Below are 505,874 nucleotides of genomic sequence, written 5' to 3' on the forward strand. Positions count from 1 at the left end.
GCCACCTGCACTGAGGATTCTGCTGAACCCCATCAGATATCTCACACCAGGCAAGATGAGTCTTGGTCTTAAAGCTGATGGAAGTTACAGCCACGGAAGGGTTGAGAGGAGGTGAAGAAGGACCTCGGTGCACTCAGGTTGATATTTGCAGTGAGGTTTGGAGACTGGGTATGTCCTCAACTACATCCATCTCACAGAAGCTCTTGGATGAACTCTTAATCAGAACTGCTGGATCCCAGTGCCTGTCCAGTGGCTCCAAACATTCAATGAGCCAAGAGACAGAGGATGAAAGGGAAAAGAAGATCTCCCAGTGGAGGCTGAAGAGATGAACCTTGATCATTAATAAGCTTCATGCATGACGAGTCATGCCTGATCCCCAGTTTAGGGGGAGATGAGGGTACACACAGACATACCTTGTCTGAGAAGAAGAAAAAAAATAGAGAAAAGCTAGTTAAGGAACTCAGGTAGAAGAAATCCAACTGGACACAAGACCTGCGGGATCACAAATATACCCCTTGGTTCTATAGTTCCCCAGTATCCCTAACACCTTCATTAAACCACTTGCTTTTTGTATATAGGAGATACACAACCAAATAACTACAGGACTGAGACTGCAGTTGAACACCAGTCTTGAGTGCCAGATTCACCCACCAAGAGGGAGCATTGTCTCCTGAGATAATGGATCTGAGCCCTGAAAGCCTGATGATCTTTGTGAAGGAGCTTCCCAGCTGGACTTCGAAATACCACTCCATCCTTTTTAAGTGGACCGTGATTTCTGCCTCTTTGCAGCACCACAAATCAGGAGTAATTCCCCCTGGAGAAATTGCAGAAGGGAATTTCAAGTAAGCAGAAGGTAATTACGGAGCCTGGAATTTCTCCAGGCCATCCACTTAACATGCAAACAAGGAGAAAACAAACAAAAAAAAGATGCAAGGGGATCTTTGACCACAGGCGGTCCCAGGAAGTTGGCCCGAGCACACTCCCTTTATTTGTTTGAGCACCTCAATTGACACTTCGAGCAGTTCCCAGCTTTGAGTCACAGAGGAGCTGTGCTGTGCCTGTGCTGCAGAAAGCCTTTCTTCCCCAGCCTGATATTCCTCTGGGAAAAGACACACCTCTGATAGGAAGGCAGGTGCCTGGGGTAATGGGGGTGGGGAGAGGAGTGCGTGTCAGGGTTTAATAAAATAACCTGTCCACCCAACCTATGATTTTCCTTGGAAACCCGAACAGGGAATTTTCCAGCCACCTGGCAATCGGTTTTCATTTCGCATTAGCCGTGGTGATGCACCCTGCGCTGTGCTCATTGCCCCGGCATGAAAAATGAGATGGAGACACCTCTCCAGCCAAGTCCCTGCCTTCCTACCTCTGCAGCTGCAGGTCCTCAAATGCCCCCTGCTCTGTCACCACACTCCAGGCTCTGTGCTCAGGCAATTGCTCTGCTGCTGAGTCAAAACCAGAGGTAATAAGTGAGGCTCTGAGGTCAGGCACAACTGCGAGCACCCAGTGACCACCACATCACCAAGACAAGCAGGGAATGCTGGTCCCACCTCTGGGCTAGCTGCTCACTTCTAGGTGAAAATTTTAATGGAGGTTCTTAGGGACATGGTTTAGTGCTAGAGTTGGACTCAATGATCTTAAGGGTGTCTTCCAACCAAAATGATTCTACAAATCCAACCTCAGCTCTCTGGTTGGGTTTCAGAAGCTCCATCAGAACAGCTGAACTGGGAGACTTTTCTGTTGTCCTTTGCCAGGTTGTTCCTGATAAGAGCTTGTTACCATGCTGCAGCCCCATCACTTCATGGGTGTCTGAGTGCTTTACACCCTTGCCCAGACACTGCTACAACTTGCACCATTTCACTAATAATCAAAATAAGTTACGGGGAAAATACAGTGAAGCTCCAAAAAGGGAATAAGATCTTCCCTTATTGAGAAACCTCCATTTCAAGACGGTCCAGGTATTCCCTAGGGTTACCAAAGAGGATATTTTGATTAAGATTGCTAGTCCCCATCTGCTCAGCAGCAGGTACAAGGAGAGGAGATGGGTACCTGGAGGCTTTGGAGCATCTCAGCTGAATATTCCAAGTCCTGTGTCACCTCAGCAAGACTGAGAAACCAAGACCCAGCCTCCCATGTCTCACATTAACACGTTCTCCTTAGAATATCAAATGATAGCTTTCACCCAGACTCCTGAGCCATCACCCTGCCCCGAAGCAGGAAGAACAAAACATTTCCTATCAGGTGTTTGTTGAACCTGAGCTCAAAGCCCTCCCAGGCCAGAGCTGCAACCCCCTCCTCAGGCGGCTCATTCTTGCTGTTCGTTATCCTCACCACTGCAGTCATTCCCTTTTTCTCTTTTCCTAATCTCACTCTTCCTTGCTGTGATTTCTTCTTCCACCCGCTATAGATACAGAGAGCAACTTACATCCTTCCTCCTTGCAGCCAACCTTTATGTCCTTAAAAACTGTATCATTTCTCTTCTCTAAACTAACCGGCATCATTTTCTGTCCCCAGGCCATCTTTTTTTCTCCTAGATAAGTCTATAACTGTATGTTGTACATAATATTGTTTTATTTATTAATATTTTATTTATTTAACATAATACTGTTCTACCGCCAGCACTTCACACTAAAGGCTTCTCTTCCTCTACAGAAAAGGAGTGAGACCCTCTCTTGCTGTATTGTTTGATCAGCTAGAAACAATAAATGATTTCTAATTTAAACATGGGATGTTCTGAGGATAATTGAGTTCCCATTTCTCTCACAGAGCAAAGGCTTATCCCAGCAGAAGACAAAGCCCTCACAACTCAGATACTGCAATGCTCCTTTCCTCAACATGAGGGTGGAAAGCAAAACCCATGTTATGGCTCCTATTCCCTTTCCTTGGGGCTGCGCTCCAAGCAAAATACCCACATGCTATAAGAGAGAACCTGCTTGAGTGTAGAAGATCCATCTAACTTCTCAGGACATCAGACATGAGACTAAACAACCCTTTCAGCCCCAAACTGAGATGTTTTCCTGAGTGCCAGCACCTACAAACACTTTTTGGAGGTGGAAGTGATGGTTCATCACACCTTCCACCTGAGTGCTAGTGGTTGGCTCACTCATCCAGAAAGCAGAAGACCTGGGTTCACGCTCAGTTCGCCTCATAGGGAGATCACACTGTCCTGCTGTGAACTTCTTCCCTTTCATCTTCCAGATTTTTTTCCGCTGTTCTGTATCAGTTGCTGAGGCAGAAGGAGGAAAAATCCAGGGCCAGGCTGAACGGGGCTCTGAGCAACCTGATCTGGGAGGGGGTTGGACTAAATGAGCTTTGAAGGTCCCTTCTAAACCAAACTCTTCTATGATTCTAAGGAGCGTTTAGATGAAAATAGCTGATAACAGTGTTCTTGTAGGAGGACAAGACAGTGGCTTTAAACCCTCTCCAAGTGAGATCTGAGCCTAGGATGAGTGAAAGCTCAAGCTACTGCAAAAGAGCTGGGTGATTGATAGCAAGCCCGTCACCACTTTCTTTGAAGGCTGCATCCCACCCCTGAATGTCAGACAGGGTCAGGCAGCATAACTGTGGCCTGAGCTCTTCAACACAGGCTCCTTTCAGCTTATTTTTGGGACACCAGCAAGGCCTGGGTGGGATCTGTGTGCAAAACTGGCTGCACGGGGTGTTTCTGGGCTTGCAGAGGCCAAGAGCTCCAGGCAAATAGATGTGTTTTGCAGAACGACTGTGCACCCGCGGGTCAGACAAGGGTCAGATGGAGGGGAGGGGAGTGGACAAGGTGAGGCTGCAGTTGGGGCTCAGGATGTCTCCATCCTGTCTTCGTCATCCTGGGAGCCGTTCGGCCATGACCTGGGGTAAGTCACTTTGCTTCTCTATGACTCAGGTTCCTGTGAAGTGGGACTTGCACTTCCCTGCCTCAGAGGAGTAAGGCAAAGGTAGATGTAAAAGATGGCAATCGTCGGGCTGTTTAGAAATCCAATCTAAGATAGTTTTTATAACAAAGCTCCCAGACAGTTTTATAACGCAACTTGCCTTGACCCCAGCTGGGTTCCTCTGGCTGCAGCAGAATGTTTCCCAGAGGTGGAGCTCGCCACCAGCTTCGTTTGCTTCAAGAGGCTGTAAGGAGGGCACAACACATCATCTCCATCTCCAAATCTTTGCCTCACAACCTCAGAGCGATGGACAGACTGAAAATCAATGGACAGACTGAAAATCAATGGACATCTTCTGTCTGGCTGCTTGCAGGAAAAAGAATGCACAGGATTAGCTTTGATCTGTCGCTAAAAAATGACTCTCAACAAAGTATATTAAAAAAATTTATTAGCTATGACATACATAATTTCAAGAGAGACTGTAAAACATCCCAAATACCCAAACAATCCTGCTTACCCTCTCTCAAGACTTTGTATAATGGCAGCAATAGTCAGACTAGGGAGAATCCTTGCTCTCCAACTTATAATTGCTTAAGGAGTGTCCCCTAATATAATTAACAAGGGTGCTTTAATTAAGAACCCAGAGTAATGCTGCTCAAAACAACTCCATCTGCTGTGGTGGGGGAAAAAAAAAATAAAAAAAGACGTATGTAAAGATATATATTATATACATTATATATCTAGAAATAAATGAGGCTGTGGTAGTGGGTGCTGGTTCCAAAGGGTGAGGATGTTAGCCTGGTCTGTGTCCTATCATTATGTACTGTGAAATCACCCAACATCAAAGGAGCATGAAAGGAATGTGGTGAATGCCGCTTCACCATAATTGTCTGGAAAATTAAAGTTCAGTTGTGCCAGCCATTGTGTGTTAAATATCCTTAGGCAGGAAGGTCGATCCTGGAACAAGTAGGTGTGTCTAGCAGCCAGGCAAGGCAGAATTTCTAAACAACTGGCACTTGCCGGTTTATTCCCTCCCGTCCTCCTCAGACACCGGGTTTCATTCCCATATTGGCAAAGGGTCGCCCTGGGGCTCAGATCACAAAGACGGAGCCTAAGGAATTTACTCACCCTCTGTCCAGCCTTACCCAGGTCAAAAAATCAATTGGTGTTTCCTTGAGTAAGAAGTGAGTAAACAGCCGCGGAAGGCAGGGAGAGTTTAGCCAAGGGAAGGCTTAGGGAGAATGTGAGGATTTGTCCAGCAAAGGGCTTGGCTGGGGTTTTGTTCAGGTGAATTTTGGGCTAAAGGAGAGGGGCTGAGTGAACAGCAACACCTCAGTTTGTTACCTCTGTGCGTTTGGCTCTGCACGTTACCCCAGAGGCCTAAAAGGGTAAGTGTGCAGAGGCACAGAGGTTGGTATAAAAGCCCTTTTCCTTCCCCCAGCACCAGCCAGCGCTTTCCAAAACCCGTGTCCCTTGCATGGCACAGCCCAGGTTTAACGGGTGCGTAGTGCCAGACGCAGGTCAGGACGGCTCGTCCGCCTCCCACACAAAGCAACACGGGATGGTTTTCTATTCTGAAATCTCCTTTTCCAGCCAGTTTCAATGATTCAAACAACAGCGCACCCGCCGCTTCCTGTGCGGCGAGCCTTTTTCTTCTCACCGCAGATCTCAAGTGCTCATCTTTCTTTCCCGACCTGAAATGACCTCCGTCAGAGCGATGCTAATTCCACGCTCCTTTTGGAAGTTTGCTATTTTTTTTTTTTTTTGCAATTACTGAGCTGCATATGCACCCTCAAACCCTCCTTTTCTCTCTCTGCAGCCGCCAGTATTTGCAGTCGCACCCCGCTTTGCCAGCACTGCATCCACACCTACAAATGATGGGGAGAGAAGTGTCTGGTTGGCGTCTGAAGGGGAGACTTGCAGCAGAAGTGAACGCTGGTGCTGATGGAGGCAGAGCTGCTCCTTCCAAGCGTGCACGGATCGGCAGTGCTGTGCTTTTAAAAATCTGCACGCCCGGCGCCGGAGATGCCGTGGCATTTTATTGTCGGGTTTTCTTTTTTGCAAGAGGAACATTACTGTGCTGCCCTGGCTGGGCTTCAGCTCCTCTGTCTACTCCCGCTTGCTTCTGCAGTTTCGTTTGGAGATGTTCCTTACCTCCCCTGGGATGTTTGAAACTAGTCTGGACAAAGTACAGGACAGAGGAACAAGCACGTAGGGGGAGAGGGATGGAGTAAATTACTTAATGAGTTTTTTCCCAGCCCTAACGCCTGTGATCGTATGACTTCACCTCCCAAACAAGCTGTTGCCTAACACCGCTGGCGCAGCAGGGCTGCTCCGCTCCACCCCAGAGATGACCGCGTTTCAATGGGAGGTGAGCAGGCCCCCCCCTCTATTTACAGCCTGCAAAATGATTTATGATCTATTGGAATGAAAAGTGCAATATGAATGTCAGGTATTATAAACTGTTATTACGCTTCTGCTTCTGAAAACGCTTCCCTTTGAGTTTTTGAACTGTTTAATGGCAAGATAATATCCACAGCAACAACCCAAATTACAGGCTCCTTTAGGCAACTCATTAATATTGTTTTATAAATGAACATAATATTCCCGGGCAAAAGTTGAAAGTGCTTAAACCCTCCTCTTTTATTTTTTAATGGCAAAATACCCAGAAACAATTTTCAACATCCAATAATTATGATTATTAATAACTCACATTTATGTACTACCTTTGATCATAAAGCATATTACAAACAATTGTGTATATACGCAGGTACACACACACGTGCAGAGCCAGTATCTCAGCATAGCACCAGGCTATCAACCCTCATATCAAACACAGCAGCAGAGAGCCCAGAAAATGTTGTATAATGCTGCCCTATTTGCCCACGTCAGTTTACATCGTTAACACTGGGATAATCCACCTTGTCCACTCCTAAAAATCATCCCAGTGCAACAGCTTTGAAAGAATAGTGTAAGCAACCAAAATTGCAGCAGGAGCGTTTTGGGGTTTGTTGTTTTGATTTGGGGTTTCTTTTTTTTCCTTCTTTTTCCAGGCTGCAATATGATTAGCAAAGCTGGAACCGAGCCAGGGCTAACACACCTAGTCTTACAAAATCCCCGTGAGGATTTTGAATGATTACAGAAGTGGCCAAATGCTTGGTTTTTCCATCTCATCCAGAGTTGCTGTCTGCTTCAGTATCACCTGAGAAGGGCCAGTGTTGCTGCTTTGGGAGAAGCAATCCATGGGCAAAATGGGCAGAAAAAGAACGTGAGACTGTCGTGCAGGACATAACCTGAAGTCAATGCAATTAAACTGAACAGTTTAGATGAAGCTGTGCTTCTTGATTGGGTTTTTCTCAGCCACACAGGTCTTAACATCCCCTGACAACTCTGTGTGGGGTAAAAGGGACTTTGGTACCGGAGGTAAAACTGTCACCTCCAGCTCTGTCTATGGGCAACAGCAGTATTGGGATGGTGATGTTTCTGGAATGGGTTTTGCAGTCAAGTCCCTGGTGGTTGCAGATTATTTACCTCCTCTTGGCAAGGCTTTACTGGAGAGGGCATTGGAGGTCCTGATCCACACAAGCATTAGGTATCTCCAACAGATACCCGGTACCTAAACTTGCTGCTCACCTGTTTCTTGATACCCTTGTAAGTCCCCAGTCCAGCCAAGATTTAAATTCATGTCTGATTTGGCCTCTAAGCAGAAGCAGTATCTGACTCACTGGGGCCAACAAGCAGAGATTAAGGCAGGAGTCCTGGACCTCCTCCCACCCACACCCCGGATGATTTACACTGATATCTATCTCATCCTCATGGGGCTCCTTTAGCCTCCGAAAATTGCTCTTGTGGCTCACCCCTCAAAGAAGCTCAATGATAGCCCTCCTCAAGACAAACTGGAACAGCAGGTCTGAAGGAAACAGGGAGTGAGGATGCTCGTAAGACATCAGGCAGGAGGGATGGACAGTGTGAGACGAGGAGGTGAGGAAGTGGGGAGGCGGATTCTGGACAGGAGAGGGGTGAACCGGACAGGAGACGGCGATGTCTGCCCACACGCATGGCAACGACATGCCGACACACCATGGAGAGGAGCATGCAGGAGCACAGCCTTCAAGTGAAGCAACCTGTCCCCTGAAGTCCATCCTTGTAGAACCTCAAACTGTGCTGGGAGATTTCCAGAAGGATAAAGACCAACTGAAAACAAAAATCCTGATTAGGGTGGAAAGGAAGAACTTTGGCCCAGCAGATGTGGACAGCATGGGAAGAGTGAAGGAAAAAGGGATGGTTTGTCTAGGAAAGGTGATAGGTGAGAGATGAGAATCTGCTTGTGTGAGGAAGAGGATAATCTAATCAACTATGCCCTTGGTGGTTAGGACAAGGAGTCCTGAATTTAAATTTCGGCAAGAGATACTGCTGTGAGACACTAGGGAAAACACAGATAAGGAAAGAGAAGTACCGGAATAGATTGCCAGGATGGGGGTAAAATAGCCACCACTGGAGATTTTCAGGAACAATTTAGACAATATCTGTCAGGAATGACGTAGGTAAAGCTCATCCTGCCGCGGGGCAAGGAGGTGGACTGCGTGACCTCTGGACTTCCCTCCCACTCCTGGTTTCTATAGTTCGGTGGCAGCTTGGTGCTGTTTATGCCCTTCATCTCAACAAGACCCTAGCCCATGCCAGACCATCACCCAAGCAAGGGACAACCCACCAAGGCAAAGGGACAACAGGGTGTGGATACCCAGCAGACCCATGAGCCCATGACGTTTTTATATCTCGGGGTTGTCTGCATATGCGAACGTGCCACAGTTCAGGACATTCCCATAGGAATGAAGGTCTTCCTGGTGTGGTAGATCAAAGCTCAATGGGACAATAACCCCCAGCAAGATGTCCCGTGTGCCCCCACTACATCTGACTCACTTTACACAGAAGTGACAACAGCCACAGCCCAAACTTGGAGGAAGGAATTGTCCCTGCTCAGGAAAGATACCATGGAAACACGGACTCTTGGGTTTTTTGGTATTCCATGTTATTTGCAGTGATACTTTTTTTCCCCCTAAATTCATTATTTACCTTACATATATTTATGTATCTGTATAAGTATTTTTAAATGACCGGTGCCAGAGAGGAACTAGACAGATAAGCAGTGGGAAGCTGCTTTCCTGACCTCATGGGCCAGGTTTTCTAGCGTTGGCCAAGCCAAACCCCCTCCATTGTACTCCTTCCAAGGAGACCAATTTTCACCCACTGAGGATAATAGAGCCAGGCTCATTTACACCAGCTGATGAGCTGCCTCATGATTGTCCAAGATCCCAGATGTGCATTTCACAACAGCAGAGCCCTGGTATCCTGGCCAAAATCTAATTTGAGTTAATTATATTCTGTCTCCCTAAATTCCCCCTAAGGTTTCAATTGGATTCCTCTTCACTTCCTGCCCTAACCTGTTGTGTAGCGTTGATGTGCAGAGTTCAACAGCTGCTTTCTTCCATCCTGCAGCTAATAGCTCCCTAGACAGCCATGAGTCTGAAAATAAATTGGAAATTGTTTCCTCGTTATCAGGAAGGTGTATTTCCAGAGCTACCTAAAAATAATAATAATAAAAAAGGGTGGATTCTCCATTGATAAAATAAAAGCCTGGCTTTAGAAGCGTATGATGCTGGTTGACATTGCCTAGTCAAAGAACCCACTGACCTACTGAGGCCACGGCAGCTCCTGCCAGCAGTGGATCCACTGGCGTCCAATGGAGCTGAACAGTTTGCCATCAATCAGGACATAAATCCCACATTTCAGCAAAAGTAGGTCAATTTATCCTTCACCAGACTTCACCAGAGCAAATTCACACCATCATAGGCTATTACTTCCATCCTTCCTGCAGTTTAATGATATAAATATGTATTTTTATGATATAAATATGCAATATAGTGCTAGAGAGACATCTTAAATCATCTAAACCTCCTACCTACCAAAGCCTGTACAGATATTTCCACACACTATATGTTTTAAATTTAGCCATCCCCAGTTCAGTAGCAAGTTAAACTTTTCAGACCCTTGCAAGTCCAGTCCCTTGTGCATGGAGCAAACAATGCTGGCTGAATTATTCAGTGTAGAACCATTTGTCAGATTCTCTTCTCTTTCCTTCCCTCTTTATGAACTGTCAGAGAACACACTATGATTTTCACCCATTTATTCCCAGTTCTCAGTGGCTTATTTTTAGCCCAGAGGCTTCTTGCCAACTTTGCACAGCAAGTCCTCAGTTAATTATTCAATGTGTCAAATTTGCTCTTCCAGATGTGTGAATAGGAATTAAGGAAAGGTTTAAAAATAAGCACAGGCTCAGTACTTTCCTGAATTAGAGTCATAAACCCTCGCGCTTCAGGGCAGTCTGTAATGATGCAGACTAGGAACTTACGGACTTCTTATTTCATCATCTGGATGTTTCCTGCACCTTCCAAACCGTTCCTGCAAACTGAACTTGGTCTGGAGGATTTTCCATGTGCCTATAGCACAAGACCTGATCAGATGAGACAGATTTCCCCTGGTGCTGGTCTCACTCTTCAATGCAGTATCAGAAGAGTTTGTGATTGACCCCAAAACACACTGTTGCAGGGAGTTACTCTACACAAGCAACAAGAAGACGGGCTACTTTTGGAGAGTCTCCTTACAGTTGCCAGTTGGTTTTGGTTTTGTTTTTCCTTAAAAGATACAGATCTTTCCTTGTTTGCAGACTTTTGGATCCCACCCTCCACGTCTGGGAGAGGAAGGAGTGAGAGGAAAAACAAAGATGACTACAATGATTTCTCCAGAAGGAGCTTCTTTTCAACCTTTTTTCCTCTGCCAGAGATGGCAGTGACACTGGAGGTGAAACAGCACCTCTGTTTTTTCTCATACGTCTCAGTGGAGGACTGGGCAGACATGAAAGGATGAAAAGGCCAACTTCTGTTCTACTTATGCTGGAGTAAGTCTAAGTTTTACTCCCAGTTTAAGCACTCTTAATGCACATCAGATACACCAACAAATTTAGTATTAAACTCCTACCTATTATTCCTGGTCCTGGCTTGAAAAGAGAAAGCGTCTCTGTAGCTCAGCCAGCACTGAGTGCTCCAAGGAGACGAACACTCCTCCAGTAAGAGGTGTCCTGAGTGTCATTACTTAGAAGTTGAAGCCTTCCCTGAAAAAATAGCACTACAAAAATACAGGGTATTTCCAAAACTACCATAAAGCATCACAGTTGCCAGTGAAGGCAGTGGTGATGCTCCCATTTGCAGAAGGATTCAACCTTCACATCTGTTAATTTCAGACTTTTCCTATGACAACCAGGCAGCATTGTTACTTGTATTAGACTCTCCTTTCCTGCTTTCCTTCTTTCCATCCTCTCTCTCTCGCTTTCCTTCTTTCCATTTCCTTCCTTCCTTCCTCTTTCTCTCTCTTCTTCCTTTTAAGCCTGGATAATTCCTGGCTTTGGTGACAGCCTGTGCAACAACTCCTCATCTAGACATTGCATGAAAACCCTGTTTCCAGCACAGCTCTCCAGGGAGAAAAACATCAAGGTAAGAAGCCTGAAGGTAGCAAAAGAAGAAAAACTATTCTGTTATAACAAAGGCAATGTGGGGTTGAAGCAAACCTGAAGAAGGCCAGAGGAGCGCTTTAAGCAAGGCTCAAATGACCTCCAGGTACAACTTGCCTCTTTTCAGGTGTAAGGTGGGTCTGGAAAAACAACTGATTGAGTATCTAAGAGTGACTCTCATCTCTCCACCTTCTTCCTCTCCCAGTCTCCTCCTTTGCCCACCTCCTCCCCTCCATCACAGCCCAGTTTGCCAGCAAGATCACCAAAACGAGCAGCTGGTCTGGGGGCACAGTGTCAGCAGGCTCTGCAGATGGGCTTGGGCTACCACGAGAAGCTGGGAGCTCAAGAAGCTTTCTTCACCCAACCCTTCTTCCTGCTGGCACATCAGCCATGGCCTCCACTCCTGCTCCAAAATCAAAATCAGGTCTCTGGAAAGCCAGTAACCACTGTGCTCTGCTGTGCCAGGGCAAGAAGGGAGTAGCCTGTTTTATTTGGTGTTAAGTCTTATATTGAATAGATTGTGGAACTGATTAAAGCAAGCATGCTGGCCCAAAAAATGCAAGAGTCGTTTGCCAAAGCCACCTGAGCTTGAGCTGAGCGGACATTACAGATTGCATACAGAGATCCTGTTAATAGGACAAATCTTAGAAAATCCAGAAAAGAGACAGAATCACAAGGTGGTAGGAAGATTTCCCTCGTTTACAGCTGTTCCCAAAAGTGGAGGACAGTGTGAAAGAACCACCCAGGTCTGAGCACATTCCTGAGCGATACCTGTGGGAGAATTAATACATACTGGAGAAGGGCCAAAATGTAAAGGATCAGCATGTACTAGTCACATACTGCTTGCAATGAAAACAGCCTGACTCCCAAAGCGTGGAGCAGGGAATTAAAGCAGGTCCCAGAACAGACTGACCCATTAGTGGTGGGAGTGGGAGAGGGAGGGAGATGTTCAGGAGCACCTGGGTTGCTTCAGCACTGCTTTCACCCATGGTTTTCTTTGGTAGCCCGAAGATATCCTGTGATGCAGACCTGAAATGGCCACTTGCAAAGGTCACTTCAAATTTAAGCCTAAAATCTTCCAAAGAAGAGGTCCTCAAAGTTCTGACTTCTTTCAGTGCTCTTACATTAAAACTTTTTCTTAGGTGTTGAAGGAAATAAAAGCAAACACAGAAGTCGTATCAGCCATAATGTTCCTTGCAGAGTGCTTTTCTATGGGAAGAAATGCCCCTAAGGCTGCTGGACCTCCTGGGCTTTATGCTACTTGCTCAAGTTTTGCACAAGTTTTGTCAGGGTCCTGTCGTCTCACAAAACCCCTTTTATTGATGTAAATCACCCAAAGTCAGAATCTCAGACGTAAGTCCTTTCTGGTTGCCGAATTCCTTCTCCAAATTTGTTGGAGATAACAAATAGCTGTGAATTCCATCTCTCTGAGGGTGGTGAGAGCCTGGCCCAGGTTGGGCAGAGAGATGGTGGATGAACCATCCCTGGAGACATCCCAGACCAGGCTGGACGGGGCTCTGAGCAACCTGAGCTGGTGAAGATGTCCCTGTCATGGCAGGGGGGGCACTGGGGGAGCTGGGAAGGTCCCTTCAACCCAAACTATTCTATGATTCTATGAACACCATTAACTTCAGTCATGGGCTTCCTATAGGCAGCAGCACAGATGCAAAGGTCAAGGTCACACCGATCAAAAGCTGCTCAGGGTCAACTTAACCAATGCACCTCCTCTCAGAAAAACAAACCAGCACCAAACTTTAAGTGTTAAAGCACCAAACACAGTGGCAGACCCCCAGACAGCAGAAGACACAGCTCTTACTGACTTGCAGCAGCCAGAGAAGAAACGTAGAACCACTTTCATGCACAGAGCAGCACCCAATACCATCATCCCTCGTCTCACAATCTTGGCTCTGTCACGAAGTGGGAGGAACCTGGAGTCATAAATTACTATTCAGATTTGGGTTAACTTTGGGTTTTTGTTTTTTTTAAGGCGGGGATTACAAACTCATTGAGATAAACACCTTTCCTTTTCATTTTTTCTTTTTTTCTTTTTCTAAAGAATGCCTCCAGGGACAGGAGAGCTCTAGCATAGAATAGAGATACAATCTATTACAACACAGAAGCCATCTGTCACTGAGATAAGCACACAGACTATTTATTACCCAGCTACAGCAACCAAAAAAATTAGTCAGAGATTCAACCAATATCATCTTTCATTAAAAAGGTGGTTAATGAGTTTCCCAAGAATGATAAGAAATGTGTTGAAACCTCACAGAAGTGGGTTTTTTTAACTGCTTCTTCTGCAGAACAAGGCAGAGCAGGTTTGGTCTCTAAGAAAGCTGGTAACTGAGTTTCTAAAGGGCTTCACCCAGTCACTTGGTAGATCTGAGTCCTTGCTGCAAAGTTGAAAACAGCAAAATGATTTCCACCATGGCTGGTTTAGCCCTTGCCAGCTTGAAAGACAGAGGTAGAACATACTAGTAGTACAGCAGCCATAACGCTGCTCAAAAAACCCCTCGGATAGCTTGTGGAAATACTGTGAGAATGGCTGTCAATGAGTTCTCAGGTCAAAATTCTCAGTTTCCATGTGGTCTTCAAACTCTGCCTTGATGTGTGTGCAAAGTAGCGTCCAGCACTCCTGGTTGCTCTCCTAGCCTGAGCTACCTACAGTACCCTAGTCAAGAACTATGTGAGAGTATTGGTTCCCAGCAAAGATGATGAGACTCCAGCTGTTAGTACCTCTACATATCTGCACATCATTGGTAGCATGGAAGAGGCCAATTTCCTTCCACCAGGTAACTCTGAGGACAACTCTTCAGTCTGGGAGGTCAATGGGCCCAGCCAGCCTTGCACACTTCTAGTTTGGATCCCCTGGGGTCAAGGTGCAAGCGTCTATACGTGCAGACATACTCAGTGAGAAATCTGTCTTGGTGGCCTTAGAGGAGCCACAACCAAACCTGAAATCCATAATGAAACTTTGAGTTCACCCCATTCAAGTTACAGTGGCCCCACAAGACCTCTGACAGCACCCAGACATCACCATGGCTACAACAAGCCATCACTTCTGCTCAGAGAGGTGGTGGATGAACCATCCCTGGAGACAATCCCAGGCCAGGCTGGACGGGGCTCTGAGCAACCTGAGCTGGTGAAGATGTCCCTGTCATGGCAGGGGGGGCACTGGGGGAGCTCTGAAGGTCCCTTCAACCCAAACCATTCTATGAGTTTATGACTGAGGATTACCAGCTTGCTCTCCCCTCCACTGCCATGCTTGTAGCACAACCACAGGCACAGCATTATTTTATTATTGTTTTTTATCTCTGTTTTTTAATCTCTCTGCTCCCAGTTCCCCCGCCCTCTCCTCTGCTAGATCAAAAGAACAATACAGCTGGGCAGTGCCAGGAGCTGAGTGGATGTTTATACAGTGCTTTGAGATCCCCCAGGTAAAAGGTGTTAAGTGCAAAGCACTGTCATTACGGTGTCATGACTGCCAGCCAGTCTGTCAAACCTCCACCCCCGAGCTCATTAAGGAACAGGAATAGGGAGCCACATTCCTGCCTATTCTCAACTGCTGTTCCCGTTTATGGAAGGAAAAAGTAAAAGTTTAATTGCTTTGTTTATCGCAAATGCCACCTGCAACTGGTTCTTTGCCTGCCCACCCTCCTGCTGCTGCTTCTCAATGAAACTAGGCCTGACTTGGCAAAATGACAACAAAAAAGCAAAAATAAAGAATACAGAAAGGTGGATTCAGGGACTGACAGCTTGGATTCACCTTTCCTATCTGCCTTGGTGCAAGTGGCAGGGGCAAATTTCCCAAGGAGGGGGCTGTATCTCCCCTTCCCTTGTGATAGGACAAGCGGTGATGGTTTTAAACTAAGGGAGGGAGATTCAGGCTGGACATGAGGAAGAAATTGTTGGCCCTGAGGGTGGTGAGAGCCTGGCCCAGGTTGGCCAGAGAGGTGGTGGATGAACCATCCCTGGAGACATCCCAGGCCAGGCTGGACGGGGTTCTGAGCAACCTGAGCTGGTGAAGATGTCCCTGCTCATGGCAGGGGTGGCACTGGGAGCTGGGAAGGTCCCTTCAACCCAAACTGTTCTGTGATTCTATGATTCCCTTCTTCCCTGACATCCCCATCAGCACCTTGGCTATGTCCAGCCTCAGCGATGGGTCTTCCACCACTGTCCATCCCCTCTGTCCCTACACCCCTGCTCCTCACACTCCTTCACTGCCACAGTTGCCCCCAGCCCCAAAGAGCACCCAGGTTCATGCTGTGGAGCAGAGGGTCAGGATTCAGGTCAATATTACAATAACATCTGTGACCAGTGCAGCAGCGCAATGTGGAGCAAAATAATGCAGCAAGCCCTGGCGCATCGCCTTGCTCTCTGCAGGCAGACTTGCTGGCACCATCATCTCCAGGAGGTCGTGCCCCCCATATCATAAGCGCTAGTATGCAGAGAGCCCAAGGTGACACCCTGTACCCTTCTCCTCTAGCAACAAATGAAATTGGGATCCGTTTGGTCCATTTTCTCTGCTGCTAAAAATCAGCAGAGCTGCTGGTTTACTCTGGGTGGGGATATGGCTTTCCTCTCCTCTTTACTTTCTCTGCACTGCTGGAATACCAAGTCCACCTCTACCATGTTCATTTTCTCCTTACATGGGTACTACTGTGGTGGCACAACAGAGTTGTATAACCTAGATGTCTCCAGCTGTGCTTCATCAATAAGAAAAACAAATGTTTTAAAGATGCTTTTGAGGGAAAGGAGGAGATTTATGGCAAGGAGACATATTCTTCCCAGGCATGAAAACTGCAGAGTGTCCTGACAGAGTGGCATTTTGCACAAGCGAGGAACTTTGGCCCGCTGTCTCCTATATGACCCTTAGTAAACCTCAACATTTGCTTGCACTTGCTTACAGGAGGCTGGTTACACCTATATCATTTACTATGACTTGCAAATCTGATGTTGTTTGGTCTTTCTCTACCAATGCATAATAGATTTATGGCAGGGCGTAGCCACCCAGATGTCTTAATTCTTTTCCTTTGCCAAAGACACCCATAAAACCTACCTGTGTCCTGTATTTTTTAATACAAATGCAGGAAGGAAAAAAGAATCATAGCAATGAGGAGAACGTTCTTGGCACAGTGAACTGCTCTCTGCTGAGCCACAAATGCATTCAGGCCTGGATTATTTTCTTAAAAAATTGTTATTCAGTGCTCCAAAGTGAAGGCTGAAGCCACCTCTGAAGTCAATCAGCTGAATAGTGAGATGAGCTTAAGCAAAAGAACTATCATGATCACTAGCTCCAAAGTACAAAAGTGACTCTACTAACGACTGTTCTGGGGCTTCTTTGAAAGATCTTCTAAAGATCTTGGTATTTGCAAGGTGAAGGGGGTGGAGGCTTCAACCCGCACAAAAACAAAGGAATGTCTTTGCTTCTGCTGAGAGAAGCCTGAAGCCTGCGGACAAGCTCCAGTTGCAATATCAGAAGGATCAGGTTGACCATTTAGCCTGGACCCCTCATATTTTTCATCCCAGCTGTCCTGTGCAGCTCTTTTGCCTACGTGGTGATGCTCTGACTACCTGCAGCCCTGAAGCTGAGGAAGGATGTCCCACAGCAAACTCCTGTCCTGCGTGGAGCTGCACTGGGGGACAGCTTCCCTAGCTGCCTCTTTTGGGTGGACTCCTATAGAACATGCAAACACGAGTCCAATACACATACGTTGTACAGCACATGCCGAACACACACTTCTGTTGCATAACTCAGCACATGAGACTTCTTTCATGTATCACAGAGAGAAAACTTCAGCGCTTTGGTAACATCATCATTTATGCTGTGGCCAACAATAGTGTATGTTGTAGGAAAGGCTTGCCAGAAGCCAACAAATAAAGAAAATAATGAGGGGAAAAAAAAACCTGCCTAGGAATGTCATCACCTTGAACCTCTTCACTTTCCTTGTTTCCTCTGAGGTCAGCTGTTGCATCAGATTTTTATCTCATGTCTCCTAATTCTTTCTATCTAATGCATCTGAGGGTGGGTCTCGTCCTCACTCCACCGTCCTAAAAGCTGACGAGTTCATGGACTCAGCATTTCCTCGAGGCAATGAGGTCTGCAGGCCCAAGGTCAAAGGCACGTTCATACACGTTGCCCAGGTTATGCTAAAACATCACACACGCAGCAAGGCCCAGCTCCCAGAGGCTCAGCAGTACCCAGATTGAGCTGCCACTGTCACCTCCAGTTCCTATGAGCCTTTTCAGTTACTCTGTGGTCTCTAATTACTTGGGGTGTCTAGCCTCCAAGATCATAAAACTGTCCCAAACTGCATTTCTGCCTGACCAGGCTTCTCCTGCAGCTGGAGGAGGTGACCTAGAAGCCCCACTGCCCCTAATGCTGCATCCTCCAGCAGTAGAGTTGGGTCTGATGGGCAAGAGGACCTTGAAAGATAAGGATGTCACTTGCAGGCAGGTACCTGACCTCCAAGTAGGATGCAATCACAGAATCACAGAATGGCTGGGGTTGAAGGGACCTCTGGAGATCACCCAGTCCAAATCCACTGCTAAAGGAGGTTCACCCAAAATAGATCATACAAGGTCATGGTCCAAGAAGGTTTTGAATGTCTCAGAGAAGGAGGTTCCACAACCTCTCCGAGCAGCCTGGGCCAGGGCTCTGGCTCCTCACAGTAAAGAAGTTTCTCCTCATATTGAGATGGAACCTCCTGTGTTTCAGTCTGTGCTCATTGCCTCTCATCCTATTTTTGGACACCACCGAACAGAGTCTGGTCCATTCTCATGACATTCACCCTGAAGATGTTTATAAGCATTGCTCCATCCCAGTTTGGACAAAGCCTGGTGTGAGCAGAGCTGAACTCCACTAGTCTTGCACATGAAGAGCCAGCAGACACACAGTGCAGAACACAAACTAAGAAGTCCTGAAGCCATAGTGCAGAACCAACCTAGCATTTTCCAGAGCCTGTTCTGTGTTACAGAGTGGCTTTCTCTGCCTTCTCAGCCATTCCCAAAGCCCTGGTAGTCCCAGTTCAGCTGTGAAGACCCTACTCACAGAGCTGTGCTTTGCAGTGCACACCAGAGTTAGGGCAGCATGGATTTCGACCCCCAATTCCTACCTCATTTCCTCCCTTTGAGGAACGGTGCTCACCATCTGAGCAGCTAATCAGCACTTGGTTTTGTCCAGCAAAATCCATCTCTCCCTCATGCTGCTCACAGACTAATCAGAGATACTAACGGAGCAGGGGACAGGAGCACCAAAGCCAGATGTTGGTCATATGGAGGCACTTCTGCAAATCCTGGTCTGAGAAACACCAGCCGTTTCTCTCTCCAGCTTGTCACTCTCTTCCCTGCTCCATCTCCACCATCTTTGTACCAGCACCAGCAGGGATTCCCATTCACTTTTTAACCTCAAATTAGTTCCTGTCTCCCAGTTCCAGGAACAAGTTGTTGATTCTTGGTTCTTCTCCACTGAAAGTCTGGAGGAGAGAAGGTAAACTACATGACCTCTCTTGCAGCCTAGCCCAGTTTCATACACAAATGTTTGAGACACGAGTGAGTCAGACCCACTTAAATTTAAATTCAAAAGGCTCACAGAAAAGCAATGAACATTTGACCAAAAAAATCATTACATCTGATTCAAATGTTGGTTTGATTTTGGGGTGTTCTGGGTTTTTTTTGTGTGTTTGTTTGTTTTTTAAACAAAGCAGACCTTTTGCTGTGTGGTACAGGGACCCTTCAGAACTAGCGTATGATGTTTCATGAACAACGACATAGCTCAACAAGTCCTTTCTTACCCATCCTACAAGACCTATCAAAGTCTCCATCACAAGAGAATAGTGGACTGTGCATACGGAGGTAAAACCCTGTAAGTCCTGTTCTGGTGTTTTCATGGAATAATAATCCAGATGGGCAGATTACCTGCACTTCCATGGACAGGACCTAGAAAAAAAATCACAGTGGAGAAGACTCTGGTGAACTTGCCTCAAGTTTTGCACAGAGCCAGCATGACGTGAGACAGCATTTACTCCACATGGAGTGGAAATATAAGCCCATGTGAGTATCAAATCCTCCTAGCACTAACTCAAGACTTCTAGAGACACAACTGCAGGGAAAATACCCCTCACCAGTTCCATCCTCTTTCTCAAAGGAGTGCTTAGTATTAGTTAGTTATGACAGCCAGGCAAAGCACAGGGCTTGCTAAGCCATTAACCTGCAGGGGAGTTTTGCCAACAACACACTCATGATTCAGCTGCAAGAAGGGAAAAGGAAAGGTTCCCACCTTACTCAGATAACTCACCTGCTTCTGTAATTCTGCACAGCAAATGGATCTAGTCAAGCTTCAAACGTGACATGGAAACATGCACACACATGCAGGTTCATGGGCTACAGCTCTGAGACTCATTACCCTGTTCTGTTTGTGTTTACTCTTCAGCTAAAACTCATCATCCTACAAAATTCAAGATGCTCTTATGAAAAACCCTACATCATGAATAATCTGTGTGCCTTGCACTTCACTGGACCCCACAGTAGGTGTTCCCTTTTGTTCCCATGGGACTCTACTCAGAAGCTTCCTACCAGCTGCAACCACATGATTTCACGTGGCCCTCAGCCAAACTGAGGGATAGTTTCAGTTGCACATCAATAAGTAGGCGAGAAGAGAATCTAACTAAGCCAAAGGGCCTGTGCCTCAGATGTAGCACCACCAAAGTCATCCTCCACCTCATGAAGGGAAAACAAGATGGAAAATCCTACCACTAGTTCAGAAACTACGCAGGGAAGCTCCTGACAAAGTATGAAGTGAGTCAAGGAACCTGCACCTTCAACTTAACCAGTGGGATAATTGCCCATCTTGAGTATCTGTTGGAAAGTATCCCATGTACATGGCTGTGTTGTGGTCCAATTCAGCCTAAGCGTGAGCCACTGTCCCATTCCCTGCCATGTTTCACATTCCCCAACAGCCAGGCGAACTCCAGATCCTCTTTTGAATGGTTAGTGCTAGAACACAACCTTCTTTGAAACTACGGAAAGATGGTGCAGATGTCACTCCAAAACCACAGTAGATTAGACTCCAGGTAGATGCAAAGATAACTAATTCAGCAGCTGGCTAAGGTGAGTTTCATGCAACCAAGGTTAACTCCCACACTTAAGAATTAAGCTAACCACTGCACTTTCAGGCCGATGGACCACGATGGTCCATGATTAGTCCATCTACCCTCACTCCGTGGCTTCATCGATGTGATGGAGCATGATCCAAGAAAAAGTGTACACAAGGAGAACATCGTAAGGACAAGCACGGAACCAGCACTCCCTTCATCCATTTGTCCAGTTCTTGGCAATCAACAGCATAAGGATTCCTGATGGGGAGTTTGCAGAGGGACCAGTGTCTAACAGCTCCAGCGGACCTCTCCATTCAGCGGTCCTGCCTCTGCTGGCTGCAGGGTTTGTAGGCTTGTTTGCTGTCAGACACTAGACTAAAATAGACTGCAAGTCTGGGCTAAACTGGGAACTTCTACATCCCAGACAAGTAAGGAAGCAGCAGCCAACAATGCTGACATCACGATGTACAGTGTGGGGGCTGAAACAGGTAAAAGGAGGGAAAAGTACCAAGAAACACGGCAGAGGAAAACAAAAAGGTTTTCCATCTCCTATTTAGGTGAATAACCAGAGTATACCAAAAAAAGACAGGCCACTGAGTTTGTAATCTGTTTTTCTGCATTTTAACCCCTTCAAAGTACCGTGGGGATGTCGGATTTGCTACAAAAGGATCTCATAAAACTAGTCACATATAGTAAAACTCAGTCATGCAGACCAGTACAGGTCTGGGCCCCAACCTGTAGCTTGAGAAACCGATTCTTCAACTCTGTGCCGAAAGAATATTAAAAAAAATCCCCACCTCTTTGATTTTTAAGGTTAAAAAAAATTAGTAAACCAAAGTAATTTCATAGAAGTGACAACACTCAAATTGGAGCAATTCTTTTTTGTTCCATTTTGTGTAATTTATCTTTTACAACATATCAAAAGAGTGTTTAAACTAAAAATGTCATTGCAAAATTAAACAGGAAAAAGTGTATTTCGTAAAGGCAACAAGAAATGTTCAATTTATTTTATTTTCCAGACTAAGCCGTTTCACATCTTCAACCCATAGCGACAAGCATTTTTGAACCAAGGTGGTATTCAGGATAAAACCGTATTTTGCCTAAAAAGTATTTTGCCAAAAATACTTAACTCATTTTTCCACTGCCCTAGATTTCAGGGTCTTGGTTCAAAAGCAAGGGGCAGACCAGGCTTTGCTTTAAGGCTCAGGGTAAATAACACTCAAGTCTCTCAAAGGTGTTCCCATGAGCCTTTAAGCAGCTGAGGTGTCCGTTTTTTCTTCTCATTTGGGACATTTCACACCTGGAAAAACTTGTTTCAAGTGAAAAACAAAAAGTGTATATTTGTTGCCAGGAACACATGAGCATCGCAACCCACAAAAGAATTTCACAGGGGGGTTTCAGACTCCGGATTCCCCTGCAAGCCCATCTTAAGTCTCTAATGAGGAGTTATTTGATTTGCCTTCATGCAGATCAACCACCACCAGTACTGGGATTCTCCATTTTATACCTATTGTGGGTCTCATCTTCCTGATGGTGGAAATGAGCACGTCAAGAGAAACAGAGGACTGGAGTTGACATCTGTCACCTTCTCTGCAGAGGAAAGTTTTGCCCCAGGTAAAGATGTTCAGATTGGGCTGGGCTGCGTGTTTTCCAGTGGGTTCCAGTCCCTATCAGCTTCACCCATTTAGTAGGCTGGTGTTAAACAAGTTCAGAGGCAGGTGTGGCCCCTGTCAGGAATTTCTTTGGCTGTGGGAAACTTGCACTGAGAAACAGTTTTCGTGGTGCTTGTCGGGGCATGTAGGAAGCCTGTCCCCAATGTCCCATGAAAGCCTTGGTGGTAGATACAACATTGCCTAAAACAGAACAGCACCCAGAGAGAAGCAGGTGGTACCCAAAGAAAGCTCTGATACTACAGAAGACCATCCAATGGGTTGGTATAAGTTAGAAAACTCATCAGCAAGGAGATGATGGGAGATTTTTACATGGTACAGACTGCAACCATGGGAGACTCAAGATCATAACACTTCAGTCTTCCATGCTTGTTTTTCTTATGGGTGGGACTGTCCAGCATAGCCAGTCTTCCAGGGCAAACCCCTGCCAATCCCCTCAACTTCAGAGTGGTGAAAGAACCCAAGAACTCAACCTTGCCGGAATCACAACGTCCTCCCTCATACATACATGCTCATACCATCCAGGTGCCAAACATAAGAAAACCTCTGCCTGGACCGTCTTTCCCCAGCACCAGTGTAGGGCTTGGGAAAACTGAACAGCTCTGGTTGCCTTAATCCAAAGGGTTCTGCCTCTAGATTACAGCATATCGTGATATCCAACCCATTCTTCATGAACATATACAGACTCCTCCATCCTTCAGTCTGAAATGGCTGAATACTGTAAAGCCTGAGTCACTTCCCACCTGTGAAAAGGAGTCCATAATCCAGCCTTTGTCTGCTCCATCTCTCTATGGATTACAAACACCTCAGGCCAAGGAGTGTGTGTACAGCGCCAACAGCAACGTGGCCATGGTCTTTGATGGAACCTCCAGGTACTTCCGAAATACAGATCAAATGTTTAATGACATCCTTTCAGTGCTTGAACAGCTGTGCTGATGGCATCCAAGGCAACTGTCCCCAAATCATCTTGTCCATGCACCATGGGTAGCCTTCCTCCTCCTCAAAAGCAGTGCTGCACACTGACTGCTGTTGCAGACAAGGCTGGAGTGATGAGGAGTATAATTTGTTCAAGGTAAAGCATTAGACTCCACAGGCATTTATTTCTGTTTGCTGAAGTGTGAGACAAATTACCCTTTAAACCTAAATACACCAGGAAGTGCTCAGACAGGAGCAATCAGCTGATGGCCAAGTGTCCATCTGGTGTAAAAAAGTACAAATAGCCATGAATGTACAGCATAATATTCACCAAGTACAGAAGAAATCAAGGTGATTTCCACAGCCTCATTGCCTACATGCATCACATGAGGACCTGGCAACCCTTTTCTACTTCTTATGCTTATGAGATCGCCAAACTAGTTCCTCAGCAATTATTAGCACTCTTTGGTTATGCATAGCTGCTGCTTTGATGTCCTCAATTCTCTGCACTCAGCACCAATGTCCCGATCAGAGGTGTAGCAGAATAATGCTTGGAGGTGGGTTTCTCACCTGAGGTTTTGCAATTAGCTTTCTTTTGCAGTTTAAGCTCTTTTGTGTTCTCCACTAAGCCTGATTAGCATCTACAGCCACTTTGCTGTACACTGCTCCTCCCCTAGGCTCAAAGGTGGTTCTTTTTCTGTACGTGAAATTATAAGTGTTTAACATGCAACCTGAAAGATTTTTCCAACCATGTCTCAGCACTCCTTCCCCCTGCTGAGCAGAGGTGATGCCATGGTAGGTAACCTCCCTCTACTACCAGAACAAGCTCCATGCCCTGCCCTTGACCCTTTAGAGCTACAATAGGCCCTTTAGAGCTAGAACTACTGCTGGATCCCCATCCTCAGAAACTAGGAAGTCCACTTTCTCAGAAATACCTGTTATTATAGATTTTTCCTCCTCATAGAATCATTTTGCTTGGAAGAGACCCTCAACATCATTGAGCCCAACAGTTATCCTAACAATGGCACTAAATAATGTCCCTAAGAAGCTCATCTACACATCTTTTAAGCTCCTCCAGGGACGGTGGCTCAACTGTTTCCCCGGACAACCAGTTCCAATGTCTGACAGCCCCTGCCATGAAGAAATTTTTCCTAATATCCAATCTAAACCTCCCCTGGTGCAACTTGAGACCGTTTCCTCTCGTCCTGTCACTAGCTACTTAAGACAAGAGACCAATACTCTCCATGCTACAACCTCATGTTACAGCTATTGGCAGCGACACAAGGACACTGCTCCATATGAAATTCAGAATAAAGATTTCAAATAGCCAAGTTCTCTGCTTTTGGAGGAAAGACTGCTTTTTTGCCTAAGACAGGCAGAGGTCACCTCATGTGCAAACAAGTGCATAGTTACCCCACCCTACCCTTCTAAAACCAGGTGCTATTTCAAAGACTTCACAAGAGCCAGCCAGCTAAAAATAATAATAATAATGACAATAAAAACAATAACAACAATAATAATAAAAACGCATTATTGCAAGAAAAAGCATCCCACCGCTGTCCATGGTACCACCATGAACCGGACAGGCTGCCCAGAGAGGTGGTGGATGAACCATCCCTGGAGACATCCCAGGCCAGGCTGGACGGGGCTCTGAGCAACCTGAGCTGCTGAAGATGTCCCTGTCATGGCAGGGGGGGCACTGGATGAGCTTTGAAGGTCTCAAACCATTCTATTATATGATTCTATTATAATCTCGCAACAGAATTTACTCTGTGAGCCTTAAAATGCAAACACATTTGTGAAACAATCCAAAGCATGAAATGCATCACAAACAGCATTGCTTTATGAATAAAAGCAAGTCAGATTTACTGGAAAAGCCTGACAAAGTTACCATTCCCACCTGATGGCCATACTCCCCCCGCACGGACAAGTTGAGAGGCTTTTGAAATAGAATCATAGAATCTTATGTTGGAAAAGACTTTTAAGATTACAGAGTCCAACCATTAACCTAACACTGCCAAGTCCACCACTAAACCATGTCCCTAAGTGCCACATCTACGCATCTTTTAAATACCTCCAGGGATGGTGACTCGACCCCTTCCTTGGGCAGCCTGCTCCAGTGCTTGACCACCCTTTCAGTGAAGAAATTATTCCTAATATCCAGCTTAAACCTCCCCTGGAGTAACTTGAGGCTTTTTCCTCTTATTCTATCACTGAATCTCTGCATAATTTTCAAAGATAGAAACTAGTATAGATTTGAACTAAGACTGAACATCATGCCATAAAATACAGAGGCTTATAAGCGCATCAGCTATCCATGAAGCAAGGGACAGCTGAGGGTAGCAGTCCCCGAAGACAGTGTCTCCTGTCCCTCCAGAAACTATTGTCAGAGATCAGGACTCGCCAGTTCTGCCTGTCCCAGCTGAGCAAGGCTAGGATTCCCCCGCCACAAAGGAACGGATCTAAGGGAGACATCCAAAGGACAAGAAGAGGGAAGAACAGAAAAACAGATGATCTGAAGACACCTGCAATTCTTCCTCACTTCCTATTTAAGACATGATGGAGGAGACTTCACAAGAAACTGAAGGCTCCTGAGGAACCTCTATCCCACACCAGCCCTAGACAACATGGAACATGCTCCCATTTCACACAGGTCATTCCCTGCCCTTTGTTCCCATGGCCTTCCTCCTTTTCACACAGAACAGGGCAGCACCTACCATGCTTCACTGTGAGCTTCAGATACTATTTTCTGACATGTCATCTGAACCAATTCCTCTCATTTTCAGCAAATTCCATTTGCTCTTCCCCTCCCAGAATGATCTGCACACCTGTGTAATGCAGGAAGCAAAAAGCAGGAGGTATCTCACAGTGTCTCATTCACTGTTTGGTTTCCTTAGCTGTGGAAAAACTCTTCCTAATGCTGTCTGACAGATTGAGAAAGATTAAGCTCCATTCCATCGAGGATAATGCATGCTTAGCTAAAAGTCATCCTAAAGAATTAAATGAAATCTCTGACGACATGCATTTGTATCTGCAGACTACTACCAAAAGGTTTAGTGCAATTTCAAAATACATCACCAAGAATCTGTTACTTCCTTTCCAAAAGTTAGAATGAAAAATATAGCTTTATAGATTACATGAAGATTTGTGAAGATTTGCATTTTCAACAAACAGAAGAAGTTCACTGAAAACTTCCTCAGTAACGGTCAAATCTCTATAGAACTACATGTTGAGTAAACATGCATAGCAGGAGGAATCTATGGAAGTGCTGCTTGTGATTCATATCAGATAACATGAGAAGGATGATTTATCCTTCTGAGACAACTGATCCTTCTGAGAAGCTGACAAAGTTGAAGTTGTTCAGCCTAGAGAAGAGAAAGCTCTGGGGAGAGCTTATAGCAGCCTTCCAATACTTAAAGGTGGCCTACAGGAAAGATGGAGAGGGCCTCTTTATCAGTAAGTGTAGTGACAGGATGAGGGACAACGGTTTCAAACTGAAAGAGGGTAGATTTAAATTAGATATTAGGAAGAATTTATTTACCATGAGGGTGCTGAGGCACTGGAGCCTCTTGCCCAGAGAAGCTGTGGATGCCCCATCCCTGGAAGTGATCAAGGCCAGGTTGGACAAGGTTTGGAGCAACCTGTTCTGGTGGAAGGTGTCCCTGCTCATGGCAGTGGGGTTGGAACTGGATGTCTTTAAGGTCCCTTCCAACCCAAACCATTCTATGATTCTACGATCTCACTCCACATGCTCTGGTCATACAGCAAGTCAATGGAGAGCTGGGCACATACCCCAGATCTCCTGGGTCCCCAACTGGATGGAATTAGCCTAAAATCTTCCCTTCTTTATTCTTGCCACAGCCAGCCCAATTGTCTTCTCTGAGCAGTTCCCAGTCAGCTGCAAATTGGTCCAATAATCAGATTCAATGTGTTTCTAAATGTTTCTGGAGAGAATGGCCATAGCTCTCTGATGTTCCCTTCCTATGGCCAGTTTCAGACATAATGTCCACCACCCTTCTAGGGCACAGTTTGTCCCCCAGTGCCTCCAGGAACCAAACCACAACTCTCCTAAAGCTGACATTATTCAGGCACATTTCCCAAAGAGCCCACCTGACTGTGGAACTTGGGGTTTCCTAATTATATTCCCCAGGGATGAAGGGGTGGGAAAGCAAAGACATTTCTTTCCACAGTCTCTTTAGTCATGGCTGTTTCTAGGGTTACAGGAAAACAGAAAGCCACTGAAAACCACACCACCACATCCTGACCCAGAGATGGTTTTCAGTGATTAGGATGGACAGATTTTCTTGGTCTGACTTCCTTGTGATTTTGCAATGCGCTCCCTTGTTTTTATGCAGTGCCTTGTTTAAAACAAAACCAAACAAAATACACCCAACACCTCCCTACCATGGTTCACCTAACTTAGGGCATTTGGATTTGAAGGTGTTTCATAGGAATCCATTGCCCTGTGTGCAGTCATTGAAGGGCTAAGACTTGACTCCTGTTCTCTGGAAATGCCTCTTTTTTGATACTGAATACAAAGGTGCATCCATTTCTCAAGCATGGACGTGTCAGTCCCACTCATGCACCATCACAGGTTCTCCAGAATTGCCTGACCCTGTCCTTCCAAGTGGCTACCAGCATGAACAAGACTCCCAAAATCATAATTAATTCAGTTCAGCCCCACTGCATTCTTTCTGTTTGTCTCAAAATGAATTTACAGAATCCAGGTAACACAATGTCTACAATCCCCAGTCACTGAGCCAGATGTTGCTGTGTTAAGTTCTGTACAAACACAGCAGATATTAGCACGGCTAATTTTGTGCAATTAAGTTTTTAACAGGAGATTCACAGCAAAACATGAGACAATACTGTCTCAAAAATCTACAAGCCATGATCATGAGCCAGAAATTTTGGGAAAATAATGCTTTTTGTAGTGCTGTCAGGGTACAGAAAGCTCAGGTCACAACACACATTACAAAATGAGACACCACTATTCCTCATGAAACCTCTTCAGATGAAGTGAAATTGGAGGAGAAAAATCCTAGTTTTTCCTGTCTTTACATTTATTTCCAGATTTGTAAAGGATATTTTTTTTACTCAAAAACAGAATAATAAACACATGGTCACTTCTACACTTGGCAGAGAAACAATAATGGAGGAACAATTATTTTTCAAGTTTTCAGCATTGTTTCCTATTTAATTATTATTAATTTTGTTACTTTTATTGGTCCTTCTGCTATCTGCCAGATCAATAATAACTTACAGTACTTCATTGGCTCTTTGCATTTACTGACGATGCTCCCTGATCCAAATGTGCTCAGGAAACATCCCAGTGCAGCTTCTCCTATGCCAGGGTCACCTAACCTAACCCTATAAAGGAAGAGGACTTTCGTAGAAGTGGGAGATGTGGGATGTGCTGGGCTCTCCTCTCTGCCACTGAGAATCTCAGAATCGTTTAGGTTGGAAAAGACCTTTAAAGATCATTGAGCCCAACCATACAGAGCTTGTGTACAGACACCAGCCCAAGTTAGGGCGTGAGCTAATTCCAACTTAGTCAACCCCGTCCAACAGGCTATGGGAAGCCTTTGCTTTAAACCCACTAAGCCAAAGTAAGCTTAAATTGACATGAATTGGCTAAAGTGAAAACAAGAAAAGCCACTCTGAAAATGAGGTAAGTGTCCACAGTGTGTTTTCCACCTGTTTTACTGAATTGGCACATGTTTCTCACGTAGACAAGACCTGATTTACTTGACCCTGGGCAAATCCCACAAACTCCTTCTGCTTTATGTTTCCCACTTTGTAAAATGAGGGTAACGCTGTACCCGCTTTTGTGAAGTGCTCAGAGATTTATGGAGGAGGAGCGCTACATTAAACTGAATAAGTAGGAATTATTTTACCTTGACACACCAAAAAAAAAAAATTAAAAGAAAGAAAAAACCTGCTTCAAGTCCAGTTCTCCACTATTTTACTGGCATCTTGTGACTTAGCAGAAGCAAGAGTTTAGGGAACAATAAAAACAAAGTTAAAGCGTTCTCAGCTCATTATACATTTTCTCAATGTCTTTTCAGACGCAATTAAACCAAAGAACCCTGAAATTAACTGGTTTCCAGCCTGAGTAACACTGGAAACATTTATTTCCTACCCTACATGTCTAATTAGTGCCGTTTAGTCAAAAGGGAGCAAAACTCCAATTTGTAAGTGAAACTAGACATATATTAAAAACACACTCTGTAATAATGCCCCAGTGCTTCTGTAATGCTTTGTGCCTTCAAAGGGCTGAGCAAGTATGATCTCATTAATTCTCACAGGTAGGTAATTTGGTGTTATTAGCCTTGTTTTACAGCCAGATCTTAGAGAGGTGGAAGTGATTTGCCCACAGGCACAGACTCCAGCGCTTGAGACTGAACTAGAACTTGAGAGACCGACGTCGTAACTGGAGCTGGGGACCCTCTGTGGGGAGCTCAGCGTCTCGCAGGGTCAGGAGACGGCTCTTGTGGGATTTAAGGGTCTGCTGTAAAGACCATTAAAAATTCAGAGGGAAATCTGGGGAACATGGGAGCACCAAGCTCAACGGCAGCTGTGCAGGAGCCTTGCCCCTTGCTCTTCATCCCTAATGCCAGCAATATCAAAGCTTTGCTGTTTATGGCTCCACTGTGGCTTTTGCTGCCAGGCTTCAGACCATGCTGCTTTCCAAGGGGCCTCATCGAAGGTTTGCTGCCATTGGAGGAGGCAAGAGCTTTGTCCAGGATAAATCAACAGCAAGAACACTCTCCCACAAGGGTCTGTACAGCCAAATCTGGTGTGTTTTAGCCACTGACATCCAAGATTTCATTCTCACACCTTTGCTCACCTGCCATGTCACCCTGGGGGCAACCACAGTCCATGAAAAACCTCAGTTTTTACAGCAGAGGTCCCCAGCCCAAAAGCACAGCATCAGGACGTGCTCAGGAGTGTCCCAGTCCTTGCAGGCCATACCTGGCCAACACATCGTCCCTCCATTGTGTCACCACCAAAGCCTGTCCTGTAGGTGTTTCCATCGCACACCTACCACGTCACATGCCATGCAGCACCAGCCCATAATACGCAGGAGTAGGAGGCAAAATTCATGCACTCCCATCCCAATTAACAACTGAAAGGTTAGCGAGCTTTCCCAGGTCTGGGAAACCTCAGCCTGCTGATGTGGGAGGCAGCAATGGTCCAAATCCTGCCTGCCGTGGGCAGTGCCCCTACCCAACAGCAGAGCCAGAGAGGGGCTCGCGCACCCCCTTTCTGGAGAAACTACTCATCAGGAAAAGAAAACAAAACCAGAAAAACTAAAAATAAAAATCAAAACCTGAAGCTCCAGAGGGCAAGAGTGAGCATGACTCCGCAGCCCTGGGATCGGGGCACTCCCCTGGGAGTGGGGAGACCTGAATTCCAGTTGCCAGCACCATGGGTTGTTTAATTTTCAAACACATAAACAGTCCTTGGAGCAGGAGCTGGATCTCCGGCCGCCCCACTCCCAGGTGAATTTCCCCAAGCGCTAACACAGACAGCCTGGCTTGTTCTTTCTTGCTGACCCACTGAATCTGGTGTTTCCCCGCTGTGAGGTGGAACAGCTTTCCCCAAATGGGGGAGAAGAGGGAGCGTAGAGACACCTGCCACCTCCTCCCCACATCGCCCCAGGATGGTAGGAGAGTGTGGTGGGAGATGTGGCTTGGACCTTTCCCGATGGAAAAGAGACCCAAGCCCACGTCTCCTCTGTTGTGAACCCATGTTGGGGCTAGTGAGGCAAAGAACTGCTGATGCAGGAGGAGAAGCCTGATCTCCTTGCAGTGATGCCAGCACACATGGTTTTGGGTATAAAGGTTTTACATGCTGTACGTGCTGCCCATGCATTTTAGTCCAGGGACACAGCTCCCAAGAGCATGAAGTACTTGTGTTGGCTTTAGGAACACAGTGTTGACTCTGGAAGGGAAAAAAAATAAAGCCTATCACAGAAATATAAAAATTTGGACAACTTAACTCTTCTGTGGGAGTTTGTGAAGTCACCTACAGCCCAGCCCTGATCCTATGGGTCTCTGATTGCACCTCTTCCATGGCCTTCAGGGAGCATAGTGGGCAGTAGTGGAGGAGATGTAGATGTTGCTTATCTCCATCTCTCAGAAGCTGCCAAAGGGGAGGCTTTTGGAGCAAGGAATTGGTGTTGAGCTCCTCTAGCCACCCCTCCGCACCTGTCTTGACCCCCAACACACCTCATTGCTTAAAATGCATTTCAAGGCATGGCTAGGAAACCCATCTCCTCCAGGTGTCCAGAAACTTTGTGACTTTTCGAGACGGGTTGATTATTTCAGGAACTGAGGCCTGTTTGAACACTGCAGCGCTCCAAAAAGGTTTTCAAAGTGTGGGGATGGAAATGCATGCACACTCTCACACACACCTCACGCCCACGCATGCTGACTTCCAATTATTCCTTTCTCACACCCACAGACAAACTCGGTCTCACACAGGGACACTATCACAACATCGACAGCTCTCGTTCCCAAGTTCTTCCCTTCTCTTGGACACGTGCACACGTTTTCCCCCTTCTTCTGTCCCACTACACGTTAACTTGCTTCTCCTCAGTAGGATCATCTCCCAAGAATCATACAAGCAGTAGTCTGAAAAACCCTAGAAAAGGTTCTAGAGGAATTTAATAAGAGGGGCAAACGATGGTGAAAACAAGAAGATCAGACAAACCCTGTGAGTTGGGTAGTTGCACCAGGAAGGAGTTTGGAGGGATGTTTGCTTTGAGTATAACAATAAAGAGAAAAGGTTGGGGACATTTGGGTACACATGGCTACCATCTCTGCATGGATAACAGACAAGTTTTTTCATGAAAGTCACCCAAGCTTTACAGTGCTCAACCCTGAGGGTCAGGATTCCCAGTTATCAAGCTTGAGATGGGTGTTCAAACCTCCTCGCAGAGCACAAGGGAACCAAACACATGACAAGACATTCCCCAGCCCAGGAGCCTGAGGCCTGATCTCAAATCCCCTTCCTCAGCAGAGCTGCAGGCACTTTGTGCACCACCACAACCACAGACAGGTTCCATACATCCCAGAGCTTCCTCCTGAAGGTGGTGCGGACTCTTGTCCCCTTGGCATCATTACAGTGGCATGAAAGAGAGAAAGGGGGAGAGCAACCTGATCTGGGTAAAGATATTCCTGCTCATGGCAGGGGTTGGACTAGGTGAGCTTTGGATGTCCCTTCAACCCAAACTATTCTATGATTCTACAATCAGAAGCATGGATGTTGATGTACCTCTGGACACATTTGTTTCCAAAATACAAGAACAGAGCAGACTTGAGGGGGGGTGAACTAAAGTCTGAAAAAGAAGCCCAAATACTCCAACTAACTCTAATCAAGTTTACAAAATGCTTTGATGACGCCAAATGTGCATCTTCCCCAATCTCGTTTCACAGCACAGACACTGGGTTATACTGCTCAGCACAGGATGAATGCGGTCTCTCGATCTCTTTTACTAGCAGCCTGCTTCCCAGATCCTAGGACAGTCTTTCCTACCAGGTCTTGATTAACCTTTTGGTGAGCGTGTCTCTCTCTCACACACACTCTCTACCAAACAAAGCCACTGGCTCACATCTTCCAGCAGCACCGCTTCTTCAAAACATCCCTCCGTCTCGTTTTTGTGATGTTTTCCTTTCAACCGTGTGGTTTGCCAACCACCCCTCCCCTCCCTCGCTAATTGATTTCTCAGGAACCACAGATGTAGCTTGGCACGTTGGATTCCCTTGGTCTGTCAGCCACAAAATCACCTCCCCTCTCCCTCCCCCTTTCCCGAGCCATGCTCAGGGAGGGGAAATGCCTTCCTGCTTATAAACCTCCTGCCCCAGCTGTACTCCATGTGGGGAAATAAAATACACATGAGATAAGAGATATAAGAGGCAAGGGCCGTGCCCAGAGAAAAGAGAGACAATTGCCAAAACATCAACAGCCCTGCCTGCTCCTCACCCCGCTCCGGCACAGGCAACACTGACAGATAGCAGAAACCGAGAGTTATCCCTCGGGGACTTTTTGGGAACAGCTCTTCTTCCCAGAAGTCCCTCGGGGGGTACCTGACCCACGCTGTGACACTGAAGGCAGGTTTGGAGAAGCCACCCAGAGAAGGAGGAAGGAGGTGCTTGGTAGAGTTATTCTGCTTCTCACGCATGTTTGCAGTCCACACGTGTTGCTGTGGCTGGGCTGGTAGGGATGTCCAGCTCTGCCAGCTGGGCACAGCTCAGGCCACAGTCTCGAGACAGTCCCTTGAGGTCCCTGCCAGCTCTAGAGACCCACTAGGAACGTCCAAACCATCAATGGCTTGAAAAAACAGTTTGCACCTAGGTCATGGTCCTCTGGTCATCCTTACCACGTATGTTGGCTTGTTCCTGTCTCTCTGTGGGATGAACCAGCATTCTCAGAGGTGAAACCCAGTTGTAAAGCTGTTTTGCTCCTTGTGCACTGTATAAATGAGTCTCAGGTTTGGCGCTCTCCATCCTCCAGAGTCATCCAACCCTTCCATACACCCTCACGACACACCTCACAATGTGCTGTAAAATCAGCTCTCCAGCAACACAGTTCTCGCATATTTCAGACACTTTGAATTTAAAACAGAGGGGGAAAAAAAAGAAGAAGAAATTAATTATAACAAGGAGCCACAAGAGGCCCAGAAGAAACCTGAGCCAAGCGTTACAGGGGGTGAACTTGGCAGCACTGGCTATTGCTGCTTGGTGGCAGGGCAAAGTTACCAAGGAGCATTCCTGCAAAACTTATCTGCAGCAGCTCCTGGGGGAGGTCCCGATTCTGGGGAGGAATAAATAACTATGCATATATTTGTCAGAGATAGGCAGGTTTCCAGACCTCTGCTCGGGGCACGGCAGCTGCTGCTGCTTCCCACTGTTACAGTCACTTCACCTTTTCCTTTTTATTGCCTGTATTCCCTGAACCACCGCTTGTCCTGCACGAGAAAGTCACCTTCAAACTCTTGTTTTTTGCATTGCTGGCTGAAGAAAAATAAATCCTTCTTTTTTAGAGTGGGGCAGGATGAATTATTAGTGCTTTCTCCTCACTTAATCTGTGGCAAGTTTGCTATACAAGAATGTCGCCTTGGAACAAAAATGTAAAGCCTGATGTACCTTATCTGAAAAGGCACATTGGTGTCAAGATGCTGTTTTATCAGGGATGTACCCGCCCTTGAGTTACCTCCCAAAACGCGCTGTTTGCTTCCTGCTGGCATGAAATGAAGCCTTGAGAAAGGTAAGGTGGATCGTGGAGGCTTCACGTCTACTGTGTCATGCTGTGTGTTGACGCCAGACCTCTCTGTGGTAAGAACAACATCTGGGCAACGTATAGCACAGAACAACATCTGGGCAACGTATAGCACAGCGTTGGTGGTATAGTGGTGAGCATAGCTGCCTTCCAAGCAGTTGACCCGGGTTCGATTCCCGGCCAACGCAGCATCGTTAGTTTTATGTCAACCCTCATTGCACCTACAGACTGGGGATGGGAGGCTGCAGAGCAGCTCTGTTCAGAGGGATCTGGGGGTCTGGTCAGTGACAGGTTGAACATGAGCCAACAGTGTCCCTGGCACCAAGAGGGACCTGTGTCCTGGTGCATCCAGCACCCTGGGGTGTGTCAGGGATGGACTAGATGACCTTTAAAGGTCCCTTCCAACCTGAACCAGTCTGTGATTGAACCCAAATCGTTCTGTGATTCAAGCCAAAGCATTCTGTGATTCCAAGCACATCATCACCACCTGGGCAGGGAGGGGACTGTCCCACTCTGCTCTGCGCTGATCCCACCTCACCTGGAGCATTCACTGTGTGCAGGGCTGGGGACACAGGAGAAAAGGAGATAAAGCTACTGGAGTGTCCAGAGGAGGCTGTGAAGCCGGTGAAGGGTTTGGAGATGAAGCCGTGTGAGCAGCGGCTGCAGTCCCTGGGTTTGCTCAGCTGGAGCAGAGCAGACTGAGCGCAGAGCTCATGGGCTGCAGGTTCCTCAGCAGGAGCAGGAGGGGCAGGCTGAGCTCTGCTCTGTGACAGGGACAGAGCCCAGGGAATGGCAGGAGATGTGCCAGGGAGGGGCAGTGGGACATGGGGAAAAGGTTCTTCACCAGAGGTGCTGGACACTGAACAGGCTCCCCAGGGAGGTGTCACGGCCCAACCTGACAGTGTTCAAGAAGGGACTGGACACCGTCCTCAGACACACGTGGTGACCTGTGGGGTGTCCTGTGCAGGGACAGCAGTTGGACTCAATGATCCATGTGGGTCCCTGAGTTGAAAAATTCAGGACATTTTATGATTCTATGATCCTATGAAACTGCGTGGACCTTGTCTGGTTCATCCATCACTCTGTCAGAATAAGAGCTGAAGTGAAGAAGAAGTGAAGATCTGTTGATTAAACAGAGACAGTTTCCATAGCCATATTCCTCCCTTATAACTAGTAAAATTATTTTCACATCTGAGAAGCTACATGGGAAAAAATAAAATGAAGCTCATTGAAATGACCCAGCATTACACTGAGTAGAAAAAGCCACAGCTATTTGATTGAGTCTGGCTGCCTGGTCAACCAGCTGGTAGATACAACAGACAGGTACTCTTATCTTTTAACCAAAAAACCCAGCATCTCTGAACCTTCAGAGCCTCCCACCAGCCACATTATCTCCAGCAGAAACAAAGCAGATTCTCGGAGCAGAGACAGAGTGCCAGCTCCAAAAGCACATTTTGGCCTTAAATTCCTGCTGATTGCTATGGGACTTTAGCACCTAACAGCCTTTTTTGAAGCAAAGCCAAAGGCAACAGTTGTTCCTGTGGGAACAGGACCAAGGAATTTATGTCTGCTCGGTGCAGATGAGTCAGACCAGCTCCATGAAGGAGAAATGGGGAATCACCTCATAAGCCATTGTCAGTGGCCAGGCCTGATAGCCAACACCTTGAGGTGGGAGCCCAGAGGCTAAGGTCTGTTCTCAGCTCTGCAATATGACCTTGAACAAATCCTTTCTTTTCCACAAATGAAAGGGTGTATATTATTACACAAAGGCCCAACATGGCCACACTGAGCTACAAGGCAAAATGTCACCGTTATTTCTCATTTCACTCCTTGGACCCTCAGAGATCCACCAAAACATTCATGACCACTCATCGCTGAGCAGCACAGACCATCAGGTGGGGTGAGTGGTACAAAAAGCTACGGTTACAGCCCTTCTCCATCACTGGATGTTCTCTCTCCAAAACTTGCCCTGGACAATGGCACTCTTGAGGAAAGGGTATCGTAGTTATAAAGCAAAGGTCCCAGAGCTTGAACTCACCATTTCCATCCTGGCATAGCTCCACAGAGAACAGGAAAATTCTCCTGCTTTGGGAATGTAGGTCTGGAAAGGATCTCCTGCCACTGGCAAGCAGCACTTCTTCTCCATCATAAAAGTAATTGAAACAGGGTCCCAGCTTTCACCCCCATTAGCCACTTAGCCAGCAGTAAATAGCCCTAGACCACAAAATCTGCTGATGGCCTTGGGGTCTCCTGTCTTGGTATGAAAGCAAAGCAACTCTATCTAACTCCCAAGTCAATTTGGATTTGCACTAGTGTAACACCTTTAAGTCAAGCACAGTTACACCCATGTGTCAGTGACAGCAGAAGAGATTCAGAGTCCTTTTGGAACTGTTGTGTTACTACAGGCAAACAAGACCCTGCAGACACTATAACACCTAACACCCATGCCCTTATGCAGGAAAAAGTAATTGTGAGTGTTGTTCATGTCGTGGTACTGCATGTCTGAAATCTGAGTATTCAAAATGGTATGAAAATTACATACAGAACAGGAAAGTTAGAGCTTAATTGTTACAATTCCAAATACCAGCGTTCTTTCCTTAATCTTAACTATCTGAGACAAAGGAAAATATCTCATGAATGTATTTGGTCTGCATGTCTCATCTGTGGGAGAAATTAAGAGCTGTGTATCTTTTTCTTGAAAATATGTGAAATCTTGTTGAAAATAGACTGGAAGCTTCATGGTCCACAACTGCATCTCAGAATTAGAGGTCTAAACTGGAAGAATATTGTAAAGAAAAGTCCTGCCACGTTTTCTTTTGTGCCTTAGGATCAGATGTTCACCTCAGATCGGTATCCGGTTAGAATATTAATAGATCCCACTGAAGCTTCTCAGAACAAACCTGTTGGTCGTGAGGCGAGTGAGACCTTGATCACCCTCAGTGCATAGCGACGTGCAGTTATCCCTCCAGTTTCAACAGCACTTCAGAAAGGTCTTTGTTTTTCTGAACATTTCTACATATCCAAAATAGTAAGAGCAATAATGACAGCTAATGGGTCTGGCATTTAATGAGTTCCTAGATGAAGAGCCCTTAAGCTCTCAGATCTTCTAGTAGGTTATTAAATGTCAGAAATTATCTAGTCATCTATTTTAGGGTTTTCTCTTGAACTCGTTCCTGTAACATTCAGATGCTTCAAGGGCCTGAGCCTATTCCTGCACTTCTTGCTGAGTTTGGTCATATAGAACCAGGTACCAGCACTCTAAACAAATGTGCATAAATCACATCACTTTCAATACAAGTTCTTACATGTCCTGTAGACCCAAGTGCTTCCCTAATAACAGTGAAGACTCTGGGATCACCCTTTGGAGAGGAACAAAACCCTGATGAACTGAAAAGGTGCACGTGTAAAAAACCCTATTTCCTGTAAAAGTCCTATTTTTCTTCAGAGACTCCCACCCCTGGTGCATGGGGGCTGCCTTACAGAAGAGGAGATGATGTGCCCCAAGTTGTTGGCTGCTCTGCTGAGACAGAGAGGACAAGTAGATGTCACAGCTGGCAGCAGCCCATGACATAGTCCTAGGCAAGTCCTCACTGAGAAATGGGCAAGGTTGTGTTCAGAGCTCCTGCTGGGTAAGATCTGCCAGGCTTGAACCCAGCTAGAGCTGGTGGAAAGAACCTGCAAGTCCCAGGTTAACCACCAGAACTATGTCCTTTGAACATGACCTTTCTCAGTATATGTCTTACCTAAACTGCATGACCACTTTTTTTCAACTGTCTCTATGTGAATTCAGAGTCTGGAGGCTCTGAATTTTTTAATTTTGTAACACCCATAGCAGTTGAAATACATCCCCAAAGCTTCTCCTTACCGCCACTCCACAGCACAGGAAAACTGGGAGCGACTGCACATCCTTGGCCAGAATCCCAACTGGTAGAAACTACTATAATTTCCTGGCATTGGCAATGCTCTTCTGATTCAGACCAGCCAAGGGCCTGGCCCAAGAAGCAAAAAAAATACCCACAAAAGCGGTAATTTTTCCTCAAGAAGAGATGCACACTGAAGTTGCCTCTGCCAGTTCATAACTAAGAAATACATCTGTGTCAACACCAAGACTAGACAGTGGTTGCTTTTTCCCCACCTCTTGTAACTCCAGAGCCTGAATAAATCCATCAGGAGACAGAAGACAAGTCCTAATGCTCACCACGGCACAATGACCAGCTCTCTGCGTCCTTTGACTTTGCTTCACTTCCATTGCTATTTATCACAGGAGTCGTGTCCCGCCAGAGAGTATCAGGTCCTGCTAATGTACAAAAGGCTACATCTGCACTAGTAAATTAAATAGTGCCAGGAATTATTTGCAGGCGCAGGAACACCACTATCTATATGTTTACATTCCTACAGAGGTCTATGGGACAGTTTTGGGCCAGGCCAAATGATGGTCTTGCAAACGATACCTGAACAGGAGCAAACCTGAGCCAGGGACTGTTCCCAGCTGCCAGCTGGGATGCAGCAACTTTATGTCGGAGGACAAAAGATCCAAATAATGACATCGGCTGCCCTGTGTCACCTGCCTTCAGGGCCAGAGAACACTCACAGGCACATCTGATTTACTGGTATAGACATAGCTAAAAAGGTTTCTGAGCTTCATAAGGGAAGAGAAGGCAAGAAAAGAACACCCGGATATTCCAGGCATCCCAATTAAAAAGTTATTAAAAAAAAATAATTGCAAAACTCTGAATTTTCCAGTAAGAGCAGGAGTTCTATGGTACTCCCAACCACTTCAGTGAATTTTTACATAAAACCTTCAGCTGGCTACACCAGATTTCAGACAAGAACACTCACATACACCCCTTATTTCTACAGGGACAAGAAAAGACTTCCGAGCCAAAAAGTTCATCCTTCTCAGAAAACAAAGCCAGCCAGCTCCAAGGATCCAGGAAAGCTCAGCTGACTGCTTGCAGGACAATTTGTTCCTGCAAGATATTGCAGTTCTTCAGGATGGAGATTCCCCACCCCACCATCTGTCCCAGGACTTAACTGTCCTTCCAGTTCAAAAGCTCATCCCCCAGTTCACCTCAGACATGCTTTGCCAGGCTCTGTGTCCTCACCAGTTGTCCAGCCACCACAGGCATAGCAGACAACAGACTTCCTGCTGTTTACAATAATTTCTATACATGCCGTTTGTTATCTGCTGTTAGTCCCAAGCCTTCCCAGAGCCGTTGCCTTCCAAGGCACCGTCTCCTTCCGTCAGCTCTTTAGAAGTGTAAACTTGCCCTTGGCTGCATTAACATGACTGAGAGAAGAATTTTTCTACCAAGTCATCAGTATCACCTCGTATAACTGTCCTGTCCATACTTGACCTCTCTGCCAGGATTGCACCATCTGAATAAAGCTTTACCAGGAACTTTATATTTTCCTCTAGATAATTGTAAGAGATAGTGCTGGACCACAGACAGACCCCAGTGGGCTGAAAAATGCTCGTTTGAGTAATGGATTATGCAGCATTTGCATGAATAACACCCAAGAAGGAAACACATTTCCACATTTCTTACGCGGAGTCTTCTCCCTATTGGTTATATTACCTTATTGGCCAAGCTTTTGGAATTAGGTCTGAACTTCCACAATGCTTCTTGTTAGGGTTAGGTCATACATTTCAGCTCAACTTTTGGCTAAAACCAGCCAATTCAAGTTTTTTTTTTAAATAGTTCTTCAAGTTGAAATAATTTCAGAAAATTGCTGTGATTGTATTGCTTTAGTCTCCCCCCAAAAAAATTAAAACCAAACCAAACAAACAAACAAACCCAACCCAACCACTACATTTCTTAAGAGAAACAGTTTAGTTCAAAAAGAAATAGTTATCATGATGTTTTCAACCTAAAAATGTATTGGGTAGTAGTTTGGTTGGGGTTTTTTTGTTCATTTTTGGGGTTTTGTTTGTTTTAAATTACAGACCTTAAATGACTTCCCAAAAAACTCCATGTAGTTCACGTTTGTGATGTTTTTGTGATGTTTGGTGTGCACCGCTACTTTCCTCCTCTGTTTTGTCACTTTTCCAACACAAACCTTTCCAGATCACATTCACTTGGGTGAAAGCTCCTGAGCACCAGCTGCGCACACACCTGCCCGGTGCTGGGCGAACAGGACACTGTCCCCACACTGACACCAGGGACAGAATGGACACCAACAAAGCAGAAACATCAGTGACAGAAGATGCTTCCAACCAGACTTGCAAAACACATCTCAGCAACGAGGACCAGACCAGTAATAGTGGATTTTTTTGCTCTCTCCTTGGGTAGGATTTATCTTCACTAACATTAGTGCAGGTCTGGTGTCACAACTGCTGTTGTATTAACTGGGCACTCCTCAGCAATTATTGGAGCACTCCTGGGGAGTCATAGAATAATTTTGGTGGGAAAAGACCTTTCACGATCATGGAGTCCAACCATAACCCACCCCCATCACTGCCCCACGTCCTGAGAACCTCATGTCCGTCTGTCCAGCCCTCCAGGGCTGGTGACTCCAGCACTGCCCTGGGCAGCCTGTTCCAATGCCCCACAGCCCTTTGGGGAAGAAATTGTTCCCACATCCAACCTCAACCTCCCCTGGCGCAACTTGAGGCCGTTTCCTCTGCTCCTGGCGCTTGTTCCTGGGGAGCAGAGCCCGACCCCCCTGGCTCCAAGCTCCTTTCAGGCAGTTCAGGGATCAGAAGGTCTCCCCTCAGCCTCCTTTTTTTCCAGGCTGAACAACCTCAGGTCCCTCAGCACCTCATCATAAGATTTGTTCTCCAGACCCCTCACCAGCTTCATAGAGCTGAAGATGTCTTGTCCTGAAGATGCTCATACTGGTCTTTGCAGGCAGCAGCACTGGTTTATCCCCACTGCCCCCTCTCTTACTCCCCATGGTTCCACACACTGCTCAGCACAGAGCAACACCAAGGACCTGAGTGATGAGGGCAGAATCATAGGATAATAGAATCATTTTGGTTGGAAGAAACCCTCAAGATCATCAAGTCCAACCATTAACCCAACGTTGGCACTAGCCCATGTCCCTGAGAACCTCATCTACACCTCAAAAAAAACCTTCTGCCCTTAATAAACTTCTGCCTTCCAAGCTTGCTCAGTCCCACAGCACTGGATAAGAGCAATGCTGCTTCCATAGAGTCTGAAGCCATCCCTGGTGGCTCCATCTTTATGATGAGTGAGGGAGATGCCCAGTTTCTCTTGTCTCTGCTATTCAAACAGCTAGTTTGCAGGGGAGAGCAGCATAAGCTTGCTCTCGGATTCTGTCTGCAGCCTGTCACAGTGTGCTACCTCCAGCAGCCCAAAAGGTAAATGACCTTTCTAGCTCTAACAGAGATGATCCTGACAAGCCCCTCACCATCCTTCTTCCCAGCCCACCTTTAATCTCATGCTCGGTCTTGTCAGGATCACTATGTATTGGAGTTGTCATGATAAGGGCAGACAAGGCTCTGAGAGGGTCTTTACAAACCTGCTTGTAGTTTAAGAATTGCCTTGAGCAGGTAGTGATCCTAAACACGCAGCAGTGGGTGGGGGGATTTCCAGAGCTGTAACCATCTGATTGACAAAGCAACAGCCGATACCGGAAAGAATCAGTGCTAAATAGTATTTTAACAAATTACTACAATTGCCCATGTTTAAGGGGGAGAGATGAAATCATGCAAATAAACCATGTTCCCTGGCTAAACTCTACTTGCAAGCTCAGCACCAGGGAGGTGTCTTTGAAATGGATATGAGGTGAAGTCCCTAAATGTTCCAGAGGTTGCGTTCACCTCTTCGTTCCCCCAGTTTCACAACAACAACAAACAACAAGAGGGCTTTGTTCGTTTTAACACAGAGGAGAAGTAAAAAGAAATTATCTCTTTTAGCCATTGTCTTCAGGAGACTGTGTTTATAAATTGAGTTTGCTCTTTGTAGACATTAAAAAGTCAAAACACTGCTCTTGTTCCATTCTTATTAATTTGCATTATGCTCAGAGATCAGAGCCCATCTCGTGAACGCAACTCTGTTCTGAGATCAAGATATGGGTGCTAGAAAAAGCAGGTATATCCGATATTGTGCAACATAACTATTTGTTTGTTTATTTAGGGGTTTTTAAGTGTTTCAGGAAATTTTCTTTGGAGAAAAAAAAAAAAAAGCATTGTAGGACAAAATATGTATTTTTGATAGATCCACCTTTCACAGCCAAAGCCACCCGCCTCCTGGGGCTCCGCGCCAAGCTCATGTCCAGGCTGCACATAGTGGATGTGGCTGTAAATGGAGAAGAAGCAGGTGGATATCTTGATGGAGGGAATCAAATGGGGCCTCTTCAGTCCCCTGGAGTCCACTTTGCACAACAAAGACCAGTAGCTCCATGGATTACTCTACCTGACTTGTACCTGCTTTTAAAAATTCTGTGCCTTCTTTTTTTTCCTCAGTTAGAAAAGGGATTTTTGGGGAAAGGAGGTCTTCTAAAGTCTAAATAGAATGGCTTTGTAGCTATTAGAGACTGCAGCCCCTTTTCAAGCTGCAAAAAGACCCCAGAGTGTCTTTAAAAAGTGATCTCTCTTTACTAACAGTAACACTTCTTGCAATCTAAATAAGCAAGAAATAAACTTCTGGGTTCATATATCCACTAGCACAGGTGACTGAATAATTTCAGAAGAGAATTCGGCCTTGTCCCAACCAACTAACGCTGCTGGCGTGATTTCAGGAGGAACCATTGTCAGACCTTATTTAAACCCTGTGCTTCAGCCCCTGCAAAATTAATACGCTGTGACTATTTCAGGCACCACTTAGGAGGCCAGGCTTTGAGAGTTCGGCTTGTGGTTGATCTTAGGGGGGCAGGAAGAGAAGGGAAAAGAATGACAAATTTAAAATTAAATCAAACAAGGGGAACAAAAATAAAAAGGACTCAACAACCAACCGTTCACAATGGCCTGCTGGGAACTCGTTCTTTTTACTTCTGATTTACAAGTTACATATGGCGGGTTGTTTACATTCTGTTACTGGTTTATGTTCTTCCAGAAAGGAGAAATTCCTCCAGTAGATTTTGATTGCTTTCCTGTATGCCTCTCTCCCCAGCACCCCCACCCTCAAGTATCTGGTTTCGCTTAATATGCCCAGAGCTTTCCGGAACAAAAGGGGTTGTTGGATTTTTTTTATTTTAATGGCTAAACAAAAAGTCGGCTATTTTTTCCAGGAAGATCCAGGCTGATTCACGTTATGCGAGTGTGTATCCATGCCTTTTGACTCTCCTCTGCATACAGGCTGCTACAGCAGCCATGTCTTTCTGTGTCACAAATGAACAGCTCCAGCTCTACTATGTATTATCCTGCATCCAACAGCCAGAGGTACCCTGGTGGAAGCCACCCTACCTGTGCCTGTGGTCACACTCGCATTGTGGGTTCCTCAAGGTGAAGCAGGACTCCTGCTCTTATGGTCCTGCTCTAAGGACTTGAAATCTCCATAGACCAAGCAAAAAGGGCAAGAGAGTATTGTCGTTCATACAAGGGGAAAGACGGAGGTTTCTTCACCTTCTAAAGAATACAAAGCTGTCTTGTGATTTTCTGAATCTCAGTTTGTGTGCGTGCTACGGCAAGGGTGATCAGTAATAAAACTGCCTACCCAAACAGTTTGTTCCTTAATCTCCTGTAGTCAGGGCACTTCCTTACCGAAGTCAAATCAGTTTGGTGTGAATTCTAATCCTAATCCCATAGGATCTGTGTCCTGGGCTGGGTTAGCAAAAGTGAAGCAGCAGGTCCAAGGACATGGCACTTCTCCTTCATTTGGCACTTGTGAGACCACAGGTGGAGGATCACATCCAGTGTGGGACTTCCCAGTGCAAGAAGGACACAGACCACATGGAGAGGGGACAATGGACACCCCAAGATGGTTGGAGGTCTGGAACACTTGCACTATGAGGAGAAGGTGAGAGAAACAGCTCCCAGGTCCTGGGAGACACTATTGCGGCCTTTAATACTTAAAAGGGGCTTAGAAGAAAGATGGAGAGAGACTTTTTATCAGGCCTGTAGTGACAGGGCAAGGAGTGATAGTTTTAAACTGAGAGAGGGTAGACTTATAGACTGGATATAAGGAAGAAATTATTTGCTGTGAGGGTGGTGAGACATTGGAACAGGTCGTCTAGTGGAGCTGTGGATGCCCCATCTCTGGAAGAGTTCAAGGTCAGGTTGGACGGGACTTAGAGCAACCTGATCTGGTGGAAGGTGTCACTGCTTATGGTAGAGAAACTAGACAAGAGGCAATGGGCACAAGTTAAAACATGGAAGGCTCTGATTAGATTTAAGGACCTCTTTGGTTTTACCATGACAGCGGTCAAATGCTGGAACAATTTCATATAAATGGGGACAACTCCATTTTTTAAGGTGTTCAAGACTCAGCTGGAAAAGTCCCTGAGCAACCTGATCCATTAGGACTGGTTTGAGCACAGGTTTGGGCTAGATGGCCTCCAGATGTACTTTCCAACCTGATTTCATAGAACCATAGAATGGTTTGGGTTGGAAGGGACCTTAAATATCATCTAGTTCCAACCCACCTCCCCTGGCCAGAAACACTTCCACTAGGCCAGGTTACTCAACACCTCATTCAACCTGGCCTTGGACGCTGCCAGGGATGAAACATTCTATGAGTCTATGAATCCTAATTCCTAATGTCTTGACCAGCCCAAGTGGCAGTTGGGCATCCCTTTGCAGGTTGAAAATAGAAGTTAACTTGTGGCTGAAGAGCTGGATGTGCACATTGAGCAGCCTCATTTCAAGTCCTACCATTTTCCAGACTGACTAGGAAACAGAAAAAGGAAACAGAGTAGATGTTGTGCCTTCAGAGCTGAGCTTCCCCATACACTGCCACTTGACCCATCTGTAACACAGCCCCTTCCTTCATCACCCAACAGTGTAAACATCTGCCTATGGAAAGAGGGCTATAGACAGCACCATGTTCAACAGGATGGTTATGGAAGCTGGACTTTATTCCAGGAAGAGATTGCCATGGTCATAAATCTAGCACATTTAGAGCTAAGCCTGATTATCTGAGGGCGATTTTTCATACCCTAGATACGGCGAAAAGCCACTCACTGCCATCTTCGCCCACCTTTCCAAAGAAGAAACTGAAAAGTGAGGTATGTTGGGAAAACAAAGGCAAACTTAAGACAAAGTAAGTAGCCATTTCTTTATTTCAATGGGGAACTGGGTTTGACTGCCTTAGACTGTTCCAGAAAAATAGAGGGATATCCACATATAGCCTTGAAAACAGGAATAAAAAGACAAAAGCATAAGAAAACTCAAAGAAATTAAGATGAGCGGGCCTATGAACTGCCAAGAAGTATAACATGTCTTTGTGAAGTCATCAGCTTTCCATATATTGTAAACCAGAAGCACAAAATGTTTTCTCTCCAGCATGTCAGGAAAGGAGAAATTATCAAAACATTGAAAAATTATGTTGTTAAGAGGATTAAAGTACAAGAGCAAAGGCAACATATAATCTATGACAATCAATTCCCCAGGTCACCAAAGGCAGAATTAGGTATTTGCACATGTGGTCCGTGAGATGGATTAGAAAGAAAGTCCAACAAGACATGTTGAAATTCTGCAGTCCTGAGACACTTGCCTCTGAACAGATTTAAGAAGACATTTACTGCGCAATCTGCTCAGGAAGTAAAACGAACCAAAATTACAAGACATGGGTTCAGCTCTGATCCTTGGAACTCTCTGCTCCAAGACTCAGGACTGAACCAATGGATGTTCTACATCTGTCCCTTTTGGAGATCCCAGTTCCACTCCCCCTTGAAAAAGGAAGTCAATAATAAACACTGAGGTTGGACAGCCCATAGTATAGGGCCACTAGAATTAAAATAACCTGTTCCACATGAGCACATCCTGAAGTTTGAAAGAGTTTGGGAAAAGGTACTTCAGAAAACCATGCATTCTAGTTTTATGCCTAGAAACCTTCAGCTTCATCCAGTGCCCAGCACGGACCTGCTCTGGGGGAAACCAAAGCTCCATCACGAGCCCTGACTCATCCCTTTGCTGAATGGAGTGGAAGACAGATGCCCACTGGCAGGGTCCTGAGAAAGCGGTGAGCATCTAATAGATGACAGAGGACTTTGGATAAGGAGTCTTGGCTCATACAGCTGAATGTCATCTGGGCAACTGGAGTCTTTCTGTCCCAACTCCTGCCCTAAGCTCTCTACGGAATGCTAGGCAAATCATCTAGAGGAAAATAGTCTCTGAAGGCATCTCACGTTGCTCCTGGAGATTCCTGTCCACCCTCTACTGATGCTATTTGTGACACTCATTCTCATTTGAGTCTAACATAGGCAGCTCCTTGTGCTGCATAGACCTATCTGATATGAACATCCTCTGGTTCTCCCCAAATACAAGTGGGGGCACCTTTCAGAAATGCTGAGCCACACCTGGGATGATGCAATGGATCCCTATCTTGACAGTACAAATAATGCACCAAAAAAAACCCCAAAAAAACACACAAAAAACCTGGCATTTGCAAACTGGACCCCAAGAAGACATGTAGTTAGGAAGTGTTATGAAGAGGGAGGGAGAAAGGCTTTTGCTTTACTAAGCAAGCATTGGGATTTGCATTGCAAGCCAGAGAGGGGAGCCCATGGCCTACAGGGTTCTCATTCAATATCCTTCTCCATGAGCTTGGCTCTTCACAGCACAGAAAAATACCTTGACATCTGGGCTCTGCGAGACATCAGACTCACCTAGGAAGCAAGAGACCCATTTCAGACCCCATTCTTCCCAAAGAGAACCAGTGTGCAAAACTCAACTGCCACGTCCCAGGACTGTTGCCCAGTCACTGGCTGCAAAATCTTCCACTTGGGTACATGTGTCTGTAAAGTTACAACATTTTTAAGGAAAGAAAAGGCTGTTTGGGTAGCTCAGTCCATAAACACATTTTGGGAAGGGAGAGACCAAAGCACCCTGTCAATCCTGGAACATCCTTCTCTCTAGGTAGGAAGTCCATAGTAGGGATGGTGGTTCATTATGAGACATCATTTGTCTGGTGGGCTTGAAGCTTGGTGAACACCACAGGATCATGACATAAGTCTGTGAGACCAGACATTTCAGCAGAACCAAGACCTTGCAAAGTGCTGGAACATATGGCAGGTAATGCAGCCCCAAAGTTCCAGCAATGTAGAAACAAAACAAACCGCCAGCGAAAGGATAAGAAACCATTGAAATTAAGGGGAAAATGGGCTCCTCTGTGGAGGGGGGTGGCCCAATAATTTAGTATTTATTTTAATAAGGAACAATGTTGATGGAGTTGCATCTACTTTACTTGTCTGGTTTTTATTTACCTTTCCTCCCCTCTTTGGAAAAGCATCACAGAGCAAAAACAGCCCAGAAGGGAAACTAGCTTGATAAATAGACCATCAAGAGAAATAATTAGTCTAGATAGGAAAATTAAATAGGGGGAGCCACTAATCAGCTGCCCTCTCTGCAAGGAGGAGTCTGGGAAACTAATTTAAAAAACCTTTTGGAGGAGACTCTGAGGCAGAGCATAAAGTAAAAATACAGATGGCCAGAAATTAGAGCAAGTCTGTGTGCAGAGGAACAGGTGGAATTGGTTAGAGGCAGAGCTCCCTCCCACCCTGCCTACCCCCTCCAATTCTTCTCATGACTTTACCTTCTGCTTGGCAGCACTGTGAGCTGGGAAATAAAAAGAAGAGATCTCCCTCCAAGCTGGTGAGGCTGTCTCCAGCTGGGAGACTGCGCTGCTTACAGCCCGGCTCGGTTCCCAGGGGCTGCACACAAAGACCCCACCGCCAGAAGACTGATCCTAATTCAACTCCTTCAGTGCCGGCCTCACAAGTAGAGGGGTAACTCAGCACCCCCAGAGCCCCCGCCAGCTTTGTACGGGGCAAAACAATGCTAAATAAAACCAGCAGACCCTCCTTGCTTCTAACGCTCCCAGAAGATGAAGCTTTGCTGGGTTCAGACTGAGTCAGTCCACCACCAAGCCAGACCACATCTCCCCTTTGCCCACATCCAGCTCCTTTTTGCTCCAGGAGCTCACCATTCCTTCCATTCCTCCAACAAGAAACTATGAGCTCTTTACTTGAGATCATCATGTCAACCACCATCATGGCATCTGGTCATCTACAAAGGCCACTGTCTTACCAAGCACGGCTACAGGTCCATGATGGTGCTGCGAACTCAGAGGTTGTACCAATGTCAGAAACAGTGGAAGTCCTGGAGGGAAATTGGGATAGAAAAGGCTTTGGAACGCGAATAAAATTCTTCACCCCAAGGAAGTTTGGATCTTCAGCTTCCATTCAATTTGGGAAACTCTAGCTGACTGAAGCCCAGGGCTAAGCAAACTCATGTCTCCCAGAATGGAATCCATTACCGAGCTGGAATGCCTCTAATTATACTAACACTAATAACGTTAGCTACTAAAATAGCTCAGAAAAGGATAAGTTACAAACGTGGTTTTCAGCCTGTGGGTTTTGAATGCGTGGAGGTTGCCAGGAGGGGTTGAGAGCAGGGACACAACCTACTTTCTTTCATTTCCATCTAGTAAACTCACCCACCGTTTTCAGATCCAGTCACATAAAGAACAGATGTTTTAGTTGCTCTGTGAGCACCCGAAGAAGCGGCCCAGGTTTCAGAAGAAAAGACATGAAAGATTTTTCTCTGTTTTAGATAGCGAGAAGAAAATTGTTTACCCTGGGTAGAAATGATCAGGTTCCCTTCCCTTTCTACATGTGAAATCATGTACCTCATGACTCTATGAAAGCTTTGGAATTAAAAAAAAAAAAAAAAGGATTTAAAAAAAAAAACACGCCAGAAACCAGACTTCTGTCTACCTCACATAGCAAAGGGGAAGTTCATACCAGGTTACATCTGTCAGTGCTCAACAACCAGGAATTCATACGATGCCTCTACCCCTCGCTAAGAAATGCATTATGGAAGATGACCTGGCTGAACGCCTCGCCCCAAGGAGAAAATAGGAGCCTGAAGAAAACCAGTGCCGTATTTTATAGAGGATTTTCTTTGGCTAACATTAAAGTTTTCCGTAGAAAATTAAATTCCCACCCAAAATAGAGTTTACTCTCCAAGTAAATCCTCTCTGATTTATGGATTGGGATGATGGTTGGGATTTTTTTTTTTTGCTCCTAATATTGGAGGCAGGAGCAAATGCCTCTACATGCAAGTTTCAAAGGGAAGGTAATGATTTTCTCTTCATCATTTTGAGAGTTCTAATTTTGTTTAGTGTTTAGGGGGTTTTTTTGGTTGTTGTTTTTAAAATTAAGGTTTTTCAACTGCTTATGTTCACCAGGGTGTCGCTGCCAGATTTCAGACTAATATGAAAGCGAAGCCCCAAGGGACTGGAGGGGGTATAAAGAATATTTTCACACAGGACACTTCTACTGAGAGGTAGGGACCTAATAAAGGGCAGCAAGTAAGTGACCAAATTCACAAGAAAAGCCACATCAAGACAGAGGATTTCAAATCAAATGGTTTCTTTTTCGCTTTATAAGGCAGGATTCCTTCTGAAGAAAATAAACCAGATCATTTCTGTCACAACACTGGTGATTCCTCATGCAGCCACTACAGGGAGAGGTAAAGATCAAACACACATACACGTGTGGTAGGTTTTGGTAACACGGAGGTCACAGCTAAAACTTCAAGCCCTTATTGGAAGTTAGGGGAAATTACCTTCCTAAAGACATGTCAGCAACCTTCAGCTCCCAGTGCAGTCCAACAGGATTTGGAGTCCAGCTGTTCATACACACTCAGAACACCCAAATTGCAGATGATTAGTATGACTCAGTTTACTGCCTTTCCGAAATTTGTCCCCACTGGAAATAAATGCCAATTGTTCAAACATGAGGGGAAGAGGTAAGACAGCCGTTCTCCTACAAAGCCTAAGGCCAGTTACACCCTTTGTCAAGGGTTTACATGCCCTTCAACATCACCTTTGGGGAGCAGATCCTTCTTCAGGTCCTGCAGCAACAGGTACTGTGATAAAATCCTGCTTGCAAGCACACTTGCCACTGCTTGGTTTCTATATTATCCATCCTGGACTAAAATCTACTCTTAGGAGATGCTGCGGCCATGGGTGGGTTTGACTTTCAGGGACAACTGCAAGGCAGGTTTTACCTGTGGACATCCCTATGGAGCTCTGCACCATCTCCCACAGTCTCTGAATTTCCCAAATGGTGCAAGATGCAGAACAACAACATTAAATGCTTTTTGAAACCCATTATTCCCCCAGTCCATACACCCTCCCATGGAACAACAGTTTTATCCCAAATGATTTCCCACATTCTTCTCTGTGACACCAAAAAGGGAAAACAATACAGTTTTATCACCCCTTGCTCAGGCCATTTTACTTTTGGAAAGAAGAGAAATTACAGAGAGAGGAAAACGGAGGAATAAAAAACAAAAGGTGAAAAATACAGTAAAGGAAATATAACAGTCTTCAAAATTAAAAAGATGATTGTTCAAAGCTCTCATCAAATCTCCTTTTAATGAAGGGCCAATTCCTTTCTGAAGCTTATGGAATAATTACTCTGAAGCTTCACAGCATTAGTTTCACCTCAAGCAAGTTAGGGAGCGATGAGCCATGGCCAAGTTTGAGCAAATGGATGTAAATCAAGATCCCCTGGCCCTTTTCCAAGCTGGCCAGACACAAGGCAGTTCTGGTCTTGAAGTCACATACCTCATGTATCTACACACACGGTGGATTGTGATTCCATCTGGGTTCCTCGTGTGCTCGCTAACAAAGCCTCGTTACTGCTCTTTACAAAGCTATATTGCTGCCACAGCAAGGTGCTAACAGCAACAGGTGAAGGTGGTATAAACACATCTCTGACAGGTTCCAAACTGCTCTTTTGACCTCAGAACAAACAAACAAACAAAATTGCTTCTCACCTTCCTTGGAGTTCCCTTTCTGAAGGACTCTACATCAAAGGGAAAAAGCTCCAGGCTTTCCTGGCCTGGAATCAGAAGGCACTTGCATGTAGAAGAGGAGGAAAGAGCCCCAGTCCTCTCCTCTCCTTGTCCAACTTGAAGCGTTTTCTTCCCTGCGAGGATGACCCCAAATCCTGTAGATGGGAGATCATGTGTGGTGAGTCGGTTCCCAAACCTTCCTGAGTTTGGATTTGACACCAACAAAACACTTCCACCTCAGTACAGGGTTTTAACAAGCAGATGCAAGAAGTTTTCAAGGCCAGACTGGATGCGGCTTTGAAAAACCCGGTCTAGTGGAAGGTGTCCCTGCCCATGGCAGGGGCTTGGAACTCGATGATCTTTAAGGTCCTTTCCAACCCAAACCATTCTGTGACTCTGTGATGATACACAAGGGAGACAGGCAGTCAATGGGTATAATCCAAGGTCCAACTATCCCTCCCAGACCACGTTCAACTGCCAGCCCAGTTGAGCTGGGTTTGTAACACCAGATCCAGTGGGAGCAATTGCGTTTCCATCAGACCAGCCACTCCACTCAGGGTCACCAGCCCCATCTGCATGGTGTTTTGGAGGTGACCCAAGGAAGGTGCTGCTCAAAGGAATAATCGCAGGGAAAAGGGAGTTTATTCCAGGATAGAGCTTAAAAGAAATGTGGCTTGGCATGTGTCAGAGAAGGTGGTTTGCCAAAGGATGGTCCAGTGCCAAGCACAGAGGGGTTGTGAACCACCAAGAGGACTTTCTGCTCTAGTCTCTAAAATATTTCTTCCCAAAGTGACTATGAGATACTTTCCGAGGTAAATAGACAAATGTCATCCTGTGGAAGTTCAAGTTATTGAAAACTAAAGACACATCATTGATGGAAAAACACAACCCAGAAAAACTAGATTTAAAGATCAGACCCCCCCACACACCGCCTTGTTGTGGACGTGCCCTGAGTTTAAAGAATGATTCCTAATTAGAAAAGCCCAGAATGGCTTAGGTGTGTGACTTCATCCAAAAAAACAAGTGTGGCCCAGGCATATGTAACCAACCCAGAAGCCATCCGGAGGCCAAAAAAAGAACGGACGAATTAAGACAAGGCCAAATGATCAGAAAAAGGAAATAAAGGTTTATAATCTGTCTAACCTGCCTAGAAAGCACAGGTCTTTCCTACATCAACATTCCTGAGCAGTTAGTAAGAGATAATAACATGATTATTATGGGGTTTCTAGAGACAGCTTAAGCAGAAGTAAAGGAAATTCATGCTGCCACAGAAGAAAACCACAATAGAGGGCTCTGCATTTGAAAGTTGTCTGCTCTAGACATTTCAGCTATTCATTGAGCAAATATTAGTTGCCGAAGTATTCAGGCTGGCAAGGGATTGGGTTCAGATGTGACCGAGGTGAAGGATTAAACCAAGCGTTTAGGCAGCTTTCCTGGGATAGCCTGTGTGTGCACAGGGGAGGAGGAGGAGGGCAGACACCCCTCGCCTGGGTTTGACCCGTGGACAACGCCAGGCGGGGGATTCTGTGAGCTCTGACGCGGCACAGGAGATTCTTTGGATGAATAATTTATTCACTGAAAAAAAAATATGGGTTTTGGGCCTACCGAAACTATTTGCAAACTCAGTGAATAGTTTCCACCAGAAGCCTGAAAACATTTAAAGGAAGCAAATTTTGTTTAAACTTTAATTTTTTTTTTTTACTATTTTTTTTTTCCCCTCCAGAAATGCCTCTACTTGAAACTGTACTTTGAGGCCAGATTACTTTAAGCAGACTAAGATCTAAAGGAGGTGCTTCCATTTCACATCGAACGTTGTCAGCACTCTGCTTTGTGGGCCAACCCAAAGAAATCAGTGATTTGCACAACTCTACTAGGAACAGCTGGAGCAATCCTACTGGCTCGGTACTCACAGGGCAAGACTGGATCCAGTCCCAATAGACCCAGTTCACAGTGAGACCTGAAGCAAGCAAGAGAAAGAACTTCTGGACTAAGGGAATGCTTGATATGGGCTACTCAGAAACAATGCTGGGAAGCCTGGGGCCAAGAAAAGCCTGGAGCCTGCAGAGTTGGAGAGGAGCAAGAAGGAGGCCAGTTTGGCACCCCCACAGGGTTCTGGGAAGTAGATAACCCCAGAAATAAAAATCTACTGTCAGCAAAGAGGCCAGTTGAGCTGATTCTCGAGGAAGTAAACCAGCAGGAATTGGCTTGTGATGGTCCTCCAGGCTCCTTGAAGATCATTAGCTTCTGCTTAGCAGCAATATAGAATCATAGAATCAGGGAACACTTTGGGTTGGAAGGGACCTTCAAAGCCCATCCAGTGCCCCCCCTGCCATGACAGGGACATCTTCAGCAGCTCAGGTTGCTCAGAGCCTCGTCCAGCCTGGCCTGGGATGTCTCCAAGGATGGTTCATCCACGACCTCTCTGGCCAACCTGGGCCAGTGTTCCACCACCCTCACTGTAAAATATTTCTTCCATGTCCAGCCTGAATATCCCCACGCAACCCTAAGCTCCGAAGTCTCCTCAGACTTACTCTACAGGAAATTTGCCCTTCAACCTTCCCTTCTCAAGCAGCTATAAGGAGTCTGGTCTTCCGACTTCTGTATCTAAATTAAAGGCTTCAGTGGATACTGTGGGATGGCTCCACATTCACTTTGTTAGTCTACAGCAACAAGGAAAGAATAGAAGCATAAGATTCACAAAGACGTGCTAAGATCCCATCCCAAAACATTTCTCCAGATCGCAGTTTTCTGCTGCTCAGGGACCTCCTAAGCCAGAGCTGCTGACCTTTATATTTAACAGCACTTGATGTATTTTTATTGCTTTTGCCTATAGGGCTCCACGCTGGAGGGAAGAGGGAGAGAAAATCCAGCTGGATATAAGCCAAGAATCGTGTCCTCAGATGATGGTGTTCCTGCACACAGCTTATCTTTGCACCAATGGGGGCTTGTTGAAGGCAACTTGATACCATTTTGGATGTTCAGGAATTTTGGCCATCGCCACGGAGACATTCTGGACACGTGCAAACACACTAACTCCTATTCATTTTCTGCCCAATCGCGGAGGGCAGAAACAGACCTTCAGCCCATAAATCAGGTCATGGTGTGTTTGTCCCTGTGCCATGAAGAATTCTCTGACAACCCTGCAGCTGAAGGCAGGAAATTCACAGCTGAGACCTGTTCCAGGGCTGGAGCCTGGGCAACTGGCAAGGAACTGTAGCGAGAGGTTTTGGAGTTATTGAGCTGAGATTTATGCTGCTGGAATTCATCACAAATATTTCACTCTCAGCAAGAGGTGGGAAAGAGGGAAAGATCGCTTTGTGTGGGACAGCTTGTTTGTGCAGGCCTGTCTCTCATCTGGCTTTGGAGGCACCATGAGGCAGAGAGCTACAGAGCCTTCTGGGAGGTAGAGGATGGCTCTGCAGCTCCATCCAAGCCTATCTCCAGGAGCCTTCTGGAATCCAGCTCCTTCTTTCTATTGATTCTCAGTATCAGTTTCTTGCCTTTGCTGCTATCAAAGGCTGGACTGGCTGCTCATCAGTAAGTGTCCTGAATACACCTCTTCCCAGGGTCTCTCCTACTAAATAAACAGCAGGGAGAGAGGAAAGGACCACAATAAGGTGAAAATTTGGCTCGGTCTGTTTGCATTGTCACCAAAGTCCCACTGTGATGGGGCACTGCAAGTCTCATCACCTTCAGAATGTCAGAGAGCTCTGCTGAGAGCTGGTTCAGTAACCACAGCAGTTCTTATGTGCTGTGCAAGCATTCAAGGTGGAAGAGGTGGCTTTATCCAAGCTGAGAGAGGTGCCTCAGCATCATCTGAGGAAATGGTCTCAAGCTGCACCAGAGGAGGTTCAAGTTGAATCTTGGGAACAATTTCTTCCCCAAAGTGCTGTGGGGCATTGGAACAGGCTGCCCAGGGCCGTGCTGGAGTCACCATCCCGGGAGGGTTGGACAGAAGCAGAGATGAGGTTCTCAGGGACATGGTGTAGTGCCAGGGCTGGGGTAACAGTTGGACTTGATCTTGAGGGTCTTTTCCAACCAAAATGATTCCATGATTCTATGGTATTGCTATGCCACGAATTAGAAAGATTGGTTTTGAACAGTTTAGTTAAGCCCTGGGGAAACACATGCTTGGGGCTGCTCTTGTACGTGCAGCTCAAGACATGTCCACACGGGCTGTTATGGCTGGGCGTGCTGGAGCCACTGGGTCATGCTGGCACAACCCTGCACCTGGGCTGGGACACCTCACTGAGGAGTCCCTGGGCACATCCAGCCAGGTCAGATGTAAGAACTCTCCACAGACGCACATGTCATGCAGACAAAGCAATTTTGAATGACAAATATTGCCCATTCCCATACATGACTGGCTCACACTGGGGCAATGCCAGGGATGACCACCACCGACTCTCTGATGCACACATGTGCCAGGTATGACCTATCCCTATATTACCTGTACTTTGCACTCTGTTAAACGAACTTAATTCATCTCGAATTTGGCATTTACTTTAAACATACATGGCTGTGAAAAGCAGAAAGTTTTAGCAAATGCCTTGCCTGCCCTGGGTGAGCACAGCAGCTGTGACTGCTCCTTGCTGCTGGAGCCAGTCCTGAAGAGCTCATGGACCAGGGAAGGGACAATCTTGGAGCAAGAGGTAGAATTTATTGGTGGTGGGGAGAGTTTAAGTTAGTGGCAAAGAGGCTCTTTGCCCTGGTGCCATGAAAACTCTTCACAGGCATACAATCCCACACTATCCTCAGTGCATCTGCAGGAGTTGCAGAGGCCTTCATCACCTTAGATAAATTTAACGAGGATAATGAGTCTGACATCTGGCAGCTGATTCCAGTGACATTTGCAAACGCAGGTTTCTTTCTCTGATCCTTTCTTCCTCATTCTCCTCCCCCCATTCCCCGCCTTTTATGAGTAACCATACCTAAATCTGGTTACTCTTGCACGGCCCCTTGATTTAGAAGGAAGTTGCTCAGATGAGGCAATACTTGAACTTTGACCTTTTCACACCTTTACAGAGCTTTTCTTAATATTAAATATTAAATTGAATACTAAATAATAACATTTAATATTAACATCCTGAGTATATCTCTCGTGTACAGATCCAATTCTACTCCCATTCTCAACACCTCAAGGTGACGGGGATGTAAAGAAGAACCAAGAGTCCCTCTTTATCTACCGAAAGTGTCTCAGGGTTGTGCAACTTGTTTACAAATTTTGGCAGCCAGCACACGGAGCCTGGGATGGGATTCCAGTTCGGCTTGAACTGCCTCTCAACAAGTCCCAACAAAATTGCGCACCATTCAAATTTTGCCACGCCAAATTCATACTCTGACTTGGCTCCAGCAACAGGCGTGTGGGGGACATTCTCACCACTGCCTACGCCACCGCGTTCCTCCCAGCAGATCTCACCAGATAAGTTTCCCCATCTGAAACACTGAGATACGCTTTGCTGATGAGTAGGTAAGTACAAAATTCAGATGGCCTTTCCCCTCCAAGACCTGCTGATGGGTGGCCAAGGTCAAGCTCTCACCCAGAGGCAGTGAAACCAGTACTGGCGAGGAAGTGCAAGCAATAGTTGACCATAATTCAACTGATCAGAGAATAGGTATTTCCTGGTCTAGTTCCCTGTATCCCTAGAAAAGGATCTACATGATCTCACTGTTCCTGTGCTAACTCCTCCTTCTGTTGCTGTGCTAGTGACAGAAAAGTTTCAGCTGCCTTCCAGCATGGTGAGTTTTTCCACAAGCAGTCCATTATTTAGAAAGTCTATTCAAGTCTATACCATTGGGTCAGTTGGAAATTTTTTGCGGGGAGGGGGGGTAAAAATAAATAAATAAATAAAATCACAAAATTGGAAGTTTGTTGCGTATGACCTAATTGCTTGAGATGTGGGGAAAATCGCTTTTCCCCCCCACAAACACTAAAGGGTTCCTTAGTTATTAAGCCACGGCACAGAAGTGGAAGCAGCTACCCTTTACCAGCTGGATTATGAGACTGCTGGAGTGGAGAACTGGCATTGCCTTTGCTAAGCAAAGCTGAAATTGAACCCATAAGCTTTTTTTCAGATTGAACCCATGTGTTTTGAACCATTTAGATCACACTTAGGGTTGATTATTTCCTCTTTTCTAGCCTAATCAAACCGAAGAGCTTCAGGGCCTGGTCCACCAGCTGCTGAATAGGTTTCTCCCCACATATTTTGGATCTTGTCCCATAAACCATAGCTTTCTTTGAGGAAACAAAGCAAAACTGTGATCCATGAACTCCAAGCAGAACATCCTAAGTTTTGAAAAAGAGCAAATTCCAAGTGTGAAAGAAGGGAAAGTTTTTAGGTATTCGTTTTCGAAGCATATGAATTCAGAATATTGGATGCTGATAAAATCCTCAGCTCACGTTAATGCTCAGGAAAAGACGGTCCCAGCAAACTCAATGGACTTAGCATCAAAACAGTCAAAAAATAATAAAGATGGGAAGTAGACAAAATGCTTTGCCCAAGGTCAGCACCAGATGAGGATTAGGAAGCATGATCTACAACATCCCATGAGTGCTATATGCTGTGTCCACTGTAAAGACAAGATTGTCGGAGGATAACAAGTAAGGTTATTACAGAAGCATTTGAAGAATGAAAAAATTAGCCCTTTGTATGGCACTTAAAATCCAACCCATGAAGTAGGTGACTTTACATAGACATAATACCCTACTCTTAAAAAGCCAATATGCCAGGAATGTGAAGGGTATGGTTTCAAAAAAACCCTCTCAAAGTTCTTCTGCTTTTCTAAAAAAAAAATATTTAAAAAGCCAGAAAGACATTTTCGCTAACATGAAGTCATTTAACTTTTTTGTTCATCAGCAGAGAAGTGGGTATAAGGAATGTGAAGCATTTACTAGCAGGGCAGGAATAATTCAAAAATGAAGTCCATTAATTACAGAAGTAAATACAATTAACACGGCCTCCAAAGAGTTTACATAAGCTTCTTTTAAAAAGTAACCCCTTCTACCAAGCAAGAGTGTCTAATTTAGAAGTGAAATTAGGAAGCTGGCTAGAGATAAAACAACCAAGGAGACGCCTGCAAAATATAACTCTGGTTCTGCTAGGAAAGACAAATGCTACGAAGCCACCAAGGCCGTTAGAACACTTACCAAACCGCTGAGTACCCAGGAGACGCTGTAAGGTAACAGAAGATGAAAGAAAAGAAGAAAAGGGGGGTGGGAAAGAAGATGACATTTGCCCCAAGATACAAGGTAAAAAGTAGCATAAAAGGTGCTGAACTGATAACTTCTGTTGAAGAACATTGTCCATGCCTACTTTGGGGTTGTCCCTAGTTGAGTTTGAAGGGTCCAGTTGAAATGATCCCCCCTCATGTAGTACAGCTGTGAAGCTTTTATTTAATCAGTTAAAATGCTTCAGGCCAAAAGCTGAACTCAAACACATCTGCCTCCCATTTTCTACAGAAGAAATTGAGATACTTTCACCTGGGAGCTACATCCCAGTAGTTTTTACTGCACATCCAGCATCAGGGAACGATGGAAATGTAGGCAGTGCTGACTCTCCACATTTTTAGAATAATTTTTAAAGTATGGAAGTGGTAAAGAAAACCTTTGGTCAGGACACGATGTGTCTTTTCAGGGGATCCACAGCATCTTCATTAAAACATACAAATGTCCCCAGAGAAAAAAATCTGGCCACTAAACATCACTGCTCCTTCTAGCAGAGAAAGACTGAGCCTCTTGAAGTTCCAGCCAGGACTGGGACATGATAAAACAGATTCAAAATGAGGAGAAACACTTGTTAGTCTGGGTAATCCCTGCCCCGAGGAAGAGTCTGCAGCCCTGTACGTGTCTTGCTGGGTGACAGCAGCTGGACAGGAGGGTGGAGGTTCTTGCTGGGATCGTGCAGTTACAGGAGCACAGGTTGAGACCAGCCTGTGCTTGTGTGTTTCCCCTTTCCGTAGATAGTCACAGCTGATATTTCTCCTCTGCTGGTGAAAGGACAAGGCAGGACACCAGGAAACTGCCACAGGTCCCACTTGGACACCTGTGTTGCTTATGATGTCTAGGAAAGCCCAACACTTCGCATCTTTATGCCAAAGTTTGGGAGGCAGCTTCACTTCCACAAAGCTACTTGCCCTCTGCACCAGACCTCCAAGCCTTTCACTCCTTAATACAGAACTAACAGCCTAGTAATGTCCCACACCTCTAAGTCCATGTGGTGCTGGTGGACCCACCCAGGATGCGTTAAAATTTTAACGTCAGATTTCACAAGCCTCAGGTAAACAGGCTGAGAGAGTTAAGGTGTTTGGCCTGGAGAAGAGGAGGCCCCAGTGAGCAGCCTTTTCAGGCTTAAAAGGGGCGAATAAGAAAGATGAGAACAGACTTTTCAGCAGGGACTGTTGAGGTACGACAAGGCATGATGGTTTTAAATTAAAGGAGGGGAACATTAAAGGAGGGCTGGACAGCGGAAGAAATTGTTGTCCCTGAGGGTGGTGAGAGCCTGGCCCAGGTTGGCCAGAGAGGTGGTGGATGAACCATCCCTGAGACATCCCAGGCCAGGCTGGACGGGGCTCTGAGCAACCTGAGCTGGTGAAGATGTCCCTGTTCATGGCAGGGGTGGCGCTGGATGAGCTTTGAAGGTCCCTTCCAACCCAAACTATTCTACAATTTTAAAGAACCACAGGGATTTAGCAGGGGTTGTTAAGCACAGTGCCAGGTTGACATGGCCAGGTCTCATCCAGGCCTGGCACAGCACACCCTGTGCCCTTAATTCCAAGCTCACACAGGGGAAGAGGCAGTTCAGGTCTGCCTACACCAGCAGGATAGACATGCCCTTTGGCTATCAGTTTTGTAGGTGTGGGGCTGCACCCTCTAAAGGAACCTATGCACTCAGTTTGCCTACAACCATGACAAGAGGCAAAAATATCCGGCTCTTCTAAAGGATGAAAGGCAGGCGCTCAAAGGATTAAGTCACCAGCTTCTTGACTTCCTTTCAGAGCTGGTGAACCATGCAGCAATGCATGTCAGCTGTGTTGGTTTTGAGTCGGGAGCCAGAACAATGCAGCCTGTCTTTCCTGGTGTGCACCTCCAGGGAGGATTCCTGCAAGCGTTCCTCCAAACGGGGCAACGTAGGTGGCAAACAAAAGAGAAAAACCCTTCAACTTTTGACCCTCCTGGAGTTTACAAATTGCAAAGATCTCATGTCATCATGAATGAGTCAAGAGGCATCTCGCGGAGCCCTTCGGCCCACATCGCATGTGCCTCTGCGCTTTGTCACCTCCTGCAAGTATTTGTCCTGTTCCCACCAAGGAGCAGATGCTTCATGGGAACTTTTGCCTCTTGTTGTGCATGGCTGTGGTGGCACCAAATAAATTAGAACCCACAGGTCCAAAAGCCAAGCCACATCTGTGATAGATGCTTAGTCTTGACCCACAGTAGAAGACAGCAGCTTTAATAAACCTGCAGAGATATATCCCCTGTGTCTGCTTGTCTCCAACCAACCTCAGACATTCCCCACACCTGATACTGGCCTGAGTGAATTCATGCTCAGAGCAACTCCTGCCTGGAAGTAGGAAGGGACAGTCTGCAGCACATCTCAGTTCCTCACTGCTTTGGGGTTGTTTCTGGGTTTTTTTAAGGCAGTTTTTCCATTACGTGCTTTGCTGGATGTTGGTCTGATATGTGTAAGGTCAAGAAGAAAAGCAACACCTGGCACTCACATGGCAAATACAAACCACATCCCCCTCTCTCAGAGAAAGCTTTTGCTAAATGTATTGTACCTGCAGAGCATCCCTGTGAATTTCTGACAGCTTCATTACAAAGTATAAAATGCACTGGAAAGACAACATCCTTGTTTTCAAACATGGAGGAAGGTCATCCAGCCTTCTCATAGAACCAGGGCTGCCAGCACTTGCCAGCTGATGTGGGCTGGGAAAAAAAATATTATATACATACACATATATGGAGACAAATAGATAGCCAGAGTTGGGTCCAAAGACACATAGTCACACTGGCCCAAAGGCAAGATGTACACCCACATGGTACTAAGCTTGACCTATTGCTTACAGGCTGGCACAGAGACGGCTCAGAGTGGAAACATGAAACATGCATCTGCATTTTAATTCTTGTGAGCTGCGGTGGAGAATTACGGCTTTTCAAGTCACAAGGCTGAGAATCAGGAACCCTCTCCTCTGCTGATATACTGTCCTGCCGTACAACCACCAAAGCCATGTCCCAGGCTTACTTTGCAGGACCTTTTGTACCTTCATGCTTACTTAAAAGCAAGCACAAGCCAGGAGGGAAGGTATAAAATATAAACCTTCATTACAGATTTTGTAATAAGCCAATGAGGCCAGAATAACAGAGGATGTAATAGAGCCATAAATATCTCCCACAGCCATAAACACTTCTACCTGCTGCAGCCTGGGCATTTATAAGTGCTTCAGGCATTCAGCACCATGTTCACACTTACTCCAGCATTTACCATTCAAAGAGCCAGAGATATGCAGTGTCATGCACAGACTCAGTGATCAGCCTGGTTTTATGACACCAGCTTGGGTACCTTTCCTGAATTCCTTTTCCTGTGGATTAAGGCTCCTGCTTCAACCAAGGAGCTTAAAAACTCTGGTTGAGCTCAAGGCCCATTGTACTCAAGGGCACATAAACTTTGAAGTATCTCAGACAAGACTTTCTCTAAGCAAGTGGAATAAAGGGGAGAAAAGCACCTTTGCTGAACACCAGGTTTTAAAACAAACAAACAAAAGCCAACAACAAGCAGGATTTCCTCTAACCAAGACTGGTATTACAAAAGCCACTTTCCTAGTAGATCTTTTCTTGAATGTCCCAACAGTTGCAAAAAGCTTCTGAGAACTGGACAACACTTTCCAGGTCACTAAAGAAGGACAAGTGAATTCTCAGGAACACCAGCACACGCTGACCTCTGAAAGTGGAAAATCCTTTGCTATGCCAAGGAAATTCTTTATTCTGCCTTCCTAGTACCAGCTGCATAAGGAATAAATCCTTGCGGTCAGCCAGCTTTTTGACAGAAACCTTCAGGCACACATCCCACGACTTCTAAGAGGCACAGGACAAAAGCTGAAGCACTTTAGCAGCAGAAAGATGGGTTACCAAGGTGGCCAAGTGGCCTACAAACTGAGGTGTTCATGCCCACCAGCCTCAGAATTTTTTTTTCATTAGCCAAAATACATGTGTTTCCCCAAATAAGACATGCTCCCTTCAAACATCAGAGCATCTACAGGCATGCATCAGCTTTTTCAGAATCTTCCTCAGATACCCCACAACCTTCCCTATCTCACACCAGCATATTGCCTCACAGGACATCTCCAACTAGCTTAATTCCCTTCTTTGCAACCCTAAGTTGCTACAGCAGCAATTACAGATTATGGTCTCCAAGTTTATGGTTATAGTGTGTGCTGAGTACCCCAGTCAAGAGGTCCCCTATGTTTGAGCAAAGGAGAATCCCTTCAATATGGACAGAGGTCAGCAAGAGACACAGAAACAGGCCTAACCTTTTCTAAATGTAGTCCAAATGCAGTTTTACTTTGCCACAAAGCTACAGGTTGTCCTGAGATCATAACCCACCTTGAGGTCCAGAGAAGGGTCGGCAGTGGATTATCTGCCAAGTGCCATGGAATCATCTCACTACAGATGATTTTGCTTAAGCTGCGCATTTTGTTACGGGAAACCAGAGATGTTTGCTACTTTGCTCAGCTTACAGGATGTTGCCAAATCTATCTTTGAAGTGGGTTTATAGACAAGAAGTCATGATTCACCCCCAGAGGGACCTCAAGGTAAGTGACATTTGTAAGCTTTAATCATGACCTTGTGAACAATGGGTGAATCAGAAAGCTGAACTTTACATCACTCACACAGATTAACGTGGCCTTGGACACCTCCTTCGAGATCCCAGGCCAAACATTAGTTAGTTCCTCCCCTAGATGATTCAGAACTGAGATTAACAAGAGAGAAAGCACCGAGCCAAGCAGAATTATTTGCAAAGCTTAGTTAAGCAGGAAATGTTTTCCTTGTCCATGACTCTAAGATCACATTATCCCACTATTATGTGTCCTTTGGAAGTGTTTCATAACTACGGTAGAGCTGAGGGACAGGAAGGAAGAAGGGCAAATAGGTCAGTTATTAGAGAGCTCACATGAGATATGAGAGCAATTGTAACCCTCTGCACTGCATGAGTCACACACAGAAGCTGAACCCTAATGACCTGTATGCCAAACATTGGCTTATCGAGCTTTATCTTGGACCAAGTACATCCTGCTAGTTGCATTAATTAATGCATCAGCAGGATCTCCATTAAAAAAATATTTATTCTTTCAACAAATCAATATTTTCCAGAGAAACACTAAAAAGGGTTGTCAGGACTATTTCAAGCTTCTTTTAATTTCACAGAAACAAAAGGGACCAGATCAGCGTCTCAAAGCCAGTGAGAATCCAAGTTTCCCAGCATTTACTTCAGTGGTTTACACCATGTCAAAGCTCATGGTGTAACTTATGGCAGGTACTCCAACTTTCTCAAGAGAAAAGGTAAGAACCAGTTCCTCATCTTGCTAATCCATCACACGTCAAAAAAGAACCAGCATAAAACCTCAGGCCTTACCTTCCACTGCTGCCATGGCACCACCTCTGACTCAGATCTTCCAGACCAAAAACCCCTACACAGCTGCTATCTTCCTAAATTTCCTTGAAAAAAAAAAAAACGCTGATCATTTGCCACATTAATTCATTGCACCTGAGGTCTTCTCAACTCCCAGCTAAAGCTAATGTAAAATTCTCACCTACTGTGGTTTTGACCTGTACCTTCTAGGAAGGGAGACCTGAAAGCAGAAAACTCAGCAAAATCCAGCTAGGACCTGCCCATCCAGTTGCACACAACCCCATACGGAGGAATTTGCCTTGTACAATTCAGACTTGTGAGGAGCAGAAGTAATGGTTGTTATTGCCTCAGTAATTGCCTGTGCTGGAGGAGGGTGGGCCAGGGGTAATGGGGCTGGACAACTGCCAGCAGGCAACTGCAGCCTGAGATGACTTGATGGCAGTGCCTAGGGTGCATAAATTGTTCTTTCTCACCTGTAACAACCATCCTTTTCTGTTCAAGGAACCACTCGTTGGGCCACTCTTTTCTTTCTGTGCATCTTTAAAATTATAGTTTACCTGTGCAGAACACCTGAGCTGGCTAGATTCGAGGTAATCTGAGGACTCAGAAATGCATTGAGCTCCAAGTTGCTCTTAGGTTGATTTTATGACCCAAATGACCTGATTTACCACATCTCTGCACTGCAAGACATATAGATATTGATAACTTCCGCTGCATCCTCCTTTTCTTGTAAGTGGAACAGCTCATGGCGAGAATAAGCAGTGACACAAAATGGTGCTGCAGAACGGTTGGCCAGAAGGTGCAACTGAGTGCAATTGCAACCTTCCCTACAAAAATAAATGCCAGAGCTCCCCACCAGTTCAAGTCCAATCCTATGTCAAAACTTCACACAAGCAGCATCCAGAAGATTTGGAAACTGAAGGAGATGGACTGTCACAGAGGCACCCCGAGGTTAGTTTAAGGGACAACAGGGTCCAAAACAACCTTTATTAAACCGGTGAGAAACAGGGTTTTAGCACTCCCAAAGTGACTTAAATACAGGTTCGGATATCAGTTGAGGAAAATTATTAAGGGGCAGCAACTAATACAACAGGCAGTCCACAGAGTGCATGCACATGGCTTCACCCAAAACAATGCTGGAGCCGGCCCTGAGTCCGGGAGAAGTACACACTTGCCTGAACACGGTGTGGGATTATTTTAAAGAGATACACGTACTCGTAGTGAGTATGGGAAGTGTACACTTGCGATTCTGCGAGGGTAAATTTATAATACACTCACAATCCTGCGAGGGTTAATCTACTTACACGTGCAAATGTGCACAGAATAGTACACGTGCTTATGTGGAAGCACGGGAGGAAAATATACTCGCGATTGTGCGAGGAAATAATTTATACACGTGCTCGTATTGAGCACGGAAAGTTACACGTGCAAATGTGCATGGAAAGTACACGTGCTTGTATTGTGCACGGAAAGTACGCGTGCTTGTATTAAGCACATGCAAATGTGCATGGAAGGAAAATACACCCACGATTCTGCGAGGATTCATTTTACACGTGCTCATATTGAGCACAGAAAGTTACACATGCATATGTGCATGAAAAGTATAAATATACTCGCAATCCTGCTAGAAGTTTTACTCACAGCCGTGGCGGTGAGGCGAGTGCAGTCTCCATCCCGGGGGGGCTCTCGGCGACAGCATCTCGCTCGTGCTCCCAGATACCCGCGACAATGGGCGGAATCTCGACGAGAATCCCGTTTTTCTATTGGCTGACCAGATCTGACTGTAGGCATTCTAGAAGCTTCTCTGCACCCCCACACTGGCTGTGGGTGCCCCTGAAGCCTCCAAACATCCCCCACACCGGCCGCAGGTGCCCAGCGGCTCAGGGGCACCTCAGCACTCCCTTCTCCTAATGGCCCTGGCCAGGGGGCTCAGGGGCCAAACAAAAGAAGCTGTTAGCCTCAAGTAGCAGAGAGAGAGGGAGATGTGCCTACTCCTTCCATACTGAAGGAGGGAGGGGGAGTTTGCATTCTGCCACATGGACCCATCTGTTGCTATTTGCTGTCAGCTCCAGCCTAGACCTTTCTTTTTTGTTATACTGCTCTCTTCTATCAGCACTATAGGTATTATCCAGATGTCCCTGCAGGGAGACAGCTCTCATAACAATACATAGAATAAAAAGCGACAGAGATCATCACTGGTCTGATGCACAATACAACCCCAAAAACCTGATGCTCCCATACAGAGGTCCTGCTTCAAATCTGCTTAGGCATCACCTAAGTTTCGGCTGTAAAATGAAAAGGAATAGGGATGGAAAAATCTTAAAAGCCACTGACCCTTGGCTCAAGGTGAATTTAACCCACACTTGCAGATGATCAAGCAAGCCCATGCAAGCCTCGCAGAACCATGCAGGAACGCAGCATTTTTTCTGCACTGAATTTATGCAGCTCCTGAGAGAACCAGTGCCAAAATCCATTACTGCCTGCCTTTGACTTTGTAGCCTAATCTCCAGTTTAGCCTACATCGAACCACAGAGGAACAAACAGCGGCCACCCGCCTCTCCCCTCCTCCCTCCCCGGGAGCGCTAGCTTCTATTTATGGGTCCCCTGGGGAGAAAACAGTCGTGGCCATTGTATTTGTTTAAGGGTTTCTGTAATTTCCTTGGGTTTGACTGCAGCCTCTGAGGTTAACCACAGCCAGCTATTGTGGCTGTGTCTTCATCATGCCCTATTGTTCCGCACTAGGTGGCTCTGCCTTGTTTTCTTGGAAGGTCGAGAGATTGTTTGTCATTTCTGGCTTGGTGCTCAACAGGGAGAGGGTGATGGAAGGGAGGAAAGAGAAAAAGCGGCTCCTTCTTTTTTAGGACTGTGGTTTTCTGAGAAAGACCAGTGTCACTGACCAAGGAAGGTCAGCCCGAGGTTGCTTAGATGGCATTTATAACAGCAGGAGGCTGTAACCAGCTCTCTGCTTTGATAGGATTCCCTTGAGGAATTTCAAGAAAAACGTCAAGAATCCCCCACTTCTGAGTCCTTACACTGGGGTGTTCCCAAGTCTTTTCTCCTGAGAAAAGGAGGAAAGGGCCATACCATAAAAAGCCTTTCCCCTGCCGCGGCAGGATTAGCCACATTTGCACTGCGTCCTGACCTTTTGCTACTGTAATGCTGAATTTTCGCGGCACTGCCAAGAGGCGATCCTTTTTCTGGCTTCCAGTTTTGCTCCCTTATGGGAGGACACCGTCATTTCTCCAGCCACATCGAGACAAGTTCTTCCCAGCTCGTCTCTGTCAGTGCCTAAGACTGGAAACTTACCTCATCATTGTGGACGTGTCCCAGAGCCAAGGGCTTGGACTCTGATTCATGCCTAGAGGGAAAGGAAGGAGCGGGCAAGCACGACTCCATTGACTTCACCAAGTTACACCAAGGAGTCAACAAGGAGAGCAGAGTAACCTAGTGTATAGGACATCGAACAAGGAATAAGGGAATCTGTCTTCTAACATTAATATCACAACCTACATTTTGATCCATGCAATGCCACTGTCTCAAGGAGAATTTTTTCCCCCTTTCTAGCCTTTTGCCAGTAATTTCTGCACCGAGTTACAAGTTGAAACACTGGGTTGAGTTAGTCATGTACCTAACTCATGGACTGAAGAGAAAAAGACACTGAAGAAATTACCTCACTTCAGCCCAAAGTTGTTGTCTAATGTGGATTAGAGGAGGTGATGCAGATGTCCTCATCACTCTCCTTTCCCAGCCTTCTGCTCTTTGATGGGAAAGTGTAATATGATCCAATTAGAGATCTCAGGAGGTAGCAGCTCTTTGGGGATTGGGAATATCCCACTTTAACTGGAGACCACAGCCAACCTGCTCACTGCCAAAGCAGCAGAACTGCCTGTCCTGATAATGTGTTGACTTCTTCCTCTGTGATTTGGACAGAGGCAGTTTTAAACCTGGCAGAATCACAGCATCAAGCTTGTCAGAGTTCAGGGAACATCTGGACAAAGTTTTTAGTCATATAGTTTAGTTTTAATTAGTTTTGCTAGTAGCAGGGATTTCGACTCAATGATCCTTATGGGTCCCTTCCAACTCGAGATATTCTATGATTCTATGATTCTATGAATTAATTAAAATATTAGTTACCAGATACTAAAAGTGGACAATTTACACCACAATTTACACCATGACAAATTATAGTAGGCATTTTACAGGGGTGGTACGTGACTAAATTTTGTATGACTTTCCAGTTGTGCAATCCCATTGTCATGGTGCTAAGAGCCAGGGAACAGAATACAATTTGAACAAAGTAAAGTTGTTTCACAGTGCAGATGAGAGAACAGGAGTTAAGAACAATTCTGAAACAGAAAAGTAGTCAGGTTGACTACAGGGTTTCCTTTCTGCCCAAAAGAATAGCGAAAGACTAGACTAGTCTTTTCTTCTAGAGAAGACACCTAGACACCTTCTGGAGGTGTCTCTCTCTCTTTGGAGTTTAATTTGGACCTAAGAATTCAGTCTCAGGTAGCTGCATTCGCACCTGAAATGGGACTTGAGCAGAATCCAGACACAGAGGTCCACAAAGACAACCCAGAAAGGCACACATGGCTGTACTTCATTGGCTCTTTAGAAAGAAAACAAACAAATAAACAAAAAAAGGTAGATGAGAGGACAACACTGCAAGCCAGGTGGGTCACCCCTGCCTAAGTGAGTCCTTTCCTTCAGGTAAGGTTGGTGTCCTGGCTCTTCTTTGAGTAGAGGCTCCAATTTCCATCAAGAGAAGTCCTGTGGCTGGGAGTTCCTACAGGGGGTTTCCGCTTGGCATGTGGGCTCTGGGCATCCCCCTCTGGCTGAACCAGCAGTTATGGCACCTATCTCTGACACCCTCGAAAACCTGACAAGGACCAAGAGGTTAATCTTTGATCATTAGAAGTTTCCACAGATCTCATCCTTTAGTGAGGGGGATGATAGTTCTCAACACAACAGCTGACAGATCATGACCTTTCCTCAGCAAAGCAGGTTTATTTTCACCTCCTTCCCTTTGGCAGAACATTTTAGGGGTTCAAAGGGAAAAAGTGCATGGAGCATCAAAGGTACTTATTTGATGGACGGACAAGCTTCCACAAGGGGATGAGGGAAAATCAGAAACTTAGACCAAGAAAAGAATAAAAATTGTCTCAGCTAAGGATATAACCTAAAATACATCAGTCACTCCCAGCAGAAGATATGCAGGGTCAGAAAACAACCTTGCCATCAAACACAGGTCCTGGGTCCACTTTGAAACCCCTGGAATGGAAAGATGGCTGGAAAGTAACTTCAATTATTTCAATATTATGCCGTTGCCCTCATCCAGCTTCTCTCCCTTTGCCCAAAATCCACCATTGCAGCTAATCACAAGATTTCCCAAAGATCCCAGCACGTACTTGGCTGCTAGAACAAGTGGCCAGAATTCCCCAGAGCTTCTTGGCCCTGCAGGAATCAATGGAAACTCAGGTACCTACATCTGTCGTAAACAAGTTTTTGCTGAACACTTGGATGTCAGCCCTGGCATTTGGTGGCCCGGGCTAGCTCTGCTGTCAGCAGCATCCGCAGGGCATACAGCTGACGTTGCAATGAGCATCAGAGGACTGCAAAGGAGAATGTGTTAAGAAAAGCCTGAGGCCCGGGCCAGTGAAAGAAGGGACATTTTGACAAGCCAAAGTCCGCCCAGCAAGATGAGCAGAAACCCCAAAGAACAGCCAAAAGTGAAGGTTGTCCCTCCTATGGGACGCCACTGGCCAAACCTCATTTTAAAAGGATTTTCTGTTTTTCCTCCTGGGCTCAGCACTGATGTGTTCCGCTCCTGGGAAGCAGGGGAGATTTATGCTGATTAGTCAAGCCACTGCACCGCGATACTAAATAAAAATGGATATTAAAGCAAACGCGATGAGTCACCCATCCCAATCTTTAGCAGTCGTCAGCTCTGGCCGTGTAACAAGCTGTTGACATACCACTGGGAAATGAATGTTAGCAAGAACAGCCTCTCGTCTCTGCCTCAAGCACCCTTGACCTTGCTTTGAGATCTCAGAAGTGGCCTGCAAGACATATGAAGCCAATTACCTTCTCCTAAGATTGCCCTTCCAGGGCCTCATTCCACCCCACGCCCCCCAGCCACTGCCGAGCTTCCGAGTGTCATTCAAAAACCCGGGGCACAACCAGAGGCTGCGTGAGATGACCCGTGTTAGACAGCACCCGGCAGCAGCAATGTGGATTATTGATTGCTGTTGTAAATTAGTAACCCCTCGGCTGCTCTGGGGGAGGCCAGTAAGGCTGGGCTGGGGAGGAGGACACCACGTAGAATCACGGAATCATTTTGGTTGGAAAAGACCCCCAAGATCATGGAGTCCAACCGTTCCCCCACCCCTGGCACTGCCCCATGTCCTGAGAACCTCATGTCCGTCTGTCCAGCCCTCCAGGGATGGTGACTCCAGCACTGCCCTGGGCAGCCTGTTCCAATGCCCCACAGCCCTTTGGAGAAGAAATTGTTCCCCACATCCAACCTCAACCTCCCCTGGCACAACTTGAGGCCGTTTCCTCTGCTCCTGGCACTTGTTCCTGGGGAGCAGAGCCCGACCCCCCCTGGCTCCAAGCTCCTTTCAGGCAGTTCAGAGATCAGAAGGTCTCCCCTCAGCTCCTGTTCTCCAGCTGAATCCCCCAGGTCCCTCAGCCACTCCCATCACACTTGTGCTCCAGCCCCTCACCAGCTCTGTTCCCTTCTCTCCACTCACTCCAGCACCTCAAGGCCTTTCTTGGCGTGAGGGGCCCAGAACTGCCCCCAGGATTTGAGGTTTGTCCTCCCCAGTGCCCAGTCCATGGGGGCGGTCACTGCCCTGGGCCTGCTGGACACACTATTCTTGATACATGTGCAAGGACACTCTGGCTGAGCAACATCTCAGCCAGCATGGGACGTGGTGGCTGGAGATGGCACAAGGCTTTTCCTCACTGAGGTTAAACAGACCCCATGGATTGCTCCTGCATGAGAGGAAGGACAGGAAGAAGGGGAAGAGACAGAGCTTGGAAGAACCACTAAATGCCACTGCTGCAGAGAGGAGGAGGAAGGGAAACCGAGGAGAGGACCTCCTATTTCAACCCAGCAGCCCCAAGCCATCCCCCAACAGCAATAACCACCATAGTTTCACAGCAGACTGGGAAAAAAGGACTGCCGTATTTTGTTGGCTTTCCCTAAAAAGCGTTTCCTCTGCCTGATCCCAGAACAGCCCTGGCTGTACCAGTCTGCACCGGCTTCTGTCCTCCGGAAAAACCAACGTCTGGCACTGCAAGTGCTGCCTCAAGCCAGGGCTGAAAACTATCATTACGTTTGGGCAAGGAGCCAGGGCTTGAGTACCCTTGGCCAGGCTGTAGAGGAAACTGGCTGAATATCAGGAGTTTTGTCCAACAAGGTCAATATAATGCTTTACTTCAGCACACTGTATTGGGCCTCCAGATCATAGAATCACAGAATGGTTCGGGTTGGAAGGGACCTTCAAAGCTCATCCAGTTCCCCCTGCCATGAGCAGGGACATCTTCAGCAGCTCAGGTTGCTCAGAGCCCCGTCCAGCCTGGCCTGGGATGTCTCCAGGGATGGTTCATCCACCACCTCTCTGGCCAACCCGGGACAGGCTCTCACCACCCTCAGGGCCAACAATTTCTTCCTCATGTCCAGCCTGAAATGAGGTGAGCAGGGTGTCCGAAGCTCAGCATGCAGCTCAACACAGAGGCTGTGTGAGGGTTGGGCACAAGCATCTCAGATCCCTGAAGGTGCAGGTCCGTTAGCAGGGAAGAAGGTCCACTATTTTGAAGGAGCCTCGAGCTCTCTCTCAGCCGTGCTGATGTCTGTATGTTACATTCCTGTTTCTCCCCCTCCCCAGAACTTTGCAATTATTTGTACATATGCCAGGAGAATATATTTTTCACTGGGCTATCCAGGGTCTTTCTGGGTTTGTCCCTGGGCAATTCCCCCAACACGTCACCTGAGCGATTTCCAGTTGCACAAGAGCTGCTGTTGGAGCTCAGAGACTACGAAGCTACGAAGATCAGTTCCAAACTCCTCAGCTCCCACCATGTGCTCGAGACATGACAGAGCCCTGTCATGGCTGGGCAAGGGACAACTGCTTGGCACCAACGAGCAACAAGTGACATCAGTAGGACATCACTCACCCCAAACATGACATCACCCACAGCGATGTGCCCATCAACATCTCAGCCAGCATATTCCAGGTGCCATGTCCACCCTAAAAAAAAGACAAAAGGGAAAAAGAAAGACAGAAAGGAAGAAAGAAAAGGAAGAAAATGGGGTGGAGGCAAGAAGAAAGAAGAAAAAAGGAAAGGAAGAAAAAACTCTTTAGTGTGAACTGACAGTGACCTGTCAGAAATATGTTGCATTCAAACTTTCCCATAGAGCACTGAAAATTTGTTCCTTATTAAAGAGAGGGGGGGTGGCGTATCCAGTTCAAAGGAGAAGCTGGAACAGAGAAGAATTCTGTGGCTACTACTGTGGTGTATTTTTTTCCATTTGCTGTACCCTGCTTCCCCCCCTTCCCCACTCCCTTCCTTTCCAACCCCAATTCCTGTATGGTCGCCCTGAATCTACCAATTCCTATCCAGTGCAAAAAAAAGGAGAAAGGTTGGGGAGGAGGGAGGGAAATCTCCAATTTGTGGGAACTGCTGATGTTTAATGGGAATGCAGAAAGGGTTTTGGACTTTCCCATGCTTTCAGCTCGAAACACTATTTTTACAGTGCCATTTAACATAGGACAAAGGAGGGTGAGAGATTAAAGCAGTATAAAAGCTTTTTAAACTTTAAATGTCAGTGGCTCACATGTTTCAGGAGCATGGCTGTTATTATTATTTACTATTTGAATCCTATTTATTCCTCAGTTTATACACAGTAGCTGGAACATAGTGACACAAACCCAGGACACAAAGCAACCTCTAGAACACATTTTGTGACATTGACTATGATTCCTTGTGCATTTTGCCTCAACAAGGTATAAAGTACAACATAGGAATGAAGAACGGTTGAGGTCACCCTGCCATTCACTGCAACAATTGCCCTGGACACTGGGAATCTGAGATGGGCATTAAGAGGCATCTGGAGTCCTGGAAATTTCCCGAAGTGCTGAGAAAGTGCCTGGTATGTAACAAAACTTGCCATAAATGCCAAGAGTGGTAGGGATGTTAATAGCAATAATATGAAGCATGTGAAATTTTGGCTTTAGGAGACACTTATGCACCCACAGAGTGTATCATGTTCTCATGCAGAGCCCAAAGGCAAACACGTTGTTTGAATTTTGCTCGAGGAAAACAGTACGGACAGGGCTTTCCTGCACAACTGGGGTTGCAGTCCCTCTACAAATCCATTATCAGGCTTAGAGCAAAGCTCTAAGTAACCCAAATAACTTGTCTGCAGGAGCAGCCAGCAGCAGATGTTTAAGGAAGACATCAGACCAATAAAGTCATGTATCTATGTTTCCCCAGAACATTCACTCAGACTCCAGCCCTCTGCTCCCATAACCGCCACATCACATCATCTCCTCAAACTGAGGTCCATTTTTGTAGTTCCTTGCCCACACCCCTCTTACTAGGAGACATTTCCCAAACCTCACAGCTCATCTACCTCCAGAATGCCTTTCTGGTCACTTTATGTCTGACCAGAGCCTCCAAACTGGCTGAACGCTCCCAAAAGACACTGCAAAGACCTGATAAATGGAAACAAGAGGTGGGAGAAAGAGTGTGTAATAGAATCATAGAATCATTTTGATTGGGAAATACCTTTAAGATCATCAAGTCCAACCATTAACCCAACACTACCAAGTCTGCCACGAAACCATGTCCCTAAGAATTTCATCTCTGTGTCTTTTAAAGACCTCCAGGGATGGTGATTCAACCATTTGCCTGTGACATCTGGGACATAGTTTTCCCTTTGCTCGCAGGAAAGAGAAAATAGAGATACGTAAATTTATTTTCTGGCCATCAGTCACTGGTTGCAGTAGCTGAATGGCAAGATCAGGGATTCATCCTTTCTCCAGCCTGGTTTCTATGGGATGGACATTACCCCCTCCATCCCAAAATGTGGCCAGACCACTACCTTATCATCACATTCAAATTCAAACACAGGAGGATGCAATAACCTTGCCTGCAAGTAATAAACAGGTAGGTCAGTATGGTCAGACACATCTGTACAGGAAAGATGCAAAGTTTCCGAGCATGAGCTGAAGAGAAACTCCATATTTTTACTCATTAGCACTCCTTGCTCTTTCAAGATTATCAGGGAGCCCCACAGGAGCTCAAGTACTTCTGATTTACTTCAGTGGGTGGGAGACGGACAACATGGTCTCAGATACAGCACATGAAATTTGGTCCCCATCTGGTGAGCACCAAGGTTTTTTCTTTTGGCAGCATCATCTGCCACAAGGACCAGATGTTATCACACTGTCTTCTCCTTCACATCGATGTCCTCAGTAAAAAGGGGATTTCAGGTGTTTCCTGCTGTCACATAGCTAATTTTCATCCAAGTTTTCCTCTTTTAAAATCCTGCTCATTCAGCATTTCACAAGGACCAAGTTTCCACTAACTGGTCCTTACCCAGGAGCCAACTCCTTGGAGGCCTGAGGAGATCAAAACAGAGGTGGGATGTGCTACATGAGGCGTAAGAGATGCACAAAGAAGAAATGCCTTGCTGAGTCAGGGCCAACTCAGCCTGCAAAATAAAATAGGAGGGGGGAAAAAAAGCACGCTGGTGTTTTTAGTAAGGTGTTTGTTTTCCTATTTTAAAAAGAAGCTGTTGTTTTCCTATTTTTAAAACAGGCTGGAGGAGCAAAATTAGAGGTTGTGTTCTAAATCTGAAGAGGAATTTTCTGATGGGTTGACCTACAGTACTCTGCAGTTTTGGTACAAAGCGCTTTCAGCTACAGTAACCTCGCCATGATTTAAAGCCATTCACTACTTGGTATTTGTATGAAGTAAGCGCAGGATTGCTGCAGAAAAGCACACTTTAGCCATTAAGCTACATCAGGGATGGTCAATGCTTTAAGCCTCTGTCAGTCAGCGTGGTGTGTGGGAAGGATGATCTTGTGCTAAAATCATCGGCTGCTATTTCAAGCAATTTGGCTTCAAGCATAACCTTGTCTCTGGACAAGAGCTGAAGCATCCCACAACCTGCGGCATTACAAAAGTGCTTCAGCTGGGACTGAGTTCCTAAGACAACCAGCCCCAGCAGAAGCAACCGAGTACACTTTCCTCTCTAACCTCGCATTTCTGTTCCTTTATCATTAAAATGTGGGAGGAAAAAATTCCCTTCCTTCTCCTGACTTGTCTATTTTGATGGCACAGTCATTTTTTCCTCCCCGTGTCATTAAATCTTCCGTCATCTGGGGCTCTCTCTTGTCTAAGGTGGCAGACAATGCTTTACTACAAATAACAGACGCCGACGCTGTAATGAATTTCAATCACGGCAGAGGATCTTGCATGTGAATAAGCAGTCTGGGGTTTAGTTTTATGCCACAGGCAAAGGCAATAGCTTCATCACCACATCTCCTCATAACCTGATGGCACCTTGGGCTCTAATTAAGACAGAGACATGACTGCTATCCTGGGAGCAATCCAGAGCTTCAAATGAGCCCTGACCCCGGCTCCAGTGAGCACTGGTTAAATTACCTCTTCCAGTTGCTTTTCTTTTCATTGTGAAGAGCATGAAGAGTTTGAGGGGCTCTGGAGAGGAACAAGCCAGGCTCCACAGAGTGATAATCACCCGTAACTCCTTCACATTTAATTTACCCTACACAGAGACAAAAGATTTGCAGTGGCCCAGGATCATTTGCATTTGCTGCCAGCCTGTTCTTCCTAAGCTGGGTCTTTCTACTTTTTAAAGAAAGATTGGATAATGGTTTTTGGGGGGTGTTTTGTTTGGTTGATTCTTCTGTTCTGAATTAGAAAACACATGTTAATACCCAAAGAAAGTAAGGTGAGCATCATCCTTGCCTCAGGACAGTTGGCAAACAGAAAGCAACACCCTTTCCTTCATGTTCAGAGAGGAAAAGGGAAATGGAAGAGGTGCTCTGGTCTTTTTCTCTGTCATGACATGACCTTGGCATGGACAGGCTGTGGCACTCGATAGTGACTTCTTTCGGTCACTTATCGCTGTGTTTCCTTGGACCAACCCTTCCTCCATGTGTCTTTCCAACACAGCCACAGCAGATTACAATGAAATGAATGAAATTAGCACAGCAGGACATCACATCTTGGCCATTCCCAGTGCCTGAATTCAGTGGAATATTTGAATGAAACTGGCAGCTTTTCCCCAGCCAGGTCTCAGGGGTAGCACCAAAACCCCATTTGTGCCCCACGACAAAGGAGATGCCCATAGGGATTTTCTCATAAACAAGGTTTTCCCTGCCAACCTCCTCCTTGGCCTGAGATCACTGGGGATTTGATTTGCTTCTGGGCACCTCAGTAGTGCTGGAATGCTTCAAGTTGGAGAGAAGTCAAAGTGGGTCAACATGGATGATTAAGTGGCTGGAAGGACTGACTTATGAGGAAAAAAAATAATAAGGAGCTAAATATGTAGAGCTTGGCTGGAGGACAGCAAAGGGGGACAACTGTCTGCTGACTAGCTGACAGGCATAAATGTCGGGCAGGGGGAGGAATTGTTTAGGTTAGCCCAACAGGGGAATAACCAGGAATCACAGGATGGGATTAAGAAATGGAAAATGAACTCTGAATATCAGGGGAAACATTCTTAGCAGTGAGATCTAACCTACTGGATTGTGGAACATCCTCCTCAGGGACTGTGGTGGAAACCCTGCTCTTTAAGACATTTATAAATGGACTAAAGCACGGTCTGTTGGGAATAATCCTTTGACTAGAGATGGACAAGATCTGGGCAGAGTGTTCCCTGCAAGAAGCACATCGTGTGATGCTGAGCACGCATGTACCATGGGAAGGTGCTCAGAGAGCACAGACAAGACTTTTGCCCGAATCTGAGAAAATCCAAGGATGGACTGAGCATTAAGGTTTTCTGTTCATGGCCAGGAGTAACCCCACTGTGAGGGTCTGCAAGAAGAGTTGCTCACCATCATCCTTCTCTCCTAGGCACTAGAAAATCAGGGAAAATCAAAATATAAGGGTGGGCACATTGTCTGGGGAACACTGTTAGCAGTTCAAATTGACAGGACTTTCATATGCTATGCCCAGAGTTTGGACACACACCTCTTCCAGATTCCTGACAAACTGTGGAAATAGCACCATAGATCTTCATTATCAGGGAGGCTCTAACATCTGTGATACAGTGGATTATCACACATGTTGGACTGGCCTTAGCTTCAAACTGGCTATAAAAGTTATTTATGACTTAAAAGCCTATGCCAAGAGACTGTTAAATCTCTGATCTCATAAAAAAAAAAGAAGTGAGAACTGCACTGAGAAGAAGTTGGAGTAAAACTGAAACACACCAACATGATGCTAAACAACAGGAACAATCTGAATTTTTCCTTATTTAACCTGGAATAACATCATCTGCTCCAAAGGCTTAAACAGCCCAGAACGTGGAGGACAGCACAGAGATGAGGGAACACAGAGCTAAGGAGGGCTGGTGCACTCAGCATGGGGCATGGAGTACCTTGGGAAGGCAACGAGTAGGATCCAAGACGTAGAAAGCCGTGTTACCGCAACGTTGTGCCTGAGTTCATTAACTTCTCCTTTTGCACCACATTGACGTGAGTCCAGCACAGTCTGGTCCATTTTTGCTTGAGGATCTCTGTGTGATCCCTCCTGGTGAGAGCAACCCAGACTGGAGCTCGTGACTGTCGTCTCTCTGCCAGCAGAGAAACAGAGAAAGGGTTGAGAGCACATGAGATGAAGCACAGTGGTTTCACAGAGACATCTGAGGACATTCAGACATGTTCGTCATCTGCATAAAAATGAATATGAAAATGTGGTGATAATTAGGGCAGAGGTACTAGCATGACGCTTTTGTTGCCTTTTGGCAGCAGACACTTAAGGAACATCTTTGGCCTCAGTAGTAGCACTGGGTTTTAAGAGATACAGACAATGAATTTTTAGAATTGCAGGATCATGGAATAATCTAGGTTGGAAGGGACCTCCAGAGAGGAGATCAGACCAGGTTGTTCAGGAATTTATCCAGTCTGATCCTGAAAACCTCTAAGGATGAACAAAACCCTTTATGTCATCTTCTTCCTATGCAGCAAGAGCTCCAGCCCACAACCATCTTGGTTGTCCCCCCTGAACTCACTCCAGTTTATGAATATTTTTCCTGTACTGGGACAGCCCCAAAATGAGACACATTCTCCAGATGAAATCTAACATATGCTGAGTAGAGGAGTATTTTAGGCATTAGATTCAGAAACATATCCAAATGGCAGCTCCTTGTAATGTATCCACCCAAAACTGAGAAGAATGAGGGTGGCAAGCACCAACAGGGACTTTATTTTCTCATCTCATATTTTCTTCTTTGTTACATACACAGATGTGCCTGTGGGTGTACCTCCCACACATTTAGACTCCCAACATCTGTCCTGCAGAAGATTCCTTCACCTGGCCATTTCTGCTATGTACCTTCTCTGCTGTGGGCTTATCTGTGGACACATACTTTGAGGTGCTCCATCATGACCTCATGCACAGCCACTGATACTTCAAGGTTAACTTTCTCCAGCATGAATTTATCCCAGACAAAACCAACACACCACCAAAAAAACTCAAAACAAAAACAAACACAACAAAACAAAACAAAACCCAAACAAACAACAACAAACAAACAAACAAACAAACAAACAAAAAAAACCACACAACTGGAATAGATTTTGTGGGGTCTAGTCCATTCTTCTTCTCCCTCATAGAATGAGTTCAACCAAAAGACTTCAGCTTAACATAACTAACCTCACCCTTGCAAATCCTTTCCTCCTGTCCAACCAAAACCGCTTGTTCCTGATTTAGACGAAAAGGTGTTTTCTGTTCTCCTGCAGTGGACTCAAGGACCAGGTTCTCCTCTTCCTTTCCACAGTACCCTTTCACACACTCGCAGTGTCCCAGAAAATCCCTTTGCAGTCATCTCTCCTCTAGACTAAACAATCCCCGCACATTCAGCCTTTCCTTGGAGGTCATGTCTTCTGGACCTCCGATCATTCTTGCTGCTCGTCCCTGGACTTTATCCAGTTGGCCTTCATCTGTCTCGAAATGCCTTGTACCGGACATACGGGCTCCAGCCGAAGCCTTTTGGGACTCCTCAGATCAGAGATCTCAGTTCAGCCTGTTGGAGAGGAAGACTTAAGTTACTAAGTCTGGATACGGTTCCGAATCCACATTTCCTTTGTGCTTAGGATGGCGCTGCTGTTCCCACAAGGGACAGTGTCTGGAATGCAAATATCTGAAACATGACAATATTTGAGAGCTAGACCTGGACACTCAAGAAAGATGGAGTAGAAACTCTTCCCAACTACAGGGCCCCAAAGCACAGCACATCTAATGAGTTTCCAGCTCTGTGTTGTGGTGCAGGACTCGTTGGAGTGGAAATAAGAGAATATTGCAGTACCCAAATATATCTCTCTTGTTCACAAATGTCTTTACACTTACCCTTTTTGCTGCCTAGCACTGCAGCTGCAGAAGATCCACATGCTAAGTTAAAAGAAGTTAAAATAAACTCAATACAGCTAAAAAATGTTTCCACTTCCCTTAATCAATGACAAGAATTGTTCTTAGAAGAGAAACTGATTCCCAAAAAGGAGCCCATGTATTAAAGACAACAAAATTGCTCCAATTGACACTAATTGATGATTAACCACATTAGAGCAATCTAGTCTGTCCTCCGTGGAATCAATGAAATGCAAAAATGAACAAAGAGCTGAAAGGATGAAACATGAGATTTCTGTAATCCTTTCAGCTTCACTCATTTGAAGTGCTTAACAAGAGAAGAATTACACTCACATGCAGACACACACATTTTTTGCCTTGGCAGAGCATTGGCATTTCTTTTTAGTCGTATTTTTTATGAGAGCAAAGTAAACAATTTGCTGCAAACAACAACTTGATTTGTTTTGCTTGTCCCTCTCCACTTACAAATTAGCAGGTCATGAAATGTACTCATTTGTTTTATCTGTAATTAATAACTTCTAAATCCTTGGCTTGTTTCAGCACTTCATAGTTGCAGCTGTACATCTGTGCACTTCCCACACTATTCTGGTCTCCTTGGAGTGATGCACACCAAGAATGTTGGAATCCAAGGATAACCAGTGTTGAAAAGGAATTCTAGGTGCTGTTGTGGTTTAACCCCAGCCTGGCATGAGCTATTAATGAGATATCTCATTTACCCAAGCATAAATTAATCTCCTATTCCCTCCTGTCCTCAGTGGCTGTCCTGTTAGTACAACTCCTAGGAACACCTACACCAGCTCTGACCATCCAGTCCAGCCTGGCTATGCCCTTCTTCTCCTGAGCTGGGGTCAAATCATCACGTACACATTTCCACCAGCACCACATGCAACGTTCTCTCAAATTTACCTCTTGCTTCCAAGGCATTTGCTGGGAGAAACACAAGACGTTCCTTTCCAGCTGGCATGATGCACAGAGCTCAAGGATCAAAGCCTGTGACTAGTTGGCAAACAGGGAGTAGTCTAGCAAACACTGCCCCATTAACATCTTAGCCAAAGCCTAACCATCTTTCTGGATAAAGGGAAGGGGCAGGGAGGGGATCTTGGACTTGTGTGTTCAGGATTCATCCTACGACTTACCTGAGACTCCCTGGACTATGAGTCATGAGAGTCCTGAAGGAGAACAATATGTTTCCCAACGTTTGGAGAAAGGCACGGGAAGGCTGTGCCAATGTTTTAGCAGGATAAGTGATTTCATTCAAGTAGCTATACACAGGCTAGCACAAAATTAATCCTTGCTCTTTTTCTTCAGTCAGTGGAGACAGGCAGACACTTCCAAACAACAATCATCCTACTGTAAGACAGATGTCTGACATAGATTAGATGATTCAGATGCTGGAGGGCTGATCTCACTCCATTGACTGCAGAACGCACCTTGGCAGCTAGTTTGGATCAGACAGCAAACTGTTATTTGGTTAAAATTAGGCGAGGTGACACCACTCCACCTTACAAAATAATTACATTTGCAACAAATGTCAGTCAACGTTTTTCATGGGAAATAGGCCTGATCTCAGTTTCTGACAAAATTATGAGTTCTGGTCATCAAAGAGTCTCTTACAGGCATAATAGAAACTTTCATGTGGTGCATGACTTAACATTGCACAAGCCAATGTTTGAAAAGTTTCTGCTACACTATAGAAATAAAACATACATTCAATAGATTGAGACTGGCTAGCTTGTGGAAGCTGGGAGGTATTATTCAGTGAGAAAACATCACTGATGGTTGTCAGGATCTACTGCCTTGCCCAGAAGTAGTCAACATTGTCATCAGCTTTCATGAAAGTAAATGTATTACCTGCAGCTGATGTAAGCTGTTTGGGTCACAGAAGCTGGCAAAATGGTAAGTAATGAGGAGGGCAGGGCACCCAGCTCCATCAGGACTATCAAGCTGTTGACATAATTCAGCTCAAATATAAATTTTAGGTAGCAAAATGCAATGTTATGTTCAGATGACAAGGAGCATCCAGCATACCCATGAAGCAGAGAACTGTGACCTGAAAGACAGTGATACTTTGGGGAAGGACTTGAATATTAGAATGGGCAAGAAAGTCATGTTGATTTCCCTAAAAGGTGATGGGGGATAGGAGAAAGGAAGAGTTTCTGTGTCTGCAGAAACACAGACAAGACAGATACTGAAATGCTGTGCACAGTTTGCAATACATATTGTAGAGAAGCTGTTTAAAAGCTGGCTAGACCTAAGGAAAAAGCCACAGAAATTATCTGAGAGGAAGAGAAAATGCTGTGGTGGAATACCTTGAAAGCTCAATCTAATTAAAAAGGGTTAAGATGTTAAGATACTAAGATATTCATCCCACCTGAATTTAGGAGTTTAAAAGGCTGGAGACAGCTTAGACTGGACATTTGGCTTCTTTAAGAATCAAAAGAGAGCGAATGTCATTTCCAAAAATCAGGTCAACTTTGGAAGAGATTAATCGCTTTGTGGAAGAGCCAGATCTCTGAGGGGACCAGGTGACCATTTCTGACTTAATTTCAAAGAATTTATGACAGAAAACAGCAGCTTAAGACTATCTTACCATATCCAAGTCCTTTGCAACAAACAATTACCCCAGTTCAACTTACTCCGTCTCCCTTCTTCAGCCAGGAGTGCGCCAGACATCCCACAAGTGCCTCTAAAAGGTTCAGCCACCAGCGCTTTGTGATATATGTTGCATAAAAGGATATGTCTGCTTGGGGAAAAGGAGAGAGACAGATAGATATAGAGACAGATATTAATTTATATATATTAAAGAAGGAAGGCTACATCTATCTTGTGCCATCCTTACAGTATCTTTGGCCCTAATCCAAGCGCTCTCCCACCATCAGTGAGAATTACTCCTCCCACACTCCAAGATGTTGTCACATCACCTCACCCATTCACCCAAAATCTTGCTCACCATGAGGTCAATGAGCAGTGGCAGCCCAAGTGTCACTTTGCAGGTTGGTTTCCAGTCCCCAGGCAGAAGTTCACTGGAATTTCTCTAAAGGGATCTCAGCCCAACCCAGCTCAGCACTTGGGTTTCATTGACAAATTCAGCACATTTCTCCAATAAAGTCCTCTGCAATGGTTTTCCAGCAGAGCTCTTAGCTGTATTCCACACATGAGTTTTAGTCTTCCAAAGTAGAGCTCTGGATCAGCAGTGCTTTGCACAACAGAGTCCTCAGTGAAGAAAAATAGATTGTGTAAATCTACTCAACACATGATGAAGTGGTCTTCCCCCTACAAGTCTGTCCAAGGGACCACCAGACCCCATAAACACAAATACTCTTTGCTTATATTGAGTCTGCAGGATAAACAAGGACTTGTGGATGGACAATCTGTTTAAACAAAATTCCCCATCCAAGTGTAGACCTTTTTCACCACTTGAGGAGCAAGGGACTATTTTGGGTTTTTTGTCCCTATCCTACAGGCACTTCTGCATCATCTACACTGGCCAGAAGGCTCCAAGTTCATCTGACTTTGGGCAAAGCTGTCCGATAATGAGCGGCTCTGGTCTGTCTTGGCAAGGCTGGCTTTTAAGCGGTGATCTCCAATAATGAAGACCACATGATGCATCTCCAAGCCCAAACCACCACGCTTCAGAGTACTGTGGCTGACCTGAGCAAGAACCCAGCAAAATAAATAGAGCGCTGTGAAAGCTCGGCCATGGGAACACTACGTAGCAAGCACGTACGCACACGTACCCTTGTTGGAACAAGGGACCCACATTTCAGGAGAAACAGGGAGAGCTCTGGAGCTGAACTGATAATTTGGCTTCTCCCTTTTTCTTCATTTTTTTTTCCTGTCAAGCTGAGACAACCCAGTGCTTTTCAGTCTGGAGCAAATAGGGGAGGGAGAGGAGGAGGTGCTATTACCCACCATGTGGTATCAATAGGTTGGTGGTAAAAAGCCTCTTGCTGCCAAGGAACACCAAAAATAACAGTGTTGAACATGTCTTTGTGAGCAATTACGGTAAATATAAATACACGCACACACTTACTAAAGATGAGAAACATTAAAATATATATATATTGGCCTCCTGCTTCTCATCCACTCTTCCCTAGGCCAGGATTAGAAACAGATTGAAGTAGCCTGAGAAAAAACATTCATGTGTCCTCATCCTCCCATTAAGCAGTAGGTGGTTCATCTTGCCATATGTGTTTGATATCTCAGGGTTTGCTTCTCCACATCTCTTTTGATGTGTCATCGCTCCCCACCCATCGCAAGAGAATTTCCCAGTGAACTTCACGCCTGCATGGTCCTTCCTCCTCCCTGCCAGCCCTGGTTAACCTTGCTTGAGTAGCACAGGGCCTCCTTATGCAAAGTTTGCTATGTACACACACAAAACTGCAGGAAAAGACCTGTGTCTAGTCCTGCCCTTAAAATACATCCAGGATATGGGAACACTTAGGCAAAGGAAGGTGAAGCAGCTAAAACTGAAAAGGCAGGAAAATTTGCCGAGCCTATTGCAGAAAGAGGTGTTGGGAATCAATAACCATTTTGCTCATCTGTATAAGGCAACACCAGAAATTTATCAGTATGACTTGGAATTAGGGATAATTTTTAACTGAGGGAACGGCTTAAAACTGTCTTCCACCTCTACCTTTTCCCAAGAATGTGATTAGTCAAAGAAAACTATTTCAGTTTTTCATCAAGGTCCGAATAAAGCTCCAAAGTACAAAAGGAAAATGAAAGAAGATCAGCATGAGTTTAACAACGACAAACCATGATGACAAAATACAAAACACCACACTGTCAACTAGAACGGCTTTTTTGCACATCTCTGCCAATGTTTTCAACAAAACCAAACAAACAGATGATTTCTGAAGCACAGAGAGAAAACGAACTTTCTAATTCCTGCATGCAAAACCTTGTCCTTCTGACCAGCTCAAACCACAATATTTCACAGGCATCCCACAGACCTTTATGTAGCACACAGACTGCCCCATGCAAACCTCAGCCCTCCCAGTAGCATATTCCAGTGTAAATCCTCTTGTGTGCATTCAGAGGAGCAAAATCGTGTCTCGTGGAGATCAGTGCAAGGGAAACCGGTAGCTTCTAAGCACCCAGTGCTCCTCCTCCCACTCTGCTGGTCAGGAAGCGGCAGGAGCTGTGGCTCTGCTCCCCATCAGCTGAGCCAGCACAGGCTGGAAAATCACATATGTCAAGGAATCAAGCAGAGACGGTTTATCTCCCGGACCTAGGTCAGGGTCAAGACTGATTTAAGGCCATAGACGACTGTTTGCTTTTCTCCCTGATAACCTGAAGCATCTTTGTTCAGAGGGATAAGACATCTCTGCTATGAGGACAGGCTGAGAGAGTTGGGGTGTTCAGCTTGGAGAAGGCTCCAGGGAGACCTTATTGTGGCCTTTCTGGACTTAAAAAGGGACAAAAAGAAAGATGGGGACAGACTTTTCAGCAGGGCCTGTTGTGATAGGACAAGGTGTGATGGTTTTAAATTAAAAGAGGGGACATTCAGGCTGGACACAAGGGAGAAATTGTTGGCCCTGAGGGTGGTGAGAGCCTGGCCCAGGTTGGCCAGAGAGGTGGTGGATGAACCATCCCTGGAGACATCCCAGGCCAGGCTGGACGGGGCTCTGAGCAACCTGAGCTGGTGAAGATGTCCCTGGTCATGCCAGGGGTGGGAATGGATGAGCTTTGAAGGTCCCTCCAACCCAAACAATTCTGTGATTCTTAGGGCAGAAACCAAACTTCTCACCCGTGTTGGTTAGCACACTTGTGACCATTGAGTCAGTGAGATTCATCCAGATCACCTGCAGAGGGGCAGGCAGCAAATGTGGCAAGGTCTGCACCCTACATGCCCTCATTGAATTTCAAAAGCCATGCCAGCCTCCACAAAAAAAACAAGCAAACACCATTTTGCAAACATAAAGCATAGCACTCAAAACCCACTGGTTGTCTAGAAAACGGTAAGGCAGTGTCCTCTGCTTTAAGGTCTCTCTCCCAAGCTAATCATAGTGGAGCAGAGTTAGAAGGAGCTGGGTATTTCCAGAGCTGGTTAGCCAACTCGTTAAGCTATTCGCTTCCCAGCTGTCTCTGGGTTACGTGCTTGCCCCAATGTGCTGCTCTCTCGTCTCATGTGCTGAGGACATAGGCCAGCCCCGCAGGCTCTGCAGAGCTAACCTGGCACACATGGGGAAGCAGAATCCCCACGGAGCTCATTTAAGAGCAACTGAGACCATTTCTTATAATACAATTTGGGAAATCAGGCTTGAATGAACAGCTCCTCTTCCAGCCCTGGCCAAGACTGTGGTTTTCCAGTGAGCAGGAAGGAGGGGACACATACCTTCAGAATTGTCTCTGTGGATGGGAATTCATCATGGTTTATTTTCTCAAGGCTTATGGCTTGTCACAAATCCTTTTAAAGTCATGAGGCCTGGGAGGGGGGGGGAGAAAAGAAAGTGTTTTGGTGTTATTTTTGTTCAGATAGGAATAGTTACTAAGTCCATCTGATCCTGTTAAGTGCATGGTTATAAAGCCATAACCCTCAGACGTTTTTACTTGTTGAGGTTTGAAAGAAGCATTGGGGAGCAAAGGGTGTCCTCCTGCTCCAGACATACCCCCCAAGCCCACCACTACGACCCCTGCCCTTGTACCCTTGTGCAGCCTGCAGCATTTTGGAAAATCTGTGTGAATCTTCTCTTCTTTCAGCCTACGTGAACCTTTCTCTTTGACACCGGCAAGGTGCTACAGCATCCCATGCCTTCTGCATTGCCACTCACACCTAAAGTCATAGAATGTCCTGAGCTGGAGGGACCCACAGGGATCATGGAGTCCAGCTCCTGTCCCTGCACAGGACACCCCATAGGTCACCCCATGTGTCTGAGGATGTTGTCCGGTCTCTTCCTGAACACTGTCAGGTTGGGCCGTGACACCTCCCTGGGGAGCCTGTTCAGTGTCCAGCACCTCTGGGTGAAGAACCTTTTCCCCATGTCCCACTGCCCCTCCCTGGCACATCTCCTGCCGTTCCCTGGGCTCTGTCACTGTCACAGAGCAGAGCTCAGCCTGCCCCTCCTGCTCCTGCTGAGGAACCTGCAGCCCATGAGCTCTGCGCTCAGTCTGCTCTGCCCCAGCTGAGCAAACCCAGGGACTGCAGCCGCTGCTCACACGGCTTCATCTCCAAACCCTTCACCGACTTCACAGCCTCCTCTGGACACCATTGCAGTCCTTAGTGACACCATTTTGCTCTAGTTCTCAACGTGCTGGTCTGGCTACACAAACGGTGAGGCAGAGGATGGGATGCTCAGGCCTCTGTGCTATTGCTTGGGACCTCCAGCTCCAAGAACGCAACGTGATGGTAGAAAGTTTGCAATCTCCTGCATTAGGGGAAGGAAAAATGCTGGAGGGGAATTAAAGCTCTGCCTCCTGGGAGGACAAATGCAATAAGCTGCGTAATGTGTCCCCTCAGCTGGGAATCCTCTCGCCTCCCTCCAGCCATCTCAAGCGAGGTGTTAGTCCAACCTGCTCAGCCAGACAGTCCCAACAGACATCAGAGGGAGACCGTCACCTCCTGAGGGGACACTCATCATGAGAAAGGGTCTCCTCATACCAGGATACATATAGTGTACTGATCCAGGCTGTGGCTGCTCCATTAGCTAGTGTCCCATGATGTACAATAAACCGCTGTCTCTCCATGTAATATTACTCAGCATTATGGTTCCTGAGAGAGTAGACTTCCATAAATACACTAATAAATCCTGACTCAATTGAAGAGCGTCTCCCCCTGGGGCTATCCTGTAGCTTATTGAGCTCAGTAGAGCAGCATCCATTGACTTTGTAGACCCTGAAACAGGCTGATAGAGATTTAATAATGCTGCTCTCAGACCTCAGCAAGCAGGGGATGGGACATCTTTCTCCAGACCCACAGCAGCATCTGTCTGCTCGTGAGCACTCAGCAGCTGGAGCTGGTGATTCTCCAAATATTCACCTGCATAAATCCTTCTCCGCAGCCAACACAGGACAACTTTGTACCTGAGTCTTTCTCTTCCTGCAGTAAATCAAGAGTATGAAAAACTCAAGTTATGTCAGAAGGATTCGATGTGCATGCAGCCAGAAAAGCGGACAATCATTTGACCTTCTTGAGCTTGCAAAACTGGTCTAGCATAAGATGTCTGCTGAGGGTTCAGGGGGCTCTCTATAGACCAGACATAGTGGAGAAGAAAATAAATAATGAAAAAAATAAGAAGCACAAGCCACAGTTTCCAGCCTTTTTCCCAACTTTCTTTGAGGCTTATGCATGAGCGTAAATGGGAGAGTCTTTGCAACACATCCTCACAGGCTCTCTATACTGTGCAAGGAAGCTGATGTGAATTGAACAAACGTGTAGCAATCAAGGTGAAAAACCAGAGTACTTTACCATGATCATAGGAGCATGAAGAACTGCATATATTCAGTCCTACCTCCTACAAAAGCCAGTTAAAAAAGTCTCACCCAGATATTCCCACATCAACCATAACTTTCAGTTGATTCAGGGCATATGTTTAACAAAGTCTCTCAACTCTGTTTTAAAGACCTGAAGCACCTATGGAACCATCATGACCTTATTGCCTTATTGCCTCAACAATTCAACAGGCAACAGCCCTCCACGAGAAAATGCAGCAGACACAATTCATAGACACTCTAATGGATGTACCGACAGGAAAGATGAATGAGAGGTAGAGGTCCTGGCCTCTCTTTCTTTTTTTCCAAAGCCACTGCACTCAGCCTGATGCAAAGCACTGTGAACTCAACAGGAGTCTTTCCACAGTCAACGGTAGGTCCATTCGTTCCACCACCCATCACCTACCATACAGGTCTCACTCTAATTCTCCATGCCAGCACCTCCCATTGCCCTGGGAAAGCTTCTCGCAGCCCCACTTAGCTCCTGAAGGTTGATTCCCCTTTTTAGCAGACCAAAAACCGCAGGATGCCAACTAATTGCTTCGTGAATGACCCCAGTGTTAGGGGCTCCACCGCCATGGATGGGAGGCCCTTCCACACGTTTGTGGTGCCTCGCACTTCCTGACATCTGGTTCCAATTGACGCTCCCTTTAGCAGCTGCCAGAGCTCAAATGACCTCTTATCTGTGCTAAGGTACCAGTAAGCCACAGGGCAGGCATTGCCCGCAGGATTCTCACCACGTCTGCTCCCTCTTCTGCCCCTTGTGCCAAGCCCATACTTCATCCCAGTTCCACCATTTCAGATCCAGCATCCCAGCCACTGTGAGATCCTTTCTTGTGCTGTTCCTCCTTTCTGCAGTCTTTATCCTCTCTTTTAAAGGTGGAGGTTTTACTAATTTTGGGGCTACTTATTTGCTTCCCAATCCATGGCTTTTCACTCTGGTATCTAGGGGCTCAGCTTCATGGGATCTTCACAAGTTGGAGCGGGGCTCTAACATCCCTCATGAAGAGGAAACTATTCACAGCAACACTCCCGGTCATCAACCTGAGCACTGCAAAGCCTCAAATATAACCGCAAAATGGGAATGGGTGACTTAAAACGCAGCCGTCAGCTGAAAATAGGCACTCGAAGACCTGAGTGTGGAGATACGGATTTCCTCAATGACCACTTCAATGCCCAGATATGCCTTTTGCCCCAAACCAAGGGCAGCACACACAGGAGTGTAACACAGAACTGAACCAGATCTCCTGGCCCCCAAACCATAAGGATGTCTTTTCCCCTGTTTTTTTATCCCCTTGACCCAATATACAGCTCTGGTTGCTGTCTTCATCCCACTAACTCCATTTTTTTAAATCGTGATCTAAAACCCTGATACTCTCTGCTGTTCTTGTTCTGTGAATGAGTACGAAACCAATTTGCCATCCTCATCATCCTCCTTGCGACCCATCTGCTCTTCCTGCAGAGGCTGCAATCCCTCCACCTCCCAAATTGTCAATGCAAACTACTGTGGAGCAGAGTCCACATCCCGCTGAGCAGAGCTTTGATACTCAGGCACAAAATAGCACCATATATATATATGAAAATCCAGTGCATGCAACCCCAGTAACACATGCTGAATTCCAGGTTCTGGGAGGTGGAGCCCCCCAAGCCTACAAGGTAGGACCTTCTCAACCTGCTGGAGACCAAAACTGCTTTCAGCTCCCAGATACTGTGCAAAGATTATGTTGTCATTATAAAGGACTGTGGGGGCTGGTGGTGCAAGTAAGGTACCATCAGTCAGGGCTCCTTAGCTCCATTTGCAGCCACAAATTAGCCCGCTGTCCTATTACTCATCTGCTGTACAGTTTTGCAATGGTTATGGAGTGTCAGGTGGAGTATGGGCTTCGGGAAACAGGGCTGGAGCTGGGCTTGCTCCCAGAAAGCTCAGCATTGATCCTGTCTTGCTCTTTTCCTTTAGCTTGGATTTTCTGTGTACAGGAAAGTGCCTTTACCACCTCATTTGCACCTCTGCCACTGACTGTCTGGGTAACCTTGGCAAAATCACATAGCCTCGCTCAGTTTTTCCATCTGGACGCTTAGGATAATTGCAAAGCCCATTTCCCTAACAAGGTGCTTCAAACTTCCTAGGTAAAAGGCACTGTGGAATTGCAAAACTGCGTGATTTTGGTGTGCCTTGAGATTAATTAGATGCCAAATACAAATCCTGCCCAGAAACTGAAAAATGAAGTGTTGCAGAACCGGAGTGGTTTCAAGTTCTTCCTCCATTTTTTACATTTTGATTTCCTCGGTGCAAGCAGAACTTTGATTTACCCGATGGAGAGAGGGCAGAGGGAAGGAAAGAGAAAGCTTCAGGTCTAGCCGTAGTACAGAAATCCAGCCTGTGAATGCAAAAGCAGCTTCTCAAAGCAACCCTCTTGAATTTCCTGCAGCTTTAGAAGGAAAACAGTGACAATTACAGTGACAATTGTGTTTTGCCATGAGCTCTCCCTATCAGAGGGCATCTTTGCAGCTGCCTCAATACACCCGAACACCTGCATCCCACCACACTCTTGTCTCCTCTCTGGAAGTGGGTAACAAGCAACTCTGCGTGGCTGCTCACATGTGAGGCTCCTGGATTTCCCCATCCTGCTCAGTCTTCCAGCAGCAGCTGCAGCCAAAGCCATGGAGAGCTGCCCAACTGGGCTGTTGTGCCAGGGTTGCTGTGGGTCCTCCTTGGCACAAGTGGCTCCAGCCACCCCGAGCAAGCACGACACCTCCTCTGGTGCCCATCAGCCTTTGGTCTCTGGTCACATTTTCAACAGAGCATGGTTTTTTTGGGGCACGGGGAGAAGGAGAGCTGTGTCAGGATGGGCTGTGTCTGCTCCGCGTAGCCACGGACAAGGGGAGGTTGCCTGCAGAGGGCAGCAAGGGAGCACAGCCAAATGCTGTGTCAGAGTTTGGTGTCCAGCGTTGGAGTCCGGCTCCAACAGCTCTTGGATGGGTGTGATCAGGATAAGGGTATGTGTACCCCCCGTCCCATCCAGCAGCCCCACAAAGGGCGACGCACACTTGGCAGACACACGCATCCACCCCACGAGCTGTGCACAAGCGTGTTCAGCCTCTCGTGCTCCCTAGAACACACAGCACGTGCACATTTGTGTTCTCAATAACACACTCAGCTACTGACATTCACCCTCAGCCACACATGCAGTTGTGCTGGGCAGGCCATGGTCCCTTGCACTTGGATTTCACAGAATCATAGAATCATTTTAGTTGGGAAAGACCCTCCAGATCATCAAATCCAACTGTTACCCCAGCCCTGGCACTGCCCCATGTCCCCGAGAACCTCATCTCCGCGTCTTTTCAACCCATCTAGGGATGGTGACTCCACCACCGCCCTGGGCAGCCTGTTCCAATGCCCCACAGCCCTTTGGGGAAGAAATTGTTCCCAGATCCAACCTCAACCTCCCCTGGCGCAACTTGAGGCCGTTTCCTCTGCTCCTGGCGCTTGTTCCTGGGGAGCAGAGCCCGACCCCCCTGGCTCCAAGCTCCTTTCAGGCAGTTCAGAGATCAGAAGGTCTCCCCTCAGCTCCTGTTCTCCAGCTGAACCCCCCAGGTCCCTCAGCCGTTCCATCACACTTGTGCTCCAGCCCCTCACCAGCTCCGTTCCCTTCTCTCAACTCTCTGAAGAGGATGGATGTCCCAACACCCCTCTTGCTGGAAGAAGCAATATACCTGCAGGTCTTGCTAGAACAGCGCTTGCATGTTACCTAGTCAATAAGATGCGCATGGAAACTTTTCACAGCAGACCTAGATGGTTGTGAGTCCACTCACGCCTGTGTGGTGCTGGGAATCAGCATTGGTAAAACCTCACCATTCTTCAGTGTTACGGAGATGCTCAGGCACCACCAGCATCCTTGGGAATCTGTTTATTAGCTCAGTGCTCACGGTCTTGTGCAGCACAGCAGCCCCATTTAGGCTTTTTCCTCCTCTCCCCCACCTGCTTTCCTACCTGTGGCTGTGGTCAGGGGGTGCCCACAGAGGAAGAGCAGCAGCTGGTCCCACAAGTGTCCTGGGCTTGCGGTCAAATCCATAATCACCCATTTCAGGCATGGGTTGATGGGCCAACTGCACCTCTGCTTCCCCTCTGCAAAACGCTGCTGGCTCCTGGTGCTGTGGTGAGGAACTTGTGCAAATTTGGGCAACCCGTATGGCTCAGGGTCAATTGTGAAGCCCCAGGTGGACAGAGGTAGGAGCAAACAGTGGCCTAAAAACAGTGACCCACAGCTGCTCTGGGTCAACAAGAAGAAAACCAGTTATTAAAGAGCTGCTCATGAAGTGAACACCATCCCTTTGATCTGCCAAGTGTAGCGATACTACTGAGCCTGTGACCACGTCATTTAAGATAGGATCATCATTTGCACCAAAGAAGGTAAAATCAAAGCCACACAACCACAGTTCAGCTTGGGGTTTTGCAGCCTTTGCAGCCACACTAGTACTTTATTTTAACGTGCCTTTAAGAGGTTTGTTTTCCTAAAGAAAACTAACAATTTGGAGAATGTTGGGGAGCCATAATATTCCCCAGGTTCATGGGGGTGCCATCGCTTGCCCTGTGGACTTGTGCTGAGCAGGGGACAATGAGGAGACCCACACCATAAGGGCACAAGATGCATTGCCAGGTGGGTTCATGGCCATGGGATGCTCTAGCAGCTGCAAGGGAGGACAAAGCAGAGGGGGTTTTGGAGGCAAAAAGCTGCTTGGAATCTCCTTGGGCACTGGTGAGAGGGACCAAAGGTATTTGGGCAAAGATAATAGCAGCGCTAACCCAGAGAAAACCTTGCTGGAAAGAGCATAACTAAGGAAATCAGAACTTGATACACTTTTGTTTCAGAAGCTGCATCTGTTCCTACTGTCCTTGCATCTTCATATTTACAATTAGCCCATGATATTTCTGTCTGGAGCAAAGCTCCTAAGCAGAGCACTTCATTTAGCACTTAAACTGGGGAACATGGAAGCCAGGCTGGTTACCTGGGTTTCAGTTTTACTCACAAGTGCATAAAATACAATTAATGATGCTGTTCCATCAAAGGCACTAGAGGAGACCCTTTACATGTGCACACTGTCAAGCACAGGACAAGTCTCCACTGCATTATCGCCTCTCTGTCAACCAAAGAAAGAAGTGGGATTCAGGTTCTCCCCTTCCATTTTCTGATAAGAAGCTGCCGCATCAGTGCTCTTCATCAATGCAGACATTTAGAATGACAGAAACACAGAATAGTTTGGGTTGAAGGGACCTTCCCAGTTCCCCCAGTGCCCCCCCTGCCATGACAGGGACATCTGCACCAGCTCAGGTTGCTCAGAGCCCCGTCCAGCCTGGCCTGGGATGTCTCAGGGATGGTTCATCCACCACCTCTCTGGCCAACCTGGGCCAGGCTCTCACCACCCTCAGGGACAACAATTTCTTCCTCATGTCCAGCCCAAATCTCCCTCCTTTAGTTTAAAACCATCACCCCTTGTCCTATCACAACAGGCCCTGCTCAAAAGTCCATCCTTCCAAGCAGCTTGAGCAACCCGCTACATTGTGGTTCATAATATCCCTCCGGGAATTGAGTGCTTTTTTCATATTAATGACGCTCTCCATTAGTTCTCAGGTGGCACACCTACCACTAAATGTATCTCTCTGTCATCCAACTTGCTCTTCACCTTCCTTCTCTTTAATTTCGTAGGGTGGCCTTGGGTTATCTCAGCTTAGTTTAAAGCCCAGCAGAGGCCTCATTGATAGTCATGTGTTGATAAGTGACCATCACATGTTGCTCAAAAGTCTGTCCCCATCTTTTTTATCATCCACTTTTAAATCTGGAAAGGCCGCAATAAGATCTCCTTGGAGCCTCTTCTTCTCTGGGCTGAACAACCCAAATTTAGTTTCACCACTCAAATTAGCTCCTGAGGTTGCCCTTATCCCATAGCTGGAGATGCATAAAAACAAAGACGGAGCTGGTGTAGCTTTCTCTTTCCGACTCTGCGGTTCAGTCAGCCCTGGAATATTTCCCCAGCTCACCAGTAGCACCCAGACAGTAAATAAACCACAAACTGCAAAGTGCGAGCGTGCTCGGGAGCCAGGCTGGAGGGACGACCGGCACGTCCGAACTGGGCAGCCAGGACAGCTCAACTGGTATTTTGGGGCCATGGAAACACCACTGCACATTCGCCCCGTTTGAGTGTCTGCACCACAGGGCTGACCACATCTAATGTCTGGTTTCACCTCTCTTTTAAGAGACAGAGAAACCACCTGGCTGTGCGAACCTGCCTGGGTTATCAGCTGCTGTTTGGCCACCATTCTCTCCTGCTCCTTTCCCCCTCTCCAAGCTGGATGTGAAATGCTGGGAAGGTGTGCCCAGGGCTCAGCACCTTCCCTGGCCACATCACAGGCTCACACAAAAACCAGACCCCGGTGCACATGTTGCATTTGGCGAAGTTACCCCTGAGGGCGCAAGCACAATGTAAAGATTTAACCACAGTATTATTGTTTGGGCCAAGCAGATTAACAAATCTAGTCTATTCTGTTGTAATCCAAGCACAGGAACAGGTCCTCAGCATGGGTAAGCCTGCAGAGCTTTCCTACGGGAAAAATATAGAAAATAACAGCCTGCTGGAACGCCATTTCTGATGGGTTTGTGCAAGTTCTGGTGACTAAACTGCGTGGTTTGCGGGAGACAGATGGACCATCAGGCCAGCGAACAGCAGCTGGGGCATCAGCATGCACCTTGCCTGCTGGAGCATCCAGCAGCTGAGCTGGTTTGCATCTGCTGATGGAGAAGTTTGTAGAATCATGGAATGATAGAGTGAGCATCTCCAGTGCCTCTAAGCACCTTTGTCTGCTCAGGTCCTGATTGCTCCAGTAGCTCTGGCTCAGCAGCATCATCATCTTCACACACATATTCTACTGGACTTCCACCAGCCCATGCATATCAAGCCCAGTTTCTCTCCACCTTTCCGTTCTTGTGATAATGTCAAGATAAATAAACCAGGTTTGGCAAAAACACCTTTTCCCATAACATCAAAAAAAGAAGAGGTCAGATAACTCAAAAGCCTGGAAGAAGCATAGATTGCAACAAGAACAAGGCATCACAAGGAGCAAACTGGAGCTCTTGGTAATCTGAGCTCATAAAAATAACAGGTCTTTTTGTCCAGTTCCCACAATTCTGCCCACAAAGCAGAGGTGTTGGACACATCTCCCAAAAACAGCTGCTCCACCAAAGGGTTAAGGCCCAAAGGGGCCAAGTTAACTTGATGGGTCCTAACACAAAGCTGTAAAAAGGGGAAAAATTGAGTGTGATCTATGGGTGCAGATATTATGAGCTCTCCTCAGTGATTTCTCCAACCAACGAGATGGGTGAGGGAAATCTGGGCAGAGTTTCTGTGTCCCATATTTTTAAAAGGTTGTTATGTTAATGAGTGATTGGGAGGAAAACACACAGAGAAATGATTCAGAGGCTTCACAGGCTGAATAATTTCCACTTAGCTTATCAAAAACATAAGACCGAGAGGTGGATTGATCACATCACATAAGCCTCTTCGCAAGGAGCAAAACCTGGGTCCTAGAGGACTCTTTAGCCTGGTGGTGAAAGGCAGAACAAGAATTAATAGCTGAGAGTCAGACAAATTACAAGTGGAAATAAACAGTGAGGGCGATTAACCAGACAACCCGCTGAGGGAAGCGGTGGATTCTCCACCGTCTGATTTCTTCAAGATGGGATGTTTTCCTGGAAGACGTGCTTTTGCTGAATTCCCATGGCAGGGCGCGACACGCAGGTAAAAGGATGAAATTTAAGGCTTATATTCAGGAGATGAGACAGGATGATCTAATGTCCCTTCTTGGTCATAAACGTGATGGATCCAGGAGTCTGTGAAAGTTGGCAGAGATGCATTTCCCCAGCCTGCCCCTGCACATGTAATGCTTGCTCGATTTAATAAAGCCTCATATTAAAAACGTCTCACTGATTTTCTGTGGCAGCAGTTCCCTCAAGAGAAGACACTGCCCAAACGGTAACAAAACCTTACTTTATAACCCAATGACCCCCCAAAAAACAGTGTGATGCCTCAACTCGCTTGAGACTCAAAATGACTTATTGCTCCTTCCACTGACAAAAAACAAAACAGGAAACTGAGCAAAGCAAAAATAAGTTTTAAAAAGTGAGCAACCTCACTTTTCAGGCATTTTCAGAGTGCCATCCCAGCTGGTTTAGCCAAAACACGGATGTTTTGCTATTTGTGGTACATCGGTGGGTGTTTCGTGTGCTATCACCATTGAAGATGGGGGCTGACAGCCCCGTGAACACGGGGAGAGAACAGCTGCAAAAAGCGAAAGAGGCCACTTCTCTTCCCCCAGAAAATGAGGAGCAATTCCTGAGCACAGCTTCTTAAATATATTTCTATTATAATAAATCAGTTTTGGTCGTATCTCAGGCTGGTTCAGCATCATGAACGCCAAAGGTTTTGCCTCGCTATGGAAGCAATTTAAAGCTGAAGGGGGTTTTTGGGAGGGAGGATGCAGAGCCAAAGGTGGCGGTCGCTTGTAGCAATGTAAACCTCAGTCCAAAACTGGGCAAGAACGAGGCAGATTTACTGAGTGTGACTGAGATTTAAGTGAGCGCAACATCACCGTGGAGTTGTGTCATCCGAAAACCGGAGGCAATGAATCATCTCTGCTGCACACAAGAACTCGCTTTCACCGAACTCTTTATCCCCCCACCCATCAGACCACCAGATTATTTTCTTTTTACCATCACGTTACTTAATAAAAAGACTTTTAGGGACTTTTAACTTACTTGGGCTGAAATTCTTATAACTCGTGCTTTGTAAAAAATCATCTGAAAACCTTACATTAGGTCTTAACAAGGTTCAGCCTCTTGCTTGCCTGTAGCACAGGGTGATTCCCTCAAAGAAGGGAGACCAGGTGAGCATGGATGTAAGGTGACTTCATAGTTCCTTATTAAAATAAACAAATTAACATTAACTCCCAGCAACCCTGGAATTATACATTGAGAGCAGGATGCTTTGCTTTCTCCTGGGCCATCTTCAAAAAGATTGAGGGGTGGTCCCAAAACCAACTGTGGGTTCTTCTGCGTCTGCTTGAAATATGTTGGTTTGATTGAGTTTTATGTGTTTTTTTTTCAAATGGAAAACTCAACAGTGGCAACTAAAACTAAAATTGACAACAGATCAATGTAAATACATTTTTTAATATAGAAATCACGGAGCAGGTCTGGAGGGGCTTCTAAACCAGTTTCCCAGTCCCTTCCTCATTTTATTATCTTGAAAGTAGAAACAGACCCCAATAGGCCTCACGGATTCCAAGTTCATTTGTGAGTTCAGGGTCATAACATCTAAATTTCATCTTGTTGACTTGCAGAGTCAGTTGTTACCAGAGGAGGATGTTAATCCGGTTAAAATAAGGCAAGAGAGGGAGGGCTTGGTACCAAACTGCCCCAGGGAATCATCAGTCAGTCATAAAGCACTTTGCCCCTTACAATACATGCTCCATCCCTGTGAACAAGCACTTGCCAGTGCAGGAGAGACAGGGGAAAGTGGAGCAGTCAGTAATTCAAACTCAATATTGAAGGAATAATAGAATAACACAGAGTAGAAGGGACCTGTGGTGGTCACATCATCCCAACACCTGTACCAAGCAGAAGGGGCAATGGCCCGGCAACCCGCAGTAGAAGATGGTGAACTTGATGGAGTGGCAGAAAGACTCATAGGATTCACTGATTAATTATTCCTTGGGGTCTCTTGGATATCTTATCAGCACGAGTAGATAACAACACACTTGCTGAAACTCTGCCAGGTGACTCAGACAAGTCCAACATTTCGAGTCCTGTAAACCTGAATGAATTGATCTCAAGGGTCCTTTCCTATAGGTTGACCTTCCCCAGCAGGTCAGCTTTAACAGAAAGACGGCTCTGTGGTCTCTCTGGGTCCATTTTTTCCAGTGTTCTGTGGACAAACACTAGTTAATTTTATGAGAGTAATCTGACACATTAATTTATTCAGTCCAGATTCAGTCTACGAGGCCCCTTCACTGCCCCATTGAGTCTATCTGCCCAGTGATTAATATCCAGCAGAGGAAATGTTCTGCTTTATTAATAGACGCAATAATGTCTGTCTTAATGAGACTCCTGCAAAAGCAATTCTAGTACTCATGGGCTTCTGGTTTTAAATAAACTTCTACAGAAGAAGACGGCGGATCAGAACAGCCAGAGGTTGAGCTTTGGGCTGGTCACCTCTGGGATGTGAAGTGTCCGGCCCCATGATGTGATGAGAGCCCAGGACACCTGTGACATCCTCCACTGGGCTCAGGTTGTGGCTCTACATTTTGGTCTGCAGCCCACCACTTGGAGTCAGCCAAGCTGGCCATATTTCATCGCTTTCTCACATTTTCAACCCATATCCTTCCTTCTATAAAGACTTTAAAAGCTACAACACCAAGAACGTTCTACTTTGAAAGCTCCAGAAAAGGACCAGACGAGCTGATGTAGAACATCTCCTTTGGTGACTGCAAAACAATCCTGGTGCTCCAGTAGGCCAGGACGTCCCCAACCAACCCATAGGCCTAACCTGAGGTTTAGCCAGAAAAAAGGTTTAGTCTACACCTGTCCATTTCTTTCAACCTTTCCCTCGATACATGTTACTCTCATAGACAGGTTATGAGATACCATGGGGTGCAGCAGCTGCTCTGACATTTCATGAGCACCCAAGGAGCACATCTGTGGTTGTTTGGGGTTCCTCAATGCAATCCACCACCACCACATGCAAGCACATGCAAGCACAAAAAACAACCCTTTTCCTACTGAGCAAAATGAATCCATGCAGCCATAATTACACAAATATTGTTAAAGGAAAAGCTATATGTGAATGTAGACTAAACACAGCTCTTATGCCAGATAAAACTGTGTTCATTACACTGAAAGAGGAACTGTTCATGCCATAACAAATGGTCAAACATGATACTTCAGAACAAATATACATATATACTTCATCTATATTTATAATGTTGAAAAAGCATATAAAAGCCTGATCCAGCTTCCAACACAGTCAAAATAGACAGCCATTGACTTCACTGACTGCGGAAGGAGGACATGAAATAGTAACACGAACAGGAGGATGCAGGTAAGGCCATTTGGATGCTGGTCTTAGGCCATTAAAAAGAAATTCTCCTAGCGTGAGTGAACTGATTGTTTAAGCTGCTGCCTGAAATACTTGGGAAACATTTGGATTTGAAATCCATTTCTTAGCATTGGTATGACACTCAACATTGCCTTAATTTAATTTCATATCACCTAATGGTGACTTTGGGAAGCTGTTTAAGAAAAGTCCCCAAGGTCTCCATCGTGGACCTGTCACCCCGCCTACCGCAGCCTGACCCTTCTGATCTTTATTGTCCTGGGGAAGTTCAAGTCACTGCGATAGGACCACCTCTTGATTTGGATAGACTCAGCAATTCTCTTGTGAAACCACCCAGAGGGAACCAGCCTTGCGGGGGACGTGTTAGCTAAAACCATGCTTAAGCCCCCAGTTTTGCGTCTCTACACTGCAGATTATTTACAAGAAAACACATACAGGTCCTCTGGAGGCTTGAGCCACAGTATCAAAATTTCCCCGACTCTCTCTTTGCCATATTTTTTCATGCAAGCATTTCTCATTTGTATTTTATCATGTCCGAATCACACATCAGCAGTTAAATCAATAATCAGGAAGATGCTGTAAGTTACAGTTTGGGTGTAATGGCCAGTCATAAAGGCAAATCTTCATTTCCAACTGGGATAAATTGGAAATCTCTTATGTGAAAGTGAGGAGGGAGACCTCCAAAAAGAAATATTTGCCAAAAAGCCATTTGCTATTCCGCCACTTTACATCCTTTTTGCTGTCACATTCTATCATTTTTAAATGTACCAACAGGACGTTTATAAGGTATCAAGGCTATTCAGGTGCTATAAATTATTACCACAGCATTTGGGAAGATGAAGTAGAATTTATTTGGGGGGTTTTCAGCCTGTTTCTATTAGGAGGCCAGCAGGATGCACACAGCATGCCAACCTCAATAGTGCACTGCAAGGGTCTGAAATCGGTGTGTGAAGCCTTCAGCACAAGGGAAACATGGAGAGAAGAAGCCATGAGCAACCCCCAAGCCATCTGTTGTAGCAGCATCCCCAGCAGGCATGCTGGTCATTGCTGTTCCCTTCCAGCTGAAATACTCTGTTCTTTTCCATTCCTTTCTATTCCATTCCCTTCCATTCCATTCCCTTCCATTCCATTCATGGGGAAGCACATGACTGGTACCCATGCTTTTTAAACCCCAGCTAAGACCAGAGCTAAGGGTCTACCAGGACTCCTAAAATTATCTGGGGGTAAGAGATGCCAAGAAGCCACTCATACCACCTGGAAATCCATCTCTTTCTCCCATCTCTCTCTTCTTTTAATGATTTCTGTAAGTGTTATTTTAGTGACACTTCAACATTTTGCACTGCTCCCTTTAGCTCAACGCTGCCTCAGCATCTCCTTGGAAGGGTCTGAGACTCGAGCCTTGCAGATTAAAGCCAAACCAAGGGGACATAAGCCCACTCCAGCAGCCTAATTTTGCAAGGGACACCAGGTTGTGTTCAGAAAAGGAAACAAAAAAAAAGAAGAAAAAGAGAAAGGTCCACGTAAGTGTACACACACTCGCACACCTTTTCTACGCTCTCACACACAACCTTTAAAAAGAAACTTTCCGAGAGTTCAGCTAAAGTTAAAACAAAGTGAGTAACGTGAAACTCGGTGCCGGAGCCGAATGGAAAGAACACGGAGTCCGACTGACCTGCGCTGCCGTCCAGCGGCTCCCGCGAGACCACCCCAAAAAAGCTCCCTGCTTCTGTTGGAACCGAGCGAGACACATCATCCCCCTCCAGGGGTGGTGCAGCCTCTCGCCAGAAAGCCATAAATTATAAATAAATAACAAAATAGAAGCAAAGGGAGGGGAGCAAAGAGGGGGGTGGGGAAAGAAATCCCAAAGAGAAAAGGCCAAGAGGAAATGACCTTCCCTGCTATTAAATAGGTGACAGACGGGTATTATAAATGCATCACGGGCTGGAAGGGAAAGGAAGGGTGAGGAGGTGACATGTCGGTCCCCTCGGGTCAAGGAGAGGCCGGGGAAAGGGACATGAGAGTGGACAAGCGCAACTGCACCGTGTCTTTTTGGCGATGGGCAGGACAGACACGGTAAGACCGCTGCTGGCAGGACACGTCCAGAGTGGCGACCAGGAGCAGAGAGCGGCCGCAAAGCACTAAAGGGAGGGAAAGGAGCCTCAGAGCCTCTGGCTGCACCGAAGGGACACAGGTTTGGGTTGCATGGTCACATTTTCCAGCCAATTGCAAAAAAAAAAAAAAAATGAAGGCTGTATTAATTCCTTCACTTGCCTTTTAATGTGATCATGGGAAGGGTTTGCAGAGCAGCAACATCCTGTTCTCCAACTCCCACCACAGCTAGGGCACTATCAGAGCTTTTTTTTTTTGATGAGGAGAAGAGCAAGGAGACAGAAGCTAATTGCTTAAATAATTACCTAATGACTCACTAAGCACTCCCAACACACCCCACCTCTGCTCTGGGACAGCTGCAGCTGGAACTCCCATCAGTAGCTTGCCCTGTCGTACCTCATGCAAAGCCCTTCATCCCGCCACTCAGGGCCAGAAGTTCCTAAAACTTGTTGGGTTTAAAAATCTCAAAGCAAGCTCTGCTCACAGAAAACTCTGGGACTCGGGTTTGCTGAGGACCTGATTACCAGAGCAACCTCTCAACAGCCCAAATGGGAGAGGATGGGAGGGCTGGGGACAACCTGCCTGCTCCCACCCAACCTGTGGCACTGCTGCTGCCCGTCACAGTGTCCTTCCCATTGGGCTACCTGTGTCATGCTTTGTCTGGTCCACCACACACATCCTGCCCACCATCCAGCATGCCAATGCAATCTGTTGTTTCGTGTGTGTTCTTCAACTCATGATGGTCTCCTGAGTCATCTCTATAGGGTGGAAGCTCCTGAAAGAGCCAGCAGCAAAGGCCATGGCACACACAGAACTGGAGACAAACACTTTTTCCTTCCCTTCCACTTTGTTTTGCCCAGTCTCTGTCTCTTGCTGGGGAGAAGTAGAAGGTTTGGGCAAAAAACAGGTATCCTGGAGCTCACCAAACCATGAGGGTTGGTGGATGGACCTCATAGTGCAGGCACTTTGGTCAGGTTGATCAGGATCACATCCAGCCAGGCTCTGAGTATCTTCAGGGATGGAAACTCCACATCTCTGGGCGATTTGGTTCAACGGTTGGCCATGTTTAAGTGGAATTTCCTGTATTTCAATCCATGCCAGGCAGTAAGGCCTCACCCTGGCCATGAAGAGCGATAGGTCCCAAACTGGGTGCAAAAATCCCACTCAAGGGGTGCCCCAGTTCCCAGGATGAGGTTGTCACCCAAAGACCCCAAACCAGGCGCCACAAGCCCTTCGAGAGGACATGCAGGAGGATATGAAACAAAAACTTTGGAGATTCAACTCTTTTTATTATGGAAGTCTATAAAATAGCCACATGGATTATTTTTTTTTTTAAGATCACAAAATACACAACATTCATTTTAATATGCGACACATAATATTATATACATATTAAAACCCACATGACTGAAACATATGTTCACACGGCACCAATTTCATAACGAAAAACCCCACAAGTGCTTTTTCCTTTTTTTTTAATATTAAAAACAACTGTGATAAAACATATTAATATTTTTCCAGACAATGTTTACAATAGAGGGGAAAAAAACATATTTTACTAAATAACAAATATTTAACAACAAAACTTTATACTAAATATCTATTTTGAATTATAACAAAAATACTTATAACAGTTTATAAAGACAGACCAAAAAAAAAAAATTTGTGTATAAAATAATATAGCAAATTGGACTGTGCTAAGGAAAAACAAAAATTCTGAGATTCAAAGTGCTTTATTCTGCAAACCCACTGCAGCAACTTGTTTAGTCAAGTTATATTCGTTAGGAATGAAAAAACAAAAGCATGACTTACTTATGCCTAGATTAAATACTCACACACACAAACATTACATATACACGATGTAAGCACATATATATATAGTGGATGTATGCATCTTACATTACCACTCCCCAATCAGCCACTCACTCAAAAGCACATTTGGTTTTCACTGTGTAATGACATTGGAAGCTAAAATGAAGTCCAAGAGAAGCTTTAACCAGACCTTCCAAACTTCTTGTTCTTTCCCCTTTCCAGCCTCCTCTCCTCCAAACACAGTTTTATTCCCCTGACAGGTCTCAGATGGAAACGGGGGCTCCTGGAGAGCACCCGGTGGTGGGTCTGTGATGGGTTTCCACCCTGCAGCTCCCCACTGCTGACCACCCACCTTCTACCCCTATCTCCACGTCCTGAAGGGCTCATCATCCACAAAGACCATGGACACCCTCACATGCCGCTTACCTTTCCCCAGATGTTCGCCCCTGGGAGACTCACCCCTTCCCACCACGTTCAGGTTTATGTTCTCCTTTGTTTCTTTGCCCTTTGGGGTTTTGATTGTGATCAAGCTCCTTTTATCACTGAGAAATTTTTCTCTCTATCAAGGACAAGGAAAATACCTGAAAACCCAACAGCACCTGAGCTTGAGATGTTTCACTCAAAATTTCCAGGCTGGCAAACTAGCTGAGCGTCTTCTTCAGGGACATGGTGCACATATCCAGAGGCTCCCAAGACCTTGCTTTTGGATTTGGCACCGTGTTTACCAACTAGAAGGCAAAGTCTGGGTCTGAATGGCATGTCCTAGAAGACTGGGAGTTTTATTTCAGGTTAAATCAACCTGAAAATCAAGCTGTGAACCTTGGCGTGAGTGGAGACCATGCGCCTGGATGCTCCTGAAGGGTTTTCTGGCAGCTTGGCTGACGGCAATTCGACCTCAAGTGCTTCCCCTGGCTAAAAATACTGCCCCCCTCCTCCTTGCCCCCACCAGACGACGGGCTGGCAAAGGCAGCACTCACCATCGCTCGCTCCACACTTCCTTCGACCTTCCAAAGAGGCACCAACTCGTCAAAAGCACGACCTGCAAAGCAACCGGGCAAGCCACATCTGCCCCTTTGCCTTTCTCATTGCAACCCCTCTTGACTTATCTGGACACCTTTAAAGCTGAGAGCCAAGCTGCCCACCCAAGAACAAGGTCTTTGCCCGTCATGGTTAGAAGAGGTCTCACCCATGGTCCTTGTGTAGTTCTTTGCACCTTGGAGGGCAGGAGGTGGGAGAGGAGAGGCTGGGTAGAGATGCCTCAAGTCAGAGAGGGATCCCCCAGCCTGGTGCTTGGCTCTGGTCTGAACCAAACACCCAGGGAGCTTTTGCTCTGCACCCACGTGCAAGGCTATGCCTGCTTTCAACATAACCCACCCATTCACACTCAACCCAGAAACCTCTTGCATCCAAAAAAATCAAATCAAATCAAACCAACCCACCCAGCAAATCAAATGCAAGATACCTTGGTGGCCGCTTGCTTATGCCGGAGGAGCTTTGAGCAGCTTAATGGTGGGACAGGGCGGACAACTTGCCACTCACTCTCCTTCCTGCCGAGCTCTCCCATCGCCAAAGAAAACCCAAACACGAGACAAACAATGCATGTGTTGGCTTATTTATGGAGATCACCTTTAATGCAAATGCCTCCCATGGAAGAGGACGCACTGAAATAAGCAGCTCTGAGCCGGGGGGGCTTTGCGCAGCGCCCTGGTGCTCGCAGAGCCGTGGTGGGTCGGTGGGGCCATGCGGTTGGGAGGCTGGTGCCAGCACCTTGAGGGAGAGCAAAGGCACCAGAATGCCCCCAAAATGGTGCCTCTGCACAGGGAAGGGGCTGGTGAGGGGCCGCGGGGTGAGGGGAATGGATGCACACAGGCCGTGTAGCAGCAGTAGGAAACTCAACGAGGAGAATAAAAGGACACCCCCCCACCTCCCACAGAGCCCCAAATGCATTTTGCAAAATGCTAATATGCAGTTGTCCGAGACCTAAGCGGGATGGCTCACCATGCAATTGGCCCCGGACAAGACACCACAGGGTTTTTGGGTCCCGCAGCAAAGATGAAATGGCAGCTCCCCCTTCCCCAGCTACCCCTGCGCCAGCGGGAGAGGGGCCAGGAACGGGCGTCCCTTGTCTCCCCCTGGCGAAGGAAAGCCTCCGACGCCCCGAAACAAAACACAAGCAAATGGAAAACAACAAAAAAAATCAAAACAAAACACTGTTATCACCATCTAATTTAACACTGTTAAAAAAAAGAAGATCAGAGGCCACCCGAGAGCCACCCCGGGACACCAGACCTCTGATCGCCAACTGATTTCCAAAACCTTTCCCGCAGTCGGGCCTTTGCAGTGCTCCTCCTGGCAGCAGAAGTGTTTTATAGATATTTATATATATATATATATATTTATAATATTTAGATACTGTGTATGGTCAGACATCCCAGCTCTACTCGGGTTTTGCGACTCTTCCTTCTTCCGAACCAAACGAGATGCTCGATGACACCCCAACCTTCTCCGTGCCCCCTTGGGAAGAGCAAAATGGTTTTGGCAGCTTCAGCAGTGGAGAAAGCAGTCCCGACCCGGAGGCTCTGTGAAGCGAGCGTCGTGGAGAAACGTCTCGCCCTTCTCTCCTCCCCTTCCGTTCGTCCCCTTGCCCCCACCCCACCCCTCCATCCCCCAGCCGCCCGTCCCTGGTGCCACCAGCATGGGCTCTACACCGTCGCCCCCAGCATGGCATCTGTCCCCGTCAGAATCTCATTCTGGTTGGAATCCAGTCCAAAAAATTTGACCTTGAGTCCATCTACCGGGTGGACCACGGGCACCAGGGTGATTTTGGGGAAAGTCCTGGTGGCCAGCTCGAAGCGGCTAGTGCTGGCCAACTCGATGGCCAGTGCCTTGAGGAAGAGCTTGGCCAGGTGCTTGCCCAGACAGGTCCGTACGCCTCCTCCAAAGGGGAGGTAGTGGAACCTGCCGTCCTTGTCTTCGCTTCGCCCTTGCCCAAAGCGGTCGGGGTCAAAGACGTCCACGTCCTTGAAGACAGGGGCAGTGTCATGGGTGTCCCTGATGCTGTACATCACGCTCCAGCCTTTGGGGATTTGGAAACCCTGCAGAGAAGAGGGAAGGAGTGGAGAGAAAACCAGAGTGAGTCAACCTTACTGCAAAGGGAGAGGGAGAACAAGATAAAGCAATTTTGCTTTGTTTTTTTCCCATTTTCTTTGGGATTATTACTCAAGTGTGACACAGATTTAAAAGAAAACCAGAAAGTGCAGTGCAAAGGGCTGGGAGATAGGAATCCTGGGTGTATTCCTGCCTCTGTCCCAGGGACCTGTTGGATGTTCTGTTGCTATTTATCTGCTTTGTGGTCGCTGGCAGGAGTCGCCTACCCAGGACCTCGTGGTGCTGGGCTGCCGCCGGGCAAAGGGGAGCAGCTTTTCTTGCTCCCGTGCACCATCCAGCCCTCCCCAGAGCATCCCATGGCTTTGCTCATCCCGCCGTCTGTCAGCCCCACACACCCAACACACATGTCAGGGCCTGGGCGATGAGAAACGAGGCGGATTTATCATCCCCTGAGCACTTTAAAAGGTTTCCGACTCAAATCATTACATTAGGAGGATTTACAGCGACAAGCCAGGTCTCAAGATTTTGTTTTGCTAGTAGGAAATTCCAGCCATTGCGGTGAGTAATCTGCCTGTCATCCGGCAGCCTGGAGATGCCCTTTGCAGTAAACCCTTCCCTTGTCACACCCCGCTTCAGTTTTTGGCGTCAAACATTGTCACAAGTTGCTCTTTGATGCATCACGCCTGTCTCCTCTCTGACAGCCCAAGTGTGTCCCTTCCCTGCTATGGGCCAGATAGAGTCATAGAATCACAGCACAGTTTGGGTTGGAGGGACCTTCCCAGCTCCCCCAGTGGCCCCCCTGCCATGAGCAGGGACATCTTCAGCAGCTCAGGTTGCTCAGAGCCCCGTCCAGCCTGGCCTGGGATGTCTCCAGGGATGGTTCATCCACCACCTCTCTGGCCAACCTGGGCCAGGCTCTCACCACCCTCAGAGACAGCAATTTCTTCCTTGTGTCCAGCCTGAATCTCCCTCCTTTAGTTTAAAACCATCAACCCTTGTCCTATCACAACAAGCCCTGCTCAAAAGTCTGTCCCCATCTTTCTTATAGGTTCCTTTTAAGTATGGGAAGGCCACCATGAGGTGTCTCCAGAGCCTTCTCTTCTCCAAGCTAAACAACCCCATTCCATTGCCCCCTTCTCAATTCAGAGCAAGTCTACTTCTCATCATCATGAGGACCTAATCTGTCCTCCTTGAGGTCTCATCTAAGCCAGGCTCAAACAAGCTTTGCAACAAGATGCAGAAGGCTGTTTTGGGCAGCTCACGGTACAACTGCAGCCCAAGGAGACAGCCATACTCACATCCAGCTCGAAGGTTTGCAGCACTGTCCGGTACCCCCCGGAGATGGGGGTGAAGAGGCGAAGCACCTCCTTGATGACACAGTCCAGGTAGTGCAGGCTGCTGATGTTGTCAAGCCGGAGGGAGCCCTCACAGATGCAGCCGTTGTGGAGGATGCCTTTGCTGCGCAGCTCCTCCCGCAGCTTCTCCAGGACGCGGGGGTGTTTGAGGAGCTGCATGATCAGAGAGGTGCTGGCACTGGCCGTGGTGGCATAGGCAGCAAAGATGAGCTCCAGGGTGCCATCCTGAGAGACAAGAGGGAAACCAGGGTAAGGCATGAGGGATGGAAAGACAAGACAAGCCAGCAGCCGTGTCACATCAAGGACAGGCATGCAGGCTGCCCCAACAGCTCTCCAGTCTGGTCATATCTAACTGCAAGGTCTCTATCCTTGTGCAGGCAGAGATCTTGGACATCCACCAGCGGGATCATCCCACAAAGCCTTGGAGGATGCTGAGGGCCAGACAGGCAGGAGAAAAAACCCGGGCATGTCTCTTGATAGCACTTGAAGGACAAATTATGCTGTGACACTGCTGCAGGTAACAGCCCACTGAGGGCTCATTTGCCCTGCAAAGAAGGCACCACAAAACTGATTGGGTTCAAGAAGTGAAGATGGTCAAGGCTGAAAGCTTCAACAAACTTGTATGGTCTTTTGGTATTCCCTGGAAATGTTTTTCAGAAAGGACTGAGTGTGATATGCAAATAAATATGGCCTGTAGGAAAGCCACTGGCTCGTTGGCACCATAATCCACCAGACCAGGATTCACCTGCAGCTCCAACAACACATTGTGGTCTCCGAGCTTTCACTGACCATCTCAGGTCTGCCCCAAAAAATGCTCCTTACACCAGCTCACGCTTTGCTCTTTGAGGAGCCCCTACCCTGAGCACAACAAGGACAAGGTGACCATGGGGAAGACTTTTACCTTCAGCTCCTGCATGGTGAGCTCCTTCCCGTGCTCTTTACCGCTCTCTATCAGGATGTCCAGCGCGTCAGCATAGTCCTTGCCCTGCGTGTTCTGCAGTTTCTCCTGGATGGCTTTCTCCAGCCCCTTCTGCAGTGTCTCGCGTGCCCGGATGCCCTGTGGAGCAGGAAGCCATCAGACCACACAGGTTACAACACCAGCTGGACTAGCAGTTGGGCTATATGATCATCATACATCCCTTAGAACTGAAATATTCTATTCTTCTATTCAACGCAGCTGGGGAAAGGTCTGGAGCACAAGTATGATGGGAGCGGCTGAGGGACCTGGGGGGTTCAGCTGGAGAACAGGAGCTGAGGGGAGAGCTTCTCATCTCTGAACTGCCTGAAAGGAGCTTGGAGCCAGGGGGGTCGGGCTCTGCTCCCCAGGAACAAGCGCCAGGAGCAGAGGAAACGGCCTCAAGTTGCGCCAGGGGAGGTTGAGGTTGGATGTGGGAACAATTTCTTCCCCAAAGGGCTGTGGGGCATTGGAACAGGCTGCCCAGGGCAGTGCTGGAGTCACCATCCCTGGAGGGGTTGAACAGATGTGGAGATGCGGTTCTCAAGGACATGGGGTAGTGGTGGCATTGGTGATGTCAGGTTATGGTTGGACTCAATGATCTGGAGGGTCTTTTCCAATCAAAATGATTCTATGATTCTCTTCTATCACCACCATCCCCAACCCAGCATCCCCAGGAGCTGGAGACGTGCTCAGGACAACATGTCCAAGTAATACAACTGCAATTGCAGGTGCTCAAAGAGAAGAATAAAGATGCTGCAGTCATTCCCTGGGCAGGAGGAGCAAAGCCCCGAGCGGGCGAGATTACAGGCAGGAGTAATCAGCACCTACGTGCAAATGATAGGTCTGATGTGGGAGCCCCAGTACTGCACCAGTTCACAGGCCTCTGGCTCACCCTAGGATGTATGGCAGTCCCTGGGAAAATTGTCTCTCAAAGGAAGGTCAATTCATCTGAAAGGACCCTCTTCCCATGAGCATAATGGGTTTCCCAAGCAATTTTATCACCTGGTCTCAGTAAAGCAATTCCTATCTGAGTGCAGCTGCACGGGGACAACCTGCTGCTGCAAACGCATCGGGGCTGCAAACGGTTGGGCTCATTCACACAGTCAAATAATAATGAAAAAAATTGCAGTGATAATGATAGAAATGAATTTTAAACCCTCATATTTCTATCACCAAAATTGTCCATGAAAAAAATACAATCTTTTGTCTATGATTTTTCTATGTTTCATTTTGCATCATTCATGAAAAAAATTAAGACAGTTCATAGAATTAGAAAGTCCACTGATGTGTTTTGCCCTGGGGACAGGAGGGAAATAACAGAAGAAGGGTCCCACAAACCAAAATATACAGCAAAACTGAGAGTCACAAGTAAGAAAAAGTTACCCATTAAATCTGAGCAAATCCTGTGTTCTCTCTTGCATCGAACCGCAGGGTCCCTAGCACTCTAAAAACCTGTGAATGGATCTCCCTTTCCACTCTACCAAAACAGGACTTTGTAGCCCAAAAATGGACCTGCTTCTAGAGGTCAGAGGGCGAGAAAACATCCCATCAAGAACCTCTAGAAATTATTAGCCACGGACCCATTAATCCCAATAATTGGGTGTTATTGGCTGGTGGAGGACTCATCCCAAGTCTCTTACCCTCCTGTAGCCACTGAATGGCAGATCCACAGGCAAGGAGAAGACATTCTCCACGAACTGCTGGTAGACCTCGAAGAGGCGGCTGAGCTCCTCGTCAGGGATGCGGAAGCCCAGCAGGACACGGATGGCCATGCGGAAGGTGAGCTTCTGGGCCTCATGGTAGACGTTGATGGACTCAGGGTTGCTGCTCCAGGCCCGAAGGGTGTCTTTGATCACCAGCTGGATCTTGGGGAGATAACTCTCCAGTGCCTCATGGCTAAAGATTTTGGAGAAAACCTACGAAAGAGAGCGAGTAGAGATTTCTACACGTCCTTTTCTTTGCCTTCTCTAGTAGCCAGCTTGTCCATAAAAATGGGCATCACAGGTTCACTTAGCAGAAGACCCATTATCATCCAGAAATCATCATCCAGCATCACCAGTTTCTAAAATAGCCACCAAAAAGGGTGGATGGAGAAATATCAGCCAACAGATCCCTACCACAGCCATCACAAATGATGGGCATTAACATGGCACAAAACAGAGACAGAAGGTAATGCCTCATCCTGCACACGGCAGGACGGATGGAGTTGGCTTTCCCACAGCTCCGTGTCTCATGGCTCCCAGTTGCATTCACCCAGAATCTGGATGCTTCTAAAGCATTTCTTCTGTAGGGATTGTGACCTTTTAGTACTTAAACGGAACCTATAAGAAAGATGGGGACTGGCTTTTGAGCAGGGCCTGTTGTGATAGGACAAGGGGTGATGGTTTTAAACTAAAAGAGGGAGATTTGGGCTGGACACGAGGAAGAAATTGTTGTCCCTGAGGGTGGTAAGAGCCTGGCCCAGGTTGGGCAGAGAGGTGGTGGATGAACCATCCCTGGAGACATCCCAGGCCAGGCTGGACGGGGCTCTGAGCAGCCTGAGCTGGTGAAGATGTCCCTGCTCATGGCAGGGGGGGCACTGGGGGAGCTGGGAAGGTTCCTCCATCCCAAATCATTCTCTGGTCCTATGATTCTCTAGCGCCTAACATCATGGTTGTACACATAGACACAGGCAAGCTTTTCTCTCAGTGTGAAGCACTGGCAGCTTCTCCCACCTACCAACTACCATTTTTTTAATATATGTAAAAAAATAAATCAAATAATTATTTTGAGGCATTAAGGATCCCTGTGAAATTTGGCAGAACTTAGGGGCTCAAGCGGGGAAGAGCGGCACACACGTACGCAGAGGCTGCGATCGCACACAGCTCATTTCCTTGGGAAACCAAGGGAAAAAAAGAAAGGAAGAAAAACCTGATGTCAGCAGACAGTATTAATTTAAGCTCGGCGAGTAAACAGTGCGTGGGAGTGGGCCTCCCCAGGTCCCCGACGCTAACGGCTCCTTACTCCAATTTGGGCCAGGGCCCGCGCGTTGCACGAGGAGCTCAGCAATGCCAGGAATGTCCCTGCCGCCCTCCCCGGCGCAGCCACAGCACACGCTTTCATTCGGCATCCCCGCCACATCCCTCCCAGCCTGCACCCGAGGAAAAAACCATTTAAAAGTGCTGTTTGTTTACTTTTTATTAACCTCCACGCACGGGGCGGCACGCACACACGCAGCGCCGCATGCCAGGCCGCCGGGAAAATCCAATTAAAACAGGCTCCCAAGGAGGGAGCTGCGAGGCTGTGCAGCCTCCGGTGGTGGTCGGTTCCCGGGGGGAGCTCAATGGATGGTGGGGGGGCTGCAAAGTTATCAAACCGAGAAGAGAAAAATCAAAGCCAGCCCCTCTTTCCATGAGCGCCGGACTCGCTGGAGCTGTAAATGTGAGAATTTCCTCCGCAGTCAGCACTCAAAGGGAAAGGTAACATTTTCCTGGCTGCGACCCCTCATTGCTAATGCACATCGTTCGCTGGGAGTTTGTTTTGTGAAATAACATTTCTGTCCCCTCGCAGCCCCGAGCAGGAGGCTCGACAACAGCCACTTCATAACGAGCTGAGCCCCGAGTCAAACTCATCACACAAGACACAGTGGAGCGGAGCTCAGAGGCTCCCTATGAAATACCAGCATGCAAATGGGATGGGAAAGAAAGCAAGCGTACCGACAGACAGATCTGCCTGCAGACAGACAGCCATCCCGGGATGGTTACGCGGAGCAGAGGCATGAATGAACGGAGCAAGGGAATGAATGAACAAACAGCGGGGCCACGGCGAGAGCGCGAGACGGCGCGGCTGCTGCTTTCCGCCGCCTCGCTGGGCTCCACGAGCTATTTTTAAGGCTGGAAAGGGCAGCGATGCTCAGGCAGACCTGCCTGGGCGGGGGAGGGTGAAAAAGCAGCTGCTCGGAAAAGGAAAAGCTGGAGGTGCTAAAGCTGAGCCCCGCGGCTGCCTGGGGGAGGTAGGACGGGAGCTGGGAAAGGGCCGGTTCCTGGTGGCCATGAGCAGCAGAACTGGCAGCCAGGAGGGATGGGACAGGACGTCCCAAGTGGGGACAAAGGGACACAGATGTGTCCCCATATGGCTGGTGTCTGCCCTTCATCCACACTGCGGGGTGTGGGATAACGACAGAGGCTCACATTGAATCCCCTTTCTCTCCCCAAACACTCCCCGTGACTCAGTTTCCCCAGCTGAAAGCAGAGCCGATGAGGGGACACAGCTGCAGCCCGGCTTGGAGCCACAATCCCGATGGAGGTGGTCCCTGAGGCTCCTGATGTGGGGCAAACCCCGTCCTCCCCCAGCTCTGCCCAACATCTCCCACAGGCACAATGCTCAGGAACCCCCCATGCACCTTGCAAAAAAAGTACAGCAGCCCAAAAAATGCCTCTGGGCTCGCTGTGCAAAACACTGCAGTGATGCAGGGAACCAGCCCAGGGACAGATCAACACCCACGGACCAAGTCAGACTTTGAAGAGGAGAGTCCCCGTCCCAAACAGTGACGGGCACAGAGGAGGGGACCCTCAGGAAGACAAGACGGAACCCCTATAGAGGACAACACAGCACCTGCCCAGCCTGAAAAAAGCAGAGCTGGGGGGAATTTCTTTCTCTTTTTTTGAGCTGTCCTTTTGCTGTGAGGCTCCTGCAGCCCCAGCCGGCTGCACCCCACATCTGCTGGAACCCGCAGCTCCCGGCCATGGGGTCGGCCAACGTCGCCAGCCCAGCCACGCTGCAACGTCCCGTCCTCCCGCCGCCGCTGCGCTCCACGCCGCCTAATCCCAGATGTCTGGATCCCCTTCCAGTCACCTCCAGTTCAACCCTGCATCTTTCCAGTTGATTAAAAAGGAGGAAAAGGCAGCCAACTTTCCCCGACAAACCTCCGCGCGCGGTTTCTAGCCTAAAATTCCTGCGCCCTCTAGTGAAGTCACGCCGAACGTCTCGGCCGCTCACCGGAGCACAAGTTGGCAAAGCCAAGGAGAATCGGGGCAAAAAACGTTGCTCCAGAGCTGCCAGGAGGCAAAATCAGCCCTAAGAGGGTGCTCAGCTTTGCTAAAACTGAGATCTGGCCGGTGGCCTCGGAGGCAGCACCAGGACTTTTCGGGGATGCTGGAAAGAGCCCCCATTTATTTATTTATTTATTTTATATTTTGATATGTCCCAAAAGACCCAAGTCTGGGGATTTTCTCTGTCTGGGGGCATTCACTGACACACACAGGCTCACCCCAGGCCCAGGGAGACGCCACCACCCAGCGAGCCTGCCTAGAAACTTCTGAATCCCATCACCTGCTGGAAACAGGATATTTAAAGATTTATGGTTTTCCTAAGGTAGAAAATTCCTTGCCAGTGTCTCAGCTCCAGGATGTCCTGGAGAGGTCTGGCTCTGTGTGGCAGTGAACTGCCCCTTGTCCCACATGGAGAATACCCCAGCCCCATCCTTAAACCCCACCAAAGAGAAGAGGACATCCAAGTGAAAAGCCCTGAGCTTCAACCCACAGCATTTTATGTGTAGCAAAGGCTTCGTTACGTGGCTGGGGTGGAAAGGAGTTAGCAAGGATGATGCTTTTCATTAATTACCCCTCCTTGGTGCTGGCCAAGACTCCCCATGCCAAGAAGCTTCAGCCCCTGCCTTCTGCTGACCATGCTCCCACCCAGCACACCAGCACGGCAAAGGAGGAATGGAGCTCTTCCTTCCTCCGCTCCAGGAGTAAAGCTTACATTTTGGGATCAGACACCTGCATCTTATCCAGCCTACACCAGCCAGAGCTGCTGGCCCAACCAAACGAAGGCATAATTAGCATGGAGACGTTTTCATGAAACAATCTGGCACCCACCGGCACCTTGGCCAGTGGGATGTGTCGGGAAGCATCCAAAGCAGCGTCTCAACATGGAGACTTACTATTTCTACCTACACTTCAAAGGCCAGGCGGCATTTGTCCTGACCCTGTCCTGTCACCACGTTATAATGGAAGTCTGCCTCTCTCCAGCACCAGACATGGACCCCACTGTCCTGGTCCAGCGGGCTTGTAAAACCGTGATATTTTTGGAGCGGGATGAAAAGGCAAGAGGCTGTCCTGGCACCGGGAGCACGAGTAAAGGGGAAACACAGCAAAAAGAAGTGGTGAAGACTTATGAAATGCACCGCAAAGAGGAGAGAACCTGCAACAAAACCTCACTGCTGCCCTGAGACTCTGCCATCTATTTCACAGAGCAAAGAGCTGATCCCTTTTCTCCCCATGCCGTAGTTGGAAAACAAAGCAGGAGGAACACTCCATGGTCTTTTGGTGTGCTCCATCATGGGATGAATCCATTGAGGGGGGAAAACCAAGAGTTTCAGCTCCTGAGCACCCGAAATGAGCAACGCTGGGTTTGCCCATCAAAGCAAAGCGCTGCATGAAGAGTGCAGGTGAGGAGCGGGGGTGTCTCGGGGAGATGAAGGCAGCAACCTCTGCCAGGGAGCAATGCAAGAGCACCATAAATGCTGCGACCTGCCTCCAAAGGGAGCCTGGTTACAGTGGAGGGAGGCTCCAAACTCGGCCCAGCTGAAGAAAAGAAATTGAGGGGGAGAGACTCCTTTGCAAAAGGCATTTTCACTGAAATCTGAATATTTCATCAAAAAAAATGGGATTAAAAAAAATGAAAAAATCATTTCGGCATCCTTGGGCCACATTGTGATGATCGTGTTATCTTTCAGGGTTGCCCACATCCCTATTTTTTAGGTTTTTTTAGTATCTAGTGTTGTGAGAAACTATCATTTCATAGTTCTGCTCAAGTTCAGAACAAAAACAAGCCCAAGCACCCCATTCTCCCCCAGCTCAAAAATCTTTATGTCCAAGCAGCCCTTCTACAAACCCTCTACAATGCATCAGTGACTTTGCTTTCAATCCAAAATCCTCTAACAGGCTGTCAGATTAAAGGACCGGTGATGCAAAAGCTGAGGGGACAGCAGGGAACGAGCAGGACACCCTACATTTGTCTCAGCACCCCTCTCTGCAAAACTGCCTTGTGTCTCAAAACAACCCACACAACGCCAGTACCAGCAAAGTGCAAACAGCTACATTCAGCAGTTTAGGTTTCTTAGCCCATTTTACAGAGATACCTAAACAGGCTGCGGTTGTTCAGCACCTGTGTCCCTACACCACCTCTGAAGTGCTGCTCCAAGTGTCCTCTCCTCATTTATTCATGAGGAACCGGTGCATTTGAGGAGAGTAAAATTCACCTTATGTATTGTCACTGCTCTTCAAGGAGGGAATAAGCAAACACAGGGAAAGAGAGAGAAGATATCACATCAATGGACAGCGTGGCAGAGAAATGGGAGCTGTGTCCAGCCAGAAGGGATTAGAAAGGTGAGATGTGCTGCCCAAGAAGGTGTCCAAGAGGGCACCACCTGCTGCCTCTGGCTGGTGTCTTTGGCTGGAGCCGTGGAGAAGGAGCATCCTGCAAACCCATGGTCAGAGCAGCCACTCATCAGCATCAGAGCACCAGTTCAAGCTGGGATAGGCTCCCCTGTTTGGTGTTGGACTACATACTAAATCCCAGACCTCTGGTGTGGAGATGAGAGTCTACCCAGAGCTAAAGAGGAGGAAAGCATCTTGCCCAGGCAGCAGGGACAGTGTCCTGTCCACCACTGTAAAGCCGATAGAGGAGAAATATTAGGAGGAAAGTCCTCTTTTTGCTGACCCCCTGAATCTTCTTGGAGCATAGAGAGGGGACCAAAGGGAAGGGACCCTCTTTAAGTAACCTAGAGCCACAGGTTCTCCTAGAGACAAAGCCAGACTTGGCAAAGAAACCAGCCTCAAGTGCTCTCCCACCAGAGCACCTAGACCTGAGTCCTGTCAAATGGGCCACCAGCTGGGAGTGGAGCAGAGCACGAGGGGTGGCCACACTCCCAGAGGGGATGAGAGGGAAGCAGCCACCCCATGGTGCAGCCTGCTCCATCCCAAAGGTGGAATAAATACACCTTTCTCAGCACACATGGTCTCTTGGCACAAATAGCAGAAGACACTTGGAAAAGTCTTTCCTCCAGCAGCTCTGCTGCCAAAATCCTGAGTAAGGTCTTCGAGACCTCCACACATCATATGGGAATGAGCACCATCAACATGTGATGGTTGCTTATCAACACGTGACTATCAATGAGGCCCCTGCTGGGCTTTAAACTAAGCTGAGATAACCCAAGGCCACCCTACAAAATTAAGGAGAAGGAAGGTGAAGAACAAGTTGGACGACAGAGAGATATATTTAGTGGTAGAAGTGTCACCTGAGAACTAATGGAGAGCATCATTAATATGAAAAAAACACTCGATTCCCAGAGGGATATTACAAACCACAATGTAGCGGGTTGCTCAAGCTGCTTGGAAGGATGGACTTTTGAGCAGGGCCTGTTGCGATAGGACAAGGGGTTATGATTTTAAGATAAAGGAGGGAGATTGAGGCTGGACATGAGGAAGAAATTGCTGGCTCTGAGGGTGGTGAGAGCCTGACCCAGGTTGGCCAGAGAGGTGGTGGCTGAACCATCCCTGGAGACATCCCAGGCCAGGCTGGACGGGGCTCTGAGCAACCTGAGCTGCTGAAGATGTCCCTGTCATGGCAGGGGGGGCTCTAGGGGGACTGGGAAGGTCCCTTCAACACAAACTATTCTATGATTCTATGATTCTCAAAGCAGGGTCTGAGCTTGCAGGGCTTTTTGGGGTTGAAAGTGTTATGAGAAATGCACTAAATTTGTCTTTTAGCCAAAAGCTCCTGCACTTTGCTTTTTTTTTTTTTTTTAATCCATTGGAATTACTGTGGATTTGCACCACTGTACACGACAGCGCTACTTGGTCTAAAGTCAACGAGCCAACCGAGCTGACAAATTCTTCCCCAGGACGGTGAGCAGGAGTCCTCCTCCATCAATGAAAGCCTTTTCTCCAGCTCCGGCGGTTTTTGCTGGTGGGTTAAAGCTCACAGGGCAGCAGCCCAACACAGACACGTTGAGAAGGGGCTGCAGTGCAGTGGATACGATTTGGCGGGGGGAGAAGCTCGGATGGAAGGGGATGGTTTCCTTACCACTGTGGGATTCACAGCTCACATGGAGGAGGGTGGCGGGGTTGGGTGGAAATGCAAGTAAAAGCAAGCAAACAAAAACCTAAAAAAACCCTCTTAACAACTCAGATGAGGGGGTTTTGTAGTGCAAAAGGTACATTCCTGCTGCCTCCCATCCCTCCTTCCTCCTCCCACCCCTCTTCCCCATCTCCCTCCTTCCCTCCCTCCCCCCCAGTCCAGCCCACAGCAGCTGGTTTATATTTGGTTGTAAATTTATGGCCCCTTTTGTGTTCTTAATCCTCTTGCAAACTATATTAAAGCCTCAGACCTTTCTACTTGGTGCTAATAAGCTCAACACTTGTATGCCTCCGAGGCAGAACATTAATTGTGGTGTGTTAATGAATGATGTAGTTTTGGACAGTGAGACAAAACAGGCCGTTTCTCCGCACCACTGTCTGCTTCCTCCTCGAGTCTCCGGGTCTAGGATGTCTACCCAGCCCACGAACTGCTTTGCTTTTATTCTTTCTTTTCCTTTTTTTAAGCCAGCCGTGCCTATTTTGGGATTACTCTGCTGGAACAGAGCACGGGACCGGCAAGTCCAGCATTCTCCTGCCAAGGCTGGATGCTTCCAAGGAAAGTCTGAGTCCCACCTTCCTTCAGAGCACATCAGTGCCGATCCTGCATGGGGAAACTCCTTCCTGGCCCCAGGCACTGCTTAGTCTCGACCTAAAATCTAAAGGCTGTGAGTCCCGGCCACTTCCAATTCCCATTTCCTTCTCTGCTGAGATGCTGGGGTCCCTCACAGGACTCCCTCCCTCTGTGTTTGCTGAAATTCTACTTCCTTACATCCCATAAAACCTGAGCCCACACCATCACCATGCCTAAGAGCAGATTTGCTTTGCCTTTGTTAAAGCTCGTTGTTGACCCAGGGACTGACAAATCCAAAAGACACAGGCGGCAAATCTGGAGTGGCCTGCACTGATTGCACGGGGGTTTCACGGGTAAAAATGGGCACTGACGATGTCTGAAAGGACAGATCTAGACTGAGATGTGAAATGGATTGAATCATAGAATCAAAGAATCATTTTGGGTGGAAGAGACCGTCAAGACCAGCGAAACCAACTGTTAATCCAACCCCGGCACTAATCCATGTCCCTGAGAACCTCATCTCTGCATCTCTTCAACCTTTCCAGGGATGGTGACACCACCACTGCCCTGGGCGGCCTGTTCCAATGCCCCACAGCCCTTTGGGGAAGAAATTTTTCCTAATATCCAATCAAAACCTCCCTGGTAAAACTTGAGGTCGTTTACCTCTTGTCCTCTCATTGTATTGCTTGTTCCTTGGAAGAAGAGACCAACATCAGGCTGGGACAGGCTGCAGCAGAGCCACGGCTGTGCCACCACAATAGGAGCAGGATGGGGAGAGCACTGGAGCATGGAGCAAGGAGCATCCTCAGCCAGGCACTATTCCCAGTCAACCCAGTTACAGTTACTGGTTCCCCCCTCGCTTGGGACATGTCACGTCTGACCCCAAGGGACTCTGTGCATCCTTCATATGACGGAGAGGGGCAAGGATCTGCCACCAAAAGCGCAGAGCAAAGACATGACCGTGCTCAGCCGGATGTGAGAGCAATGTGGCTGCTCCTCTCAGTAACCTGCAAGGTGATTTTGAGACAAAAATGCTGCCACGGAGGAAGGAGCTGCAGCACGGGTCACCCAGATCCTTCTCAGACATCAACATAAACTCCGTGACCCAACAGCAGTAACAGCCTCTCAGTAGATATTCATCTCAGGAGGGAGGCTGAGGAGTTTTGGGTTGCTTTTCTTTACTACTTGTAAACTGTTCTTATCAACCAGCTTCATCTCAGGCCAAGGACAGAGCCAACGCTGATGATATCTGTAACAAAGTGATACCCCTGATGCACACGAGCCCCGCTCCCAGCCCTTGCTCTCACCCTCCATTCCATCCCACCAGCTGTGACACCCCTGGGCAAATTTGACTTTATACCAAGAGACCCCCTCTCTAATAACTGGAAAATTCATTTCCCAAAAGGAGGAAGCTTTCTCCAATTTAAATTAACTTTGACAGCTTCCTGCAGGGGAGATTTAATAAGCATAGGATGGGAAAGCAGAGAGCTGCTGTAGCTACCAGATTGTTAACATGGCTTTGTTCTTTCCGAGAACCTTTCACACGTGCACCTTGGGGTCCTTTATCAACTCCTATGGGATTAAAGCCTCTGGGATGGAGATGAGGATAATCATCTGCTTTATGGAAAGGGATATTGAATCTTGTACAGGATCCTGAAAAGGAGCTGAGATAGGGAAGCAGCAAACCTGAGAGAAGAGCTTGAGAGACCGACTTGTCCAGCCCGGCTCTAATCCCACCACCGTCATGGGCAAAGTGTCCTACAGCAGATCCAGCAGTGACAGCTGCAGTTCACTGGTCTTGAAGTTAAATTGAAGAGCTAAATCTCTTTGGAAATATTCACAACACACAGCCAGCAAAACTGCAGATGTCAATGGCAAGCTACCAGAAACATCATGCAAGAACATGTTGGGTTTAAAGCCCTTTGCTAGAGCTTGTCTTCGCATCTCCAGTGACAATCTGTCCCATCAAGAGACCACGGCTCAATTGCCAAGGAAAGATGAAAGATTCTCTGACAGCACTGCTGGAAATAAGTGCAACTCCACTGGTTTATAGAAAGGTGACAAGGACTTATTGCAGGTGGTGACCACATAAGGGTTGGTGGAACCAGAGCTAGAGATGACCCCAGTGGTTGGAGTCGCAGCAGAGGGTGAGAACATGGGGTTGCACACTCCACCTTTCCTGGTGTTGTCTAACACCCAACACCACAAGCAGCCTCGTGAGAAGTTATACCTCATGCACAATTTCTAGCAAGACCAGAGGAGGAGAAACCACTTAAGAGAAATTGAAGATTCAAGCTCAGAAATGGGATCAAAACCAGAATTTAAGAGCTGGATGGAGCTACCACTCCACAAAGCTTCACAATGCCATAAATTGAATTAATGACAGCCTAAAAGATTTTCCAGGAAATGCTAGTGCTCTTCTGCAGGGAGCTTTCAGACCGCTTCCATTTTTGAAATATTTTCTATTAATTCCAGCATCCTTGCTGTGACAGTTGGACAAAGCTGTGAAAAACGTGGTTTTCTGCCAATATGTTTTTGCTGAGTTCCCCAGCGGGTCAAGAGGAAGGTACAGACCAGGTACCTAAGAAGAAAGTTACTACCTAGAAAAAGCAAGTTTAAATCTTAAACCTAGTACTTCCACCTCAGACCTCTCAGCAGCTGGATGGGGAGAGTTAAAAGTCAACCCCATTTAACAGCAACAAAAGCTCAGAGCCTCAAAAGACGCCGGTGATTTCTACCGCTAGAAGGCACCTGGCCTGGAAAAAGCTTTAATCTGGTCATCGCAGTCTCGCCAAGAACAAAATGATCTGTTTCCTTCCCGCTAGAAGCAGGTTTGCCTTATCTCCGTGTGCACAGCGCACTGGGTGCAGGGAGAGGGATGGTTTTGCATAGGGGACAAGGAGATTTAAGCAGCTGCCAGGCTCGGGGAGCACCCGAGGGTGTGTGATACATGGGATGCTCAGCCCCATGATTACAGTAATTAAGAGGAGACCAAGTGAAAGAATCAGAATACAGAATATCCTCCCATTTTCAAAGGGAAGGGAACCAGCTGAACCCAGAGTACCCAAACCTGTGCTGCTGAAAGAGAAAGCTTAAAATTAAATAGGTAGTTGAGCATCCCCCATCCCGCTGATGCGGGGCAAGGTCTCGGGTACACCAGGGCTCCAAGCAGAGGGAAGGTGTGCGAGTACAGGCACGGCTGGCAAGGGTCATCCCGGGACAGCGTTTTGCCAGAGTACCTGTTCTCAGGAGGCTTTAGCCATCCCTTAAGCTGGAATTAGGATCTTTGCCAGCTTGGGATCACGCGTTGATGCCAAAAATCAGGAAGGTAAAAGGGTTTTGAGGAGGAAGGAGATCCGGAGCAGCCTTCAGGCTCAGAAAAGTCCAAAAAAAATGCAAAAGTGAGAACATTTGATATAGAGGCTCTATATCAAATAGAGAGGCTCTGGAATTGCTCCTCGCTGGTGTCAGCGTTCCCCATCTGGGCTGTGGCACAAATTCCAAGTTCATGAGGATACCACAGAGGTCAGGCCTCCTTTTTCCACGACCCCGTTCCCATAGCCCACGGCCTCATCGCCTCCCCCAGTGTCTGTTCCTGAAGGCTGAATTCTGTGGTTTTATTAAGGTGATGGCGACCAAAGCCCTTCAGCCACCCCACTTCCCAAAAACTTATCGTGCTGTGCAGGTGATAAAAGAAGTAGCGAAGGAGCATAGAGGCACCTGCAAATCAACAACTGCTGCTGCTAAAACCTCCCTTAATAGGTAATAAATAGGAGCCAAAGCTGCTACCTTCCACTGCTGGAGGAAAGAGCATTGCTCCCCATTTCCCTGCTCATCTCCCGCTGCAAATTACAGTCCATGATGGGGGGAGCCCCATGAACTATCGCCCTTTCTCTTTGACAGCAAGGTTGAAAAAAATACCCCCCTCCTTAAGGAAAAAAAAGAAGGAGCCCAAGCAAGGAGAAGTGTAATTGCAAACACTGAGTTTGCTCAGGTCTCGAGGAGGGATCAACACCGCGTTTCTTGTGGTGTCGCTCAAGTACCAGCCGCCAGCGCATTAAGAAACGTGATTAATGGGTATCATGGGGTGTTTGTTTTCTCGTCTTCTCCCCCCAGGAGAAAAGAGCGAGTGAATTGGTCTGGTAGGGATTTTATAGGAATATATACGCCAAGAATAGGAAATCCTGCTCGAGCAGAGAGAGGAGAAGGGACCCAGCTGGGAGCTGGGTACTGTGCTGGCCCTTGTACCCCAGAGAGGGGGGTGGACACATTCCTTTCACCCCAAATCCACTGCCTGCCCCCCCATGCCCTCCCCAGCTAGAAAAGAGCCTGTCCTGTGGAGGACAGGATCTGAAACACATCACTGACGCCAGGGCATCACCTTTAGCACCACCTTAGCTGATGGGGGGGACACGAGGCCAATCCCCCTCATCTGCCTTGGCTGAGCACCCCCCAAAACCAGTCCGGTCTGCACTTGGGACCTGCAAGGGAGTCTGACCCCAGGACCACTGAGCGGATGATGCCAAGCAAGGCCCCAAGAGGTGTCTCAGCCCCCCCCACAACCACCTCGGTCCCCTCCCATGCTTCATCCCGAGACCCCCATTAGCACCCCAATTAACGCTCATTGCCATGAGACCATCCTCCAACAAGCACAAACTTGGGGGGGTCTCCACACAACACCTCTCGGCAGAGCCTGGAAATGCTGGGGGGGGGGGGCATTCGTTGTTCCCCTCCATCCCACACAGCGCTGTGCCCCCTCCCCCACCCACATCGCCCTTTTAAGAGCCCTCCGGGACCGCACTGGCTTCTCAGCTCACAGCAGCCCCCGCCACGCGTGACACCAGTTGCGGGGGGAGCTGGTGGACTGGTGATGAGAGGGGTAAAAGGACAACACCTCCATCCTCAGCTGCAACACGGGGGACAGCCCCACGTGTGACCCACACACCCCCCTCCCCGCTCACACTCTTGTCTCCCCATCGCCCTTTTAAATTCCTCAAAGGCACCAAGCGCGGACACGGGGTGGGGGGGGACACACTGATGGGGGGCGCCCACGCGGGACCTCCCACGCACAGTGGGGTCCGCAGAGAGAGGAGGAGGAGGAGAAGGGAGGAGTGGGAAAGGGGGAAGAAGAGAAAGGAAAGAAGAGAAAGGGAAGAACGCAAGGGGGAGAGGGGGATCCCCACCCCACGCATGCCCCTCGCTACGTCTCGCGTGGGAACCTCACCTTCCTCTTGTGGCGGTGGATGTCGCCGATGGAGTTGGCCACGGTGTTGGGCCCCAGCAACATGCGGGTGCTGCGGGGCCACTCGGTGCTCACCAGGTGATGCTCGCCCATCAAGATCTTCCGCACGTTTTCCGCCCCCGTCACCCGCACCAGCGGCCGCCCCAGCAAATGCGTCTTGAAAACGTTCCCGTACTTCTCCCGCCGCGAAGATTGGAAGCAGGAGCCCTGCGGGGGTTGTGGGGAGAGAAGAAGGGGGGGAAACACGGGGGGGGAAGCGGCGTTACCGCACGGCCTCTCCGCGCCCGCGCAGCCGCAGCAACTGCGGGATCCCCGCGGAGAGGGGGGAGGGAGTTGCGCTTGAGGGTTGGGGGCGACTGGGCTGGGGGGACAGAAATGGGGGAGAACGGGGTAACCCCGACATCCCACCCGCGCACAGCGCGGCTCCCACCGATGGGGCGCCCGGCGCTGCCCGCCTGCTCCTCCCGCCCCCCGGCGGGGGTCGGTGCCCTCCGCCCCCCTTCCTCCTCCTCCTCCTTCTACCTTTACCTCCCCTGACACTTTTTAACTTCTTTTTTTTCCCCCTTTTCTGTCTCTTTTTTTTTTCTTTCGCTCAGGCTGCATTTACTCGAACGGCTGCAATTTGCCTAAGTAAATCTCCAGATTTTTTTGAGAGGGTTTAATAACTTTCCCACATGCTCCGGGGGCTTTTGTCGGCGAAAAGGCCGATGGAGCCGCGGGGGAAGGGGGCGGGAGGGTGGCCCGTCGTCCCCCACACCCCAAAATAAGGGGAAAAGGAAGAAAAAGCCATCCGGAGCGGGGAGAATGGCTGCGAGCGCGGCAGCTCCGCGCCCCAGGGTTGGCTGGGGAGTGCGTGTGTTTATTTTGAAACAAAAGCGCGGTTGTGAATTTCAGATGTTCAGGTGACCCTGTTTCTTGATCTGCGTAAATATAATTAAAGTCCTTTTTGTGGCATTAATAAAGAGTTATTTGTACACCATTTCCAGGGCAGCACAAAGAGGACCTTTATGCGGGAGAAGTTTCGAATGGAGTCCAATTTATACAAAATTTTGTATTTTTAGCCCTGGACTCTGTTTGGACGGAGCCTGTGGAAAAGCGAGAAACCCTTTTCTGGTCCCCCCGTAAAAATCTGATAAATTTCTTTAAAAAATAAAGCCCTATTGAGAGCGTGCGGTTAACCCCTTCGGCGCCGCTGGCGGGAGCGGGGCCGCCGCTCCCGGGCTCCCACGTCGGGGCTTCCCCGGTGGCGGGGAGGGCAGCGGGGGGAACCGGGGGACACCGCGGCCCGGACGGGGCTGCCCGGCGGTCCCGTCAATGAAACGTGACCTTTTCGCCGGCGGGAGCATCGTCGCCAAGCTCCCGTTTGCTTATTGTTATTTCTTTTTGCCCCTGGGAGGGAGGGAAGGAGGGAGGGAGTGGGAAACCCTCGGGCTAATTTTCCTCGGGAGTTCCCTCCTGGGATGCTGCGAGTCCCCGGGGTGCCCCCAGCCCGGCCCGCAGCTCCGCACCCCTCGGCCGCTTCCTCTCCCCCCTTTTTAATCTTTTTTGCCTCTTTTTTGGCAGTCACCCTCTCGCAACGCGGTCCGAGGGGATCCCGCTCTGCTCGCCGCTGTGAACAGCATTTAGCGAGGTTAATCCCAGGTTAATCTACCGATTACCTCCGCGGGCTTCCCCCAACACCGGACCCGAGCCGGGCGGGTTGCGAACCCGACGGGAACAGCCCCGGGAACGGGGTCGGGACCGGAGCGCATTGCACGGAGCGGGAGGGGGACACGACCCGGGAAACCCCCGCGCCGTGCCCGGTGACATCCACCCTCGCCCCCGGGCTACCTCCCACCCCCTGTTTTATCATTATTAATTATTTTTTTCCAAGGATTTAGGCTGGGAAGCGGAGGAAAATAAAGGTTTTTGGCAGCGTGGGGGAGACCCCGAGCTTTCTGCCGGCACCGAGCACCCCCCGCCGGGGGAAACCCGCAGAGTCCCGCCGGGGAGCGCGGCGCGGCGGCCGCTCCGGGACGAGCCCAACCGGGCCGGGCTCCCTCGGTTCCTCCCCCGGTAGCCACCGAGCCCCTGGCCCCAGTTACCTCCCCGGGTCAGCGGGAACCCGCATGATGCAATCGAAATGGGCGAAAAATATGAATAAGAAGGAGAAGAAGAAGAAAAACCCTAAGAAATAATAATAATAAAAAAAAAGCCCTGGAAAAAAAAAGTCTTTTAAAAGAAAAAAACCAAAAAGCCGGTCCCAGCCCATGTTCCAGGGAGGGAAGAGGGAAGGGAATCCTCCTTACCTGCAGGAGCCAGTGGAAGGTTTCTCCGATTAAAGGGAATCCCATGGAGCCTTTAGGGATTGGTAGCTTGCAGGTTTTGTCGCGGGTGGCAGCCCAGCGGAGCTGCCACAGCTGTTGGGACACGGCCAGCAGCAAAGTCAGTGACACCAGGCACGCGGCGAGGGTAGCCAGTGCCGAGACGAGATCAAAACTTGCAAAAAGCATATTTGGAAGAAGGAGGAGGAGGAGGGTGGGGAGAGAAACAGCCCTTTGACAGGCACCACCACTCGCACCCACACACACGCACGCACGGAGAGAGGCGATTGCGGAGCGTACGCTAAAGGCTGCCTGGGGGGTCCTTGGGGGGTGGGTTTGGGGGGGCCGGGCTCGCCCCCCTCTCCGCTGGCAGGTTAGAAAAACAACGGGGAAAAAGAAAAAAGGGAGGAAAAAAAAGGGGGCAAAAAGCAGTTTGTCCTCTGCCCCGCTTTGAAAACTTTGCTCTTGTTTGGAATAAACTTGATTAAAATAATAAATAACACGATGCAAAAGAGGGGAAAAAAGACAACCAAGGCAGACCCCAAAAAGAAAAGGGGGGAGGGAAAATGGGCAGCCAAAAACGCGCGAAAAACCAATAAAAATCCCGGAGTGAAAAAAAAAAATAAAGACCCCCAAAAAGTCCCAATGCAGATGCTGCGGCTCTGCTGCGCTTTCCAGGCAACGCCACACGCAGCAGAAGGTGGAAAAAGAAAATAAAGGAAAAATAAAAAAGGAGTGAGATTTTGGAAAAAAAATGTTTAAAAAATCATCAAATAATTCAGCCACGACCTGGAGAGATGGAAGAATTAAATAGCTATATATATATGTATCTATACACACGGAGCGAGACGGATCAGGTTATATCTCTGTCTATATATATATATAAATATATCTCTATAAATATATATCTCTATGCCGGTGATTTGTTAGCCCCCGGTTTTTCACCAGATTGTTCTGTTGGAGAGGGAGGCAGGGCTGCTGGGCACAGCCCCTCTGGATCTGGAGTTGGAAGGAGAGAGAGAGGAGAAAAAAAAAAGTAAAAAAATAAGAAATAAGCCCATGTGTGTTTATATAGAGGCGGGGAAGCCGGGGCTGGGCCGGCCGCCAAACGGCTGCTCCCCCCGCACACCCACCCACCCTCTCACTTCAGAGGGCTCCGGGGGAGGCGGGTCCAGCCCGGCGGAGCGTGCGAGCCCTGGCCCGCCGCCCGCTCCTCGGCCTCATCCTCCTCCTCCTCCTTCTTCTTCTTCTCTGCCGCCGCCGCCGTCCGAACCTTCGGCCCTGCGGAGAGACAACGCGGCTGAGCCCGGCGCCCCCAGCCCCGGCATGATTTGAGTGCCCCGACGTGATTTCCCCCTCCTCAAATCATGCCGCCGCCAGCAAACATCGCCCCGCCGCAAATCGCCACCCCCTTCCTCAAATGAACCCCCCTGCCCCGAACCGTCCCGCTCCTCGAATGGCTCGCCTGCCCCAAATCGTCCCCCTGACTGGATAATATTCCCCGTCCCCAAATAAAACCCTTCCTCAAATTACCCCCCTGCCCCAAACCATCCACTCCTCAAATCACTCGCCTGCCCCAAATCATCCCCCCCCGCCCCAAATCATCCACTCGTTAAATCACTCGCCTGCCCCAAATCACTCCTCCTGCCCAGATAATCTTCCTCATCCCCAAATCAAACCCCTCCTCAAATTACCCCCTGCCCCAAATCACTCCTCCTGCCCAAATAATCTTCCCCCTCCTCAAATCATCTCCCTGCCCCAAATCACTCCCTTCCTCAATTTAGCCCACTGCCCCAAATCGTCTCCCCCTCCTCCTCAAATCATCCTCCCACCCCAAACCACCATCCCCTGCCTCAAACCACTCCCTTCCTCAACTCCCCCCCGCCCCACTGTCACAAATCATGCCCCTCACCTCAAATCACTCCTCTGCCCCAAATCATCGCCCCACCCCAAATCAATCCCTTCCTCAAATTACCCCCTGCCCCAAATCATGGCCCCCTCCTCAAATCATCTCCCCACCACGAAACATCCCCCTCCTCAAATCATCCCCCCCACCCCAAATCTCCACTCCCCTTCCTCGATTTGCCCCCTTGCCACAAATCACCCCCCTGCCCCAAATCACTCCTTTCCTCAACTTAGCCCCCTGCCCCAAATCATGCCCCCCTCCTCAAATCACTCACCTACCCCAAATCACGCCCCCCATATTTAACCCTTAACGATGCCCTCCTTGCAATGATTCCTCCCAATCATTTTTCCCCCGCAATGACTCCCACTCCCCCTTGGTTATTCCCACTTGTGACAGCCCCCCCACTATTTAATCCTTAATGATTTCCCCCTTGTGATGCCACCCCCATATTTAATCCTTAATGACTTCCCACTTGTAATGGTCCCCCAATATTTAACCCCAAATTACTTCCCCTTAGTAATGAATCCTTCTGCCAGGCTCTAGCCCCCTTTACAATACCCCCCCCAATATTTAACCCTTAACAATCCCCCCTTTCAATAATTTCTTCCCTGCAAGAATCACCCTCAGTGGCTCCCCCCTTGCAATGACTCCACACACACACACTCTCAAGTTTCATCCCCGATAATTTTCCCTTTTCAGCCATTTACCCCCACCCTAATTTGCCCCGCACAACAATTTTCCCCTCCATGCCCCACACTAATTTCCCCCAGGCAATCATTCCCCCCCTCCCCAATAACTTACTCCTTCTATTGCTTCTCCCCTTTTATTCCTTGCAATGATTTACTCCCCCTCAATGATTGCGGCCCCCACCACCTTTCCCCGCTCACAGCCCCTTGCTCCCCTCTCATTACCTCCCTGCTTGCAACGATTTGCCCCTTCAGTGATTTACACCCCCAAGTTTCACCCCCTGCAATGATTTGAGCTCTTGCAATGATTTCCCCCCCCTCTTGCAAAGATTCCCCCCATTATTTGCCCACTTACATTGATTTCCCTCTCCAATGACTTTCTCCTAGTGATTTGCCCCTTGCAATGATTTACTCCCTTCACCCACCATATTATTTTCAGGTGTACCCCCTATTTTTATATATATATATATATATATATATATATATATATTTGGGGATGGGGACGGTGTTTGTGACTGTCCTGACCTCCCCCCCTTCCCGGTGCTTTCCAGGTCGGGGGGATCAGGGCTGGGGTGACCCACGTTCTACCCGAGGTGTGTTTCCAACGCAGCCACTGCCTTGCACAGGAGGCTGCAATTCCGCCCCCCCGGCTCCAAACCGCCCGCCCAGCCACAGCAGCGATGGAGGCAAAGGCAGGTATCCGGGCTGCCTGGTTACAGGCAGTTTTGCAAAGCATTTGCTTCAGATTACAGGAAAAACAAAAGTTCATTGAGTTCCCCCCTTCTCCTTCGCCACCCCCGCCCCGCGTCCCCCTTTATCCTCCCCAGCTGGTTTGAGTCTGGTGCCCGGCGGCACTGTGGAGCTCCGAGAGGGGCTTGTGGGGGGGTACCCCTTTCCTTTGGGGTGACCCAGGACTGGATCCCCTTTCCTGTGACACCCCCTTCGCCCCAGTGCGGGGATGGACCGGGAGTGCGGGAATCCCTCCCTCCCCATCTCCCCAGCATCCTCAGGTACCTCCGGGCCAGCTCAGCCCCCTCCGGTGCAGCACTCCCGTGGGTCCGGGTGCCTCCTGGGGCACAACGCGAAGCACGGGGGTCCTCCACCCTGTGGATTCGCTGCTGACCACCCCCCCCCGTCTCCCCGTGTATCCCGGTGCAGAGACACCCCCCCCACACCCACCGCGTCCCCGCGTATCCCAGTGATTGGAGTTTCAACCGCCGCTGCAGCGAACCCCCCCCGTGCACCCGTCTGCGGGGACACCCCCCTCTCCTCATACACCCCGCTGCGGGGAGCTCCCCCCGCTTCAGGGAGGCCCCCCCGGTGCATCCCGGTGCGGGAGCGCCCCCCCCGTTCCCCGGTGCGGCCCCGCAGCCCCCCACGCGCCGCCGCCGCGCTCACTCTTTGCCCTGTCGCCCCACCCGGTGGCGGCCGGTGGCACTGCAAGCGGGGAGCGCAGGTGGCCGCACCGCTCCGCACCCCCCCCGCACCGCTTCGCACCCCCCTGCGCAACGCCCGAGCCCCCCCCTCCCTGCAGGGGGCGGCCCGAAGCGCTTCCCCAAAATTCCACCTTCCCAAAACACTTTTCCGAAGCACCTTCCCAAAGCACCTTCCTAAAGCACCTTTCCAAAACGTCCTCCTAAAGCACCTTCCCAAAACACTTTTCCAAAGCACCTTCCCAAAATAACTTCCCTGAGCACCTTCCTAAAACACCTTTCCAAAATATCTTCCCAAAGCACCTTCCTAAAATACTTTCCTAAGGCACCTTCCCAAAGCATCCTCCTAAAACACTTTCCCAAAGCACCTTCCTAAAACACTTTCCCAAAGAGACCCCCTAAAGCACCTTCCCAAAGTGCCTCATATCACCCCTAATCGCTTCCCCGAAATACCCTCCCAGAATTCCTCCTCCCCTGTCCGGTTGCTACCCTGGGATCCCCACTCCATGACCAGCAGCCCCAGTTTGAGCCCTGGATCCCACCAGTCAGCCCAGTAGGGGCTCAGAAACCCCCTCAATGGGCTTGGACACCCCCCGCTAAGCAAGGAAAATGGGGAAGGGGCTCAATCCTCCCCTTGTGTCCCCAGGTCAGTGTGGAAAGGGACACTGTGCATCTCCCACAGTGACACCGGGCTCAGCACCAGACCTGGGCTGGGACAGAGGCTGAGAGTGACAAAAAGACTTGTAAGAGAAACACATTCACCCCCAACAGCTTCGCTTTGGCCCCCGACGGCAGCGTCTGCTGCGGAAAACACCCCAGGAACCCCCACATTGCGGGGCTGACCATAGATGCACCCAGACAAGAGGGAGGCCTTGTCTACCTCACTTTCTTATGGGAAAAATCCATTCCCAAGATGCTCTTGCCCCCCCTAAGAGCAGCAGCATGTGTGAACAGAGCTCATGTCCCCAGATGTCCCCCACAGCCTCCTAAGTGTGTGAAAATGTCCCCTTAGGGGTGTGCGAGATGGACAGAAATAAACCACCCTCCTATTTTTCGTAAGAATCTGTTTCTTTTCCCTCTGGTGCAAATTCGGAGGTAAAGGGTAAACGCCTAAATAATAACTGTGGGGTTTTTTAAGGGTTTATTTATATTTTTTTCAGAATTTCCCCCTCTGGCAATAAAGCCACAAGAGTCCAGAGGAGAACCTTATTTCTTCCAAGTTGAACGGCAGGGCTGAAACCAGGTCACCGGGGCGATAAAGGCACTGCCCAGACACTCCCGCCTTTGCCCCGACTTTTCCCACAGGCTGGATCATTTTATCATCGCCCTGGAATAAACCCAACAGCGTTTTTTCCTGAGGGGTGGTGGCACCAGCTGGCAGCAGGTTGGGCAGAACGAGCCCCAGGGAGGGTGGTGGTGGTGGGTGCTGCTCAGTTTTGGGTCTCCCGCACCCTGCGGCTCAATCTTGGTCAGACCCCAGCGTCCCATTTTACAACACAAACGGGACCGTGAAACTTTCCTGCTTCATCCCACGCCAGGATAAAAACAAACAGCACAATTCAGTGCAAAGAGGGAACCACCTGCCTCAGGAAAAGCTCCCTGCGGGTTCCCCGCTGACTGATGCTGCTCTGCGCCCTAAAGCACCACATTTCTCTCCTTCCCCAAACTGAATGAGTTTTGACTTGCCCAGAGCGGGCGATGCTCTCCCTGCAACCTCCAGCGCTGTCAAATTCCGGCTGGAGAGAGCAGCAGAGAGTCCCGGCGCTTCAACGCGACGCCGCATGACTTGGATATTCCCATTATTAGCGAAATGTTGTTCTGCCATTCCGGGTCATGCCCAGGAGGGTAACGAGAGGTGCTTGATTTGCTCCCTGCACACATCGCGTCCCTCCGTGCCTTTTCCGTCCCCTCTTTCACAGCCGCTGCCATCCCCGGCAGAACGAGCTGCATCCACACACATGGAGAGGATGCTCTGAAATGATCCCGGAGGCACATCTAGGTAATATTTTATTATTATTTTTTAATTTAATATTTTTAAAAGAAGCAGCTGCTTCAGAAATTGCCTTTTCTTTTTCTCGCTGCCAAACACTTGCTCATGCCCCATCTCTCTTTTTTAACACGCTGTTTCTGTCCATATCTCACCCACCGACAGGGGAATTGGGATGAACTGGAAATGCGATTGTTTGGAAGTGCAGCTTTTGATTTCCACATCCCATGCACAGCCGGTAGCATCAGGCCGCTCTCACCGCACACACAGCACGCGATGCTATTTCTATTTGATTATTTTACATTTTAAAAATAAAATTTACCCAAATAACCTTTCGTTTTGGAGCCAGGACTCCCAGCTAACGAATGTTGCTACTTTTTCACTTTGACGGTGTGTTTTATTTCTTGTGGGCATTAATACTCTCTCCTTTGACAATAGTTTTGTAGCTGATTTGATAGCTTTGCTGGGATGGATCACAATGTACTTTCTAAGCGCTCGACCACCTGTACGGCAAATGAAGGGCACCAGGACGTATGGAAGCTTTACATTTCCGAGAAATCCCACCTCCACCTCCTTTGTAATTTAACCACTGCCCCGTTAAGCTATTATTGGGGGGGAAACCCTGCATTTACAGTTTAATTTTTGCAACCACGTCCACAGTTTAATTTTCGCCACCCGATCCGCAACGTCATTTTTGCAGTCAAATCTCCCATTTAATGCTCATGACCGCAGTGCAAAGTGACTTTTTTTGCAACCAGTTCTCCCATGCAAACTTTTGCAGCCAAATTTCCAATTTAATTGCTGCTTCTTGATCAGTTTCTATGTATTTTTCCCCCCAAGTCCCGGGGTTCCCGGCGGCCGGCGAGTCCTTTTGGAGCAGTTACACCACATCCCCCACCTGGGAATAGGCCCTCACTTTTGGTTTAAGGCTCTGTTTTGCTTTTCTTCCCTTTTTTTTTTTTGTAAACCAGGCGCCTTTCAAGCCCTGCAATGACATTTGGAAGTTGTCATCACTGGTTTTTTCACCCCTCAGATGAAAGCAAACAACAACAAACCCCTCGGGCAGAAGCCGTTCAATAAAAACCAAGGGGAGCGCAGGAAGGGGAGCGACATGTTTCATGAGCGCTTGGGCGCAGCGCTAAAAACCCCACTCAGCAACCAGCTCCCACCACCAGGGAAATATATATATATATATATACATATATATATGTATATAAATTTAAAAAGATCTCTATTATTTTCGCCACTTACCCAACGTGGAAGCCCAAGTTGACTTCGGCCGCCCCGACGCTGCGGGTCCCCCGGCCCGTTCCCCGCGCCAGGGAAACCTGCAGCATTTTATAGCGTGAAAGCTGGGGTGGTCCCCGCCCACAGGGTGCTGCTGGAAAATGAGTATTCATAAGCATTTAGGGACGATGACAATGTAAAGCTTCCTCCGGGCTCCCCCGAGCCCCGGCTGCCGCCCGCCCGCATCGCCGGCCTCGCTCCGGCCTCTCCTCCATCACCCCCCGCTCAAAACCCCCATTTTTCCTTTAAAACGCTCAAATAGGCTTGCAAATATTGTCCCCCCACTCACATCCCTTCCAGGAGCAGCTCATGGCCTTTTTATTTTATTTTTTTCCTTATTTTCTCTTTTCTTTTCTTCTTTTCCTCCTTCCTTTTCTCCCTCTTTTCCCTCTTACCTTTTCCTTCCTTTTTTCTCCTTTTTTTTCCCTTTTTTTTTTTTTTGAAAAGCCTCCGAAACCAGAATGTTTCTGCAAAAAAACAACACAAAAAGAGTTTATCAAATTACATTTGGGGACAAAGAGCTAAAGTGCATTTTCTTGAAGGGCTGACAATTGGGGAGCCATCAAGGAAATGAAAAGAATGACAGAGAAGCAAAGGCTTTTGTCAGATGGAGAAACTGCCACGGAGAAAAAGCCGGAGTTGGGGGCCTTTATTTTTGTTGTGGTTGGCTTTCCTTTCGACTTTCTTGTCGCAGGTGTTAAAGTTGGGGCCGTGGGGAGAGCGGGGAGAAGCCACTTGTTTTGGGGGGGTGGAAATAGGGGGTTTCTCCCCCCATTTTTTTAACAAGATGCCAGTGTTTGAAAGACAAATGAAGCCCCTTTAGAAATGTGAAGCTGCCGAGATAATGACTGCGATCTCTCTAAGACTGGATGGGAACAGGTGAGACTTTTTTCTTGCTTTCTCGTTCCCATCTGTCTCTTTGTTCAATATGAGACCGAAGAGAGACAGAAACGAGATCATTTTGATATTCCCCTTTTTGTGCATATTCCTCCTCCGAAGAACAAGAAGCGGCTTGGTCCCGCTCCAGGCGTTATTAGAGAGGGTGGCTACAGAGAGACGCACGAATAAAACACAAATGCAATCCCTTCACTCCTTTTTTACACCTTATAAAGCGGGATGTTTGGGTCCGCTCGGAATGGGGTGTCGGGCTGAGCTCCCTTGGGAAGAGGCTCCAGGGACCCCCCCGTATCCCTTTGGGGTTATCCCTTATTCCCATCCACACTCAATTTTCTCCCACCCAGCATTTTGAGGTCGCTCTCAGCCCCTTCCCACCTCCCCAAAGCCACCTCGTCCCTCCATCTCTTCTTCAAACCCAAATGCCAGCAGCCGAACGCTCTGATGCTTTGGAGCATCCCGAATCCCGGGTGTGCGTCCCCATGGGAGCCCCGCTTGGGACATCACCCAGAGCCGCACACTGAGCTCTGAAGCTTTTATTACTGCTCAGTTAGGAACATTTCACATGTTTTCTCCCCCTGCTTCTGAAAATAGGAAGATTAAAGCTCCTGGCGGGGGTCACATAAGCGAAGGTGCAACTGCCTTTCCCCGCAAGCTGCAAATATTTTCCGCACATTGTGAATAATCTCAGGTATCCAGAGTTTTCATTTAATATCTCCTGGATTGAAATTTCTTTATAAGAAGAGCTTCTTATGTCTTTTTTTAAAAATGTCTTGCTTGCTTTCTGGATCGCCTCCTATTTTATCTGCCTTTCTAGTATTTCTGCAAAACATTGCCCTAAAGAATGTGGTTTAAATGCCTTTTGGAAAAGCCAGCCTGCTAGCCCTGGTGTTTATTCTCTTTTTCCCAACAATTTTTTCTTCTTCTTATTTTGTATTCTGCTACCAGCAAAACCATCCTCCCAAATCTCAGCCCCTTTTGAAAGCCATCTGGCTTTTCCCCTGCCTGGGTCTTCTGCAAGCAGTAGATAATTACTCGAAAGGGTGGGTTGCGAAGGGTTTTTGCATCATTGCGAGAATACAGCCACTATTATTCTCCATGCCATGCAGCCTTTTAGAAAATTAAAAAGGCATAACGAGAACCATCTTACCCTGCTCTGAAGGAAAATAAACTACGTCGAAGTTTCTCTGCTCATCTCCAAGGAAAATGCCCGAGTAATCGGAGACAGGGCCCGGGAGGGAGGGAGCGAGGGGTACATGTGTGCTCGGAGATATTTTCATGAGATGAGACTTTGAAGATGCTGCTGAAACACTATTTACATGCCAGACCTTTTAATACAAAACATCGCCCAAGAGGCAACGCCAAGGACGCACCGAGTGGGAATAATTCAGTTTGCTCAGGAACCTCTTTCTAGGACCATGTGAAGGATATTTCATGAGCTGGGATTTACGCCATTATCCTGGGTTTTCACCCTTCCCTCCACACTAAACACCCCCAGCAGCTTCCCTTCCCCTCCCTGCTCCTTTCCCCGCTCCCAAACTCATCAGAAAACCTTTGAAAAAGAGTTTAAAGACAAGAATCGTAGTGAGAAAGCAGTGGAGACCATTGGCTTTTGCATGGCAGCTCATGATTTTAAGGGCGGGAGCTGACGTGCACGTTCGCCCCCACGGCGATGCCCGACCAGCAGCTCCCGTCCCTCGAGTCCTGCTTGTTAAATCCCGCTGGGGAAACCGGGGAGGAAAGCGAGGGAGAGGAAAAGAAAGGAAACAAAACAAGGCCCAAATGAAAAACACATCGAGCCTCAAACGAGAGGAAGTTCAGTGTGGGATTCATTGTCTCCCCGAGCGCCAAAGTGAAGGGCTCAGCTTGTGCCGGGCACACAGTGCCCTCCAGAGACATGGCTGGGGATGCCAAGAGAAAACAACACTCTTTCCTTCCATATATTTTAAAATGTCTTGTCTTTCGTCTCAAATAGCTGAGGATGGTGGCCGGCTCCCAAGCTCACCCATCGCCAGTGTGGTCAGGGTGTATTAGGGTGCCTGTCCTTGCTGGTTGGGGCACCCAGCATTTAGGGCACCCAGCAAAACTCGCATTGAGTGAGGGACCCCCCCGGTAACCCTGCATCCTCCCAGCCATCATCACCTGCATCCCCTTGGGCCAAAAAGAAAGGGAAGATGCTCTAGATGGGGTCACCCCTTTGCTGCAGAGTGATGGGGTGAAGCACGAGGAAAGTAAAGCAAAAGGAAGGGGCATCTTTCTTCTCCAATTCCAGAAAATGGGAGAGAGGGTGAGAGATGAAAGGCGCTGGGGAAGAGGAAGAAAACATCATTTTTCAGAACTAGTCTTTCTAGTTTGGGGAAGTTTGTGGGAGTTTTCCACTTCCCTCAAGGACACGTGGAACGGAGATCAAAGGAACATGGCCCGTTTTTATACAAAAATGCCCCACTCTGAATCTAGCAAACGGCTTCTGTGACCTTATGATTGAAAGAAAACACAACAGCCCCACTGAAACCCGCATCAAAAACCAGTATTTCACTGTGGACAAGGTGGAGGACGCCGGCTCTGAGTATTTCTCTGTGTTCTGAAACCCGTGCCAATGGTTTTTCCAGCCCATCTTTAGGATCACTGCATTACAAGGAGGTTTTCCCATTCTCCTTGCAGAACTCAGTTTCCCTATAAGGGAAACCTCCTCAAAACCAAAATCAATCCATGCTCCTAGTTAAAAAATGAGGGAAGAAATTAATACCCAGTTTGAGCCACATTCAGGTTTTCTGAGAAATCAAAATCCATTTTTCCTGCATAAAAATAGCCTGGATTTATGCTGGGAACAGAAATCAGTAGCTTCAGCAATAACTATCATGGGGTGCGCAGTTGAGCTGGTTTGGGGGATAACTGGGTGGCGTTGCCACCTTCTACATCCCCTCCTATTTTCATAATGGTGAGCAAACCCGTAAATATTGAATATCCAGGGTGATGAGGATTCAGGGGAAAAAAAACAACAAGAAAAAAAGCCTTTTGCAAAGGGTTTCAGAGGCCTGGGTGACGCTGTATCAAATCTCCGGGGCTGGCAAACAGCATGGGGAGGAAGTTGTTAACATTTTGGTGTGAGAAGGTACCTGCTCGTCCTTTCAGCCTCCGCCGTGCCCCTCGCCATTCAAGCCGGGCACGTGAACAGCTACGGTTAAGAGCACAAAACCTTTGCACAAAACACCGCAAAGTGACCCAGTAGCTAAAAGCTCATTTGCATTCATTAAGAGTTCCGAGCCAAGTTCAGAGCTATTACCGCAGACCTGCTCCCCCCTCCTCCCCGTCCCCCTTTACTTGCCCCGTGAAAGGTCCCTCTCTCCGGCTGGAGCTCAAGGGATCGCGTTGGGCTTCGAGACCTATCAAGTGACAGCGAAAATAATTTGCTCTGAAAGAGGATGCATCCCCAGGCACTGAGGCCTCCAAAGAGGCGGCTCCGCACCGATTCGGGAGGTTTTGCTCCTCGTGGGAGAGGCACGGATGTCTCCAAGAGCTTCCAGCTCTCACTGCTGCCCATGGAGCTGGGGAACTGGGTGACGGATGGGATGAGGGGGAGAGTTATCAGGGATTTTATTCTGCTTAATCCTTCCCTGCCTTGCGATGCGTGTAAACCTAGAAGCACCTGTGTTGGCACAAGTTTAGCATGCAAAGAGCAGGATAGACATAAGGAAGACACTTTTATACAAGGAGGGTGGTGAGAGCCTGGCCCAGGTTGCCCAGAGAGGTGGTGGATGAACCATCCCTGGAGACATCCCAGGCCAGGCTGGACGGGGCTCTGAGCAACCTGAGCTGGTGAAGATGTCCCTGTCATGGCAGGGGTGGCCCTGGAGAGCTGGGAAGGTCCCTCCAACCCAAACTATTCTGTGATTCTATGCTTTGTTTCATCTGCCTTCTGCAGGCAACCCCTGTCTCCCTTGAGGGTCTCCAGGAGAGCTGAGATGTTCTCAGGCACACTCGTCCAGAAAGATTGCCCCAGACCTGCTCTCCAAGGGGACGTAAGCCCTCCTTAGCTCTTGGTAGACACTCTGTATCCAAGGTTACCTTCAACCAGAATCATTCTGGTTGGAAGAGACCCTCAAGATCATCAAGTCCAACCATTAACCCAATACTGTCACCAGATTGCATCCCTAAGAACCTCATCTATGCATCTTTCAAACCCCTCCAGGGATGGGCAGTCTGTTCCAATGCCCAAGAGCCCTTTCCAGGAACAAATTTTTCCTAATATCCAATCTAACTTGAAATTACTGCCCAAAAACCTCCAACATTTGGAGCCCAATTAAGGCACGTCCTTCTGACCAGGAAGGTGAGGAGGATGCTGATGAAGGGCCATGAGTAGCGATGCTGTAAGCAGCTCAGAGAGTGCCGTCACCATCACAGCATCCCCCAAGGATCCCGATGCACCACCAGCCACGAGCACCTTCATCACCGGTTTGCAACGTGAGTGTGCGTTGGCGGATGGACCCACGGACGCGGTGTTCCCCCAGGACGAGGGACCGGGATTGCCACCGGCCGACCCCACTCAGCGCCGAGCGGTGCTCGCATTGCACAATGCCGCGGGCCGGAGACGGGCTGGGACTCACAGGGACGGATCCCAATGCTCAAAGCTGCTGTAAAATCTCCAGGGCGCTGGGACATCCTTCTCCGTCTCGCATTGTCTACCTCTCGCACTAGACGGTTCTCATTAAGCCCCGCAATTGATCTCCTGTCTTTAAAGGAAACAAGAAAGAAGGAACAAACCAAAAGGGATCCTCCTTCCTTCAGCCCAGGGGAACAAATCTGGCTTTAATTTCTTTCCCTTTTGTCATTCCAGTTGGGGATTTCTCTTTAACGATGCTGCCTTCCCCATTCCTCTTCTTCTGCTCTTCGAGAAACAGGAAAGTACCCCCTCTGCTTTCTATGTTTCCTCCCTTTGTTCTCTGATTTATGAAAGGACATTTCTCTCCCTATATCTTTCTTGCTGGGAGTCGAGGATCCCGAAAAAGCGGTGGTCCCCACCCCAGAGTTCAGAAGAACCGCTCTGCAGCCGATGTTGCTGATGTTTCTGACTGGCACTAAATATTTCATCTCCGCTGGGAAGGTGCTGGAGACCCACACCTTTAGAGCGGCTCTCTGGGAGAGGGCTTCATGTTTATGCTCCTGAATGGCTCTGATTTCTAGTAACGGGGACAAAATCCACTCCTGTGCCCAGTGTAGTTCTTACCTGAACAGGTAGGAGGAGGCAGACAGACCGATACACCCAGCTGAACCTCTCCAGGAGGTTCGCCTGCCCCACAGTGCTGTAGAAGACCCAGGAGGGATGGTAAAAGTCACCTCTCCTTTCCCCGACCCACGAGCAGACCCTTGGTGGCACAAATCACAGCGGCACACACAGGGTGCGAGAAGGACCCTGTGCTGCTCCGAGGGAGTGTGAGAATGATACGGGGAAAAAAGCAGGATTTAGAGGTTAAGGTGGGAAGGGGGATGGAGCATAATGGCCTTCTAAGCAGAAAATGAGACCAAAATAATCTCTTTTTAAGCAGAAAATTAGACCAAAATGATGGCTTTTTAAGCAGAAAACGAGACTGAAATATGTTTTTTCGTTTGGCATATGCATCAAAAAGTTATTAAAAGGAACTGGTTAAATATCTCATTAATGAAGATGAATGACGCTTCAGATTTGTTTTTAAACAGTTCAAAGCAGTTTTTTTCTGACCTCCCAAAGTGTGTGTGTGGAGGGGGATCTCAATGACTTAAAATGTTCCTTTTTTTTTTTTTCTTTTTTTTAAGCATCTTAAACTGATTTCAGTGCTGGAACTGCTGCTGCACACCCTGGGAGGGAGAGATCAGGCTGGGACATGAGAAAAATCAGTTTGCTGAGTGCAGAAGGATGACAGGGATCTCGGGGGCTGCTCTGCAAACCCACAGTCTCCATCACACACGAGATGTTCACAGCTGGGACTCAACAAGGTTCCTCCTGCTAGAAAACACACATGAGAGCAGGGGAAGAAACAGCTGCGGGGGATCAGACATCTCAGCCCCCTAAGATTACAGCTGGAGCTTCACCCATGACAAGCTCCAAAGGATGCGGGTTGTCCCACTGCTGTGCTCACCACCCCACGGTCCAGGAATCCTATTGTAGGATGTTAACCCTCATCCTGGGGACCAGGTTGGATGGGGTGTCCACCTGAGCTCTCATTCACACAGTCACATCCCCAGGCTGCCCCACAAATCCCGAGCCCAAAATGAAAAGTATCGCAGAGGCTGGAAAGGCCGGAGGCGGGAGGGAGTGCAGGGCAGGGAGGAGCGTGTTTTCAGATTGGATTTTGATACACAGCCTAAAATAAGACACAGAGGAGCTTCTTTTTTTTTTTTTTTTTTTTTTCTGTTTTTAAGAATGATTGCATTAAAATAGCCCTCTCCATTACACAGACACTAATAGAGGCTCAGTGCATTATTTCTATCAAAGTGCAATTTGCATTTACAAAGGGCTCCCGGGAAGTGATGGATGGGGAAGGAATGGAGAAAGGCTTGTAAAGCCGAGCGTGCTCATCTTGGAGTAACTTTCAAGCACAAGGCGGTTTTTCTTACACCTTCCCCTCCAAAGAAACTCGTGACGTCTGCTTAAATGAACATTCAGGCTCTCACCTTTCACCCCGCAGCCCATCAATAAAAGCCAGAGGAGCGGAGGAGAGGGAATATTCATTTATCTTCATTAGGACTCTGGCCAGCTCCTCTGATCACCACGTCGGCGTCGCCGGGAAGAGAAAAAGCTACTGTTCCTTTCTCCGGCTTCTCTGCCTCCAGACGCACATCCCATCGCGGGCTCGCAACCATCGCAAGGTGCTGGGACCCCACTCAGCACCTGCCCTCAGCCAAGGGAAGAATGGGATTTGGGGGATATTCAGCTTTTCTCTGCTGTTCTGCAGAAGTTGACTTCCAGAAGAACGGGCAGCAAGGGGAGGGTGAATGGAAAAGCAAATGAATGTCATGAGATGCCCATCAGTGGAGGCAGATTAAAGGGGAGGGGAAGCCTATTAGAGAGGCAGAAGATTGAATGAGTGCTATCAGGCCTGAATATCTTAAAGGGATGATATCTCAGCCCCCATCACCAGCCTCTCTGTAACATACTCGCATCAGCTGTTCCCACTTTGGACAAGCGGGATTATTTTGGGAGAGGCACTTCGCCCTCCCTGCCCCACTCGAGCTTTCCTCCCATGGACACACTGAAAGATCCCTCCTTCAAAACCCTCTGCAGACCTCGCTGGGATGCTGAGGAGCAAAGTCACCTGCTGATGTGCTCAGGGATATCACGCAGCCGCCACTAGACACTCTCCTGTGAAGGATGATCCTGGGAGCCAAGCTCTGGCAGTCAAGTGCTTATGGAATGAATGGAGACCTCAGGTTTGGTCTCCATACCCTGCTCATCATCTCTCTGAAACCCCCTCCTGAAATGCCACAGTTCACCCAGATCACCCACAGAGACACCCAATTCTTCTTTGACCCTTGCTAAGCTTCGGAGCCTTGGTGGCTTCCAGAAGCAACAAGGTCCAGTGTCCAATAACACTTTGAAGAATAACCAGGGTGACCAGGCCTTTAAGAGATGTCAGATGTCAAATTCAACCTATCATCTTTCCGCACAGCCATAATAAAAGATATTTTAAAAACACTTTGTGCTGCCTGGTGTTCAACGTTTCTGTGCTTAAGTTCTCACAGTGTCCCTGGAGATGAAGGTCCAGAGCAAGAATGTCATTCCTAAAAATAAATCTCTTATTTTATAATGTATTTGCCATCTTCACAAGTTTTCTTTCAATATCTATCCAAGCGGTCCTCTTGGCATCTAAAAGACACCATCTGAAATGGGAGGCAGCCCACAGGACAACATGTTTCATGAGCTGGAGGAATCATTTTACAATGGAAATATAAAGTGTCCTGCTGACGGTGGGTCTGGCTCATCCCATCTCTGTGAAGCTGCCCACAAGCAGGGCATCTGCTCCAGGCTCATTCCCTGAGGTCCTCTGGTACTTTCAGAGGTGGAGGCATCTCCTCCCAGGATTGGTGTTTCAGAAGGGCAGGATCTGTCCTCCCATGCGAGTGTCCATGTCTTAGGACGGGATGAATCTCTCCCTGGAGGTGGCTTGTAGCCTGGCCATACTTCAGCAAGAGGAGAGGAGGCAATAAAAAGGAGATAAGGGGGAAGGAACACGACCAATAGACTTTGGCATGGGAAGTGTGATAGGAGACTGGAATACTTTCAGGTCTAGCAAGGACATTCACTGGGAAGACATTTGGATTCACATCACATGGATTTCTTCTGGTTGAACATAAATCTGTTCAGATCATCTGTTCAGGCTTCCTCTGTACTCAGAGTGATACAAGCCATCTCATCCTGACTTAGCTACCTAAAATCAGGCAGGTCAAGCCCTGGTTGGAAGGTCAACTCCTGTCCTTCAGCTCTAGAGAAATCCCAGGGTGAGATGAATCCCACTCCCACGTTTCAATGAGACAGGAGGATTCAGGGTCCTCATAGCACAGTGAGCAGTGAGGGAACTGGGAATTTTTTCTCATCAGTTTTGGGAACATAGAGCACATAGCAAGGGGCGATCCCTTCCCTTTTGGCCTTGGGTACACCTGGTGACCCAAGGAGGACCAGCCCCTGCTCTATCCATCATGAGAATCACATAGTCTCCTCTGCCCCACCATCCCAACTCACACCTCAGCCTTGTTCACCACCAGCAAAAATGGCATAAAAATAGTAATAATAATAATAATAATAATAATAATAATAATAATAAAGAACACAGGTTGTGACTGCTGGGCACTAAATATGATGGATTGAAGAGCAGTATTGCTCTCACAGCATTTTACAGGCTTCCTCAACAGCAGCTTCTTCGCTTCACAGGCAATTATTGCCTCTATTTTCTCTCTGCTTTATGGGATTAATGACCATATTGCCTCTGCCCTCCCTAACCTATCGTTCTGCCTGACAACCACCTTTTTTTTGCCTAATTGCCAACTGACATCATTAAGTCCCACTCAGTCATCCTCAGCCAGGACTCGGCTTAGAGTCTGCGCTACTCTGGACCCACAGTAAGGTCCACATGCCTGAAAACATGTCCAGCTCGCAGAAGACTCTTGCAGAAAACGCTACTTTTAGCTAAAGCCCCACCTCAGGCCTTCAGAAATGGGACATCGGACCAACTCCTTTCTCTCACAGCTCATCTGTCCTTGTGACCAGAGATGGTTGGAGCATCTCTCCACAAAGTTCTGCAGGACATATCACACGCTCTTTTCACAGAAACCAGGCACTTTGCAACTGTGCAAAATGAGGAAGGAGGGATGATGTACAGGGACATACCAGCTACTTCCAAGCCTGTGGTCACTCAAGGCATCTGAAGGCTCACTCTTGTTAGCTGCCTTTCCTCCCACCCCAGCTCAGAGAAGTTCAATTTTCCCCAAGCCACAGCAGCTTTTCACTCCCAGCCCCAAGCAGCATTATTTTGTTGCTTTTCTTTTCCTGTTTGCCAATGGAGGAAAGTGTTTGAACAAGGCATTTGCTTTGCAGACAATGCACACAGGGCTAGCGAGTAGCTATCTGATCAAGAATGACCTTCAGCCCCGTGTTCCTGCAACCTGCCCAAGCGTGGTGCACCTCAATGTCAGCGTGACTGCACCTCGTTCCAAAACCAAGGTGGTCTGTGGTGGATCTCCATGTGCTACGCAACATCTGGGAGGGCTCTCCACAACCCATGCTCAAGTCCTGCTGTCTTATGGGTGAACACGGTCAGGGGCATTGCAGTAGATAAGAGCAAATTCTTGTTCTACCTCCCGGGATATTTAGAGTTTATGGAGGTCTTCAGCTCATGCCAACCTACGCTTGGTCAGCTGATAGCTCTCCGTTGCATTGACTACACAGACCAGATCTTGAAGGCAAGTCTCAGTTGCCCACACAGAGGTATGAAGTGGCGCTTGAGGTGCTTGGACTGTCTAAGTTGTCCATACAGAGCCAATGGTAAGAGCTTGGAACCTCTGGGAGAATTGCATCCTCCTTGGACAACAACTGGAGGCCTGGTGGCCTCTCCAGGTCTCTCCAGCTGGCACTGGCCTCCAAGATCTCTCCAACTGAATTTCAGCTCAACATTTAGATGTGGGAGCCTGGGAACTGAATCTTGCCCAGTGTCCAGCTGGGACAGGGAACAGGCAAACCCCTCACTTATATCACTGCGATAAGGCCAGAAGGACCTCGAAGGCAATCTCATCAACCCCCAGATTTCATAAGCGGTGCAGTAAACTGCTTAGTTTCTAATTTTGTGAAAGAAAAACGCATGTTTGGGGAGACCCAAGGGGAGAGGGGGTGGTGATGCTACTGTGTCTGCAGCAGCAAAAGTGCTTTCAGAAGCCCTGGTCCCAGCTGACTTAGCCACAGGATTATTGAAACGATATGGATTTGAACAAACTAGAAAGAAAAACCTGAAAACAGTGTTTAAAACTACTCTGTTGCTGGATTCTTTTGACAATCCAGCTTGCATCCTTGCTATCAACAAAGCAGCAGCTCCTACCACCTCCTAAACCCGAGAGCAGAGGGACCTGAGCTGCCTCCTCCCCATGGTGCTAAGCATGAGTGAAGATGTTTCTAGATGCATTTTTCTGGCATGGCATCCAGCCCACTCCTGAGCCAGCTCTGTGCATCTGCTCCAGCACAAACTGCTCCAGACACACGTTGATTCTCCGTCTTCTCAACCCTCCGTGGATGGAGACGCTTCCTTCCCTCATCCCCCAACATAAATGCCTGTCCTCACCATAGAAAAAAGGTCCTCCTAACTTCAGCCTCTCTGGATGTAATGTAAGCCAATTACCTCCTGTCCCATTCCTGGTGAACCAGGAGAACAGTTCATTCCCTTCCTCTTTGCCTGTTACATATCTGTAGGCTGTTATAAAGTCTTCCTAAACTATACAGCTTCAAGCCTTTTGATCTTCCTTCCTTGGCCATGATTTCCAGTCCTCTGGTCCTTTTGCAGCCCAACTCCAGACTGTCTCCAACCAGTCTGTGCCCTTCCAGCACTGTAGGCCATAAATTCAGGCTCAGAGGGTTCAGTAGAACCAAAGAGAGACGGAGACTGGATGGTTACACCATGCCCAGAAGAACCAAGCTCTTACCTTCCCTCTTCCATCATTTTTTATGAGGTAAATAGTTTCCTTTGGCACAAGTTCTCCCCAGAGATGGACACAGCATCATCCAGATGTAGGTGTACTCAGCTTTCCTTGGGTGCAGTCTCCCCAGCAGGATGGGGAGAGTGACTGTAAAAACAAAAATAGATAGATATATTTAGAAGGGAGCCAAGCGACCAGGTGTGTCTCAGAAAGCCCAAGAGGTACTTTAGTCATCGGCTCATCTATACGGGCACAGGGTCAGGGTGACTCCAGGGTTAAGGATGTTCCACATCACAGCCACTTTCTAGCAGTCCTTGGGAGGGAAAAAAACCATAAAAATTGTCCACTAGATGACTAGAAAAACAATTAAAAATATAATAAGCCAAAAATCAGGGAAGAAGTCAGTCCCTTCTGCACCGGGGAACTTCCTTGTTGAAATTCCAGCGTGTAAATCTTTCGTGCCCATCCCACCGCCCCAGCAGACAGATCAAAAGTGCGGGGGAGCATGAGGGTTGGACGAGGTGCACGACACGGGGAGAGGAGGAGGAGGCAGCTCGAGCAGCCTTGGATGGTGATGAAGATTCCTCTGGTCCCAGTTTCAGTGGCTGGAAGACACGGCAGGAGCTCACGGTGCCTCACCAGCTGCTGGGAAGGCGAGGGATTCTTGTTACCTTTGCTGCCAAAAATTAGGCCCTTCTTGGTGACAACAGCAGCTGCTGCAGTCACAGCCTTACTCAGCAAAAATAAGCATCCTGTCAAAAAAAAAGCTACTGTAAATTAATATGAATGTTTGCAATTATAATTAATTACCATCACTTAGGTATTCATGGCTGCATGTTTGGTTGCTGTCCAAGCTGTAGAGACTTGCGCTGTAGGTTGGTTAATGAGGGCCTGGTTGGCCATGTCTGGGCCGCAGAAGAACAGGGGTTACATCTGCAATGGACGTGTCTGGGACCATCCTCCGGCCCCGAGGACATCGGGCAGGGACAAGCCTTCGCCCGCTGAACTGACCTCCCCTACCTGCCAAAACAGGGCAGCCCCAGCCAACCTGCCTATGGGGAAGGGTCCATGGCCACGCACGCTCCCAAACCGTGCCCGAGAATTACCTGGGCGAGCGTTAATAATTTAACAGTGAGGATAATTGGTGTCTGAACCCTGGAACTGTTTAATTTGCTGGTATAGACACAGCCTCGGGGCTTTTTCTGCAGCCCTACCCTGGGAAAGCGTCCCAGAGGCTTGAAAGCGTTCGAGCAGGTGTGAAATGTCTTTTTTGTGTTCCTAGGTTAGGACTAAGGGTTTGGTCTTAAGCTGAAGGCAGTGGTGGGGAAATCTTGCCCTGGTAACCCCAAAAAGGCCAGTCCTGACACATACTGTGCTCAGTGTCCAACACCGGGCTGGGTTTTCGATGAAGCCAGCATCGTCATGCATTCCCTCTAACAGCTTGGGGCCAAACCCCAGAGAGATGCTATCTCCTCCCGCATGCCACCACACGTGTGCTGGAGCCCCAGGCTGCTCTGCCTGCAGACAAAGCTCCCAAACCCCTCCTGAAGTCAGGAAACACCAGAGCTAGACAGGAAAGCTGCAGTTTCACCACTCCTTGGGGCTGGATGTGCAAGATCATCCCCACAACGGCTTGTTTGTGGGGATTTTCTGCCCGGGTACATCACCACAGTGAAACCTTTCATGCCAACATGTCCAGGACATGATCTTGAAGGCTGCCCTTGGGGATAAGCTGGCTTTGCAACCTCTTCCATGAAGCTGACAATGGAGTTGTCTCCTCCCAAGCAGTGCTGGAGAAAGGTGATTTTTGGCCAAAGCAGAAACCAGTGCGCAGTGTGTGGCTGTGCTGACAAGCTGCTTGATTTCTCCTGGGTTCACTGATGAAATGAAACAGCTCAGGAGGGTGGGAAGTCACACCTTGGTGTAGCTTCTTGGGAAGCCGATGGTTCCTGCAGGGAGCAAAGATCACCCTGACTGATGCTGCTCACATCACTTCTACACACCAAGGGCTTGCTCCATAGAATTTGGGTTGGAGGGACCTTCCCAGCTCCCCCAGTGCCACCCCTGCCATGAGCAGGGACATCTTCACCAGCTCAGGTTGCTCAGAGCCCCGTCCAGCCTGGTCTGGGATGTCTCCAGGGATGGTTCATCCACCACCTCTCTGGGCAGCTCTGGGGGACTTTGGACCAAGTCCATAGTAATGAAATACAGGTCTGTGTCTGCACTCACCCATTGACCCAGTGACACCCTTATGCTTCTGACAGCACAAGAAACCTGAAGCCCACTGAGCTATTGCAACCTGTAAATGCTGCTGAAATCCCTCCTTCCACCCCCTGCCTTGAGACAATTGAAATATTCCCAGGTACTTCAACCATGAAGCACCCAAAGTGATCTGAACCCATATGCCAGTTACAAAGATGCTTCGATTGTCTCACCAGCCCCATGCTGGGCATGTTCTACCCATCAAATAATAGAACTCCCAACTGGTCGCACCAAGGATGTTAATTCCCAAGCCGAGTTCTACATCTCTTAAGCAATTACCTTTCCGTAGTGAGGAAGGAAGATTCCTTGGAGCAGGATGTCTCTCAGCAGGACACGACAGACCACGATGGGACAGGGACCACAGGGCTGAGTATCACAGACACACAGTAAGTACTTAACTCGGGGCCTCAGGCTGTTACACCACACTCTACTCCACCTCCTGTCAATGGTTTGAAAGCCACATTTGTCCAACTGCAATGGCTGCAAGCTCTCATGCCCTCAAGCAGATGGACAATGCATCCTAGTCGGTATCTAGAAAGAGGTGCACATGAGAACTGGAGGGATTTCATAGCACAAGCTGAGATGCTGAGCCCAGCAGCAGGTGCTCAACAGATAAACCAGGGATTTCCACCTCCAGTAGCCACAGTTTCAACAGAAGCCAGTCCAGGCACACCCTGTCAGCAGCTGCTCCTGGCTCTCCACAAAGCTTTCTGCTTATTAGCTGGTGGAGCTGAGGGCAGCTGAGACAAATTTACACTCACATCTCAGCCCCTGGGGAACATCAGCCAGGATCTTCCTCTTTACAGCATGTTGGTACCTGGCTAATACCCGCCAAAAGCAAATTTGGACAATAAATACTGCATTACCAGTGATTTCTCCTTTACAAAACAAACTTCATTGCCTCAAAAAGCCCCAAAGTTGTGTTGCAGCGAGCAGAAGCTGCAGCTTCAGGTGGGGCTGGGAGCGGTGAGGGAGGAGGATCCACTGCTGGAGCCACCACCAGCTGGGCTTGTAGAGGGTTTGTCCCTCAGCATGATCAATAATCAGGTTATTTACCTGAGGGATGCTTTTCCTCTCTTCTGTGGGTTTCTTCTAAATCGTGATGCTGTGGAGAAGTGGAAGACCTGATTGAACATGACACTTTAGGGGCTGCTGCCCATCCATCCTTGGACAGATGGGAACAGAAACATACCTGGAAATCCAGTTACCCACCAAGCTCCGCCCTGAAAAACCCATGGCTTTGGCTTGTAAGAGGCTAGTGGGGCACAGTGAAAGCTTGGTGACAAAGATTTGGGGAGGAGGAGCGCCAAGAGCTGCCTTCAACCAGGGCTTTTCCACCTCATGGTGAAGAAACATCACCAGAGGTACAAATGACAGTGGTGGGATGGGGCTGTAGAGCACCCTCTATAATCCTGGGGGCCATCAGAGCTTGAGCATAAAAAAGGGACACAGGAGTGAAAAAGCCTGAAGTTCAGGTTCTTTCCAGGTGCCCACACAAACTGTTCCCTGCAGGTACATGGCCCCAGTGGGATGGTTTTGTTACCAGGAACAGGATTGGCTTCATCACATGGGAGTCCCCTGCGCGGTGGAGCAACAAGTGCCCGGGGCCACCAAGGGAGAAGAAATCAGGTCCTGCCACTTCACCGAGGACCATAAGTGAGGACCCGGGCAGCAAGCGCGCGTCTCTGCACCCCCTCAAAGAACCAGCCGACATCTGCAGCGGGCCGGCTAATGAATACAAACGACTGCCCCGTGCCCCGCCGGGGGGTCTTTAACACTTCACACGTCTCGGCGACGTTGAGTAATCATCTCCCAAAGCTGGCTCGGGCAGCCCCTCCATCCCACGGCAAGTGGTGCGGAGATGAATGGCTGCCGAGAAGACACGGCGTCGCAATCATTTTTCATCCGCGGTGTTGCTTAACCTTTCGTGAGCAAATCAGATTTCCCTGACACCGTCCCGGGCGCCGGTACCTGCATTAAGTATTGCTGGGTCAGGGAGGGGCAGCTGTGATTGATGCCTTCTCCCTGCTAATCGGATTCTGGGGCCGGCAGATATTGATGGGTGCCTGCCTTTGATCCATGGCTCTCGTGAGCCTTCATTCAATTACTGCCCCACAGAATGTAATTAGCAGGGCCGTGAAGCCACGTGGGCCTCATAATCACAGCACAGAGGGAAGATGAAGGGGCTGTCACTGGGAGGAAGGCTGCCCGGTCCCACCTGGGGATCGGATGCACTGCTGGGTGTTGGGGCAAAGCACGAAGAAAACATCAAGGAGAAAAGTCCTGTTTACCCCAAATAGCCCCATCTTGCTTCTCCCCCATCACACACCATGACGCTCCAAACACCCTCACAGACTGGCTGGGGTTGAAGGGACCTCTGGAGACCATCCAGTCCAACCTCCTGCTCACGCAGGGTCACCAGAGCAGATCACACAGGGTCGTGTCCAGGCGGGTTTGAATGTCTCAGAGCAGGAGACTCCACAACCTCTCTGGGCAGCCTGGGCCAGGCTCTGCCACCTCCCAGCAAAGACGTTTCTGCTCATGTTCAGATGGAGCCTCCTGTGTTTCAGTCTGTGCCCGTGGCCCCTCACCCTGGCGTTGGGCATCACTGAACAGAGTCTGGTCCATCCTTTTGACACCCACTCTGGAGATATTTATCAGCATAAATAAGGTCCCCTCTCTGCTTCTCTTCTCCAGGCCAAACAGCCCCAGCTATCTCAGCCTTTCCTCGTAAGATGCTCCAGATCCTTCACCATCTTTGTAGCTCTAAAACCTTCGTTGCCATCCAGCCCGACCATCCTTGGCCTCTCTTGGCATTGTGACTGCTCAGCCGTGTGACTCCCTGCATGACCCAGTTTCACATCCCAAATCCAGTCGCTCCACCTCCTGTGTCTCCCTGCCCACATTTCTTCCCCTGTACGTAATGCTCTGTGCTCGCTCCTCTTGGATTTCATCCAGTCTTCTTGCCAGGGGAGTGCAATCCCTTCTCTAGCTGCTTCATCTCCCTCACCCATCCTTATCGCAGGTCGCACTATCTCTGGGATATCTGCTCCTCTCCCTTCTCATATTTGTTTATCTGCTCTAACAACCTCCTTCATCTGTGCTCTCCGGGCAAGTGAGGACAGCTGTCTCTATCAGCTTTATTCCTCCACTTTTGCTTTAAACTCTTCAGTCCTGCAAACTTTGGTGGTCCTTTTGGTCCAGTGTCCATCTGTCCACTTGTTCCTTGCTCTCCGGGGTGGGCAGAAGTTCATTGAAGTGGTGGCCATATGCTCCCACCTATCTCACACAATCTTCCCCATCCTGCCAGAACTGGTTTTAACCCATGGCAGAAGGTATCTGGCAAACCCTCCACACTGCATCAACATCACCAACAGGGTGATGGGAAGGATGGTCACCAACAGGGTGATGGTCACCTGGGAAGGTCAACTGGGAAGGTCAACAGAGGTCAACTGGGAAGAACTGAACAACCACAATGTGCCGAATGAAGGCAGGAGAGTGAGGGCTGTTAGAGCAAAGTCATGCACCAAGCAAAGAGCCCTTGATCCCAAAATGACCAAAGATGATGACCCAGATGTGATGGTCACTGCCTACAACAAAGCAATTCTGTCATAGCACTGAAAAAGGGTGTTAAGTATTGGGTGAGACATTTCCAGTGAAGCATTAATGCCCATAGACATGTCAGTCCTGCCAGCTCCTTGCAGAATGTACCTTTTTGGTCCCCCATGTTGGAAGAGAAGCTCAGATGGGAACATGTATGGGAGATGGGAACGTGTATGGGCAATGTCAACCAGCAAACACAGAGGAACAGAGAGCCTAAAGCCCCTGGGCTTTGCTGAGCTTGGAAAACCTCAGCTGAGAAGATGGTGTGATTTTTCTCTCTACACATATCAGGAGAGACAACACCAAGGAAGCCAAAGAGCTAATAAAGTTGAAGAATGAGAGCTGACACAAAAGCAAACAAGTGCTAACTGGTCTGAGATAAACACTGGTGGGATATGGGAGAGAGACTGAGATGATGCTGAGAAGGCTTCCAAATAGGTGTCTGGGAGCAAAATCCTCACTTTTTCAAAGGAGAGACTGAAACACAACTGGTGTCAATTTACCACTAGAGGACTGGATGAGATCAGCTCCTCACCTCCAACCAGCAGATTCCCAGACAGGGGCTTTGAGGTCTGATGTGATCCCAGGTGTTTTGGGCAGTATTCCCCTGCCTGAGTGCAGGGACCCACATCTGGCCTAGTCAACCTCTGGAGACAATGAAAAGGGGATGTCTGGGACACCATTATCTGGTTCTCAACCAGTTTTTGGGGTTGGATGGGAAGGTTTTGGTTCCCCAGCAGTCTCCTGCCTGCAGCCACCACCCTGACTCAGAGTTCAGCGATCACCCAACAGGGTTTTCTCTCTTCTTGCATTTGCAGTAGCTGTTTTCCAAAGAGCTGAATCCCAAACCCACAAGCAACCACAAGCAGGGAGGTTTTTTCCCTCCTTATTTTCTTCGAGGCAGGTGAGAGACAAATACTTTTCAACAGATATTCCTGAGCATTTATTTCCTCCTGTCTCTGTCCCTTCTTGCCTTCACCTTGATTTACCTCTTAACCTCCTTCCTTGATGAGATTGGCTGACGTTGCAGGAAAGTGAAGTTGTCAGATCAGCCTGTCTCCAGCCCACGGGATTTTCCTCCTTAAGGGAGCCAGGTTCAGCAGTCATACAATCACCGAAGGGTTTGAGTTGAAGGGACTTTTGAAGCTCATCCAGTCCCAGCCTGCCATGAGCAGGGACATCTTCACCAGCTCAGGTTGCTCAGAGCCCCAGGAATGGTGCTGCCATGGGACAGAATAATGGCTTGGGACTGGAAGATGCCTGGCTTTGCTAACTCCTCATGTCCCAGGTACAGGACAGTCATCAGCCTGTATCTTCATCACCCTCAGTACCACGGTTTGCCTGGTGCCACCCTGGGAAGCAGCCACAGAGTGGGAACAGGGTGGCTGAGTATGAGCTCTGTTGGGCCATACCTAGTGGTGACAGTGACAACCAGGTTGAACATAAGCCCACAGTCATTCTCCTGAGCACAGCAGATGAGCGCTGGCAGCTGTATTCATGTTCAATATTAAGAAAGCCTACACTGGGAGGGTGGTGCAGCCCTGGGCCAGACAACCAGAGAGGTGGGGGATGTCCATCCTTGGAGGTTTCTCAAGACCTGGTCACATAAAATCACAGTCATCCTGATGCAGCATTAGCAAGAGTCCTGCTTGGAGCAGGAGACTGGCTGAGGGACCTCGAGGTCCTGTTCCGCTGGAGGGGACAGGAGCAACTCTGGGTCCCCGCATGTCAAGGCTGGAGCTTTGTCCTCGTGGTGTCTTGCAGACCCCACAAAGCCACGCTGATGGCGATAACCCAGCTAGACCTGCCTCTTGGCCTCCATCCCATCTGGGTGAGAAATGCAAGGCAGCGAGACACCGCATGGAGATGTTAAATCCTGCTGCAGAAACTCAACGCCCTGCAGAAGATGTCAATGTGAGAAACTCTTATTTTAAGTATGAGAAAAGCAAAGCGTGGCCAACCAAAAGGAGTAGGCCAAAGGCTCAGGGCATGGTCCCTACATCTACCACAGCATCAGGCCAGGGTGGGAGCAGAGGTGTGGGTCTGTGCTCACACCCTCGGCTGCACCGCCTCAACTTGCTCTTCTCCAGAGATGCCCAGGCATGTTCCTGGGGAGGGTCTGCTCCAGGGACATGCTCCTCAGAGGGATGCAGCTACAACCAGCACCATCCTCCAACGCTGGGCTTGCAGCATGTCCCCAAGGCTTGGACAACAGGCTTGTAGCTCTGGCAGACCCCAGAAGTCGTGAGGACACACAGCATCTTGGTTTTTGGTGCAGCATCGCTGTGCACTGCAGCATCCCGCATCCCTGTCCCAAAACGTACCTGCAACTGCAGCTCACTCATCCACTGGACAGGATGGTCCAAGATCTCTGGCTACCATCTCCCACCACGTCTTGGCCCTGTGGGTGCTGCAGAGCACTTGTGAATCTCCTGTCCTGGGCTGAGCATCCCCCGCAGCACAGTCCCGAGCCTGGAGCATCCGCTCTGTTCTGGGCAGCGTTCAGCACTCAGAACATCTTGGGCCAAGGGGACAAGGGCCAATAAAGCCCTGAACACAGGTGCTTTGCATGGAGTGCCACATGGGAGCAGACACAGAATCATAGAATCACAGAACAGTTTGGGTTGGAGGGACCTTCCCAGCTCCCCCAGTGCCGCCCCTGCCATGACAGGGACATCTTCACCAGCTCAGGTTGCTCAGAGCCCCGTCCAGCCTGGCCTGGGATGTCTCCAGGGATGGTTCATCCACCACCTCTCTGGGCAACCTGGGCCAGGCTCTCACCACCCTCAGGGAAACAATTTCTTCCTGGTGTCCAGCCTGAATCTCCCTCCTTTACTTTAAAACCATCACCCCTTGTCCTATCACAACAGGCCCTGCTCAGAAGTCTGTCCCCATCTTTCTTATCAGCCCCTTTTACAGAATCACAGAATCCCAGAATGTCAGGGGTTGAAGGGCCCTGGAAAGCTCATCCAGTGCAATCCCCCCATGGAGCAGGAACACCCAGATGAGGTTACACAGGAAGGTGTCCAGGCGGGTTGGAATGTCTGCACAGAAGGAGACTCCACAACCCCCCTGGGCAGCCTGGGCCAGGCTCTGCCACCCTCACCATGAAGAACTTTCTTCTCATATTTAAGTGGAACCTCTTGTGTTCCAGTTTGCACGCACTTCTTCTTGTCCTATCATTGGTTGTCACCAGAAGAGCCTGGCTCCATCCTCCTGACACTCACCCTTTATATATCTGTAAACATGAATGAGTCCCCCCTCAGTCTCCTCTTGTCCAGCTCCAGAGCCCCAGCTCCCTCAGCCTTTCCTCACACGGGAGATGCTCCACTCCCTCCAGCATCTTGGTGGCTGCGCTGGACTCTCTCCAGCAGTTCCCTGTCCTGCTGGAACTGAGGGGACACAACTGGACACAAGATTCCAGGTAAGAAAGCCTGGAAAGGTAGCACTAAGGTCTCCCCGGAGCTTCTCTTCTCCAGCTGAACACCCCAACTCTCTCAGCCTGTCCTCCCAGCAGAGCTGTTCCAGCCTCGGGTCATTCCTGTGGCTCCTCTGGCCCCTCTCCAGCAGCTCCATGAGTGTCTTGTGCTGAGGACATCAGGCTGATCCATGGTCCCACTGGGTCCCAGGATGGGCTGCCTGGGCTTGGGGGGGCTTTGTGTGTTTTTGGGGTCCCACCTGGACCTGCTGTCAGAGGACATGGCTCCCTTTTGTTCATGATTGTTATTGCCAGATGGCACCCAAGAATATGCTGAGGTGGACCGATTCAATTTAGGACACTTCCATCCTCCTTTTATCCTCTTCTACCCTGTGTGCACGTGGCAGAGTTAGAAACCAGCACTTTTCCTCCCCACTGCATTGAATTAACACACGGGACTCCCTGCCCAGGCCGTGATGGAAAGCAAAAAGGATAAATGGCTTAAAAAAAAAGCCTTTTAGAGGAATTAATGGAATACAACCCATCCAGGATCCTTTTACACAGCTGCTGCTTTCCAGGAGGGAGTCCCGCAGCCCATGAACATTGCCTAAATCCATCACTCCTATACACCCAAACACATCATCTCCCTGAGCACCTCCACCAAACCTCCTCTTCGTCCCTACCAGGGGGGCAGGACCCCCGTTTCCCCCCAGCCCCACGGAGATGCCCGGTGCTGAGCCTCTGTTCAGGATTACCCGCTGAGATATCCCACTCAGCCAGTTTTTAATTAGTGTGTGTCGTGTTGATTTCGTATCATTTTAATTTCCTGATCAACGTGCCGTGTGGCACCAAGTCAAACATCTTCCAGAAACCAACGTTTACTGCGCGTTCAGTGCCAGGGCTGGGAGGTATTTGGGGAATCCGATACCTTAACGCAATTAGGGCCAGAAAAAGAACAACCAACAAAAAAAAAACAACAAACCAAAAACATGCTAATACAATCATCAAATTGTAAAGGATGACACATACCATGAAAGAAAATATACAATGTGAGCAGGCAAAAAGAGTTCCCGTAGAAAACTCGGGCTCCCTGCCACAATAAACTGTTTATTATCTCTGCTCTGCCCTCCAAAGCCTTAATTCCTCCTTGGGTTCACTTTCCCCACGTGCAAACCTTGATGTAGTCAGTGAGAGCAAGGTGGCTACTTCTTCAACTCCAGGCTTGGGCTTAATCATGCTTATTTATGGCATAAACCAATTAAAACAGCCACTGGGAATGCAACACAGCGCTTGGTATGGGGTATTTTCCCCCACGACCATTCATAGATCTAGGATGACCATGAGCCAGCACTGGGCCCTTGTGGCCAGGAAGCCAATGGTACCTGGGGTGGGTTAGAAGGGGGTGGTCAGTAGGTCAGAGAGGTTCTCCTGCCCCTCTGCTCTGCCCTGGGGAGACCACACCTGGAATATTGTGTCCAGTTGTGGCCCCTCAGTTCCAGCAGGACAGGGAACTGCTGGAGAGAGTCCAGCGCAGCCACCAAGATGCTGCAGGGAGTGGAGCATCTCCCGTGTGAGGAAAGGCTGAGGGAGCTGGGGCTCTGGAGCTGGACAAGAGGAGACTGAGGGGTGACTCATTCCTGGGGATCAATATGGAAAGGGGGAGTGTCAGGAGGATGGAGCCAGGCTCTTCTGGTGAGAACCAATGGTAGGACAAGGGGCAATGGGTTCAAACTGGAACACAGGAGGTTCCACTTAAATTTGAGAACCAACTTGGTGGTGGTGAGTGTGGCAGAGCCTGGCCCAGGCTGCCCAGGGGGTTGTGGAGTCTCCTTCTGTGCAGACATTCCAACCCGCCTGGACACCTTCCTGTGTAACCTCATCTGGGTGTTCCTGCTCCATGGGGGGATTGCACTGGATGAGCTTTCCACGGCCCTTCAACCCCTGACATTCTGGGATTCTGTGATTCTGTGGGTGTTTCAGCATCAAATCCTCGCTGGTTGGACAAATGAGACGCTGGATTTTGTGTTTCACGGGATTTAGGATTCGTATTTCCAGCGAGGCAAAGGCGGCGCCTTCCCCGTGACGCACAGAGTGAGCCCAGGCGCTCATTGAAACCGTTATACGCTGTATTGTTTAATAGGAGTTACAACAGGATAAATGTACAGTCAAAATCAACATGCTCATTTCTAATGCAATGTCACCTGTAAACCATGCAGTCCGTTTTTAATCAGTCCATCTCTTTTAATCAGTAGCTCTGCTAGTGAGTTTTAACAATTAAAAAAAAAATGTTCCCTTTAAAGTTAAACCTAATTTACTAAATTTTCCCCTTATTGTGCAATGACTTGTGCAAAAAAAGCTGTTTTCACCACATTAGTTTACAAAATTATGTCCTTCCCCCCTAAAAGAATTGAAGAAAGGCAACAGAAACAGCCAGCGACACTGGGGATGGGGATGGGGGTGTTCTCATGTCAAAACAACATCAGAGGGATGAGGGACATCAACCGGTCCCCAGGTCACAACCTGAGCCTCCCCCTTCTCCATCCGCTGTTTTTTGGGGTGAATCCCACCCAGAGCGGGGTGTATTTGGGTCGCTTAGCTTAAAAAGCGCAGTTTTCCCAGTTGGGATGGGCCCATCTTGAAGTCATTTGGGATGGGATTTATTTGTGTTCCCTTTGAGCTCCCCAGCAGAGTGATAACCACACGAGTTTTGCTGCTGGGGGGGAAAACACAGAGGGGTGTTCATGGCACTAAGAAAATCGGGTGCACACCCCCAGAAAACCCCCCAGCACCTGGGGGTAGGACATGGCCCCAGCTGGTGGTTTGATGCTCCAAACCACTTGATGCTTCAAAAGAAAAGCACCGAACCCAAAGCGGCATTAAAGGGAAAAGCCAAATAGCGGCATGGCGGAGAGGTAGGAACCAACCACGGGCCAAGATTTCCTTGCGTTGGGTGTGAATCCTGGTTTGAGGGGATGCTGGAGGGCCACAAATCTCCTCAGCTGCCCCATCCCACCTTGGGGGGTAAAGGATTTTGCCCATAAAACAGCTTGGGCGCGGGATGTGCCGCCAGCAGCTCCATCTCACCCCCCTGCTTTCCGCGCTGCCTCCCAGCACCTTGCAAACCGTTTGCAAACATCCGCACGTTCTGCCCAAATGCCTGTTTTAATAGTGGCACAAAAGTGGATGGTTTTCAAGAAAACGAAACCAAACCAGCCCCTCGGACAAAGCACCGTCCGGCTTGTCCCGCTCCCGTCGCCGGAGCTGCGGCTGGACGTAGAACAAAGTGCAAATAGCCAAGAGCATCTGACTTGAACTCCAGCCCTAGAAACAACAAGAAAACACCCAGAAAAATTTCCTCTTCCCTCTTGCACACGCTGGAGTCTAACAGAGGCCAACCCCTAATGTATAGGTGCAGTTTCTAACCTTATATACAATAATTCCCGATCCCTGGGCTGCCTTGCACTTTCCCCACTGATGCTGAGCTGTTTGCTGGGTGGGGGATGAGGGGGACATAACCCAGTCTTTCCTACAGCCACTGCTTAAAAAGAAACCTAAGGAAGGTTCAATGTATGTACACGGAGGTGTTAAGAGCAGCATTATTTGTTCTGGGGGTTGCGAATCTTTGATTACAGCAGCAGGTTCTGCCCCTGTTTCCCACCCCCCACTTATAAATTCATAGCAACAACCTCTCCCTCGTAAGCAATACCATCCGTATCGGAGGATACCGATCATTAGTAAGAGATTTAGAGGGGATTTTAAATGTCTTCCAGGGCTTTTTAAGCAATCTGTTTAAAAGATTAATTCTGTTTTGAAGGGATGGAACTGCATCTCTCAGAACAAAAAGTTAATTAGGACCAGAGCACCAAAATGCCATTTTTCATCCCGTTCTGTGACTTGCGGTTGGGCGCTTGACCTCCCGAAATCAGAAACTCGCCGAATCTCTTCCCTTGGCCGCGTTTGACTTTCCCAGCAGTGGGTCCTGAGCGCCAGGAGCCGGTTTGCAGGATCCCAATCCCGGCCTCTGCGAGCAGAGCTTAAAAGAGTGAGGAAATGCATCCTAGGCAGGGACGGCAATGCCGTGTCGCTCCCTTTTTATAATTAAACCTCGGTGCAGATGGGTGGGAAAGCCCAGATGTGGGATGGGGATGGCCGGGAGGCGGCTGGAGCATCTGAAATAAGGTCTGGCCTCAAGCCCCACGTGCTTTGGGGTTTTTATAGAGTGCAATGGAGGGGTTACACCTTGGGGAAAAAGAAACGGAGTTTCAAGGCTGTGGCAGGAGCTGGATGCTTTTTAGAGCAGCACAAAGGCCTTTCCCAGTGTTTCGGGGTGCAGAGGTGACGCTGCCCGGCGGTGTTTGCTCCTTCTCTCTTCATCCCACACTTATCATGGGAGAGAGATAAATATCCTGGGCTGCAAAGCTCTGCCTCGCCAGCAGCAAAGCAAACGGCTGACAAAAGCCACTGAAAATTGTGTTTGACAGTCTATCCTCCCACTAATAAAAACTGGAAATGCTGGGGTGCCTTATGTGTCACGCTCGGTGATGCCGTTGCCAGCATCTGTAGCAGCTTGATTCCAAAGGATTTTAAAGTGCTTGTCACTATTTAATGGCCCTCAACCCAAGTGCCCTGTGGAGTGAAGCTTCCCCTGCTACTGTCACCACTGGGGTTTTTGTTTCCATCTCCAGCCTCCAGCAGGAGCTCAGGTTTGATGCTTGAACCAGCGGGTCCCACCTGCTTTTGCCCCCCGCTTCACACCCTTGTCCCCACGTTTGTCCCGTGGTGACACTGCCGAGGGATGGGGAGGAGAAATGTGTCCTGTGGTCCTGTAACTTGTGGGACGTGTCCTGGCTGGAGGGCTGAGGGCTCTCCCATCGCTGCCAGGACCATAAGGACCACTTTGCTTCCTTCCCCAGAAATTTGGAGTCCAGCAAGCCAGGCAATTCTTCCTTCTTGGTCGTGCAGGATTTGGGATGCCAAGACCAAGGCCAGGCTGGTTCATGCTCAGGTCCAGTGTTCTAGAGAGGAGGAGGGAGGTCGCTAGCAGGGAACAGACCACGTTCATTTTCACCCGTCCTTCTGAAAGCCTTTGCTGGCTCGTATGTAGATGTATCTGTGGAGATGATCTCTTTCTGGCCATGCTAACACCAACTTTCATTCAGCTGCTTCTTTTTCCCTCCATCCTTCTCACATATACTTGGAATTAAGAAAAACGTCACCTCTGATCCCTGCCCAAAAGCAAGGAACCATAAGGCCAGGTTTGGTTCTTCCCTCTTATTAATCAAAATAATTCACTGGTCCCTGTGGCTGGAGGCTGCTGGGACAGGATGACAGCCCCACAAGGTCACTGCTGACAACGTGCCTATTTACTATCAGGGTTAATTAACACATACCCTTATCAAAAAGCAAACAAAAAGTATTGACAAGGAGCAAGGAGGGAAGATAAAGCACCATCCCCTTTGTGCTTCCATGTCAGAAGAGCTCCTCATGCGAGAAACGCCGAGCAAAAAGTGCACATGGGGAGAGAGGGAAGGGACTGAGTGCATCAAGAAAGTGTTGCTGCCCTTCTGCAAACCCCACGTGGTGACATTTAAGCAGTCCTGCCCCTTCGTAGCTCTAGGAGTCTGTGCCAAGGGATGTGAAGGAGAAGGAACGAAGGAGAAGGAATAAAGGAGGAGGAGAAGGAATAAAGGAGGAGGAGAAGGAGAAGGAGAAGGAGAAGGAGAAGGAGAAGGAGAAGGAGAAGGAGAAGGAGAAGGAGAAGGAGAAGGAGAAGGAGAAGGAGAAGGAGAAGGAGAAGGAGAAGGAGAAGGAGAAGGAGAAGAAGGAGAAGGAACTTCCCACTGTTTCCAGAAGTGGTTTGAGGGCTGAGCACCCACCACCTCCAAATGAGGGTAGGAAATGGGCACAGCTCGTGCCCCTGCTGAACCAGCACCATCAGGGCCGTAACACACACCAGGAAGATTTGAATTCCCTTTAACACCGGATTTCAGGAGGTGGAGGAACCAGCTGGATAAGCTTTCACTCTAATTACAGAGTCAACCAGGTAATGAGAAGGGTGAAAGTCCCCTCTTGCTGTAATCTGAATCCTGGGATTCAAGTCCTGTTGGTAGCGTTACTGTCTTGATTTGAGCAGATGACGTTTGGGCAACTTCAGAGCCAGAGAGAAGAACGTTTTCCATGTGCACTCCCAAGCTGGGCGTTGCTGAGCGATGCTGCTCCATGGGCCATCTCCACCTCGGGGACCTCCAGGAGGTGCCTTCTCACCATCCTGCCCAGGGCGAGTTTTGCAGGGCTGCTCCATGCACAGTGAGAGACGGGGCGCTCGTGGGAAGCGGGGGGACATCACCCCATTCTGGTGTGTCAGGAGGAGAGGGGAGATGGGACATCAGCGTGGAAAAGAGGTGCAAAGATCGGAAAATAACCCTGGACACCAGGAGAGCCACGTCTGCGCTGTCCCCGCCGAGCATCCCTCCTCTCCTGCTACCCAAGCCTGCGGGACGTGGTCCCAGCGTCCCAGCACCAGGACTCCTGTCAGATCACCTTCCTGCTCTCCGTTTCCACATTTAATTAACGAGGCAGCTCTCAAAGCCATTCTGTGTTCAGTGCAGATCCAAAGGACACCGTCAGGTCCTAGAGATGGAGCTCGGAGGGTGGCAATGCTGATTAGAGACGTGGGGGAAAGGGTTGCGGCTCCAGCTAAAGGTGGAAATCAGCCCTTCCAGGAAAAAGAGGAGAAACGTTGGGAAACCAGTTTCCCTCTTTTCCTACCTAGATTTAATAAGCAAGTTGGCAAGACAAGCTAACGGGTGACTTTCTAAACATGTGCCCGTGAGAAGAACCTGAAACCACGATTCCTCTCTATACCTTTTTGTTTTCACGTGTTCTGCAACTGAATAAGTCAACGAAAGTCAGACCGATTCTATCCATTTGACTTCTTAAAAAAAAAGAAAAGAAAGAAAAGAAAATAGTCTGGGTGTGAAGTTCTCTCTCACATTTCAGGATTTACCGTCACTTTATAAACCCCTGAAAATAGGAGTTTATAAGAAGAGGCTCCCGACACCACCTTCCCAAGCGGCGCCATCCACCTTCCCCGGGATTGTTTAACAAGGAACGTTTTGCCGTCAGGGGTAGGTTTCATGAATACTATACAGGTGAATAAAAAAATACATATATATATATATATATATTCTCTTTGCACAAGAATCCCAAGTCCAGGCACGTGGAAGGCTGCGGAGCGGGGCCGGGCAGGCGCCCCCTGGTCCCTCACGAGTGGTGGCTGTTGATGAGGCCGCGGAGCTGCTTGGCCACGGTGTCTATCAGCTTCTGCTTGTCCCTCTCGTTCTTCCGAAACTGGGCGAAAACATTGTTCTTCCTGCTCGTGTCTCTCATCCTGCGCAGAGCAGAAACAGGTTATGGAACAGGCGTTACCGCTGCTCAGCGTCGCAGCCAAGCCCCGCGAAGGGATCGCGGGTGCTGTGCCCGTATCTGGGCTCTGCTCTGATTTTTATCACGGTTTTGGGTAAAACGGGCATGGCAAGCCATGTATAGGCTTTACAGTTTGCATTTTTGCTTTAAACCCCACAAATCCCAGCCAATATTGCCACAGGGTCTGTCTCTGATGCCAAAACACCCCACAAAACCCCAAACTCTCTCGTTCTCCCCTTCCAAAACAGCTTTTGCGATGTCCCTGCGGCATCTTGTGAAGCAGTAGATGACAATGCTGTCATGCTAGGAGGAAATGTTAAAATTAGCAGCAAATCCAGAGCATTAAGGCTTCCTATTAGAAATGGTGCATTGCATGCGGCCAAGAGATGCAGCGTTTGCGCAGCCATGAAATTCTGGAGTCGTGAACTTAAAACATTATGCAATATTACATAATAAATTTATATTAAAGGAAGGAGTCCAGCACTGGTTTTCCCAATTTAAAAATATTGAGATTTGTATTAAAATGACATTTAATAGTGCGCTGGTCTCCACGTGGTCTCCAAGAAGTAACGGGTGGTGGGACAGGACCTGGTGGCGAAGCTGGCGGAGCTCCATCTCTCTCTGCCATGCAAAGCTGGGGGTTCATGCACGCTCGCATCCACGGATACAGATTTTGGGGGGGGACCAGGTCTCGTTGCACTCTCCAAGCATCAGCTTTACACAGGGCACGTGTCAGGAAGGGAAACCAAGCCACAAGGGTCGACCATTCCACAGCTCCTGAAGGCATCAGGCTCCCAACATCCAACTGCTGGTTCTCAGCCGGCACCGCTCTTTTGTAATTTCATGATTTGTAAATGATTTTCTCGGTAGATCAGATCTGGCAGGGGCAGATGGCTTTGGATGAGTCACATCAATCTATATTTTTGGCTCTGGGGACCTAAATGAAGCATTAAAGTGACTGGGACAGAGCCTGGGAAGTTGGCACTTGATCAAACCCGGGGGGGCGTTCAGTCAACTAAGCACAAATTAAACCTCTTGAAACTTATTTATCCAATTAAAAAAAAAGAAGAAGAAAAAACAACCCTAAAGCTTTTCATGCTTCGATCTTCCTAAAAAGAGCCAACGGGAATCTGAAATGTTCCCCAAAACATCCAGCTTGGAACTGGAAACAAGGATAACAACTTCATCCCGGAGGCTGTTTGCTAACGTTATAAGTGCCTAAAGACACAGCATGACAACCGAGCTGCTTTCCCAATGGTAACAGGATAGCTTGGAGCACTTTGATTCAACCAAATCCGTATTCTTTTTTTCTTTCTCTATTTTTTTAAGCAAAGCAGGTTGCCAGCTGCTCCGCCGCAAGCAGCAGAGGGATTGCAGTGAGGCTTTCCAGTCGCACTGGTTAGAGGTGTCACTGTATCGTGAATTTTGGCAACAACCATCCTCGCGCCGGACACCTCCGTCGCGCTGCACGGCTCCGGTGGATCTCAAACCACTTTAGCAGGAGGGCTGAGAGCTCTGTCTGTATTTCACAGGCTACGTGGGGACATCAGTGGCACTGAGAGGGAACCTGGGCCTTCAGAAACCTCCGCCCAGAGCTGCACCCGTCACTCTCCACCTCTGGTACCGCCAGGGGAATTCACGGCAGAGCATCCTCTGCCCTAAGAGCCCTCTGGGCATCCTCAGAGCCATTTCCAATCCCATGGGAGCCGGTCAGGTCCAGGAAATGTTTTTGACCTAACACATGTTGTATGCAAGGAAACCTTTGCACGTGTTTCAGTGATCAGAAAGGAGTTGCATGGATAAAGCTGCTGAGTTGGGATGAAAAAGCAGCCAGAGCACTGATCCCACAACAAACCCAGGCAGGTGGATCTGTTAAACCGGGGTAAGTGTCTGGGAGGGAGGCAAGACATCATCCAGACATCATGCAAACCATAGGGTTGTTTCGGTTGGAAAAGACCTTTAAGATCACCAAGTCCAACCTTTAACCCAACACTGCCAAGTCCACCACTAGCTCATGTCCCCAAGAACTCATCTCCACGACTTTTAACCACCTCCATGGATGGTGAAGGTAGAGGCACTGAGCTATTAAGTGTTATTAATGAATTAAGTTGCCTACAGGACACAAAATCCCGTAGAATTGGGTGTGTTGTGCCAGGGACCAGGAGGCATCAGATGCATCTTGGGGAGAGGCTGAGCTTGTAGATCTGCTCGAGGAGACCACACCGTGCTCGGTGTCAAAGCTGTTCAGAAATGCCACCCCATTCCTTTTCCACCATTTGGCTGTAGGAAACACCCAGTCCCTGATCAAGCGGTGCATCCCGACACCAGGAATATCAGCTTGGAAAGAGGGAGGCAATGCTTTCGAGCCGCCCGGCAGCTCTTTGGAGGATCAATAGTTTTATTTCTTTACGCATGTGGCTGCAGGGCCCTGGGACAACCGAGCCCGGGTTTGTAATGTGGTCCCTATGCATTAGCACACAAATTAGGAGGAAGGGAAAGAGAGAGCTGAGCGCTGCCCCCACCCCTGTCAACAAATACCACCTTCAAAAGAGCCAAGCTTTGTTTAAATTAATCTATAAGAAAAAAAGCGCAACAGAGTAAAAGCTCCTCTTTTAGCTCTAATTAGTGCATTTGAGACGATAAAGTTACTGGAGGGAACCGTTTCAAAGACAGCTTGCATTTAGATCATTTAGTGCTCCATTTAAATCAAACAATAAAGTCACTGCAAGGTGAGGGTAAAAGCCCAAGCGAGCAGCATACTTACACTCGTGATATCCTATGAGAGATGTGTGATTAGGAAAAGAGATAACGGTGAAAACAGGTTACAAAACGAGCCAGTGGATCGGGATTTCACGTTGCCTTGTCGGCAAAGCTTGGCTGCCTACAGAGAGGGCTGGGGAGGTGGGACCGGAGCGTGGGGAGCGGACGTGCCTGGAGCTACGGCCAGGTCAGTGCAAGGCCCTGGGGGAGCTGGAGCTGGTGGGTGATGCACGGAGACCCCCGAGGGGCTTGGAGCCCGAGGGGGGACAGGGCAGAGCCCGCCGATGCCGTGCCGGCGATGCCATGCAGGCGATGCCGCGCCACGAGGATGCGGGAGATGCAAATGCCAACGAGGTGACTCCACCAGGGCTGCTTCCAGAGAGCAAATTGGATGTGGGAATATTGCCCTTCGAATGAGATCCCTTTTGGGGAGAAGGCTGGCAAACCGAGACGGGGTTTGTGGGTTTTTAACACCACCACTGAGCAAGGATGCGGCACATTCTGTGCTACCTGGGGAACACGGCCAGGAGCACGGAGCTGCTCTCCTGCTGTCCCACCACCTTCCAGCAGCTTCCACCGATCCCAGCTCCCAGTTTTTTGATAGCTCTTTGTTTTACTGATAGCTCTGAATACACCTCACGCTTTTGCATCATGGATGTTGGGTTGTGAATACATTGCAAATAGCACAACGTATTACACAGTATATGTAAATATGTACATAAAAACAATGCTATGATGTACAAAGGTGCTTCACACACAGCAGCTACCTAAGTTTAGTCCCTGTGTACTGTATGGGTAACGCCTGGATGTCATGAGTCGCTGTGAAATCAACTATCCTCTGTGGAGGAGGAGGTGGTGCGGTTACATGGACCACAGATAACACAGATGCAACTCCAAAGGTCAGAAACACACCAAGGTCGGCCTTCTAAAGGTTTATCCCCAACTCTGTATTAGTCAGCTTCTCCTTTACAAGCAACAAAGAAAGAGAGAAACTCCAGAAAAAACAACTCAAACTCCTCTTCAGGATCTGACTTAATGGTAAACGTCACCAAACCCAACTGCAACTCGCTCATCCTGCCTGCTCCTCCATGCAAGACTGAGTGGTGGAGTGCCCACGGCATGAGCTTCCTGGAACATTATTCATTATTTAGCATTTTTTCCCTTATAAAAAAGCTTGCTAAGAGCAAGCCTTGGAGCAGGCGGTCACCTAAAGACACTGTCCCTGTCCCAGAGCTGGGCTTTTAGCACTTGATCCCCTTCAGAGATTCAACAGAAGGGTGCGCGGTGACTCCACCAGGGCTGCGAAGATTGCCCTTCAAATGAGCTCCCTATTGGGGAGAAGACTGGCAAACCGAGCTGGGGTTTGTGGCTTTTTTAATACCAGCACCGAGCAAGGCTGCCTGTGCCTGCAGGCTAGCCAATTTTAAATTATTTTTGGGGTTTGAGATCACAGAATCATTCTGGTTGGAAGAGAACCTCAAGATCATTGACTCCAACCGTTCCCCCACCCCTGTCCCTGCCCCATGTCCTGAGAACCTCATGTCCGTCTGTCCAACCCTCCAGGGATGGTGACTCCAGCACTGCCCTGGGCAGCCTGTTCCAATGCCCCACAGCCCTTTGGGGAAGAAATTGTTCCCCACATCCAACCTCAACCTCCCCTGGTGCAACTTGAGGCCGTTTCCTCTGCTCCTGGCGCTTGTTCCTGGGGAGCAGAGCCCGACCCCCCTGGCTCCAAGCTCCTTTCAGGCAGTTCAGAGATCAGAAGGTCTCCCCTCAGCTCCTGTTCTCCAGGCTGCTCCATCCAGGCACCACATGTGATAGAATCAGATGCTAAAACAGGCGCTTGCCCAAAGCAATCTATGGGGTGAAAACTACGCCGGGAATCCAGACCCACACTCACTTTTCCAGCAGGACGAGGGCTGTCGTCGGGTTCACGCGAAGGTACTTGCACGTGGGTTGCCCGTAGTCTGCCAAATACGTCGACCAGTCCCACTGGATGAACAGATCTAAGAGCTGCAGCAACCACCGGGAAGAAAAACAAAACAGAAAATATAAGCGGCGTTAATCACAAAAAATGGTTTGGAGGCTTAATTTATTTATCATCCAGCTAATATTTCATTATTAACGTATACATAGTTCATTATTAACTTATTAATATTTAATATTAATTGATGTATGGCTATATTAATGGAGCCATAGTTCACTCCTGCTACGTTATATCTGCTTTTTGGGGTTAACCGGTGGTAGAGGGGCTATCAGGACTGAGACATCTCAAGGAGGTTGATGGCAAAGAGTCCCAGTGCCCTGATGCTCTCAGCTAGGTCAAAGTCACCACAAAATTCTCCTGTCCCCAAATAACCCCCCGGCATCATTTGAACCATTCCACAAGGTTTTCTCATCATGCTCGCTCCATCTCAACATCTCCCAAGCGCTTTGTGTGCGTCTCTAATGACAGGAGGTGTGGGACCCATCCGGGAGCTATGGGGTTTATTTCAGGTGAACACAGGAGACTGGGAATCCCAGGTGGTTTCCAGCTGTTTGTTACAGAAACCACCGCTGACCCTGGCGGCGGGGGAAGGAAAACGCGGATTAATTCAGGCATACATCACAGTCCCTGCTCCAGACGCCCAAAATTCACACCTGAAGCCCTTCACCTCCGCAAAGGACCCTCTCAGCACCCCATCCCTCCCAGGTGATCCAGGTGAGGGATGAGCAAACTAGAGCACAGTTTTCCCAAATGTCGTCTTCCATCCCAAACTTTTGCATCCTTATTTTCCCTAAAACCCCACCAGAACTCCCACATCTTTCCCACACGAGGATCTACTAGTTCCTAAGAGGTCTTGCCTCTACATCCGCTCACGAGAGTGAAGCTGAGGACGGAGGAGATGCAGCCTCCATCTCCATCGTCTGAAACAGGTTAATTAAGAGCGGCTGCATTTCCCCCCGCCAACCTTCTGCCTTGGAGAGCCGCTGTGACTGCTCTATTGCAGGACAGGCTGCCAAGCACACAGACGTCTTCATCGCTCGCGTCTGCGCGTCCCGGCGCCCACCACCGAAGCCCAGAGAAGAAGGACCATCCCGCGGCCAAGCGAGGACCATAGAGAGCTCATTGTCCCCGCGTCTCCATGGTTTTCCTGGAGACTCCCAGCACTGTTTAACAACACATCCCGCCCCGCCAAGAAGGGGATTTGGCTCCTCCGAGACCTCAAGGTACAAAACAAAAATGTGCAACAAGATTCTTTTTGACTATGTAGGTCAGGGCAAAGAAAACAAGCTGTCAGGAACAATCCCCCGGGCTGGCGGGGGGGACGGATTAGCCGGGACCTAAGAGGGGCTTTTCCAGCCCGCGGTCCCGCTCGGCTTTGTACGGCGGGTCCATTGTGTTAACTACAAACCCGAGTTGAACATCATCGTCAGGAGTTTTTTTTCTTCTCTTTTTTCCCAAAGGGCACCTTCAAGAGACAACCTTAAATATGATTTCACAGGCTCTTTTCACACAGCACAGCGGGGCCAAAACTCTTCTGTTGGGTTTGTTGGCTGCTGCAGGAAGCTGCATGGTTGTACAGGCTAAATCGGATCCCCCCCCCACCTCCAATGCACCAAAGTCCTCTTGCTGGTGAGCCTTGGGGCGCTGAACGTGCCTCTGGCAAACCATGAACAAAGCAGCATGAGTTATTGCCCAAGAAAATACAGGTAGATGTTCACGGGGCCTGGAAATAAAGCCCTGGGAGGAAGGGACAACAGACAGAAAATGAAAAGTCAAAGGTTAGAAACGGGTGAGGAGAAGATGAAGTAAGAAGCATCGAGAGGTGCTATGAACAGGAGGCTGAGGCTGGAGAAAAGGAGGCTGAGGGGAGACCTTATCACAGAATGTCCTGGGTTGGAAGGACCCACAGGGTCATGGAGTCCAACTCCTCTCCGTGCACAGGACACCCCACAGGTCACCCCGTGTGTCTGGGGACATTGTCCAGTCTCTTCTTGAACACTGTCAGGTTGGGGCCATGACACCTCCCTGGGGAGCCTGTTCAGTGTCCAGCACCTCTGGGTGAAGAACCTTTTCCCCATGTCCCACTGACCCTCCCTGGCACATCTTCTGCCATTCCCTGGGGTCCGACACTGGTCACTAAAGAGAAGAGTTCGGTGCCTTCTCGCTCTCTGAACTGCCTGAAAGGAGCTTGGAGCCAGGGGGGTCGGGCTCTGCTCCCCAGGAACAAGCGCCAGGAGCAGAGGAAACAGCCTCAAGTTGCGCCAGGGGAGGTTGAGGTTGGATCTGGGAACAATTTCTTCCCCAAAGGGCTGTGGGGCATTGGAACAGGCTGCCCAGGGCAGTGCTGGAGTCACCATCCCTGGAGGGTTGGACAGACAGACATGAAGTTCTCAGGACATGGGGCAGTGATGGACCTGGTAGTATCAGCTTAATGGTTGGACTCGGTGGTCTTAAAGCTCTTCTCCAACCAAAACAATTCAATGATTCTAAACAAACCTCATCCTAAACCCACTCCCACCTCAGGGCCGGACCTTCCCCAAGTGCTGGGAGACCCAGATTCCCCCCGGCCACCTCACGACAGTGACGGATAACCTGTGTATTTTACAACTGTTTGCCCACATCCATCTTGCCGGGGAGGGAGATCCAAGGACAGCGGGGCCGGCACCCTTGGCCGCGCGGGAGGCAGCCTGACGGCTCTGGGCAAACCTCCTCAAAACCATTTATCTGTCACATAAATGTGGTTTTATTGGTTTTACTATTTAAACTTTTCACCTCTGCTGCTAAATCTGAGGGACCAAAAAGAGAAAAAAAGGAAGAAATGGAAAGGAAAAAGCCGCCCGCGCGGGGCTGCGGCGGGCCTGCCGAGGGAGATTCCAAATCAAATATGCAAATACCATTAATTCTTCAAACTAGAGTCTCCTTTTCAAGCCCATAAATCAGACTCGACAGCACATACACTGGGGGGAAAGGAAAAGAAGAAGGGGTGGGGGGAAAGAAAAAAGAACAGGAGCTTTTACCACAATGCTATGAAAGTGAAATAGGCTCAGGAAGCTGCAGCCGAGCTGCAAACCTGCGGCTTCTCGGGGCGCGAGAAGCGTCTTTGCTGCAAGACGGGGGAGATTTTCACTGATCTATCTGAAAAAATGAAGACGTGGGGAACGGTTTGAATATGTTGCCAAAAGAAAGGTACTCAGAAAACCCCAAACAAAACAAAAGAAGTTGGTTTTGTGCACGTATGCTCAAATGATGATTCAAGATGATACTACAAAGAAAGAATTGAACTAGGAACCAGTTCCCAGCTCCAGGCTCCCTTAGCAGGGGCCAAGAAGCACTGTCTCCCCATTTCCGTCAGTTCCACCTCAAAAAACACCTCCTTTTCACTCCCCTTGTAATATCGCCATCGCAAACTCTTCAAAAATGTTCTTTTTTTTTCAAAGCAGAGGCATGTTTTTACTGTCTTCACATAAACTACAAGGAAAGAATGGTTGCAACTTAATTTTACGCTGTTGGCAAAGGGAACGGGGACACAGCAATGACTTCGCAAGCTTCTCCTTCTGGCCGCGAAGCGGGACGGTACGTTCCGTCTGACACAACAGGGCTGAATCCGGATAAAATTCTCCTGGACAAGGCAGGAATAACGTAATGTGAATCCAAACTGATTCCAAACGCGGTTTACGAGCTCTGCCAGTGCCCCTGAACCGAGATCAGAGCAAAGGACCGGTGTTCACACGCTTGCACCAGCGTCGCAGACCTGGAGGGTGATGCGTGGTGGTCTGAGAAAAAGAAGATGGCATGAAAAGGAGACCTGTGTGTTTTAAGATGAAAACAAACCCATGCAAACCGCATTTGTCTTATCTCAGAGAAGTCAGGATGATATAGCAGGGATAACTCTAGATACAGGATCCTCTTGGCCCCAAGGAGCTCTCCCCTCAAGCCTAAGAGATGAAGGTCAAGTATTATTGCAAGACAGACGAAATTCCTGAATTCCCCGACTTCACGCAACGTCTGGCTCTTCTTTTTTTTCTCTTCTGAACTGATGCAGCATCCACGATCAGGGAGTTGTACCCAAACGCTTTGACCTACAAGAAACTGGAGACACAACCAATGTTCTGGGCTCATGGACAAGTCTACTGGAAGAGGAGTGTGATCATCTCCTGTCTGCAGTGGGAAGAGCTTCCTCGGACAGAACCGTCACGACACCGGACACAATGTTATATCCATTGGAGCAGGAAGCAAAGCTTGCCTGAAATAAAAGCAAAGAGTGACTGTTCACAACCAGATGTGCTTCAAGACACGAGGGCAGCCTGCAGTCCTGTTCAAGCCAAAAGAGCCATCACCACCTCTGTGCTCATGTTCCTGTCTTCCCTCATGCCCCAGTCCTTTGCATTGCAATATCCCAAGTTTTTGGGGCCAAAGTCCCACATGAATTATCAGCATTTAGAAAAGAGCCATCATCAGAGGCAATCTGGAGCAAAAGCCTCATGGCTACGCAGTAACTGGATGGTGAAAGGAGAAACAACCCCATCCTGAAGACTCTCACTTTATTTCAATGTCTAGGTCTCTTTTTGCCAGGGATGTGAAGGCTCAGGGGGAAGCTCATCACAGTATTTCAGTGCTTCAAGGGTGGCTACAAGAAGGATGAAGGCTCACATGGAGAAGACAAGGGGTAACGCCTCCCATTTGCAACAGGAGAGGTTTCATCTCAAATATGAGAAAGAAATTTCTTACAGTGAGAACAACCACTCACTGGAACAACTTCCCTGGGGATGTGGTGGAGTCCCCGTTGTTGGAAGTTTTCAAGATGCAATTGAACAGCATGCTAGCTAGACATCTCATCTAGGCTTCTTTCCCATGAGAGGTTGGACCAGATGATCTTCCAAGGTCCTTTCTAACCTGGGCTGTTCTACGGTTCTGTGATTCTATCCCAGAAACAAGAATCCCTTTGCCTCTTACCCACCACGATATTTATTCCTAGTGACAAGAGACAGCATCAAGAGGGCTTGAAAAGGACTTTCCTCTGCCAACACCATCAACATATCAGTAGATCCACCAGCAATGAGACATTGCAAAGGCTGGTGGGAAACATCCAATAAAGAACTAGGCCTTCCCTTTGCCAAAAGCCCAAATTAAGGCATTCTCATGATTCTGCAGTTATTAATTACCCTGTTATCTCTTCTTCCTGTACAGCAGGAGAAAGACTCATCTCTACAAGGAGTTGTTGACTTACCATAGTGCTCGTGGACCACACGTTGGAGCTGGCCAGAGCCGGGCTGCAAGGTGTTACTGCCTGACACGTCTTCTACAAAGGACCAACTGCTATTGAAAAAGCCTAAACCAAACACCATCGGCACATGTGCACACACACAGCGAAGGATGAAAGAGGAAACGCGACACAGGACCATTAGCTGGAAAATCCTGCAACCTTTTTCGACAAATTTAAACACAATTATCCTGCATTTCTCACATTCAGCTGAGCTAAGGGAATTAAGAGTTGACTTGCTGCATCTTAAAGCAGGAGACAGCCAGGCGTCTGGAGGAGCCCAGACTGGGTCTATGTGGTGCCAACAGCAGGTGCGTGGTATCTTCCTTGTGGTGGGTTTTGGGGGAGGTTCAGATCAACATGGAAGGCACAGCGATGCCACAGGATTGCAGTCGAGCTTTCGTGATTAGTTTGATGTCCCCTGGATGCCAGGGCACAGAGAAGTGTTGATTAAGCCGGGTTTGGGGGTTTCCCAGCTGGAGGCAGATCTCCTGTCCTGAAATCTTCTGAGGGTCGTGTTCATGAGCAACTATTTTTGTTTTCTGGGGGCAGAAGGAGGGAATATTTTCAGAACCAATCTGAACCCAGCTCCAAAAAGCTCTATTATCCTTCCTTATCCTTTAAACCCAATGCTCCTCTTCCCCAGACTTCGTTGCAGACAGAATGATCAGCCTTTGGCCCAACACTTCTACAAACCAACCGTGCTTCAGGTTGCGAGAGAGCACTTTACAAATCTATAGAAATATTTTCTTTGAAAAGCTCATTTTCCTGATTTAAGACCACAGGTCCTTTGATAAAGGTGACAACAAGAGGCTCAGAGGAAAGCGGCACTTGGGTCCTACCGCCATCCCACCTAAACCCACCTGTACAAACAGACAAGACGCTTCCAGCGGGACCTGAAAGCATCCAGGTAAGACCCAGTCCTGCTGGTACCTCCATAAAAGCACAACAAACTACTGAATCCAAACCAGTGCCAACTCCCAGTTTGCCCATGCCTAACCCATCCCCACCACTGGTTGAGCAGCCCCTACCACCAGCCAGCGGGTAATTGTTGCAGAGCACAAAACCCCGAAAAGTTCCCAGCATCAGCAGCCACAGACAAGTACATTCAAAATCATTTATTTTGGTGAGGTTTCAATTATGCCTCATGGGAAAGTAATACTGAAAGAGAAAGAAATATTCTAACCCACGGGGAGACATGGGTTTGGACAAGAACATTACCAAGAAGAAAAGGCACCAGGAATTGGAACATGACGTTTGTTCGTTTACTTGTGAAAGACAGGGAGGGTAAAAGCGTGGTCGAAATGAAAGCAGGAGCAGATTTGTCACCAGTTTCACTGGAAACTAAGATTTTTCTCGATGTACTGAGCATCCTTTGTCCAAGGGGGTGGACAGCACCTGCAGCAACCTGATGTGGTGCGATGCACAAGACAAGAGATCAGTGCACATGGAGCTCAGGGAAGGTCAATCTCATTTTAGGTGCTTTCCAGACCTGGTTGCAAGAGAGAGATGGACGTCTAGGAGTTACTGTAGATCTGAGAGTGCTGCCCAGCCTGCCTGGACCTCTCTGTAAGGCACAATAACTGCGCTCAAGGGACCCTCCAGATGTCCCAGCCAAGGGTTGTCCTTCCCCCTAAATGCTGGAGGAAGGAGAAAGGAGAACCAATACCAAGTTCCTCACCTCACCTTTTAACTGGATTAATTTTGCAAGTTAAGGCAGAAGTTTAATCTTCCCCCTCCCCCCCTTTTTTTTTTTCCTGTTTACTCGTATCTGCAAAAGTGAAACAGTTCTTAGGAAAAACATGAGAAGAATCTGGAAAAACTTACGGTAGATGGGACATCATGTAAAGGAGGAAGGTCTGAGACCAACAAAGCCCTAAGCTGTCCACTCTGGATTCTTGTCAGATTCATATTATTGCCTGTTTATAGGTTTTTGCATTTGTTACATTGGTTTTCCAGGGTCAAGTCTCCAGAAAGCATTTTGCCCGCACTGTGTGCACAGAAAACTCTTCTGCTTTTCCATCTGCAAAAGTTCATCATTTATTCGAACAAAAACCTCTGGCTTTCCACCTGCTTTCGAGTAATGCTGTGATTACACGCTATGACTTTTCTGCTATTTCGGAAGACATTTATTCCATGGGTCTCATTAAAACCTTAACAAACCCAATTTCACCCCTCAAGAAGTTGTGTTTCTGATAGTGGGTCACTTCTCCATTTATGGTAAAAGTTGAACACGGTTGGGTTTTTTCCACCTTTTCCTCCCAGCCTGCAACACAAAACCACAGGAAGGAGCCACAAAAGGTTTTGGGGCTTCAAGAGAAGCGACCGGAGGGTGGGGACACTGAGGATGAGCACGTCGTGTTACAGTGACAGTCTTGAAGACGCCCGGAAAGTCCCCACCAGCTTTGTTCATGCTCCTCCTGATTTGGATGGTGCAGGATCCTGGCTTTAGTCATTCACTGGAGCCTTGAATTCTAGGGAAATCCCAGGTTTCTCTGACTACATTGCAAAGCACCGTACAAAAGGGAGAAAGGGACCTGGGGGTGCTAATGGACAGGAAGCTCAACATGAGCCAACAGTGTGCCCAGGTGGCCAAGGAGGCCAATGGGATCCTGTCCTGTATCCAAACCAGCGTGGTCAGCAGGACAAGGGCAGTGATCCTTCCCCTGTGCTCTGCACTGGGGAGGCCACACCTGGAGTATTGTGTTCAGTTCTGGGCCCCTCAGCTCAGGAAAGAGATTGAAGTGCTGGAGCGGGTCCAGAGAAGAGCAACAAGACTGGGGAAGGGACTTGAACACAAGAACCATGGGGAGAGGCTGAGGGAGCTGGGCTTGTTTAGTCTGGAGAAGAGGAGGCTTAGAGCTGAGCTCAGCACTCTCTAGAACTACCTGAAGGGCAGTTCTAGCCAGGTGGGGATTGGGCTCTTCTCCCAGGCATCAGCAATAGGACAAGGGGCCATGGGCTTCAACTCTGCCAGGGGAAATTGAGGCTGGAGATGAGAAAGCAATTCTTTGCAGAGAGAGTGGTCAGGCATTGGAATGGCTGCCCAGGGAGGTGCTGGACTCACCGGCCCTGGAGGTTTTTAAACTGAGATTGGCCATGGCACTTAGTGCCATGATCTAGTCAATGGACTGGAGTTGGACCAAGGCTTGGACTGAATGATCTCTGAGGTCTTTTCCAACCCAGTCCATTCTGTGATTCTGTGAAAACTGCTTGAAAAAGAAATAGAACTACAAGGCATGAAAATTACTCAGTGCAAAACCACTGGGATTTCAGCGCTTCAGAATGAAAATCAGTCGGTTCTAGCGATAACCACCCAGACGGGGAATTTTATGAATGGCCAAAAGAACAAAAGGCAACTCTGCCCTGCTGGGTTGAGTAGCCAGTTTGCACTCGTAAAAATAGATATTTAGACTCATCAAATCCTCCACGCAGGTTCACAAGTTCGTGTGGTGCTTTCTGCCCAGAGAAGATGACCGACCGTGTTTCTGCCCTCCAGACCCTACAATCTGCGTAAGACAAAGAGACAATACTGGGCAGCGGCCAAAAGAAATGAAAGAGCTTCGGAAGAATGTTCTCCAGGGACCGCTATTGAATAGCACTTTACGTTTCCATTTAACTCTCACAAAGGGGGATTCATTCCCAAAGCAAAGATGCTCCGTGGTCGGGAGATGGTGGCACCGTGCGTTCACGTACCCCTTGTATACAGAAATACCCGGGTGCCTATAGCATCATGCATATATCTGACTCGTCTTGCCCGACCCACACTTCAAAATCAGAAAACACTAAGAAGTGACAAGGCAAATCCCAATATCTCAGCTGCAGGTCAGGATGCTTTAGGAGAAGAGTTGATGAGAGCACCAAAAGAAGGCAGAAAACCTCCTGAACACATGAAAGTGGGTTGAAAAGGGAGAAAAGCAGCGGTCTTCCAAATAAGGCTATAGACAAGCCACCTCCATCATCGACCCCACAGCATCAGAGGGGAAAAACGTCACTTTAAATGCCACCTTTCTTGGGAAAAACGTTCTCGATGGATGGACAGAAGAGGTGTTTGCAGCCAGAAAGGTTTTGGGCTGGGAGGGGTTAACACTCCCCATCTGCCAACAGTTCAGCAGCAAATCGAGGTATCTGTGAGTGATCAGAAGACAACTGAGCCCCGTCTTCTGATAATTACAGCCCTGCTCGCTGCCACCAGCACCTGATGCCCAGATACCCCAGTGAGGACCCTGTGTTGGTTCCCCCATGGGGAGACAAGCCGGCGGTGTCTGTCTAAGCTCAAAAATTAGGATTTCTTCTAGGAGAAAGCCATGATATTTGAATTAAACTGCTCCCACCACCCCTAAAGGCATCGGCATCACCTTTCCCGAGCCCGGCAGCTGGGTACCAAATCGCACCGCGCGGCCACGATTATTTCGTGCTGCTCATCTGATGCCAAGTCCTTTGCAAAGTTGCCTTTTTTCTCTTGTTTACACATTAAAAAAGCAGATTAAAAAAAGAAAGAGGCGACCTCTCGCTAACCCCAGCCGCTCTATGAGAAGCTGCCGCTGCCTTCACCTCCGAATGAACTTTCAGATTATCTCAGACAAGATTCACCTTGCATTGAACTTGTACCCTGCGCGGCAGCACACAGGCACGTAACCTTGATTAAACATTACAGCACAACGCGGCTATAAATTTAATGAGCATTATCGGCACGCTTCCTCCCGCCGTCCTCGGGCAGGGGGAACGATGGAAACGCCGGGAGCTGCCGGGAACCAGCCTGGCGTGTACCGGCGTGGGGAGGAGACAGAGAAGCAGCTATTTGAGGGGATGGGAGAGGGATGAAGCAGCTCCCGTGCTGTCCTCTGCTCCTGTGCATGCAATGAGTTGTGTATGGGCCCTGCGGCTGGAGCGAGCGGCTCCGGGTGCCCATCATGAGCAGGGATGACCTGTGGAAGGTTTGCATGGCTCTGAGCACAAAATACCTAAAATAAACCAAAAAGGAAAGTGCAATAAGGAGTGATAAAGGGTCTGGCGGTTGTAGAATCATTTTGGTTGGAAGAGAACCTCAAGATCACGGAGGAGTCCAACCATAACCCACCCCTGGCACTGCCCCATGTCCTGAGAACCTCATGTCCGTCTGTCCAGCCCTCCAGGGATGGTGACTCCAGCACTGCCCTGGGCAGCCTGTTCCAATGCCCCACAGCCCTTTGGGGAAGAAATTGTTCCCCACATCCAACCTCAACCTCCCCTGGCGCAACTTGAGGCCGTTTCCTCTGCTCCTGGCGCTTGTTCCTGGGGAGCAGAGCCCGACCCCCCTGGCTCCAAGCTCCTTTCAGGCAGTTCAGAGATCAGAAGGTCTCCCCTCAGCTACTGTTCTCCAGCTGAACCCCCCAGGTCCCTCAGCCGCTCCCATCACACTTGTGCTCCAGCCCCTCACCAGCTCCGGTCCCTTCTCTCCACTCGCTCCAGCACCTCAAGGCCTTTCTTGGCATGAGGGGCCCAGAACTGCCCCCAGGATTCGAGCCGCGGGTCCCTTCACCCACCAGGAAACCTCCCTCATGCCACGGCCTCCTGAACTCTGGCCGCCCTCTTCACAAACGTGCCACAGCCCATCACCATCCTCCCATTTATTTCCGAACCGCAGCCGTGACGGAGGCACCGGCAGCCGCTTCATCTCCCGGCTGACCCGGGAGGGACGGGAGAGCTCAGGCGTCCGCGATTCCTGACGCAGGGGTCACCGGGCCGACCGAGAGCAGAGACTCTGGGCGGTGAAACAGATAGGCTCAAGTTCAAGTGCTTCACATACCTTTTTTTTTTTCACCACCACACTCCAAACTAAACTAATATATCCCCCGCTTTTCATGATAACTTCCTCCTTACCCTCAGCGGTTTTGTTTAGCAGATCTATTGTTCTCGGCGAGCCTTGCCCTGGGGTCCAATTTGAACGTGTTCTCATTTTTCCCCCTATGTAACCGATGCTTATTTCTTTAAGCTCTACTGTAAACAGAAAACACACTGCAGTGCCCTTGCCTGGCTTTGCAGGAGGCAGGCTCAGACCTGGAACTACTTGTTGTTGTTGTTGTTGTTCTTTTTTCTTCTATAAGAAACCAAAAGATCAGGCTCGCCCATTTCAAGGCCCAGAACACCTGTGGGATGCGGGAGGACAGCTGTGGTACCCGCGGGTGGTCCGGGGACCACGCGGCTCCAGCGCTGGCTCCGCTGCTGCTTTGCTGGAGAAACGGGCTTTTTGCTGTTTGCAAGGCTGGAAAGTTGCCACTTTCCCAATTACAGACCTCTTTAACGCTCATTAGCGGCGTTTGGAGGTGGCACGAAGTTCTCGGAGGTGCTTGAGGAAGCCACCAGACAGCATCCCCCTTGATGGGGTGGCACACGGGGAACAAATATAAAACACAAATAAAACCTTTGTGGAAGGGATTGCATCTTGGGATGGTTCAAGGAACACAAGAAGACACGGGGATTTGGGAAGGGTGGGTGATGGGGGCACCAAGATGCAGTTTTGTGCTCTCCATCATTGACTTGTCACGGGTTTGACCCTCACTCAGAGAAACGTCCTTGCAAAGGGGGAGCGCGGGGGATGCAAAAGCTGCTCATGCTGCAGCACTAAGGAGATATTTTGAACAAAATGAGCATTTTTCCCCCCATTTGGTGTCCTCATGGCTCCTCTCCACCCTTGTTCCTGCTCCCAGAAGACTTATTCCAGCACAGCCGTCCAACGAAGACGGACCCAGCACCAGTGCAGAAGAGACTGGGGTGTCTGCCCAAGGCAGGGGACACAAAGGCACGAGGGGATGGAGAACGTGGCCTCAGATGCCTCCAGCTCCCACCCAGAAGCTTCACTCAGCTTTGCAAACACACCGACTCCCAGCGACATCCCCCCGAAAGGCACCGCGGTGTCACCTGCAAAACTAATTCATCCCATGAAATAACCCAACAATTTGGGTGGTTGATTAGAACTATTTTTATAGGGCCGCGGGATATGCACTTCCAGAGCCTGAAATAGCATTGGGAAAACAGTGAGAGGCATTTAGAGCCATTTAGTGGATTCTACAGAGAGGCAGACGCACAAGCAAATGGATATTTAAAACAGCTGTGAAGACAGGACTGGTAGGGAACACTCGGCTAAAAGCAAACACAGAAATGAAATAGCTTTGCAGAGGGTTAGAAATCAGTGAATGCGCTATCATCTGACTTCGCAAAAAGATAATTATATTTCTTTGGCTTCTAAAGGCTAATAAATCACCATGAAAAATGTAAAGATTAAAGGCCATCATTTCACCTTTTATTAGCCATCCATGCTATAAAAAAGTCACTTTTCCAGTGGAGTGGACACCACCAAACTTCCCCTTGCGACAGCTCATCGCTCTGCTTAGTGTCTACAGGATAAAGCACGTTTTACACGCCAAGACCAAGAAATTGCCGGGCTCCCATTGGTGGCTATCACAGAATCACAGAATCCCAGAGTGTCAAGTTGAAGGGACCTGGAAAGCTCATCCAGTGCAATCCCCCCATGGAGCAGGAACACCCAGATGAGGTTACACAGGAAGGTGTCCAGGCGGGTTGGAATGTCTGCACAGAAGGAGACTCCACAACCTCCCTGGGCAGCCTGGGCCAGGCTCTGCCACCCTCACCATGAAGAAGTTTCTTCTCATATTTAAGTGGAACCTCCTGTGTTCCAGTTTGCACCCATTGCCCCTTGTCCTGCCACTGGTTGTCACCGAGAAGAGCCTGGCTCCATCCTCCTGACACTCCCCCTTTCCATATTGATCCCCAGGAATGAGTCCCCCCTCAGTGTCCTCTTGTCCAGCTCCAGAGCCCCAGCTCCCTCAGCCTTTCCTCACACGGGAGATGCTCCACTCCCTTCAGCATCTTGGTGGCTGCGCTGGACGCTCTCCAGCAGTTCCCTGTCCTGCTGGAACTGAGGGGCCACAACTGGACACAAGATTCCAGGTGTGGTCTCCCCAGGGCAGAGCAGAGGGGCAGGAGAACCTCTCTGACCTACTGACCACCCCCTTCTAACCCACCCCAGGTACCACTGGCTTCCTGGCCACAAGGGCCCAGTGCTGGCTCATGGTCATCCTGCTGTCCCCAGGACCCCCAGGTCCCTTTCCCCTACACTGCTCTCTAATAGGTCATTCCCCAAGTGATGCTTTTTGGGGGGTTGCACGCTCTAGACCCCAGACTTTCATGTGAGCTCCACAAAGTGCTTCCAGGAAGGGTGAAAAGAGGAGGATTTAAAAAGCACACCCACGGCAGGTTGGGTTGGGAGCCTGGCCAGCCACCCCTTGCCCTCCAGCAACCCCTTTTCTTTCGAGGAAATATTGAGCTTATTTGAACCTGTTCCATTTTTCGGCGGGCGCAAAACAATTTGAGAAGTTTTAATTTGTACATGTAAGGGGAAAAAAAAATACAGCATGAGACACTTGCTTTTGGTGTCCGGAAAACACACAAGGTGAGCAAAGCTCAGCTTCAAATGAATTAAAACCCCCAAACCTTGCAGGGGATGCTTTGGAAAGGTACAAACAAAGGCAGATCTGAGATGCCAAGAACCGTGTTGGGAGCAAAAGCAGAGGCACCGTGGCTGAGAAATCCCCTTCGCGCTGACATCTTGGGTAGAGATCCCGGGAAAAGATGTTTTATGATGTGCACACAGAGTTATTGTCCCATTATAAAGTGATTTGTAGTGGAAAGAGGCGATAGAGGCCAGCGGCGAGGTCCAAATGGAGTGGGGAACCCAACACCGTGGCTGGCGATGGGGAGGAAAGTGGGGAAGGGATGAAGGAAACAGGAAAAAGTCCACTTATGGGGGCTAAATATGCATTTTAAGGGTATTGGTAGGGCTGGAAAGGGAGGGTGTGGGGTGAGAGCGTTTCCCGATGGGACCCCAGAAGGCACCGTCCTGGTTTTGTGTGTTGTCCAAATGATCGTCCCGATGATCGACAGTGTCTGAATGGCAGCTCTGGGAGCAAAACTGGGGAAGCGTCAATGTGCCGGGAGAAAACTGCTCCGGGGGTTGAAGTACGTACGGGGAAAAGGGAGAAAGAAAGGTAAAATAGATAGAAAATAAAAACAAGAAGGAGAAGAAGAAAATGAAAAGAGAGAAAGAAGAAGAAAATGAAAAAGAAGACTATAAAGAAGAAGAAGAAGAAGAAGAAAAAGAAGAAGAAGGACGAAAAAGAAAAAGAAGAAAAAGAAGAAAAAGAAGAAAAATAAAAAGAACAAGAAGAACAAGAAGAAGAAAAATAAGAAAAAGAAGAAAAAAGAAGAAAAAGAAGAAAAAGAAGAAAAAGAAGAAAAAGAAGAAAAAAGAAGAACAAGAAGAAGAAAATGAAGAAAAAGAAAAAGAAAAAGAAAAAGAAAAAGAAAAAGAAAAAGAAAAAGAAAAAGAAAAAGAAAAAGAAAAAGAAAAAGAAAAAGAAAAAGAAAAAGAAAAAGAAAAAGAAAAAGAAAAAGAAAAAGAAAAAGAAAAAGAAAAGGAAAAAGAAAAGGAAAATGAAAAAGAAAATGAAAAAGAGAAAGAAAAAGAAAAGAAAGAGAAAAAGAAAAAGAAAAAGAAAAAGAAAAAGAAAAAGAAAAAGAAAAAGAAAAAGAAAAAGAAAAAGAAAAAGAAAAAGAAAAAGAAAAAGAAAAAGAAAAAGAAAAAGAAAAAGAAAAAGAAAGAGAAAAAGAAAGAGAAAAAGAAAGAGAAAAAGAAGAAGAAAAGGAACAAAAAAAAAAAAAGAAGAAAAAGAAAACAGATAACACTACACAAAAATAAAAGAAAAAGGAGAGAGAAAGGGAGAAAGAGGGAAAGAGGGAAAGAAAAAAGAAAGAAATAGAGAGAAAGAAGGGAAAAAGATAAAAGAGGAAAAAAAGAAAATGAAAAACAAAGGGAACTAAAAAGCCGGTGAAATTTCCTGTAGAAGCATTTCAGAGGACGGGATTTGCCAGAGCAGATACAATCTCACATACCAACCCCCGTCTGCCCAGGGAACTCAGGGCCAGATTTCGGCACCAGACTCGGGACAGACCCATTAATTCCCAGCTACTTCAGCACTGGCCACGGGCGGCGAAAACCCTCCAACAACAGCAGGACCTTCAGAACTGGGCCGGCTCACACGACCTGCTACACTCAGGCCTAAACTAAACACGGCTCAGCTTTAAGCCCGGACTTTGAAGCTGGGCATCCCTTTTTCTGAGCAATTTCAGCCCAAACCCAGGGGGCTGCCATGAGACGCCGGCTGATTTCCTTCTATTGAAGCACTATTTTTTTCTCAAGGTTTCTCAGGGTTCACCCCCATTTCATCCCCAATTTTTGCGGCTTGATTCACTTCTTTCCGCTGCATTCTCCCAGTCCGTTCTGCTCGTCATCCCCTCTGCTCCAGGAAGGCTAAAACGACATGGATTTGTCTTTATTTACACCAAACTGTTTACTTACTCCCTTCTTTTTTAAAATTGTATTATTGTTTGATAGAACATAAAGCAGAAGGCCGGCAGATCAATGCCAGAGGCTCCCAACCAAAGGGCCTTCTGCAAACTTCCTTTGGGTTGCCTCTAACATTTTTCGCAGGGTTATGAACTCCTTAAGCAAACAGCTGAGGTCATTGTTAGCTTAATATATATATATATATATTTAAAGAAATTAAAAAAAAAACAAGGGTAATGTTACAGCCAGTGTGGAAGCTGCTCTGACAAAAAGGGAGCTGAGATGACAGCAAAATTCAAGTATATCGTGGCAAACCAGCAAAGAAATCGCAAGTCTCGCATGCACTTTCCATCTGCCAGCCCAAGCCTCTCCGTTGTTATTACGATAACAAAACCTGGACTTGAAAGCCCCGCTGCATTTTGAGGTCTCAATCCCAACCCTGAGGGTCACAACCCAAAGAAAAGGAACTTGTGGTGGCACTAATAAGTGTCCTTTCCAAACTCTTGACATAGGATCACAAGATAAGAGCAATTCTAGCCCTTCCGTGTCCCAGGCTGGATGGGGTAGCAGGTGGTTCTCAAGGCACTTTGTCCTCCATCCAAGCTTGCCCAGAAAAACATCAGCAAAGCGACACGGGTGTGACAGTCATGGGTCACAGTCGTGTATCTCAATACATCCCAGGCCAGGCTGGACGGGGGCTCTGAGCAACCTGAGCTGGTGAAGATGTCCCTGTCATGGCAAGGGGGGCACTGGGGAGCTGGGAAGGTCCCTCCAACCCAAACTGTTCTGTGATTCTAAGGCTCATGTTGGGAAGAGAAAGTGCAACCAACACAAAACCAATGGAACCAGTTTGTGTGCTGTCCCCAGCAGACAAAGCTGGTGTCCCCAGCCAGGTCCCACCTGGCTCCTTCAGACCACGGCTCCTTCCAGGGAAAACTTCCACCTGCAACCACTGCACTTGCACCCGTGGCAGAAGGTACCATGTAATTAAAGCACTGAATGTTAATTAGGGGAAAGGGGAAAGGGGAAAGGGGAAAGGGGAAAGGGGAAAGGGGAAAGGGGAAAGGGAAGGGAAGGGAAGGGAAGGGAAGGGAAGGGAAGGGAAGGGAAGGGAAGGGAAGGGAAGGGAAGGGAAGGGAAGGGAAGGGAAGGGAAGGGAAGGGAAGGGAAGGAAAGGAAAGGAAAGGAAAGGAAAGGAAAGGAAAGGAAAGGAAAGGAAAGGAAAGGAAAGGAAAGGAAAGGAAAGGAAAGGAAAGGAAAGGAAAGGAAAGGAAAGGAAAGGAAAGGAAAGGAAAGGAAAGGAAAGGAAAGGAAAGGAAAGGAAAGGAAAGGAAAGGAAAGGAAAGGAAAGGAAAGGAAAGGAAAGGAAAGGAAAGGAAAGGAAAGGAAAGGAAAGGGAAAGCTGACAGCATTATTATGGGAAGGAAATAAACCACTAACAGGGTGTTCAGCAAAGCCAGAGGACGCCTATCAAAGGCAATACATGCATATCAATAACTTTAGAGAAAAGGGAAGAACGGGGTATGAGCACGTTGCGAGAGAAAAGGCAGAGAGGCCTCTTAACCTGGGAATATACGGTCAGAAAGACGCGTCTGGCTGCCTCTACACCCAACCTCTTCCCATCTCTTGATCCACACGGGATAGAATTACTCGCCCATCCCCGGAGGCAATCGCGCGCAGGGTTTCATTTCCAATTGCCGGCGATACTACAATTTCCACTCAGCGGGATTGCTCTCACCCTTTGGTGAACCTGAGAGCTTTGGAGAACCAGCCCGGAGTCGGCGGTTGCTGCCTCCCCAGAGCTTTGCTGTAAATCAGACGTGAAGAGCAGGATCCACCTCCAGCAAAATCCACCCTGCTCTGGAGTAGATTCAGCAGAAAACCTGCACATAGAACCTCAGAAGAGAAGTTGGGCACAAAGCGCTTCTCACACCCCTGAAACCTCCATGCAATGTCAAAATTCTGCACAGAAATCCCTCTTTCTGTGCCGCTGCTCATCTCTACTGCTAACAAGCCTCATTTTTCATTCCTGCCCTAATGCTTTCTCCCACATTTCTTCCTCTTGCCTCGAGATTTTCCTCTCCGAACCACCGGCTGTGTCTGATACCTTTCTCTCTTTAAAAAGGGCTTGTTTTCTGAACGGCCCAGAAAACCCGTGGTCCCCTGAGACGGACACATGGATGAATTAGCTACTGAATTCAAAAAGAAAGAAAAATGAATTAAAAATAAATAAAAGCCGAGTGAGCTCGTGGCATGTGCTGAACTTGCCTTGCGCTCAAATACAGAGTTTTCATGACATCTCATCACTTATTTAGTCTGCGGGTCCGTGACCTTCTGCCGATAGATGAGTAACCTCTGCCCACCTACATCCGCACCGGCCCCAGAACGGGCAGCAAAGCCTCCAGACAACACAGATCTGCTTGAAAATGAGCAGATTTAAATAGTAGATTGTACAACTGATCTCTAGGAATACTGAGTGAAGTAAAAAATGAAAAATTTAAAAAATCCTCGTAGATTGAGAAGACTTACAAAGAAACGCCAGCGGAGATGGGAATGGTATGGGTTATTAATCATCTCCCCGCTCGGAGACCTGATCTAATGCCTAAAGCAGAAGTGAAAAGACAATGAGATGTGCAAGGTGGAAAATCACACTGCTTTCAGCAGCCCAGAGAATCTCGGGCATTTGGTATTCTCCTCCTCTTGCACCGTGGATGGGTGTAAATGTTACACATTGTCCCACCTGCCCCTGGGAATCCCAGAATCCCAGAGTGTCAGGGGTTGAAGGGCCCTGGAAAGCTCATGCAGTGCAATCCCCCATGGAGCAGGAACACCCAGATGAGGTTACACAGGAAGGTGTCCAGGCGGGTTGGAATGTCTGCACAGAAGGAGACTCCACAACCCCCTGGGCAGCCTGGGCCAGGCTCTGCCACCCTCACCCCCAACAAGTTGCTTCTCAAATTTAGTGGAACCTCCTGTGTTCCAGTTTGAACCCATTGCCCCTTGTCCTGTCACTGGTTGTCACTGAGAAGAGCCTGGCGCCATCCTCCTGACACTTCCCCTTTCCATATTGATCCCCATGAATGAGTCCCCCCTCAGTGTCCTCTTGTCCAGCTCCAGAGCCCCAGCTCCCTCAGCCTTTCCTCACACGGGAGATGCTCCACTCCCTTCAGCATCTTGGTGGCTGCGCTGGACTCTCTCCAGCAGTTCCCTGTCCTGCTGGAACTGAGGGGCCACAACTGGACACAATGTTCCAGGTGTGGTCTCCCCAGGGCAGAGTAGAGGGGCAGGAGAACCTCTCTTGACCTAAAGGAAGGAGCCACCAAAAGGGCTACAGCAGATCTCCTGTTCCTCACCCACCGTGACCTCATGAGCACGGTTTTCACAACCTGGGGGGACATAGAAAACAGCTAAAGGGGAAAAAAATACGAGCTTTCTGCAGATGAAGACACCGGGTGGGAGAAGTGGCCACGACGAAGTTGCAAAGAATATAAAGAAGCTGTGAGAAATATTGCGGCACAGTCATTATCCTACACAGGGATGGTGCTGTTGTGGGCGAGCTAAGCCCTAAAACGCTCCAGCAACTAAAGATGAGCAAATAAAGCCCAGAGATGCCAAAAACTGGCAACTCCTTCAAAAGGAAAAGATTAATTAGACCACACGGGACTTAAGGCTCAAGTCATTTAGAGTCAGCCAGGGGCTTAGGAAAAGGACCGTGTCCTATTTTATACAAGTGGTTTGGTGAGCACCAAATTAAGCAAGCGTGGCTTTAGCTAAATCTACATCTTGTGATTGATCGGCTTTGGTACAAGGATGGTCAACCCCGCTTGATCCTTATCCCATCTATAAAATCCGGGTGTAACGAAGCGTGAGGGACGGCGCTTGCTGGACTTCCCCTCTTATCCCATTTCTATTAAACCTGTAGTAATATAATAACCGTCCACCCCGTGTGAAATTTCAGCAAAGTCCTGCAATGAGTTCGAAAAGGGTCGGGAGGAGCGGAGGGGGAATCGCACGGGCTAAACTCACCAGCAACTCGCCTGGCACTTGTTTTCCTTTGGAAAGGATTGGACTAGATATATTATGCTCTATAGAATATTATATTAAATTATATATAACGTAATATAATTGTGTGCCATTCTATAGTCTATATTATTATATATAGCATTATATATCATATAAATATATCAAAAGATATGTGAGTTGGACAAGATGACCTCTAAAGGTCCCTTCCAACCCAAACCATCTATGGTTAATCTATATTTGACGTATCCCAGACAAGTAAGGAGCTATAACTGTGAGGAGAAATCAAGTAGTGAAGGGCATGGGGTGTTTTCAGCTCAAGGTCCTTTTAAAAGAGGGGGCGAGGGAGGATTATGGAGTGTGCTGGGAGAACGGGGGCACAGCGCACGTCATGGGAGAGAAACCTCGTGTAGTTCCCTGGGGGCTTAAGGAGGCAAAACCCAGTTTATAGAGAACACTCAGAAGGATGCTGCTGGACCTGGACCTGCTGCCACAGCCATGGAATTCAGCCCCTGAATGGGTTCAGCAGAGACAGATTTATTGCAACGATTAATATTAATTAAGATCTAGGATGAGAGAAAGGATTAAATTAATTATATTGCTAACTCTGCTGTCCTGGCAGTGGGAATATAAGTTAGGAATATATATATATATATATATATATAAGTTAGGAATATAATTTAAAGGTGATAAGGATCTGAGCCTTGGCTTGCGGGTGGGGGGGGGGAAAGGAGGTGGGTCTTCTCCAGCGAGAGCGGGGGGCTCACGTCTCCCATTACTCCCACCCCCCAAGGCCTCACTGTAGAGTTTACAGTTTAATTTTCTGCACTTGTAATCTGTAGCCCTTGTGTATATAACGTCTAATGAAAAAGGCCTTTTTTAAATTATCATGGTATTTGGAATAAAAAACCAAAATAAAACAAAACAAAACACAACATGTGTTTCTGTTTCATTATCGAACTACGTTTATAAAGAAAAAAGTCCTCGAGCGGAGGGTGATGGGATTAAGTTGGCAGGGACACGGGACAGTCAGAAAACAGAGATTTCCTTCTGTAAATGTCTGCACAGCATCAAAATGCCTTTGGGTACAACTTTGTTCTTGCTCAAGTTAATAAAACCCCCCCGTGACTCAGGGCTTGGTGCATCGGCGGCTTGTGCGGCCACCAGGCTCGTCCCCTCGTCCCCATGACAATGTGTGAAATGTAGAAGAAACCACTCTGCTTTTCTCTCCTACCTTCCCAACTTCCTTCCTTTATGGATGGGTTCCTCAAGAAAATGAGGCTTACGTGGTTCTTCTTCGTTCAGTTTAATACTTACAAGGGTCAATCACAAATACAAACGGGGAGGTAGAGTCCTGACAGTTGTAAACGTGGAGAATCACAGAGTGTCTGGGGCTGGAGGGATCCCTGGAGAGCACTTGGTCCCAGCTCAAGAAATGGGAGCTGCAGATTGCTCAGGACACAGAATCATAGAATCGTTTTGGTTGGAAAAGCCCCTCAAGATCATCGAGTCCAACCATAACCCACCCCTGTCCCTGCCCCATGTCCTGAGAACCTCATGTCCGTCTGTCCAACCCTCCAGGGATGTTGACTCCAGCACTGCCCTGGGCAGCCTGTTCCAATGCCCCACAGCCCTTTGGGGAAGAAATTGTTCCCCAGATCCAACCTCAACCTCCCCTGCTGCAACTTGAGGCCATCAGCTGGGTTTTAGGTATCTCCAGAGATGGAGACTCCACAGCTCCTTGAGGCAATGATCTACCATGTTTCCTCAAAGCAGATGGCCCGCTAAAGAAGACAAGACCATATAAGAGAAGAGCTCAGCTCTTTTAGACACTACAGAATCCCAACAACGGTGAGCTGACCAAGCCAGACTTCCTAACAGTGCCAAGACAGTGGTATTTCCTCTCCTTCACATATTTATCAGGGTTGGAAAGGATGCTCAGTGAATCAACTGTGCATCTTCAAGAGGACATTGAACCAACCTCCTCCGAGAAGGCTCCCACCACCTTTTTGAAACCACTTTCCCCCCTAGTATTTTTTTATGTGCACTTTTTATTATTCTCCTTTCTTTTGCTACCATTATATCCTCTGGCTCCAGGCTTTTCCTCATCCTTATTGCTTCATTTTCTTAATCCCAGCACCTCGGAGGGAGGAAGCCATCCTGTTTTCCTTATTAATCAGAAATCTCTGGCACTGACCACAAGAAAAGCTTCCAAGAACGCTGAACTTTTTGGTTCAATGCATTTCATCATAATAGAGCTACTGGCATGCAGAGTTGATTTAGTTTTGCAATTTTCTGTGGAAATACCTTCCAAGTGCTCGCCCTGGTCTCCAGAAATCCTCTGCTACACTCAGAGACGCGGCAGGAACACCCCGGAAAAGCTCCCAAATTCCTCAAAAGCATCAATTAAACCACTATACTGAGTCTGCAATGTTTAAAGCTGGGGTGAAAAATGGTGTTTCCATCTGAATCTTGAACATCTATCACTAAAATGTCATTGCCAATGAAGTCCATTGCCAGCAACACAAGCCCACCACGTGTGTTTGGAGGTACCTACCATGGCCTGAGCTGGTGTCCCATGTTCATTCAAGCATCCTCCTCTGCACCAACAGCCCACCTGGGATTTATGGCGTTTATTATGCTGATCTGGGAATCATCTATCACACCCATATTTCTTTAGAAGAGTCCAGATATGGACAAATCCAGTTCTTCTGGTCTCTTCTCTGTTTCTCCAGAAAAAATAAAAAGCATCTGAGCATGTTAAATAATGGGGTTTCCATTTTCCTGGCAGGGTTATCCAATCTGTTAATCCAATCTAAGCAGCCATCTTCAACCATCATCCCTCCATCACCTTCTCTAGGACTGTAATTAAATTCTACCTCTTTTTCTCAGCTGATTCATTACCTTCCCAACACTGGTGCAACTGGGCTCTCCAGCATTAAGCAATACCAAATGCAAAGGCAAATTCAAGAATAGAAGAGGACACAAACCAGAGATGGAGGAGGGCAAATAATTAGCTACTGACCCCGCACCATGATCAAGACAACAGCCCTGACCAAGGCATCCTGTGCACAGCCACCACGAGGTTCATCTATAGGTGGCCACACCAGCCTACAGCCATCCACATTTAAGAGCTGAATAAAGGACGTAAGATAGAAAATCAGCATCCACGTGAAGATGGACAACTGAGGCAACGGAATCACAGAATCCTAGAGTGTCAGGGGTTGAAGTGCCCTGGAAAGCTCATGTGTGGTCTCCCCAGGGCAGAGCAGAGGGGCAGGAGAACCTCTCTGACCTACTGACCACCCCCTTCTAACCCACCCCAGGTACCATTGGCCTTCCTGGCCACAAGGGCCCAGTGCTGGCTCATGGTCACCCTGCTGTCCCCAGGACCCCCAGGTCCCTTTCCCCTACTGCTCTCCAACAGGTCATTCCCCAACCTGGGGTTGTTCCTGCCCAGAAGCAATACTCTACACAGAGATGTTCCTGGCTAGCAATTCAAGGTATTTCCCAAGGTGTAGGACCTGAATCCATCCTTAATCTTCCTAAATTAAACAAAAAAAGTCATTTAACCTCCTAATTCTCAAGGCGAACGCGTTGGGAGACGCAGTCGCCCGGCACACAGCGATGCCGGCTGCGCTGGGCTGGTTTGGGGCTGGGAGAGCTCTGAGCTCCAAGTTTCCGTGATTTTTATCAAGGTTTGCTCATACTAACGTTATTTCGAGATTGCCTTTGGTATTTAATCCTGTTTCAACACTGGATCTGACCCCGTCGTGGAACTGTAAAGTGAGTGTTCCTGCGAGGTTACGGCCGCCGCAGGGACCGGGGAGGGCGCCTGGGGGGCCGTAAATAATCCATTTTTCTGTTGTGGGGCTCATGTAATTCTATTCAATGCAATTTATTAATTGTTCTCCCAGCATCTTGGAAAGATTGTGTATCGCCTTTGATGGGAGTTACGCGGAGGGCACACGGGATGGGTCAGAAACCTGCAGCCTGCACAGGCACCAGCAAGGATTAAATGCAGTTTTGCCCAGTAAAAAGCTGAGAGACAATTATGATTTTCACTCTGGATCCTTTAAACAGGGAAGAAACAGAAAACCACAACACCTGGGAGGAAAGCATGTAACTTTGTTAGGATTCAAGCTCCCATTCCTTTCAGTTTAAGAGTCTTTAGCTTCGTTACCTTGTTCTTGCTTGATGGGACAAAATAAGAAGCAGGACTGAATGGATTTTTCTCTCCTATTTTTTGGGTTTTTCTATTGGTTTTCAGCTCGTCCGTCCTCTCGGCACCCAGAAAAGCATCACCATTCTGTCTGGCTTTGCAGGGCCTCAGCGACTAATCTCAGCCTACTGCGCTTTCCCCTTCTGTTCTACATTACAGCTCAAAGCTCCTTCTCCGCATCGACAACGCGTTTGCAGCACTTCACATGCTGTTGAGTAAACCGAGTCGATAACTGGGTTAGACAGGAGGTTAAGACCGGGCTTTTGCTCTCAAAGAAAAACCCTTTGAGTCCAAGAAGCCTGGAGAGAAACAACAGAGATGGAAAACAAGAGCAACGTCCTCCGGTCCAGCCTGCTCTGTGTGATGCCCGAGCCCCAGCACATAAATCCAACAGTTAATCCATTAATTGAAAAAGGAGGTTTGAACCTCATGAAGCTACGTTGGGCCAGGTAGAAGGAGCTCAGCTCCTGGTTTTTACGGCTGCTTTGCCATAAATTTGCGTCCTGATGTGCCTTGGGATGCTTTATTGCAGCTTTATTCAAGGGTCCCCTAATCATCTCGACTCCCGCGGCCGCTTTCCTTCTCAGCAAGCATTTCCAAACACGCCGCGATGTTGTTCGCGAAAACTAATCTTGCTTTAACGGCCTCTTTTGCCAAGCAGATTTTACTATGATTTCATACCCAATATTTTTGTCCATACAGATGTCTTAAATTTTCTTCCGAGTTTATTTATTGATCATATAACATTGATAGGATGCGCCAGAGATAACTACAGACCAAAAGCAATTAACCCAGCGTTGAACTTCAGTTCCGAAAAGCAGCAGCGTATAACCCCGCGTCCAACGGGATGCAAGATTTTCGCAGCCATTTATGATATTGTTTTACCCGGTCGTTAATAATAAATCGAGATTGCTCCTCAGCAGGCCGAGTCTGATAAAGTTCGAAGAGCCTCCCCGGTGGAAACGCCACCATCTGACACCATCGCATCTATCTGAGCACATCACTTGCGTCGGGAGCCGACGGCAAGGGCTGAACCCAGGTCATCGCCTCCACTTAACAGCTCCACAACTCGTTTCCACTCAGACAGGGAGGTCAAGGAGAAATGGAAAGTATAACCAGCCACACGCTGGTGGAGCTTCTCATTGACATTGGGAGCTTGCACAGCATCTACGCTGCAAACCAGCATCGTGACTCAAGTTCAGGCAGATACGCTCTATGTGGTCCTTATCAGGTGGGGGTTAAAATGCTGGTGATTCCCTCAAATCCCCCCAAAATCAGGGTTGGAATGAATATCAGGGAGGGATCCGGGATGACTGGAGGTCACTCGGCCCTTCCCCAGCGCTGCTGGGTGTTTACCCATCCCCGGTTTCCTCCCCGCATCCAAAGCCTCTGAAATCAAATTACTTATACAGAAAAAAGGGCAACTTGATCATTAAAGTTAAATAACTGAACAAACTCGTAGCCGGGGCCGGGCTCGCTAAATCCAAAGCCAAGATCAATTTTGTTAGGAGGGAAAATTGTCATTTAATCGATAGCCATGTGCGACTGATTATTCTGACGCTTGACATAAGCTCTCGCACGGTGTGTTAACACGGACGAACACCGAGATCTTGCCCAGCACGGCCTTGGCCGATACTGGGAATACTTAAGATGATACCATCTGCTAAGCCTTTAAAGCTGGGGTGACATTTTAGGTGACCGGTGAAGGGTGGAAGTGTTTAATTTAGGTCACTTTCCGGTACAATCATAGCAATAGGAGATCTCATAGATAAGTTATCCTTGCCAGCATCCTTCTAGGAGATTTTCCCCCCCTGCTTTTTACTATCCAACAGGACAAAGGGGCCTTTCTGGTGTTTTTAGCAAGTCTGTTTATTTAGTACATATTGTGGCCGATCCACTGTTGAAATATCATCCATTTCCCTCCCCTGAGAGACACTCAAAGGAGCAGTGAGTAATCAACTTTAAACAAAAAGGCCATCTAAATATACAGAAAGAGGAGAACAATAGCAGCATTAATTATAAAGCAGGCAGGGCGGGTTTCCAAGGGGAATTTGTATGTGTGGAATTTGTTTCTGCACAATTTATTTCTCTCTCTGGGGGCTCGGAAGAGCAGCAGCAGCTCCGAGAGGACGGATGGACGAGGGGGAAGAGAGAAGTGTCAAGCACACCATCACCAACATGGGCACAAACCAGCGGGAGAACCAAAACTACATCATTTTGGACTCGGAAAAGAGAAGTATGTGCTTGGTCCTGCTCGGTTGTGGCAAACAATAAGCAGCGAAGAGAGGGATGTGTCCTCTGTGCAAAGGGGGGACTGGCTGAAATCTCCTTTAGCACTTTAGTAGGGCCCAAATATCTTCCCTGTGTGCAGGGAATGGGTTGTTCTAGATGTTCTGTAATTCGTTTGACCCCTCTCCTGTTGGAATGGAGCTGAGGGCTGTGGGCCAGCGAGCGCTACATCTATCTCAGTGCTTAAAAGGCCCCCGAACAAGCCAGCAAAGTGGTTTGGTTTTTAATTCAGCTCACGAGGAGCAAGTTCACGGCAGGATTTGTGCTTTACCAAGGTGTCGGTTCTGCAAGTGCTGGCCAAGGAGCATCAGTCCCTACAGCGAGCACGAGGTGTGAATACATAGAAAACCTTGCCTGGAAGAGTTTGTGCTTCTTCAGCACAGAAAATAAGGAGAAAAGCACATTTGTGTGATGCTGGCGGGGAACAGGGAGGAGACCCCTCCAGGATGTCACACAGGTGCCCAGCGAGGCTCGTGCACAACCTGCAACACGTCTCTTGTGCACGGGAGATCGATATTTGGTGGCACCTGAAAGCCTTGCTGGGAAGAGATGTGTGGTGAGCGGAGCTCTGCATCCCACCGATGGGCATTTCCCACCCGTGCAAACCCTCATGTGGTTCCAGCAGCGCAGGAAGAGTCTCTAACGATTATAACGACCCACAAATTAAAAGCAAGCTGTCTGCGGTGAGCAACAGGCCCGCGAGACACATGAGAGTCAATCCTCATCTTCCGCAGCTGGAGTCGTGCGTCAGCTTTTGGAGATGTTGATGCGAAAGGGAAGAGGACAGCAATGATGACAAGAAAACAAAGGAAAAAACAACTATACAGATGAAGGGATAAATACACCTGCCCCAAGGAGCCCCAGGGAATGACATGCTTAAATTAAAACCAACTAACGCTGATGTTCAACAGTAGAAAAGCTTTGGTAGCAGTGAGCGAGGACAGATGGTGCAGGGGAGCACAAGACTCCCCATCATCGGGGTGTTTGCAAAGAAGAGAGAGACAGGAGATTGTCGCAAATGGCTTGGGTGCAGTAATTAATATCTCTTGTCAAAGAGATCTCTCCACATCCCTTCTAGACCTTCTAGCCTGTGGTTGGGTCAGTTGGACACCCAGGACCTCAAACACAAGGGAAAAAAACCCCAAAAAGCGATGTATTACTGCAGTATTCTATCTGCCATTTGCAGGCACCTCGGGAGAGGTGTTCGTCCAGCTCCAAACAGGCTCAAAGCACCGAAACCATAAAACCCTACAAGCAGCCTCCAAAAGACATCAAACTCCTGGTTTTATTCCCTTTTTAAAGAAACCTGAAAACACAACTGAAACATCCTCTGCCCATACAAATCAAGGTCTCCACCAGCTACTTGATGCAGCACAAAAGGTGGCTGCTCAGGGAAAACCCAAGTATTTTGCCCTACCAGAGAGTCGTGGTCAATGGGGCAGAGTCCAGCTGAGGCCTGTATCCAGTGCAGTGCCTCAGGGGTCAGTGCTGGGGCCGGTATTATTCAATATATTCATCAATGACTTGGATGAGGGAATTGAGTGACTGTCAGCAAGTTTGCTGATGACACCAAGCTGGGAGCAGTGGTGACACTGGAAGCTGTGCTGCCATCAGAGACCTGGACAGGATGGAGAGTTGGGTGGGGAAAATTTAATGAAATATAACAAGGGCAAGTGTAGAGTCTTGAATCTGGGCAGGAACAACCCCAGGTTCCAGTATAAGTTGGGGAATGACCTATTAGAGAGCAGTGTAGGGGAAAGGGACCTGGGGGTCCTGGGGACAGCAGGGTGACCATGAGCCAGCACTGGGCCCTTGTGGCCAGGAAGCCAATGGTACCTGGGGTGGGTTAGAAGGGGGTGGTCATTAGGTCAGAGAGGTTCTCCTGCCCCTCTGCTCTGCCCTGGGGAGACCACACCTGGAATCTTGTGTCCAGCTGTGGCCCCTCAGTTCCAGCAGGACAGGGAACTGCTGGAGAGAGTCCAGCGCAGCCACCAAGATGCTGAAGGGAGTGGAGCATCTCCCGTGTGAGGAAAGGCTGAGGGAGCTGGGGCTCTGGAGCTGGACAAGAGGACACTGAGGGGGGACTCATTCCTGGGGATCAATATAGAAAGGGGGAGTGTCAGGAGGATGGAGCCAGGCTCTTCCGTGTGACAACCAGTGACAGGACAAGGGGCAGTGGGTGCAAACTGGAACACAGGAGGTTCCACTTAAATTTGAGAAGAAACTTCTTCCTGGTGAGGGTGGCAGAGCCTGGCCCAGGCTGCCCAGGGGGTTGTGGAGTCTCCTTCTCTGCAGACATTCCAACCCGCCTGGACACCTTCCTGTGTAACCTCATCTGGGTGTTCCTGCTCCATGGGGGGATTGCACTGGATGAGCTTTCCAGGGCCCTTCAACCCCTGACACTCTGGGATTCTGTGAAATACCCAAGTATTTTGCAATCCGAACAGAGCGAGGCAGGCGGAGATGCCGGGTAACGCCGAGGATGTGGAAACCAAACAGAAATGCAATAAATATTTGCACTGTTTCTCCCAGATGTATAAAGACGCAAAGACTTTGGGTCCCATCTCCTGCTGAGGAAGCCGTGCAAGGCAGATCTGAGGCTCAAAGGGTGGACGCAGGGGCACAGAGAAGACTCATCCTTAATTTGCACTGAGTGTTTCCACCCCATTGTGTATCCAGCCAGCGGTGTGGGGCAGTTTCACAAGAGTTTGCTGGCCAGCAGGAGGTAGGGACCCTTATAGGAAACCACCATGGACCTGAGCATGGCAGGGATCCCACCACTCACCTGCTTCAGCAACAAGCACACCCGCAGCACCCAAAATAATGGGGAAAGTCTCATTTAAAAATCAATTCCCGGGAAAACTTCACCCCAAACCTCAGCGCTCTCCTACAGCATAGATAAGGATTGGAAATACAGCACAAATCCATGTCTTAATCTAAGCACAACCTGCAAAATCCTGGGCTCCTCGGCCGTTTATCATTACAGCCCTCAACTGAAGTTTATGGAGCTTGGATCAAATCACTTAAATCCTGCTTTAGTTTTACAGAATATTTTACAATATATAAAAAGTGGTGACTTTTCAGCATGAAGCTTTTAAAACTTTATTTTATATATATATATATATATATATAGATAGATAGATAGATAGATAGATAGATAGATAGATAGATAGATAGATATCTTCCCATTCTCGTTAGCTCTACGGATGTAACACGCTTGTGTGACGTACAAACCACAGCTGGGCATGAATGTATCACGGAGACGCAAAGTAAATGGTTTTAGAAGGATTCCCAAACTATCTGCTTCAGGGCACAAATCACCCTCCCAGAGCTGGGGGTGAGTGAGATGTTTCTACCCCATCAGGTCTCTTGCACCTTCTCGGAAGCAATTCCTGGAGGTGCCAGGTCTGCTCTGAGACGCCAAATGCCAACACGGTACGACCACAAAGCAACAAATTCAGGCTCGGTTTTCCAGCTCCTTCAACCTCCTGGCTACAAATTGATGCTGCTTGGTGTTGATTTGGGACCAGGTGACACCAAAGACCATCCTGTGTCCCACCAGCAGCTCCCACCACAGTGCAGGTCCCCCGAGGCGAAACCCCCAAGGTGTCACCAAGCCTTGCTGGATGGATTTTGCTCCAGGTCCTTGTGTATCCCCAGCAACGGTCCCCAGTGGTAGGACAAGGGGCAATGGGTTCAAACTGGAACGCAGGTGGTTCCATTTAAATATGAGAAGAAACTTGTTGGGGTGAGGGTGGCAGAGCCTGGCCCAGGCTGCCCAGGGGGTTGTGGAGTCTCCTTCTGTGCAGACATTCCAACCCGCCCGGACACCTTCCTGTGTAACCTCATCTGGGTGTTCCTGCTCCATGGGGGGATTGCACTGGATGAGCTTTCCAGGTCCCTTCAACCCCTGACATTCTGGGATTCTGGGATTCTGTGAAAAGCCTGACGTGCAGCCACCAACACCTGGGGACCCACACTGAAGGTTCGATGACAACCAGTGCAGCACTGGAAGGTCCCTCCTGGTGTGCCAAGGTCACCAGGGGTTTTATGGTTTGGCTTTCATAAAATCATAGAATCATTTTGTTTGGAAGAGACCCTCAAGGTCATGGAGCCCAACCATAACCCACCCCGGCACTGCCCCATGTCCTGAGAACCTCATGTCCGTCTGTCCAGCCCTCCAGGGATGGTGACTCCAGCACTGCCCTGGGCAGCCTGTTCCAATGCCCAACAGCGCTTTTCAGGAATAAATTGTTCTCAATACCCAATCCTCCGTTCCCCGGCACCCACACACACACCAAGAACATTTGCTGCCTGCTCCACTTGCCGCCTGGCCTGGCAGACGGACCAAGGGGACTCTACGGTGGCACCGTGGGGACGATGCCGTGGGGAATACAAACCAGCCCCATATCTCCCAGCAAAACTGAGCCAGGTCAACACTGCCAGACCCTGGAGGGTGTCACCTGTGTGCACTTGGTTTTATTCTTATTTTCACTTCTTTAAATACCCTTCTTTCCCCTTTCCTTTGAATAAAGGGCTCAGCCATGCTCCTCCGCGGACGCCTCGGCCATCGCTGGCCTCATTGCAGCTTTGTTCCCAACACGAACGTGCTTCAGGCTCATTTCAACTCCCAATGACCTCACCTGCTTCATTTTTCGTAAGTTTTTTTCCTCCCTTTTGTCTATGTGGACTAAATTTCTGTCAACAAAGCCGAAAGGCCAAGTGGAGTTCATGGTAACAATTCACATTTCTTAGCAGGTTGCCCAGAACTAAACCTTAACCTTAAACACAAATGTACAGTAGCTTTAACAAACCAAGAAATATAAATCCTAGCATAGAAAATACCAGTATATCAATGCCTGCTCGACTGATTCCTACAAGCCGCGGCCATAACTCAGCGAGCCCAGAGCACCTCATCTGTCGGATATTTATGTGCTGCTTTAATTGCAAGAACAAAAAAGCAACTTTCCAAGCCTAACATGTGCTGTATTTTGAAATCCTGACAATAGTGGCTCTCGGCGTCATAAATTACACTTGTTCCCTTTGCAGAGCCAAAGCAACACGTGGATCTGAAGGGTTTTTTTTTTCTGGCAGCTTGCTCGCAGGCAGCGTGGTGTGAGATATAGGAAAGAATATCGGGATTGATAGAAAAGAATATAGGGATTGATAGGAAAGAATATAGGGATTGAATGAATATAGGTATTGATAGTAAAGAATATAGGGATTGAAAGAATATAGGGATTGATAGGAAAGAATATAGGGATTGATAGGAAAGAATATAGGGATTGAACGAATATAGGTATTGATAGAAAAGAATATAGGGATTGAAAGAATATAGGGATTGATAGGAAAGAATATAGGGATTGATAGGAAAGAATATAGGGATTGAACGAATATAGGTATTGATAGAAAAGAATATAGGGATTGAAAGAATATAGGGATTGATAGGAAAGAATATAGGGATTGATAGGAAAGAATATTATAGGGATTGAAAGAATACAGGATTGATAGGAAAGAATATAGGGATTGAAAGAATATAGGGATTGATAGGAAAGAATATAGGGATTGAACGAATACAGGTATTGATAGGAAAGAATATAGGGATTGAAAGAATATAGGGATTGATAGGAAAGAATATAGGGATTGAACGAATATAGGTATTGATAGAAAAGAATATAGGGATTGAAAGAATATAGGGATTGATAGGAAAGAATATAGGTGTTGATAGGAAAGAATATTATAGGGACTGAAAGAATATAGGGATTGATAGGAAAGAATATAGGGATTGATAGGAAAGAATATTATAGGGATGGAAAGAATATAGGGATTGATAGGAAAGAATATAGGGATTGAAAGAATACAGGGACTGATAGGAATGAATATGGGGATTGAACGGAAAGGATACAGGGATTGGGTTTGATGCACTGCGTTGGGTACCACTGGAAAGAAGATGCCGAGCATCTCCTCCCCAGTATAAAATGAACGCAAGGTGATGCTGCCTGAATCACAGCATCCAGGACCAAATTTGCAGGAGCTGCAAAGGGATTTGCTCCTTCCCAAGGAAAACTTATCGGAAACGGGGCAAGGCTGGAGTCAAGTTTGCCATCCCACTGTCCACACTGTCCATGGAAGATTTTGGGCTTTAGTGATCACAGAATCATAGAATCACGTTGGTTGGAAGAGACCCTCAAGATCACTGAGTTCAACCATTAACCCACCCCTGGCACTGCCCCATGTCCCTGAGAACCTCACCTTCATCTGTTCAAACCTCCAGGGACGGTGATGCCGTTAACAGGAGGTTAAATTGATTTTAGAAAGCACGGGGATGGCAAATGTCATCCTCTGCAAACAGCTCGGCAGCCCTGGTAAATCCCCAAACCCTGTTTAAATGGGAAGTAGTTAATGTGTGGCTGCACAGCGGTGTTAAGATGGGCTCAAAGCTCCTTTTCCTGGGACATCCCAGCATGACGGGTTTGGCAGCCCCAGGAAATCCCCACAGCCGAGGCCATTAACATGGACCAGGCGCGATTCCCACAAAGGCCGCCCATGTAACGCGGAGCTCATCACTGCGGCTTAACAACCTTCACAGCTCATTAACACTAATAGATCTGAGCTGGTCTCGCGCTTCACGTTCTCCTTTGCCATCATTTCTTTGGGCTTCACCTTTTCTCAAAGCTGCGGTGGGAGTAGGAGGCTGCGGGACACCCGACAGTTGTTTTGCATGGTTTGTCGTCTGCAGAGCGTTGGGTTTTTTGGGGGAAAAATAATGAATTACCCTTAGTAACACAGAGAGTTATTAATATTGTAACATATGGGAGGTGAGTGCACGAGAAGACAAACTTTTCTATAGTCTAAACAGCTGTAACACTCCAAAGTTATAAATCATCTGAAAATGGAATAAAAACAATACATATCCATATTAAAAAAAAATCACCTGTACTCAATTACACCATCAGCTCCATCAAGGAATTCCACTGACATGCCAGAGCATGAGCACACTGAATTAACCCATTCACCGCTGAGCCCTGCAACACCCATATTAATTACCAGCACCATCACCACCATCTATTTTGCAGGTTTGGTTTTGTCTTCTGATTTTTCAAGGCACTAGTAAGCAACGAGAAAACTGTAAATCCTATTCTTTAGCGGAAACAGTAGGAGTTTTGATGTTGACTCCAAGCTCCGCCGTAAGCTACAAATCTCAATGATAAATGCCCCGACGAACCTCCGAGCCTGTACCTCGCAGCAGTAAACACGCTGTCATCCACCCTTCCTAAAATGAAACACGTCGTAAGGTCGGCTTTTCCACCATGTTTCGCAGTGTTTCTCGTTTTCTCTCCCCAAACCGGGGAGTCTCAACCTCTTTTTCGATCTGCTGAGCTCTCTAAATTCAGCTGAGAGAGATGTAGGCTCTTGAATAATTAATTGAAGTTTATTGGCAAGAGGCTTGTCTGTCTGAGTTACCTTTCCTGGACCCCTCGGAAATTATCCAGGGGCTCAAAACCACCACTTTTCCCTATAAAATCTGCAGGATAAGCCTTCAAGAAAACCAAATTCTGTAGATCAGAGTTTGCTTGCTTGAGCTGGTGGGAAATCAGACAAGATTTATCGGGAGCGTCGCTGGGTACTCGGACAGTTCTGTTCATCCCAAAATACAAATTAAAAGCATTTTGAAGTGGGGCAGTTTGAAGGTTTGCAAGGTGTGTCCTTGCTTGCTTTTGGGTGGGAAATGAGATAGGGATGTGGTGAAGATGTTGAAGATGTCTCATGAAGCGCTGGGCAAGATGTGCTGTTCAAGAGCACAATTGCACAGAGCTCGCCTGAGTTTGTTTTCTGAATTAATGGCGACGAAAGTCGCACTATTATCCCTTTGCTCATCTATAGGAATCCCCAGAAATGCTGTAATTCGCTCCTGTCTTGAGTTTCCACTATTGCCGACAGCAGAAAAGGACAAAAAATAATCAATTCTATTCTACAGCCTCTTCCCACCCGTCGAGACCAAAACTCTTTGCGCTGTTGGGTCCACACGTCCCCAGGAGGTCCTGGGGGTCGTGGTTATTTCTGGGAGCACTTTGTCTTGCAGGACCCCCAGCAGAAGCTGCACCCACCACGTCTGGACCCCCCAGGCCCCCCCATCACCTCCCACCCCCCGTCCTTGCAAAGGTGCCAAGGGCGGCGCAGCCGTAATTGACATCATGTGTGCGCTGGGCCCGCACGTTACAGAGCATACGCGGCCCAAAATATACCTGCAAAATGAAATAATAATCATAACAAATAAAAACAATCACATTTTCCTTCCCCGCTCAGGAGCCGGGCCTGTGTCGCAGCATAACGCAGTGTACATACGTTGTTAGACGCAGCTTAAATATAGCATCTAACTATGAAAACATGAATAATTGCGGTGCTTAAAACGTCTGGCTAATCTTTAGCAGAACTGCAATCAATCACCGGTGTCAGACTGGGAAGCGTTTCTCGGTTTCATACACAAAACCTTCCTTCAAATGCAAACTATATCCACTTTGAGTGTTTGGACTGCCTTTCCCATCTGATATTAATGGAGGCACTCTCGGCATGAAGCGGCGCTGGGCGGAACTCATTTTCTGATTTAAAATAAAATACAATAAAAATACATCCAGTCAGGAATGACAGTCATAGGAAAAAAAACCTGCCATTCCCACAACAGCTGAAGGGGAATTTGGATGGGTTTGTGGCTTTTCTAAAGAAAACACAAGGAACACGTTCGACTGACCTGGCTCTTTGCTCGCTGACTTGCAAGCCCACAGAGACAAGCAGCAAGGAAAACCCAAGCCTAAGGCTCAGCCTAAACACTTTGTGCCTACCATCTGTATAGTCTCCGCAGCACCTCACCTTTGGATGGTAAAATATGTAGTAAAAAATATTGCATGGTTGACAAATTGGATTTTTTTTGCTTAATTAATAGCGAATACTCACTCGTTTGAAGGGCAGCTGCTCTGTTCATTAGCACATTGTAAGGCAGGTCCCTGCTAGGCCAAAGCTTTGCCATCCCTTGGTAGAGAGTAACACACCTCTAGCTTTTCTAGGAGAGTATTTCCCTTTTTGTCCCATTTCCTAGAGGGCAGTTGCATTTCCATGGGGCACACGGCTGGCTCTCCTTGGATGGAGGTAGGTAATAACAAATTAATCCAAATTTAATTAAGCTGAGCTCTGATCACAGCTCCACGCACTTACTTACGCACTGAGAATTGACCAGGGCACGCCAACCAGAAGAGCATTTAATGCTCAACCAGAAGACGCACGAGCAACATCACGAGAACCAAGTCAAGTCTCCTCCTCCCCACCACGATTGCTGCAGAGTGGCTTGTAGACCCTCCACCCGCTGTTACAGAGCTCAGCTCACCAGTTCATGCGGTTTTCCAGCCAGGATTATTTCTCCTACTTTATTACAGCAAAACCAGGAGCGTCCAGTCTCTATTTCCCACAACAAATGAGAAAACCTCAGAGCTGGCGGCGGTAGGAACACTATTTATTCTGGTTGCTGGCATCGGAGCGCTGTGGAGCCCCAACTTCATCTGAAAACCTCTGGTTGATAAAGCTCTTTGAGTGTTTTTAAGGTGTCAAAAACCTCTAGGTTGGCTTGAGGTCTGAAGGAACCTGATCTGCTGAGATCCTAAAGCAATTCAGAGCCAACATGGGCAAGCATGACACACTTGATTACGCATCTCTTGCTACTTCTTTCTCTCCATCTTTTACGGTATTTTTTATTGATTGGGCTTTTTTTTCTGGGCAGACTCCACAAGACAAAGCACCGACATGCAAGCTGATGGCTGAGACATCTCAAAACGAGAAAACAGGGTTCATCAAAATTAAACAGCGCTAAGACTGAGTCTGCAGCCACAGTTCAGGTGAAGGTATCTGGAGCCCGCGCGAAGCCCTTTAGGATACAGAAAGTCTCGATAAAATCTGGTGAGTAATACCTGTGTTTTTAATCAGTCGCAACCAGAGCATAAGGGCGTGTGTAAGGTTGTATTTTTTTTTTCACAATGGAACATGCAGTTTGTTTAGAGGTGTCAAACATGCACCAAAGCCCCGCAGGACAGCAAGCAGCGTGAAAACCCCGGGTGACACTGGTGGTTCCAAGGACACCCCTGCCCGTGCTGCCCACAGCCGCTCCCTCATTCCACAAAATATTTCCTCCCATAAATGTGACATTTGACCGGAAAGCCCTATTTTCTTTTGCAGGATCTGAAGAATCGTAGAATCATTGTGGTTGGAAAAGACCTTTAAGACCACCAAGTTCAAACACTAATTTAATACTACTAGGTCTACCAATACCCCGTGTCCTGAGAACCTCATGTCCGTCTGTCCAGCCCTCCAGGGCTGGTGACTCCAGCACTGCCCTGGGCAGCCTGTTCCAATGCCCCACAGCCCTTTGGGGAAGAAATTGTTCCCAGATCCAACCTCAACCTCCCCTGGCGCAACTTGAGGCCGTTTCCTCTGCTCCTGGCGCTTGTTCCTGGGGAGCAGAGCCCGACCCCCCTGGCTCCAAGCTCCTTTCAGGCAGTTCAGAGATCAGAAGGTCTCCCCTCAGCTCCTGTTCTCCAGCTGAACCCCCAGGTCCCTCAGCCGCTCCCATCACACTTGTGCTCCAGCCCCTCACCAGCTCCGTTCCCTTCTCTCCACTCGCTCCAGCACCTCAAGCCCTTTATTGGTCTGAGGGGACCAGAATTGCCCCAGGATTCGAGGTGCATCAAGAGATCAGCATCAGTGGTGTGGAGATTTCTCTCTTTCTTTCCACGGCTCAGATCTCAGTCTCCTTTCATCCCGGCATCAATTCGCATCTCCACGGCTGAGGTCAGAAGTCCTGGTCACATCCAGCCCACAGCTCGCCCTGAGCCCATCACGCTGCCTTGAGCTGCCGAAACCCTGAGTCATGTTGATGTGGGTCACCTCAGGAAATACAGCGAAATAAAAGAAATCTCCCAAGCTTTTGTTTTGCTTATTGGGCAGAGTAGGCTCAGGACTTCCCTGGAGACATTCCAACCCGCCTGGACACCTTCCTGTGTAACCTCATCTGGGTGTTCCTGCTCCATGGGGGGATTGCACTGGATGAGCTTGCCAGGTCCCTTCCAACCCCTGACACTCTGGGATTCTGTGACTTTTGGGGCCAAGCAGGGGTGCATTCTCGGAGGTGCTCCCCCAACTTGTAGAGTTATTTTCCAACATACTTATCTACATTTGCACATTGTCCTTGCTCTTATTATCACCAGCAAAACAAGGAAATAATTGTGCTGCCATGCACACCGCTAATTCTTCCTTAACTTTGCCCATTTCCAGGACACGCTATCCTATAGGGACATCGCCATACTGGTGAGACTGGGAAGAAATTCATCGTCCGGAGCCCATGACTCCATTTGCAAACCACCATATGCTACCTCGGGATATCATCTTCTCTTTCAGTCTCATTTAAGCAATTTTAGCGGCTCTTTCCCTGCTGGAAGAAGGTTTATGATGTCGCAGGGCGGAACCCACCATGCAGAAATAACCCCAGCGGGCCCCTTGGATGCTGCGGGAATTGCCCCCATGGAGTGTTTGTGAGCCGCTCTTTGATATCCCCAAGGGCAAACCCATAAGCCAAGCTTAAGAAAAAAAACAGCTCGCGAGCGGTACCAGATGCCTTGCACACCGCTGACAGCAGAGCTCAAGCTGCAGCCGCCCCGTAGATTTGTCCTTCACCTCGGCCAAAATATGCTGGTGCCTATTTTAAGCTTCTCCTCTCTCCAGGTGGGTGTGAGCCCAGCCTGCCCTTGCAGACACCCTGCAAGACTGGGGGCCTCTCCGTTCCCTCCTTCATCACATAAGTCCTTGTGGGAATTTTGGCAGTGAAGCTCTGAAGATGAGCTTGGCTCCGCTCCTAACAGTTGGAAGCACCTTGGAGGCAGGATTAGTTTTGATAAGGGATCTTTGGCTTCCTCCTTTCCTTTGCCCCAACACGTCCATGGGTTTTCTGATCCTGTTAAGCTCTTGCTCCAGAAGGACAACAACAAAGATGTGCTGTTGGTGTTGCCTTTGACTTCACATCCTTGTGTGGCTCCTAAACCTTGCAGGTCCCCTAAACCTTGTGGGTCCAAGTCTTCCCAATACATTGTGCTAAACGCCCAAGGACCCTCACAAACTTCTCCCATATCAATTCAGCCCCACAAAACACAACAACAAAAAATGAGCTGTTTCTCTGGAGGAGATGGGATGAATGTGGGATGTCCCCAAATGTCTCCAAGATGGGGGACACGGGATGAAAATAGTTATGGTTTTATATCCTTCACATGATCAGGATAAAACTCATTTGGTCTACTCTAGCTTTTAGGAAAACTGTGTTACATATCATTAAGGTGTCTCATCATCCTTCAACGTGGGTAGAGTAAGGAAGTTTAAATGATACCTCTCCAATGAAGAAAGGTTGAGAGAGTTGGGGTGTTCAGCCTGGAGGGGAGAAGCTCTGGAGAGACCTTAGAGCAGCCTCCAGTACCCAAAGGGGACCTACAACAAAGTTGGAGAGGGACTTTTTACAAGCACAGGTAGTGATAGGACAAGGGGTGATGGCTTTAAACTGAGAGAGGGGACATTTAAATTAAATATAAGGAAGAAACTCTTCCCCAGGAGGGTAGTGAGAGCCTGGCTCAGGTTGGCCAGAGAGGTGGTGGATGAACCATCCCTGGAGACATCCCAGGCCAGGCTGGACAGGGCTCTGAGCAACCTGGTCTAGTGGAAGGTGCCACTGTTCATGACAGGGGAGTTGGAACTGGATGATCTTTAAGGTCCCTTCCAACCCAAACCACTCTATGACTCTTCGACATCTGCGCGTCATTCCCAAGGCAAAGGCAGCAGAGCAAGTTCAGTCCCAAGCCACAAAAAGAGACCTGGTTTCCTGCGTTGGTAAGAAACTGGACGGCCAAAACACTCTGAAATCATAAATTACAACATCAGAGACTTGATATCAAAATGTCTTCTGCAAGGGACTGTCCATACAGACCCATTCCCACACACCACTCTACGGCAAGGATTTGGATATTCTCGCTTGAAACGCAGGACAAAAGCAAAAGAGCGAAGAGTGGATTTATTTATATAGAAGGTTTCACCACCTGAGCTTTCTGTTTCAGGGCTGTTAGGAGATTTGGAAGACAAACTCTTACTGGGAGAGTCCAGCCTTATTTAACCAAAAGATTACTAAAACCTGCTAAAACGTACGGTAGAAACATTTACCTTCCCCTGCTAGGAAGGACACAGGGATATTAATCCCTAATTCCGGCAGCATTGATTACTGGTGTAGCCAGGTTGCAATGACAAGGATCAAACAAAGGCAAAACCTGCCAGTCAATACACTAAAGAACTTCAGTTCTCCCTGTCTCTTGTCCTCCAGGATGACCCTGTGCTGCTCCAAGTTAATAACCTCCAGGTTGCAACTCGGCAACTCTGGGCCCCATGGGCTAATTGCTTTGGAAAAAAATACAACTCATTAGCAAGTGTCCAAGCCATTGACTCCACCAGCATCCAAACCGAGAGGAGATGCTGCAGAAAAAGACCTGACAATTTCTCTCGCCCACCTCAGCCTTACAAAAACTCACTCTTTGTGACCTTCGGAGAGGTGGCTCATGAGAAATGTGCTTTCTTGGGACATTTTCTCCAGCAGCTACAGTGCAATAACTCACCCTGAGATGCTTTGCTGGGTGCATGATGCACAGCTGTAGAAGAACAGGCTCTGGAAGTTCATGACAATGTGGTTAGTGGGGTCTACAGGGGTCAAAATCCCATTTAGCATCCAGTGTGGGTGCAACACGGGCACCCAAAACTTGCAGAGCAAAGGCTCCCCATGCTGCTGCTCTGAGCCGCCCGCTGGAGAACGCGGCGTGCTTGAGGTTAGACCTCGAGAGATCTTTGCACATACTAAACATGAGGAAATTAAGGCAGGATGGTAGCAAATCCGTTGTAAATTCCAATTCTGGTTTGCTCCCCGCTCATCGCCCTGCAGAAACAGGCCCTTTCATGGACGTTACAATAATGTGCCCAATTGTCAGGATCAGCAGGCATCTCACTGGTGCAGAGCCGCTCGCTCCCAATTAGCGAAAAGCCAGCAACACAAAAAAAACTTTGACAGTAAGAAGCATTTGGAAAACTGCATTTCTGGGTAAGTTTCCACCCCGTAAACACTGCGGGAGTTTGATCACGGCTCCGAATTCTTTTGCTTTCTGTTATAACTTAGCTCTTGTTCATGTGCCAGCTTACATAAGCCGGGAGCACGGCTCTGTCGTTGGAGCGTGGAACGAAGGATGGGGACGTGTAGGTGCAATCAAGGAGCCATTTTGCTCCACTGGAACCATCACCTCCTCTCCCTGGGTACCATCCACGCAATGAGAAGGTCCAGGGAGCAGAGCCTCTTGCTCAATGTCTCCCCCACCACCCGCCAAGCGCCTTGACATCTTCCCGTAAAGGCGCTCAAAGTATGTGTTGTTATTCACTGAGACCCGAGTCAAACAGAGGTTGCCATAAATTAAAGACATGAGCATTTAAAACGGTGCTGAAATGAGTATTTAAAGCCCTGCCTTCTTGAAACGTGTCCTGGTCACTGCGGATGGAGAAAACCTCGCCCGTTCCTCGGAGCGGAGGAACCAGGGCTCATCACACACGCCAAGGGATGGGGATCCCCACCGCTGCCAAGCAGATGTCATCGGAAAACCGACCACCCTTCCGAGGGAGGATCCGTTCCAGGTGGGGGAACAAAAGGGCGCCTGCTCGGTTTTTCCTCCCGTTATTCAATACGGGGGCTCAGCGGTCACACCACATTTGCCTCCTCTCTCTCCTCTCTGCTGATGGATGCTCGGTGCCCGTCCCAACTCCAACGCATGCAACGGGGTCTCACCTTCCTCGGCATGCTATTGCCTCTCCGTTCCTGCAACCCATCCCAGGCCAAAATATAATGTTCCTGAAATTTGCCGGATGAGAGCACGTTAACAGGCTGATCTTTCGAAACTCTCCCATTCTTCTCATAATTTATTGATGAAAGGATTCCTCGCTGGTTAGGCAATATCCCTCCGGATGAAAGCCTGGCTATGTTTCTCTTCTTTCTACCAGCCTCGGTAACGTACACCTCCTCTCCGAGGGCCCCTGATGAAAAATTCACTACTCGCCGGGCTGCGCTGCCAGTTGTGCTGCTGATGGATCGCGTTACTTTCTACCTGTTCAGATTAATCAGGTTACAGCTCCAGGCTGCCAACAAAGTGTGGCCTCACACCTCGACTCCACGACCTAAATCCACGTCCAACATCCGAGGCGGGCAAACGCTCTAGATGCACGTCTGAGCTTGAAACCAAGCCTGAGACTCAGGAGTGGGTTTAGACATTGTTTTGGGTGAAGAGAAACCCTAATTTGCACCACATCTAGTGTGCAAAACCCATTGATATTTGCAAACTGTAGTTACAAAGAGCAGTGTCCCGGCCTGGACCAAGAGCTGGGTCGTGCGAATCATGCTGGAGCTTTGCTGCCCTACAACAGCATCTCCATGTGAACTCCTAGACCATAAAACCAATGCAATGCTTCCTCTCCATCTTAGGCAGGGCTGTCTGGAAGTTCAATTTGTGCTTTTAATGATCTGAGACACTTCTGAATGAAAGATGGGATAGAAATAACCCTAATTACTTTGCAAATTCAATACCCAATCAGGCAAAGTTTATTACTGGGAGTAACTTCATCTCCCCAGAGGACAAGGCTCGTATATCTTTTCAGTGCTTAAACCCAGCTTAGTGGTCCTTAGGATTTTACTGCATGGGAGTAAAACCTGACTCGGAACCTGTTTGATGAAGCATTTCCACACCGACCCGGCCTACGACCAACGGGGATGTCCTGGTGCTCAGATGGTGCTGAGGAAACAACTGATCTGCCTCCAATTCCAGCCTCTCTTATCCACCCATTTTGCTTAAACCAGAAGCGTTGCTCAATTTTTTCTTCTTGGCTTAACCTTAAACAGGTGACCAAATACTGGTTAAATGAGGTAAGGTTTCAGCTGTGGGAAACACAGGTAACTTCTACAGCCAAATTCCTTAGCAGTGCGGTTCCACCGCCGTAATTGTATCGTCACTCATCACGGACGCCAGGGAGCTTATTTGACAATTCAAACTAACTTCTGAGCCCTCAGACAAAGCGAAGGTGAATCAAAACACACCAATTTTTAACTCATTACGTGTCCGACAAAATTCAAAGGCCAAGAGGGCGGCGTCTCAGGCAACAGCTTTTCAGAGACAGCTCATAACGCAATATAAGATACTACTAATAATAATAGGGACAGTAAGAACTGATTGATGTTCTTAATGCTTTAGATTTTCAAGGTCAGAAACAGCTCCTGTGAAAGAAAACAATGAGCTTCTTGAGCAATTTTTGTAGGTTTGGAGCACTGATGAAGTTCTTCGCTCACAGGAGGAAAAAACCCCAACTCTTTCTTTTTAATATTTATCATGAAATTAAAATCTGTTGGTTGGCTACAACTGGCCTAATTATGGGACTTCACTGGAGTTCTCCACTGGCTTTTTCCTACGAACTAGAAACCAACTGATGAACTTGAACAAAGCCTCAAGTCCCACATTAGGTAGAAGACGCCCATTCCACAGCTGTGGAAATGTCAAGGACACAAGTTGCCCAATATCATCACCATCAGCTGGCAAAGCACAAGCCAGAGCCTCTAAACTCCCGATACTATCCATGGAAACCCCCCTCCATCCTTCTTCCCACTACCCATTGGAAACAAGGCTGAAGAAGGTTCCTCCAACACTTCTTCTGCTCTTTGGATCTTCTGCATATTGTGGGGTGGCCAGGGGTCTCCTGGCTCTTTCTCCACAGTGGGACCAAAGCCAGCGTGTTGTTTGCTGTAAATTACATGTTAGTTTGTTTCCTGAAATGCCCAGAAGTAACTGATGAACAACCACCAGGATTCCCTGCAGAAGGAGATATTCTCAGAAGAGCAAAGCGCTCCAGCAATGACAGGAATGTGCGCAGACCGACTGGTGAGGAGCTAATGACTTCAAATAAAGGCCGTAACATCTGGCTTAGTTTAGCCCGAAGCTATAACCAAACCACAGTCTCCTCAACTCCGCTGGCACCGCGCTCGTGAAAAATCACACAACTACGAGATGACAGTTCGGAGTCGGAGCAGCAGCAAGTAAATATCATTTGATTATGTGTCAAGGAAAACCATCTTCGCTGAAACAAAATCGATGATACGGAGCTTTGATCCCCTGGGAATGTCATGCGATCGTATAACTGGATGGCTTAAGCGAAGGTGAACGTATTTAACCCCCGTAGAGACACGGTCAAGCTAAGAGGTGTTGGCAGAGACTCCCAACCAGCAGGGAAAACCAAGAGCTTTCTCCACTGCAAATTCATTATTTTTAAGCCTTTTTTTTAGTAATTACATGGGAAAGACACACAGGAGGCTGCTCCCGCAGCTCACGGTAACATCCATACCTTTGAGAACATGTTCATGGGGACAGAGTTTTGAGCAGGGCCTGTTGTGATAGGACAAGGGGTGATGGTTTTGAACTAAAGGAGGGAGATTCAGGCTGAACATGAGGAAGAGATTCTTTGCAATGGAAGGTCCCTTCAGACCCAAACTATTCTATGACTCAGGTTGCAGCTCCCTGGGTGTTGAAGCCAGGGGAAAGCAAGAGCATCAAGGCCACCAAAGCAGAAGAATGACACAAGCCTACTTTTACTCATTTACTTCTAAAGCAAAAGCTTGCAACTTTAAAGACCAGACTAAACGACGTGAGTTTTAACATGCTATCAGACTTCTTGAAGACACCATCAGAGGAAATTTAAGCTTCAGGTCCCTTTCTAGCAGAAGGAAACTGCTCTCAATGTCATATCTTTGCAGAGCTGCTCTTTGCACCTCCAAAGGGCAAAAGGCGATGGGAAAACATCATTTAATACGGCCTTGACAAATATTATTATGTCACTGTAACAACTGTAAAACTGACCAAAACATTTTAAAGGCTGCAGCCCACAGGAGAATGAATACGTGCATTATATACATTTTGCAAGCACAGTAAAGCTCTTTATTGCGAGAGCCACAGGAGAGCAAAAACCAGAGCAAAGCGAGAGGACGCAGGGTGGGATATGTTATCTTCAACACAAATACACCGACCCATCAAGCATTTTTCATGTGTTTTCAACCCAGAATTTCCAAGGTTGTTCACTTATCTGGAAGGCAGCCCGGCTGGGCTGCCCTTTACTTTTAAAAACAAAACGCTACTGTGAGTTTGCTCACTTTATTTTAAAGCCAAAAGGGCAGCGAGTATGGAAACTCAGCATCTCGGTTTGGGGTCGTGTCGGGGGGGACGGATGCTGGGAGCCTCACCGACCTCCCAGACCCGGCTTTTCCCCTTATTTCTGGGTGACCAGCATCTCCAGCTCCTCATGCAGCTCATCCTGCTCCTAAGTGTTAGCGAACAGACTGCCTTGGCTTGGTGAATTAGTTGGTATACCGCTCCTTATAGAACTCGTTTGGAAATCGCTTCTATAGAATTTGCTTAGTGTTAGTTTGCTGAGACGGCAAGCTGTGAACTTTTAAACTTTCTGCTTTGTTAAGTAAAAAAGTGGTGGTTGAGGCTGGAAGATAAGGGGAGCTGCGTCCCTGGAGACCAGTAAAGGAACAGAACATATCTAACAAGATGAGAAACAGAAGAATGATTTGGCTATAGAATCGCAGAATCATTTTGGTTGGAAAAGACACTCAAGATGATCGAGTCCAACCGTTCCCCCAGCCCTGCACAACCCCGTGTCCTGAGAACCTCATGTCCGTCTGTCCAACCCTCCAGGGCTGGTGACTCCAGCACTGCCCTGGGCAGCCTGTTCCAATGCCCCACAGCCCTTTGGGGAAGAAATTGTTCCCACATCCAACCTCAACCTCCCCTGGCGCAACTCGAGGCCGTTTCCTCTGCTCCTATTCCAGGTTCTTTCTCCAGCATCCCAGCTGCAGGTGCAGAATAAGAAGTGATGGACAACACTTCCACTGACGTCCACGCTGGACAGTGAGAGACAAACATCTACCTGCAGAGATAAGAAATGGCCCGTATGACACAAATGCCTGAGTCGCCGCTACGGCAAACCTTGGGAAGAGAAACTTCCTTGACCCACGGATGAGAAGGTTCCCTGTGGGGTGACCTGGGACTCTGTGGGAGCCTTTCCACAGGCAGCAGCTGCTTCTACGGCACACAGAAATGTCCTTGAGAAACCAAACGCCACCACCCATGCGGTGATTTCCAGCCCCATTGATGGAAGACAGATTTAAGCTCCTGTGCAAGAGCCAGGTTGCAGTATCCAAATACTTTCCAGAAAGCTGATTTCATCAAAAGATCCAATTGCAACCCTATCGTTTACCAAAAACAAAACTTCTTAGCATAATCTACTTTAAAAACTAAATCTCATTTGTAGGTTATTATAGCTGCCACAGTCTGTAACATTTGTGCACAGAGCCCCCGTGAATTTTGAGAAGCGGGAGCCGGAGTCGGTTGTACTTGAGTGTCTGTAACGCTGGATGCAGCCGGTTCATCACTCACAGCACCAGCCGCAAACACTTTCAATAACTTGTACAAAACGCTGCTCGAAACGACAGCGGAAAATACATGAATAGAAATCCAAATAAAAGCGACGGCATTAACGAGGTCTGTGTTGAGTTTCGGGGCTCGATCGCTCGGCTCGTTGTCAGCTCCAGCCACCGTCTGCATGTTTTCCATTTAGAGCAGGCTGACAGAAGCAATAATCGTGTTTTCGCTACTCTTTGCAGACCACCTATCAAACTTTTGGGGCAGGAACGACTTAGTTGTTGACCATAAACAGCTAAAAACGACGCTCTTCCATCTTAAATTTTAAAGTATGTTTTATAAGCGGAGCTTTGGAGTTTGCAAGAAGACAGTTTCCATGCAAGAAAAAGAAGAAAAAACCTAATTTTCTTCTTGTTAATACTTGGCCTTTTCTCAATATCACATATAGTGAAGCTTCTGAGGGAGGAGAGAGGGAAACTGAGGCACGGGGACTCCATTGAAGCCCATGGGATAACAAGGACGGGGCGCAGAGCCGCTCCTCACCGACTCCGTCCCCGACCCGGGAAACCTGCATCCCATTAGTGGCTTTGGCAAAGCCTCCGTGCCAGCGCTTCGCTCATGTGACGGGCTCCTGTGACTCCGGCGCTGGGACTTCCCTGCGCCGGGACTCGGTTCCATCCCAGCAGGGCTCCCGGGGGCCAGCTCCGAGTTTCGGGAACCCCCGAGGAAGAGGAGCGGTGGGATGCGGGAGACGGGCGGCCCTGCTGCAAAGAGCTCATTATCAGGAACGCTGATGAACTGCTTTTCAGGGGTTTTGGCCACATAAAGCAGGTGGAGGTTCATCCTGAAACACAGCGATGCTTGGCCCAAGAAGGAAAAGGTTGATGGGCCAGCAGGGCTGCGAAGTTTCCCCAAATCTTTTAAAATTAAAGCTTCAAATTACCCTCAAAATGACCCCAAAAGTGAAAGGGGGATGAATCCCATTCTTCTGTGACATCTGGGCAGGTGGTCTCCTCCCAAAAACTAATTCTCTAATTCTTTCAACTTCCCACTAGTTTCATTTTAAATTAAAAAACAAAACAATTTAAAAAGCATGTATATATATTGGATTGCACTGCTCCCAAACTAAAATCTAAGGGCTACGAGGTCAAGATTTTTGGTACCAACCAACCTAAAAGGCGGAGAAAAAAAGAACCAGAGCCTTCTCGAGGCAACCAGCAAAAGGACAAGAGGCACGGGTCGCGACAAGAGTAATCGCAATGGCATACAAGGGAAAACAAGCATTTCCCAGAGACAGAGATGGGAAAAGGGGTCCCAAGAGGCTGGGAAGTCTCTGGACAAGGTTTTGAGCAACCTGGGCCCTCCCCAATACTCCTCTACACTACATCATCATGCTCTGAAATTATAGTTTTCTTCCAAAGAAATAAGAATTATTGTAGATCTTCTACAAGACAGATCAATGAATGGCTGAATCTGTTTCCTTGCTGGTTTTTGGGAAAGACCAAGGATTACAACAAAAAACCAACATGCATATGAGAAGGACAGAGTAAGGAAAGGATATCGGTACAGGAAGAAAGCGATAAAGACAAAACAAGAGCAAATATATAAATATACACAGCTACATGTCCACATGCAGAAAGGCATCAGAGGATGCCAAGAATAGGGAGAATATACCAGTGCTCCCAGCTGGTACAACTTTCCCATTAAGCGTAGCTAAACACAACTGTGGGAAGTCACCAAGAATTTAGTTACTCTGTAAGGGCCAGATCCTGCCCGAGACGTCAGCAAACTTGCCATTGGCTTCACTTGAAAAATCTCCAACCTGATTGTCTACCCAAGCTCCAAAAGTCCACCCAAAGTCCACCTTCAGTCCCGCTCACTGTCAGCGCCCCCAGGACACTGCAGCTGAGAAAACGCTCACCAATGCATTCCTGAACAAACTTCTGAAGAAACCTGCACTTGCAGCTTTTCCACCAAAAACAGCTCAAAGGGAACATGCTGCTCCTGTCTGGGGCTGCGATGCCCTCGCTGGGGTCTCATGTACCTTCCACCACTGGAAGAGGCCTCAGATTCTGATTGAAAGAGTATTAAAGTGCTGACTTAAGGGAAAAGCACACCCAGTTATGTAAATTCTGCAAACAGAAGCAATGTAAAAATAAAAAGGAGCTTTCCAAGCGTGGCACTGTATTTGAACACTTTTGACTTCTAGAATAGTTGTGCAAACATTTTGCAAGCACCCTTCAAAGCGACCTCCAGTGGGACATCAGCAGCCCCAAAGCTTTAATCCAAGACTTGATCTCTGTGTTACAGGCCCAGAACTACATAGAATCAGAGAACGGTTTGTGTTGAAGGGACCTTCCGAGCCCCCCAGTGCCCCCCCTGCCACAAGCAGGGACATCTTCACCAGCTCAGGTTGCTCAGAGCCCCGTCCAGCCTGGCCTGGGGTGTCTCCAGGGATGGTTCATCCACCACCTCTCTGGCCAACCTGGGCCGGTGTCTTGGATGTCCCTGAGCGCTGTGCTCCAGCTGAGCCGGGTGGGAATCCCCTCACCCCACAGGGGTAGGAGAAATCAAAAGTTTCCCCTGTTCTCCACCTGAACATGAGGTGTCAAGAAACAAAATGAATGCCGGATTCTCCTTCCCCTTCCTCATCCAGTTCTCACTCACCAATCAAGCCTACAAGGTGCTCACAGACCGGACTACCTCAGAAAAAGCAACAATTGACATTATTCCCACATATTTTACAACAGCTGGACTTGCTCTGCAGTTCTCAAATGCACAGAAAGATATTCCCTGATTGAACTCCCACGTTCAAAATGAAACGCAGCTTGTACAGTAAATTGTTGGGCACCACATCTGTGTGATGCCCATTTAGAAACAAAGCAAATTGATGCAGTTTCAGTCGATAATTTGAAGCAAACAAGCACATGTCAAATCCCAGTGTCACTGCAGAGCACGAGGTTTCCCTTGGGTGTTTGAGTAAGCGGTAAGTGAAGCATCAGAGCTGAGACACAGACCTGCAAGCAGACAGGTTGAGGAGGAGAAATGAGGAAATTAACCCAAAACATCCCTAGTTCACGTTGCTGCCTCTGCAGTCACCATGGAATGCGGTCGGTGACGAGGCAGAAGTCGGTCTTTAAACATATTGGCAGAGAAGAAATCCATTCAGACAATGCAAAGGCCAAAGACTAAAAAATATGCACAAAAAGTTGGCCTTACACAGAGCTGGACTTGTTCAAAAAGGGTTTAATAATAAGGTAAGAAGACGAAGACAGAGCTTCAACTGCCCTAAAAATGGTGTTCTGCATATGCTGCTTGGCCAAGTGCACCCACCATCACCAAGGCAATGCCCAACTTCCAGCAGGCAATGAAAAGGAGGAAAGATAAAGGTCAAATCCTGCACGCCGGTCAGAATAAGGATGTTGGAAGACACAAATCGGCGAGGCCCTGCTGCTCTGCAGGTGGCCATGGATGGCTAACGGCTCTGGCTCAGAAATGCCTCCTGCAAGTATCTCGAGAGGGTCCGTGAAAGAAGGGTTGAACGCGGGTTCCCAAGAAGGACACCTGCCTTGCAGATGCACCAAAGCAGGTGTTCGCTCCTTCAAGTGAACTGGTGAACAAAATGTTAGAGAAGAAATCATTTAAAACTCAAACTCAGCTCTGAAAACAGCAAACACCATCACCTGGAGCTCTCATCTGAACTTAACCCAAGCTGAGATGTGTCCACCAGGACGGTACCTCCCAAGCACGGTGCTGGGATGACTCCAAGGGTGGTTTTGCAGAGGACAGGTGCCACCCATCAAATCACTGGTATTCCTGTTGACCGTGTCTTAACCTACTGGAGACAACCCCAAATCCCCTTGCAGAGGCAACTGAACTGCCCCGACCCCACCGTGGGGTGCAGCAGCAAACGACTCCGTAAATCACAGCACTGCACAGACCATGCTTCCCCCAGCTCTTCAGCCTCCCCTTTCCCATTTATACACTGATTTTCTAGGCTATTCTTTATTTCTGGCCTTGCCTAGAACTGCTGAATGGGTTCCACACCTCCAAGCCATGGCAGATGCAGCCCACGTTGCCACCGATGCGCTGGACACGCCGTGATGGGGGAGCTTTACTGGAGCGGTTTACGTTTCAACGGGTTGGTGCCTTTTTCCACTATGTATATCATAAGTGTGATCAGATGAGAGAAAGAATAAAAAACGGCATTTTTTCCATAGTCCATTACATCACATTTTCCCCTTGGAAAACTTTGTAACTTCATATATATTTATCCATACAGCCCCACACAAGCTGCACTATCTCTTTACGAGAGCAGAATATTCTCGTCACATTTATTAAAGGATAATCTATAGGAAAAATACACTACTGGAAAGAAATATGTGCTGGAGGGTTCCTCTGCCTTCTATTAAGAGCCTTTTGGAGAAGGCTGCAAGTGGCTGAAAGGCAGAAGGATAATTAAATGCCTCAAAATACTAGAATCTGCAATTAGGTCCATGAGCAATGCTCCTCCCCAAGGCAATGACCGCCTGCGACGCCAGGTGATGCTCATGGAAAACTTCCACCCATTCGAAGGCATGAAATGGAAGCAGCGTTTTTCCACACACTGGGAAATGATATGTGCTCTTTCATTTCATCAACCTGCTTCCACAAACATATAGAATAATGTGCCTGAGAGGTTATACAGCAAGTTTGGAGCCCGGTCATTGCAAATAATAATGTCTACCTCCATCAGGGCAGAAGAAAAAAAGCTGAGTGAACTCAGATTGACCTTAAAGAAATCCCTTAACCTAAAAATATAAAAGACAAACTGTTTCCACTGAGAGCTGCTATATAAAACCACCCTCAATAAAAGCGCCGGACTCCTTTCAAACTAACCTCAAACATGAAGCAAATTCCAGGCTGCTATTTTCCTCTGGCATCCCGGAATGTACAGCTCAAGGACAGAACTGGCTGTTCGGATCAGCTCCTGCTCCTGCAGAAACGATTGTTTTCAAACGCTTTTGAAAAAGTGGTTCTGCATAGGGGTGCATTCCAGATTTAAATGTTACGAGGAGCAGGGCAAAACCAGACTTCGTAGGCTTGGGTTCCAAATTGCCACAAAAAAAAACCAAGAGGGAAAGATTATCTTTTGTTGTTGTTGCTTTTGTCTTTATAGTGTACTCACAACAACTTAATACCACACAGAATTAATACCGCCCAGGTTCCAGTATAACCTGGGGAATGACCTATTAGAGAGCAGTGTAGGGGAAAGGGACCTGGGGGTCCTGGGGACAGCAGGGTGACCATGAGCCAGCACTGGGCCCTTGTGGCCAGGAAGCCAACGGTACCTGGGGTGGGTTAGAAGGGGGTGGTCAGTAGGTCAGAGAGGTTCTCCTGCCCCTCTGCTCTGCCCTGGGGAGACCACACCTGGAATATTGTGTCCAGTTGTGGCCCCTCAGTTCCAGCAGGACAGGGAACTGCTGGAGAGAGTCCAGCGCAGCCACCAAGATGCTGAAGGGAGTGGAGCATCTCCCGTGTGAGGAAAGGCTGAGGGAGCTGGGGCTCTGGAGCTGGACAAGAGGAGACTGAGGGGCGACTCATTCATGGGGATCCATATGGAAAGGGGGAGTGTCAGGAGGATGGAGCCAGGCTTTTCTGGGTGACAACCAGTGACAGGACAAGGGGCAGTGGGTTCAAACTGGAACACAAGAGGTTCCACTTAAATTTGAGAAGAAACTTGTTCCTGGTGAGGGTGGCAGAGCCTGGCCCAGGCTGCCCAGGGAGGTTGTGGAGTCTCCTTCTGTGCAGACATTCCAACCCGCCTGGACACCTTCCTGTGTAACCTCATCTGGGTGTTCCTGCTCCATGGGGGGATTGCACTGGATGAGCTTTCCAGGGCCCTTCAACCCCTGACATTCTGGGATTCTGTGAGAATCATAAAATCATAGAATCACTGAGGCTGGAAAAGACCTTTAAGATCGAGTCCAACCGTAGATGCCTCTGACCTTGGGCTGGATCTTCCAGAGGCCGATAACAGGTTTAGATGGGAACAAGTCAAGTCATTTGCAGAAAGACTCAACTTTCCTGAGCGGCTTTGTGCTCTGAGTCAGCATGTTAGGACTATTTCTGGTTACGGGGCACACCCCTCAAGACTATCTACTCGGGTTCGCTTAATCTTCGCAACAAAAGATTCCTATCTGCCAGCGCTGTCATTCCTGATTACCACATCACTTCCTCATCAGCCCTTATGTCAGCAACCAAATTAAGGTATTACACTCTGGAACATTTAACGTGATTACATCGGAGGAGTATTTACTCTTCCACTTGGGTAGATGCGACTGCTGTGAACAGGAGGATGGGGAGATGCCAAGTGAGTCTCGGCGAGGTCCACACCTATTGCTCCTTCGCCGTCTGTCTGTCTGACACCACATAAGACAAAAGCCAGATCTCCTTTTTTTGATGATACTCAGCGTATCAGGGTGCTCCAGCCCTGCTCAAAAGATACACACGCTTTAAATAAAATTCAGACACCCTCATCCACCCAGGACAACCTGAATTTCCAACGTCAGGAACTCCCATCCCCACCCAGCCCAGCACCCACTGGGGGAGATGGAATCAACGAGTTCATGGGAAGATACGAAAAAATAATACAAATTAAACAACCCGCTGCTCACAAGACAACTCATCCCCAATGACACAGAACTCCAAGCTACGCATGAGAAACAAAAGCTCTGCAACCCCTCTGCAACCAAGCCATGGCTCCAACTTTGGCCAAGCACCACGGCTGAGCGATTCATCAAAAAACACAAGAACCGAGCCACAGAGCTAAATTATCCTGGTTTAACAAACTCAGCTCGAGTGAGATGATGGCTCTTGGTGATGCACAGAATCCAGCTGTCACCATCCCAGCAGATGACCCACCAAACACAAGTTGAGTCAACAAAGTTTGGCCAACTAACATCTAGTAATACAGTATTTACTTATTGTTTTGTATGTCAGAGCCCGTCCACAGCTCTTAAAATGGTGAATACATTCTTACAGCTGAAATTTCAAACTCAAATATCTGCTGAAAACCTCGTTTCCTGTGACACAGTTGTCTCCCAGCCAACATGAGTGTGTATCAGGGAACGAACATCAGGATGTCCCCATCGCTCCTCTGTCAGACCTTTCCAAAATCACGCCATGTGCTGCTTTTCCCAGGCACCTGCCCTCCAAACTGCAGCATTTCGAGTAGTCGCTCGACTCCAAAGCATGACAATTCTTAAAACAAGTAAAAAGGTCATCCCCACCTTCTGCAAACAGTCGGAACTGCTATGCAGAAGGAACAAAGTGGATGGTGCTTCTCTCTGATGAGTTCAATGAGGGACATGAGGCCTTAAGAGGAGGGGAGGCCAAACCTCGAGTTGTGGGGCAGTTCTGGGCCCCTCACAGTGAGAAAGGCCTTGAGGTGCTGCAGCGAGTTGAGAGAAGGTAACGTAGCTCGTGAGGGGCTGGAGCACAAGTGTGATGGAGCGGCTGAGGGACCTGGGGGGTTCAGCTGGAGAACAGGAGCTGAGGGGAGACCTTCTGATCTCTGAACTGCCTGAAAGGAGCTTGGAGCCAGGGGGGTCGGGCTCTGCTCCCCAGGAACAAGCGCCAGGAGCAGGCCTCAAGTTGCGCCAGGGGAGGTTGAGGTTGGATCTGGGAACAATTTCTTCCCCAAAGGGCTGTGGGGCATTGGAACAGGCTGCCCAGGGCAGTGCTGGAGTCACCAGCCCTGGAGGGCTGGACAGACGGACATGAGGTTCTCAGGACATGGGGCAGGGACAGGGCTGGGGAAAATGGTTGGACCCAATGATCTTAAAGGTCTTTCCAACCATAATGACTCTATGATCATAGAATCAGAATCACAGAATCGACTGGGTTGGAAAAGATGTCAGAGATCATCGAGTCCAACCCTTGGTCCAACTCTAGTCCGTTTACTAGATCCAATCTCAGTTTAAAAACCTCCAGGGACGACACAAAACTCTACCCATTTTCTGCAGTGTGCAGATGCTCAACAGCAACAGCTACACAGCCCCACTTAACTGCAGCTCTCCTGCAGCACAAAGCACAAAAAAAAGAGGATCCCCAAGTGATCCAACACCCCCAATCCCACCAAGCAAGCGGCACAAGCTCAGCAATGAAAAGTCAAGGATAAATCTGGTACTTCACTCTTCCGCAGCAATATCTTTTAGCCATGACTATTTTCCTTTTGGTCCCTTCTTTGCAGCAACCCAAAAGGATGCTACAGCTCCCTGCAGCCAGCTTTAATGGATCCATTCAAGCAACAGTCTCGCTCTGCAATTATCATGGCTATCCGGTCCAAGTAATGTGCTTGTTTACACTATCTGGCAAACTCCAGATCGAGTGTCATTTCATCACTGGGATTCTTTTGCCTAAGCCAAGACCAACAGACCATGGTGGTAATTTAAACGCTGAAAGCATGCACAGTATCGATCCGCGAGACTTGACGCCAGCTCGCCGTTACACGAAAACACATCCCCCAGGGAACTGCCTTCGGCGGGGCCTGGTGGAGAAGGAGAATTTAAATGAACGAAGGAGAAGCCGGCTGGAGAGATTAATATGCATGAGCACACGACCTGAATAAACGCTGCACTTGGTGCGGTTCGTTAGATTTGTCAGAAAGAGCGAGGGATTATCCAAGAGAGCCATGTGAAAACACACCGTAAAGCTGGTGATGGGTCTCTGCAACAGAAACCTGTCTGGCGTCTAGGAAAAAAACCCCATCGGTGCAGACGCGGTGCCTGAGAACACGTTAAAGCATCCAGTAATAACAGGTGCTAAATGAACAGATTACAGCTAATATAATAAACACCGTCTGGAGTCATATGCCTCCCTTCCCCCGACTGCTCCTCCTCCAGTTTCGGGCTGACCCGTCTGCAAGCACAGGGAGATGTAGCCCATGGTGGAAAGCACCCCAACTCCTCACCCCTGCGGGAAGCACCCAGACATTTCTGCTTTTCGGTGCAGAAGAGTCAAAGGTTCAAAACCCTTACAAAACAGGGTTTTTGACAAGAGGGGCATCAGCCATCCTCTCTGTGTGCGCTGGATGGGCCTCCTGCAGAAGACTTTGTAGATATGTGTCCTGAAAGGTGTTTGCATCTTGCCATTAGCAATCCAAAGGGAGTGGGAGGTGGAGGAGAAGAACTTAATGGTTTTTCCATTGCTTAACCTCAACTGAGCCTCAGGAGATGCACGTTTTCTGCTTAGACTCTTCAGAAGCCATGGGAATCATAGAATCACAGAATGTCCTCATGACCCACAGGATCATGGAGTCCAACTGATGTCCCTGCACAGGACACCCCACAGGTCACCCCGTGTGTCTGAGGACAGTGCCAAGTCTCTTCTTGAACACTGTCAGGCTGGGGCCGTGACACCTCCCTGGGGAGCCTGTTCAGTGTCCAGCACCTCTGGGGGAAGAACCTTTTCCCCATGTCCAACTGACCCTCCCTGGCACATCTCCTGCCGTTCCCTGGGCTCTGTCACTGGGCACCAGAGAAAAGGGATGAGAAAGAGAGACAAGAGGGAGAGGGAGAGGGAGAGGGAGAGGGAGAGGGAGAGGGAGAGGGAGAGGGAGAGGGAGAGGGAGAGGGAGAGGGAGAGGGAGAGGGAGAGGGAGAGGGAGAGGGAGAGGGGAAGAGAAGAGAAGAGAAGAGAAGAGAAGAGAAGAGAAGAGAAGAGAAGAGAAGAGAAGAGAAGAGAAGAGAAGAGAAGAGAAGAGAAGAGAAGAGAAGAGAAGAGAAGAGAAGAGAAGAGAAGAGAAGAGAAGAGAAGAGAAGAGAAGAGAAGAGAAGAGAAGAGAAGAGAAGAGAAGAGAAGAGAAGAGAAGAGAAGAGAAGAGAAGAGAAGAGAAGAGAAGAGAATTCTACCAACCATCTACAGAGAAAAGCTCATCTCAGTTACAGCCCTTGAAGATGCATCAACCTCTCTTGCTGGAGAAGGGGTTGATCATGCAAAGTCGAGTTCCGCCACTCAGCTTTACCTCACTCAGGCGTTACATCAAGCAACATATGATGTCCTGTGAACCATTAGAGAGCACAATCAACACCACCTCCTGCAAAGCAGAAACTCCTCGGTGGGCCACTTCCATTGCCACACTCACAGATGTACTGTTCCTCTCACCCTCATTTACTCTCCTCTGCATTGCTTGGGTAGTCCAGAAAGCTCAGGAGGTCCTCCTGGTCCAGAAGGAACCTGTCCTCACTTTGTTTAGTCTTCATATCTGCTCTTAGGTCCAAGTATAATATCTGTGTGTGCGTTACACTGGTTTCACCTCTAGTCAGATTCTCCAAGTCCCGCAGCAGAAAACTGCTCTTCCTCTGGACGGACCACCTCGATCTTTAACAATTAAAGACCATTAGCCTAATTGCTCTCTTCCTCCCTATGTATCGTAGCACACAGAGGCCTCTTAGCACTCTGGTGGTCTCACGTACCCTCCTGGAAGTCACACATGTTTTGATACATGTAAAAATAGGTAATAATAAGGGTACTTGTTCTAGTATTTAGCCAAAATCACCCACTGGATTTCTAATGCATGTTAAATCTCTGATGCTTTGGTGAAGTTTGTTACACTTCTAGAATTCAGGATTCATTTTACTAGTGGGCAGGAATGAAAAGTCAACCTGAAAGCTAGAAAGATATTTCTGGTTTGTTCACTTGAACACTGGGCATGAAGAATCACAGAATCATTTAGTTTGGAAAACACTTTCAACATCATCAGGTCCAATTGTTAACCTGGCACAGCCAAGTCCAGCACTGCCCCATGTCCTGAGAACCTCATGTCCGCCTGTCCAACCCTCCAGGGATGGTGACTCCAGCACTGCCCTGGGCAGCCTGTTCTAATGCCCGACAGTCCTTTGGGGAAGAAATTGTTCCCCAGATCCAACCTCAACCTCCCCGGCACCACTTGAGGCCTCTTCCTCTCATCCTCCAAAAGAACTACCTTTTGGAGACCACGTTCCCAACTCCTGGCTCCCTGAAGTCTCATAGGCACATTTAAAGATAGAAACCAAAACTGCATGGGCACATAAACCTGGATCACGACCAGCCATGGGCTAGAACAAAACCCACCTCATCTTCCATTACTCCTACTAGTAGCAGAGCTGTTACCTCAAAGCTTGATTTTGTCACTACAATAGATGTTGACGTACATCTAATAAACCAACCATCAGTCACATGAAGCAGGCCAGGTCCTAAACAGTCTATCAGGTGCCATTGGAGGCACCTCAGGGCATCCACCAGCTGCTACTCCAGCAAGGCACAAGTCTCTTGAATGCCTATGTCTCATCATCCACCTGTCTCTTGTGGACACCTAGGACACCTCTGGGCTTCTACGACAGCAGTAGACACCGCATTTAGACACATGTACCAATCTGCTCCTATTCTAGAGGAAAACCACACTTCAACACTGAAGCATCGATTTAGAACAAGAGTCCAAAACTTCCCACTATCATCAGGTCGATCTGTAAATTCTCCTAACAGAACCAACCTAGAAAATAACCCATTTATACATCTAAGAGCAGCAACTATTGTGTGGTGTTTAAAAACACACACACATGCCCTGGAATCAACAGAACCTATAGGAATGCAAATTACTATTTTTATCATGGAATGGGGGGGGAACTAATAGAAAAGTTGAAATAAATCATACTGTAAGGTTCCTTGCTATACAGTGCCACCTTGCTGTCAATTCATCGATAAAAGTGACAGCTGCTAAGGATCGATGCTTTGGTGCAAGATGTGCAGTGTGTTAAACTCAAGTGACTGAGCTTCGGGAAGGAACTGTTGGCTGAAATATATTAAAGTCAGCTTAAAACACAATCCTGAGACCCCGACTCTCAGCTTACTTGGAGCACACATCTCCTCTCTGCTGGTTTCTTCCAAAGCTCCAGTACCGCCGTCACTCCTGCACATGCTCTCCAATGCTTTGGTCAAGTGTCCTCTCCTCCATCTTCTCTCCTTCATAGGGCTCTCACACACCAGAGTCACCTGCCTTTCCTCATAAGCCTTATCTCATTCATTAAGCTCTTAATCCACGCGTACAGCACTACATGAACGCCAGTCGATATGTGAACTCTTTAAATCAAACAGGAAAAAAATCAATGGGAGAGTCCGACAACAGGCCGTGCTGGGAATGGTTGTCTAAGAGGTAACAGCTCGTTCCTGAAGGACACAGGGTAGCGAAGGCTTCTCAAACAGCTGCCTCGCAATTAAAGTCACCTTGATGGATAAAAGCACCAGCAGCCCTGTCTTGCGTATTTTCCCCAGATGTTCATCGCGCCACTGTGTGTGTTATTTCGGAAAGCTGACTCCCTGACTGGCAAAATATCACAATAGGCTTTCCAAGAGCTATCGTCTCCTTGCTCTGAAACGACAACCCCGCGATACGTCTGCACTTGAGAGATCCCAAGGAGAAGAATCACACAGATAAGTCAAGATACTGTTTCCCTGCAGCTTCAAAGACAAGACTTCCCTGCACAACTGACTTTACCACCCACCAAGGTCCAGCTGATACCTCTCAGGGAGACCCAGCAGCTGAGCCGAGCGACGCTTCGCTTTCACAGCAGCAACAGGAGCACTCAGGGGGGGAAAAGGCCCACGTTGCACAAGGTGAAGGCAGGATGTCATGAAAGGCAGCTCCATAAAGGCTTCTTTATGGACAGCTCTTCCTCTCCAGCTCAAGAGTGGCAGCTCCCGAGCACGCACAGATCACCGGAGCGGATTCGGTTTCACAGGACGTGGAGGGGAAGGGCAACCACCTCTGGCCCTCTCTGTTCCCCATCAACCCTGCCTCAATCAGCAGGTTAAAGGTGAATGTGGGCCTTATAGCTCCAGCGGTGTCTGTTTCCCCGCTCGGATGACTGTCTCACGGCCTCCTGCAATTAGAGGGCTCGGTGGGGAGATCCGTCATCTCTCCTCCCACCAGCACGGACCAGCTCCTGCTCTTCATGCCCCATGGGAGATGCCTGAAGTAGCAGCAACCTGCTGCAGGGTGGACGGACCGTGAGCAGCTCCGGAGGGGACAGGGTCTGCAGCTGAGTCCTGCAGGAATAAAACCCAAATAACACACGTTCCTGTCCAAGCGCAAGGTCCGCTTTTGCTGAGGTTCTTCATGACGTCCCATCTGAATGGCTGCACTGATTGTTTTACGGTAAATAAGCGCATGAAAATGGGAGAAAGGAATAATAAATGGCTGCATAATGTTTTACTGCAGACGGGCCCGGAGCCGTGGGGTGTACGGGACCAAACCGCAGACCACAGCGTGCAAAGCCCTGTCGTTCCCGAATAAACCCCAAAGCCCAGCCTAAAGCATTAAGGTGAGAACAAGTATCTCTCATCCCACCACCTTCTGATTTCCACATCTAAGCAAAACTTGTACACGGTTTACACGACGGCTTGAAGAATTTAGCGTCCAACCATGAGGCAGAAACGTCTATTTCTCGCTTTCAAATTCTTTATTTCTCGCCTTTCAATTCCTAATTTCCTCCCTTGATTTCTTTTGTCTAGCCCCAAAATCTCACAATGAAATAAGATTTGATTGTTTGCTTGTTTTTATTGTCCCCGTCTGCAAAGTGTCGACAGACTCCACAATTCCCATTGCCATGCCCTAATGAAAGAAACCCAGGCAGCGCTCCCCATGTAAGAGAAGTGCTAACAGAATATGTTTGCACTCTTGGTTTCTTCGTTTGAAGGCCCTGGGGAGCACCCAGGCACTTTGAATTCCTCCCCATGCCAATACACCCTTCCTGGATCAAGAGTGATGGATTCTCAGCGAGACCAAGTAGCTGAATGGACTAGGGAACTGTGTGATTTTAATATAATTGAACTACAAAAGGCTGTGTTTAAAGTAACACTAAGACTAGCTTAAACCCACCAAAGCAGGAAAAATCAGAATTAAGGCTCTAAATCCACTCTGAGCTCGCGCTTTTGTGTCTCCTTCCCTCTCCGCATCCCCTTTCTGCAGGGCACGGCGAGCAGCATTTGCAGCACAAACTTTGAAGCATCTTTTCTTTGTGAGTCAGACAGTTAACACTGATTTAAAAATAAATAAACTACTTAATGTGCTCTTTTCAAATACTGTTGGTTTTGGGGCACTGAAAAAAAACAACAAAACCAACATACCGTGAGCCTGACAAGCAAGAAACACGGTGGTTTGGCCACGACCCTGGAATGTCCTTGCCGGTGCGCTGGGTTTGCTGCGGTCTGGGAGATTCCTGCCCGGCTCCCTGGGCAAAGCCTGGCCAAGAACCCATGTCTGAGCAGATCTCCATGGGCATTTGCATGTGGATGCATCGGAGTGGAGGAAAAATTCCCTCTATTTGCCATGGGTGATGGATCTCCAACAAGGAGCATCTTCCCTATGAGTACTCCGAGCACCATCAGAGGTGCTGGAGGAACATGCCCATGCATTGGAGTCCAGCCTGACTTTTAGGAGATTCCAATGCAGCTTGTAAACACATCTCTTGCTCCTTCTCAGATGTGTCATAACTGCTCTGAGACAGCTTTTAATCAAGGTCCAAATGGTTTCCAGAAAAGAGAAAGCATTCTGCTCTGATGTTCCCAATGGGGGTTCAAATGGATGGTGCTAACATCAAGGCACAAGGACCAGGTGATGTGAAGAGCATGAAATAAGGTAAAAAAAGGCCCCTCATTAAACAACTGCAGGGTTCTGTTTGTTAATTTTGTGTTGGTTTTCTTTTTAAAAAGTCATTCCCTCCATCCCATCTTCTATTTCTTCACTTCTCCCAAGTTTCCTAAGGAGATACAGGGTGGGAGACAGAGGGATGGAGACACCTAAATACCTTGACTCATGGAAACTGAAAGGGCATTGAAAGCACAAGGGGTGATGTGGAAATACGTCCCACATCCTCATGTGATCTCCAGATGTTGAGGGCCTGGGGTAGACCTTGGTCACAGGTGAAACAGGTACCATGTTCTCACCATAGCGGGTTTCTAACCTGAGCTGAAGAGCAGACGACCCGTACAATACAAGCACATCAAATTCATAAGGTTTTTAAATGAGCCTTAATAAATCTATAACTTTACACAAACTGCTACCTTCCACCAAGTGATTACAGCCAACATTTTCAAAGGTAATTTCATGCCAAATATGGATTTAGAAAACAAATCCAGTCATTTATTGAGAGAGAAAGCTGATGTATGAGTCTTGTTTTTTAATTAACAAAACTGTTCTATTACCCCATGCAGATAACTCTTGAGAGGAAGCTCAGCATGATGCTGAGTGGCCCAGACACCACTGAGGTCCACCAGAAATTAACACCAGACTACAGCTTTGAAAACGGTTCCCCCAGGCGATTTGGCATTTAGGAAAAACCAGCCCAATTTGGGTCTGTGGAAGCAGAGAGGTGTCACGGGGGATGAAGGAGATAATATCTCCATTTCTGGGAAGCTGATGTGGCTATGGCTTCTGGATGCCTATAAAAGCATCTATCACGTTCATGTGTGTTAGGAAACAAAACAGCATTTAATTGGCAGTAATGTGCTCGGTTGGAAGCCAGACACATCTGGTCTCCATCATCTGTTTAGACTCTTCGGGTCTTCGTGTTTGCACAAGACCCAGCAAAATGGGCAGTTATTAGCTGGCCTGTCGGCATTGCCATAATGACCACGATTAATAATGGGGGTTGTTTTATCCAAAATATACCAATCAGTGTAAGGAACTCAGAGACGAGCAACAAAAGTAATGAACAGCTTGGAGATACAATCTTAACAGCAAACCCCTGTATTTAAGGGTAATGATAAAACTAGCTCCAACCCATCATTGCTGGGTAATTATGAATTAAGGCTGCAATTGGAGCACGGGTCTTCACTTCTCTTGTGTCCTTAGAGCACAAGATGACACTTGTGATGAAAGAAAGTTCAAAACTTCGCTTGCCCTATCCCTGGAGACATCCCAGGCCAGGCTGGACGGGGCTCTGAGCAACCTGAGCTGGTGAAGATGTCCCTGCTCATGGCAGGGGGGGCACTGGATGGGCTTTGAAGGTCCCTTCAACCCAAACTATACTACAATTCCATGATAATGTGGCAGAAGCCACGTAGCGATGGTTAGATAATCAACACAAGCACTATTCAGCAAGGACAGAATACAGGGTAAACACAACAGTAGAGGGATGCAGCTAAAAGGAGAGGACAGAATGTAAGTTTAGTGAGATGTAAAATGTAAAAGTCCCTTTGCAAAGGGCATTAAACACTAAAGAAGACCAGCAACCAACATCTACAACAGTGCTCCTCAAAAAAAGAGTGTATAGATGCCCCACGCTGCAATGGGTGTTTGGGAGAATCAGCTGAGCTGTGAGACCGAATATGAGGCACAGTCGTGGGCTGGGGAGCATCCCGAACCATTCAGGAGCTGGACTCGATGATCCTTGTGAGTCCCAACTCAGGACATTCTGTGATTCTAACCATTTGGAGATGGAAAACAGCCCGGCCAGGAAGCAGATGAGCTGAAACCCATGAGTCACCTGTTCACCTCTCCCTCACTGCACCCGGCAATCAAGGCAGCAGCTCCTCCGTCTGCAACTCACGACAGACACCTGGGTTCAAAGACGCAAGTACGTGTGAAAAGGAGACACCTCGCCGAGATAGTTAACTTAATTGATCTTCTCCCTAATCCGATTTTCAACTTCTGTTGCATCTACCAGCAAAACAAATGGGGAAAAATAGGCCAAACCGGTTTCAGGTCTAACAAGCATCTCTTGGCGCCACGGCACACTCATGGCACCTTCAGCAAGCTCAGGACTGGCTCCAGGGCTCACCCAGCCCCTTGTTTTCACACTGCTCATCAGATAATTTGACTTTGCAGGGCAGGGAAACCACATTTAACCGCAAAATATGAAAACAAGTTAGAAAAGAAAACCACCAACAACCCAGAGCTTCCTGTCTGCTGAGAACGAAGCTGTGAGTTGGCTTGGGTGCTGCCTTGGAGCTCTTGGAGGGACTGTCTCCATCTATTGATGAACATCTATTGAAGGTAAGAGCAGAGAGGTGGTCAAAGCCTTGCAGTGTCATGTCGAGGCACAGATCCACAATTTGCAAGGGCTTCCCCTTGGCCATCATGCCCAGGGGTAGATATAGAAGCCCTGTGAGAAATGGCAGATGTAGGAGATTGGGCTACAACTTAATCAACACAGGCTCATCTTGCACAAGCCCAAGCCTCCAAGTGCTTTCAAAGCAGCCAACGACCAAGTCAGATGGAGTCTTAAGAACCTTACTTATCACCCGATGTTTTGATAGGAAGCAAAGCTGAGTAACCAGGAACATCAGCATCATTGTATCTCGCAACACAACCTCACAGTTTGACATTTCCTGCAACAGAGCAGGTGGTTCCTTAAAACCAAACGTAAACCCAAGAAATCCAGGTGTCCCCATGGGTTTCTCTCAGGGTTAAGTCTATGGGATGAGTTCACATTGCACCTTTTCCCCTTTGTCTTGGCTCATTTTACCAGAAATCGCATAGGGTTGTTAATTCCCTCAAAGCCCACCAACCAAATATGGCCAAAATGGGCCAGCAGGTCCAGAAGTCACTAGGGGAAATTAGGAGGGACACAAAGATGAAACGACCGCACATTTCATATGGCTAAAAGCTCCTGCCTCACTTTGTCTTTCATATCTTTTAAATGGAAATAAACCCAACCAAACCCTTCCAATAACCTGCAAACAATGCAGAAGAGACAGGAAACCTCTCTGAAGGTAAAAACGGCACAGAACAGCAATGGGAGGGAGCTGTGTTCCTGACGGGAATATTATTTTATTAAGCATCTCTATTAGAGGTAACAGGGAAAATTAATGCATCAGGGGAGACCTCTCATTACCCAGCCAGCCAGCACGCAACACGAACCCAAAATAACCACAGCTGGCCTTCAAACACAGCAAAAAGTCGCACTAAATGTTTGCTCCTGGACAAGCAGGGAGCAGAAGAGCCGTTCCACACCCAGCGACAGCGTTTGCCTGCCTGGACCTCACCGATGGGGTCTGAAGAGCTCACACTCACCTTCATAACCACCGTCACGTTACAACAGAAGAATGATGGAGCAGAAGAATGGAGCTCCCTGTCCTCACCTCTTGCCCATCTGCGTGTCTCCAACAAGACAAGCTCCTGCTTGACTATCTCCAAATCTCCCTTGATGAAGTTTGCCCTCGCAGAGCAAATTCAACACAGAAGATTTAGAGCTCGCTGGACAGACAGAGAGGAGCTCTAACCCATCGGGGACATCCCCTCGCTAGAGCCCAACGTGCAATTCTTGGAGTGCTGGAGACGGATTTTCCTTGGCGGGTGGCCACGAGGGTCGATCTGGTTCCTAAGAGAGATCGGCGCGGCTGTGCATTGCAGCGACTTCACAGACAAACCTAACACGTCCCTCTTCCACCAACCTTCTTACAATAAACCCATGAAAATGAAAAGCTAAACCATTTCCAGCTGGCCAGAGGCTGCGGAGAGAAGAGTGAACGTATTGCATGTGCAGCCCTGGGGAGGATGTGGAGCATCCTGGAGCTCTTCAGTGGTATTTGGACATCTAATTGTATTTGGACCAAAGCATCTAAATCACTTTTGAAAGACAGATGCTGAAGACTAAATTACTTACGCACTTTTCATATTTTAGCAAGGTTGTTTATGGAACTAAATTTATTTCAGGTTACTAATACATAGCACTGAGTGTAGGTTAAACTTTAAGGGGAAAAGGTAACTATTGCTTCCTTGTAAAGCCTTAAATATTTGTGTATCGCTGTCAGACCCTTATTAGAAAAGGCTCTTACAGAAGGATGAGGTGCGACTTGGTTTACTTTATCACTTCATTAAGGGGTTTTATGGATATAGAATTGTCCCAGGATGGGAAGAAAAGTCACTTTTTAACATACTCTCTGCTCAGAAGAGCAATTTTGATCCTCCTGGCTTGACTCTTTTTCCTCTTTACCATATGGTGATATGGTGAATTGCTCCAAATTTCCTTGTGCACAAGGAGAAAATGAGAATTTTGAAGCACAGAGGGATCTTACACTTGACTCTGCTCCTCTGAACAAACAGGAATCCAGATGTCCCCACACAATGGCGTTTTTATAGGGCTTATTTTCCACTACAGTGATTGACAATCAAACCCATTCGCTACCTTTTTCCTACCTTTTCACGTTTAATTGTGCTAAGAATCGATTTAGGTCAATCCATTAAACTTCATCATCCCACATTACTTTGAAAACTCCCTCTCATCTACAGTTCCTCTGTAAGAACGAGAACTGGAATATATTGGGAAGGGAGAGGGAAACCTCTTCAGTCTCCCTATTTTGTGCATCTTTTGCCACCTCATTTTTCCTCCCTTTTATATATTTTTATATATTTTGCGAAGCCTGTCTGGACTGTTGGAAACAGCCTTTCAGCAGCTACACCAGCATTCCTTCCCGGGCGAAGGAAACAGCCAGGAACACAAACATTTTCAGGAGGTATCTTTTTCCCCTGTTCATAGCTTTAAGTCAATATTGTGTTAACATTTAGCGGCTTTAAAGAGAAAGAACGCAACGTCCAAAAAGGACGAATTAAAAACAAGTTGAAGAACAAACTAAGAGCTCTTTTTGCTGCTGTTTAAGCAGCTCCACCGCTCCCAGGCCCTGCAGAGCAGCAAGAAGCACCACGGTGGTGGGAGCAGTGGAGCTCTGATGGCCTCAGAGCAGCCAACGGAGCTTCACACAGACGGAGTTTGGTGACAAATTGCATGTCACGGGATGAGGTCACGGGCAGGATGAAGGGAACTGGGAACTCACGCCTCTTTGCACGTTATTGCTGATGTCAATAGGCCAGTGATAGGTGGATTCTTCTCTATTTGGATGGTGTCCATTATCTGTCCAATAGTTGGCATCAACAAGCATCCCTGTTATCCAGGAGATGACCCAGGGCTGCCTGTCCTCACCCAAAACTCAACAGGCCACAGAATCTGCCCTTTCACCCACAACATTCAGAAAAGCTATTCCTTTGAAATGAAAGAAAACCAGATTTGGACTATCTTCCAAAACAAAGAAGAAAATATAAGTTGGGGAATGACCTATTAGAGAGCAGTGTAGGGGAAAGGGACCTGGGGGTCCTGGGGGCAGCAGGGTGACCATGAGCCAGCACTGGGCCCTTGTGGCCAGGAAGCCAATGGTACCTGGGGTGGGTTAGAAGGGGGTGGTCAGTAGGTCAGAGAGGTTCTCCTGCCCCTCTGCTCTGCCCTGGGGAGACCACACCTGGAATATTGTGTCCAGTTGTGGCCCCTCAGTTCCAGCAGGACAGGGAACTGCTGCAGAGAGTCCAGCGCAGCCACCAAGATGCTGAAGGGAGTGGAGCATCTCCCGTGTGAGGAAAGGCTGAGGGAGCTGGGGCTCTGGAGCTGGACAAGAGGACACTGAGGGGGGACTCATTCCTGGGGATCAATATGGAAAGGGGGAGTGTCAGGAGGATGGAGCCAGGCTCTTCTGGGTGACAACCAATGACAGGACAAGGGGCAATGGGTTCAAACTTGGAACACAGGAGGTTCCACTTAAATTTGAGAAGCAACTTGTTGGGGGTGAGGGTGGCAGAGCCTGGCCCAGGCTGCCCAGGGGGTTGTGGAGTCTCCTTCTGTGCAGACATTCCAACCCGCCTGGACACCTTCCTGTGTAACCTCATCTGGGTGTTCCTGCTCCATGGGGGGATTGCACTGGATGAGCTTTCCAGGTCCCTTCAACCCCTGACACTCCGGGACTCTGTGAAAATGCCATGTACAAAGGAAACCATTTGACAGAGGAGGAATTGCAGAGGGCTCCTGTTCAGCGTTCTCCTCATCCAAGCTGAATGCATTTGGCTGCGTTTTGCACTTATGAACCGTACAAGCATTTCGCTGCTAATGCACTGGCTCGGACGAGCTCGACCTCACCGAGCACTTTTAAGGCATTTTATTCTTCAAACAGCCCCAGCTTTCCTCTTCAAAACCCCTGCATTCAAGTCCTGGTGCCTGGAAAAGAACCAAAGCCTCCACATTTCCTTACATCCATGAGGTTGCGAGTGTGTTGTCTACTGCGGTCAATAAAGTGCCAAGAAGCTAATGAAGATAAAAGTGTCAACGCGCAGCAGTGATACCTTTCCCGTGCAGTTATTTTGACCATTTTGCAGCAAATTTGGCAGTTACTGACAGGCCCAAGTCCGAAAAGTAAACGCGCGGCATCGCAATGTTATTAAACTTCTTGCGGCTCCGCGGAGGTGTCATGGGATGACTGATTGCTCCCTACACATCAATTGGATTCAGAGAAGTTCTCAAACCCTGGCGGGTTAAAAGCGGCTCCAGCATGAATCAGAGTCCCAGTGGTAAGGAGATCATCGATACAAGGGATTATGCAGATTTAAGAAATACCCTCAGCACCCGAAAGTTTTCAGAATGCAAACTCCGTCAACCCTGAAAACAAGAGGCACTGCATCATGATGGCAGGAGGGACAAAGCCAGGGGGGTTTAACAGACAAAAAAAGTTTGTTTTAATAGGAGAGAAGCATCAGTCATTGAGTCTTACTTCATTCAGACTTTCTATCCAACCCATCCATCTTCGGTGCCAAGAGATGACAGGACCACCTCACTTTCCCCCCCCGGTCTAGTATATCAATAATGCCCATTTCTACCCCAAACAAATGACTGGCTAGAATGGCCCTTTTCCCTCAACTGGCTTGCCAAGCCCCACAAATGCCTCAGTACCTGCCATGGTCAACTTGGCTCCAACGGGACCCCCTCAAGAGGTGGGCACCGCCGGGTGGAGCCTTCCCCAACCTTCTTCCCAACAGCCACTTTGTCATTCATGGCTGGGGACCATCTGCGGAAGAGGGGACCGGGGCGGCGGGGGGGAAGAGTGAAGCCAAAGACGGACACAAAACGGGCGCGTACCCTCCCTGCACAAGCCCGAATGCAAATTCCTTCGCCCTCGCAGAACGCCTCGGCGGGCTTTATCTGCGAACAAAAGTCCCCGAGGCGGGCGGTCTCTGCATCACTGCTCTCTCTGTCAGCACCACCTGCTTGGCGTCAGCCGGGAGAGTCGCCGACTTATCTTTTCGCCGCGTCTGCAGAAGCCAACGGGAGCACAATGGACCTCATCGGCCCCGGGTCAGGCAGGGCTTTCTTTCTCGCCCCTGGTACCACCAGCCCTTTTCACCTCCATCATCTCCAAGACCCCGGAGCGCTCAATGAGAAGGTGACTTCGAGCGCGGGGAGGAGGAGGAGGGGGGAAATATAGGTCTCCGGCGTAAATCGCCGACGCCGTTTCCCCTCCTCTCCCTTCCCTTAAGACCTGATGGTCTTCAGTCACACATCTTAAAAGAAAAACAAAAAACAAAAACACAAAGACTTACTTGTCTCAAGTCGATGAAGGCCAACTGCAGCGTGTCCCCTTGGAACCCAGGCACTGGGCCGGATCTGGCAAACTCTGTGGGAAAGAAAAGAGGATAAAAAGCGCCTTTAACTAACCATGGACAGGGAGATTGGCAGACGGATGACAGGGAAGACAAGAGAGGCTGGGGGAGAGGAGGACCGCGCTTCTAAGGAGTCATGTCTCCCTCCCTTCAGCGTCTTTGTTCGCCCTTCAAAATTCGTGTCATCAAAACACCATTAATTCCACCGTCCTGACAGCAAGGAAACTGTACTAATTCGACCTGAAATTTATTCCCATGAGCCGTACTGGGCTCCAGAGTATTTGTTTTGTGAATGGACAAACAACTTGCCGAGAAGAAAGGGGGGGATGGGGGTGGAAAAGTTTTTCCTCTCGACACAATAAAATCTTCAGCTGTGAAACTCTTTTCAGTTCCGAAAGCTATTTATATTTTAGGGTGCCGAAGGAATTTTCTAATTTCACGCCTGTCACCAGGCTCCATAAGCGTTCATCAAAAAAATATGCCCAGCCGCATCATTAATTATTCGGCAGCAGATTATCTGCATTATCTGGTACGGTGCGCTATTGCCAGCCTACGGTCACCCCAAATGGGAAGAAGCGCGGCCATTATACGGCATATTTATTTATGTTGGATGAAGACATCTGACAACTGAATAACATTGGCTTGTGAAGCGAAGAGAATATTTCCGAGGCCAGGTTTACCTCCTTCCAGTGTCATCTGGCCAAAATGTCATACTTAAGTCATTTCGTTTTCTTCTAATCCATTATTTAAACCAAGTCTGAAGCCACCGAGGGGGCCTTGAATGAATCCACGCTAGAGGACCTTGGCTCTTCCATGCCATTTAAGAGCTTTTACTTGGTTCGTGCAGCCAACGACTGCACATTCCCAAGTGTGGCTGTTGAAAGTATCCCTAAGGTTGATTTTGCCCAACTTCACTTAATTTTCACCCTCTTTAGCTACAGCAGTAACAGCTTTATCTCTGCTCTCCGTGCAACTTTTCATCACCGAGGGACCTAATTAATGAAGCCACAACTCAACATCATGAAAGACTCAAGACAGAGTTCAACCTTCAGCTGAACTTTGTTGCTCCTGTGGACACTGAAGATGGTGAACACCAGAATGAAGTTTTCTTGAGGTGCAAGTGAGTGTGATGGCAGGAATGAAGAAGGGATGCAAACCAGACACCAACCCATTGCTTTTCAAGTTATTATCACCCGACTATTCTGTTTCTTACCATACAGGAACCCTCGAAACGGCTCCGGCAGCTCCACAAAGCTGAGGAATAAGGATGACTTGGAATAAGGATCTTGGCTTCTGTCTCTTTGACTGCGCAAAGGTACTAATGGACAAACCCTGTCCTGTCCTTAAATGCTCAGCAGAGTCATATCATGCCAGCTGGTCTTTTCCTCGAACGCTTTTCCTTCCAAAGGTTATCTCATTTTCAAGCGAATGCCACAAAAGAAGGAAAAATAATCATCATGATCCTATTTTTAAGGACTTCCTATAGCAGTCCAGACATGTGAGCCGTTCCCATGGCTTTAATGAGGAAAGACTAATGAAGTAGACAGCTGGGTTTCAGCCCTGTTCCTCAAATGCCTTATTCTGGAAACCAGAGCGGGGTTATTTGTCAGTTTGCTCGTTCCACCTTGCATGAAAAGCTCGGGATGGAGAACATCCCTCAACACAGACACCGGTACCTCCAGGTACCAGTTTTCAGACATCCACCGCTTGGCTTTTTAATATTTTCAGGTGCCAGAAGAGCTCTGAGATTGAAATGATCGCTCATCTTCGCAGCGACCGCTCGAGCGACAGCTGCTGCAGGACAGTAACAAACACGCCTCTAAAGCCATTATTGTTATCCAACGCAACTACTAGAAATGAAGAATGGAAAATAAAGAAGAGCAAGTATGTACGTGACTGTTCAGATTTAGGTTTCGGAAAGGAAAAGTGCGACACAAAGCCAGGAGAAACCATCCGTGGCCGTGGCTATGGACTGTTTGCTCAGGACGGGACTGGACAGGCTGGAGCTGCAATATTTAGGCTGCGAATAGTCAAAAACGAGTTTACATTTAACCCTCAAAAACTGTTTTAATTAATTCTAACTGTAAAGGCATTTTAATGTACGTTCGCTATAAAATTTGAGTGTAGCTCGGCTGTGCCAGCGCACACACGCAAGGGAAGACTAACACAAGCTTTCTGACTCTGATCTGCAAGGCATAAATCATCTTTACACATCCGCTGTACACCCCACTGTCTCATCTGGAAAAACTATCCTGAAAGCCACATCAATCACTCGCCCACTTTGGAAAAGGACGCACCTGAGAAGCTAAAAACATGGAGATGAGAGAAATAGCGTTTGAGCATCGTCTCGAGGGACACTCAGTGTCGCAGATGTCCCCGGGTTGAGGTACCAACAAACCGTCCTACCCTCCAAGGATGGGGTCTCGTCATGTTACTAATTATATTTGAAGAAGCACTGGGAAACAGAAAGCCTGAAAGGAACTGCAATGAAAGGAAGTTTCTATTTTGGATGTAAGGGCTTCACAGCTGCTGGGGATCTGTTTAGACGTACACATGGAGCTGGGAAATTTAAGATCTTCCCCAAAGCAGGAATTTCGAATCCTCATGAGAAAATGCCTGTGACTGGGTTGTGGATTTATCGCTACCGTCATCTGCTCACAGGCAACTTGAGGCACATTTCATCCCAAGACATGGTTGCAGGTCTCTCTCTTTGGAAGGAACGGTACGGGAGGTACGGGGTGACACTGGAGAAGCTATGGGGTGACACTGCCCATGAATACAACAGCAGCACATTGAACCAACATTTGCTGCAACAGCAGTTCTCATCAAAAGAACAGCCTGGAGCTTCGATTGCATTAACCGCGCACTTGACGTCCAAGAAGTGAAATGACGTATGAGCTCATATTATTCGTATTACAGAAGAAATGAGATCAAGAACACAGCTCGGACGCTAGAAGAAAGCCGCTCCAGCTCTGAGGAGCCCGAAGAGGAATGAATGCAATGCTTCACCCCACGGTTGTTATAAAAATAGCCGTACCTTCTGTAATCGTAGGTCACAGTTTACATACCAATGCCACGAACTTGTTTTGAAGGAGGAGTGAACAAAGTCTTAAAGGAAAATAAAGAAACAAAGAAGAGAACAGGGCTTTAGAGGAAAGACACAGCCAGTTCTTCTTGGTTTTAATCTCTTCAACCAGATTTCAGGATAATTTTCTCGGAACGACCAAGCACAGTGCTGGCCTCAGTACTGTCGGATTCGCTTATTGTACCAGCTCCGCGACCAAGGCAAGTGGCAAACAGAGCAAGCCACCTACAGTACGGCCCCTCGAGCAGAAAATCACGAGAGAATAGAGCAGATCAGTATGCGGCTGTTTGTACAAAGCATTTAGCCAGGCTAAAGGTTTGAGAGACTTGTGTTCAGGCCAAAAAAGTAATGTCTTTGCAAGGTCTGCAGGCTCGGGCCACCCAGGGCAGGTCGCAGGGGGACTCTAACCTCTCTTCCAAAACATTTCACCGATGAAAGAATCAAGGAACAGGAACTGTTAAGCCCTTTACAATGGACAAAGAATAAAGAGTTCAAACGCTCACCAGAAAAGAGACATCCACTGTAAATTAATTATACCGAACGGGGGAATCTCTTTTTGTCGACTGGAGACGGCTGCGCACACAGGGACAGTCTCACATGTATTGTGCGGTTCAAACAAACACAGCTGGTGACTTAATTCCTCAAAACCATCATTTTGAGGACAAGATTTTCTCTGAATTCCATGACACCGCTGGAATTCACGACGGCAGACGTGCGGGATGGAGGTTACAACAGCTCCCGGTGAGGGGAACATGGACAAGCCACCCGCGGTTGCATCCGTCATGAACAAGATTTTCTATTTGGGGAAACAACCACCTCAGTATTTCCCAATTAAGAATGTAGGTCTCTAAGTCACTTTCCTTAGACAAACCCTTGGAAGAATATCTCAGAAAAGCCAAGTGACAGGAGCTCTTGCACCTCATCCAGAGGCAGAGGATGACACCTTGAGGATGCTCAAGCTGAACAACAAATCTCTGCAGTGACTCTGGAGAAGCTCACAAAGGAAAAAGGGGGAGAAATAACGGGTAAGGAACTGAGGCGAGAGGAACAAGATCCCACTTTCCATATTGAGCTTATACTTCACCCACACAGCCCCGCTATGAAGCTGTTCCCCATTACAGGCCAAATTCTCAAAGCTCATCCCCATCTGGAGAATTCCAGAGGGCTGTGGGGAGAGGGAGGAGTTATCAAAAATATACTGAACTGGGTCAGATTAAATAACCATTTCTACGCCTCTCTGTCATTTTTTTCCCCTGGTGGAACAAAGATAAGCCCAGAGTCCTGTTCCTGTGTAGAGACATGTGGTCGCAGGGGCCGGGATGTTCTGCAGAACTTCTCACTGATGGACCACTAGATGTTTTCAAGTAGAAGATAAGGGAGCTCTTCAGAAGACTTTGTATGAGAAGTGTGCCAAGAAAACTGGCCCCTGCCAATCCATAGGACAGGTCTGCAGAATCAAGTTATAGAGATACACAGGTTTCCAAAGCCATAATTCAAGATGTGCAGTGGGTGTCTCCTGGCAGATGTGAAGTTCTCAGCTCCAGTAAAATATTAATAGTAGGAAAAGTGGAATGCGCACAGCTCACCATGAGCTCATTTGAGCTGCAACGGTCAACAAGCACCAGTAACCTGTGTCCATGATGAAGGGGAGGTGGGTGCTGAGTTGAGGAACTCTGCGCTCCTAAAATGGCTTAAACAAAATCAGGTGTGGACAGAGACATTTTATCATAGAATCACAGAACAGTTTGGGTTGGAGGGACCTTCCCAGCTCCCCCAGTGCCCCCCCTGCCATGAGCAGGGACATCTTCAGCAGCTCAGGTTGCTCAGAGCCCCGTCCAGCCTGGCCTGGGATGTCTCCAGGGATGGTTCATCCACCACCTCTCTGCCCAACCTGGGCCAGGCTCTCACCACCCTCAGGGGCAGCAATTTCTTCCTCATGTCCAGCCTGAATCTCCCTCCTTTAGTTTAAAACCATCACCCCTTGTCCTATCACAACAGGCCCTTCTAAAATGAGTGGGTGTCCCGGTAACAAGGGAGAACACGGGAAGGCGTTGGAGATGGAGGATATTTCCAGCATGTTGTAGTGGACAGTGGGACTTGGAAACAAAAGGACAGGAGAGGCTGAGATGACACTGTGGGATTAGCAAGAGGTTTGCAAAGGAGACAGAAGGCAAACAGTGAGAAATACTAAACCTGAAATGCTGAAGGAGAACAGGTGATGGATCATAGGACAGATGAAGGGAGAATATAAGACAAAAATCAGCTGATGTTTAGGTATGGCAGAAGCAAGCAGGAGATCTCAGTTTAGGGGCAACATGAGAAGGCTGGAGAGCTGTTTCTTTCTCTTTGACGCTACACGGACTCCCAGGATTTGCTTGAATCAGATTTACCAAGACCACTTAGGTGCTGTGTTAAAGCACAGAGCATTGCCCAAATACTTCCCATCAGCATCTAAACCAAAAGGCCACGTTTTTTGATATCTCATTGATGGGGCGTCATGCGCTTCTCCTCCATACATATTTATACGCACTAATTCACCAGGCATCACCTTCTTTGCCGCTGCAAACACTTTGCAACCTCTCGGAAAGGTCAGCTGAGGGAAAGACAGCGCTAAATAAACTAATGACGTGCCCCGGGGAACAAATTCAGGAAGAAATAAGTGAGGATAAATCTAAGCACCGGAAAGTGACACAGCCGTGGAGCAGAGGCTCCCAATTCCATGCCCTGTCACCTGGCACACCAATAATTTACCCTCCCCGTTTCAGAGAGCACGTCCAGCAGCGCTTGGAAGGCAGCTCGTCGATACAAACCACCCCACTCCATTTGGACAGCATGAAAACACTGTGTTTTGTTTCCCAGCGAGGGCCGAGCTTCAACAGGTGAAGAGGTAAAGGAAGCGATCTGCTCCTCTCATCTTCCCGGGAACGGTGCAGATCACCGGGAAAACTGAGGGTCTGCGGGATCGCGGGGATGAGCTGAACCACGCACCTGTACGGGCATCGGGATCTGCGGGATCACAGGGATGAGCTGAACCACACGCCTGTACGGGCATCGGGATCCCAGGGATCGCGGGGATGAGCTGAACCACGCGCTTGTACGGGCATCGGGATCTGCGGGATCACAGGGATGAGCTGAACCACGCGCCTGTATGGGCATCGGGATCTGTGGGATCGTGGGGATGAGCTGAACCACGCGCCTGTATGGGCATCGGAATCTGCGGGATCACAGGGATGAGCTGAACCACGCGCCTGTACGGGCATCGGGATCTGTGGGATCGCGGGGATGAGCTGAACCACGCGCCTGTATGGACATCGGGATCTGCGGGATCACGGGGATGAGCTGAACCACGCGCCTGTTCGGGATCTGCTCGCGCCACGACCACCTCGTGTTCTTCCAAGCCATCCATGCAGGCAGCTCATGCAAACTGCGCTCAACCTTATATTTGGGACAGTCTAGAACACCAATGGCACTTTAATCAACAGGCAGCCGCTTTCTAAGCTGCCAAAAGCCGCGATCCAGCTCAGCGGCATGCCTGTATACTAAATAAACCTGCAAACTCTCAAAGCTCAGCACCCTTTTGCCAGAATTGCTTGTTTTCTTGCTCCAGGCTGTGATGCTCCAGGACGCGGTGCCAACGCGTGACCCCCAGCCCGCCCTACGGGGGGAACGCACAGCATGGAGCTGTGTTTATTCCTGATGTGCGCAATCAAGTGCTATCGATGAGCGGAAATTTAGGCAAGAAAAGTCACCAGGAAGGGAAAACGGGGCTGCTGAAGGAAGAGAATCTGAGCGGGAGGGAGAGCAGCCCTGCGTGGAGCAGAGCATCCCCAGAGCGAGCTGGGGAGCAGATGTCTGTAGGTTTCATCTTGGACCTTGCAGCAGCACGAGGCAGAGGCACCGCAGGCTATTTTGGCCAGTTTTCCAAAGCAAAGATTGAAAACCCTGCCTTAGTGGACACTGCTTTCAGGGCAGATGGCAAAGCAACCCTCCACTTGGCGTGCCTCCTCCCTGCTCTTCCATCGGCTTCTTCTGTCGCCCAAGTACCACCACTGACCACCATCAGCCCAACCCGCAAGCTCCTGCAACTCCCACGTTCCTACCAACCACCTGAACCACAGCCATAGTCCTTTCACACCATCACAACCCAGGACACACAGGGTGAAGCTCAGTCCTTCATCACAGGCTAATAAAGGTCCCTTTGCTGGGTCTCACCATGGGTGAGGAGCTCACACACACATGGTTACCATCAGCTTAACCAGCTCAGAAGAACCACCAGCTGCAGTAACATGACCCTGTGTACGAGCCCTAATTCTCATGAGGACCCGCAGCTTTAATATTTTCTTTAAACATACATCTTTTCTTTTTAACCATACATCTCAGTGGCATGGAGAGACACCAGACAGGCTGTGAGCCCCTAATGTAACACAAATCTATCAGGTATTGTAGGATCTGAAGAACCATAGCATTATTTAGTCTGGAAAAGACCCTTAAGGTCATCAAGTCAACCGTCAACACTGCCAAGTCTAACACTGCCCCATGTCCTGAGAACCTCATGTCCGTCTGTCCAGCCCTCCAGGGATGGTGACTCCAGCACTGCCCTGGGCAGCCTGTTCCAATGCCCCACAGCCCTTTGGGGAAGAAATTGTTCCCCACATCCAACCTCAACCTCCCCTGGCGCAACTTGAGGCCGTTTCCTCTGCTCCTGGCGCTTGTTCCTGGGGAGCAGAGCCCGACCCCCCTGGCTCCAAGCTCCTTTCAGGCAGTTCAGAGATCAGAAGGTTTCCCCTCAGCTCCTGTTCTCCAGCTGAACCCCAAGGTCCCTCAGCCGCTCCATCACACTTGTGCTCCAGCCCCTCACCAGCTCTGTTCCCCTTCTCTCCACTCGCTCCAGCACCTCTAGCTCCTTCTTGGCGTGAGAGGCCCAGAACTGCCCCCAGAATTCGAGGTACATTGAGAGATCAGCATCAGTGGTGTGGAGATTTCCCTCCTGATGCGACTTTCTCAAACCTTTCCATCTATTCACTGCAACATCCCCTTTTTTCCCCCAAAACACACACTTCTGTGGCAGGATGGACACCAGCAAGCACACAGCACAAACCAGGGAGTTCGTCCTCCAAACCACCACACTCACCTCCATGGCCACATACGCTAATCCCACAGGGGCTGCAGGTTGGGAGAACATCAGGCAGGTGTCTGCATGGCGAGGACACCTGGGGCGAACCCCGGTGTCTTGCATGGGATTTCCGCGTGAGAAAGCGCTGGGAGCCAGATAACATGTCTGAGAAGGAGCTGGGGAACGGCTGCGCCGGGCCCCGTACCGGCAAATTTTGGCACGTTTGCGTGTGAGGCTGGAGGATCCTCAAAACCAGCGGAGACATGTGTGGTTCACATTGCCTGCCCCAGGAACGGGTTGAACACACACTGGGAGCCAAATGAAATTTCAAGCACAACTTTTACGGCGTTTTTAATTTCTCATAAAGCGGCGGTTAAAAGACTTGAGAGATTGTGGAACTGCTTATTTTATGATCTAAGTATTGTAAAAACAATCTGCTGGAACGGGGTCTGTGGATGGGAAACACTTCTGCACGAGTGAGAGAAGCCCCTTCGCTTTCTGCTTTCTTTGGTCGTAATCTCCAAATTTGGGTTGTTATATTTGATTCCCACTACATCTGAGGTACAAGAGATATGGAAAAAAAGATTTTATATATATATATATATATATATATATATATATTCCAGCACCGGGAGGTCTAAAAAAGAGCAGAGCAGGGCACTGTGTTACAAGGCACAAAGCTATTACAACAAGCACATTCATGTACTGTTAAACCTTGGGTTGCAGATGCATTCTGGAAGACACCAAACCCATGTTAAAAAGCACGTGGCTATTCTGAAAAAGGCATCACCTCCTCTATTTACAGGTTCACAGAAATATTTGCGTTAGGTGGGGTTTTTTTTCCTCCTCAGAGCTGTTTTTTTTCCGCTTTTCAAGCTGGCTCGTTGGGCTGGAGCCAGAACTCCCTCCTAAATTGGGACATAATTAGACGTGTCCTACTGTGTCCTTTTGGGCAGTTTGTTTAACCTCCGCCTTATTTCACTTCAGGTTTAAAAAGGAGGTGAGAGAATCTCTCTTGGCTGATTCAAACGAGCGACAGAAAGCCAAGCAGTAAGAAACAAGAGTCACAACTAATACCTGGCTAGCACTCTTTCTTGCCTCTTTTGCACCAAAACCGCTGCTGATATATATGGGACTACGCATATGACCAAGTGTGAGAGTCGGTCTGAAGATGGAGCAGTATTTGCCTGACCATCGCCATCAAGAACTTGGAGAACTGAGGCCCTGACAGAAAGAACAGCTGGACAATGACTTGGAGAGAGGCCCGAGGAGAAGCACTGTGTTGCACTGGTTTCTCTGATATGGGGGGCTGCTGCTCACAATGGCTGATGTGTGGACTCTGCCTGCTGCTTCAGCCAAACGAGCCCCAGCCTCCTGAAGGCTATTGGTATGAGGGTCACTTTGACCCAGGGACAACAGCTGCCATCCAGAAGAACGTGTTCTAACCTGCAGCCTCAGTTGCACGTGTCCCCCACCTGCTCCCCCAAACAATGGCCAACGACAAGGAGCATGCCCAGAAGCTCACCAAGGGTCCTGAGGTCACCCAATGGACCAGAGAAAGACCCCTGAATGCTGGACACGTAAGCGTTGCCAAAAGAAAGCGTGAATCTCTCGAGCCTGCGCAGTACGAGCCTGGGATGCAAAATCAAGGCGGAGACTGGCCTGAAACAATGGGAGCAAGGGGGGTGAAGAAGCATAAAAGGTGAGACCAGAATGGACACCATTGAAGATCTTCCCACCAGAGGACCCTGAACCACGACGGAGGACCAGCAGGACTCCACGGGACCGGAGACCAGAGGGAGCTTCTGGAACTCAACTGGTGATAAACGCAACCTCATTGCTCATCTTTACTTTTACTTTTCCCTGTTTCTTTCCCCTTTCTCTTTCTCACTCTTTCCCTCTATCACATGCCGCTTTACAGGCAAATTAATAAAGTAACACTGCTTGATTGAATCATAACCTCTTGGCATTTTGGTCGCCTTAATTTTGCTCTCTGAGATCAAGGTAAAAGAACCATCACGAGCCCATTGCCGAACGGACCGTGACATCAAGACATGCAATATTTGGCTCTTTATATTTAATTTTACTACTTGACTCTTCCAAAAGCTTTCTTTTCAAAGCTCATAAAATTAATGAGCTGTAGATACTTGGCGCTTTGAGCATGCAAAACCAGCACGTTTCTAGGGAAAGGGAATTGATAGCACGGCCAAGAGGTCCCATCACGACCCTGACCTTGTCCCAAGCACCACCCAAGGTCACACGTGCCTGGTGCCCAACCTCGGCCTGATTGAATCGTTTTGGGTGGAAAAGACCATCGAGTCAGCCGTTAACCCACCCCTGGCACTGCCCCATGTCTTGAGAATTAATTTACCCATGTCTTGTTTTTAAGCCTACACCATCATTCTTTTCACCTCTACAATAGTTTATCTACTGTGTATATACACCCGTTTTCTTGTAATACATGTTATTTCTAATATAGAGCAAATTATCTGCACCACCTTCAAACCAGGCTTAATATACCACTAAATCCTTTCATTAATTTGCCCCATCGCTCTCTTAACCAGCTTATACCTTTGGCATTCACAGGAGACTGGAACAAAAGCCCAATAAAATCCAGGATTGAAACTGTGAAGCCCTGCTCCCACATCACACAACTCACTGCAAGTGCTCCAAACAGCCCCCAAATCTGATTTTAATATGATAATTACGTGATAAAGCCACTGAACTGTGGAATGCTCGGAGGCCTGGGGAGAGGAAAAGGGTGGAGGGCAGAGACGTAAAGTCAATGTGCAACTGGTGTTATAAGGATGCTGAGATTTGCACTGGAGCTTTCAGGTAAAAGATAGGAAAGAAAGGAAAGGAAAGGAAAGGAAAGGAAAGGAAAGGAAAGGAAAGGAAAGGAAAGGAAAGGAAAGGAAAGGAAAGGAAAGGAAAGGAAAGGAAAGGAAAGGAAAGGAAAGGAAAGGAAAGGAAAGGAAAGGAAAGGAAAGGAAAGGAAAGGAAAGGAAAGGAAAGGAAAGGAAAGGAAAGGAAAGGAAAGGAAAGGAAAGGAAAGGAAAGGAAAGGAAAGGAAAGGAAAGGAAAGGAAAGGAAAGGAAAGGAAAGGAGGAAGGAAGGGAGGAAGGAAGGAAGGAAGGAAGGAAGGAAGGAAACCCTTGCAAAATGAAACGTATTTTCTGAATATACCCGTTCACTCTCAGATTTGGCTTTTCTCAAAATTGAAATACTGACGCCCCGCTTCTCAAAAACAGAATTTCAGTTATCCCCCGTGTCAGCAAAGCCACCAGACAAACCCACGGGGACGAGGGAACACGTTTTGCTGCCAAAAAGGAAGAAAAAGACCTTGTCTGGGTTCAGCGTTCAGGGCTGACAGTGATGGATCGGGAGGTTACGGCACCAGCATCCGCGACGGCATCTCGGGCCAGGTCACCGGCCCCACCGCTCAGGTTGGCGTCACCTGCTCTTAAACGTCTGAGTGCTCCCGGTTTTGTCTCGCAAAGCGACTGGAATTTAAGGAATAGTGCTTTTAAACCTGGTATTAAATGCCATCCGTTTTACTTAGCGTCGGGGGCTTTCAAGGAAAGGATGCGGCTTAGTGACCCGCGTTAGCGATGGGGCGGAAAGCTGCGGGGCTACGAGTGTGTTTGCATCAAAAGAAAACGACGGAAAATGTTATTAATGGCAAATGCTTCCTATTATTCTCAGTGACATCGCTGGGAACACGACGCACAGATGAGACACAGATTAGTCAGAATTTAGGGCTGAAGGTTCTGAAAGAAAAATAAGGTATTGCTTGCAGTACAACACATGATATAGCTGCAAGTTTTGGATATGATACATTAAGCAAGGATGTTTCTCCCAGGGTATGAAGCTGAGAGTGCTATATTATTTAACAACTTTATTGATGATTTAGATGAGGGGATTGAGACCATCATCAGCAGATTTGCTGATGACACCAAGTTGGGAGGGAGTGTCGACCTGCTGGAAGGCAGGAGGGCTCTGCAGAGGGATCTGGATAGACTGGAACAATGGGCTGATTCCAGTGGGATGAAGTTCAACAAGGCCAAGTGCCGGGTCCTGCACTTTGGCCACAACAACCCCCTGCAGCGCTCCAAGCTGGGCACAGAGTGGCTGGAGAGCAGTCAGGCAGAAAGGGACCTGGGGGTGCTAATGGACAGAAGCTCAACATGAGCCAACAGTGTGCCCAGGTGGCCAAGAAGGCCAATGGTGTCCTGTCCTGTATCCAAACCAGCGTGGTCAGCAGGACAAGGGCAGTGATCCTTCCCCTGTGCTCTGCACTGGGGAGGCCACACCTGGAGTATTGTGTTCAGTTCTGGGCCCCTCAGCTCAGGAAAGAGATTGAAGTGCTGGAGCGGGTCCAGAGAAGAGCAACAAGACTGGGGAAGGGACTGGAACACAAGAACCATGGGGAGAGGCTGAGGGAGCTGGGCTTGTTTAGTCTGGAGAAGAGGAGGCTTAGAGCTGAGCTCAGCACTCTCTAGAACTACCTGAAGGGCAGTTCTAGCCAGGTGGGGATTGGGCTCTTCTCCCAGGCATCAGCAATAGGACAAGGGGCCATGGGCTTCAACTCTGCCAGGGGAAATTGAGGCTGGAGTTTAGAAAGCAATTCTGTGCAGAGAGAGTGGTCAGGATTGGAATGGCTGCCCAGGGAGGTGCTGGACTCACCGGCCCTGGAGGTTTTTAAACTGAGATTGGCCATGGCACTTAGTGCCATGATCTAGTCAATGGACTGGAGTTGGACCAAGGGTTGGACTGGATGATCTCTGAGGTCTTTTCCAACCCAGTCCCTTCTGTGATTCTGTGAATGACGAAAAGAACATTAAAAAATACCCGCTAGAAAGACCAAAAATCTTAGTGGGTGATATTCCTCAGGAATAAATCGAATCTCACTATTGATGTGTGAAGATGAACGAAAAAACGACCAGCAAAATGTTTTATGAAGGGTAAAACATCATTTTTGACAGTGTTAAGTGGCAGACGATGATAAAACCAACACAACTTATTTCACTGAGTTATCAGAGATGGGAAAAGCAAATCCACCCGTTTATTCTCCGACACCATTTGCACTGAGGCCAGGGACTATTTTCCTGAGGAGTTAAATGGGAGTCACATAGGGCCAAAGAACATTTCAGAAGACTCTGCAATAAACAGGTCTATCGTGTTCTACACAAGATACATCTCCATCTCCACATCAACTGAGAAAGCCAAAAATGTGGGTATTTGCAAAAAAAAATCAAACTCCCCCAAAATACTTTATCAAAGATTTCTTGAAGTCTTTACCAACCCTATCAAGCTCTGCGTTTTCCACAGCCACGGTGGCTAATCCATCCCAATATTAATCTCAGTAATAAACCCATCACCCTCCTAAGGGAGAGAAGTTCCTGTGCACAATGTGCTCACCCTGCTTTAGCTTCATTACAAAAACAGGGAGAAAAGAAGAAGTTTTGTTAGTTTTGTGCTGCATTTTTTAACCCTTTTGTTGAGCAGGTTCATGAGCGACTTGAGGGAAACGTTGGGACTTCAGAGCTAATTCGGGTGTAAAGTCGAGGAACCAAAGCAAGCAGGTGGAGCGCAGAGGCATGGCTGGCACCGCGACGCCCCACGCACACCTCGAGCACATGTCACTGTTTTGTCACAAGACACCTTTTCTCCATAACAGTGATTTCGCAAACAGAGCTTGCTTTGAGAAAAAGTTCCCTGCAGCACATAGAGACGACAAACAGCTGAGGTCAGGAGAGGACCAGGACTTCTAAAGAGCACAAGCCAGTTATCGTTTTCAGAAGCACTCATCAGTAAATGATTTTTTTGAGCTCTCCTCATGTTTTACCCACTCCAAATACTCCATCTCCAAAAGCAGGGATGGTCTGGAAAGCATCAAGAAGCATTTAAGAAGAAAAAGCTTTGATCTCTTAGGATTTACTGGGCTGCTTCTGTCCTGAAGATACTGCCAAGTGTCACCGTGGACAGGCCAGTTTGCTCCACAGGCTTTCACCCGTCCCAAATAACTCAGCACCACTAAAACCACTGGTTTGGGTCCCAACACACAACGGGGCAGAGCGAGACATGGAAAAAAGCAAGATGATTCGGTGTCTTACGTTCGCACTCCTCCACGTCCAGGTTGAACTGCTGCAGGGCGCCCAGCGTCAGCTGCCGCACTTCGGCCTCCAGCAGCAGCTGCATCAGCGAGGTGGAGAGGTGCTTGCATGCCGACATGCAGGCTGTCTGCGCCACCTTCCCCTGCAACAGAAAACGGACACTGAGTACAGCCAGCAAGAGCAAAATGCATGAGGAACTGCTTCAGAGCCAGTCCAACCTCTTTAATGTGTTCCATCTGCTAGGGGATCTTCAGGGAGTGCTCCATCTCGCAACTACTGTCCTTCACAGAATCCCAGAGTGTCAGGGGTTGGAAGGGACCTGGAAAGCTCATCCAGTGCAATCCCCCCATGGAGCAGGAACACCCAGATGAGGTTACACAGGAAGGTGTCCAGGCAGGTTGGAATGTCTGCACAGAAGGAGACTTCACAACCCCCCTGGGCAGCCTGGGCCAGGCTCTGCCACCATCACCAGGAACAAGTTTCTTCTCATCTTTCAGTGGAACCTCCTGTGTTCCAGTTTGCACCCATTACCCCTTGTCCTGTCAGTGGTTGTCACCAGAAGAGCCTGGCTCCGTCCTCCTGACACTCCCCCTTTCCATATTGATCCCCAGGAATGAGTCCCCCCTCAGTCTCCTCTTGTCCAGCTCCAGAGCCCCAGCTCCCTCAGCCTTTCCTCACACGGGAGATGCTCCACTCCCTTCAGCATCTTGGTGGCTGCGCTGGACTCTCTCCAGCAGTTCCCTGTCCTGCTGGAACTGAGGGGCCACAGCTGGACACAAGATTCCAGGTGTGGTCTCACTATCTGAGCCATCACAGTCATGTTTCACCGCTGAGGAACAACTGAGATCTCAGCCTTCCATTTTCTGATCGAGAAACAGCAGGAAGGCAAGGGAAGAGTAATAACAACAGACAATTCAATTATCACGCTTAAATTTTTGAGCTATGAAATTTGAAACAGCTGATTTTCAGATTATGGGTGAAGCCTCTGCATGGACAGAATTGAACTGTCAGGGGGAAGCTCAGGATGCCTCTGAGGACTCGGGGTGTTCAGAGAGTGGTATTAAGGAAAGGGATGATGGTGGGGAATGGGATGGAGAACGACAGGCGGGTGTTCACAAAGCTCCATCTCCTGTGAAAGACCATGAGCAGGTCACCAAGCTCGAGTACCCACACCCCGACCTGGCCAAAGCATGCACTACCAGGAGAACCTCCATCAGAAGAGACGGAACCTGATGGGCATAGACCTGAAGAACTGAGATCCTCCATGAAGACCTACAGGTTCTTGATCCCCTTGAGATGCCACCAAGGGACAGAGGACAAGACCCTTCCAAGAAGAACACGGATGCTCTGCCTTGTAGAAGCCCGGTCCTCTCAATGACCAAGAGGGGAGCAAGCGGGGAGCACACGCTGCATGCAGCCAAGTGCTTCAGACAATCCAGTCTGACCAGAAGCATGGGAGGAAAATTAAAGCACCCATAAGGTCATTAAGCAAACTCAGACCATCTCAAACACACAGCACTTAAAAATCTGAAGTTTCTTTCATTTTTACTGAACATATTTTGCATCGCAGCAGCAAGTCCCACAGGTTACAGGTGCCACGGTCTCAGTGAATTCAAACCAAGCATCTCTTTGGGGCACCGAACACGTGGGAGCATTTTGTTTTTCATCCTATCTGAATTCCTCCCTCATTTCCAAATGCTCAAAAGGTTCCCCCCATTCCTCAAGCATTGCTGTGTGCCATCCAAAATTTGTGGCAGGTAAGATTCGGGTAGATAAGAATTGGCAGGTGAGATTTGCATGGGTCTGCAACAGATTTAAACCCATAAAAATGGGGAAATCCTTTGGCACAAGAGCACAGACTCGCACAAACGCCTCGGCCGATGCGATCCCTATGGCGGTACGTGGAACCCCACCATAATACAGTAATTCTGGATAATGGCTCTACCCTGAAAACAGCTTCAGCAGGAGATTATGTTTTCAAAGGCACACAAAAGACTTCAGCACGCTTTCCTGACATCAAGGAGTGGCTTGGGGAGATCACACAGATTTTTACGAGCACTTTACAAATTGTATTTAAATTGGGATTAATACGAGGGGTTTACGTGGTGTTTCGGGCCGCGAGTTTCATTGCTGCAGAACGGAGAGATGAGCAAATGTTGGATGCATGTGCTGGGAAATGTTCTTACTGGTTTTGCAAAGCTGGTTTGGATCTTCGGGTCATATTCACCTTCAGCAGGAGGGTAAAATACAATCTTTTATTTAAGAAATAAAAAGAGCTGACCCACGCATTGCGGGGCAGGTACTTCATCTCCACTCTTCACCGCTGTTCCCAGGTTCCAGGAACGATCATTACTCACCTCCAAACAAACACCTCCACTAAAATGAAGATGAAGCACGGCAACCATAAGGTTTAGCGGAGCACTGCATGTTTTCCTTTGCTTTCCATCATTTAGTCGTGCCCCTCTGACACATTTGGTTATTTAAAACACCGCTTGTGCCAATTCCTCATCCCCAACCACGGTGGGAAGCGCGTCACTACCTGGCTGTGATTTTTCTTCATTACTCCCAACAGACACTTGAGCTTTTGCTATGATTGAGTAGTTTTCACCTGTGAAAACTTGAGCAGAAGATGCAGGTGGAAGCAGAGGATGAGAAAGCAAAGCTCTGCAGCCATGTCCTGGGACCACCGCTCTGTCCTGGGACTCACCGTGTCCCCCACCACACGGGGGACAGGGCTCCTTACCCTGCTTGGAAGAGCAAGAGAAAATCCCCCCCATCAGCTCACACTTGCATATCAGCCGGAGTTTGTACAGAGGGTTGGAAGCCTTGGAGAAGCTTTGAAGATGCTCAACTTGGAGCACAAGTGTGATGGGAGCAGCTGAGGGACCTGGGGGGTTCAGCTGGAGAACAGGAGCTGAGGGGAGACCTTCTGATCTCTGAACTGCCTGAAAGGAGCTTGGAGCCAGGGGGGTCGGGCTCTGCTCCCCAGGAACAAGCGCCAGGAGCAGAGGAAACGGCCTCAAGTTGCGCCAGGGGAGGTTGAGGTTGGATGTGGGGAACAATTTCTTCCCCAAAGGGCTGTGGGGCATTGGAACAGGCTGCCCAGGGCAGTGGTGGAGTCACCAGCCCTGGAGGGCTGGACAGACGAACATGAGGTTCTCAGGGACATGGTTTAGTGCTAGAGTTGGGTTATGGTTGGACTCAATGATCTTGAGGTTCTCTTCCAACCAAAATGATTCTATAACCCCGGGTGAAGTCAAAAGGAAAACTCTGAGGCTGGTTTTCTGCCCCGTTGACAAAAATTGAAGAGGAGCAACCTTGTTGCATCCCAAGCAAGGGTCAGAGCAGCAGGTGTGGAGGTACCTAACGGGTCAGCTGGGCCTGCAGGAGCCGCAGCCAACACGCCTGCCCCGTGCACACATTCCTCCGGCCAGGCCTGCCCCAATACAGACTGAACGACAAGTGACAGGGTGAAGATGAGCAAATAACTGAGGTGAAATGTCAAGTTAATAAGCCGAACGAGAGGAAGACGGGATGGAAAAACTAATTGAATCATCAGGGCTTGACAGCACAACAACTCTGCTGAGGCTCTGCCACAAAAAGTGGCACGTTAGGACATTCTTTGCCGGTATTTTCTGCTGCAGTTTGTTGAAGAGATGGTAACAGGGATCCAACCAAGAAGCCCAGGAGCAGCTTTTGGCTCAACCTTCCCCTTTCACGCAGGATTTGGCCAGGCCCACAACTCATTTCAGGTGCAAAAGTGCACTGTGTCTTTGAAAACCCTAAAGCCGAATCCTCTTGTGCCAGCTGAGAACCCGACCTCTTATTTCCACTATTCTTCAGGTTGAAACACCTAAAAAACATTCTGCTCTAAAAAAGACCTGGTCTTTCATCTTGGATTTAAGAACATACAGACGCCTGACAGTTTGGATCTAATATTACTGGATGAAAGACAAAAGTATATACAGGTATTTTTTTCCGCCTTTTAAGCATTAATCCATTTTTCCTTATATTTACTATTAGAGGGCTTAGAGATGCCACAGGGGTTTAAATCATTGCACTAAACGTCTGGCTAGAGAAAAGAAGGTACCACCAGGGACCACCAGCATCTCCCTCCCTGGGCACCGAGATTTAAAACCATTCCAGAACTCACATTTTTCATTCTTATTTATAAGACTGAACCTAGCCTTATAAATAGGACTGAACCCAACCTTATAAATAAGGCTGAACCTAATCCTTTTCTACCTCACCCCTACACTCAGCGCAGCAGATGCAGCTCCTTCTAAGATCACCAATGGCTCCCGAACATCAATTTCAGAGTGTTTCCCCCGAAATACAGTGCAATATCTGCTTGGTAAGCAGCTGTTGCTGACAGGCAGAAAAGATGGATATATCACCACTAACAAGCTGCTGCTGGAAGCGCAGAAGGGTGTTCGGGTTCGCATTCGGGATGGTTTGGGCTGCAACGCCAGCAGATATCAAGCACATCCTCATATTGCAAAGTGCCCATCTTGGCTCTTTGGCAAGGTTGAGGTTGACTTTGTAGCAGGTTCTTTTTCTCCCTGGCTCATTTTTCAGCTCTCATGCGGTGCTGGGAGGAAAAGCCCTTGCTCACCCGCCCGGCAAACAGGGAGCCGAGCTCGCGATGGACGTGTTTTCCACCCCCCTCCCGAAACCATTCGCGGCACCACCCACGGCAGCGGCATCGGGACATGCGCCTTGGCACCGAGGTGGCGCCGGCTGCCTCCGAGATGTCATCCCTAGACATCGCTGCTCCTAGAAAACCCCGCGGTTCAAAGGAGCCGCCGGGATGGCTCAGACCTGCTGCTAATTACCCTGATGAGTTTGGTGAGCGCGTGGCGGAACCGGTGACACTCCCAAGGGCTCTCCCCATGCCGGCGCATCGAGAAATCGCAGGGTTACATCCTGATCCCGCTCCGAACCAGCTCGGGCCCTGCCTGTGTTCCAGAAATGCTTTACCTACCCGAACACTGCGGCCCCTCCAGCTCAGGAACCGTTTACCTAAAATACAAGATGAGATTTGGAAAGCGAAGGAGGAGGAACGCGATCACCACCTGAGATGTCTGCAGAGAAGGGGTAAAAACAAACACCTTAAAGTCACCAAACTCTCATTTATCAACTTGACAGGAAACTGAAAACCTTAAAATCGCATGAAGCAAGTCCAGAACTGCTCTAGAGTATCACTCGTTTATTCCAGACCTTCAAAAACCTCATTAAAAACGAACTGGATTTGTATGAGGGAGAATGGGGATCACAGATGAAAGCTGACAGAGCTCAATGGCCAAGACAACCAAGTGCCTGCACAGACACCCCCACCAAGCTCCAGCTTGGTCCAACATTCAGTGAAATGAAGGAATTATGAGCATATTATCAGAACAAAAGCCATGGGTGGTTTGTTTTGAGACTCAAATCGGTGTCTAAGCACATTTCTGGCAATGGATCCCTCTGCCCATGTCCTTCGGTGCAACCGCTTTGTTGTTGGGGTCTAAGACTGGGGTTTCCACATCTCTCTCAAGGCAACGCTGTCGTCCCTGTCCCACCAAAGCTTCCTCTGAGCACACGGGTAGGACGACCAGAGAGGTTTCTCGAGGCCACGTCAACCACTGAAAGGGCATAACCAAACCTCTGAACACAAGAAGACACAATCAAGGGGCACCTAGCAGAGCACACCTCCATGGGCTACTCAACCGACCCAACCACGCTTCAGGAGTCATGAAATCACCTCTTGCCATCTGTTTTTCACCCCTGGGCAGCAGATGGAAGCCTCGGGGCTCCCAGGAGGAAGGTCAGCACAGGCACTGCTCACGGGAGCGCTTTGTGTTTGAAAACAGTAAATATGTTAACAATTAGGGAAAGGAAACGCTGAAAGGCTGCCTCGTTAATTAAGGAACTCGCTATCAAAGGACTCATTAAAAGCTACTGAAACGGAATGGTTGTTAAAATAAATACTCATTAATCTTAAGGCGCAATCAGGAATACGGGGGAGAGGGGGCTCCTTGCGCTCACCTACCGCTGCCACGGCCACCGTGGTGGCACCGGGTGGCAACGGCCACCGACCAGAGGGTCCCAGGAGAGGCCCGAGATGGTTGTCCAAGGGACCACATCCTGCTGAAGCACCTCCAGCTCCATGGGGGAGGAACCTGCCCGTGCCTCCTGCGTTTTGCTCGGGCAAAATTAGGTGCAATGTGGCCACTAAAAAGCAAACAAAAGTGCTATTGTAGCCCCGAACACACTTCCACCAGCTCGCCGCAGAATTAATGCAGCATTCCCATGAAAAATGAAGCCTGACAGCTTTCAAATGGTCTCAGAATCTCCAATTATTTTTGCTTTTCGCTACCAGCAGAATTCCTTTTTTGAAATCCGCGACGAGCATCAGGATTGATGTGATTCGGTATATTTAGACGTGCAAATCCACGGGCTTCACGCAACAGAAAAGTGGGCCAAAAAACTTCGATTCCTCCATACTAAATGTCCGCTTTTCTATAAACACCACAAGCTGCCCTTATAATTCCAACATCGAATTTGCTGACTTCTCCAATTCATAACGCGACACTGGTGGGATATTTTGCAGAAGATGGAAATGTGATGCTACAATAATGAGCAACTGTTTGGCAGCATAAAACTGCAAATAACCCCAGTGGATACTTTGGGTGCAGGCACAAGGAGTCCAGACCCTGCAGCTCCCCCGGCACCATCTCCTCCTGCCCCAGATGTCTCTGGACTGTCCTTCATGTCGGCAGCGTCAGAGTCCCAAATCTCACTAAACCACGGGCAAAATCAGTAAATCAGCTCCGCTAACTCTTAAGAGGAAAATTTCCTGCCCTGCCCGCGCCAGCCTGATTTGCCAGGTTCTTAACACCACCCTGATGCATTTTTAATTGCCTTTTTATACAAAAAAACCCTCCAATTGTTCTGCAGTCACTGAAGATGGCAAAACCCCCAAACCATACCCAGACACGTTCACACCTCCCAAGCAGTAAAAACAAATGTACAATAGGTAACTCTGTTGGTTTTAAGAGGTTTACTTAAAAACAATCAAGTCTCTTATTAGTTACCCAGAAATCCATTTTCAATTTTGACAAAGTGGATTTTGTAAGGCTTTGGGGTTGGGCTTTTTTGTTGGATTTGGGGGAGGTTTGGTTGGTTGGGTGGGTGGGTTTTTTTGCTATTAAAAATCTGCAGATCTGCACTCAACAACTTGTGGAATCGCCATCCCTGGAGGGTTGGACAGACGGACATGAGGTTCTCAGGACATGGGGCAGTGCCAGGATGGGGGGAACGGTTGGACTTGATGATCTTGAGGGTCTTTTTCAACTAAAATGTTTCTATGAGTGTATGTAGGATGAAGACATCCTGGAGCAACATGTGAAAGCCCCAAACAAAACAGATTGTCAAGAATCACAGAACAGTTTGGGTTGAAGGGACCTTCCCAGCTCCCCCAGTGCCACCCCTGCCATGAGCAGGAACATCTTCACCAGCTCAGGTTGCTCAGAGCCCCGTCCAGCCTGGCCTGGGATGTCTCCAGGGATGGTTCATCTACCACCTCTCTGCCCAACCTGGGCCAGGCTCTCACCATCCTCAAAGAAGAGGCATCCTCCTCTGCATTGGACAAGCCACAGGCTGGCACAGCAATGCCCACCCTTGGCAGGGTGGTCTCCAAAGGTGTCACAGAATCCCAGAATGTCCGGGGTTGAAGGGACCTGGAAAGCTCATCCAGTGCAATCCCCCCATGGAGCAGGAACACCCAGATGAGGTTACACAGGAAGGTGTCCAGGCGGGTTGGAATGTCTGCAGAGAAGGAGACTCCACAACCCCCTGGGCAGCCTGGGCCAGGCTCTGCCACCCTCATCCCGAACAAATTTCTTCTCAAATTCAAGTGGAACCTCCTGTGTTCCAGTTTGAACCCATTGCCCCTTGTCCTGTCACTGGTTGTCACCCAGAAGAGCCTGGCTCCATCCTCCTGACACTCCCCCTTTCCATATTGATCCCCATGAATGAGTCCCCCCTCAGTGTCCTCTTGTCCAGCTCCAGAGCCCCAGCTCCCTCAGCCTTTCCTCACACGGGAGATGCTCCACTCCCTTCAGCATCTTGGTGGCTGCGCTGGACTCTCTCCAGCAGTTCCCTGTCCTGCTGGAACTGAGGGGCCACAACTGGACACAATATTCCAGGTGTGGTCTCCCCAGGGCAGAGCAGAGGGGCAGGGGAACCTCTCTGACCTACTGACCACCCCCTTCTAACCCACCCCAGGTACCATTGGCTTCCTGGCCACAAGGGCCCAGTGCTGGCTCCTGGTCACCCTGCTGTCCCCAGGACCCCCAGGTCCCTTTCCCCTACACTGCTCTCTAATAGGTCGTTCCCCAACTTATACTGGTGTCCCCTCTGAATGCAGGAGTTCAGTTGGCATCAATGACCAGCTTGACCATACCAGCCTCTATGGGTGCAGACCTGATGGCACAGAGAAGCAGCAGCACAGGGAACATGATCCCAAACCAAAAATTGTACCTACAGACCCACAGGATGGGATCACATAGACCCGCTGGAGGGACAAGGCACACGGGAGCTCCCTACATCGATGTTCCTTTTCTAGCGGCCTCAGAGCACTGAGCAGTTTGAAGGAAAGACAGAGAAAACATCTGCCCCAGTGTTTAAAAGGGAAGATGCTGATCTGGAGAACCGCGGGATATCACAGCTAAACCAAGCCCAGATTAGGTGTGAGAAAGGAAGCAACCAAATGAAGTTAAAACACAACAGCAAGAGCATCAAATGATGGAAACAATACAGATTAGCAAAAAGAAAAGTTAATTTTTCTGAGAGTTTTTATGTGTAACATAAAAAGAGAATCAATGTAGTGTCTTTGTCCAGGAGACAATTAGACTCGTTAAGTGCTATATGGTCCGACAACACCACACATTCCACAAAATCATATCCATCCCTGAGAGTATGAGCTTCACATTAGACATCAAGAGAGCAACTCTTAATTAACTTTATCTATTCACTTGGCTTTGCAGAACCCTTATTAAGAAGAAGATACCACTTTTTCCTCCCCAAATTGTTTGTGTTACAGAGAGAGGAGAGCAGACCGTTCCTGGTCTCCAGCAGGGAACATAGGGCGGGCTGAGCCCTGTCACTCTGCGTTAGGCATGACCTGTGTGGGACATGAGAGGTGACTGATACACGAATATTAACGGTCGCTTTTTGATTTCAGCCACAGTCAAGCTCCGCATTTGATCCCTGGCTCCGTGAAGTCACGCCAGGAGCTAAACACCGAAGCCAGTGTGTTGACTTGCAGACTTGGAAAAGGCAACTGGCACCAAAGCTGCAAGTTGATCTCCATGTGGTTGTGAAATTTGCCAAGGAAATGAAGAAGAAACCTTCCAGCCAACAAGAGAAGGCTGGCGATGAGCAACATTTGTGGGAGGAAAGGAATGCTCCCCAGCCTAGGATGCTCCTCAGCCTTGGACCTCTAGGATGCTCCTCAGCCTTGGACGTCTACGATGCTCCTCAGCCTTGGACCCCCATCAGGTCTTCATATCATGAAGTTAAAGGTTTGCTGATGCCCAGACTTAGGAAGGGAGAAGAAATGACTGCACATGTGTTTGAGGAAGGCATTTTGGATTCAACACACAGCTGGGACCCACTGGTATGGTCAATGGCATCGCCTTCATGTCAACAGCCTCCCTTCCAACAGCCCCAACATCCATCCTGCTACTCGCAGTGGATGGGACAGACATTTGAATCCTGCTTTAGCAGGAATGAGAAAGGCCTGTTTCTGCCCAGGACCCGCCATGCCAAAGTGACACGATGAACAACGGTTCTGGTTGGGGAGGAGGACGCACGGTCTGTGTAGGACAAATAGCAGGCGTTGCTCATCCTCCCTCTCCCCCCGATGACTTGGGCTGGGAGCAGGGCAGGTTGTAGTCACCTATGGAAGAAGCTTCGTTGCCATTAGCAAATCACCAGATTTACACAGATTGTCACCACTGTCGTACCCTTTATTGAGTGAAACCAGGATTTTGGTCCACCCATGACTTTGACCATCCCTACCAGGCTTCAAGAGACAGCCTTCCACCACTTAAGTGTCTCAGGTTCAGAACACTAAACCTATGAAGAACAACACCTTAAAGCCACGTCAACTAAGACAATTTCAAGAGAAATTTGCCTCGTGTGAGGACCCACTCACCTGGAAAGCTGACAGAGTCTTAAGAGCAAAAAGGGCAGCTGCTCCAACCAACCTGGAAGGCCACCGTCCTCTGCGTGAAGCGGGATTGCTTTCAAACTCACGCGAAAGCTGAGCCCAAGCCCGTGTTTAAGTGGCTGCCTTCCAGCGGTATTTAAAAGAATCGACGGGGTGTCATTTTTAGAAGTAAACATTTACCACTTATATTCTATTTTGGGTACTAAAGGGAAAACAGGCTGTCACAGATACAGCAGCGAGACAAACACATGGCAAAGCCGAGCTCCCAACAGAAGCTGAGAGGCCACCAGACAAATAAAAAAGAAAAGGGGAAAGAAAAGCAAATACAGCAATTATCCTCACCACACAAAAAATAAACCAGCCAGCTAGGCCAACCGCTGCAGCCTGATACAAAACCCCTCGCATTCCAATCAAAGCAGAAAACCCTAAGAGTCTGGTTGTGTCAAAGATGCCCAAGGTCAACAGCTGGAGGCTATTTGGGCTGAAGCTGCTGGGAGACTCAAGGCTGAAACGCAGAGCAGCACAGAAGTAACGGCATCGGGGGCGACAATCGCAACCGGCCCCCGTAGGCAGAGCTGAAAGGGCTTGGCTTCTCTTTTATATGTTATTTTATTCTGATTTTCATTGGGTTTGGGTTTGTTTTGGTCTTTCACCAAACGTGACTTCATTTGTGGACTAACCAAGATTTTTCCTGCGTAGGCATCGAGGGGTCTTGGCACCACAAACTTCATCTATTTGCCTACAAGCTGGAGCAAACACACCCAAAAGTGAAAGCACAGCTCAAGGACTTTGTAAGCACATAGAATCGTAGGATCCAGGACAGAAGAGGCTCCGGGACAGGAGAATGCACATGAACACAAGATTTTTCCCTCCCTTTGGTTGCGCTGCAGAGTCAACAAGCAACATCTATTTTGGTTTTTTTTTGAATAAGAAATAAACAACTAGAAGGAAGGGCAGAAAGTGGATAAGGGAAATACCTCGGGACTCAGCTTTTGAGCATAGGGAAGCTTTACAGAGACACACACAACGGGGCAGAGGCCTTTTTGCAGGCGCTCAGCAGTTTAGAGCAAAGCTTAAGCTGGGAACTGCAAGAGATGTTTGGGGTCTTTTTTGCTTATGCACATATGCAAAACACACAAGGAAACAGAGGATTCAGTTTCCAAGATGTGTGTCTTTTTACTTGCATACCATGCGAGTGCATGGCAGGATATCTTTAATTAATGGGGTTTTTTTAAGTCTATAGCATGGAAACAGTTGTGTGCACAGCCTGGTTCACCCAAATGAGCAGGGTCTGCGTTGGAGTATCCAGCTGCTGGTTGGTCTCCTGAGATGCTTCAAAGACCTGTGCAAGGACCAAAAATGGGTGGGAAAGGACTCCTGCCAGTCCAGGTCAGGCATACGATCACGTTATGCTTTGAAACACTCGAGGAACAATCTGCTTTATCCTCGTTTGCCACTTGATTTGAGCTGCACCGCAAATGCTGGCGTCAACTCCCTGCACTGAGGGATGGTGAGACAGGGAGGTGCAGGGGCCAGCGCTGGAGCAGCTACAAAAACCACCGCAAAGCCCAAAATACTAGGACAGAGCACGTCACAACAGCTCAAACCACCTCTCCTTTCCCCAGAAGGTATCTCCATGGCGTGGATCAACATCTCCTGCGCCTCAGCGGGAGGGAATCCCAAACCGAACTGCAGCGTTTACTCTATTGGAAAAATCTGAGGCTTTTAACTTGTCACTGTGGCAGTTTGGCAGCCTTCCCCCCAGCTCTGAATTATGATATTTTGACATTTAAATACAAACACTGCAAGCAACCATGAGCAGCAGACAGAGAGAGGACGGTGCTGCACATTCACTGCAATCCTTGGGACAGGACAGGGACCCATGGACCTGCTGGACAAGAAACATACAATAGAAGCACAGAATCATTTTGGTTAGAAAAGACCTTTACGATTAACAAGTCCAACCATTAACCCAGCACAGCCAAGTCCAACACTGCCCCATGTCCTGAGAACCTCATGTCCGTCTGTCCAGCCCTCCAGGGCTAGTGACTCCAGCACTGCCCTGGGCAGCCTGTTCCAATGCCCCACAGCCCTTTGGGGAAGAAATTGTTCCCAGATCCAACCTCAACCTCCCCTGGCACAACTTGAGGCCGTTTCCTCTGCTCCTGGCGCTTGTTCCTGGGGAGCAGAGCCCGACCCCCCTGGCTCCAAAAGCTCCTTTCAGGCAGTTCAGAGATCAGAAGGTCTCCCCTCAGCTCCTGTTCTCCAGCTGAACCCTCCAGGTCCCTCAGCCGCTCCATCACACTTGTGCTCCAGCCCCTCACCAGCTCCGTTCCCTTCTCTCCACTCGCTCCAGCACCTCAAGGCCTTTCTCATTGTGAGGGGCCCAAAACTGCCCCCAGGATTCGCAGTTTGGCCTCCCCAGGTCCCATCACAGGGACGATCACTGCCCTGGGCCTGCTGGCCACACCAGTGCTGGTACCAGCCAGGATGCTGGCGGCCTCTTGGCCACCTTGACACACGCTGGGTCATGTTCAGCTGCCGTCACCAACATCCCCAGGTTCTTTTCCAGCTGCTCAGCACTCTCTAGAACTACCTGAAGGGCAGTTCTAGCCAGGTGGGGATTGGGCTCTTCTCCCAGGCAGTCAGCAATAGGACAAGGGGCCATGGGCTTCAACTCTGCCAGGGGAAATTGAGGCTGGAGATTAGAAAGCAATTCTTTGCAGAGAGAGTGGTCAGGCATTGGAATGGCTGCCCAGGGAGGTGCTGGACTCACCGGCCCTGGAGGTTTTTAAACTGAGATTGGACATGGCACTTAGTGCCATGATCTAGTCAATGGACTGGAGTTGGACCAAGGGTTGGACTGGATGATCTCTGAGGTCTTTTCCAACCCAGTCCATTCTGTGATTCTGTGATTTTCTCCTCCTCCCATCATCATCACTTGGGTCTCAACAAAGATTGTTCAACTCTGAAAAAGACACCAAGACCCTACAACAAGAGGTGTCAAGGAAAACACAGCGCCCCAACACTTGAGGCATCTCAGCCTGCAAAGGAGTTAAACCCATAAATAAGCAGCATTTGTGTCTCCATATGTACACAAGAAGCATGAAGGAGCCCTAATTTTTCTTGGTGCTGTTTGTGCCTCCTAACGTGGTCCCTGAGTCCATGAGCTGGGACTTTCCGAGTGACTTGACGCACACCAGAGCCGCGGCCCGGCCGCCATCGGGACGCGTGGCTGCACAACCGGAGCGAGCGAGAAAAAACATAAATGTCATATTTCATCCTCCTCTTTTGTGGCTTTTCTTTTGTATTCACTTCGGGAATAACATTCTTTCCATTGGGAAGAGCCTGATTTTCCATTAAATACAAAGCAGCTGCCATTTTGGAAGCAAAAAGTTGATTAAATACAGATGAACGTATGAAGAGCTCGAACCACTCTTCCTTCTGCTGATGTATCAGGGCAAAGCAGCTGCCAATTATGGCAGTAGGAAGACTTAAAGGGCGCGAACTGAATTGCTTCATCTCTGCTATATAATTTTATAACTGTAATTTGACGTTATAAGTAAAGAGGGGAAAGATCTTGATGTCTGGAGCGCAACACGCCGCACGCAGAGCCGGCCGGTGCACCCACACCAAGGGCTCCTCACCCCTCGCACACACGTGGCCGCTCCAGATTGCCCATTTACGCAGATTCCGTGATGCCGAAGGAAGGGTCGGCATGTTGCCGTGACGTACGGCCGCCTGGTGGAAACGCAACTGTTACATGACTTAAGGTCCAGATGTTGAACAGACTGGAAAAGGGGATGAGCTCAAAACAACAACAAAACCCCACCCCACCCACCCGCTCCATTTCCACTCCATGAGCCATCAACGCTCCGATTGGGAGGTATTTTTCTCTTCCAAGCGGAGCGGATTGCTGAGTGACCAACACGAGCGGCATATGAAACATCAGCTCATTTTACATTGTTTCCACAAACTAAATTTGACATCAAATTTCTGTTTTCAATACTGAGATGTTATAGTTAAAGACAGAGAGGAGAAAAGGATGGATAGAAATTAGTGTTATCTTGTTTTTTAATTAACCCATCGAGCTCTCTTTATTTATTGCCTCTCAGGAAACCCAACGAAGAAAGACCACAGTGATCACAAGAAAGGAGGTTGTAGCATGGAGGGTGTTGGTCTCTGCTCCCAAGTAGCAAGTGATAGGACCAGAGGAAACGGCCTCAAGTTGCGCCAGGGGAGGTTGAGGTTGGATGTGGGAACAATTTCTTCCCCAAAGGGCTGTGGGGCATTGGAACAGGCTGCCCAGGGCAGTGCTGGAGTCACCAGCCCTGGAGGGCTGGACAGACGGACATGAGGTTCTCATGGACGTGGGTTAGTGCTAGAGTTGGGTTATGGTTGGACTCCATGATCCTGAGGGTCTCTTCCAACCAAAATGATTCTATGTTCTCCACTTTTTAAGGCTTTTCTTGCTCCTTCTTACTATTACATCTAACCTAGGCTGCAGGAACCAGGGAGAACACATTGACGGTCATGAAATGACATGTCCTTAATTGCAGCCACTTCAACCACACCAAGAGCACCCAACCATGCTCACACAGGTATTGGCTCCGAACAATGTCCACGAGCTCTCAACATTTCTCTGCGCAACCTCAATTCAAGTGACCTCTGCACGGGAACCCCAAAGGACGTTGCCCTCAAAGGTTGGGCTCCCCTGGGGCAGGTGGGTCTCCTCCCAAGGGTGGGTTAAGGGAGATAGTTGGGGACTTTGGGAGCAGACGTGGTGCTCACCGAGGTTCCTTTTGCACGTTCACAGCTTAAGAGAAGCCTTACAAGATTTCACGTTGCCAGTAGATGAACTAAGAGGAAAGCGTAAAATTGCAAAGTCTATTGTTTCGCTTAAATTCGAGCCTAAAGGAGGAAAAAAACCCCCATATTTAAACTTCTGTTGGGGCTTTTGGAAGACAGACGCTGGGGCTCTGGTGCGGGAGGCAGCAGGTGTGTTTGAATTCCTTCCACTCCGCTCAGGATGGATTTTCGGCTGCCAAATTCCCCGTGCTGCACATTCGATTCTTTGTGTACGTACGTGCATGCAAAAGGGAGCATAAAACAGCTTTATAAATCTACGTTTGTAAAATAAAAATCAAAGCCAAACATGCCGAGGTGACTACACAAAGGGAAGCCATACCTGGGGAAGCGTGCACACCCTGGTTTAAAGGATTTATGGGACTGGGCATTTTAGCTTCAATTAATTTTCAGAGTGCTGAAAGCAGACAAGAAACCATGTAATTACAAGATAACTTGGCTTACCCAGCTTCGAGTTAACTAGCGCTCCCGGGTTAATCAGAGGTCACGCTTCTCCCAGCCAACAAAGCTAAAACCACCGTATTTGAATGCTTTGCTCCTTGCTTTAAAGCCGCCCTAAGTTCTTGTTTTGACCCCTTCATTTTGGGAAGTATTGGGGATTTTGGAGACACTTGAGAAGAGCAGAGGAGCAAAGCCGAGCCGGCAGACCGCAGCGCGGGACCACACAGCCGAGCGAGCGCCACTCCATCACCGGCTCAGCGTATCCCCTCGTTTTAAGGGTGTTTTGCCCAAGCTTCGGGGCAAGCTGGTCCAAGTAACCCCTCAAGAGACCCAGATCATCTCCAGAGAGCATAAGAAGCTGCCTGAGGACCATACAGAGAGGATTTTAGATGCTGTTCATCCGTGTGTGCGCCCCATGGAACTCGCTTTTCTTAATGCGCGTCTGTGTCTACAACACTAAGAAACTTCCAGGATTAGCCACAACTACTTCCCACCGGACATTTTAAAGCCTGTTACAATTATTCCTTTGTCCTGCTATTTTGTGCAATCAGATTTTGATTTTTCAATCTCTTTTAGACAGGCAGATTAGTGATTTATTTCCGCCAGTTAACGCAAACTACCTAGAGAACACAAAATTAGAGGGGTTAAAAGGAAAATCAGAATCTGTTGCAGTTAAGAACAAAACCAACTAAGCGCAAGCCAGCAAAGTCCCACCATATAAAGGGATTACTCCATCCCTGACCCTTTCCAGGGGACCTCCAGGTATTATTTTTCATTGATTTACCTTAATGAAACTAATGCACCCCTCTCCATAGGAAGCTGACTCCATAGCTGTCTAGGCACTGGATTCAATTAAAGAAATAAATACATCTGGCTTCTAAATGGTTGCAAGTCTTGAAAAGCCAGCGGCAATACCATTTCTTTTTTGGATCTGTCCCTCTTGGCGTCCGCCCTGTGGACACCGCGGAGGTTGTGTGACATTCAGCATCGCTCCTGGGGCGACGTCCCAAGTGTCCCTGCTCCTGCAACCCCAGCCCTGGCTTGGATGCACCTTCTGGCCTCCAATTGCTTTAATTGCTCTTTCTTTCCAGAAGCCGGCGTTGATTTGCGACCTCGATGTGGACTTAGCAACCCCCAGGTGCCCAGAGCCTGCAAATACTCCAGGCTTAGCTACGCTCAGTTTCCAGGAGAAAGGGGTACACGCATCCAACCGCGGCGCGGAGCATCAACGCTCAGCGTTCAAACGGCGAGCGGGAGCTTAAAGGCAAAAGAACAAGCAGAAGCGAGGCGGCTCGGGAGCACTTTGCTTGCGATCCGTCCGGGGAAGCGCCGCAGCTTTTTGCTTCCCGCACGTCAAACAAGCAGAAATGACAATTAGAGGGGTTCGTTGAACCAGAAGGCAGGTCCGAAAAGGTCTCCTTCGCTTTCTTTGTGCTAATTGCCCTAATCCAAAGAGGGAGATAGCAAACGTCAAGAAGCCATGGGATTATCTGGATGAAACAGAGTTTGAGAGCTCTGGCCGGGGGGCAGGCTTAGCCATCCAAGTCCCGGCTCAGAGCACTTAGACCAGGAGGAACGTAAGGCTGAAACCCCCCCAGGGAGAGCGAGGGGATTTTACAGAGATCTTTTCTCTTTCAAGCAGAAGTTGAAGATCCCATCATGCTTTCCTTAATAACAGGCATTTTTCCTAATTACCTGCACATTTAGAGATGTGTGGGGGATAAAAATAGACAATTAAATGCAATCAATAATTTAGCAATGCTACTTGCTTGTGGGCAACGTGTCTGGAAGAAAACTCTTCCCCCTGGTCTCGTATTTACCCTGTTGACTTAAACTTCTAGTCAGATTTTTCCTTCTCACCCTTCCGGGACTAAGGACCTTTTCTGGTTCAACTCGCCCTCCAGCACTTGAGGTGCAAGCAGAGCGGACCAAACGCGCACGGCACGCGGTCTGGTACTCACCGACATGGTAGAGTGGACATCTACATCCCCCTACAGAGGACAACACAGGGAGGTGAAAGTCAAACGCAGAAGACAGCAAAGCAACAGCGAGAAAGGCAGAAGAGGTCCCCATCGGTCACCACCCGGAGGTGCCTACAACCCAACGCTCCAACCGAGGCACCGGCTGCTCCGCAGATGATTGAAAAAGCAAAATGTGGGCTCTTTGAACCTGGCCTGAGTATCACAAGACACGTTTTATTGCTATTAAATGTGCTCCGCAAGTCAACATCCACATACCTCAGCCCTCCCGCCTGTAGGGTGGAGGTGATGGATGACAAACCCTAGTTGGGGACAGCGGGTGACAGGGACCAGAACCTGCTCAGCTCTTCCGAGGGCAAGGGGATGTTATTTAAGCCCAGACAGGACTCGTGCAAATCTAAAGAAGGTGTTTAGTGCTCAGATGATGTTTCCATGATGCTTTCATTCCGCTTGGGTCCCTCCCAACGTGGCCAAGGCTGTGGTTGGTGCAAAGGTCAGGACATTTTACTCCCATGCCCAGCGCCTTGCCTTTTAAAATATTACAGAGGGATTCGGCTTTTTAAGTAAAAACATACGTAATAATTATCTTTCAAAAGAAAATAAACGCTTCCAAAGCTCACTCTAGCAAAGCAAGAGCTGCTGGGGCCGCTGTATTTATTTGCAACGGGGAAGAGATGTCAATAGGGTGTATAAGGGAATGACTTTGCAGGTGGAGCGGGCGCAGCGTTCGCGCGGCTCCGGCTGAAATCCGTGCCTGCCATCTGCAGAAATGAGCACAAAAGGGCCAAAAAGTAAAACAACAACCCTAAAGCCCCTTTGCAAAGAGTTCAGGCTGAACCACTTAAAACGGCCGAGGTTAGAGCTGGTTCCATCGCTGAAAGATTGCTTCCCCTTCCCGGGTCAGCATCACCTCTTGACCTGCCCTGATTACCTTGCAAAGGAGGTTATCAAGATACAAGACTAACAGAGGATTAAAGGAAACTTAAAATAAAAACAAAACAGCCCCCCTTTCCCCTACCGCTGCTCCCCTCCCCCTAGAAAACATCCTTGCTTTGTTAACCTGACAGTTCAGGGGAGGTGTTGACACAACCCTCCATCTTTGAGAAGCTTAATGTCAACAAATCAGTGTGTTTGGAGTAGCCCTGTCAATGCGATTTACATTAACTTGTCTAACAAGAAATAAAAACAACAATCGGCCACCAAAGACAAAAGGCTTTTTCAGTCATTCTTTTCAAAGTATTAGGCTGGAAATGTTAATTCTTGAGGCCGTGCTCCTTTACTTGCTGAAAAGCAGAAACCACCTTTTTTTTTTTCTAAATTACTATTTTTTTTTCCCCCAATGTATTTATTTCTTTAAAAACAACCAAAAAAAGGCATTTTCTTTTAAAGGAGGCCCGAGCATCCCATGTTAATAAGCTCCGCAGCAGCAGGAACCAACTCTCCTTGGTTACCGCAGGAAGAGGGCGGCCTTGAAGGCAAATGTTAATTATGCTTTGCTTTCCACCAGCGTGTTATTTGCTTTGAGACATTTGGGGCACTTAGCGGAGAAATTTTCCAATTGTGGCTCTAAACCACCATAAAAATGTCGTGCGGCAGCGGGACGAACCAAAACCCCGTTCGCTTCACCGTGACCTTTTCCTCCCCTCCCTGCCCACGTTGTACCCGCCGCAACGGGGGCTCAGCGCCCCAAAGCAAAGGTGGAAAAAATAAATCAGTTCCAGGGATTCCGAATATGAAGAGGTTTTCACCATGTCCCGCAATGATGCTCTAAAGGGAAAATCAGGGATTGCAATTCCTGCTTGAATGCTGGAGAAAGTGGAGGCTCTTTATGCCACTCCATGAGCCAGGACTAACTTTAGTCTGGGTTGTTTTTCATGCTTGGGTTGGACCAGAAAATCTGCTTGGCCAGAGAGGTGGTGGATGAACCATCCCTGGAGACATCCCAGGCCAGGCTGGACAGGGCTCTGAGCAACATGAGCTGCTGAAGATGTCCCTGCCCATCTGGGTGACCCTTCAACCCAAACCATTCTATGATCCTATGACCTCCAGAGGTCCCTTCCAACCTCAACTCTTCCGCGATTCACCTCAATAAATACATGAAAAATTCCGCCTCGTATCCAAAAAACACAAGACTTAATGCCCAAATTTTGCCTTGGAGTCGCCTTTTAACTCGCTCAGCAACTCTGCTTCTCTTCACCCCCTCTCCGAAAAGTTGACCCGAGTCAACCGGACCCTTCAAGGCTGTTTCATGTGCCCTGGAGCCTTGACCTCAGAGAGGTTTCCTGCAGACGAGCGGCCCCGGCCGAGACAATGGGATTACTCACACCCGTCAAGCCAAGGAGCCGCCTGCATTTTTGCAGGCTCAGGACTTTCGGCTCCGTTCTATTACAGGACAGCGCTTTTTGTTGGTGTAATTTCAGCACGGTAACCACCGACATGCCCAGGCTGAGCTGCTTTGATCACCAGGTGAAGGGTTTTCTCGGTGTAATTACTGTCGTGACAAAAGGCAGGTGAGTAGCTCGTCTCCTGCCACTTAGTCATCTCCTGAGATTGCCGCTTTTCTCCTTAAAAAATGCCGCAAGTTCAAACACTAGCAAAGCGCTTCTCACGTATTATAATTGTGTAAATTCAGTCAACGTGAAGGTACCTGCCCTGGAAGACACGGGCGTTTCCAAACCAGCCAAGGACGTGAGAGCAGGAAGGGATGGTGTTGCACTTCTAGGAACAAGATGCTCCACTCTCCAAGGATGGTTCACAATCACTTGCTTTTCTTCGCAAGCTACTGGCAGTGTGGAAATCATCTATATTATAGATGGACAAAGCTGCAAACTCATTTCAATCTGGGAGGCAGCTCCTCTTAGATCGTGACCCTGTAGTGATGATGATTTGGGCTGGATTTGGACCAGCTCTACCTCATCACTACCAATCCTGCAATAGCCTCTTTTACTTATAATTCACCCTTTTTGGAGATAGTTCCTTTCCTCCCTGACCCCCTCTCTTTCACAAATGAAGCTCGTCCCACGTAACTGGTGCTTTCAAAAACATCTCTGCCATTTTTCTGCATTGCTTTAGGCAGGTGTGAGCTTCCACACACCTTATTCTCCTACAATTCATTTAGCAAAGTGCAGAAGTTCTAATGTGTTTCTAAATAAGCCACTGGAAAAAGGCCCTCGAACCCTACAACAATGACCCAGCAGAGACACCAAAGGAGCTGGGTGTCTTTTTGATGGACCCTGATCTTTTGCTGACATGTTCTCACCCACTATTGCCTTTAGGAGTATGTGGGGACCTGCCCGTAACGTTCAATGACGGCATCTGCACAGCACTCCCATAAAGAAACTCCAATAGACACCAAAAAACCCCAGACCTACGTCTCATACAAGCCACTGAACCAGATCTACAGCTTCACAAATCAGATTGTAGCACCTGATTGACTTCTTCCCCTATGTCACAGGGATTTCAGGAGGATCAGGGTCACGCAACACCTTGAAGAGAAGGTGCTGTGGTGTCTGCTGGTTGAGCAGCACCAGCACATTACCCGGCACATCCACCACAGCAACCTGCAGGCAGCCTTCTAATCCAGTTCTGGAAGAGAAAAGGCTGCTTCAATCTGTCTTGATCCTTTTTAGACCAATTACCTGCCCTCCCAGTCTCCAAAACAATTTTGACTGCCTCAAAAAGGGAACGTTAAGGAAGATAAATCACTGCAGGCCCATCTCATAAATCACTGCGGGCATCTCTCCCCATCCCCATCTCTCTTGCCAGCCGTGCTTCACGCTCTGGTGCAGAGACCAATCTCCCTGTCAAACTCCGTTACCTGCTTGTGTAAGTATTTCAGTGTGATTTGTGGAAGCAGTCTCCAGGCCATAACCCATCCTGCTGCAGCCACATCTCCTTTTTTAAGGAGAAATAGAGCAGTTGAGGAATCCAGCACCTCCAGAACCCAGAGGCCCCCAGCCACATTGCTCAGGGCTGCCAACGGAGGGGACTCTTGGCAATAAACCTGGCCTGAACATGAAGATGGGCAAAAGCCCTTCTGACCTCTCTGCATGGAGGTAACACTTCATTTCTAAGTCTGTTCCAGTGATAACAGAGCCAAGAAAACACCTTCTCCTCAACAGGGAGCTGGGAAAGCCACTTCTCTATTAGTGGCTTCATCCACAACACATCAATCCTCATTTCCATCCCGCTACCAAATATTCCTGCTGTGACAAAGTCAAAGCCACGGAGAAGACTGCAGAGTTTTGGGGCTGTAAGACCTCCTGAAACAGCCCTGGGGTGGTTGAACACCCAGCAGAGCGATCGCAGTGGCGCAAACAAGGAGAACGAAGGAAACTGCCACTGTGTGTCATGAACCTTTTCTTCCTGTTTATATCCGAGCTCAAGGCAGATGCCCAGTGTGTGCTGGTGAACTACAGTCCTGGGCACCCACTGACAACAAACAAATAACAGTCCCACAGAGAAGAATGAACTGAAATTGCTCTTAGGACAAATAAAGCATTCAGTGGATTTGCTATTTCAAAATACCTACCGACTGAGCATACTCCTATGTATCTATCCATACAGCTCAGAACAAATCTTATTTAAAGAAAAAAAAGCTGTTTGAGCAAAACCAAAACTCCCTGACGACTGTGTTTTCCCCTTTCAATGGGACACTACTCAGCCAAATGCAAAAAACAACATAAAATACATTTTTGGTCGCAATAACAGCATAAACACAAGCATATTTTAGACAGCAGAGAGAAGAAAGAAACATATGCTGCCTTCCAGCAGAGCAATATTTCGATGTAAGGCGTCCAGCGACTTGACAAACATTTGCAAATGGATCTGCGGTTCAAATAATAGACACCCTTATGCTGGGATCTCTTGAAAAAATCTCCAATGTCCATTAAGCTGAGAGTTAATATATCTAAAATATAGGTGGCTAGTGAGTTATGAGCCTACTTCTACATAGTGGCCTGTGATATGTCCCTCGGTCACATATATGTAGAATTGCAAATACTCTGGGAGACTCACTGAAGCCCAACTTCTGGTAACATGTGAAGCAGTTTTAAAAAGAGATTTGTTATTTTGCAACACTTGACACTTTAAGGCCCCGATTCCATCATATTCCATAAAGTCTGAGCAACCCAAACGGCCCCATCGGATGCCCGTGCGGTCCCCAGCCCGAAAAAGAAAGCAAATGGGCTGAGGTTGCTTACCGGGAGGTGGGTGAACACGGCGAACGTGCTGCGTAGAAAGCCAATGAGATCCACCAGGTAGTCGCTGGCCTTGCTGCCTGGTTCCATGGCCATCCAGTCGTAGTCCGCCAGCTGCAAGAACTGGTCGATCTTCTGGTTCAGGTTGGTGTAAATCTCCTCCTCGGCAGCATGGCGAGCGTCCTGGGAAACGAGACCTTACGTGGGATGGAGTCTCCCAGTCTACACAAGTAACACAACGCGAGATTGACCCAACCTATAGCTCAAAGTGTCTGTGGGCAACTACACAGCTTCGAAAGCCTCAGGTTAGCTCAGACTGGTGGGACATCTATCTAGTTGAAGATGAACCTGCCCATAGCAGAAGGGTTGGACTAGATGACTTCTGAAGGTCCCTTCCAACCCAAACCATTCTATGACTCTATGACGTGTGCCACCAGGTCAGTGGCAGACGAGGTCAAGCTGGTGTTTGTCTCTGATGGAACCAGGAGGACAAGGATGGAAAAGGGTGAGAGAGATGGGAGAGGAACATCCCATATGGAAGAAGGCTGAGACCCACCAAACTGTGTGCAGGTCTGAGGTTCAGGAAGGTCACAGAGGGGCCTCCCTCCCAAAATAAGGGTAGGAAAACTCATCCTTAGGCCAAATACGTAGGTGATGCCAGAATGGACAACGGATGGACTTCCCTGGAGATGTGGGGCCTTAGTCTCCTGATGAGTGATCCCAAGGGCAAACCTCACCCAATCAATTCTCTACTGTCGCTCGAGTCCTCGGTGCTGTTCCCATCTCCTGCTCTCCAGCCATGGGCCACAATTCAGACACCTCAGAGGTGACCCATTTATGGCATTAAGATTTCATATAAAGTATCTGGGTGGTCACTCCTTGTTTATAATTTAAATATTTAAAGACTGGGAAGTCTAGCAGGTTCTGCCGGCCATGATTTTTAGGGGATAACACCAAAAGGAGTGGAAAGATACAGAAATACAAGTTCTGAAAATCTATTTGCCTCTTGGGTGAAAGAGGAGAGGTGCGGTCATGGCCAGACATGGTTTTTGGTTCAAGTTTTTGTTTAAACCTTTAGATACTAAGTGCTGCAGTCACAGCCTGTAAATTAGGGCTACACAGGCTCATGATCTCAACAGAATTAAAGCCCAAAAGCTGGTCTGATGGCGTAAGCCTCCCAGGATATGACCAAATTCCCTTCCAGCTCAGCTCAGCTCCCTACAGACACAAGCACGTGCGCATTTGGGAGCAGAAACTCTCCAGCCAAATACCAGCAGCAGCTCCCCGAGGTGGATCTACCAGCCGTCTCACCTTGAAGGTGGTGGTCCCGTAGAGTTTGGTAGTGTGGACGGTTTCTGGAAGCACATTAGTGATGTTGGTTATGAACTCCTCCAGGAACTTGCAGGATTTCTCCAAGTGGGTGGTGTTTATAATAATCTGTACGAGCTGCAAAGGTAAAGAAGACATTCAACCATCATGCTCCTGAAGCCAGGGACGTACCGGCTTCAGAGATGCCAATTTTTAAGCACTTGTGGCATGAAAAAGCTGACGCTGTACAAACACACTAAGCTCTGCTACAAGCTCAAAGGCTTTTCTCCTTTAACACGATCAGAAACTTATATAAAAGATAATTTTGGGGGAAAAGCATTTCCCATGACAGCCACTAATACCACAGAAGGTTATTTTTGTAATGACTTTCCTACATTCAGCTGTCAGTCAGGGCTTGTTTCAGCGCCGTTCAGATACAACAGGCTCACAAAATAAAAACGCCACGTCAAATCCCAAGTATTCTGTCTGCTAATGAACCCTAAATAACCCATATCTTGAGTGACACCAAACAAGATCATACGAAGGCACGTAACAAAGAAACCGCGAGGTTCTGCGTTGCTGAGGGTGGTGTGGGTGAGCAGCAGAGCTCACCTGCTATCTCTTTGCTTATCATACCCCTGTTATCTGCGATTTTCTTAACGCTGTCTTCTCAGCTGCTGTCCCATGGCACTATATCGAGATGTTGAAGGCAACAACAGAGTAAAACCTTTTGCTGAAGTCAAGCAACACAAGCATTTACAATCCAGAGCAAAACAATCCGGGCTCCCACGTCAGGATCACTGACTTGAAGCATCATTCATTCCCTAAGTTGCTTTATTTTCTGAGCAGACTGCTGTGAATATTTTCAAGGTGCAACATAATCTATAACAAAACCTTCCCAAATAATGTCAGATATCATGCCAAAGCAGTTCTCTTCCAGACACAAAATATTGTTAATATAATGTTGTAGACTGATATAATTTAATTGCTGGGTTATGGTGTGGCAGCTCCCAGTCACCTCCTCTTAAAGAAATTATTTTGAAACACAAATCGTCTGAATACAAAGGATTAATCATTGATTCAAGTGTTGCAGGCACAGAAATCTCGAAGTAACGCCACGAAGATCACAGCGCTAGTGGCAGATGACACGAGAATGGGCAACGGTTGACGTTTGGGAGGTTCAGGGTGGATATTGGGAAGGAAAAGCGTCATTAGGTAGCACAGAACTGGAACAGGGTGCCCAGAGAAGCTGTGGGACCTCTGGTTTGGAGAAAGTCAAAGCGAGGGAGAGAAAGCCACGGTTGACACGACCCAAGTGGGCAATGATCCCAACTCCAGGGGGAGGTCAGACCAGGTACCTCCAGAGGTCCCTTCCAGCCAACGCTTCTTCGATTTCAGTCAAGTTTTCATTTTTAAGAAACCAAATTATGATCTATTTGAACTCCTCTTGTTTTGTACTTGGCCCATGGGATGTATTACACAAAGAACCAGGAGGGCTTCTCATTCCTGAACTCCTTGGATTAATTTTGTTCTCCATTTTTGCCTCCAAACAAGCGCTCGTTGGCATTTCCCGGCATCAGATAGCCCTGACGTAACAATTGCGATATATTTTCCTATAGTTTCAAGTTAATTAAATACTAGATATGTCCATCTATGTGAAATTCCTTCTAAACCTCTAATCATCACAACTTATTGTCCAGATCAGCTGTCAAACGTGAAGGCCCTGATTGCTTTGGTTCTTTTCCACCACTTGTTATGAGATTTCCTGCTCCATCTCTGGCTCTTTCAAGTTCTGACCTTGTCTTGAATTTGGAAGGGTAAGGCCTTCTCATTGGGGTAAGACCTTCTCGTTGGGGTAAGACCTTCTCATTGGGGTAAGGCCTTGTCGTTGGGGCAAGGCCCGCTCGTTGGGCTAAGACCTTCTCGTTGAGGTAAAACCTTCTTGTTCGGGTAAGACCTTCTTGTTGGGGTAAGACCCCATCGTTGTGGTAAGACCTTCTCATTGGGGTAAGATCCCACCATTGGGGTAAGACCTTCTTGTTGGGGTAAGACCCCATCTTTGGGGTAAGACCTTCTTGTTGGGGTAAGACCCCATCATTGGGCTAAGACCTTCTCATTGGGGTAAGACCTTCTCATTGGGGTAAGATCCTCTCGTTGGGGTAAGACCCCATCATTGGGGTAAGACCTTCTCATTGGGGTAAGACCCCATCATTGGGGTAAGACCCCCTTGTTGAGGTATTCAAGTGAAAAGAATAGTTGCATCTTTCCCCTTTCTTTTGTTGAGGGATGGTCAGGGTTGTTCAAAACACCAGGATTATTCGGAGCAGACTTGCTAACAAACGTCAGCAGCCACTGCTAGGATGCAGCCCCAAGAAACAGCAATGAAAAATAAAATAAAGAGGATAACAGACCAGGAAGGCTGGTACACGGCCTTGTATTACCTTGTCCACTGCTTGGAGGATGACATTGGAGAGCCCAGAAGTGGATGGTGTTGCTTTGTGCAACAATTAAATCTGGGAAGTGACAGTTATGCAACGTACTTAGCGCAGGGTGTTTAAGTATCTTTTGCAATCACTTTCAACACCAGGACTGTGCTTGTGTATGATTTGGGACTCTTCAATGCACCCTTCAACTCCTGTGCTCCACATCAATGTCTTCTCTAAAGCAGGAAGGATTTGAGCAACTCGGTGGAAAAATGATGATTTGGACAAACAGGACAATGGTTACACAAGGAAAAGAGGCAGGAAGGGACAAAGATGCTAAGAGTAGTTTCTCTTCAACCAAATGAGGGAAAAATTATGGTAGAGAGAACACCAGGAGAGAGCTCGTTGTACCTGGGTCAGTGGTGAGGAACAAGAGGGTGAAAATACAAGAGTTTCAGTGCTGAACGCCAGTCTCTGGACATGCTACGCCTTTATTTTAAATACAATTTGTGCTGCATAGGCTTTCCTCGCAAAAATCCTCTTCAGCTGCAAAGAAAAGCATCACCTCCACTCAACGAGGAAGATGCTGAGCAACATCTACACCTCTAAACCGGGCAAAACTGTTGCAATGGGTTTGCCCTTCCTACACTCCGTCACTGTGGGAATGACTGTAACAGCAGCAAAATAAAAAGATCCTTTGGGGGATGGACAGTGCATGGATAGTGTTGCATTCTTTGTGAAGGGAGCCCTGGGAGGAGCAGGAGGGAAGCGGAATTTGCCCCCAGGGAGCAGAGAGATTCCAGACCGGGAGATAAAGGGTTGAGGAAGCACCACGTGTAAATACAAACTGCTGTAAATGCACTAAGCTCCCCAAAACTCACCTCCATAGCGTATTTACAGCGTCCAGAGAACAGGACACATTTCTGCAGTACAGTTAATTAAACAGTCACAGCTGTATTAGTGTCTCCTCATTTAATAACAGCACACACAAGTCTGACTAAGGGACCCAAACTGCGCTAAACAGCTCAGAAATTTGTGCACAAAAAAGGATTGATTGCAAAAATACAAATTAGAGTTTGCAGTGCAGCAAAGTGCTGAAACCACTTCAAGGGTCTCCTAATAGCTGGGGACAAGTCCCCATCCTCTCCTCGCCCCCAGCTGGCTCTGCTCCAGTGCTCCTTCAACCTTTCTTACTTCAATTCAGATGGATAGTGCTCCACAAATTCAAAAGAGTGGTAAGATGAACAGCAGCAGCAAAACTCCCTCCTTCCCACAAGGTAAAGTGTTTCTTGCTTCACACAGCAACACCACACGGTTCCATTTTTGGTTTCCAACCAAATATTTTATACTAATGCTCCAAAGCAGCATCTGTGAAGGTGCTGTAATGAATCCCAAGGGACCAAACCCCTGCTGTCGCCCTGTCCCAGAGCCACGTCACACCTCGGTCAGCCCGACGTTTTTCCTCTTGATGACGTTCTGTAAACAGTTGCTCAGCGTTCGGGTCAGCAGCAGGTTTGTAGATTTTCTGATCATATCATCGACTTCGGTGGAGCTGAAAAGAATTGTAAAGAGAGATTTGGCAAAACGCTTGGTGGAAAGAATCATCACCCGCTCTCCTCCCCAACCTTCTCCTGCCTTACGCATGATCATCCGTGCATGGCTTACAGGCGCTAACATGCTAATGTATAGCAAAATACCAACCATTTAGGCCTTTTTGTGCCTGTGTCTATACAGAAGGGGCCTAACAGGTGCTAATCTACATCCCTGAGCTTCTTCAGCTTCTTGCCCCTTAGTTCAGGAAAGAGATTGAAGTGCTGGAGCGGGTCCAGAGAAGAGCAACAAGACTGGGGAAGGGACTGGAACACAAGAACCATGGGGAGAGGCTGAGGGAGCTGGGCTTGTTTAGTCTGGAGAAGAGGAGGCTTAGAGCTGAGCTCAGCACTCTCTAGAACTACCTGAAGGGCAGTTCTAGCCAGGTGGGGATTGGTCTCTTCTCCCAGGCAGTCAGCAATAGGACAAGGGGCCATGGGCTTCAACTCTGCCAGGGGAAATTGAGGCTGGAGATGAGAAAGCAATTCTGTGCAGAGAGAGTGGTCAGGCATTGGAATGGCTGCCCAGGGAGGTGCTGGACTCACCGGCCCTGGAGGTTTTTAAACTGAGACTGGACATGGCACTTAGTGCCATGATCTAGTCAATGGACTGGAGTTGGACCAAGGGTTGGACTGGATGATCTCTGAGGTCTTTTCCAACCCAGTCCATTCTGTGATGCTGTGATTCTCCTAGATGGGCTGGTCTAGGATGGGTTAGAACAACCCCAGCATCAGCACTAACCCCCTCAGCCAAGCCAGCACCCTGCACACAACACCCGAGCTTTGCACATTCAGTACACAAGAGAAAAGGGATCCGAGACCTGTAATGGGGGAAAAATAAACAAATCAACCCCCTAAAATACCCCCCCAACCTTCTCATGGTTTTCGTTCTAAATACATCAGCCTGGAAGCTCTTGCAACATGCTCATGGCCTCTGCTGTCCCTCCAAGGTGCAGAGCAGAAGGTGCAGCCGCCCCGTCCTGAAGGAGGTTTTTGGAAACCCAGCACAGGCTCCTTTGATCTGTGGTTGGCCCCACATTAGCCCTGACACCACGGGGCTTTATCTCTGGTGGCGCAGGGACAGGCAGCTGAGGGCAAAGACAATTTCCAACGGGAGGGCTGAGAGGCGTTAACAACTTTAAGGCTCCCGGTAAATCAAGCGTGTGACCTTTTGCTCCTTCTCCTGTTTTACCTGACGAATGGGCCAGATTACAAAGCAGGGACGGAGACGAGAAACAAAAGTCAACCTTGCAGTTATCCTGCCACACTGGTGCCTCCCAAATTTCTGTGCCTAGTTAACCTGGGAGCAGATGCACTGAGCCAAGCTCTGGTCCATCACAGAATCCCAGCCGGGCTGGGTTGAAGGGACCTCTGGAGATCATCCAGTCCAACCCACCTGCTCACGCAGGGTCACCAGAGCAGATCACACAGGTCGGTCCAGGCGGGTTTGAATGTCTCAGAGAAGGAGACTCCACAACCTCTCTGGGCAGCCTGGGCCAGGCTCTGGCACCTCAGAGTAAAGAAGTTTGTCCTCATATTCAGATGGAACCTCCTGTGTTTCAGTCTGTGCCCGTTGCCCCTCATCCTTTCACTGGGCACCACTGAACAGAGTCTGGTCCATCCTCTTGACACCCACCCTGAGATATTGATCAGCATTGATCAGATCCCTCTCAGCTTCTCTTCTCCAGCTGAACAGCCCCAGCTCTCTCAGCCTTTCCTCATCAGAAAGATGCTCCAGGTTCCTCAGCATCATCATCAGCACCCAAAGCTCATGAATGCAAGACTGAGCCTCCTCTGTGCGTCACAGCAGCGTCCCCTGACCCTGCGCATGCCCCCGAGCACCACGCATCCTTCCATCAGCTCCATTTTTGAAGCTACTCAGGCCCTTCCTTGTGCTGCCGCATGAGAATCGCACCGAGAGCCCCGAATTCCTGGGAGAAGCAGCAAATATGGCTCCCCGCCCACATCTCCGAGCGAAGTCCTGCTCGTGTTTCCGCCAGCCCGAGAAAGCCGTGTCTTGCTGCAGCTTTCCCAAGGCAAAGCCCAGCTGCACAACTCCCACGCCACGCTCCCCAACACGCTTCTCGAATATTGTCTTTCCCCCGATGTTTGGAAATCTGCTTTCCCAAGCCAGACGCCTGCCACGGGTTGACCACTGTGTCCTTCCCAGCTGGACACAAGGGCCGGCAGCTCGGCATGAAACAGCTCCTGGGAATGTCAATTCAGTGGTATCAGCCCAAGTCTTGGTCTGGGTCTCTTCTAGATCATCCCTGTGAGTTTATTTTCCTCCTGCTTAGCGGGGAAGCGACAATCAGGGTCACATCCCAGACAGACCCCTTGGAACCTTCTCGCGGGGTTTCGATGTGAGGTCCGAGGTGATGCATTTGGGATTTTAAAGTATTGGAATAGAGGATGAAGAAACCAGCCAATGAATTTTCCTGGTCTTTATACTATGGGTAGGGCTCTCAAATAAGGTTTTACTTATAGATAAGTATATAGCTACAGATATACAGTATATAGATATAGTATATAGTATATAGATAAGTATTATAGATAACCAAAACCTACCATGAACCCCCCAGGCCCTTCACCATCCCCCAGGAAGAACTGTCCCCAGTCCCCTCCACTGTACAATGGCACGGGTAAATACAGCAAGTACAATGAAATCTAACCCTGTGCTGATCTACAGGTGGTACAAAGGAGATTTAAAGCAAAGGGGGGTACAAAGGGACCCCGTGACACTGGGGGCAGCTGCCAGAGCGGCATGGGAAGCGGGCAAGGGGCTGGGGAGGAGAAAGGGTTGGACCCAGGTGTAGGGAGCAAATGATACACAAAGCTGCCGCTTTGTACAAGCACTGTGCTGCTCTGGGGATTTTCCATGGGAAATCCAAAACTCCCATCCCAAAGGATGCTGGAGGCGCAGAACGGTTGAGGTTGGAAGCGGAGCTGGTGGCTGGAGCTTCCAGCATCTGCTGGAACCGAGAAAGCGCAGGTGAAAAAACACCACGGGGGTTTGGACGCGATGTCGGCTTTTCTCGCTGAACCAACACGGCAATCCAACAGGCCGGGCTGGAAAAGCTCGGGTGTTTTAGTTCAAACATCAACCTGTTGATATCTGAACTGTGGCCAGTGCCGATGGCACGAGGTGGCCTTATCACCAACCGCTTTGCAAATCCAGGGTTTGCTTTAATCGCTCCCCTCGGCTGCGGGAACATCTCAACCGTGGGAGCCTCCAGGGCTTAATAATCCTGTTTAGCACTTCCATGTGGCTTTTACTTCTTCAAAGCACTTCTAACTGAGCTTTCGTCGCATACAAGCACCATTTCCAAAGGTTTCCTACCCCCACGTTGCTTGTTGGCGGCATAAGGTAGAAAATCAGGTTGTAACTTTAGTTGCATGGTGGGTCCAGCCACCTGGCAACCCCTGTGGTTGGGTTCAACCCGAGCAGAAGGATCTATGAGATCTCCCATGAGGTCCAAGGAAAAAGAAATGGAAGCATTCCTTGGGAAAAAACAAAAAAGAGGAGGTATTGGACCGTGACCCCCAAATCACGGTACCGGTCAGTTGTGCGACACCAACTCTTGACCATGCTGTAGACGTTGGGTCTCAGTTCAACAGACAGGTCAGATCTCCATTCTCAATACACACAAAGAAAACAAAACCCCCTGATGAACGATATTGTCCACGTGGGCTGCTCGCTACCTATGTCTGACGTCAATTTGATCCGTCAGCCTCAAACTGGTAGAAATTGGTAGCGGTGGAGTTGTTACTCACCCTACACACTGCGTCTACAACCACAGAGCACTAGTAACACAGGAGCAGCAGCAGGAGCTATCACAGAACCCACATTTACCTCCTCTCTCCTCCAGCTGATTTCCAAAGGTCCTCCCTGATTTAGTTATTCAAGCCTCTATTTTTATTTTATTATATTTTTAATAACTTTACATACTGACATTATTTTCAGCACTTGAAAAATCGTATCCCAAGTTCTTTCAGGATTGGTGCTTTGTTTGAAAAACACCCCAAACCAAACAAAGTCCCGGTAGATTAGAGCTGACACCCCATCCTTCCACCCGCTGGTTTCCAACGATATTCCCTATCCTTCAAATGGGAAATTCCCCTGGAACAGGCTGCAGTCTTCCAGCAAGCAGAGACTTCCCAAGACACCTCTTCAATGACCTCAAATACACGCGTTTTAACAACAGCAGAGCTGCTGACAATATAGAGGAGGATTTCTTTCTACTAATTAAATTTATAGAGCCAAACTAAAAAAAACCGCGAGCCCTATAAATGCATGCTGAGCTCCGAATTTTCTTCGGATACTTGACAAGCGTATCAATATAAAGAAGAATGCTCCCGTCCAACTAATACCGGGAGCTGGTTTAAAAAATAAATGAGATAAAACTAAAATACAGGGTGCGTTTTGTGCCACAGGCTCTGTTCTTCAGGAAGGAGCGTGGAGCGTTCCAGCGACCCGTGTGGGTTAATGACAGCTGATGGCCGTATCCCATGGCACTAGTCGTGACCTTCAGGCCTCCGGTGACTGACGGGCTGACCCCAATCACTCCGGGGTGCGCGGGAAATGACAACCCAAGGAGAGAAAGAAAGAGAGGAGAGAAAGAAAACTTGCTGCCGGCTTTGTAGCCGAGCTTCCTAATAAAACCTAATTCAAGCTGTCAGGGTGAAATGAAGAAAGTGTCAACAGGGGTTTTCAGAGAAATATTCCAAATGTTTGGCTCGAAAAGCCAAGAGCTCGGCTCCCTTCCCCCAACCCAAAAGCGCTCCTTGAAAAGGGCTGGGAAATGCAATGTCGAAAGGAATGTTAATAACGTGTCCGAGGGGACCCCTGAGGAGGGACCCAAGGGGACACTTTTCTTCCCGTCTCTGACAAACCCAATCATCTCCATAATGGTGAGGAGCACAAAACTCGCAAGGGAAGTGCCAGCGGTGGGGTCCGGTGAAACCAGCATCTGTGTGAACGGGCCCGTTCTGGTGGCTTTGGAAACCGAGACGTTTCATGGTGACCCCCGGGTTAAGAGCTCCGGGAGCCACCAGAGAGAACAACCTGCCACCGGTGAAAGGTCGAGATTAAACGCGGGTGAGAGACGTCCTGCGCTTCCACATCACCCAACAAGCTGCCACGTCCTCTGGCAGACGATGGAGAGAAAAGCCTCTCCCCAAATCACTATCCCGCACACAAAGGAAGAGAATTAAAATGCTGGAGAGCCTTTTGCAGGCACCAAAACATCTGGTGGGTCCCAAAAATACTGTGCCAGCTTTACAGCAGCACCGGGGCAATGTCCAGGGCCAGGACGCGAAGTCCAACACAGTCCAACCTCTCAGTAGCATGGTGCTGCAAAGAGAGGGGAAGAAGGATCCTCCTTCCAGTAAAAAGCTTGTTATTCATTTATATACTTCCACATTACTGGGTGCAAAAAGAAAGCACCAACTTGCCGTTTCTGGCTAATCCAGTTGTTTTCCAATGTGTCTTTCCACATGTGGAAAACACGCACCAAGGCACCTTGGGATGGAGAAGGGAGGGTGAACACATGGAATATTTTGGAGGCTTTAAAGAAAAAAAAATCAGATTATTTGTATTGAAACTCCCAAAGGGAAGGAAGAAAAACAAAAACGCCTTAACCAGCAGCCGAAACTCATTAACGCATGGGGCAAATCAACACTTCCAAGAGTTTTCATGCCAACGTCACCCTTGAGGGACAGTGCTGGGAGGCCACATGGAGCCTGTAGATATTCTACTCAATGCCAAGCGGACGCCACTGTCTTTCTTGAGACAACCAGATTCATCTATTTAGTACAAATGGCTCAGAAACATCTTGGAGGAAACAGCCCCCTCACTTTTTATACATCTCGCAGGGTTCTGGGCCATCTTTCCCTAGATGAGACAGCAAGCTCTGAGGACTTGGTGAGTACACGAAGGATGCCACCACTCCAAGGAGCCACCTCCAGCCTGGGCAGCGAGTGCCCAAGCGGCTGAGCAGCATGAAGGGTTGAGGAAGAGAGTTTATATTTTAATCCCATTGAGATCTTGCAGATAAAACCTCCACACCACGTTCACCCCCTACCTCAGATGAAGGTCTTCCGAAAACTTCAGACAGGCGTAGATGAATTCCTTAATCTGATTGTAAACTTTAGGCACAAACTCAGAAAAAGGGAACTTCTTTGGAAACGGCTGCTGTAAAAGACAGGAGAGAACTCAAGTCGAAAAGCAGATATTTAACAGGAGTGACGACCACTTTCCAGCAACGTGTTCCAAGCAGTCAGATTAATTCTAGTATTTAGCTAAGTCCAGCAAGGCAACAACACGCCAGCATTTATTGTATATTATATAAACACTTCAGCCAAGTGAAAGACCAGATAATCACTTACAAATGGCACACGGGTGCATAAGGGATTTGGAGGCTGAAAGGGGCTGGAAGGGAACTCGCAGCTGGGAGGGTGCGGGCAGCACAACGCGACCCTCGTTCCCCTTCCCAATTCCCTAACTCATAGAAAAACAAGGAAAAAACCCATTGGAGAACTTGTAGACTTTAATCTCCCACCATGCACAAGGTGTTTTGCTCAGTCGCCTCCCGCAGTTGCTGCCCAAGGTGAGCACTTGCTCACAACACCAAAAGCCAAGAGGAAACAGATGTTCTCAACCAAAGGTGCTCCAAGTAGCTTTTTTCCCGTAGCACACACATGGCTGGGATGGTGCGGAGTGTAATAGCAAGAAGCTGGACCCCAGGATGTAATTTTGTGGAAGGACGCGGACTTTCTGAAATCTAAACACTTGCCTTGGATGAAAAACCCTCCCAGTTTTAATTACGTTCACCAGGCTTGGAGCTCGCTGGCTGCCAGATGTGGAGCACAAGGCCAAGGAGCCTTTCAAGGGACACTGGCTGGGGTGAAGTTTGGCTGCACTCAGGTTTTGCAAGCATACACTTCCACAAAAGCCAAGATATACCGCTTTCGTGGGGTTTCTGCTTTTAAATATGAGATTAAAACAAATAAAGATCATAACATGGGAATAGAACACCAATGGCAGCAGATATTTTTAATCTCTTGTCTACCGCAAGCACTGTTCAGCTGCAATGTACGCCGTGATCTGAAAACAGAACGGGTGAGCTATTGCTATACGCACTTTCCTCATCCACACCAGGGGAAACATAACACGTGCAAAGTGTATTTGCTCTCTTCCCTTGTTTTGCTTTTTTTGTTGCTTATTTGTTTGGGGGGGTTTCTTTGGCTTTTATTATTATTATTATTATTATCATTATCATTATCATTATCATTATTATGTTTTTGGACCCTTTCATTTGCAGTCCCAACGCCACCAACAAGAGCACGGGGTTTTCGTCCCCATCTCAAAATTACCTTCTCGAGTTCTGCATCCTGGAATGGGAACTGTCCAACTATTTTCTTATAAACCTCTTCATTCGTGACTGGGATGGGACTGTAGTTATCCGAATCAAGTATATTTCTAAGTAAAGAGAAGAAAAGTTAGAAAGGCAGCTTGGTGACAACCGTTTCGCAGATTCACTGCTCGGTCAGGAAGCTCTTAGGAAGTGGGCACATCAAGTGTCAGTGTGAAACCATAACCTTATCCATCTGTGATATAAAACCTCTGATCCGCACTGATTTATTGCACAGATCTCACCTCAACTGGATCCTCATAACTGTATTTAAATTGGTTCAGCCTGGTCCAAGGACAAGCCAGGCCGGATCTTACTGTTGCCCAAAATTTACACATGAGCTCGCTACTAATCTCTCAAAAGATTTTATTTATGGGATAAAACGACTCTGTAAGGTCCATCTCACGAGTGTGCATAAAGAGCTTCTCACCTGAAGACTCCCGACCATTTTTTGAGCAGGGTTTCGCTGTACTGGTCTTGGATCTCCAGGAGCATGTCAAAGAGCTGGTTCACCGGGAAGCCGTATCCCTGCAGTGACGTGGGGGGAGAGCAGAACTAAGAGAAGAAAAAACCACCAGCAGGTAGCTGACGACTACTTCATCTATTTAATAGGGAGAATTTGGGCAAATTCTTCCACGCTGGCACCGCAGAAGTGTATGGCGCTGGTGGAAGGACTTAGGCGGAGATTAACTGAGGTGGTAGCTATTAAGCCTGGCCTAGATGCCGGCAGGACACACAAGGGCTTGGCAAGGCGGCCAAGGCTCGGTCCTTGCCCACAGGCTGGCCAGTCGATGTGCAGAATCAATAAGTGTTTCGCAATTAATGCAGCACAACATGACAATGGGAGCCGGGCTGCCGTCTAGCACTGCTGACGGACACCACCTGCGAGCAAGGTAAGGAGCTGCAGTCACCCACCTGGAGCGTATCTGCGAAGAGGACGATGAGGTTCTTCAAGTCTAACACCAGGCTCGGGTCCGAGCAGTAGGACTGCAAAGAAGAGGGGAAATTAAACCATGGTTGTAACTGCAGCACGCGGTAAAAACATTGCCCTCCTGCCTTATCGCTTGAGTGATAATAAATACATAGGCACGCCATACAGTCTTATGATCAGCAGCTTTTATCCTCCAGCCCATGCCCTAATGTTGCGCAGGGCAAGGGAGGGCACGCTGATAAGGGTATCTCTCCTCGTAGCACATTGCTCTTGAGGCTCTCCAGGATGAATATGGATTTCGGTCGCTCTAGAGATACCTGAAGTGTCTCTAAGATTAGCCAGGAGCTGCTGGGGAAGCGAGAGGAGACAAAGCAAATCAGCGTCGGTCACAGCGGGACGACAGCAGCGCCTCTCGTTCAATATTTAGTGCGTTGTGTCTGATGGTAACGAAGCGTCGCGGCACCCCCGAGCAAAGGCTGCATTGCTAAGTGGCTCAGGTTGAGAGAAAAACACCGCACGCCTGTATGTCAGTAATATTAATGGTCAGAGCTACAACACGAGTATTTATTGTGGGTCAGGACGCTGTTTGAAACCCTCAAGACGTGACTCAGGGCAGCGACAGCGCTGATTGTCCCCCCAGAGCCACCCCACGTCGCACACGGGCTGCTCTGGACACAGCAGACAACCTCTCCATGCTGAAATATGTAACGTTTCAGACAGAGTTTTACCAAATATAGAATCAGTGATCATAAGCTGGAAAGAGAAACAGATTTAAAGCTCACTGGAAACTCAAGGAGGAACGACTCCATTAATCAACGTGAAAGACTGGAAGAGACACATTTTCCATTTCACTGTCCAAAAAAGAAAGTCAGAAAGAAAGATAATGCCCTAAAGCTATCAGAAGTGATAAAAGATGTCCCTGTCTGCAGTAAGGAGGAAAATCCAGGGGTAAGTTTGGCCGGACTGGAAGAACTGAAGCAGGCTCTCCAACGTGAGAGCCCCACATCAAGTCTCAAGGGCCATATGGGATGGATGGGCTGGTCCATATGGGAGCTGTAGGCTGAGCAGTGCACAGAGATGAGCGATGAGCACAGGAATGGTGTTGAGAAATCATGTAACATTCCATGATTACTGAAAAAATAAGAAGTAAATAAGCTGTGCTGGCAGCCAGTTCACGCACTCAGTTTGGCATCACATAAAACAACTTCTCGTGGCAACAAAGCTGGTAACGTTGAAACACACGGTGTTTGTACCTGGCTTACACTCACAGCTTTCACCTCACAGAAAAACCCACTTAAAAAGAAAATAAACACATGTTTACAACCTAGCGGGGTGTACATCTCTGTGTTTATCCCCTTCGGTAACACAGAAGGTGAAGTGGAAGGAGGCAGCTTTCCAGCCAACACAACCGCTGAGCTGGACAGAGCCGGAGCCGCTCTGGTCATAGAATCACAGAATGTCCTGAGCTGGAAGGACCCACAGGCTCATGGAGTCCAGCTCCTGTCCCTGCACAGGACACCCCATAGGTCACCCCATGTGTCTGAGGACGGTGTCCAGTCTCTTCTTGAACACTGTCAGGTTGGGCCGTGACACCTCCCTGGGGAGCCTGTTCAGTGTCCAGCACCTCTGGTGAAGAACCTTTTCCCCATGTCCCACTGCCCCTCCCTGGCACATCTCCTGCCGTTCCCTGGGCTCTGTCACTGTCACAGAGCAGAGCTCAGCCTGCCCCTCCTGCTCCTGCTGAGGATCCTGCAGCCCATGAGCTCTGCGCTCAGTCTGCTCTGCTCCAGCTGAGCAAACCCAGGGACTGCAGCCGCTGCTCACACGGCTTCATCTCCAAACCCTTCACCGGCTTCACAGCCTCCTCTGGACACTCCAGTAGCTTTATCTCCTTTTCTCCTGTATCCCCAGCCCTGCACACAGTGAATGCTCCAGGTGAGGTTGGATCAGCACAGAGCAGAGCAGGACAATCCCCTCCATGCCCGGCTGGCCGTGGTGTGCTTGGAGTCACAGATCGGTTTGGGTTCAATCACAGAATGGCTGGGGTTGAATCACAGCATGGTTTAGGTTGGAATGGACCTTTAAAGGTCATCTAGTCCATCCCACATGCAACCCAGGGTGCTGGATGCACCAGGACACAGGTCCCTCTTGGTGCCAGGAACACTGTTGGCTCATGTTCAACTTGTCATCGACCAGATCCCCAGATCCCTCTGCATGGAGCTGCTCTCCAGCATCTCATTCCCAGGCAGAGAATCACAGAATCCCAGAATGTCAGGGGTTGAAGGGCCCTGGAAAGCTCATCCAGTGCAATCCCCCCATGGAGCAGGAACACCCAGATGAGGTTACACAGGAAGGTGTTCAGGCGGGTTGGAATGTCTGCACAGAAGGAGACTCCACAACCCCCTGGGCAGCCTGGGCCAGGCTCTGCCACCCTCATCCCCAACAAGTTTCTTCTCAAATTCAAGTGGTACCTCCTGTGTTCCAGTTTGTACCCATTACCCCTTGTCCTGTCACTGGTTGTGACCGAGAAGAGCCTGGCTCCATCCTCCTGACACTCCCCCTTTCCATATTGATCCCCATGAATGAGTCCCCCCTCAGTCTCCTCTTGTCCAGCTCCAGAGCCCCAGCTCCCTCAGCCTTTCCTCACACGGGAGATGTTCCACTCCCTTCAGCATCTTGGTGGCTGCGCTGGACTCTCTCCAGCAGTTCCCTGTCCTGCTGGAACTGAGGGGCCACAACTGGACACAATATTCCAGGTGTGGTCTCCCCAGGGCAGAGCAGAGGGGCAGGAGAACCTCTCTGACCTACTGACCACCCCCTTCTAACCCACCCCAGGTACCATTGGCCTTCCTGGCCACAAGGGCCTGTCTGTGTGTACAGCCATGGTTGCCGTGTCCCAGGTGCAAAATCCGGCACTAATCCCAACAAGCTCCATCACCCGGATCACCCCCACCTGCCCACATACAGCCAAGCAGCTCAACGCTGCCCGTGGGCGACCACGTGAAGCCAAAGCCAGGTCAGTGTCAAACTCCGTGTGCTCTGGAGGAAGCAAAGTGGTATCTGAAGGCAGAAGTTTTGGGGTTTTCTCAGCCAAGACCAACGACGTCGTTATCACTTGGGTGGCACCACGTGCACATTACATCACATCAGGTGCAGGTTTGTACCAACACGACCCTGCAGGATCCTCCTGCCTGGGGCAGCACTGGGACTTCAGTGACTTAATACTTAGTTTTTCCTGGAGAAAATGGCCCAACAATTTGAAAACGGACTTGTGGAAAGTCATTAATGCTTTTCCTTTTATAGCCAAATGCAATTTGTTCATCCCACCAACCAATAGTTTTCAGAAATCTCCAGTGCCCGAGCTGAACCAGTACAACACTATATCAAGTCATACAAAACTGGAAATAATGTATTTTTTGCTCTTTTGTTCTTTTCTCAAGCAGAGAAACACCGAAGCAATAACCAATTCTTCCAAACTTCTTTTGGTATTAAAAAATAAGAAATCTATTTAGTGTCTTTTGACACACAAAGGATTTGCAGTTTGACAGCGGCCCATTCGCTGCCATGAACTTCAAGGGACTATCACAGTAATACTTCAGTGTACCAAATAGTCACTTTTTCCCCCAGTTTTCCGGGACAAAGCGACTCCCTCTGCTGGTGCTTTTCAAAAGCAATCAGAGAAGTAAAGGAGAAAAATATTAAACTACTCTTTTCTTCTTTCCAGTCCACCAAAATATGGAGAGTTTGGTGTAGGGGAATGCAGTGAATCGAGACACAAAATAAGCTGGAGAAAGGTCGTGGGGAAATAGCAGTCAATCTTCATGTTATTGTTTTAAACAGAATCATTGGAAAAGAGGCAAAACTAAGAATATTTACTGTCAAAGCCAATATTTCCAGCATGTCAAGTCGTACTCAAGCAACAGTTGAGCGACCCGGGGTTTTGACTTACCGAATGTGTTCTTAAAGCTGCAATGGTTTTTGATAAGGCCATCTCCCACAGCTCATCGATATAGGCTCGATTTACCAAGCCCTGCGTCGTATGCAAGATGTGATCTTCAACCACAAAAAACCTAACGGAGAGGAGAAAACGGCACAGTCATCCCAAGTTATGGGTTTTGAGATGTCACGAGAGATCTGCGAACACCGCACGCAACAGACATCTACACCAAATACATCTGTATCAAATAGAGCCAATGCTAAGCGCTTTATTCACTTGTTCACTTATTTTTATTCACTTATTTTTAATCACAGAATTGACTGGGTTGGAAAAGACCTCAGAGATCATCCAGTCTAGCCCTTGGTCCAACTCCAGTCCATTGACTAGATCATGGCACTAAGTGCCATGGCCAATCTCAGTTTAAAAACCTCCAGGGCCGGTGAGTCCAGCACCTCCCTGGGCAGCCATTCCAATCCTGACCACTCTCTCTGCAAAGAATTGCTTTCTCATCTCCAGCCTCAATTTCCCCTGGCAGAGTTGAAGCCCATGGCCCCTTGTCCTATTGCTGATGCCTGGGAGAAGAGCCCAATCCCCACCTGGCTAGAACTGCCCTTCAGGTAGTTCTAGAGAGTGCTGAGCTCAGCTCTAAGCCTCCTCTTCTCCAGACTAAACAAGCCCAGCTCCCTCAGCCTCTCCCCATGGTTCTTGTGTTCCAGTCCCTTCCCCAGTCTTGTTGCTCTTCTCTGGACCCGCTCCAGCACTTCAATCTCTTTCCTGAACTGAGGGGCCCAGAACTGAACACAATACTCCAGGTGTGGCCTCCCCAGTGCAGAGCACAGGGGAAGGATCTGCTGACCCTTGTCCTGCTGACCACGCTGGTTTGGATCCAGGACAGGACACCATTGGCCTTCTTGGCCACCTGGGCACACTGTTGGCTCATGTTGACCTTCTGTCCATTAGTCCCCCCAGGTCCCTTTCTGCCTGACTGCTCTCCAGCCACTCTGTGCCCAGCCTGGAGCGCTGCAGGGGGTACATGTCACGGTATTTTATGTGATGTTTCACTATATCATAGAAGTGAGCTAAAACGCAGTTCATAGTATGGGACTGTACATACAGGGTGTTTCAAAAAGATGGACCCAAGTTGAAATCACTGTATCTCCAAAATTACAGTCCATCTTTTTGAAACAGCCTGCACAGAGGCAGAATTTCCCCTCTCAAATTATTATCATTGAAATTATTATCATTAGCTGAAGAAATTTCAGCACCATGCCCTATCTTTCCTAGGTTAACTGTCTTAGCTTGCCTCCTCTTAGATTTTGTCTGGTTTTGGAAAACTCTTGTCAACTTTGACTGCAACAAGAATAGAGGCTTGAGAATCCTTCACCAGGAAAATAATCAAAGAATAATTATTAAATATTAAAGAATAATTACGACCGAGGGCTTATTCATCTCATTAGCGGGGCAGGTAGATGCACATTGTCCACAGAGGTTATTTATCCTGAAAATCCCAGAAATGCTCTTGCTGGTCCAAGAGCTGGCGGGTTCCTCTGTTCTCCCACCAGAGACGCAGCGAAGTTCCCCGGTGCTATAAAACACACTCTAAAACACTTAAAAAGCCCAAACCGCTATTTTTTGTTCCTCTCTTTTGGCTCCATTTAAAAGACCCTCAAAAACATCACCATTCCCTCCCCTCTCGTGCTTTTTGGGCTCCTCAACAACACCGCGCGCACATATTTAGCAAGGACATATATAAAAAGAATACCTACCCTACAATTTGATTAAAATACTTCCTGTAGCCATCTAAAGTTTCATGCTGCAACAAAGACAAAGTGAGCAAGGATTAAACAAAAGAGGTGACCAAGAGCAAGTGGAAATCAATGAAGAGACCACCCCGCGGTAGCAGCATGTGCAGAGAGAACCCACCGCGCTTTTAGTTGGCTGAAAAAGCTTGGGAACCACAAATCGTACCATGTTTGAAGGTGGTTGCAGGACCAATCTGGCTTGTTTTCTTCTCTGCTTCCTATAGTAGTTCTCGAAAGTTTCTCGGGCACCCTGGAAAACAGAAAAGGTCCATTGAAACCATTGGAACGGTTTGCATTTAGTGTTAACCTGCAATATACTGCATTTAAGATCCAAATCGTTTGTTTCTCCAGCATGTCCGTGCAACGTTCTCCTGCAAAACCAATCCAAATACTGCAAGATAAAGAGTTTTACTCAAAACAGTGTGTCAAAAAAACAACTTTTCAGGTATAAGAGTATCTGATTAGTTCTTCTAGACCCGTTTTTTCTGTACCCTGGTGCACAAGCAGCTTCTTTGCTGAACCATAATCTGGACAAATATCAGATTTATTCAACCAATTTCTCGTGTTAGCAAAAAGCAAGAGGGGAAAACCATGCCAGAAATTCTCCTGCTGATTCAGGGGAATTTCAGAAAAACGTGCTTGTGCGGGTTAGAGCAATTTATGAGACCGGTCTATATAGTCGGGACAAATAAAAACAGGGTTTTGAGCTCATTTTCTCACCTGAGCAAGGCACCAGATGTCAACCGCCTCTACTACAAAAATATGCAATAATTAGAGGAAAAACTTGATGCTAAGTTAATGATTCTCCAGCTACTATGGTATTATACAACTAGGCTGCCTTAGGATGCCCTTGACTCAAGGAGTATTACGAAACGTCTACGATAAACCCTTGAGGAGCTGTTGCCCGACCTGCTCCTTGTCCTCTACAAGCTGGATCTCGAGGCTTAAGCAAAAATCCACCTTGTTGATGTGCCCAGGAGCATCCCCGGCCAGTACCGCCCTTCCCAATGGGTTAAATCCATCAAAACACCTTCTCACAACCGTATCAATTGCAAAGATCGCGTAGATTTACACTGTGGATTTTGTCTCTGATTTATCTAAGGTGAGTATTGGGGTGCACAGGATGAGCAGCTCCCGACCCATGTCCATCCACTCCCTACGCTGCGATAAACCAGGATCAGGTATAAATCCAAGCCTTAATCCTGCACCAGCTTGAGCCTACAAGTAATCCGACATTTTAAGAAAGCTTTTCAGAAACAGAAACTATCATGGAACCAGCATTTCCACGTCATTTGTCTTCTCAATGTTCTCAGAAGCTGTTTCCCCCTGGCAAGGGAAGGGTCATGAGCCAGAGATCAGTGATCTACAGGTTGGACCCAGAACAGGGAGGATTCTCATAGTTTTTATCAGCACTGGGATCCTGCAGAAGATCTCCAAGCAGGGAGCTCTGACCTCCCTTGGAGCTCCTCTCCCAGGCCAGGAGGTGATGTTTCCCATGATGTTACCCATCTCCTCTCAATTCTGTTGGTGCCACAGGAGAACCAAGACAGAACGGTCTGTTCTACTCCCACCCCACCACCGATGGGACCAGACTTCAGGTGTTGTTCAATCCTCATCTCTCAAAACCCACAGAAGTGGCACAAAACACCCCTCATCATCTCCATCCTGACCATGAGAGCAACTCCTCTCTGGTAGCATCACTGAGACCTTTGGGCGAAGCGCCTCGCTAACCCACTGCTACCAATGAATTTGTGGTGCAAATTCAAAACTGAAAGAGGGTTTTTATTTTCCCCATTTCTTTTGTAAATTAATGTATAGCACCATTAAAGGTGAGATCACACCGAGGCTCAGCCACAACTGAAATCACCCTCATCCCTCCAACTGAGCTCTGAGAAGATCCTCCCTGCTCACCTCACACTCCCTGTGCATTTCTTCAGGAACAAAAGGCCAAGAAGACACCTAAGAACTCAAGGGTGGTAAAATACAGGCCCAGGTTGGGCAGAGAGGTGGTGGATGAACCATCCCTGGAGACATCCCAGGCCAGGCTGGACGGGGCTCTGAGCAACCTGAGCTGCTGAAGATGTCCCTGCTCATGGCAGGGGGGGAACTGGGGGAGCTGGGACGGGCCCTTCCAACCTTGTTCTACAATCCTATGACCCCACAAGCAGCTCCACTTCCAGCACAGCTCTGCTCATCCTCCCAACCACCCTGCAACACCAGCGACCTCATCCCAGAGCTGTTCACCTCATTAAAAAGCTTCTCCATTTCATGTGTCCACTTTCCTACCAGCTCCTCAAGAGGATGGTGGAGGTCACCAGGTGCTCGGAGAGGCAGAAGCCACCAGGTCTTGAGAAGCCACCAGGTCTTGGGGACAGGGCAGTGGGAAATAAGCGTACCCATGGTCGAGAGCCAAAATCCTCGACCCCACCACTCAGCTCCTTTGCCACTGGGAACAAACCCCAAGCCAGGTTTCTATCCCTATTTTAGTGGTGGCTTTGCGAGAAGATGAAGCATCTGGACCAACTTCACAATATCCTCTGAAAAATTAAACTATTTTGGATTGCACTTTCAGGGGGAAAAAATGTTTTCCACAGACATGAGAAGCAAAAGCGATGCGAGCTGGGCCGGAGATACCGCACGGAGGATTCCCCATAAACCTGCCTCTCCACATTGGAGGGAAGCCCTTCAGCCCCACAGGGTGCTTGAGCGGTTGCGGATGCCAGGTCCTCCTTGTTCCAACCCAACTAATGGCTTTAACTGTAGAAGAAGAGAAGGAACAGCAAAGACCTTTCAAACCGTGCCCAAAAAACTGTAGACCGTATTCACATTTTAACAGTTTCCCTGAAATTTATGGCCTAGAGACCTGCCAATTTGACCAAAAAGCATCTCCCTCCCAACACACTGTTCCCTGTATTTTCTTTCTTGAGCCTTTTTTGACTGCCCCAAGAATTAGGGGCTCTCTCCTGAGATGTTACTCCAACAAAAAGCTTCTCCACGCCAAAAAAGTCTCTCTCGACACTATCCGCATTCTTCTTGCACACAACTTCATCCTTTTCTCTTAGGTGCATCCCTCCATCACCTCCCTAGATCTTTTTATCACTCACATATTACATTCTCCTATGAACACAAACTCTTTCTTCCCCTTGGTGGCAGTTTTAGCTTAGATCAGCCAGTTCCCCATATCTGACCTGTTGGAGACTATACAACGTACGGGTTTTCAGATGATGTTACTCCTCTGCATTCTATTTTTTCAATATTGGCAAAAACCCAAGCAAATAGAAATAAGCTACACCAGAACCAGAGCTGACCTGCAAGTGAGCACGTCCACTTGGAGCAGAGCCCCATGTGCACGTGTCCTGTTCTTGCTCTCCGTGTCCCCCCAGAGCGAACCGGTCCAACTTCTTAATTTCCTCCTAAAAGCAGCTCTTTCACTCTGTAAAGATTCATCACACCTGCAGCATTTTCCTTTTTCAACAAAACCCACGGTGCACATGAGTCACCATCCCTGGAGGTGTTTAAGACGTGTAGATGTGGTTCTTGGGGACATGGTGGGCTTGGTAGTGTTGGGTCAATGGTTGGACTCGATGATCTTCAAGGTCTTTTCCAACCTAAACAATTCTGTGATTCTATGCAGACCTCAAGCAGGCCTGAGAAAAAGGAACAAGTGGGAAAGACCAAAGGAGCAACCCAAACTCTGATGGACTTCCAAATCCACCACCGACCTTCTGCAGGAGCAAGACGCTGCTATTACGTATCACGACAGAGGAAGCATCCTCACTCCTTGTCCTACCATTGGTTGTCACCCAGAAGAGCCTGGCTCCATCCTCCTGACACTCCCCCTTTCCATATTGATCCCCATGAATGAGTCCCCCCTCAGTGTCCTCTTGTCCAGCTCCAGAGCCCCAGCTCCCTCAGCCTTTCCTCACACGGGAGATGCTTCACTCCCTTCAGCATCTTGGTGGCTGCGCTGGACTCTCTCCAGCAGTTCCCTGTCCTGCTGGAACTGAGGGGCCACAGCTGGACACAATATTCCAGGTGTGGTCTCCCCAGGGCAGAGCAGAGGGGCAGGAGAACCTCTCTGACCTACTGACCACCCCCTTCTAACCCACCCCAGGTACCATTGGCTTCCTGGCCACAAGGGCCCAGTGCTGGCTCATGGTCACCCTGCTGTCCCCAGGACCCCCAGGTCCCTTTCCCCTATACTGCTCTCTAATAGGTCATTCCCAACTAATACTGGAACCCGGGGTTTTTCCTACACAGATGCGAACAAGAAGAATCCAAGCTACACTTCCAAATTACACATTCATTGTAACCACTGGTCCAGGAAAAACCCTCAATAATGCCTCATATTTTTAAAATTACCCAGCAGAACTTTCCTTCTCAAATTAGCTTCGGAGTTCACAGAGTTGGCAACGAGAGGCAGATAATTAAGACTGTAGATGAGCACCACATAAGGGAAAACAGAATATAATCATAAGAATGCAAAAACAACAGCTGAAAAAACCCCAAAATTTTCATGATTTGGTCGCAGCAGAGAGCTGAGAGCAAACCTGGCTGTGAGTTACACAGGGAAAAGCGTGCTGTGAGCTTTATTCTGCTGTGGTCCTCAGCAAATGATTAAAATACTCACTACAATGGGACTTTCTGGATCCAGAATGTGTAGGTGACAATACTTTGGATCATTAAATTTCTGCTTACCGGGAAGCACAAATGCGCCCTGTGTGCTTCATGTAATAATTTACTCACTGTGTCCAGCTGGGTAACACATGCCATAATTACCCATCGGTCTATCGGTGGAGTCACCTCAAATGCTTTGCACTTGCAATATCATTAGTTAATTCCTTAAAAATGAGTGGATCTTCCAAGCTCTTGCATTAAAATATCATTACAAGGACAGTAAGTAAGGTGAAGTGCTACGATAATATATGCTGAGTAGATTCCTTCCTTGATAAAGCCAAGTTGTGCTTACGTTATAGAGTATATATGTGGACACCAGTTAATCAGGTGCACAGAACAAGCAGAAACAGCCCAAATTCACTTGTAACAGCTCAGTTTTAAATGCGCCGCAGAATGTTTTTGTGGCACCCGATCCCAGGCCAAGCCACTCGCATCCCTGCGGCTCAGGTTTAAGCGAAGAGTTATTGATTTGGCTTCATCCCTCGCTAGTTAGAATCTTAAACCCACTGCCCATCTGGATGTATTAATGCATTAGCGCCAGCTAGCGCATGACCTGGGCTTCTCTTAAGTTTATCTCTGGATTTCACTCGCTCTTCATCCATCTCGGACTTTGGGCCACAGAAATTCTCAGGCATGTGTTTTGGGAATTCTCCCACCTTTAAGAGAGACTTACAGAGCATCTCGCAAGAGCGCAGCTGCACTCTCACACAGCCCATCTCCATCTCCATCTCCATCTCCACCTCCACCTCCATCTCCATCTCCAGGGCTTGCACAACTGCATCTCACAAGAGCGCAGCTGCACTCTCACACAGCCCATCTCCATCTCCACCTCCACCTCCACCTCCATCTCCACCTCCATCTCCATCTCCACCTCCACCTCCATCTCCAGGGCTTGCACAACTGCATCTCACAAGAGCGCAGCTGCACTCTCACACAGCCCATCTCCATCTCCAGGGCTTGCACAACTGTCTCCCAAGAAGCCGCTTGGTATTCATCTACGTAAAAACACATTCAATGACTGCATGCTAGAATCACAGCATCATTTTGGTTGGAAAAACCCTTCAAGATCATCAAGTCCAACCACAACCCAGTCCTGGCACTGCCCCGTGTCCTGAGAACCTCATGTCCGTCTGTCCAACCCTCCAGGGATGGTGACTCCAGCACTGCCCTGGGCAGCCTGTTCCAATGCCCCACAGCCCTTTGGGGAAGAAATTGTTCCCCACATCCAACCTCAACCTCCCCTGGCGCAACTTGAGGCCGTTTCCTCTGCTCCTGGCGCTTGTTCCTGGGGAGCAGAGCCCGACCCCCCTGGCTCCAAGCTCCTTTCAGGCACTTCAGAGATCAGAAGGTCTCCCCTCAGCTCCTGTTCTCCAGCTGAACCCCCCAGGTCCCTCAGCTGCTCCTCATAAGATGTCAAACCAGGTGACCGACCAGCTTGATATATACCTGGTTGGCACCCACCCATACTTGGTTGAACAGTAGGGTTCAGAAGGTTGTGGGCTAATGGGTCATGCTCTTCATGGAGGTCTGTTAGCAACTGGAGAATGACAGTGATGATTTTGGGACCTCCCTCACTTAACATCTTCAGGAGTCACCTCGAGGAGGCAATGGACCTGGTCTCATCCATTTTGCAGATGACCCCAAACTGAGGGAAAAGTCAATACACTCAAGGGTAGGGCCACCATCTGGAGGGGTCTTGGCAGGCTGGAGGAATGTGCCAACATGAACATGATTAAATTAAATACGGACAAATGCCATATCTTGCATATGAAATGGAAGAACCCCTGAACCCCTTGCAACAAGAGAACTGAAGAGCACTGCTTTGGGAACACCTCTGTGGGTAAGGACTGCAAGTTTTGGTAGACATGAAGCTGAACATGAACCACCAGTGCATGCAAAAGGAGCCAAAAGCACCTGGGGATGTAATCCTAACGCCTATGAGGAGGTCATTCAGAAGATGGAGCCAGGTCACCTTCATGGTGCTGCACGGCAGGAGGAGAGACAACGGCTACCATCAAAACACAGACATTTTGAGTGGTTGTAATGGAAAGCTTTTTCACAACAAGAAGAGTCAGGCAGCAGAAAGAGCTCTCCAAAGGTGTTTTACAGTCAAGCTTTCACGGCCAGACTGGATAAAGCCCTGAGAAACCTGGTCTGATCTCACAGTTGAGTTGCTCTGAGCAGGAGGTCAGACTAGAGACCTCTTGAGGTCCCTTCCCACCTGGGCGACCCCATCCTGCGAGAAACATGCTTCGCAAACGGGCTACATAGAGACTCTGAAGCCTCCAGGTATTTTACACATGGTTTACTTCCCTCCCTGGCCCCCAAATGTGCTGCTCACCAGCCACTTCCCATGTGTCGTGTTCTGCGAGGGGGAAAGGCCAGAACTGGGGCCAGAAGACCCATTTTCATGGGGGTTACGTTCACAGTTCAGCCAATTTCAGTCTCATTTCTACAAGAAACAGTATATTCCTCTTCTCCCCCGTCACCGAGCGGCAGTGCTGGGATGTGTCACCCCTCACCTGGTTGAAATGGCCCCTACAGATAGTGTTTCATTTTAATTTGCCTACAAGCGCCAAATGACGTTTGGCATCGTGTCAATGCCGAAGAGCCGCCCGGTCAAACCTGGATCCACTCTACTCCCCTCTCCCAACCCCAGATCTCCGCGGGTACCCCCAAAACCAGCCCCTCTGCCCCCATGGCTGGGCAGCTCAGAGCAGCACTTTGCATGGGACCTGCCTCATCCACAAGTTTTAAAATCCTGCAAATAACCACTTTTTACCCCAAAAGAAGTGGTTTGTTTTAAGGACAGATGATCATCCAGCTCTTAAAGAAACCAAAAAGAGCTTGTACACTAATTAGAAATAAGTTGCAAGAAAATGAGTTTACAAAATAAGCTTCACATGCCCTGAAGATCTCCCAGATAAGAGAATACCAGTAGCCGCTAATGAAACACAAAGAAGTGCAGCTCTTTAGCAGATGCTTAACTTTAAAAATGTAAGTATTCCCAAATAATGTAACAGAGGCACGCGGGCGCAGGTGCTCGGCACGGAGCGTGCAAGCGCTTTGCTGAATCGGGATCAAAAAGGAGGCGCTTTGCTCAGCCCCGTGGAACCGCTTGTTGACTGTAAACACCACCTCGATACCGACAACAACAAGATAAAGCTGAGCAGAAAACTGCGTGGGGGGAAGCGAGCACAAGGGCGCGTTTGAGGAGAGCCGCCCCCCGAGGCTGCGGGGCCCAGCGGCCGCTCGTCTCCACGAGCACATGCGGGTGGAGAATGGGCACAGCCCCTTCTCCTGGCCCGGGATGTCTCCACCATCCTCGCTGGATTGATCTTCTGTGCTGCTTTGCTGGCTGGTGTCTCATCATGCTGAGCATGCAGATAAAAGGGCCACAGAAGGGTTCGGGTTGAAGGGACCTTCCCAGCTCCCCCAGTTCCTCCCTGCCATGAGCAGGGACATCTTCACCAGCTCAGGTTGCTCAGAGCCCCGTCCAGCCTGGCCTGGGATGTCTCCAAGGATGGTTCATCCACGACCTCTCTGGCCAACCTGGGCCAGGCTCTCACCACCCTCAGGGACAACAATTTCTTCCTCATGTCCAGCCTTGGGTACACACATGGCGCCATCTCCTTCACAGAATCCCAGAATGTCAGGGGTTGAAGGGACCTGGAAAGCTCATCCAGTGCAATCCCCCCATGGAGCAGGAACACCCAGATGAGGTTACACAGGAAGGTGTCCAGGTGGGTTGGAATGTCTGCAGAGAAGGAGACTCCACAACCTCCCTGGGCAGCCTGGGCCAGGCTCTGCCACCCTCACCCCCAACAAGTTTCTTCTCAAATTCAAGTGGTACCTCCTGTGTTCCAGTTTGCACCCATTACCCCTTGTCCTGTCACTGGTCGTCACCCAGAAGAGCCTGGCTCCATCCTCCTGACACTCCCCCTTTATATATTTATAACCATTAATAAGGTCACCCCTCAGTCTCCTCTTCTCCAAGCTCAGCCCAGCCCAGGCGGGATTTGATCTCTGTTTCACCTAACCCGGACTCCAACTGGTACCCTAGATCAAAGATCATCACCCAGTTCTTCTTTAAATTGCTAAATTCCAAGTTTCAAAGTGAATTCCATGTTTCAGGGCTCGCGTTCAACAATAGCGAACTGCCTGACTTAGTGGACTCGTACTCAAGCACTTAAGAGACCCGGCAAAGCGGCAGAAGGCTGAGGAGCACAACCAAAGGTCATGCCAGAGGAAAAGAGTCCTCCAGAGATGGCATAGTACCAAGGTCATGAGCAGCCCATTGAAAGACACTCTGAGAACAAGCAAGAGCTGCAAGAGCAGAAAGGCAACCCAGAAGCGTCCACAGGTGCTCCAGCACACTCTGCCCTCCCTCCGATCATTTGTTTAGTAAGTTAATTTACACCAAAAAAAAACTTACAAAGCAAAAGCAAGAAGAAAGCAAAGCTTCAAGTCCGGGCCTAACAGGGAAAGCGACCTCCGTCCTGCTCCACCTGGTCCAATGTGGTTGGCAGATGCTGGTGGTGCTACCTGGGCCACCTCCATCAACAGAGATGGAGAAGATGGGAGAGAAATCCCCTCCTGGTCCCTCCAGACACAGCATCAGGGGCCCAGGTGAGCTCCCAGCCAGCCCTGGCCAGGCAAACAAGGAACACATCATCACCAACGCACCAGAGAATGGGATTAAAGGCAGGATGAAGATGCACGTGGCTTTGCTTCAGCGCTGATTCAAAATGGCACAAGAGCCACCGGGTGTCCTAGGGAAAACGTGGAGACCTGCAGCGGATTTTAACACAGATTCCCACCCTTTCCCACCTCCTTGGCCATGAAATAGTTAACTCGAGAGGAAAATAGGTAAGATCTCCCCCTTTTTCCACCATCCTCCGAGGTGGACGTCCAACAGCTCCTCTCTCAAAGGAGCCGGGCTCCTTCCTCCCAGAAAATAAGGCCATTACCCCCGTCCCGCTGCCGGAGCCGGCGGTGCAGCATTGTTCCCCAGCCCTGTCTATAGGAAGCAATATCTATTTTCCATTTAGACGAAGGTAAAGCCTTTAATTTCACCCTCCCGGCTGCAGCTGGAGTTCCCTTTTAACTGCTTGGCCACTGGAGTGAAGACAGTTTTATATGGAAGAAAATGCTGAAAAGGCCACTTTAATATGCTCGCATGTGAAAAGGGGAGAGCTTTTCATACTGCACGGTAATGAGGGTCAGCGGGATATTACACTTCACCATATGGCTAATTTGCACAGCAGGTCAAACGCTCTATTTGCTTTTTTGATTGTAAAGACGGCCCTATAGATTAAGCTGCGCTAAAACAAAACATACCAAAAAGAAGAAAAACATTAAAAGAATAAAGAAGCGTGAGGAGGAGATGCCCTCTCATGTTCAAGCCTGGTAGCACATCCATAGTGTGCAGGGGGGGGGTGTTAAAAAGTAATCAAGATAAGCGGGGTAGGGATGATGTTTTGGGGAACCCCGCTGCTTCAGCATCCCCCCTGCGCCCATAACGGGTACCTGCGCTAATGAGGCTAACGAGGGGCTCCGCTGATTAGCGCCACGGCTCTCCTAAGCCTCGAGTGTTTTTGCTGGCGTGTCGCGGTGGCCCTGGCGTGACCCGATGAGGCGCTTCCCGTCCCCGCGCAGCTCCCAGCAAATCTGGAGGGTACAGATTAGGGAACCGCAGGGCCGGGGCGTTTGAAGAGGGTAAACACGCTGATTAACGAGCCTGGCTTTTGTAATCGCCTCCCGCCCTCCCTGAGTGTTAATTTATTAAATACCTTAACAAAGGGCCTTTATTAGCGGCCTCAGCTCGGCTGGCTCCTTTCAGAGCATTACTAAGTACATCTAATAAAGCTTTAATTGACTACTGCTTTTCATAACCTCTGACCCGGGATGACAAACGGCGGGGCCAAGCCAGCAAAAACAGGAGTTTTCAGCCCAAAAGGGGCTGGAGGTGCGCGGGGATGGACGGATGAGAAGGGATGAGCATCACCTCGGTCCGTCTGGACCGGACGCCGAGTTCTTCCCACGTCAGCCCCTTTCAGAGACGCTTCTGTTTTCCCAATAGGAGGAAATCACAGTTTGGTGAGAAATGTGGGAGTTTTGTCATTTGTGTGATACAGAATTGAGAAATAGAAGAGAAGCAGATCCTGGTGCCTCCCAACCCATGTTCCTCACCAGCTGGTGCTGTAGAGAGAATTAAACCCAATCATTTTCCCCCCTCGCCTCCACGGGATCAACAGGAAAGCAATGGGAGGGTGGTGGGGACCAGAAGTAGAAAGGTAAATTAATTCCTTGCTTTGGCCATGATGAGGTGTTCCCCTCTTCTTGTGGTGAGAAGCCATCAATGAAGTGGCAATGTGACAGAAAGTCAAAGAATTAATAGACCTAAAGGAATAAAAGAAAGCCACTAAAATGACTAAAATCTCTGCCGCTTGCTCCACTCTCGAGGGCCTCACCAGGAACTCAAACGTTTCACCTCCGACGCCGGAATCCAGCGTCCTGCAGAGCTACCGAAGCTTTCGATGCACATAAGTAGCTATTTCTAATCCTTCTAACTGGAAAAAAGTGTGACAATGCGAATAAAATGCCCTTCAATTGCACAGGTTGGGAAATAAATGCGTTTTCAAATGCTACAAGTTCTTCTGCCTCATTCGTGTTTACCTAGAATGGTTTAACTGGGAAAAATCAGAAATTCATCATATTCTTACAGAGACCTCAATTCTTGCCTCCTGCTATTAGGAGAACACTGTTCACTTATCAGCAAGGACTATGTTTCTGCAATAACTCTCTTTTTGGAGCTTCCTTTGTGATATATGTTCATATGGGAAGGTTATTTGACTCAGTAACTTATTCTTCTTAAATTCTGAGGGGCTTTTAATGACTGTGTAACACGTATCATATGTTCTTTTCAGAACAGGAAAACAATAGTATATGCATGGATATACTTATTCTCACCTATTCTAAGTGAAGGTTTGGGTTTCTTCTTCAGCTTTAACATAGAGTAAAACTACCTTTAAATGGGGTGGGTAGGCAGGTAATCACCTTGGAGTCAGCATGGTGACCGCATCATCACAAGCCTTGTGCTCATGGAAGATATGGAAAGCCATTTTTTCCCTTTAGAATGTGACTCGTATGCACTCAAGCTTCTGTTTCATGCTTCTGTTTTATGAGAACAGGGCAAACACATCACCCTGGTTCACCAGTATCTTTTCTTATCAACTTCCAGCACATGGACACCCCAAGCTACAAACCCAGTTGTCTTGTTGTTTGTTTGTTCTTCTACAAATTTGCCCAAGGGCTTCCCATGCCCATGTCAATGCCCAGCGTCTGCACGACCTTATGGTAAAGTTGCAGAGAAAATAGAGGTTAGGGGTCAAAACAGACTGTGAGTCTTTAAAAGCCAGGGAAAAAAGCGCTTATAATTTCATATTATCATAGAATCATTTTGGTTGGAAGAGAGCCTCAGGATCATGGAGTCCAACCATAACCCAACTCTAGTACCAACTCATGTCCCTAAGAACCTCGTCTTTTAAACTGGGAGAACCGACTCGTTGTGCTCAGAGGAGCTAAAAGCCACCAAAAACTGACAACCAAGCCCCAAATCCTGCGGTGACCCCACGCTATGGGGCTCAGGTGCTCTGTCTTCAAAGCACTCAATGGGCAGGATGGAGCACACAGAAAACGTCTCCTCCTAAAACGACGGGGCAAAGGGGACATCAACAACCCGGCTCTCTCTACGCGACGGATCTCCCTCCCCTGCCAATAAAGCTGATTTCTGCAGGCAGTGCAGCCTTTGCAGGGGTCTGTCCGGCTGCAAAATGCAGTTTTGGAAGGAATTAAACCCACCCCAAACCTCGTTGCATCCCAAACACAAGCACAGGGGCAGGACCAGCTGAAGAACTGGTGCTTCATGCTCAAACCCTGCGGTGAGTCCAGTGAAGAAGAGAGAGAAAGAACAAATATCTCTGTACAAAGCAAACGGACTCTTTCCTCCGAGTAAACTTTAGAGCGAAGTCAGAAGCAGCACGTCTGGTTTCGAGCACGCTCGTGCTGAGGACTTGCCTTCCACAACTCATTTCGCATTTCCCACCGCGTCGCAGGTTGCAGGGAGCTTTGCAAAGGGGACAAGGGACGGCATCGCCTCTTCAAGTCGATTCCCCTGTCGAGAATTGAACCGCTGCACGAGCTAAGGATGTCCTGCCATGAGAAAGGGCGTTTCACACGTACTTCACTGCTCGTGTTGAAAGCAGAAGAGGCAGCGGGGAGGGGAGAGGACAGGGAGACGAAGACCTGCCGCTCTTCCCAGGCCTGACTGAAGTTTCAAATTAAACTTGAGATTCCAAATGCAGCAACAGATCCTGCGACCCTTCCGTTTCTCAAAATGAAGGCGTTTTTTGGGCAAGAACTACGACAGAAGCTCTCCGAAGGAACGCAAAACTGCTTGGTGCAGCAAAACGCTGCTGCATCTGAGATGCAAGAGAAGCATTGACAGGACAAGGGGTGATGGTTTGAAACGAAAGGAGGGAGATTGAGGCTGGACATGAGGAAGAAACTGTCACCCTGAGGGTGGTGAGAGCCTGGCCCAGGTTGGGCAGAGAGGTGGTAAATGAACCATCCCTGGAGACATCCCAGGCCAGGCTGGACGGGGCTCTGAGCAACCTGAGCTGGTGAAGATGTCCCTGCTCATGGCAGGGGGGGCACTGGGGGAGCTGGGGAGGTCCCTTCAACCCAAACTGTTCTGTGATTCTACAATCTGCAAGCAGGTATAGAGCTGCACAAGCTAAACAAGGAGATTTTAGTGAAAACTAGGGATTTTCAGTGGGAAGCGACTTTTCCTAATGCGACAGACAAGCAGCCACAATAAATCTTCCAAGCAATCCAAGATGCGGCTTCCACTTCAATCACATTTTAATAGGTTGAAATATTAACCAGAAATGTGTTTTCTTTTCCATTTAACAGCAGTAGAAAAATTTGGTGTATTTGCTACTGCTCAGTCATCGGTTTAGAGCTGCTGGGTTCATTTAACAAGAGCGAGGGAGCGCAAGGTCTTCAGTCTCTGCTCCCCAAGCATCATTTGTTCTGTCATCCTGCTTGGCCAGGAGCGGGTACCACAGCTTTTCCTTAAACTAGACAGAGGGAAGTCTGCTGCTGCAGCCCAACACGCCATTTACCATCACATCAGCCTGGTTACAGGGATCTGCTTCGCTTGTACAAACACTGAACACACGGCCAACCTTTCTAAAACAGCATTTTTCTATTTACCAAATCAATTCTTGATATTAAAAAGAGAGACGTTCATCCAGAAGGAACATAAAGAAAGACTCGAGTACTTCAAAATATTTCCCTCGGGGGCCTTTTCTGATCTTAACAAAATTTCCTTTGTAATAGCGAGGAAGAAGAAGCGCTCCAAATGTGGAGTCGCTGTGCCTGACAAATGAAGTGACGCGCGGGGCGCACGGAGCTGGGAAAGGCGACAGGGACATTAAACTTCTCTGAGATGACAGCTCGGGCTTTCACAGCTCCTCGCAGTTAATGCTGCTCCAAAGCAGGAGAAAGCAACATGCACAAACTCAGATTTGTTGGGAAGGTCTAATCTCCTCCCGTGACTATTAGTCCGAAGTTTATCTCTGAGCGGTAGCAGCGCAGCAGAAGATCCAACGCGTGTTCATACCCTGACGCCCAGTGACAGCGATAAGCAGTCAAACACAAACCGTTTCTCCCTGGTTTTAATAGCTTGGATTTTGTTTTCAGATGACAAAATACATCAAGTAACAGTGTACGTTTCTAAACGTTACGCCAATGACCAGGACCAGACACAAATCCGGCCCTTCAGTCTTCCCGGCGTCTAATGGAATATTTCCTGTAACTGCTCCAAGGACGGACACACACAAGACCTTCTCCTACCACGACAAGGCTTTTCTAGGTCAACTTAGGGAGATTTAGATTGGATATTAGGAAAAAATAATGATAGAAAGGGCTGTCGGGCATTGGAACAGGGTGCAGGGGTGGAGTCGCCATCCATGGAGGGGTTGGACAGATTCCTGAGCAAAGAGATACCGATTTCAGAATAAAGATCCTAAAAAAGATTAAATGTTACCTCGGCACTTTGCAGCCTCCACATCGCCCATAAAACCAGAGTCAGGTAGCATATCCGTCCATATTGCTTCCCGGCCTTAGAAATCTGGAAATATACTTGAATTCTAAGACGCGTGGAGGTTTCGGGTTAACAGCCGCCTTGCAGAGCCATCCCATCGCTCAGCTCCAAAGCGGAGGAGCGCGGGCTCAGCCTTTCGGGTCAGGGGACACACGCGCTTATCTGGGCTTCAACCACCCCTGTCTCTGTAACGTGAACAACAGTCGCCTGACCCTCCACGCAGAATATGGGGGTGAATTTTTTCCTAGCGGAAAACCATAAAAGAATATATATAATAACTCAAAGCTACACAGGGCTAAGATACATTAATACAAAGGAGCATCTCTGAGATATCAGAGTCCTACAAAGGAACCTTTACTCTGGATACAACCTGTACATAGAAGCATCATTTCAAGAGTGTCTAACAGCCCCGGGTGAGCTCATATTTTAATAGTTAGAGTGGGAATCTCACAGAATCCCAGAGTGTCAGGGGTTGAAGGGACCTGGAAAGCTCATCCAGTGCAATCCCCCCATGGAGCAGGAACACCCAGATGAGGTTACACAGGAAGGTGTCCAGGCGGGTTGGAATGTCTGCACAGAAGGAGACTCCACAACCTCCCTGGGCAGCCTGGGCCAGGCTCTGCCACCCTCACCCCCAACAAGTTGCTTCTCCTATTTAAGTGGAACTTCCTGTGTTCCAGTTTGAACCCATTGCCCCTTGTCCTGTCCCTGGTTGTCACCAGAAGAGCCTGGCTCCATCCTCCTGACACTCCCCCTTTCCATACTGATCCCCAGGAATGAGTCCCCCCTCAGTGTCCTCTTGTCCAGCTCCAGAGCCCCAGCTCCCTCAGCCTTTCCTCACACGGGAGATGCTCCACTCCCTCCAGCATCTTGGTGGCTGCGCTGGACTCTCTCCAGCAGTTCCCTGTCCTGCTGGAACTGAGGGGCCACAACTGGACACAATATTCCAGGTGTGGTCTCCCCAGGGCAGAGCAGAGGGGCAGGAGAACCTCTCTGACCTACTGACCACCCCCTTCTAACCCACCCCAGGTACCATTGGCTTCCTGGCCACAAGGGCCCAGTGCTGGCTCATGGTCACCCTGCTGTCCCCAGGACCCCCAGGTCCCTTTCCCCTACACTCTCACCCGTTTTGCACTTTCTGTGCAATCCCTCCTCCCACGGAGCCAAACCTTTGGGTCCAGAGCACCCGGCTCCGAGCTGGAGGACGGCAAACGCTCCGAAGCAATCACTGCACGCTCAAACAATGGGATATTTGTCAAAGTGCAGCTTGATCACCAGCAATCATCTGTTTTTCATAACTACATTTTGACCTAAACTGAATTGACTGAACAAGTAGCCTGTGTTTCTCATTCTGGAGAACACAGCAGTGCAGCTCCCGCTCCATCCCGCCCCCCCTTGTCCTTTTTAAGTTGACTTTTGAAAAGTTACAAAGCGATGATGTAGACAGATATTTCCTCATTATGAACAGCAGCGGCTAAACATTTTCAGGTTGCATTTTTCAGTGATCTCCTCCCGTCCCAGGTGACCCGTGGGGTTAAGCACACGGGGACGTGCTTTTCTCCGCTCGCTTTCCATCCACCCTCGCTGCAAAGAAAAGCACAACCCAGCGCTGCTGAGCAGAGGTGGTTTCTAAATGCCCGCTCTTTTCATAATATATTTAAAATTCATTAAAACTTTATAATGAATGAGCTGCCAGGGAGAAAAATATATATATATATTCAAGACAAGCCCATAGAGTCATCCATGTGAGGTCACCGTGCATAAAATCTCGGAGGTTTGTAGAAGAACTTGCTCTCCAGTCTCGAGGAAGGAAGGAAGCGGTGGAAATGGGTCACGAGCTTTGCAAGGAAGGATGCGACCCCAACAGCTAATCAGCCCTTGTCAGGGCTCCCATCAATTAAGGACAACAAAGAAATAAATCTCAGTTTAAGAAGAGTGCAGAATGAGGCCTTGAGGAAGATGAAGGACGGGTCCCGGGAAAGGCAAAGCAGCCGAGGAAAGAGGGAGGTGGAAGGATAAGAGGCAAAAATGTGCTTAAAATGATGCATTCTGCAACAGACGCCACCGATTTCTTCACTGCTTGCTTAATATTGAGTGTTTTAAGCTTAATATTGAGTGTTATAAGCTGTCACTGACAGACAGGGGTTTGTATTAATTGCAGACATACAGTTTGGGGGGAAAGTCGCTAAGTGGGGATACTTCCATGAGGAGAAGGTGCAGAACTGCTGGATGATTTGAGTTCAAAGCTCTCCGCGAATCCACAACACACAGCAAAGCTCTGGTCCCGCACACCACGACGGAGCAGAAAACGCTTTGGGTTGGAGAACTAAATCTGCATATTTGTGTTTTTTTCTCGTTCGGCCAATGCAGAACGTGGACAAACAGTCAGGGAGCACGGAGAAATAAAACCAAGATACACTACTAACCAGACCATCTGCTCCAAGCACCACCGAGCAGCAGCACATCCAGTATCAGCTGCACCCTCCGTTCTGGGAACAAGTCATGTCCTACAGCCTTTCCCCACGTTTGGCAATGAGATTTTGCCCCATTTTAATGCAATGATCCACACAAACTGAGTTCAAACAGGCACGCGGGATATTGTACAATTTACTCCCAGCCAGAAGTGGCCCAGCACAACTTCTGGTTTGACCAGCCCTTAACTCTGCCCACCTAAACCAACACATATCTAATATTAGGGTTTATAAAACTTGGTTAAGTCAAGAAGCAAGGCAGTGAAATAGTGGAGTTACACAGAGATGTAATTAAGCACAAGCACCAGCACTTGGCTCATTTGAGCAGAACAAGAGTTCTCCTTCCTCCTGCCCATTGCCCACGGAGCTCTGCTGGGTAAAACCTGCCTTGGATTCCTTTACAGGGAACTGCTGGAGAGAGTCCAGCGCAGCCACCAAGATGCTGAAGGGAGTGGAGCATCTCCCGTGTGAGGAAAGGCTGAGGGAGCTGGGGCTCTGGAGCTGGACAAGAGGACACTGAGGGGGGACTCATTCATGTTTACAGATATATAAAGGGGGAGTGTCAGGAGGATGGAGCCAGGCTCTTCTGGTGACAACCAGTGACAGGACAAGGGGTAATGGGTGCAAACTGGAACACAGGAGGTTCCACTTGAATAGGAGAAGAAACTTCTTCCTGGTGAGGGTGGCAGAGCCTGGCCCAGGCTGCCCAGGGGGTTGTGGAGTCTCCTTCTGTGCAGACATTCCAACCCGCCTGGACACCTTCCTGTGTAACCTCATCTGGGTGTTCCTGCTCCATGGGGGGATTGCACTGGATGAGCTTTCCAGGGCCCTTCCAACCCCTGACACTCTGGGATTCTGTGAACAGGCTGCACAGAGAAGCCGTGGAGTTTCCATCCCAACCGGACAAGGTCCTGAACAACCCCATCAGCTGCTCCTGCTTCTGTGGGCATCTCCAGAGCTTCCCTCCAACCTCTGTCTGTGAATAGTAGCTTCCCTATAGAGCAATAATGTATAGATGTGTGTGCACCCATAAGAGTCAACATGCACCCGCTTAGTTATAGAGTCTAAACATAAAAAGCACAAGGCTTCCTATCCAGCAACAGCTGTAGAAAACATGCACCTAAGTTACTACTACAATAAAGAGTTTGCTCTTCAATTCTGTCCATTAATATTTGCAACAACTACTAAAAGGAACAGGCACAACATTTTGAACTATGTTATTCCTTACAATTGTTCATCCTGATGGATTTCACGGCATTTCATCACCTACATCACCACAGCTGGGGCAAGACAAGCTGGGGTAGTAAAGCCGGGAGAGAAGATTTAAACCAAGAGCCAAATCCCTGCTCTCCTAACAGCTCAGTGATTAAGCCTCTGCAAAGCAAAGAAACTAGAAGTTAAGTCACCCAGACCTCCAGGTAACCAGCTTCAAATGATAGAAGAATTTCTGAGAAGCCAAACGTCTCATTTTGAGAGATACCGGAGAGCAGAGCCAAGGAAAACCTCTCCAAGGCAACGCTCGCCTTCCAAACACATTGTACATATCCCTACTTTTTGTATATGGCAATCACCAACCACCAACTGGAGCTTTTCCATCACCTGTCACAAAATACACCCCGAGCTGCCTGTTGGGCTCGGAGCTGAAGCCACGTCTATGACCGTTTCTTTGGGTGTAGGGCTGGCGGTTCTGCGTGCGCCTCGTCTCCCATCGCGAGCGGCTCCCGCAACGCGACGGGACTTGCTCATTGTATAGAAACTGCCCTGTTCCCACATCTTCCCGAACAAAGGGCTGAACTAAGGGGGGGCATCTGCGTCATTAGCCCGGCCTGAGCGCCGCTCGCTCTCTTCCTGCGCCAATATTTGTAAACAGATTGAGGATTAATGTCCAGGCAGCTCGAGACCCTTCACAAAAAAAAAGGGGTTTATTGCAAACAGGATGGCAATCATTTCCCAGATACTCGGCATATAGGCCTTTAAGATGAGAAACAATATACATAAGCAGGAAAACAGCAGCGGCAGCTGTGCACCAAGCCGTTTTCGGAGATGCATAAAACATGGTGGTGAGTTCTTATTTTACAGCCCCCTCCTCCCCCACAAACACGCTGCCTTCTTTGAGAAAAACAGCAATAATGTGAGGTTTCTGGTCAGCACATGATTATTCCCTCTGGGTTAATTTATGCATAAAATCACTAACACAAATAGATCATGCAGAGGGATCTTCTCAATGTCTCTTTTTCCAGCAGTCTTAGAGAACCTACACCTCGCACATACTCCACTGAGATCCAGTTTGAAGCCTGGGATCATTAAAATAATTAACAGCACAATTATCTTTACAATTACAGGGCCAGTATATCCGCAGCTTTGCTTCCATGCACATCTTATCACTTTTGCCTTTTCAGTGGTTTCAGGCAAGACTCTTCACTTCTCAGAGGCGCTTCTGGGACTCCAGTTTTGGGGATAATCAAAAGAAACTGGATCTGATTCAGCAGCGTCAGATCTGGGTCTGGTGTTACGCTGCAATATCCATCACACGTCACCTTGAGCCGGCACCCGGAGTGCGTTTGTTTGGCTTTTAGGAGCAAAAATGAGTCTTAAATATTGAATATTTAGCCCAGTGGAATGGTGTCACCTGGAAATGCACAGCACGAGGAGAGGCAACCCAAAAATGCAAAAGGATAACTTCAAATTGATTTTAGAGGAAAAAGGGTGTATAGTGAAGGTAGTAAAGGGTAAAACAGAGAGGCTGGGCAGTCTCCACCCATGGAGATCTTCAAAACCCAACTGGACGTGGCTCTGAGATCCCTGATATGACTTCAAATTTAGCCCCAAGTGAAGGGTTGGACCAAGGTCCAGCCTCAGTTACTCTGAGTCTACAGCCAGAGGATGAGAAAAGAGTGGGAATGCTTGTGAGAGATCTCCCTTTCTGTTAAACCCGGTTTTACTTCAGAAAATTCAATGGCCTTCAGGGAAATTCTTTACAAATCAGAGCACTTCCGTCTCTATCACTTGTTGTTTTTTAGATACCACCACTTCTGGACACCACCACAAAGTTTTCCGGGGTAGTTGAGGCATTTTCCAAACATTCCCGGGACCCTTCTGAGCCCCAATGCCCGGAAACTGAGCAAATCTTTGAAAGAGCCTTCCCGTACTTCAACAACACAAAGGGTGGTGTTGGTGTCCTTCAGCTGACCTGTATTCGGCACCACTCAAAGTGAACATCTCATGACAAAATCAGTCCCAGTCTTAAAGCTCCCGAGAACCAAAGTTAAAATGTCATTAAAGTTTGCTTCCAAGAAGTGGAAAAAGGTAAAAGTTGCGATAAAGGCTGAAAAGATCTAAGGGGGATGTCACGAGCTGAGTCCTCCAGGGACACATGTCCAGGAATATGGAGGGGAAGGGCACTGGGGACAACCAGCATGAACTAAACAAGAAGTTATGCCAAGGATCCAATTGCTTTCTACGTTAGCATGACCAGATTTACGGATATGGGGCTTTAGCAAAGCTTTTGACGTGCTCTTCCACAATATTCCTGTACCTAAATTTAGACACCACAGCCTGGATGAATGATTGGTTGGATGGGGAAATAATTAATGAGGTGGTCAAGTTCAGAGGGTCGTGATTAACGAGTCGTGCCCTACATAGGAGCTGGTAACAAGTGGGGAACCACAATGGGGTCTTGACCTGTCCTGCTTAACATAGAATCATAGACTCATAGAATCATAGAACTATAGAATTATAGACTCATAGAACCATAGAATTATAGACTCATAGAATCATAGAACCATAGAATCATAAAATCATAGAATCATAAAATCATAGATCACAGAATCATAGATCATAGAATCTTAGAATCATAGATCATAGAATCATTTCAGTTGGAAGAGACCCTCAGGATCATCAAGTCCAACCATAACCTAACCCAACTCTAGCACTAAACCATGTCCCTAAGAACCTTGTCTAAACGTCTTTTAAACACCTCTTTATCAATGACTTGGAAGAGGAAACAGAGCAGAGTCTCGTGCACTTTGCAGATGACAGCAAACTGAGGGGGAAAGTCATAGAATCACAGAATTGTTATGGTTGGAAAAGACCTTTAAGGTCATTGAGCCCAAGCATTAACCCAACACTGCTGATCAACACACTCGAGAGCAGGGCCACCACTCAGAGGGTCTCAACACACTGTAGGAACGGGGTGACAGGAACTCAACAAAAACAAGGAGAAACGCCAAGTCCTGCACCTGGGAAGGAAGAACCTCGTACAACACCACAGAGCGAGGAGCGGCTGCCTGGGGAGCAGCTCTGTGGACGAGGCCCAAGAGCCTTGGCAGACAGCAGCGGAACACGGGCCAGCCGCCTGCCCTGGCAGCCGAGGCAGCCAAGAGCCTCCCGGGCTGTGCTGGCAGGAGCCGAGCCAGGAGGTGGAGGGGAGCAATTCTACCCCTCCACGCAGCTCTCGTTAGGGATGTATCTATATACCGCATCCAGTTTGGGGCCTCTCAAACACAGGAAAGGCACGGATAAAGCAGAGGGTGGAGGTCACCAAGATGGTTGGGGCTGCAGCGCTTGCAGAGGGTTAATGAAGTTTGGTCGGTCTGGAGGAGTCGCTGTTTTGGGGGATCTAATGACCACCTTCACAGAATCCCAGAGTGTCAGGGGTTGGAAGGGACCTGGAAAGCTCATCCAGTGCAATCCGCCCATGGAGCAGGAACACCCAGATGAGGTTACACAGGAAGGTGTCCAGGCGGGTTGGAATGTCTGCACAGAAGGAGACTCCACAACCTCCCTGGGCAGCCTGGGCCAGGCTCTGCCACCCTCACCCCCAACAAGTTTCTTCTCACATTTAAGTAGAACCTCCTGTGTTCCAGTTTGAACCCATTGCCCCTTGTCCTGTCACTGGTTGTCACTGAGAAGAGTCTGGCTCCATCCTCCTGACACTCCCCCTTTCCATCTTGATCCCCAGGAATGAGTCACCCCTCAGTGTCCTCTTGTCCAGCTCCAGAGCCCCAGTTCCCTCAGCCTTTCCTCACACGGGAGGTGCTCCACTCCCTTCAGCATCTTTGTTACCTTCAGTACCTACAAGGAGGTCGTGGAGCAGAATGTCGCCCTGCGAGGTTTTGCTGTCTTGGTCATAGAATCATAGAATCGTTTTGATTGGAAAAGACCCTCAGGATCATCAAGTCCAACCATAACCCAAATCTGGCACTAACCCATGTCCCTGAGAACCTCATCTAAATGGCTTTTAAACCCCTCCAGGGATGGTGACTCCAGCACTGCCCTGGGCAGCCTGTTCCAATGCCCCACAGCCCTTTGGGGAAGAAATTGTTCCCACATCCAACCTCAACCTCCCCTGGCGCAACTTGAGGCCGTTTCCTCTGCTCCTGGCGCTTGTTCCTGGGGAGCAGAGCCCGACCCCCCCTGGCTCCAAGCTCCTTTCAGGCAGTTCAGAGATCAGAAGGTCTCCCCTCAGCTCCTGTTCTCCAGCTGAACCCCCCAGGTCCCTCAGCCCTGTACTCCAGGTCCCTGGAGGTTTTCAAGACCAGAGCAGATCGAGCCCTGAGTAACCTCAGAGCTGCCCCTACTTTGGGCAGGAGGTTGGAGCAGAGACCTCCTGAGGTCCCATCCACCCTGAATGATATACTGAACAGATGCAATACCTCATTTCCCCAAAAATAAGACCTACCCCCAAAATAAGCCCTATCATGAGTTTTCAGGATGCTCCAAGTATAAACCCTACTCCAAAAATAAGCGCTAGTTACAGTTCATTTAAAAAGTCATTTTAAATAGTGTCCAGACAGCTATATATGTAAAAAAGTAATATGTTTTGGAGCAAAACTTAATATAAGACCCTGTCTTATTTTCAAGGAAACGGTACATTTTCCACGGGCAGGACTGACAGAGTCGGTCTCTTCTTGTGGCCACTGAGAGTGGAGTGGGACTGGGTGAACTGGAATGAAATCAGCACTAAATGTCCAATATCAGTGTATTTTCAGTGAGTAAGTGATGGAGCAGAGCCTTGCAAAGCCCTGGGAAAGCAGGGCTGCTGTTCCCAGCCTCGGCTGACAAGAAGTCTGCATCCGGGCTATTGTGGTAAACCTCCCTTTTCTCTTTTTTTTCCTCCCCCCTAACATGTCTGTTTTCCAAGCTGAATATTTTAAGAATCAAGGCTGCCTGTGATCATATCTAGCCAGCTTAGAATGAACACTGATTTCTTTGCTGCTTCTTTGATCGAAGCCAAGTGGTTTTCTCCTGGGTAATAAGGTCATGGGGTTAAAAGAGCAATATGACAATTACAAAAGTTAAATCTATTGCCACGACAGACAGACACACTACCCAGGGTCCATTAGCACGTAGTACAGAATGGTTATCACAGGTCACTGACACCAGTTCCCTCTAATGGCTTTTCCTGTGTCCTTATCAATCCGGTGCACAAAGTGTCTCACCCTCAGCCTTTCCCTATGATCTCAGGGCTGTGTTTATAGCTATCTAACCCCACCAGGCACCAGCGGGTCAGCCAAGTCAGCAGACGCTGAGATATGCCAGGGACACGGCGATGGGACAATCTGCAGAGTGGCGGAGATGAACAAGGAGTTACCAGAGGCTTCGAGAAGGAACATTTTCCACTGCTCCAGCACCACCCCCCCTAAAGAAAAGAAGAGTTTTCAAGTTCCCAAGGACACCGAGGGAATACTTTATGACCCCAATCTCAAAAACGAGGAGTAAACCACAGACTTTCCATGGTACGGTTCATGTTTCAGTATCAAATAAAAGAAACAACGAGCGTTACAAAGAGAAAAAAGAGCCCTTCTCATATGAAAGAGAGGGTTGGGTAGCTCTTATTATTTGAATTGTGGTTCCTATAAGAGGCTTTCTCATCCCTTGAAAGAACAACTTCAATTGTTTTGCCCCGTTTACCAAAGAACAAACGTTTTGGTGGGGACTCTGGAGCCCCCCCCGGAGAGGTGGGGACGGGGCAGGGACGTCGTGGCCACCACGGGCAACCAGCTGCCCATTTATTAGCCCACAAAGGCAGAAATGGGAGGATCAATGCAGGCAGCACAATGCCAGCACACTTCTAACAGGAATATAGTATCGTAATTATTTAATGAGAAGGTGAACGATCCGCCACCGGATTGCGGCATCTCCCACTTCGGATGGAACCTGCTCGGCCTGGACATGTGAAGTCAGTGTTTTCCATCCGTGGTCCAACAGTTCATCTCGAGTCCCTGAGCCGAAGGGCCCCCGATCATCAACACGGAGCCATTTAGCCATAAGCAAAACTAAACCCCAGTTTCTCCTCCCAAGGCTGAGCTTTGTGCAGCTGAGAGATGTAAAACGGTGTATTCGTCACTAAAACAGGCAAGGACGGGTGGATAAAGTCTATGCAGAACGCCTGTATTTTAATATAGGAATTTAAAGGCATTTCTATTTATTCTTTTTAGCAAAGTGGTTTATTTAATACTTGTTTCACATTTTTTTACCTTTCCTAATGGACTCCGTGCATCAAAGCTGCTTTTGGGTTAGAGAGGCTCTGAGTAAGAAGCAATACAGCAGATAAAAACGTCAGTGGCGAGATACAACGAATTTATAGTAAATACCTGTCAACTGCTATTTATCTAAATGATCCAGCTCTGGGATTCTCCAGAAATACTCCCCAGCCAGGAGCCAGCTCCAGTTTTAAGTCTGTATTTACATCAGAATCTGCTCTTTTTTGTTTTCCTGTTTTGGACACTTGTTCTTTACCCTAAAACGACCCCTTTGTAGCTCGCATCAAAGAGCTGGGAGTGTCGATATCAGTGTCTCCACCAACATGTTAACAACCTCAAAGTAATTGGTTACCAATTAGCATAAAGCTAAAAAAAAAAAACCCCACCTAGCTAAGGCAAAGCCTAAATGAGCACTAACAGGCACCAGCGCTGGTTGAAGCAGGAGCTTAAGCAACTTAAATCACCGACAACTTATTGTGAGCGCCCTGTGTGCAAAACACTCTTGACCTTTTTTGGCTTTTAAAAAGCTTTTGTTTAATTCCTTTCTGCCCTTCATTCACTCTTTGCTTTCTCCCTGGCCACAGCTTACGGGAAACATGAAACAAGAAGCGCTTTTCATTTTATGTTGTGTAAAGCAAAGCAATTCCATGTCTTGGCCTTGAAATACAAGGCACCCAACAGCTGTTGAGATGCTCCGGCAGATAAACCATCTGGCCCACACCTCACCTTTCCTAATTTGTTTTGGATATCCATCAAAGCGACGGCAGCGTTACATAGACTTTGGTCCAAGGCAACATAAAAGATACAAACGTCAATGGCAAAATCGCTTCGCGGCGATATTCTTGTTTCTTCTTTACATAATAATATTACCATTTTCAACAAACTTCTGTGCTAGGAAAAGATCCGCCTGATGCCAACAGCCTAACCGTGCTGCAGATGAATGTCCTTAAATAGCACATCGCTGCTGAACTGAAACTAAGCTGGGTTTAGTGTTTGCGATCAGCTAAAATGAGACACGGACTTTGGCCACCTGACCAAGGAGAGCGGGACAGGCCCCAGGACTCGTGTGTCCTGGTTCTGCTGCCGATTCTCCCTCTTAATCTTTTTATATGATGCTCCAGGCACCCAAAGAACCCCCATATCATGGTTCCAGCCTGTCCTTGTTGTTATTTTCTAGGAAAAGGACAGCATACGTTTGTCTAATATGACCAGGAATCCCACCGAGGCACTGAGGTTGTTCAGAGGTTATCGATTTGTACCAACGTGAAACCAAACCTGCCGAGTGAAAAGCCCTTTTTCCACTCAATTCTGAGTATATTTTGCCACATGCAGAAACCACAAGCAGGGTACGGACTTGTTGTAGGCACCGTTTGGGGACATAAACTCACAACGTGAAACCAAAGCGTTATCTGAGCAAAGACGGGTCGCCGTGCGCACGACCCGGCGCGTAACGCGCGAACCCGCTCCCGTGATGTTTTGTTCGGTATCTGCAGATACTCAAAGCCTCCCCTACGCCCATTTCTCCCTCGAGACGCCCTCGTTTCTCACAAGAAAAGGCATCGCCCGATGAATAGTCCCATAAAGCATCCCCACCACGGCCCTGTCCTCCCCGGAGCCGCCACCGCGCCAAGGTCCAAGGCTCAATTAACCCCCGCTTGACCTTCCTTCACTTTCTTTCTCCCTCCTCTGCCCTTCCTGAGAAAGTTCAGCGTTTCCTGGAAAAGTCGCGCTGCCTGTTTGATATTGTACTTCGCCTTGGTTGCTGAAGGAAGGATTTACAGGTGCCTGGCCCCCTCCGTAAGACCATGACCGCGGCCTGACCTCCCGTTACAATATGTGAACTCCTGCCCTGCTGATAAGGCTGGCAGATATGAGTAGGATTTTTCAAATAATCCTTTGGGAATTTATAAGCAGCGCAGCCATAAAACCGAGGTGACTGGAAGGTCGATTTCACTAAAAATAATAAATATCTCAATGTTTATTCAACGTGGGCCTTTTTAACTGCAGGCCAAGCGTTTAGATAACGCTATTGTAAATGACAAATATTAGGATTTTTTGGTAACTATTACATTATGATCCTTCCGTCTGACACTGATGTGGCCGTTTCCCTCCGTGCGTGTTGGATCTCTGACATTGTTCAAGCCACGTTGGGCCTGGAAAGCCGGGGCAGGATTCAATCACAGGTCAGAAAGAGGGCAGTTTTCTTTTCAGGAGCTTTTGCTGTGGTTTGTTACCTTTTCCTCTCGCTTTTGTACGACCAACGCACCTTCTTTAGAGCTCCGCTGTATGTTTTTTCACATTATTAGGGCTTTTGGTTGAAACGGAGAAGGAGCAGGGGGAAAAGCATTGAATATCTCAGCTCAGGATGGGGACAGAAGACACTAAGCCGCTGGCACAAAACCAGGTTTAACGTCACCATCGCCAGGCCCACCACGCTATTCCCACCCAGATCCATGGCCAGGAAACTTCCAGAAGCAGCATTTCCCTCCCGCAGAGGACAAACTGCTGTATTTCAGGTTAAAAAGCAAAGCAACAAGACGACAACAAAGCCTCAATGTAGAAACGAGACCATTCTAGACGTGCAAAACTCTTATATCCACCGGCAAAAGCTCTTCATCCTTTTCCTAACAGCTTTACGGATAAATACGCAAATAAATAAACACCTTTGCGTTAAATGCGTGTAATCTACACAAATAGGGCTCCTAATTCTGTTTGCATTGTACATATTCTTGCCTGAAGTTTCCCAAATAAAGCGACACTTTGAAATGCAGCAAGCAGCTCGGCCCAGTCGCAATCTCCAGTTCGCACACCCCCTGAACTGGGCTCCCAGCGCCGGCTTGCAGGGGGAGGTTTTAGTCCAAGATCAACAGAGTAACGCGTTTTGGGTAGGTTAACTTCTTCATTCCAATAAAACATCAAGGCAAGGTAGCCAAATTACATAATTATTAACAGCTGAGGGCACAGAAAGAGTTTTACATAAGTGTCTTTTATGACAATTCTTGCGCAAATCCATTCGTACGTATCGCTGGAGAAAACTGGCTTTAGAAGCGCCTCAAAACCAAATCTATCTCAAGGCTGTGGAAAGGGAGGAAAGCTGGGAAGGAATTTCTCCTTCCATGTGTTGCCGGGGCTTCCAATTGCTCAACCGTGGGGAGAAGCGGCCTCTGTAAGGGCCCTAAAGGACGGACCGAACAACACGGGTGCGCAGACAGCAGGCTCATAGGCTGCTGAAGGCAGCGTAGAAACTACAAGTTGAAGGGTAAGCTACAAAGGGCATCTTACCTGCTCTCGTTATAAATAAATAAGTTAAAAACATCAATTATTTCTGTATTCATAGCGGGCAGAGAAAAGGCAGCTCGGTCAGCAGAGGCGGGAGCGCTCTTGACAAGCTCTCAAGAACACGACGCAGTTTGGAGTAACACGTAACACGCCGGCACAGAGCAGATTCAGTTTGGCCGGAAAGCACAACTATGGGGAAATCGCAGTCAAACGGGGGATTTGGAGGGAAGGCAGCAAACCTGCTCCTGTCAAACCGTGTCTGAAGAGCGGTGAAGCTCTCCCAAGCACAGCAAACAACACGTTCAAAACCAACTTCCCCCCATAACTCCTCCATTTGCACTGATTAGTGAAGCTACTCTGCTCAAAGAAGAATTCTTGGAGGCAAACTACACGACCAAAAAACACATATATTACAAACCCAGGGTCTGCAGCGGTTGGAGAAGATATTCCTTTGTATTTTTGTGGCCTGTATGAAGGAAATGTGTGGTTTTTACCCAAATCCATCCATCACGAGGCAGCAGAGTTACTTACCAGGACAGAGTATATGTGCAGGCATCGGTACACGGGTGAGAAATCCACCAGGTCCTGGGCCCCCGGCACCTAAAATACACCAGGAGATGAGTGTGAAATGTGCAGAACACGTACAGGTAAGTGCAACTCTAATATATCACATATAGGTAAGTACAGCTCTAATATGTAACATATAGAAGTGCAAGTCTGACAGAGAGCAACACCAAGACTTGAGGTATGTAAAATCAGGGTGATTACTGGTATCCACCTATGTCTGACTACATTTAAATGTTTTTAAGTTTCTGAAAGTAGGAAAAAATCATTTAACATTGCTCTCTCGCTGCATTTAGGCTCCCCTAGGAAATCACATTGCATAATGTGACCCTCCATTAGCCAGCTCAGCAGAGATTTCATTTTGAATATAGGCCTTAATACAAGTCCAGGCACCCTGGCACAAGCCATTCCGGTCCTTATGCAACAGGGGAAGAACAAAAAGAACCAACTTATTCTCTAGATTTCCAGTTCAATTTCTTTAAAAGCGCAAATTCTACTCCATTTCTTATTCTTTTCCTAAAGCACACGCACGCCACCCAGGCTCCACCACCTTTCAACAACATCGTGAGGCTCAGAGAGGGACAAGGAAGCTCATTTTGGAAGGGTGGGACACAGGGAGGGTGAAAGGAAAGATCAGAGGAGAAATTTGCATACAAGAAGCTTGTGTCCTTTGGATATGTTCGAGCCAACACAGCATTAAGCATGTTGGCCAAGGCATAAAGCTAAAGCAACTCTCCTTCTCCCCCAAAATCCAGAGAGGAGGGGAGTGTTGTGTTGACATGTGGTGGAAAAAAGGGGAGAAAGATGAAAGGGACCAATGGACAGGCCTGGGATACATGTTTATTTTATATATTTTTAATTATGCTTAAGAGGCATTTCTGCTAAAGAGGAGGCAGGATGAAGAAGAGAGAAGTTTCTAGTTGGATGAGGGTACACAAGGCTCAGCCAACGCTGCCCAAAGCGCCTGGGGCCAGTGGTCGTCCTGGTCTGAAGCAACGGCCTCAAGCAGGGGAGTGCAGAGGTGCTGGGCTGGAAAGGGAAAACAGGGGATCTTGTTAAATAGCCTCTGGATAATGTGGAACTGGAGCTGTTGAGGAACGTCCTCCACGTAAAGAAACCCAAACCTCGCGCTCCGGAGGTTCTTGGTTAGAGCTGGAACAGTGAAAGAAGCTACAGAGATAGAGTCATCGAATCATTTTGGTTGGAAAAGACCCTTGAGGTCTCATTGAGTCCAACCATAACCCAGCCCTGGCACTGCCCCATGTCCTGAGGACCTCATACCCTCCAGGGATGGTGACTCCAGCACTGCCCTGGGCAGCCTGTTCCAACGCCCCACAGCCATTTGGGGAAGAAATTGTTCCCCACATCCAACCTCAACCTCCCCTGGCGCAACTTGAGGCCGTTTCCTCTGCTCCTGGCGCTTGTTCCTGGGGAGCAGAGCCCGACCCCCCTGGCTCCAAGCTCCTTTCAGGCAGTTCAGAGATCAGAAGGTCTCCCCTCAGCTCCTGTTCTCCAGCTGAACCCCCCAGGTCCCTCAGCCGCTCCCATCACACTTATAGCAGCAACGCACAGCGAGGGAACATCCCATCTGCACATCCAGCATCGCTTCCAGACCCCCAAAAATGTGACCGTCCCAACCTGGTGGTGCAGGGAACACGAGAATAAAGAGTTTTATTGGGGTACGGCACGATCCTGCTCATCAGTCTCACCGGGCTTTCCCTCCGCCCCTTACACCAAGCACCCAAATGCCATTTGAGCGGCTCTGACAGGGAATTTGGCTCGGGAGGGAGGAGGACGGATTCGGAGCGAGGGGCAGGGCTGGCATCACCTGTGAGACCATTTCCACATCGACATCCCCACACAAGGGTCACAGCCGAGCCGAGGGCAGCAGCCGTGCCACGCGGCTCACCAGCACCTCCCGCCTTTTATTAGACTGTATTTGACAATTGCAAACACTAGGCAGCGGTTTTATTGTGTTAACGTCAATTTTATCGTGTCTCCCTGGACATTTATTTTCCATTTGCAGTCTCCCGGGCCTCCTAACGCTCCCTAAATAGCTCCCAAACCGAGATTTCACCTAGTTTGTGGGTACGGCTTTTGCCTCGCTGTATTCCTGCAGCGTTAAGTGTAATTGGTCTCCAGTTGGTAAAACAGTAGAAACCCTTTTGGCTCAGAAATCCCCGATTGCAAAACTGCTGGAGATCACTCAAGCAGACGGGGAAATATCAGCACTCGCTCGACCCAGCCGTCCTGCGGCCAGCACCACGGCGTGGGGAATCTGGACCGGACAGACCCCAGCCCGCCCTGCATCCTTCTAAGGGAGGAGGAATCTGTCATCCCTCCCCATCGGCATCAAAGCAGCCCATGTTTTCCTGCGGATCTGAACCCAGGATCAAAGGGTTTTGCTCCTCTTGGATTCGGGGCGCTACTTGAAAATAGTCCATGGAGGAATATTCCTGATAAAGATTTGTGAAATCAGGATAGAGCCAAAGAACGGAGCTGACTCCCCCAGAGAGGCTCTTTCAAAGCAGGCTGCAACATTTTCACAGTCTCTGATCTTCTGTAAAAGCTTTTAAGCCCACACACACGCTCTCAAAAAATACACTGGGCTGTTCTGCAGAGTTAACATCCCTGGGACACGAATAGGTTTAAAATCTCTAATCTAGGTAGAACACTCAGATACTGAAGCACCAGACCTGGGCGGCCTCAAAGCTTTTTGCTATCAAGCAAAGTGATAGGAACCTGTGCTGGGATTTTATGTAGGGTATAAACCTACAGTATATTTTAACGAAAAGGATAACTCGCTTCTTCCATGTACAGCTGTAGCCCTACAGCAGAAGAAATAATAAACCTATCGTCTGAAATCTTTCCAGACTGACCAATATAGGCCTCTGAATAGACAGAATATATGAAATTATCTCTGCGGTTGGTTTAATATGTTGCATAATTTAGATGTGTCTAATATTTAGATATTCATCTGATATATAGACATATCTAAGAACTCCGGCTTAGCACATCCCCTTCAGCAGTGACTTGGTGTTCTCAGCCCAAGCTGCACCGCCAGCGTTCAAAAAACAAATAAATCTTTTGATTTTTGACACTCGGCAATGAAACGAGAACTAGAGCCGCCCCAACAGCGGGACGGATTGCTCCCCTGACATGTCCCTTCTGCCTAATCTCTTTATTTTTTCCTTTTGATTTGCAGAACAAAGAATTTATTCATCTTGTCCCAAATTTTCCCAGTCTACAAAACACCAGCTTCCCAGCCCTCGATCCCAAAGCCTCACCGCACGATCCCGGTGCTGGGAGCAGGGGCCGACCTGCCAGTCTCTGTAAAATACCAAACCCTCTCTTCTTGCAAGAACATTTCCAGTCAGGTTAAACGCTGACTGTAGGAAATTTAACCCACGGAAGCCAAGCTGACAATGGGAATGTTCGGCTGTAGCTGCCACCGACACAAGGCTGGCCCAGAGTTAAGTTAGATGCTCTGATCTGGCTTTAGCTAATTTGCGATACAATGGCCTGAGTTTCTTGATCCTGGTTAGTTTTTGATGTAAAGACGTGACACAAGCACAGGGACACTTGTCCCTCTTACAGCGAGGGGGAAAAACCCTCCAGGTTCAAACGCTGGGAATATAGCAGAGGTGTTTTCTGAACCATCCTATGGGTCCATTGATTGACGTACGTGATGAGCTGGTGTGGAGGAATGTGAACACACACAACGCTGCACCCACAGTGGCTCGAGCCCAATGGGGGACACTGAGCAGTGGGTCCCTTCGTGTGACACTGCACAAGGCATCCACGTTTTTCCTTCTGCTGAGGGTTGCTCTTCAGGAGGAACCAGCTCAAGCTTCTCTACATTGTACCTTGGAAATAAATGATTTATTTTAGAAGAATTTCTGGAATCCCAGAGTGTCAGGGGTTGAAGGGCCCTGGAAAGCTCATCCAGTGCAATCCCCCCATGGAGCAGGAACACCCAGATGAGGTTACACAGGAAGGTGTCCAGGCGGGTTGGAATGTCTGCAGAGAAGGAGACTCCACAACCTCCCTGGGCAGCCTGGGCCAGGCTCTGCCACCATCACCAGGAACAAGTTTCTTTTTATATCTAAGTGGAACCTCCTGTGTTCCAGTTTGTACCCATTACCCCTTGTCCTGTCACTGGTTGTCACTGAGAAGAGCCTGGCTCCATCCTCCTGACACTCCCCCTTTATATATCTGTAAACATGAATGAGGTCACTCCTCAGTGTCATCTTGTCCAGCTCCAGAGCCCCAGCTCCCTCAGCCTTTCCTCACACGGGAGATGCTCCACTCCCTTCAGCATCTTGGTGGCTGCGCTGGACTCTCTCCAGCAGTTCCCTGTCCTGCTGGAACTGAGGGGCCACAGCTGGACACAAGGGCCTGCAGTGATAGGACAAGGGGTGATGGCTTTAAACTGAAAGAGGGGAGATTTACATGAGATAAAAGGCAGAAATTTTTTAATATGACAGCGGTGAGAGCCTGGTCCAGGTTGGCCAGAGAGGTGGTGGATGAACCATCCCTGGAGACATCCCAGGCCAGGCTGGACGGGGCTCTGAGCAACCTGAGCTGGTGAAGATGTCCCTGCTCATGGCAGGGGGGGCACTGGGGGAGCTGGGAAGGTCCCTTCAACCCAAACTATTCTATGTTTCAACAGCTCACATTGAATCTCTTCGGGTACCAGCAGCCCAGAAGCACTTTATCCCATACGGAATGAACCACAGAATCATTTTGGTTGAAGAGACCCTCAAGACCATAGAGTCCAACTGTTCACCAAAGCACAAAACAAACCCTGCTGTAGATTTGCTACATCTTGTGTGGTCTCAGTGTCCCCTGACCACCCAGCGTGTCCCACGTCTTAACCTCAGGGGAAAAATTGAATGTATCTCTATGGTCAAGAAGATGCTCAAGATATTGTAATACTGGAAGTGGCCAGACAGTCCTGCAGACAAACTGATCTCCCTCTGGCTCGTGTTAGAGACAACAGGCAGACAGCTTTGTCTGGAAACAGAGAGGTTTTCTCCGTGTCCAAGATCTTTCTTGCATAATTACTAGTGGAAGCAAAAAAAAGGTGGAATCTGATGGCATCCAACAAAGCCATTTATCAGGGAAAGTCAAGAGAATTCTCTGGGGTCCCTGCTCTAACTCCCAAAACTTGGTAAGAAATCTATTACATTCACGCAGAGAATTACAACTTATTCCTGCAGCCAGGAACGCCAGCAGCATGACGAATTTTGGCTACACCTCACACCTGCTCACGTCCCGAGTGCCAAACTCCTTCTCCAAGTAGAAAACTGTCTGGAATTTGGTGATTTATTCTTCAAAGACAGTTAAGTGGCCGTTATTCTGAAGTGGGATGTCCCTCCCTAAAACTTCCCCTTCTCCCACAAAGGAGCACCAGGGAGTCCAGTTGGACCCAACCACTTCACAGCCACCTGACCAGTCCTTTTGAGGGACAAGAAGAAATGAGGCACAACGCCGGCGAGCTTGTCCTGCTGCATTCAACGGGATCACAGCAGAAAAGTCACTGAAAATGAGAAGAATCTGGGTGAGCTTTGTAGTTTGCTGGATGCTTTTTACTACAAAGGGAACGGCTGGCGCAAACTCAACAGACTGCGGAGCTACTCACTGTGAAATGCAAATTCTCCTTCTGCAACTTGACGTTCATAAAAACTGGATTTGAGCCTTCTCCCAGTTCACTCTACAGCTGGGCCCGTTCCCTTACTCCGATTAGAATGGGAGCTTCCACCTCGGTGAGGCATCTGCACTTAAGCGGGACAGGTCTGGACCATAATGTCTCCAAACTGGAGAAGGTTAATGGAGCGGAGAACCACATCTCATATTTGTCCTCTTGCATGCGGCCCGCAGAGCCCTCTTATGCTGCTCCAAGGAGAGAATGACCCACACTAGAATACAGGCAACACTATAAGCAAAACCCTTCTGTTCCTCCTTCCCTTCCAAAGCTTTTCCTGTCAATTTTGCTGTGGGGATGTGGGGATGAAGGGATTGCTCCATCACAGGATCTCCAGAACAGTTCACCCAGCCTAGGTGGAGAACTCCATAACACTGCCGGCTGAAGGGCCTCAGATATTTCCTACAACAAAAAGAAATATACATTTACCCCCCTTTTTCCAGCCTATGTACCAGGACCAGGAGCCCTCCTGGCAAAACTTAATCAGAAATAACTAAGACCACCCTGTTCTCAGTGCTGAGCGGGAGGGGGTGCAAGGTGCCCTTCATTCTTCCCTTTCCATATTAAATCAGTCATGACTGGCCATCTTTTCAATAGAAACCTGCAGTTACTGGTTGGCTTTATTGGCTGCGACAGGTCAACAGCAAGAGCTACCAGTGCTGTCTTTGAATGTTTCAGTTCCATTTCTTGACTTGTCTACTTTCTTCTTTACTGACTTTATTCTACCAGGGGCCACCTTTTCTTTCTCCAGGGTTTATTAGCAGTATTCTGGGCTTAGAAGAACAGTGGGCAACAAGTGGGCGCATGTGACTGACCAGATAATCATAAGGAGAAACAGTCACGCCAGAAGATGAAAAGCTAGGAATGAATCCACCAACCATGAAAAACAACTTTGCAGTGGGCCTGTAACTTTAGAGAACCTTTACCAAAGGACCTCCCGTTAACATTTTACAAACTGTACTGGTTTGGGCTGGGCTGGAGTTCCTTTTCATTGCTGTAGACCAACAGTGCTGTGGTCTAGATGTGTGACCAGGATAGTGTTGATACAACAGCAGCAGTTCAGTTATTGCTAAACAGCATTTACACAGCATCAAGACCTTCTCTGTTTCTTTGTCCTCCCAGTAAGAAGAGTGGGGAAGGCAGGAGGCTGGGAGGGGACACAAAGGGATAGCTGGTCCCAAGTGACCAAAGAGATATTCCATATCATGTAACGTCAGGCTCAGCAACAAATCTGGGGGAAAAAGTGTGTTTTTTTTCCAAAGTAGCCACTGCTCAGACACGGGCTGGGCATCGGTCTGCTGGTGGGAGGTGGTGAGTAATTGCCTTGCGTCGTATGGTGGGGCTTTTTTTCCTTTTATTTATTAAATTGTCTTTAAATCAACCCACAAGTTTTCTTGCCTTTGCCCTTCACAAGGTCTCCCTAATTCTTCTTGGAGGTGGGGGGTGAGAAAGCAAGTGGGTGGAGGCTCAGCCACTGGCCAGGATCAACCCACTATACACACATGACACTCCTTCAGATTTAGAAACATAGAATCATAGAATCATTTTGCTTGGAAGACAACCTCAAGATCATCGAGTCCAACTGTTCACCAAACACTGCCAAGGCCACCTCCACCCCATGTCCTGAGAACCTCATGTCCGTCTGTCCAACCCTCCAGGGATGGTGACTCCAGCACTGCCCTGGGCAGCCTGTTCCAATGCCCCACAGCCATTTGGGGAAGAAATTGATCCCCCAATCCAACCTCAACCTCCCCTGGTGCAACTTGAGGCCGTTTCCTCTGCTCCTGGCGCTTGTTCCTGGGGAGCAGAGCCCGACCCCCCTGGCTCCAAGCTCCTTTCAGGCAGTTCAGAGATCAGAAGGTCTCCCCTCAGCTCCTGTTCTCCAGCTGAACCCCCCAGGTCCCTCAGTCGCTCCATCACACTTGTGCTCCAGCCCCTCACCAGCTCCGTTCCCTTCTCTCCACTCGCTCCAGCACCTCAAGGCTTTTCTTGCTGCAAGCGACCCAAACTTTTAACAGCTCTCTTTTCAAACAAGAGATCCATTTGTACTAATAAATTATTTTTTTTTCAAAAAAAGGACACATTGGAGGCAGGAACACGGGGAAGAGCTGAGCTCATCAGTAACCAAAACCCTTCTCCTTCCCGCTTGCCCCCTAAGTAAACACGGGGAACAGGAGGATGAGAGCCCTTCGCTATGGGGCTCCAGAGCGCCCGGCTGAGCCGTGCGGGGGCTCTGCGGCTGCTGCCCCGCCAGGCCCGGTTCATCACCACGGACAGCGGCTGCCGCACCGCCCTGGGCCCTCCGGCCTCGGCCTTTCCTGACACCCCAGCCCCGGCCTCTCTGGCCTCGGCCTTTCCTGACACCCCGGGCCCTCCAGCCTCCGCCTTCCCTGACACCCCAGTCCTGACCCTGGTCCCTCCATGTCCTGCACATTCATTCCCTCCCTCCCAGCCTTTACACACACATAGAGACGGGATTCCATCTGCCTCAAGATGAGTTAATTCCATCCGAACAGCTCAAGAGCTCTCTCCCAACTGCGCTATACAAATTATCATCTTTATGTCCTCCCCTTCTTAATGTTTTCCTTAAGCTTTTCCTTACACCTTTCGAGCCTAATCAAAATTTAATTCGAATGCCCCACACCCCACAAGCACCACCACGTTTTGCGAGAACCCATTTCCACAGCAAGTGAGAGATGTTGAGAGTGAGACAGAACAAGAACTACCAAAGGACCAGATTTTCAATTTTTAACAGGGAAATACCGAAATACATCTATTCAATTCAATGTTTGTTTTCAAAAAAACCCCCATCTCCTTCCCACTCATTTTTCCTTTTATTTAACTTCTGCTCTATTTCCATGTTGATGGAGGAGTAAACGTGCCACCCGGATGGTTTGGGTGCATTGGGAGGGCGCTGGGTCGCACCCTGTGCTTTGGTCCCTGTGAAGCAAGAGGTAATTTCGGTCCCCTGGAAGGGCAGCGGAGATGAAGAGGATTGAACTGTGGGGAAAACGCAGAACACGGGCACAAAACCACTGGAACAACTATTCTAAACTTCAGAAACTTGTTCTTAATCCTCTTCTGGCTTGTCATGGGCTGGCAAGTTTAGAGCAACAAATCCTGCCCGATCCAGTTACAGGTTATGGCTGAAAATATCACTTCTTGACAGACTCTTCAGTAGGGCCTTTCCATTCTTAAAAGGGGCTGATAAGAAAGATGGGGACAGACTTTTGAGCAGGGCCTGTTGCGATAGGACAAGGGGTGATGGTTTTAAACTAAAGGAGGGAGATTCAGGCTGGACATGAGGAAGAAATTGTTGCCCTGAGGGTGATGAGAGCCTGGCCCAGGTTGGCCAGAGAGGTGGTGGATGAACCATCCCTGGAGACATCCCAGGCCAGGCTGGACGGGGCTCTGAGCAACCTGAGCTGGTGAAGATGTCCCTGTCATGGCAGGGGGGGCACTGGATCAGCTTTAAAGGTTCCTTCAACCCAAACCATTCTCTGATTGTGTGACATAAGAGCGGCTTCAGAAGTAAGAGAAGAAACATCCAGCGTGGCAGATGAACTTGCCAAAAGGTCCAAAGCAAGACTGCACGGCAGTAAATGAAGAATACGTCAAATAACTCAACAACTCATAACCTACACTCCAAGTAGGCATCTCCAAGCCGCCTTTCCTGAATCACAAAGGGATGGGGCACTCCTGCATTTCTATGATTCAAGCACCACAAATCCAAGATGTCCCACTACATCACTACCCTCTAGTGTGGGAAGGAAAGAAGAACCAACACCATGAAGGAGGTTATGCTTTGCGGTTAACAAAAAGAACAGAAAGTCGGTCTGAGGAAGCGACAGCAGAAAGGGAGACAAAAAGAAGAGAGCACACCAAGGAGTTAAAATTGCATTTAAAAAGCTTCTGTCCCGATGCAATCCTTTTCAGCACAATGTACGTCTCTGTCGCACAGAAAAGGCCAAGTATCTTGTGCGTTACACAGGAATGTATGGATTTTTAAAGGAAGGGCAGATGCCAAACTGCCTTCCCAAGTAAGCACAGAAGAGCAACTCTTGAGCAGGAGGACAAACGACATGAGTTGTTCAGTTCTCATACAACACTCTGCATCTCTGCTGAGCCTGCTAACAGAACAGGGACAACAATGCGAAATCACCCAACACTGAAACACAACCCACGTTCCACAGCCTGTTCTGCATCTTTAAGACGCGCTGCACGGCAACACGAGAGACTGAGCGAGGTGCAAACACCATTTGAGACGCAACTGATCACCCCCAAACTGCCCAGTCTCCTGGATTTGATATTATACAGTTACCTCTTCATCCTCATCCTCATCTTCAACATCCAGGATACCCGAATCCTGCTCAGACATGGGGCTAGTGTTTTTTACCTCCAGATCTGAGCTTGCGAAGACTTCTTTCTTGGACTTCTTTCCCCCGCTTATCCTGGGATGCTGGGATACAATATTGTCCAGGTTTCTTTGCTGCTGTGCCTAGAAAACACAAGGCAGATTGCACGTTTTATGATAGCATCCTCGCATCTGTTTTGTTTTGTTTTTTTTCAGCCAAAAGACGCAATCGGTCACGAAATACGACAAATGAGGCAAAATAAAACATGCACTTAGTGGAACTTAGAAACGGTATGTTTTTCCTAACCCAGATATTCCAAAGAAACAGAAGATTCATTTCAAAACCATTCCAGGGATTATGCAACAATACAAACAATATTCTGACTCGTCACAAATCAAAACGCCAAACCCATCGCGCTGCCATATTGATCTATTTACAGCACAGATGCAGAAATATTAGCCCATAGGCCATGTGGTGACTGTCACAGGCTGAATTAAAGGACGCACTTAACCGTTGGATTTGTTCCTCTTTTCAACCCATGTCAGCACAAAACATTCCACATCTGGACCCCAGAGGTTCCTGAAAGCATTTCTGTGGTACCCCAGGAGAGCTTAATTGTCCGTCGCTGATGTACAGAATGAGCTGTAAAAGGTATTCGACCAAAATTCGCTCGCTGGGAGAAGCACCACGATTTGGGGAGTGAAACGCACGGACTCAATGGAGCTCCCACAAACCGCTCTTGGTATCTATTGCTGGGGTTTCGGGGTTAGTTTGCAGCGGAGGTCAATGCGTGTGCTGCGCTGCAAAAGCTCACTTGGTTTCCTCATTGTTACTGAGCAGCATATTTGCCAGGAAAAAACGGTTTAGCCCCAATTGTTTAAGAGAGTTGACCGAGAACTGCAAATTGAAGGGGAAGGAGAAGGAGTACGGATGGAACAGACGCTGTTCTTGCCAAATCATGGCCAAAACAAGGGGGAAAAGGCCAAGCCAAGGGATGTGCACGTGGGCTTGTGCTCTGGTGTAACTAACACTCGGAAAACCTGAAATGTGTATGGAAATGCACGCACAGATTTATAGGATCCCTCCTACATTCTTCCATAAACTTTTCATATATGAGAAAGGTGCATGGAAATCATCCAGACGTCTTTCTGAAAGTGTTATTCTAGATGGCGGGTTTCTTTTTTTAAAAAATAATGAGGTTTATATATATATATATTTCAGTTATTAATATAAACTCTTATTTCTAGCAACTACCTGCACAATCTGAAGCAAACCTGGGGACAAACGAGGTGGCGCTTGGGGACCATTCCCTGCCCCACGCCAGAATAGAAAACATATTGTAGATATGGTTGTCAGTGGACTGTGCCAGGAAAACAATGGAGAATTAAAACAAGTGGTGCCTGTTAAATAGATATATAGATATAGATATAGATATAGATATAGATATAGATATAGATATAGATACAGATATAGATATAGATATAGATATATAGATATAGATATAGATATAGAGATAGAGATAGAGATAGAGATAGAGATAGAGATAGATAGAGATAGAGATAGAGATAGAGATAGAGATAGAGATATAATTTTTGCTACCTGAACCACAGGAAGCAGAAAGCTCTATCTAGAGCGCAAACCTTCAAAATTAGTTCCTTTTAAACACTTCAAAGTATTAATGTCATGCAAAAGTAGTTTATGAGCAAGCTTTATTTTGACAGGCTGTCCCTTTCAAATCCCTCCTTGGGAAGAAAGAGCCCAGCAGAGACCTATCGCTCCTGTAGCTTCTAGATCTGAATATTAAACCCCGAGCATAGCATAGATATCCGACCCTGGCAAAATCCACTTGCGTAGGGCAAAGTGCTCTCCACACCGTGCAAAAGCGTCTTCATTGCCAAAAATGGCAATTGTTAGTAAAATTAAATATATATATATATATATATATATATATATACACATATAGGCGACGCTGGACGTGGTTACAGCAGGAACTGGAGCTACACCTCCTAAGACGAGCAGCCCTACTCTATGCCATAGCACAATCTTGACCTCTAGTGGTTGCAAAGCAGTAGTATCCTTGATGTTTACTACAAATGCTCCTACAAGAGAAGTAACGGCGGAGCAAGGGGACTGAAGACCAAGCTTATTAAAAAGCTCTCTTAAGGGATGCGTCTCAGCAATAGGGATTTTTGCAGGAAAGGTCTGTGTGAATGCTGCTGAAGACAAATATTGCTAGAAACGGCAATACTTGAAGCAATGGGGGGAAAAGGGGTGGGTTGTGCATTAGACATCTCACACTTCAGAGGCACAACTCTATAGAAAGGCATTGCAACATCCTCCAAAGAGAATTAGGACTTCAGAAGGACCAAACGCTCACTCCCCTCTTTGAAGCCCACACAACAAAGAGATCCGAGGCTCGATTCCGCTCTCAGATACACCCATTTATGACATAAGTTACTCAACAGAAGCGTAATGAAGTTATAATACTGAATCCGCTGTAAATTACACCAAAAGCAAGCCCAGTGTACTCATTAAAATCTCTCATATTTATGTAATCTTTGTCCCTCTAGAAAGGGAAGAAATCAAAGAATGGGAAAGCACAAAACTTTGGATAAAACGCTGTGCTCGAAACGGATCATTAAACGGGGCGCGGTAAGATCACAGCAGAAAAGTGGTCGTGGGAGAGGAAAAATCTGGGCTCAGAAGCTCATGGGTGCTGCTGCCAGCTCTAAACTTCACTGCTGAAGCCCCAAACACATAAAACTCAGCATTTTAGGCTGAGCATAGAATGAGTCGCACCAGAGGACCTTGTGGACGTGTTCTTAGGAGACACGTTATCTTGCTCCTCCATCTTTCCATCCTTTGGCCGTGGTCACAAGAGCACAGTAGTACGTGACATTATTGGCCAGACACCAATGTTGATAAGATCCAAAGCAAATATTGACAAGACCTGATAAATATTTGTATTGAGAAAACCCCAAAGCCAAGAAAATCCGGCCCTGTAGAAAAAGCCATCGCTCTAGGCCAAGGAGTCCGACAACCAAATCCAAGCAATGTTTTGCATTTTGCACACTTTCAATGCAAATGAACTAAAGTTTAACGAGAGGAGAATTCTGACCTGAGCTAAAGTCCAGGGAGATGGAAAGAAAAGCCCGTCCCACCTCCCGGAGATCCACTAAAAGCAGCCAGAGAGTTGCTCCCAATGCCACAAAACCCCACCAAGAGCAATTTTTACCTTCAGGAAATTCAGGTATAGTGGGGAAGTTCTCAACTAGAAGGTATTTTCCAGAGATTTTCTACCTTGAAGACCAACAGATGGCCCCACAGTGGATGTTATTCCCTCCTCACGGCACAGTGTACGACGGCATGACACGAGGACTCATTGTGACACGAGCAGAGCCCATAACCTACATGTTACGCTGGAACGACGCGACGTACGCTCCAGAAAAAACCCATAATTGCTTTTCCATTACCAGAAGGGCATTTCCCCCCACTCCTGGCAGGAAACAATCTGGACTGAAGTGACCTATAAGTGAGAAATATCAAATTTTCTTTAACATCGGCAGGTTTGGGTGAAGTCACCGAGGTTTCAGTTTCACCCTGAGAGAAAGAAAGAGCTGGGGAGAGGCCCAGAGGAAGCAACGAAGGAGAAATTTGGGCTTAAACCGCCAAGGAACTCCCCGTTCCTACCCCCATCTCGTTACCCCGTGCCTTAAAGGCCGGGGGTGCAGCAGAACAACTCTGCAATATTACTTGACGTCGCACATAAAGGGTGAAAAATGACCTGCGGAGCAGGCACGTTTGGATGTTAACGTTCTGTTTCACATAAAGGCGCCTGTAGGGAGCCCAGTGAAGAGGCACACTTGAGAAACCACATCAAAGACCAGGCGACACTCCAGCGTGCCCCCCAAAAACGGGGGGACCCGGGGCTACGGGGGAGGCCAAAAGCCCTCGAGGGACCAAAAATATATCAAATAAAAAATCCCCTTACCTTTTGGTGTGGTTTACATGAAAGCAAGTGCGTTTCTGTATTATTCTGTAAAATTGCCTCTATTATACAGGACTATCAATCTCCTGACTCCCTGCGTAATATGACGATTAAAAAAAACACCAAAAAAAAAAAGAAACCAAATGTCTGTTCGTAGCTAATGTTACGTTCAGCAATAACACACGAAGCGTTTGGTTCACGTAGCTGAAAGTCGCCTCAAGCACAGCCACTTTCTTCACCCGCACCCCAGGGCAGAAATCCAGCTCCTCTGACTGCACCGTGATTTCCAGGCTGCTGGGTACAAGAAGCAAAGGCAATTTTCCACCTGCGGGTTCAAGTTTAGGTCAGTGACCTACGTTTGCTGGTGTAACCACACCAAGGTTGGACGTCAGGCAAGTCCTGGAGACCTCCATCTCCACAGATGAGAAGCGGGTGGGTTGTGTTGGCTGAATACAATTGGAAGAACCAATCCTTTTTTTACTCTTGTTCCATGAGAAACAGAGAATCAAAGGAATGAGAGGAAAAAGCACTTCTACCTTTACTACATGTTTTCTCCCCCCAGCCATCCACTTCTTGTGTTACCTACACGTTCGCTACCTACACTCTGCCAAATTCTCAGCCTTGTAGGACATGGCTTTGGGGGTTTTCCCATCAAGCCCGTCATACAAGGTCCTAATACAAGTCCTCAATACCTTCCAGTCCATCTGACACGCTTTTGAGCAGCAATTCTACCATCACCACCCATTGCAACTCAACCTTCGCCGCCCATCGCAACTCAACCCTCACCGCCCATCGCAACTCAACCCTCACCGCCCATTGCAACTCAACCTCCAAGACCCATCACAACTCAACTAACCCAGTGCACAGGCCCAACATTCTGCATTGGAAATTAAATGTATTGGCTCAAAAACACTATCAAGAAGTAGTAGTTGAGGTTTTTCAAAGTAACTTGGCTGTGATTAAGCCAACAAAGCCCCAAACCTGCAACCCCAACCTGCAGAGCTAAGATGGGGAATGACATGGAGTAGTAGAGCAAGTAATGGACTCCTCCAGGTTCTGCCTATGGAAGCCATACCCACCAAAAGGGAAAGTTGTTATACCACCTACACAGGGAACAAGCTCCTTTAATAACTCAAATAGCTTTTTATAGGGTTTTTATAACTTTGCCTTGTTTTCGGCATCGGTTTGCCAATGCTGACGGCGAGCGGGTCTCACCTCCCGTCACCCCCACCCACCAGTGAACTGAGAATATTTACTTTTTAGAAGAATCTAATTAGCTTTTTCCTGATGAGATAGTAGATAAGGCACAGAAAAGAAAAGAGAGAGGTTTTCTTATTGAAAGGAATGAAGTATGCTGTGGTTAGCTTCGGTGGTTTTGATTAGTTACTGCACATTTGCTGCCGCGATTGTTTTATAGACCCCTCTAATGGGCTGAGACACAGAACTCTAAAATATCGTTTCCCAATATCCCTAGGAATGGGATACATATTCCTTAAACGATATTACAGAGCAGCAGACTGGCTGCAGGGGATGAAAAAAGCAAGTTAATAACAAATGACAGTAGGGCTGGCCCCCCGCCAAAGGCCCATTTGAAAGTTATAAAATCCCCCTCCGATCAGATAAAAGCCCAGATTATTATTGCAAGGTGTAAACTCAACACACTGACACGGCTTCTGGTTCGAGTTTTAGCAAAAAGCCCGGCGCTTGTCAAGATGATAAGAGCTCTTGCCTATCTGCCTTCTCGGTGTTAACTGGTTATCAGAGCAAACAATTTGTCGGAGGTTTGGCTGACAAAGTTCACCAGCAGCACAGGAAATGAGGCCCAAGAATGCCATTTTTTATATATATATATATATATTTTTTTAAACTCAGTTCCTGGTCATTAAAAAATCCATTTAGAAAAGGAGCGTTTCAACGAGTTTGTTCTACTCGACGCCCTGTTCAACCTCCCACTCCTCCTTCCCAAAACATGACTCTTCCACCCCAGCCCACCCGCTGCTAAACCCCAGCTCACAATATTCATATTCCCAAATACCACGCTTGCTCAAATACCAGTTTTTGGCATTGAGTGTGCAATGGGGAACACGCAATTCTCCCCTTGCTCTTGTTTTCACTCGGTGATTTATCCTCGTCCCCACACTCTTCCTCACCCACAAGACCAGGTCAGTGTTATTTATACCCTCAGGGTTCACTGTAGAAAGTAACTTGGTTAATCCAGCATTTATGTCAAAGCTATTAAACCTCGACTGTTTGTCGGGGAAACTCCTGCAGTTCAGCACTTGGAGAAAGGAATGATCAAGACTAGGAGCCGTAAAAAGAAGTTTATCACATTAACATTGATAAAAAGACTTAAGCAACCAGGTTCAGCTGTACAATAAAAGCCCAAAAGCCATTTTTTAAGCAGTCCTTTATTAAGCCAAGTGTTGATTCATGCTGTGGTGCGATCCAGCCCCAAGAACGAGCTATCTGCAGGCAGGTGTCAAAAGGAGCTCAGTTATGCGATTACAAAGTTTATTTATCACATTTACACGGAGTGGAGAAGCCGAAAATTAGATAAGCGGCCTAAAAGCAGTAGGGGGACGGGTGTTCTACAAGGCATTGCAAACACATTAAAGACCGCGGCCCTGAACTCCACAGCTCAGGTCTTTGTGTAATCAGTCCCAAGCACTTTCTGAGCCAGGCTCAGATAAATAGTTCACTTGCTCCCTCTTAAGCAACTGGATGCATATTCTTTGATTAACTTCTACTAACAATTTAAAATTCCTTTTTAAATGCCGAGCGCCTTCACATGAAATCCCCTGTGATATGCAACGCTACAAATCACCCTCTGATGTTGGGGTTTTTTTTAATGCTGGCTTTTCATACAGCACCGAAGAGGCATCTCCCTCCCTGACGAGACTTAGTTATGACTCAAAGCGCAAGTGGAAACTCCCACACTTTGGTCTGACCTCTCGTTAGCCTAATTGCAACCGACCCAAGCCCTGCCGAGTCAGGGGGAGCAGCGAGGTGATCGCAACCACAACCGGTCACAGGCGAGAGGGTCCAATCTCGCCTTCCCCATCCCGCACTGACTCGCGTGCGCGCACGGTGCAGGACTCATGCACCAGCACTAGTAATTATTTTCTAGAAGAGGGTTTGTTTCAACACGCTCTGTGCCAATCAGGCCACGATGGAGGTAACAGCAGGTTTTTTTCACCGAAACTATTAAAAAGGAAAAATCGACACAAAATGCTTGTTTTCCCAGAGATAAACAACAGAAGAGGATGCGCATGGAGAAGGGAGGGAAGAACTACCTCCACCTGCCCAGAGACCCCCGTCAGCCACAGGGACCAACCAGCGCACAACGTCGCACCAGGGGAGGTTGAGGTTGGATGTGGGAACAATTTCTTCCCCAAAGGGCTGTGGGGCATTGGAACAGGCTGCCCACGGCAGTGCTGGAGTCACCATCCCTGGAGGGTTGGACAGACAGACATCAGGTTCTCAGGACATGGGGCAGGGACAGGGTGGGTTATGGTTGGACTGGGTGATCTTGAGGTTCTCTTCCAACCAAAATGATTCTATGATTCCAGCCCCCAGCACCATTACCCCCAACATGGAAATATTCCCAGCACAATAACCGTAACCTGTAGGAGCTCCAGCAGCAAGTGGCAGCACGTCAACCCTCACCTCGCTTTAAATCATCTTGGGCACCTCTCCAGTTGTTGTCCTACACCTCTGACCCTGCCCAAGGAAGCTGCAACTATCACACCTCTGGCAACTCAGAGTAAAAAGAACTCATGGATTAGATCTCACAAAAGGCTGAAGGCGTGTTGGGCTGTGAAGCTTTTCAGGGTTTGATCTATGGGTAATTCTGGAAAAATAATTAGAGCCTGCTCACAAGTGCTGCTTTGGCTTGGAGACACCACGGCCCGGGGTCTGACACGCCACAGCGCCTCACGCACCAACCGCGGTGAGGAAAATGAAGACTTTGCATAAGCCATTTCCAACATTTCTCAATGGTTCTACTTTAATTTTTCCTTCCCACTGCCTAGAGGGCACAGGCTGTTTAAAGCTACTGGTACAGCAAGGAACACGCTGCCTAACGTCCCCATTTAACTGCAACAAAGGAAGGCTTAAAGGGTTGCCCGCTCAGCCACGATAGAGCAAAGATTTTAGCTCATCGGCGCTTGGGTCTCTACTCCACACTCTACCCACCTTGACCACACTGACCCTCCAAAAGTTACAAGGTGAAAAGAGCGTTAACCCTCATAGCCTCACTAAACCCTTCTCTTCCATGCTCTGTGGGAGTTCCCAAACTGTCGTTTCACACACCCTCTCTCTGGGCTTTGTCAAACATTTTGGAGATAAGTTTCCTTTCAATATTCTACTTTTGTTTCCATTTATTGGTCTGGTTTGGGCTTTTTCAAGATTCTGAGAAAACAGCAATATTAAAAGCACCTATCTTAGATGGCCCTGATTATCCCGGAACACACAGACTCATCTGCATACAAGAAGAAAGCCCTGAGTGATGACTCCTGGGCAAAACATCTTTTGGCATTGCCCCAAGGCAGCTGATAAGTCTTTTAAAGCAGATCTGTGATGATTTACACAGCAGATAGTCTTAGAGTCATAGACAACAAGGTTGGAAGAGACCACAAGGATCATCCAGTAGAGTCAAGTGGTGGAGTCACCATCCCTGGAGGTGTTTAAAAGGCACTGAGATGAGGTTCTTAGGGACATGGTTTAGTGCTAGGGTTGGGTTAGGTTATGGTTGGACTCGATGACCTGAGGGTCTCTCCCAACTGAAATGACTCTATGATTCTATAAACCTTTCTTGGCAAAAGCCTGGTTGGATCCATCTCAGAGGGAGAAACTATCCTTAACTGTACTCACGACAAGCTGAGGTCACAGGTCCCACAGCTGTTTCTCAGCTGCACCGAAGCAGTGGGCAGCCTTCCACCAATGCAAGCGAGGGCACGGATCTGAGCTTCCAACCTCTTCCCATGAGGCAGAATCTGTACTAATAGGCTCTTGGCAATGGCTCAGAGTAATGTCAGCCCAGACACTGGCACCGGTGACTCATCTGAGATGCACCCAAAGGCGCTTTCACAGACTCCTATGGGCACTGAACTCTGTGCCCTAACGACGCAGGGGGTCATGTCAAGATGAGATCTGGGCTAGACGGGCCAGGAATGTTAAGGACAGCAAAGTATCACTCCATTGCTGAGACCTAAGAATATGTTTGATGATCGTATGCCCTCCAGGGATGGTGACTCCAGCACTGCCCTGGGCAGCCTTTTCCAATGCCCCACAGCCCTTTGGGGAAGAAATTGTTCCCACATCCAACCTCAACCTCCCCTGGGCAACTTGAGGCTGTTTCCTCTGCTCCTGGCGCTTGTTCCTGGGGAGCAGAGCCCGACCCCCCTGGCTCCAAGCTCCTTTCAGGCAGTTCAGAGATCAGAAGGTCTCCCCTCAGCTCCTGTTCTCCAGCTGAACCCCCCAGGTCCCTCAGCCGCTCCATCACACTTGTGCTCCAGCCCCTCACCAGCTCCGTTCCCTCTTCTCAACTCTCTTGGGTTATGGAGACGGGCTCTGTAACATCAACCACATCTAAGAAGAACCTGCTGGACTAGAAGATGTCTCGAGAGCCTTACTGTCCTGTTTCCTGTGAGAGAGCAATGTCTCTCGGAGCGGTCAGCATTGTAAGAACAACTTCAGAGCTACGTACCAACGTACCAAAGAGTTACGCAGCAAGACAGGGCAAGGACCACGGCATTTAAAGAATAGACCCAAAAATCTACAGAAACTCCTACTATCTGGTCCCTGTCTCTTGGGGAGCACAGCAGCAGTACTGCCACCTTCAGTAGATTGTTTTTTTTCTAGATTAAAAGAGAGAGAGAAATCCTTTTGGAACAAATATTATTTCATTCTGTTTAGGAATAACCCCTATGGTTTTTTTGATGAGAAACCCACAAAGCAGATGCCAAAAGGGCTGCGCCGCAAAGACTGGCTTTTCTTGTTCAGAACTAAATGGCTTTTTCAAGAATAATCATTTTCTCCGTGATCCATGAGCTCTAGGGTAGTAGCAGAAGAAAGCAGAACATTATTTCATTATTCTGGTTCTAATTAATCAGAGAATTAAATAGTTGCTGCTTCTCTGAACATGTTGACTATAAGGGGTATTTAATCCCCATATGAAAAGTTTCACTGAAAATGACTTTACAGAAGAGCTCCAGTTTCATTTGGCTTCCTTCGCTTCACACAGATTCCTCTGACACTGTGGAATATTCTGTTGATAAACAAGGGGTTTCCGAGCTGTTGGTTCCCCAAGGTTCAGGCTGTTGGGATAAGCCTTGGGGTTCCGGAGAGGTTACAAGAGAGAAGGATGGAGTTACACATCCATCACGCAGTGTTACACTCTAAAACCTGCCCTCCAAACTCCAATGATTATTTTGTGGTCTTTTTTAACATAAAAATGAATTTAGTCAACATATTACATAATTCTTCTCTACCACAGTATGTTCCCAGGATTTTCCTCCCCACATCAATAAGCAGCATTTTGCTTGTATTGCAATTTTCAGCACTGAAACTATAAAGACTGTTAAATACACATAGATAGATCAAATTTTGATCTCGTCTTGCTTATGTAAGTTGAGATAACATTCATCCTTTAAAGCACCAGATGTTATTGTTGAATTAATTAAAATTATGCATTAAAAAATAAATCTGCATTCAGAGTGGCCAAACTTTCAGGATTCAGAACCGGAAAAATCAGGCAAGTCCCGAAAGCTGCGATTTGCTGGACATCATCTGCCCTCTAAAGGCAAATGGGGAAACTGCAGAGAACTTTCCAGCCAAAGTATCAACGTGAAGCGTTACACATCCTCCTGTTTTCTTTTTCGTTACCTCCCTGCCCTCCCTTTCCCAACCAACCCACTGTTCAACCACTCAAGAGGAGCCCAGGCCCAATTTGACCAACATTGACTTGAGCTCAGCCCACACCGTGACCATCCTGGCCTTGTTAAGCTCAAATAAAACTCGGTTCTTGCCCTAATGGAGCCAGGATCTCACCCTTCCATTGCTGAGAGAGATTCGTATCTTCATAATAAGATTCAACCAGACCCCAGGCTGAAGCCCATCGATTTTACTGTTCGATATAATTTTATAAGGCAAACAGCATTGATGTTGCATCATGACCCTACTCATTTGCTAATAATATACATAATGTGTGGCCCAACCACTCAAAAAAATCCTGCCAATGAGTTTTTGACATCGACACTGTAGATGTTTCCATCTTAAACAAGAAGCCAGCAGCAGTGGAATATGGGAGGCTCTTAGAGCTGGTTTTCTACTCCTGGTTCTGTAGGACACAATTTACACGGCCATTCCAATCCCCGGAGCCACCAGCTCATCCACACTGACGGGCCTCAAAACCAACGGGCTCTTTATTTGGAGCCTGTTCCTCTCCATCAAAACGTGCTCATCCCAACTAAAAACCAACAGATGACAAATCACAGCACCACCATTCACTACATCCCAATACGCATCATTTCTTCACGCTATGCATTATTTCATAAACTCCGCTGATAAATTCAGAAAGCGTGATCTCGCGTAAAGCACCTACACAAATCAAATGTGCCTTTCATAGACTAAACATGTTAATACTGCACACTGCAACTTTATGCTGCGATTACTCGCTACTGGTACAACATGGAGCAAAGGAGGAGCCGTGGTTGGACCGCGGCCACGCAGAAGCGACGGCTTGAATCTCAATACAGAAATCTTCCGTAAAAAAATACACTGTTAGCTTGGAAACCTGTAATCTCCCTCGGGGCACCATCGTCACTGCACAGCCATCTCGCTTTTGCAAGGCCAAGTTTTGGGATCTAGGCATCTTCAAAGCTGCTTCTGAGTTCCCTGGGCAAGGATGCTAAATGGGAGCTGGGGTGTTAATATCCTAAAAATTGACATGAACGGCTGTGCTGCCATCAGAGACCTGGACAGGCTGGAGAGCTGGGAGGGGAAACATTTAATGAAACACAACAATGGAAAGTGTGGAGTCTTGAATCTGGGCAGGAACAACCCCAGGTTCCAGTGTAAGTTGGGGAATGACCTGTTAGAGAGCAGTGTAGGGGAAAGGGACCTGGGGGTCCTGGGGACAGCAGGGTGACCATGAGCCAGCACTGGGCCCTTGTGGCCAGGAAGCCAATGGTACCTGGGGTGGGTTAGAAGGGGGTGGTCAGTAGGTCAGAGAGGTTCTCCTGCCCCTCTGCTCTGCCCTGGGGAGACCACACCTGGAATCTTGTGTCCAGTTGTGGCCCCTCAGTTCCAGCAGGACAGGGAACTGCTGCAGAGAGTCCAGCGCAGCCACCAAGATGCTGAAGGGAGTGGAGCATCTCCCGTGTGAGGAAAGGCTGAGGGAGCTGGGGCTCTGGAGCTGGACAAGAGGAGACTGAGGGGTGACTCATTCATGGGGATCAATATGGAAAGGGGGAGTGTCAGGAGGATGGAGCCAGGCTCTTCTCAGTGACAACCAGTGACAGGACAAGGGGTAGTTACATCCTTTCCAATCAGGTTGCTTTTGCTAAGGTACCTTAATAAGGATTACAATAACCCACTACTCCAGATTGGAAATTTTGCCCGAAGTGCCCCGTACAGAAGATGTGATGTAGGACATCAACCCGCGTTGCCTGCAGACACAGCACCAGAAGAGGGGGTTTGGGTTGAATTTCAGCTGAATCCACTGAAGTCGTCACTGGGGTTCATCAAACAGCAGCGCTCCTTGGCGACAACTCCCTTCAGAGCAACATGTGGCACACGAGAGAGGAGCCTGACCTCAGGCACTTTTTGCAAAGCTCTAATTCTGCTTCTCCCCCCTCCAATACAGTTTTTAAGAATATTCCCCAAGTGAACGCCCCATTTCCAGGGCATCCCTTCATAAAGCACTTTATGAGGGTTTAGATGTAAAGACTGAAATGTCAAAGCGTTTCACCATTGCCAGCCTTCCAGCAGCATGGGAGTAATGGTGAGAAACAAAAACTGACAATGAGAAAAAGAAAAGAGGGAAGGAAACACAGATTTAAATTATCTGGAGTAAGAAACTACCATCTCTGCACAAACGAGCTTTAATCCCACGAGCACCGAGCAACTTCCATGAAGCTCTTCTGCACTTTAATGCCCCTTTGACCATTCCTGTGAACTAATCCCTTTAATTTAATCACGCGTCCCGACAACTTGGCGAAGCGATATCAAATGTAACACATGCTGCCAGGAATAACTCCTAATTGAAGGTTCATCCAAAGACACCGATGGGTAGGAACTTGCTGTCACCATTTGATGGATGTAGCAAAGAAATCCTTTCTCAAAAAAACAAATTAAAAATAATACAACAAAAATGCCATTGACGGGGAGAGGAGTCGCGGGATTGATATATTAAGGAGTTTTTCCAGGGTGTTGGAATGAGCAGAGCAAGAGCTACACAGGTCACCAGCTTTTCTTCTGGCCACCAGGTAGAGCATCCGTCCCCCGTTACCATTTAACTCGGAGACTTCAAAATTACAGTCGTATTTTTAAAAGGCCAAAATAAACAGCAGCTTGTACCCCAAAAGAAAAGCAATTAGAAAGTTACCATTGCTCCAGCTTCTCCTCAGTTAAAGTTTTATAACCGTCCAACATGTGGCACTTTGGCGTAAAACCCGGCAGAAGGAAAAGTGCCCTTCCAGAAATGCAGCGACATCTCAGCGCTGGCAACCATGGCCTGGTTCCCATTACCAGCCTTTTTCCATTCCAATTTTACTAGTTAATTTTATAGAAACAAATAAAGGGACCTGCATATTATAAATCTATTAAGGATAAAAAACATAACTCTGAAAAAAAAAATATTAAGAAAGGCACCAGAAAAATCTCCCACCTTCCCTCCAACCCTTGCCAAGTTTCATTTATATGCCTTTTAAAAGAAAACAAGCACCTCTCCGTTGAGCTGGGAGGTCTTCCCTTGGTCCCCAGGAACTGGTGCACGTGTGGCATCGTCGTTCAACCTCAGCAACGTGCAGCTTAATTAACCCATCGCCTTCTGCAGGTAACTAACTCCACCTGCTATTGATAAAAAGGGGGGGGTTTATTGTTTTGGAGTGTATTTTAATCTAAGATGAGGGTGGCAAGGGAAGCTGGAGGACAAAATTCAGTAGGGTTCCCACCATTGTGCGTCCATCTGGAGTTAATGGGGTTGCACCTGCTTTTCACAAGGTGTGAACGTGACCCCCCCAAAAGCGCTGCAGTGAAGGGGGTTCTGCTAATAGGGGGGGGGGGATCTCCACGAGGGACGAGGTTGGGAAACAAAACATAACTTGGTACCACTAGGAACGCATCGGGTTAAGAAGAAAGTCATCAGAAGTCAACGCAATCGGCCATTATTGTTTTCTCTCTACCGAAAGCCCAACCTGAGCTGGGTGAAGATGTCGTTGCAGGGGTTGGACTAGATGGGCTTGGAATGTCCCTTCCAATCCAAACTAGTCTATGTTTTATGATTCTATCTGAGCTACAACCACATCTTCCAATAGCAGGAACCAGCCTGGTTAGAGCTTTGGGCAGAGAACCTGAGCTCAACTCAATTTCTAAGTCACGTCTAGTCTTCTAAACTTCATTTCTTATGGGAAGAAAAGAGGAGAAGATTTTTCTTAGCTCCTGCATATTGCTACAGAAATATTTGTTTCCTTAAAACAGGCCAGGCTGCCACCATCCAAAACTGCCAATTTTTTTACTTTTTTAATGCAATTGGGACAGTTAAGCAAGAAAAATGATGGGAGACAGACCTGCCCAGAGGTCCCAAGGGTGGAAGAAAGGACGAATCACACCTAAAAAGAACCTTTATCTTCCCCCTAGCACAGGACTGGTAGAGCCCACGTTACAACAGCCCCAAGGATTCGCTGCTGCAAATAATCAGAACATTTTCAAGAATCTGGAACCTTCTCGTCCTCCAAATAAATTCCAAACTGTCTTCTTTTCTCCTTCCAAGGAAAGTGGAAAAGAGTTCCTCCCATCTCCCAAACTCTTAATAGTGTTGTTCTTAAAACACTTTGGAGACACTTCAATAGAAATCGCTGAAGAAATATTGAATAGAATTTCATCCTAAAGCCTTGCAGATCATTCAAGGGCCAGATCCACGTCTGCATGCAAGTCCCTGTCTGCTGAATAACTTCTCATTTAAGGTGATGGAGATCTGGGTGCTACATTGGAGACCTCAACAGCATTGTCAGTCTTGCACTACAGAATTTACACACACATCCTCCCTACATATTTAAAAAAAGTAGGTCTGAGCACAGTTGCGAGACGCTGAAAAACAATAAAAACATGCTATTAATGCCTCGCTCAGTATAAGCACACCCCCAATAATTTGCGTTGACTTCGTAGAACTACTGCAATTAGTTATAAATGATTAAGTGAAAGGCTCCGGCTCCGTCCAAGTCACAGAGGATGCAGACGCTGACTCCAGCCACTGCTCTGCTAACGGCTCAACCCAAAGTTAACTCAGCGTGCAGCTACTAAAGCGTCTGCTGCTTTTCCCTTGTCCACCAATGGTTTAAAAAAACACGTTATAGAAGTTAGCGTTGTGCTACAGAAATACGCCCAGAACGACCGGGGCCATTTCTCTGCCGATTCGTTTTTCCTTAAGTCAAAACACACATTCTGGGTAGCCCTCAGCATGCAGTTATTTAAGAAGAAAGAATGTTATATATGAAATATAAACTTCCCAAGTTCACTTTGGAAACCAGGCTCGGGTTCTCGTCTTGCCTTTAGGGAAGGAAAAGCAAGGAATGGTAAGGAGATGGTCCATGTAATTGTTGGGAGAGTGAAGAAATATGAAGGAAAGAGTCACTAATTTAATTCTGCAGAAGACTTCGAGCACTTGACAGAATCCCAGAATGTCAGGGGTTGAAGGGCCCTGGAAAGCTCATCCAGTGCAATCCCCCCATGGAGCAGGAACACCCAGATGAGGTTACACAGGAAGGTGTCCAGGCGGGTTGGAATGTCTGCACAGAAGGAGACTCCACAACCTCCCTGGGCAGCCTGGGCCAGGCTCTGCCACCCTCACCAGGAAGAAGTTTCTTCTCACATTTAAGTGGAACCTCCTGTGTTCCAGTTTGAACCCATTACCCCTTGTCCTGTCAGTGGTTGTGACCGAGAAGAGCCCGGCTCCATCCTCCTGACACTCACGCTTTCCATATTGATCCCCAGGAATGAGTCCCCCCTCAGTGTCCTCTTGTCCAGCTCCAGAGCCCCAGCTCCCTCAGCCTTTCCTCCCACGGGAGATGCTCCACTCCCTCCAGCATCTTGGTGGCTGCGCTGGACTCTCTGCAGCAGTTCCCTGTCCTGCTGGAACTGAGGGGCCACAACTGGACACAATATTCCAGGTGTGGTCTCCCCAGGGCAGAGCAGAGGGGCAGGAGAACCTCTCTGACCTACTGACCACCCCCTTCTAACCCACCCCAGGTACCATTGGCTTCCTGGCCACAAGGGCCCAGTGCTGGCTCATGGTCACCCTGCTGTCCCCAGGACCCCCAGGTCCCTTTCCCCTACGCTGCTCTCTAATAGCTCATTCCCCAACTTACACTGGAACCTGGGGTTGTTCCTGCCCAGATTCAAGACTCTACACTTGCCCTTGTTCTATTTCATTCAATTTTTCCCTGCCCTTCATGATGTTTCAGGGCTCAAAAACCAAGTGTTTTATTTACAAAATCCACACTGGAAATGAACAGGTTAGATCACAGAATCATAGAATCGTTTTGGTTGGAAAAGACCTTTAAGGCCATCAGGCCCATCAGGTCCAAGACCTTTAAGATCATCAGGTCAGAATCACAGAATCGTTTTGGTTGGAAAAGACTTTTAAGATCATCAGGCCCAACTGTTAACCCAACACTACCAAGATCTACCAGAGTTCAGAGAACAGTTCTTACTCTGTAACATCCTTGGGACTTCAGGAGGTGACTTCAAGGTCTCTGGACCCTCCTTTCTCATCTTCTACACTGTTTGAGGTGCCAGAGGGCTGTGACCAACCACACCTGCCAAAAGGCTTCTCCTCCCTGGAGATGCACATCATCCCATCTCAAACCCACGCAACAGCTCCCTCCATCCTACCCTCCTTCCACCGACATGGAAAGTTACTCAAATTAATGACCTGAGTGATGGTACTGAGAGCCCGGAATTACTTTCAGACATTTTTCTTGATATTAGCTTGATGATTTACTGAACCACAGGGCTGCGCTACTAAAATAAAAGCACAGCGTTGCATTATAAAAGAAAAAAAGACTTCATAATAAGCTACGGAAAAAGACAAAGAAATTCAACATCAGCTTCAACTCCTAAGAAGTCAGGACTGTTCTAGGCAGTTACCTACATAGAGAAGATGCAAAACGTGAACATTGCTTCAGCTGGTGGGGACAAGAAGACACAATCCTGCCTGCTCCTCTCGCTGGATGATACGCTTTTTCTATGGCTAAAAATGTGATACTCAATAGCACAGGATTCTCCCTCATTCCCTGGTATTATCTTTAGGAATGAGAACAACAAATCCTCTAATGGTTCCATTTTTACCGCTTTCCCGAATAAACTTGCTTGGCTGCAGGAACCCACCCATCGCTCTATTCCCTACAGACAAATTCACATCACAGGAGGTAAAGCTTTCTCAAAACCTTAACGAAGAAACCTTTACCTAAAACGTCTCAAAGCAAGCTCTTCTTGCCAGTGGTTATTTTTGGTGTGTGAGGTGGTCACCCAGAATTTCTTTAGAAAAGGATTTCACATAGCAGGTTTCACAGAGACCTTCCCTTTGTAAGGAGGGGTTTGCAGCTCACCCCTGTTGCACAAGGATCCCCATGGCTGGGCCACGCGCTGTTTTGTTGAGCCGAGAGGAGAAACACCCTGTGCACAGGATGACAGGTCAACATCCCATATACAGACACCACCAAAAAGTTCCTGCTGACTTGAAAAATACTACAGGCCAATTCATTTGCACTGGAAGAGCCAAATCATTCCAAAGGAGGAACATATTCCAAAGAAGACAACCCCAAAGAAGACAACCCCAAAGAAGACAACCCCAAAGAAGACAACCCCAAAGAAGACAACCCCAAAGATGAAGATGACTCCAAAGACTCCAAGGAAGACCATGAAGACTCCAAGGAAGACCATGAAGACTCCAAGGAAGACCATGAAGACTCCAAAGATGAAGATGACTCCAAAGAAGAACATGAAGACTCCAAGGAAGAAGACGACCCCAAAGATGAAAATAACTCCAAAGACAACCATGAAGACTCCAAGGAAGAACATGAAGACTCCAAGGAAGAACATGAAGACTCCAAGGAAGAACATGAAGACTCCAAGGAAGTAGACAATTCCAAAGAAGAACATGAAGACTCCAAAGAAGAACACGACTCCAAAGAAGAATCTCAAAGTTTTGATGGAACCACATAAAGCTTTTTAAATGCTGATGCAATTTCTCTGTGTCACACACACAACTTCAAACACTAATGATCAGAAGCATTAACACAACACGCAAAAAACCACGCGACACAGCACCAGCCCATCCAGCAGGTGACCCGACCCCTCATCATCATGCGAAAATGCTAATCCTAGAACTCAAGGAAGGCAAAAACCACCATCAAATACAACAGGAGATGAAACTTCTACAACAAACTGGATAGATAAGGACAGTGGAAGGACACTGTCACCTCACTGGTTCAATGGACATGGAATGATGATGCTGGGCCTTCTTCCAAGCAGTCACAGGACCTGCCATACACCAGGCAGGATTTCAGCCCCTTGGTGGCAGCTCCCACATCACCCAGCCTGGAGTTGGCAATCACGTCCCACCAGCCGAGAGCTGCAGTAAAACGAGGCTTTAAAAATAACCTTGAGAGATGCTGCAACGCGAATTGTGAAAAGGAAGTTGGCCGCCCTCCTAATTGGGGGAGGAAATTTCTATTCCAGCGTGCAAAATGGGAAACAGAAGGAAAAACGAGAGTCCTCACGCTTATGAGGTGCTACTGTGGGAAGTGATCAATAAATTATCCTCGAGGGTAATGGCAACGGCCCAATTTAAAGCACGTTCCACCAACCGGGGCTACCGCCTGGGCTAAGACAGAACCGCGCCGCTCGGAGAGAGAGATGCTGTGAACAAATGGAAATGTTAAGTGGTGCTAAGTGAACCCACACATCACACATCAACAGGCTGAGTCTGGAAGATTGCAGAGGAAGCCAGGAATGGTGCCTGGAGTTCAGGAAGACAAACAGACCACCAGCGTAAGCACCGCACTCTGCAAGGAAAGAAAAGAGAATGGTCTCCATCAGGAAGGATGGGCAAGCCAAGCTGAGGTCTGTGAACGTGACAAGGGAATTTAGTACTGAAAGCTGAAAAAAATGGGAAATACCTAAGCAATGCTGAGTAAAGAAGCAGCTCAACAGGAGGGTGAACGCCAGAAGAAAAAGAGCAATGGAGACTCATCCACACCCTCTACACAACAGCAAAGTCCTTCAGGAGGAACGGCCAAGCACTGTCCATTCATCCCAGGGCTTCTGGAGTCCCAACGCAAAGATGGTCAACTTAATGGCCAAGCAGATACGGGAATATCATGTCCTGGAGAAGGTGGCTCTGTGAATATTTGGGAAAAGTACTGATTTATGATTTATGAGGACATTTGCCCTATGAGGGCAAATGGGGACAGAAGTTCGATGGGATATGAGGACTCTACAGGGCAGCACCCTCTGGGGAACACAAGCCATGAGAGACTTCGGTAAACAAGTTCTGTGGGTCTGTATTAAGAACAGATCTTGAAGCAGGAGAAGGAATGCGGTGGGGGGAATTATATCTGGTCCATGACTAAAACCACCGTTCCCATGCCCCAAGCCAGCCTTTCACGGGATGATCGATGATGAAGCAATCCCCACAATTTGCTTCTGCCATAAAGAAAGCCTATTTTCCCACAATCCTGAAGCCGCCATATCTGGCACCAATAAGCTTTCTCAATAGCAACATAAAACTCTTTTCATCCCTCCCTCAAGGTGGCAATTGCTATTCAAAATTACCAATCCCATCAGCTGAAGGACAGTAGTGTCCACGTCTTCAGATCGACTCTCCAGCTCCACCACAAAGCCACAGAAAACAAGTGACCATAAATGATATGAAAAACTGTGGCTCGACGTACTAGATTTGTAGGTCTTCTGGAAAGAGTTACCCAAGATAAAACAATCTTTCCATCTTCTGATTTAAAAGGGACTTCTGGGTTCTGTCTGTCTTAAAAGCCAACATAAATTTGGATTTCTCCCTGGAGGCTCTTCGTACCAAAGGGTTTCCACTGAGCTTTAACAATGCTACTGCCCTTTTTCGCAAAACAATGACAAATTTGAGTCCTCTTGATGGATGCGTATCCTCTGCAGAAGTCAACAGCAAAAATGTGAAATGGATACCGGGCATCACCATGCTCTTACAAAACCGCTTGGTCTCCTCGGCAAAACATGATTAAGAACTCAGCAACAAGTAATGAATCTGCGTGGAGAGAGATACCAATCTCGACATAAAAGCCGCCTCAGGTTCCTCCCAAGCCCTTTTAGAAAACATGAATCTCTGCTCTTCTGTAGGGCAGAGGTTTCATTCCTACTTTTGTCAGAATTGCCCACTGTCGAGGCTTCAGAGGAAAAAAAACATGAAAGGGAAGGGAAAGAAGTTAAGCCAGTTCAGAGTGTCACCAAAAACTCAGGCAAACTTCAGAAACCCATTCATCTTCTGAACGGAGCCACCAAGAAAGGCATCTCGGTGGCTCTGACACAACAGCCGTCCTTGTGGGAGGTCTAGTGACAATTCTCAGTGCCTGGGACTTACAGAGCCGAGAGGAAGATAACGCTGCTTCGCCAGATCACCCAAAGAAGCAACTGTCTTCTAATAGAGAGGACAACGGCAAAATTCCTTCCACACATTTACAGCCCAGCCCGGCTAAAGCAATGGGCACAGGTGGCTCTTCAGTGCTGACGATCCCCTGCCTGCATCAGGAGGGAAGAAGATTCCAGAAAGTCCACAGAAATTGCTACAGACCTACTGGCCACCAGTATGACAGGTTTGAGGAGGTTATTGGAACCAACCCCAGAAGCTTCCTGTCGCAAAGGGTGTTTGGTGCCCAGCAAAACCCAAAATTGATTACGCTGAACGCTCACTGGGTAATAAGGATTTGTTAATAACTACAAACACTTACTAAGCAGATTAAATCTGTCGCTCTCAAGCAACGAGACCTAAACTCAAGTTGAAATGTGTTGTGTCCAGCTGAATTCAGACCAGGAGTCCCACTTTGCCATTAATGTCCCTCAAGAAACATGAAAACACGTTAGCATCAACCAGGAATTCCACAGCCTTATCTGCAAGCATCGCATCTGCTGAGTGCCATAGGAGGCCCCTCAAAAACAGACATTTCAATATCGTGTTCAAACAAGTCCCACAAGAGAAATGACCCTGGAACAGATGGAAAGCGAAACCATTATGTGGATTTTCCCCATCAGCAGTAACGGCTTGGATCATTCACCAGAAACCTAACAGGCTTCAAGCAACACGGAAACTACTTCAACGAATTAACCTTCCCCTATTCCCTTGCTTTCAGAAGCAAGAAGCAGGATGGTAATTTTCTATGGAAAAGATCCCAATAAAACTCCAACACCGGGCTCCAGGAATCCCTTGGGCCTGGGCAGACTGAGCTGAGCCACAACGCAGAAGCACTCAAGCGCCCGCTGGGATGTACAGGATGGTTTGAACCATGTGAAATACGTACATGGCAGAAGCTTTGCGCCCAGAAGCACGGCCACTATCTATTAGCGAGAAGTTTGCAAAGGCTTGTGGTGTCTGCATATACCAAAAATTAACAAGTCCACAAGCTCAGCTGCTGTCTCCACCAGAGCTCCAGCGCTGGGTCCTCAGCACAGGACACACATGGACCTGCTGGAGAGGGGCCAGAGGAGCCACAGGAATGACTCGAGGCTGGAACAGCTCTGCTGGGAGGACAGGCTGAGAGAGTTGGGGTGTTCAGCTGGAGAAGAGAAGCTCCAGGGAGACCTTAGTGCAGCCTTTCTGGACTTAAAAGGGGCTAATAAGAAAGATGGGGACAGACTGCTGAGCAGGGCCTGTTGTGATAGGACAAAGGGTGATGGTTTTAAACTAAAGGAGGGAGATTCAGGCTGGACATGAGGAAGAAATTGTTGCCCTGAGGGTGGTGAGAGCCTGGCCCAGGTTGGCCAGAGAGGTGGTGGATGAACCATCCCTGGAGACATCCCAGGCCAGGCTGGACGGGGCTCTGAGCAACCTGAGCTGGTGAAGATGTCCCTGTCATGGCTCCCGGGCTGAGCAGACACAGCAGTGACCAGTGTAGAAGGTGCATGGAAGACAAAGACAGGTAAACCCCAAATTTAAGTCCACAATTCCCTCCCCTCACCTCATTTGGTCTGCAGCAGCGGGACGTTCCCCATCACCAGAGCTTTCTCCCAGGGCCTGGCTCTTTCTAAAAATGACTATTTTCCCCTGAAACCAGCATTTCACAGAGACCGAGCCACAACGTCTTCTGACACTCTCCAGCCTCCCTCTTGCAACACAAAAATTTAATCCTAAACATTTTACAAAGGCCTCTTTGCTTGTTTTCTATAAAGCAGATACGACAACGCTTGATGCAAAACCAGGCTGTGCTGTTCTTCAGCCTGTTTTGGTTCGTTTGGTTTGTTTAAGACTTAACGACAGCAAACGAACCTCGCAGCAGGTAACAGGAGAACAACAGAGTTCTATAGGATTCTGAATAAGATCTAAAAACAACAATACCAAAGACTGATGGGGGGTGGAAATAGCGCCCTGGTGCCCAGGAACCAGCCCTTTCTGTGCCTCGCTGCTACTTCACAGAGTTTTTAGCATTTCCTTCTATATTCTCTGATTTATATAAAACAAATGTATAAACACACTGGAAGAACCTTCAAGAAGAGTCGATTACTCAAAAAGACATTCCCACGATAAGCCGAATGGCAGAAATCATCAGACAATGCTACAGATGTATTCTCGCATTCAAATGTACAGTAGGTTTTAGTTACATTAAAATAAATAGCTATATGCATGGGCATTTTTTTCTGATTTACTAGATTGCTTCTTTAAATTATAAGCTGTGTTTTTAAGAAAAACACTTTAAAAAAAATCATTAAAAATAGAAACAGCACCGCAGCAAACATTTGGAAAATTTTTTGAGTCGATTGTTTATTGGGACTCCAACTGATTTTAATGAAAAAATATGGTTATGATTTTAAAAACCAGCACTTTTATGTTTTGCATAAGGAAAGTCCCTACAATGCAACCTCCAGGGCTTTTATAAAGAAAAAAGTCCTCAAATGGTCACAGGGCTCTCTTGTCAAAGCCCTCCTCGAAAACCAAAAGATGTGGGTTGCAAACTATTTCAAATATCCACAACAAGTGAAACTGGATGTAGAAAAATATGTTCTCAACATTTACTTCTGTTTATGGTGAAACTGGAACCAGATGACCCCTAACAACATATTGTGTGAACGGGTAATTAACCAGTTGCAGATGGAGCCCAACTGCTGATGGTTGACATTCGCGGCGCTGATCATTTCCATCCCGCTCAAGGAGAAGGTCAAACGGGGGGTAATGCGGGACGGTTCCTCCCCTCAGAACCTCCAAACCCACCCCCAGCGCTGCGGGATTGATCCAGACAAAGAGTTGTCTGTGGTCCACAGCTCCAGGATGAGATGCTGGCTCAATGCAGGACATCCCACCAGCCCCTGGTGCGGGACATCTCACTAGGGCTGTGCTGGTGGAAAAGAGGCTCAGGTCTTTCTCCCATGGGTGGCTGTTGCATGTTGGTTCTCCAATATGGTTTCCCTGCCTCACCTCCACCATTGCAACAGAAAACCAACCATGACCTGGGCTGCATCCCCAGCCCTGTGGGCAGCAGGTTTGGGGGGGATTCTGCCCCTTTGCCCCGCTCTGGTGAGCCCCCCCTGCAGTGCTGGTCCAGCTCTGGGTCCTCAGCACAGACACACATGGACCTGCTGGAGAGGGGCCAGAGGAGCCACAGGAATGACCCGAGGCTGGAACAGCTCTGCTGGGAGGACAGGCTGAGAGAGCTGGGGTGTTCAGCTGGAGAAGAGAAGCTCCAGGGAGACCTTAGTGCGGCCTTTCTGGACTTAAAAGGGGCTAATAAGAAAGATGGGGACAGACTTTTGAGCAGGGCCTGTTGTGATAGGACAAGGGGTGATGGTTTTAAACTAAAGAAGGGAGATTCAGGCTGGACATGAGGAAGGAATTGTTGCCCTGAGGGTGGTGAGAGCCTGGCCCAGGTTGGCCAGAGAGGTGGTGGATGAACCATCCCTGGAGACATCCCAGGCCAGGCTGGACGGGGCTCTGAGCAACCTGAGCTGGTGAAGATGTCCCTGCTCATGGCAGGGGGGGCACTGGGGGAGCTGGGAAGGTCCCTCCAACCCAAACCATTCGATGATTATATGGGTAAGCCCTCTCCTGCTCACTCCACCACAAACGTTATCTTAGTTCAGTTTCATATTGCTATGAAGGTATCTAGAAATATTTCCAAGTGACCCTAAGTGGACCTGGACCAGCTGCAGTTATGTTGCCTTGACCTTCCAGAGTAACTTTGGCTTTCCTCCACTTTCCCAGTTCATTCAGATGCAATTTCCACCTTCCTGTTACAGGCAGCGATGGGTGGGGGTGACCAACTAACTCATGCTGCCCTTCCCTTTCCTCCTCCACCGGCTTTGCTGAGCGCACACAAGGCAACACTATCGTCTCCTGTCTCACCTGGAGACTCCTGCACGTGCTCTGACATGAACCGCAGCACCTCTGGAGCTGCTGTCAAAGCAGCACTGATCTTTTTTAATCACTCCCGAGATAAAGCAGCATTAACCTTTGGGATGTAACACAGCACATGGGAAGTTCAGCAGGAGCTGAGGTTGTTGAGACATTAAAGGGCTGGGGATGATGGGGATGATGGGGATGATGGGGATGATGGGGATGATGGGGATGATGGGGATGATGGGGATGATGGGGATGATGGGGATGATGGGGATGATGGGGATGATGGGGATGATGGGGATGATGGGGATGATGGGGATGATGGGGATGATGGGGATGATGGGGATGATGGGGATGATGGGGATGATGGGGATGATGGGGATGATGGGGATGATGGGGATGATGGGGATGATGGGGATGATGGGGATGATGCCCCTTCACTCCAGAAGCACCGTCTGCTAAATACCAATAAATCCCCAAATCAGCATCCCCTGTGCTAGTGCCCATTTGGAAAGAGTTTTTAACCAACATTGTTTTATCCCACTTTTTTGACAATTAAAATGCAAGTCATCATGACTCAATCACACTTTTACATGCACCCAAAATCATCTAAACTTGGAATAAAATAGCACTACCAATAGCACACATATACACACACAGATATATATATATATAGATATATATATATATATATATATATACATGATTTTCAAAAGGGCCATTTTCATCAAGCTGAAAACAATTATGAGCCAAATCAGTTGGGAAAAAGAACATAATCAGAAAAATATGAAGACTAATCGAAAATTGTTTAAGAACATTTTAACTAGATGCTCCAAAAGCCACAATCCCACAACTGAAAAAGGCAGCCCCGCTAGTTAAAAGGCAACCTGGCTCAGATGGAGGTTAGAGAAAGAAAAAGGGAACATGACAAACGGAATAAAGAGAAGAGCTCAAGCTGACAAACAAAGATCTGGTGTTAGGATGTGTGATGGCTGATACGGGGGGCAAGAGGATACATGAAGAAACCAATGGCTGGTTATCAATGGCTGGATTTTATGAGTTGGGTTTATTTTGGTTGGTTGGTTTTGTTTGCTTGTTTTCCTGTGGAAAGGGCAAACTGGAAAACAGTTGTTCAAAACTACCTTATTCTGCAAAACTCTTGTCCTCTTCGGTTGCTACGCAATGAAAAGGCAGGTGGGACTGCAAACAATTCTAGTTCAGTAGACAGCACAATTCAGATGTACAAGCATGGAGATACTGTCTTGACTTGTCTGGAAAAATGGGCCAATACTAACGCGATGAAGTTCAACAAGGCCAAGTGCCGGGTCCTGCACTTTGGCCACAACAGCCCCCTGCAGCGCTCCAGGCTGGGCACAGAGTGGCTGGAGAGCAGTCAGGCAGAAAGGGACCTGGGGGTGCTAATGGACAGAAGCTCAACATGAGCCACCAGTGTGCCCAGGTGGCCAAGAAGGCCAATGGTGTCCTGTCCTGTATCCAAACCAGCGTGGTCAGCAGGACAAGGGCAGTGATCCTTCCCCTGTGCTCTGCACTGGGGAGGCCACACCTGGAGTGTTGTGTTCAGTTCTGGGCCCCTCAGGTCAGGAAAGAGATTGAAGTGCTGGAGCGGGTCCAGAGAAGAGCAACAAGACTGGGGAAGGGACTGGAACACAAGAACCATGGGGAGAGGCTGAGGGAGCTGGGCTTGTTTAGTCTGGAGAAGAGGAGGCTTAGAGCTGAGCTCAGCACTCTCTAGAACTACCTGAAGGGCAGTTCTAGCCAGGTGGGGATTGGTCTCTTCTCCCAGGCATCAGCAACAGGCCAAGGGGCCATGGGCTTCAACTCTGCCAGGGGAAATTGAGGCTGGAGATGAGAAAGCAATTCTGTGCAGAGAGAGTGGTCAGGCATTGGAATGGCTGCCCAGGGAGGTGCTGGACTCACCGGCCCTGGAGGTTTTTAAACTGAGATTGGCCATGGCACTTAGTGCCATGATCTAGTCAATGGACTGGAGTTGGACCGAGGGTTGGACTGGATGACCTCTGAGGTCTTTTCCAACCCAGTCCATTCTGTGATTCTGTGACTTCTCACACTACTCTGGATTTAGTTCCACTGTCCAAATTGGTAAAAACCTGCTCTGGTTTCATACCCCAGCAAATGACCAGACTGCAAAATGTGGAGTCTTTCCACTAAAAAGCAGCACTTGGCTGATTTATTCCACGTAGCGAAGGTTAGTGGACTGTAAGCACTCAGCCGGGGAACTCGGGTTTGAGGTTTAGTGCCACAAAATTAGTCCCAGTAATTCAGCGAAAGCCAAAGGTAGACTTGAAATTAGGTCCATGTTATTATGAGAGTGATTAAGCGAACAGACACATCCAGTGCAAAGTACCTTGATATTTGGAGAGAGCAGAAGACTGAAGAATATCTTGGCAATTATTTTCCACTGATTGTATCTGCAATCCTTAGGAAATGAAGGGAACAAACATTAAAAAAGAAGGAAATGACAACAAAGAAGACAAGGAGCAGACAGGCAACAAAAATCACAAAGAAGTAAATGGCACAGAAATGTGCCAACACCACCACATTACGGTATTTGCACAACTAAGACAACAAACTTCAAGGGAATTTTAAGGGAAATTAAATCCACAACTGATATACTTGGAAGGACTGGTCAGAGGGACACATTCAGACAGGTGAGGAGGGGACAGGAAGGTGACACAAAGGGCCTGAGACCCAAGAGTGGTGGAAGCTGAAGGAGATGCCACCACGAGAGATGAGAGCAGAGCACAAGTGTCCAGGAACAGCTGGAGGGTCAGAAGGGACAACGTGGGCTGCCCAGCTCCATGAGGACCATGGAGATCCATCAGAGACCCACCGGAGACCCATCGGAGATCCATCCACAAATTACACAGAGCGCGGGCCACCAGAATGGGATGAACACGGCACACGGACCTCAAAGGGTGACGGAGAAAGGAAGGGGTAGAATCATTCAATCGTTTTGGTTGGAAAAGACCTTTAAGATCACCAGGTCCAACCTTTAACCCAACACTGCCAAGGCCACCGCTACACCACGTCCCTAAGAACCTCATCTGTGTTAAGAAACACTTAATACCGTTCAATTAGCATTGCAGAAATGCCAGATTTTCAAAGCCTCTGGGGTGAAAAGAATCAATAGTATCAAACCTTTCATTACATTTAATAAATATATCTAGAGAGGAATAACCCCCCCACCACCACTACGCACTGTCTGGGTTTGGTCTGTTGATATTTCAGATTTGGGGAACATTTAAATATAAATGGCAATCTTCTTGCTTAAAATCAACTTTTTCTATAGAAAGTCTGTTGGCCTTTAAGCTGCCTGAACAACCCAGGCTGGACTGAGAACAAACGGATAATCCTTCAGCCTGGAAATGGTTGGGTTTGGGGGAAAAATGTATTTATATATATGGTAACAAACAGTAAAAACTCAGAGAGGGGCACCAAGGCCGTGTCTCATCCTTAATGGTACCATTTGATACCAGGCAATGTAATAATTCAATGAGAACAAATAGAGGCCAGTGACAACCCAAGAAACGCTCTCCTAGCACGGCAAACTGTGTTGTGGACGGTGCTGCTCTCCCCCCAGGTCAACCCTCCGTGAGTCAGAACTTGATCCGTTTTCCCGTAACACAGCAAGCTTAACAATCCAAGAATTTTCAAGTTTCATCAAAATCCATAAACACGTTTTCTTCTGTGCAGAAGAACATTGAGCTTGGCGGGACAGACACCACAGTGGTGGCCCCGAGCCAAGAAAAAGCCACTTTGGAAGAGGCAAAGCATCGCCCAGGAGTTAAACGAAGTATGTCTGGAAAACAGGCATCTACTCGGCATACAAATATTCCCCTTTGTCATAAACAAAATAGCATTAAAAGCTCATAATTATTGCTATGAGGTGAGTGATCTGGCTGGGACAAATTGGCCAACTGAGGCACACGCAGATTAACAACTTGCCCAAGGCCACACAGGGAGCGTTATCAGAGTCAAAAATCACAACCCCCAAACCCTTGGCTGCCTGAGCTGTGCTCAACTTAGGTTTTCTTCAAACTCCCTTCTTCTTAATTTGCTCTTCACCACAAGAAGCAAAACATGAAGTATGAACCTATTATCCCTATAAGCATGAAGTTTTGAGCAATCACAGTAGTCAGGCAGTCTGAACATCTCGAACAACGCAGACGAGGAGTCGCCCACTAATTAACACCTACTTGAAGGTCACTATGAGTGTTTCCAACAGACATCCAGAGAAGCAGAGCTCGCAATCCTCTTCTTCAATAAACTAAAGATATTAACTTAATCGAACCTCGTATCATAAATCCTGTTTCCTAATGCTGATGAAGGTTCAAGTTGTCACATCTTTGTACAACAAAACCATTAATAACTCCGGCATTATGAAAACAACCTCTGTATAAAACCCCAATGCCCAAAGGCAAATATCACGTTGCATGAAGTGATGCTTTGCGGGTTAAATAAAATTAACACCTGCCACTCTGTTCAATATGCTCATGTGTGGCTCACTGGCAATTTTGGCCTGAATCGTACTATTCTGTGTCCTGCAAAGTGCAGCAACTGGGGAGAACGGGTCAATAGATACTTCAATATTTTATTCAGGTGATATTCCAAGTGGAGCTGTTCTCTAATGTCAGAGAGAAAACTAGATCCCTCTGTTTCCATATGAATTTTGCCCACACGAAAGCTCGTTCCTTTAGGAGATCCTAAAGTCCGCTGGAATTGATTTCACATTGGATTTTTCTTTACTCCATCCTACCCAGACACCCAACGTACCCCAAGTTGTCTTCCAAGGTCCCTCAGTAGCACTTTAGTGCCTCCAAGCTCCATCCCTTCCTCAGTAGATCTGTAAGACCACCCACTGTGTCCTTGAGCAGCTCTTACCAATTTATAGAACCACAGAAACATTTTGGTTGGAAAAGACCTTTAGGATCATTGAGTCCAACCGTTAACCCAACACCGTCACTAAACCACGGCCCTGAGAACCTCATCTCTGCATCTCCCATGGCCTTCAAAGCTTCTGAGACAACCATGCCCGGCTGAAAACAGCTTCACTGATGAAGAGCCACCAGAATCAAGACATTTCAGAGCCATATGTGACCAGAAGGGCTTAAGATCCATCTCATTTCATAACAGAAAGACTATTGCTCTGCAGGAGGAAGACTTCTGCAGTTCTTTATTACGGTAAAATGAGCAGCACATTAGTCATCACAACAAACCATTTAATAAGGGGAAAATAAACAACGTGAACTGAGCAATCTTATTATACAGAAAATACAGCAGTGACCCAAAACGCCAAGTCTAAAGCCAACAGAAGGAAACACGTGTAAAGATCTTATTCAGCCTCATGAGATTCCAGATCAGCGTGACTGGGGAGGTGGAAAAGTCTCTACCCATCATTACAGATGAACCACAAAATATAATTGCACCCAATCAACAACCTTTGAGAAAGTGCTCATGGTTTTCAGACGGCTCAAGATCTGGAGGGGACAGTGTGCACCGGCTCAATACAAAAATTAAAATTAAAAATAAATCAATTTTCCTGTTCCCTGCTCACTTTCCTTCTTCCCGTATCTCCAGTTTATGAGCCATCTCCAATTCACGCACCTCTGCTTCAAGTTAAGCCCAGACTGTTTTTCCCATGTGTTGAGAACATACTTCACACATCACCAACCATATCCACAATTCCACATATTCGCATTATCCAAAGCCCCACCAGAACCAGGCTGAAGCGAAGGCTCTGCCTCAATCCTACAACTAATCCCGGGTTTTTGGGAGCTACCACCCATTTGGTGATCCGCCCCGAGGTTCACGTTTGGTCAGCACTTCTGATAAACGATTCTTCCCAACTGGGTTCCACTGAGCTTTCCAACCCATCCATAATGTTCCACATCTTCAAGGAAACTAAGCGGTCTGTGTGTCCTGGATGGCCTTCAAAGCTTTGATTCTATTTTATTTCTATACTCTCTTATATTACTTCTTCCAAGATGGCAGGGGGATTACTTTTTTACCACCATTCTTAGTAATAAGCAGCAATAAACTTAAAAATTACAAATAAGAAAAAAGGAGAAAGGAAAGACAACCTGATAAACAAAATCAAGACCTCCTAACTCAGTCTAGTATTGTTTGTGAGAGTCAAACACATGTTTACAAATCAAGCAGACCATAATTTCTAATCACAACAGTGCGGGGATGTATTTCAGATGAAGCTTTTTTGGGTGCGGGAGGTGAGGGGGTTGTTGGGTTTTGAGTCGGTTTTCTCAAGGTGCCTTAGGGGAAAGCTGATGTGCTCAATGCTGCACTAAGGAAACCTTCCCAGCAGCAAACAAAGCACAAAAATCCTCCTAAATGCAGTGAAATGAGAGAAAAAAGACAACCACGTGCTAATAGGTTATGTAAAAAAACCCTACAAAAAATAACAACTAAATGAATAAATAAATTATAAGACACAGGAAGCACCTTCCAGACTAGAGTTCTGATTTTCAACTGCATATATTAATGGCATGCAATAAATAAATCTAGAGATTTATTCAAAAGAACTCAGATATTCATCCAAAACAGACCCTACAGTCAGATCAGGTTTTTTAATTCTCGGTGTTCTTCTGAGATTCTGAATCCACTGATTAGCAGTGACTTGTCCAGTGCCTTGGAAACAAATCGCTGCATCACCTCAGCTTGCTGGTGGGGTTCACAGGTACATGGGGCCCCAGTCCACCACCTATGTGACTCCCCACCACCCAGAAGACAACCTGAGCCTTCTTCCAAAGCCTGAGAGAAGAGACATTGCCGCCACCACCACGAAGGAGCAAGAGGAGGCTGAAGGCAACGTCACATCTGAGAAGGTGTTGGAGGAACCAGAGCAGACGTGCAAGGCAGGATGGATTGTGAAAACCATAGAATCACAGAACAGTCTGGGTGGAAGGGACCTTAAAAATCACCCAGTGCCCCCCCTGCCATGAGCAGGGACATCTTCACCAGCTCAGGTTGCTCAGAGCCCCGTCCAGCCTGGCCTGGGATGTCTCAGGGATGGTTCATCCACCACCTCTCTGGTCAACCTGGGCCAGGCTCTCACCACCCTCAGAGACAACAATTTCTTCCTCACAAAACCATAAAGAGTTGTCAAGCTGACAGACACCGCAGACACACGAGCATGTGGAAATTAGAATTTCCTAAAGTCGCAAAAGCCCCACGCAGTGGAACATCCCTCTTTTGGTCAAGCACCCTGCGGTTGCCCTTCAGAAGCAACAAGCGTGCGCTGTGACACGTGCTGAACAAAGCACCGAATTATTTATTGTGGCTTACTAGGAGAAAAAACCCAACAGACTAGAGGTCCGGAAGGGCCCCTGAGCCACGTCCCCACCGCACACCAACCCTTCTGGATCAAGAAAACGCGGACTCTGCAGTTTCTCTGCCCCAGCCCCGGTGAGGAATGAGATCTCCTCCCCAACCAGCCAAGAAGGGAGAGCAGTTTTGCTTGAAGGCCACATAATAGTTTCCTGGAAATTATCCTCATTCCCCGCTCACCGGGCTACACCAACATCAGTAGCTTCAACCTCACAGCCAATAAATAAAACCTTTAGTAATGGTATTAAAAAGTGTATATTAAGCACGAGACCCTCTGGAGCGAGCTTACCCCTCTGCAGGGTGTTCTTTAATCGTTACAACAAACCCACCCAAGGACAAAAGATGACCCTGGAAACCTGCACCAAGGACAGAGAGCTGAAGGCAAAGTATTTAGACAGAAACGAAGCCTCAAGGGTCAGTGCTAGGGCCGGTATTATTCAATATATTCATCAATTATTTGGACGAGGTAATAGAGTGACTGTCAGCAAGTTTGCTGCTGACACCAAGCTGGGAGGAGTGGTGACACTGGAAGCTGTGCTGCCATCAGAGACCTGGACAGGCTGGAGAGCTGGGCGGGAAAAATGTAATGAAATGGAACAAGGGCAAGCGTAGAGTCTTGAATCTGGGCAGAACAACCGCAGGTTCCAGTGTAAGCTGGGGAATGACCTATTAGAGAGCAGTGTAGGGGAAAGGGACCTGGGGGTCCTGGGGACAGCAGGGTGACCATGAGCCAGCACTGGGCCCTTGTGGCCAGAAAGCCAATGGTACCTGGGGTGGGTTAGAAGGGGGTGGTCAGTAGGTCAGAGAGGTTCTCCTGCCCCTCTGCTCTGCCCTGGGGAGACCACACCTGCAATATTGTGTCCAGTTGTGGCCCCTCAGTTCCAGCAGGACAGGGAACTGCTGGAGAGAGTCCAGCGCAGCCACCAAGATGCTGAAGGGAGTGGAGCATCTCCCGTGTGAGGAAAGGCTGAGGGAGCTGGGGCTCTGGAGCTGGACAAGAGGACACCGAGGGGTGACTCATTCATGGGGATCAATATGGAAAGGGGGAGTGTCAGGAGGATGGAGCCAGGCTCTTCTGGTGACAACCAGTGACAGGACAAGGGGCAATGGGTTCAAACTGGAACACAGGAGGTTCCACTTAAGAATGAGAAGAAACTTGTTGGGGTTGAGGGTGGCAGAGCCTGGCCCAGGCTGCCCAGGGAGGTTGTGGAATCTCCTTCTCTGCAGACATTCCAACCCGCCTGGACACCTTCCTGTGTAACCTCATCTGGGTGTTCCTGCTCCATGGGGGGATTGCACTGGATGAGCTTTCCAGGGCCCTTCAACCCCTGACATTCTGGGATTCTGTGAGCACATGGCAGCTCCCTCCTGCTCCTCATCCCCCCATGCATCTTGTTCTTTGGAGAAGAAACTACGCTCCCTACAGACACACAGCACAGTCTGAATTGCTTTTCTCCACTACACAAGAACAGGATAGAATGTCCTAAGTTGGAAGGACCCACAGGGTCATGGAGTCCAACTGCTGTCCCTGCACAGGACACCCCACAGGTCACCCCGTGTGTCTGGGGACATTGTCCAGTCTCTTCTTGAACACTGTCAGGTTGGGGCCGTGACACCTCCCTGGGGAGCCTGTTCAGTGTCCAGCACCTCTGGGGGAAGAAGCTCAGCCTACTGAGGCTAAAAAGTTTGACAGGGAAGAGGTGCACCTTGGTTATACCCACCTTTGGACAAAGGTCCCACACAACCAGCGGCAGAAGGAACTGCCCCACAGCCCCTCTCGTGTTCTTCTCCCACAAAAAGGTATTGACATTTGGACCACGGTTGTTGGACCTTCCTGACCATGCCAGGGACCAGATTCAATTCCTCCCCTGCTTCTCCATCCATCAGATTTTGCATCCGGCTCTTGTTGGGAGCCAGAGCTGATCCTCCCTCTTTCCACTGCACTCACATCCACAACCTCCACACCACCCCTGGTCCCCCCTGGAGCAGCTTCCTTCAGCTTTTCCACCCACAACAGCCCCTGTGGGTTTGCTCCACCAGCAGTGGGTTTGCACCACCATGGACCCACACAGCAACTTTCCATCAGGTCCATGTGAGCTGCCCCTCACCGAGAGCCAACAAGCCAGAGCAGAAAAGCCAACTTAATCCATGAGCTGCGATGTGCGCGCAGGATGAGGGATGTTGGCAGGACAAGACCTCGGTCACCATTTGCAACTCATTACTTCTGGTTTTTGGACAGCACGCAGGCTCAGCACAACCAGGCCCACCTACCGAACCCAGCGCAGATCGCCACTGTCAACAACTACCAGCCTGGTAGGCTTGTGCATGGGGGATGGCGTCCAAACGCACCAGCAACGCTGGGAAAAAACAATGAGGTTACCAACACAGCATGTTTTACCAAATTTTAAGAGTCTACATTAAGTCTTGGAAAGCTTCCCGCCCTCCATCTGTTGCCAAACAGACCCCAGATTTCTATTTGCATCTTGCTCTTTGGCAGCAGCAAGAAATATTTCCTAGCGGGAATAAGAAAGAAGAAAAAGCTCTTCCATTCACACTGAAATATCTACTGGACATCCCTGGGGACCTAATTCCCAGAACACTGAAATACAGGCCTCCAAATGGGAAAAATATACTGATTACCTGCCAGTAACCTCAAGAGTGGCAAGCCAAGCCCTTAATAACCGTCTGGATTACCATCTGGCTACCACACAGTCACTGGGAAAATGTTATTGTTCTGAGTTTGACTTACTTGTCAAGATAATTGCTTCGGTATTAATTAAATGTTCCTCTCTGCAGCTGCACAGAAAGTTCACGTGGATAATTTACTGATCGCACGGTATAAGCTTCTCTTGAACGAGTGGGCACACCATGACCTGTAGGCCCAAGTCTGTCTGTTAAACACTGAACACTGACGTTTTTAGAGTCTAAAAGCCTGAATATATTTTGGAAATTTGAAGGCCAAGACAATTAAAACCATAAGGGGGGTGAGAAAACCCACCCAAAGCTCTGCTCAAGGAAACACACGACTGTCCCCATTGGAAGTGGCCACAACTGGAAGACACTTGGCCAATGTCCGTCCTCTTCCCACCTTCCGCTTCAGCACAGCAGCCGTCTCGCCCCACGGGGAGACTCCATGATCTTGAGGGTCTCTTCCAACCAAAATGATTCTATGATTCTATGAATTCCATGATTCTAGACATTAATTAATATCAACCATAGAGGTGACAGCAGCTCAAAGGGCCTGAGAGTCTGGAAAGACTTGCTGACAGATCAGAAATCTTCCTGCCGCTTTCCTAACAGGGGTGAGTGTCATTGCTCCTCAAAACGCCACGCTACCTTAACTAAAGAGCCTGACAAATTATAATACGATGACTAGATCATCGTATTTACATATGCACTTCTATAAATCAATAAAACTTGTGCAGCTACAAAATCCTTTATTACTTGTTTTTTCAGTTCTCGCCAAACTGTAGTAAATTTTGACCAGTGTCCAAAACCCGCCCCAAAAAGTGTACGACACTTAAAATGACATTAATGGCCTTTATGTTCTGCAGTTCTACTACCACACCATCCTTCATAAAGAAAATGGGGAGTAAGTGTGTCAAGATCTTCCACCTGGAAAGCTCAGGCCAAAACCTTTTCCACGTTCCCCTGGCCTCACCTCAACCGTTTCTCCTTCCACGGTCAACGTATGACCCACTTTGGAAGGAACTAAAGGACCCAAAGAGCCCAGAGGTTCTCAGGAGGAGAGGGAAGGGATTGTCCTGACACGGATTACATTGCTGTGTTGCTAATTACAACGAGCCGGTTTTCTATTGAGATTACAGGCTGCGACACTGCCATTGTAACCTCTGAAGTCTCTCCAAAACCTTCTTTTCCTGTTGCTAGCTCAACGCTCTTGGTCGAGTCCCAAGCTGTGGAAATTGGGGCTGTGTTTTGATCAAAGACCTCCCCGTGGTCCGTGCAAATTTCAACGCTTGTGGTCGCCGGTTCCCTCGCCAAGCTCGAGCCGCTGCCTTTCAACGCCCGCTGCTCCCTCCTTCTTCCAAGGGGTGATTAGGCACGGCTCTCAAACGAAGCTGGTGTTTAAGAAGTTGTTTGAAGGCCTGGGACAGGGCTTTACATAATAATCATGAGTTGGTTTAATTAGGCTCTGCAAAATGTTTCCATTTTGGATCAAGCCGTTCAACTTTTTATTGTCCTTCTCAGAGATGCACTATCATGAATCAACTATGAAAACTGTAAAAAATTACAAATGAGCTCACAGAGAACCATTTCTGGACATGCTTAACCCCCCCCAGATGTCCCATATCTCCACATGCCGGGGCTCCTCAGCAAAACACAGCTCCCATCTCCAAGAACGTGGCCTTTGTTAACCAAGATAAAGCATCGTCACCTCATCCTGCCTACAGCCCAAAGACCAAATCAAACCCGCACATCATTGACGGGGAAAGAACCAACACAGCTCCCTTGGAATTACAGTCAACCTATTTCCAAGCGCTGCATCCATATTACAGACATGGAAGAAAAGCCGTGAGAGCCAAGTGCACCACACAACCAGGGAATCCTCTTAATGACAGAAACCAAAGCTCGCTGCATCATTTCTGATCTACGCAAGAAGAGCCTTAACTGGAGAAATTCAATTTCAAGCTCTTTCACTGTGTTGCTGTTCAATGCAGAATCTTCCCTTGAACGCACGAGTCCAAAGCGAGATGCTCCAGGGCAAAGATTTTCTCCTAGGCAATGAGATAAAGTGTCTATAATACTAAAAAAAGGTATGAACAGTACTTGGGGCAATTTTATATCCATGTGTGCACTTGCCCAAGAGCTGGACACGCGGGGCTGTGCCGCTGGCATCAGATGCGGCTTCCTCGCTCTGAGCCTCCCAAGGACCAGGTTCTGATGGTATTTTAACAAAGTAAAGACTATTTCCCAAATAGACTCTGGAAGCTGATGCTCCAACTGCTGACAGAAGTATCTGCCTTCTTTAAAAGGATATAACAATTTAGAGAAGTTTCCAATCATAAAACCACCGCTGCATTGACAAGAAGAGTCATCAGGAGACCTCCCCTAACCTGGGAAGCAAACCAGTCCCTCCTGCGAGAGGTCAGTTTGGGTAAAACTGAGAAGCATAAGGAAGTTTTATAGCCTGAGAGGTGATAATAACAGTTCGTGGGTAGGGAAGCATTTCACAAACCTTCTCGAACACGCCAATGGGGTATTGCAGGCTCGACCCTTTGGCTGGACACAGAGCTCTGCTCTAGGAAGGGATCCAAGCTGTTCCACGCTTCTTCTAGATGTCAGCAAAATGATCAATCGGCCAAGGAGGCCGATTCCTCCTCCTGGCCCCAGAGAGGGGTTATTTCTTCTGCAGCATCAGGTTTGCATTCATCTCACCTCAAGTGTGCTGCAAAGATACTCAACTGGTTCACCCTGGGACAGGAGCAGCAAAAAGGTCAATACCAGGTTAATAAGGGCTGGAACTTCATTCACCGCAGGAGAGGAGTTTCCCTCTGGGCAGCCTGAGTCCTCCTCCCAGACACAGGCCAAAATGTTGTTACATTAGTCACAAGCAGGACAAGAGTTACCTAAAATGAATTCTTCTGTTCAAAGCCAACAAATCCTATGTTTTCGCCCCATGAGGTCACTACAGCTGTGAAGATGAAAACCAAATTGGGTTGGGTTTTGTTCAGTTAGCTAGAAGAACAAGATGTGATCAAATCTCAAGACCTATCAATGGATACAAAGGTGAAACCACTGAGGACAACGAGAATTTCTAAATTGGTCTCAAACTAGCACAGAGAAGAATGCCTTAAGGTCCAAAGGCAACAAACCCAGTTGGCTCCAATATTACAGGGGTTATTCTCACCCTTTCACGACCAGCTTTCTGGTTTTTAACACCCTTTAAAGACAAGGAGAAGACCAGGTAGCACTGCTCTCCCATGCAGACCCACAGCTGACCCTCTGAGACATCGTGTGCATGACTCTAAGGGACTCCAAAAATCATTTTAATGATTTCAGAGCCTTGAAGGGATAAATTACGCAGCCGCGTTCCTTGGAGATGCACAAGGAGCACCCATGAGATCAAACAGAAGCTACTGGAGATGAGAAAATAAAGCTGCTATCCATATGCATGCAGAAAGAGCCATCTATAAATAGCAAAATAGGAAGTTAAGTCTCCTTTAGGAACATAATTTATATGAAGTTGATTCTGTTCCCAACTTCAGAAGTGAGAAATAGGAGAAGGAATAAGAATTTATTGCAATCTGCTGTAGATGTTGGACGGCGGCTTTCGTATGTCGGCACGAGAGAGCGCACCACGGCTCCAGAGCCCTGCAGAAAGCAGACGCTGGGAGCCACAGCCGCGCTCCCCAGCGCGCGGCACCGAACAGAGATCCTGCGCTTCGCTCTGCCCGCGGCACATTACAAAACGACAGGCTGAGAAATGCCAAAGGAGAGAGACGGCACGGAGCAACTCCAGCCCCTGGAAAAGCCCCTCAAGATCATGGAGTCCAACAACAACCCACCCTGTCCCTGCCCCACGTCCCTGAGAACCTCATCGCCGTCTGTCCAACCCTCCAGGGATGGTGATGGCGGGAGAGCGATGCCACGGAGAAAGAGTTGTGTGAATTCGCTATCTCTGTGTCTTAATTAAGACTTCACTCGTCAATGTCTGTGAGTGGAGAGGACTGAGACCCATCTCTGAAGCTACTGAGGTCGGCCCAACCTCGTGGGTGTGTTTATCTTCTGGCAACAAGGGCTGTTTTGTCTCCACCTATTTCGTGGTTGACCGCAGCTGAGAAGGCGGCCAGATCAACTCTCCGTGCACCCGGCGGTAACTGAATTCAATGTTCCCTTGTCCTCAGCACCCCCTTCCATCTCACCGCGTTGCAGGTGGTGTGTAGAGAAACAAAACAACAACAACAGGAAGATTAATGAGTTTGGGTCCAGCCTGGATTGTGATCAGCTGAGCCTTGTGATAGAATCATAGAATTGTTTAGGTTGGAGATTAACTTAGGCTAAGATCATGGAGTCCAACTGTTCCCCCACCCCTGTTCCTGCCCCATGTCCTGAGAACCTCATGTCCGTCTGTCCAGCCCTCCAGAGATGGTGACTCCAGCACTGCCCTGGGCAGCCTGTTCCAATGCCCCACAGCCCTTTGGGGAAGAAATTGTTCCCACATCCAACCTCAACCTCCCCTGGCGCAACTTGAGGCCGTTTCCTCTGCTCCTGGCGCTTGTTCCTGGGGAGCAGAGCCCGACCCCCCTGGCTCCAAGCTCCTTTCAGGCAGTTCAGAGATCAGAAGGTCTCCCCTCAGCTCCTGTTCTCCAGCTGAACCCCCCAGGTCCCTCAGCCGCTCCATCACACTTGTGCTCCAGCCCCTCACCAGCTCTGTTCCCTTCTCTCCACTCGCTCCAGCACCTCAAGGCCTTTCTTGGCATGAGTGGTCCAAAACTGACCCAGTATTGGTGGTTCGGGCTCCCCAGGTCCTAGCACAGGGACGGTCACTGCCCTGGGCCTGCTGGCCACACCAGTGCTGCCACCAGCCAGGATGCTGGTGTCCTGCTGGCCACCTGGGCACACTTTGGCTCATGTTCACTTTTCGGGTTGTCTAGCTATAACTGGGAGGTTTGGAGATAAACTGAGGTTCTGCGAAGCTCTCCCGAAGCCTCAGGGTGGACGTTCACCTGCCCAAGCTTCCCACCCCTCCAGGAGAAACTGTTTTAGGGACAGAGCTCCTGGGATATGGGACTTTTTTAGTCAAGGAGCTCACCTGCTGTACCCCCTACTCGTGTGAGCAAAGCTGAGATGCATGCGGTTTCAGAGGATACTTCAGGGTGGGCAGGTTGTCTTCTGCTCCTTGGCAGCTGGGAGGGAAGGGGAGGACCTGGCGTCCTATGCGCCGTTCGAGTAAAGAGCAAGAGAGACGTGGCCCTCACTTCTAAATACCAACATCCTGAGTGATGGGGGACACAGTAACATTCGCTGGCAGGAGCAACGTCAAGCTGAATTTCAGACCAATGTCTGGAACAGTCTAACAGCTGGGAAAAAAAATAAAGGGCAAAATAAAACCCACAAATATTTTGAGTAAGAAAAGGCAGCCGAGCAGCCCAGGAGGAAGCAGAGAACCGAGAATCTGCTGAACACCTCGCTGCTCCTTCACTACCGTGTCGCTCATCACTTTGTAGCCAGAGGCAGCAGAGACTGCGGGAACAGCGCGCAAAACCCTGACATTTGGGTTTGCTGATGAGCTCGGTATCTCAGCGTGTGCATTTCCACAGGACAAAGACCAAGAGATGGCGATGCCGGTTTTCTAAGGCAGCTGCGACAGCCAAGCCCTCAGCACCGCCTGGAAAAGGCTCCTCGCCAGCCTGTGTGTGGCACCGTAAGTACAATCTGCAGAGCTGCCTTCACGCCTGTGTGCACGTGCTCGGTGCGGAGGATCGGGGAGTAGCCCTGATTTTATCTATTTCCCCTGCAGATTTCCCTCCATCATCTCTAGCCAAAGGCAGAGGCAACACTGGGGCCTGACAGTGCTCTCAAAGATCAGATTCTCAATACCAAAGGGCTGTGTCTACAAGATGGGACCATCTGACCTGGACAAGCCACAGAATCCCAGGCTGGTTGGGTTGAAGGGACCTCTGGAGATCATCCAACCCACCTGCTCACGCAGGGTCACCAGAGCAGATCACACAGGGTCATGTCCAGGCGGGTTGGAATGTCTGCACAGAAGGAGACTCCACAACCTCCCTGGGCAGCCTGGGCCAGGCTCTGCCACCCTCGCCCCCAACAAGTTTCTTCTCAAATTTAAGTGGAACCTCCTGTGTTCCAGTTTGTACCCATTACCCCTTGTCCTGTCATTGGTTGTCACCAGAAGAGCCTGGCTCCATCCTCCTGACACTCCCCCTTTCCATCTTGATCCCCATGAATGAGTCACCCCTCAGTGTCCTCTTGTCCAGCTCCAGAGCCCCAGCTCCCTCAGCCTTTCCTCACACGGGAGATGTTCCACTCCCTCCAGCATCTTCATTGCCCTTTTTTCTCCTCCTTCCCTTCCCTTCCCCTCAAAGCATCTCAGCAGCTCTGGAACGTCTCCATTTCTGACCATAGGACCTCCAGGCTCCCGCTGCTCCCAACCCCATGGCCACCGTTGACACTTCGCATCTTCTGACAGCCCAAATTAGAGCCCCCGGTGTCCCACACAGGGTTCCTGTAAACACGTCCGTATTACAGCGGAATTGCTTCATTTTTACTTTTTCATAAGTCAAAAAAACTCTCTAGGGACACTTGAATCCTTTAATCTTGGGCAGGAGGAGCGGAGCGAGAGCTTCGCTGTGCATAACGTGCCCTGCGCCACCCATCTGAGTAAGTGACGTGGGAGAAAGATGGTGTAATTTTTTTTAATTATTATTATTTGAAATAATTATTTAAAGCTGCGAGGGACCTTGTTTTTAAATCACCCTGTGTGCTACTCCATATATTCCGCTCAGACTGGCACGGAGAACTGCAAAACCCCAACGGCCAGCCAGCTCCTCCAGTGCTGCTTATTTGCCATTGTGCTGCTCTGGATTGTCTCAGCCTGCAGACAACGCAATAAAAACCCTTTATAAAACAATATTCTCCCATATTTTAAGAACATGGGGGAAATATTTCTTCTGTTCTGTTTTCTAAAACAAAATTTCGATGGAATGTCAAATTTAAGTGATTTTCCAGCAAGCCTCGGTAATTTGGGATGTTGGAACTCAGCAATGAGCTTAGGAGCAAACTCAGCTTTAAGCATGTGCTTAATTTCCCCTAAAGGTGACTTAAGCATGCCGAAGCACTTGCCTAAATAGTCACGGTTTGCTGTATCGAGGCCTTAAAAAGAATGTAAAGTTTTGAAATACTGTTTAATAGTGACTTACGGTTTCTCTTCTCACTGAAAATGAAAAATTAATATGGATGCAAGAGTATTTTTCTTGGTCGCTGGCATGTTTCTCCAATCCTCCGCATGTTATTACACTCCGTTTTACAGAGAAGCGTTATTTGTTCAGCTGAACTAGGCCCAGTTTATCCTGCATGATTCAGACATTCATTTGATTTTTGGACAATGGCAAAATCAGGTGAATTTTCACAGAATCCCAGAGTGTCAGGGGTTGAAGGGCCCTGGAAAGCTCATCCAGTGCAATCCCCCCATGGAGCAGGAACACCCAGATGAGGTTACACAGGAAGGTGTCCAGGCGGGTTGGAATGTCTGCACAGAAGGAGACTCCACAACCCCCCTGGGCAGCCTGGGCCAGGCTCTGCCACCCTCACCGGGAACAAGTTTCTTCTCAAATTCAAGTGGAACCTCCTGTGTTCCAGTTTGAACCCATTGCCCCTTGTCCTATCATTGGTTGTCACTGAGAAGAGCCTGGCTCCATCCTCCTGACACTCCCCCTTTCCATATTGATCCCCATGAATGAGTCCCCCCTCAGTCTCCTCTTGTCCAGCTCCAGAGCCCCAGCTCCCTCAGCCTTTCCTCACACGGGAGATGCTCCACTCCCTTCAGCATCTTGGTGGCTGCGCTGGACTCTCTCCAGCAGTTCCCTGTCCTGCTGGAACTGAGGGGCCACAACTGGACACAATATTCCAGGTGTGGTCTCCCCAGGGCAGAGCAGAGGGGCAGGAGAACCTCTCTGACCTACTGACCACCCCCTTCTAACCCACCCCAGGTACCATTGGCTTCCTGGCCACAAGGGCCCAGTGCTGGCTCATGGTCACCCTGCTGTCCCCAGGACCCCCAGGTCCCTTTCCCCTACACTGCTCTCTAATATGTAATTTCCCAACCTATACTGCTCCTTCTGCAAAAGTGAATTTTGCAACGGCCAAATCGACCTGAGATTCATTCCTGACATCAAACGAGGCATCAGCAAACTAGAAAACTTTACATAAAACCATTCAGGCGCAGGACACAATCAGCAAAGACGCGCTGCCCCACGCTCCTCGCACCATTGCTCCCTGCAAAGAATGCTGGAAACCTCACATTTCTTATAAAAGCCTCCTGGTGAAAGTGAACTCGTAACTCAAGCACAGCTCTCAGCTTCAAATTTGCAAGATTCAATATAATTAATTTCACTGGGAGACTGAGCGCAGGACCTGGCTTAAGCACTGTAGAGGCGGGTGTTGCTAAGCCCGACCTACACTCCAAGTTGTGCCTTGGCGAGAGGAGAAGACTCTGACAAGGTTTCCTTTACTCTAAGACATCTCAGAAAATGCTTTGCGTTAAACCAGAACATTAACACCGTTCTCTAAGATCAGTAATTACTGAAATTGTTCCTGTCCGGTTACTCCCGTTTGCAATTCTATAGGTGCACGTTGCTTTTCGCCCTTCCCCTGTCATTTTTAACCTCTCAAAACAGGGAGGAAATAGGAAAAATTCATGTATCAAGAGTTCAAGCACCTCTGTAACGTCCCTAGACACACAGAGCACTTCACTAGACTGCTCCCCTGCCTCCAAACCTTCTGTCACGTTGCTCGACAGCGTTTGTTCTGAAATGTCTTAATATTGCCTAAGACAGGCTTGGGTTTGAAACCAAAAATCACCTGGCAGCGCCAACAGAAGATGCTCCATGGATAGAAATGCTCCAAAGGAGAAGGTTTGGAAGGACGTTCCCATACTTGACCGCAAACCCCGGGCAGATGGGTGGTTGCTCAGGCTGTAATTTGAAAGTCAACTTAAATGAGAGGAACCAGAACCAAACCAGCCGTTTATAAACACCTCCCTCTTCCCCACGTCCCTTGTTCAGCCAAACTCACTTGGTTTACCCACAACAGCACAACACAAGGGGGAGAAAGAGAAGGAGGAAGGTAACAGCATCATTCCAGCACCAATGGGAACCCCACGTGGTTGTGCTTCCATGTCCTGCTCACCCATCCCATCCTCCATTGCTTCACTTGCGTGGCTCCAGGAATCGGCCAACGAAGGACACTCGCAACAGCTGTAATTTCCATGGAGAAGTTGAGGGATCACAAATGAGGGTCAACACAGGGTGACGTGAGGACAGGGCAAAGCAAAAGCCACCACGAGAAGCACTGGCAACCACTCAAAGGTGAAGTTTCCACGACATCTTATCATCACCAGCTTGTCCACCACAGCCGACAAAGAGCAATTTCTCCCCAGCTGCTCTAAAAAATAGCACTTCTGCACAGAACGCCTTATATTTCCCCGATGGTAAGACATATAACATGTCCTGAGGTTAATTTGCTCATTTTGCTCTTGTTTAGGATTAGCTAGGTTAACAGCACAAACCCAAAATGTCAACGATCACGTCTTCCCTAGAGGGGGGCGAGGGGCTGAAAAGGCTTCTTCCCTCCCTGACATGCGTCTGGTTTTTACACTGTTGGTTTTGGCTCTTCGAAGGAAGGAAATTAAATGAACAGCTTCTTTTTTTTTAGCCTTTTGGAACACCAAAAAGGACAAATGCAGAGCAACAGGGCTGCGGGAGGACGCGAGGGCCTTCTCTCTGGCCACACACTTTTGTCAAAGTTGGTTTACATTTCTAAAGTCCCTCCAATTTAAACCCCCACAGCTGTCATCACCCACACGCCAGGTCCCAAATAATGCTCAAGCCACAAAGCTCCCCTAGCAAGACTGCAAGGCCATGGGTATTGCAGGCTAGGGACCCAGGAGGACATTCCTCCTGTAGCATCACGTAGCTGCTGCATCTCAGGTCTTCCAAGACCATCTTCATGGTCTCACCACCTCCACCTCTGCCCATACGAATCCATTTTGAAGCCCGCGGTCCCAAATTTACAGAGGTTCTGCACCACTTCTGCATCTCCTGAGCCAGGAGGATCCTCTGCAAAGATGCTCAGAGACCGTGGGTCCTGTGGATGTAGCTGGAAGCTTTAGGAACCCACTTTCCTCCATTGAAGGGCACGACGCCACTACAGGACCAACTAAAAACCATGCGAGCACCCGGCACCTGCTCCAGTGCAAGGTCTGACCATGAAAGGTGATGATAAAAAATGCTACAGATATTTTCTAGCAGGTAGTATTTTCCATAGGCATGTCTGTAATAAATACTAACAGCTGCCTGCGCCCCCTCCGAGAAGGTTATAAGTTATAATTTAGATGCTGAGACATTCAGTTCTTGCTACAAGAGCACAATAAGGATTTTTAAAGGTATAAAGATACAAGACAAAAGTGCTATAAAGACAGAGGAGGGGGAAAAAGGAATAATATGGTTAAAATTCCCAGGAAAGCAGGAGATAAAGTTGTTTTCTAAGATGGAGGTAAAAGGTCTGAGCTACTAAAAGTCATCAGAAACAGGAGGGTGCCACACAAGGTGCGGTAACAAACCTTCCTTGGACCGCTTTTCCAATGACGGCATCGATGCTTTTCATTTATAACACAGAACCTTTGTTGGAAGCCAAGAGAGATACAGACAGCGGGGTTTGGCAACAGCTTCCTAAAAACACACGGCAGCCTTCCTGCTCTCTTATTTCACTTCTACTTGCTATTTTACTTTGCTCTGCCGTGGTTTCTTCTGCTCTGGCCTCTTCTCTACAGTCTTTTCCTGACCTTTCCTAAACACAAACTCCTCATTCCCCATCGGCCACCACTCCTTGGCAAATCCTGCTGGGAAAACAAACCCAGAATGATCAATTTTACCTATAGATACATATAGTTATGTATATGAATGCTAGAAATTTGCGCTCTGTGCACAAGCTGCTGCACCGGGTCGCGCCCTACGATTTATAATTGTAATAGACATCAAAACAGGAAAACATTTAAAGTTATGCAACAGGAGCGAACATTAAAACCAGAAACAGCCTAACAAGGAATTCGGAGCGGGCGAGCGGTGTTCCCTTCTCCATCGTGTTCCCACCACGTGCTGCTTCATCTGAAAAGCAATCCAACCTCCCAGGAAAGACGGCCATAGAGATGATGACTTTTTCTCTATAAATACTTTCTGGTTTATAACGTTATTAGTTGGGTGCGGGAGCCGGTGCTGAGAGCTCATCTCAAGTCTCCCATCCCCTCAGCAAAAGCCAAAAAGCCAGCGCTCTCATTCCATAAACCCAGGGAATTCTCTCTCCGGATTTCAACTGTTCCCAAGTCAAGTCTTGTGCCAGCTCCCCCAGAGCTGCGGTTTACAGCAGCTCAACCTCGCCACCAATTAGGAATTGAAAGGCTTAAAGAAGCTTTCTGTAGTTAAGAGGCAACTGCAATAGGCAAACATTAACAGAAAAATCAGAAGTGAACAATAATCGGTGAAGTAACGTGATTAAAAGGCCAAAGATTGGCTTTCCAGCTTCCTCCCGCGAGGACCGAAATGAGAACAGAACGAGGGAGAAGTGAAGGGTCAGACAATTTAGTGGGATTATGAGGCTTTTAACAGCCACGGGAAAGGGATAAACAGCGTGTGAGTCAACAACAGGCAGGAGGGTTCCACTGCCTCTCTGTATCTTTCAAAATCCAAATGAAGTCCAACCTCCTGGGGTCAGCAGGTCCGGAGGTGGAGTGTCCTCCTCCCTGTCCACCCCATCTGCACAAGGTAGCTCTGGCCAACACAATGACATTGTGATAGGATCCCAAGTCTATTTGAATGTGACACCAAGGAGCTGCCAACCCATCTGCAACACCTTTGGGTCCACTAGTCAATGTCCACCAGCTAAGAGGTGGTCTAACCACATTTGTCACCCAACGTCAGAGGCACAAACTGCCCATAACACTCTCCTGCAAGCCAGAGATCATAGGACCATTGAGGTCTGGAGACCATCTACTCCAAGCCACCTGCAGAAGGTCATAGAATCATTTTGGTTGGGAGAGACCCTCAAGATCATGGAGTCCAACCATAACCCACCCCTGTCCCTGCCCCATGTCCTGAGAACCTCATGTCTGTCTGTCCAGCCCTCCAGGGATGGTGACTCCAGCACTGCCCTGGGCAGGGCTGGGTTATGGTTGGACTCAATGATCTTGAGGGTCTTTACCAACCAAAAGGTTTCTATGATTCTACAAATCCTGGCAATATTTGGCCCTGGATATTTAAGAATTGAGATGACCAAGGCATTCTAACAAAGTCCAGCCCTAGTGTAGGACAGGCACAGATATTACCACAGTAGGAACTGAAACAACTTCCATTCTCAGAACTCAAGGACAGTTCTCCATTAACCTGACAGGCTTCGGATTCTTTGCAAATAGAAGAAAATATCTATATACTATAATAAGAAAAACGCAGCAGATGACACACTGCAGACATTTCCATCAAGAAAAACTGGGTCTAAGACTTTAAAAAGAATTCCAAGAGGTGTGGATGCCTGGGATACCCAGCTGCACACAGTTTAGGAGACAGAACATCAGGATCCAAACCCTGCCAGCATCAACAAGGATTATTCTATGTGTAATTTTGATACGGACTTTGCAGTTTCTGTTGGAGCCGCAGTCAAGCCAAGATCAGAGATCACGAACTTAGAGACGCAGTTACTGCAAGCAGCATATCCCTAATGTCCTTATTTCCTAAATAAGAAATACAAGGTATTTGGAAATACAACAGTAGCTGGAGTTATTTTCATACTCACGTTACCCAACAACATAAGAACAGACAAAACCAGGGGGAACAGTTTCTTTTAACTTGGTTTCGCATTTGGGAGCAAACACAAGGAGCTCTGTTCACAGCTGCTCCTGCCCTTGAACCTGCACAAGGCTCTGTTCTCCAAGCCCTGCCCAGACACCCGAACCCTTTTTGCAGGTTGTTCGCCCCCCGCATGTTAAAAACACATGCGCTGGTTTTAACGCCTTCCTGGGTCCACCACAACACAGAGCGCCGCCGCAAATTATGCGCTTGAAATGATCCACAAGAATCTAACAGGGAATCAACAACAAATGATGAGACAACGTGATTATTCTTTGGGACTGGAAGACTAAGCTTCAGGGTTTAATTAAAAAACAAGAGGGTGAAAAAGGTACTCAGGTCTTTCTGTTGCTTGAGCAATGGTTTGAGGAGATTATGTTCTCCAAATAATCACATGGGTGCTTTCTGGTCTATCTGAAGCCTTGTAAACAAACTCATTATGTTAGATCTTAAAAGAAGTAAACAAATAGTTGGCATCTGACACCACCACGGGGTTCTTGCACAACCGAAAACAAACCCATGTCCCTCGGATGTCCCCCTGCCCACCTCACCGCTGCTTCACTGTGTCCCCGGGAGATGCACGTGGCTGAGGGACACACGGGGCTCCTGTGATGAGAAGTGTTTGTTCAGAAGAGTCACGGTGGTAGGACAAGGGGTGATGGTTTTAAACTAAAGGAGGGAGATTCAGGCTGGACATGAGGAAGAAATTGTTGTCCCTGAGGGTGGTGAGAGCCTGGCCCAGGTTGGCCAGAGAGGTGGTGGATGAACCATCCCTGGAGACATCCCAGGCCAGGCTGGACGGGGCTCTGAGCAACCTGAGCTGGTGAAGATGTCCCTGTCATGGCAGGGGGGGCACTGGGGGATCTGGGAAGGTCCCTTCAACACAAACTGTTCTGTGATTCATCTGCAGTGCATCATGAGCAGAAAACGAGATTAACTTCAGCAATTCCAGAGCAGGCTCGGGTTTATCATGGCTGGGTGGGGACGGGGTCACACCGGGCACCTGTTCTGGATGCGACAGCAGCACCGTCTGATCTCCTACCCTGCATGTTATTCCCCGTGACTGCTCTTATGGAGAAGGCAGCAACCACTACCCAACTTTTGCATTATGCCAAAAGCCTCTGGCAGAGAATGAAAAACATAATAATAACAATAATCTGTTATTTATTATCTCCTTTTGGGCACAGATTTCATCCCTGTCCCCAGCTGCTGGTGCTGCACATCCAAACGTACCCGGTCCCAACGTGGCCAAGCGGGCAGGACACCAACAAACACCGATGGTGACCGAGGGAGGGACGGGAGACAAAACCACACGGGCTGGCACAAAACTAAGACTGTAGCGCCTGCAAAATAAACCCTGATGGCAACAAGAAAGAACAGAGACCGGCCCTTCACGCTGCGCCCGTTCCCTGCCCGCATCTCCCGTCCCCGTCCCAACGCCACGGCCGAGCTCCACGTCCCGAATCACCTCTGCTCCCCCAGCGGCTCCTCTGCTCGGAGGCTCCGTTCGAGATCTTACCCGTGAGAAAGGGAGCGAGGGAAATCTGTTCACAACTGCATCTCGTTTGAGCGCCCCCCGAGCCCCCGCGACGTTCTTTATCTTGTTATTCTAATGCAAACAGACTTCTGTGATTTCTTTCATTTTCTTCACATCCAACATTTCAGCCTCGCGGTAACCGCAATCCTGGCAGGCTCTCCCCCCCTGGAAAGGGAACAAACTTCCAAATCATTTCTAAATAACCATTTCAAGAGCATAGCTTTTATTCTTTCATGCCACAAAAGTCAGAAATTTTGCTCGGGACCGCAAGCTGTCAACTTCCCAGCAAACCCCAAATCCCACTTAACTCTCTATTGTAAACAGTGTAGTATTGCGCTACCACATCAATAAATAAAATTCTTGAAGGAATTATTTTTGTGTTTGATTCACATTTGTTCTGCATATGCCACTGAGCCCAAGGTATTCATAACGCTAAACTCCGAAAGGCCTCAGCTTTCAAAAGGACCGCGCAGAGGCGGAGGAGCGAGACTTCCCGGGCCTATTGTTTCACCCAGAGCGCAATCCCAAACAGAGGATGTCATCTGCCCCCGCAACCCTCAACTTATGCATTGAAAAGATCAATTAAAAATCAATAAAATGGCTCAAAGTTGCCGCCATCCAGACCACGCGACCGAGACGCTGCCTGGGTGGCCACTGGATGCTGGACCTTCACTTTGGTTTCAACCGTGGCGACTTCACGGTTACTGCCTGATATCCAGGGGTGAAGTTCACCTTATCTTCACCTCTCGCTTCCCTCCAAAGCTTTTTTCTGGAGGAGAAAAGCACCAGCATTGTGTCTCCTGATTGTGTGTGTCTGTGGGTTGTCCCGCTAAGGAGCTGCTCCAGAGAGGACCACAGATCGGTCAAGTGCAAAGCAACCCCTGATTACAGAATCCCAGAGTGTCAGGGGTTGAAGGGACCTGGAAAGCTCATCCAGTGCAATCCCCCCATGGAGCAGGAACACCCAGATGAGGTTACACAGGAAGGTGTCCAGGCGGGTTGGAATGTCTGCAGAGAAGGAGACTCCACAACCCCCTGGGCAGCCTGGGCCAGGCTCTGCCACCCTCACCAGGAACAAGTTTCTTCTCCTATTTAAGTGGAACCTTCTCTGTTCCAGTTTGCACCCATTGCCCCTTGTCCTGTCACTGGTTGTCACCAGAAGAGCCTGGCTCCATCCTCCTGACACTCCCCCTTTCCATATTGATCCCCAGGAATGAGTCCCCCCTCAGTGTCCTCTTGTCCAGCTCCAGAGCCCCAGCTCCCTCAGCCTTTCCTCACACGGGAGATGCTCCACTCCCTTCAGCATCTTGGTGGCTGCGCTGGACTCTCTCCAGCAGTTCCCTGTCCTGCTGGAACTGAGGGGCCACAACTGGACACAATATTCCAGGTGTGGTCTCCCCAGGGCAGAGCAGAGGGGCAGGAGAACCTCTCTGACCTACTGACCACCCCCTTCTAACCCACCCCAGGTACCATTGGCCTTCCTGATGCTTCCTTAGGGCTCAGAATAAAAAAGCTAAAACAAATTATACCGAAAAAGAGAGGAATCTGGACAATGCAGGTCATTTTGGTTGCAGACAGCCAAAGGTGATTGAAAACAGCTTTGCACAGCTTGTCAGGAGGTGTCTCTGTAGGTTCCTACAGCTGGTTCCTCCAAGACCTGCAGAGAAGATGCTCCCGTGGTCCCAAATGCTCCTGCGTAAAGCAGAAGCTTCAACCCTACAGAAAACGCGTTCCCAGCGCACGTCCCTCCCTTCCTGCACAGGACATGGACAAGTGAGCAGACGAGCGGTCCTGACGTGGATTAACGCCGTGGGAACGAGAAATCCCACCAACAAACGCACATTATCTGCCGTCCACGCAGCCCACCCGGCGCCCGGCAGCAGATGCCGGTTGGCCACTCCAGCTCCCCGCAGTGGGCGCCCGTCCCGCTGCACTAACGGAGAATTCCTCGGGAAGATTCCAGCAACAGGAGGATTAATCAGCCACCCACGCACAGGCCAAGTTAACTAGCCATGGAAATTCAAGCTAATAAATGCCATCGTTTTGCCTCTTATAAAAAAAATCACAAATGAATGTTTCTAATTTATCAAGAGAAAAGAATAATTTAAAAAACCCTTTCGTTAGTTTGTTTTTCCGCAGATCAGAACTCCCCAAATATAAGAAATCAACGCCCCAATGTACACACGCATCTGCGCACGGTCCTGGAACAGATGGACCCGGGCACTACGAAACGCTGCTCCTCCCCAATTAGTAACCCCAATCTGAGACTTATTGTATAAAAATAAGCCTATAAAGCTTTTTTTCATCTTCACCATCAAAATGGGAAAGCGACGAGCCTCGTTTTCTGTCAAAAACCAGGAAAGGATGAGTTACAGCACAGGGGAGAGACACGGGACGTGACAACACGGGGGGACCTGCAAGGGACGTCAACCCGCCCACGCCAGAAACTAAGCCCCAGTCTCTAATGAAATTAATAGGGATGAAAACAAGATAAATGAGGAACTGGGTGACTATCAGAGCTGGTGTGGCTGTTTCTAAAGGATTTCAGTCTCGTGGTTCATTGATTTTGGCGTCTAAGCAGGACAAACCCCCGTTGGAGCAGCAGAGATGTGTTCTCCTGCATCTATTACAATAATTAGTCTGCAGCGTTCTGCTTCAGCTACAGCACTTCTAAAGGCTCTCCTTGGGCACCCATCAATCCCTTCTCATTAAGCTTTCCAAGAATTTAATTCCATGTGGCCGGCTCACATGCAGCAGCCACGGAAGCGACTCCAGAGGCACGAAAGCCGTTTGATTGCCAAATTCCAACGCTGCCCTGGGCAGAAGACGCCTTGCCCCAGCAGATGCACTCTTGCCCTTCACACCTCCCTCGCTCGTGTACACGGCAAGCGTTCAACAGCGAGCGCCCCGTCCCGCTGGCGCAACGCGCCGGCTCCGCAGTTAACAGCTCCAAGCCAGCCGGCCGATAAGATGAATTATTGCAGTAGAAATATCAACAGTTCCCACAGCTTATCTTAATGGGAAGCTTATGAGCGGTGGAAGCTGCAATTAAGAGACCTCTGGCCCCATCTGCCGTGGCTGGTCCCTTGTTTTGCAATATCCAAAGCGACGGGAGCCAAGGTCGGAGCAAAGCTCCTCAACCAGTCTGGGAAACAACGGAGGAGGGAGCTGGCGTCTCAAACACAAGGAAGGGGAGAGAAACCACCATAAAAAAAATAACCATCAGGCGGGCGTAAATACCTAAAGCCACCGGCAAAGCAGGCAAGTTCATCAGATAGATCACGTCTCCAATCCAAAGTCCACGCTTGCCGCCAGCTCCAGGCTTTGCATTCGCAGCCCGCTTGCTGTGCCATTAACTTTAAAGAAGTAATAGGTTAAAAAGCAGTTCTAAAAGTTAAAATAGTTTGGTTCGGTCTGAGAAGCCAGCCAAGGGAAGCCTTTGGTCCTCCACCTCCAGTGAAACGGTACGTACGGGATTGATTGCTCAAGTTTGAGGGCTCCTTGGGCCCCGACTTTGATAAACTTTACGGCTCACAGGACCCATTGAAGTGGTTTCCAACAGCCAAAGCCTCAGATCAGTCTGTCAAACACTGGGACTAGTAAAGTCAGACTAAAAGAGCAAAAACGCTGCAAGTGTAACTCAGCCCTTCAAAAACAAGAGCGTGCACGCACCCAATTAATAATCCACAGCGGCAGCCTCGCGCTCGGCTTTTACACAACCCCTTCCGCAAAGCCCCAGCACTGAACCTCATTACAGCCCGTTGCCTTCAGTTACATCCCCCCCGCAAATGAAAACTTCTGGTGAAATCATACTTTTCACGCTCTAAGACTCAAATGTACTTAGAGTCAAAGAATCGTATGGTTGTGGCAACCATCAAGCCTACGAAGTACAGGATTCTAAAGGTATTGCTTAGGTCAAACATGACGCCACGCAAAACCTCGGAGTCTACAAGTACAAAAATCAGCATCTCAGTGCTACTCGTCAACTCAGAAGGTGACACAGGTGGCTCCAGACGCCTGTATTCACTCTGCCCACCCCACAAGATGTGCGGTCGTGGTCGCACCTCGGCCAAAATCTACCTCACCACTGAGAAATGACATCCTGGTGCTGGAGCCACCGGGGTTCCAGGTGAGCCAGAAGATAACCAGATATCTCTGTGATCCTCTCTCCGTGCCCACATGGAGGTCTGGATGGTCACAGAAGGGTTTGGGTTGGAGGGACCTTCCCAGTTCCCCCAGTGCCCCCCCCTGCCATGAGCAGGGACATCTTCACCAGCTCAGGTTGCTCAGAGCCCCGTCCAGCCTGGCCTGGGATGTCTCCAGGGATGGTTCATCTACCACCTCTCTGCCCAACCTGGGCCAGGCTCTCACCACCCTCAGGGCCAACAATTTCTTCCTCATGTCCAGCCTGAATCTCCCTCCTTTAGTTTAAAACCATCACCCCTTGTCCTGTCACAACAGGCCCTGCTCTGAAGTCCCTCCCCATCTTATCAACCCTTAAGTCCGGAAAGGCCGCACTAAGGTGTCCATGGGATCTACAGGACGAGGGAAGGACACTGACAGCTACAAGATCCGTTTAAAAGGACTCATGGTAAATACAAGAGCTTTGGGAGGGATGCGAAGGAGCAGCGAAGTATTCGGTGTGCAAGAAGCGAATCCTGCAGGTACATCTGGGACATCTCCTGCCAGCAAAGCAGCTTTGAGTGAGCGGACAGAGAACCAGGGCAGGCATACAGACATGCCTTTTTTTCCTTTTTTTTTTATTTCTATCATTTTTTCAAGCAGTTTCAAACATGGAAAACCTCTCTAAATGGCATTTGCTCCCTTCCCTGACTCAGACAGGAGAGAAACACGCTGCTAATTTTTAGCATATTACAGCTCACTCTGATCCTTCAGAAACGGATACTCTGGCCGCCGTGAACCCGGCGCGCACCTTTCAAGCAGCCTTTACAAGGACGGCTCCAACACTACAAAGCACTTTCTCGATGGGAACACACTTCCAATACCTCTCCAAGCAGTCCCCGTTGGATGCAGATGTCGGCGAAACGGCGGGCGCTGCATCCCCCGCATACCAGAGAGTGCAATTCCAGCTCGCGCGTCACATTTGCTTCGATGGTTTGTTCTTTTGTCTGGGAAAGTAATTTTTCAGATGAAGTGCTCAGCCCTTTGTCCCTCGGCACAGCAGAGCAAAAACCATCCTTCACGCGCTGCTCCGGCGCACAATAGGCTTTGTCTCGTTAAACAAAAGAACATGGGCTTGCTCGCAATTGCTTCCAGCTGTTCCATGGAGGTTTTATGGGATCAGAAGTCAACAGCAATCAGCATCTGGCTACCTGCACAAAAGCGACTCTGAAAGGCTGAAGAATTGGGTAGGATTAGCAGATCCAAGCAGCGCTCCAAAGAAAAACCCAACGCCAGGTGCTCTTCCAGCACTGTCTCGCTGGGTCCTCGTTAACGCTCTATATGGACTATGAAGTCCTAGAAAGGTGCGTCCTCATCCATGATGGGAACATTGTTTACTTGTTTTGCTGAAGACACTTTTTGGGGCAAAACCCATGTGTTAAAACACTGTTTTTCAGGTGAGGAACGAGGTGAAAGCACCTCCCGTGAGAAGAACCCAACCACAGGCCCCATCACCAACACCAAGACCACGAGCTCGGACGGGCTCCCTCTGCTCTAACTTTTTGCTCTGTTTCTGTATATAAATCAGATTTGGGCAGCTGGAATTCCTTAATGAGGGGATTGCAGGCTGCTCATTTCTAGAATGCAAAGAAAAGAAAAAATGAAGCGTTATTGGGTCATTGGGATGGATGAAAATCCCAAACGTCTTGACAAGGGGTGTTAACAACAGGAGATGAGCCCCCGGGAGGCAGAGCAGCCCTGGGCTGTCCCAGATCACTTCTGCACAAGGCAAATCACTCAGAAAGGCTTTGCTTCAGTTCAATGGGGTTTTTCTTTAGGATCAGGTGTGATGCCAAGGTGGGGAATGAGCACTGGAACTGCTCAGCTCTCCGTCCCTCCTGCCCCATCCCTGCCCAGGTACGGGACGTCCAGAGGCTGAACCTGGACACACAGCTGCCAAATTGACACAAAATTACCCAGAAATCTGAACCTCCGAAAGGGTGATTAACGCAAACTCCTCTCCCAGAGCCGCTATTACAACATTTCATACAATTCCTACAATTCCCAGACATCCCCTACACGTTGCCTTTTTCTTCTGTTACACCATAAAGCGGCCACCAGTTAAAATAATGTCTTTATTTCTTGTAGTGAAATCAACGTTCCGTAAAACTTGAAAAAAGCGACAGCACTTCGACTCAAGCCTAAAGACCATTGTAAAATTGAATACTTCTCATTTAGATCATTTCTGTGCTTTTAGTGGCAACACATGTATTGCATAGAACACATCTGCCCCATGAAAAGAAACACCCTATGGAGAAAGAACCCAAAATCCACGCAAGAATCCTTCGATCAACTCTCACGCAGGCTGTTTCAAAAGGATGGACCCAATCCCAAAGATATGGCGATTTCAAATTGGGTCCATATTTCTGAAACACCCTGTACAATAACCACGTTGAAGTTTCACCAGGAGTCAATATGTACTCGCATACAGATATTACATGTGACAGATATAATTCTAATTTACAGCCTGTCTTCATTACTTTGGAGCTACATAACTCCGCAATTCTGACAGATAAAGAGTGTCGACAGACTCTGGTTTGAATCCTTCTATAGTCCCCATGGCCAAGCGACAGCGTTCAACTCAGAGACGTTCTGAACATGGAAATCCCATCAGCTCCTCATCTGCACGTCAGACCACGACATCCTTCTGAACTTGTGCATGTCAACTGCTTGTCCACGGTCAAGACAGCAGCAGAGCGTGGGAGACAACGTTCACGAGACGTTTTCCATCCCTACTGTCTGCGGAATTCAAAACAACTGAAGAAATTGCTGCTTATTTACTGCACGTTAGGGAACTTGACCGGAGTTGCACTTGTTTCTGCCCATGGAATTATCTTCTGTTTCTGCTGACACTACAAGGCCTGGAGAGAAACCAGTGCCCTTGTAAAGGGGAATCACAAAGTCCAACGGAGATACGTTAAAAAGACACAGTTTGCATAGAAAGAATCCTTGTTTGGGCTTCCTAATGCAAAGAAACCTGGAACAGCAAAATCGGTGTGCTTATGTCTAAGTGCTGATTAAAACCATGGGATTTAGCACCTGCCACTCTCTTCCAACTCTTCCTCTGTCTCAGAGAAGCATTGGTGCAGATAGGAAGCAAAAATATCAATCGTCAACGTTAAAATTCAGACATTAAACTCTTCTAGAGCCCACGTGGCATCAGCAGATACTTCCACTTCATACCAAACGGGTGCCATTAAACACCTGCAGCTCATCTGCCACATACAGGCTTCCCAAATCCCACCTTGTTGCCAACCTAAGTCATTAAAGAGACCCAGACAGATACAGAAATTAAGCAAACACTGTTCTTCTCTGTAAGAACAGCCTAATGCCGCTACATTACACTCATACAGCACACAACATATGGAAGAATCATGGAATGGCTTAGGTTGAAGGGACCTTCCAAGCTCCTCCTTTGTCCAAAACAAACTATAAGGAGGTCAATATTAGCAGCATTCCATCTGTTCCCCAAAATAAGACTATGATCAAAACCTAAATGCTCCATGGGATCAGAGAAAAGACAAATGGTACACGAGCATCCCAGCAGGTCAATATAGTATCAGTATAAATCTGATCAGAATCACAGAATATCAGGGATTGGAAGAGACCTGGAAAGCTCATCCAGTGCAATCCCCCCATGGAGCAGGAACACCCAGATGAGGTTACACAGGAAGGTGTCCAGGCGGGTTGGAATGTCTGCAGAGAAGGAGACTCCACAACCACCCTGGGCAGCCTGGGCCAGGCTCTGCCACCCTCACCCCCAACAAGTTTCTTCTCAAATTTAAGTGGAACCTCCTGTGTTCCAGTTTGCACCCATTGCCCCTTGTCCTGTCACTGGTTGTGACCGAGAAGAGCCTGGCTCCATCCTCCTGACACTCCCCCTTTCCATATTGATCCCCATGAATGAGTCCCCCCTCAGTGTCCTCTTGTCCAGCTCCAGAGCCCCAGCTCCCTCAGCCTTTCCTCACACGGGAGATGCTCCACTCCCTTCAGCATCTTGGTGGCTGCGCTGGACTCTCTCCAGCAGTTCCCTGTCCTGCTGGAACTGAGGGGCCACAACTGGACACAATATTCCAGGTGTGGTCTCCCCAGGGCAGAGCAGAGGGGCAGGAGAACCTCTCTGACCTACTGACCACCCCCTTCTAACCCACCCCAGGTACCATTGGCTTCCTGGCCACAAGGGCCCAGTGCTGGCTCATGGTCACCCTGCTGTCCCCAGGACCCCCAGGTCCCTTTCCCCTACGCTGCTCTCTAATAGGTCATTCCCCAACTTACACTGGAACCTGGGGTTGTTCCTGCCCAGATTCAAGACTCTACACTTGCTCTTGTTATATTTCTTATATAAATGATGGGTACCCCAAGGACTGGGTGTCTCTCACAACAGGGGTGGTGAAGGAGGAAGCACAACGAGACAGCAGTCAGGAAGCTCTCTGTTTCACAAGAGCATTTCACTTGGCCATAGAAGAACAGCTAAATAAATAACAGGAGTGGTGGTCTTATAAGAAGTTGACAAGCTATAGGGTTTCACTCCTGAGGCTCCACAGAGAAGGCCAATAACTAACCTTCAACCTCACCTAGAAATTACAAACAACAGGCCAGGAACATGAGTTACACCAGAAGCTTCAGCAAAGGAGTGTAAGAGTCCGTCTGAATATGGAACAGTATTTGCCTGAAACATTTGCCATCAGGGACTAGGAGAACTGAACTCTGACAGAAAGAACAGATGGACAATGGCTTGGAGAGAGGCCTGAGGAGAAGAATTGTGTTGCACAGGTCTCTCTGATCCAGGGGGCTACCGGTAACAATGGCTGCTGTACAGACTTCACCTGCTGCCTCAGCCAAACCAGCCCCCACCTTCTAAAAGCGATTGTCATGAGGGTCTCTCCAACCCGGGGACAAGAGCTGCCGTCCAGAAGATGTGTTCTCACCTGCTGCCTCAGTCACACCTGCCCCCACGTCCTTCCTGAAACAAAGGCCAATGAAGAAGAGCACACCCAGAAGCTCGCCAAGGGTCCTGAGGTCACCCAGTGGACCAGAGAGACCCCTGAATGCGAGGCCACGCAGGTGCAGACGGGTCCTGGCAAGCAAAGCGGGGACTTTCCAGGCCTGCGCAGTTAAGCCTGGATTGCTAAACAAAGGTGGAAATTGGCCTCAAACAATGGGAGCGAGGAGGGGTGAAGAAGCATAAGAGATGACTCCGGAATGGACACCGTTAAGATCTTCCCACCAGAGGATCCCGGATCACGACGCAGGACTGGCAGGACTCCACGGGACCGGAAACCAGAGGGTCACCTTTGCTGGTGATCAAAATCCTCGTTTCCACCTTTTTCTTTTTCCTTCACTTTTTCTTTTTCCTTTCCCTTTTTCCTACTCTCTCTCTATCGTGTGCCGCTTTACGGGCAAAATAACACTGTTTGATTGAATTGTAACCCCTTGGCATTTTGGTTGGCATTCCGCTTCGAGTTCAAGGTAAACAAATTATCATGAGTCCATTGCCAAATGGACCGTGACACAGAGACAACTTGTTTGGATACAAGGACAAGGTGGGACAAGCCCCAGGCCCAGGGCAAACCTGAGGACTGACGATGGGCGGTTCTGTCACAGAACACGTTCTGCTTGCCCATGGAGATGGGAGAACGTTACAGCATCAAACCTGCACATGCAGCAGAGCTCTATACGGCCAAGCAGAACTGGAACATGGTTCTAAGGCTTCAGAGCCTGCAAAACTTCTTTCTCACTCCCCATTCCCCAAAAAACACCCCTAGAGCAGAGCTCTAAGGTCTTCGGCTTCCAACAGCGACCCTGAACCTTTCGGACACATTACGCTTCCCCCAAGAGGCGGAATCGCAGCCGTATCTGCGACATTTCCATCGGTGTCTCCTAACAACAGCAAAAAGCATCTTCAAATGTCCCAGTACTTTGCATCCGAGCCGGAGAGATTTAGGAAATATGGAAGAAATTAAACTACTCACTTTCTCTCAGCAAAGCAACACCACAGGCCTACAAACAGCGCCCCGAAGGCGTTTCGGCAGCTTAATCTACACGGGACATGTTTTAGCATTATTTTTTAAGTCAATCAGAAAGCACTGGGTCCAGGAAGCAGTAAATGGCAAGAATTTGGCTTAAAAGGGAGAAAAGCTAATAAAGACTTGGGGAAAAACAAGGAAGAAGAAAAATCACTGGAGTAGGTTGTGATAAAGGCTACAAGGCCCAGCTGTACACAGGCTGTCCCACCCATACGCAAGGATTGACATCTCATTCCGGTGGCACCACACAGCCCGCCAAGCAAGGGGCTCTGTCAACATTTCCAGCAGCAACAGGGGTTTATAAGGCAGAAAAGCTAATTTTCCCCAGCCTGGATGATGCTCGGTACATGAGGTCTCCGCCTAAAAGGAAATTATTAGTGTTTTCAAATCACATCATGTAAGCGGCTTTTATTAGTGGCACGGGAAGAGAGGAGGACGTGACACCCGAAATCTGTAGTTCTGAGGAAAAGCACCCTCAAAAAGCGCTATTTGGCATATATGAAACAAACTCGGGAGTCACAGATTAGATATTAAAGCCCCATAAGCACTTTTAGCCAAGAGCCACCGTGTTTTTAAAAGTAAGACACAAAACCTGAGTCTGCTGCAAAAGCAAACTAGTCATGCCTTTACCGATATTAAAAAAGAACGGTTTAAAATTATACCCCAAAGAGACTCTAAAGCCAGGGCAGATCTTTGCAGATCAGTGTAAAACGCCACATAATAGACGATGATGCAGAACACCGCTAGTTGGGCTTCAGATAATAAAGACAAGGCTTATGAGATTGCCTGCGGTGTGGTGTCCGGCCCTTGGCCGCGGTCCCACACTGATTTCAGAATTAAGACGGAACGCCTGGGGACACCTGGTAGCGCTCTCAAGTTTTAGAGGTTTCTATAAAGCAGGCGAGCAAGAGCCAGACCTGGGCCACGTGCAGCCCCAATAAATCCCATCATCCCTCTGCGGGAGACCGATTTTTATTGTCTGTGCTCACGGGAGAGCTGACCCGAGTCTCGCCGGATCCCAGAAATTTGCATTCCGGGACAATGATATCATGCAAGGATCTCCCCATCTTCACCCCCTGGAGGGTTTAACAGACGCAGAGATGAGGTTCTCAGGACATGGGGCAGTGCCAGGGGTGGGGGAATGGTTGGACTCAGCGATCTTGAGGGTCTTTTCCAGCCAAAATGATCCTATGAGTATCTGAGGCCCAGCAGACAAAGCTCATGGGATGGACAACTGTGACTTCCAACACTGTCACCAAGTGAATGCCTGAAGTATCTCACCATAAGTCCTTCATCCTTGACCATGAAGGGGCAAGGCAGGTCCTGGTGCTTCGTATGAGCTTCACCCCAGCAGCACAAAGAAGGGCATCTGTCCTGCACAAGGTTCACACGTGCAGCATCAATTCTACAACTACATTCATGTATTTCCCAAGAACCCAAACACAAGGCTGAGTAGCCTACAGACTGTTAATCATAGAATCACTTTGATTAGAAGAGATCCTCTATGATCATGGAGTCCAACCGTTCCCCCACCCCTGTCCCTGCCCCATGTCCTGAGAACCTCATGTCCGTCTGTCCAGCCCTCCAGGGCTGGTGACTCCAGCACTGCCCTGGGCAGCCTGTTCCAATGCCCCACAGCCCTTTGGGGAAGAAATTGTTCCCACATCCAACCTCAACCTCCCCTGGTGCAACTTGAGGCCGTTTCCTCTGCTCCTGGCGCTTGTTCCTGGGGAGCAGAGCCCGACCCCCCTGGCTCCAAGCTCCTTTCAGGCAGTTCAGAGATCAGAAGGTCTCCCCTCAGCTCCTGTTCTCCAGCTGAACCCCCCAGCTCCCTCAGCCGCTCCATCACACTTGTGCTCCAGCCCCTCACCAGCTCCGTTCCCTCCTCTCAACTCACTCCAGCACCTCAAGGCCTTTCTTGGTGTGAGGGGCCCAAAACTGACCCCAGGATTCAAGGTTCAAGACCATCTCCTTGCCAGAAGAGCAACAGCACAAATCTAGTTACAGTCTTACAAGAGAACCCACCAGAGCCAGATAAAATACTAACTAAATCATAACAAAAACCAGAGCATCCTTTGGCTGGGGACTCAGAGCCAGGGGAATACTCCATCTGATACAGCCCTTGGCAATGTCACCAGAACAGTTTGTTCACCACACCCCAAGGACCTCAGTGCTCGTAAGACCACATCTGGAACAGTGTGCGCAGTTGGGGACAGGGATGGCATCGACCAGATGTGTCAGGTGGAGACCACTAACATGGGCTGGGGCACATGTCCTGGCAAAGCCAGGCTTAGGCAGCCTGGAGAAGGCTTCATTCAGCGACACCTGGTAGCCACCTTCAATCCCTACGAGAAGATCACCAAGAAGATGGAGCCAGGCTCTTCACAGTGGTGCACGGTGGCAGGAGGACTTAGAACACACACAAAAAACATCAGTGGCTCTTACTGGATATAATGAAAACACAGGTTGCCCAGAGATGCTGCAGCCGCCATGCTTGGAGGTTTTAAAGACAAAACCCTAAGAAATGCAGCTTGACCTAAAAGTCTGACCTATTTTGAGCAGGAGGTTGGACTAGAGACCTCCATGGACGTCCCTTCCAACCCAAATGACCTTATGTTCTCTGAAGACCATCCTAGTTGACGTTTCACCGCAATAAACGTGACCGCAGCATGGTGAAGGTTTGGGTTGATTTTGTTCCGGACTACCAGATGCCTGAAAACAGATTTGTTGAACGGTTAAAGGCTGCTTCAACCCTCGGGATTTGAGAGTTTCTGAAGCTCAGGGAACAGCTTCTTGCCCTTAACACCGTGCCCTGTCCAATTCCCATGTTCCTCAATGGGAACATCACAAAAGCATTTCTGTGCGTCCACACGTGCCCCCCACACAAGCTCACCCACAAAACCAGACCCGCAGTAGCTGCAAACACAAGCTATCAAAGCTGCAGCTGCAACAACAGCGCAGCGCTGTAAAGATACTTCAATAACATCTGATACCGTAAATTTTTAAAAGTCAGATTTACAGGGCCAGCGCCCCCATTTAAAGAATAAAGCGTGCACAGGTGGCTAATAAAACTGGACTTTAACAGCCACGCTTGCTCAAGAAATTTATAACAGTTAGCAAAGCTCGTAGCCTTTTAATTGCATGTCAAATATTGGGCTCCCAAGAACTAAACCAGATTGCTTGCAGTCTGTGCCAAGCGCTTCTAGATATTACACGTCTGGCACGGGTGCGATCGCGTCGGATGCGAAGGGGTTAACTCGACCCCCAAGGCCTGAGACCACTTGAAGGCAATGCCACCAACTCCGAAGAACTGAAAACATTTTGGTCGGCTTTGTTACCAATAAAAGGTTATGGAAAACATTCGCATTGGTTGCTAAGAGGAACAGCACAAGAGGACATTCAGAAAGCATCTGAATTTGTAAATACATCAAATTAATACACTACAAATCTCTTGGATCCAGAGGACACGAATTCCCTTTCCCTACAAATCTGTTCATTGATATTTCAATGATCCGTTTATGTCACAACACTCACCAGTGGTTTTGTAAGGAAAATACTTCAATGAACAAGCATCTACAGCTTTTACCCTGCCAATGGACTTTGGGGAAGGTCCCAGGAGAGGCTGGTGGGGATGGGCAGCAGGACACCCCACCAGGCTCCCGTGCAGCACCACGGGGTCGCAGATCTACCAGGAGGAGATAAACACCCCTCGACAACCCAAACACCCAACGTTTCCAACATATGGGAATGAAATAAAAGGGCTACACAGATCACCTGGAGAATTGCTGAGATTCTGAACATGAGCCAATGTGTGCCCAGGTGGCGAAGAGGCCACCAGCATCCTGGCTGGTACCAGCACTGGTGTGGCCAGCAGGCCCAGGGCAGTGACCGTCCCTGTGCTGGGACCTGGGGAGCCCAAACCACCAATCCTGGGGGCAGTTTTGGGCCCCTCACACCAAGAAAGGGCTTGAGGTGCTGGAGTGAGTGAGGAGAAGGGAACGGAGCTGGTGAGGGGCTGGAGCACAAGTGTGATGGAGCGGCTGAGGGAGCTGGGGGTTCAGCTGGAGAACAGGAGCTGAGGGGAGACCTTCTGATCTCTGAACTGCCTGAAAGGAGCTTGGAGCCAGGGGGGTCGGGCTCTGCTCCCCAGGAACAAGCGCCAGGAGCAGAGGAAATGGCCTCAAGTTGCGCCAGGGAGGTTGAGGTTGGATGTGGGAACAATTTCTTCCCCAAAGGGCTGTGGGGCATTGGAACAGGCTGCCCAGGGCAGTGCTGAAGTCACCATCCCTGGAGGGCTGGACAGACGGACATGAGGTTCTCAGGGACATGGGGCAGGAACAGGGGTGGGGGAACAGTTGGACTCCATGATCTTAACCTAAGTTAATCTCCAACCTAAATAATTCTATGATTCTATCATAAGGCTCAGCTGATCACAATCCAGGCTGGACCCAAACTCATTAATCTTCCTGTTGTTGTTGTTTTGTTTCTCTACACACCACCTGCAACGCGGTGAGATGGAAGGGGGTGCTGAGGACAAGGGAACATTGAATTCAGTTACCGCCGGGTGCACGGAGAGTTGATCCGGCCACCTTCTCAGCTGCGGTCAACCACGAAACAGGTGGAGACAAAACAGCCCTTGTTGCCAGAAGATAAACACACCCACGAGGCTGGGCCGACCTCAGTAGCTTCAGAGATGGGTCTCAGTCCTCTCCACTCACAGACATTGACGAGTGAAGTCTTAATTAAAACACAGAGATAGCAAATTCACACAACTCTTTCTCCGTGGCATCGCTCCCCCACCATCACCAAGTTCATCACATCCTCATTAGTAAAGACGACAGTAATCAATTTTGCAAGTTTTAATGACGCATGGCCAAGAAGAAACAAAAGAGGCTAGAAGAGGGCAAAGCAGCTATAAATAAAAAGGATAGCAAAAAGCTTATGAAAATTATGCTGGAAAAACAGCACTGAAAGCACAAAGAAAGCAGGAGATGGGAACATCCAGATGCAGCGGGAAAGGCAAAAACATTGTATGGGCTGGCAGGGGAAATATAAGGAGGGACAAGTTATCTGAAGAATAAATATGGTTCTGCCAGACATGCCGCTTCAGCTGGTGTTCACACATCATCCCGTACAACTCAGGAGGTGAACACTTGTTTTCACTACACACGTCCTTCATTTATGTCATCTGGGCCTTTCTAAAACTTCCTGGTAACGTTCTCCTAAAGGAGAATAACACCGTTCGTTGCTCAAAGTCACAACAATTGAGATGATCCCCAGAAAACCCCAAAAACTCCGCATTTGCTCCTACTGAAAAGCATTTCTGCCATTGACTGGAAATATTGACGCCCAGCGCCAAAGGAGAACGGGTTCTGAACCGCTCCACAAAAGCTACTGGAAGCTCTAAATCCAACCCTGGAGCAGAAGAGACTCCAAGGAGGAAAGTTGTGTTTATTTTGAACGGGCAAACAAAGCAGAAAGCTAGCAGAGGAGGGCTGGAAATCAGTGTACAGCTGGAAAAGCAGCCTGAAAGCAAGTCAACCAGTTTTACCCGCACACAAAACCAACATAAGGTTAACAGGAGACAACTCCCTCGGCTTTCTGATCTGGTTTTAGCGGTAGCATCTCCGGGCACGTCTTTGTCCTGCTGCACAAGCAGCAGCAGATGCTGCCCCAACGCCCGCCGGCACTTTCCTGCTCACCACCCACCTGCTGCATCGCGGACACACGAACCAAGACACACGTTCCAGCACGCTCCGTTCCACAGCTTTTCCTCGTCATTTGCTCAGTATCTGCTATTTTCTTCCTACATTTGCTTCCTAAACCCTTCCCAAAACTTGCCCAGGGCACCGCAAGGCTCCTCGCCCTCTGCTAAAGCACGGGGCTGCGCACTTGCAGAGCCAGAGAACATTCATCCAGCTCACCAGGCTTATCTCAAAAAGGTACCAGGCTGCTCCCCATCCATCCATATCCATTTTTGAGTAGGGTGGGGTGGGATTTTTTTGCTAATTGATGAGTTTTGCAAGGCTCCACACAGCGAGGGTCACCCAGGTCGTGCTGCGCACACAAGGATGTGCGGAACAGCAGGAATGGGAGCATATCAAAACCCCCATTTTTCTCTCCAATTCTGCAACCTAAGGCACAGGAGAGCTCAGGATACACCAAGCCACAGCCCTACTGAAGATACCACCAAGATCTGGTGGTGTTGGAGCTCCTTCCATCGCCCGCTGTCCACAGGGATCGCGCACCCAACATTGCCGCATCCCTGCGTCCGTCCCGCTCGCTGGGACCCCACCAGGGTTTGACGGTACCTGCTTTCATTTATCCTCTCGCTTTTTTACATCTGCTCGGTGGAAACACGAACTTGAAGGACATGATGGGAGAAAAGAAAAAAAACAACAGGCAGTATTATTTCCATATGGGTTTGAAAATAAAAAGGCTTTAAATGAAAATACCATATGAGCAGAGGGCTCACACAGGACCTATAAGTGCTCGTGTGTGTGCACCATATAGGAAGAACGTCCCGGCAAGGCTTTCCCCCTTTCAGAGCCTGATTCTGCTGAGACAAGTCCTCAACCCCTATATTGCAGCGAGACATTTCTTCGCATGTCACTTGGCAGACGCAACGGCGGGGCCCTGCCAATTCACCCCGGAGCCCTCCGTTTTAATCAGCATCACATAAAGTTTAACACATGCTTTGAAATAGGCACCAGATTCAAAGCTTCGCCTCAAGGGGGTCCTGCTGAATAACACATACCATCCCGGCCGCTGCTCTCCGGCAACTATCTTTCAACTCTGGCTGAACCGTTGGAACTGTCAACGCCAGCACGTTGCCAACCGGAGGAAAGGTTGTGGGGTCAGAGCTGAGAACAAGACTCCTTGAGGCTGGAACGCCAGGAGAACGGTATGGGGTGTTTGTTTGTACTGCTGTCTGCATATATGGAGAACTCCCAGGGTGCTTGTTTTATGGCTTAGCAGAACTACAAACAGTGCTAAGAGGGGCTGGAGAGAAGAATGAATAAAGGGTTAGCAATGAAAAGGAGCATCAGCATCCGTCAGGCCCCCCGGAAGGTGGAGAGGACGAAGGTTGTTTGCACCTCGTAAGCGGCAGCATCCTTCCAGGCAGAGCCAGGAGCTTCTTATCATAGAATCATGGAATGGTTTGGGTTGAAGGGACCTCTAAAAGTCACCCCAGTGCCACCCCTGCCATGACAGGGACATCTTCACCAGCTCAGGTTGCTCAGAGCCCCGTCCAGCCTGGCCCGGGATGTCTCCAGGGATGGTTCGTCTACCACCTCTCTGGCCAACCTGGGCCAGGCTCTCACCACCCTCAGGTCCAACAATTTCTTCCTCGTGTCCAGCCTGAATCTCCTTCCTCTAGTTTAAAACCATCACCCCTTGTCCTGTTGCAACAGGCCCTGATTAAAAGTCTGTTCTCATCTTTATTATCGGCCTCTTTTAAGTCCAGAAAGGCCACAATAAGGTCTCCCCGGAGCTTCTCTTCCCTAGGCTGAACAGTCAGCGTTGTTCAGGATTTCAACAGAACTGGAAGTGAAGGACAGACAGACTCAGCGGCTTCAGGTCTCCACAGTAGCAGTTTACAAACAGTTCCTATTGGGGTCAATTCAACTAACCCAAATCCCACCTTCTCTGCTCCACTCCCTTCAGCATCTTGGTGGCTGCGCTGGACTCTCTCCAGCAGTTCCCTGTCCTGCTGGAACTGAGGGGCCACAACTGGACACAATATTCCAGGTGTGGTCTCCCCAGGGCAGAGCAGAGGGGCAGGAGAACCTCTCTGACCTACTGACCACCCCCTTCTAACCCACCCCAGGTACCATTGGCTTCCTGGCCACAAGGGCCCAGTGCTGGCTCATGGTCACCCTGCTGTCCCCAGGACCCCCAGGTCCCTTTCCCCTATGCTGCTCTCTAATAGGTTATTCCCCAACTTACACTGGAACCTGGGGCTGTTCCTGCCCAGATGTCACACTCCACACTCACCCTTGCCCTCTCCCCATTCTCCAGCCCATAGTTTGCAAACAGACCAGATGGAAGATCACGGAAACCAGTGTCACACCTGAGGAAACCACAACGGGACAAGGGGATGATCCAGCACAAACAACTAATATTCCCCCATCCTGCAGGGCTAAAACAGGAGTATTTATAAAGCAGGAAAATATATTTCAGCTCTTCCCACTGTGCAGAATATTCTTTCCTTACTCAAGAAAGATTTTCATTTCTCACCAACAAAAAAGCGCCTTTGCAACACTTTAATGGTGCTGTTATCGGAGTGATGAACCGTGTTCAGACCACAGTGGACAGAGACTCCTAATGCAATGGTGTGTGCGAGACATCCCATCACACCCACCCGCAGGAACCTGCTCAGCCCTGGGAGACGGGGAGCAGGAACAAAGCGGAGCCGTCCTGGAGTAACTTACACGCGTTTTACCCACAAACGAAAGCTGTTCTAAATTTCCTATATATGTGAATTAGAAGAATATGTCGAGAGGCTTAAATGACCTGAGCCTGTCAGCAGAACTTTGTGTTTTTTAAGAAAAGAAATAAGTAAGTAAGTCTTGGGTTGCTGAAGGATTTCGGTCGGTGAGTTCTGCCTGCACCCGTTTGCAATTTGTACAGGAGAGTCACACAAAGGGCAGGCCTGGAAAACCGAACCACTGCACCCCTACTGGCAAAACATACAGCCCTACTGATGTAAACCCATTTCCATCTCATTAGCAACCCGGAGCACAGAACCCCCGGGGACCCGGCATCGATCCATAGGAGCCGTTCCCTTCCCCGCCATCCTCATCAGCCCAAAAGTCATGGCTGGGATTTCAAAAGCTGCTCTGAAACTACACGGCAACGACACTGCCCTAAAGGGGAGTTATGTGCTGCAAGAGGCCTTATCCTGCTTGCAAAGAATGAAATCTTGCTCACCTGGATTAAAAAGAAAATCAAACTTCACCCTAAACGGGTATTTTGAAGAATGGGCGCTGGAACTGGAAGGGCTGCAAGTGTTGAAGATGGGCTGTTACCTTGGGAAAATGCACCGGTACCGTTGTCACGGCAGCATTAGCGCTTTGCCATGGTCACAAAGGGTTTTGCAGCGTCAGGCGAAGGGACGTGGAGGTTCTGGGGTGACTGTGTTACAGCAGGAGGACCTGGGATCCCAAACCTCCTCGGTTCCTCCTCCACGTACACGCAGCCAGAGCGCTCACCCGCTTGACAGATCCAACCACCCCATGTGCAGCATGAGAATCCGTCACCAGAACCACTCCGGGAGTTGGAAAAATAAGAAATATAAGGAAAAATACCAGTTAATTTAAAAGTTTATCAGCAGTTATATTGCAAGCCTGAGACGTCCAAATGAAAAGAGAAGAATTTCTCACGCGGGCAGCGGCCTCCTGATGAGAGCCATTTTTGAGCCCGATTTCCATCACCTCTCTCCTGTCCGGAGCCCCGTGCTCCTCCACATCCTTTCCAAAGGTTTGCCAAAGCAGGCGCAAAACCCCGCTTTACTAATCTGAGGTCTATCCGCACGGCCTGGCCTCCAAAGCGGCGCATCCGCGGGAGCCCAGCGCACCGGGCAGCGCCTGCTTTAAACACCTTAACGCAGCTTAATTAAAACCAGTAGAAGCAAGACCAGTGAAAATTACAGCGCCGAACGCCTGCAGTCCAGGGCAAATAAGTTTAACAGCACCTCTTTTCCCAGCCGTAATACAATCAGCGCAGCAGCAATTGCTCTAAAGAAGGAGCGAGGGGTGCTCCTTGAAGCCTTGTGAATTATACCGTCTATCGGCTGGAAGATAAATGATTCATTTCAAGAAAAACCTGCAGGTTCCAAGTGTTTAAGGAGGTCTAAATGGCAACCGCACAAAAAGCTGGTCCAGCATATGGTTGGCCTGTAGTTCAACTTTGGATTTTATGACGCAGCCAGGTCCACAGAACAGGCTGGACACGCTAGTGGGACAGCGCGGGCCCTGCGGCCGCCAGTCACACACATGCTGAAATAAAGAGGGTCTGTGATTTAGCAGTTTCATTGTTAAGGCCATAAAAAGAATTCCAAGGAATACCCATTTATTAATAAAGTTCCTATGGGGTATAAATTTTAAACGCAGACTTAAAGGCACAGAACGCCTCTTAAACAAACAGAAACCGTCCCCAGAAAGCCAGGAAATGTTAGAATAAAAAAAGATCTTTTATGATAATAAGCACACTTGCACTCAAATTATGTGATGTGGGAAGGAGAGGAAAAGCACGAGGAAGCGCAAAGACCTCAAACGTTACGCGTGGGGGAACGGAAACATGCTGACATCGGCACGTACCCAGCACCACCGCCCACGTGCGCCACCGGCCTCCAGTCCAGCCCAAAACGGCCGCGGTGACGCCTCCAGCTGCTTCTCCCATCACACGGCTGCCCCGGTTACCCCAACAAACACACTGAATCCGAATTCGTGGGGCTGCCACAACCCGTCCGTTCCCATGTCCATTGGGGAGCTGAGGGATCACGTTGAACCTCAAGCTCCTGGCTTGGCAATTCGCTTCAAAGCAAATGGTTGCAGTTCTCAGAATCATTCACATCTCCACCTTCTCAGGACACACGTGGACGTGCTGAGAGGGGCCAGAGGAGCCACAGGAATGACCTGGGGCTGGAACAGCTCTGCTGGGGACAGGCTGAGAGAGTTGGGGTGTTCAGCTGGAGAAGAGAAGCTCCGGGGAGACCTTAGTGCGGCCTTTCTGCACTTAAAAGGGGCCGATAAGAAAGATGGGGACAGACTGCTGAGCAGGGCCTGTTGTGATAGGACAAGGGGTGATGGTTTTAAACTAAAGGAGGGAGATTCAGGCTGGACATGAGGAAGAAATTGTTGTCCCTGAGGGTGGTGAGAGCCTGGCCCAGGTTGGGCAGAGAGGTGGTGGATGAAGCATCCCTGGAGACATCCCAGGCCAGGCTGGACGGGGCTCTGAGCACCCTGAGCTGGTGAAGATGTCCCTGCTCATGGCAGGGGGGGCACTGGGGAGCTGGGAAGGTCCCTTCCAACCCAAACTGTTCTGTTATTCTTCCTTTTTCCCTGTTTTTGCCCTTTCTGCAAGCAGCAGAGCACCATCCCACAGCCACGAGAGACCTCGCTGGGCACCGCTCACCAGGGGCGAGCTCCAGCCTCAACGCGCAAAGCAGGGGACAAAAGATGGTGACAGAGCCACGCACAAAGTCACCGCACTGACTCTGACTAAATGACATTGGGAAATCTCACAGTTCATCTTCAAAACCCATCACAATCGCCGCCGGGTCAAGAAAAGAGCAGATTGAGTTGCAGGCACTTCAGCAGGATTTGTCTCAAAAAGCTTCCAAATTAAAAATTGAAGTGCCATGGGATTAGTCCAGTCACCATCAACATGGTGCTCAACACGCTGCTAAGAAAACAGTTTTTCAGGGTCAGCTCTTCAAGAAAGCAGCAAATTGTTAAAGATTTGTCTGTCATTTTAACCCAGTGCAAAACAAAACCCTTTTTACCCGTTTTCTCCAGCAAGTTTCCCAAGAGATTAAGCAAAAGATTCTGGGGATAAGTGACCAACAGTTGTCACTCCTGTTGATCCATCTCTGTGGGTATAAACACATTATAAGCTTCTGACATTAAACATTTTTACCAAGGCACCTGAAGGCAGCTCAGGTCTAACAGTGACATGTCTCCTCAATAACCAGGGGACACTATCATGTCACAGCGTCCCCATTCCCCAGCCTGGCTCTGGAGCCTCTTCCCCAAGACCTGCAAGCCCAGACCATCAGCCTTCCAATCCAAACAGCCCCAGAAGATGCATTTCCTCTCCTAAGACTTTAATATAACAAGCAGACAAGCAGCCGTATCAAAGATTAAGAAGGTCTCGTTATTGTGTTTGACTAAAGAACACGATTCTGCTTCACAAAGCTGCCCAGAAGGGGAAAGCACCAGCCGCTCATCCCCACTCAGCCAACAGCCTGACCTCTCCTGCCTGCATCCAGCACTGTAACACCTCCTTGTGCTCGCTAAAGAAAACCTTTTTGTGCTCGCTAAAGAAAACCTTTGCAAGAAGAGACACACTGAAACCAGCGGGAAGCTCAGATCGGAGGGTGCTTGTGGAAATCCTGGGGCATGTCCATAAAACCCAAGCCCCGCGGAGCCGGGATCTTCCAAACGCTGCGTTTCATCCCCAGTGTGGCACCGGTGGGTCCAGCCCACGTGGCAGGAGACACAAAACCTTACAGGGGTTCTCCCGTGGCCTTTGGGGAGCACCAAGTGCTGCCACCCCGCACAGGGACGTTCCCCGCATGGCACACACAGAAAAAGCAGCAAAATCTAATTTACTCCAACACACTCCTACAAAGAAAAAACAATTCCCATATGCGCCGCGGAAGATTACATAAAGTTAAAAAACGTCAGGGATGAGGATAATTAAGAACACGACACAAACTGTGTTTTTCAACACTTTTTCCGGGCCATCAAAAGGCCACCGGGCAGCATCTGGGGACCCAAAAATGTCCCTTTGTCCCCTGGCGCGCAGGGAACTGCTCGCTCGCGGTGACGCGCATGTGTTTGTATTTAAAACGATGGTGGGATTTCCCAACCACGCTGAAATCGCTGCATCTCTGCTTATCGCCGTCATTTCCAATAAGCAGCTTGATGGGACATGCTGGTGTCTTCAGAGCTCGGTTAAAGGCGGAGCGTCCCGCGGCCTCCCAGGGGCGTTCTGCACGGCCAAGGGGCGTTTGCTGCGATGGGCGAGCTCTGCGGCTCAACATCCCGGCTGCTTTCCACACCAACCGTGCCCTCCCCTTCGCCCGCCTCGATTCTGCAAACTGCCCATCACACCCCCACATTTCTCACGTGGGGCACAAACCGTCAGCCCGAAGCTGCATCAGATCCTCCACGAACCAGTTACCCCATCACTACCATCACGTTTGAGAAATCCTGAAGATAACTCAATGGGACAAAGTTCACGGAGAGGGGCAGATTCACAAAGTGATTATTGCTGGGCAAGGTGATAATTGCTGTTGCAAAATGCCATCCTGGGATCCAAAAAAATCAAGGGAAATGCTTGAAAAAGGACTTGCGGCAAGCCAAGGAAACAAGCAATGAGCACCCAGCTTCTCCCACGGCCATCACTCATCAGGCAGCTTGGACATGGGCCAGCTTTTAAAATATTCAACCCTTCAATAGAATATCTCAAAAATCAAACAGTAGCATTTTTATTACCACGCCAACGTATTCAAACTTTTAAAAAGACACTCAGGACTCATCGCTAACACGCAGCTGCTTCTCTATAGTCCTGGTGGAAACGCGCGCCGAGATTTGGTTACAGCTCTAAGAACGAAGCAGCAGCGCAAACTGTGCAAAGTGACTTCCAGCCCCAAACCAATCGTCACAAATCCAGGCAACTCAAGGTCAGAATTCAGTTTAAATCCAGACATACCTAAAATATTGCAGCACGTAGCTGGGTGCTCAACAGCCTCCTCACAATCGCATGGAATGGTAGCAGCTGCCATCTCCAGTCCAAGCAACTGGAGGGGGGAAAGAAGAATGAATCTCCTCCTCCATCTCTCATGCACAAGCTGTTACTCCAAGACCAGCTGCATTTCCATCCTGTGCTACTGAATACTTTTATATCACAGAAAAGCAGCAGCTGCGCTCTTCAGGCATCTTTTTCCAAGCTATTTGCAGGCAGGAGAGGACGCGTTGAGCAGGAGGGAGATGTTGGGGACACACGAGCGGTTCTGGGTCAGCTCCGGCCCATGGGGAATCATCCGACCCCAGATCTGAATCACTGATCTCAGATGTACGTGTCGTTCTACGGAGCTGCTGTTGTTCTAAGAGCTTCAGCTGACGGTGAGAACGGCGCTCCTACCGAATCCCATCAGCGTTTCGGTTCGTTGTGCAACGTTTTGCCTCATTTATGTGCACGTAGACACTCACACCATCAAGCAGATGTTTTCTGCCACTGCGGGAAAACAGACTTACACAAGCCTCCCGTTATACTGCTCAGAAACGATACAGACACCGTTATGTGTTGGCAAGAAGCATGAACATCACCTTGAAAAAGCAGAGCTGGAACACCAACCCATCCCGACTTGTACTAGATCACCAGCTGCCACACACCAGCTCTGACGGCGCATCCAGGGGATGCTAAAAGAAAATAACAATAAAATGTTGGTTTGCTTCCATCTCTGCGAAAGGCACGCGGAATATTTTGGCTGTCCTGACAAATTTGATCTGATAATGACTGTTGGATGGGTTATTCTTGGCCCCCTGTGTAGCAACATTCACTGCGCTCACCCCAGACGCTTTGCAAGCAGCACCGTGCTAAGTGACCTCCTCATGCCGTGCGTATTTCAGCCATTAAACTAGATAATAAAACCACATACCGGACATCAGCAAGTGTTAATAAGATGTAATTTGTTCCTGGCAAGCCCAGAACTCAGATCTTTTAAAAAACAACACACCAAGCAAAACAAAACACACGCGCAGGTTCACGGGGCCAAAGTCCAAAAGGAGTTGAAATGCGTGGAGCGCCGTGTAATTAAGAACAATTTTTGGAACGGAGAACCATAGGTAATAAAATTCGGATTAAAAAACAAACAAAGGCACGAGGAAAGGACTCAATGAGAGCTCCGCACTTGTGCAGTCAGACTATAAAGTTTCTCGGTGCGCTGTGAGATCTGTTGGGTTCCCGCTGACACCGGGATCATCTCACTTGACTTCATCCCACCACGTTCTCCTCCTCCCGCATCCCCGACTGCGGGCAGGAACGCGCCAGCCCCGGGCGCTCCCACACAGACCCTTCTGATTATCACAAAATGAAACTTTCAGCTCTTGTCATCATCGGCCTCAGATTTGTAACGTTACAAAAACACCATTTCCTTTCCCCATTGTATCAAGCCTTCTGCCGTTCCCGGTGGTGAAATCAAACAATTTTAGAAGAATTTATACGATGCTAATTTAAACCGAATGGATGTAGCTGCCAATCGCGGTTCCCCGAGTCTCCCAGGCCTCCTGCCAGCGCCGCTATCAATCAATCCCAGCCAGCGGGCTGAGGAAAAGACGCAGCCAAGGGAGAAGCGGCAAAACGACGTGAAATGACCCCACGGCGATGGGAGGTTCCAAAACCTTCGTTTCCAAAATCTTCAGCTCCTCATTGTTACTCGTTGGTGAACCAGATCATGATATTTTTTGCAGGAATAAACGTAGCACGTTGCTTGAATTCCAGTGCCAACTTGGCTCTTGCAACTGGAAGTGGCAAGTTGACCTTCCTTCCCCAAGCCACTGGATGGGAACAGTACAGATTCACTGCTGGAAAGCCATGGAGTCCAACCTTGGAAAGAACTCTGTTCCCACAAAGGGTAACGAAACCTCTCAGTGACAACCAACAGTAGGACAAGGGGTAATTGGTTCAAACTGGAACAGAGGAGGTTCCACTTAAATTTGAGAAGAAACTTGTTTGGGGTGAGGGTGGCAGAGCCTGGCCCAGGCTGCCCAGGGGGTTGTGGAGTCTCCTTCTGTGCAGACATTCCAACCCGCCTGGACACCTTCCTGTGTAACCTCATCTGGGTGTTCCTGCTCCATGGGGGGATTGCACTGGATGAGCTTTCCAGGGCCCTCCAAGCCCTGACACTCTGGGGTTCTGGCTGATTCTTCTAGTCTGCATCTTCCTCTCATAAAACAGCAGAAAAATGGGGTTTGACAGAGGCTGAATATATAAATCAAACTGTGTCATCTGTAGGCAAACTTAAAACATCTAAACATTACCTTCTTAGAACACAATCACAGAATGGTTTAGGTTGGAGGGACCTTCCCAGCTCCCCCAGTGCCCCCCCTGCCATGAGCAGGGACATCTTCACCAGCTCAGGTTGCTCAGAGCCCCGTCCAGCCTGGCCTGGGATGTCTCCAGGGATGGTTCATCCACCACCCCTCTGGCCAACCTGGGCCAGGCTCTCACCACCCTCAGGGACAACAATTTCTTCCTCATGTCCAGCCTGAATCTCCCTCCTTTAGTTTAAAACCATCACCCCTCGTCCTATCACAACAGGCCCTGCTCAAAAGTCTGTCCCCATGTCATCAACCCTTTAAAGTACAGAAAGGCCGCAATAAGGTCCCAGCGGAGCCTTCTTTTGGTGTATCTTGTTTTGTCACTCCCTTGCTACAGCCCACATAGTACCTTTTCCATTTGAGTATTTTTTGATGGATACATTCAAACGTTGAAGCTCCGATGTACCCATAACCAAGACACTCCCAACATCAATGTACCACAACTCAGACCTCAATTTAGAAGTCCGCCATGGATTCGGAAGGTGCAAAAAGCACAAAGCTACACAAATATCTCTAGTTCTGATGGGGAATTTCTTACAACAGGTCTGCCGGAGCAGTTGGACTCGCACATCTCTCTCCATCCACCAAACTCATCAACTGCAGTGCCGGGAGGTTTAAATTTCCCTCCCAGCATCATGACGACAAAACTGAAAATTCCAAAAGCTGCAACATCTGCATCATCCCCTCACGCCTCTGCGATTGGTAAATATCCTTAATAAGATATAATGAAGTTACTTATTTAAAGTAGCTTATTTGTTGCATTAATTGAGCGGCAAAAGACAAATGAAACTCCTATTCCTTTTCAGCCACAGGAACCAAGGAAGAATATTTTTTGAAGTCTGACTGCCGTAATGAACAACACCGGAGTATTTTTTGTAAACGGTTCCTGGTTTAGAAACCACTGTAAGAGGTGAATTCAGCACAGCAGCACTCGCAGTCTTCCCCAGCATCGCCACTGTGCAGATCGGGCTCCATGTCCAGCGCAGTGCACGTTTCCTGCAGGTTCGTAAAGTTCGATTCACAGAATCACAGAAGGGACTGGGTTGGAAAAGCCCTCAGAGATCATCCAGTCCAAGCCTTGGTCCAACTCCAGTCCATTGACTAGATGATGGCACTAAGTGCCATGGCCAATCTCAGTTTCAAAACCTCCAGGGCCGGTGAGTCCAGCATCTCCCTGGGCAGCCATTCCAATGCCTGACCACTCTCTCTGCACAGAATTGCTTTCTCATCTCCAGCCTCAATTTCCCCTGGCAGAGTTGAAGCCCATGGCCCCTTGTCCTATTGCTGACTGCCTGGGAGAAGAGACCAATCCCCACCTGGCTAGAACTGCCCTTCAGGTAGTTCTAGAGAGTGCTGAGCTCAGCTCTAAGCCTCCTCTTCTCCAGACTAAACAAGCCCAGCTCCCTCAGCCTCTCCCCATGGTTCTTGTGTTCAGGTCCCTTCCCCAGTCTTGTTGCTCTTCTCTGGACCCGCTCCAGCACTTCAATCTCTTTCCTGAGCTGAGGGGCCCAGAACTGAACACAATACTCCAGTGTGGCCTCCCCAATGCAGAGCACAGGGGAAGGATCACTGCCCTTGTCCTGCTGACCACGCTGGTTTGGATACAGGACAGGACACCATTGGCCTTCTTGGCCACCTGGGCACACTGTTGGCTCATGTTGAGCTTCTGTCCATTAGCACCCCCAGGTCCCTTTCTGTCTGACTGCTCTCCAGCCACTCTGTGCCCAGCCTGGAGCGCTGCAGGGGGTTGTTGTGGCCAAAGCGCAGGACCCGGCACTTGGCCTTGTTGAACTTCATCCCATTGGATTCAACGCAACAACTAACAAAAAAGTTGGATGAACTCTCAGATAGAGAATGGCAACTCTCCCAAGAGCTATTACGCAATATAGAGCTTGGTTTGTTTTCCTGAAATACTAGAAAGAGGTTGAGAAGAGAATAAGGTAGTGGATACACTGTAAATTAAATTAATTAATAGAAATTTTCAAGTTGGACCACTTTACAGAAATGGTGTTTATAGAACAGAAAATTGAACTTGCTGGTACCTCTGACCATAAACCTAACAGCATAATTTTATCATCATGTGAAGTTATAGCAAGAGTCCTTCCCATAAATCAAAGTCCAACCCATCAATGGCTATCGGAGGGAGCAGTTCACTGCCCATGAACAGGAACATTTCATGACTAGTGCATTTGAATCTCAAAGTAGTGAAGTCCTTCTTAAGAGCCACTGTGAGCAACGCTCCCCAGCTACAACAGGAAAAACTGCTAAAATTCCAAATAGATTATTAAAGAAGGGTAGGGAAAGGCAATTGCATTTTAATGCGCACATGAGGATGTTCAGTTCATCTTTTACAGACATCGACTGCCAGGTGAATTCAAACAAGGCGCAATGAAAGTTTACCCAGGATTGCAAAATCAGTCCAAGAGCTGCAGTCAGTATATGAACTTATGTTGCTTTACCCCAAACCTGGGAAATCAACACTAGTGTCTCCGGTTCCTCCAGCTGCCACCAGGCACAGCAGCACAAATATCCCTGTTCTACTAAGTGGAAAATCTGAGTTACACACCCCGACTGCAGCTCTGGCTCAGCAAGAGGAGAACACAGCCAGGAGGAGATGACAACAAAAATCACCCATCGCTTTTCAATGCATAAAAACCAGACGATAAACTCCAGTAGCAACCACAGAATGAAGAACCATTGCTTCACCTGGGAACAAAATTACTTCACCATTTAAAACCAAGTTGACTCCTGAGTTGAAAAGTAGAAATTTGTTTAACACGATGGTGAACCAGGTTCCTCTTCCCATGACACCTCCAACACGTGTGCACACACAAGTCCTACCTGTTTCATCGCCGTCTCTCCAATCTTGTCCGAGTGCTTACGGATGCTCTCCAGGAAATCCTTGAGGTCTGACATGGAGACTTCTTTGATCTCCTCCCGCAGCTTTGGGATGTTGTCCACCATGATCTTGCAGAAGCGGTAGTGGCTCACCTGGGGCAGGTACGTGTGCTCCAGGTGCTCCAGGGTCTTCAGCGCTGGGTAGTGTCTGTGGAGAGCAAGCGAGTCGAGATGTGGGAAGAGCAAGTGATTTCCATCCTGCTTTCCCTACAAAATGGGCTTTAACTGTAAATCACAGAATCATTTTGGTTGGAAGAGACCCTCAAGCTCATCGAGTCCAACCATAACCCACCCCTGTCCCTGCCCCATGTCCTGAGAACCTCATGTCCGTCTGTCCAGCCCTCCAGGGACGGTGACTCCAGCACCGCCCTGGGCAGCCTTTTATTTAGATAGAGGTGACACAAAGCCCAGCTTACGGGTCCAAACAAACACATTTTCTACAAAGGCCCAGCCTTGCCAACAACTACTGTTGTACCAATTGGCTACGTGACCTTTTCAAAGCTGAAAATAACTTATTTCCCCACTCTAAAAGGAATGTATGTTATAAATTTCAGAATGAAAGAATCCCAATGTTTCTTCTCTTATGCCTTTATATTTGGTGATGCCCAATGGCCTCAGGGAAGGCAGTATACGTTTTAGCCTACCCTTCTACATAAAAGCGACCTTCATAGCCTGACACAAGATGCTAAATAGGAAACTATTCTAAGCAAATCGTTTTTCTCAAACACTCTCCCTCTTTTCCCTTTGGGAAGTGGGGACCAGAGGAGTTGCCTGTTCACTGGAATCCAGGGGCACCCCTGAATGGCAACGTAAAATGCGAGAAAATCCTTCTCCTGGTCTGACCACAAACCCGGTCAAAGCTTAAAGCCCAAATGATCAGGGAAGTGCCTAGGAAGCATTAGCAGGATCTATAAGAACATATTGCAGGCTAACACCAGCTCACAGTCACCTGTAGGGTGAATTAAGGCAACGTTAGCTAACTATACCCATGGTTAATCCCGGCCACAAGCACCTCCACTTACACCTTGAATATTTTGTAGGGGAAAAAAAGTGTTTAGTCATAAGAAACATATTAGCACCACTGAAAAAGCCTGTTCACATCCCCATTCAGAATAATTCTGGCCTGAACTCCAGGCAGGTCCACAGGGGAGTTATTTTAAGCAGAAATGGTCCCAACACCAGCAGTCAAAAGGATTAACCCTGTAACCCGGCCGGTGTTTGCACTACGGTGAGGTATGAAAAACTATGTGCAATAAAGCGCAAACCTCTCTGGAGAGAAACTCCAGAGTGCACAGAACGCCAGAAATTCAACCAGAGGGGATCAACACGCTTCGGAGGGTCTCGTAGATCGCTAGGGCGTTGTTTGCTGAACCAGAAGCAGCAAAAAGGTGAATGGGGGGGACAGCACGTGGTCACCAATGGGGTCCCCAGGTCATCGCTTCCCAACGGGCAGCCACAGCCCTTGGAAATAAACTCTCTGTCCCTTCCTTAAATTCCAGACAATGCAGATGAAACGTTTCCCTCCATCTCTTCTCTCTACAGGGTCATTTCTCCAGGTTTGTTCCACCATCTCCAGCTCAAGTTAATGGCTGCAGATTCTACATATCACGAATACCTGGTTTGGTTTATAAACACCACGTAACTCCATTCTGTCTGCCTTGGGAAAGCTGAGTTTATTCACCCTAAATGCAAAACCTATTGCTGCTCAAAGACTGTGGACTCCAAACTCAAGACCCATGCTAGTAAACCAACCCCCTCACCGGCTATCATGAAATTATGCATAAGCTATATGGGGTGCAGGCACAAAAGTATTTAACATGTTGTGCTGCGTTTGGTGAATGAAGCCATCAAATCCAGACAAAGGAAGAAGGAGGAGAGGAAAAAAAACGCCAAGGGTTCAGATTTTCTTTAAATGTGGCTTTCAAGTTCTATTTGTTTTAAAATGAACCAATCCAAAGAGAGGGGAAGACAAAAAAGCTGCAATTCTTAGAAGCAGAGCCTGGAAACACGACCCAGAGCGAGGGAACCGAGCGGCATGTGGATTCCCTGCCCAAGTTGCCAGGCTGTGCGCAGCTCGGCTCCCCAGCCCACATCTGGCAGCGGATAAACCCCTCGCTGTTCCTCGAAACAGACTGAGAGCAGTTGCGCAAATGATGCGCTGCCCCGTTCCGCACCGAGCCCGCCTGAGAAACAACGAGCTTCGGGAACGGCTAAACCTCCTCCGAGCATCCCGTCTGCGGGAGGAACGCGGATCTGTTACCCGAGGTCCGAGGAGATCAGCAGAGGCAGGAGGGGAAATGTAAAAATACGCCCATCCAATTAGTTATCGCCTTGTTGGAAACATCTGGTTTCTCTGTGCCGTTGTGGTGATGGATGGCAGGCACGAACGGCGATGGGATGCGAGCGCTCCCCCAGCTGCACCCGCTGGGTTTCCAGCTGACCCCCCCCAGCAGCTGCTCTCTGCCCAATTTGCCACCCCCGGGGGCTCAAAGCGCCTCTGAAATCCCACGGTTGCTTAAACAAACCATCCCCCAGGATCCCAGCCCTGAAAATACCCCAGATTGTGGGTTTACCCTTCGGCATCGCCAACAGACCGGGGTGGGAAAAGAAACGCAGGGTTTACAGCTCGTGATTTCTGAGCCACCGAGTCCCTGTAGCTCAGCTCGCAATTATTTCTACTGCAAAACAAGCGTTCTCACCAACTTCCCCATCCTGCGCTACATTGCTCAGGTGTTTGGCTTCCATTCGTGTCCATCGGATTCTCTCAGGTGATATCAGGTTTTGTATTATGATATTCATCGAATGAAATTTGGTTGATAACGCATAGTTTTCGTGAGCTTTCATGAAAATAATGTCAGCGTACACCTTCATTAAAAGCCTAACACAAAGAGTTAGAGCCCGCTTTAATCCTGGTTCTAGGCTACACCAGACTGTGAAGACACCAGCCAGAAATCACACAAGTTCACTTGGAAAGGCTGATTTTCAAGTTCAAGTTGTGACAACCGCTTGAATTTATCCAGCACCAAACAGATTCTTTTTGACGCTTCCAATACATACACCACTCTATACAACATTTACCTTTTAGATTTCATTTGCTCCCGCAGTTTGCTGTACATCTCCAGGACTGGAAAGAGAAGAACAAACACACGAGCGGTGAGACACAAGCACAAAGCGAAGAGACGTGGATTAAAACAAAGAGCAATTTCCGATTCCTCACCGGGAAGACACAGCGTCAGCTTATCGACCGTCGCCGAAATATTCCGCTGTTGTAATCGGCATTGCTTCAGCTCTTCCATTGCTATGATCAGCTTTGGAAAGGAAGGAAAAATAAGTTTCATTAAGAATAGTAAACAGAGGGAGCAGAGGGGATATAAACTCCAGGTTCTGTACCAAATTATGGAAGCACTCCCTTAATATCCAGAAAGCAAGGAGCAAAGCCATCACAAATAGCAGCCGTGGAGCACATCCTGTGAATTCCAAAAACCATCTGCCCTTCCCATTTTATCCATCAGGTCCCTACTCCCCCCAAGCTCCTCTTCCTCTAGTTCTTCTCAAAGACGGATGCGGTCGCTTGCTCCCAGGGGGATTCTTAGCATCACATTTCTAGATGTTCAGTCCAACAAAAACCTGCGCGTTGGGACGAGGGCAAAACACACATCCGCCACCACAGAGGAAACAAAATATTAGCTTCTTTTTTCTAAATGGGCAATCATGGTACCAAAGAGTTATGTTTACTTGGTCCAGGAGAGAAGCCACATCACCACCTCCCCAAAGGATGTTTTTATCCTTAATCTTTATTAGAATAGTTGGTCTGATGTGGGGATTTGCTCGTTCCCAATGCAGTTGGCTGAAGTACTAATGCTCCCAGCACAATGAAGTCTGGGTGTCCATGAGGGTGGTCGAGAAGGAAAACGGAAAGGGTGCAAAGAGTACTGGGGCCAGCATTATTCAATATATTTATCAATGACTTGGATGAGGGAATAGAGTGACAAATAGAATTTGCTGATGGCACCAAGCTGGGAGGAGTGGTGACACTGGAAGCTGTGCTGCCATCAGAGACCTGGACAGGCTGGAGAGTTGGGTGGGGAAAATTTAATGAAACAGAACAAGGGCAAGTGTAGAGTCTTGTATCTGGGCAGGAACAACCCCAGGTTCCAGTGTAAGTTGGGGAATGACCTATTAGAGAGCAGTGTAGGGGAAAGGGACCTGGGGGTCCTGGGGACAGCAGGGTGACCATGAGCCAGCACTGGGCCCTTGTGGCCAGGAAGCCAATGGTACCTGGGGTGGGTTAGAAGGGGGTGGTCAGTAGGTCAGAGAGGTTCTCCTGCCCCTCTGCTCTGCCCTGGGGAGACCACACCTGGAATATTGTGTCCAGTTGTGGCCCCTCAGTTCCAGCAGGACAGGGAACTGCTGGAGAGAGTCCAGCGCAGCCACCAAGATGCTGAAGGGAGTGGAGCATCTCCCGTGTGAGGAAAGGCTGAGGGAGCTGGGGCTCTGGAGCTGGACAAGAGGACACTGAGGGGGGACTCATTCCTGGGGATCAATATGGAAAGGGGGAGTGTCAGGAGGATGGAGCCAGGCTCTTCTCGGTGACAACCAGTGATAGGACAAGGGGCAATGGGTGCAAACTGGAACACAGGAGGTTCCACTTAAATGTGAGAAGAAACTTGTTGGGGGTGAGGGTGGCAGAGCCTGGCCCAGGCTGCCCAGGGGGTTGTGGAGTCTCCTTCTGTGCAGACATTCCAACCCGCCTGGACACCTTCCTGTGTAACCTCATCTGGGTGTTCCTGCTCCATGGGGGGATTGCACTGGATGAGCTTTCCAGGGCCCTTCCGACCCCTGAGACTCTGGGATTCTGTGAGTAGATGTGTATATGGAATATGGGTAGAGCAATGACAGAAGGACCATCCCCGAGAGTTCTCACACATCTGGTTTAGACACTTGAAAACCCTCAAGCATCGGTTCCTTCACCCCGACTCGGCTCGGAAATCTCCCCTTAATTAATCTGTTAATGCTCCCTTATGATGAAGGGGCAGAAGGATGAAGGTAGTTTAAGGCACATCCGATCCAAGATATGCTCAATCGCCGCCTCCTCATCCACACCTTGATGTCTCTACCCATGCAGCTCAAGAACCACCCTGAGTTTAACTGCTGCGGTACCATATTGTGAAGTGGGAACCAGACTCTGCGCAGAACAGTTTGGGTTGAAGGGACCTTCAAAGCCCACCCAGTGCTGCCCCTGCAGTTATTGCTGCTCTGTGTAATTTGCCACTAGCGAGCACAGTCAAATATTGGAGAAGCAAAAGAAAGAACGAATAAATGTATCACTTACTTCTTTTCCTTCATTCTGCAGCTTTCGGTTGGTGTCCGTCACTTGATTCTGCATGGATATTGAGGGAAAAAAAAAGACAAAGCATATCTACATGTAAATTGGGACAATGTTTTCCACAAAACCAAAAAACATAGATAAACACCATCACTTTTCACACAGTCTTCTCTTGCCCAGTGTAACACAGTTTATTAGCTGATCCAATGGTCATCACCATTCTGGTGCACAGGACACAGAGAACATTAACGGTGCCCCAAAAGGACTTTTTCCCCTATTACTACAATTGTGTAAAAGGCAACAGGATTCAAGACTTTTGCACAGCAGCCTCCAAACGCTGCTGTCCCAACAGATCACGTTTTGTAGCAGATGCTCACGCGGGTTCCCATCTTAAAAGCTGTTTTATATGAGTGGTAGCGGTACGACACAAACCTCTTGGAATTAAGTTTGTCGTGCCCAGCACCAAAGCCATTACAATTAGGTTTTAACTCCTTAACATCACAGCAAGAAAACAACTCTTCAACGTAGGCTTGACCTATGAAGTTCAAATATCAAAATTCAGGCTCATCAGGATAGAAAACAAGCAGCTTACATGTTATTCATACAACAAGCAGAAATGTGACTTTGGGAATTCTCCTGAAGACTCAGTTCAAGTTCAGACAGGAGAAGGTTGGTTCCCCCCATAGGACACTCCTTCAGAGCTCCTCAAGTTTTAAATACTCGTTTCCAGGCTCATCCCTAAGATGTCTCAGAGGTTTCTACCCAGGCTCACTGTGTGTGAGAGCTGCTGCTGGATTGCAGGGGGCATCACCAAATTTTGGGGACAAGCTCCTCTGTTTTCAGGGGTTCTGTTCATTCTACGGGCAAAAAAGAAACCGGTCGCTGGGCTTGGACAAGAGCAGGAGCTGCGACACGAAGCGCCCGCAGCGCGTGCACACGATCACACAAACCTACTTAAGAGCTTTGTTTCCTGATGATTTTTCTGCAATTGCTGAATAGGCTGAATTTTTAACGGTAGAATCATTTTGATTGGGAAAGCCCATCAAGATCACGGAGTCCAACCATAACCCACCCCTGTCCCTGCCCCATGTCCTGAGAACCTCATGTCCGTCTGTCCAACCCTCCAGGGCTGGTGACTCCAGCACTGCCCTGGGCAGCCTGTTCCAATGCCCCACAGCCCTTTGGGGAAGAAATTGTTCCTAAAAATTTCCTAATAATAAGTTTATCGCTAGTGAAGGAACATCATTTGATGCGCTCCAAGCACCCAACAGAACACAGACAGTGCATGGATCAGCAGCAATAGCAGGACAAGCCTCAAGGTGGATTCAGAAGATCACAGAATCCCAGAGTGTCAGGGCTTGGAGGGCCCTGGAAAGCTCATCCAGTGCAATCCCCCCATGGAGCAGGAACACCCAGATGAGGTTACACAGGAAGGTGTCCAGGCGGGTTGGAATGTCTGCACAGAAGGAGACTCCACAACCTCCCTGGGCAGCCTGGGCCAGGCTCTGCCACCCTCACCCCCAACAAGTTTCTTCTCAAATTTAAGTGGAACCTTTTGTGTTCCAGTTTGCACCCATTGCCCCTTGTCTTGTCACTGGTTGTCACCGAGAAGAGCCTGGCTCCATCCTCCTGACACTCCCTCTTTCCATATTGATCCCCAGGAATGAGTCACCCCTCAGTGTCCTCTTGTCCAGCTCCAGAGGCCCAGCTCCCTCAGCCTTTCCTCACACGGGAGATGCTCCACTCCCTCCAGCATCTTGGTGGCTGCGCTGGACTCTCTCCAGCAGTTCCCTGTCCTGCTGGAACTGAGGGGCCACAACTGGACACAAGATTCCAGGTGTGGTCTCCCCAGGGCAGAGCAGAGGGGCAGGAGAACCTCTCTGACCTACTGACCACCCCCTTCTAACCCACCCCAGGTACCATTGGCTTCCTGGCCACAAGGGCCCAGTGCTGGCTCATGGTCACCCTGCTGTCCCCAGGACCCCCAGGTCCCTTTCCCCTACACTGCTCTCTAATAGGTCATTCCCCAACTTACACTGGAACCTGGGGTTGTTCCTGCCCAGATTCAAGACTCTACGCTTGCCCTTGTTACATTTCATTAAATTTTTCCCTGCCCAACTCTCCAGAGATAATAGACAAAGATATAACAACAGCCACCTCTTTCCTTTTCAAGCAAAGCACGAGGCACCCAGTTCAGGAAGGGAGTTTTGGATTAACACATGTATATACAAAACTGATTCGGGCTCCAGTTTGTTCCCTGCTGACTACTGGAAGCTACTGGGCAACAACAATTTCCCAAACTGGAACAGGAGGGGCTGGTGCTGCTTCAACAAGCAGAGCCGTCCAGCTTCACGGGCTTCCTTTTGGGTTAAAACGCTGGGTTTTAAGCTTAACCGTGACACGAGAAGACAGACAAGTCATCCCCTGATCTCCCCATTTCTCTGCGGCATCTGCATCGCATTCTGCAGTAGCTTCAGCTCTCCTGGCCACTCGCCCTGCGCAAAACCTGCTCATTTCCTTTATGATGTATCGGGATTTTACAAGCAGGAGCCCGGTATCTCCTTCCAAAGATTACTTTATTTGCTTATATCCTGAAAATCCCACCAGGAAAAAGGAATCTGTGTAGGGTAATTTAAAACTGCTCCTAAAATAATGCCAAGGCTGCACTAGTCTTCTATTAAAATTACATATCAATCCCAGCTAAAGCCAGAAGTGAGGGTATATTCTGCCCTTGCACACTATGAGTTTTTAGGGGGCAGGGGAATGTGTTTTGTTTTGTTCTTAAGTTCTACATCCGTACATCGAGAAAAAAATCACAGTTATTTATACAGAGTCTCTGTGGAGACGCTGAAGCTTTTCAGAGGAAGAGCTTTTCTAATCCAAGACAGACGCACAGCAAGGGGGGACACACAACAGGTGAAGAACGAGACGACGGGATCACACGAGGGGCTTAGGGGAGGCTCGAGTCCTTAGACCCTTCATCTGGAGACAGAACATGTGGTGCAGAGCAGGGCTCTGGCTTTGGGGGGTTTAAGCAGCGCTCTGCTATCGTTTAGAGAGTGTCAGAGTGATGAGAGACAGGAGCAAAGGGCGCTGGAGAGGAATCCTGGGAATGGACGCCAAGGGCATCGCCGTGACCCCATTGCAGCGCTGATCCCGTCCCTGTGTGCTACACCCGCCCTAGAAAGGGATGTGAACGTGGGACACACAACTGGAGAGCAGAGCAGAGATACATTTGTATAGGGAAGAGCTCAGCCAGCAAAAATATTGTGTCCAGTTGTGGCCCCTCAGTTCCAGCAGGACAGGGAACTGCTGGAGAGAGTCCAGCGCAGCCACCAAGATGCTGAAGGGAGTGGAGCATCTCCCGTGTGAGGAAAGGCTGAGGGAGCTGGGGCTCTGGAGCTGGACAAGAGGAGACTGAGGGGGGACTCATTCATGGGGATCAAAATGGAAAGGGGGAGTGTCAGGAGGATGGAGCCAGGCTCTTCTGGTGACAACCAGTGACAGGACAAGGGGCAATGGGTGCAAACTGGAACACAGGAGGTTCCACTTAAATTTGAGAAGAAACTTCTTCCTGGTGAGGGTGGCAGAGCCTGGCCCAGGCTGCCCAGGGAGGTTGTGGAGTCTCCTTCTGTGCAGACATTCCAACCCGCCTGGACACCTTCCTGTGTAACCTCATCTGGGTGTTCCTGCTCCATGGGGGGATTGCACTGGATGAGCTTTCCAGGTCCCTTCCAACCCCTGACACTCTGGGATTCCGTGAATGCGGAGCGATCCTTCAAGCCGGCATCTCATGAACTTCCCAATCTGAGGGTGGACCCACAGACCAGGATCGTTATCCACCCCTGTGGCCGTTCTCGAATCACACAATCATGGAATCATTTTGGTTGGAAAAGACCCTCAAGATCATCAAGTCTAATTGTTAACCCAACACTGCCAAGTCCACCAATAAACCACATCCCTGAGAACCTCATGTCCGTCTGTCCAGCCCTCCAGGGATGGTGACTCCAGCACTGCCCTGGGCAGCCTGTTCCAATGCCCCACAGCCCTTTGGGCAAGAAATTGTTCCCACATCCAACCTCAACCTCCCCTGGCCCTGGCGCTTGTTCCTGCGGAGCAGAGCCCGACCCTCCCGGCTCCAAGCTCCTTTTGGGCATTTTAAACTAAGGCTGATCTAATTAATTAGACTTGCCTTAATCCAAATGCACTAAGCTATAAAAATCGCTTCCCATTCATTTTCTCCCCACCCCAACTCATACCTTGACACATCTTACACCTGCGTGCAGCAGCGCTCTGCACGTTGGCAGAAGAGATTAGAATTGCACGTCTTTTCAGAGAAAAGCCTTTATATTAATTGCTGATCAATAGCAGCAGGTGTCAAGTGCTAAATTTGATTCAGTAAGAGATTATCAGCCTGAAAAAACAAGGCAACAACTCGACAATAGCTCTTCAAAAACAGACACGGTGATCGGAGTACGTTGAACTGCAGAACAGCTGGTGCTGTAACCGAGGGGGTACGAATCAACAAAAACATGAAATAATCTTTCTACACCATTTCACTGATGGGTTATCATCAAAAAAATCCCCAAACCCTATCAAGTGGAATGGGTTCAGAGTAGGAAAATATAACAAAAATGATGAGATGCCCGGAAACACAACCCCCTGGGATGGAGCGGGGCAGGGAAGAACATCCCTCCAACCTCCAACCTGTTGAGATGGCTGCAAAAGCAAGAACGGATCGTCTCCCTTTTGTGCTTGGCAGGTCCAGAAGCAGTAGACCAAAAAACATAAAGCTATTTTCAACCATGTATAGGTTTGAGAACAGGTTAATGCCACGCGGCTCGGCTCCGAAGGAGAAAGAACAAGCAGCACAAGATGTGAAGATGCTGAAGACGCGTAACGCAGCAAACAATCCCAAGGCAACGTGATTTGTCCTTGAAGAACACGTAAGAAATTAAAGAGAATTGCCATGGTGAAGCTATATCATTAAAAAAAGACAAGTAAACGCAAAAGAAGTTTGATTTAGAAGTATTAAGGCTTAAATATCATCCAAATTAAGGAGGTGCTTTTCTTTGAAAACACATGCCGCATATTTCAATTAACTTACGTTTTATCCATATATAGATAATGAATCGGTGACGCAGCATCTCTGAAAACAACACAATGTCGCCTAGTGCAGAAATTCATTGCAGAGCAGAAGATAAAGCTCCTAATTCAGTTCTAGCCTTTCACAGGGCACAAAAGCTCGACAGAAAGTTTAATCAGCTAGTCCGGATCAGGTTTGAAGCTGAAATACAGAATTCCAGAGCAAAGGGCAGCTGTGTTACACGCAAATAGAAGATAATAAATGCAGCTCATATTTGGCGTGCGCACCCTTAAAACAACGAACGCTGATCGCTTCTGCAAGTGCGATACTATACAAAAACACCCCAAAGCGAAAAGCGCACGAGTGAAAATACATTCTACAGATGCCATATGAAGAGCATTTGTTTTACTGCTGGTCGCACTTACGTTCAAAGACCAGGACTATGGAGAAAAAGCCTGAGATCAAATAGAGAATGGAGAGCTGGAACAAAAGCTGCTCTCGCCACTGGACCCACGGACGATTCCCTGGGGAACCCCTCACAAAGAGGGCTCGGTGCTTCTCAAATGAGTTTCTGTGTGGATTTGTCCCATGTGCCGTTTTATAGATCGCATAGGAATGGAAATGAGGGAGATCCTGAGGGTAGAGCTGCACTTCAGAGTGCGCCACCAACAACGCAGCTGCTTGCGGAATGGGAAACAGCAACGAGCCTTTTGCAAACAAACAATGTGGGATTCTTGGCCAGAAAAAATAGCTTAAACAAAGAAAAGAAAGAACTACTTTTATTCATAGTATTTGTAACGGCCTCATCCTGCAATTGACTGCTGGATGGATCCTTGCTGTGGAAAATGTAATAACACGAGTGTGTCGAGACGTGAAGTTGCTCCCGCGCACACACGCCTGTTTGTGGGATGGAGACCTGTCTGCAGAGCTGGAAGCTTGCTAGAAAACACCAGAGATAGATCAAAACGAATCAATAAACGCATGTAAAGCAGCAGTCGGTACGCTGAAGTTACAGCTCTTCTTTCTTTTCCCAAAACTTGCTTTCTGAGATATTCCCCCTGCCCTTATTTCCAACTTCATCTTGTCTGATTCCCACTTGAACGCTGGTTTATATACCCAGACAGGTCCTTCTCGCCAGGGCCGGCTCCGCTCGGTCAGGTTTGCTGTGCTGCTCTCTGCAGACAATCCTCACCGTTTTGGGTGCCACACAACCCAGATCCGTTCCCAAAACGACGATCCCAGGACATTATTTTGGCTTCCAAACCCAGGTCACCCCTCGCTAACGCAGTGGGAGGACACAGCACCTGTTCTGAGTCGTGTAGGAACACGAGGAGGGTTCACCAACACCAATCCAGTCACCGCTGTGCTTTTTTATATGCTTCCCATTGTGGAATATTTGTATTTTAAGGCGCAGCAGCCAAGCTCCAACAGACCCTTCTAGTTAAGCCAACCAAACCTGGAGATGCCACCAAAACTAAGACCCAAGCTGTGTGTTCATTCACACAGCCTTTCAGTTCTTAGTGAAGCCAGGAGTTATTTTCCATCACCGTTCCTGCTTACACCTGAACACTTTAAAACGTTCTGATGCCCTTTTGCTTTTGAAATATTAACACTTCACTTGCCACCATCAGGCAGACACATCGGGACTGATTTTTGGGATTTGTCTCACACAAAGCTGCTGAGAATTCAGTATTAGATGGGGCAGAGTCAATGCTGTTGCAGCACATGTTCTTCTGACCATACATCTTATTTTTGCTTAAGAAATTGGTATAAGAAAAAGCAGGAAAAGCACATTTCCTAATAAAAACCCAGCCTAGCTTTAAGCTTTCTTGTGCTTTTAACATATGACACTGCTCCAAATTAATTAACAAACTTCAAATGACTAGCCTATTGTTACAAGAAGAATGAAGGTATCTCTATATTTTGTCCTTTTTTAGGTAGGGATGCTCTAGGAAAAGGTGGTTTTACAGAATCCCCAAGTGGTCGAGGCTGGAAGCTCAATCAGACCTCACCTAGATCTGGAAGACCAGACCCATATCTAGACGGGTTCTCTCTTACCTTGAGTTTCTGAGCTTCTCCTCGAACTTTGAGCAGCTCGGTGATAGAGTCCACAAACCCCTGGTAATGGAAGTTGCACATTTTCTCGATCTCGCGGTCGTGGTTTCTGATCCGCGCCTCCAGTTTCTCCATGAAGCGCCCGTGTTCTTCGCCATCGTACACAGACCTAAAAGGAAGACGCCAATGCTGGTCAAGACTCTGATAGCCAATTCCCATCATCAATTACAAGAAATACCCAAAATAGGAGCTTCAAAAAAACCCTCCTGTGCTAAAGGGATAGTTCTACTTTTCATTCGCACGCAGCAGGCACCAAACTCAGGTTGGAAAAGCTTTTATTCCTTCCTCTCTTTTTCTTCTTCCATGTGTCAAACACCAGCTTGATGGTCCCTCAGGGACCACAACGGGGCCAGGTCAGTGCTGGATCATCTGAAAACATATAGGTGCATATAGAGATGGAGGGCGGAGGGGTATAGGGCGGAGGGGTATAGGGCGGAGGGGTATAGGGCGGAGGGGTATAGGGCGGAGGGGTATAGGGCGGAGGGGTATAGGGCGGAGTCTGAGCCTGTGTTGTGTCAGAAAGAGAGGCTAAATTAATTATATACGCAGCAATTAGAGACAAAAGATGGGGAATGACAAAGCCATAACAAGCTATAAGAATTTATATATATATAGAAAGAAGAATATATATAGAATAGAATAGAATATAGAATAGAAATAGAATAGAATATAGAAAGAAGAATATATATATATATATATATATATGGCTAATCTCAGCAGTGACAAGCAATACTTCAAAAGGAACCAGAACTAGATGAATCCAACTGGACACATTAAACGTTTCTGCCTGATAAAGGGATGTGATCTGTGCTCACAAGTGGCTTTGGAGAATCCCAGCCCCGCAATGCACAGGGGGCTCAGAGTCACAAAAACCACCGCGACAGGACTAAAAGCTGGAGAAAATCTATTCAATCATTGCTCTTTAAAGCCTGCCCTAAAACTTCAGTTATTCGGTTATAGGAAACAGTTCTCAACGGCGAAACAAAAACGCCAAATCTTGATAAATTATTTAAAATTCAATCACATGGCCACCAAGAGCAGAAGGTTTCCAAGGTGACCATGTCGCCTCTTTATCCCAAGGCAGTTGGTGCTAAGAAGATCTAACTTGCTGAAATTCGGAGGCCGCCACCAGGAGCCGATGCTGGTGGGTTTTCCTGCAGCTGCGCAGGGTTTGTGCCGGGGAAAGGTGGAAGTTGGGCGCCGAGTGCCATCTAGTGCTGGAGAAACCCAACGCGGCCCCTCTGCTCCAACCAACTCCCAACGCAGCAACAGCTCACGTAGAATAAGGGAATAAAGCAAAAGGAGTTGTATTTTGAAGCATAAAATTTTAAAAATGCAATTGGGGGTGACAAACGTGTTTGCATTCAAAGGAAAACACCCTCAGGCATCCATCAACAGGAGAAAAATGAGTCTCAAAATTACTCACAAACCCGAAGCAAAGTTTCCTTTGGAGATGACTTAAGACATAAAAGTTCAATGACTAAAACCCTTTTATTTTAATTTTATTTTTATTTTTTAAAAAAAAAGATGGTGATGGGCAGCAACAAAACTCCAGCATGTTAAAGCTCAGCTTTACACTCCTGTTTAACCAAACCCTGGACCTCATTTGTGCGCTCCCCGCTTGTCCCCACCCCCCCCGCAGTGCAGACCAGCATCCTCCACCTCCATCCTCTGAAACACGAGAGAACAGGCAAAAGCCAAACGAGCCCCAGACCACGCGGCAACGCGCTCGGAAGCCCAAAGAGACGGTGTGTCAAGCTCTTGCTCTGTAATGAGCTCATACGATAATTTATTAATTGTATAAGTGGGCTACAGTGAGTCTTAGCTCAGAATAAACTCAATTTCGCTGCAAAAAGAACAAATCTAACCCCCACAATCATGGCAAAACACCCCTCAAGTCCCAAGCTCTATGAGCATCACCACCCCCCCTTGGGTTCCCTGGCTCTAGTAGGATCCACCGTCCTCAGCTGGTACCTACAGCATCGCTCCAGGAAAACCAACCCTGGGATCCCACATCCCTGTTTCCTGTGCAATCACCACCTTTCCCAAAACCAGCCCCGTTCTCACCTGATCGCCCAAGCACCTTTATTGTGTATTTTTCTCCTTTTTGGGATCACCACATCTGGGGCATTTCACACGCAACTTGTCACCTACCAAAGCTCCAGGACACCCGCGACCTTGCTCTGGATCTACAGGTCTCTCCAGCTGCTCCCTCTACCCCATTTCTTCTGCACATACACCCTCCTCTTCGTTTAAACACTAATTACAGCCTGATCCGGATCTTAGTTCACTAGTAATCCAAAAGACACCAGAAGGTGACGCACAAAATTTCTAGAAGGAAAAATAGTCTTAATGTATATTTAAACCCGCTAATAATCACAACAGCACAGCATGCAAAAATAAAGAAAACAAATAAAAATTAGAGTTGATTTGGCTCGTTCATTCTCTTGGTTGTAAATAGCAAAGTGCTGTGACAATGTTATAGAAAACAACCCTTGAGGCTGCTTTTCTTTGCTATAAAAGATGGCTGGTGGGATAGCTTTAGTAATAAGCCTCCCGCACAAAAAGCCTTTTGATTCAATAAGTCTGAGCAAGAGCAGCCTGAACCACATTCACACATCCCAGAAGTGGGGAGCGGGCTGCAATTCTCCCATTGGAGACGATGCTCAGTGACAGAGCTGTCTGCTTTACATCTTATAAGTAGGCTCACTAAATATAAACCACTTAAGATGACTCTGGAAAGTTCTTGGGCTGTATTGTTCTGCATCCATTTAAAAAAATCCACTTTTTTTTTCGCCGAAAAGGTCAACTGGAAAAATCTTTCCAGAAAAGCCACAAAAGGCAAATGCAGCAGGAGTTCCCACCTGCAGCCTCGTGTCACTGCAGAGTGTATTCCCCAAAATAATGGCAACCAAAGCTGGAGCACAAAATTGGCCAACCCATCGGCAACGGGGATGCCGCGGGTTTGATGTTCTGAGGGGTGGAAAGCAAACGGGAGCTGATGCAGAAACATGACGTGGTGACGATGAACCTTTCAAACCTTCATCCTCTTCTGGCACCCCAGAGCTCAGCCCACACCTCACACTGAGCTCAAGGAATTCCTTCTCCCGAGGTTCACCGTGCAAAGATGGAAACAGATTCCAGCAAGACCTGGACAGGCTGGAGAGCTGGGCAGGAAAAATTGAATTAAATAGAACAAGGGCAAGTGTAGAGTCTTGAATCTGGGCAGGAACAACCCCAGGTTCCAGTGTAAGTTGGGGAATGACCTGTTAGAGAGCAGCGTAGGGGAAAGGGACCTGGGGGTCCTGGGGACAGCAGGGTGACCATGAGCCAGCACTGGGCCCTTGTGGCCAGGAAGCCAATGGTACCTGGGGTGGGTTAGAAGGGGGTGGTCAGTAGGTCAGAGAGGTTCTCCTGCCCCTCTGCTCTGCCCTGGGGAGACCACACCTGGAATATTGTGTCCAGTTGTGGCCCCTCAGTTCCAGCAGGACAGGGAACTGCTGCAGAGAGTCCAGCGCAGCCACCAAGATGCTGAAGGGAGTGGAGCATCTCCCGTGTGAGGAAAGGCTGAGGGAGCTGGGGCTCTGGAGCTGGACAAGAGGAGACTGAGGGGGGACTCATTCCTGGGGATCAAGATGGAAAGAGGGAGTGTCAGGAGGATGGAGCCAGGCTCTTCTGGGTGACAACCAGTGACAGGACAAGGGGCAATGGGTGCAAACTGGAACACAGGAGGTTCCACTGAAAGAGGAGAAGCAACTTGTTTGGGGTGAGGGTGGCAGAGCCTGGCCCAGGCTGCCCAGGGAGGTTGTGGAGTCTCCTTCTGTGCAGACATTCCAACCCGCCTGGACACCTTCCTGTGTAACCTCATCTGGGTGTTCCTGCTCCATGGGGGGATTGCACTGGATGAGCTTTCCAGGGCCCTTCAACCCCTGACATCCTGTGATTCCAGAAATTCCTCTAAAATAAATCATTTATTTCCAAGGTACAACACAGAGAAGCTTGAGCTGGTGCCTCCTGAAGAGCGACCCTCAGAAGAAGGAAAAACTTGGACAATTCTACTCCCCAATCCACCCCCATCACAAAATCAGAGTCCGGAATCCCCTCATTCTTCATTTTCGTCAGGTGTACTGCCAGCTACAGTTCTGACCTTCAGCTGCTATTTTGCACCCACAGCTGGAGAAAATAAGTTCTCCGTAACATCCAAACCATTCATGGTTCTGCTCCTTTACTCGTCCCCAGGGACGCGGGTCCCCTCGGCTTCCAGCTTGAACCACTCCGAGGCCTTTTTTACTTAACGAAGCAGAAAGTTCAAAGGTTCACAGCTTGAAGAAGTTACGCTCAGCAAACTTACGCTCAGCAAATTCTATATAAGCAGCTTCTAACCAAGTTCTGTAGGAAGCAGTATAGCAAATAATTCAATAATTCCCCAACCGGATACTCTATCGTGTTCTCCAGCACTTCATCATCCACAAGAGCAAAAATTGGGGAAAGAGCAAAAATTTGGTGAATACAGCACAAGAGAAGGCGGAAAGAGACAACAAGCTCAGGGACAAAACTCCTTAAAAAGTGTCCAGGGCTGGGACGTGTTGGGTGCTGAGAACCAACGCAACCCACGTTCTCACCAGCCGTGGTTTCGGTGATGTTCTTGGTCCGGCAGGTTCTACATGAGACACCACACAGCACTGCAAGAACACCAGAGGAGCTCAGAGTTATTGCACATGTAGAAATTTATGCTAAAAGTATTTTAAAGACGAGCTTTGCAGGTCATTCCTACATCTCAAGCTTCACGAGGCCTTGGAGAAGGCCAAGGCGCAAGGTTGATGCTGCAACTTGGTCCCAATGAGAGGTGACGGGACGGGGACACGGAGGTAACCCAGATAAATTCAGCTGGAAGGACAGAGGAGGGAAGTCTCTGGGGGTGAAATGAAAGGAACAATGCGATGAGGGCGTTCTGGGGACAGCGGAACAGAGGGGACTTGCTTTTGTTTTCAATTAAAAAGTGGAACAAATTCCCGAGTCTGCTGTGGACTTCAATTTTCTTTCTTTTTTTCCCCCCCTTTAAACTTCTGTAGTGGTTTTAATCCCTCAGAAACATTTTCTTCTCATTAAGCTACATAAAATCATTAGCAGTTTGTTTAATCTTATTCTGGCTTTCGTAATAAACAAATTAACTACTGAGCAATGCGAAAAGAAGAACATTTCAAGAATGGTGCAAGAGCTCCATGGAAAAAAGGTCAAATAGAGTTTGCAAGACTAATACCTGTTTAATATCTTAACTGGCCGGGTTCACAACTTCAAGCCTTGGGCTTCACCGAGTTGATCCGTGTGCTAACACAACATCAGCGAGTTGTACTCCAGAGACACCCCACTTATTGGTGGATTACACCCAAAATTATCTCAGTGGAAGCGTAAGTGTACAATTTCCTTCTTGTTTTCGTTCTGCTCATTAAATAGAATTTAATCCCACTGTTTTGCCTTATCACCCACATAGGTTTATATTTCTCTGTATTCACGACAAAGAAGCAAGTTCTTCTTTTTGGAGAAGCATAAAATGTTTAGTCCTAAGTATTTTTCATTCTTATCATTGGGAAAACATTCCCACCTGCACCTTTTCCCCACTCAGACCCACTTCCCTTGCACACCATCATTTTCAGTGTACAACAGAAATCATTCCAATCACCAAAATTCATCAAAATATCCACAATATCCCATTATCACAAGATGTTGGAGTAGAAAACAGAGCAGTTTCTGAAGAGCACAGCTACACTTCATTATTTGGCAGGAAAACCCCTTGATTTCAGCCAGGTCCTGGCATGGTGGGTGTTCTCTCCAGAAGGAACGTTGCACAGAAAATCACCGTAAACCACAGCCCTACACTACTCAAAAACCATCCTCAAAATGATGTTACTTGTCTACAACCGGCCCCAACCAGGAGCTTTTCAACTGGGCTCCCACGTGTTTTTGTGCCGGGCCTGGTTTTCTTCAGCGGTTTTACTGGCAAATTGGAAGATAAAACACAAGCAGTGCTTTCGAACTATGGTGGTGGCACCAAAGCAAAGGGAGTCATGATCCTGCTGGGAAGGGGCAGCCAAAGACCTCGAGAAACTGGACGCATTTCCAGAAGAAGGACCTCGAGAAGGACCTCCAGAAGAAGGGTGGAGGTCACCAAAGGCAAGAGCACGGTGGTGTCCAAGGAAAGGTCAAAATCAGCAGGACAATGGGACCAGAGGGAAACAGAAGAGGCCACAGACTCCACACCAGCCACCCACCATCACACCTTATGGACTGGTCCATGAAGAACCTAAGGAATTGGGTTTAGATTGGAAGAAAAAGGGCTGGTGAGGACATGGAGAGCCCAGAGCCATGGCAGAAATCTTCTGCTGCGTTAAAGACGGAGAAAGCCGATCTGGGTGAAGATGTCACTGCTCAGGGGAGGTGTTGGACTAGATGATTAGGGCAACAAAGATGATTAAGGGAGTGGAGCATCTCCCTTATGAAGAAAGGCTGAGGGAGCTGGGGCTCTTTAGTTTGGAGAAGAGGAGACTGAGGGGTGACCTTATTAAGGCTTATAAATATATAAAGGGTGAATGCCATGAGGATGGAGCCAGGCTCTTCTCGGTGGCAAACAATGATAGGACAAGGGGTAATGGGATCAAGCTGGAACACAAGAGGTTCCACTTAAATTTGAGAAGAAACTTGTTGGGGGTGAGGGTGGCAGAGCCTGGAACAGGCTGCCCAGGGAGGTTGTGGAGTCTCCTTCTGTGCAGACATTCCAACCCGCCTGGACACCTTCCTGTGTAACCTCATCTGGGTGTTCCTGCTCCATGGGGGGATTGCACTGCATGAGCTTTCCAGGTCCCTTCCAATTCCAAACATACTATGATACTGTGATGAGTTTGGAAGGTCCCTTCCAACCCAAACCATTCTATGATTCCATGAAGGTGAAGAGTTCTACAGAGCTGTTACGGGGAGGGCGAGAGCTGATCTGTTGGCAAAGGACCACAGTAGATTGTCAAAGCCCTGGCACAACTGTGTCAGAGTTTAAAAATAAGCTGAACAGATGTTTGTTTGGGAACAGAAAGAGGATTTGGTGCAGCCTCAGGGGAATGTGCTGCAAGAGCTCAGGGCCTTGGGTGGTAGCGCCAATCTGGGGTGACAGAGCCGTTCAGCTGAGGTTCTGCGACTTTTGAATGGTTTGACCCTATTTTTCAAAAAATAAAAAATGGCCAGAAGGTGTTTTATAGCTGTTGCTGTTTTCCCTCAGCTCAGGAAAGAGATTGAAGTGCTGGAGCGGGTCCAGAGAAGAGCAACAAGACTGGGGAAGGGACTGGAACACAAGAGCTATGGGGAGAGGCTGAGGGAGCTGGGCTTGTTTAGTCTGGAGAAGAGGAGGCTTAGAGCTGAGCTCAGCACTCTCTAGAACTACCTGAAGGGCAGTTCTAGCCAGGTGGGGATTGCTCTCTTCTCCCAGGCAGTCAGCAATAGGACAAGGGGCCATGGGCTTCAACTCTGCCAGGGGAAATTGAGGCTGGAGATGAGAAAGCAATTCTGTGCAGAGAGAGTGGTCAGGCATTGGAATGGCTGCCCAGGGAGGTGCTGGACTCACCGGCCCTGGAGGTTTTTAAACTGAGATTGGCCATGGCACTTAGTGCCATGATCTAGTCAATGGACTGGAGTTGGACCAAGGCTTGGACTGGATGATCTCTGTGATTCTGTGAACTGCCACAGGCCAGAGCAGCAGTCACAACAACCTCACACCTCCCGCAGCCAACACAAAAGAGTTTCAGCCTCACCAGGTTTTCTAGGGCAGAGAAACACACTATAAACACCAGGCAACTAACAGAACACAGCCAAGCAGAGCGAGGAGAAGCCAAATTAAGACATGATTTATCACACAGAGACACCTGCCACAGCAGCGCCCTGGAAGCCACCACTGCAAATGACAGGTGGAATGTGGATGTAAGATCGTGAAAACAGAAGGAAAAGCAACTTGTGAAAGGAAAGCAGGAGCGTTAATATTGCAAAATCCTTATCTGCTGAAAAGGCTGTAATCCAAGATACATTTTATGGGCACCGCAGCATCCACAAGCTCTGGTCACACCTGGGCCCAGGCGCTCTATCTGCAGAACAAGAGCCCAAATGTCAGCCCCAACGTCCATGTGGTGGCAAAACCACTTGAAAACCTGACTATCAGGACAAGAAAATGCACACAAACCACCCTCCGAAGCCACCACCAAATCCCAGGAAGGGTCAACGTCTGTTTCAGTCCATACCTACAGATCGCAGAGAGAGGAGAGGGGAAGAAGTTGTTCCTAAACCTGATACAAGACAATTTTTTCATGCAAATTACCCACTTCTTAAAAAGGCTTTTAATACTCTCTCACCATTCGATGTAAAAGCTGCGACATCAAGTCAAAAACCACACATGTTGCCCCATCTTTTTCAGAGAGAACATACAAGATTGCAGGCTCACTCCCCACCACAAGTTTTGGAGACAAGCCCTTTCCACCGGGCCCCACTGTTCCAGCCCATCCCCTCCCCAGGTTGCTGACAACACAATATTGTTTTTATAAACTTCACGGAATTCATATTTTAGCCCTTACATCTACAAAAGCAGATTAGATCACCACAGGAAGAATTTTAATGTCTATACTTGCTGTGTTATTGCCCAATAAGTTTTTCCCTGCTACCAAAGTTCATTTTGCTGTCTTATGCATTGTTTAAACAAGCTGATTGTTCTTTTTTGGTGCATTCTTGGCTTTAAGCGTCAGCGCCTCCTTTCAGCTGTGAAGCAACACTGTCACAACACCCAGAGGCACAACGCGTCCTCAAGCCCCGCGTTATAAAACCGCATCGGATCGGTAATTTCCACGCTCAAAGCGCTCGTGCGGGCGCCTTTGCACGAGGATTGGGGCACGACACAGGTTTACACGTTGCTTGCACGTGGTTTGAAGCCCAAAGCAGCAGTTTTGTTGCCTCCATCACCTCCTTGTGTAGCACAGCATACGATAAAACAGCGTTTGGCGCAGGCGGCCCTGTTGGGTATTGATAAGGATCACGGCTGAAAACACTATGGTGAAACTAGTTCATCCAGCCACAGGAGATGACACATTCAGTATAGAGGGAACTGCGATGTACATATCGATGACAAGCTAAGGAGCCACAGCCCAGGCCAGCTGGCCAACACCAGAGGTGGCAGATGAGCCATAGGGCACCCAGCCCCATCTTCTGATATGCACAGCTTGGCACACGAAGGGGAAGAGCTGAGACCCTTCAACGTGGCCCAGGACTTGTTGATCTTTTGCAATCACCCCTTTCCCCCCCAGACTTTTCTCTACTCTGAGAGCTATAAAAAAGCTCACCTACAACAGCACTGGTAGGGGAATCCACCACCCTGAGGACCTTCAGCACAGCAGCCGCGCCGCAGGAACTGAACCAGACCCCGGAGGACGCTGCGCTCCTGAACTGCAAACCCAGCATCCTCACCACGGGAACCAGATCAGACCCCGGAGGACGCTGCGCTCCTGAACTGCAAACCCAGCATCCTCACCACGGGAACTGGATCAGACCCCAGAGGATGCTGCGCTCCCGAACTGCAAACCCAGCATCCTCACCACAGGAACCGGATCAGACCCCGGAGGACACCGCGCTCCTGAACTGCAAACCCAGCATCCTCACCACGGGTACCGGATCAGACCCCAGAGGACACCGCGCTCCTGAACTGCAAACCCAGCATCCTCACCATGGGAACCGGATCAGACCCCAGAGGACACCGCACTCCTGAACTGCAAACCCAGCATCCTCACCATGGGAACCGGATCAGACCCCAGAGGACGCTGCGCTCCCGAACTGCAAACCCAGCATCCTCACCACGGGAACCGGATCAGAACCCGGAGGATGCTGCGCTCCCGAACTGCAAACCCAGCATCCTCACCACGGGAACCGGATCAGACCCCAGAGGACACCGCACTCCTGAACTGCAAACCCAGCATCCTCACCATGGGAACCGGATCAGACCCCAGAGGATGCTGAGCTCCCGAACTGCAAACCCAGCATCCTCACCACGGGAACCAGATCAGACCCCGGAGGACACCGCACTCCTGAACTGCAAACCCAGCATCCTCACCATGGGAACCGGATCAGAACCCGGAGGACGCTGCGCTCCTGAACTGCAAACCCAGCATCCTCACCATGGGAACCGGATCAGACCCCGGAGGACACCGCGCTCCCGAACTGCAAACCCAGCATCCTCGCCGTGGGAACCGGATCAGACCCCAGAGGACGCCGTACTCCTGAACTGCAAACCCAGCATCCTCACCATGGGAACCGGATCAGACCCTGGAGGACACCGCGCTCCTGAACTGCAAACCCAGCATCCTCGCCGCAGGACACCAAGGCCAAATGTCCTGTCACCCACACTGCGGAGCCATAAGAGTAGCTGGATCCCTCACTCTTCTCTTTCTTCCTTTCTCTCTGCTCTTTCCTTCTCTCCTTTTTTCTATATCCCTTTTTCTTTGTCTCTCCTTCCGTGATATATTTCTCTCTCTTTCATACCTTAGTTTTCCTTCTCTCTCTACCACTATCTCTTTTCCTTTTGAACATATAAGAGTAACATAACAAGAATCCAACAGCAGAGCTTAAACTAAAGTCTTGTATTATAGCTACTAATGGTTGCCAATACATCGCTCATAGTAGGACTTCTGCTGTTAACGTATTGATAAGCTTTGTGATATCTTAAAATACTCTTGCCAAGCCACTATTTGCTGTAACTAGTATTCCAACATGTACTTTAGTAAAACGCATAATTGAATTGGACCCCGGGAGTGATTGTCATTCACTTCGCATAACGGCGCAGAGTTAACCCAGAGTTAACTCACCCCGGGCTCATCTGGCGAGTCAGGGTGCGTGTCACACTAGAGTTAACTCATCCCTCACCCATCTGTCGGGATGGACGGTCCCTGCCCAGCAGCTCCAGATCCAGCTCCGTTCCTCTTGCAGAAGAACACAGCTCATCATCGAGGTCAATCCGCGGTCTCGCTCGCAGGCAAAAGTTGATCGAGATGGCACAATTCAGCTCCTCGCTGCCAGTTCATTGTGTGGGGAAGCTCCTGACTTTCAGCAGCGGACGGATTTGTGCTCAGCATGCAGCTTTGCCAGTGGAAAAGAGCTTGTGGCAGCTCCTGCGCAAGTCCCACCAGTAACTCCTGCCTTCCCGCTTCAGCCTTGCGCCCTCTCCCACCCCACCAGCGCCCCAAAAACACCAAGGCTCCTTTTAAACATCTTTTGTCACCTTGATCAATTCAATCAAAGCAGATTAGGAGTAATCGCACAAGTGGCTCCCGAAGGAAATTTGATGCAACAGGAACAAGCATCTTGCTGACCTGATTTCTCCCATCGGCAAAGCCCGGGCTAGATGCAGCTCACTCTCATTTACAGCCTAATAATTGCTTTCTAAAACTCATGTGAAAGGCCTTCCCCAAACAACAAAACAGGGAATGGAAGAATACATTTATTGCATTTTACTTCACTCTTGTAGTTTTCCATGGTTCCATTTCTCCAGGTAGATGTTCCACCACATCCTGAGGACCTAGGCAGTCAAAGTAAGACGTAACAGTGATGCGCAGGAGTCGCAAAGTAACTATGAATTCTCAATTAGGCTTCATCAGAAAGGGCTTTCAAAGGTCATCTAATCCAACCCCCCTACAACAAACAGGTGTTTTTCGGGTTGTGTTTCAGTTGAGGAGATAAAGTGAAGTGAGTTTTAGGCAAAACAACAGATCAAGGACCAGCTCTAAGAACAGAATCCAGATGCTGAAGCGTGGAACATACCTGTTAGGGCTTGGGAGCTAAATCTATGGCATGAATTTGTTATAAAAGAGAAACAGAAATAGCTGAGCTAGTCCCACTGAGCTGGAGACACTCGACAGGAGCAGCACGTTGGACTCCAACAAAACCGACCAACAGACCTCCATAAAGAGAGTCGCTAACTCCGTCTTAAACCTCTGCTGATCCAGGGTTGAGGTTTGGGACTCTGGTTGGCGAGGAGGGGTTTACTCATCCAAAACTCAGCATCAATCTCCACCTCGTGCCCAAACCGCTGCTGGTTTCTGAACCGCAGAGCCGTAGTTGAGAGTTCATCCTCTTTCTAGAGATGTCCTGTCTTCGCCAACTCCTCGGAGGACACGAGCCACAGGAACGGCAACATCCTCGGGGAGGAAGGCTGGGTTAGAAGCCAACAGCGCTTGGGACGGGTTACCAGAGGAGGCCCCGACTCACATTCCTACACAAATATTTGTGTCTATTGAACAGAGGAAAACGAGTTAATGGGCTTAAATTACCCAGGAGAATTCGGTTAAACTCTAGACAAAGTTTTCTAACTCAGAGTGGCAGAAAACCAAAAGGGATCACCAAGGCACGTTACAGAATGTCTTTAAATTGATCATTCCTAAGAATAAGTTGGAAGAACATTGAGCAGGAACAGTTTAGATGCGTTTGCTGCTGGAGAGACCAAACAGCAGGGAGAGGATTGAGTAGGTGGCTCCTGGAGATCCCCTGAAGCCCTGTTTTCTATAGGTCCAAGCTACAAAATAGCCAAAGCTCTTTGGAAACCACCTGCTGTTAAGCAATGAGCCATGAAGCTGAAAGAAATTGCCCCGGGTACTAAACCCTTCCAGGTTTTTACAAGAATTACTAAGAACTCAACTTTCACTGATGGCAACAGACAAATTCCCATTTCCTTCATGTGTACAAGATCAAATCTTGAGTTATAAAATATTCTAAAGCTTTCTTAAGCACGCACTTAAAAACAAAGCGCTTTTAGACTATACATTAATGAAAATAGAGCCACCATAAAGCCACAGCCATCTTCAGGGTGGAATATAGCTACTCCGTGCCAGACAGGATTCTGAAGGAAACGAAGAACAGCTACCCTAATTGAAAATATAATGGAACAACTTGGTTATAACATCCCCATTGAAGCACAAATTTCAGTTGATAAAAGACGTTAAGAGGGAGAGCTTGAACGAATTAGCGTTGGGCCTCCCCAAGAGCCAGGAAACCTAAGGAGCAACCCAAGGCCAGGCAAAGCAGAAGAGCTACAGCAAACAAATGTCCCCAACCGCGGCAAGTACAGAGAGAACTGGCCACGAGCTGGGCTTTCAACTTCCCTCCTCTCTTTTTTTTGGGAGCACAATGGAAACAATTCCCCCAAGAACAAAAGCGACGCGTCAGCAGGCCCGACTCGCTCCAGCTCTTTCAAGTTGGGAGGACAGTTGATTCGCACCATGTGTAGGATAGGAATGCTCGCTAGAACCCAGCGAGATAAATTGCATCCCATCCAAGCTGGTTAACATTAAGACAGAGATGAATCATCTTTACAACGCGTGTAAACAACGCTGTTTCAATTTTTTTTAGAAAAAGGAAGAAATCTAATGATACACCATGGTCACACTTTGCAGGAGGTTTGGAATGTTTATACCACACGTACTATTGTTGGGGGAAAAGTGTCAAATAAGAGGGTGGACACAAACCCACAAGGATCGGAGGATGTGGACATAAAGCCACCACCAACGTCCTAATCTCCCTTCTGCAATGGTGTCCCAGCACGGCTGGTCCTCTACGACGCAGAGGACACACTCGGAATAATGGAGATGTACATCAGACGTGCTGTCTGTAACAAGACGAAGCTCCATGGAGTTGTCTCCGCTGTCTCAGGCCGATTCCCACTCTGACCTTTAGTGAAATACTGATTTTTAAAGGAGGAGACCCAAGTATCTGAAACCAAACAACGTGGTTTACCTTTATTTGGGAACTCGGATGTGAAGGAAATACTGACGCAGCACTAGAGGTGCAAGTCCCAGAATACACCAACATAACAACTACAAAAGACCACAGGCCAGACAAAGTGCCTTGGATGTGGGAGGACACTGAAAGATCTCTCTGCTTTGCCTCTCAATCTCCCTCTGAACAAGCAATTTAATTATTAGATGTGAGTATATTCCTCTGAAAAAAAGAGTCCCAAGGAGTTGTTTAATTCAGAGAAGAAAATCTTAACAGCATAAAAATCACTGCGATCTTAAGCCAGATAAATTCAAAGCAGAAAGAAGGCATAATATTTTTATTTACGTGCTTCCAGAGCCGTTGGTAGAAACCAAGAAGGGAAGTGGACTCGTCAACCTCTCCATCTAGAACCTGCCAAGCTGGCCACACCGCTCAGTACAACATGCGCTAACCAGACACCTTGCCTTGATCAATATAGGCCTAAGAATGAAAATTTACGGTCTACAGCATACAAATATGCTGTGCAGTACATCCTTAGATACATCTTTGCCATGTAATGGGGTATATAATGTCCTTACCCCAACAGAACTCCACAGATAAGCTAAACTAGAAAAGAGCAGATATTGCTGCTCAAATATGAAGATGATCTAGAGTAGTGGTATAACCCCGGGGTTGAATACTGATTAACCTCTTAATTAACAACCTGGATGAGGAGATGGAGTGTGCCCTTGGCGAGTTTGCAGATGATATAAAACTGGAAGGAGTGACTGACAGACCAGAGAGGTGCTGCCATTCAAAAGGACCTGGGCAGGCTGGAGAAATGGCCCAAGAGGAGCCTCATGAAGGTCAAGATGTGTCCCTGCAGAGAAACAGCCAAGCCCCAGGCACCACCACATCCGGGTCTGATCAGCTAGAAAGCAGCTCAATAGAAAAGGACCTGGGGGTCCTGCTGGGCACCAACTTGACCACGAGCCACCGGTGTGTCCTTACGGCAAAGGATGTCAATGGGCTCTGGGATGCATCAGGAAAAGCGTTATCCGGCAGGGCAAGGGAGATGATCCGTCCCCTCTGCTCAGCACTGGTGAGACTCACGAAATAGAAGCACAGATTCGTTAATCGCTTTGGTTCGAAAAGCCCCTCAGATCATCAAGTCCAACCATAACCCAGCCCTGGCACTGCCCCATGTCCTGAGAACCTCATGTCCGTCTGTCCAGCCCTCCAGGGCTGGTGACTCCAGCACTGCCCTGGGCAGCCTGTTCCAATGCCCCACAGCCCTTTGGGGAAGAAATTGTTCCCCACATCCAACCTCAACTTCCCCTCATCCTATGAATGGGATATTTAACATAGGGACAAACTCAATCTTTTTGTTCATCTACAGTCTCTCCTGCTTTACCAGGCCATCTGCCTTCATGAAGCCTGTAGGATGTCACACCTTTGAGGCTCTCACATCTGTCCCACACGTTACAAAAGCAGCCAAACCCAAGTACCCTTAGAGGGAACCCAGAGGCATCATGACCTGTTTTAGCTTAGATACCGCTTTGGAAAACCAGGCTAAAGGACATTATCTCCACTACTGTAATATCTTGCAACAAGGACAATAAAAGAGGAATCGCCTAAGCAGAGGTAATGGGATGGCAACAGAACTGGTGGTGGCATCTCCCACCTCTCTTGTTCCACCTCCTGAGACAGCAGGGAGATCACCCCAACACCTGGCACACCTCTGGGACTGTCCACACAATTATGGTCTGTGGCTCTAGGCAAGTCATCCGGAGGAAAGAGTTAATATTACAACTTTCAAACGCTTGGAAGGAACCGCATCAAGGAGCTACGAGATGTGGCTTTGCTTATTCTGACATATTCACGCCTCAGCTATAACAGCTCAGTACAACACAACATCAGAAGACATTCAGACACTCAGAAGTGATTTTCTATAGTGCCACTGATAAACATTCCACTAACAGAAAGCTCGAGACTGAAAGCATGTCTTCACCTTTGGTTTTACATATACTTATTTGATCTTAATTACACAAGGGTTTTGTAACTCCAATGCAAGAGCGACACAGAAGCACAAGTACCGAGTAACTCGCCTGCAAGTGTGTTATAATTCAGTTAAACAACAAAAAAATAAAACCCCAGCCTCCTAAAATGCTGCAGACACCCGCCTATAACGCATTTTTTCTTGGACCCAGACATCCTGTTGATTTGCTGTATGGCTTTATAGGGGGAGGCCAGTTATCCAGACTCCCCACCCACCCTACATAAAGATTTCCAGAAGGATTATTTCAACTGACCACCATGAGCACACCAAAAACAAACAAAAAAATGCAGCGAGAAGCGGTTTTGTCGGCAATTCTTTCACAGCATTGATTTTCACAGCCTGGCTCGCCTTTCGAAACAAGAGACACTCAACCTTGCCTGAGAGAGACGGTCCAGGCGCTTCTCCAGCTCCGGCGTGCCGGGTCACAGACTGATGAATGAGCGGAACGGGCTCCGAGCCCGGCGGAGCTGCTCTCCTGCTGCTTCTAGAGCGGAGGAGACGGCTCCGTCCCGAGGAGAGACCGGCAAATCAACGGGCACCCAGGCTGCACAGGCCACCCAGAGCACGGCCACAAGGTCAGCAGAGTAGGAGGGGGTGAAATAGTGATGCGGGAACATGCGCTAAGATCAGAGAATCTTAGAATAGGTTGGGTTGGAAGGGACCTTCCCAGCTCATCTAATCCCACCCCTGCCATGAGCAGGGACATCTTCACCAGCTCAGGTTGCTCAGAGCCCCGTCCAGCCTGGCCTGGGATGTCTCCAGGGATGGTTCATCCACCACCTCTCTGGCCAACCTGGGCCAGGCTCTCACCACCCTCAGGGACAAGAATTTCTTCCTCATGTCCAGCCTGAATCTCCTTCCTTTAGTTTAAAACTGTCACCCCTCGTCCTATCACAACAGGCCCTGCTCAAAAGTCTGTCCCCATCTTTCTTATCAGCCCCTTTTAAGTCCAGAAAGGCCACACTAAGGTCTCCCCGGAGCTTCTCTTCTCCAGCTGAACACCCCAACTCTCTCACAGCCTGTCCTCCCAGCAGAGCTGTTCCAGCCTTGGATCATTCCTGTGGCTCTTCTGGCCCCTCTCCAGCAGGTCCATGTGTGTCCTGTGCCGAGAGCTCCAGATCTCCTCCAGGCTACCATTTATCAAAAGAAAAGCGATCCCATGCAAGATGTGATGACAAGAGCTTAACGCACCAGACACTGAACAGAACTGCAGCACCGGGTCAACAGCTGGAAGGAAAAGACCTCAGTCAACACCAAAACTGACATTATCAAAGCCAAGCAAGCACCAAAGATGGTCCATAAGTGCCCAAAGGCTCTGCCACATTATGGGGGAATATAAACTACTAAGAGAAGACATCAAGAAACATCGTGCCCCTGAACTTGTGCGATCCCTGAAAGGGTTTGAGGGTAAGGTGTTTTAGGAGTCACGACAGCTCCGAGTTAGAGACAAACGCGAGACAATGGGAAAACCAGAGGGGGACCAGGACACTCAGGGAAACTTGGGAAACGGGATTGCTCTTGGGGCAGAGCTCAGCCAACCAAGACCCCACGCGTGCTCCTCAGAGGTTTGCAGCACCGTGCAACACCAAGACAGTTGGTTCTCACCCACCGATGCTCGGCAAACAGGTTCTAGAGAGGAGATTTAAGCCAAGAGGAAGATCAAAAACAGGGATTAAAAAACTGAGAAGGCAAAGTCGCATGTGGCAGGTACGGGGGGTGATTTAACCAGCACCAGAAATTCAGGGGGCTCCTTATCCCACAGGATGACTGTGAATGTTCAAGCTTCCTCACCAGCTCCTCCACAAACCGCAGCTCAGTGGCTTTGGAAGAAGCAGACACAGAGAGATGAAGGTAATTCAGAGTCACCAGAGAGACACAGCACTGGGGACAGCAAACTAAACCCGAGATCATCCCAGCCTTAGGGCAGTGGAGCTTTAAGTGGCACCGCCACCCTGTGTCGCAATGGCCAAACTGCACCGAGGTTCAGCTCCCCCCGAGCACAGAAACCATCAAACCATGCGTAATTCGCTTTTCAGCATGAAAGCAGCTAAACCAAGGCCAAGTTCATTATCTGGAAGGCCTCGAGTTGAACTCTGCACACAGAGAGGACCGAGCCAACTATTTCACGCTGATGCGCGATCCAGACGCCAACTGCAGCCGGTTTTGGGAGACTCGAAGCCAGACACAGAATCAGCAAGAGGGAAGTTTGCTCAGACAACTGAAACCTGAAGGGCAGAGTTACCAAAAGCAGTACGGAAACAGCGTTATCGCCTCCGGGCTCAATCAAGCTCAGCCCACTGTTCCACAAGCCCCGAGGACGGCAGCCTGGAAGCTTCGGTTTCTGCTCACAAAGGTGAATCCAGAGTGTGCGTTCTGTAGTATTTCTGCAAATATAACGTTACAAATAGTATCTCAAAGCATTTGTTTTTATTTTGGGATCAGGAGAATACTTCTTGAATAAGTTAAAACAAGAACTTAAACCAACTGCACACCCTTAAACACCATCTCTGATCAGAAGCTACCAGAACACCTTACGAACACCAACCTGTCTCGATTTCCCTTTGAAGGGAAGGGAGCACGATGCTTTATTTTAACGCCCTGGCAAACAGGCACAGAAGAATTCAGTGAAGTGCCCGTGGCCACACAACGAGCTGTGGTTCTGCTAGAAATCAGAGCTCTTCCAGCCCCCAGGTCCTTCCCCAGGGCTGAGGCAACGCCAAGGAGGGTTTAACCTCAGCACAACGACATTTCAGACCAAGAATCAGGGCCAGTTGTCCCCCGACCCACCTCAGAAGCACCGATGTTCAGCAGTCAGTTATTCCAGCCTCCAAAGTGAGACAGAAAACACGCCAGCACTGAGCACGGAGAATTGGAGTGTGATGTTGGAACAGCACGAGCTGTGCGAGCCCCTCAATGGGAGAGGAGAGCAAGGGCAAGTTGTTCGTCCCAGACTCTTTCTGCCCCATAATCTCATCATCTCCATTATCCTTCTTCCCCAAAGGGCTGTGGGGCATTGGAACAGGCTGCCCAGGGCAGTGCTGGAGTCACCATCCCTGGAGGGCTGGACAGACGGACATGAGGTTCTCAGGACATGGGGCAGTGCCAGGGGTTGGTTAACGGTTCGACTCATTGATATTGAGGGTCTCTTCCAACCAAATGATTCTGCAATTCTATGATGACCCGTTGTTCCCCTTCCACCACCCAAATTAAAAACAGCCTCCAAACAACAAAGAACACAGATCTGGATCTGAGAATCCCAGAGTGTCAGGGGTTGAAGGGCCCTGGAAAGCTCATCCAGTGCAATCCCCCCATGGAGCAGGAACACCCAGATGAGGTTACACAGGAAGGTGTCCAGGCGGGTTGGAATGTCTGCACAGAAGGAGACTCCACAACCCCCTGGGCAGCCTGGGCCAGGCTCTGCCACCCTCACCCCCAACAAGTTTCTTCTCATATTTAAGTGGAACCTCCTGTGTTCCAGTTTGCACCCATTGCCCCTTGTCCTGTCACTGGTTGTCACCAGAAGAGCCTGGCTCCATCCTCCTGACACTCCCCCTTTCCATATTGATCCCCAGGAATGAGTCCCCCCTCAGTCTCCTCTTGTCCAGCTCCAGAGCCCCAGCTCCCTCAGCCTTTCCTCACACACAGATGAGCTGTTCCAGTACTCATTTCCTAGAAATGCTGCTGTTACAACAAGCGCAAGCCGTCCATGCAGATTCACTAAATAATCTTCCTTTACCATCTATGTAGGTAAAGGCACAAGATCCCTTGTGCAAGACTGAACCACGCTAGAAATGCCATGAGAGGTGACCCTAGAGACGCCCCAGGCCACACACCACCCTGCACCACCACCAAAAAATCCCCGTGCCCAAGTCGTTCAAAGGGTTCCAGCCTTTCTTCTCCCTCCATTTGGAGGAGCTGGTTGCCAACAATTGTTTTCAGTAGCATGAAATTCCCCCGTGTGCTCCCGAGCTGCAGCTGTTGCTCAGGAGCTGAAGGGGTTCATCCACCGTCTCCATCTGATGGCAATTGTCACCGCGGGGCCGAGTCACATTCCCACCCCCTCCTGTGTTCAAGTCGAGCCAACATTTCCCCGTTTCAAACAATCGCCCTCGTTACAATTCATTTTGGTGAAATTAAGGTTGCGCTTGTTCTTAACCGGCAACAAACCGCTCCATTATGTACAAAGAATGTGTACATTTAACCAAGAGTTTTGGGGAGAAAAGTCAACCAGCGCTGCTGCTTTACAGCATGTGTAGGATGCAATTCTTCATTAATTACTACAATAACCGCAGGGAAAAAACAGGAAAAGGACTTTGTACGCAAACATCTACGCAAGACAGCATCTTTTAGCAAGATCTCCGTTCATCCTGTGGTTTTGAGAAGTGTCGATGCCCCAATAACATTTATCAACCCTGTTCAATCACTGCAAATAAGTGATAAGTGGTTTTATTCGCAACTGAGCATCAAGGGGGTAAAAGAGCAGCAGCAGCAACCCTGCATAGCTACCAGGGAAGGGAGCTCTCGGCCACACACAAAAATAAGCTGTTGGTGCTGGCTCGGAGAGAAATAACATTTGTGCTGAATTTGTTTTACAAAAATCCCAGCGAGAGGTGCAGTATGTGCTTGTTTAGGCATCAAACTGAGCTGAGCGCACATTTCAGCTTAAATACGCTTCCCATTCACCAAGAGCGAGGCCGTTTCAAAGCACAGCGAGCCCCAAGTGCCACTTGACGGATGAATAAAGAGGCTCTAAGGTTGGGTTTTCCCCATTTCTGGACGGGGTGACGGGATCCGAGCGACGTCCATGCAGCTGCGGATGCTCCAACGGGCTGCAGGGAGCACCCAAACGCCAAAGCAACAAATAACCCCCGCCAGAAGGGTTTTACTCCATGGTTATTAAATTAAGGAAGAATAAAGCTATTACTGCCTTTAACACAGCAGATCTTCATGCTGCTTTATGCAGATACCCGGACACCTGCAGCCAGACACGGGGCGATGGAAAAGAGGGATCCCGGGCAGCATTTACCACCACACTAAATAGCAATAAAAAGGCCTTGATGCAGCTTTATTGCTACCACTACATCCTACAAGTTAGCGCTTGTGGACTTGACTTCATCCAGCTTAACTGATTCCTCTCTCGGCTGCCTTAATCTATTTAAAGAAGTTAATTATCCCAGTTTTTACGCTAATTAAACTTGGCTTTTTTCCTATTTTTCCCCTCTTTCTTTGCTATTTGAAAGCCTTCTCGTTTTCTCTGGGAGGTCACTATTAGAGGATGTGGGCAGGTTTAAGTAACTGTCAACCCCAGGGTGACTCGGAGGATGCTCCATTCCCTGGCAAGGCAGGGAAGGGGATACAACGATGGCCACAAGCAGATCCCAGGGTGGATGAGTTGTCTTGGGATCTGACACACAACCCACAAGCATCAAGCACCCCCAAAATAAACTGTGAGCTCTTTTGAAAGATATACTTGACTACTTCATATCATTGGGGGTTTTATCCCAAAAGCAGGCTGCTAATTTATTACACTTTATACACTCCAGAGTAAAGAGTAGAAAAAGATTTGATAACTAGATATAAAACCTCAGTATGTGGATGAGGACGAGGCTGTTCCACGGCACCAGAGCCGCCTTGGTGGTCCTGCAAGACCATCTCTTAAACTATTAAGAAAATCTCCTCTCCCTTCTTGCCCATTTGCAGGTAGAGCCACCCAAAAGACACTGCTGAAAAAAGCCAACCCTGAGCTTTGAGATGTACTTTTTGTCACTCAAAGGCTTGCAATTAAACCAAAGCAATGACTTTTTAAGCCAAGAACGTGATGAATCTGACAACAGCTGATAACGCTGATCATTTCTATGGAATTCAAGCTGTCTGAAGGCACAGGATGAGCTTTCATTTGGAGTTACATTCCACCAGTTTCGCAGGCGAGGGACGGGCCAGTTACAGTAGATCAGAATCACTGGAAATCTATTTCTGCCTACAAAAAGGCTGGAAGACGAGGGAAAACAAGCTGGCCGAGCAGATACACCAACAGATCCAAGTTCTGCACCCATCTCTGCGATCTACTTGGGAGTTTCCCCTATTCTGCAAATAATCAATAAAACCATCTGCAGGGCTGTAACCCCGAGAGCATCAGCAACAACACTCGCTGGAGGCTCCGATCCGCTCCTTAAAGCAAAAGAGCAGTTTGGGATACACAATCACGAGTATTACAGAAATATTCTAAAAGGAATAAAAGAGCATTTTTCACAAGGGTTTTACAACATATTTCCAACCACCAGCAGCAAGTTTCCTTTTCCCTACAAAGGGTGCTCAGGATCCCAAAGCCTTCGCTGCGGCTCAGGAACATTTACCAGCAGAAGGACGAGCGGCGATTTGGGGCCACACGTAACAGCAGGTGGACGTGCAGTTCAGGTTCAGCACTATATAAAGCAGGGTGATGGGTTTGAATTCTCAAACTTCAATGCTTTAAGAATCTATAGGATGCTGCCCATCCAGCTGGACGCTTGCAAAAACATCAAGTCTGAACCGCTGCCTCTAAAACATGTTGCTTGCAAATGATAAGCAGTGACCCCCAAGGACACACAGCGCTAAAGCACAGAATCCTCGAGGTCAAATATTTTTGGGCTGTATCACGGCATCCATATGGGGGAGAAGTTAGGATGGAGCGCAGCACATAAGCCCAGCCTAGGGATGCAAGGCAAAGCCTGGAAACTGCAGACTTCTCAGGCACGCTGTCTTTTAAATGCTCAAAAAAAGAAGTGGTCTGGTAGAAAGCAAGCATTTCTGCGTCAGGGAAAGCGACATTTGTCCAAAAATCCTCTTTAGTAATTGATGGAGTCTTGGCTAATCCTCCTCAGGCAGGGTGACAAGCACAAACAGCCGAAGGACGGTGCTTCTTCATATAAACTCCGCGTTTTCTCCCCCTGGTCCAGCCAGGCCCGTGTTGCTCCAAACCTGCCCACAGGTGCCCTGGAGACAGAGGAAAACCTACAGGGACGGGGAACATCAACCCCAATGCCATCCCAGGATCACAACGCTGGCGTGCAGCTCAAGCACAGAGCGGATTAAGGCTAATTAGGTTATTTGGAAGCCACTGGATGAAGAAAGTGCTGATATTCATCCCTTTAAACCTCTTTCTCTGCATACAGGGGGAATGAAGGGCCAGGGAGTCATTACTTGTCTTTTCCATCACCACTTTGGGGACTATGGCTCCCAAATATCCAACACACAGAGTCCCACTTGTCAGCCAGAAAGCTCACGGCACATGTAAGGTAAATCTTCACCGCAAGGACTGCACGATTAAACAGATTAATGGTCCTGCTCATCCAACAGCTGCCGAGCGTCCCCTCTATAAGGGTTTATGTTGAACAGCCCTTTGCTGCAATCCAGGAATAGCAAACACTGACTCAAACAGTAATTGCAGCTCAGGAAGACCCCAAATCTCTCCAGTTTTTGAAGCAGGAAAGTACATATATGAATGAAAGAGAACAGGACTGAGCTGGACTCTCTTGAAGTACCAGTTGTTCTCTCTGGGATACTTCTGGACCAACTTTTACCCGGTTTTGTATTATATATAAATAGTAATTGGGGGGGCTGAAGCCTCGTACATCAAGTATCTGCTTCTAGGTGGTTCTGTTTCCCTTTCCGAGTTTCTCATTTTACAGCAGAACAGCTGAGCCACTTCCACAGTTTATACTTAAGAAAACACTCATTTTTGTAGAGTATTAACTATTTTCTGACCCTCTCTTGGACAACCACCACCCCTAGGATTTGTTTTCCAGCAACACTCAGCAATGGGGATGTAGTGGTGCATGGGACCGGTCCCAACCCAAAGCCCATCCCAACATCAGTGTCACACACACCTTTCCTGCTACAAGGTTTTACTTCATTGATAAGATAGCATCAAGGCCTGAAGCATCATCCCCGTTTATTAAGTTGTAACCTGCAGTGAAAGAACATCCGCGCATCCGTTTCAGCTCGCTGGAGCAATAAGAAACAAGGGATGGATCAACCAAGAAGCTGCCCAGAAGCAGGATATTTGGCTAAAAACCCTCGCAACAACCAAAAATTACACTTTGCAACAAGCCAACAGATTGAAATTAGAAAACTGCGATTGCAAAACATTGTGGGTTTTCTTCATTAGAAGCAGCAAATGCAAATTTACCTCGTGGTACATACACCAAGCAAATCCCATCTTCATCCCTCCTGTGCCCGCAGCACAACACACAACGCAGGTTTTGGTGGCAGAAAAGGTAATAAATGGGCTCTTTGTTTCCAGCAAGGCTTTTATATAGAAGGGTTATTCCATGGGGTGGAAAGAGCAAAAGATACACAATCCAGGATGGCCTTTGTAAGGTAAAATATTATGTATTGGGTTGCGTCCTTCATCCTCAGCACTGAGTTGCGCACCCTCTACTCGCTGCCCACCAACACGTCCCACCCGCTTTTCACAGCTTTGGTAAGAATTACATTAAATGTACAGAGGCTGCTAAGGAGCAAACAATTTAAGGCATGTAAATACAAGTGCTTGAGTAATTTAATGCATAAGATTAATCAGAAGGGCAGGAATGAGGGGGAAATAGAAGGCAAGCCATGAGATGCTCAACCACCTCACTCTTTGATACGGTAAAATTATTCCTGAGATCCCCATGTCCTACCCATCCTACACAGGCACATCCATGAGAATCTCACTGCACCCTTGAGCAAAGTAACTCGTTTCCTAATTTTAGCTTCTGCTCATCCTGAGAACCATCTCAGCCAAGCAACAATACTGAGTTTTGCCACTTGATGGCACCAAAGAAAACCCTAAATTTTCATACGGCAAGGCCAGAATCAGAAGTCAGTTAAGACAAGGTCTAAACCCTAAAGGAAAAAGATTATAGTTAAAACTTAGCATAAAAACACAAGAAAATAACTCTCCTAGACCATCATACTCCTGCATCCAGACTGCAGCAAAAGAGACCACGCCGCTTGTATTCACAGGCTGCAAGCACAGACTTTCCCATGGTTTTTATAGGTGGGGTCACACCTGACCTAACCCAGCAATTCCAATGGCAAAATGCAACACAGGTGACACCAGTGACAAGATACTGGCAACAAAAAAGAGGACAAGCACCAGTTGCTCATCCTGGGAGCCCCAAGGGATGCAAAGCTTGAGGGAGGCTGATTTGCGCACCAATGTTATTAGATCACGGCTGATAACTGCTCTTCAGACGTTATCTCACAAGTCCCTTCTCCTTAGCTGCAAGCACAGAGTTGGAACACACACAAGACACATCCACCCTTTCTACACAGTTCATATGCCAGCACTTTTGAGCTGCACGTTGCCAAAAGTCAGGGTGAGGGGAGCGGGATGGAGCAGCAAGGAACCATCTCCAGGGCTGGGGTCACCACCCATGTAACACCTGGGAAAACCAAGACAAACCCAACCCCGAGCGCACCAACCCTGCCAGCCCAGCTGACCCTCCGCCAAGCCAAGGGACAACGAGGGAAACCCACCATCCAATTAAAACAACCCGCAGTTAATCAAGAGTCACAACACCAAAGTACCAGATTACCCCAAGCTTCTTCATCCAGCATCCAAAGCGGCCCCGGGATGCAACACGAGCGCAGGAGACCCAGGACCAAATCCCGCATCCATCCCTGGCTGGAGCCAGAACTGGCCGTTCACCTCCTGCAAAACCCTGAAGAAAACTCCCCGCTACAGGATTATCCTCCCCTTACCCGCTGGGGAACTGCATAAATCACTGCTTTTCATTCGCATCTGTTGTTGGATCAAGATTTCACCCCAATGCTTGGCAGAACGTGTCCTGAACAAGAACCCGTGGAAGCCATATCAACATTTATTAATTAATGCTTTCCCCAGAGCACTTTGAAGAATTACCAGCCTGAACTGACTACAAAAGGAAAAATACATTTAAAAAAAAAATAAAGCAAGCAGGTTGCAGTGTTCTTAAAACATATGTTTTGGGAAATGTATGGGATGTGCTTCTACCTGTGCCAGGTGCCCAAGAAACAAGTAGTCGCTACTTGGTTAGAAGAACCTACTGAGAAGCACTAGTCTCAAACACATGCAAGAAGACTTGACCTCTAATTTATCTCTGTTGTTATTAGACTAGACAGCGTTCTGCATTATAGCAGCATGAAATCTTAATTAAAAGCCCGCACTGAAAGTTTCAACCAAAAACACAAAGCGAGCTTGTTCTCAACATTGGACAGAGACCACCACAGACATTAAACCCCATACATCACACACCAGCTCCACAGCCAGAGAAATAAAACTATCTTGTGCCAGCAAAACCTAGAAACCGTAAGGACAAATTAGCTTTACCGCAATGGAGACTGCTTGGTAGACTTGCTCAAGAAATATATTAAGGCTGTGTTTTAACAGCATGTGGTCATTTAGGAACTGGGAATTGCAGGTCGCTCTCACTGCTCAGGAACCATTTCAGAACAAAGAATTATAAAAAAACTTAAGACAATTCAGTGCACTGACACACTATAGACAGAAAACATTATATATTATATATGGCAAGGAATGCTGAGTTTCAACAGCGAAGTGCTTATGTCCTGCTGCACACAACACTTAACAAGTCACCCACGAAACATGGTTTGTGTTGAAGGGACCTTAAAGTTCCCCCAGTGCCCCCCCTGCCATGACAGGGACATCTTCAGCAGCTCAGGTTGCTCAGAGCCCCGTCCAGCCTGGCCTGGGATGTCTCCAGGGATGGTTCATCCACCACCTCTCTGGCCAACCTGGGCCAGGCTCTCACCACCCTCAGGGACAACAATTTCTTCCTCATGTCCAGCCTGAATCTCCCTCCTTTAGTTTAAAACCATCACCCCTTGTCCTGTCGCAACAGGCCCTGCTCAAAAGTCTGTCCCCATCTTTCTTATCAACCCTTTTAAGTCCAGAAAGGCCGCACTAAGATCTCCCCAGAGCTTCTCTTCTCCAGCTGAACACCCCAACTCTCTCAGCCTGTCCTCCCAGCAGAGCTGTTCCAGCCTCGGGTCATTCCTGTGGCTCCTCTGGCCCCTCTCCAGCAGGTCCATGTGTGTCTGTGCTGAGGACCCAGAGCTGGACCAGCACTGCAGGGGGGGCTCACAGAGCAGAGGGGCAGGATCCTCCCAAACCTGCTGCCCACAGGGCTGGGGATGCAGCCCAGGATACAATTGACCTTTAGGCTGCATGCACACGTCGCTGGGTCACACTGAGCTTCTCAGCAACTAACATCCCCAAGCCCTTCTCGGCAGGACTGTTTTCCATCCCTCCACCCCCAGCCTGGACTGATATCAGGGGTCACGCTGACCCATGTGCAGCACTTGGCCTCATTGAACCTCACGAGGCCATCAACATTGTCATTATTGTATCAGCACTTGTCCATCTGGGTCTAAACTCTCACCACTCATTTCCTTCAACCAGAACCACCCTGAGCATCGCAGCTAACGAGCCACAACATCGCCATAAAAACAAGCTCGTCCCAAAATCACCTACTGCTGGGACACGATGCCACTTGGAACCTTTGCATGGTTGTTTGTAGACACGTGGCATCACGCAGAACCCACCACTCGCGGCAAAATCACCCCAAAAGACCAAAGAACATTTGCTTGTAATGAGCTGCTCTCAGTTTCATTGAAGGATAAGGCTCGTGCCATGAACATTAAGGCCATGTTGTGTGGTTGGCGCCACTGACCAACAGATTTACGTGAAAAACTGGAAGAGAAGGGACAAGTTGAAACACATTCAGAAATACAGATTTAAAACCCCAATCAACTGCCCTCCAAGTGACCTAAAAAGTACCATGTTTGACTTAGAGAGAAAAATAAAGGAGCCAATGTATTGAGTAACTTGATACGGCAAGATTACTCACTATTTCATTACTAATATCATTTATCAGAGGTGCTTTCAGCAGCAGGACTCGGCACCAAAACCAGGCAAATTCCCATTAGGAACAAGGCAGGTTTTGCAGGCAATAAGAGTAATCCATCGGTAATAAAGAACCCAGAAAGACAAACTTTCCATCACAGCACTTTTTATGAAGACGCGCGACCTCGGATCAGAGCTGCACTCCGGCTCCAGCAAAGGTCACAGCCCTGAGTCGAGACTTCACCCTCTGTTTTGTGCGAAGGTCAGAGCGGATAAATTCATTTGGAGAGGAGAAAAGCCCAAGACATCATTTCCAGGGCAGCTACGGAAAAGGGGGATTTGTCACCACCGGCCACCGCACCGGGGTGACACCCCAGCCCTCTGGTGTGAAAGGAAAATAAGCCAGGTTTAACAGCGGTTTGCTCGGGCTGTCGCAAAGCCCCACCAATCCTTAGGCAAAGCACACGCCTTCAGCAACAACAAGAAAACCATGATTAAAAGCATTTTTAACTAAAGAACCACTGGTTCCTTAACATCCAGTACATGGGTATTCATACTTCATACAGCATATCTAGCTCTAATAGGTTAATAAAAACACTTAGGAGAAATCCAAGAGATGGAGGGTAAAGAGAGAGGAATATTTAATTTCCTTCATCAACTAAAGATCAAACAACTAACGTGAGCATTTAAAGCACAAACAGAACACAAACTTGCTAGGTGAGGCTTTTTCCCAAACCTACAAAGGATTTTGCAAATTACCTTGTAAAATTTGCTGGAAAAAAGGCAAAAAAATCATGGAAACGTGTGACTTCAATGCAGCATTCGTCAGCAATCCACACCCCTTAACTGTGTTTTCTGGATCCGTTGGGTGAGATGATAGTAATAGCACTATATTGATGGGCAGCTAGAACCATTTCGGTTGGAACGGACCCTCTAGATCGAGTCCAACCACAGCCTAACTCCAGCACTAACCATGTTCCTGAGAATGTCTAAACGCCTTTTAAACCCCTCCAGGGATGGCGACTCCACCACCGCCCTGGGCAACAGATCTGCAGAGCTAAACTGGTGGTACCTTGACTGGACCATTCACCCGACCAACAACAGGCGCCTATTTTAGGGCTGTGTTGAGGTTTGATTGAGGGGCGACAATAAAACCACAGCAGATATATTGTTAAACCCTTTTCCTGCTTCGGCCCTTCCCACTCAGGACAGCAATCAGGAGGGAAAGAAGGACAGAGAGAAGAGAGTTGGAGAACTTAAAAATGTTTTACTAATGCTACCAATAGAGAAAATAATACAAAATACACCAAACCAATCTGCAAAGTCCCAGCAACTGCAGAGCTGGCACCTGAAGTCCTGGACTGGACTCCGCAGCCAACTGGAGCTGGATTCAGTCCGTCACCGGCCTCAGTTCGCAGGGATGGCTTGCAAGGTCCTCTCCTAATGTCGCCATAAGGAAAAAAGGGGCAAGATCCCCGTGATTACCCACTTTTATATGACATATGACGTGAATGGGATGTTATACTCAGTTGGCCAGTTTTTTGGTCCCCTGTTTCTCGTTGCCCCTCTCACGAGAGGTGCACCCATGCTTATCAATGACCTCGCATTCCATGGCTCTATCTACCAAAACATCTACCTGGCTTTCCAGGAAAACGCAGCCAATATGAAGCTTTAGCTGACAGGCAAATCCATTAAGAGAGAAACCGGTTTTTAACAAAACCAGGACAGGCTGCTCTCACAATATCTTTAACCAAAGGTCTTATTTAGGTGTCTCGGTCCAGGCGTTGAGACTCAACCTTCCACCTCCATCTCTACGATCCCATGATCTCAACAGTCGTCGCTTCAACCTCATCCCTCCCATCTCAGACGGATCCTTTTGTTCTGCTCCCAGTGGGATCCCAGACCCACTACTCAGACTTTATAGATCATCATGATAAAATCAGTGCGGATATAGAAGCTCCACTCGCTCATCATCACCCCGAGCTCGCACAGACTCCAGCAACAGGAGCACCCTGAGGAATTCTGAGGAATTTAGATGAGATGCTGTTAAATTGCAGAAAGGGGCTATGGATTTCATTTCAAGAAGAAAAATGAACAATAAAAACAGTGGAGGGCTTTAGCTGGAATGGTTGTGCAAATCTGTGTGAATGAAGAACAACAGAATGCAGAATGTATAACAAGCCCTGGATCGAGGCAGGAGAACAGACTAGGTGACCTTGATGGTCTCTTCTATACATACACAGCAATCACGTTTTAGAAGATTCACTAAGGCTATTGATATTTGATCTAGAAAGGTATAGTTATTCGGTTAAATATAATTATAGGTCAACTTAAGTTAAAAATAATCTCTAGAGGTTGTCTCGTCCAAACTCCTGTTTCCAAGCTAGACGAGGTTGTTTAGGGAGTTGTACAGTTGAATTTAAATGCCTTCATACTTTCTCGGGTAGCCTGTTCCAGCGCTTAACCTCTCTCATGGGAAAAGCCTTTTTCTTTATATTCATTTAGCCTGTTAGTCCTGCTCTGGCTAGAAAAACAATGAGAGGCAGTGGTGTTACAAGTAACACTAATAGCCCCGCATGATGGAGAGCGCCGCTCCCGGGTTCCTAGAGAGCCCTGGGGCTCCGGTTCCGTGTGCTCCTCCCAACGCAGCCATCGCGAGGCAGAACAAAGCGACCCTCGGCGGCTGTTTGGGACAGGAAGGGAAGGATGCTGGCTCCGACTGATAGTGCAAAAGGAATTTTTAAAAGGCAACATGTCATGTCTCAGGCCCGGAGCCAATTTGCTTCAAAGGACCTCAGCGTCCCCAAAGGGAAAATTAAGAAGAAAAATAACGCACGCGTAGAAAAAGCTTCACGCGTAATTTGTTTTCTATTTTGCAGGGGGCTTTGCCTCCAGCAACAAACTGTACATGATGGACCATGTGCAACGTTCTGCTCTGCAATCTGTTGGTCAGCCCCGGGGCTGCGGAGCCGTTATCAGGAGACCCAGGCATTTCCAGGCCAGGACAGGCTGTCGTGACCATCCATCTCCTTCATAAACACCCGTTACAGAGCGATCCGGCAATTCCCAAAGCAGGCGGAGTTGTTCTCAAGTTTCTACAGCCACGAACACCTAATCCAGCCCATATAGGGCGCACACAAACCATAACCTCGGTGGGATTTAAATCAGTTTGCAACTTTTCCATGGGTTTGGGCAGGGAAAGCAGCCGGCGAGGGGTGATGGACCAGAACGGGGGTTCTCCTCCCAACACACCTTCCACACATTCAGCTCATGATGCTTTTAGGCAAAGGCGATTTCCCTTGTGATAACCCAGCAGAAGAGCCATTTGCCAGACTCACGTCATTATACAGCAGATAAACCCTCTTATCTCAGGGTATTTTCCCCCGGAAAATCAGCTTGCAAAGCTGCTTCACCCCCGAGTCAACACACAGCAAATGCGGCGGCGGGAGCATCCACCACCGAGGAGCTTCATCAACCACATCCCGTGCAGGAGATTCCTTAAACCCCGTCCCACGTGAAGATTAGAGCCAAACCCCATGTCTCCTATATTTACACCTTTGGCTTGTCAAAATACGGGCGTCTTTCAGCAGCAGGTTGGATGTCTCCCTTAAGAGGAAAAAATAAAGTCCTGACTTTTCCTGTTTGGGAAGCGGGCAAGGGGAAAAACACCATAGTACGCTGGTTTTATTTAAAAAGGAAAAAAAAACACAAGCACGGCACAGGATGTGTAAAAATAGGGCTCCTGATTAGATCAGGACAATCAACTATTTATGAGTCCCACCTTCTCAGCTCATAGAAGGACTTGTCCCTCTTGCCCACCCGCCTCACATGCTCCACGTGGGGAAACGAGCCAAATTCATGCTTTGTAGCATGAAGATATATGAAGCTTTGAAAGCATCCGCTGGCTTAGTTAAGCTCGGTTTGATGCTAATTGGGGATAAATTAACGCAGCTCCTGCCTTTCCAGGAGACCTCGGGTTTGTCCTGATGTGCCGGTGAGGCAGTTCGCCCATCAAAACCACCCAAAATAGTAAAAGGCAGACCGCAGTTATAGCAAAACCCACTCCCCATGGACAGAAGAGATGGTATAGTATATATACATCAAGCACGCAGCAACAAAATTTGGGGATTTCCTAGTTTTGCCCATCTCCAAACCTGAACCAGGCGCTCAAACCAACCCCGTCCACCTTCTCCATCCCAGCTGGAGGGGAAAAAATAACCCAAAAAACCACAGAAACAGCTAATTCCCCAAATAATCTCTCCTCCCGTGGTTGCCGAGCGTACAAGTGAATGGAGACCCAGTTTGCAGGAGCCAGACGCTCACACGCGCGTTCCCCACCCACCCCTCCGGACCCGCTATTTTCGGCGATTCAGACGGCGAAGCTCACGATTGAAGAATTATCTTGGCCTCTTTGAGCATGAGCTGCTCTAAAAATAACAACCTGCATTAAGGAGACCCAAAAAAAGAGAAAAATACACGCCAAGAGCTCATTAAATAGCAGCGGAAAGTCTAAGTGGAAAACAGCCTCCCGGCTTGCGCGCCAGCCTCAAAACAAGGGGAAATAGCCCGTTTACTGAAACATCACAGTGGAAAAGCACAGACCCCAAGCCTAAAGTACCTGTAAAAGCCAATATATATATATGTGTGTAGATTTAAGGTTTATACGTAACAGCTGGAAACAATAAAACTTGGGGGGGGTGCAAAACTTGGCGTCCGAGCGCGTTAAGCAACGGGACAAACAGGGAGGTAGCGCTATGGCTTGATCTAATCAATCATCATTGCCATGTCAAAACTAAAAGTGCTATTGCCCAGGAGAGAGGAGGAGTATTCACATGAAGGGCTCGCAGAGATGGAGCCATCCAGCGGTATAAAACTGGATTTATAGCTCGATAGCAGAGGGGAGCGTGAGTCACGGTGCCAAAATTGAACCATTCTGCTTGTGTCCAAATCCTCCTCATGGAATCGGAAACAACCCACCAGGACGGGGAAATGCTTGGAATGCCTCATTGTCTTCAAGATGCAAATGCCCTTAAAATAAAGGAAAAGAAAAAAACAACCACCTGTTTGCCCTCACATTAATTAAATCATTTAATTAGCAACACGGAGCCCGCACGCTCCCATCACCACACCTATTGCTGGCCCTGCTGCCAGATGGTGGGCAAGACGACCAGAAATCATATTTAAAAGTTAAATCTTTCAAAGAAAACATTCCAAAAGGCAATTATCCTGAAGCCAGTATATCTTCATTCTGCATCTCCGCCAACGTTCAGTTGCTGGGTCCTTTTCACAGCATTTTTTAGCTTCTGGGTGGGAGTTTATCTGTTTGTATTATTGCTCCACACGGAGGAGATCGAGCTTCTCCCAAAACTCCTGGCCAATCACACACCAAATAATCAACAAATCGCTCCTTTATTGTACCTTTTCTGAGCAAACTCAGTAAAAAACAGCAACGTTTTCACACTTAATAATGTGTTTCCACTGGAAAACTGTAACACCCAGCCTGCTACAGCAACACCAGCAGAGGTTCTGATGCAAATGCCCCATTCACACAGATACACCGTGAAAAGCGACCAAAAAAAGAAGAATTAAAATATCTTTACATGCAACAGCTGAAAAAATACTTTAAGATACATCATAGTCCCATGACTTCATGGATTTAGCTAGTTCTCCCAAGATATAAAGCAGAAAATGAGGGCTGGGGGCAGCAGTTGTGCTTCTGCAGCTCCAAGTTTTGTTGCTTCAAGAGGTCCATAAATCACCTGCTTGGCAAGTTCTGTTCCCACCACAACCTCTGGCACCAAGGTTGAGCTTGGGCATGAGGTCTGGAGAAGAATCTTCTCAGGTGAGTTTGGAAGCATAAGGAGACAATGAATAGCGCTTTCTGGGGCCAAAAGCATCACCACAGTTGGCTAGCGGACAAAACATTGAGACAATCTCTGGGGGTTCTTCCATAGAAAAAGAATGGTTTGAGTTGAAGGGACCTTCCCAGCGCCCCCTGCAGTACCCCCTGCCATGACAGGGACATCTTCACCAGCTCAGGTTGCTCAGAGCCCCGTCCAGCCTGGCCTGGGATGTCTCCAGGGATGGTTCATCCACCACCTCTCTGGCCAACCTGGGCCAGGCTCTCACCACCCTCAGGGCCAACAATTTCTTCCTCATGTCCAGCCTGAATCTCCCTCCTTTAGTTTTAAACCATCACCCCTCATCCTATCACAACAGGCCCTTGTAAAGAGTCCCCCTCCAGCCTTCCTGTAGGTCCCATTAGGTACTGGAGGCCACACTAAGGTCTCCCTGGAGCTTCTCTTCTCCAGCTGAACACCCCAACTCTCTCAGCCTGTCCTCCCAGCAGAGCTGTTCCAGCCTCGGATCATTTCTGGGGCTCCTCTGGCCCCTCTCCAGCAGGTCCATGTTTCCTTTCCCTAGACAGTTTGGCCAGAGAGGTGGTAGATGAACCATCCCTGAGACATCCCAGGCCAGGCTGGACGGGGCTCTGAGCAACCTGAGCTGGTGAAGATGTCCCTGCTCATGGCAGGAGGCACTGGGGGAGCTGGGAAGGTCCCTTCAACCCAAATGATTCCATGACCTCTCCCCTAACCCACCCCATCTCTCATCACCAATTTCTCTTCTCCTCCGGTTCTCTCCACCCCAGGGAATCAAGCCAGAGATCCAAGCACATTGAGCCCCAGCGGGTCCATCCTCAGACCCACTTCATACCACCAGCTGCAAAAACCAAGGGTGCAAGCATAAAAATCAACTGCATTTCTACAAAAAACTCCCACTGGCAGAGCCTTTCAAGCGCTCTGTTCCCACCAGGGCTCTTTGTTTTGCATTATATACTCCCCTTGACAAGCAGCTTTATTTTAGGTACGCCGCCAGGCGCTCAAAGGCAAGTTATTTTTCACATAACCGCCGCTTGGGTCGAGCCAGGTCGAATCTCAACTTGAACTTCCTGCTTTTATTTCCAGCTTCCATTTATTTTTCTGTCCTCGACGCCACTTGCAGCCTCTAAGCTGCAGTTTTATCCACGTTGTAAATAAACATGGTTTTATTATTACCTCTTAAAGATTAAGGATTTTGAGCACAGTCGGGCAGTGTAACAGGCACTTCAGCACCCATGTCCCTCATATTTCACCCCTCTAATTCAATTGTCGTTTATTATTGTTACTTATACTTTCCAATAAAAATGAAAGCACTGCCTAATGAGTTCAACTTGGATTAGCTGAGCTCAGACTCTGAGCATCCTGCATATTACACATGAAACAAAACTGTAACAGGCTCAGATGTGAGCATCAGCACTAAAATTGTTTAAGAAAAACTAACTGTGATTATGGTTCTAACCTGCAAGACTAAAACCTTGCCCCTTCTGGAAGGATCTCTGCGTCTGGTCCAGCACAAGGTAAAGAAATGAGCCCGAAATCCAACTAAAGCTGCACTTTGCATCGCAGCTACAGGGTATTTCACAGCACTTTGGATCTAGTTTTTAGAAAGCCAGCGTTTGCCCTCACCTATGGCTCCAATAGACAGCTGGCTTTAAGGAAAATAACAAAACTAGCTTAAATTCAAGGTTATTTTGCATGTATTTCTATATTTTGGGAGAACTGGAGAGGAATTCAATTAGATCGCACTGCCCAGGAGAGAAAATTGGGTTAAGACTTCCATACATTTAGTTTAAAAATCAAGCAAATGAACAAATTAAGTGCAAACAAATAAACGGGCAGCAGGTCCATAAAATGATAATAAAAAAACTAGTGGGTTTTTTCCCCTATTACAATGATTGGAGGCAAAGGAGTTAATTCCCCTTAAGCCACACAACAGTATTTGAGGCTTTTACAAAAGCCCAGCCCTGACATAATTCACTGCAGCCCTGGATGTGTCATCTACCGAGTTCCCCTCCAGCACCTATTTTGGAGTTCTCGCCACAATAAAGCGCACACGAGTTTGGCTGCACGGGACCGTTCGTGCCACAACACCCACTAAAGCCAAACACGTTCATTTTTAGTGCTGCTTCCCAACCAAGATGCAAACAAGAAGGACCAACATATGACAGAGGAGACAGAAAGAAGTTGGTTTGGTGGAGTTTTTTGTCAGTGGATCAATTCAAAATTAAAGCCTTGTTGGTAACAACATGATTTCACCACCCCCGCTAATGGGTGGGAGTAGGTGGACAGGGATGAACCGTCTACCTGTTAGTATCGCATGGTCCCAAACCCTATGTGGCTTTACAAATACAATAAACATTTCTATCAATTATTTATTGCTTTTATGCTGCCTGTGCCTGTCTCGGCCACCGCAGCACATGTTTGTGGTTACCAGAGGACGCCACAGATTGCCAGGGACTACAAGACAACTCCACGCTTGTGAAGACCCCAAACTAGAAGGCTCCAACTTCCAGTTTGTTTTATCCAGAACATAAACATCCCCATTTACTTGGGCCAATACAACATATATTTCCTAAGCCGGCTACAGCATTTCCAGCTCGCACCGCAAAACAAGAGATATGTTACCAAGACCACAACGTGCTGTGCTAGCAATTCAGAAGAGCAATGGCAAGGATAACCCAGCACTACGTGGCTTTAACCTCTGTTGCTTTGTTGTATAGAATCACAGGATAGTTTGGGTTGAAGGGGCCTCCCCAGCTCCCCCAGTCTGCTCCTCTAACGAAGATAAGGGTGATTTGCAAACCACCTAATCAGAAACCACAGACTCCTGACCTTGCAGCTCCAGACGTTCCGAAGCCTGAACAATTAGTTGAGCCTTGTTTTAACACACATCTCCAGACCGTTGGATAAAGCGTCCTTCAGCTGAATGTTGCTCGTTATGCATTAAAATGATTATGCAACCAATATGCAAATGTGTAGCCAATTGGCTCTTTAGGATTTCCCCAAGGGTGGTAAAACTTTATATATAACGGCTGTTACTTTTCTTTCTGGCGTGCTGGCTTTGTTCCAGCACCCAGATTTGCACAACTCTCTTATAACCAAGATCTCATCCCCGTGTGCTACAGTTTGGCTCATCTGCATTTACATGGGGTCAAGAACCCTGGTTTGGGGACAACAAAAGGACAGGGAGGAGTTTTCTGTAGGTACTGCCCTTCCATGCAGGACTAAGTGCTGGAGAAACCTCAGAGCTTTTTCTTAAATGCAAAGAAGGCCAAAAACATCAAATATTTCAGATGGATTCCACCTAAAACTGGAAGATTGATTCCATTTCTGTGTGAGCAGCCAGGGCAGAAGAAAATCCCTAATCCAGGCTGCCCCTTTCCAAGGCAAACTGGTCAAGCATCCTGCATTTTGTTATAGAGGAGCCCTTGGAGCGCACACAGCTCCTGGGTCTGGCCACCCTGAACAGTCGGTCCAAACCCTGCGGGCAAGACACCCCAGGTTGCGTTGGGCTACAAGGTGCAAGCCAGAAGCAACGGCGTTTTAACTCTAGTTCGAGTTCTGGCTTTAAATTCTTAAATTGCTACGACATTTATGAACTCTTTCGCATAAAAGTGTGATAGCAGCACCGGGATTATTGAGAACGGGAGGGAGAAAACTGGTGAACCATCCACCAAGTATTGTTTTCAGAGGTGAAAGCATGGACAGTTAGTACCCCAAAACGCTGCCAGGTGTGTAGTGTCCATACACCTGGGCCAGCCTTTCTGGAAAGAAACAAGGAAAACGTGTGTTCCACAAAGACATCATCTGATATTCCCAGACTCTCCCTCCGGGAATGATCCTTCAGCTGCAGTTACATGGTCAAACACCAGGACAAGTCTGATCTCGGTTCTTCATGAGAGGACACTGACATTTCATGGACATCACCTATCAATTAAACCTTCTTCCAGTGCTTCAAAAGGGTGTTGTTAAGCTTAAAAATACAGAAAAGTAGGCAGGAAAAATCACAATACACCAAAGAGTAACAGTCAATCAGAACAGAGACCGTCCTTACAACAGCGCACAACACAGCCAGGTTCTCGGTCCCCGGTTGGGGTCTTCGGCTCTGGTGGAACATGTTCTCAGTCCCACATCTTTCCTGCGGCACAGGAAAGCAATTGTAACGTTTAAAGAGCCCCACACATATATTTTACTTCACCCTAAAGCCACAGAGAAAGTGTCTGCAGGTGTTTTTTTGAACAAAGGAAAACTCTCTGATTTGAGAGAAGATTCACAAAGAATTCATGGTGAGCAGATCTCCAGGCTCCTTTTGAGGAGTGATTAACAATGAAGTCTGTGAGCTTAAGGGGTTAATCTAGGATCATACATTCTCACCGAAGACACTGAGCATGGAGTTTCTATTCATACCAAAAGCAACATCTCACAAGGTTGGTTTCTAAGCCGAGACCACAGGTAAACACACTCTAACTTCAAAATCTTTCTCCATTCCCATCCCAAGACCAGCCCCTGTTCACCTCACATCCCACGACCCGCACCAGCTCTGCCCACCAAACACATCAGTCTGACACGCAGTGATCACCACATCATGGGCCCCGTGTCCTCCAAGGGTTCCCACCGCAGGGCACCAGCTCTGGTTGTCTTCTCCACACCCAGACATGTCACCCAGCTCGTAAAGGAAGCGTCGATTAATGCCATGAAAAGGCAAGCTGAGAACGATACCAGTATATTTAACAGCCTTTCAAAAGGGGTATAGTTTCTCTAACAAAATCCGATTACAATCTTCTGGTGTCCAGATCTCTCTGGACAGAAAAAGAAAGAAATGGATTCATGAGATGGTTCAACCATCTTCTCTCTCTAGCTCCCAATAACCATCCATGTGGAAGGAAAGCAAAGGCTGCCTTCAGAAGGGTGATACTCAGAAACCATTCTGTTAACAAGTACCATCTTCCAGGAGATTATATCTACTAGACAGGAAATTCACAGCCATGTCCATGACCCAAAACACTGCCAAGAGCTGCCCCAACATTTCCAGCCTCTTATCTTACTTTGGAGCTCTTCATTACTCAGCAGAGAGGGGGGAAAAAGATGTCCTTACACTCATCCTTTCCCTTTGTGTTCCTTTCGGATGGCTATAGGACAAAAAAGAGACACAAAAGAGACACAAAAACACATGAACTTCTCATCAAACCTTTTCTGGAAGACCTGGCGAATGTCTTCACATCACTGACAGATTGTAAGGAGGAGAATTTGTTTGCTCACAACTCGGAAAGCAACCACAGAGCCAAGCGTTGCTCGCAGCCGCACACCCTGATCCGCCGCGTCCACGTCCTCGGCCCCAACGTCCGCAGGGGTGGGGAGAGACATCTGGAGCTTTATGTGTCACAGAAAAGGAGAAAAGGAATTATTTCAGTGCCAAGATGGAAAAAACCCCAAGCTCTCCGGGATGTGTATGAATCAGGCTGGGCCAGGCAGAGGGTGCAGTGGAGGGACGAGGTTGTTGCAGCTCTACCAGCATCTTTGTACTCTCGGCATGAAGAGTGAACTACAGCATCCCCAAATTGAGCAGCAACAACCACAGGGACACCTGAACTCGAGGAGGTTTCAGTCCCTTGTATGTCAGTTCTGGATTTCCAAGAGGATAAGAAATACTTCGTTTTACTAGGACAGCGGCTAAGGATGAGTCAAGGACAGCCAAGGCACAGCTCATTACACAAGAGTTGAGCTAAATCCTCATCTATTAATACACCCAAGGGCAGATCCCCAGGGCTCCTCCTCGCCCAGCTGGGGCACGCAAGGACACGCTGGCAGCTCTGTTATCGACATGTCACCACAGCCAGGGTGCCATCAGCTCTGTGACAGCCCTGCTCCGACACCAGGACATCGGGCAGGTCACATCACCCTCCAGGGCACCTCGAAAAGCTTCTGCCCAAGCACAGGGTGCTGTTCATCTCACACGCTCCACTCACAATCCACTGGATGTTCATGCTAGAAAGAAATTATTAAAGAAACAGGTCAAAATACAGCTTGGTAAACAAGAGCCTGATGTGTCACAGGGATTTGGGGAAGAAAAGCCATCTTTGCAGATTTGAACCATCCCATCGCTGCCATTTGTAGTTTTAAAGCCCGAAGGCACCAGTACACCCAAAAAGCAGGGTTATAACTAACCTCATCCTCAGCTTTCTTAACATTTACAGTAGACAAGCAGCAGAAATAGAGGATTTGCTCACCTGCTGTTCTGCCCCAGCTAAAGCCGCTCAGCTCCTTTGTGTCCAAGTGATGGAAAGAGCAGGAACCAATGTGTGTGTCTTGCCTGAGCAAACTGCCAGCCCTAAGGCCAACCCAGCAGAACAGCTAATTATCTGTACACTGATATTTCCAAACCAAAACTGATTTGGAAGCAGAGAGAGGAAATTCCAGCAGACAGGAGCACCGCGCATCCTCACTTCTGCAAGACAGGTGGCACCTGGGAAACAGGCTGGGTGTTGCAAAGACACCATTCTTTACTATAATTTAAAACCGTGTCTACAAGTTCTATCAAAGGATGTTACTTCCTAAGGCACAGCCATGGGAAATCAAGAAGCCTGGACCCTCCAGATTTTTCTAGAAGCTGTGGTTGGTCCTCTACGGGTCATTGGAGGTGGGACCACTTTGAGAAGATGGCAGCCAGCAGAACAATTGCTTGCTGGACAAAGGGCGGCAGCCACATCCAGGCTGAAGGAACCGCTCCGGTGGCAGCGCTCTCCTGAGACCAGTTCTGGTGACTCCTCAAATCCAGCAAAAGCAGGACAAACTCTCCCCAGAAGCTTGGACACCATGACCAGACAGATCAAGGGAGGCCAAGCCAAGCTCCCCATTGACTCCCAGGGAAGGGACTTCCAGAAGCCACCTCCTCCACTCCAGTCCCCACCACAAGGTCAACCTTCCCCAACTCTCTACCAACTCTGCTTTTCAAACCCTTCAGACAAGATGCTCTGTAGGTCAATAAAGGAGCCATGCCAAGATTAAAGGTTTAGGTTTGCCAAAGGGTTTTGTGAGCAAAGAGTCAGGTCAACCTCCAGAAGCAAGTACTTCAAAGGGCTGGAGAATTAATCAGACAATCATTCTGGTTGGAAAAGACTCTCAAGATCATTGAGTCCAACCACAACCTAACTCTAGCACTAAACCACGTCCCTAATGACGGGCTCTCCGCAACATTTGGGGTAAAAACACCCAATCCAAGCACCTTTGTGGGAACAAGAAGAAAACGGTCACTGTCGCATGTGACTACAAAGAAGAAAACCAGCGTGCTGCTTCATTTCTTCCCTACCCAAAAAGGACACTCAAAAGGAAAAGCTTGAAGTATTAAATGCTTGTGGGTGGCAATGAAACTGCTTAAAAGACGTATTTATGTGCTAAGGCAGCAGCATATTCACTATAAAAAAGGCTTTAAACACACACCGCAGTACAAGAGACTTTCACAGAACAACAGTAAAATTTCCCAACTCTGGAAATTAAAAGAGCGCAAATCCCAATAAGCTAAGTGTGCATGCAAAATAATCTATGCAAATAAAGACATGTGACATCTTAATATATTAAAAACCAGTCATTTCTTCAAACCTCGGCAGCAGGAAACCTGCCAGAGTGAGGAGGTTCATAGAGTTTAGACCACCTCAGTAAAACAAAGTTGGTTTTGCACAACGACACTGAGGTGCGTTCAACACAACTGCCAAGCTGCGACCATCCTGTCGGCAATATCCTAATATTGTAGTTAATGCAAGAGAAGTGGAGGATGGAAAACACGATACCAATTTCATTAGTGGCTTCTGCAGCGCAGAATCCTGCAAGATTCAGAGCACCGAACACGCCTGGGCAATGCACAAGTCTTTTATTAAATAGCCAGCAAACATGTAACGGGCAATACAGCAAAGGAGACAACGGCTTCTTTGGGTGGGATTCGCACACCTTGGTCACTGGTGTTCTTTGAAGGAGCCAGACTTGTTAACAAGGGGAATCTGGTCAACTGAATGCACTGGAGCGTTAAAAACATTGTGAAAATTCAAAGGGAGAAAAATAAAGGGTTGATATCCCTCTGGTTTAGTGGGTTTTACAGCCGAACGAGAAGGGGCGAACGTCAAGATGACACTTTGCAGAGGACACGGAACTATTTGGCTGGATTAACTCCAAAGCAAAAAGCTGCAAAGGATCTTGCAACGCCGAGGATCAGGTGACAAAACGACAGCGACAGCTCGGTGCCGGCAGCGAACAGCAGGACACTCGCAGCGGAGGAACGGGGAAAACTCCTTATAATACACCGACAGGCTCCAAATTGACTCCTGCCACAGGAGACACCAGCACACGGTGGCTGAAGTGTCAGAAGTGTCGGCTCAGAGCACAGCGACAGCAAGAAAACGGAGGAAGAGCAAAGCAGAAAACATCCCTGTGCCACTTGACACATCAAGCCGTGAATCCGCATCTCGATCACAACGCGCAGCTCTGATCCCTCCAGCATCACCACAGAAAGGGGATACTGTGAGAAAAGATACTGTGAGAAAAGATACCAAGGAAAGCAACAGGGATCATGAGCAACTTAAAAGGGCTTTACCAGGAGAAGAGAATGAATTAAGCACCTTCATCTTGGAAGGCAGAAACCCCCATGACTCTATTTCTCATAGTCCGTTGTGACAGCCTAGCCCTTGTCCTAGTAAAAAAAACACAATTGTAAACCCTAAAGGAACACACAACGCACCATTAAACCGCGGAACTCCTCACTGTACAACATTTTGATGCGGGAGCACTAGCAGATTAAAACAACGACGAGACCGATGTGGAGAAAAGATCCCCAGGAAGCTCCTGAACAGAGAAACGCTGGTACAAACTGTGCCGAAAAGTCTCCAATGTGCAGACTGCGAGACCCCCAAAGCGCGTGTCTGGATTTGCTCCCACCCCTCGCCACCCCCAGGGACACGACCGTGAAGAACAAAAGCTTCATTTCTTCATCATTTCATTATTTTCTCTCCAGTATTAGTTCGAAAGCGCTTCCATCCATCCCAAATCCCCACTGCTGCAACCGCGGTTCAGGTCCCAGCCTGTGCACAGTGGTGACACAAGAGCTTTTCCTCATCTTAACAGCCTGTTCTGTATCAAAAAGAATTGCAAGCCCAGCTTGGCTTCTCTAGATTAAGCAATCCCGGTCGTTTCAGTTTTTTCTCAAAGGTTGTGCTTCCCTTCGGGAAAAAAAGGATGTGGAAAGTCAGTATTATTGGGCTTGCGCAGGCACGGAATAAGTGTCCTTTTTATTTAAAAACAGATGGAAATCCTTCAAACCACTAAAAGCACTATCAGAAAAGACGGCTGGGTTGCAGTTCAATCCCACAGGACTCTGCCTACAGATGGTCAATGGACTGAGTTCCCAAGCTGTGACACCGCTTCTCTGTGGTTCTCCATGGGCAGGACACGGGGGATTGGACTGGATGATCTTCTGAGGTCCCTTCCAACCCCAAACATACTGCGATACCGTGACAGCACAGAGCTCCAAAACGAGCTGGGCTGCCAGCTCCAGATAAAATACTGCAAAGTCACACACAGCAATAGTGCCAGAAGACATGGAGACAGACGAGTAGAGCAGCTTTCCCCAAAGACTCGAGAGAAATATCCCGTTAGCTTTACCGCCATCGCACACCGCTATTGCGGACGAGACGCTCGGAGGGGAAGCAGGAAAATAAACGCTGGGAGGTTCTGTGAGCCAAACGCACGACCACATCCCTCGATAATCTGTCCTTTGGCAGCGATTCATTAAATCGCAGAAAGAGATGTACTTCTGTGAGAAAACCCAAGAAAACACAAGCTATAAATAATCGAGCGGTACGTTCTCGCAAGCTGTTCCACTCAGAGCACATCAGGGCGCAGACTGAAATAAAAAGAGTTGTATGAATTAGAAGGATTCACCGTCTCAAAGGCGTCTGCGGAACCTTAGGGCTGCAAATGAGAAGGCAGCCATAAAACCTGAGACAATTAAACCAAGCCTACCTGCAGGCAGAGACTGCCAATGCTCCGCTCATTAAGCCAGGCCAGTGCGACTCCTGACAGACCATTAATGCTGATACCAGATTATTTCACAGAAGTTGCTGCTCTTTTTTTGCTTTGCAACAGAAAACTTGGAGCTGGGCAGCATGAGCCTGACCAGAAGGAAATGCTAATATAATTCAAGCAGTATTGCAATGAACTGTCTTTTTTAAAAGGTGCTTAATTACATACATATGAGCAGAGGCCCGGCTCGCTTTCAGGATGCTGCAGTTTCCCTGTCTGGGTGGCAGGAGATGGGCTGAAAGATGCTTTAAAAGATCCTGCGAGGTTTTCATTAACAGACAATTTACAGTTGTTACAAGCGGCTTCCTGAGCAACTCTGTGGGCAACACTTGGTGTCCAGACGGTCTGCGCTATTTCTGCACGACGTCGCTTTGCTGGCAGTTGGCATTTCAGGAATTACTGTATGTAAAGCCAGGGATGGGACTTGTAGAGACGGGACTGGTAGAGATAAAGGGTGCAAAGTCACGAAAATTCAGTATAGTTATAGCTCTATTATATGTAAATTCTCACAGTATTCAGCCTGGGAAGATGACATCTGTCATCACCCTTCACATCTGTAACGCAGATCGTTATCCTCATCTCACCCACCGAGGCACAGACCAGGACCAGCCTGGGCAGCCCTCGTTCTTAGCACCCAATCCAGAAGACTCCAACTGCTGCTCCTTCCATGTCATGGTTTCCATGCTCATCCCACCCACTGTAAACCAGTTACACTGCCCAGCCAAGTAGAAGAGTCTCCTACCAGCTGAGGGAACTGCAAGGAGCTCATGGAAGGAGGACACGTCCAAATTCATAGATGTTAAACGCATACCTTGTGCCAGTCCAGACGCTGGGAAGCCACAAAAATCAATCACAGAATAATTTTGGTTGGAAGAGAACCTCAAGATCATAGAGTTCAACTATAACACACCCCTGGCACTGCCCCATGTCCCTGAGAACCTCATGTCCGTCTGTCCAACCCTCCAGGGCTGGTGACTCCAGCACTGCCCTGGGCAGCCTGTTCCAATGCCCCACAGCCCTTTGGGGAAGAAATTGTTCCCACATCCAACCTCAACCTCCCCTGGCGCAACTTGAGGCCGTTTCCTCTGCTCCTGGCGCTTGTTCCTGGGGAGCAGAGCCCGACCCCCCTGGCTCCAAGCTCCTTTCAGGCAGTTCAGAGATCAGAAGGTCTCCCCTCAGCTCCTGTTCTCCAGCTGAACCCCCCAGGTCCCTCAGCCGCTCCATCACACTTGTGCTCCAGACCCCCCACCACTGGGGCAAACTGCAGGCAGCTTCACCAAGTTAAGTCCCAAAATGATGGGCTAGGAGTGACAAGCACATTAGTATCTGGTTGCACCAACTCACTGAGCTTTTATAAATCCAGCAAGACTCAATCTCGACTTTCACCATCACCAAGTCCCTCATTCCCATCCACACACAATCTCCTGCCTGGGCTGGAAACAGCTACCAAACAGCAAAATACATTGAAGTAGAGCTGTATTAAAGCAAAACACTTTCGAGCTGGGTTCTTTTTCATTCAGATCCATTTTCCAACCAAGTTTACCACAGGGCTTGTACTAACGCCACAACTCTCAGCTAAGGGGACCCTGGGGAGCTCAGAGGGGTAAGCAGGAGCTGGAACCCTAAGAGCAAATCCCCAGTTTGGCAGCAGAACACCGAATAACACGTGGAACATGGCTGTAACAGTGCCAGCTCAGCTCAATTTGAAGCTATAGAAGAAAATAAACCAAAGAACATCCCCCTTCCAGGCCATCAGTGCCAGCCCAGGAGGCAGGATCTCCAGGGAGACCTTATTGCAGCACTCAGTACTTAAAAGGGGCTGATAAGAAAGATGGGGACAGACTTTATATCAGGGCCTGTTGCAACAGCACAAAGGGTGATGGTTTTAAACTAAAGGAGGGAGATTCAGGCTGGACATGAGGAAGAAATTGTTGTCCCTGAGGGTGGTGAGAGCCTGGCCCAGGTTGGGCAGAGAGGTGGTGGATGAACCATCCCTGGAGACATCCCAGGCCAGGCTGGACGGGGCTCTGAGCAACCTGAGCTGCTGAAGATGTCCCTGCTCATGGCAGGGGGGGCACTGGGGGAGCTTTTAAGGTCCCTTCAACACATACTGTTCTGTGATTCTGTGATCTCAGACAAGCTGCTGCTCTTCACACTGTCCCATCACTCCAGCCTGGACCCAAGGTAGCAACAAACTGTGTCCACAAGACAGGCTGCAGCAACCACAGCCCTTCTGGCTCACGCACATCCAGCTCAGGTGTCTCAAAACCTTCTCCATCCAGCCAGAGCCTGGGGGTACCAAGAACCACAGAATCTCAGAGTGTCAGGGGTTGAAGGGCCCTGGAAAGCTCATCCAGTGCAATCCCCCCATGGAGCAGGAACACCCAGATGAGGTTACACAGGAAGGTGTCCAGGCGGGTTGGAATGTCTGCACAGAAGGAGACTCCACAACCTCCCTGGGCAGCCTGGGCCAGGCTCTGCCACCCTCACCCCCAACAAGTTGCTTCTCAAATTTAAGTGGAACCTCCTGTGTTCGAGTTTGAACCCATTGCCCCTTGTCCTACCATTGGTTGTCACCCAGAAGAGCCTGGCTCCATCCTCCTGACACTCCCTCTTTCCATATGGATCCCCATGAATGAGTCACCCCTCAGTGTCCTCTTGTCCAGCTCCAGAGCCCCAGCTCCCTCAGCCTTTCCTCACACGGGAGATGCTCCACTCCCTTCAGCATCTTGGTGGCTGCGCTGGACTCTCTCCAGCAGTTCCCTGTCCTGCTGGAACTGAGGGGCCACAACTGGACACAATATTCCAGGTGTGGTCTCCCCAGGGCAGAGCAGAGGGGCAGGAGAACCTCTCTGACCTACTGACCACCCCCTTCTAACCCACCCCAGGTACCATTGGCTTCCTGGCCACAAGGGCCCAGTGCTGGCTCATGGTCACCCTGCTGTCCCCAGGACCCCCAGGTCCCTTTCCCCTACACTGCTCTCTAATAGGTCATTCCCCAGGTTATACTGGAAGGACTTAAGGTGATGTTCCTATGGGAGATAAGATTGGCTATATCCATCAGCCCCAAATGAGAATATCATTTGTCCAGCATTCAAGACAGGAGACCCAGAATATTGAAGATACGGTAACTGAAAACCTCTGGCTCCTCTTTTTGAGATGGATCTGGGCAGGTTTCACACAGGGGATGAACACAACATGCTGACAACACCATGAACGGGTTGACCAGGTAGTTCCAGGTCAGTCAGAACAACACTAATCCCAGACACAGTCATGGAAGAGTTGGTAAAGGATTTAGGGAATTGAGCTTAATTACAGGTCTGCCTTAATCTCAGCCAAGAGCTGCTTAGCAGAAATGCCACCCTATCAATTGTGCTCAATTTCATTCTCAGATAATCACTGTAATCTCTCTGAACACACATAATTAGCAGACAGATAGGAAACTCCTGTCAGGAATATAGTTTGATATAAAAGCACAGACTGGATGATTCGTTGCTGTCTGAGATCCAACACTTCCACAGGCGCACGGGTAAGTACCAGCCCCAACAGAACAGAGGCAATCTTGGCCACTAAGGAACACTCTAGAAAGCAAATATATCCCTAAAAAGAGGAGAAAAAAAAAATGAGACCGCCTATATAACTTGCAGATGACACAAAAGCTGGCAGAACAACAAGCGATGAAATCAGGCAGCACAGAGAACAATCACTCGGAAATCTTGATCCTTCCCAGCGACTCGCGCTGCAGAACCAAGTGCAAAGGTACAGACGCAGCAAAGAGAAGCACAATCCACAGCTACCAACAACCCAAGAAACTAACCCGTTAACTAACAATTCCTGCTGTAACGCCGGCAAAAAAAGAGCTTCAGCAACCAGGGTGCAAGCAGGAGACTGCCATGGCATCGATGTCATTTTATCCGCATCTAAAGCGGCGAGGAGACAGCAGGATTACTGTCACTCCAGCTATGCGGCCAGACGGGGCTTTCTTAATTACCGAATGCTGTTTAAAAATCCTTTCACCAGTTTTGGCAATTTGCAAAGGCGGTTTGAGAGCGGGGAGAGGGTTTTTCAAGAGGACAGACCTGCAGAGCTCGAGCCGTAAAACCGAAAAGTGACTTGAAAACACCAGTCTGTATTTTAACCGTGAGAAGACATCAGGTGACAAAGGACACACAAAGAAAGGCAGCAGAACATCCACGGGCTGCAACCAAGAGCTCCTTTTAAGTGATTAGCAATTCAGATCATCACATGGAGCCATCCTTTGATGAGCACAGGGAAATGAGGTGAAACTGCACAGCCCGCATTTCTGGGGTGTCATACGAGATAATCTCACCATTTCTCCTGCTTTTATTCTGTACCCGCTTGAGTCAATCATTTATAATCCAGGAATACGCAGGACAGTTTATACAAAGAGCTGGGGAGAAAATAATCACAGACAACAGACCGCATCAGCCACGCAATAAAGTAATCTCCGCATATCAAAAGTGAGCTATTTCAGGACAAATGCTCAACAAATGATGTATGAGATAACAGAAGGAGGGACGACCCATTTCTCAGAGTAGCTTTGATCAGAATCCAGCCCAAGTCCACCACCAGCTTCCCATCACTTAAAGAAGAAAAAGCTGAAGAGGACAGAAAGCTCATTGCAAAGCTACAGACTTCATTGAGGGAATTAAAAGTTACAGCACTCGGGTGTCACGGCTCAGTTGAGATGCGGCTTTCAGCAAGAAAGAGTTTCTTTTCCTCTACGTTGTCTGATCCTGCAGAATTAAGTGGTTCTTAGAAGCCCAGATACAGAGAGGGGATCCAAAAATACCCTGCAAAAAATCAAGAAACGTAACACGGGAGGGAAAAAAAAAAAAGAGGAATTAGAACAGCAGAAGGAAGTGGAATTCGGAGCAATGGATATAATTAGTAGAGAATGAATAGCAGGAAAGGCATCCTGAAGAGGATTCTTTTGATTCCAGGAGCATCGCAGACTCAAGGGGATCCCCACAAAGAGTCGCTAACTCGGTGTTCTCCTTCAAATAAAATAATGCTCACTGCCAGGTATAATAAAAATAAGCTAAATTTAATAAAAAAGAGAAGAGACCTTGACAGCATCGGAGTCACCGGCATAGCAAGACACGAGACTGAAGACATGAGACTGGCACAGCTCATCGCACGGACCAAGGACGTTGCAATGCCTTCCCGCGTTCCCTCATCTCCCGTTTCACACTTAGAATAAAATCCTTCTCCTGGAGGAGGGCCAGGCTCGGTCCCACATCTGCACAGCGCCCAGCACAATGGAGCTGACACCCAGAATCACAGCGAGAAGGGAGCAGAGAAATAGGGCTGGAAGGGACTTCAAGACCTCTCATCCTTCCCCTGCCCCAGGGCAGGAATTACTACACTTGCTATTTTTCTAACGGAAAACTCTCTCCCTGCTGGGTGGGACACAAACCCACCCAGACAGATTAATTAGTTGGACCTTAAATTTAACATCTTAACCCTTCCGTCACCCTTTGAGGGCAACTCAGCCTTGAGCTCCAGAGCGGGACAACAAGCGAGCAGCTGCAGTTGGAACATCTCGCTGTGCCAAGCCAGGCGCTGATAAAAGCGCAATTCTGCAAACAGGAGCCGGGCAGCCCAGCCTCCTCCCGCACCGCGCTTAGTGCTTCTCTTCCTGGCTGCTGAGGACATATTTCTTCCATGATGCCTACAAGAAGTGAGTCACCTTTTCTTTAAAAGTTTCCATCATCTTCTTTTCCGGACTCTGCAGCACATCATGTTTACCCCGAGCTGGTCTGCTTTCAACTCGAAAAATCCTCGGAGCGGGTATTGCTTACACGTACATCATTAATAACACTCCTGATCAAGCAGCAGTTAATTCTAGCCAAGCACAAACCTTCCTCTGCCCCAGACACTCATTAGCGTTTCTCTTGTGGATATGCAAAGACAGACATTAAGCCCAACTCCTCGTCTAACCTTAATACCAAGAAACAAGACCAACTGCATTTAGTTCTACAAAACTGAAAGAAAAAACACACCCACACTCTTCATTGCGGCAGCTCCCAGACATTCAAACCAGTTTTTTCAGTTTTGTTAATATATCTAATTCTCAGCATCTCCTACCATCCACTTTACCTTTAGAGCTTTCATGGGAGAACTACGGAAAGAAAATTCCATAAAGTCAAAACAGCTAAACAAACGGACAACCCTACAGCAAGAAAAACCCACAGCCCTATTGCTCTACAAATGAAGAGTTTTCCCAGTTTAATTTTGTTCCCCCACAAGTCAAACAGCTGAAACCAATTTATTTTTAAAGACAGCCACCTGAGTCACTTATAACCACGACTTCGTAAAACTTATTGAAATGAAGAGGGGGTGGGATGGGATGTTCCAGGTGTGTTTATACCCAAATACTCCCACCTGGCAGCGTGATTTCCAGCTCAGCAGCTGATGTGGAGCAGCTGGTCCCGATGGTGCTGCCCTGTAAAAGGAACCGCGCTCCTACCACCGCAAAAAGCAACAAATCTCAGCGCCAAATTGAAGTTTGCGATAACGCAACCATTTAGATCCTGGAGCCAAGTATTTCTGGTAACACACCTCTGTCTTTCCCCACCTCTCGGCCTGATCAATGTGGTTACAATGGGCTATAAATATCATCTATGCATCTGTACCATCAGCCTTGCCACGGATAACGAGCACACCTGTGCTCAGCACTGCAAGTAATTAATTTTTTACTTTAAAGAGGGGGAAGAAAAGATGAAACATCTTATTTTGCCAAATCCATTATATGGCTTAACCAGGACAGAGATGCTGACGGTACAGCCTGCTTACCAAGAACAAGACTTAGATGTGCATAATAATATGGTATTTTTTACCAAAATCAGGTGATTTCTTTGGAGACACAGCCTTCAGTTAACCAGCCATCTCTCAGATCAACAACACAGCAGAACCCACCACTGCAAAGCCCTAATGGCACCACAAAGAAACACCAAAAAGGCTGAAACTGCAGAGCCAGACTCGCAGACGGGAGCGGAAAGAAAAGGCAAAGCCAAGGGGCAGCGCTGCAGGGAACGGGGCTCCGTCCAAAGGGCTCTCCCGGCTGAAGGACATTGCAAGAACCACTGGGAAAAGATGCTCAACAGAAGAACAAAAGATCCATTAAGCAAACAGAAGCATTAACTCATATCATCGTCAGGATGGTCACTGCACCCATTCACAACCAGCCGTGGCGTTTGTGAAATGGGCAGGAATTAAGGAATATAACAAGGATAAGTTTGATGGATTCCGAGCTATGGTGCGGGAAAATCCCCTCCTTTCCCATTTAGGAGGCGGCAACGGGCACCCTCGGGGCTGTGGGGATGCGGGGCCTGGGCAGCAGCTCAGGCCGGAGGTGCCGCCAGGCGCTGCCGCCGGGCGGGCAGGAGGGGCCGCCCCGGGACCCCCCGGACCCGGCGCAGCCCGCGGGTTCGTCCCGCCCGGGCAGCCCGGCCCGGAGCCAGGGAGGAGCGAGGCGGGTGCGGGCACCTCTCGAAGATGACTATGAAGCGATAATAATAAATAAAACGTCCTCATTTTTCGCTAAGTTTCTGGGAAGGCGGGTGGAAAGGCGATGCCCGCCCGAGCCCCCCAGCCCCGCGTCCCGCCCCGGCCGCACCTGAGCGTGGGGCCGATACAGGCCGTGTCGGTGCTCTCGATCTCCCGCAGGATCCGCTCATGCTCCGCCGCCGTCTCCAGGCTCTCCAGCTCCGCCATCTTCCCCCGCTCCATGGGGCTGCGCCAGACCCACCTGCCCTGCCCGGCTCCGCTCTCCCCGCCCCGGGCAGCACCAGCGCCCGGGCTCGCCCGCTCCGCGCGGCCCGGCCCTGCCCGGCACGCCGGGAAATGTAGTGCGGGGGGAGCGGGAGCGGCCGCGGCTGCGCCGGCGCTGCCCCGGGCGCGGCCAACGAGGGGCGGGGAGCGGCCCCGGGGGCGGCCCCTGGAGCGGCCCGGGCTGCGGGAAGGGGGGCGGCTTGTTGTTCCTCCTGCCCCGAGGAGGGGTGTCCGCCAGGGCAGCGGCTGCCGAGCCCCCGAGGGGACGCAGCCCCATGGCCATGACACCCACCGTGAGGGGACACAGCCCCATGGCCATGACACCCACCGTGAGAGGACACAGCCCCATGGCCATGACACCCACCGTGAGGGGTCGCAGCCCCATGGCCATGACACCCACCGTGAGGGGACACAGCCCCATGGCCATGACACCCACCGTGAGGGGTCGCAGCCCCATGGCCATGACACCCACCGTGAGGGGACGCAGCCCCGTGGCCATGACACCCACCGTGAGGGGACACAATCCCATGGCAGGGACCTTGTGTCTTCCCCACTGAGGGGACAAAGCCCCATTGCCAGGACACCCACCATGAGGGGACACAATTCCATGGCAGTGACCTTGTGTCCTCCCCACTGAAGGGTCACAGCCCCACGGCCATGACACCCACCGTGAGGGGACACAATTCCATGGCAGTGACCTTGTGTCTTCCCCTCTGAGGGGACAAAGCCCCATGGCCAGGACACCCACCGTGAGGGGACACAATCCCATGGCAGGGACCCTATGTCCTCCTCCACGGGGTGACATAGCCCCATGGCTTCAACACCTCCCTGAGGGACACAGCCCCATGGCAGGATCCTCGTGTCCTCCCCCCTAAGGGGACACAGCCCCATGGCTGTGACACCCACCATAAGGGGACACAAACGCATGGCAGTGACTCTGTGTCTTCCCTGCTGAGGGGACACAGCCCTATTGGCCATGACACCCACCATGAAGGGACACAGCCCCATGTCCATGACACCTCCCTGACAGACACAGCCCCATGGCAGGATCCCTGTGTCCTTCTCCATGAGGGGACATGGCCCCATGGTTTCAACACCTCCCTGGGGGACACAGCCTCATGACTTTGACACCTTCCTCATGGGCACAGCCCCATGGCAGGATCACTGTGTTCTCCTCCATAAGGGAACACAGCCACCATGGCATGACACCCACAACGAGGGGACACAGCCCCATGGCAGGATCCCCCTGAGGGAACACAGCCCCATGACCATGACACCTCCCTGATGGACATAGCCCTATGGCAGGATCCTCGTGTCCTCTCCCCTAGGAGGACACAGTCCCATGGCCGTAACATCCACCATGAGGGGACACAGCCACACGGCAGGGAGCCTGTATCCTCAACCTGAGGGGACACAGCCCCGTGGCAGTGACACTGTTGTCACCCACCATGAGGGGAGGTCCCAGTGGGAATCAACCCGTGTCTCTGCCCCGAGTGGAGCCACTTTCCTGCCCACGAGGGATGAACCTCCTGTCCATCTGCTCCATCCTGTCCCTCAGCCCCACAAATAATGTCACCCCCACCCTGAAAAGGTGCCATTGACTGTGATCCCAAAGAAATCTCCCCGCTTTTCTGCTTGATCCTAAAATGTCCCACCAAATGCTGAACTGCCACATAACCCAAGAGGTGTCTTTGTCCAAGGACACGGCAAAGCTTCCTCCAATAAACACCGCCGGTCTCCAGAAACGTCCTCAGATGTCAAGGTCTCCTTGATGCTGCAGCTCTCGGTGCTGCTCCCTCCTTACAAGCAGCTGGTTATCAGTATTATTATTTTGTGTTGTGAAAACGATGCTGGAAAGGTCCTGTTCCCAGGCACACGTTATCACAGATCCCACGCTCCAGAGGTATGGGAGGGATGAAGAGCCAGACCCAGACCAAGAGCAAACCTCTGGTTTCCCTCGCTGCTCCTCGCTAAGAGGTTGAACTCTCCTGGTCTGTATATCCCTGTATCATCACTTAATTAAATGAGAACTTCCCAAAACACGATGTGCCGTCACTGGAACGACACGAGAGGGGCAAGGAGAGCCTGGCAAAAACTTTGTTCAGGTGAAGTTCACCAGCTCTAGCACATCGTCCCTCTGGTTGCCAAACGTGTGAGACCAGATGGATGTCGCTTTGGATGTGTCAACACCAGCGGGGAAATCTGTCCCCTGATGGCAGTCACCATGGAGATCGGGTAGAAGCTTTCCGAGGACCCAAGAAACAAAAAGACGCATTGACGGTGGAAGAAAAGCAGGTGAAATTAGCAGGGTGATTTCCGAGCCCAGCAGCCTGGTGCTGCCTTTCCCCGGAGCTGCTTTGGAGGAAGAACAGTGAATTTTGGGTCTGCATCAGATGCTCTGCAGAGGCCGGTGCTGCGGGAGAGCGGGGTTTCCATGGCAGAAATCCGGTGTTTCCAGCACCACGGTTCACAGGCGCGATCCCCCGCGGCAAAACACCAGCAAGGAGCAGATCATTTGTGATTTAAACCGTTGAGATGAACAACCTGTGGCTAGGAAAAATACATAATGTGCTGCTCGGTGTGCGATACGCACCCAGCTCCATCATAAAATCCATTGATACCACCATCTACCGCTGCTAGCAGCTATGAAAATGACTGGTTTTGTTGAAATTAGTAGGGGCTTGTGCTGTTTGGGGACTCAGCCAATATTCCTGAAGACAGCGGTAACTATTGCGTTGTCTCCGCTGAGCTTTAGAAACAGGATTAAACACCAGCAGGCAAACAGCAAAAATCCGTAATGATTTAATTACAGGATGAGAACTGCTACAAATTACAGCAATGCCAAGTTCAGTGCTGAGGGCTCGGTACGGCAACGGTGTTATCACAAATAGTGCTCTCGGAAACAGGGTCTGGCTTTGTCTGGTAGGAACACACTGCTTGGTCTACTCAATTACAGCACAAGGGGACTGAGATGGGAACTTAGAAATCAATTAGTGACCGAATTCTGATGTTGACTTTAGTCTTGACTTTAGTCTCCCTCTCCTGCACCGGTAAGAAGAATGAGAACTGCTGTTTCCACCAATGCAACACTTCAGCAAGAAGAGGAAACCAGTGCATGACCACAGAGCTTCAACCTCCACAGAGCCAGGTGGGAAGATGCTCTGAGGCATCTGTACAACAGTGTGTCAAAAAAGAAATGTTTGGTTTTGAATGGAATAAAAATAAATACTTTTTTTAAAGTGTCCACCAAAACATTGTGGTTTTCTCTTGGGGAGAAAAGCACCAAAAACGTTTCCATAGGTTCGTAAATGTTCACATCAAATAGGGAGGGAGAGTGATGTTGTTATCCCATAGGAGGACCTTCTAAGGAGCACCAACTGCATTTTCCATGTGTCAACCAACGCTGTGCTGAAATCTGAGCATATTTTTAAGAGGAAAACTTAGTGCTGGTTTTGAGGCCATAAAAAACCCCACCTGGCCTCCATCTTCAAGTTTCAACCACGGATCACTTGGTACCCTTGCCTGGTAGAGCCAGAAGTCTGCTGTGACTGAGGTCTTGGTGTCCACGTATGGTCCTGAGGTCTGGGATCAACCAACCTCTTGTTTGAGCAGCTGAACAGACTGAATTCTTGGAGTCCTTCACTCTCTTTTGGTTTGGGGTTTTTTTTTGTGAAAATCCCAATATTTCAAGATTTCCCTCAGTGTGTGGGTGTGAGAAGTGGACGGAACAGTGGCTTTAGTACCGAGCACAAATAAGATGTCATATAATCCACCTGCTCCTCCTCAACGCTGTGTTGGTACCACCGCAGGTACCATCGGCCAGTCCCGTTGGCCAGAGGGTGACACTGAAGCTGACGTCTCACTGATTACCCACCATCACCTTCAATTCTTTTCAGGTCACCGCTGTCTGGGATAAAATTTTCCATTCTGTAAGAAAATCTCCATCCTTTGTCCCTGGACACATGGCATTTGGGCACCTTCACATGAATATTCATTGCTTGTGTCTGGCTGACCGAGCAGTCTGGGACTTGCCCTTATTATTTGCTGCCACACAAACTTTGTACCAGTTGAAAGCTCGTCCACAAGAAGTTTATTTATTCTCGCCCGTCACTGACACAAGCACGCTCGATTTCTATTGTTCCCATTTATTAATCAAATCATCACACTGTGCCAAAACAAATGCGTCAAAAACGTCTGTGACCAACTCATAATCTCATTGAAAAATGCTATCAAGTTTGCCTGACAGATTCTATTTCCCTTAAAACAGTGATGTCTGACATTAACTCTTTTATGTTCCCTTAATTTCCTACTAATAAAACTCCATATAATTATTTTTATGGGACTCACAACAGCCTGATGGAGCTTTAAAAACTCTCCCTTTTAATTACTGACCTCTCACTAGTGTTTTCCAGCCCTCTAGCACTTTGCTACTGTTCCAAAACTTCCTAAAAAGTCAATGTAACTGGTGAGAAACCTTGATCAGCCTTTACACAGCTTGTGTGCGGGTTACCCGGCGCTGCCGGTTCAACACCCTGTCTCCCTCTGCAACTGCTCACTCGCTCCATGTCTGCTGAAATGAAAAGTCATCACCACTGTCTCCAAATTACTGCGGCACCTGAGGTCTTCCCAAGTTCAGGACTCATCCTGCCATTTCACTAGAGTGATGCCACCGTCAGAATTTCTTTCCTTCTTATTGTGGTTTATTTGGGGTTTTCCATTTTGTGATGTTACATCTCCTGGCGTCGCTGCTTCCTCATCTGCTCCCCGCTCTTACTCTTGGCTCACAGAGTCACAGAATCCCAGAGTGTCAGGGGCTGAAGGGACCTGGAAAGTTCATCCAGTGCAATCCCCCCATGGAGCAGGAACACCCAGATGAGGTTACACAGGAAGGTGTCCAGGCGGGTTGGAATGTCTGCACAGAAGGAGACTCCACAACCTCCCTGGGCAGCCTGGGCCAGGCTCTGCCACCCTCATCCCCAACAAGTTTCTTCTCATATTTGAGTGGAACCTCCCGTGTTCCAGTTTGAACCCATTACCCCTTGTCCTGTCATTGGTTGTCACCAGAAGAGCCTGGCTCCATCCTCCTGACACTCCCCCTTTCCATAGTGATAACTATTAATAAGGTCACCCCTCAGTCTCCTCTTGTCCAGCTCCAGAGCCCCAGCTCCCTCAGCCTTTCCTCACACGGGAGATGCTCCACTCCCTTCAGCATCTTGGTGGCTGCGCTGGACTCTCTCCAGCAGTTCCCTGTCCTGCTGGAACTGAGGGGCCACAGCTGGACACAAGATTCCAGGTGTGGTCTCCCCAGGGCAGAGCAGAGGGGCAGGAGAACCTCTCTGACCTACTGACCACCCCCTTCTAACCCACCCCAGGTACCATTGGCTTCCTGGCCACAAGGGCCCAGTGCTGGCTCATGGTCACCCTGCTGTCCCCAGGACCCCCAGGTCCCTTTCCCCTACGCTGCTCTCTAATAGGTCATTCCCCAACTTATGCTTCTCCTTCTCTTCCAGTTGCCTCCACCCTCTTCTCACAGCATGTACATTCAAACGACGGCAGGTGGGCACCGTGCCGAGCTGCTTTTCTATTTGGTGTCATTTGGAAAAAAATGTTTCACAGTGGAAAGAGTGGGTTAGAAAAGAAATCCAGGAATTAAAAGCAGAAAGAAACGAACAAGCGAGGTCTGATGCTGTTAAGCTGCAAGACCAGCTTCCTCCAGCGACCTGAGAATTCATCTGCCACATTGTTGGACACTCCAATGATCTCAATCATAGAATCACAGAACAGTTTGGGTTGGAGGGACCTTCCCAGCTCCCCAGTGCCCCCCCTGCCATGAGCAGGGACATCTTCACCAGCTCAGGTTGCTCAGAGCCCCGTCCAGCCTGGCCTGGGATGTCTCCAGGGATGGTTCATCCACCACCTCTCTGCCCAACCTGGGCCAGGCTCTCACCACCCTCAGGGCTAACAGTTCCCTCCTCATGTTTCTCCTGAAGAAGAAGGAACCTCTGCGGGCAGGTCCCTTTCTCTGGGTCCCGGAACCCCCATAGTTGCCCCCACACTCTCCTCCTGCACCCCCAACCTCTGTCTGCTCTCACCTCTCCCTTCTGCTGTCCTCAAACCCCTTTGGCCATAACCCCGCTCTCAGCCAGGCTGGGTGTCCTTATCATTCAGTTTCTTCTACTGAATCACTCAAAGCAGGACAAGGAAAGAGACACGATATTGCTAAAGCAGCAGGAGCACCGCGGGTGCTGACTCAGCACACACGCCTGCCAGCCCTGTTTGCTCTGGGTGTGCAGCAGCCCGGTTTCCTTCTCCAAAGCCGACCTTTAGCACCCTCCGCTTCAACCCCAGGGGAATCAATACATAAATCTCTGCAGCCTGGAGAGGTGCCTGCATTTCGTTCATCCCCCTTCCCTCAGTCGCCTTCTGTGTTTTGGCCACGTGGTGCCAACTGAAAGTGCCTGTAAATGCAATTTTGCCCTTCCCATGGGGGAGAGCTCAGCCCATAAATGGAATTTTGCCCTTTCCAGGGGGAGAGCTCAGCCCATAAATGCAGTTTTGCCATTTCAGGGATGAAAGCTGAGGGCTTGGCTGCCCTTTCACAAGGCGAAGGGGAAAGAGCTGCAGCCAGGATGGAGAGACGAGGAGCCGCGGGGAGCTGGGGTGGCTGCTCCTGGTTGTAGGGAGGGTGGGAGAAGCCCTGTGAGCAGCTGGTACGTTTGAGAAGGGCCACAGCTCCCTCTGCACTCATTGCCACCATCCCACACGTTTGGATGCCACCCACAGCAGCTCACCGGATGCTTGGGACCATAATTACACCCTGGTTGTGCTGGTCTTGAGGAGGTGCCCTCACCTAGACCCAGCTCTGCGGGGTTTATTGCCCCTGGGTACATTCATCTGCACATCTCAGAAAACACAACATAATCTATTCTTCCACAACAGAGGATAAATCCCTGTTTTCCAGGAGCTGGGCTCTGTGCTTTGAATCCTGTTCTGCTTCACATTTCAAGACTCTCATATTTTCACACTGTCCCCCAAATTCCTGCTTACGTTGTATCTTGATGTTTCTAATAATTAATTTTGTCCTGTCATGCATTTCATGATACTTTTTTTTTCTGGATACAGGAAAATCACAGCTCACAGACTGAAACAGTGGCGAGATGGACTTCAGCCCCAGAATTCCGGCTTCCAACCTTTGTGGAGGATTTTTCAAATCTGAGTTTCTGGTTTAATTCAATACAGGGATGGGGATTTCTGGTGGCAATCCTGGGGTGAAGATCTTTCGGCAAGTCGAAATATGTCCATGGGATATCTTCAACAAGAGAGGATCTCAAGGCCAAAGAGGTCGATCCCCACCAGATGTTCAGAGCTTCTCCTTGGAGCAAGACATCTGCCGGCATCCGAGGCGTCTTGTCCTTAGGAGGTGCCACAAAGAGCTGCAGAACGTGCTGAGATCCACAGCTGGGGTGGCCTTTGGGCTCCTAAAAGCAACAAGCAGAGCTCAGGAGCAAAACCACAGTCGCCCCTTCCAGCAGCCCCTGGGCGCTCAGGACAATGGTGACTCCAGCCAGGGCCACCTTGTGTGACTTCCAGCCCTGCCCTTCTTGGGTGGTAATGCCGGGCAGAATTAGGGCTTTTCCTGAAACCCATTGTTAACTGTCCTTGGCAGAGGGAATTGAGCGTTTCCTCGCCAACACCCGTGAGCCCTGGCAGGGTGACAGCAGTGGGAATACAGCCCAAAAATAACCCCTCCCTTGGGTACTCTGGATTTAGAATCATTTTGGTTGGGAAAGACCCTCAAGATCATGGAGTCCAACCATTCCCCCACCCCTGGCACTGCCTGTGTCCCTGAGAACCTCATCTCCATCTGTTCAATGCTCCAGGGATGGCGACTCCACCACTGCCCTGGGCAGCCTGTTCCAGTGCCCCACAGCCCTTTGGGGAAGAAATTGTTCCTAGTATTATTGGTAGCTTCCTTGAGCACATAAAACATGAGACTTCAGCAGACTCTGAAATCAGTGAGCGATGCTTAGGATTTCATATTCTCCAATAAAAGCGAAATGGTCGGTATCGGCACAATTGTATCAAGTTAAAATCCAGTGGGAGACGCAAACTGCTGTCACAGGAACCAGAGAGCATCTGCTGTAAGAACACAGAAACACCAGGGAATTAAATTTAACCTCTTTGACTACACAAGCAGAACCTTAATATCATGCTGACCGTCACCCAGCTGTTTACAAAGGGTCTCCACCATGCACTGTGTCCATCAAGCAAACACGTCTTGGGTGCAACCTTAGCAAAATTGGGTCATAAATCAGATTTTGCCGATAGGCCACAATCTTCTTGTTTCCTTCTTCTTCTTGTTTTCTTCCCTTGTTTCCAGCACACAACACGTCACCCCACAAGCCGCCCACCTGAGACCAGGAGATGCTTCTTTGCAGCATAAAGTGACACTCAAGAAGTCCTCACAATGACTGAAAAAGCAACCCAGGGAGTGAAAAAACAACCTGTCTGAGGGGGATATTTTATAGCTCTTGGGGGTTATGAAAATCCCTTCTAGCTATTTTCTCAACCAGTCTTTATAGTATGAAAGCACATTCACTTTGTTTATATATATATATATATATATATATATAAAAATAGCTGCAAAGTAAGGAAAATATGTGGGTGCAGCCACTAAAGAAGCGAAGCAGAGAAGTCACAGATAACAAGAAAAAGTAATGAGTTTTTCTTCTTTTTCTCGAGCACATCAGGAGTTCTACGGTTGCGCAGGTCAGCTGTGCGAGAGCCGCACAGGGGATCATTTTGCTGAGCCTGCGATGGCCAAGAGCCAAAAAAATACATCACGACGTCCTCAATTTGCCTCAATTTGCACAGCGCAAGGCGCGCCCTCGGCACAAGGCTGTTTGCTTATGGAGGAGCAAAAAAGAATGAGACACGAGGAGATTTCTTACGGATTTATAACTTCTCTGCAGCTCTGCCCTCCAGTTCCAGCACTGGGCTGACTTGGTCACCAGTCCCTCACTTTGATTTTGTAATTTTTAATGAATATTAGCACAAGCAACTTCTAGCAGCTTAAAAAAACTGCTTCCCAGACCCTCGCTCCACCTATATCCTGCTAAGGGGTCAGATGGAAGAGATGAAGGAAGGTCCAGCAAAACCCTGCTCATCAGCAAATTTGCTGATGACACCAAGTTGGGAGAGAGTGTCGACCTGCTGGAAGGCAGGAGGGCTCTGCAGAGGGATCTGGATAGACTGGAACAATGGGCTGATTCCAGTGGGATGAAGTTCAACAAGGCCAAGTGGCGGGTCCTGCACTTTGGCCACAACAACCCCCTGCAGCGCTCCAGGCTGGGCACAGAGTGGCTGGAGAGCAGTCAGGCAGAAAGGGACCTGGGGGTGCTAATGGACAGAAGCTCAACATGAGCCAACAGTGTGCCCAGGTGGCCAAGAGGGCCAATGGTGTCCTGTCCTGTATCCAAACCAGCGTGGTCAGCAGGACAAGGGCAGTGATCCTTCCCCTGTGCTCTGCACTGGGGAGGCCACACCTGGAGTGTTGTGTTCAGTTCTGGGCCCCTCAGCTCAGGAAAGAGATTGAAGTACTGGAGCGGGTCCAGAGAAGAGCAACACGACTGGTGAAGGGACTTGAACATAAGACCTATGAGGAGAGGCTGAGGGAGCTGGGCTTGTTTAGTCTGGAGAAGAGGAGGCTTAGAGCTGAGCTCAGCACTCTCTAGAACTACCTGAAGGGCAGTTCTAGCCCTTCTGGTCTCTTCTCCCAGGCAGTCAGCAATAGGACAAGGGGCCATGGGCTTAAACTCTACCAGGGGAAATTTAGGCTGGAGATTAGAAAGAAATTATTTACAGAGAGAGTGGTCAGGCATTGGAATGGCTGCCCAGGGAGGTGCTGGACTCGCCGTCCCTAGAGGTTTTTAAACTGAGACTGGACATGGCACTTAGTGCCATGATCTAGTAAACGGACTAGAGTTGGACCAAGGGTTGGACTGGATGATCTCTGAGGTCTTTTCCAACCCAGTCGATTCTGTGATTCTGTGATTTCCAGTTCTGCTTTGAGCACCGGTACTGGGAGCAACATCAGGCTGGAAATCAAGGCATCGATGGATGCAGGAGATGGGAGCTGCCAAAATGGGAAGGGGGGTAACTGGCAATTGGAAAAGCAAGTTCTGCCATCAAGAAGCTACTTGTGAAAAAAGATACACATTTGCCATCTCTTTTTTTTGTTTTCTGATGATCTTAATTTCACCGAATGTGTAAGATTTGCTTTAGCAAAACAAATAGCGCTCTTGGGTTTTTGCCATAGCATGAATTTTTAATGCTTCGTTAAAAGGCTGGAGGGCTTCAGCTCAGTCTTTGGGGGTTTAATAGAGTGAAACTTCGTGACCTGCTCAGGCACCGCGGGGCCATCTGTGCCCAGATGGAACAGCTGGGAAACCAAACCCATCTCCCAGTTATTCCATGCAAACCTCGCAAAAAATCCTCTTTGAAAGTCGGCTGCGTGTTCGTGCAGAAATGTATTTATATTTTAAAAAGGGGTTTTAGGGCTCTTGGGGATCAGATGGTGCTTTTGCTACCTAATAAACAACCAGAGGTAAGTGCCAAAAATAGTGATGGCCAAGAATAAAGGTGTGTAAAGAGGAGGGCGAAAAAACAGGTGTCCAAGAGGAGAATTGCAGCAGTTGCAGGCAGGAAAGTGCTGAGGCTGGGGAGGTACAAGGTGCATTTACACCCTGGAAAAAATGGATAGGAAAACATATTAAATTATAATTAATTATATTGAAATATATTGAAAAAAGTATTGAAAAATATACTGAAAAATGTATTGAAAACGTATTGGCGAAAAATGCATTGAAAAAATGTGTCGGAGGAAAATCTGTTGAAAAAAAAAGTGTTGGAGGAAAATATATTGAAAAAAATGTGTTGGAGAAAAATCTATTGAAAAACTGCATTAAAGGAAAATGAATTGAAAAAAAAAGTATAGAAAAAACATGCATTGGAAAAAAAATGCATTGGAGAAAAACGCATTGGGGGAAAATAAACGTATTAATCGAAAATGCTTTGGAAAAAAAATATGTACGGCAGGAAAAAGAACCGCGGAAAAGCCCAAGCGCAGCCGCGCTGCAGCCGCGCCGGTCCCGGGGGCGGAGCCACCTCCGCGGAGCTCTCGGATTGGGTGGTGCCGCGATGGCCACGCCCATCCATCTCGCGTAGACCAATCGGAACTGGTAGCGGTGCCGGCGCGTTCGGAGGGGCCATTCACAAAGCGGTGGGGGGGATGAATGGGGCGGGTCATGTGATGGGGTGTGTTCCCACGCCCACTCCGCTCGGGCCGGGATGGAGGCGGGAGCGGGGCCGGTACCGGGGTCCGGGCGCTGGGCCGCGGGTACTTGCGTGCTGACCGGCGCCTCCCGGGGCTTCGGGCGCAGCCTGGCGCGGCTGCTGGCTCCGCGGCTGGGCGAGGGCTCGGTGCTGCTGCTGCTGGCGCGCTCGGCGGCTCCGCTGGCCGAGCTGGCGGCCGAGCTGCGGGGCAGCGTCTCCGGGCTGCGGGTGGAGTGCGTGGTCGCCGACCTGGGCTGCGAGCAGGGGCTGGGCCGGGCGGTTGCTGCTCTCCGGGAGGTGCTGCCCGCTGCTCCACCCGGCCGCCTGCTCCTCGTCAACAACGCCGGTAACTGCGAACCCCCCCGGGCTCCCTCCGCCTCCCCGGGCAATATAGAATCACCGAACAGTTTGGGTTGAAGGGACCTTAAGAGCTCCCGCAGTTCCCCCCTGCCATGAGCAGGGACATCTTCACCAGCTCAGGTTGCTCAGAGCCCCGTCCAGCCTGGCCTGGGATGTCTCCAGGGATGGTTCATCCACCACCTCTCTGCCCAACCTGGGCCAGGGTCTCACCACCCTCAGGGACAACAATGTCTTCCTCATGTCCAGCCTGAATCTCCCTCCTTTAGTTTAAAACCATCACCCCTTGTCCTATCGCAACAGGCCCTGCTGAAAAGTCTGTCCCTTCTTTCTTAACAGCCCCTTTTGGGTCCAGAAAGGCCACAATAAGGTGTCCCTGAAGCTTCTCTTCTCCAGCTGAGCACCCCAACTCTCTCAGCCTGTTCCTTTGCTCCACGCGGGCTGAGCTGAGGTCTGATCAGTGCTTTGGGTGCCGGTAAACAACCAAACTGTGTAAATAACCAGAGAAGCAGTAGGGATTTCACCCAGGTCTGGTTCTTATTATTTCATTAAATTAATTAAATTGAGGCACAGAATGGAGATGGTTACTGCTGGGACTGCAGGGTGTTGTTTCTCGCAAGGTTTTACTGGTTCATCAAGGTGCAGGGCTGTTTTCCCTCTTGCAGCTCTGCTCCCTGAGTATGAGCCTTCGGAAAAACTTCTAGCCTGAATTTGTGGTACATCAGCTTTTTTTTCCCACCTTAAGTAAGATCAGATGTTCCACCAACTAATAGGTGTTACAGCAGTGGCACCCTCTGCTCTTTTACTGACTTGGTTCCCAAAAAGGGACATGCAGGAGGGTGTGTGGTGGCCCACAGGGTCACTGTACTTTGATGGTGGGAGCTGTTTGTTTTGGCAGGGCTGGTCCCTGTCCTGTGGCCTGGCTGGTGAATCAGTGGGTGTCCCAAAAGTGATGAGCGGAGCGGGCTGTGCTGAGCTTCCCGCGCTGCTGTGAGACCCTGCGAGAGGCCGGGCCAGCAGACCTGCCCACCTTTCTCTGTAATAGAGTGCTGCACATGGAAATGTAGGAGCAAAATGTAACAGGTTACACACGAGGAAGGAATTTTTGATACGGAGGGTGGTGAGAGCCTGGCCCAGGTTGGTGGATGAACCATCCCTGGAGACATCCCAGGCCAGGCTGGACGGGGCTCTGAGCAACCTGAGCTGGTGAAGATGTCCCTGCTCATGGCAGGAGTGGGAATGGATGAGCTCTGAAGGTCCCTTCAACCCAAACCATTCTATGAAAAGGGATCTCCTGCATTGTTGAACCCATCTTTACCTCCTCCAAACCCATTGGTCTTTCCTCCCTAGGCTCCCTGGGAGACATCTCCAAATCCTTCCTCGATCTCACCGACCCAGGTGAGATCAACAGCTACTTTGCTTTCAACGTCACCTCGGCGCTTTGCCTGACCTCGGTCGCGCTGCGAGCCTTTGGCGAGCGGCCCGGCTCCAGCAGGACGGTGGTGAACGTCTCCTCGCTCTGCGCCATGAAGCCCTTCAAGAACTGGGCTCTGTACTGCAGTGGCAAGGCCGCCCGGGACATGATGTTCCAGGTGCTGGCACTCGAGGAGCCTGATGTCCGTGTGCTCAACTACGCCCCAGGTAAGGAGGGGAGCTCATTGATTGCCATCAGTTGTTTTCCTGGCTTGGTGGATAAAAGATTCTTGCAGCTTAGCCAGGCGCAGAGGGAGAATGAGCCCTGGATTTTGCTTTCTCGTTACGTGATTTTTTTTAATCACTCTTTCTCCAGGTCCTCTGGACACGGACATGCAGCTCTTGGCCCGGACTAAGACCGCGGACCCTGAGATGCGTCAGTATTTCCAATGCCTGCAGGAGAACGGGAAGCTGATAGACTGCACCGTGTCAGCCCAGAAGCTGGTGAATCTCCTGGAAGAAGACACCTTCTGCTCCGGCACCCACGTGGATTTCTACGACATCTGAGTTACTCTCGCCTCCACCCTTCATGCATTGCTTTCTGCTTCTGTCCCTCGAGCTGTGTCTTGGGTGCCTTCTGCTCCCTCCAGCGTGTTTGGTAACCACGTTTGAATCCTGGGTGCTGTGCGGCTTTCAAGAGGAGACCTTTGGGTGCCTTATAAATAATCCTAGTGCCCTGGTGGGGAGAATTTACTGCTTCACTGGGCTCTGTTGGTCACCTGCCAGCAGGAATGAGGATTCCTCAGCTGCCGGGGATCATAGAATCACAGAACAGTTGGGGTTGAAGGGACCTTCAGATCTCGCCCAGTGCCCCCCCTGCCATGAGCAGGGACATCTTCACCAGCTCAGGTTGCTCAGAGCCCCGTCCAGCCTGGCCTGGGATGTCTCCAGGGATGGTTCATCCACCACCTCTCTGCCCAACCTGGGCCAGGCTCTCACCACCCTCAGGGCCAACAATTCCTTCCTCATGTCCAGCCTGAATCTCCCTCCTTTAGTTTAAAACCATCACCCCTTGTCCTGTCGCAACAGGCCCTCCTCAAAAGTCTGTCCCCATCTTTCTTATCAACCCTTTTAAGTCTGGAAAGGCCACAATAAGGTCTCCCTGGAGCTTCGCTTCTCTGGCTGAACACCCCAACTCTCTCAGCCTGTCCCCACAGCAGAGGTGGCTTTTCCAAGGGAATGGGCACAGAATTCTTAAAACTCTCTCCTGGGCAGGAGTTTGGGAGCCAAGGAGGCACCGAGGCACATGGGGCCCGGTCAGAAAGCCACCCCAGAAGGTCTCAAAGGATTAGGGTTAGAACTGAGTGTCCCTTTGTCTGTCCCCTTTGCCTCTTGGGAGCTGTGTGCTCAGCACCTGAGCAAGTCACCAAAGGGCAAAAGAGCCATTCCCAGGTCTGGAGGTGGTGACTGTCACCCCAAAACCTGGACTGTCCATCCCCCATCTCCCCAGTGGCTTGTCCAGACTCTCCTGCAGTTCTGGGATCATCTCTTGGAGTTTTGTGCTTTAAGATGTGGAGCAAAGGCTGTTCCTGTGTGTTTTGCACAAAATGCACTAAGTGGCCAGGAGAGGGAGCTGGCCTTGCAGGAGATGTGGCAACCTGGCTGCCTGGTGGGGGCCACCACCTCCTGTAAACCTGGGTTAGAGCACATCGGAGCCCCAGCCATCAGTTCATGCCACGCTCCTGCTTGCAGGTTCTGGGTCCCAGCCTGGAGCTGGGGCTTCACCCCTCCTGGGCTGTTCTTTTAATTATTTGTGGGGGTTTATCCTCAGTTTTTCAATCCATTCCAGAAGGCACAGGCGCTTAGAGACTTGTCTTCTAGAAAGCAGCGGATGTGCAGCTGTGTTGATGCTGCAGAGCTGCTTTGAAGTGCAGTGGCATCCCCTGGGGCACCCAGGGTCCCTGTGTGCTCGGTGACAGCCGCCTTCCTGCGCTCCTCTGTCTCTAATCTTTCACATTTTGTCCATCTGGATCTACAATCATTAAAAGCTTCTGGTCTGGGTCTTCTGCTGTATCTTTAAAAGTGAAGAAGTTTTGAGGAGGGAGCCTGTGTTGAGTAGCATCTTCATCCAACGAGTCACGAACGTGCCCTCCTGGAGTCCTGTCCTTCCATCTCTGAGCTATGTCATTAATTCTGTGTTAACATAATCCTGTTGAGCTCAACAAAACCTTCTCTCCAGCCGGTCTGCAGCCTGGTTTCATCTTCCCTCTATGTCTGTGAAGCTCATTATTAGTAAAACCCCCTCTGCTGCTCGCTACACTGCCAAGGGGATTGTTTTCCTGGGGTTTGGTGCCTGGTGGTGTTTAATGTGGTCTGTGAAGCCTGGATGAACCTGCTGCTGCTAAAAATCCCCCCGTCTCCTCACCCTGTATCCATACGGGCTTGTCCCATCCCCTGTTAGGTAGAAATCATCTTTTTGGGATCTGACTTTCTGCAGAAAATAACCCCAGTGCTCAGAGCTGGGGTCCCGTGTCCTGCCTGACAGGGGCTGCATTGTAGGGAGGGAACACCCCCCTGAAAAGCTCATGGAACCCCAAATTGCAGGAGGAGCTGGGACAGTATTGGGGAACAGGGATGCGCTGGGCATGGGGACCACTTGGTACTAGCGGGTGGGAGATGCACATGGGCTTTTTAGGGTAAGAGACATTAAATTCAGCCTGGAGAACAGGAGCTGAGGGGAGACCTTCTGATCTCTGAACTGCCTGAAAGGAGCTTGGAGCCAGGGGGGTCGGGCTCTGCTCCCCAGGAACAAGCGCCAGGAGCAGAGGAAACGGCCTCAAGTTGCACCAGGGGAGGTTGAGGTTGGATCTGGGAACAATTTCTTGCCCAAAGGGCTGTGGGGCATTGGAACAGGCTGCCCAGGGCAGTGCTGGAGTCACCAGCCCTGGAGGGCTGGACAGACGGACATGAGGTTCTCAGGACATGGGGCAGTGCCAGGGATGGGGAAATGGTTGAGCTCCATGGTCTTGAGGGTCTTTTCCAACCAAAATGATTCTATGATTCTAAATCCAGGGTACCCAATGGGGGGTGTATTTTTGGACACTGTTCTTGGTTGAGGTAACTAACTACCCTCTAGTGGCTGGGGGTGTATCAGCAGCTCCGTGTGTTATCTCAGAGCATCTGCGTGAGGGGCTGTGGTATCAGAGAGGTGCCACTTCAAACCAGACACTTCTCCAACCCAAACCTCTTCCCCAGGGCAGTATTTATGGGCAGAGCTGCAGACAATGTTAACGAAATTTCATCCTTATGTCTGGCCTGAATCTTTCTCCTTTAGTTTAAAACTATCACCCTGTGTCGTATCACAACAGGCCCTGCTCAAAAGTCTGTCCCCATCTTTCTTATGGGCCCCTTTTAAGTCCAGAAAGACTGCAATAAGGTCTCCCCGGAGCTTCTCCTCTCCAGCTGAACACCCCACCTCTCTCAGCCTGTCCTCCCAGCAGAGCTGTTCCAGCCCTTGGACCGTTTTTGTGGTCTCCTCTGAACTTGCACCAACAGCTCCATGTCAGTTTTGTGCTGGGACCTGGGTCACTTTTCTCTCCCTTTTCCCTCTCCCCCAGTGCCCAGGGACAGCCCACGAGCAGCAGGAGCAAAAATCAGTCTTGGTGTCCCTGTCCCTTCAGCCCAGAAACTTTACATCTGCTCAAAGAGGAAACCTGTTGTCACCACTGAGCCTGGACCGAGCACCAGTCCTGTGGCTGCAGCGATGTGCTGCGGCTCGTGCTGCCGATTTCTGCTGCTGGAGCAACCACGTGCTTGAAGTTCAAAGGAGTAAGTCTGGCTTCAGCGTGGCCACTCCAAGCTGTCTCCTGGGTACTTTAATTCTTAGGAGTTTCATTCCCTTGCACTCACTGTGTGTGTTTAGGTGTTTGGCATCACTCTGTAACTCCCAGGGATGTGCTGAGCTTGTGACTCCTGCTCCAGGATCAGAACTCTGCCCAGAAATGCATGTGGTGATGCTTTCAAGGCATCCCCTGAGTACCAACATTCCCTGGGTACCAGCATCCTCTGAGTACCGGCATCCCCTGGGTACCAGCATCAGCTGGATACCAGCATCACCTGGATACCAGCATCCCCCTGGTTACCAGCGTCCCTTGGTTACCAGTGTCCTCTGGGTACCAGCATCCTCTGGGTACCAGCATCCTCTGGATACCAGCATCCCCTGATCAGGGAGAGATGCTGTGATGCTCTCAGGGCATCCCCTGGATACCAGCATCCTCCAGGTACCAGCATCCTCCAGGTACCAGCATCCTCCAGGTACCAGCATCCCCTGACCAGGGAGAGATGCCATAATGCTCTCAGGGCATCTCCTGGATACCAGCATCGTCTAGATACCAGCATCCCCCAGACACCAGCATCCCCTAGGTACCAGCATCCCCTGGGTACCAGCATTCCCCAAGTATCAGCATCCTCTGACCAGGGAGAGATGCCATGATGCTCTCAGGGCATCCCCTGGATACCAGCATCGTCTGGGTACCAGCTTCCTCCGCCTCAGGGTGAGGACCCAGTTCCCATACTCCACGGGTCTGGCCAACATCTGTGCACCCTCGAATGCTGTGAGATGCAATGGCAAAACGACATGATCTTTTTTTTATCTCCCTTTTTCCAGCATTTTCTGTGACCAGCTGAGGGCGTCCCGAACCCGGGTAACGGCACCAGCCCGCGCAGAGAGTCGGGACCATCGGGCTCTGGTGGAGATGGAGTATTCTCCCTGACACGTCTAAACTGGGGCTTGTTAAGCCAAAAATCCTGCCTAGCGTGGGGGGGTCCCTACAAGTGGGTCTGTCTCCCCGCCAACCTCCTGCAGCTAAATCTCGCACAAGGCATTTTACCCCTTTTTCCCCATTTTTTTCTTTTTTTGCCTTCACGTTTTCCTATCCCAGCCCAGCGCGAAGCGCTGGGGCTCATGGCAGCCCCAGGAAGGGTTATCCAGCCCCATTATTCCCTATATGTCCCTCCCTTCCTCTGAGCTCACCTGCTTACAAGAAAAGCAGTTTCCTCGCTACTGGGGTGGCAAAGCAGCCTGATGGATGTACTGCCAGAGCTGGACCCTTCCCGGCCACAGCGATTTCTGTAATAAATTGAAAAGGTGATGCTTCCCTGAGCCCTGGTAAATGGGCAGAGATAAGGCTGGAGTGCAACAGGTGCAGGTAGAATCACAGAATCATTTTGGTTGGAAAAGACCCTCAAGATCATCGAGTCCAACCATAACCCACCCCTGGCACTGCCCCATGTCCCTGAGAACCTCATCTCCATCTGTTCAACCCTCCAGGGATGGTGACTCCATAATTTCCCTGGGCAGCCTGTTCCAAGATCCCTATTAAAGTGCTGCCGAAAATCCTGGGGTCCCTCCCCAGCCCCTCTCCATGCTCGGGGAGACACTGTCCCCTTTGTCCCCATGGTGCAACTGGGTTATGAAAGGAGTCAAAGCCACTGCTGGGGTTTTATTTCCACATATGTGACCAGGTTCCCAGGACAGCGGTGAGGCTGAGCTTCCTAAATCCCCCCCAAAGCCTCCCAAATTAAAACCGATGTGCACCCAATGACCTCCCAAATCTCAGCCGCTGACCTGGGCTGCCCCCGGCTCAGCAAGACAAGTGGCTGCAGCCGGGTCCCGCTGCCTCTTGTTAAAGCTTTCGCAGCAGAAGGGAAGAAGAAGACCTTTATTTTCCCATCCGGTGCCTAGAAATGCTGAGCACGGGCTTTTCAGCCGGGACACCGAGTGCCCAGAGAGCTGCTTGTTCACAAACAGCCATGAGGCCAAAGGTAAATGGTCTGTTCCTCCAGCAAAGATGCTCCCAGGGAGGGACAAAGGTCTGGTGGTGCCAACATTTCCCACCCAGGGACCCCCGTCCCACGGGCACAGGCGCCCCAGCGATACCCACGGAGACGCCTCAAACCTCCCACTTCTCTATGCGACGAGTCAGGAGCTTTGAAGGGTTTTCTTGGGATTTGGTGGATGTTCCCCCAGATCCAGAGGGTTAGAACAAGTATCTCTCTGCTGAGCTGGCACCGATTCTCACCGATGCTTCTCCCCAAGACTGAACACTCGCTCGTGCGTCCTCTTCCCATTCCTCACTCTCAGCCTCTTGACCTGCTTTCATTCTTCTCCCCTCTCTGTTGTCCCCTGGTTTTGGTGGCTTCAGCATTAAGCAAGAAGAAGGACCAGCTCCAGGCCGGCCATGTCCCCTGGAGCTGCCATTTAATGTGTAACGAGGGACTCATTGGTCCAGGGAGAAGAGATGAGAGATTAACCCAGTTTAGAGTCAAAGAGCAGTGGGTTTGCTGGTAAACTGTCCTGTTCCTGCGAGCCTCAAATGCCTTTAATGAGTTATTATTTAGTCTGCTATGGAGGTTAATGGGGGTACATTGCAGAAATGATCTGTGATTAATTAAACCTTCTTTATCCGGTGTGGGTAGAGCAGCTGGACTCACTAAGCTGGGACTAGCACCAGATCCCCAGCTTCGGCATCACTCCCGGCGTTGTCCCGCACCCACCAAATTCCCTGGCAATCAAACCAGGTCTTGTACACCAACAGCCGCCTCCACCCTGGTGGGAAAGAGCTGCTAGAAATGGGAATTAAAAAAGAGTTTTCCCTGTTTTTTTATGCAGCACCCAAAGCCAGACTTTGTCCTGTTTGGCACTGGCCCACGTGGGATGCAGCTGGGTGCATTTCAAACCTCCTTCCCTGAATATCGAGAGCTGAGCCGGGGGCACGCTGGGGCCGGGGTGCTCCCTGGTTCTTTTGGGACTCAGGGACGCTGCTGGTCCTGACACCGGCTCCTTCCTGTGCCCTTTCCTTCAGCAGAGCTCCCGGTTCAGATCAGCACATCCATCCTCCTCCTCCACAGCCCGTCCTGAGCCACCTCTGCAGTGCATCACAGGATCACAGAATCATTTGGGTGGGAAAAGCCCCTCAAGATCATGGAGTCCAACCATAACCCAGCCCTGGCACTGCCCCATGTCCCTGAGAACCTCATGTCCATCTGTCCAACCCTCCAGGGATGGTGACTCCAGCACTGCCCTGGGCAGCCTGTTCCAATGCCCCACAGCCCTTTGGGGAAGAAATTGTTCCCCACATCCAACCTCAACCTCCCCTGGTGCAACTTGAGGCCGTTTCCTCTGCTCCTGGCGCTTGTTCCTGGGGAGCAGAGCCCGAGCCCCCTGGCTCCAAGCTCCTTTCAGGCAGTTCAGAGATCAGAAGGTCTCCCCTCAGCTCCTGTTCTCCAGCTGAACCCCCCAGGTCCCTCAGCCGCTCCATCACACTTGTGCTCCAGCCCTCAAACCCTCCTGTGCTGGTGGCTCAGCCCTTGCCCAAGCACTGAATAATCCCAGCAGATCCCTGTCCTTCCCAGCAGGATACTGGGGGGCTCTGTCAGATGCTCAGCACTGCGGTCTAGACCAGAAAGGCCAAACAAACCACAAAATCATAGAATAATTTTGCCTGGAAGAGACCCTCAAGACCATTGAGTCCAATCGTTCCCCTACTCCTGGCACTGCCCCATGTCCTGAGAACCTCATCTCTGTTCAACCCCTCCAGCTCCACACTGCACCCACCTCCCCCAGCACCGTGTGGGATCCCAGGGAACACTCAGAGCATCCGTTTTGCTGGGGATGTCCTGTCACCTCGCCCTGCCCGTGTCACCGCCGGCACAAACCGCCACCGAGGCAGCGCGGCGAGGCCGGGAGCCGCATTCACATTCCTGCCGCGAGCGCACTTGTCAGCCGAGCTGTCAGCCGCTCCCATAATAGGGCCACGGCGGTCACTCGTGTTGGGAGTAAACAAGCCGAATCTGAGAAAACAAGAGCAGAGCCCAGCCCGGTGCTTCCCACGCGGCTGCAAAGCATCAGCGCCACCGGGATACCCAACGTCTCCCCCGCGTCCCCGTCACCTCCAGCTGGGAACCCCAAAACGCTGCCGGGAAGGACGCTCTGCGGTCCCTGGCATCGCAGGGATACAGTCGGCTGCTCTCGGCAGGAAAAACTGGCTGTCTGGGGTTAAAAGAAATAGGTTGTTTGGTGGCGCTGGAGCTGGCACATGGGATACATGGGGATGGCCTCACGCTGCTCAGGGACACAAGGCGGTGGAGCCACAGGTTGGTGGTTTTGAGAAGAAACGCACCCCCAGTTTTGGCTGAAGGGAAAAGCGCTTCTTTGCTTTAATTTCATTTTAACTAAATTTCATTTTGTATTTTTAATTTTAAGAAAAAAAAATCCCAGACATTCTGCATGTGCCAGAGCTGCCCAGAGCCTGGGGAACCCGTTTGGAGAGAGGGTCTGTCCCCTTGTCACCCTACAACCAGCATCTCCCTGGGTCCCCATCACCCCCGGGGCACCTCCTGCCACCTCCAGCCGTGTCACCAGCGCTGCAGGGGACACCTGGGCTGGGTGGGACAATCCAGGACCTGCGTTGGCCCCTGGTGTGAAGTGCAGGGGGGATCGAGGGGTGTTTGCACGGGGGCTGCAACGAGGAGGAGGAGGAACAAACCCATGAATAATTAGCGCCGGCTTATTCATTTTGCGCTATTTCTCCAGCTCCTAAACCCTCCCCACAACAAAGAGGCCTGAAAAGCCGAGGATTTAGGACAAAGAAGGGCGCGGGGTGGCCGTGGGTGCGATACTGAATGGGATGTGGATCCCAGCACCGGATCCCAACCGGCAGCGATGCCCTCGATCCATCCCTGATTCTTCCAATGTAGGCGATGCTTCTTTCCCCCCTCAACTCAGCAGCTTTCCCAGCGTCCGGTGCGTTTTCTACACATCCAGAAACCCTAAAACAAGCTGAAAGCACCCTGAAACATTTCCTCGCGGTGGGGAGAAACCCAAAATGTTGGGGTCCAAAGGGGCTCGTTCTGCCTTTGAAATCTCCCGCGGCCTTTTTTCCCATTAAAACACCTCCCGGCTCCCTCAGAAGATTTTCGCCCCCCTCCCCGCCCCTCTTTTTTTTCTAATTTAATAATAAAGCGGCTCAGATCTCGGAGTCGCAGCTCATCTCACACCTAAGCCAGGCTGCGTTCCGCACAAGCCTTTCAGCTGTTTTCTCAATCTCTCCTCTGTCTCATTCTCAATTCAGGCAGTTGCTATAGGTATGTTTTAATCCCCAGCATGGTAGATTTTAATTAGTCTTTGTACAGATGGCCAATTAACATTCATTACTTTTGCCTTGAGCGATTAATTATGAGTTTGGATAGAATGGGAGATGGAGACAGAGGAAAGATGGGCAGGTGAATAAAAAAAGGGGGATTTTAATCAGAGTTTGGGAATTTTTTTTCTTATTATTTATATATATACATGCACATGCAGAAAGAGGAGGGAAGAGAAAAGCGGCGACACAGTGCAAGTTGCGCTTCCAGGCCTGGAGCCACGGGGATGGGCTCCCATGGGGGACACGGATCCGACACCCCCAGCTGGCGATGCTGCGGGAAATGATGGGGAAACTGAGGCAGGGACGCCCAGGCTGGAAATCAGCACACCAACCCGCGTTCGGGTCGTGGGGCATCATGGTTTTGAGGTTGTCATGGTGGTGGGGACAGCCGAGGGGGCGGTGACACATTGTCACCTCCTCCTGGTAGCGATATGCAGGATGGGGCCCGTAATTCTCCCCGTTGACACGTCGCTAATTCTTCCTAATTGATTTTTCACGCTGGCGGGAGGGGAGACGGTGACATCCAGCAACAGAGCCCCGATGTCGCGGCTTTCTCCGCCGTGAAAGGGGCCGGCACCCTCCCCCCGGAGCCGAAATACTTCTCCGCCGCCCGGGTAGCCATGGTGAGACGTTGCCCAAAAGCCTTTGACGGCCGCGGCTGGCGATGCTCAGCAATGCTCGGTGATGCTCAGCGATGCTCTGCACCACCCGGGCCAGCCCGCTCGCTATTTTTGGGCATGCAGGCAGGAAGAATTGAAATAGCAAAAGCCGCCCCGGGGCCGTATCCTGCCCCGATTCCTTGGTGAAGGGGGATGCACCCACTCTCGGTGCCATCCCAGCACGTGTGAACCGGCAGCGCGTTCTGGATTCGGTGTTTTGGGGTTATTTTGGTGAAGTGTGCACATAGGGAATGGCCTGATCCTGCTGGCTTCTGGGGAGCACAGAAAAGGGGAGCAGCGTAAGGACCCAGGATCCACCCCGCGGGAGCTGGGGGGCTTTTATACCCGTTCTCTTGAAATCTGGGGGTTGCTTTTTTAGCACTTTTTGCATTTTGGCCCCAAACCCTATGGCGATCAGCACTTCTCCGCAGGACCACAACTTTGTAAATCAGCCACTCAGGAGAGGGGGACGGATCCATCCCCGCGTGGCAGGGACAAGGCCACTGTGCCACATACACACGACATGGCTGGTGGATGTGTCACCTGCATCCCAGAGTGGATGGTGGATGTGTCACCTGCATCCCAGTGTGGCTGGTGGATGTGTCACCTGCATCCCAGTGTGAATGGGTGGATGTGCCACCTGTATGCCAATGTGGATAAGTGGATATTGTCACCTGCATCCCAGTGTGGTCCCTGGATGGGATGCGCTGCCTGAATCTCAGCAGGGATGGGTGGATGTGTCACCTGCATCCTGATGTGGTCCCTGGGTGGATGTGCCACCTGCATCCTGCATGGATGGGTCAATGTACCACCTGCATCCCAGCGCAGTACCTGGGTGGATGTGTCACCTGCATCCTGGAGTGGTCCCTGCATGGATGTGCCACCTGCATCCTGGTGTGGATGGGTGGACATGTCACCTGCATCCCAGCGCAGATTGTTGGATGTGCCACTTGCATCCCGTTATGGATGGATGGACATGTCACCTGCATCCCGACATGGTCCCTGGGTGGATGTGCAGCCTGTGTCCTGGCATGGATGGGTAGATGTGCCACCTGCATCCCAGCATGTTCCCTGAGTGGACGTGTTACTTGCATACCAGTGTGCATGGGTGGATGTGTCACCTGCATCATGGAACAGTCCCTGGCTGGATACACCACCTGCATCCCAGCGTGGATGGGTGAACATGTCACCTGCCTCTAAGTGTGGATGGGTGAAGTGTCACCTGCATCCCAGTGTGGTCCCTGAGTGAATATGTCACCTGCATCCTGGTGTGGATGGTTGGTTGTGTCACCTGCATCCCGGTGCGAATGGCTGGATGTGCCACCTGCTGGATGTGCCTCTGTGGATGGGTGAACGTGTCACCTGCATCCCAACGTGGTCCCTGTGTGGATGTGCGACCTGTGTCCTGGCATGGATGGCTGGATGTGTCAACTGCATCCCAGCATTGTCTCTGTGTGGATGTGCCACCTACATCCCACTGTGGACAGGTGGACATGCCACCTGCATCCCGATGTGGTCCCTGTGTGGATGTGCAACCTGCATCCCAGCGTGGATGGGTCAACATGTCACCTGCCTCTAAGTGTGGATAGGTGAAGTGTCACCTGCATCCCAGTGTGGTCCCTGAGTGAATATGTCACCTGCATCCTGGTGTGGATGGTTGGTTGTGTCACCTGCATCCCGGTGCGAATGGCTGGATGTGCCACCTGCATCCCACTGTGGATGGGTGAACGTGTCACCTGCATCCCAACGTGGTCCCTGTGTGGATGTGCAACCTGTATCCAGCTGTGGATAGGTGAACATGTCACCTGCATCCTGACATGGTCCATGTGTGGATGTGCGACCTGTGTCCTGGCATGGATGGCTGAATGTGTCACCTGCATCCCAGCATTGTCCCTGTGTGGATGTGCCACCTGCACCCCACTGTGGACAGGTGGACATGCCACCTGCATCCCGATGTGGTCCCTGGGTGGCACAGGTGACCGTGGCCATGGCGACTCAATTCAGGAGCTGACGGTCCCCTCGAAGGGGCCCCGACCCCCCTGCCCAGCTCCAGGTTTCCTCTGGGGTGAGGAAGAGGAGGCTGGGCACATGGGTGCCCGCGCACGGCCCCGTCCCCACCTGCGGAGCGGTGGCAGGGTATGGCCCTCTCTAAGTATACGCCACGGAAATGTGCACATTTCCTAAAAGCAATATGGAACAGCTAAATATACTGCTCACAAATCTGTTTACACTAATAATGGCTGGGAGCCTGCCATCCATATGACTGCAAGGAACCATTGATTCAACATAAATTAACTGAAAATTACTTGCGAGAGGAAGAAACTCATTGAATTTTATATTTAATTTTTTTTTTTATGCTTGTCTTTCTCTTTTTTGGGAAGGGGGAAATGTGGAGACATCGGCACCTTCACTGCCGAGGGCTACGGCTGCGTTTGGCATCAGCTCCGCAATTTCCATGCCGACCCCTCTCCCCATCCGCGGCAATAGGGACCGGGACACCCAGTGATCCGGGCTGTACATCCCAGCACCAGGAAGCTGAGCTGAGCCTGGCCTAAACAAACACAATATTTACCCATTTTCCAAGAAGCGCTAATGGAGACGCAAAGGTCCGAGTCATTATTTTGGCGCGGGTAGATTGCTAATTGTTTAAATTAAGATTTTAAAAAAAAAGGAAGACTAAAACCCCACCAGAATTGGCAGCTCCTCACGTATTAGTTGAAATGCTGCAGACTTGGCTCCCGCTCACCTCCGCAACATAATGTTAAATGGCATCAAGACAGTATATCAGTCATTTACATATGTTGCTTATAGACGCCAAACTTAATAACACAATAAAACTGCTGCTAAGAAGCTTTCCTGCCTATTTTTCTGCTGGAGAATGGCAGTGTTGGAAGCACCTAGCTGCCTCGTATGGAAACACGCGGGGTTGCCTTTCATATGGCACTGGGGAAAATAAATAGCTGACTCACGCAGGGTCCCCCTCCGACCACTTTTGAAGCAAAACAGGAGGAAAATTCATCAATTCAGAGACCACCAGCACCCCAGAATGGGCTTTGAACCCCCAAGCTCCAAGGTGTCCCCAGCTCCCTGTTCTGGAAACGCTGGAAGGGGGACCCTGGCTGATTCATGTATTTATTTTCCTGGGTGCCATATGAGAAGCAACCCCGGGTGTCTCTATACGAGGCAGCTAGGTGAGCCAACAGTGCTGCTCTCGGCGCGGGAAAAGAGGCAGGAAAGCTTCTGAGCAGCAGTTTTATTGTGTTAATAAGTTTGGCGTCTATAAGCAACATATGTAAGCGGCTGCTACGCCATCTCGATGCCATTTAACGGTACGTTGAGGAGGTGAGTGGGAGCCAAATCCATCGATCTCTCCTAAAATAACCCTGCCTTGTCCCCACAGGGTTTGGGGGGGACTCTCCCAGCATCCGAGCGGGGATTCCCCGTCTCCCTGTGGGTTTTTGCCTTGCACTGGTGCAATCTTGCAGGGGATCTTGCTTTCTCAGCTGCCGGAGCAAAGAAGGGAAAAGTCCGACGCGGGGGTCATGCTCCGGTGCCACCCGAGGGAGCACCCGAACCCTCCCTGGGCTGGAGGAGGAATTTCCTGTGTCGAAACTTTGTGTCGAAATGTCAAAATGTCAAAAAACTCATTTCTAGCACTCAGGCTGGACATGGGGGAGAAATTGTTGGCCCTGAGGGCGATGAGAGCCTGGCCCAGGTTGGCCAGAGAGGTGGTAGATGAACCATCCCTGGAGACATCCCAGGCCAGGCTGGACGGGGCTCTGAGCAACCTGAGCTGGTGAAGATGTCCCTGCTCATGGCAGGGGGGCCACTGGGGGAGATCTGAAGGTCCCTTCAGCCCAAACTATTATATGATTTATGGGGAAGGACTTGGGGACCCCCCAGAACCCCAGCAGCACTGTTGCCCCTGGGGAAAAACGTGGAGCTGTGGGTGCTGCCCGAAAGCCCATGTGTGTCAGCACTGCTCTCTGTGGACCCCAGCATGGGTGAACTGGCTCATCACCCAATTCAATCCATGGGCAAACAGGGGACATGGAGACCCCACGGTCAGGCACAAGGTCAGGGGAAAGGTCCCCAAGTGCCCAACCTCTGCACATCACTTTCGACTAATGAGTTGCAATGATTTTCCCCAAAACTGTGGTCCTGTGGGACCACATTGTTGAGTAGAAATGACCGGAGCAATCTCTGTCCCTGCTGTGGGTGGAACCTCAGCGCCGAAATGGGCATTGCCACCAACATCCGAGGTGTCACAGCTCTCTGAAAGGCTTTATCAGGCCTATGGGCACCTGCATGATCATCTCAAGATGTTTCAAGGTTTGGAGATGATCCTTTCAGGAACTGAAATGTTCAATGTTTCCAAGGAGCTGGGTGCAAAATCCTGTTAGCTTTGCAAGTGCAAGATTCCCATTCACGACATGTGGCTGTAGCCACTGAAGCCACAGCTGTGTCCACACTGAATGGAACTTCAAGATCTCCCACGCTGGAGTATATTGGAAGCCCACCAAGACCCATGGCACCAGTGCTCACATCTGTGCAGAGTTTCTGTACCAACATTGCGGTCAGGCTATGCCAGAGAGGTGAGGGTGGATGCAAACCCTGTGGAAAAGCCAGCGTGACCTTTGCATAGGTGGGTGAGGACCAAACAGCACCTTCTCTTGCTGGACTGACCTCTGCCAGCCCACAGCTACGTGATCTGGCTGGCTTGGTGGTGGGATCATCTCTCAGTATCAACCTGACTCCATAGACTTAAACTATCTCCCATCCATCCCTGTCAATGTATGTATCTACCACCATTCCCATGTCATCTTCATCCATCCATCCACTCATCCATCCATCCATCCACCCATCCATACATCCACCATCCACCCATCCATCATTCCAGGCACTCACCAATGATGAACCAGTTGACAAAACCACCTTAAAAAAGGGAGGCTGAGAGAAGTGAGACAAATAACCTGCTGATGCCCACTGGGTTGTGCAGGGACAGTTTATTCCAACCCAGAATAACCCTGAACCAAATTAAATTTAAAAAGATAATAAAATAGAAGCGAAGAAGTAGCGGGTGACGGGCAAGCTCCAGACCTCCTCATGCCCCCAACCCAAAATACAGCGCAATTCCTCCATTCTTCACTTCAGGGCCACATTTGAAGGATGCCAAGAAGAAATCCGGGCAGGACAAGGAGCTGTGTCCATGGGAAGAGCAGGTGGGAGAGGTTGGGAGGAAATAGTCCACCACTTTGAAGTCCGGTCAACTTTTAACATCCCAGCAAAACTGCGCCCGTGGCCACGCTCCGGGGGCTCAGGGCTTGATTTTCCACATTTCTGCCCTTTGATGCTGGAGGTTGATGTGTTACAGATTAACGAGGAACCGATGGAAGGGACGGCACCTGCCGGCAGCATGCTGGATCCAGCCCCGGCAGAGCCTGCGGAGGCAGGAGGGGTGTGGGCAGGGATTGGGGTGCAGGCAGGGATTAGGGTGCAGAGGCAGAGATTTGGGTGCAGGCAGGGATTGGGGTGCAGACAGAGATTTGGGTGCAGGTAGGGATTTGTATCCAGAGGCAGGATTAGAGATTTAGGCAGAGATTTATGTTAAGAGGCAGGGACTGGGGTGCAGGCAAGGATTGGGGTACAGGCAGAGACTGGGGTACAGGCAGGGATTTGGGTGCAGGCAGGGACTGGGGTGAAGAGGCAGACATTTGGGTACGGGCAGAGATTTGGGTGCAGGCAGAGATTTGTATCTAGAGACAGGATTGGGATGTAGGCAGAGATTTGTGTTAAGAGGCAGGGACTGGGGTGCAGGCAAAGAAGATTGGGGTGCAGGCAGAGACTGGGGTGCGGGCAGGGATTTGTATCCAGAGGCAGGGATTTGGGTGCAGGCAGGGACTGGGGTGAAGAGGCAGACATTTGGGTACGGGCAGAGATTTGGGTGCAGGCAGAGATTTGTATCTAGAGACAGGATTGGGATGTAGGCAGAGATTTGTGTTAAGGGGCAGGGACTGGGGTTCAGGCAGGGATTGGGGTGCAGTCAGGGACTGGGGTGCAGGCAGGGATTTGTATCCAGAGGCAGGGATTTGGGTGCAGGCAGGGACTGGGGTGCAGAGGCAGACATTTGGATGCAGGCAGTGATTTGTATCCAGAGACAGGGATTGGGATATAGGCAGAGATTTGTGTTAAGAGGCAGGGATTGGGGTGCAGGCAGGGGTTGGGGTGCAGGCAGGCAAACGATGGGAGGTGCAGACTGATGCCACCTTCCATCCACCCACCCCTGGAACTCACCCTCTCCCCCCAACCCCAAGGCGAGATTTTGGTGCCTGTCCAGTTCCCTTCGCCCTCTCCTTTATTCCTCTTTCGTTTTGCTCCTCGGAATATCCTCACCATTCCATTTTAACAGGCAGCAGATCCCCCTTTTCCCCACCAGCATCCCCTAATCCCGGTGCTGCACCCCCTGCCTGCCACGTTTTTCGTTAAAAAATAAAGGAAAATGTCCTTCTCCTCCACGCAGAGCTGCTCCCGGGCAGCAATGCAGCGGGAAGGCAGGTTGTTCCCCATCTCCTCCTCCCGGGGCTGCGGGGGATAAAGTTTTCCCTTGAATAAGCTCCAGGAGCCAGAACAAGGCCTAGAGGGGTCCGTGGGTTACTCCCGTGGGGGATAAAAATCCTTCCTTGAATTATCCTGGAGGTGGGATCAGGCCTGGGAACGAAAAGGGGGAAAAGAAACATAAAGAATAAATTTGGGGTTCGCTCCTGGTTTCAGTGCAGCAGCTTCCCAGGAGCATCCGGGGAGCCTGGGACAGCGAGTTGGGACTGAAAACCACCGGGGGACATAGGGAAAAATAAATCACTTCAACGTTTAGAATTTTCCAATAGGGAAAATTTAGGATTTATCCCTTAAACCAAAGCAGCTCCCTCCCCCAAATATTCCTGCAGAGATGGGGCGCAGAGGGGAGATGCTGCCGGCAGGATTTTCGCGGTGAGCACCAGCGCCCGCCCGCCTTCTTATTTGTATTTATTCAACCCCACCCACCCCGCAGAAGATGCTGAAAAGCGGTGAAATCCGCAGGAAACGAAATCGCGGCCCCGCGCAGCGCTCCGCGGCTCTGCCCCCCCCGCGGCCAGGGGCGGAGGTTCCGCACCCCCGGGGAGTGAAGGAAACAGCGAGCAAAAAACGAAATTAAATGTAAAAATTGAATTAAATGGACTTGACTGACATTCTACAAGCGGTCTCGGAGCCGGGCAGAGCTCCCGCGGGTGAGCCGAGCGCTGGCCCCGCAGCCCCTTTCCCGTTCCTTTTTCCCTCCTGCTTTTCCCCTTCCCTTTTTCCTCTTCCCCTTCCCCATCCTTCGCGGGGGCGTACCGGTGCCCTCCCGCACCTTATTGCAATTTTATACATAAATATATATATAATATATTTAAAACGCAGATTATTTTTTTCCTGGCTCACTTTAGGGAAGAAAAAATGAAATAAAAGCCCTCTGGCCACGCTCTCCATTCACAGCTTTGATTTCTGCGGGATTTCATGGATTTTATGCTTTCCTCCCCCCTCCTCGTTTCTTCCCCACGGGTTCTTGCGGGGAGCGAGTCCGCGGAAAGGCCGCGGCCGCGCAGCAGCGCTCGGGGGGAAGGATCCGCGGGTGCCCTGCGCGGAGTATTTCAATGCAGCCAAGTGGAAAATAGGACTTTCAACCCCTTTTGTGCGGGAGGGGAGGGGAGGGTTGGCCCCCCCGCCTCCGCGGAGCGGCAAAACTCCGAGCAGAGCCAAACTGCGAGTGAACTCGGGACCGGCCCGCGCAGCGGCTGCGCGCCCGCGCATCCCCCCGAGCTGCCGAAAAAACACCGCAAATCGCGAGTTATTCGGGATTTATTATTTTATTATTATTATTATTCCCAGCGCAGGATCGGCCCCGTGGGAAGAGCGGCCTTTTGTCCGGGGAGGGGGGGGGAAGGTCCTGTCTTTGGAGCGGGGGGGACGAGGAGGGGAGCGGAGTTTGCGCGGAAGGCGGGGAGGACGATTTCACTTCACCCCCCCTCCATCCCTCCCGCCCGGCCGGAGCTCCCGGAGCCGCAGAGTTACCAACAGCGGCTGCGAGGGGTTTCAAATACCAAATACAGAGGAAAGGGGAGGGAAGGGAAGGGAAGGGAAGGGAAGGGAAGGGAAGGGAAGGGAAGGGAAGGGAAGGAAGGGAAGGGAAGGGAAGGGAAGGGAAGGGGAAGGAGGGAAAGGAAAGGAAAGGGAAAGGAAAGGAAAGGAAAGGAAGGAAAGGAAAGGAAAGAAAGGAAAGGAAAGAAAGGAAGGAAAGGAAAGGAAAGGAAAGGAAAGGAAAGAAAGGAAAGGAAAGGAAAGGAAAGGAAAGGAAAGATGAAAAGGAGATGAAAGGGAAAGAGAAGGGAAAGGAAGGAAATATATTTTTTTAAAAGGAACGAAAAAGAAAAACCAAAGAAAAAGAGAAAAATTAAAAAAAAAAATAAAAAGAAAGGGAAGTAAATTTAAAAAAAAAAAAAAAAAAGAAAAAGACGATTTTTAAAGGACGTTTTTATTTTTTTTTAAAGAAGAAGGAAAAGAAAAGCCCCGCAGCCGAGCCCCTCTCCCACAACTTCTCGGCGCGGCTGCGGGAGCGGCTCCAGTCCAGTTTTTCGGCGCGCTCTCTGCCTCCCCCTGCCTCCTGTGCCTCCCTGCCCGCCCCTGCCTCCCCCTGCCCGCCCGGCCCCCGACCCTGCCCGGGCCCGAGCAGGTGAGGCCGCCCCCTCCCTCCTCCGGGGCCCCCGCCAGGTACCGCCGTATTTGTACCGGCTGCCCGGGGGTGTGCGGGTGCGTGGGCGCCCGCGGGTGGGCGGCGGGGTGGGTGTGTGTCCGTGTGTCTGTCCGTGTGCGCTGCCCGGAGCGGGGGGAGATTGGGGGGGGGGGGGGGGGGGAAGGTTTCTTTACACACACGCACCCGGAGGGAACAGCCCCGCTCCGACCCCCCCCCTCCTCCCTTCCCCTCCCCATCTCCCCTCGCCGGCTCAAACCATGTTCCAACCGTCTGCGAAACGCTGCTTCACCATCGAGTCTCTGGGTGGGCAAAGACACCCACCCTCGGCCCCGAGGAGCCCCCCCCGCGTCCCCGCCGCCCTCGCCTACCCCGGCCCCGCCGCCGCCGACGCCGCCGCCGCCTTCCGCCCCCGGCTTCCAGGGCGCTGCCGCCGGCCGGGCTCTCTACGGCAGCGCCGAGCTCGTCTTCCCCGAAGCCGTGGGGCACCCGGCGCTGCCCGTCGGGCCCCATCAACTGGGGGGGGTCGGCGTTACCGCACCCCCATTCCTTCTTCGGCGCCGCAACACCGCGACCCGCTCAACTTCTACCCCTGGGTGCTGCGGAACCGTTTCTTCGGGCACCGCTTCCAAGGTGAGAAATGGGGCGCGGAGAGAGCGGGGGACACCACCCGTTAAACCGGGGAGGCCGACGGAGAACCGGAGGGAAAAACCTGTTGCTGCTGTGCCCGCACGCACAGCCGCTGCTCCGGGCGTTTGCACCCCCGGTGCCGAGTGCGTTTGCACCCCGGTGCCGAGTGTGTTTACACGGCGGGGCTCTGTGCGTTTGCACCCCGGTGCCGAGTGTGTTTACACGCCGGGGCTCTGTGCGTTTACACACAGCGGTGCCGGAGTGCATTTGTACCCCCGGTACGGATGCGTTTGCGCACCCCGGAGCTCGGTGCGGTTACACGCTCGGTGCTCGGTGCATTCGCGCACTTCGGTGCATTCGCAGCCTCCGGTGCTCGGGTGCAGTTACGCTCGTTGCATTTGCACGCTGGGTGCATTTGCACGGCCGTGTGCGGTGTCCGCGAGAGCCGGTGCCCTGGGGCGGGGGGTTCGGAGCGGGGTCCCGGGCGGGCACCGCAGGGCTCCCGGGGACGGTCCCGGCGCTGCCGCTCTTCCCTGCGCGGCCCCCGCGGCTGCCGGAGCCGGGACGTTGGGATTTCTCGGGAACGAAGGGAAAGATTGCGAGGGATCTCGGCTGCGCAGCGAGATTTATTTGTTTTTATTGCTTTTCTCTTTATTCCTTCTCTTTAGTTTTTCTCTCTCTTCTCTTCTCTTCTCTTCTCTTCTCTTCTCTTCTCTTCTCTTCTCTTCTCTTCTCTTCTCTCTTCTCTTCTCTTCTCTTTTTTTTCTTCTTCTCTCTTATTTTTTTCCCGACTTGTGTCCATTTATTTTATCTTTGTTTCTCTCATTTTCTTTCTCTCCCTTTCTTATTTTCCTCTTTCATTTCCCTTCTCTTGTCTGTGTCCTTTCCTTTCCTTTCCTTTCCTTTCCTTTCCTTTCCTTTCCTTTCCTTTCCTTTCCTTTCCTTTCCTTTCCTTTCCTTTCCTTTCCTTTCCTTTCCTTTCCTTTCCTTTCCTTTCCTTTCCTTTCCTTTCCTTTCCTTTCCTTTCCCTCTCCCTGTCCATCGCTGTCCCCTCGCTGTCCCCGCCGCCATGCCCGGGGGTCCCGATCAGGTTTATCTGCTCGGCACGGACCGGGGATCGCGGCCGCTGGCGGCGGCGCCCGGGGGCCCCGGAACCCGCTGCCCCGCGACCGGCCCGTCCCGGAGCGGCTCCGGCCCCTCCACCTGCTGCCCGGCCCTGCCCCCGGGCCGCCGTGCCCTCTTGCTTTCTTGCCTCTTCTTTCTCTATTTATTATTTTTTTCTTTCCGTCGTTTCTTTCCACCTTCCTTAGTGCATTTTCTTTATCTTTCTTTGATCTCTTCTTCCCCTCTTGCTTTCATTCTTTTTTTTTTTTTTTTAATTTCCCACTTTCCTTTTCCCTTTCCTTCTCCCTTTCACATTTCCTTGCTCTCTTGCTCTCT

General features: G+C 48.6%; 3 protein-coding genes, 1 long non-coding RNA gene and 1 other non-coding gene across 15 annotated transcripts; 3 read left to right on the forward strand and 2 right to left on the reverse strand.

Annotated features, from left to right (window-relative positions):
- Positions 1–34,509: 34,509 nt before the first annotated feature.
- Positions 34,510–34,581, forward strand: TRNAG-UCC (transfer RNA glycine (anticodon UCC)). The gene has a single exon. It is a non-coding gene; the product is annotated as a tRNA-Gly (tRNA).
- A 67,968-nt stretch (positions 34,582–102,549) lies between these two features.
- On the reverse strand, positions 102,550–133,462 carry LOC102085715 (cytochrome P450 26B1). 4 transcript variants are annotated; one of them, XM_065060164.1, is made up of 9 exons: positions 133,447–133,462; positions 133,016–133,142; positions 126,890–127,033; positions 125,738–126,751; positions 123,432–123,656; positions 110,155–110,430; positions 108,458–108,613; positions 107,500–107,781; positions 102,550–106,188 (listed from the first exon to the last, which is right to left on the reverse strand). In XM_065060164.1, the coding sequence occupies exons 4-9, from the start codon at positions 125,939–125,941 to the stop codon at positions 105,796–105,798; spliced, it is 1,536 nt and encodes a 511-aa protein (XP_064916236.1). In that variant the 5' UTR covers positions 125,942–126,751; positions 126,890–127,033; positions 133,016–133,142; positions 133,447–133,462; the 3' UTR covers positions 102,550–105,795. The 4 variants fall into 4 exon arrangements, with proteins under 4 accessions (XP_064916236.1, XP_064916238.1, XP_064916234.1 ...); XM_065060166.1 differs by lacking the exon at positions 133,447–133,462 and having other exon boundaries at positions 125,738–125,848; positions 126,898–127,033; positions 133,016–133,145; XM_065060162.1 differs by lacking the exon at positions 133,447–133,462 and having other exon boundaries at positions 126,898–127,033; positions 133,016–133,145.
- On the forward strand, positions 131,519–141,614 carry LOC135579306 (uncharacterized). The gene is made up of 2 exons (XR_010472015.1): positions 131,519–131,776; positions 140,608–141,614. It is a non-coding gene; the product is annotated as an uncharacterized LOC135579306 (long non-coding RNA).
- Positions 141,615–156,487: 14,873 nt separating this feature from the next.
- EXOC6B (exocyst complex component 6B) lies at positions 156,488–472,170 on the reverse strand. Of its 8 annotated transcripts, XR_010472016.1 has the most exons (25): positions 471,920–472,170; positions 420,591–420,756; positions 413,453–413,500; positions 411,338–411,428; positions 411,199–411,244; positions 408,064–408,268; positions 357,052–357,123; positions 329,838–330,014; positions 319,777–319,845; positions 291,330–291,413; positions 291,128–291,174; positions 289,374–289,494; positions 285,409–285,480; positions 284,924–285,021; positions 284,456–284,561; positions 283,165–283,274; positions 276,933–277,044; positions 273,073–273,207; positions 271,765–271,944; positions 266,546–266,575; positions 249,062–249,203; positions 234,688–234,761; positions 211,670–211,818; positions 166,465–166,577; positions 161,550–161,769 (listed from the first exon to the last, which is right to left on the reverse strand). XR_010472016.1 is itself a non-coding variant. In XM_065060168.1 (24 exons), the coding sequence occupies exons 1-24, from the start codon at positions 472,030–472,032 to the stop codon at positions 161,643–161,645; spliced, it is 2,535 nt and encodes an 844-aa protein (XP_064916240.1). In that variant the 5' UTR covers positions 472,033–472,168; the 3' UTR covers positions 156,488–161,642. The 8 variants fall into 8 exon arrangements, 7 of the variants coding, with proteins under 7 accessions (XP_064916240.1, XP_064916242.1, XP_064916239.1 ...); XM_065060168.1 differs by lacking the exon at positions 211,670–211,818 and having other exon boundaries at positions 156,488–161,769; positions 283,165–283,271; positions 471,920–472,168; XM_065060170.1 differs by lacking the exon at positions 211,670–211,818 and having other exon boundaries at positions 156,488–161,769; positions 329,913–330,014; positions 471,920–472,167.
- An 11,204-nt stretch (positions 472,171–483,374) lies between these two features.
- Positions 483,375–487,239, forward strand: SPR (sepiapterin reductase). The gene is made up of 3 exons (XM_065060175.1): positions 483,375–483,754; positions 485,116–485,406; positions 485,555–487,239. Exons 1-3 carry the CDS (start codon positions 483,424–483,426, stop codon positions 485,743–485,745), a joined length of 813 nt encoding a protein of 270 aa, XP_064916247.1. The 5' UTR covers positions 483,375–483,423; the 3' UTR covers positions 485,746–487,239.
- The last annotated feature ends 18,635 nt before the right edge of the window (positions 487,240–505,874 follow it).

Source organism: Columba livia, chromosome 4, assembly GCF_036013475.1.
Source record: "Columba livia isolate bColLiv1 breed racing homer chromosome 4, bColLiv1.pat.W.v2, whole genome shotgun sequence".
NCBI lineage: Eukaryota > Metazoa > Chordata > Aves > Columbiformes > Columbidae > Columba > Columba livia.

Bases quoted from the DNA above. Each gene is read 5' to 3' on its own strand.
- LOC102085715 (XM_065060164.1), bottom strand. From the start codon at position 125,941: ATGCTTTTTGCAAGTTTTGATCTCGTCTCGGCACTGGCTACCCTCGCC. The intron at 108,614-110,154 runs GTAAGAGACTTG...CCTGCTCCACAG, and splicing joins CATTCAGTGGCTACAGGAGG to GGCATCCGGGCACGCGAGAC. The intron at 107,782-108,457 runs GTAAAAGTCTTC...CTTGTCTCTCAG, and splicing joins TCACCATGCAGGAGCTGAAG to GATGGCACCCTGGAGCTCAT.
- EXOC6B (XM_065060167.1), bottom strand. From the start codon at position 472,032: ATGGAGCGGGGGAAGATGGCGGAGCTGGAGAGCCTGGAGACGGCGGCG. The intron at 411,245-411,337 runs GTGAGGAATCGG...TTCTCTTTCCAG, and splicing joins GCTGACGCTGTGTCTTCCCG to TCCTGGAGATGTACAGCAAA. The intron at 277,045-283,164 runs GTAGGGGGTGAA...AATTCTTTTCAG, and splicing joins TCGGAAGACCTTCATCTGAG to CTCCACCGAAGTCGATGATA.
- SPR (XM_065060175.1), top strand. From the start codon at position 483,424: ATGGAGGCGGGAGCGGGGCCGGTACCGGGGTCCGGGCGCTGGGCCGCG. The intron at 483,755-485,115 runs GTAACTGCGAAC...TTTCCTCCCTAG, and splicing joins GCTCCTCGTCAACAACGCCG to GCTCCCTGGGAGACATCTCC. The intron at 485,407-485,554 runs GTAAGGAGGGGA...CTCTTTCTCCAG, and splicing joins TGTGCTCAACTACGCCCCAG to GTCCTCTGGACACGGACATG.